The sequence below is a fragment of the Myiozetetes cayanensis genome, unplaced genomic scaffold (assembly GCF_022539395.1).
Source record: "Myiozetetes cayanensis isolate MyiCay16 unplaced genomic scaffold, myiCay2020 scf1, whole genome shotgun sequence".
In the NCBI taxonomy this organism is placed as follows: Eukaryota; Metazoa; Chordata; class Aves; order Passeriformes; family Tyrannidae; genus Myiozetetes; species Myiozetetes cayanensis.
The window spans coordinates 88,239,597-88,816,312 of record NW_026086604.1 but is presented as its reverse complement, the minus strand read 5'-3'; the positions used below and the strand labels follow the sequence as shown (position 1 = coordinate 88,816,312).

Genomic DNA, 576,716 nt, shown 5'->3' with positions numbered 1-576,716 from the left:
AGGAGTCACTGACTGGCCAGAGGATATACAAAGAAAAGAATCGTGCCGTTTAGTGAAGGATAACATCTTCAAAAATAAAAAGATGTGGCTGCTATTGAAATACCAACTGTAGCCAGACCACTATTAGGCTATGCTTCAGAAAAATTGCTTATTAGGAGGAATTTGTAAACTGGAACTCTTCCTCCCAGAGTTCTCTGCTCACTTTCCTGAACCGGTCTCGTGAGCACTCTGCTTACAATAAAACAAGAATTTGCTGCCGCTGAGCTGCTGATGGAAGGGACGGAGGTGGCGAGAAGAGCTGCTGATCTGTTCTACCCCTTAGAAGAAGCTCCAGCAAATACCACTGGGTGAAAAATGTCCAAGCTTTCACACACTAGACAGACACAGCTAGAATATGGCATCCACACTAGTATAAATGCTGGAAGAGTGCAAGGTTTTCTAGGACAAACATTGTGTCAGTCTTCCAGGAAAAATGTTATGTTAGTAATATTTTACAACACGGACACTCATTAAACACATTTGCCATTATAGAGATTATTACCCAAACGCAGAGCATGTTTTATTAAATCAGGCAAAAGCATCAGAGAGCAGTAATTCACTCTGTTGCCTGCATCAAGGTCATACAGATCATACACAGAAGCAACTGCGCTGTGAGAGATGCCAAAAGAAGCCAGAAAACCAGACTGTCTGACATACTAAATATTCATTAAAACATCAGTAAATAAGCTGAAATCTTTTTCTTAAAGCAGATTTCAGAGGTAAAACATCAGTGTATAAAAAGGAAAGCATCTTCCCTGAAGGCAACATGTCTTTATTATCAATTACACTGTGGTGTATGATGACTCTGTGTCCCCTGGAGCAACTCCTTTAATACAGGCCTGAATGATGAGCAATTATTAATAACATTGTCTATGATGCAGAAATGCTATTCAATTGTAATAAGAAAAGCCAGAGGCTCTCACTGACAACAGAAATTTCCTGTCTTTCTCATGATACCTTCTGACAGTTTTGCACTCTATATTGGGAGTTCAGGATATTTTTAACCCTGAAACAGAGATGGCATCCAAGTAAGAGATGAGAGTGATGTAAGCTCTTTCTTAACATTGAGCACTCTGTTTTTAACTTCTGCCTAAAATGGTCTGTTAAATTGAAACTGTCCCCAGCCAAAGCTAAATGGCAACAGCTGCCTGCAGTGCTGATATGTTCCATAGAAACTCTAGATACACATTCTTGAAGAGTTGTCACAGGCTCGTTCTCCAAAGTCTGTTACAGAGTTAACATCAAGAACCTTGCTGCACGATTTCACGCTCTGCCAGGTGTAATAAAAGTTGCTTGCCTAAGCAAAACCCAACTGCTACATTTGCGGTTTCTGTTTGTTGTCAGAAATGCTAAGGATGGCTAGACGAAGCCAACAGTCAAACGTGAAACCATGGAAAACGGGTGCATTGCTTCTTTTATAAAGCTTTTTTTTTTTTTACATTTTCCATAAGCCAAGTGTAGTTTATAAAACACTGGATAGAGACAGCACCAAAGGAGTTCTAAGAAAGACAAGAGTATCACCCATATACCATCAAACACTGCTCACATGAATTCTTCGCAGGATGCAAACTGAGACCTGACACACTTAAAATACTATTGTCTTTTTCCTTTCACCACAAAATTGTACCTTTCAATTACTAACTGCACCTATGTCTCAATCACACTTCTGTGCACTGAAAAAAAAAAAAAAAGACAAACAACACCGAAAATGCTAATGCACAGTTAGATGCAGACATGCAGGAACTGTCACGATAACCCAAATAAAAGGTGACTTTAATTCTCCACGAGATAACCTTTAACAGAATAGAAACTAAAAGTAGGCAAAACATTTCTTAAAAATTGAAAACTCGAGGGCTGACATACAGCCTTCCGCACTATCCCCAGGGACAGCCCCATGGCCAACCCTTGGCTCCCCTCCCTTGCAGTCACGGTACAACCCCCAGCCCGACTGCCCCATGCAGAGGCAGCGCTCGCCCACAGAGCTTCACTAAACCTCATTTCCTCCAACACAGCTCTGCCTCACCCTCCCCGTGCAGGAGCCGGAGCACAGAAATGGGTTGACCCTTGGATGAGTCACCCCAGCCTGAAGGAGCCCCTGGGCATGTGCACCCCCACTGAGATGCTGCACTGCCCTCACCTCCTCTGGCCAGCTGAGGATTTATCCAGAAGTGTCAGGGAACAACCCAACTTCTCCAAATATCTCAGCATGAGAAAAAGCTGTAGTCATCATCTCCCTTCTGTCCCTGTGGATCACGCCTATACCACCTAATGGGGCTGGAGAGCTGTACTAGTTAATTCCAGTCATTGAAAGGACTGCCCTGTGCTCTCAGAGGTCAATACGAAAAAACACAAACAAACCAAAAACAGAGTCTAGAGTGTAGTCCTTAAAGCATTGATTTCCCTGTAGGCTTTTTTGGGAAAAAAATCACCATACAGCTGTACAAATAGGCCAAAGTCTTAGGAATCAAGGCAAGACTAGAAGCACAGTATTATTTGGTCCACGTTTCCACATCTCAATTTGCATTTTTGATATCTTTCTGCAGGCAGCAGCTGCGCTAACCAGACATTGTATTCCTATGACAAGAGTAATTTATTAAAGCCAGGACCTCAAGACAAATTATTTCTTAATGATTTTATAAAATATTGTGATTTATAAATTAACTCTATTTCTGGGAGAACCTCCCCCGCCTTGTGTCTTAAATGTTTGAACTAGACACGAGAAAAATCCAAACCCCAAAGAAACAAATTAAAATAGCTTATAACCATATAAATCAAGTATAGGGGACACCACTTTCTGATATCATTCCTAGGCCTGGCTGACACATTTTACAAATTAAAATTCTGCCACAGTACCTAAAGTTTCTATCCAACCAACAAAATTACCATTTTATACTTTAATATAAAAAATTTTCCATTTTCTATGCACAACAGATTTCCCGAGAAAAGTGTGGTTACAAATAAAACAAATTAGAAGAACGACTACAGGAAAAAAAAATCAGCAACTGAAAACACTGGTTGTTTACATGGCTAACACAACCTTTAGGCCTAACATGAAAGATGTCAAGTTGTCCAAATGGATTGCTTTTTAGTGCCTCCATACTGTTATGCAATCAGTTTACTTCCCTTCAATTAACTTATTATGTAACTTTATAGTTCTCATGTGAAGTAGAACCCATAAATAAATCTGTTCTAAAGAGAAAAAGACACAGAGTAACGCAAAAAATGCCCTTTGTCCCCCTCCCTCTGTAGTTCACTTGCTTTTTGTAGACCCATCCAGACAGACCATAAAATGCACGCGAGCATTCTTTGTGGGCTTTCTTGCTTTTGCTACAGATATCAAAGCTTCAAGCAGCCCTTCACTGAACTCACTCCTGGTTTTTGATGTTCCTTCTGTGCTGAGGGACTTGAAACTGGACACGACACGAAGACATGCTGAGCAGTGGAGGATAATCCCTTCCCTTCATCTCCTGGCCCTGTTCCCATTCACACAGCCCAGGGTGCTGTGGCCTTCCCTGCTGCCAGGTGTCCATCACTGCCTCCAGGACACAGCAGTGTGCTGCTTGTCACCAGCCTCCACGCAGGGCATGACCCACAATCTACCACCCTCCAACCCAACTGGTTATTTATCCATCCTGTTGCCCATCCATCCGGACTGTAACATCATAACTTGGCTACAACAGTACTGTGTGAGGTTGTCAAAACCTATCAGTAACATGGCTATTCACTAAACAACCAAAACCCTTCAAAATCAGAAAAATAAAACCATAAAAACAGGCAATGGAAGACAGCCAGCCAAGCAGCTTTTCAAGTGCATTATGACTTAGCAACTTATACTTGCAACTGCCTCATTACAGACCCTTTCAAGTAAAAATATCAAAGCAAGACAAGACGCCAGGGAGTGCTTCAAAGAATGCAGTTTTCCTCAAAAATGTTTAAAATTATACTTGACAGAATTTAGAGTACATTTTCATACGACGAGGGATGAAGTTCAGAGCACTACTGCACTACACTTTGCTGACAAGGGGTGAGACAGTGTTGGTAAAACGTGAAAAAAAAATGGTAGAATAAGCGACCTTTTTAAACTCTTATTTAACAGTTTCTTCATAAAGCAATTTGTTTTTACTAAAGGTATATTCAAACAATTACAAACAATAAAATTAAGTTCCTGATTCACTAGAATGGAAAGTCAGGATTTCACTCAGTGACAGAAGGATCATCTTTGTTGTAAAAAATATACACTGTTCCAAATGATATTCAATGTCTGACAACTCTCAAAAGCCTTCATTTTCATGAAGATATATTTTACCAAAATTAAGATTAACAAAAGAATCCAGTCATTAATAGTTACTGTATGTATTTTTTTATAATATATGACTAGTGTTTTTTTAGATTTCACCAGAATGTGAAAACTTCAATTAGCCCACTAATAATGTAGTCAAGAGGAAAAGCAGAGGTTTTAGAATGCGGAGAAATTATTTTTAAAGTCACCCAATGAGCAGTTTCAACAAGTTGGCTTACCTTGGACATTCTCTCCAAACAAACAAATTGCTTACTTGAGATCCTTGGAAAATAAAGAATAAGCTCAAATAAATATCAGAATAAACCACAACAGCTGCCTGTGTACGCCAAGATTCCAGTTACTAAAGCAGCACCTGGAGGAAGAGGCAGCTTCCGACCAATGAGACAGGAAACATAGCTTGGGAAAAGGTTTCTACAGAACTCCAAACTTTATCTGGCTACCAGGAAATCATCATAATTAAGAGATACTAAAAATACGCTCCACCAAAGAGCAAATGCACAAATTGGGTTCTAAAAATGTAAATACATCTAGAATTAAAAAAAAAAAAATTAAATAAAAATTACACAATTAATCATATGCCTCACAGAGTGTGAAAAAACTGGTAGAGCCTGACAGAATTAGGATGTTATAGGTTGGGCAACAAAAGGTTACTGCATTGACACTGATTTTACTTTCACAGTTTTCTTCAGCTATCTCCTACTTTTTAAAGCCCTGCAAATTATGGCAAGACCTTTCTAAGGCAGACCACTGGCTTGCCCACTGCAAATAAAAATACACCTGAGGTACAGACAGACTGGATCCAGTTTGGGTTTATTTATTTTTCAACAGTTTGGTACAGCCCACATTGTAACTAATTGAGGAGTTCAGACAAACCCAGAGTATCTAAAGTTATACATAAAAGCTTAAACTGCACTTTTTTTGCAGGAAAACAAAGAAAGCATTCAGCATAGCAGCTCTACAGCACATTACATTCTTCAGATTGCTTTCACCTTTCTCTATTCTCTGCAAGCTTAAAATCACCAGGCTGAGGGGCAGCTCTGCAAGGTGGTGCACAGCACCACAATGGACTTCTGTTTTAGAACTACATATACTTGTGGTTCAGAAACAGTAACAACACATTTACTTGTTTAATTTCTCATTAAAAACTTACCAAAAACTGAGTGTATTTGCCTATTTCTCAAATTCTTTTTAAATTAAGAGCAGACATTATCATGCCTGCAAATGTGGGAGACAGGAACAACTTTAGAATAATTTTAATTGATTTTAATTATTATCAAAATCACCATGCAGATACTGTTCGACAGCACATTAGGAGTGGGGTTTTTTCCACACTTGCTTCAGTATTTCCCTACCTTCAGCTGTGCAAATGTGTGCCTTGCAAATCATGGTAACACTACAGCAAAGACTTTGGGGGTGAACTCTCTCCTTCAGGCCCATACGTTCTGGTTTAACAAATCTACAATCCACCATTTTACATTTCACTGGTTCAATTTGATTTATAGTCCCAAAGCCACTAATGACAATATCTATCTTTCTAGAAGACAGGATTTAGCAATGTGACTTCGGTTGGATGTGAATACCACAAACCATCCTGACTTGCACCAGGACAGGCTCTGTTAGGAAAAAAGGGTCTTCTAACTCCCCGATTCCTCGTTTAGTCAGATTTCTATCCAACTGAAACAGAACAAAAGGTGACAAGGGAAGGGTAACCTTAAACTGAACCTTCCTAGCACAGAAAGCCAAACCCAAAATGTCAAGCATCTTGCTCACATGCTTGTTTCCTGCCTCCCTATAAATCCACCATTTACAGTACGTAAGAACAATAATTCAGTTAATGAGCTGCAAAATATGTATTTCCATTATAAATAAACCTGTCAATGTCACATATAACCTTCAGTACACATAAGTTCATTTTTTAAGACCATCTGGCTTTAAAATTTAGCCACACACTATTGAAAAATCCCACTGCTACAGAAATTGTACCTGAACACAGTTCAAATGACTCAGCACTATTCTACTCTCATGAAATGCAGTACTTAGTGCGTATGTTCTCCAGCTACTGTTTTTTCTACCTTACCTCAAAAATACTAATTTTTAAATGGAAAAACTAGTCGATAGCAAATCTAAACCCAAAGTACTTAAAATAGAAAACACAGCACTGCAGTATTCTATTCAGGTCTCCAAAGGTCCATGAAACTGTCCCAAATAAGATAAATAACATCCCATCATCTGAGTACAAATTGGTCTATCGAACAATTTAATGACTATTTTCCATTCCAAAAGGATAACCACCTTTGCTTTGGAATTAGAAGGCTTTCAAAGACAGGCAAATGGCTTCTGCTACTACAAGAATAGTGCTAATCTTAACCTTTGCACAACTCTGAGCTATTTGCCTTCTAGATGAAATTATGTGCATGTGTAAACATGTAAATTAATGATGAGATACTGTTTTGCTGTCAGAACACATTCTGCCCATGTTGGAAACATGGGTTCCACAACATGGCAAATCAGTTGGCAGGTATCAGCTTTTACTTGTCCCTAAGAATAACACCGAGCTTTGAACTCCTGCTGCGGTGAAACTATTCTTCACCCATGGTATAGCCATCTTCAGACACACAGAACAATACCACCGAATGCTTAACCACATCTTGCCTCAAAAACAAAAGTGAACAAATTCTTGTCTTCTTACCTAATAATTAAAACAAAATTAGGGTTTTACTCCCTATACTGTTTTCAGAATAACCAGTTTTCTGACTGAACACGCAATTTACACCTCCCTCTTCAGAGGGAGGCGTTAGAGCCTGTCAAACAGTCCTACAGGCTTCAGAGCCAAAAGGAATGAGCCACAGATTCACAACCTCAGTACAGTTCATTCTAATCTGACTTACTTTACATAGACACTGACATATTTTAGACCTGAGGAGGGTTTTGGTTTTTTTGGAAGACATACTTTAATAAAAATCTTAGGTTAACATAACCAGTGATTGCTCAGAAGAGACAAATAAAAGAACAAAAAACGAACCCTACCTTTCACAGAACAATCATGCAACTAGTTGAAAGAGAATTTTATTTTTTCACATGCTTAGCAAAGCATTTAGTATTTATTATGTAAACTATATTTGGTAACAGATCATAGAATTATATCATAGAATGATAGAATGATTTTAGATAGAATGATTGAGCTGGAAGAGACCTTAAAAATCATCTAATTCCAACCCCCTACCATGACCTTTCACTAGACCAGGTTGCTCAGAGTCCCATCCAACCTGGTCTTGAACACTTCCAGGAATCCACAACTTCCCTGGGCAACCTGTTCCAGTGCCTCACCACACTCACAGTAAAGAATTTCTTCCTAATATCTAATCTAAACCTACTCTCTTTCAGTTTGAGGCCATTCTCCCTTGTCCTGCCATTACGTGCCCTTATAAAAAGTCCCTTCTCATCTTCCTTGTAGGCTCCCTTCAGGTACTGGAAGGCTGCAATTAGGTTACACCAAAGTCTAGGCTGAACAAGCCAAATTTTCTCCGCCTTCCATCGCAGGGGAGGTGCTCCATCCCTCTAATCTTGGTGGCCCTCCTCTGGACTCTCTCCAAGAGGTCTTGCAGTTTGCTGTTTCTTTCTATTTTTAGCTAATTATAACATGTGAGAAATTTTTAGCTAATTATAACATGTGAGAAAACATGTGTACAAATTAAAAATAAATATTCACATAGTCAGAACTGCAGGAGTGCCAGTGAAATAACTCCTCCTCAGCTGGAAGCTTTCCTCTTTTACAACATCAGAATTTCATATGTAGCAATATTTAAAAAAGACCAATAGCAAATCAATGTATCAGTAGCACACACAGCATACTTGTAGTATTTCTTTTTTCTTGACAACTTAGTCTATTTCCTCTTCCATTTCTGTCAAAACAACTTCTCCAATGAAAGCAAAAAAAAAAAAAAATTCACTATTCATTCATTCTATTACTGCTGGGTTTATTTCTTAGAAATTAAGAAAAAGAACCATTAGATTACAAATCTAGTCCAGTTTAACACTGCTCAGTTAATGTCCCAGATGAATCACACTACAAGCAATCTTTAGAAATCCTCGTGGTGAGTAAACACTTTTGTTTGATTTGATTAACGAAACAAGATCTGAAATACAATTCACTCTAACAAACCAGCATCTGGGAGCATCCAAACGTGAGGGGTCTGATTTGTTAACAGACAGCTATTAGAGATGTGTTACCAGCTGAGGAATTTTAAAATACATGCAGCCCTGCATATTCATTACACGTGGAGCATCAGTTATGACAGACCAGCTTATTTTTAAAATCCATACTTATTCTCAAATGCAAAACAAAGATGCTATCATTCTTTTTTAAAAAAGGAACATGTACCAGTGCTATTTGCTAGTAAAGCTAATTTGCAACACTAGCAATAGCATGTCTTTTCCATACTTTCTATAATACTGTAAGATAGATCTTTTCAAGCTACATTATAATAGTCTCCTATAAAAGTGTTTTTCAGTTAATGGGTTGCTTTTAAATTCAGTCAGTTGGACAGTAACCACTATACAGGCACAATAAAAGGAAGACAACCAAAACAAAAATTGTACTACATTTCAAACAGAACAATGTAGCTGAACATAGAGCAGTATTTTCAGAATTTATGATTATATTTTCACAGTCAAAGTTCCTCATTTTTTTATGGAAATGCATTGTATAGCAAGAAACAGGACATCTGATAAGTGCAGAAATATACACTGTGTTTTTTCCACTGAACATTTTTATTTTTAAAAATAAAATGGCTTATATGAAAACCAGTTTAGTTAGGACATGGATTGTGATTCAGAGGTAGGGCAGTATTCAGTATGTCAGTTCTAAAGAAAGGATATTCAGTTTTAAATTTTTAATGAAACCTTTTAAGCTTTCTTCCATGCACCTAGTTTTCATATACTCAAAGCCATTCCACTTGCCTCTTCATATTTCACCAGAATATTAAATGGTCTATAGCTCAGAAATAACAGACCATAACAAAAAAAGTAGCCCTGACAGAACTTCCAATTTGCAAAATACTAGCTGTCTTTCAATAGCTCAACTGTAAGAATAAAATTCTTTTGATAAACTTGAAAAATATTTGAGATAAATCTTCTTGCAGAAAAAAAAAGTCTTGAAAGATGATCTGCTCCCACTGGTTTGCTGACTTATTTGCATGCCCTCTTCTAGCAGAATTGTTCTAAACTGTTCAAATTTGCAACACTGAAGGTAGAATAAAGGTCATCTTTATATATAGTGTCCGTAATTTTACTGGTAATTCAGAACATTTTCTGCAACTTTGACGTGTCTGGTTTTTAAAGGATTTAAGGGCAGACCTTGAGGAGCAATCCACAGAACACAGGCAGATGGGAAGAAAACCAAATTTCTACCTTCCTTATAGTCTGTAAACTATGAAGAGTGTGTGGCTGAGTTCACTTTCTTGTTTAGTTCAACCCTGAGGAAAGTCTCTTGCTTTAAATTTTCAAGGTTTTCATATAGCAGCCAATATTTGCTACTAATAAGAAGGGAAGCTAACAGGTCACAACATTTCAGTAGTTTGCCAATTTTTCCTCTGGCATGCAAGTTTTACCATGCTTTGTCTTTAAAGACAACCAGTATAAACTGTGTTTATTCACTGTTGGCAAAGACAACTCACTCAATGCAATAATAAACCTGACATTATGGTAACAGATCAAACTGTCATTGCCACACCAAGGAAGCACTGGTGGCTGGGAACAAAAATAATTTTTCTAGACCAAACAGTTCTGAAGAAGAACCCCTTCTGAAGGTTTTTGCTTGTTTCTGTATTTTTACAGAGGATCAGCCATCACCTGTCCTCCTGAAGCTGGCACAGAATTGACATCAGGTGTAAAACCAACAGCCACCATACTGTCAGGTCCAGCTGAAGTCATAAAGGCAACTGTGTTCACTCAAAACTATTTTTGCTATTTAGCCATTAATTAATTGATGCCAGCATTAGGCCTGAAATAACAGTGTAATTTTAAGCTTGTGCTTATATTGGTTTAGCTTGCAATAACAGGTAAATTGATTTATGAAGTTTGCTATTCAAATCAGACTGATTTAAATGACTACATTTGTCAAATACTGCAGTAGCCTGGTTTAAAAATACTGTATAAAAACTAGCAGGCCTTCTCATGTGTGCAAGATCTAAGATCCTAATATCTTTAAGTTAATAGATTACTTTAAATAGCTGAGATTAATCGATTAATTTATTGGGATTAAATACAGCTAGACAAGTTTCACTGGTTAACATAACTAACCAGCTCACCTGTATCTATATAAAAAGAGTGTAGTTAATAGCTAAGATTTTTTCTTATTTGATGTTCACAGCTTTACATCTGCTTTTTATTGAGAGGAATAATTATCACTAAAACAGTACAAAATTTACTGGGTCTATCAGTTGCTTAACCCAACATTTCAATGAGTACATATACAAAAAAGGAGAGATACCCACACAGCAAACTAGGGAGAGGGTGGAGCAGATGTGTGATGTTACTAATGCATCAGTGGAACACTAAACAAGAGAGAAATATGAAAGGAAAGGAGATACAAAGGAAGAGAAATGAATATGGGGCAGGGGCAGAGGGGATGGGCAACTGACACTCAGATTCCCAAAAAGAGATAATAAATGAGATATGACCCTTAATTTTGGATTTCTCCAGTCTGGTAGAGATTAAACAAGTTGTGGGGAGAAAAACAATGCTAATCAGGAGAAAGAAATTGAAAAGAGAGGCAGAAAATGCATTGCCATATTGGAACCAAACTCCAAGAACAAAGCCAGAACAATAAAACTGTCTGTTATAAAAGAAATAGGCCCTACTGAAGCTACTCTGACAGACAAAAACCCAAGAGGCTGCAGGAACAATTGCATTTGAGTGAGAAAGCACATACTGCGTGACCATCAATGACTAAACTCTATGCCTACGGTAAAAACAAACTGACAGATGACACCTAGGATACAGTATCTTATTCCAGCAAACAAAGAAAATCCACCTAAAGGATGCACAGACATCAAAGTGACAGTGAGGAGTGAATAAAAAGCAGAAATTCAGGAAGCTGATAAAAGCACTTACAAGGGAGAAGGGAAAAAAGAAGGGGGCTGACTGAAGAGGGAAGTCACTATAATTAGGACTATGAAACCCATAAAATACACTTCCTATGAGATCATTCCTTTCAACACACACAGCTATATGAAATATCTCTCTCACCCTTTCCCCCCACCTTCTTTTTTTCCAGTGCATGGATGTCACACACGTCTTCAACATCTTCTGACACATCTTAGGACAGCAGGCACTTACTTGTGCCTGTGCTGCAATACAGTACAGAGGAATTAATTCCCCCAACATCTGTATCAATCAACTTCTGCCATTTGTATGCACTTTAAAAACCATTCACCTTTAGGCCAACTAAAAACACAGAATACTTAATTTATAGCATTTTCCTTAACTCCTGAATATGCATCAGGCCTTGCTAACCTAATTTTCAATTTTCTTCAGAATATTTTAGCAGTAATTAGTGATGAGTACTTTAAACCTCATAAAATGCATGCACATTGCCCGCACACAGTAAACATGCAGCTGATCTCTGAAAAAATTAAATTTCCTAACTATTACTCTATATCACTAAGTAGCCCCTCTCTGCACTAGGTATCATTTTCTATAGCAATGAAAATCATGCGCTGTATCTCTACCACCCACACTTGGACCAATTCAAAGAGCCCCTACAGAACTGCATAGTGATTAGGAAAAAGAAAGTGGAACTGCTAATTTTTTAACCATTAAGACATATGTAAGCAGAACTGTACTGACCCTACTCAGTGTCCCATTTTTCTTCTTTCACATCTAAGCTTGAATAAAGTGCCTCTCAAAATCTGAACATCAACTAATTTTAGAGGAGAACATCATTAGAACACAATATCACCTTTATTAAATATGAATTATTTGTTCACAACACATTTGGCATGACAGTGGGAAAACATTGCCTTCAGGCCACCATTATATCTGCCCTGTTTCCTCCTCTCTCTTCCCGTCATCATACATCTGCTTCGTCAGCTCCAACAGCATCCAGTTTCCATGGGCAAAGAGATTTGTTGCCTCCTTTTAGAGCAACCAAAAGTATTTTTATTTGTTACTAACACAGAAATAAAATTATGATGTTTAAGATTTAAGCTTTCAACAGATAATGAGGCAGAATATTTCTCAACTCTTCGCTGCTGCTGTAGACTCTAACAGATGATACCCATTTGATTTCACTGGTTTCATGCAAGGGAAAATGTCATTCATAATCACAAAGGCCAACATTTGTTTTTAAATAAAAGATTAAATTTAATGAAAGTGGGTTACAAACGATATTAAGGGATCTAAACATTTGATGCTCAGACTTCATGATGCCTTTCAAAACACAAATGAGACAGGCAAAGTGGGATAAGCGAAGAGCATTTAAGCAAAAACGTCCTCACCAGACTAACACTGAAACAAACTAATCTATCCTGGGGCTTGGATAACAACACAACCTGTGGGATATAATAAACATTATGACATAAGGTCTTCCAAGACAAGCACACCAGGAACGGTATCTGGTAAATGCATCACCCTCAACATCAGTTCCTGAACATACCTGAAATTATGAATAAAGTTTGAGGTGGGGGTGGGAATCACCTAAGAAACCGCTCTGTTGGTACACGTATTTTCTCTCCAGGACTGAGTGAGTGCTACATCAAGGTGTTCAGCAAATGCTGAACTTCAGCCTATTGCGATTCTCTTATAAACTATTAAATCTGTTTATAATAGTGACTATCCAAGGCTAATGAGAACTGAAGCATGCATAAGGAATCAAAGTAACATCATTATTATAATTCCATGCTCTAGAAAACTGTAGACATTTGGTCAACAAGCCTCCTATTTTGAAACATGTTTGTTGATATTATTCCTCTTAAACTACATTTCATCTGTGCCTTATTTATTAAACAAGTTCCCTTGACAATACATGTGTTTATATATACAGTAAATAGAGTATCAACATCAAACAGTGGCTGCATCACACCAAGACAGATCTAACCACAAAGTGCCTAAAATCTTGGTCAAGAAAGAAGGAGAAAAAGCACTGAGACTTGATAATACATCAATACTGTATTTTCAAAATAAAATTGGTAAATATAGAATCATAAAATCATTAAGGTTGAAAAAGACCTCTAAGGTCATCAAGCCCAACCATTAACCCAGCACCACCACCATATGCACCACTAAAACCCGTCCTTCTCCACATATTTTTGAACACTTCGAGGGATACATTCATAAATGCGTGGATGATGACTCCACCACCTTCCTGGGCTATCTGTCCCAATGCTTGGCAACCCCTTCCATGAAGAAATTTTTCCTAATAACCAACATAAACCACTCCAGTGCAACTTGAGGCCATTTCCTCTTGTCCTGTCACTTGCTACCTGAGAGTAGAGACTGAACCCCAGCTCACCACAACCTCCTTTCAGGTAGTTGTAGAGAGCAATAAGGTCTCCCGTGAGCCTCCTTTTCTTCGGACTAAACACCCCCAGCTCCCTCAGCTGCTCCTCATAGGACTTGTACTCCAGACCCTTCACCAGCTGTTTCCCTTCTCTGGACACACTCCAGCACCTCGATGTCTTCACTGTAGTGAGGGGCTCAGAACTGAAAACAGAATTCAAGGTGCAGCCTCACCAGTGCCAAAGGTCAATCAGTTCCCTGGTCCTGCTGAGTGCTTTATTTCTGATAGTGTGTTATATGCACTGCATGTGAATATGGTGCATTATTCAAGAAAGTAATAAGTTCTTCACAACCAACCATAAAATATATACAAGGTTATAGATTTTCATGAATCATGAATTAATTTCAGTCTTTCAATCAAAAATCCAAACTATCAGGTTCCCTGATAAAATGCTGTAAAATGCTAATTTGCCTATATAAATTCAGAAAAAAAGATTTTTTACAGCATTTATCTGGTTTAACTAAAATATACATGTATATACATAACATTAGCTTATTATTAGGTATTAATTTGAGATATTAAAACCTCTATAGACACACAACTCCTCAATTAAATTCTAATAAAGATAAATGCATAAGTGCACAGTTCATTACAAATGCATTGTACTCACTGCATTACAAAAAAATTTCACATATGAACACCGTAAGTATTAGAAGGCCAGAATGAATTGCATTTTTTTGAAGAAGTTTGCAAGGTAGCAGTTTCCATTTACCATTCAAAATAGGTCAGAAATTATGTACTTGCATACTGCTTTTATAATCCATTTTTTAAAGTGAAAACTGTAATCACATCAGTGGCTATTAAAGACTGATGGCCTGCTTTTTCTAACATCAGTCTAATGCTTTCTAAATAGTAAATTGAATGGTGATACTCAGCCTAGGCGGAAAATATAATAAAGAAGCCTGAAAGAAATTTCATTTTATAAGTGTATGCAGTAATGTATATAGAAATTAAAACAAGATATATTCTTTTTAAACCCACAGGGTAAAAAGGACATGTATTTCCAGTGAAGTAGCCTATAATAATATAGGTCACATCCGATGATTCTCTATTTGGAAATACCCCTCATGATCAGATCAGGAGATAGTGAGTTTTGCTCACATTTCAAGTGAGACTTCAATATTTCGTTTAAATTACACATTTACTTTTGTTTTAAATATTCTTTAAAAGTCCTAGATAGTTAAACAGATTCCACCCTTCACCTCTGTTAACCTATAGGAACAGGTTTGACAGATTTGAGAGAATGGTAGCAGTCAACTAGTTAAATCAGCAGTACTGGAAGCATAATGTGCATCCACTGAGTCACCAAGGTTATATAAACTGACACAGCACATTAATACTACTCCTTCCCTGCCTCCCAAAATACAAACTGCTCAACTGCTCGGTCATTACAAATGATATCTTTGTTTCAATGCTTGGAGAATGACTGTCAGAGCCCCGAAACTGAGCTACCTTCTCATTCAAGAAGAAGTCTGGAGGTCAGATCTGAGGCTTATCAAGTAAGGCAGCACAGAGACACGCTGCTTGCACTCACACTGCTCCTCCTGCACTCATCCCGAAGATGAAGGCAGAACTCAAGACTTCACAGATCACTCCAAGACTTTTGTAGCGTGATGAAATAGGAAGTTCTGCCATAAATCAGTTCTCAGGTGTTTTGGAGACTGGATTACACTTAGCCAAGTGGTAACAGTACAAAAGAATACTGTGAAGAAGCTGAGCAATAAAATATCAAAGAGGTACGTTTAGAAGTTCTCAAAAATATTCTCTAGGTGTACGCCCTTTTTGACTTGCAGAATTTAACAATGTCAGTATGAACTTGGAGCCTCCTGAAGTGTAAGACCCTTAAGAGAAACAAAATACTTGCTCAATATAGTCTTAAAAAAGTCACAGAGCAAAGAATTCTTAAAATAGAAGCTTGCAAAGCGCATTATATTGTCAGAGCAAATCTGTCTCCATCCCACTAGAGATGCTAGCTCGGTGATCCGCATGTAACTCCACCTATCTTTTAAGGCAAAAACTGTCCTAGTACCACTGCTTGTGGGCTTTAATGCAAAGTTCTGGCAATCATCCAGGACTCTGGAAGTGAGGGAATGCAGCTTTTGAAATTTTCTTTTTAGGTCATGACATAAGAGATCACACTGATGGCCACTAATGCTCCATTTACAAATGCAGAGGGAAGCCAGCAACTTGCATCTAAAGAAAAAATAAGGTGCTTCTAAAAACAATGCTACATTGTACAGAAACTTCATGTTTACACAAGTTATCTACCACTTTCCAAAGAGCTCAGTAAAACTGAGAAAGTATCTTGTACTACACGGAATTGAAAACCAAGGTTAAACCAGTATATTTTTGCCCATAGCAAATAGGCAATCCTAGCAAACAGTTATGTTTTTAAATAGAAGGTTTACAGGAAAAGAAAAAAATCAAACACATTTTTATTAAATTTTATCCTGTCTCCTATGCTTACAACATGAAAGGGCATCATGCATCTCCATCACAAAAATGACCAGACTAAGTTTGAGGTCAGTGCATTTTAAAGTTAGTAAGTGGTATGTGGAGCTTTTGTCTTCTGTGAAGGAATCTAAATTGGGTTTGGTACTTGAGATGCGGTTAAGTCTTCTGGCAATGATAAAAACAAAAAACTTTCCCACACTTTTCTGACACTTGTCCTTTTTAACAAAGTTGATGATTACATACAATTACATAAAATCTTGTGGCTTTATACAGAACTCTTTACAGAAGCCTTTGCCAGCAGACAGATGCCATATTGCCTTCTATATCAAAATAGCAACCAAGAATGATGGGTGAGGACATCACTGGAACAGGGATTCAATTAACAGAACATGGCAAAATTGACATTTATATAACGAAGCTGCAGGTTAGTCATCAATGACTAAATTTATACCACAGAGCTATTAAATCTCACCCTCTGTAGACAGAAGAGCAGCAAATTCCAAGAATCAAAACCAACAGCCTATGAAAGAAACTTTTCTGCCCAACAGACTTCAGCAGAATCACAGAATTGTTACAGGTGGAAGAGACCTCTGGAGATCTAATCCAACCCCACTGCCAGGGCAGGGTCACCTAGAGCAGGAATGCATCCAGGTGGGTTTGGAATGTCTCCAGATGGGAAGACTCTATGACTCCCCTGGGCAGCCTGTTCCAGTGCTCTGCCACCCTCAATGTAAGGAAGTTCTTCCTCACGTTGAGGTGAAACTTCTTGTGTTTCAGTTTATGGTCATTGCTCCTCATCCTGTCACTGGGCTCCACTTAAAATTGAGTCTAGCAGCAAACTCTTGGCACCTGCCTTGGAGGCATTGATGAGATCCCCTCTCAGTCCTCTCTTCTCCAGACTAAACAGACCCAGTTCCTGCAGTGTCTCCTCATATGAGAGATGCTCCAGACCCCTCATCACCTTTGCGGCCTCTGCTGAACCCTCTCCAGTAGCTCCTTGTGTTTCTGGTACTGAGGAGCCCAGAACTGGACACAGCACCCCAGATGTGTTGTTCAAATACTCCTATGTTCCTCTTCCCCAATAATTTGAAGACTGTGATAGGGCAGAAAACAACTGGTGCTAGACAAAATAAAAAGTTGAGTGCTATCACAACATAGGCAGCCGGTATTTTCTGTGCTTACAGGATTTAAGAAAGTCTCTTTGCTGAATTAACACTAGGACAGTTAAACACAATTAACACTTAGCTGGAGGTATATTTATTACTACAAAACAACCCTCCCAAGCCACACCAGCCTAACACACACTGGCCTTCCAGGAATTTTTCTCATTTTCTTGATACTAATTCCTTCACTATGTTTACATGGAGAAGTCTCCATGCCCCCTGCTTCATCAAGCAAGCCAAGTTCTCCTAGCATCTTGTAAAATAAGGTCACTTCTTATAACTCAATCATTTCTCTAATGCCTCATTTACAGCTATTGACTAGAAATGTCATGATTGATTCATCCCTGGATGTTATTTACCCTGTTCACAGTTAAATTAATCCTAGTAGAACATTTCTCCAAAGCAACTTCATAACAGATTGTTTTCCTCCTAAGTCATTTTCACTCAATAGCCTGTCACTTTTTGGTTTGCTGTTAACTATCAGGGGATAGAATTTTAATAATAATAACAACAACAACAGAAATTATAATTATTAGTATTTTCTGCAAGTTTTACTGCTGTTAGAATCACCTATTCTCATCACTTAACCTTCATATTTGTGCTGCTGCCTGAGCAAAACACAGAATGTTCAAGTTAAAACTGAATTAGACCTAGTAAGTACTTCTCAAAGACTAATGTTACAGTCATACATGCATATATATATATATACGTCTCTAAGCACAACAATCATAATTAAAGAATGCTTTGCTTACAGAAACATACTGGACTACTTCTTTCATTCAAAAAGCAGCGTATACATTTTAAAACTGCCATAGTACTCACAATGGCAATTTAAAAAGCAGCTATTTTTAAAGTATATTAAAATGAAAATATTGTCTTGCGATTATCTCTTCAGCTGAAATCTTGAGCTTCCAAGGACTGCAAAGAGGACTATACAGTAAGAATACTGACTCTGAAATTCATCCATGATCTTTGTAATAACACATTAAAATACTCTTAGACATTGTCTTATATTTTACAACTCTCCTTCCAAAATAACTAGATTTCTTTTACATCTTGAAGTTTCCAAATTTATATGTGATAAGACTTGAAATATATATTTTTCTTTGGTTTGTGTAAGAGAAAACCTTTTCTGTTTTCTGTTTTAGAATTAGTCCACAATTCCTTCACATACCAAATTAATTTCTACTTCATGATTTTTAAGACAATTAGACTGAATAATCACTAATATGCAGGAGAAATTTTCAAGCACCCCAAACTTTATGTAGGGACAGAGCAACAGAGTGACAGAACTACCCCTGCCAGACTTCATACCATACTTCAACTAGTGGAAATTTTCATTCCAGTTATGCTTCCCTAAACGTGTCGAAAATCAAGGACTTGGCTTTCTATTCTGTCAGCTTTCCTACAGCTCTGCATCTGAAACACATTCAGTTGTGATGAGAACCAGATATTAAGTGACTAGCAGCACAACCCTCCAAATATGTATCACAGAATCACAGAATATGCTGAGTTGGAAGGGGAGCACAAGGATCATCAAGTCCAACCCTTAGCCCTGCACAGGACCATCCCCAAGAGTCACACCACGTGTCCAGGAGTATCATCCAAATGCTTTTTGAATTCTGTCAGGCTTGGTGCTGGGACCACTTCCCTGGAGAGCCTGTTCCAGTGCACAACCACACTCTGGTTGAAGAATCTCTTTCTAATATCCAACCTAAACCTCCCCTGACACAACTTCAGGCCATTCCCTTGGGTCCTGACACAGGTCAGCAGAGAAGAGATCAGAGTCTGCCCCTCCTTTTCCCCTCACAAGGAAGTTGTAGACTGCAATGAGGTCTCCCCTCAGTCTCCTCTTCTCCAGACTGAACAGACCAAGTGCCCTCAGCCGCTTCTCATATGGCTTCCCCTAAAGGCCCTTCACAATCCTCCTTTGGATGCTCTCTAACAGCTTAATATCTATCTATTGTGGTGCCCAAAACTGCCACAATATTCAGGGTGAGGCCGCACCAGTGCAGAGCAGAGTGGGACGATTCCCTCCCTTGACTGGCTGGCGATGCTTTGCATGATGCCTCCCCGGACATGGTTGGCCCTCCTGGCTGCCAGGGCACTGCTGGCTCATATTCAACTTGCCATCAACCAGGAAACCCAGGTCTCTTTCTGCAGCCCTGCTCTCCAGAATCTCTTTCCCCACTCTGTACGAACACCTAGGGTTGCCCCATTCCAGGCACAGAAACCAACACTTTCCTTCATATGGCTGGTGATTGCCCAGTCCTCTAATTTGCCCAGGTCTCTCTGCAGGGCCTCCCAGCATTCGAGGGAATCAACAGCTCCTCCCCGTTTTGTGTCATCTGCAAACTTGCTTAGTATCCCGTTCCGTCCTGTGTCTTTTTATGAAGATGTTGAAGAGCACAGGGCCTAAGGTGGAGCCCTGTGGACAGGGCTAGTGACAGGTCACCAGTCTGATGTCACTCCATTCACTATTACCCTCTGTGCTCGATCCATGAGCCAATTCCTCACCCACCACATGATGTGTTTATCCAGCTTTGTGCTGGGTATCCACTTTGTCCAGAAGGATACTGTGAGAGATATAGTATTGAAAGCTTTACTGAAATAAAAAAAGATTACATCCACCACCTTCCCTTGATCAACTAATGGGTTACCTTGTCACAAAAGGAAATCAGGTTTGATAAGCAGGACTTCCCCTCGTGAAGCCATGCACTGTCTGCATTGTCTTTCAGGTATTTTCAATACCTCCCAGAATAACCTCTGTTACTTTACCAGGCACTGAAGTGAGACTGACAGGTCTGTAGTTTCTGGGGTCCTCCTCCTTGCCCTTCTTGAAAATTGGGACAACCATTCTTCATCTTCGAGTCAGCTGGGACCTCTCCAGATTCTCAAGATTGCTCAAAAAATCATCAGGAGAGGTTTTGTGATGACAGCAGCCAGCTCTTTGAGGATTCTGGATGAATCCCATCAGGCCCCATAGATTTGTAGGGATCCAGCTGGAGCAGCAGATCCCGCATAATTTCAGGGTCAACTGGGAGTTGATCATTCTCAAAGTCATGGTCTTGCAGCTCAGGGCACTGAGACACCCTTGGTGGGTCATCCGTGTTGAAAACAGAGACAAAGAAAGTGCTAAACACCTCTGCCTTGCCTCTGCCTCTGGTTGTGTTGTGACCACCCCCATCCTGTAACAGGCAAATGATATTTCTATAGTGCCTATTGCCATTAATGTATTTGAAAAAACTCTTCCTATTGTCCTCCACATTTCAATTCCAGTTGAGCTTTGGCCACACAAATTTTCTCCCTATAGCAGCAAGCAGCATCTCTGAATTCTTCCCATGTCATTTGACCTTGCTTCCAACAAGTAAAAGGGGAAAATACATATGTCATCCAAACCTGTAATGTGGATAGACTTCTTCCAGTCACACAGGTTTGTGGAGACAGAAGCTGAAGCTGCAGGCCTTTCCTGAGGACCCTGCTCTCCAGCAAGGGCCAGAAACTACCCTGGCACCTGAGACTAACTTCATGGACAACTAACTGGTGCTCTTTAAGACAAAGGCAAGAACACCACCCTTCTAATTCCACTGGGTGGTTAAACAGACTTTGGAAAAAAAAATTACACTACACCTCTGAGTAAGGCTAAGGACAGTTTTGTCTGCAAAACTGCAATTCCAATATCTCTCATGAGCCACAAAACCCGAGCTTATCAAGTACCACCAGTTTCATTTCCTGCCCATGTGAACGCACAAGATAACTGAAAAGACATCGGGTAGTTTTCAGTGTGTCTTCTCCACAAAGCGTGGGTTTTCAGTTTAATGTACAATAACCACAGAAGAGAGAATAAATCTATGAGGATTTAAGATTATGATCAAGGGAAAACCCTCCTGAGCCAATGGAAATGCTGGTGCGCAAGGTCTGGAGTGATTACATAATCGTCTAATTAAGCCAGAAACTTATTCCTATAAATGGTACCATTCCTGTTTGATTTAAAATGAGACACAGCCAACTACGTTTTGATCAAGTCTCATTTATGCAACATCAAAATAGCACTAGCTGCCTTCTACATAAAAGGAAAAAAAGGGCTGAGTGACATCTCCACAAGATTCTTATTTCACCCTAATCCACAGAGTAACCCAAGTGATTAAAAATGAAACAATGCATTCAGTTAGTCAGAACTCCCTCTTAACCTCTTTCGGCCTTAACTCACATACTCCATTAGAAATTTGCAATTTAGAAACATTACATACATACAAAAGTGTTTTACTGTTTTTTTAAACAGCTCACTTTTTAAGTATTTCATTATTATTCAGTGCCATTTTCCAAAGGAATATTATTTCACAAAAAAGGACGCCGCACTACCTAAAATACTGAAGACTTATGTTTGTACGCTTTCAGCTCCAGTGCCTTGATACAATTTCACATGGCATACGTAACACTCCTAAATAAAATGGGCAGAATTGTTTACCAGAATATCCACATTTTTTTCCATTTAATGACAAGGAGTAGAGAAGCATTCAGAATTCTTATATGCTCACATGCACACCTTGGCCATGCACATCATTAAAACCTGAGCAGAACAAGTAGTTTAATAACTGCTGTCACTGCTGTGAAAGGTGGGGCTGAGATTTATGTAAGGACATTCTATAAAGAAGGAATAAATTATTTCTACTGCAGCTTTTAAAACAATTCTACTATTTTTGAACACTGAACAGAATAGTATCATATATAGAGTCCCACTACAGAAAGAAACTGTGCCATGTGGAGAAATATAAAAAGAGTACAATCTATTACTGTACATTTATTTAGTTACAAATCACACTGATGAAATGTCTACACTTATAGTTACATTTTTAATATAAAATAGAAGCAGCATGCAAAAAAAAAAATACTGTCATTATAAAACTGTTCAAAAATTCATTTGCACCAAGATAAAATAACAGGCAGCAAGAGACTACACCATTTGGTCTTTCAGCACCCCAAAAAGTACTACTAGAACTGATCTTGCTAGAGAGAAGCAATCTTTTTAAAAGCAGGTATATGAGTATTTCTTAATTTGTCATTAACCTTATCCTACATAGGTGGTATATATATACATATATATATGTATAATCTCTTTGGATAAGTTTTTCATTACTTTTTTTCTATCACCAAGCTATAGAAGATAATTTTTTTAAATCACATAAGAGTAATTCTGGTTACCATAGGGATGTTAACTTTTCCAATATTAATGTTCATACTGAAGCTTTTACTTACTGCTACCTCTTCCCAGCAGTAGCTAGAGTGATATTGCTCAGGCTCACATTTCAGAACTATTCTCCAATTTCCTATTCTAATCCTTACACAAGTATAATTTCAAGGTTGTCCCCCACCCCACACACAAAATAGCTGTTCTACTGTCCAAGATATGACTGTAAATAAGGAAAAAAAAAAGAAATACTTGCAGCTGCACCCTGAATTCCCCATACTTCCATTTCAATATCAGGAAACAAGAACAAGTAAAGAAGGGCAACTTCTGACAATATGTACAAAGTAGTTAAGGATACAAAATGGATTATACCAGTAGTGTGTATATTGCTTACAACACTGACAATTTTGAGCGATAAGTGGTCACACCACATTTAGCATAACAGGGGATAAATGTTGCCATCTTTAAGTAAACAGTCAACTGATCTGACTAGATTTATTGAAAACAACTGTTTTTACAAACAAAGTATTTCTTAATCAACACAAATGTAAAGAGTTCTCCCATACCAGATGGAATTGTTTAAAACAAAATATTCCACTTTACATTATTCTTTAATATGGATACCTAATTTAGTGGTCAGAATTACAACTCATAGGTAGAACCTTGATAAAGGTATGCTCCAACAGGTTATTTTAATAACAAATTGTTCAATTTACTCTTATCTTTTGGTCCCAGACATCAACTGAAAAAAAATCCACGTGAATGGTAACAGAAAAAAACCTCTTCCAGTGGTTATATAAAAGAGCATAAAAAGAAGCAGAGTAGAAGTCTACACTTTATTTCTACTTCAAGTAGTGCACAGTTCTAAACATCATTAGTTACAAATTAACAGCATAAATCTGTTATTGATTGCATTAAGAAAATTGCTTTTTATGATACAGGGGGCTTATGTGGATGTAAACAGCATTGACTACTTCATTAAGAAATATAACTTTATAATTTACTTATTTTATTTATCTAAAGGAAACTGAGAATTAGCACTACTGCATCTACACTAATATATTCACTGCTCTATTTTTTTATTCTTGGTTCTATCTTTGGATAATAATTCTCTGTCTCCTCTCACCCTGTGGTATCACCCCACCCTTTGACAAGCCTGCTTGAATTTTAGCTAACGAGATATCTGTGAATTTGTATTCTTTTACTAATTCTGATTAATATTACCTTGACAATAATGTAAAGCGACAGACAAAAGCAAAGCAATAAACAAAAGCCCTCATGAAAACGACATTAAGTCGCTATTTCTTTCAAATTTGCTAAATCAAGTTGATAATTAACCTCTCAATTTATAGCACACCCTTTGCAAATCAGGCAATGGCGGTGAGGAAATCAATTAAGACAACTTTAATTTCATTTTGCATTTTACATTAGCTCGGCAAATTAAGCTGACAAATAATAAAGACGGTAATAAAGTTACACCTACGTGAATTCTTCTGAGTATTCTCAGTGCCTCCCGGAGATGACATGGCAGTAAGAAATAAGCAAGTAAAAAGAAACCCAGCACTGGTCAAGTGAAAGCTCCAGTTACCAAGCAGCTCCACTGATGTGCATCTTCATTGATGTAGAACAAAGACCGATGCCAGAAGGCTGCTTTTTCAAAGCAGTAGTACCGCGACTGCCAGTTCTCGATGGGTCACTCGCACGCAGATGAATACACATGGATACTTCAACTCAGCGCCTTTCCAGAACCTGAGCACAAGCTACCCAGCAGCTGGGCTACACCAGAAATGCATGCATGTATTTGGGAAGGTACCACATGCTGCTGAATCAAGGGGTGCTGGAGAGAGAGAAATCTTCCCAGCGGGATATAATCTGATGACACGCAGTTACAGCATGTGTTTATTTGGCTGAGAGCTGGCAGCGACTCAAAATGATTTAGGAGCAAAGCAAAAACGTACAGAAGCGTTCTGAATTCTTCTTTTTTATTAGGTGATATTCACAAGGCTCTCCCCTCAAAGTGCTTTTCCTTAACGTGGCTTAGCTCAGATACCCCACAAACCAGATTACATACTATTCTTACTTCACACATAAAATATTAAAAGCCTTGGATGTGATTTTTAAATAAATTAGGGACAGTATTCTCTACTGAAAGCTGAATTTTTTGTATTACACTTTCAGGTTGCATTATCATCAGAAACTTAAAAAAACCCCGTTAAGCAGCTAAAAAAAAAAATACAGAAAGGGCATATGACTGAGAATCTTTGGTTATGGTGATGCTGCAGTTACACAACAGTGTATTTATGTTTCAAAAACTGTAAGGCGTTCCTCAGAATTGGGAACACTGGCACACATTGCCTCTTCAGCTTAGGAGGGTGCATAGTGCTGTCAGAAGCCATAGCAATTCCTTTCTTTTACTTAAAATAATCACATTTTGAAAAGCTTCTCTGTGACAATTATCAAAATACAGAGTACAGACAAAAGGCAATTATATAACAAATATTTCTCCAATCAACATAATTAAAAGTAAAAATACCACGAATATATGGGCCTACAAAACTCGGTTTTATTTAACTGGTGAAAACAACACCAAAAATATCCATGTGAAAGATTAAAAGAATAATAATAATCGCAAGATAATCCTGCCTTCAGTCTGGACTTCGGTAATTAAAGGATGAATTCAAGTTAGAGCTGCAGACAAAATACGCTTCTGGTTTTTTTCCACATCATTCACTTAAGCAGTAGAGACAATTAAAATATTACACCTTTAAATGTTTTCTTTTCTACATAAACTAAGTATGACAGGACTTATGTTCCCATGAAATTGTTTCCTATTATCTCCACAGTTTGCTATTCACCCTGGCAGTGGCCAGAGAAAACCTCTATTGTTACCCTGCCCTCCTCCACTCCTTACAAAACCAGGATTCTGCAAGGCTGATTCCAGCACAGGGCAAACTTCCACCACAGCCAACAGGAGCTCTACCTGCACACCCATGTATCTTAAGATACACCCAGACATCTCATTTTAAGCTGCACTGATGCCACATTTGTTGTGATACATCTGACCTCTGAAAGGGCTTTTGACTTGGTGCCATACTAGAATGCAGAAAGAGTAGGACTAAAGGAAAAAAAGATAAAATTACATAAATGCATCAATATTAAAATCTGTTGGGAGGATAAACTAGCTTCGTCAAAATGCAAAGCAACATAAGACAGGATGAAAAAGTGTAAGAGTGCCATGTTACAAAAACCCACAAGATTCTCTAAAAAAAAAACAAAACAAAAAAAGGGCTCCTACCTTCTACTTTTACAGTCAGACCTAGCACTACAAAAACCTGATAAACACGGGGTTCCAGAAGTATCAGTAACATCAGCATTCTATGGGTTATAATAACTCATTGTCTGAATAGCACTTTCAGGTGATAACCCTCCTAAAAAAATCCTGAAATCTAGCTGAGCAAAGAGATTGCAAACAGCATTATTAAATCTGTAACATATAAAGTAGCATTATAGCCAAAGTAACATATAATCAACAAAAATAATAAAGAAAGCATTTAAATAATTAAACCAGAAGTAGTTTGGGGTAGGAGATTTTACAAAACCCAAAACTATCTTTGATCAGCTGAGTTACAAGGGCCCACAAAATTTTTCCAAGGAAATCTGATTATCTAGTTTGTCCATAAATAATCTGGTATCTCTATAGCATCCTTTTCTAAACTTCAGACTTCCTTTATTTACAGCTTTGAAAATTCAGACCTATTTCCAATATATAACCACCTTAGTAACAGATGCCATTTTATCACTAAGATCCACCCAAGCCTGTACAGCCACTACCACAAAAGCTGTTTTTCCCTCACTGGTTGAAAACTAATAAAAAATGGGCAAAGGGAAAATAATTCTCCATCATATCAGGTTATTAAGAGCTGGAGTTGCTCAACCTGGGGAAGAGAAGACCTCAAGGAGACCTCACAGCAGCATTCCAGTACCTTAAAGGGGTTTATAAAATGGAGGGAGAATTACTTTTTATAAAGGCAAATAGTGACAGGACAAGAGGGAATGGATTAACACTGCAAGAGACCAGGTTTAGATTAGATGTTAGGAAGATACTGTTCACTCTGAGGGTGGTGAGGCACTGGAACAGGCTGCCCAGAGAAGCTGTGGATGCCCCATCGCTGGAAGTGTTCAAAGCCAGGTTGGATGGGGCCCTGAGCAACCTGGTCTAGTGAGTGGCATTCCGACCTGGCAGGGGTTTGGAACTAGATGACTTTTAACATCCCTTCCAACCCAAACCATTCTTTGACTAAGTTAGTTGAAAATGCAGCCCTCCTTTTGGCAAAGCATAATGGAAAATGCCTTTCTGATGTAGTGATTGAAGATAGAACTGTAGATAATTTTGTTTCTACATCTGAAATACACTAAAAAACCCCTTTTTTTTTCTTCCATTGAAATGTACATTCTACTTCTTGTATAGAAAATAGCCTGTCCTGAAGAGTTGATGCTTGTCAACATTAAGTAATTAGGTAACAAATTTAAGTCATCTGCAAAATAAATGCATACACAATATGCTATCCATTATAGTTTGTTTCACTCCCAGTCATAATACTTAATCCAGCAAATGTTTTATTGTCTTGTCAAAGGCAGCTAATAAATTTTCAACTACACTTAGTGCTCAATACAATAGTGCTGCCAGTTGAGAAAGAAGTCCTGTTTACAGGGTCAGCAAGAGGCAAGCAATTGCTTTTGTGCCTTATCCCGTGCAGTCTCTGCCTACACAGAAAATTGAAAACTTACACTGTTCTTGGGTATGTATTCACACATGGAACGAGTTCTGAAAGTACGTCATTAAGTCTGATAACTTGGCCAAATAGAACCAGACATGTGCAAATCAGCATCATCTACCTGCGGGCTACAGAAATGTAAATTTGAAAGCTTATGCATCTCAGTGGTGGTAATATCTGCCCAGATTTATAAAGATTCAATAATTACCGTGGAGGACTGAAACCAGATAGGCCAAGACTAAACGTTTCTTAAATTACTCTATTGAAAGGATTTTTAAAAAAAAAAAAATTTTTTTTAACGGTTTGACTTGAAGGCCATACCTATTTCAAGGAAAAAGAGAATAGAAGTTACAAATAGCTAGATACAAACCTAGAAACTTCAAAAACATGTCCTGAGAGTCAAACAGATGCAAGAGTCTGCAAACTCAAAAACACAAAAAGCAAAATCAGAAGCAAGGTAGCTCTAAGGACACTTCGGTTTCCCTCTCCATCTGTCTCATCCTATTACACTATAATGGAAGACTCAAGCAGTTAAACTTATTTGCATTTCACTCGAGGTTTGACTAGAAGTGCCCAAGTTTCAAACCCTTCCATTCTCAAGAGAATGGTTATCATATATGGAGTCTTGGTCAATTCTTGACACAGACAATACAGAACATCCAAAGCTGCAAGGCTCTCATTCCATAGCCTGGGTGGGAAAGAAGCTAGTAAAACACATTATTAGCTAACAACCTATCAGAATATTTTCAGGTCATAGCAAAATAATTGTGAAAATCCCCGAAATCTGAATATAAACCTGAAATTTTAATTCCATCTTAGCTTTATTACAATAGAATTAAGTAATTGTTTTCCAACTGCTTTCTGGTATGCCAAAATAAGAGTTGTCCGTGCTACGAGGTTTAAACATTGAAGTTTTGGAACACAGTCACCTAAATAAATTCTAAAACTATCAGGAAACACTCCTAGCAAAAACGCTGCCTATCTCCCACAGTATGTTTTGGAAGATGTACCCAAACAACCAAAGACAGCATCCTTCCCCTATTCAAATGAGCCACTGAAATGCAAAAAATCAAAAAATATGACAATTAAATTAGAACTCCTACTGTTAAACAACTTGATCATGGACACAACTTGCCAAGAAAAAATTCTTCACAGTAAGGAAACTTCTTGGATGTTCCTAAGTTACAGGGTTTGGGGTAATATATTTGGAAATGTTAAAGTAAACAAACTCCATGTAGCCCGTACAAATTTCTACCACAATGTCATCTTACTCTTGCTCAGAAGAAACACAGAGGATTATGTGCTCAAAATTACAGCTCAGATTTAAGAACAGCTCCATCATTGAACGTATGAGCTTTGTCAACCACGAGCTGTAAAGATCTCCGTTGCATATTACCCACGCATCTGGAAGGCAATACAAAAAGCAGAAAGAAGTTTTTTATTTTGACAGTTATCAGAATACAGCACAATAAAGAGGATCCCTGCACTGGAAGAAAAAAGTAAATCAGTTTGACATACCATTTGTTGAAGTGAATAGATTTCAAAAAATGGAGAACAAAGAAACGGAGTCAACAGACTGCCCCAAATACTGTGTGCTTATAGAGGGAACAGTGAAAGTCAGGAAATTAAAGTCTAGATATAAACATATTTAAGCTCCTGATAAAAGGACTGGAAAACTGCAATTTCAAGAGAGGCTTCTTAGATGCATGAACAGGGATGACAAAAGATCTGCATACCAAATGTGACCCAATGACTTAACCTTGAAGGGAAAAGCAAGAAAAAAACACCTCTTTACTTCAGTGGTCACCTTTTCAAAGAGTATTTTGATAAAGCTTTTAAAACTTATCAGGATTTGTTTGGGAGAGATCTCTGATTCAAAAGGCTGAGAACATATTTTGTTGTATTGTAAACAGAAGTGCTGAAAATAGTCATATGACCTGTTTCCCTGAGCTTGAATGAAACTAATCCTGTTAAAGCTTAGAAATATGCATGACTCAGTAGTCAAAGCCATGTGCATATTTGCCCTTACAAAGTTTCTGGGACCTTTCATTGTCCAAAAGTGCTGTGCTGATGATTTCTAAATGGCCTCTAGTGCTTTAGTTTTCTTTCTAGAAATTAATTCAAAACACTGCATCCTAAACTTTTTAAAAAAAGAGACTTTCAGAAGTAATTTTTAAATCTATCATGTATACAGTTCCCATTTAGATAAACTAGAAGTTAACTTCTATTTCTGAAGTAAACTCAAGAGCATATGTTATTACCATTGTGCAATTCTACTATTTTTATAACTTTTATTTCTTTCCCCCCACTATCTCACTGCTGATTGCCTACCTCATTATCTGCTTCAGCCTTCCATTTTCTAATGAGATTAACAGTATCCTGTAACTATTGCCTACACAATCCTGGCTGCACTGGAACTACAGTAAGGTTAAATCAAAAAAAGGAAAAAAAAAAATAAAAGATGGTACCGTGTGTCTAGAAAGATGGTGGAATGATTTCAAATCTCAGTGCAGTCATAAATGCACTAGGTTTCAAGTATCAGGAGAATATAACCACATATTTGCTATCTAATTTCTAGTTTCTCAGCTGTAAAATGAAAATGATACACACCTTTTCTAAACCATGCCAGAGTACAATTTATCAAATACTAGAATCAAATACACACTTACGTAAATATCAACTAAAATTACTATTGCAAGAAATTGCCAAGCTCCAAAACAGAACCTCTTTCTTTAGCAACTTTATAAGCCTCAGACAGGACAGAGACAGCACAGAGCATAAGCCTGCTCCTGCAAGCCGTTCTCCAAAGACCGAAATTAACGCACACTCGGAAGAAACTCGCAGGCTACTCCATATGGCATATCAATGTTTCCATTCATATATAATAATAATAATAATAATAATGGCCAGTCTTCGCGAGCAAAGATCCGGGGAAGGTCTCTACACCTTCTAACCTGCGCATTGGATTTTTTAGGTGAGACACAGTGTGCGCGGAACTGAGCCCACCCTTTAATCCTAAGGTTCATCTGCCAGGGCCAAGCGAGCTTGGACGGTGGCAGCCTTCGTATATCCCTATTAGTACAAGCAGGCTTGTACTATGATCCCAGGGATCCTCAGGACGTAGATGGGTTGCCTTTAAGGGCTAACGAGCTCCATCTGCCCGGGGAGTGTCCCTGACCGGGAATCGAACCCGGGCCTCGGCGGTGACAGCGCTGCGCCCTTAACCACTAGACCACCAGGGGCTCCCATTCATATACCCACCATCTTTTACAGCAAAGATCTCTGAAAGATAAAGTACTAAAAAGAAAAATAAATGGACTGCACAAACTTAGAGATGTTCTGTCCTAGTGCACACTCACACTTCAGGTATACAAATGCCAGTGCTGAAGCAGCATCAACAGTAACATGACACACGCATTCTCGGCCTTCTTCAGAGAGAGAGCTTTAATATAAAGAAGGAAAGCTTATAACCTTCACTTTCTCAACATCACAGATTACTAAGTAATAATCAATTGCAATTACATTGTAATAGAAAACCATTGCAGTTGAAGAGTGACTGGAGAGGTTTGTCCTGCCCCAATACACTGTGGGTGCAGCAAACAACAAAGGAGAACGTCTGTAAAAAATAAGTCTTAAAGCAAAAGGAAGAAAAGTAAAATCTACTTCTCATAATGAAAGAGAATTGGTACCTACAATACCAACCTGAAAATGGCACAAACAAATTCTTAAAAGAGTATTTCCATTGACAAATACAAAAATAATTATTTCTTAGAATAGTATTACATACTTATTTCATGCTCCTTAAAGGTAGAAACACCAACACGTGTTAGAGGATTCCAAATACTTTTCAGTGTTGCAAACAAGTATATACATTATAGCCCCGTCTCGATGACACCTGGTATCCCCAAAGAATATACTCGTAAGGTCAATGAATTACCACTTTATACCTTAGCACACAGAGTGGGAAGTTCTAAATGAAACCAGAAACAATTCTGTTTCTTGGTTAGGCGAAGGTTGATTTTGTTTCAATATTAAGATAATAAATACTAGGCATATGCAACGCAATTAAAATGTTTATTAGGTTACAGACATTTGAAGATTTCAAAAATTTACGGACTACACCTCTGTATCCATATCTATTTATATATATATATAAAACTCCAGAGAAAAAAAAATTAAAACAGATCTGAGAGGCCTGTGCAGCTGCCCACCTGTCTTGTGAGTCAGACTTGTATTCTCATTGTCAGTCCCAATGTCTAATTAGCATTTTTTCTGTATTCATTGTGCAGTTGATGGGATGTATCACTGAATTCAAGTTTCTACTATTGTGCTATTTTGAACCTTAGACTAGACCATTCAGTTCCTTCATTCCAGTAAAACTCACTTTCTACCCTGAGCCAGGCGTAAGAACTCAGCACTGGTGAATGTCAGAGTTATATCTGGACACTGAAAAATGTGCATACAGCCCTCTTTTAATCTCTCAAGTGAACATATTTGAGGGATGTTTTAGTGGTATTTTAATTTCTGCATATTCGAATAGAGCGAACTTCTATCTTTATGAAATATATTTTTATGCAAGACATTTACCACCCTTAATATGGATGCCATTACTTTTCAGCATATGGTATTCAGATTTCCAAATAACAAGTTACTATTATAAAAAACGGCATTTCTGGTTTTTTCCATTAAAACATAGTTTACTGTACAATGCTTCCAAGTGCACGTGCATTGAAAGACAGAAGTGTATGTAAAGGTATTTTAAACTGTTCTTCTTTCCTAGACCCCTGAGCTGGTTATTTAGTGAACGGAATGCTGATGAAGACAATACCCTGGACAGTTGTGCAAAGGTAAATGAGTTGAGGATGTAGTCTATACTAGCAGTAAAAAATGTAAAGAACCACCTACTCAACTACTTAACATGTTACAATTGGAACCAACTTTTCCTGTATACAACAAACCAGAGTTACGAGCAAGATAAGTTCTTACCATAAAAGCTTTATATAATGGCACTAATACTTCCTCACCAAAACCTTCAAATGAGTTAAGTAATGTACCCCTAGAAGCATTTGCTTTTTAGATTACTGTGTTACATTTTAAACTTAGACACACTGTGCCCGACCTTGCTGCTGCCTTTTCCTTCCTCTGTGACAGGATCTCTACAGACATGCACCAAGTTATTTTAGCGTGCTTCATCAACCAAAACTAACGCAAACCAAGTGACAGATCATTTTATGCCCAAATCTAGTGAGCCTTGGAAGAAGCTTGAAACAGAAAACACAAGAAGGAGCCATCAGTTAGATTAAGCAAAGCTGCTGCAGAACCCAAACATCTGTCACTGTGTAATCATGAATCCTTCATGACTAAGAATCTCCTACTCTTCCTGTTTCCCATGAGCTGATGAAATACATGCTAGATACTCAGACATCGATGTAAGGTCCAAAAGGCCAAAAAAAACCTGACTGAAGCCAATCTAATGAACACCTCTAGTTCAATCCAGGTTAACAAAAATTCCAAGTAGCATCAGATCTGAGAAGGAACAACTTAATAAGCCAGAAACACAAAAACATTTCCTGCAAGCATGCGTCTTCAATCAACCATGCACCTGGTTTTTAGTGGTTTAATCTCAATTTCCTGGGAAATGTCAGGCAAGACAGTGAAAGTTGTTGCCAAAGTCAAAACACTGAATCTATTGTTTATTTTAAACCTTCTTGTTGTCATCTTATAGAAAGAATTTAGACTTGCTCGACAAGACCATTCTTCAAATTTTCTTTGCTATTACTCCTCTCTCTTCTGTCAGGTACAAGCTTGTCCATTGTAAGAAACCCACAGAAAATAGGCTGACAGATGTTTAAACATTTTCAAACATTTGTCACTCTGTCTGTGCTTTTCTAGCCTTCTCTTGGCTACCAAGACAAGTCTTTCATAACAGCATTGGAAATCTGTATGCTTCTGTACCCATTAGAGAACCAGCTGCTTAGTTTGAAATAAATTTCAAGGTCAGCACATAACTAACACCTTCCACTTCCATCAAAAGAATTATCTTTGTAAAATACTTACTGGCAAATAAAGTTAAAATCTCTATTAAAATAACAAGAAGCCAAGAGACAAATAACAGAAACCATTCTCCTGGCTTCAAAAAAAAAAAAAAAAGTCACTTAAATCACCTAATCAATACAAATAAAAAACCCAGGATTCACTATTCTCAAAGCATCAGGTACTACAAAGTAGCTGTCTTGCTTTGGAACAGAATGAGCTTCACATTATCTTTGGTTTTACATTGAGCTAGTCTGTGTTGATAGTTGTCAAATCAATCAAGAGAAGTTGTTATGGTAAGCTACAGGTAAAGTGACATTTTTCATAATCTGTGTTGCTCATTTGTTAATGTAGCTTTATTATTTTCCTTTTTTAGCATCACAAAGATGAGATAGTAATGAATTCAAAAGGTAAAGAGGAATGTAGCTGAAAGAAATTTCCATCTCTTCTTTCAATTTCAAGAGGTAACTGATTGACATAAGCCAAGTACCCGACTTCATTCTCATAAAGATTAGTCACAGAGCTAGTCACATCCTAACCAAAGAAAAAGATAACAGAAGTTCTCAAGCTGATCAAACGTTAACATCAGTAGGTAAACCTGAATTTAAGATTTACTGAAAATGGTAATATGTTCCATCTATGTACCACAGACAAAGCAATAAACATGACAGAGTTTCCAGCTATTACATCATATTTTGGACAAATATTTGTATGTATCATCATGTTGAGCTACAAAAATTATATTTGTCTGATAACATAATACTGTGAAAATGCCCTAGAAATAGCCAGACAAAAATCGAACAAGTAACAGGCTGTGACACGTGTCAAAAATATATTCATGCTAGAAAAGACATCAACTAGTTGAAGACAAAGCCCTTAACTTCCAAAATTGAACACCAAGGGAAAGGCTTGAATTAGGCAGACAATCTCTGAAACCTAGATAAGGCAACAAACTATCTGTGTTCTTCCTACACTTATGACTCCCCCAAAGAAAACAGCAGCAAGAAGAGATATACTGAAAAATAAACAGCCTGTTGGGTTCACATAAAATTAACACTGGAAAACGTAGAAGTGCAACAGTTCCTTACTACTTCCACTTAATACAAGAATTACTGTAACACTTGCAAACATTGAAGTAGAAAATAAAAATAGAATTTACCTTTGAAGGTCTCCAGTTCCTTCCTGTTGGAGAAGAGCAGAATAATAATAATTAAAAAATTAGAACTACTATAGAATTTATTTTACAATCTTTAAACTCATTAAAAGATGAAAACCAGATAATTTGATTATCATTATATATAAGGGTTCTAGTACTACATGAGTTTATCTAAAGCAAATAAAATCAACCTGTTAAGAAATTTGGCTACCATCTATTAAAAACATGCACAATTATAGAAATATTGCACGTTTATATCTAGCCACATCATTTCTAGATACACTGCTTCAAAAATAACAGACTTTTCAAAGTTTTAGGTACTAAAACATCCTTTGTTTAGCAGAGCTTTGCCAATTTAAAGCACAGTGAATAATGATTCGTGTCCCATTTTCATCAGTGCTATTCAAAAATATTTTGGCAACACTGAAGGAGAAAAATTTGACAGTATCGCTCACTCAGTTACAACACACTTTAAAGGCAATAGCGACATACAGTGACATTCCTCAGAGGAGAGGATTTTAAAGTACAGAATATGACAGATAACCTACAGCACTCACATACCAGAAAGCTAAAAAATTAAGTCAACAGTAACAGTCTCTTTTTTGCCTTCATACTACTTTTAGCAGATATGCAATTGTGAATGCAAAGGCTGTAAAACTAAGACAAATATTTTCTCTTATTTTCAAGGAATTGCAAAATGCTCCATTTGCCATAGCTACATAAATACATTTATCATGTATTTATCATGAATTTTGAGGCTAAAGAAGAACCAACGTAATAGCTCAGCTAAGCCAGAATGCTGGTCTTTCCCTTACAAAACACTGATTTACATCAAACACCTTTTCAGTCTGTGCATGGCAGAACGCCTAGTTAAATTCTGAATTTTGAAGCAAAAGTGACTGAAAGAAAAAATAAAGAAAAAGACTGAACTAGCAATTGCCCAGATAAATGATTCTTTTCACTATCCACAGATTAAAGCATGCTTCAGTTATTACTGAGTCACCTACCAGAGACACTATTTGACAATGCATAAGCTACAATACATACCTTCTCCTCCCTAACAGATGATGCAATTCTGAATTTATTCTTGCATCAAAAACAGGTAAAACTGTTTCAAATCTAAAACAATCTATTTTCTAAGCAGGACAAAGTATTCTAAAAGAAGTAAGAGAATGCATTTACCTTCACATTTTCAGTGAACATCCCACTTTTGTCACCAAATGTTAAATACAGTTTTTTGAGAGAATGTTTTACCAGGAAATAAGTTAGAGTGTGATTCACAGTAGAGAAATCTATTAGTTGCAACTTCCTGTGACTATCTATTTCCTTTCCTGCTTCTCCTGCATCCCTTTCCCAAGCTAGTTTTTCCTTTTTTTACCAGAAAAAAAAGCTACTTCACAATACTTAGTGATTTGCATGTGAATTAACATCAAATGAATTAACATGAATTCACAATTAACATTGTGAATTCATTGCCCTAATGAATTTTTCCTACCCTGCATACTCCAATTACAAAATTCCTATATACTCTCACAAGCTGCATTTCTTATTTTTTAGTAATGGCATAGTAGCTGAGAAAACAACAATCACAGGAAATGTTTGTTTTCCACAGGCTGAAACAAAATCATACTGAGGAAACATCTTGTGAAAGTAAGAGGGGAAAAAGCTACACCACCTGCAGTTAAAATCAGGAGGTCTTATGCCACTTGTCTACTTTTGTCTACTTGTCTGCTTATGCCACTTCTCTAGTTGTTTGGAAGACAAAACAATTATTCTCACTGTGTTCAATCGGGCTAGCAAACAAGATGGTAGCACAGTAACCAAGTGACAGTCACCGATTTTGTCTAAACCCCCAGAACGTTCCTTTTCAAAATCCATCAATATTTTTAGGGTTGATGCATTAAGATGCTGTCCCTGTATCCATATACATAATCACCATTCCTTAAGAAAGTTGGAAATGAATATCTGACAATTTTTTCTTTCAACACATTCCCCTGAAAAATTTAAAATATCTATGATTAGCATAAAGTAAAAACACAGATTTGAAATTTAAGGATCTGCATTTCCTAGTATCCTCATATCAATTCAGACCCAAAGGCTGATGAGTCTCTATTTTAGGCAGCATAAATGAATCAATCACATCTTGTGGTTTCTCAAAACATTTTGATTAAAACATACATTTAGAAATATGTTTTATACTGAAATACATGCTTATTGAAAATACATTCTGCATCAGCAACACAGAGGATTTTTTTTTTAAATTTATTAAGTCAAGTTACCCAAAGCTTGAAGTTTTAAAATTGTAATCCTAAAATCCCATTTATCATCACCTTTGGTAAGAACATGACACTAAACTCAAAAGTGGAAAGGAAACTATGACTCACAATGACACTTGAAAAACAAAAGGTTTAAGAGTATATCAGTACATTTGCTAGATGTGTAAGAAGTTCTAGACAGATGTACATAAAAATTTATTACAAAGTCTTACACTTCTGCCCTTTATAAGTAAATAATTTTAAAAAGTTATTTATTGATAAACCGTCAGAAAGAAGATACCTTCTATGTCTTCTCTAAGAGTCTAGAGACAAAAAACCATTTGCAGAATGCATCAAACACATTAAGAAGCAAACTACATATTTGGAACACAGACAATGTAAAGAAACAGCAGGTAGTTTGAGTAATTAAAATGAAAAAGATTAAACTGGAAAAAGGTTTTGGATAAGTTGCCTTCAAAGTGAGGTTAAGAGGCAAGGAGGAGGGAAAACTTGCATTGGAAGAAGCCTGGATGATTAGCTAGGACTGCTTAGTATTTTAGATCTTGCCACATTAAATCCCCAGCTTTGATGCTATATATTGCACATTTTTTTTGTTTTCATCCTCCCAAAAAATACAAAAATAATTCATGCACTTCAGAGATGGATAATTCTTTGCATTATTATTATTAGAAAAAAGACACATGCCCTGGCCTGGCTACACATGAAGGCTCTTGAAGCCCAGTGTGGGCTTCTCAGCATCTGTCCAGGATTAAAGGAGCTCCCATGCTAACACTAATCGATACAACCTACTACTTGGCATCTGACTATAAGCTATATTACTGCAGCTATTAAATTTTAGGTTAGTGACAACAAATCTGGCTAGTTACACAAATAGGAATACACTTTACCTTTATACAGTTAACAGTAAGCTTTGAGAAGAAAGGATTGAGTTAATAGTTACATTATAATTTAAGTAGCTCTTGTCATTGAAAGATGAACTTCAGTACCTCTGAACAAGAAAAAAGGCTAAAATAATTGGCTAAAATTTAAAATAATCAGACTGTAAAGGCATGAAGGCATTTCAAAAGTAATCTCGCTCTGTATGCAGTGCAACTTATGAATCCCAGCTTCTTTCCTGAGAGGCAAGAGACCATATAGGCTCCACTACACTGAAGTTCTGTCCATGAATACCATGTGGCTGCACATATAGGCAGTAATTTTAATCTTCTGCCTTTCCAGTTGCTTGTTTTCATAGAATAAAGGGGAGAGGAGAGGAAGCACGTATACTCTGTGGAACTCTATACCCCTCAAACTCAGTTACCAGTTTTTAAGTTACCTGGAATGTTCTGATGATCATGCTGACAGTGGTCTCAACTTCTTCATTTACAAAAGAGTCGAGATTCAGGGTTTGTGGTGAGAAAATATAATTTTGGAGACAACAGGTAAAACAAACTGTTTACAATATATACCTAGTCCCACAGAGCAACTGGCATGACCAGTTAGAAAAGTTAGAAGGCAAATACAAATTTCCAGTTACCCTCCCATTCCCCTCAGGCTTTTCATTGAAGTGTTGGAATAACCTTGCTTATCCTGAGAAGAAGAAATGGGCACTAGGAAGACTATATTGGTTATCATTGATGTACAAAAATAAATACAGAAAGAAGAATATGGGAGAAGAAGAGGCAAAACCACCCTGCTTTTAGTTACTGAAATCAATGGGAATTTAGTTTGTTCAACAAAAGTAAGAAAACATTCTCAGGTTCTGCTGTATCTTGCTATAACACTAAGATCAATTTCCTAAACGTAACAAAACATCAGGGTATTCAGTTAAATACCTAGAAGACCACAGAAACACTACATTCTTTACACAGATGCCAGCAGCCAGAATTGACAGTTTTTGTATTTTATCTTCAAGAAGAGAGTAGGCAGACAAGAAAGCAACAAAGTCACAAATGAATGTCAGGAACAATTTGTAACACTGCCTCTAAAAGTAACAGTCAATAAATTTTAACTACTAGACTCATACATAAACAAAAGACAATCTCAATATGAATGGTAAAAATTGAGGACTAAATTTGAAAGATTTTGCAATAAAACATGTTAATAAATGTTGAGTTGTAAATACTATTTACAAAAAATACATTTAAAGAAAGTATAGATGCTTGTGTACAAATTAATTGAAAAATATTTATGGCACCTAACAAGTTCCAAAATAAAACAAGAGAAATGCTGCATTTCACCTGCTTGTCTGGTACAGTTAAGCCTTCAAAATGATTCAGTAAAAAAAATATATTCCTTCCATTGCCTGACTCAAGCTTTAGTAAGCTAAAAAGCCATGAGATCTTTCCTCTGGGACTATCCTCTGGATATCAGCAGAAGTAAAAGTCAAAAAAGTCAAAAAGTCATAACTCAAAACTTATGTCACTTGCATGGTGCACAGAAATAATTCAAGTACTGGGGTTTCTTGTACTTAGTATTAGAATTTGTGACAATGACACAAAACTTTTTCCTTCCACACAAGATTCCTCGAGCACCCTTTTCAGATACTTAGGCCAACTACTACTTTGAAATACATTTGAGACTGAAGTAATGGAAAGCCTTTAAGTATTGAAAAAACAATAAAATCTAAAACTACTACTAAAAGACTGTTGGAATTAAGCAGCAGGCAAAGGTTTCTATTAATCTGAAGAAACACTGAAGACAGGTCAGGATTCTTCACCATCAGTTGTGAAATTTTATCCAGTAACGGAGAAGAGCAAAGAACTAATGCTTTAAATGGTGTTGCAATGGAGATTGTTTTGCTTCCGTACTCATCCATGTACAGAATCACAGAATTCGGAATATGCTGAGCTGGAAGGGACCCTCAGGCATCAAGTCCAATTCCTGACCCTGCACAGATACAAAAGTAGCTGAAGTCTTTCCAGGTCTTCCAGCAAAACTTCAACATCAACTTCAATCCAGAAGATGGAATGGATCACAGTAAATTTTTGTAACAGAAATAGCAACCATTAGCAGCTGGCAATCAAGCTAATAAATACAACTAAAACCAAATAGCACTCTAATATACTCAGCAGTTTCAGGTTAGACTGAAAGCATTTTTCTTTGAATGTTTCAAGAAAAAAGACACAAATATTTATGTTGATGAAGAATGCTGGGGGTCATCTTTCAGGCACTATCATTCAAAAGAAGAGTAAAAATGAGGGAGATGGTATTAAAACCAGAAGAAAATGGTAGAAGTGAAATCATTAAATGCAAGTTTCATCCTCTGCTAAGAGACTGATACAGGCCATTTAGCATTGGAACCACTCCAAATTGGAATCTGAAATGTGGAATAAATGCTTAGCTCCCTCTAAAAGCTTATACCTTCAGATCTAGATTTTGCACAGGACCCAGTTTTTATGTTTTGCTTTCATCCTCTTGCTATCCAAAAAAGGGGATAGTTTTTAAGCTTAATTTTTTAAATGTTTTAGTATGCAATGTCACTGGATCACTAAAAGATAAATGTATCAACACAGTTTATTTATTTTTATCACACAACTAAAATTTTAGGAATCAAAGTTTAAAATTTGAAACAAGAAATCTAGGACAAGCTATAAACAACTACAAGCTACAAATAAATTTGAGAAACTACAAAGAATGTAGGAGAAGCTGAAATTTAAGAGAAAGTACAAACAATTCCAGCATCAAAAGCTACCTCTGCCATCAAATCCACCCATCTTTCCTAGAAAGAAAAAGGGTTCCTGAAAACCTGATTTTGGTAAACATCCACACAAGAAAATGCAGACCATCTCTTAACCCGGCCATTGATTTCCAAGCATTAAAAAGGAGAAAAATTACAGTATTTAAAAACTGGCCAAGCTTTATTCACTCAGTGACATATCATACAACACAAGTCCACAAAAACAAATAAGTAAAAAGAGCCTGTACTTTACTTAAAATGCTGAATGTGACTTCATGCAGCATGAATGCAACTGTTCCAGAAAGAAGTTACAACTTGTACCTCTTCAGGCATCCTCAACACATCCCTTTGACATGGGAATTTAAAATCTCCCTCACAGAAATGTAGTCAATAAATGCTTTTAATACATCATTTTAAACAGTTTTTAAATAAATTGGGGTTTGACATAAGAGGAAAGGAATTGTTAAAGATCTCAGGAAATAATTTGTAGCAAAGAAAGACAGAATTTATCAGGAGGCACAACACCTTGCTCGAAAGCAGAGGATGAATTTTAGTGTGGTAATGACAGGCACCTAAGCCCTGTTCTTCTGCCTCTAGCCACAATTAATTAATTACTTAGGTAAATAATGCAGTTTTGAGGTGAGGGAGGGTAAAAAATGATGATTAAGGCAGTCCTAAGCCATCTGTTCCTATTATTAGTACAGTAAGTCTGGACAAAGAATGCCTGGTATTAACAGCTTGACAGGATTTGCAGATTATGCCCACTAACAAGCACTACATAAAGGTAGAGATAAATTATACAGGACTGACATAATGTTTTAACTGTTTCTAGATAGCATTATTAAAAGGTGCTGTAAGATACAGAGGATCCAACACAAACATTCAGTCTTTAATCACAGGTCACAAAAGCCGAAGGAAAAACCTTTTATATTCCTATTCAAAAGAAGAGAAAACTGTAAGAAGTTGTTACGTATCAAATCTCTTTGTAATAACGTCATTGTCTCTCTGCATCAAGCAAAGACCAACACAGAAGAAGGGCAAAATTAAAATAACTTCAAAGTGACAGAAATTATACTGTACATTCACACTTCACAAATAAGATTAAAAAACCTGACAAACCCCCTACAATCTTCAAATCTGCTACATGTTCAGTCTTGGCCAATATTTTCAAATACTTGAAGCACTGATGGGAGTAAATTTCACTATATAATGGAACAGCATACTCCTTTAGGTTTGATGTATGCAGAATACTGTAGTGCAAGAATTCTTGCAAGCAAAAGAAAGTTCACAGCCCTAAAACTACACAAAAGGGAGCAAAATTATCCAGGAAAGTTTTCTACAGCTCGTGCAAGCCTATCTCTTCAGGCTCAATAAGAATTGTCAATCCATGTGTCTGCCTAAAGAAGTGCAACAACTGATGGATATAAAATTAATTCCAGCCAGTTATCACCATGAAAACATTTGCTACTGGTTGTGCTGTATGCAAACTCATGAACAGCAGAACAGAAAAAATCTCTGCAAAGTGAACTCTGCTTTGAGCACAGAAACACAAAAACCATGCCTACTGACCAGTCATCCACTGCACAGCTAACTGTCCTGAAGATAATGAAAGTTCTGCACCCAACCTTGCAAAAATTATTATTTAGGTACCAAGGTACACAGAGGTATAGTAGCTGAAAATCTATACCAGTACAAGACTGATCAAAAAGAACATGCCATGAAACCTTACTTGGATGAGAATTTTGATGAGAACTATGGAACAGGTAGCCAGGGTCTTAGAAATAATTCACAGCACATTTAATGTCAGAAGACAGCTTTGTGTAGTGCTACAAAGATAAAGATAATATTTGAAAGCAAAAACCCCTCCAAAAAAAACCCTCCACATTATTTTGGTATGTTAGTAAGCAAATAATGATTCATTGTCCCAAGTTAGAAGGAACTTTTTCAGGAAGCAGACCAGTCTAAATTGTCTGAAGAAGTTTTTTGCATTTACTTTGCAAGTGTTTATGTTGGTCAGGCCTAAGATAAGGCACCCTATCTCAGTCCAACGACCCTTACTTTCCCTTTTATTTATAGAGCAATTAAAAAGAGGGATAAAATCTACAGAAGAAAACGACAGTAACTAAGACATTTTCTCACACACATCTCTAATGTGCCATCAATTTCATACTCTTCTGAATGAGAAAGTAAATCTAACATTCTTCTCCCCTGAAGCATTAAAGCACCATAATGGCATGGCAATGCACCTAACAAGAATTATGACAATCTGTCCAACTCCTCACCTACTGCACTGTTTACCAAAGCACGGGGTTACACATTATTTGAAGACAACAAATAAGCCTCTGAAATACAAAAATTAGAAAGAAATACATGTTTTAAGAACCCATTTTCTCTTCAAATAAAGCATTTCTTTAAATCTCACCAGAAAGAAAAAACAATAGTCCCAGCAGCGTTTGCAATATTACTAAACATTCATCTCTTGAAGTATACCCTGGTATCAGGGTATATTTCAGACTCTGGATTTTAGAATTCTACATTTATTTACCTTCTATATCAGTTCTCAAAGCTGACAAGTACTGAAAAGCAGAATGGCTTCTTAAACAAGACATCTTAAAAAAAAATAACGTTCAGACAACTATGTTTTAAGCCAAATGACACACAGTAAAATCTATTCACTCATTTCCAGTGACAAGGACTTTCTGCTGTTTCCAAAGTAGTCCTACAAAATGCTCCATGTTGGAGTTCCTACTTTTCAAAAAACCGGTGATCCCTCCGAAATGGATACAAATGTTATTAAGAGCTTCACAGGGAGTGCAGCTTCAGGATGGAAACATTTCATCTTACACTTCAAGCCTGCCATTCTAGGCTGCGTTACAGGTGCACATTATAGATGCACATGAAAAAACGACACAGAAGAGGGCTTGCAGTAGTGCACTTGGGAAAGCAAGAACTGCCATAGGAGACTGAAGGGATACAGAGAAATTTCTGCAATCAGAAACAGAATATCCTCAGTAGGAGAAGGAAGGAAAAGGAAGAAGAATTGTGCTTGACTGAGAAAAGACAGGAAACAAAACAACGGGGTTTAATGCGAACATGCACGCAAACAACTGCAGCGAGACAAACTAGAGAAAATAAGAGTGGAATATAACAATATAACACATAACAACACTGGTACACTGATCAATGGATTTAAACACACGATAAAGAGAATATTAAAAATCCAGAGATAAGCACACAAAAAACAACAAATCCCCCCAAACACCAGGCTTTAATATAAGTTGGAAAACACCTTGGATTTATGAATCTTTGAAACTCGTACTCAACACAATGATGAAGGGAAAAAAATTCTGTCTGAACTGAAATAAAGTTACTCTATTTAACAGGGAGACCTATTTCTGAAAATAAGTTCCCATAGTTACCATAAGCTGCATTTCATAGGTTTAATGTTGACCCCAAGCACCTTTTTCTAAACCTTTCACATGCAATTTTTTTGAAAGACTTAAAATACACAAGCTTCTATTCTAAGCTCTACAGAGACTTCATAATAAAATTACTTTCTGTTACATGCTTAAAATAACCACAGGTTCTAGATTTCATATTCATCATAGTTTTCATTCCTATATTGTCAAAACACATTAAGTACCTTTTTTTCAAGCACAAAACCACTCACTCCCTGAAAATAACTCATGTGCTAAAGAGAGAGCATAGACTCCTGAACCCACCTTGTTGATTATTTCAGCTGGTATCATAGTAAAAACCCAATCATCAAAGAGAGGAAGACAGGATATGAGTTCCAAACACACAATAACAAATCACACTCTCGATAACTGGCTGTTGGTTCTTCATCTACATTAGCAAGTGTCCTTCTAGTAATGAGCTAGCAGTTAATTTCTTACCTAAATAAATACAGTGGTAATGATCAACTAGAAATTACCTGTATTTTTCCTGTTTTGTCTAGATCTGACCAAATGTAATCAGCTTATAATTACACTAAGTAGCTTGCTTAGCATTCTATTTATAAAACTGATTAGATGCTGCTAAGCAGAGCAGGCAGTAGTTTAACATTCTGTTTTGACGATGAAAGCAGAGGCTGGGGGAGAGGGAGCAAAGATGGCAGAGAGAACAAAAAACATTCAGAAAATTTTAGAAATATTATTTCAGGGATACAAATCTGTTGCTTTACAAGCATTTAAAATTTTTGTTATTTGATTAAATATTTAGATATTTATATATATACATATCTACATCTATATACAGACCACTGACAGGGCCCTGGCCTGAGGTTAAGCTAACTGAACAGGAAGTGAAAAACTAAAGGACATGACATAAGAAGTTGCCAGATGTGACAGATAACATACATAATAAGATGCTGACAAAAGGTAAAAATGACACCATGAGGGATGACTGGATTTCACAGATGTTTAAAGTGGAGTTAGGTGAGAAACAGCCAAATTCTGCAGAAAACTGAAGGGGGACCTTTAAGGCATTTGAGACCTTTTGGTAGGCAGAACTTGCAACACCAGCACTACTTCAGTAACTGGATCTGTAACACCATAGAAGGCTAAGATTCCCTAGGCAATACGCAAGGATCAAGAGGGAAAAAGTAATCAGGGGTAAATCGATTATTTGTGAAGAAACAGGGATTTAAAAAAAAAAGAAAACAAGACGACCTAGAAGAATGGCAAAAGGAGAGTCAAGAAAGAGGAAACCAGATAAGCTATACACAACGTGACCAATGCTGTCTGGAGCAGTCCTGCCCTTGATCACCACTAGATCCTCATTAGAACTGTAAACCAGACCAGTTGTTCTGACCATACCACATCAATCAAACTTGCTTCCACAATCAAGAGAAGTAAGGAGAGTGCCAAGGTGCTTCCCTGGCTAACAGGTCACCTGGCTGGACAGATCAAGTAACCTGGTTATCCCCATGTCAGTCAATATCTGTGTCTACCCACCACTCCCTAACAAAGGCTGCCAGACATTGTCTTTGACAAATTGCTTCAATTTAACTCCTCATTTCCTCATTTATGTAACAGACATAATATTGTTTTTCTTATCTCCTTCTGTTGGGTTATTTTTGGCACTGTCAGTAACAAAATCAAGACAGTTAACAGTTTATTTAAGCTCAATATTTTTCTCTTGCTATTTTATCTCTTAGGTAAACATGAAGCTCATCATTTGTAAGTTCTGAATTTTCACATATACTTCTCGGTCTAAGTTGAACTTTGATTCCAAGAACTAATGCCCCATTTTTGCAAGTAAGAGAATGGCAGGAGATTAATACCTTTCATATAGACTGAAAGGTACTTATAGGATAGGATATGACAGAACTCAAAGGAAGACAGAGGAAAATACTGTTCCTAATTTGACAGGTACATGAGGGAAAAAAAAAAGAAACCAAAAAACCAGGACAAGGGATTCAAAGAAACAACCATATATCAGTGCTTGTTAACAAAAGCCCTTAATCCAATTGTTTGCAGAAAATAATAAGCATGGTTTCATCTTAACAACTATGTAGTGATAATTTTCCAAATACACACACTCTTTGTTCATCACCAAGAGCTAGACATTCAGTGAAACTACTACAAATTTGCAGCATCCTGACAAAGATTATTGTTTCTTAAAAAGATGAAAATAAAAGGGATTATATTACATATGGGGGTAATTACAAAACGTTTATATTTTATGCTAATTTATAATTATTGTTTTATTTACCTTTTTGTTTTCTTGTAGTTTTCCAGCTGTAATGTCTGCACACACTTGTATCTTTCCAACTCACATTGCTCACATAGGTCCTCAAGACACAACAGATGATTCTCCATTTCCTCAAAGTTTGCCTCTAGCTGGGCTACAAGAAATACTTACATGAATATCAAATTGTATCAACAGATGGACAACTCACCTGAACAGAAACAGGATTTTTTAAAGGTAAACAATTAATATGGTAATAATTACACATACATAAATGGTTCAGAAAGATACACAAATCTCAGCTCATATCACACAGTGAAGAGTGGCAGCAGAGCCATGTTAAGGGAGATCTATCTGAGGTTCCCTTGCAGTAAAATGTTGAACCACTCTATTTGCCCCAGTATCTTGGTCTCAGAGGCTTGTGTCTATACTTCAGGAAAAGAAGCATTCAGGACTCATAATTTTACCTCTTGAGTAGACTCTCAGTTTAGCCCTTCCTATATGGTACCAATCTGAGGCATAAAGCTCTGACCAAAACCAGTTCTGATCTTAATTTATTCAAATGAAGCAAAAGTAACATATACTGGGAAAATTTTAACTTTCACATGATCTCATGGTAATATAAAAGAACATATATTTTTGTCTCTGAAGATAGATCCTTTACTGATCGGTAAATCTCTAGATTTAGTTATTTTACATATACATGCACGTAAAAACATGCAAAATCTCTTAATCTCCTCTTTAACCATAATTGCTCAGTCTCAGCTTAAAATAGATCATGCCTATGAAAAGTCCTCAGAAAGCATCTCATAGCTCACACTGTTTTGACTAGAAATTGGGACTAAAGAATTCCTGAATTCCCTTCTGACCTGAATTATCCCATGTGAATCTTGTACCAAAGGATCACTTTCCCTGCCAGTGATTAATGCTAAACTCCATGTCTCTCGTCAGGATCCCACAGAAGAAAAACTATTTTCCCAAACTCTAACCAGCTAGTCACTCTGGGATGGAACTGTGTGAATTACAGGACTATTATTCATCCCTGTGCCAGGACTTCTCCTATAACCAGAGGGAAGGTAAATTGCAGGAAGGAAGGATAAATGACATTTTTACAAACAAAATAGAAGCCAAAGAATAGAAGGGAGTTTGTGGTTCAGAGACAGATACACTGATCTGTGGCAGGATATGAACCTGACTGTTGATGCAAAGAACTACACAGATGATGGAATGAAAGCAGAAAATGTAAAGCAACTCTGAGTTTTGGCAAATGGCTGTGTTTCACCTTTGCCTGTAATAGACAGAAGTAACCTTCAAAAAGCGAGACAATAATTATTAAGTTCAAGGTAGAAAAAAGTGATTTAAAGTTAATATGTTTTGGATGCTCAAAAGAAGGAAACAGCAAGCTGGATGCATCAGTTAAATCTTCAGTTTTGGTTTGACCATTCTACTTGGAGCCTATCTTGCAGTATACATAATTTCAGCTTGCTTAGCCATTACTCAATTAAAGCCATCCCTGTGGTCCCCCTAGAAAAGCAAAAGTTAAGACCTCAAACAAATTTCCTAGGATGCATATTTGTATGTTCAGCTTCAATTACTTAAGATGATTTTTTTAGTCCCGAACAAGTAAGCTCCACAACAGTCAGAAAGGGAAACATGGATCAGATAATCAGCTAATATTTCCTTAAATTATTTATCTGCGTACAGATCTCTGAGGGGAGAGGGTAAGAAAAAAAAAAAGAAAAAAAAAAGAAAAAAAAAAAAGGCAGTTGACAATTGATGAAGGAAAAAGTCTGAAGAAAAACAATGTTTTCAGTTCTATATATGAACTCATATTTCCTCACCAGTGATGAGGAAATTCATTGTTTACCACATACTCAACTTTCTCTCACAAAATCCAGATGTATTCAAAGGGTAATATCATTTATTGCAATTATGTTTGGTAGTCCCTTTGTGCTTAAGGACTTTTCTGAGAGCATTAAAATTCAAATGTCTGTATTATGCTAACTTGCTTTTCAGAATGATTGCTTGCTTATTAATTTGCAAAATTAACAAACACAGCAGGACTGAAGATAATTTAGTAAGGTACCTATCAACCCTTGGTTTTTCACACACCCCACCCTATCTGCTTTGCTGTATTTGCTATTGAAATAATATTAAGAGACAACAACAAAGAAAAGGAAAATAAAAAGGATGAAGTGAATTCTAGAGAGCAACTGATTCCTAGCGCTAGCATTTGAGCAGCCTCTAGTGGGAATTGCAGAAAACACCGTGCTCCTGAAGAACAGGAATGAACTCCTCAGGAGGCAACGATCCTGCTTTACAGCAACACAGGCTTCAGAAGTTTTCTTTCTGAAGTGAAAGAAAACTTAATTTTTACAAAAATGGCTGAAAACTAGCTCCATTGCAATAGCACCAGCTACAGTTGTGGATTAATCTCTTTCTTATCCAGATGAGAATATACGTGCTGTGCAGACAAAGAGCATTCCAAACAAAACTACAGATTTAATCAATTTGAAACTTAAGCCATAAGTCTACGATCAGCTCTTATCTATATTCACAGACAATAAGCTCATAATTTAAAGAAGTTATTCGGCAAAAATATGAAATCTAGAAATTCTTTTCCAGTTTACAGTTCATATGGCACCTAGAACGAATATGCCCCAGAAAGCCAGCTTACGTTCTAAAGAACACCTGCAAGATGTTCAGCTCAAAGAAACCCCACAACCAAGATGTCAAGTAACAATCACCATCTCACTCTAAACCGGCATTGCTATGAAGGTAAAAAATATCTCCTTTAAATTTTTTTAAGATTTAAAGAATACAGTCTACCTTTTGATTAAGAATTTTCCTGTACAGTAAATATGACACACTTGGTTGAAATAATACTTTTTATCAGATAGCTGAAAAAATAACTTGTTCTTTAGGTCACATCATTCCAATTATATCAGTTTGGCCTATATATCTTACACTACCACAGGTATAACAACACTATTTGAAGTTTTAGTTCTTAGGTTTAATTTTTTTTTAAGTATGTTAATGTTTGAGCAGATGACATTAGATTGAATTATTTTCCATCAGCACACCGTTTTTCTTAGTTTACCAGATAAGCAGGTATTGCTTACCTAGAACTCAATAACCACAAAATAAACTTTTTTTACCAGAGGAGAGGAGAGGGAGAGGAAAAGCTTTACATAATTACAGTTCTACTATGCTAACTCATGTAAGCATGAAAAGTAACAGCAGTTTTTAACGAACCAGTTAGAAAGACTGCTTTGATTAATAATAAATTATTATTTTCTTTAGACATGTTCCCAACCACAAATCGTTGCTCATTTTCAGTAAAAGTTTTCACAGCTCTCCCAACTTTCAAAATAATTTTAAAATCATAAAGAAAGCACTAAAAACTGGAGTCCTCTAATGGAATATGTTCTAGAGTTCTGCATCACAAAACCTTTACCCAGCTCTTTTTCAAGAGTTATCTGCTGCTAAATGCTAAACAAAAAAGAAACTGTCATTTAAGTAACCAAACAAATCAGAAGTTCAAATGCCAGCTCTATGAAAAATCTTGATTAACAAATTGTCTAGTCTTAAATTCACTTTTACTTGACCAATACTTGCTAATATCTAAATCCCTACATAAGCCAAAACTAATAACTAGGTAATAGTAAACTAATTACTTCTCTTCACCAAAGACACTCACGTCTTCCTGAAAGAGATTATGGGCTATTATTCACTACACCTTTTCCTCCTAAAAGTACTGCTGCAGAGGTAGTCTACAAACTGATGAAATGAACAAAAATAAAATTCTATAATCTCAAAATACAAGATGTTGCTGGAAGTATACTGCCCTTTTCAAAATGGAAAAATCTCTGCCATTTTTATCAAGAAATTAAAAATAAAAAAGTATATTTCATTAAAACACACCTTTTTTTTCAGCTGCAAAACAATACCCCAAATATGGGGTATTAAGTTCTTAAAGTAGCTCAAATGTTACCAAAACCAAAATTTTGCATTCAGTGAAAGAGATACTATAATCACTGTGACCTTTTAGATCAGCTTTAGTGTATTTCCTTAATGTCTGAAGAAGCCATTAAGAAGTCATTAATTATCCCCCGTCTTAAAGAAAGGGAGCATGGCCATTAATTTTTTTAAAAATGTAAATTCTGAACAAATTGGATTGAATTTTGCACAGCTAGAAAATGGCAACTTCTATACTTGATACACAATCGAAAATAAAGTATGACCTTCTGCTGAGAATATAAACAATGATACCTTCCCTAAGCAGTACAAAAAGTTCTGTTGCCCTAATGGATTTTCACACCCATCTGACTCTTACTTCAGAAAAAAAAAATTAAAGATTAGGAGGCAATGGTTTTTATCTCTGACTATATCCCCAGCCTTATTTTATTCCCAGTCCCAGTTTAAGTATTTTCAACCTATGTTGGATCTGTCACTTATGTACATGAATGGCCTTTCTGAAACTGCTATCAAGTTAATGCTTAACATTTGATCTTAAAAAAAAAGATATAGAGAGGGGAGAGAAAATTGGATTTGGATCAAGGTCTGTGTGTATTGATTTACGGAAATCAAAACAGATGTTTGAGCAAAATGCCACTGCTCAAACATGAAGCATATTTCATATTAAGACAAGTATGACAGATATCAACAGGCAGACATTTTCTACAACATCTCAAACAAAAACAGGCTTAAGTGATGATTCCAATTTTGAACTTTGAAAGGGCAATAACTGTCCTTTTCACTTTTACATAAGAGTAAGTTTTTTCTTCAAAGTTCTCAATGGCAGTTACAAGACGTTGCATAATACAGTAAATTTATCAAATGAAGACATAACCCTTTTACTTCAAGTGAGGGATGACTAATAACATGAACACCTAAGGTAAAGGACTTAAAAAAATTACTAATGAAAACGTATTGTAATACAGAGCAAAAGCTGAGGAATCTGCATGACTCATACCAGTCTTAAGCAGGTCAGTAAAAAGGTTCATTTCCATTACCTGAAATTTCTTTTACCAAAAGCAGCCAGGGTCCACTATCTACTTTCAAAATTAAAGCATTAATAGATTTATTAGAAGCACATCATATCACAAGTCAGAACTATTACTTTGTTTAAATGATGAAATTACATCTTGGATGCATAACCCAGGACACGGCACTTTGTAATTCTATTTTCTTTTTTTTTTTTACAGAATGTTGCACTTATATTTAAAATTCATAGTCAGAGTAATAGTCATCTCTTGGAAAATTTAATACAGTTTATATTTATAAGGAGCAGATAGTTCAGAGTTATAAAAATTAAAACCAGTGAGCAGAATATCACAGTAAATTTCTGTTAAATCCTTTCTACAAGAGTAGATATTGAATTTGCTATAAATTACACCTACTTCTTCAAATAGACTCCATAAAACTTATTATAAAAAAAATTCCAAAAAACTCAGTCATTAGGAGGAACTAATAAATAACTAGATAAATTAACTGAAATCTGATACACAAGATGAAGCTAGAAGATTTGATTCAAATCTCACAACCTTAGCAGCATACTTCAGAATTCATTAGCTTCCCCAAACAGGCCGCTTAATGCTTCCTTAAATCCTACCGTGCAGAATCAAAAATATTCTGGAGACAAACCTTCTCCAAGTTATTCTACAATCAGAGTGAGATTAATTCTGGTTCATAATACCATACTAGGAATTGGAAAGTAACACCAATTCATTAGGATTTATAGCACTTGAAGTTATGAACTATGAAGACAGTTCCATTAGCTTTTTAATATATTGTTTATCTTTGGTCTACCAGTGGGCTGCACCACTTTGTGCATGGTGATATTAAACCCAGTGTTTTAATAAATCATTATTTGAATTTATATTTCCTTAGAAATTTTTTTTCCAAAAGGCAATATTAAAGGCTTGGCACACATGACAAAGCCTTATTAAATAAGGCGGTATAAGAAATTGGTAATAAAAATGAAATACATTCTTTTGTTCAGAAATAAATAGCAAAGTTATTACCAGTCTACCTAGGAACAAAAGTTGATTTGTACATGTCCACTGACGTTAGGAGAACGAAAAATTAGGCTTTGAAGACAGAAAAGAACCCACCTTTTCTTCACATCAGATGTCGGCACATAAATCCAGCCCACCCCACAAAAAAACAAGAGCTACAATTACATGAGGAATTTCTGCCTACTTCCCAGCTGCTCTAAGAATAAGGAATGCAGGAAGAGTCCCTGGGGAACTTAGCTACTAAAATCCATGTGCAGACAGCAGTTTTTCAAAACTTTAATTTGATGCACCTTGTATGGATTTCCATTGAGGCAGCGGAGGTTTAGTGTGGAAAGACAGGCTTGCTACTTGTCAAATGCTGCATCCCCATTCCAAGGCTCACTCAGCAATATTATAGAGATTTTCAGAGCGTAAGAAGCCAAAACACTTTTTTCCTAACTTAATTCTGAAGAGTGTATCAACTACTTTGTATGAAAAGTTTTCAGAAGTAGTCTGCTAAGGCACTTATCATCTTTTAAATTAAATCACAGGATAGCATTTGGTAAAGTTATAAAAATTGAAACCCATCTAACAAATACAAGGTATTTGGTAATCTTACTATGTAGCATTCCTAGTTTCACCCATAAAAAACGCTGGGTATCAGTTCAGAATACCTTAACCCTGTACATTAATGCAAACTATTGAAGCCAGCCTTGGAACCAACAATTACTGAAAACCAAAGGTTTCTGCCTTGAAAGTGTCCCTAGCCAGGTAAACTTCTCCCCTGTCCCACCCAAACGATGAGTTAAAACATTATTATATAAAATGACATAGACTCAATCACAGAGAAGCAACTTATGTACATGAATGTTCACACTACTTACAAATTTTAAGAACTTCGTAAGACTTCAAGAATAGTATTTTTCTGCTGTTCATACAAGATATGCAGTTATCACAATTTCATTTTCCAAACAACAACACATACAAAATTTTAACTGCTGAGAGAGCAACCATTACAAATGTTGATCTTTAAAAAAACCAAAAACCTCCAAAAGTATAAGAATTACTGTTTTACAACTGAAAGGATATATTTGGAAAGCAAAATTAGATTTTATAATCACAACATTCACAACAGCTGAACTTCAGTCTAATCCTCTGTACTGACTTGAATGCTTGTTATATCTATAAAACCTTACCTAGGCTTGCTGTGAGGCATTCCAGATCTGCTAAAAACCCAGGTATTTGTTGGAGCTGATCCTGTAGTTCCAACAGACTGTTCCTTTTCTTCTCCCAGTGTGCAGACAGCATCACGACTTCACTATCGACCAGCTGAAACAAACAGGTATTTAATTTACTTGTAAATTTATCTACCTTTTATGAGCATCTTGGCTTATTTTTAGAATTAATACATCTTCAAGCATAAGGTCAGCAAAATAGCCCTGTAGTACTGCCCCTTGCATAGTTCTCAAGTAAATATAAAATATGCTTACGAACTCCCCTGTAAAACAAAATATTTATACCAAAATGCATTGAACAAAATAAGATAAAAAGTTATTTCTCAATATACTAATCAATGCAGGAAGTATTTTATGGATGTTATTAACTGTAAATAAGATGTACCTGAAATTTTGGCAGCAGTGTTGCACTGGTACACAATATCATAGCAGTGTTGCAATGTAAGGCTTATTTAGATTAATAGTTTAATGTTGCTAGTCATACCGATTTAATCTTAACAACAAAACTGAAAACTTTGCACATTCAAAAGAATCTAGAAAAAGAAACAAAAGGAATGGCATTTTAAAAAAAGTTGCCTTTATAACAGCATTGCTCTTCTCCTCTCACGACGAGCTTAACTGCAGTTGTGCCAAGTCTTTATGAACACGTTTCTTCATTACTTTAATTTTTGTTCTTTGATTTTCCTTTTATTTTGATTTTTTTCCTTTTATTATATAATAGTATAATGTACTTAATATAGGTCACACTGTATGAGAAACAGCAAGATCAAGAGATCTTACATAACAAAGGTTTCCTTTATATATAATTGAGATGATTCAATTATTGTTTCCCTGCTCTTAATTCCATTATCCATCCTTCCTCTTGCACACAACTGCAGCCTGTGCCTGTATCTGCATTCTGAATTCCTCAGTTTTTATAGTATTTAGTTGCAGAAATTGAAAAAATCTAAGCAATGAACAAATGAGTTCTCAGATTTATAACTCTACCCACTTTGGATTGATTCTTTTAAAATAACTTCTGCCATTTCCAAATTCCTCTAGCTACCTATCCCTGTCAAAAAGACATCCTGTTTTACTAGAAAAGTTTTGAAAACTATTCCAAAGCTCAGCAAGTAATGGAACACCTCAGAAGACCAACATCCTTATTAAAATAAAGCCTAATCTATTTTTGAGAATGAGATAGGATTTACACCAATTAAACAGTAAAGCAAACAAAAAAAACCCCAAACAAGTCACCATGAGATGGGGTCAAACACCAGAAAAACATTTCAGCCCAAAGACAACAATGCAGCTTAAATGACAATCATCTAAAAGCAGTACCTCCAGGAAAATTTCGTACATGGAATTGGTAGTTAACATCAACCATTTACCATTGTAAGACTGTAGGTTGCAATTAAAGCTTGAAATTGTCACTTTCCTTTCTCTATTCAACATTTACAAATAAGACAACAGAGCAGTTTATCTGCTACTGGCCAGTACAAGAAACAGGATCCTGGAGAAGTAGATCTTTAGGTCTTATACAGTAAAGTTAATCCTGTGTTCATACACAATTTTTATTTTCTATTTTTATAAAAGAAGAAACAAACAAAAACCCCACAAGCAATACATATATCTGATTGTCCCAAAAGTAAATATCTGAATTTCATGGAAAATTTCAGTCTTTTTGGAAGTTTTTCATTCTCATTTTCCCAAGCAGCTACAACATGTGAGATTAAGGTTATATTGGTCTAGAACATATGAAACCTCACGTCATTTCTAGAACCACAATTTTTAAAGTAAACTATAGCAAGCAGCAAGTATTACAAAATTGTGATTGAGTCATTTAAGAGATCTAAAAAAAAATCCTTATGAGCAGTCAAACATTCAAAACTGACAGAGAGAACTTCATCTCTAATAACTGAAAGTTTTCACTGGAACATGTGAAAAGATGGGCCATACTATTAGGCAAGAGAAAGAACATAAGATATCTTCTTTATTACCATAAATACACAGGGAATTGTTTTTCCATTGGTAAAAGATATATAGAAGTCTCCTAAGTAAAACAGAAGAGCCAGTGGGGATGCACCCAGCCAAAGTGAAGGTTTCAGCCAGGACAAAGGACCCTACAGATCAGTCCTGCTCAGCCTACACTGTCTGCCCCTTAAACATGGCTCAAAATGGAAAGTCTGGTGAAGAGTAACACATTGGTAACACTTACTGGAAGTTGCCTTTCCCTTACTCCACAAATAAACCACACAACTTGTCACTTTGCTTCCAGGGCAGGAACACTGAACAAAATTAGGAGAAAGCAGACACTTCCCTAATCTTTTCAGTCAGACAATCAAATCTTGCACTTTCTTGTCCACTAGGAGTAGGCAGCAAACATTATCAGTGCAAAGGCCCTACCCTGATAGTAATCACCAACATGTCTCAACCTCAAATATATTCTATACTTTCCCAGCCCCCCCACTGCTTTTAAAGAGCTACAGCAGTAAGGTACAACATCAGTTTTGCAAGTGTTTACATTGCACCACATTATTTCATGTTTGCATTACACTCTTGTTTACATCACTGTGCTAGTGAACAAGGTTGTGTGGGTGTTTACCTAGAGGTCAGGGTTAACCCTCTGTGCTGGTACCAAAAATTTTAGTTTAAAATTATTTACACATTTTAAAATATTTCAAGTATGGCATTGTTCTTTTTTCTCACCTCTCCAGCTTTTGCACAATCTTTGGCTCCTTTGTGAAGGGCAGCCCACGCATCTTCATATCTGAAAAGAAGATAAATTACTATTCTTACTGTGCTCCCCTTATAGAGGAAGATTTCATAGAAATCACTGTGAAATTACAGGCACTACCAGAAATTGCAGCTTAAAAAGCTGCACAATTATTTTCAGTATTTACAGTTCTAATGAGAAAAATATACAGTAAGAAATAATATCTTTTAAAGACAAAAGAATTAATGTTTTTTAACCTGCTAGCTTACATTAAAGGTTAAATGGACCCAGCAATATTTATAAGACTACACACTGCCTTAAGCATTACTTGGAACCCAATTTCACTAAGAAAATGAAAAAAAACCACCACAACAACATTGTAATCACATATACACCTCCCCCCCCCAAAAAAAAAAAAAGAATAGATTATTTTAAGATACAAAGAAAACTTCTAACACAGATAGCTTCTGTTATTTAGCAAAGACGTGATTAAATACATGTGGAATACACTTTCTTTTCAAGGCAACGACAGGCATATTGTCTGTATTGTTACAGAAGGAAATCATATCAAACATGTCTAAGCTGCAAAACATCAAATTGAAACCACAGACTGGGACTCAGTGCTGATCTCCTAATTACCTGTGCATTAGAACATGAAATAAAGTCATCTTTTAAGATGATTTGAACATCTCCAGAACTTCTGTTACATTAGCATGACAGCACTTGAGTATGGGGCAAGCTTTAAACATATTTGTCATTTGGTAACCACTCTCCCACTCCTAACAGTAGAACATCCAAAAACCTATTAGCAACACTTTGGTTTTCTTTCAATTACCTTAATCTAATAAAGTTATTTATGAAATTATAGGAAGCAGACACTAAGAAAGAACAGGAATGCCATACCTGCTGAGTAATTCCAGTCCAGCAGAAAACTCTGGTAAACATTGAACAGTTCTATAAAACAAATTGCAAATATACAAAATTTTTAAAGAATAGAAGTCTATTATAAAAAATGTGTCACACACACCTGCACTTGACAGATATGCTGAGCACAGAAATGTTCCCTACTGTTCAGTTTCACAAACATTTCACCAACTCTGGTTTAAAATGCATTACGTAGTGTATCTTATAAGGATATTTCAAAGCTAGGATTGCTTTTTTTTCTTTTGTTATTTTATGACAGACCATTCTTAATTCTTTTTGACTATGTCCATTGAAAACAATTTCTATTAAGTAATTTCTTAGTACAGTTAACAAAGACACAAGATGAACATTGTTTTAACTTAAAACAAGGCACAGAAACATCCTGAAAATAGGACTACTACACAAGTTCTTTATGCCTCTCAATAGAGATATTGCACTTAATATATTCTGTGTCAAAGAGAAATACTAAGCTAAAGAACCTTTGCCAATTTAATGCTCTAACAATTTCATGTTGGATGCATACATTTCCATTGGTAACAGTTTGAAATATAGAGAAAAATTATTATAACTGAATCACGTAATCAATTAGGTTGCAAAAGACCTCTGAGATCATCGAGTCCAATCTGTGATCTAAGAGCACCTTGTCAACTAGACCATAGCACTGAGTGCCATGTCCAGTCTTTCTTTAAACACCTGCAGAGACGGTGAGTCCACCACCTCCCTGGGCAACCCATTCCATTAACTGATCACCCTTCCTATAAAGAAATTCTTTCTCATGTCCAAATCTGCCGACGTCCACTCTACCCTAACACAAACCTTCCCTTAGAGCAGTTTAAGACTGTGCCCTCTCATCCTGTTCCTAGTTTCCTGGGAGAAAAGGCTGATCCCCAGTTGGCTACAACCTTCTTTCAGGCAGTTGTAGAGAGTGATAAGGTCCCATCTGAGCCTCCTCTTCTCCAAGCTAAACAACCCCAGCTCCCTCAGCTGCTTTTCCTCAGACTTGCGCTCCAGACCCTTCACCAGCTTCATTGCCCTTCTCTGGACTTATTCCAGCACCTCAGGAAGTTGGTCCTTCCTGAATTGAGAAGCCCAACCAAGTTATAAGTTACAAAAACTTAACAATGCAGCATTTAAGGGATGTGAAGATTCTAATATCATCCAAGATTTGTCTCCTGGAAGATGACCAGAATAAACTATTTTGCACTGTCATCCAAACAATTTGAATGGAAAAGCACCATAAATGAAACCTTTTTTATCTTAAGCCAAGAGAAAAGTGGCAGAACCAGTGAGGTGGGAAGGGACTTCAGGCAGTTTCTATTGCAACCTCCTGTTAAAACCAGGACCAGCTCTGATCTCCTGATCAGAGCAACTTCCTCAGGTCTTTGTCCGGTTGCAACTTGAAAACCTCTGAGGACAGAAAGTTCACAGGCTTACGTTCAGCCTGTTGTCTGCCAAGGCCCCCAGGGCCTTTTCAGCTAAGTTACTTCCCAGCCAGTCTGTCAGCCCCAGTCTGTATCGTTGTGGAGGATACTACCTTCCCAGTGAAATGCTGGATTTGTATGCCTTGAATTTCATGAAGTATCTCTTGACATATACATTGCTATGGCCTTTTATGGATTGAGTTCACCCCATTTATCTTCATTCACTACTGGTCAGATTCCCCCTTTTCACTAAGCACAAGGGACTGAAGCAACAAAGGTAACATCATACCTCAACAACATCTACATTCGCTGTCATTCACCCCACTCATCAACAATTCTATGTTTAATTTGTCCAGTGTTTTATTATCAGTGCAGGGCAAGAAACTCTTCTTCTTGTCCTCGATACCTCTTGTAAATGCCAATTGCAGGTGAGCTCTGTCTTTCCTAATTCTATTTCAGCATGCCAAAGAAGTTATGAAGAGGTATAAAGAAGTTATCCCTGACACCCTCTTGATTGCATACTTATGCGTTGTCCTTTCAGCAGGTGGAAGCTAAAGGCCCCTATAAGAATGGGGTTTTAATGATACAGAGAATTCTTCCAGTTGTTCAGAGAAGACATTGTTCTCTCCCTGATCAGATGGTCAGTGAAAAACTCCCACTGCGACACCACCCTTACTGGCTTCTCCTCTGCTCCTCACCCATATGCCCTCAGCCATCCCTACAGTCAAGCTAAGCTATGTTTGTCCCAGAACTTTACCAGCAAAATGGAAGCCACCCTGGAATTCCCCTGTTTCTGATGATTCAATTGGTTCACCCAGTATTTTCTCAAGGAGATGCATATTTACAGTACATTAGAAGAACCAAAATATTATGGACTTGAAACATGCAGAGAAGGTAGTTGCCTAAAAGAGTTTTCATTCAAACCTTCACCCATTCTTAGTTTAGTCTCTTGTCAATACAGCCAGTCTTCTCTTAAAAAAATTTTATATCCAAAACATCAAGACTCAGAAGTTAAGACAGTTTATTTCAGACACTTTATTTTTAGTTCAGGGCTTGTTTTTAAATTAATTTGTGTCTACATACTGTGTTTTAGTAAGAAGATGCTTTAAAAAAGCATATCTGAATTTATTTGAAGAAGTAACACTCACAGATGTCATTTACAGACATAAAGTAGTCTTTCCTTATAGCTTACACAGGTTGAAAGAATAAGCAATGTACTAAAATGCAGTGGATAAAAACCCAAACAAACAACCCCACAAGCCACCACAAATATCAAAACTTCTTGAAACTCAAGCAATTAATCACAAATATATTTTCCACCATAAAAAGGCCCATATTTCTGTTTTACAGTTAAAATCCCCCTGAATTATAATTTTAATACATTAAATTCACAGAGATGGTAAGCAATTACATTTCAGTGTAGTACAACCTGAAGCTTCTATATAGTACTACAATAACACTGAATATTCATTTAATTTAAATGATCAACAGCCATCAGAAATTATTTAGGCCTATCAGTGACTGTTCTGTGAAAATATTTGCTCAACAGTAGAGCTAAGCTTTTCTGTTTTCAAAACAGTATTTTGTAAAATTAAATGCAAATGTTCTTCTAACTGGGTCATATATATGAGCCATTTCAAATTTTTCATTAACAAGAGCATCCTAAATCAATGCTATACATTAAAACATTCAGAAGTACCTCTGCCTTTTTTTTGCATCTCTTGATTTGTCGCCCAAAGTCTTCAACCTATAAATCAAAACACAGAACCATCAGACACTTCCAACATCAAAACCAGAAAATAAACTGTTTGAGCACATAATCTGTTAATTCCAGTTTATTACAGTAATTTTGTTTCAGCCTATTTTACAAATAAATTCACATGATGGTCTCCACAAAACTAAGTGAAATTTGATTTACTTCCACCAACACTGCTTTTAAATTATGAGATTTTTCTACAAGTGCATCAAGCATTTTGGTATGAAAAGTTTAATGGGAGAGATATATTCAAGTCATCAATATCTTGATATAGTTTCCTTAAAAGACAGGTATTAAAGACCTACATAGAAATAACAAATCCAATCATGAGGAACACCATTTACAAGAAGGCTCACATGGCAAGGAAAAGCATGACAGTCACACAGACACAAATGTACCCACTTGCCATAGGTCTGCCAACACAAAACTAGCACACAACTTTCCTTCTGCCAGCTTTCAGAATCTCCAGCAGCATCACCACAAAGTCCTGGTACTGAGCATATCTGAGGCTTGTTCCACCCACAGTCAATTTCAAACTGACTGGTACCTTGTTCTTAAAAAGCACAAAAACCCCTAAACCAACCAAACAACCGAAACCCCAACCAACAACAAACAACCCCCCTTATCCTCCCCGTCCACTCTTTCCACTCCTTCCTCTTTTTCAGTCAACCTGTATATGCTGAAGTCAACAAAGTAGAGTGAGAACCAAAACCTCTGGCTATTCTCTGACCACCAAGATGATGGCTGTCCTCAGTCTCTACTAGACCCTTTGGAGTTACAGCTGTCCAGGACAGCTAAGAGTTAGGAAGAAGTACAGGACATAGACATGAGCAAGATGGAAATGAGTTTTGAGTAATAAAGATATCCTCCAGAGACGACAGATATGCAATCCTGAGCGACCTAGGGATTGAAAATCAACCTAATACACAAATATTCAGGTTGCTTCAAGGGTGAGGCAAATCACTCCCCCAGTGTTGACCACCACCAGTTTTCCAGAAACTCAAAGGAACTTCAAAGTCTACAGCAAAATAGGCAGTTGACAATTTGAGAAAAGACATGCTAAGGCAAGTCTCCACTCCCTGTTAGAGAGCTACTTATAATAGCCAGGCTAAGTAAAATCAATCACAGCACACTGAGGAAGAACACCTCTGTCCTCCTCAGTACGCACCCCGGCCTGGAACAGCAGCACTCCTCTGCATGCAGGAATAGAAGGAAATGCTGGGTCATCACTATCAGTTCTCATACTAGAATATCTGCCAGGCAGTCAGAAGCAAAGGTTAAAGGATTTATCACTAGACTATAAAGTGCTGACTTCCTTTCAGCAGCGTTCCCTGTACAAAGTGTAAGGCAGTGTGAGCCACATCACTCAAGCTGTCAGAAGCACAATTACTGCCTGAGCACAGACGAACACAGCTCACTGTTCCATTTTGGTTGTTTTTCTTCCTCCTGCAAAAGATTGCTAACAGGTAAATGGGTCAAAATTTAGATACCTTGCTCACGGGATACACAGAAGTAGACAGTAACACAGCTGAGCAGGGGAAGAGGGCACAGAAATGGCTAAAAACTTTAAACTTCAGTAACTCCATTTCTTTGTACACAGAGATGGCTAATAACTCTAAACTGCTCCCTTTAGACCACACATCCCAGATTTAATCTTTTTCAGCCATACACAAACAATTCCTTTGGAAGGGGTATTATTTTCTTAGAGGCCCTGAAAAGCTTCCCCCTCATGACGTTTCAAGAAATCCAACTGTTCCACTGTGAAAGCATTCAGGCGTAGCTAACAAGTTTGCAACAACTTGACACCAGAAATATTTTCAAATACTTTCTTTGGGTTTTGACAATTTTAAGGTCAAGTCTTAACAGCTCGAAATGACTTCTATTATCACTCTGGGGAGTGAGGGTACAGAATGGGCTAACCCAGAACACTAAGGCAGTGAGGCTGCATTGTCCAGAAAGGGAAAGGGGGCAAAACTGGACAAATTGTGTTCTGGCCTATGTAGGGACACTAAAGGGGAAAAAAAAAAAAAGTGCTTTCCACAGCCTCTGCAGCTCTGAGACACAGGTCCCCAGTGGCAAAAGAGATTACACCACAGATGAAAATACCACTTAGACACGGGACTCTGGAATAAGGGCACATTAATGGAGCTGCCAAAACACAAAGATGGAAATTATGAAATCAGAGACTGTTCTCAGAACATTGCAACACAAGGAAGAAGGCAAATTAGAGACCACATGGAAATATACTGACTCCACTGCTGCAATACAGGGAAATATTATGACCTTTCTGTTGTCCTCCTTCATTACGAGAAAAACATCTTTTTAAAAAGAACCTTACACTGCACTAAGGTATCAACCCCTCTAAGAAGGCAAAAATAACAGCAAAACAGAAACACAGAAAGCAATAAAGCAATGCCATGCCATTTTCTGTATTCTTAAGACATTTTAATATTCCATTAGCATCTGTTAAGGTGACAGATAACATATAAGCAATTTATCTGCTTGATTTGCAGCCTATTCGGTCAATTTCTCTTGACAATCATATACTGGTGCAACCATGTCACCATAAAGTATATTAGTTTCTGGAGTATACAGACATTCAGCATTTATAAAAATATTTACCATAGGGGTATGTAAGGCAGCCTTAACGTTGCCAAAGACCACACAGCTTTTAAAAGCAATTGATTACAACACGATATTCTCCTGTGACTCATTAGGAGGCAGCAGTTCTGCAGCACAGACATGACCTTGTTCTCACTGACTTCCACTAACACTCATTTGGGCCACCTGCTTGTACTAAAAATAGCATAGACACAGGGCCTATCTAAATGAACCCTGCGAGGCAACGTAGGAGGAATATCTTTCTACTTTTTAACAGAAGCGAGGGGCTGCTCCATCCACTCATCCTGCGCTTCCTTCCCCCCAGGTGACAGTAACTCATCTTTCCAGGAAAGAAAAGCTTCCCATACGCCCAGCGGCGCGCAGCGATGCTCTTTAAACAATTACGTTGATCCATAAAACCTTGAAGGTCAGTCACTCCATGAAAAATTCAAGAGCGTTAATTGACTCCATTCACATCTCCTCTCAGAACAGCAGGCTCTGTCTCTGTCTCTCTCTCCCTCCCTTCCCCTGACCGCAGCTGCCTCCCGAGCACGGAGGCACCTCCTCCTCCTCCTCCTCCCCTCCTCTCCCCACCGCAGCTGCCATCAGCCCGCCATCAGCCGCTCAGCTCAGGCGGGAACACGGCGGGCAGTGAGACCCTGGAGCCGCGCTCCCAGCCCATGCCCGCGCCGCGCAGGGTACCCAGCTGACAGCCCAGCCCGGGCCGAGGGTCCCGCCTGCGCAATCCCCTCCTCTTCCTCCCTCCCCGGGCCAGTCCCCGCCTCCCCCGACCCCCGGTCACCTGCTTCCCCCTCCCCGCCCGGCTGCGGGACGCGGGTGCCTCTCCCGTTCCCCGCTCCGGCCCCGCGGTGCTGTGGGCCGAGGGCGATACTCACCCGGCGGTGAGGTCCTGCTGGACGCTCAGCAGCCGCTCCCGCAGCGTCTCCAGCATCTTCCCGGCCTTCCCCGGCTGCGGAGGCCAGCGCCGGGAGGGAGGGGCGCGGGCGGGGCTCGGCTCGGAGCCCGCCTCCTCTCCAGCCCGCCCTCCCTCTTCCGCCTCTTCCGACTTGGTGTGTTTTGCTCGCGAAGTTGTGAGCCGGGATGGGTGTTGTTGAGGAGAGCTGAGCCTCTTGTTGTGCGTCCCCCGTTGTGCGAGGGTAGAACCGGACGGTTTCAAGGTTCGACCTTGAGAAGAGTGTGGATCCCTGAAGTTGCAGCCTTTTAGAGGTTTTTTTAAAGACCGAGTAAAGCCCTTTAGCAGGTTGGGACTCTCACCTGAATGATTTTGACATCAGCGATAGCACAGCGTAGGAGTGAACTCCTTAGAGCTATAAAGTTGATCAAGGGACTGGAGCATCTCTCTTATGAGGAAAGGCTGAGGGAACTGAGCCTGTTCAACTGAGAGGGGACCTCATCAGTGTCTATAAGTATCTGAAGGGAGGGTGTCAAGGGGATGGAGCCAGGCTCTTCTCAGTGGTGCCAAGTGATAGGACAAGAGACAGTGGACAGAAACTGATGCACAGGATGTTCCATCTGAATATGAGGAAGAACTACTTTACTGTGCAGGTGACAGTGCGCTGGAACAGACGGTCCAGAGAGTCAGTCCTCACTTGGGATATTCAAGAAACATCTGGACACAATCCTGTGCCATGTGCAGTAGGATGACCCTGCCTGAGCAGGGAGCTTGGACCAGACTGCCCATTGTGGTCCCTTCCAAACTGACCCATTTTGTGATTCTGTGAACTCAGGGAACTGGGCTTTGTGATAAAATCTTAAAAGTATGGAAAGCGAAACCACTCCCTGTGGTTGCTGCGTTCTTGGGGTAAGGGATAGATGATAACCTTTCAAAATCCTTGCAAAACAGGCAGTTGAATCATTTGTCTATGTGATCCACCACTGTTTTCTTTGGAAGCTGCTGGACTTGTATAGATACGAATGATTCTTAATGACCTAAAAAAAAAAAAAAAAAAAAAAGACTGTTCTTAGAAATAAACAATAATGCAGTGAAAAGTCTTAATTAAGCTTCCAGGTACAGTCTGTTCAAATAATAATTGTTATCAGTCAGTCAGCAAATCTTTAGACAGTTCTAAGGGGAATCAGTCCTGTTCAGAACAATTGGCCAGTCTTTCTGGGTGGCTATATTTTACAGTCACAGTAACAGGAAGACAGTCTCACACCTTGTGTGTTTTCAGTTAATATTTGAGGAACATGGACTAAAGATTTAGATGGATCTGGGAAATCTTAGACATACATTTAACTGAGACTTCATTTTTTACAAAAAGCAGCTGAGATTTTAAAGCCAAAACATTTTATTTTTTAACCAATTCAATTTTGATTGAAAGTTTAAAAAAAAAAAAAAGTGAAGAGCACTGAAATAATTTGTTACAAGGAGAATGCATGCAGAGGGTGTCTCTTGGGTGTGTCATTTAATACTGCAGAACTATACTCGAGTGTTTGAGGTACACGCAATAAATTGGAAAAGTGATACCATAATCCCATCACAGCTTGTGTGCTTTTAGAAGAACATGGGAGCTATAGGTTAAAAATACTGACTTAAAAAACCAGTATTGCTCTGTGGCCTTAATGCCAGTTAAAAGCTAAATTCCTGCTAAAAGAATAATAATGATTGGGGTTGATTCTTCCAAAAATAGAAACTGATGTGGCTCACTTTGTCCTCATGTCAGAAAGACAATTTTCGTGGCAAACTATGTATGAAGTTCTGTAAAAGGATGTATGACATTTTGGCCATATTTTTCTCTTGCTTAACCTAACAACAATATCTGAAAAGGCTTCCCACTTCCCTGGATAGTTAGGTCTCCAAACTAGGAGGCAAAGGCCCTGAATCAAGTTTTGTTTGCTGTATTCACAGACATACATTAGAAATGCTGACAAAAGCTGTGCAATCTGGCCTTAGGTAATATATATGTTATGGGAATCAAAGTTTTCAGAAAACAAGGCAGCAGTGTTTTAACCTAAATTTTTGCCCTTTCTTTTAGAAGTCATATGAATTTCTCCTGTGTTACATATCTTCAGTTTTCTTGTGAATGGTTCTTTTCAGTGCGGGCTCTAATAATTCCCAGAGAATTAACACTTTTATACTCCATTGCTGCTTTTGCAGTTAAAAAGAAATTATTCAAAGACTGCTGTGTTTGAATTTAATTTCCATCTCTGTGTAGAATTTGGGAAAAGAAATGTGTTGAGATAGTATTAACAGTCACAGTAATTCTAGAAATACCAGAGTGGAAGAGAAATCTAAAAGTACATGCTATGCTTTAGGGCCATTATAAATTAATGATGTAGAGTTTTGTTTAACTGGTTCTTAGCAACTTGAAATTACGGAGATTCTGCAAGCTCCTTAAGTTATCATGTCTAGCTTGATCTTCTCTTTTTGTTTCTAGAGTGAGTAAGCCCAGTTTCTTTTTTTTCTTTGAAGTCATATTCTAAACTTTTTCCTTCTTATACTTGTTGTTCTGATCTGGACATTCTCCAGTTTGTCCGGAAAATGCGGAGCTATAGCATTTCCGTCACTGAAGCTGAATTACATGGCTTCATTTTGAGCCCTACACAAGTTACATGTTTATACAAATTAATTAGTATTCATGTACAACAGCAATTAATTTAACAAACAACACTGAGACAGGAACAGATCCTTCAGGTGTTATTTCAACACAGTGACATGTAAAATTCTGCCAGGGCCTTTGGGTCAAGTTTTCTAGAGGTAAAATTAATGCAGAATACCTTTTTAATATCAATGACCTGTTCTGCTCTTTTAGTAATTAAGTAGTTCACAGGTGGTTATTTGATATTAATTATGACCTGAATTTGAGTCAGGACTTCCTAATTTATTCTTCTGCTTCTCTGATACTAGCACACAGAAAATCCTGTGCAAGTATTCTGTAAGTGGCTATGCAACAAATGTCTGTGCAACAAATGCGCAAGCATTCTATGCTTCGCACATCTGCAAAGGACAGTGATATAAGTCAGTAGCAATAAATATTTAAAGCAAAAAACACAGAAATGTACTTGACTGTATAACCCTAGTGGCAAATGAATATTTTTTTTCTAGATCAGCACCCCTTAAAAGCATGTTAGGCTACATTTCTGAAACAGTTTAAGCAAACCCAGGTCATCCCTCATCCTCACTTTGCATGATTCCACCTTTTCCTAGGCTTTAGTGACCTGCAGTTAGATTGACTTTACATTAAGACTGCTCTGAGAGTAATACTGCAAAGAGGCCAGGCTCATCCCCTTTTAGCTCTTCAGTGAAGACAGTTTTGAATACTTTCCCATTCTGATGATCTGATATGAAATGTAGTTTGTTTACGTATCTATCTGTTTTGTGTCTTGATTTTTGCTTAAGAGTGCAGTTAGATTGATCACCTCCAATATGACATTCTGAAACAGACTAGAAATAGTAACCAAAACTCTCAGCCCTTCAAAATTTCTCAGGTTTATGGAAGTAATTTTGTCCTCTTCTCCTCCTCAGAACTCTTGCTGGTAGAAACTCTTTTGGCCTTCATATAATTTTTGAATGCTTGAAGTGGAAGTGCTATATCAGGCCTCCTTTAACTTGGAAGATAAACCAAAGTCCAGTGGAACAGATTTCTGTGCTCATTAAATGTTTTACTCTCATTCTTGCTCCAGTCTTCAGTTTCTTTCAAAATAATGCAAGTGGTGGAAAAGCAGGCAGCAAAGCTCTCAGCTTTTCTGTGTCAGAAACAAATACTAGCCCCTCTGCTTCTTTTTCAGAAATATGTGTCAGGAATTTGAATCCAAGGTTCTCTTCCTACATCAAAAACTCATGACAATGTTTTGCATGCAATTGCAAATGGCTTCTGGTGTCAGGTGAGCACATTGCTGGAGACCAGCACCTCTACAACAAAGCTCAAGCAGAGACTGGTGGCCCACATCTAAGCCTAGGAGAGGGTTCCTGAGCCCATAATTTGAAGCTCTGAATGGAAGCCACAAGTGAGGCTAGAGAGGGCCATTAGATGACCCCAGGACTCTGACACAAGGCAGGGGAAGTTTACTGAAGTGTTGATCAATGGTGTTCCCTAGAAACAATTTTGTGTCAAAAGATCCAATACTTGCTTCAGTCTTATAACATCATTGTCACACATGCAGTGGGACAGATGAGGAGAACAGAAAATATGGGAGGGATGGCTTACGGTTAAATGATAAGCATGGTTTGACAATGTATTTTGGGTGCAAATTTAAGATTTTTATTTTTAATAATCTGTAGAATATGATTAAAGGTTGACTAGTTGGCATTATAGCTCTTCAATTCTATATATATATTGTTTATCTAGCTAGTTCTATACTGATATAAAGCCTAAAAGCTGTTAGAAATACCTGCGGTAAACTTTAATTTTAGAAATATGCTACTACCATTTTAATTGATAAAGACTAAAATGAAAGCGTGTATTAAGGTCTGATTCAGCATTTCTTGAAGGAAATGCATTGCATGCTGAAAAGAAAGGTTGGTATCTATCAAAGAGTTTTATGTGCCCAAAGCTTCAGCAGGGTTAGGTGACATAAGTGGAAACTAAATTTAAGCGTTACATCATAAAAACTATTTGTCATAATCTCACTTATCTGAGGCCCCATGACCATTTCTAGCAGCTTTTAGGAGCTTCCTTTTCCAAATTAACCTTTATAGCTTTCTAATATGAGTTAATTTGTGCTTTTACCTATACTAACTCTTGGGGATTTAGTCTCTGCAGCTGATACAAAGCTTTTATGTTATATGAATATATAATATCGTTTTATCTCAATAAAGAAAGTTGGGTTTGGGCTGGGATGTTTTTGTTTTGTTTTGTTTTCCTATCAAAATAACAACTAATACGAAGGATACCTCAAAAAATGAGGACATTATTTAAAGCTTTATAATTTGGATTCTCTCAGATATCTTGAAACTTCTGTACAGTTACATTCTTCTACATCAGCTTCCTAAAAGAAAGCAAGGATCATAACTCCAGCTACTGGGTGTAGTTCAGTGTGTCGATTTTGACGAAAGGACAAAAATCACAGTGAATCAGCCTGTTCCACTAGAGGGCATGGCTGTGTATAGAAAAACAAAATAGAGATGTGCTCGTATGCATTTCTCTGGAAGTGCATGTACCTTAAATGAGCAAAATATTGCTGATAATGTATTAAGTGCAATTCATGGCTTATTTAATCTCAGAAGGACACCTTAAAAACCCCTACTGGCTTGAATGGCATCAAGCTCAGTGCACGTGCAGCCGCCTGGTATTTGACATAGTCACAGTGTTGCTTTCATAAGCTCCTTTCTCCTGCTTAAGCAGGGTGGGAGATCAGTGTTATACTGTTTCATTTGTAATTTTATGGACAATGTAGATGATCATCAGGAAAAAACAGCAGCAAGAGGGTCACGTCCTGGCCTCTTGGCAGAATGCTAGGTTACGCCATTTCCAGTGACTCTTACATTGTTACCTCTGTTTAAATGATCTGAGGGGATGCACTTTTTTAACAACTTGTTCTGAAAGAAGCCATAGGAGTGTCCCATGGCCTTATAGAGGGCAGCTGCCGGTACCAGGCAGGTTTAACCTGTTAATTAGAAAACATACTTGTATAGATTATATAGCTTGCATAATTAACCTTGATCTCAAGGAAATTAAAAAGTTGTATTACGTGTGGATGAATGCCATACATATTTGGAGTAGTATTAAGTAGTTGTGTTGTGTCTGCATCTGCTATTTTTGTTGTACTTGTGTGTAATGTGACTAGAGTAGGCTTTATATCACATGATTAGATGCTCCCCTAGGCTACAAAGCGTAATCGGTTTGTTTGAGGAAAAACTCGTGTGTTTCCCATGGTGCTGCAGTGCCAGAAAATGCTGGTGTGACTGTAGCTACACTTACAGGGGTGTGGGGGTGTGAGAGAACTTTAGCACAGCCTGTGTCTCTCAGAGGTGTTCCAGGAGGGGCCCTACCTTCTATTGCCGTATATCGTGTCTGTCCCGGGGGGCTCTACTGGAGTCTCTCTCCTGGCATAAGGGAAGTACAGAAATGCTGTTTGCAGAGAAGGGACTGCAGACTGCTGCAAGTGGGTGGGATGAAGCACAAGTTGAATAAAATACACATTTCCCCAGTGTTTACTGCTTTTTTTAAGTTCTATGTCACTTCCAATTTTCTATTAACGTGACCAATTTCTGCTCCCCTGGATATCAGAACCATGGTTTGAGGGAATGGTACCCAGAGTAAAATTCTTGAAGGACAAGCATACTGTGTGTCAGTTCTATTGATCAGAGGCAATTAGCTCGGCCAAACCCAATTAGGACACAGTTTTAGTTTTAGGCACACAGACATTAATCACTCATTATCCAAGTGAATTCTAAAGGGAATTACAACAGATTAACTGAATAAAATGGCTGTCCCTTTGCTGTTAATGGAGGAGTTTTCTAGATTTTTATTTGGTAATGTACTGCTAATTTCACTAACTTCGTCTTCCTTTAAATCTACCTTTGAATTTTGGATTCTTTTTCCATCAACAAGATCTTAATCATCTGTCCTTCTGGCCTTCATGGTGACAAATATCATCCCATCAGTGAATTTAATGGATTTTTTTCCTTTTCTTTTTCTTCTTTTTTCCTGTTAACTCCTCCCTTTGGTTGCTGCTCTACCTTAAGGCATTTTTTGTTGAAACTTTCTGGCTGACTGCCTAGCATTTGGCTAATAACTCTGTGCAATTGTCAACTTTAACTGTTTCAGCATTTGAAATCAAATTCTCTTTCCTCAGTTTATATGGGTCTGCTGTTTACTAGTCCATTATGCATTGAATCTAATCCATTTATGCTGTAAGTAGTCTGGAGACAGAGCTTTTTCTTTTTTTTATCATCGTGTATTTTATTTATTGAGCATAATTCAGTTTGAATGAAATGAAAGTCATAATGGTTCTTGTACTTGTGCAGAACTTTATCACAGTACATTTTGTCAGTTTGATTTATTTTATCTGTCTATTTACGGTTGTTGTGACAACCCAGAGTTGCTTTACTAGCTACAGTAAAAGTATCTCATCCTTCTGGAAAGTACTCCATATTTCAAATTACATAGCTTCAGGCTGGACCTGAGAATTGCACAAGCAAGTTTTGATTTAAAGTGTTGTCTACTGGCTCTCTCTCAGTTTTCTTTTCCTTTTTCTTGGTTTTGTTTTTTTTTTTCTGTACACTTTTCATTTGAAAAGTAGCTATCATTGCTGAATATCAAGGTCCATTACATAGACAAATATTGTTCATATGAAAAAGAATGAGACAGAGGTAAAATGCTCATATTTCGGTGCCTGAAGTTATGGCATGGGCTTTTGAGATCACTAAAGGTGGAATGTGTCCATTCTGCAACATCTGAAGATACAAACATTTCAGTCCCAAATTTAAGACACTATGTTTTATCACTCTGACCTGTGTCCCAGCACACAAAATGGAAAAACTGGATTGGGCCTGTCTGTTGATGGGATACTCCTGTAAGATGTAGTATTTGCTTCTGTAGAAAGTCCTCATGGTATGGATTTTCCAGGATGAGAGAGTGTGAGGTTACTGTTCTTCAGACTGGAGCTCTGACATGGAGTGAGGGGAAGGCATGGGAGGAGGCGTAAAGAGACTTCAGCAAAATATGTGTAGTAAACTGGGAAAGAAGAAATACGTTGCCTTTAGAGATGCATCTGAAACCTCGCCTTTCCCCAGTAGCAGATAAACAACATTTGTGACAGAGTAAGGGAACTAGGTAATACTTGAGAATATTTTTTTTTTTAATAAGTGTTCTAAATACTATTCACAACCAGAAAATTTTCCCAGTATGTATACTTTTCTAGGATAGCCCCATGCTTTCAAATGCTTTAAGAGTTTCTACAGGAACAGAACAATAAAAATAAACCTAGAGTATTTCCAGCATTCCCTTACAACAAGGAATGTTACTTCTTTCAGAAGTTATTTAAGTTCTTTTAGCACAGTGTATCAAACATTGTTTCAATAATTCATGCGTTCAACTTTTAAGTTTCTTAATGCATGTTTACATAGCAAAAATATCCGTGTCTAGTAGCCAAATATCCAATTGTCACACAATTCTGTGCCGTTTTTGCAGCATACCTCCAAGAACTGTGGGATAAACTAAGAGTTTTAGTGTGTTTTTATTGTGTAGATTCATCATGTGTTCCAGCAGTATGATAGGGAGATACAAGGAATCTGAACTGGTCTCAGGTTTTAAACTAGAAACTGGTTTCACTCTGAAGATACGTATTCAAGGTCTAGCTTTAAAAGTCTGACTTAGAGTCCTTTGCTCTTGCATCTCAGAATCTCTGTTAGCTTCATAAAATATCAAGTTTTGATTTATTTGTTTTCTTAGCTGTATCCTGCATCTAGTAGCTCCCACTAGGAAATTATTTTACTGAGTGAGCAGTAAACAGACCTAAACACTGCTGTTTGTATTGGCACTGTCTGTACATGGCAATAATAGCAAAGACTTCGCTCACATCTGCCTTGATATTGCAAAGTCACCCTGTGTGTTTAAACAATATGTTGAGCAGGAAGAAAATATCTTTTATGATTATAACTGCATATGGTGGGTTCTGGTGGGCATCAAGTTGACCATGAGCCAGCAGTGTGCCTTTGTGGCAAAAGAGGTTAATGGTATCCTGTCCTGCACTAGGGGTAGTGACAACAGATCAGAGGAGGTGATCTTTCCCCTCTGTTTAGCACTGGTAAGGCCATACCTGGAGTGTTGTGTCCAGTTCTGGGCTCTCTAGTACAAGAAAGATATGGACATAGTGGAGAGAGTCCAGTGAAGGGCCATAAACATGATCAAGGAAATGGGGAATCTTTCCAGTGAAGAAAGGCTGGGAGAGCTGGAACTGTTTCACCTAGAGAAGGCAAGGTTCATGGGAGATCTTGTCAAGATCTTATCAGGTATCAAATACCTGAGGGGAAAGTGAAAAGAGGCAGGATCTTTTCAGTGGTGCCCGATGACAGAACCAGAGACAACAGGCACAGACTGAAACACAGAAGGCTACCTCTGAATATCAGGAGGCACTTTTGCACTGTGAGGGTGATTAAAAACTGGCACAGGTTGCCCAAAGAGGTGTTGGACTCTCCCTCCTTGGAGATATTCAAGAGCCATCCTTGGTCCTGGCAACTGGCTCTAGGTAACTCTGCTTGGGCAGAGGGGTTGGGCCAGATGGACTCCAAAGGTCCTTGCCAAAATAAACCCTTCTATGATCCACTGATATCTGTGTAATCTTATTTTCTTGGAATACCATATTAAATTCTCAGCTTATGACCATTTATTGCTTCATTTTTACTTCCTTTTTACTCATGCATACAACTTTTAGAAGTAGGCTGTATACTGAAGACATAGATCTTTAAAAGTAGAGGTTACCCTAGATTTTATGTGGAAGACTGAGCTAAAATGGTGATTCTTTGACTCTTACTGTATTGCTTTAATCAGACAGTGCTGGTTTTTTGCTTCCAATTAATCATCAGTCTCTAGGAGTAATTCAGTAATATCAAATTAGCTCATTTGATACTGAGAGTTCTGAAAATGCTTTCTGAATATCAGTAAATGAAGATTCGGATACATACAAACATACAAGGTTTTAAATATTCAGCAGTTACTGATGTAATTGTTGTATAACTAGGAATCAGGTCTCATCAAGATTCTCAGCCTTAAATATTTATGTTAGTCCAGAGATTTATTTTATCACAAGACTCCATGCTTTTTTTTTTTTTTTTACTATGACAAGCCTAAATATGACTAAGAAAAAAAGAATAATGTAAATATACATAATAATTTATGTATGTAGGTATACGTGTGGGCATGTATGAAATGTAATGGCTGTAATACTTGAATTTTTGCAGTAACACAGGAAAATCTTAGATATCTGATTTATATCACATTTTTAAGGAAAGATATTTGATTTTAAATAGACCATTCAGTTCCTTGAAATTGTCTGATAGGCTGAAGGACAGATATTGGAAAATGAAAAACAATCCAGCTTTATTTACTAAAATTTAGTGATTCTACTGAGTTCATATAAATTGGGTTTACATGCATGTATTTATGATGCCCTTAGTCCATTCTGTCATTCCCAGAATAAGAATGCATCACCTACTTCCATTCATTCTTGTTTGAAAATCCTTTTCAACAGCTCTCACTTTACATTTCCTTGTTACTATAAAGGAGAACAACTTGGTTTTAATTCTATTCACAAATGAAACATAGACTCCAGTAAAATACTCTTATTATAAATAAATCATCACTTGCAGAAATATAGACTAAAAGACAGAAATAATTTGTGTTAAAGTACATATACGTCTTCTGCATAAGATAATTCATACATTCCTTTATTTGAGGCAAAATCTGCAGTTTTATAATACCAAAGTAAGTTGTTCTGTGAACAGTGGAACTAATGAAGTTTTTAAAATTATTTTTTTGTCTCCCACATTCCCCAGTCCTTCCCATTTCCAATGCTCAAGTGCTTCCAGCTCCTTCTCATGTCTTTTGCCAGTTTGGCTGAGAATCTGGCAACATATGCTGTTGCTGAAATAAGCATGTGCCGATCGCTTGTTCATTATATCCATGGTGATTGGCCAGTTGGCTGAACTGCAGCTGGTTTTTCCTTAGTGGTAGCACTAATTTTGATCCATCTCTAGCAATCAGTTTTCAAAAAAATGTATGGGAATTTACTGTCTTTGAGAGCTGTGCATCTCTCTGAAGTTTGCAGTATAGCTCCTTGTGAACTTCCTTGGGAAAACAGGTTCAAAGTTACTGTCATATAATACTGACATTTCAGAAAAAAAGAATCTCAAAGTCCATCAAAGTTAAGAAAATTATCAGATCTATTAGATCTAACATATTACTCAGGGCAACAGAATCGTCTTTTAATTTTGTAGTGTCATTAAAGAAGTGGGAGAGCCGCTAGTTTTGGTACCTATTTAAGTTAGTGAAGTTACATGAGTGTAACTTAATGGAATATTTTACAATTTTAAAATACTATTATGCTGTCTTTTGCAGATCAAGTGAAAGACGAATCCTGATACAGCAAAGCAAAATGCTCAAACTATAAAATGGCAGCTACATCTCATCAAGGATCTTTGAGGTTTCATGAGGTTAAAAACATAGGTGGTGGATGGTCAGATCCACTGATATAAAGGCAAAAGGTAGATCCTCCCATTTTTCTTAACAGAACCCTTTTCACTAAGGACACCATTTAGACCTGAAATGTCAAAGCAGTACACAAGGCCAGCTTGCATCTAGAGTGCCTTTATGTCCGTAAGGCATGATTATTATTTTCTCAGTGCAGCATCTGTGTTAAGTGATTTCAAGGTGCTACATTCCAGGCATTGCAGAAGGATTTCTCACTGCCTTAGTGACTTGGAAGTCCAAAGCTCTCAGGCTTCAGACGTGGAAGCCCTCCTAATCTTCCCTGGAGCACTGGAGCCGTCAAACAGAAATTCATCAGCCAGTATAGTCTGACAGGTGAACAAGGTTCCTGCTGAGCAATTTCAGTGAATGGGTGCATTCTTCCATCAATTATATTCTGTCAAATTGGCATTTTTCATTTGAAACATGTTTTTCAAGTATTTTCCCAGCTAGCTCTTGCAAACAAGAAAAAGAGTGGAGTTGAATATTAATATTCCTTGATTTGCTTATTTGTTGTGGTACCTTCTTTTAAGAAATGAATTTTTCATTTTCTTCTTTTCATACAGCTTACAGCTTGGTTAAGTTAATTCCATTTATCAACTGTTAAAGTTATTTGATGTAAGAAAGAATATTCATAAATGAACAACACCACTTTATTGCCTATAAACTGTAGCAGTTATCTGTGGTATACTGAAACAGGACTCCCTGCTGATAGTGGAAAAATTACGCTTTGTCTTACCTAAAGAGTGCTTTCATCAAAACCATCTTGAGTTTAAGGTGCAGTAACTATTACAAAAGCTTTTCAGAGCTGAAGTAACAGATGCCTGATGATTTCTGGGATTAAAGAGTTTAATCATGCATTTCTGTGATGAATTAACTGTAGCTAAGGACCAAACTCCTACCCAGCCACTCTCTAACTCCTCACTCATCAGCAGGACAGAAGGAGAAAATAGGAAGAGCGACAGGCACAGGAAAGTTCATGGGTCAAGATAAAGACAGGATGATTACTTACCAGTTACTAGTGTGGGCAAAATAGATTCAACTTGGTGAAAATTAATTTAATGTGCTGCCAATTAAAATGTATTTGGGCAGTGAGAAACAAAGATAAATATTACATCTTTCCTTCCCATTTTAGCATGCTCACTGCATCCATTTCCAAGTTCAGCTTCATCCACACCTTCCTGACTCCATCCCTACACTACCAAACTGCATCCCTATGCTCTTCACAGGATACCTGTGCCTACTTCCACTGCCTGTGCATTTCCTTCTTGCCCTGTATTTTGACCAGCAGCTGTTGACTAGCTGTACCAATTCTTGCTTTCCATACTCAATTTCTTACATCTGGACTCTGGTGTGCTCTATGGAAAGCATCCTTAAAGATCTTACAGCTCTGTTGTGCTGCCTTGTTCCAGATGGCAGTTCCCCAAGGGGTCCTATTGACTGATAGTCCTTGAACAACTGGAAGTTTACTTTCCTGAAATTCTGGGACCTGATTTTAGTCTTTGCCTGGCCCGTATCCCTCAGGACTGCAAACTCCACCAGTGTGTGGTCACCGCAGCTCAGGCTGCCTCCAGTCTTGACATGATTAGTTCCCTTGTGCTGGTCGCTATCAGGTCCAGTATTACATCCCCTCTGGTAGGACTGTCTAATATCTGGCTTATTAACTCATCCTCCGTACATTCCAGGAGTCTCTTGGATTGCCTAGAGATTGCCATGCTACTTTTCCAGCAGATGTCAGGGTGGTCGAAGCCCCTCACTAGGATGAGAGCCTGGAACATGATGCTTCTCCTAGATGGAGCAAGAAGGCTTTGTCAGTAAGGCTCCCCTTGATCAGGTGGTGTGTAGTCGACACCAACCACAAGACTCCCTTCATTGCCTCTGTCTCTGATTCTTACCCATAAGCTTTCAACCTGCACAGGGCTGTTCTTCATAGACAGCTCTTCACTAGTGTGAATATAGACTTGCTTCATATAGAGGGCAACTCCTCCATCCCTCCTTCTGAACAACCTATAGTCACTGAATAGCCAAACTCCACCAGGTGTGTACCATTCATCCCACCAAGTTTTGGTAGTGGCAACTAGGTCATAGCTTGCTAGCAGCACAACAGCTTCCAGCTCCTCCTATTTGTTGCCCATGCTCTGTGCATTGGTGTAGAGATACTTCAGCTGCCCTGTTGGCCACGTCACCTCCTCAGAGCCACACACCTTAATTCCTTCCTTCTACCCCATTTTTTCTGACCTGGCATGAGTTCTCCACAGGCTGCACTTTTTGCCACTCTGACACGAGCTTTTCCCCAGGCTGCTGGGAATATTTACTTCAGCCCCATTGAGCACCTCCTCTTCCTCCTTCTCTGACCTACCTTGGTGTTTCTTCTGCTACTTCTCACTCTTTCTGTTCCGCCTTCCTGTATCTATCCAGCTTTTTTTTTCTTTTTCTTTTTTTTTTCACTTTCTTAAGTATATTTTCACAGCAGCACCGCAAACAACTTTGTGATGGGTGCAGCTTTGACTTGTTGTGAATCTGTTATTGAGCCATCTGGGAAAGGCTGCATCGAGCATAGGGCAGCCTCTGACTGCCAACGGAGACAACCCCTGCAACTACCCCTGTTCCCAAAGCCCTACATTTACACCAAATACAGTTTCTAATGGTTTTCCTCCATCTAATACTAAAATACCAATAATTGTAATAGTATGTAAGGATAGTAACAGTGTATCAGAATAATCTTAATATTATACAATATTGTACAAGGTACAAGACTCAATTTTTACCATTAAAAGTAGTCACTCAAAAGTGACGTTAAGAGAACTCCCAGTTCCTGTTCTCTCTTTCTCTGTGGATAGAGACTTTGTATGAGATTCCTTTTAAAATATGGAACCCAACCACAAACTGTGGTCAGTTCCCAGCTCCACCAGTTCATTTCCTTATGAGGTTCAAAACCAACTGATTTGTCACTATTTAAATGATCCCTTTTCATTCCACAGACTCAAATGTAGAATTCTTTGAGGAGTTCAGGGAGATTATACTGTCACAGTCATAGCTGTCACTATCTTCAATGAGAACCATGACAGCAAAAAACCATCAGACCAACACCTCCTTCTCACAGACTTGATAAACTGTACTTACTCCTTCCACCCACCTTGCTGTTGGACACTAATCATATCCTGGTTTTGTACATGCAGTGGGAGTTTATGTACTTCCAAATTTCCCAGCTCACCAGAGGTTGCAGGAAAATGCTGTGGGCTTTCTGGGCACAAATGAGCTGTTCAATGTGCCATTGCAGTGGTGACACCTGATAGGCCACATGCTCTAGCCATCCAGGCATCCCTATGTCATAATTGACATCCTACTTGTCCTGCTTAACACAAAAAGAACAGCTGAAAAGGCATTTAAGGCTAGGCAGGTGATGATTAACTATACCTAAACTTTCTAACTAAATGAAGAAACATTCTCACTGGCATCCAGAAGTGAGTGATTTCCTTTTCTTTTGAAAACTGTGCATTTTGTAATGCCTATTTTTCATGAAATTCATCTTTGTTAATAAGATCTATAATTATAAAGCAGGAAGGCATAACAAGATTGGCTGATTATCATGTGGGAAGCGTAGATAAGTATTTCTAATTCAACAGAGGATAGAGTTCTCTGGTGATGGTGCTAGCATGCTTAGAACTGCTGAAGTGTTGTTTCTAAACATCTTTATTTGGAAGGAATTGTGTTTTGAGAGATTCAATTAGTTTGGAATGCTCAGCAGCTTTTATTGTAGCTGCTGTTTGCCTTCTCTTTGGTAGCAGAAGTCACAATCTAGTAAAGGAGACTCTCTGTGGATTATCTGTGGAACAACTCTGCTTCTATGGCTGCAATCCATGGACCAAATCCTGCATGCATTTAATACTGCTGCTGTTTCAATACAGTGGCTTGTTTGGATAAGAAAGGCATTGCTCCATCTCCTGGTTGAGGGAGTGACCTGAAACAAATTTTTAATTTCTCTCTATATTAATTTCTTGATGTGTGAAATTGAGATTATATTACAGTTCTTCAGCCTCTTTCACTTAGGATTCCCAGAATGTATCCCAGACATTTTGAGTTGAGGACTGGGATAAAGAACAACATCTTGTATAGTAGGAGTTGTCCTCAGTTCTGCACTGAAATCTAACTGATGGGAAGCTTACAGCCTGTTTCTCTCACCCTGCTCCTTAAGGTGAACACCCTTTGCAAATTCTCTTCCTGCCCATCTCCTTAGCAACTTGCTAACATTCAAATAAGAATGTAGTATCTATAGCTTAGCTGAGGATTGCTGTCTTTCCTATTCTGAGCATTGCCTAATTTATTCTCTCTTCCTCCTTATTGCTGTGTGGAGGTCTCTGCATTTTAATGTTAAAAAAAGTTGTCCATGGAGTTTTGAAGGGCTTCCTGGTACGATGACGAACTAAAACAGATGGCTGTACTTACATAGTGGAAGATGCCAAGTACACAGCATGTGAAACTCCACAATCGGTGGACTTCTCAATAAGCAGAATTTGGAAAGACTGTCAGCCCCAGGTTGAGGAGAGGTTAATGATATCAGACCCCAATAGGTAAGACTGTGTCTCAGGGTAGCAGATCAAAGAGAACAGAAATAGAAAACATTTCCATGTTTTATCTGCCACTATCTGCTAAAGTTAAGACTGCTTAGATATTTTCAAGAAAGCAGCCTCAAACCGAGCAAACTCAGGAATTGGTGAAAAAGAAAAGAGAATATCTGGGACATTACGTCTCTCCATTCTAAAGGCACAGGATAAAGTACTTTCCTCTTACAAGTATGTTAACAATATGGCTGTTTATTCCTGTGGGCTTAGCAGGTAGGATCAGCTAGTGTGGGCAGTTCAGAGCAGGGCCACTCTGTGTTAGACATCGTACAAAGGTGACATAGTAGACTTTTTACTGATGATTTCACACTCTAAACAGAAACCAGAAAAGATGAGAAGTAGTACATTTATTACAAGCCAAGGTGTGGCTGCAGATGACATGGTATTTTTAAAATACAGAGGGGATTTTTAAATTAAACATTCAGGTTAGATTATCCTAGGAGGGTTGTAAGAAGGAAGATAAGAGTGAAGAGTGAGAACAGGATTAGGAGTTGGGGAAAAAAAGGATAAAGTGTGTGAATTAAGTATCTTGAAAATAAAGGATCTTCTTCAAACTATTCAGCAGTATACAGGAATAACAATGTCCAGAGAAGAAACTCTAGTGAAGAACATGACTTTTGGAATTCCTTACTGCAGCATCTCCTGAGGGTGTTTCGTATTTGTATCCGAGGAGGAGTTTGTACAGATGAGTGTGAGAGAGGATAAGATCAGAAAAGAGAACATGAGCATGATCCAGAAGCATTAATACATTCATAAAACAAAACAAAAGGAAAGGCTCAGTCCCATAAACAATTAGAGGAATAAGAAGCAAAATAATATAAAACTTACTTCCTGCTTCAGATAAGATTAACGGAGACATAAAGAGTTCACAAGGTTATTATCATGGTGTCCGAGGGATGAACCCATGTCGGAGAGGTCTATCAAGGACTGTTCTCCCGTGGGAAGGGACCCCATAGGAAACAGGGGTGGACTCATTATCCCTTGTGACCCTGTGGTGAAAATCCATGGTAGGCAAGTGTCCCCTTGCAGTCCATGGAAGAACCTTAATATTAATCTTAATATTAATCTCCCCAATCAGGTCTCTTTTGCCTGCATAAAGCTTCTCTCAACTTATAGCAATTGTGTGGTGGGGGAGAGAAAAAATTAGCCCAGAGCAAACCCATGGCATTCTTGGTGGAGAATGCGGGCAGAGACTGCCCAGAGAGGCAGTGGTCGGATCAAACCACGACACGTGGGTTTCTGTTAGTGCCATGCAGAAGCGAAGGCTGCAGCATGATTGCATCTCTGATTAGACTTAAAGGATATCCTGAGTTGGAAGAGATCCATAAGGATCATGGAACTCCATCTCCTGGATTACACACTTGAAAATCCACAGACATAAAGTAAATACTAAGTACAGACAAAATAAACACTGTTAAACTAGGAGAAGATCTTAAAAAGAACTTTATATGGGGATTGGAAGAGCATTTAAATAGATATTTAGTTTTTCTTTGCAGGAGACATCCTTTTTGAACTCAATAAGCGTGATTTAAGGGCAAATATGGCAGTATTCCAAAATCTTGGCCATTATACTTAGAGAGTAACCTTCAGAACTTGAAATTTAGGCATTGCAAGAAAGTATGCAGGTTTAGCTAGTACACTTTTCTTCAAATCTTACTGTAAATAGTACTCTTTAGACTCATGTGTTCCACATCATATATTTTTTCTCTCCTTGCTTTGTTGGAGTCACAGAAAGAGAGCGACTACCAAGGTTAAACAGAAAACACAATTTTACCTTTAACACTCCAAATTTCATTAAATAAAAAGTCCTAGAAGCTGTGAACACTTTAAAGGGTGAGTAATTTTTACCCATGTGAACGTTCTTTTAGAAAGTTCAAAGTCTATTTTTGCAACCAATAATAACCAATAATAATTTTTGAAGTGTTTGTGGAGACATGGATACCATCCACTTGTTTAATCTAGGCTACTAATGTTTTTACTCTACCTTAAAGCAGTTGTAAAGCAAAACAGTTTTAAAAGACTATTGTAAATTGGACACTGTTATTTAGTAACAATTTTAAAAAGCAACAAAAAAATTAAAATATCTGAAATGAGTGTGATTTTGGAAGTTTTAAAATGACAGCTGGATGTATTTTAGTCTGCCAGGGTGGGAATCAGGTCTCTTTCTCTTGCAAGATTTCACTATCTCTTCCCAATTTATATTGGAAAAGGAAGTAAAGTTCATGGAAATACTTGAGTGCTTGTGGTGTTTCACTGGATATGTGAGCTGCAATGCAGAATTCAAAGTTGTGTAGGTTTACATAGCTATAAGAGAACTGAGCTGAGCTGAAAATAATTCTTTGGATCTTTTAGCCCTGCAAAACAGAAGGACTAGAAGTATGACATCCTGCTGAACTTTTTCACAAAGAGAATAGAAATATGATGTCCTGCTGAATTCCCTTGCAAAGAGGCCATGACAGTAACAATCAGGAAGAAGATTTTTAAACAAAATGCTAAGATAATGAAAGACCTGTCCTGCACAGCACAACGTGAGGCAGAGGTACCTGACCTGGCTCTGGGCAGCCTCTGTGTTCCCTCAGAGTACAGGCAGAGAACAGCAGGAGTATTCCTAGTGTACATTGGCCTGGATGGAGTTGGGCATTCTCAAAAGGCTTTAGTGTGGCTACTTTCACCTCTGAATTGGTTATCTCTCTCTACCATAACATTATGTGGTATGTACACAAATCCTAAGGAAAGTAGTTTTTCTTTACTGCTTTTTCTATTGGGGGAAGTAGTAAGAACATGTGCAATCAGGTTGATTTTACTTCATATTTTCCAATTGTGTTTTGATTTAATTAAGTTGCATTCAGAGAAGCTAAAATAGTGAGGACAATGTGTTGCTTTAGGGAAAAAATCTCATTCCACTAAAAATATGCATGCTAAAGTTTCTAGAAGTTAATAGTCACAAAGTTATTCTGCATTTGTAAAGTTCAGAAGTTTCAGGGTTGCTTTGTATATATAACAATATTTTTAGCTAGGTCAGGTTTTAGCTTTTCTGTGGGTCGTGCACCAAAGAAATGACCTTTGAGTAACTTCACACCAGTGGACTATTTGTGCCACAAAGCAGTATTATAGCTGCTTTGGAGGAGAAGTTGCTGTTGCCAGTGATTCTAGGGGTTCTTTCCTTTTATTTTTTCCTTTTATTACTTCAGTTTAAAATCCAGTTTTTTCCTTCAATTATTTTCACCTAGTTTTAAATAATTTCTTTCTAGGAGGTGCATTTATTTATCCAGGTTTCATCACTAGGAGCAGTTGTTAAACCTAATATTGAAGCCTTTAACATGAAAAATTCTGTGTGTCTTCAAATGATATTGGGAAATTATATTGGGAAATGATATTGGATGGTTTTGGTACCTCTAAGTTTCCTGTTTAATATCTATTTCACCAGCCTATCAACTATTAGAATCATAGAATCATAAAATCAACTGGGTTGGAAAAAGCCTCTGAGATCATCAAGTCCAACTGTTGATCCAACACTGCCGTGGTTACTGAACCGTGGCACTGAGTGCCACAGTCAATCTCATCTTAAATACCTCCGGGACTGGTGAATCCACCACCTCTCTGGGCAGCCCATTCCAGTGTCTGGTTACTCTCTCTGTAAGGAATTCCTTCCTAATATTCAACCTAAACTTCCCTGGCACAGCTTAAGACTGTACCCTCTTGTCCTACTGCTGGTTGCCTGGGAGAAGAGACTGACACCCACCTGGCTACAACCTCCTCTCAGGGAGTTACAGAGAGTGATGAGATTAGAGCTGGAGAAAATTTGGGCAAAGTTCTTGAAACAAACACAGTGTCACAGGAAAAAATGGTTCAAATCTCCTGAAAGGATTCTTTAGAGAAGAGAGTTTTTATTGGTGGAAGCTCGTGAATGCACACAGGCATCTTTAAAGAATACACTGCAGAGTATCAGCTACACTGGTTGAGCTAAATCATTTTATGCTAATATCCATATTACCAGGGATAGAGTACTACATCCAAAGCTTGAAAGTGTTCATTGAGAACTGGTTATTCTCCTTCTTACAAGAAAAATAAACATCTTTTGTAATAAGACACAAATCCTGATTTCCATGGGTTTATTCCATCTTTTATTTTATTACTATTTACAAAATCATCCAGATTTCCTTATAGATTAAGTTTCAATGCATCATTTTCTGCATAAGCTGATTCTACTTATCTGGCTTTGACTCTGTGTCAAAATTTTCTGACAAAATATTACATGTCAAAGAGTCTTCAAAAGTCAAGAGACTAAAGATGTTTTGTAATCTCTTCATGTGTGGAAAATGTATTTGATGAAATCAAGTAGAGCTACTTTTTGATACATAAATTCTTTTTAGCCCAAGTAAAAGTTTCACCATCTGTTACAGCTTCATAAAATTCTCATAAAAAATCCATGATGACAAATGACTTCATATACATAATGGACTTGTGATTTCTCTCTCTGAACTTGTCTTTTTAGAGATCCTAAACGAATTACTAAGCTTGCTGCAAAATACAGTGGTAGTGAAATGTAAATTCAAAAAACCCCAGCACCTTTTTGTAAGTTACACCAGTCTTTAAAATGCAATACAGTGAGCACTACAGTTTTTTAAATTACTTCCCCTCTGTAGGGGCTTATTAACTAATTATATATTAATATCAGCAGGATGATCAAGTTTTATGTAGCTTTCTAGCTTCCTGAAGATACATTTGATTGACATAATTAGGCTTTTAGTTACAGAACGGCATCTGATTCCCATCTTAATTATATCAGTGTAAATCCAGAGAAATGTATATTTTTTCAGTTTAGACACTTGCCTATGAAAATACTTCATAATCTAGGGGCTCTGTAATGTTTCATTTTAGTCCAGTAATAAGATATTTTACTATTATTACTTCATGGAAGGCACTTCTTTTTGTTAAAAAGTAATAGGTAAACACGAAGAGAAATGGAAAAAAATGTCATTGTCTTTTTAGAGGTGTAAGATACTGTACAAAATATTGTACAGGGGTAGTATGGGGAAGAAATTATGAGGTAAAACACAACTATGTATTTATTTTTCAAAATTCTTTTATCAGTGTATGTACACTGAAGCAGTGTTTTAATGTAATTCTACCTTCCTTTTCCCTCATTGAAACCCATAATTTTAAGAATGAGATCTGGTAATGGTAGTGGTCTGGTAATAAAGTATATTAAACAAGAAGCAAAAGATGGAGATAGGATAAAATGCAATATCCTGATCAGCAATTTCATTGGCTTACTTCCTACATCAGTGCTTAGAGAATACTTTACAAGGATTAGTCCTATGTCTGGATGATGTTGCCTTTTAATTCAGTTTAACATGCCAATTCAAATGCCCTTTAACAACAATTTAACAAGTACTGTATTTATAATGCAGTTTGCTCTCTTTGAAGTTTTCCCCATGAACACTGATTTGATACATCGGCTGAAAGCTTCATTTATTTCAGAAACTAAAAAATGGTTGCAATCTTCAATTTATTTTTGGAAAAGTACTTGTTTGATGATTTCATAAAAAGTATTTCTCCTGTCTTCTTGCCAGAGGCAGGCAAAGTTTATGCAAATGGTAATTTGAATGCTAGCTGTGAGTTAATAACAAGGGGATGGTCTCAACTTAGAGCAAAATAACTGGAAGACATTAGTAATATAACAATCTACAAAAATGAAATGCCAGTTATTACTGTGTTCTTGCCTGAAGAACTTTAATGTGGTTAATATTTTATGGATAGAATGATTTTTTTTTTCTGCCTATTATAATTGGAAAATACAAGCAAATCTCAGTATCTAAGAATTATGTATTTAAGTCAATAAGCTGGCTTTGGGTTCTAGAAAATGCTTCCCACCTGGTGTATAATCAGGCACCATAAGTCTGGCTGTCTCAGACAGTCCACCTGAATCACCAAAAAATGAAGGAAAAGCAAAGTGTCACATACAGGCCTTTACTGAAGTGCCTGATACGGCAGCTTTTTCCGAGTTTGGCTTTGTGCTGCAGAGGAGGATGTGTATGTGGTTTCCCCACAGTTGTGGAACTGTATTAATGACCCAGTTCTGAAGTTCTCTTTAGGTGTCAATGACAAGAGTAGAGTTTTGCCTAAAGACTGAACAAGATCTTCTTAACTTATTCAAACATCAAACATTAGATGCTAAAATGCTGAATTCCCAGAATAACCAGAAATTGCATATGTATGATGGAACACTTATTTAAAAGTTTTTCTCATGTTTTTTGTTCTCTCTCCTTAAAATCAGCACAAAATAAAGTTTCTGCAAATACCTATTCTCTTCAACAACATAACCAAGACAAGAACTAATTAAGGATAATTAGGCCAACTCGAGCCATAATAGAGACACATTTACCAACCAGAAAATTAATTTTTAAGTCAGGTATCGAGTATCTGCTTGCTGATAGGAATAGAAAGATCTCATAAATGCATATACAAAGTGTCACCGTGTTATTGCAATCAAACATTACAAGACTGTATGGCTTCCTAAAGGATATTAAGTATGTATTTTTCTAAACTAAGTAGCATAACACAGTATCACTCTTCATTCCAGACAGGATAATGGCATTGAATTGGACTGTTTGACTGAGAGGTTATTATGCAATAATTGTTTATATCTGTTTCTGTAATGAAATTTGTTTGGAAAAACTCTGGGAACAAAGATATATCACAATGCACAATAATTGCTTCATTATCTCTGTGGTGGTTTGGGCATTCCATTTGGTCTGGTCATTTTCTGACCTTATCAACAAAGGAGCAGAACTACAGAACTTTTCCATATTGACTGGGATTAATGGAGATGAAGCCCAACCCAAATCCTATCTATGCTTTCTGGGTCAGATTTGAGATCCTACATAAAGATTGCAAGTTATTTATAGGTGGACAGGGAGCTATTTTGCAGAGGTATAGGCTGTGTGATAGTAGAGCAGCACAGATTTCTCTTTCAGCTTTATTAACCACTATTATATGCTGGTATCACAAGTTCTCAGAATGCTTATAGTTCTTATACTTTTAGGTGTTCCACACTGTAGATCCTGCTAGCTGACTGATCTCCTAGTAATGGGATTATTTAACTTAAAAATCTATTTATTACAATTTTAATGGAATGGAACTAAGTTGAACAACTCCAGCTTTTTCTGAAGAGCCTACATAATCAGGCAAATAACACGTCATTTTCAAATTCCTGAAGTCACTATTCAGACTTCAAACATTCTCACCAGAATGAGAATGCTGAAAAGCTGCCCAAAGCCACCAAATAGACCCCTTTTTGAGTCTCACTTCCTTCAGGTTTCTAAATTATTAGTGATATGTACTTATCTGATGTTGAAAATAACTCTAACAAACCACTTTACAACAAAGTAATGCAGGAAAATAATTCCCCATAGTTATAGTAAAGTCAAACAGAACGGAAGACAGCTTTGCATCTGAGCCTGTGTCTTCTGAATGCCAAACTTTCCTTAATCTTGCCTTTCCACTCTCCTACTCTCTTTCCCACTGAGGAAGGTAAACAGCTTTGGTGGGTCATGAGGGAAGAAGCTGTCATCCTTCCAGCACTCTTAAGATATTTCCCTTGGACTCTGTGCAAGAATTAATCAGAGAATGAAAGACACCTTCATGTTTACTTGTTGCATAGTCAAACAAGGGCCTGAGTATGTGGTACCTGAGATAGTTAATTCAGAAATAGCTTGAGTATCCATGACAGCAAGTTACACTTTATGAAGATACCCTAATTGTTAAGGACAAATCACATCTCTGTGGGGAGTTCAGGATTTTAGTTATGTGAAGAAACTCCAGAAATAAATGGCAAGTAGAGAAGCCCAAGGTAGGGAAGCACCTAGTGCCTTCCAGCCACCAATGAGCGTTGGTCCTTGGAACCAGATTACAGAGAAACCAGAGCAGCAGCCCCCAGATACCCATACTGCAGGATATGAGGTCTCAGAAACCACCATTTGGCTGTTTAGATCTGCTCCTGCTGCACTTCATTATTTGCTAATGTGTTAGGTATTAGCCCAATACCATACCCTGGAGCTTCCAACTATTACATTGCAAGTGGAACTGTATGTAAAAAAAAGATGAACTGGCTGAAGGGAATGCAAAACCAGGACAGTGGGTTTTTTTCCCAATTCGCTTGATTTTACTCCTAGCTGCTGCTTTTCTGAATTATGACATGGATTATTTTGTCCAGATGCAGGTTCTTCTGTTACTTTCTATGATCAAGCAGTTCATTGAATCCTTTTGCTATGGTGACAGATTGTGCTGTGAAGTTCCTTGAGGGTAATATCACAATAATCATGCCATATGATCTCCCTCTAATGCTGTGCTTGCTCATATTCTAAATATCCACACAGTAGCCTATTCCTGCTGGCAGTAATAATAAGAAACTCCCTTGCTATGAGATATTGTACTTTTTTTTTTCATAATATCACCTTTGCTTCATTTTCCACACACCCAGCATGAAATACTGTGTTTATTTTTTTTAAGTATGTGTCAGTAGAGTTCTTCCTTTTTTTTTTTCCCAAACACTAATCTTTGCAACAATAAAATTTCCAGGATTTTGTGGGTCTTATCTTCAGTGTAATTTGTTTGCCATGTAACCTAAATAGCGTTCTTGATATGCTTTCAGGAATCTGAGCATGCATTTCTATATTCACTTTAAGGGGAGCCAGGATCATAGCTCCAAGGTTTCAAGATAATTTAGATTTAGGTTTTATGTGACTGATTTTTCTTTCAACTGAGGTACTCCTGATTTCACAGGGCAGAGAATCAGGTCTTGAAGCTAGGGGCTGCTTTCAAATACTGTGGCTTCAAGTTGCATAAACCACAAAAGACATATAGTAAATCATGCACCAAAGTGCTGAAGTTTTAGGATAGAACTGCAATGCAGTGTAATAATGTCCATGTGTTTTTTATTTTCCGTCTACTTTTTGTTGGTGATAAAACAATTGTTGCATTTTCAGTTAATATGATCTAAAAAATCTCTTTCTTGACCAAAATGTGTACTGCTCTTCTTAATTGCATAGACAGGACCTATGAGCCTGTCTCCCTCCTCTAAGTGGATTGCATGGCAGTGGGCTCAGCCTTCATTTGTGTAGATGCCAGTTTACATCACTGACAATGTAAAGGGTCTTAGATAATTTAAGCAAACATACAAACATTAGAGTAATCAAATTCTGGTCTGTGCAGGTGTAGTGACTCTTACACATATAAATTAGCTGTAGTAATACACTTTGTTGATGTCATCACCATGGCCTGTTAAAATAAAACCTTACACATCTTCTGCTAAAGAACTTACCTTGTTTTGTTCCTAAAAGAAAGGAACGTTAAAGAAATATCTGCACCTAATTTTCACTGGTCTTTTTCTCACTGCTGTTTAGACTCCTAGATATTACTGTCTCTGTAAATTAGGTTTTTTCTTTATCTAGCACATGAAGTTCCTAGTGCTGATAAGAAAGCACCGGGACTGCATCAGCTATTTCACAGTCAGGCGATTATTTATCACTGTCAAGATGTTTGGCAGAAATGGTATCTTGTATTGAAAAGAGTATCTAGTCTACATTACTTGATACAGCATCTGCAGCACAAGGATATCTTTCAGAAACTCCTACATTTCTTGGTAATATGGAATAGTCTTTAGGACAAGTGCTTGCACCTTGTGAATATACCAGTTTCCATTTGTAAGGCTGCCAGTGGTTGCTTTGGGCAGCTTCTGGCTCCTTTACTGACACTTCTGTCGGAGCTTGAAGCTGTATCTTCTCATACCTCCTCTTCCCAGCATCCTGTACCTGTCCTGTGAACGGAGGCTAATCCAGGACCCTTCCCCACCCTCCTTGCTCAGAACAGGGATCAGCTGGCTTCCACGGTACTACCACCCTTTGGTCATTCCCAGTGCTTTCCCCTATGCATCACCAGTTTTCATAAACCAGCTTCCCAATCTGTTTTCTCTGCCCCCTGTAAACCATGAAACAAAACAGATCTTTTTAAGTCTGACTTGAAGTTTGGTCTCGTTAAGTGAGTTATCTCAGGCATCTTCCTATCCTCAACACATTCAGCATGTATATATGTTGTGGCAGAAATATCTTCTTCAGTAACTTCCAGGAATTGGATGTCACACTTGAAGTTGTTCAGCACTCAGCACCTGTGTCTGTATCCTGTATGTCAAAAGATTCAATGGGAAGCTATCAGCAGCCTGTTACTGTCAGTGATAATCTACTGTTAAACAACAAAAGGTTTGTTATGGTGAAAGCATCATCTAGGAATTTGTATTTATCGGGTGCCTGGTACTTAGCCAAAACAGTCACGTCTGTTATTGTTCATTGGGATGCTAGATGTCTCTGTAAAGCAACATAATTTAGGATGAAATATAGTAACCTAGTGAAACTCCAGCAGTATTTGTTTTTCAAAAAATCCTTGCACATGGGGATTAGAAGCAACATGTGTTAAAATATGTGAGGTTCTGAAAGTACATTGTCAATCTACTGATAAAGCCAAAGATTCAAATGTGCTCTTCTGTACTGGCAGTAAACATGGGAACTGAAATAATTTAGAGTTTGGAAGTCATATATGGCACTGTTATAATAAAAGCAAGAGTCTTCTGGTGTGAGTGAAAATAATCTATGGAGACAAAGTTAGTACCAACCTTCTCTAGCAAAGCAGTAAATACAGAATCACAGAGTGGTTAAGATCAGGGGAATCTGGAGTCCATCTGGTCCCACACCTCCGCTCAACCAGGGCCACATAGAACCACTTACACAGGACCATGTCCATGTGGCTTTTGAATATCTCCAAGGAGAGTTCACAACTTCCTTGGCAACCTGTGCCAGTGCTTGTTCACCCTCACAGTGAAAAAGTGTTTCCTGATGTTCAGAGGAAACATCCCATGTTTCTGTTTGTGCCCATCACATCTGGTCCCGTCACTGGGCACCACTGAAAAGTGCCTGCCTCTTTTCTTCACGCCCTCCCTTCAGTTTAGTACCATGTCTTTATAAGATAGATACCCATTGAGCCTTCTCTTCTCCAGCCTGAACAGTCCCAGCTCTCTCAGTCTTTTCTCATAGGAGAGATGCTCCAGTTCCTTAATCATCTTTGTGGCCCTTTGTTTGACCTTTTCCCACATCTTCTATGGCTGAGCCAGAAACCTGACACAGCACTCTAGATGTGGCTTACCTAGTGCTCCCTCTCTTGACTTGGTGGCCATACTTTGCCTAATGCGTCCCAAGATACCATCAGCCTTCTTTGCCATAAGGGTGTCTTGCTGCCTCACATCTAACTTGGTGTCCATCAGGACCCCCAGATCTTCTTCTGCCAAGCTGCCCTCCAGCTGATTGTCCTCCAGTAGATACTGGTGCGTAGAGTTGTTCCTTCCTAGGTGCAGGTCTTGTCACTTCCCCTTGTTGAACTTCATGAGACTCCTGTCAGCTCTTTCCTCTAGCCTGTAGAGGTGCTCTGGATGGCAACCCGACCCTCTGTTGTATGAGCCACTTCTCGAGTTTGGTGTCATCAGCAATCTTGCTGTGGGTACACTCTGCCCCATCATCCAGATTATTAATGAATGATGTTAAAGAAGACCCAGTATCAACCTCTGGGGTACACTGCTAATTAGTGGCCTCTAGCTGTATTTTGTTCCACTGATTACCACCCTCTTGGAGCAGGATCTGTCATTGCTATAAAGGTGTCCCTGTAAGGTCAGGGGTATGGTGGAAAAGGAGACCCGAGCAACTGTGTTGTTTCATAATATTCCCTCCAAACATAAGAAACTGATTTGTAAATTAGTCTTTTTTTCTCTAAACATGTTGCTCCCCATTTTTAGATGAGAGTATCCCAACCAATTTCTATGTGATTCTTCATGGCACCTAAAATGTATTTGGGACTGTCTCAGATAGGCTGCAGAGCATTGTATGCTGATGCAGGTCAGCAGTATTGCCAGATTCTAGCACGTGGTGGAGACTGTCACAAGAAGAGTATCATGTAAGAAAAAAAAATCTTTTAAATACAAACTCCCCCCCCCCCAATTCTGGGGAAACACTTCCAAATGCTTGCCTGAAACAGGAGAAAATTTCTCTTTTTAAAGTAATTTTTGGCAGTGTGGAGATGATACCAAACTAAACCAGAGGAGCCATATTGCTGCAAAACCTTTGCTTGTCATTGATGGGCAAGTATTGTATTCTAGCTGCAGTGTGTTTCCAATTTTTCCCCTTATGCAAATGTACAAATGCCTTTCGTGCTTTTTGAAGGTTTTTGTGTAGCCTGCCAAGGAATATTCTTTGGGCAAACCTGTTAAATTTAACAGTAACACAAGGAACAAGAAAATTGCAACAATTGCATTAAAACAAAAATAATTGTTTTATAAAGAAAATTTTTTTTTTATTATGTATAATATGAATCTTTATTCAGCAAATCAGTCTATAATATTTATGGTTCCACCTAGTGCATCGAAGCCTCCCTTTCTTTCCCCTTCCCAGGTAATTGCAGGAACACCCTCTATGAAACAGGCCAAATGCACATCCCTATAGTCAGTGTAGTTCCCTGAGGGTAAGACCTATTTCATCCCAATGACTTCAGCAAGTGTGTTTCTGCTGAAGAACTGGAAAATGTTCTTTTCTCTCAACTAGCAGAACAGAATGATTCTTTCTGATGTCTATAATTCCAGCCACTCTCGTCACCAATCCACTTAGAAAAGGAATCCTGCATCTTTGATGGTGGATTAAATTCTTTTGGCTGTGCCATGACTTTGAGGAGGGCTAGTGCTCCCAAATCATCTAAGTGCAGTTACAAATGCCATACTGCTCACTCAAACCTGCTGGAGGGGACCTGTGTTGCCCAACAACCGTATTTGCTATTCTGTGTTTGTGAGTGAAACGCAGTGAATCACAGCAGCTGCTATGGATTGATTATAGATTATTGACAGAATCATTATCAGATATTTGGAAGGTCTTGTTCCCGCCCTCCCCCCACCCCAGCCCCCCGAACATGTGAAGAATTTTGGGAGTTATTTTTGTTTATTTACAGCATCCCTGTGTATGTGGGCTTCTGCCCCTGGCTTCCTTGTGGAACAATTCATACCAGCTTATTTCTCTGTCTCGATTTTTCTGCTCTGTGTGGATTATTTATATAATGTGCTTGGTGCTTGGCATGTATAGCAGCTTTCTTTCTCTTGTTAAATTGAGGTTAACAGTACTACCGTTTGTGCTGTAAATTATAGTCCCTTCTGTAGCATTTTCATGTGCCCAGAACAGATGGGAACTTGCTTTCAAAACTCTTACAAATTGTTTGTTTACATTATATTTCCATCCCTTCATCTCAGTAATAGTAGTATTTCCAGGATTTCATTTTTGTGCTGCAGATTGTTTCCACCCTTCCTCTCTGTTTCTGAGAAACATTCATGCTGAGATGGATAGTCTGAAGGTCTGCGCTAAAAAGATGGGATACTGTACCATTTTGAAAGAGTGTTAAGGAATCTCCAAAATGTTCTCCAGTGTCTTGCAATTGTATAACATGCATAGACACATTCACTTGGTATGACCCATTGCTGTAGGACTAAGATCATGGTATTCTTACTTCTGCTTGCTGTTGTTTCATTGCTTTTTCTCCCCATTCTGTTAGGAGTGTGGTTTAATGCATCCATCTGTTCTGCACTCACTCATTCCCACGACCCAAGTATGAATAGTTAGAAATAGGGAAATTAGAAAATTCTCAGTCAATAAAAGATCTGAGGAAGTGCAATGACTTTTCAAAAGTACCTTCTGGTCTAAATATTATGAGATTGTTTGCATTGTTTGACTTCCTGATTGTGTTGATGGGTGGTTATTTGGAGGACCAAGGGCTGATGTCCTCTATCATGTTTTGTTTTCCCACATGGAAAATCCCTACTGTCTTTGTTCATATGTTTGCTTTCCTATTCTTATACCCTGTTCAAATCCTTACCATAAGGAGGAAGAGAAAAAGGCTTACATCTCACTTGCCATTCATAACATAGAAGTCAGAAAGGTCATTAGATAAGATGAAGAGTGTTCTTTCAAAAGCAGTCCATAACCAACAACTTTCCCTAATCTAAAATATATTTGGGACAATTCTGAAGGGTGAAAAGTGAGAGAAAAGTGTCTCATAATTTTTCAGCCTCTCTGGTCATTGGAGTTTTATAGGTACCAAAGGGGAAAGTCAATAATACATAGCTGGCCCTCTGCAGAGAATTCAACAATCACTTAATTGTTTTGTCTCCTGGAATCAAAGTCAGGAACACCAAGTTCCTTTCTAAAGAGTTCCAGCTCTCTTTGTAAATATGTATTTCATCCAAATAAACCAAGCTACCCTGAATTGCCTGCTGGTATGTGATGTACTGTGTTATGATATGATAGAATTGCAAGCACAGAAAAAACACATGATAGTGTGAATGATAAAAAGTGAACCTACTAGGTCTGCAGTAGATATTATCCTACACAGTAATATGTCTGTCTCTCTGTTGAACTCTTCCAGCCTCCAAACAGTTCATTTGTCAGTGGCCACAATGCCATGCTGGTCGATACTCTCCATGAACAACACCTCTTCCAACAGGGATGCGTCTCTGGGAGAGGGGGTGGCAGTAGATGGGAGCATAGAACTGAAATGGCAAGCAAAAATTATTATTTTGAACACATGAATGAAAAATTATGTCACTGGAAATGTTAATTGATGGGACTGAATTAAGACAGCTCTAAACTAGAACCAAACACAAGCACTGAAACATGGTGTGGACACCTTGCAAGTGGTAATACAGAATCCTCATCTAGAAGAGCTGTTCTTAATGTAATTATGTATGCAAACATGCACAGATCTTTGTTAAACTCTTATCAGTATCTCAATCATTATTCCATAAAAGAAAAGTCTTCAAGGTAAAGATAGTCCTGGTGAATACATGTAATTCATATGAAAATTAAAAAATGAAAGTGAAATCACATGACTGAGATTCTATGTACATTTTTGATATGGACTTTGTGGCAAAGCTGCATAACTTTGCCTCAAGTTTCTGCGGCATCTCAGAAACTCCCAATCTGCAAATTGAATTTTCTTTGCTATTTGAATCTGTATTAAATGACAAACTCCATTTTGTATTCTAAGCATTAATTGAGTGTATTACAGCTTCACCTTTACTGAAGTAGGCTGGGAATACCAGGATAAATTTTTGTGCCTTGCAGAAAGCCATCAATGGCAGTTTGTTAAGCCTTGAAGATTAATTATTCAGACAAGAGTAGACAAAATACAAGCTAATGCTGCAGGGAAAACAGTTTTTGAAGTTCATGTTTTAGGTAGGTTGATGGCCAAGAATTACCATGAAAGAATGCTGCGAGGAGGGGTCAGGGATACTATCTGATTTTAGGACAGAAAATGTAGGAATGAAAAGTCCTTTTAGAGAAGATATTGGATCCTGATGAATAACTAACTGCTCAGGAAGACAATGAAGAGACAGAGTTTCACTATTTGCTGAACGGAGTTTCCCCACTTTTATTTATTTACCATTTATGCCTGTGAATATTGTTCTTTTCTCTAATGAGCAGGAAAAAGTGTACTCAAGTTTCGTGAGAAGGACAGGTCTGTGGTTCCTAACTAAACAGGCCAGTTGCCTTGCAAGGCACTGGCTGGAATAGCTCCTGTTCTTTGGGAGCCTTCAAACCTGCCTTGCTCTCCTTCTATGAGCTCCTGAAGACAGGGAGCTGCCTTCTCATGCTGTGCAAGCCATACTCCTCTCCCTCTTTCCCCAAGGCTTGTTCACTTGCAGCTTGTAGAAACATGATTCTTCTGTGTTTCTATGACAATAAATATTGTCTTTAAAATAAAATGAGCAAAACAAGTTAAGACAAGCTTTTGTCAGTTGCCAAAGAAGATTTTCCCCACAGTCATAGGCACACTTTCTGTCAGCCCAGACACCACTGTGGGCGTCTTTGCTGTATGCTTTGAGTTATGTAGAACAAAACACTGCTAAATGCTTAGTTATTTTCTACCTGGAAAGAACATAACATGAAAAGACAGACTTTACATGCTGGCAGTGTGTGTTATGTATTTCATAGAAACTCAAACACTGTATGTATTATCGAGCAGCTTGGTCTAGTGGAAGGTATCCCTGCCCATGGCAGGGGGTGGAACTAGATGGTCTTTAAGGTCCCTTCCAACCCAACCCATTTTGTGATTCTATGCCTCTCTGTAACCTGAGTAAATTGGGGAGCAGACCACTTTTTTAAACTTCTTTTAAAATCTTTGCATTATAAGAGACATCATTGTCTTCCAGTAAAGAGAAAGGAGGTGTGTAGGAAAATATTCGTAAAGCAGGGCCTCTCACATTTTCATATTCTCAACCACATGTTAATGGAGAAGATACTTTCTGTCATAGACTCATGTTGTCCATATGCCAATCACAGAAATGGGTGATGAGGTTAACTAAGACCTAGAACATAAATAAATACATTTGTCTCTTTTATCTAAAGCATTTATTAAAAGCTTGTCTAAAAGTGTTATCTAAAGCATATCTATCTCATTTATCCAAAGCAAGATGAGTAGGGATTATTTTTTTTTCCATTTGAGAAATATTAACAGTAGTCTTCAGGACCTGGTAGATTTTATTCTCCTGCTATCTTTTCTCCACACTGCACATACATTGATGTCTACTTTTTCTTTCCTCTACATTTTTTTCCCAGCCACCTGACCTTATTGTCTCCGTTAAGAATGCTGTGGCCTGGTTTCTTTTTTTTCCTGCTCTTTCTTATCTTCCCTCCCCTGCTTCCCTTTCTGAGAATGTATTCTTGAAAGATTACTACTAGGGAGTATGACCTAGAATAATACTTAGTTTATCAGTTACTGTGCTACAGGCATGATTAAACCCAGTAAAATATAAACGCAATGTTCCAACATTTTTGAAATTCTTAAGCTTCCTATGAAAAAATTTAATTGGATTAATTAATTCAGAAACTAATGAGTAAAATTCTATTCCCATGCCAATCTGAGTGTGGGCAAAAGCAGTGTGAACATCCCTCATCTCTTAACAGTACTTTTTCTGGGATGATACTTTCATAGTCTGTGTAACTTAGTGATGTAATGGGGTTGACCATGCAATTGTCAGTGTGCAGTAAGAACCGGTGGGTACCCAAAGTATACAACTGATCTTGTCCTCTGTTAGCATTGGGTTGTCATTTACTTTTTGTCCTTTGATCGTCTCTGCAAAGACACCACTTTTGAGGCTGTCGGTGTTCAGTAGGAATTGGAGTTTCACGTGCAGTAAATTTAAAATGCTGGGGCAGGTGCATACAGTTGCCAGTGCATACCAGTAGCTCTCCTCATAACTTAAGCAAGTTTTACTGATTTAACTTGGTCAGAATACCTTGCTTTTACCTCAAATTAGTTCTACCCTTCAGATGATCCAAATATTTGAAAAAAGAAGAGCTAGTTTGGTGTGCTTTAAAGCAGTTGATTCATTAATTCTATTGTACAGTCATGATATACAGTCTTTGTTTCTGGGTCATAACTTTGTCATAGGTAGGACTGATTTATTGGCAGACCACAGGATTACTACTGTGCTCTGTTTTATAGAAAATGTCATAAATAATACACCCTGAAATGCCCCTCACAGATACAGAAGACTATAAATTATAGAAAGTCTTTGTGTAAAGACATTCTACAGTGAGCTAATTAAGGCATTCAGGCATAAAGCTGATAACACAAAGAAAAAAAATTAAAAGATATAGCGCAAGGAGAAAATCTATGCTTTTGATTGAGATCTGAAAAGAGAGAATGAATTGATGAAGCAGAGAGAAAGAGGCAATCTGTTTCAGATGGCAGGTTACAGATGAGAAGGTGTTTACAGCAAGCGCAGTAAGTGTGAAGGAACAGAAAGAAGCCTGGCTCTAAACTGCAAAAGAAAGAGAAGAGGGAAGAGAAATGTGTTGAATGAGAGAAAATCCATGGGTTTGGAAAGCAAGAACAAGAGAAGGTGTTTGGCTGAATCATGTACTGCATTGAAAGCTGAGCTGAGACAGACTTGAAGAATCAAAGTAGTAGTGAAGACAAGAAAAGAAGATGGGGATAAGACTGTAAAATGGCTATTGCAGAAGAGCTACCACTCAAAGGTATACTTGTGGGAAACGATACACAGGCTCATTCACTGGAAATTGAATCCTGTCATGTGCTGTGCTATTGCTTATCAACAGCAAAAGGCTGCACAGTCTGTCCTCTCAAATATCTTTTTAACCACAAAAGAAACAGAGTAGAATATTTTCTTATTGCTGAGAAACATCCTGGCGGGAGAAGTTGACCAGCATGTTTATTCATTCACAACTTATTCACTGTATCTAAAGTGAAATTTTCTGTCAGTAATAACCGGGCTTTAGGTAGCTTGCAGCCATGCCGTAGGCAGAGCCCTGCTCTCCCACTGTGCTCCGTCCATCCTTTCATTTCATGCTGCACTCATAGCATGCAGTGGAATACTCCTTTTCCACTGATTGCAGTGAAATACCTGAATGAACATCTGGATGGGTGAGGTGATACATTTTTTGTCTCTTAGAATGTCACCCAGGAAATGACTAGAGTTCAGAGGCAGGATACCTGGAAGAAGAAGGTGGTAGATTGCAAGATTCAGGCTCTTTCACTAAGGAAGTGAAAGCTCTCTCCAGCAGGTTAGCATGGTAGTTATACACTGCACCAAGTCATGCCATGATCATAAAATTGTAGAATGGTTTGGGTTGGAAGAGACCTTAGAGATCATTTAGTTATAAAATAATTAAATTATATATATAATATATATATATATATAAAAAAATAAATAATAAAAAAATTAAGTTCTAAAGCTTCTGTTATGAGCAGGGACACCTTCCACTAGACCAGGCTGCTCAATGCCCCATCAAGCCTGGCCTTGAATATTTCCAGGGATGGAGTATCCACAATTTCTCTGGGCAACCTGTTCCAGTGCCTCATCATTCTTGCAGTAAATAATTTCTTCCTTATATCTAACATAAACCTACTCTCAGTTTGAAGCCATTCCTTTTTGTATGTCCTGTCACTAGATTCTCTCGTAAATCTCATGATCTTTCTTGTAGGCTCCCTTCAGGTACTGGAAGGCTGCAATGAAGTCAGCCCAAAGCCTTCTCTTCCACAGGTTGGTCAGCCCCAGCTCTCTCCGCCTTTCCTCATAGGAGAGGTGCTCCATCCCTCTAAACAATTTAGTGTTCCTTCTCTGGACTCACTCCAAGAGGTCGATGTCCTTCCTGTGCTGGAGATCACAGAGCTGGATGCAGCACTCCAGGTGGGTCTCGTGAGAGGGGAGCAGAGGGGCAGAATCACCTCCCTCAACCTGCTGGTCATGCTGCTTTTGATGCAGCCCAGGATACAATTGGCTTTCTGCCCTGGAAATTCACACTACTAACTCATGTCCAGTGTCTCATCCACCAGGATCCCCAAATTCAACAAGGCAGAGATTCACTGTATTTTTAGGCACTTAGTATACTTGCAAAGGTTGACTTCTGCAGAGCAGTAAAGGAATTAATGTTGTCTAAAAATGTTCTGTTTGTACCTATCTTTGTATTTATGAAACTTTAGCACAGAAGGGTATGATTCTTTTCAAAAAGAATTACTTGATCTGTGATAAAAAAAAAAAAAAGAAAGCAAACAGAAAACTCTTGCTAGCATAGCCACATGGACTGGAACAGATTTCTGTAGAAGTGTGTTATTTCTGGATGTCAGTACTGTGTCTTTGAATAAAATGTTGAAATATAGTATGTGTATGCTACTTGTGCACATTTCCAGAAAGATACAGCTGGTTAAAACCAAATGAGCTCAAATAATAAGTAGTTAAAATTTTAATGGAGTAAGGGAGGTCAAGCAGAACCAGCAAGCCAGTCAGTCAATTACCAATAAACAAAAGTAGACATGTGAGGAGAAGTCATTTATGCCATGTTCTCTCTGGAAGTCAAAACCTCTTAATTCATAATGGAATGAGGCTCTAACATGACTACAACTCCTAGTTTGATCCAATTTTGTCTTTTTTTTCACTAAAAATCTCATTCGCAGCACTTTTTTCAACTCTTTTTCCCAATAATTATTGAAATTTTATGTTTAGAAGACAATTATTACTGATTTTCTGAGGTTTTTTTCCTAAATTGTGGTGAACACATAAAAAAGCAAGGGGTTATTGTAATACAGATTAATTAGAATATTTTTCAGCAGTGGTCTTCCTGATTCCAATAAAAGGAGATTCACCTGCGAAAGTCAGAAGAATAAAAATGTACCATTGGCACCTGTTGTTTCTGAGAACTGCAGGTTTCCCCTACACAGGGGCCTTGTGGCAAGAAGGGAGGTAGAAAAACAACTTCTATTTGCAAACTTTTCATAACTCCCAGAAGCAAAAAATGAGTAAATCAAATTTGTTTCATAGTTCCTGCTATTACCAGCAGTCTCTGTTTGCCTATAAACTGGTAGATGGAGCAAAAATAGTTCTTATATCACATTGCTCAATGGTAAAAGCACCCCATTGTTCAGGTTCCCATAATAAATATTCATGCTTTTATGGGTTCCTTTATCTGCAAAACCTGGTTAGGTATGCAGTCAGCCTTTTTTATTTGTTTCATTTTCTTAGGAAAATTGGCTTGTAGATTGGCAGATGAGTAGTTATAGCCTCTATCAGCCTGACATCTTGTTAAGCTAATGGCTAAAAAATAGATCCATAAAGCTATCAGCCTGCACATTTTGAGCTTTTCAGTAAAATTGGCTAACAGATTCATTTAACTTAACTTAAACAGAGAGTTTTTCTCTTCAGATGAATCTACCACTATGAGAACTTTTCTGTATATCAAACTTCTGATCTGTTTGGTCAATGGAAACCTTTGCACTGACATTGTGCATGAGTTTTGGGTAAGGCAGTTGTCAATTAGCATTTATATGTATAGACAACTTCAAAGAGAGGTGTGATGGAGAACACAGATGTGGAAAACAAAAATTATCAGAGTTGGCGTAGGGGCTAGAAACTGTATGCTGCTTAGCAGTGAACATGCTGTGGGATTTCAACACTTAAGAACTCTATCAGAGGCACAAAATGTAACTGTTCACTGGTTATTTGCTGCACTTGGGACAGCAAACAAACATTACAATGGAAAAACCTTCTCTGTAAATAGGCAGTAGTGACTGTCTCACTGAGGCTGCTTCTGTGCAACGGAAGGAAAGAAAAGCTAAGCTTGCATTTAAATAGCTATCTGAAGATTTGATTTAAATTGAGAAAGTTTCCTGCTAAGCAGCTCAGATTATTTTTCTTTTCATCCTTGTTTGCACGACTGATAAATTTGGAGCCAAACAAAAGCTGAAGACACAAGAAAGAAACCTGAAGTATCATAGTTCTGACTGGTGGGCTCAATTACAGTGTCTTGATTTGAGGCACTGAGAAAGTTCCATGAAAAAAATCATGTGGGCCTGAGAAGGCATATGTGATAATGAGCCCATCATGTCTGTGTATTGCAGTAGGTTGCTTCCCTCTACGGGATCAGGCATACAAGTCTGCTTGAGATGCACCAGCATTTTCAGGAAACCTCTCTAACTCGTGCTCTCAGATGGAAATGACACATATTTGGACAAGGGAATGTATTAATAGTGCCAGTGGCACTGAACACCCTGTGGGAGACTGACAGCGCTGTAGGAGATAGAAAGACCTCTGAAAGCACAGTCTAGCCCTGACTGTTCATGCATACAGCTTTGCATGATACATGCCTCTGGGATGAGAAAAGACAGAGCCATGGGAATTGTACTGTCCTCAGGGACCCTAGGAATTAAGTTGAAGTCATCAAGAATTAAGTGGGAAGCAAAATCTGCGGCAGCACTTCATCTAATCTTTAAATTAGGTTTACGCTGTGTACACTTAATTTTGTGGCATCTGTTTACAGAAACAAAACGTGTTTACTGACTCTACTTCCTCTCTTGGACAGGCTAAGTGCTTTCATAGCACTAGCCTGGTTCAGTGACTGGTGTATCTTCTCCATTCCCTCCTGCAAGGAGAAAAATTTGTGTGTGTGCTCTCCATGTACCTATTTGGGTGGCTGACTGCAAAGGAAAAGAACATCAAATATTTGCATGCTTAAAACCTGTAATTCTTCACTTCTTTTGTTTTCTGTCTCTCTGGGGTGAGTCTTTTTATGTAATCCTGGCAGGGGTAATTCAGTTTCTCCCTTCTTTGCCTGGGGAGGTTCCATGCCTGGCCCATGCTGGACTGCTGCTGACCATTCAGGTAGCACAAGGTGTCTCTGCATTATGATGGACCATCTTGTCAACATACAGGCCTTTGGGCTTTTTCTGTTATGTGTAGTATTACCTTTTTTCGCAGCAGTTTTGTATTAATTAGGGGGTGGTTCTCAGAAAAAGGGGGAATGTAGAAGATACAGCAATAGGTAACGCACTGTGCTCTATGCTCATTAATAAGACACAACTAGCAAAGTCATAACGACAATGGAAACAGCAGTGACAATGTCCTCGGTCAGTGCTTTGTGTGCGTATGTTTCAAATTCGTGCAAGGAATCCTATTAGAGTTTTAAAATCATTTGCTTTGCCTCAGCAAGTTTTTGTGCTCATTTAAACCCCTGGTTTATCATTATGAAGTGTATTAACATTCCCATGTTTAATGCTTATTTCTGTCCTGAGAGAAATAAACAAATAATACTTTTCAAATGGGTTTCTTGGGAAAGGAGGCTAAATGGCAGCAGGGTATTTTTTCCTCTTAGAGCTGATTGCTTAAAAAAGCTGCTCTAGAGTTCAAAAGGTGAAAAAACAGACTTGGTGAACATGTGCATTTTACTTTTCCTTTTTTTACTCAGAATGGATTCACAGAGCAGTCTTTTGACAGGCATGAGGCAGTGCCAGTTACTCAAGTCTTGCACAAAAGAGGAGAAAGCAGTAAGTATTTGCACAGTAATTCTGTGAGACTGCTAGCTTCAAGTGTAGGCTGCTCCCTGCTGCTGCTACTATATATACACCCCGTGAAAGAACGGTTTAAAGTGTAATGAAACCGTAGTGGGAAAAGATGTGTTCCTTTTTCACAAGCACTTGGAAACACATAAGCATCTTTTTGAAACAATAAAGTCTCCTGTGACTAAAGATGGGCATGCAACTGCCCACAGCAAAGGTTCATGTAAGGCCATTTAGAAATGCGTATTACGGAAGTAATGAATGGAGTTCAGAGGGTGTTGTTTGAATGGAAACGTATGTGGAAGTAATGGAAGAAGAAAGAGGAGAGTCTTGGGAGTGTGATCCTCAACAAGCACACTGTGCTATGGGGCCTTGGAATGGTGAACAGACATGTCTCTTGCTGTGCAACAGTGTTTTCAGGAAACAGAACTTCGTAAATAAGCAGAAATGCACCAGGAATATTTTGTTCCAGCTCTGATTTATTTTCCTGAACTAACTTATTTCTAGTATGGAAATGCTTTTCATTTTCAAAGAACAGTGAGATTCAGAAGTTATTTCATGTTTTACTCCTGTGCACTTACTACTACTGGGTACAGTTAGTATTCAGACTTCATTTCTCCTAATCACCTATTGCCAATTGCAATTCTTTTTGGACAAGCAAATATTGATTTTTGTAATGTGGGAAAAGTCACTTGAGGGCTCAGATGAAGGCCATCACATTTTATGTGATCTAATCCGCTTTTTCAGTGGAAAAGACTAGTATATTAATTTGAGAGCATTTTGATACTGAAATTAACTGAACATGCAAACGTTTGAGGAAAAATGCTCAATCAAACCAGTTCTTAATATCTTGGTGCCTATTTCTTGGGACTTAAATAGAAGTAGCTTGGCTTTTCAAATACCTCAATACTTGCATCATCCCTGGGCTTAATAACCATCTCTTCTGTGGCACTATCACAGTACGACTGATTTATAAATCTGTCATGATAACATCCATGAAATTTGCTTGTTATAGAAATGTGTTGTGGCAGCAGGTGAAGGAAAGGTTATAAAAAAAATTATTGTAACTAGGGATTTGAATCACTGTCAGGGTTTATACTAAAATTGCCTTGCAGGAGGTACAGCAATTCTGCACAAAGACTGTGCAATTTATAAATGGAAACTTTTACACTACAACACTTTCTCCATGCATGATTAGACTTCTTTAAAAAAAAAAAAAAAAGAAGGCAGAATGGTGCATTGCTAACACTTATGAGTGATGCATGATTGATGATCCCCTAAGGCAGTGAGAGAGAAAATTACCTCCTTCCCTCATTTAAGGACTTTATTAGAAGACTCAATGAGTTCAAAGCTCAGGAAATTATGCTAAGAGGACTGAATCAGGCTTTAAAAAAAATCTCGATAAATTATTTTCTCAGCAGTTCCAGGGTAAGATTTCTTTTAATGCACTGTAAAAGAAGAATACTTTGATACACTATTAGCTGGTACTCTTAAAAAGTATCTGTCACCACACTTGTGATTTACTTGCACAGGTACTGTTCTCTCCGTGTACTAAATGCACTGCAATCTGCAACCACTCAAATTCATATTACATTTTAAATGTAATATTAATTTTTAAAATTAATATGTCCTAGTACCTTAACACGAGAAGTAGAGGGGTCCTTCTTTTGGCTAGTGTAGGTAACATGATATGCTGGGAAAGAACAGAAGGTGGTAACACCATTCAAAACACCATTCAAAACACCAGTGTTTTCTCCTGCACGGTTTGAGAGCAAGACCGAGTGAGTGTCAGCTAGCAGGTACACTTCTGCTGGCAGAGACAAGGAAAAGGGGAAGGGTACTAAGCAGATATAAGGATACTTCTTTTTTTTTTTTTTTCTTTTTTGCCCTCCTCCTCCTGTAATTAACTGTCTCATGGCATTGCTGTAGTGTCAGGAATCACTGCCAGTGCCAGTACAGCAGAGGTGCACTGCAGCTGATCGGAGGGACATGGAATTGGGTCTGTCCTGTCAGAATCCTATTGGGGCATGCATGGCAGCAGCTTTTCCTCTCTATCTGTCTATCTGATCTGTGACTGATGATTTTAGCAGAAGTTGTCTGAGCAATTCAAAATTTGGAAGGGGGAAATGTATTGCGCTCCTACACAGTTTCCAGGGAGCAGAGAAGAGGCAGTCACTTGAGCAGCCTTATAAAAGGAGGGCTCACTGTAACAGGAACTCTACCCTTATGAGGCTCAAGGGAGTTTATATGAGAGGGTCTATGTTATAAGCACTCCAAATGGGAAGAGCATCAGCTGGAACTGACACCATGAGAGGTGTCAGCAAATTCAACCACAAGAGACATACTTAGGAAGTCAGGTTTCATAGCTCTTGTTACTTTAGAATTTTGTAAAACAAAACTTCCATGGCTGAGCTGGACAAAATGCAAGTTCCTGATTCTAGATGTGGCATGTTTTATCACAGCCTTTAAAATAGGGGGACGTTTCAGTACCCACAAAATGCAAAATACATTTTGTCTCAGGTTCTACCCAAAATGCCCTATGGGAGTGGCCTCCAAGTATGACACACATCCTTAACTTACGTCAGCATTCATGGATGTTATGCTTAAGAAAACCTGTATGTTAAAAGTGTAGGTACCTTTTCAGTTAAGTGGACCAGAGTGGACTTGTAACATGTCTCTGCCCTATCACCATGTGTTAATGAGAGTGTTTAGGTGTATTTTTGAGGATATGGGAACAATTTTGTGATTTTTATTATTCAAGTAGGAGAGAAAAAATATTTATGACCTATCTCCAAACAGGAAAGTGAATTGGCAATTTTCCTGTTACAGAAACTTTGTTTTCTGTAATATAGAAATAAATCTCTAAAATCCCACCTGCAGTTTAACAAAAATTAACACAAATAATATATTAATATTATTTGTCAGGCTGAGTGAACTGGGGTTGTTCAGCATGGGGACAAGAAGGCTCCGAGGAGACATCGCTACAGTCTTTCAGTACTTGAAGGGGGCTTCAAGTTGTGGATACCCCATTTCTGGAAGTGTTCAAGGCCAGGTTGGATGGGACCCTGAGCAACCTGGTCTAGTGGAAGGTGCCCCTGGCCATGGCAGGGTTTTGGAACTAGATGATGTTTAAGGTCTCTTTCAGCCGTTCTAGGATTCTCTAATTTTCTGATTAATGATAGACCATGTAATTTATTTGTATCTGTGCCTTGCAGCTTTGAGGGGCTGCAAACAGCGCTTGAAAGGCAAGGGAAGTAAAAGAACATTACTGGTTTTGTTGGCTTTTGAGCAACTTAATACCTGTCCCCTTATTTGGCATAACATCTTCCTTTTGAGCACTTGAGATTACTTCACCAACTCAGACAAATTATCTGCATTTTAATAGTCACTTAGGAATTACATGTGAATCAATTCTCTGTAGTCTTGATCAAGACTAATGCTTTCCTAATACCATGTCATCACAGCATCATAAAATAATATGAATTTCAATGAGTTTCTTGTTCTACCAGACAGTGTTGAACATTCCCACTTTCTCTTTACTATATGGAAATAGGGTTTTTTTCTATACACAAAAAGTATCCACTCTTCCTCAGACTGACAATATTAAGACCTATAAAAGCAATAAATCAAAAAAGAGTAACAGTAGTCCATCTTAAAATTGCTCCCTTTATATGTTGCATCAATTGCTCTCATAAAATATCAGTTGCCTCGTAGCTATCATCACAGAAGAACAGAAACTACTCTTCATTGCAAGTGCAGCAGACAGGAAAATGGCATTGGCTATGTCTCTAGATTAACTGCACAAAGTCTGCTGTTGGGACAATTAGGAGCATGTGTTTGATAAACAATTTAGATTTAACCAGTATCTATGTACCTTCATATAGCTGAATGTATCTGTAAAAGCAATATGCTTCCACATGAACAGACTTACTGGAAGTTTGGAAGTTTGACTTAAAAAGCTTAATGTAAACCATTAAAGTGCTGGATTCATCATAATTAAAAACTAATCAGGCCCATCAGAGCTGAAACGTTAGCTTCTCTTGTTTGTATACAGAGAATATAATTAATTTATTTAAATGTCAGCAACAGATTTCATCAAGGCTCCCTACACTTCATCCTACATGCCTGTGAAGGATGTGAAGTTATTGCTAGCAGCCATCTTAGTTGGTTCAGCACAATACAATTCAGACGTGGCCTTGAACACATCCTTTAAGGTCTTTGAGGCTCGAGTGTCACAGGCTACTCACTATGCTGGTGGCTTTGCACTTCTATACTGGTATCACGTTTTCAGAACATTTACAACTTTTTTTCTTTCCTTTTTTTTTTCTTCTTTTTCCACAGTGACATAAAAAACATCCTGTAAAGGCCAGGATTATCATCAGATGTGTACGTATGTGGCTGGGACAGAAAGAGGATAATTGCCTCCACATCTAATGTGAAAAAGCATTTTTCTTCCAAGAGTGAATGCACTCAATTCAGTGGGTAACTCTCATTTGCTTAGCTTTGCTGCCCACTGGGACTGAGAATAGCATCCTCCTCTATTCTGCCACAACTTACTTTCCCTGCTTCCCAGATGATCTGTAATTTCATGAATGCCTGATGGTCGTTTTGCTGAAAGGAATTTTTTGACACAAACTACATGTTAGATAAAAGATGCATATTGTGCAATTAGCATGAGGAGAAAAAATGTTCCTGAAAGCATCAGATCCTTAAAAATGTAGGAAATTGAGTGTATTAACATTAACTTCTGTATAATGAGATGTGCTTGATGTGATGAATTAATGTATTAGCCTTTCACCCTAGAAACCTGTGTTCAAAACTGGAATCACGCAGAAATTAATTTTGTAACTTGATACAATTCTCTTTTGAACTTTAACACACCTTATACAAGTCACAGCACAGTCTGATCTTCCTAGCTGCTAAAGAGCAGGCAACTGAATCAGCATGGAACACATCCAGCTCTCTTCTGAGCACCTACAGGGCAATCAGGACCCATTGCTCCAATGCTTTCCCATGAGTAAAGTTGTTCCTGATGTAGGTTTTCCCTTTGTTCTGCTGACTTCTGTGCTGCCAGTATATATTAGTTGAAAATGTGACCCTGTGGTTTTCCAATACAAAAGTAACAGTCTGTTACTTAAATTTCATTTAATTATGACACAAAGAAAAGTCATCTTAGCTAATTATTTTGAGATTACGTGCTCTGAAATAGGGAGAGGTTTAGAGAGACACACTGCTTCAGTGGCCAAAAATAAATAAGCTGCGAAAAGAGGGGCCTTATTAGAATAGCTGGTTTTCATCACTGTGCTCCATTACATTATGTCAAAATCAAATTGCATTAGGCTAGCAGAGCACCAGCCGACATGCACGTTCAATCAGCATGCTTTCCAAAGCATGCTCCCATTTTATTATGTGCATTGTAGGCAGTACTTAAATATTAACTGAGTACAAATTCCACTTAGAAGCATTTTAAAAATAACCCTTGATACATTCTTTTTCACTCTTTTAACAGCAGAATAAGCCTGAGGCTTTGGGTGAGGAGAGCAGACAGCTAGAGGAGACTACCCGAAGTGCTTAGTTTCTCAACTATGCTGAACAAGTAAGAATCAGCAATAATTCAGTGCAAAATCCTTCATGCTAAGTCCTTGGGACCATTAAAGACTGTTAAAGAGCTTGAGAAAGTTAAATGTAAGCAGCTAATTCAGTATCAGACCTTCAGATACATGTATGAGTTATTTTCAAATCCCAAACACATATATTTTGATTTGCATGGTAGCACATTTATGTATTTGTAAGATAAGAATGAGTAGTTCTCTTCCTTTTCATTTATAACCTGTCTGAAAAAATGTCTGCATAACTGTGCAAATGTACAAGTTGCAAGAGGTATTCTTGGCTTTGATATTTGCCAGCCTGACTGTCAGAGCAGTACAGATCTTGGATGTGCTGTAAACTGGAGCCACAGAGCTATGAGTTTGCTTTTCTTTCATGGATTAATCTCTTGGGTTATGTTTTGTTCTTAGCCACTGAGATGCACTGTGTTCCATCAGTTAAGGCTACACTGAAAGTCCCCCATGTAGTCAGCCTCCCACTGCGCCTGAAACACCTGCACACTTGTAAATTTGATACAGTCTTTGTTCCAAGTCACTACTCTGCCAAGGCTATGATTAAAAAAAAAAAAAAAAAGGCAAGCCCAAACAATCAGTTTACCTAAAAAACATCTTTGCATAAAATGAAGCATCCCATTAACACTTTGGCAGTGGAAGTGTTAGGTATCCATGTTTAGACTTCTGCACATGCATGCTGGTTTCACAGCCTGAGCAAGAAAGTGACCGATATCTGCCTCAGTTCTGCTCCTAGTCAGTAAAACTCCCAAACTCCCCATGTGTTTCTGCTGTATTCAGTGTACTTGTGGCACTCTGGCATCCATCCATTCATCACAAAACAGAGATCCATAATTGTCCCTCCTACCTTGTAGTGGTGGACCATTCCTGCAATGTCAGACTCTCTCTTGCTAGCTGCCTCTGGCAGTCTAGGCAGCTCTAACATGGGAAGTGAAAGGTGCTCCACTACTCTTACACAGTGCTGGCATTTACTGTGGAGTAGAAGGAAATGCAATTGAGATCCTGGCATTGAAGGAGAGCTACAGACCAGAGCTGTCATTTCCTGAGCAAGGTCAAGGACTAACAGCAATTATGTAGACAGTGGGTCCCACTATCAGCCTGAGACAAGTGAGTTTTGTGAAGTGCTTAACCTAAGAAGAGGTTAAACATCAAGTACTTAAACATGGAGCTCTAAGACAGACATCTGACCTGGAGAGGAGAGTTCACATGCAGCTCAAAAAGTGTATCCTTCTGATGCCTAACACTTTTCTCCTCAGCATGCTGAAGTTGTGTTCCCAACTTTAGTAGTACCTATGGTATTCTTCTGTGTCTCACCTTCAGCCTTAAGACATCCATCCCATATAAAAGCTACAAAACCTTGTTTCATCTGCAAGTGTCTCAATTCATCTCTATAAACTATTATCCACCTCTTGCAACAGAATAACACAAGAATGAAGCTGTAAGCTTATCATAGCCCTTTCAGCAAATTCATTATTCTCGTCACACCTCTGTGTATGAAGCTGGGGTGCAGCAGTGTGGAATGTCATGCAGATATGACATGTTTCCTGTCTTGCCTTCCAAACCACTCTTTTTTTATCTTGAACTGCTAAAAACAGGTGCTAAAGCTGCCTCTTGAAGTGATGACTTTGCTGTGGTCAAAGAGCAATTATTAGTTCATGTCAGCATAATGCCAGACACTGCTGAAAGTTAAAATCCAGCCTTTCTCTAATGTCAGTTTATTCTGAAGCACATGAACATCTGTAATAGAGAAACATTTTCCCATGAAACATTTTCCTATGAATCCTGGCATTTTGCTTCAATTATTCTCGACTAAGAAATGCAACAGGAGGATTCCGGAGGCTACCCAGTGGAATAAACAACAGCTTTTATAAATGCAAAGACAATAAATAAGCAAGTTGATAAGAGCTGGGTATCTGTCAATTTAAATGGCATTCCACATGTGAACTTTTAATTGAGATGAAGCATTGTGGCACAATGTATTCCATTTATTACTTTCCATTAACTTTCATGTGACCTATCTCTCTACCTCATGACAGGTTCATCCCTCTGAGAACTTCACAGGCAAAATGATATTTTCCTTTTCTGTCTGCTCCACTATGATCTCAGTTTGAAGCATTGCTTAGCATTCACTGCTAGAAGAAATAATGCCAAAGGCATTAAACATTGCCTCATAGCCCCCTCCTGTTATTTAATTTTTCTCCTGTTTCTTAACCTTGGTTACCTTTTGCTCTGGAAAAAGTATTTGGTGATCAATCTTAGTGGTTTCCTTTTTTGGCCAATTAAAAAAAAATAGGAACCAAGAAACATTAGCAACTATTGTTAATGTTAGTCCTTAAAAAAATTAGAGGCACATGTTAAAGAAGTGATGAGTAATTATGAATCACAGTCACCAACTTTTGGATTCATAGGAATATTTTTATCTACAGCTTCTCTCTGTGTTTATTTGACTCCTATAAAGGCAGCTGTGCGGGTTTAAAAGTCAAACTGGCAGGAGAAATTAACCCAACTCAAAAGAGATTATAAGTCAGAATTACAATTTAATAAAAATAACACAATAAATACAATTATACAAATGATCAATTGGTTTTAACCCACAAAAAGACCAGATGTATAACCCAGCACTCTGGGGCACAAACAGAATGGTGTTTGCTGGCCCCCCGTGCTGAGCCCCATTTGGGCCCCCCAAGTTCAAAGATAAAAGGAGAGGAAGAACCTGTTGGTGTGAGTGATGGCCGCAGTCTGGTCGAGGTTCTGGTCCTCCCCTGGGTCCCACGAGTGGTCCCAAAAGTCCCAAAACCCCAAGATCATATACGCTCAGGTTCAGGCAAGAATGCCCAGCACCTCCCCCAGGGCAGGGAGTTCCACAATGGGTGACTGTGAGTTGTGGGTGTGAGGACAGGAACATCCTCTTATCTCACAGGCTTCTTAACACCCAGCTTACACCCTGAGGGGTCAGGTGTGCTCGGGGCAGCTGCTGCAAATGGTCTATTGTGAACAGTTTCTGGGAAATGACATAGAGGGTGTAGAATACACAGTTTGGGTTACACCCACACACTGATGAACTGGTCCCGGCTGCTCTAACTAGGACAGCAACAAGAATGTAATTTCAGTGGGTTTGGCTGCAAATACATATTTCTGATAACTCTTACTTGTCCTTGCTGAATTTCGTCTTCCTGAAGTAGGTGGGGATTCTGCTATGGGTTCTGCTTGGATTGGCTCAGTTGGTCAGAGCACAGTGCTAATATCACCAAGGTCGTGGGTTTGATCACCATATGGGCCACTCACTTAAGAGCTGGACTCAGTGATCCTTGTGGGTGCCTTCCAACTCAGAATGTACTGTGATAAAAGATCTTCTGTTTTCAGCTAAATAGTGGTAACTCTGTACCTTTGTATTTCAAAATCAAAATAATTTCAAGTCCTGCTTTAAAAACTAGTGGTATAATAACAGAGAGTTCATGAGTGTGTTAGTTCTTGGGGACACTACTGCCCAGATAAAATGAATGGAGACCACTAGAATCCAATGCATACCAGCTAGGCATTGTCAGGGTAAGGATCTATATACCCATTAGGAAAGGGAGAAAACAAAGACCTTTCCTTTCTAACCCATATACCCAAATCCAATATTGAAGGCTTTTATGAACAGTGTCGTTTTAAAAGCTAATTTTGAAAAAGTGGGGACTAAATATTTTTAGGATGTTCATACTAGTCTACAGAATTTATAGGATAAATTACGCTCACATAAGTTACATTTCTTATGTGAAATAAATATCTGTTAAGAAAAAACAACTCCAGATTATTCTAAAAATATTGGAGAAAGTGTGATACATGCAAAATCAAAATGATCATTTATGTAATAGGAATATAGTAACTATTTACTTCTGAGGGTGATACTTGGAATGTATAAATGCAGATTTGGCTAAACATAAAATTAATTTCTAGTGTATGATTGATTAGGAAATTATCTAATTATGCTGAACTTGCTTAACTATTTTATGGTTCGCTAAAATTCAATACAGCTTATTTAAATCTGCTCCAGTGTCCCATCCAAAAAATAACACACATACTTTAAGCAGCATCCCTTCTACACAAACCTGAGGTTACTGTAAATTGTTATCCAGACGCTCATTAAAAGACAAGCAGGCTGTTTACCTTTGGTCAGATAGTTCCCAAGAGCTAACATGAGGATTAACACTGGTATGTCAAATACTGGAGAGTGAATTCCAAGCCTCCAACATGCTCTGCATGAAAGATTATCTGCATCCTCTGTAACCTTTTAATCTGCAGCCCAGGAAGTCAGCAATTTAAATTCCTGTATTGAAATAAGCCAACAAATACTGACGTTCACTTGCTCTCTGATTTATATTTATATTTACTTAGCCTTTGTTTACTAAAAATCTCCTCTCCTTTGCCCAGTCATGTAATATAGCAGTTCTTGAGATCATAAAGTCATACGCAATTTTCTTTCTCCAATGACTTCACTTGGCTTTGTTGCAGGATAACTTATTTCATCCTGAGTTGTAAAAGGAATAGAGCTGACTATTACCATTTTGATTTAATGGGAAGAGGGTTAGAACCTAACAGGCAACTTTTTGTCTCCACAGCAGAGCATATGTTGTAGATAAGACCTCATTGGTACAAACATAGGACCTTCATCTCTCGTAGGTGGTTAGAAGTGCTGTGGGAATAGAGCACCCCTTACATGAACAAAGAGCATTCTGCAGCCAGGAGCAAATGGGAGCTTGATTTGCTGTGTTGTCAAGGCTGAGAGACTGGTATTAAGAATGATCCTGTGGTAGGAAGCTGGTGGTCTATGAAAATAGCAAAATATCCAGTTTTCAGGAAAAAATGGATTCAATTTAATGATTTTTAATGGATATTTTTGCTCCTCTAAGGCATGTAATGCCTTCCCCAAGAATGCAACATCCACAACATCCCATTAGATCATACCTAGATCTAAATGTTATTTAGAAAATTAAAGAGGAAGCATGGACTGTGATGTGTGTTTCAAGGCTGCTTGCTTGTCAGGTGCTAGAATACATGAAGGAGATAATTGGGATGGTGGCTAATTAAGATGGTCATGGAAGCATTGCTGAAGGTGACTGGATTGTACCAGCAATTTTTTTTTTTTAGTTTACTGTCTACAGACTTTACGAAATGCCACAAGTTTCAAATATGAAAGCAGCAGCTACTATTTTATCAAGGCTGTGGCTTAATTCTTTATAAATGGCAAAAAATAGCACAGCCCTTTCTTTTAGCATAACAGTCTGAGCAGACATTTATGCAAGTTTTGCTATTGAATTTGTTATTTAATAATAACATGTTAACTGCAAGGCAAACAAAACTGAAGTGGCACTGTAGAGATATGGAGGCTCAAATGCTATTTCATACTGATACATTCATTGCATCATTGCATGCATTGATAGATGTTACACATGAATAGTTCTCTTGTGTTTGACTCACGTTCTATGCAACTCAGGATATAATTTCACAGAAAACTTAAGTTCTTGAATAAACGTGCTCATTATTCCAATTTATTTAGCTATACTTAACAAACACCTACCTAAATTGTGAAGTAAAGTATGAGACAAGTGCAGTGGCACTCTGATTAAATAACTTGTGAGTTCTCACTTGCTACCATTAACATATTTGTAATTAATGAACAGAATTTAATCTCCCACCTTCTCCAGTTGACTTATAGAGTTGACTTGAAAGCACCATTGAAAATCAGATCTTCTTCACAAGAGTCCTACAAATCCTTGTGTTTTGTCACTACCTCTCACACATTCCCACTTCAAGTACTATCTGTAGCTATCACTCTATGTCAACAATGCACACTTTCTCACCAGGTGCAAAAAGCATTACTATTCATGTTCTTTATTTTAATTACGTCTTGCTCTTGTAGTTACTCTGCCTCAGGTATCTTAAGTATTAATCACTTCACAGTCACTTATGCTAACATGAGCTTGGCTATCCACTTACCTTGCTATCAAAACAAAATGCGCTGATTATGTATTTGAAAGCAGACTGGCTCACTAGTTTTTTGCTGTGACACTGAATTTTTTTCAAATGTGTACCAATCAATTTCAATCTTCAGTTCATTTCCTCTCCTAGAATATCTTTAACTGTATTAACTTGTCCCCTAGGCATGCAATCAACAATATTCTTTATGAATTCACTTGCAGCCTCTCTGGAGTAGCATTTTATTTTATCTCCAGACTCATTTTACCTTACTGTATCATGTTTTCCTCTTTTGGAAATAACAGTTATTCCCTCTTTTATTCACTGAAATATTGCTAGGACGACTTCAGTTTCTACTCTTTTTCCATAATACAGGGATTCTAAGACGGTTAAGTTTAGGAAAGAGCAGAAAGAGACTTTCCTAAATACTTAAGCTGTTGCAATTTGCTGGCAGCATTAGAAGTAAGCAGAACGTGAGCCAGCAGTGTGCCCAGGTGGCCAAGAAGGCCAATGGCATCCTGGTCCTGTATCAGCAATAGTGTGGCCAGCAGGACTAGGGCAGTGACTGTCCCCCTGGACTTGGGACTGGTGAAACTGCACATCAAGTACTGCGTTCTGTTCTGGTCCCTCACTACAAGACATGGAGCTGCTGGAGCATGTCCAGAGAAGGGCAACAGAGCTGATGAAGGGTCTGGAGCACAAGTCTCTTGAGGAACAGCTGAGGGAGGTGGGGGTGTTAAAACTGGAGAAAAGGAGGCTTGGGAGGATCTCATCATTCTCTGCAACTACCTGAAAGGAGGTTGTAGCCACGTGGAGGTCAGCCTCTTCTCACAGGCAGCTAGTGAGAGGACAAGAGGAAATGGCCTCAAGTTATTCCAGGGGATGTTTAGATTGGATAGTAGGGAAAGTTTCTTCACAGAAAGGGTTGCCAAGCATTGAAACAGGCTGCCAAGGGAAGTGGTTGAGTCACCAAACCTGGAGGTATGTAAAAGAGGTGTAGATGTGGCACTTGAGAACATGGTTTAGTGATGGATTTGGCAGTGCTGTGTTAATGGTTGGACTCTGTGATCTTAGATATTTTCCAGTCTTAGCAATTGTATGATTCTGTGCATTCATTACTGTGTTAACATTAGCTAACAGTACTCTAGGCATTGCTATGGACTATCATTTCTCTAGCTTTTTATTTGCTGCTCACTTTCTTAACAGGATATATTTTTTTCAGCTCTTTGGAAACCTTCTATACCTAACAACATGCCTCAATATTACTGCTAGGTCAAGAAGATAGCATTGCACTTCAAGAAAAAAAAATGAACACTTAAATGTCTATTGGGAGATAGCAATGACAATAAGCAGAAGTCTACAACACACAATCTTCAAAGAAAGTCTGAGTGAATTGGTATTACTGAGAGTAAGAAACAGAAGACTGAAAAGAGTTGAATTAACAGTCTTCAAGTGTATAAAAGGCTGCTTCAAAAGGAAAAGGATGATCCATTCTCTGTCCATGGTGATTAGGTAAAGAAATACTGACCTAAAGCTGCAGTGAGAAGATTTGCTCTAAGTCCTAATGGGACGTTGGCATACATAAGAAATTAATTATCACCTGCTCTGTATTGGCTCAGCCATTCTAGCCAGGTTCTTTAGGGTTTGCAGGCTGGTTCTGTGAAACAGGTTACTATAGCAGTTATTTTTTGTTATTTCAATTTTAAAAATTCTTTGACCTTTTAATTAAATTATGGCCCTGTCTTATTAGGTGTCCCATAAACACAAAAACAGTCCCCGCCCTGAAGTGAAAACTCAGAGTATTAAAAAACATTATCATTGATGTTTTGTTTTGCGGTAGGACTTAAAAAATGCCAGGCATGGCTTTAGCTCCTCTGTGCAAGACAGTGTATAAATACCTGAGCATACATACCATACCACAGCTATCCAAGAGTGTTGTAGCTAAAAGGCCTTCTGCTTTGTAATGGTATAGAATAAGGTCTTAGGTTCTCAAGCAACCATTGCTCATGATAGGCAGCAATGTACTTGTAATAATTGGTGATCCTATTTTAGGCTCTGTTTTCCATAAAGCTTTAAATTAATTATTTTTTCACTTTTAATTTGGAGGGCCCCATGAAAAATAATTTGGTTACAACCTATCCATGCAACAAGAATAAGTCTTCACTCTGTTATTACTCAGAATGGAAAAGATGCAAAATATAAAACTACACAAAGCCACTCATAATTTAAGTAGCTTCTGAAGATACTTCTTACCATTTCTTGAAATCTGTTTTACTATATTTCAGCTAAGTGTTGAAGACCCACAGTGAAAATTGTTAATTTGTTTAAAGGGAGACAATTAAGATAACTCTTTTATTTTTGTAAATAAGGAGTTATACTATATAGATGATTGGACAAGATTACCAAGTGCTTTGGCTAAGAAACTGAGTGAAGAGTAATATTAAGTCATTGTTGTTGAAATAATTAAAAAACTTTTCATCGGGCTTTCCACTTTTACATCATCTCTCATTTAAATCTTAGAATGCTGAAAAAATATTCAAGTCCTGCAAGAGTATGTCTCCCATACAACAGAGACACCAAATATATTCTTAGACTTGAAGAGATCTCGTAAAGACACATAGAAGTTCTTACCCATGTTGATGGAGTGAGGAACACTCATGGAGAAGTGAAGAACACAAGATCCAATAAGAACGCTTTTTGCTTGTATTCTGATTTTTCTTTCTGAAATATGATTGCTGTTCTACTAATGTATGAAACTCTATATGAAACATATAACACGCTTTCTATCCAAGTTGGTGGAGATGATTTGTAATTTCCTATATAAATGTAGGAAATAAATGATATTTTTTCCAAAGTCAAAGAGATTTGTTAGGAGGCAGCATAAAAATGTATTTACAATGAGGAGAAGAGCTACTTCTACAAAGTTTGGTATTGGAAAGTTAAAAAAGTCTTTGGAGTATGGAATAATTTTTTTACCCCACTTCAGGTTATTATTATCTAATATACTCCCAAATGACTCTTGGTCCAGAATAATCAGTGTCTTGAGAATACGTTTTAAGGCTCATTTTGCCAAATATGGATGCATTTAAATTCTGCGGACCTTGAAATACATGGGCTATACTTACAATACATATGCTGTATGCAAAAGATTTAGTGAGGAAATAACAGGTTTCTTGCTTCATTTATTCTTTGAAGGCAACTCATTTTAGTGGTAAATCTGTTTTTGTATGACTGATGTTGAAATTGACTAGTGCTAAAACAGAAATACATGTCATTTACTCCTGATATTAACTCAGTTTGATTTTAGAATAGGGTGAATGCTTGAGTTTTTTGGGCTTGTTAACTGCAACAGAGAAGTACTTAATGAGCAAAAACTCTCTCTCTATATATATATATGCTTCTAGATTTTAATTTTGTGCTAGTTTGACTGCAGTTGCTGTGAAAGTGCTAACTCGACTCCAAAGATTGTTATTTTGTCCTTGCCTTTATAAGGTATCCGTATTGATATAGAAGATTTTGTCGTGGGCCTTCACACCAGGATAGAAACTATTTATTCCATTTGTAGATAACACAACAATAAGAGAGACCACAAAAAAATTAGAGAGAAGATGAGAATTTGGAAAGATCATGACAAAACACAAATTCTCATGAAAAAGTGGAATTAGAATGAGGAAAGGTTCTACTCTTATGCAAGAAGAATCAGCTACATAAGCACAGAAAATCTGATTAGTTAGAAAAGGACCTGGCAGATCTAGTAGATCACACACTGAACATAAGGCAGCAGTTGCAAAAAAAGGGACGATGCTCTAGTGCAGTGTACAAGGACCCAGCCTTGGAAGGCACATCAGCCACTCTTTCTGATATACTCAACATTCAGCAGTTCCAAAATGGAATACTGTGCCAAATCTGAGCACAACTATTCTGAAAGATGGACAACATCCATCAGGAGTCTTGTACACAGAATGGATCCTACTCAGGGCCTGGGAGATGGAATAGGACCTCAACTGAAGCTGGTTTTGTTTCTTTTCTATGATAAATAATTCTGTAATATCTTTTTAGAAATGTCCAGAAGAACTGGTGGACATTGCTGCTGCTGTTGTTAACATTGATGTGCCTTAAAATATTCCAGCTGCCATGAAAATATCTTAGGTGCAGACTGAATTTTCTGCAAACAACCAGGTCCACCCCAGAACAGCCAGTAAGCCAGAGGATTACATGGTTATCTAAGTTAACACTGAGTGAAAACCTGGGTCTTTTAATTCCCAGGTGTGTTTTGTAATTGCTTGCAGTCCATTTAAAAACCAACAACAGATATTCCACAGTGCATTGCATCTTCATTATGCTAGAGATGGCTTCTATACCTTGGCATTTGAGGAACTGGGTTGGAGTATGTGAAGTGAAGGCTTGGTTCTTTGCTGCAAGCCACAACCTAAAAATGAATTTTCTATTTGCTAGGTGAGCACCTGAGCTTTCAAAATCTTAGCATTTCTAGATGGCTTACTCTGTTAAATGTTGCCCTCTTTTCCCTGTCAAAAGAATTATGAAATACAAAATCATGTGAGAAAATTCAAATACCGGTTTTGATTTTGTTTTTGTTTCTGTTTTTTTTTTTTTTTGTTGGTTGGTTTTTTGGTGTTTGTTTGTTTGTGGTTTTTTGTTTGTTTGTTTCTTTGGTTTTTTTTTTCCTTTTGGAACAAAAAATTGTTTTTGAAATCAATAAATGAAATTTTTTTGCCTGACAGTGGTAGGAAAAGGTATACCAATCCAGCGAATATGGCACACTCTGTTTTAGGTTAAGTTTCTGTACTGTTGTTCTTTCCCTATTCCCATTTCTTTGTCATTTTTTCCTTTTTCTTCTCCTATCTAACCTTTCCTTGTATGAAGATGGAAAGCCACAATCTTCCATGCAACCTGTCAGCAAGTCCCCTTCTCAAAGGCTGGAGTTTACCAGTGTCAGTAGGGTAAGCAGTTCACTTCTCCCCACCTTCCCATATACATTAGTTTGCATTTAGCAGAACTGAAGTTCATTTGCCGCCTTGCTGTCTACCAGAAGGCCCAGGCTGGAGTACTTTTGACTTTTGTTTCCATTCTGTGTAGGTACAAGGACAACATTACCAGCAGATATTGAAGAGGTGTGGTAGCTTCTCCCCCCACCCCCGCCCCCCGCCTCAACTCCCTTCTCACAGTAAGCACCTAAGCAGGTTTTAAGTGTCATCCATTTGTTCTCTTGAGAGGCTGGAAAAAGCACTCGTGTGATCTGTTGAGTAGCTGAGATATAAAGGTGCAGTACAGCTGGAGGGAAGTGGTGTGAGTGCTCTCGTCACCTGACCTGCATTTTATGATTCTCAACACCCAACATATGCCTAACACATTGAGCTCTGCTGTCAGGCTGTCTCCCTTTCAAATGGAAAAATATGACCCCACTCATGAGCACTGCTCTCTGAAATTCCATCCTCAGAACGATGAAATCCCTTTTGTTCTCTTCTAGGTCTTTTCTCAAAGGGATATTAAAACCTCTGCACTAAAACAGTTTTGGAAAGCTTAGTTCTGCTTTCAGAAAGACCTACCTTTTCTCTTATGCCTGACTACTTTCATTAAAGTGTCAGGCAGTTTGGGAAAAGCCACTTGTGCAGTCAGAATAGGGGTAACTCTCAACAAAATGGTTTGGCCTGGCACAAGCTTACCACAGATGCTGTAGCAACACTCATAAATCTGATGTTATTGGCTGTCCTCTGCTAGAATTATGTGGTTCATACCATCATCCCTTGTCACTGGAGAGTTCAGAAGAATGCTTTATCATTTTGTAAAACATTAACATAAGCCTATTAAAATGCAAAAGCATCACATTAATATGGAGTAAATCACCTAGTCTGGAGCCTTTAAGGCAGGCTGTGAATTATTCAATACCATGATAGATTTAGCCAGCACAACACAGCACGCCTCTGATTAGCCCCAGGATAAATTTTGAGAGGTCATTAAGATCAATATATTCCTTTAAATGTACCTTCTCTGTATGAGTGAAAGTGGAAAAACAAGAAAAAAGAGAAAGAAAACTTAAAACAATCAAAGAGATTTCAGTCTTACAGGTTATAATAAAACATGGCTGATACCAGACCCAGCTGAAATAGCCTGGAGGCAAAACCACCTCTTGTGTTGTCCTGCTTACAGCAACAATTAGGAGAATGGAGTTTCCAGTAAGAAACATGAGCATGAACCCCTGATAACTGAGTGTCAGAGACTGTTTGTCAAATACCAGGTAAATAAACAAACCTGATTCCAGTGGAGCTGCTTCAAACAAAATGTAAAGCAGACACAGTTTCAGCAACATCCAACCCATACACATAAATCCGTTTGGTATTTGTAAAGGAAAAAAAACCGTACCAGACAAAATACACAAAGCAGGGTATTTGTATGCTCATTTAATTGCTGTTTTTCTTCTTTAATGGCAGACTATGTCAAGTGCTGTCTTTCAGTCTCTAATTAGAAATACCACCAACGAGGGTGAGCATTCGGTCCTGTTTATCTGACCAGGAGATGGCATTATGATTAATTTTGCCTGTATATTGCCTGTTCTGTTTGCTTCTAGCACAGAAAGGAGTGCTGTACTGACAATTGCATTTGATAAGATATAGGACCCTCTTGCAGCTGCATGTGTAATCAGCTCCTGCTATTAGGGTTCCTCTGGGAGCTGACAAATGAGTAGCATATGTAATTTCTACATTAGCGTACCTGTATACTCCCAACTGTGCTTTGAAGTAGGTTGGGGCAGGCTTCTTGTCCAATAGCAAATGCAGTTCCTAGACTGGATCCATCACAGTGGTGTGTACTAACCTTATGAAACTTAGTTGGCCTATAGTTGTTTATAAATGTTCTGAATCCTGTCCATCATCAGAGGGAAATATCTTTACAGAGTTCAATAGCGTATTCCTAGTGTTTGTGCATTGGAGGTTATCACATACAGATTCATTGCAGAGTGTTTAAATTCCCTTTAGGATGGTATTTGTGCACTACTCAGTTCAATGCACGGAAGTGAGACCCTTTCCACAGCTCCTTTTCTGCCCTTCTATGTGTAAAAGTGTAGTATATTGGCAAGTCATATACTGATTTTTAAATTGCTAGTGGACTGAGTGTATGTAATTGCTTCTACACAGATTTCCTGAAGCAACTTTAATGTCCAGGTATATGTTGAAAGGTCAGGATGAATAGAGTATATATGTTAAAGGAAGCCTGTTCTTTGATTTTCACCCACCCCTCTGGCACTTCTTTCCGAAAGAATTAAGGAAGACAGTAAACCTGCTAAGCTACCAGGCAAATTTTAATATTTACTATTTTGAAACAGATTTCACATGAGCACCTGTTTTCTTGTATTTTCTTCTTCTCACTCTGCTAACTTTCAGAGCTCTATAGCAAAGCACATTTCTCAACAGAGTTTCTCCTGCAAGCACTTGAATGTTTTTTTTATGCTGTTGCTCTAAATTTACTAGTAGCCACAAAGCTCTCTGTGATGCCTTTCTATGAACCCTCATGGACACTGTTTGCATCTGTTACAGTGGCATGAAACCTGTGAGAAGGCAGCCCTGAAAGATTTTCAGATCATTCTAACTGTGCTCCTGAGGCATTGGAACAACATGACTGGCTTTTTATGGCATAAATTACAGAAGTGACAAGAAAACAGATGAGTTTATTAAAACAGAGTGAATCACTGATGACATTTAAGTCTAATTAAGTCAAGCTACCCAGCTTAATGATTTTGTTCCAGAGGAGGTAACTATTTGGGAATTCATAATGTTTAACACAGATCTTCTGAAATAGGGTATTGTACCTAGGGGTGCCATTATCAGGGTCTGTAATAGCAAATGTTTTCACTTAAACTGCTGTGCCAAGTAAAATCACAGTGACATTTATCCCAGCCATTTGATAATCCTATCCCAAAATTTTGCCATGGTTGAATAAACAGTTGGGGATGAGAGCAGGCCAAAGGATATTCACAATGGGAAAGTAAGTCTATTTTTAACCTGAAATAAGATGATTAAAGCAAAAAAAAGTCATTGTCCTCCTCACCTTAGGAGAGTGCCCTATAGTTTTATGTTCAAAAAATATAGAAGTGAATAATTAATTTTACTCTCAGTACCAAAAGCACCCCAAATTAAGGGGAAAGCTGCTAAATGCTGGCCCTCCCAGCAATGTATTTCACATATTTCAAAATATAAGCTCCTTTTAAATGTTCACCAGGGCCCTGGTTGGCTTTTCATAATTCTCTACTGGACTGGAGGATTTCTGTCTCTATGCAGCCAAGACACGCTTGTAGTTAATTTTGACTTGCAGTCTTCGCCCACAGCTTAATAGTTCAAGGATATTTTGTTGTGTAAACTAGATATTGCTCCTCTGACATAACTGCTGTTGCACAGAAAACCTTCCTGGAAATCAAGCCTCAGACTCCTTCCTTTAGCACTAAGATGACTGGCTGCTTGCTGTTCAGGCATTTAAATAGAAAATGCTGTTTATTTCTTCCACACAGTGCGTTTAAATAGCCCTGTTATCACTGATGGCATGCAAAGCTCAAAGGGGCCAGTACAAGCCTGTATGCCATATCTGCACCTTCTGGGACTTCCAGGAGTCACATCTTCATCTACATATTGGATGGAGAAATTGCATATCGAGTTCCCCCCTGCTCCTGCTATTCTGCAGTCAGGACAAAGTTGCTACTTGGTAACATGAAAGTTCTTGGCACAGATGCTCTCCGGGAAGTTGTTTCGTTTGGGGGTTTGTTTTCTAATTTTTTGGGTGGGTTTTGCTGATGGCACTGAGTATATCAGAAAGCAAAACTATAGATCTCGGCACTTTAAATGGGTTTTGATGACTGCAGAGAGCAAGCACTGTATCCCTTTGCAAGTCTTTGGCTTACTGAAGTGCTTCATTGAGTCCTCTTGGTAAACAGCAAGGTGATATGAAGGCATTAAATGGTCTCTGGCAAGGCCCTCTTCTAACCATAGATTTCTGTGTAGAGTGATTGGGCATGTTTAGATTCCTCAGTTCAAACATTTACAATCTGTCATAATGGCTGCAGGGTGTTACAATTTGGAGAGTTACAATTACATGGGCAAAACACACATGGATTTTTGCAAGCCATTTTATTTGCAATGATATCATCTTTCTTATTTTGATTTGAACAGTATCAGTGTCTCAAATTACTCCTTATTACAGTTGAGTTGCAAGAAGCAATAGGCAATGGACTCCAAAGCATGAAGTGATGCACTGAGAACATTACAAATATTATGTTCTTATTAGGCAATAGTGACCTATGTACAAAAATCAAAACAGAAAAAAACCCAAACCAAAATCTGTGAAACAGACAAAACAATCTCATGTGCAGATAAATAAATAATTACTAAACCCAGATTCATTTCACTACATCTGCAGTACAGCTATCACATTTCTTGCTTCATGGAGAGTTGTCATCTGTTGTGCCCTTTCTTCACTGTAAAATTGCACTGGATCTGCCAAAGCATACATGCAATATTAAACACCACAGGCAATGGATTCATGCACAGCAAATGTTATGTAAACTGTCGAGATAATTTTAAGTCCTAATTTATGTCACTGAACAAATCTTCTGTGTTTGTTTCTCCAGCTAACTTTACTACTCACACAGTTAATTTATTGTCTTAATTGGGAACTTATGAACTACAGTCCTTTTCTAAAGTGAGGAGGGCATTCCTAAATGGACCTCACTCAGAAGAATGGACGTTTATTTAATTGCAGTGAATATAATTTACATATTATATGGCCTATAAATGCAGCTTCAATGCTAGATTCAGCCCACACAGAGAAACATACAGTGAAGGGTAATCTTCTAGCTTTGATAGTACAGGAGAGAGGTATAGCCATGAGTGGTTAATATAGAAATAGCCAGACTTGTTTACACAGAGAGTTATTCTGGCCAACTGCCATGAATTGAAGCACTACACTTGATTTATATAAATATTTGCATAGCCTTATAATCTAGAACAATTTTTGCTGATATGAACAACTTTATTGCAAGTGGAAATAAAAGTCTTAATACCACTGCAATAAAAAGCTGCATGTTGTTTGTTTTCCTTTCCTTGTAGACACAGCAGCTGTTTGTTTTTTCATTGGGAGTGCTTAGCTTCACATTTCCCTTTACATCTAGCAAGCTGCATGCCTGCAACACTAGTTGTCTGCATGGCTCTAAAGGCCATAGGATGGCATCAGATACTCTGGTCCGGCTTTTTGCTTGCATTTTCTTGGAGATTCTGTCATCATGTAAAAACGCAGTGTAAAGAAAGAAGTTGCAGCACTCTTCAGGATTTATGCTGCAAAGATTAGACTGGTTGACATGTTCAGACAATCAAATGATAACATAGGAGGTCTCTAGACCACTATCCTGCTCAAAGTAGGGCCAGCTGAGGGATCAGGTCAGGTTGCTCAGGGTTTTAACCAGTTGGGTGTTGGAAAACTTCAAGACTTCAAAGCCTCTGTGGGCATGTTACCCTTTTTGATTGCCTCCATGAGGAAAAAAGCTTTTCCTTACAGCCAGTCTGAAACTCTCTTGTTTCAGTTTATGCCTGTTCCCTCTTGTCCTCCCATCATGCAGCACTGTGAAGAGCCTGGGTTTGATGCCCTTGATAACCTCCTTTAGTCGGTTTCCTGACCGCCCATGCACGTAGCCAGCCAGGTACTGTGGTCTTTTATGGGTCAAGTCCTCTCAAGTAATCCTCATTGTCTGCTGTTAGTTTTCACTCTTGAATCCTTTTTACCTAAACAGTGAAGTCTCTACCTAAACAAGGAAATCTCATTTGAGAGGATTTAGGCAACAAAGATACTGAGTAATTCAGCCACGTTAGGGCCTGCTGTCACACACCCCATTTAACAATGGTCCACAGTTTCACTGTTTGTTCATTTCATACTAAGGGTCCTCTTGTTGCCCTTGGTACCCCTTACAGGTATCAACTTTGGGTAAGCTGTCCCTGCTTCCAGCTTCTGTGTACTGCATTTCACACTGAAGTTTCATCTCAAGTTCCCTGCTTAGCAAGTTCATGAAGAGTCTGCTTGTTTTCCTGAATATCAGGGAAACAGTATGAAGTCTGCTCATCTAAGGTCCACCTGAATACTCTTCTATTGTCCTTCCTCACACCTATCAGGATCTTGAATTTCAGTATTCCATGGCCACTACTGCTAAAGCTACTATTGATTATCGTATCTCCAGCTAGTTCTTCCTTGTTAGTGACTAGCAGATCCAACTGTGTGTCACCTTCGGTTGGCCCATGCTATATTGGTATCAAAAAGGTGCCTTTGGTTACACAGACTCATTTTGCTGGGAGACTGCATCAAACTCTTTTGTTGCTTCTAGTCAACTTTACAGACAAGTGTCTGAAGCACTCAGGTTTACTGAAACAATCCTTCCTTCCTTCTTTCCTTCCTTCCTTGCTCCCTCCCTCCCTTGCTCCCTCCTTCCCTCCCTCCCTCTCTCCCTCCCTCCCTCCCAGGTTCTTCTGAGTTATAGTGCTCTGATGTAACTTTACTGTACACTTGTGTCCTAATGAATCCTGCCAGACCTAAACTACATCTGTAACCAGCTGTACACAGCAGCCTCCTCTATTTGGATGCCTTACTGACTCCCTTAATCCCGAGACACACTGCCATGCCCCACACTGCCAACAGTCATCCTTATTATAGAGTATGCTGGTTAGTTTCCAAGGACAGAAACTTGGAGGAAGTATATGAGGTTTTTCCAACTTTGAAAATGGAAGTATGATTGTCATCCAGAGAGAGTGGTCTCTGTATCTGACTCTGAGGAGAATAATTTTTCAAGGATGTCATCCTTTGCTGTTGCTTGTAGTGCCCTCTGTGGGGAAGACAAAGCTCAGACTGAACTCAAGGATGGCAGAGTCCTCTTGCAAGGCCATGGCATCATCTGTTGAAGATGGTGGCCTCTTAAACACAGGAAAAGACTTCTAAAACTTTCTACACCCACCAACAGATTTCACTGACTTTCCAATAGCTCATGCACCTTTAACTATAAGAAATTAAACATGGTATTTTAATTCTCTTTAATTCAAAAAGCAGAGTTACTGCAGTGAGTGCCACTGGAAAGCTGTTTTGTACTGCATGACAAAGATATGATGGATGTACCCTCTTTCATATAAAATCAAAAGAAGGAATTTATTTTTACTTCTAAGTGAGTAGGAAAAAAAGCTGATACTGTTTGAAGTTATACTTGGAGCAGCTAATGTGGACTGCATAAACATGACTCCCTTCTTCCCTTTAATTCCAATCCATCTACTTGATCTTGCCTCCTATATATTCATATTTCCTTTAAATGTTCCTTAATAGCCTTTCAGTCAAAAGTTCAGACTCAGAGAACTCTCCATGATTAAAGGATATGTAATAATTTTTTACAGTCCAGTGTTGGATGTGAGGCATTTGGGAAAATCCCTCATTTTTATAAAGAGTATACAGCAAACTGCATGTTCCTCAGTAAAGGTTATAAGCACCTGTATTTGCTGTCTCATACTGCTTTGTATTTTAAGACAAAAGAGTAATGAGTTTATACTCAAAACTGACTTAAGTTTGGTATATAAAATGAGAATGCTCTATGTGGAAATAGAAAGAAAAACTGTGTTGCATGATAAAAAGGTCCAACTCTTAACCTTGAAATGTATAATAACTTTTTAAGCAATTTACCAGTATTTTTTTCCCCTCTTTTTTAACTGTTCTGGGGGAAAATAATATTTATCCTTTTCAGATAATCAGAGAAACAAGGATGTAGTAGTTCTGCCCAGGGACAAAAAGAATGTATTTCTCTTGTGTTTTGAAGGCAGGTGCATGCTCACTTTGTTCACACTGCAAGAACCCTAACAGTTGTACAGATTCAGTAGTGGGGCACTGAACTCAGGGTGCATCCTGCTGAGAAACTTCTTGGAGCTTCTGCTTTACTTGGAGTAAGAAGAGTGAGCTCCTACTTGCTTGCAGATTACCATGTAGAAATTAACAGTCAAATGAAAACTCTGGGGTTTATTGTGGTTCTCAGACTATTAATAGACTTTTCTTTTTACCCCTCTGCAGAAGGAGGGGTATTGGAGGTTGGTCTCCCAAACTGCCACTGAAGAACAAGAGTGAAAGGCCAAACAGGGGAGGAGTTCATCACATAGAGGTGAATATATACATAAACATATACAGATCTATCTACATACATAACAGGACCTACCTAAGTGGTGTGTCCGGTATCTCCGTGTTAGCCCATGTTACAAACCCATCCTCTGAAACTGAAAACAAACTGAGGTCTCCAAAGGTGGCAGGTACAAATTAAGGACTGCAACAAGTAACAAAGGTTCAATGTCTCTGGCAGAGAGTTACCATAGGGAACAGGGAACCAACAGGGAAGAGAACAAAAGTAACTTGTAGGGTTGATCTGAAGTGTATCCTCTGATGTGAAACAATATATATGCAAACCTTCTCCCTCTGATCTTCTTACTAGACAACCTAGTAAATTGTAAGTAAAGGAGTTACTAGAACACTTACTGATATAGTTAAGCTAGCCATCCTCTTCTGAAAGCAAATCCCAGCGCCCTGCTTCAGTTCACTCTGTCAAAACTAACCTTGGATTTGCTGAAGTGAGAGAATTCTATAAAGGACTCTCATAAATGCTGTTAAAACTGGCATTTTTGAATGAAAAAGGAGTAATTGCCCATTACTTTGGGGCAGTTAAGTATAAATCCTTTCTTCATCCCCCACTGTGATAGTCTTATTAAAATGGAGTCACTTCATTACATGTAAGTATTGTATGTGATCTATTTCTAGAATAATGAAGAGATCTCAGATATTCACCTCATCCTTAGGATCTTACATACAGATTAATCTATTTTTGAACAAATGCTTTCTAAATAGTATGGAATGCCCTTGGGGGAAGAAGAGAGAGAATGAAAATCTTCATAAAACACAAGAAGAGAGGCAGCTCTTGCATGCTTAATTATTTATTTTTATTTATTTCTTCTTATTATTATACATTTATGTAATACTTCTCTACGTCAACCCCATGATCTGAAGAGAGAAGGAACTGGAAGGTACCACGTAGAGGGACATTCCTCTTTAATTTACAGAGTCCCTAAAATTTGTCACTGGAGATAAAGATCCTGTACAGCAAATCTGAACTTACTAATTCTTGCTTTTGCAGACTCCTTAGAAGTAATCCATGTCTCCTCATGGGTCCAGAAACCACAGGCTGAGACTGTAATTACTGGATCAACTTGTTGATTTCAGCCAAGGTGGCATCTGCTAAGTGCTGCTCTGTAGATTACTTCTAAGAAGCCTTTTGCATCATCAAATAAGGAATTAATCTAAACAAATACTTGAACTTGTCTTTTGATTGCATCCAATACTGATGCTTAGTTACTGTGAGAAAGTGCTGACTCCTGTCAAAGTCTGCAAAATGGAAAGGAAGAGATGAACCATGTAGCCTCTCAGCTAGGATACCAGAAATCAATATATTTAGTCTTATCTCTGGGTAAATAGAGCTTTGTAGGCTTGCTTATTTTTTACTACTTTCCTTTTTTAATTTTTTTTTTATTTTTTTAACTCAGAGTTGCATCCTTGTGACATCTTCTTTACCAAGAACCCTGAGCATGTCTGAACGTCAGAGATGTTATCCCTTGCCAAGAAACTGATCTGAATGTAGATGCCCAATTGTCCCTTATCTGAATGTTCATTACTGTAATTTTCAGTGGTCACCAGCCATTGTTCTTTCACTGCTCCTTGAGCCTTCCTCTTTCCTTATCGCTTCACATACACTCTCTAAGCTATTGACATGTCTATTGTCCCTGCAGCTCTTGGTCTCCTTACCACCTGTTCCTTATTTTGCTTTCACAGGTGCTAAATTTAATTTTTTAGTTCCACTTTGTAATTCTCTCCTTTGTACTTGAGTGATGTACACTCAACCACAGGTCACATCTTGCTTCTGCTTCTTCCACAACTGAATGTCTTGAAAGGGCATTCAGGAGCCAGAGGGACTGTCTGTACTGAATTATTTCCAAGAGACTTCTCAAATCTTTCTCAAGCAGAAGTCCCACTGCTCCCATTAAGTCCCTCTTTGAGACTTTAATTTTCTTCCCTAAGCTGCCTTGTTGCCATTCATCCTCCAAGTGTCACAAGTGTTACTGACTTCAAGAAGAAGATGGGAAGGCTCTGTCACAAGTTTTTACCATCAACTTACCTTCTTTTCTCCTAATAGCTTTTGTTCCTGGTCTTTTTCTCATCAGTTTCCTTCTCCAGTGATATGTGACAGCATGACTGAACTACTTCCTTCCCCTCCTGCATCCATCTGGTGGCTCCTTCTATTTATGTCCTAAATGCATTTTAGTGTTTCATGTCCTTAAACATATAAAATTAATACTATAATAATCATACTCTTTTGAGTATCATTCATTCAGTGATGACCTCTGACCTTTCTTCACGTTCTACATGTTCTCATCTTTCACTACTGCTCTGTCAGCTCCTACAACCTTCTCCTGCCTGACAGAGAGCAAAATCAAAAAACAAATCATGTTTTTGTTTCACTGAATCTTCTGTCTCTCTTTTCCAAGATCAGATGCTTCATCCCAGCACTTCACCATGCCAAATCTCTGTCTCTGGTTCCTTTTGTGTAGTTATCAGTGCCAACCCCACTGCTCTGTTCACTTTCCTTCACTCTTGCTGGCTGCTGTGTTATCTCCCAGCATGCGGGTATCTCTTTTTTCTCATTCAGATTATTCCTCAAAGCACTTTTCACTTTTCATTGTCACTAGCCTGCCCTCACCATTCTGTTATTATTTACGGGCCCTTTAATGATAAGAGAAAAAGTAGAAAGCAAAACCAAAACCAACAAGAACATCGGAAGTTGTCTCCTTCTCTGCATCTTCAAAAGAGTCTTTTGACATCTGTTGTTCTTCAGGACAAAGTAGGACAGTGTTTGCCTTGTAGAGCACCACAAACACTACTGGTGTCTAACAAATGTTGTTAATAACTGTAACTGGTCCTTTCTTCTAAGCAGTCACTTAGAATTGTCTATGTACAGGGGTTGTATAATCAGGCTGCTGTCTCAAGGGGCCTGCTGCCAGTACCTCCATGTCCCTTGCGAGCAGCAGAGCATGACTATGTATTAATAATGAGCTATGAGATGCTTGAGATTTCCATCTCCTTGCTAACGAGAAAAAGCCAAAGTAAATGCATGTAAGAGATCCTTGTCTGAAGTGAAGACAAGATGACATTTTCCTACAGTTCTAAAATTCTCTTTAGACTCTTTGCTTGTATTGTCTAAGAAGCTGCTGTGGCAATACCCTGTCAAAGTGGATGAGAAACAAAGGGGTCACTTATGTGGGACATGAATACTATTTCCTGAGGTATTCATACTGTTAATGGAAACCACAGTTATTCTCTTGCTGGCTGGGATTCTGCTAACAACTTCAGCAGCAGGAGAGTTTGGTCTGCATTCCCATTTCAAGGGTTGGTCAAGAAAGATATAAAGACCTATGAAAAATGTGGCTACAGTGCTGAAAAAATTAGGTTACAGAGAGTGGATGAAGAATTAAGTAATTTTCATATAATTGTTTTCATCTATAAGAGAGACCAGATCTTTCAGGGGTTTCCCCTCTTTCAGCATAAATTAGGGATTTGGTGAATGGCTTATCTGAAGAAAAGGTCCTTGTTTTGCATCTGAATTCCGCGTCAGAAAAATGTTTACTCGCACTTCAACTCCATGTGGATTTTTAAATGGCTTGCAAAAATAGCTTCCCACACCACTAACAACAGCAACTCCTGGGTGTACATCAGAATAATAGTGTAATAGCAATGTAACAACCTGTTACAGTGGAATACAGACACAATAGGATCGAATAAAATTTCAGCAAGGAGGGAACAATTACAAAGAGCTCTGAAAGTCCATTTGTGCTACACTAAAATCTTTGTTCTTTAGTAAGAATACTGTTAAATAATAAAACTCCCTTTATCTTAAACAAAGAGTTCTCTCTCAAGTTGGTGGGGGGTTTTGTTGGGGTTTCGTTCAGTTTTGTGTGGTTTTTTTTTTTTTTTTTTCCAGAGGAGAGGGGGATGAGTGTTGGGAGTGGTTGGTTTAGGTTTCTTTTTCCCCTGAGGACTGCTACCAGCTATTCACACACTTGAGCTTATAAAGAAATCTCATTTCTTCCGCAATCTGAACTCTCTTTTCCCAAAGATTTAAAACAGAGCACTGCCAAAGACATCAGAAGGCTTCTTTCTGTGAAACTGTAGTCTGTGTTTAACAAAACAGCCTTCTGAACAGATTAGGAGTACATTTACTGGGGATATAAAAGCAGAGAATAAATACCTAGTCTGAAAGTGTCTTCACCGCATTGCTATTGTTGTCACTTGTACCAATGGAAATAATCAGTTTTAGCAGCACTTTATCCATTCAATACAAATCTGAACGACCATACAAGGTGAGGGGAAGCTCTTAGCATTCAGCTTGTGGATGCCATCTGCAGTTCATGTTGGCAGGGTTCCCTGTAGAGGTTTTATATCTGAAGGTTATCACTGCTAGCTTGGATCATATATAGAATATCTCGTTTCAAAGTGAGTGACAAACCCAAATTTGTACATGACTTCTGATGGTAGAAACTACTCCAGTATCAGAAGGAGAAAATTAATTTATTTTTGCAGTGATTTTTTACTTTGTAAAGCAAGTAATACACTGCTACTTATGTCTGTGAGTTTTCTTGTCTGTCGCACATGAAACCCCGTGAGACATTGAACATGCAACTTTGCCAGTAGGTATTAGCATGCTCTGCTTCCCTCTCTTATGCAACTATTTCCCAACTCAACATTAGATCCTAATACTTTCTGCAAAAGGGAGAAAGTAAGAGAGACAGTGAGAGCATATTCCTCTTGAGTAACACAGCCTGTTTACAAACCTTCCACAGCCTGAACTAAGCCAACGGGAGGTCTCTAAATTAGCTATTGGAAAAGCATTTCAGGAGGGTTTGTCTGGTGGAATGGAATTGATAATAGAAGTTGTTTGTCTGTACCCTGTGAGCTGATTAGCTCAGGAAGAGTACACACAGTGTTACAATTAGCATTCAAAGCCTATTCATCTGTACACTGGCACAGAGAACAGTCTCTGTGGGAGGCTTAACTGGGAGAATTATTCCTTCTTCTATGCTGTTTATAGTTAGTTGAGCTTTTAAAGGATCCAAAGCCTTTAAAAGAGACTTGGTCTCCAGGAAATCACTGAAGATGAGAGAAGCTGAGATGCTTAGAAATTGGCAGGTCTGAGAGGAACTGCTATATTGCTCTCTATCATGGCTGGCATTTTGCACTACAAAAAGTTGTTTATTAGTAACACATCTAAAATTATGTCATTGGTCAGGAGGCAGGAGCCAAGACAATAAAATGTGTTATATTTGACAATTCTTCCTGCAATGTTACAGTTGCTACTATAGATGTGAAAAAAATCATGAAATTGAACAAATTAGTGATCCTATAGTAGCATTAATGTGCCTGTTTTTCAGGTGTAATAATAGGCATTTTTAGCCCTGCATTTAAAGAAGAAATTGAAATTTAAATGAATGAGACTGAAATACTATGGAGCACCACAACTGTGTGATTTCCTAATGTGGGCTGTTGCATTAACAACGTTCTTGCAGTAAGTTTTATCCATACAAGGCCAAAGCCTGAACTTCCTTCTGACCATATTGTAACTGTCAGTACTAGCAAAGATGCTAGTACAGAAACCCAAAGGATACTTACACTCTTCCCCCAACCAAATGTTACATTGGGACTCCCAGATTTCCCTGTCTCTGAGAAACATGCACAGAACAAGCTACCTTCAGACATAATCTGTGGGCAGGTGTAGGGAACTACCAGTCCTGCATGCCATGTTACATTTTGATTTGTGTGTCCTGGGAGCCAAGGTTTTCAAGGACAGAATCTCCATGTGAGAATAGCTGTGGGCCACATCAGTACTTGACAAGCTTCCCCTCAACAAAAGGAAAGACAAAAGCTTTAATGCTCTGGGGTGAAGTTGACCTCAAAACTCTCATAAATTCCCCAAGTCAATTTGGATTTTGTTTGCCTTTTGATTTCAAAAAGGTCTTGCTTCATGTCTGTTTTGTTACCACGGAGGTTATTTGCTCTCCAGCTACTACTTTACTGTCACATTGCAGGAGTCAGTGTTGTAAATACCTGTCCCAAGAGTTGAGAATCCATTCAGGCCATTCCTGACACCAGACAGATCTGGGAGATAAAAAGGTTGCTTGGGCAGCCAGCTTGTGTTTCTGCTCTCTGCTAGATTGTACCCTGCCTGCATTTCTTCCCACTAATGCCTCATTGAATAAATCTTTGTGTATTACCAGGATTGTACCCTCTTTGATAGTCTCTTTCAGACTCCAACTGCTTTTAGCATTCAGAAATACACTTTGAGCTTAATCTCAACTCCTTCCTTGTTATCTTGCTTCTTCGTCTCAGCATCTACTGAGATTGAGTAATTCCCTTCCTTCATTTATATTTATATTTTGAAGGTATTTATAGATTCAAGCTATGGCCCTGTGAGTTTTCTTTTCTCTAGGTTATATTTATAGATCTTTGATAAGCATCCCTAGTATTTTGTTACCTTCCAATACTTACATGATGCTTGTTAGCCATTACTTTGCTGTCTTCCCCCACCACACATGATTTTGCTCTGCATTATTCCAAAAGTGGTGATACTAGGTCTCATTTTAATGTAACCTTATTAATTGAACATGATGCAGCCCCAGTAGATATAATACATAATCCATCAACACTCCAGCCCTTAAAAATATTCTTAAACAATATTTCTTACCTTTTAGAAGGCTGCTGTTTCTCCTGCTGCTTGCAACAGGGACTGTCTCTAGCTGTCTGTACAGCACTCAGCACAGTGGGTTTCCAGTTGCCTCTGGATTCCGTTTCTGGTTCTGTAAAGTGAAATAATTAGAAACAAAGGCAGCAAGGACTGAGGAGTGAAGAATCAAGTGTAAAGCTAGAATGTCACCAGCTCTGCTTTTGTAAAAAACTTAATTTTCACATTGAACATTCCCAAACTGCTGTAACTGTAAGAGTTAGAATTAAAGGTGATAATGATATGGACTGGTGCAGATTTCAGAGAACCATATGCAAGATCAACAATCTAGGTTCATAAATTCAGTTAAGTAACTGTGAAATTGCCTTGAATTATTTAGTTAACTTGTCCAGTGAGAACTCAAAATTATTAAACTGTTGCCAGCTCCTGCATATACATTTTTTTTCTCAACACATTTTAACTTGTGTACAGTTGGCATATTTTATAACACAGACGGTCAGTCATCTTTCTGCCCTCTAACTTGTTTTCAGTCCTTCTCTTCATAAATGTCTCAGATTTCCCCCAAATAACTCTGCTCTAACTTTGCCTCCAAGTTTCAGACAGAGTCTTGATTGTATCTTAATGATTATTCTGACCTGAAAATATCTTGACTTAAGAATTTGTCTGTGTGGTAATGCAAGCTAGATTCAAGAAAAAAACAAAATTATTTCCCACTTAGTTTACTGATTTTTTAAACTTCTTGGAACAAGTGAAAACTTAGCTTGTTCTGAAACAACTGAGGCTTCTTGTTTATCCACTTGGGCTTTCCTCTGGTGAGAAGTTATTCTCTTATAAGAGTCATATCAAAGGGGAGACCCTGCTGTAGTTCTAAATAGTGGTGAAGATCCAGTTCTTGTTGACACTATTCAAGAAAACTAGTTGCAATTGACAGGACATCTTCCTCTTATTCACTGGGATTCCTCTGTCTGCAGGGTACCATGGGTGAAGCACAGACCACTTTCCATACCTTCCCTGGGGAAGAAATACCAAGGAATTCAAATTACCCCCTCTCCATGATGAGCAGCTTCTTCATCACATTCACCTGAAACTTTTGGAGTAGCTTTAATAAGCCCAACATTTTTTTTTCTACAGATAACAGGAAATTTTTATGTAATCTTGCTGAGTGTCCTTCTCTCTTTATCACTTACTGGCTTCTGATACTTGTAGAAAGACTTAGACCCTTACAGAATATAGCATATTAGAAGTATATTGTTTTGTAAGCGTGTTTTTCAAAGGTTACCCTGGACCAGAGTAACAATGGTCAATAAATGCTTGTGGAAATATTTGTTTGTTGTTTTTTTTTTTTAACTAAAAGTATTTAACCTTTTAAATGTATCAGTATGAACAAATCTCATTAATGCATCCAGAATATTGCAGGGAACAGAGTAAAAGCACTTGCCTCAGTAAAGGGGAGGATGGTATCTCCCGAGCATGCACATCCCATGCTGTTTTCACTTTTTGTGGTGCCTTGTCTCTGAGTAAGGATTTAGGTTAGAAAGCCATGAAAGTCCAATGGGGCAGGATAATTGAAAGCTTGGAAACTCACAACCTGTAATTTCAGTGACTAGTGCGCCTGAAAGATTAACTTACTCTTTATGGGGGAACATTTCTCTGACAGGCTCTTTACATATTTCATATGTATATTTTATACTACAGTAAGCACTTTCCAAGTATTATCATCTAAGCCTGCAATTTACAAGAATTGCCTCTTAATGTGTGCAAAAACATAATGGCTATAGAGCACCATTTGCAAGTTTATCATTGCTGGCAAACCTGGGGGATGTTTGATGAATGTTTAATGCTCTTAATAGGAGCAATAACCTAATGACATTAAATAAGGACATTGCTCGATGAGGAAACAAGTGATTATTTGCCTATTAGGCCATTTGTATAAGGAAATGTTTATTCAAGGTTGAAAATGTTTCAAAACTTCAGCAAAACTCTTTGAATAAAAGCTTCCAATCTGTCATCACTGTATCTTCAGAAATCTAGGATGTTGCTATAAGATTAAGATGGGGAGATGCTGTGTGAACTGCTCTGCAGTACCATAATATCTCTGCTTACTTCTGTAGCTAAAAAAACCTGAAAGCCCCTTTGCCCCCCTATTAGTTGTTCAGAAGTGGTAACCTAAATGTAGAACAAATGAAGTGTGCTATCACTGAAGGGATTTCCAAAAGAGCATTATACTAGTGACTGTAAAAGCTGCATGTGGCAGACTGAAAAAAACTACACAAATCCCCTTGTTTTATGCTGTTACAGCTTTGACAGGCCCCCTCTTGGGATGGTTGCTCCTAAGGTGCATTAATTCTAGCACTTAAACTTCCATGTTCAATGAACTGACCTTTCCAGAAGGAAAAGGTTAATGTTGAAAAACACTGATTTCAACAATCCATCTTCTCAAGGTAATCCTAGAGCTTATGGTTTGCTTAAGTATACAATGCTGCCATTCCCTTGAAAAATAACTTTCTTTCTGAAGTGATCAATGTAAGCAAACCAGTATTCCCACTCTTAAACTGTACTAATTTTAATTGCCTGTTATCTGTCTCATATGTCTTTGTCACCTGATAGTATGGAGTAGATATTGAGATGCATCTGCATCTTAGATGCTGCTGAGGTGGCAGCCAGAGAGATGTTCTCATAAAAGCCTCATGGTAGTGCTCGCCTGTGGTCATTCTGGGAGGGGCTTGACAACACTGCAATGCATCAGGAAATGACTATCAGAAATGGGATAATGGGATGTCCTTATCCACTTTGCATCAACTGTTTCAGTTACTTCAATTACATAACAACGATGTTAATCAAACAACTGTGTCACATAAAGGGTGTTAATTGGGGGTTGAATAGTAAATCTGAGCAAAGGAGAACTTGGGATCAATTCTTTACAGGGAATGTATTGAGTGGAGAAGTTTCACTGGAGGAACAGTGGAAACTTTATTGCTTCAGTTGCCTGTAGTGACTACACAAGGCAATGTAGGAAATTATTTTCCATTGACCATTCAGAAGCATCAGATGCATTATCTTACCTAATAACTGGTGTCTCTGCTTGATATCCTCTGAACCTGTCTTTTCCAGGAAGCTTGACAGACACCTCTGAGGAAAATGAGCTTTGTGACACCTGACAGACGCTCCTGGGCCTTGAAGCTACTAAGTGACAAGGAAATGCTTCATGTCTGCCAAAAGTCTTAGAAGTGCCCCTCATGGCTGCTCTGTGCTTCTCCATAAAGCAAGACCTGCATTTGCAGGTCCTCCTGCTCTTGCTCCAGGTAACCCAGCCTCCTCCTTTCCAAGTGGGTATATAATGGACCTATGTGATGTGGTATGAACCACTACACGTGGTTCTACAAGTTCAACTGAAATACCGGTAAAAGGGTATTTTATTAAGTGCTTAGTGTGGTGCTCTATGGCCTCAAAGGCCATTGCTTCATTCATTGCCTTGCCTTGACTTGCTTTAAATGACTGGAACTAATGATGTTTCCAACTGCTTCCATCAGGAGGTTATTTTGCAGTTTAATGAAATGCTAGGACATCCCTCGTGATACCGTCTGACTTACATATTTTCATTGCTCAGCTTCATCCAATTAATTTTACTTACCAAACCAAGAATCTTTTACAGCTTTGTGTTTTTTCATGCTCTGAATATTTTTAGGTTGTTCTCATAGTCCCCAAGTAGCCATTACTCTGAAATATTTTGAACTATATGGTGCATTTAATTGTTAGCTTGCGATTACCATGAAGATAATAAAAAGTCATTTAAATTTAAACTGATTGGAATTATAGTTATGGGATAAGAAACTGACAGGAATACTAGGACAAATCCAGTGAAAGTTTTAGGCCTTTTATTTTCAAGTTTTCAGTGAGGTACTGCTGGCATTGGTATGATGCTGGGACTCCGTGAAAGAGCTCAACCCCTACATTAGGAAATGGGATCCCAAATGCTTTGTTGGACACAAGACTTTGTATTTCTGTACACTGATAATCTTTTTATTTTTTTGAAAGTGTGTCAGAAGAGGTAGACCTGACTACAGCACACAGGAGGACATATATTTGCTGCCTTCACTGGTGGCCGTGCGGGATCACAGCTCCCTGTAAGGCCTTCGTGGGATGTAGGCTGTAGATGTTTCCTCATCTGTAGGCCAATAACTTCAGAGAAAGTTTCAAAATGCTTTGATAACTAAATGAGGAGGCAGGAGGCAAAAGGGTGCTCTGACCTGCCCAGGCCCACAGCAGCCCACAGAAGGAAGACTGGCCAGAAGATGACTTTCAAAAAAAGTAACACTAATAAGCTCAATGTTTAACTTGTTACATATGTGAACTAGAGTTGTGACAGTACACATGTCTATGCCACTGCTTCTGTTAAAGGCTTTATTATATGCCTAAGAAACTGAGGAGTCTTGGGTGGTACAAATCTCCTTTTTGAAGCTGCTAAAAGGCAAGTTGCCAGCTTGAGCAGAAAACAAGTGGCAACCTGGCTTGCAAACCAAGAAGCCTACAGGTTACACAAGGTGCCAAGAAAGCATTTCAAGAGGAACAAAGTGGTGTGGCAGAGGTGTATACACAATGGCAGGAAGGTTTGATAGGTGTGCAAGAGTTTTCCAAACACTATGACAGTGTACAGTGCATCTTAACACTGATAAGAAATATTATCAAAGCCAGACCAAGCCATTAGTCAAGAAGGTAAAAGGAGTTCTGAAACAACCAGAGCCTTCAAAGCAGTTTTTAGGATGGGGTGCATGCCTCAAAAATTGCAGACTGGTCAGGGAAAAGCATTTTAAACCAGACTTTAGAAAAAATGGAAAAGCAGTATAGAGTTCACAATTGTATTCCTTGCAATGTTAATTCCCATATCCAGCTGTCCAGTGCTACTACATTACCACTCTTGCACAGGCAAGATCCATCATCCCTTGTACTATGTGCAAAGCATATAACTATCTAAACAGTGCAGAGAACATTACTCTCTGTGACCATTTCGGCATCTGCAGGAACAGTTTATACTGACATCTTATCATAGAATCATAGAGTATGCTGACTTGGAAGGGATCCATTATCTATCAGTTTGGTCTGGTTTGCACCAGAAACCACCTGAAGGATTTTCTGAAGAATGATCAGATCCTCCACTCATGATGCTAATCAACACAGCAACATATAGAGATTTTGCCTATGGATAGATCTTCAAACCAGGAAACCCCATGGGGGATCTTCAGGAGTGTTTGAAGCTCCCATCTGTGGAGCTCTTGTCAAGTAGTCAAATATTTGGTTGTGCCACTGTCCAGAAGTTCAGACAGTGTCCTGATCTTCAGTCAACCTGATGTTAGTTGGCTGTCTCTCCATTGCAGAGACAGACTGATGGGGTCCTGTCCCTGTCTGGCCTGACTAGCTGCTCTTCTCAGGATCCAGGGAGCTGTGGGATGATGCTGCCTTGCTGGTGGTTCTGGGACTCACCAGCTCCAACCATACACTGGAAGCTGTAAAGAGAAGCAGGAAAGTCAGCAGCTTGGCCACACACCCTTCAGGCAAAAGAGGCCAGAGTGATGCTCTAGCCAGGAATATTTAGGGAGAACCAGTTTTCACAGAATCACAGAATATTCTGAGTTGGAAGGGACTCACAAGGATCGTCAAGTCCAACTCTTAAGTGAATGGCCCATATGGGGATCCAACCCATAATCCTGGTTTCATTAGCATCATGCTCTAACCAACTGAGCTAATCCCAGGCCAGGAGTCATCATATTCATGTACGGCTGCAGTGTTGCTCAATGTCAGTGCGTGCCTCTGGCAGCACAGGAGGAGCAGGGGACTGAGTGTCATGGCCTGGGAAAGCAAACAGGTTGGTGGTCACCTCAGCCAGGGCAGGCAGTGATGCAAGGGAAGCTGTCAAGGACAAAGTAACCCGAGTGCAGAGGTACAGAGTGCCTGGCAGAGGTCCCTGAGCTGACCCCAACTGTGTGCCAAGAGACCTTGTTCTTGGAGCAATTGGTGAGGTAAATAGCCTGGGCATAGTCCAGGGGGTCTTCCATTGCGTGGAGGACAACATTGGCAGTGCGGACAGAAATGTCCTTCTTCCCCTCACAGCTCAGCATCCGGGTGGAAAAGAGCTGTACCTTTCTCTCTCCTTCTTTGCAAGACCTTCGGAAATCTGAACAGACTGGGACTAAAACAACCTCAGAGCTCTTCTTGTCTTTTGAGTATCACTTCACTGTTTAATGGAAATATTGCTGTAATTCCTGAACACCAACCATAGGGAGATTCTTCTCTCTGACTGTCCTCTGTAATTCCTTGCAGACCGAACTGAATTTTAAAAATTGATGACATTTCAAAGATTGCTATTTAAAACAGACTTTTCCCCTGTCTTTTTCTTTTGGTTTTTTGTGTGGTTTTTTTTTTTTTTTCAAGAATCCTACTCTTGAAAACCCTTTTCCATTTGACATTTTCACAAAAATAAAATTTTCATGAGAAATGTTCATTTCAATGAGCTTGGTCAGACAACAAAAACTTCCCATCAAGTGCAGTAATTTTAAGATGAGCTGGAGAAACTTGGAGAAAAAGAATATGCAAGGATTAGAAACAAAATTGTTGCCTTTTTGTTCTTAAAAGCAGCCAAATATTTTTAAAGAAACCTATGCTTGGTTTATTCCTTTTATTTTATTGAACATGTGCCAAATAAGTTTTTATTTTCTTTTCCGGTTTTCTGATATATCTGATTGAAATTGTATTTTACTATGAAATCGATCTATGCTTTCCTGAACAAGACCTTGAATTTTTCTGGATATCTTTGCATCTCTCCAACTTTGTACAACTTCAACTGTGAGGGGCCCAAGGGCACCAACAGTCCCAGTATCCCCGCCCAGTGCAGGAACCCATGTCAGCTTCCTGGCACCATCAGTCCCTGCCCCAGTGATGCTGCAGCAGTGCCAGTCTCCAGCTCCCCTTAGCTCTGCCCTTTCTGGACATGGGCCACATCCCAGCCTAGCCTTGGCCTATCCCTGTTCTCTGCCCCTGATGCCCTCCAGCCTGCTCTGCTCCCTGGCTGGGACAGTGGGATGAACCCTCCTGAGCGCCATGGGGAGCTGCCACTGCTCCTGGAGCTGCTGGACCTTGCTGTGCCCTGATAATTACCTTGTCTAAATTTATTAACCTGCCAAAGATGTATATTAAGAGGCAAAATAAGATGAAGATTTGTTGATAGCCAGCGAGATGTGTGGTTGTAGCTGCCCTGCCTCTCCGGTGCATCTGTGTTGCAGTGATCCGTGTCTTCTTTCCTCTCATTGTGTACTTTCTCTGATAACCAGGTTCGGCAGGGTACTGGAAAGGGTATGCCCCTGCTGCTTGCACTTCCTTCTGTCTTGCTTTTCATGCCCTCAAGCACAATAATTTAGATAGCTGCTTTCAACTGTCACTGCTGCAATGCCTCTAATCCCAGCCGTGGTTTAAAATGCTTTGGTTTCTTTCGTGGTGCTGTTACAAATTCCTGGAAATGCAGCCTTAGTAGAAGCTCAGTGGAAAGGAAAAGGTGCCTGATTTTCCTGCAATTTGTCTCTCTCAAATGAGAGCATATTTTTACTTAGAAACCTCAAGTAAATTATTATGTGGCACTTCAGGACATGCAACAAATACAGAACATACAGGTGCCTATTTTAGGACCCTCCAAACTTTGTCAGCCCAGGCACTGAGACCCAGGAAGTAGCATGCAGCTGCATTGGATGTTGTGGTCTGCTCTTCTTTGTTGTCTCTACTTCAACATTTTAATTTCTTACTGCTGTTACCAAACAAAATCAAGAGTTCTTCGCCCAAACCAATATTTCTCACTATGTGAGCTATACAGAAAGGATTACTCTGCCAAATGCTGGCAGTGTCCCAAGGTTTTCTGCAGTGTCAGGACACCAGCCCTCTCCTTCTTGAAAAGACCTAAAAATAAACACATTTCCTCATTATTAACTTAGTTCTATAGGAGCTGGCAACACATACCAGAATGATCTTTCTGTATTAGACCTTTCAGCATTTTTGTAATCTTTTCTTGGGTGTTGCAAGGTGCATTTTACTGTCCTCTGATTCATGTGCTTAAAACCTGTTTCTGTAAACTCTGAGAAACATCTTTCCTTCTTTCAGTTGCCTTGGTCCAGCAGTGAACAAGGAGATGCTTTGTGTCCTTGAATAAACTTAAATAACATTTTATTGTCAGAAGCTAGACATGAACACCCAAAATATAAAAAGGAGCATGTATTTTACTTTTTTAAAGGAGAATTAGAAATAATTTAACAAATATGCATCCTGTATAATGCTTCTGCATTAATGGGATTTAACACAAGTATGATTGGTTTCAGGTGGTCAAATAATAATGCAGAATGTAAATCCTGCATAATGACAAAAGTTACTTGAAACTATCTCTTTTCTGGGCCCTTGCATATCTTTTAGCAAGTAGTTTTGATGGAAAATATGCTTTTTCTACTTACATAAGTATCTTTGTAGCCGATACCTTCTTACTTCAATGGCAATAATGACTTCTTCCTATTCTGATCTCCAGAATTCTTGAGGGTATTAATTTTCCACAAGATCAGTGAGTTAAATGGCCTGCCATGACATATGTCAAAATTATTCCATTCTCAAAGAGTGCATGTGAAGCACTTTTCATAAAAGTAGCAATCCTTTAAGGGTGCTTGAGGCTGCATCTTTTGGAGCACTACTTTTGGAAAAACTGTTTCAGGGATTTTTGCAGTATAATTTTGAGTAATTTTTAGTTAGTTTTTATTTATTTTTGTCTTGCATCTTTGAATAAACTGCTGACATTTCTCCAGCACCGACCAGTAATGTATTGAAGACTATATGCAACCAAACTTTTTATTAAAACTTGAAATGTGAGCGTCAGGAGCTCAGAAACTGAAAAACTATATTTCTTTCAGCTTTTCTAGTTAATTACATAGTGGACAGATTGAATGGGTAAACTGTCTGAAGTGGCTGTTACATGTTTTTCTGAGGTTTCTTTTAGGAACTGAAGAAGGAAAAGTTATGTAATTAGGAAAAAAAAAAAAAAAAGGAAAAACCACTTAAAGCACTGAAATGGTGATTATAAATTGTTTCACCAGAAGTAATACTGACTGGTACTTTCATTCATTTTACAGGAGATAAATCTGGGGTTTGGCTCAGGAAAAACTCTTCCCTGGGGGAAAAAAGGCCAAAAGCCAATTCACAGAAAAACGGCTTGAATACTAAAACTCAAGATGACAATCTGACAGCCACTTGGCATCTGCTCTCAGATGGCAGCCAGCTGGCTTCCCACAACAGTATATGCACCAGAAACATTGTTAGGAGGAGCTTGCTGAGAAAGTCAACGCAGTCCATGCTTCGATGCGACACCTCCTGTAAAGCTCCTCTTGCACAAAGCCCAGTGGATTGGTGCTTCACAGCAGCACTGCTCTAGCACTTGTGTCTTTCCCCACAACACATGCATCCCCCATCTATAAGGAATTAACAAATTATTGATTAATGATAGTGATGAGCACTAGTCAGTAATAACCACCTGTTTTTATGGGCTCCATCCTGCAAATATACAAGAATATAGAGCTTTATGCAAGGCAGGGCCAACCATTTGATTTCAAGGGCAATGTGGCTGTTGGATGAAGGCTTCAGAATGTTGGCCCTGTGGACTTGGTGTTGCTTTTGTTTGTATAGTGCCTTGCAGAAGATTAATTCACCTATTACTGGTAGTGGTGGTACGGTTATGATTAGACTTTCTATCGGGAGAAGGCAAAAGTTTCCATCCTTGCTCTGCTGTACAGACAGGTTGAAAAACAATTGGCCCACAAACTTGTCATACTCTGCTCTGTCATGTGGACCACCTCGCAGTCCTATTCTCATGTCTCTCTGATGACAGTGCTGAAAAGGTTCTAGCAATGGTGGTGTGTACTGCACTTTACATGTAAGCCAGTATTCCCACTAGATGTAAAAATTAGAGCAGAGAGAAATGTCTGGATCTACAAACAAGGACCATATTGCATCAAGGTGGACCTAAGAAGTCTAAACTGCTGCTGAATGTGTATCAGGTTCAGGTCTTTTTCTACGTCCTACCTACATCAGCTTTTTCAGGTGCTCTTGTTTGCTCTGAGAATCCCTGTTCCATCTCTAGTTTACTGGTGTCACACCAATGCAATCCATCATCTTAAGTATTTGTATGATCGTGAATTCAGTGCAGAACACTGAGAGCTTGCCACTTCTGGCAATTAACTTGAGATAAATAAAAGTGATAAGAGGAGGCATTAAGTTACCCACCTGCAGAAGACTGGCTCTATGCTGAGCTCTCTCAACAGATGAGTGCATATGAGAAAGTGCTAATTGCAATGTATTTCTTAGTGGGATTTTTTTGATGCACAAAAGATTGAGAAAATTGGAAGAAAATTAAAATACCTCTGTGTTTTGAGTCACAGTGGAAAATATGCAGGAATTGGACTCTCAGAAGCCGCAGAAAAAAATTTGCTAAGAACAGGAAACAAGCAGAGGATTGATGCCGTGAATAGAAATCTCCGTCTGTGCTCTGGCCACGGTCCAGGCTGTATGACATAGCTTACCTGACACAGTGCCCATTTGGATTATTTATATAACATCATAGGTGCTACAAGTAATGCAGGAAGATGCTCTGTCTCACCAGAGAGTCTCATGTTGAGAATGAGACAGACACGATACAATTATTAAGGAAAGGGCAGCACTGAATCAGATGAGAAACAAAGCTCAGGTAAATAAGCAAATGGTGATCTTGGCCACAAAAATGGCATGAGGAAAGACAGAGGATTGCTAGGTGGAGACAAAATACTGTAAAGTAAGGGAACCCAGGGTGATGACTGAGAGTAGGACAAAAAGAACAGTGAGATTAGACGGAGCTATGTGCCTTTAGGAAGTGAAGCTATGAACTTGAAAGAAAACAGGAAACTGGGTTATAAGAGTGGTGGACTGTAATATACATGTCTAGTATGCGCTGGTTAAGCAGAAAATTTGACTTGGTATACAATATTTTCGAAAGGCATAGGCAAAAAATATAGGCAGGATAAAGGCAAAAGTGTTTGGAGTAGATTCAACCAGTGCAGTAAATGCTTGACACGATAGAAGTTATGTGAGCTGATGGGCACTACTAACCCTCTTTGGGTGGGTTTTCTTAGGATGAGTAGAGTTCAAGAGGTAGAAGGGAAATGCAATGTGCTAGCACCCTCATGGCCATAGCTAGTGGGAGTAGTGAGAAATTCACACCTCCATGCTGCATCCTGCACCCTCTGTCCCCAGAAAGACCACAGAGTATTCCTCTTGTCCTCTAGGCTATAAAGACCTCTCAAAAGTGACTGCAACAACACCTACTCAGAACTACATCTAAATTTAACTATAATAGAGATGGATTGAACCCACCAAGAATTCCCTATGGGACAGGGTCACGATTGTGCAATTTCCTTCCCTTAAAAGGGAAAATGCACGCCATATGATATATAGGGCACAGCAGGGAGGTTTTATGTTGTTTTGTGCTGAAGACAATTGCTGTAGTCCTGCATTATCTCTTCTCCATGATATATTGCAGTGATTATTTTTATTTTTCATAGAGAAACCATTAAAAAATTGTTGAAGAACAACCAAAGTTTTTTTACCAAAGGTAGAGCAGATCCTTTGGCTCTTCAAACACTGCCTCTTTGGGAGGCAGAAGGGAGAAATACAGCTAGGATTGCATGTGGCAGCTTAGCAATATCTAGGGAAACAGCACAAGGGTTCATAAGAACTGCTGAGCTGCTGCACAGAATCTGCCACGTGCAGATCAGGAATGACGATTATACAGACCTGGCATCATCCAAAGAGCACAGTATGTTTGAAAGCCTCATCTACGGCACTACTGGGGTCAGGACAAATCAGGAAGGAAATGGTTACGTGAGTGTTTCTTCACTGTATTGTTTACAGGATACACAGGGAAATTTTTGGCTTCATATTTGGGTAGTTCAAAAGGCAGAGCCAGCATAGCTGAGAAGAAGAATTGGCAGCACTGAATTTGGCCATAGCAAAGGCATATTTCAGTGCTGACTGCCAGAGATTACGTCTTTGTTCATCCTTTCAGTGGTAGTTCTGACAGGCTCCCACATAAAATCACTCCAGCTCAGGCCAGCAGAGCTATTCTGGCAGGTTTTATCCGCTTACATAAGTAGGGAAAAGATGAGATGTGACCTTGACCGGCAAAACTGAGCTGGGAACAGCCTGCAGTTCAGAAACAGTTTTCTTGGCAGAAATGTGCAGTTACCTGGATGACCTGGTTTGTTTTGTGAGGCTTCTAATGCCCCAGTTTTACACCGTGGCTGTGCTGTGGGCTGTCTACATAGTCTTGCCCATGGCTCTCAAGTCTGGATACAGTGGCCATTTTATCCTGACTGGAATTTCCTGGAGGAGGACAGCCCAAAATATTGTTTCTTTAATATATATATTCATAGGATGGCATGAATTGGCCTATATAAATTTTCTGTCATAAGGAGCAGAGATATTCTAGTAACCTGTGTCACTGTCTTGTTGTCATACAAGGCACTTTGACAGAAAGTTCAAAACATTTTTTGGACTAGGATTGATGAAAGAAGGGTCAGCATCATTCAAACAATATTGGATTTAGATTTTCAAAAATCAGGATAAATATTCCTCCAGTGGCCTAATCCTATTTGCTTCATAAAAGGCCTACTGCTTTGCAGGGAAGTGCATTTCAGGGTAAAAATTCTTCAAACAGAAGAAAATGGCTTTAGCCTTTTGTGTGAGAGAAAAAGGCAAAGAAAAAGATTATGGAAACCAAATTATGACACATTTGTTTTGAAACATTTAAACAGCTCTAGGGATTGGCTGTATTTTTCAACTTTTTCAAAATTATTTTTTTACGGGCTACAGTAGAACTGGAAAACAGCTGATATAATTTGATGCTTTTATTTCTGTACAAGAATGATTTACTAATCACTGTTAGTAGCCCTGTGTTAATGGCTTACCCTTCCAAGAAAATGAGTAGGGACTTTTAGAGCCCCAGAAAAGGCCTTATGGTTTGACCTTTACAGTTTTAAGCCCAAGCTGTAAATCTAAGAATTCTTCACTGTATTAAATAACAGCTGAGAACCAAAACAATTTTGTGCCTCAATTCTTTTAGCCAAACCTAAGATAAATTTTAAAAGCAAAATTATCCTTAGGATGGTTTCATTACCCAGTGGCATGCCAATTGCATTAAGTGCAGAGCTGGAGTAATTTAGCTAGAATTTTTTGGTGAGTAAACATTGCTCTCTAATTCAGCTGCCTCTTTTTGCCAAACCTTCGCTGTCATGTCTTGCCACTAATTCTGGATGAACCTCTGAGAAATAAGGAAATTTTAATATCTATGTTCCATACCAGGATAGACCTAATCTTTATTCCTGAAGCACACTTTATTTTGGGTCATTTTTTTTCTATGGCTAATCTTACATTTGCTATAAGGTTTGCTATAAGGTGTTTTTCGGTTATGTGTTGAAGGAGATGGTATCTGGCCTTAACATTGCACATGTGGTTGCTTAGTTGCTTGGGACTAAATTGAATAACAAACTGAGCATAGGTCTGAAGAGTTCTAGGTTATTCTCCTGATAGCTGCTTCATCCTTTTTTCCCATCTAATCAGACTTTGAGATGTAAACAATAGAGAGAAGGTGGAAGGCCAACTGGACAGAACTACAAATGCCTTCTTGCTGTGGGAATGGTCATTTCTTAAGCTCTCTGCTGGAATAGGCACTGATCAGTCTTCCTACAGACTTACTCCACAGTCCTTGTGAACTGAGCCTGCTCTCTTCTTGAGATGCATCTAAACCAAGATATGTGAATTTAAATCGGAACTTGGGGATCTTCAGAATAGAGAGTTAGGAATTTGTCTTCATCAGTCTAGTTAAACTAAACTCTAGGCTTTGGTTTTCATCCCCAACTAAATTTTCTGAGTTGATATGAGGATAATATATCAATCAAAATCCTATGTAATCTAGTACATCTGATATTAGATCAAGCTCCTTTGACACCTACCAGCAGAAGACCAGGTCACTTTCTAGAATTGCACCTTTACTCCAAATACTTCATGGTTATTTTTTATATCTGTTTGTTCATAATTATTTGTTCGGCATGATCACCTTTTAAGCCAAACAATGTTCTTTATAATCATGAAGTATTTCAACTTACCACCTCTGTGTTTCAATCACAGCCTGCCATTCTTGGGCTCTGAGATACAAGCAGTTGCAGTGACAACAGATGCGCTGAAAGTTGCCAGGCAAAGTGGGAGAAGGTATTAAGCCTCAACACAGACGTGTTTTTAAAATGAAATCCATTTAAGAGTGAAAAATGACCTCACATATTTTTTCTTGGCCTGTTCTTTTCCTCTGAGATTAATAAATAAAAAAAAGACCATGCAAGAACTTTTGTATTTTCCAGTTTGATTTGTATTTTATGTTATTCAGGGAGGCAGATGCATATACTCTGACAGAAGGCATTAAGCTCAGTGAACATTTTTCATTTCAAAAGCTTCACCCTCCCTTTAAGCAAAATACTTCAAAAAGAGGAGAGAGAGCAATTGCCTTCTGCAGCAAACTTAGCAAACATTTTTGATACTTAAGGCACTATTTTTCCTGCACATCAAAGAAAAATATCACTCTTCATTGAGTATATTAATTATCACAAGATCTAATTGATATTTCAATTCCAGCAAATAACACACTTAAGTTTTTTGTTCTGCAACTGCACAATATCTGACAGTTCACTGAGCAGTCAGTGTTGTGGAGAAATCACGATAAGTTTTGTAAAGCCTGTCAATCATTCAAAAATTCAAGTTCTCTTTAGAGAGAAAAAGACTGTCTCTGAATTATTTTAGACATTGTGAGTTTTAGTCTCTTGCTAAGCCAGAAATACATGAGAAAAATAAGCACCTGAACAATTTTTAACTATGTGTTTTGAACCCCAAAGAAGGAAATTCCATTCCTTGATTCATTCTCAGAAGTGCATATCCCTTTTTTAGCAGGAGCTTCAGGATTCTGACGTGAGCAGAAGCAAGAGCTTGTTGCTGTGTATGCACTTAAAATGGGATTTTAGCCTGGAGCATTCAAGGCTGAAGGACATGGTTTGTTGTTTAGAGGGTGGGAGATGAAAATGGAACAGACTAGATCTTGTTCCAGAACTTTGAGCTTACACATTATTTGTCCTATGACAAAAAGGATGATAACTACCATGGAAAATGGTCTGACATTTGCTTCAGTCCCTCTAACTCTGATTTCTGTGCAAGTCTGGTGCTGGTATCTCTACATAAATAAAGCAAGAAATCTAACCTAGATGAAAGGTAACCTTATGAAAAAGTATTTGATTGAAACTCAGGAGACCTGGATTCATTTCCAGGGCCTACTGTAATCTGTGTGGACTTGTACACATCACTCCCAAACTCACATTCTTAACTTTGGAATCTGGAAATAACACAAGGGCATGATATGTGATAGAGTCAATGTTTGTGTGGTGACAGGGCTTTAAAAATACAGAACAGAAAAACAGCACCACCTCCAGAATCTAAAATTAACCTAAGTACGTCATAGAAAGGCTGCATAAGTAGCAGGGTTTTTTCTAAGTTTCCATCTTTTCTATTAAATAAAGACTGGTTTTTTTCCCTATTCATTTACATTTGAGTTATCCCAACTTGAACTACACTGAGAAGTGTCTCTTTGCCACAGGTGAAATTAATGTTCCCCTGGGAACATGCCTGAGTCCCTAACAGAAGGCAGAGTGCTGATTCTAGAGTGAGAATCATTGTTTTTGAAATGTGCTGGGTGGTGAAGGTGAGGCATGGAAATGCACTTGCATTCGAACTTCTGACAAGGGCTCATATTTTGTAAAAGAAGTTTCCAGAATATGTTGTTGCATTTTTTCTGTTCTGTTTGGAAAATGTTGTAAGGAAAAATGTAGCTTATCTCCCCTATGTGAGTTCAGGTCTTCATTCTGATCTGTTTTCTTGACTAAGGTCTGGAAGGATTATTTTAAAAGATTTGTTTCAGTCTAAAGTCTCTAAAATCAACTTGTAAGTCTGTGAAATGACAATCACATTTTTTTTAAAATTTATTTTCTTTCCATTTTCAAAGTATGTTTTTCTCATATTCTTCTCTTTAGTAGATATACCATTAATGCGGTCAAATAACCACACTGGTTCTAAAGATTCCCTCACTATCTCCAAGGTTCTAGTAAACTGTTACAATCACAACTCTCTGCTGAAAAGAGTATCCTCTGATTGTTCTTGTGCCTTTCTTTGTTCTATTTCTGTCATTTTTTTCCTCCCAGCAAGCTCCTGGCTTGATTCAATTCTCATTTGCAGAACTGCTAGAATTGCTGAAATATGATAATAAAATAATGGGTTGCTAGTGCAGAGGAAATCTTTATGTTTGACATCAAGAGACAGGGGAAAGTCCTCACCCATGTCCACCTTTGCATTCCACCTCCCAAACTGCTTCTCCTTTGAAGTACTACATTATCCTGCTCTAACACTTTCCAGCAGAATTGGAGTCTTGCTCTGATCCTGCTCATACTGCCCTTATCTGTGTCCCCTTCTCTCCCTCTTCATTATTCCCTAGAGCAAATGGCCTTCTGCTGCTGCCTGGGTCCTTCAGGCTGCAGGCTCGTGTCCCACAGACCCCAGTGCCTGGTGACGTTCCCCTTGCCCTGCGCTCTTCAGCTCCACATCAGTGGGTGGTAATTGCCCAGAGTTTTGGCAGCAGCTCAGGTTTTTGGAGAGACAAAGCCTATGAGGAAGATACCATCTATAGTTAAAATGTTGGACGGTAGCAGGAGAGGGTGAGCAGGCCAGATTGCATTTGGCCTTTGAGATGCAGCTGATGAGAGTTCATGGAGGTAGACTGGGATTCCTGGTTGCAGTGGAGTCCTGGGGAGCAACGAACGCTCTGATGGCCTTGGGGACTGGGACTTGGAAGCAGCCACGGGGTGGCAATGCAATGTCTGCAAAGGCCCTGGTGCCAGGGCTGGGTGAAGCCTTAAGCAGTCCTTCAGGGCTGCCTTTGTCATCTGGACGTTCAGCTTGAGACCTGCCTAATGAGGCTAAGCCAGGAATTGTTTTGACTGAGTGTCTGAGCTGGAATTCTTTGAATAAAATTGTTGTTTTTCTTTGCAGCCTCTTAGAAGCTTGATTATTCCACTAGAGACATTTTGAGACCAATCCCATGAACATATTTTGAGCTTATTAAAAGCCTGTCTTAAAACTGGCGCATAAAAGCAGCAATCAATGAAAATCTGGCATTGGTACACTGAACCACATTGTGCTGGCCATAATATTGATGTTTGCTGAATATTTACAGCATTAAAGCAACCGTTCATATAAAAGAAACAAGTTGGAAAGAAGCTTACATTGAAAGCAGTAAGTAAATTGTATCAAATACCATATGAGCTTTGATGCAGCATAAGTAAAGCATTAAAGCCAGCTAGAGCTGTTTTGATAAAAGATATGTCTGAGAAGTTCTGCACAGAAGTTAGTGAATTAACATCAATTTTGGTAGCAGAATTGTGTTGAGGAAGTGTGCACTTGGTTTTGCACAAGTTAATTTGGTTTTGTTTATATGAGTGCTACATTTCACCTTGTGGATGTATTCATATCTGTGTCTAGAATGTGATTTGACTGCTGTGTGTCATAAAACAGGACACAAGTTGTTTTGGCAGGAAGAATAAATTTGTGCTCAAGAAAATATGGCTCTTCCTGATTGGCAAAGACTCAATGTGTTCTCAGAAATGGAGTGCAGAGAAAACCTTTTCCTCAGCTCTGATAACAGTGATAAATTGTAGGGTAGTTGACAAATGCAGGTTTTTTTTCTTTTTGCCAAACAATAAACCCAAAGCATTTCTGCAACATTTTTGTTACTTTACACAGAGTGTTTCTAGCTAGGCAAGGAAAGTGTCCTTTAAAAGTCTTATTTTATTTAAGTCTTTAGAGGAAAATCACCTGAAATTTAAAATATTGAAAGTGTTACAACCAACACTTACAACTTCCACTTTCAAAATGTTTTTTGTATGCATATGTCTAAGTGCACTATAAACAGGAAGTAACTGAACTCCATATATGCACCTAGGATGAAGTATCAGCTTTCCCAGATGGAAAAATGAAAGGCGTAGAGCAAACGAACAACTTTCTCAGGATCGTGCAGTCAGTCAGTGAGTCAGGAATGAAGCCTGGGTTTCAGAATTTTCAAGCCCTTGTTTTAATTGTTGTGCAGAGATTTAGTCAAAGGCTAACCTTACTTTTTCAGGAGTCATATTGGATGTTTCTTCTAAGTTTATCTGATACCTACCTACTATGTATAATGCACAAAAAGTATAGTCAGAGGGTAATTTATAAAGAACTCCAAGTCCTAGACGCAGGACTTGAAAGTTTCCCTCCATGGCAGCACCTGTGTGCAGACTTGGGAAACTGACTCACTAAAGCCAACCCATGCTCCCGTCTCTGAAAGTGTCAGATTGAGCTAATAATTTTTCTTAGTCTCAGGGGTTCCATGTAATTTGAACTGAATTCTTACTGGAATATTTAGGCATTTATGTATTCTGTAGTATGTAACATTTTCATGTTGTTTGTTTCGTACTTCATTTTAAGTGACCTGGAGAGATGGGTGGAAAATCCCTGCCTGTGAAGCAGTGAGGTTCAGTTCACTCACTCCTGGGTGAAATATTCCCCTGCTTATGCTTTTGCAGATGGGAAGAACCTGCCTGTGGAATACCAACCTGGGAGCATGGGGAGCTGAGAGAATAAAAGGTTGGGTTCACTTCACTCACTAATCAAGAATAATCACAGAAGTTCAAAACTAGTAACCATCATGACAGCGTAACAAACACGCATTGTGAGGAAGTTAAATAAAATATTTAAGGGAATGCACCTGGCAGTGGCACTTGATCCCAAAAGGACAGGTGAATTAGAAATGCTTAGATAAATGGATTCCTCCAGCCTTTGTTCTAGGAGTCAGAATAATAATAGCAATAGAAGACGGCAGTTTTTCTCACAGCAGGGGGTTTGGTTCTTACAGCTAGTGACAATTCTTAGGTGATTTTTGTTGTTATATTTTTTCTAATCCTATTTCAGTACCTGTTTTTATGAGATTAATGGCTCACAGTCTCTGAGACACTTACTTAAGATGCAGGAAGAAGGATGTTTCTGCCAGACACATCTGTGCTCTGCAGTCTAAAATTACCTCCTGTTGTGAGAGAGAAAAACCGAAAGAAGTGGCTAGAGTACACTTGAGCTGCTAACAAACTGCTTTGTAACCTTGCCACTGGCATCTACTAGTTGCCATTTAAAAAAGTAACTTTTACGGAGCTGTTGTTGGGCTGAATTGTGATATTTCCTCTTCTAAGTGGTGCTGTCAAGTACTTTATGGTTTAAGAACTCTTGTTTTCCCCTAAATGATGCTTCACCTGCAATAAAACAATTTTGTTATCTGTTGAGGTCTTTTACAACGGCATTAGAAACCTTTCTAATAGCAAAGTCGTTTCCAGAGAATCTAATTCACATCTGAATTTATTTCCCCTGGAAGTGAGACACTGACAGCACTCACTAAAACCAAGCATTGTATCAGGCAGGTGTTGTGGTGGGCTTGCTCTCTTTCAGTCACACATCATGTGTCTCTATGGAAGGCACAGAGACATGGAGGAGGTTTTCACCTAATGCTGCGTGGTGGTTTATTGAATGGTTGTGATCTGCATTTTGAAGAGCTGTTTCTGATGGCTTACAGAATCTCCTGGTACACCACGCTCCTAAAGCAAACTCAGAGTTATGAAATAACTCTATAGCAGACAAATGTATAGTGAGGGCCCAGCTGCACAATGCCTAATTCCTGCTGAAATCTATAGTGGATGAGCATCTAAATGTTCCTGCAGAGCTGGGCCCAAATGGCAGAACATAAATCATAGAATCATAGAATCATCAAGGTCAGAAGAGACCTTTAAAATCATGCAGTCTAACCGTCCACTCAGCACTACCACTGTAAACCCTAAGCCACTAAACTACATCACCCAGTGCCAGATCCAGATGCCTCTTAAACACCTCCAGGGATGGTGACTCCATCACCTCCCTGAGAAAGATATTCCAGTGCCTAACTGCCCTAGCAGTGAAAATTTTTTCTAATATCTACTCTGAATCTCCCCTGTCTCATCTTAAGGCCATTTCTTCTGGTCCTCTTACTGCAGGCATAGTAGAAGGGACAGGCCCATACCTCACTACAACCTCCTTTCAAGTAGTTGTAAAGAGCAATAAGGTCCTCCCTGAGCCTCTGTTCTCTAGACTAAACAAATCCAGCTCCCTCAGCTGTTCCTCATAAGACATGTTCTCTAGTTCTTTCACAAGCCTTGTTGCCCTTCGCTGGACATGCTCCAGCATCTCAATGTCCTCTTCAAAGTGAGGGGAAGCCATATGAGGAGCAGCTGAGGGCACTTGGCCTGTTTAACCTGGAGAAGAGGAGACTGAGGGGAGACCTCATTGCAGTCTACAAGTTCCTCGTGAGGGGACGAGGAGGGGCAGGCACTGATCTCTTCTCTGTGGTGACCAGTGACAGGACCCAAGGCAATGGCCTGAAGTTGTGTCAGGGGAGGTTTAGGCTGGGTAGAAGAAAAAGATTCTTCACCAAGAGGGGGATTGGGTACTGGAACAGCAAAGTACAGTGGTCCCAGCACTAAGCCTGACAGAGTTCAAGAAACATTTGGATGATACTTTCAGGTACATGGTGTGACTCCTGCGGATGGTCCTGTGCAGGGCTAAGGGTTGGACTGGATGATTCTTGTGGGTCCCTTCCAACTCAGCATATTCTGTGATTCTGTGGATTTAGCTCCATTCACCACACCTCTCTGGGCCCAGCCATCCTGACGTTTTTTTTACCTGTTGAATAGAAGAGGAAACATGCAGGGGCTGGGGGAGCTGCTCTATCCTTGCTTGTTCATCAGCTCCCAATCCATGTCTTTCAGACTGCAAGCCGCAAAAAAATAAAAATTAAAAGGATCTTTATAGTATCTATTTAAACATATTCTGCAATTTCAAAGAATTGTGAGATAAGAGGGTCAGGGGATTCTTGTTTTTTTCCAACTCGTTTTAGACTGAATACTGAAGTCACTGCTGTGACTGTAGTGCAAGGTAGAGTTCCCTTGGCTATGTCAGAGAGCAATAGCTGTCCAGCTTCACTGGTATGCCACCATGGCTGCAGTGGAACTGCACACAAAATTAGATGTGTCCCTCTTGATGAATGCTTGTTTTCAATACCTACCAGAACCACTGGCAGTAGATCAGGATATCAGTCCCATCTGCAGTGATGCACAGAATTTGCAGAGAGCTTTTCCCACTACCATACTGACTTATGGACTTACTCTGATGAATTGGTCCATCTGTTCTTTTACAGAGAGCAGATACAGACTATTAAGACTGCACCAAACTCGAAGTTTGAAGAAGAAAAAGAGCCAACTGTCAGACTTGTACCACTGGGCCACTACTTAGAAGCTCTCAATAATTTAAATCAAAGAATGTCCTAAACAGTCCGGAATATGTTTTTTCTCTTCATACAGTAATACCTTTACAACCCTCTGTAAAAACTTGGTTTACTCCCTTAGGTCAGTATAAATATGACACATCTGACACTTCATGCTATTCTCTACATGCAATAAATAATCCTAAAATGCATTGGTACTGCACTCTGAGCATGTTTTCTGGTTTCACAACAGGACTGCCAAAGCATTTTCAGAGCACACCGATCCAAGTTCAATAATCCAGCTTAGTGGGCCTGGATATATGACTGTGTTTTAAAGAGAATAACAAAAGAGTGCAGATACATTACTTTTTAATGGTGTTTAATTTGATCTTGTCACAGGCATATGCAGTCAGCACGCATAAACAAAACAGGATCCAAGTTACTGAATACTCCAAATTACTGAAGAAGAGGAAAGGAAATCTGTTAACAAGGAGGGATAAAGTAAAAGTATTGCTGAGGAGAAAGACAGAGCTTTACAATGAACTCTACTAGCAGATGACCTGGCCCATAAAATGCTCGATACTCATATGAGAGAGCAGATGGTTGCAGTGGTTAATTGAACACCAGCCAACAACAGGGCAGGTAGCTCTGTTGGTCAGGCAGAATATTTCAGCCTGGCACCACCACCTTCCTGAGCAAAACCTCATCAGTTAATTTCCCACTGAAGTATTTTCAGTGTCTTTATGCTGACCAGCTGTTCATATAGCATAACCTCCTAGTTATCTGGGGATGTTGGCCAAGTCAGAAGAAGAGAGCAACACAGTGATATCCAAATATCAAAAAAAAGTTCCTGGAGTGTGTAATATGGTTCCTCCCCTCTACCCGTTCCTTACATTTTTTAGTTGGAGGTTCCAAGCAATACTTTTTCCCCCAGATAGACCAAACTTATTACAGTTGACTTATACCTGGCAAATGTTTTGTCCCTTCCAAGCAGTGTTTTTTACAATTACTCTTTAGTAATTGCAAAAAGTGCCAGCAAAAGTGCCAGCAAGGAGTTGTAGATATGGCAGTTTACCGGATGGATGAATACAGCCTGACAAGCTCCAGCTGGTTGGTCATATAGGATGAATAAGGGTTTAAGAGGAAGCTGAGTAATCAGCAAGGAACAAACCTTGCAAGTTTTCTGAGCACAAAAGCCCTGTTGTATTCTGCAGGAGACCAAATGCTTCCAGGGTAGGTTCCAAATGGGGTGGAAAGGGAAGAGTGGGAAACTTTCCTTTTTGGGATACATACAATTTCCTCTTTTACATTCATAATACAATTGGGGTAATTGAACTGGATGGGTGCTCTGTTTTCCTCCATAATGATCCCCTTCCTACACTGAGATAAACTACAGGCTTTAAGTCTCATAGTTAGTCCCCTTGGAAACCAGATTATTTCCTTTTAAAATAGAGCACACCAATTATCCTCTAAATAGTTTCAATTATTGTTCTTACCCACATAGCAACAAAAGATGTATTATCCACTCCATCATGTACAGTTAAGCTTCATCCTTAAAGGATACTGGCAGATCTGTATGAAGGACTCATGCAACAGCCTCCTTCAACCAATGTATTTGAACAGCCTGGAAGCAATGATGAGTAATGTGTTGGGAATATTAGCATTGTGCAGCATAGCTTCATTTTAGGCCAACTTGCAAAGGTCTCACATTCTCAGCAGTGGTCACAGAGCATTTGCAACCAGTATTCAGCCGTCATCATAAAGGATCTTGGTGTTAAAGAGGGTAGAAAGAATCACATGGCATTAAGACTCAGATGTCCTAAGTCATTTAGGTTCCTAACATTCACTTGGATATTTCAGTGCCTGTGGGAAAATAAGTGTCAGAGAGTTGTTCAGGGATTTTTTCAACATGAACACAGACAGATGAGTATTGTTCAGGTAGGAAATGGCTCTATTTTAGGAAAGCAGTTTTGATTTTCTGTGCTTGTGCAGCAATGGAAAGCTGCATGAGATTTGATCTGATTTTTAATCTTGGAACATCAGATAGTGGTAACATGTAACTAGATTTTCTATTTATCTAATTTTTTCTATTTTTGTATCCACTTGGTGGAGAATCAAATAATTCTTCCTGATAGAGATGGTTTATGTATTAAAAAATGCTTTATTTGGTGTTAGTTCACACATTGTGAGGCATCTCAGTAGATATTAGAAGTGTCTCAGTAGTTACTAATTATTTAGCTTGCGAAGGTATTCATTAGACTAGACACTATAGTTATACATGGAAAATACAGCCCTACCCCAGAGACTGACAATCTAATGTCTAAACATTTCTGTCTTTTGTGCTTTTCAGAATGATAACGTGAATGCTAGGATCAAACACATACAATTTTATCTTTCATGGGAAGCCTTTCAGTCTTCCACAGAAAATGCACTTATTTTAGAGCGGTTCTGCCTTCCTTTGGATGACTCTTTGGAGATCAAGTGACATACCAGAGATGGAATCAGCTGTGTTTACAAGAGCATAACTCTGTGTTTCCTTCTCTCATTATGTGCTTAAAGCTGTTTAGCCTGCATTGCAATGGCTAAGATAACACTACATTATTAAGAAAAAATCCACTGGGTCTATATTAAACTGCACCCTATTACACCTTGGCCGACAGACAGTGAAGTCTGAGCTCAGACTTGGGGCTATGGAATCTTCCCTCTCTGTTTAAGCCATAGAATTACAGAATGGTTTGAATTGTAAGGGACCTTAAAGACCATCTAGTTCCAACCCTGTTGCCATGGGCAGGGGAACCTTCAAGCCATACTTATAAAATACTTGTGGTGACTTCAGTGATGCTGCTGCTGAGCTAATCTTTTGCCATTGAAGTTGTGGTGTGAATAAGTGATGCAAGGGAATGGAAAAGAGGAGTTTCTCGCTTGCTAAAAACAAGAGCCCTGAAAGCTTCCTTCAGAGCCTGCTAAGTGTGTTAAGTGAAAAAAGACGCTGAGAATTCACCTGAAGGGATAACCATACATAACAAATGTCTCTCTCTTTGGGGTACTCATTTCTGGTAAGACATAATTATCCGGTTCCAGCTGCTGCCAGAAGTACAGCATGTGCCTTTGCGCAACCCCCTCCCCCCTTTACTATTCCCTTTCTATGGTGGACAAGCTGTATGGAGCTCAATCAGTTACTTTCACAAAAGGTCTTTATTTGCACAGGATAGACTGCTTCCCTTCTCTGTCATTTTCATATTCAGAGGATGATTAACTTGTCTGGCTGCTTTTCTGACTCCACTGACCCTCATCTCTTCCAGGTGAACTGCCACAGCTGCCACGTGAAAGCAGCTTGCTAATCTCCACGAAAAGATCTCAATTAGAGAAATGTGGTTAAAATGGCAAATGCAGAAGTGAGAGAGAACGTGTTTGTGTGTGAATATGACATTATACATCAGAGGCCTACAAAAGACTGAGGCGATAATTGCCTGTCTAAAAACCTGGCAAATATTTTAATGCAGCCTGTGCCCTCAAATGGCACTGTCTACCTCACTCAGTGACAAGTATTGCTCGTTGATTTGTTTCAGCCATATTCCCTTGGCTCATTTCTTGCAGTTATTTGAAACCCAGCTAACATGATAATGAAGGGGCATTTTATTATAGTAAGCATGAACTACCTGCAAGGAAGTTATTGGTTATTTATATATTGGGTATTTTGTTAACCAAACTTTGTCCGCTCCTTTTATCCTAGCACAATTCCTAAAAGCAGTTTGAGTTGTTTTTAAAAGACCAATTACTTTATTGTCCTTGAGCTGTGTTGATTTTTCTTACATTTCCCATGAATGTTTTTCAAGGTACTGTAAATGTCCCCAGGGTAATTGTGATATGACCAGAGCTGCTTGATATTGAGATCTTTCCCTTTAATTACCTCTGAAAATCTCTGCCTACATTATGAAACAGTTTTCCTCTATATGCATGCAGTAACATACATTTTTGCCAAATAGATTCAGAGGGGTAGCTTGCCTCTTTGGAGTACATCAAATGGTACTCAGTCTAAATATGTATTTTGAGATATATAAAACCTATCTTGATTAAATTAAATTGTTATTTAAGAATGGGGAGGGCAAAATGGTTTTAAGAAGGGTAGTGAAAATACAGTGACTCCGAGGGATAATACTTATTTTCTAATTAATTAAACAAACTATTCTGCCTTCTAAATCTTCATCAGAAAGCACTGTTTGGGATAGGATTTAGTAGTCAGTATATAAATAATTTTACCCCAGAAAGGATAATTCAGGTGTTTGGTTATAGCCTTTTCAGTGGTTGCTGCTCTGAAGATGCTGCTCTAAAGCAGGAGTCTTTACCTTTCTTGAATCCCATAGTTGTTTCTTCTTCTTTAGTTAAAACATGTAGTGTCAGTTTGTGTCACATGGGCCTTATTATCCAAATTTGGTCCTCTATCCTCTATAACACTTTCCAAGGTCTTGAATTCTTTATTTTTTTTCCCTCTCAGAGAGAGAGTGGATGAACTGGATATTTCTTAGTGTAGGACATGAAAGAAGTCCTTGGTAGTGCAGAGGAAGATTACATTTTGTCTGCTTAGGATGGAAATCTTTTAAGTGGAGGCAGGTCTTACAGTCTGCAGTCACTCATGACATTTGCTGAGCACACTGCAGTGGGAAAAGAGCAAGGCAAGGATGTGTAATTTTCTCATGTTTGTTGATCAGAAGTCTGTTAGCAGGACCACACCAAGGACAACTTCTATTTTGATATTAAGACTGAGAGTAAGCAGATGTACATGGATAACTAAGGGGTTTTCTTAGTTAAATACACTGAAAATGCTGATGGGCACAGAGTAAAGAAATATTAACTAAAATGCTAACTACCAAAAATTTAGATCTATCTAATTTGTATGCACAAATTACCACCAAACTCAAATTGTGTTAGCAAGTCCCTCCTCTCATTAAAATTAAATATTTCAAGACACCTTTTTTTGTTTCAAAACAATGTTTTACTCAGACATGTAAAATGCTGAGTAAAAAAACACCTGGGAAAAAAGCTATGGAAAATAGAAAATTAAAAGTAAAATATAAAGTCTTTAAATACAAAACATTTTTCTGGGAAATAGAAAATAAAAAAGCTTAGAATTCAGTTATTCAACATTTCCTGTTCAACCACAGTACAACTTTCTGTAGCAAAAGAGTAGAACCAAGAAGACGGTGTCAGTGCTGTGTGAAAAAGTTCAAGGTAGCTTAAAACAGTATATATTAAGCATTGAAAGAGGTGTAATCATATCAGAATGGAAGGAATTTTAGCTAATTTACACTGCTTCCTTTTACCCAGCTTGACTCAAGTCAGCTTAGATGCTTCTGCATTACATTGCAGGTGGTTGAATAAATACTGCTTTGTTGGTCAGGTGCAAATTGCTTTGGATCAGTTGATTTCAAGATCAAAAAATGTTTGCTCTTCCTTTTTTGGGAGGGTAATGAAACAGCCTCTTCCTTTCTCTTGCAAGAATATGATCCAACTGCTTCCATTTCCCTACTAAGACTAATTCTAATTAATTCTCCTTTTCATCTTAGCCTGTCAGTTCAGTAGTCTGAGCACAGAGAGAGCTCTTTATGAAATGTCTAGCACATTTAGTTTCTTAAATCTAAATATTTCTGTAAGAACTACAAGAAGAAAAGCTTTTCACAGCCAATATTTTGTTTTACCTACAGTTGAGCTATTTTATAGATCCCACATACCTAAAAGGCACTGCTTTAGATCTTTCACTCCATTTGCTCTCCTTGGGGTCTGATATATTATGTATAAATGATTAAGTAAACAGGAACATTTTTTTATAGTTGAAGTAGAATAGTGTGGGAATAGAACAAGACAAGAGATTGATGAGTGAGGTAATACAAGCTGTTCTCAGAATCTCAAATGCAGCTGAAGCCAGCGAAAACTGCCCAACTTTGTACATGACATGCATTACTTACAGTGTTCTGAGGCATATATTTAAGATTTACCTGAGCACCTGAAATACGTAGCATGAGAAAAGTTTCTTTCTAGAAGAGTAATTTATAAAGGGAGATATTAATATTAATTTTGAGTGTTTGTTTGGTCTGCAATTTCCCTTTACTTCTGTGAGCCTCAGCTTGTATATTTATTTTCAATTTAAATAACTTCTGCCCTCAGAAAAGTTGTGACTTGTGCTGTCATGTTTTCCAGCTAAGAAAGTTGTCGACAAACTGTGTAAAAACCCCTCTGATGTTATTTACCATCACAGAAATCATGCATAAGGAGAAAAAAAGCACTCTGCAAGGCTTTGAGTGCTGTCTCTGTGGTTCAAGTAATACCTGCTAATGGGCAAACTGCTCTGCCAGGGTAAACATCATCCCTCCTGTATCTTCTCTGAAGTGCCCCTGAAGTCTTGGAACTGGTCTGGTCCATGGTAGAGTTTTCCTGACCGTGAACAAAAGAAGCAGTGTTAAAGGGACTTCAAGAGAAAGGTTGGTCTCGCCTCCTCACAAGATAACGTCAGCTATATTTAGATATATTTAGGTCACTAGATTGGTCTTGGATTTCAGTACCTCCAGCAAAGAAGATCCCAAGAGCTTCCAAGGGAAGCTGCTCTGGTGCTTGACTGTGTTGCTGCTAGGAAGTTTATTTTATTAGTGCCTGACCTGATTCTTCCTTCAGTTTAAACACATTGTTTCTTGTCATATCTGACAAGTAAATAAAGAAAAGAAGCTACTTCTCTTGCAGCAGTCTTTCATGTACTTTGAAGTTACGATGTTCCCTTTTCATCTTCTCATCTCCAGGATAAAGAGCCCCAAGATAACCTTTTCTTTTTTTTTTTTCTGCCGAGTCCTAAACTGTACTCATTCATGAAAGACTTCTTCCAGCTGCCACGTGCTTCTTGAGGTTCTCACATTTGTGGCTTTGAATTCACATAAATATGTAATGGAGACATCAGATAGAAATAAACCTCATCTGAAAATTACTGGCAGCTGAATATAGAGTTTTGAGCAGCTTCAGTCTAATGCTTTAGTTCTGTTTATCTCTGGAAAACATCTATTCCTCCAGAGTCCACTGAAGTGTTGATTTCTTCCTGTAGGTACCCTATCTCAGCGAAGAGTGGCTCAGATATTCAAAAAGAGAGCTCTTGCACTGTGGGGTACTCTAGTGTCCTTCAGACTGTTGCTAGCTCTAACAGTGTGATCCCTATGCCCTCCTTCTCATCAAAGAAATTTCAGGAAAATGTCAGAGATTTCGATTTTATAATCCCAAAAGGGCACTACTATGTAGAATGTCTTTTGGAATACAGGGAATAAATTTCATTTTTTAAAGTTTAAGGTGTAAGTGGTTGACCCCTGGGAAATAAGCATACTGCTTCGCTTGCTGCTTTAATGAAGGTTGTCTGCCCAAGAACCTGAAGTACTTTATGGAGTTTGCTTTGTAATATTGACTTACTTACCTGGGCTTGCAAGGAGCTCATATCTCTCCACAAAAGTCACATTAACTGCTTCACTGCTGCTGCCCAGAGTGAGGTGGTGCAGATGGTGTAATTTGCAGCAGTAAAACAGATTGGCCAAGTAACTGACCCTCCTTGCTGCTAGCCAGGAAAATTCAAAGACCTGATACTGTCTTGCTTGCTTGATCCCATCTTCCTGGACTGCACTACTTGTCCTTAGTTACAGATTCTGGCTGTCAGATCAATTCCTATAAACTTATGGTATCCCCTGACACACAGTTATTGCAAATGAAAAATATACAGACCAGACTGAGCATCTAGTATACTTCTGCTCAATACTCTGTAACACGATTGATGACTCCTTCAGATCCCAGTCCTGCTTCTATAGAATTCAATACATTGATTGCCAATATGAACAGGAGCGGCTCCCTATTTCGATAAAACACAACACCCACAAACGTACACCTCTGCATTCCTTGCTTCCCAGCAGGGCCTCAATGCCCTTGCTGGCTGTCACACATCCCTAAGTAAGGACAGACTTAATGCCCCCTGCAAGGAGGAAAACACACAACTGCAAAAGCACAGGCAGTAAGATGTTGCCAATGGGTTCAGGCTGGCCAGCAGACTGGAACAAATGGTGTGCTTTGCTGAGCCTGTTTGTGCATGCACTGAGCTTGCCTAACTTATCTGTTAATTGCTTTGACCTGTTTGTTTACTTCCTGCTCGGGAATCTCAGAATTTGCTGCACTCAAAATGACTTCTGGATTGCAGCATTGAGCAAACATTGACTTAACCTTTCCTGTTACTCTATGTCAATATTTCCAGTCTATTCATATGCATGTGCTATTGCATGGGATAAACCAGGATTGTGTTCAAAACTAATGCTCTTTTATTTATCTGGAGATATCGTATCACGCAGGCACACAAAGCACCCACATGAATGTCTTTAATAAAAAGCTTAACCCTTATCAAACAAAGGATATGTACCCGTGGAGCGCCGGATCAGAATAACTCCAATTTAGAAAGCTTTTCTTGCTCCTTGTCAGTGCTCTGTTCCCCACATGATCTTGCTCCATCACCTATTACACCCAGAGCGGCAGGTACAGACAGCAGATGATCCCTGTTTCCCAGCTGCAGCAAGCCAGCAAACAGGAAGAGCAAGATACTTTCAGTGAGTTGTGTTTGAGATACGACCTTCACCCTCGGGTTGTACAATTAGACAATAGTTCGAAGGGCATCCTAAAGTTGACCATTAAACATTCCAGGAAAACTAACATGCAACAGTGAGCAGTGCCATCAAAACGATTAAGATCAGTAGAGTGTTCAGGCCCTTACAACAGCATTTTGTATGTGTTATGTGATTGGTAAGCAGAATGAAAAATGAAAATCATTTAAAAATATCTAATTTTGTATTTGAAATGATGAAACAAATTATTTCATTGCTGATACCCACCATCATTCTTTATTCTGCTAAATTCTGCATTTCTAACTGATTACCTAATAGATATTATATTTCTCAAAGGGTCATTTTATAAAATACTTTTGGGACTCTTGCATCTAAAGGAGACTTTGTAAAAACAAACTTTGATCTGACTCGTTTGATCTAAAGGCCAACCGAGCTAGGTAAAAGATGAAGAGCTGTTTATACACTGGCTGCCTTTCTGAATAATTCTTTCCTTAAGTAGTCAAAGGTTCAACACAGTTCAAACTAATCACAGTATTTCTTTTTCATGGATGATAATTAGAATTTTTCCTCTTTGTAAGTTACACGGTTCTCTCCTATGCAACATTTGTCAGATTAGCCTTTAAATCAACCTTTAAACTGTGCAATTTTGTAACTCTGGGGGTTTTTTGTTGTCGTTGGGGGTATTAGTTTTTTGGTTTGGTTTGGGTTTTTTCGAACGAGCTAGTATTCACTGTTATTTTATTTTTCTAAACTTCTACAGCCCAGCAGGCATACCCCCTTTTGCAAAGCCAGAGGTGGTCATAGGAGTGCATGCCTAAGAGATGAAAAGAGAAAAATCATTGAACAAAAAAACCCTGTTTTCGGATTCCCAAATATACAGAGGGGAAACCACTGGAAGGGCTTGTGGATGATTTTCCACAGAATTTTTTACCAAATATACCTGTTGGACTAGTTAGAAATAAGAATTTGGAAAGAATCCTATCTTTACCCTCTATTACTCCAACAAAAAATGAACTCCCTAGTCATATAGGCAGAATCTGAATTTCCTTCTGTGATCAGACAGTATATATCTAGACAGATGACAACAAACAGTACTTGAGACATGATTCATGTCCACCCACCTGCAAATTAAATAGGCCTAGCACCTTAAATCAGTGAAAATAATGTATTTTATTAGTTAGTATAGAAATTTATCATCATTCTCTTTTCTTGTAAGTTCCCAGAAAAGGAATACAAGTGATCTAGTAAGATTTTTTTAAAATCTTTCTTACCCATAGTAAAAATTATTTTATTCTGTGCACTAATTCTGAGTACTGAAACAAAACGGGTTTAGGTCTGAAGGGACTGAGTTAGATTTTAGGACCTGACTTGAGTGGAGATTTGATTTCTGTTCGTGAGTTTGTGAATGTAGGGTGGACAAACTAAGAAGCATCTCAGAGTATTTTTACAGACTCTGTGACTGAACAAGAAGCATATTTCATCAGTCTAAACCAAGTTATTGTACAGTCTTATTCAGCCAAAGAAGCATTTGGGACACTAAAGTAGGACAGTTTTTTGGTAAGACTGTTGCAAGTTGGAAACTAGAAACTGAAATCAGACACAAAATGTATGTCTTTGCTCAGACATCCAATTGAGGAAGTTTAAATGCAGCTCGCTTCCCTTTGTTTGTAAAGCAAAACACATGAATCAAGCCTTTCACTTAAATCTTCCAGCTTTCTCTGAGAAATGGTATCCCTTTCAATGAGCCTCAGGCATTCCCACTTGACTCAGGTTAATGCATTTGGTCTCTATAGAAACAGCAGCAGATCCCACATGTAACTTGGAAAGGTCACCTCACTTTTGTACAAAAGCTCACATTGTCTCTTCCTTCTGTTCCATAAAACAGCAGTAAAAAGAAGCAAAAGGCAATGCACTGCACTCATCCAGAGTCTCAGGGCTCTTCTGCTCTCGCAGACGCTGATGAAAGACCAGGCCCTTCAGTGCTTGCGCTTGCTGACCATCGGGGGTCAAAAGGAAACACGAGCTTTTAAATACAAACTAAATAATACCACTGAATTGGCAGGAAATTCAAACTGCTCTGGACTGTCTGGAAGCCAGCAAAGCTAATGAGCTGTACCATTTCCAAACGGGATCTTGGTAACACCATCTGAGAGCTTGTGTACATACAGAGTTGTGCAGGTTTGCCTTCAAGCAAAATTCAGAATGGATTTAATTAAACAAGAGAAAAAATAATATGGAAACTTAAATAGATATCAGCAAGCTTCTGTCAATTTGATTAAGGGAGCAGTTTAAATTGAACCACAATAATCCTCTTTTAAATAAAGCAGAGCTGTCTTTTATCCAGAGTTTTCTAGTGCTTTAGTTGCTCTTGGTTTAAAAAGCAATTGAAGTTAAAAGAAGTCTACAAGTCAGTTCCCAACCTCACCATCACATCTCTTATTACAAATGGTGAAAATTTTGGGACACAGCAATCAGTGAAAGACAGAGAAGAATATTGGAAGGTATCAAGAAACCTACCTGTAAAGGGAGAGGCCTTTTCATAAGAAAATGGAGTATTAGAAAGAAAAAATCCCTCCTGAATGTCATATGATTTCAGAGCACTTTTTTTATGTATCATCCTTGTTCAAATGTTCAGTTGCACAACCTTTAGTGCAAGGAATATTGTTGTTTTGGAGGAAGAAATGTAGGTGAGAGAGCTGTGCTTTATGTGTGGAGACATTTCACAAACAAGTCCTATGCAAGCAAAATGGTGATTACTCATGAAGGTAACTCCAGGCCACAGCTGCAAGCAGACAGTCCTAGGGCAGCCCAGTCAGCCAACCGCTCCCATTTAGGTTTGTTTCTGAGGTTTGTGGATTACAGGATTCATGCAAACACCATCCTTACCCTTTCACTCTGCCTTTGTTACACAGCTACTTTCTGCACTGTAGTATTCAGGGCAAAAGTAAAGCTTTACTGCTTGTACATGCACTTATTGAGTGCATCGGTTATGTGGCTGATAGTGAATATGTTCCTCATAAAGTAGTCGCATAAAATAGAACTTGTGCTCTATGCATACAAGGCTAACGACGAGATCAACTCTGTATTTGATAACAACTCAGATCTTTCCTGTGCAAAATTCTGGTAACTGTATACTGACAGCAAGTCACTGGCTCTTACTGTCTGCCCAGAAGAATGAGCAGTTGCATGAAGACAGCACTGCTCTTGGGACCTGGGCGCACGCAAGTGGCTCCGGCTGATGCACGTCTTCGGCTCGTATTAAATTATTTGCCAGGCTTTGTAGCTTGTGCAACGCTAGTCTTACTTTGAATTTCCACCTGACCTTTTTGTAAAGGAAGCTGTTGGAATCTAGCCAGCCAAATCTCTTCAAGAGAAATTTGCTTAGAAGTCTATAGTTATCATGTAAACTCATATACAATTTAGCTCAAACCTGTTTATGTCTTAATTAAGTTTGTTTAAACAAAACCAGAGAATATCACAGGGTATCCTTCAACTTTCTAGCTCCCTCCCTGCTGCCCAGACAGGGCAACAAATTGGACTAGGACTCCACAGAGACTTCTTGCAGTTGCAAACCTGAACGGTACCTAGGTCAAAAGGCTCCCAAGAGCAGGCGGGACCATCAGATGCCACCAAAGCATTAACTGCTGTGAGGCAAAGCAACAAGAAATGCTTCAGAAGCAGAGTTCATAAGGGTGTATGCTCTAAAGCCAGATTTCATGTACTCTTTCCATTAGTTTTCACAAGAGCTGAGAGTAGACATCTCTGAGGGCCAAATTTTGTAGTTAAATGGAACTACCCCATCTATTTCAAGATTTGGTAGCATCTTGATAAAGCCACATTGATAATCATATGTAGCACTTTAATCTAGTATTTAACAAGTTAGAGCTGAGGTGTGTCGTATGCTTGTAAGACACATTTGTCTAATCCTGAAGTCAACTTGTTTTTTTCAATAAGTGTTCTACTAAAACAAGCACCAGAGATGCTTTGGAAGATATGACACTGCTCCTCAGTTATCTTCACCATCACAAAAAAATTCCTGTCTTTATATTGGGTTATTCTTTATATTCATATTAATTAAACTTCTTTCTTGTTCAACACTCTCCACCTTTATTCCATAACTAAAAAAACAGGCACGCTTTTTTTGCTGCTAGCCCAGCTCAACCTGTGCCCAGATAAATAAATTCTTTGTGTGCTTCTGCAGATGTCTCCAGGTTGTCAGTTCTTTTTCTGCTCACCTAGAGCTGATGCTCTGGAAGACACATATTCTTTGCCCCAGGTATTTCTAAGATGGAAATAATCAGTCGTTGTGTAACAGAAATCCAGCTCTGCTCCAAGCAGTATGTTCCAAGTTAAAAAGATTTTATTTCTGTTCAACGAGCTCTGCTTGCACAATGGAAAGTAAATAGCTACTCTCATCAGTGGAAGATTTAGCAGGAGAGGGGAAAGGATCAATGCCAGTTCCATCTGTATGACATTAGTGCATTCTGAGTGTCTGCAATAAATTTTTAACCTTTCCCAGCTTCCCTGGGGATGGGCAGGTATTCAAAAATATCAGCACCCTCATTCTAAAGCTTCACTATGCAAACCAAAATGAATGAGATGTTTAGCAAACCACTGATAGATATATCATAAATTTATTATTTAAAATCCCTTTTACTAGGCAAATAATATATTTTATTAAACAAATAATAGAGAAATTACCTCTGTATGAGGTAGAGTGTTATGAGAAGGAATATCTGATTTTATCAAGAGCCAAAATTTTCCATTAATTATATTTTTATTTAAAATTAAAACCCATGGAAGACTGTGATGAACAAGGCAGGTTTCAATTTAGAGTATATTGAACATCAAGTAGCTTTGTGAGCCCAGTGCCAATACTGCTGCAGAGTTGCCTGTCTGTATTCTTCTCATTTCTTGAAAAGGTTTGTGATTTCTGTGTCTCTGTCAAAACATGGTACCACGGTGAGTGCCCAAGAAGAAACACCAGAAACTCAGAGTAGCTCAAACCCCGATTGCCAGTCATTGGCCAGAGGAGGAAAGGAATGAGAAGGTTAGAAATCTGCCTAATTATAACATAGGCATGGCACAGAACCAAGCCCTGAGCTGGACCTCAGCTCTGGAAATGGCCACATAAAACCTAATGTAGACACCTCTAAATAAGAGTCTGACCAGTAAGAATCCTTCAGTGCTGGTGTCTGAATCCCAGCTTTATTGTTTGTGCTAATCTCCCTCACATCTTCTTGCATATGGATTTTAGATCACTTGTATTTAACAAGTCCTTTTAAAAGTTTTCAGGGTGAAAGGTGCTATACTACATCTTTCCAAAGCTTGTAGTCAGATGGGAGTTGATCTCTTCTTCCAGGTAAAAAGTAGCAGAACCAGAGGAAATTGCCTCAAGTTGTACAACGGGAGGTTTAGATTGAATATTGGGAAAAAATTCTTCAAAGAAAGGGTAGTCAGACGTTGGATTAGGGTGCCCAAGGAAGTGGTGGAATCACCACCCTTGGAAATGTTCAAAAAGCATGTGGATGTGACACTTAGGAATATAGTTTAGAGGTGAGCTAGTGGTGCTGGCTTAACAGTTGGACTATTACACGTCTTTTGGTTCTGTGCCTTAATGTTTCTATGATTATATATATATATGTATATATTAGAAATTTCAAAATCTAAATTGCTGTCTAAGTTATTGCTACTTTATTAACATATAGCACAAACAAACCTCAAAGAGCTCCAGCAGTCTTTTTAGGCCCTAGTTTATCAAATTAAATCTTCAAGCAAGATCTTTGGATAAAAACATGCTTAGTGAGCACATATCCAGTCGAGTCCAGGCCTGACCTGCTGTGCTATGCTAACTATTGACGAACAGGCAGGTTGTGTTGGTGTTTGGCGCTGCAATAGTCTGCAAGAAACTTTCCCTCCCAAAGCTGTCACTGCCTCCAGCAAGGGAAAACCAGTCTTTCACTTCCTTAAACTCAAGCTCTACATCTCTGCACAGCAGTGTTTGCCATCCAGAAGGAGTAAAAGTGGAGGGAACAGCTGCCTAAGATAAAGTAGTAACACAAGGTACACCAGGCCCAAACCAATCTACAGAGATCTGGGTCATAGGAAGTCAGAAGCAGGGATCTGTGGTCTTCATAGGTGCAAAATTGGCACTGATGTCACTGGGGTATATTTATAATAAATTATTCTGAAACATATGTACCATAAAATTAAGTATATATGTAACTCCACCCTCAGTTTCTCTCTTAACAATGTTTTGTGCTTTGTCTCAACGTCAAGGGAGCCCAGCTGCACTTGCAAATTAGTGTTAATTTTGCAGTGCAGCTGCCGTATGCAATGGATCAGAGTAATGAAAGGGGTTTTAATAAAAATTAAAATGAGTTAAATCGTAGTCTCATAAGTAATTTTTCTACAAGAGGAACAAAATACTAATTCCTCCTTTGTATTCCTCCAGTAATTCAGCATTCCGATATCATGTCAGTCGCCATATTTGCATTTTTTCAAATTTTGTGAGTTATTCAGTATTCAGTTGCAGATGCTTTAGAGTCAGTGCAGTGTGTCCTCTGAATGCATATTACTAATAACTCCACAATCAGTATTCTGCACTCATAACATGGAAGGAATTAACTGATTTTATGTGCTTATGACATTCAAAGTAAAATATCTGAAAGATATTAGCATAGATAACATCACTATATGCATGAATAGTAGGATGTATCCAAATGATAAAAATTACAGTGAAAATACACACGGCTAGAGTCAGTGTGTTTCTCAATCAGTAACAACATAAACAAAGTTTAATAACATTTGTGGGGGTTTTTAATAGAGTCCCATTGAGGAATATTTTTTCTACAGCCTTTTGTGTCTCATTCCTTAGGCAGCAATCCTGCAGATGCTGATATGTGCTTGACTTGCAGTATGCATGTAATCCCAGAGGATTCAGTGGGACTATTCATGGCCTTAAACACAAAGACATGCTTAAGTGTCTGCAGGAGAGAAGACTTAGATTGTTCTCCTGCGAAGAGCTCATCATGACCTTCTGAAATGGCCAAACCCCATGGAGTATAACAGAAATGTGCCCCTGAGAATGGAAAAGTTATAAAGCTCAATCTGGTCGTGGTGTGTGTATGCAAATGTGTAAGCAAATGAATGGCAACACTGATGTTGACCAGGGAAGAGAGGGTTTCTATCCTGTGGTAGCCCTTGGGGGGACATACGTTCTTGTCAGTCATCTTTGTGCATACAAGTCCAGAATACAAAAGCGATTATCTAGTTAAGGTTAATTTCAGATCTAATCTGCTGGTTTTCCATGCTGTAGAACTCCCTGGATGGTTCTTGGTTTTGTCCCTCTGTAATCAGATTATTATTTGAAGTTCCATCCATCGCAATTGATTTGCTCTGTAATGCATCAAATTGGTGTGATATGTAATCTTCTAACATCTTCTGATGCTTCTTTCCCCAGTGCTGCCTCAGTTACTAAATAGCGTTGTGATGTGAAGATGTTAGACAAAGTAACATGTAATGTGGTTGCTAGTTGTAGGCAAATAAGGAGAGAATCTGAAAATAGGAATAGACAAATGCAATGCAGTTTTGCTTAGTGCCAGAAGCATTGCCGTAGTCTGCCAAACTTCACAATTTTTTTTGACTTTTGAGCCTCCTTGCCCTCTGACTCCAGAAACCTGTTATCTGTTCAAAAGCTACTATCTTTTTAGCATCACAGGGGCTTTAGCATTCAATATCATCCACTGATTGATATTTGATATTGATATTTCATTGAAAAAGATGCAAAACACCAAAAATCCCCAATCCTGCATTGTGTGAATCATGTCAGACAGGAAACCAAGTGTTGGACCTGAAATTTCCTGTTTGAATAATAATGTTGTGTCATGCCCTGATGGTCGTCAGATTGGGTGAAATAGAGTGTAATGAATCATGAAACACCATCAAGCAATGAAGGTGTGAAAGCCTTCACTCAACTGTGTTTTAAGTTTTATGAGTTTCATTCTAGCTGGGATGGAACAGAGCAGTGAACTTGAGCAGAAGCACCTGCTAATTTTTACAGCTGGTTTGACTATTGTGCTATAAAACCATATTTGCTTGTGCCTAGTAGTGATAAAATAAGAAGTAGCACCTTTCATACTCGAAGAGTCAGAATAGCAACAGAAGTGAGCTACTTTATTGAGCTAAGTGTCTGGGCTGCCTTTTAATGAGAATCACAGTATTGATCCACAAAAGCAGGGCTGTCTTGGAGGCCTGAAAGATAGACTGTCATTTTCATTTTAAGTCCTGTATTAAGTGAAGTAGAAGGGTCAGTATAACATCCAGATTTTGCATTTCCAGTAGCAGAGATCTTTGCATGAAAAGAGATGTAAGTGAAATGAGTCCTAGGAAATGTCAGGTTTCTCTGTAGAAACAGACTCTTGAATTCATTAACATAACAGTGTGAAGGTCAAAAATTTAGTAGGATTAAAAACTGGACAGAGGTGTGGCTTACCCAAACATCCACTGGTGCTATAAATCATGATAGTGAATCAAGGTTTGATCTTCAAGTTTCACCATCTGAAGAAGCGTTTTAAAGTTGAAATGGAAGAAATGAAAGTATTTTGTCATCTTCTGCAACATCTAGACTTGTTTGGAGTGAGAGGTAGCTGCACATGGAGCTAGATCTGTTGTAAAAGATTACTTCTGGACACTTTTCATCTTTTATAAATCATGTAATAGCACTGACCCACTGGTCCATGTGTGGTTTAAAAAGAGGCTTAATTCAGAATATTAAGAATTGGATATTATGAGAGCACAGGTAATAGATACAGCATTTTGCTCAGCAGTCTCTTAGTTGAGCTTTCGGAGCTTCTTGACCTTCTGGTGAAAAGGTCCAAGGTAATCAGGGAGTGCTTGGGAACGTTTTGAGAAACTGAGAGGTACCTCTTGCTACTTGGTAAGGACAAGGTAAGGGAAGATACTCTAATAGCTTTGAACGAGCATGATTAGCTGCCTTTCACTCAGGTGCCCAGAACCCTTGCTACAGCTGCTCCCAGCTAGGGAGGGTCAAACATCCTTTTAGCTGATGTTCAAGTAAGAACTGTATAAGAATGCAACTCCCAGAGCATAGCTAACAGACAGAGTAGTTTATATAGAAGAGTATAAAGAAGAGGGACTCATGCCAAATTGTTCTGCTTCAGAAGTCTCAGACGTGGTGGTAAGATATCACAGAGTGCTTTCCTGGCAGCTATGCATGCCAAGATAGAGACTGCAACACAGAATAAGTTGCAAATGGTTGATGCAGCCCTGCTAGTGTTCTAGACTGCAGGGAATGCTTGGAGTCTGTGAGGCCAGGAGAGATGGCCCTTTGTCCTGCAAAAGCTCTGCTGCCAATTGGAGGAGTTAAAGGAGAACAGTCTCAGAGAAGAGAATAGGGAGATAGACAGGATCTTCTCTGAAGTGTAGCAGCTTGAAGAACTACAAATCCCACCTGCAACTGAGGGGCAGGCAGTGTGCTCCCCTTCTGGAGAAGGTGAAGGATGGAAGCTGGTGATTTCTCATGCCAAGAGGAAGGCTCCTGCCCCACGTAAGGGCTAGAAACTGCAAAACAGGTTTACTGCCCTCAGATTTGAAGAGGGTCATGGATATGTTGTCTGCACAACTGCTGACATATGTGACGTGTGGTCCCACACAGATACTGTGTATGTTCGCAGTATCCAGGAGCACTAACCTGTCAAAAGACGCAAGCATCTCTGTCAGAGCCTAGCTGCTTTATGTTAGAGCATGAAGATGGGTCAGCTGAACTTCTTGCTGGCTTCTCTTTTATTCTCTTATGTCAGAGGCTAGAATGGAACAAAGCTATAAATCACTGAAATATCAGTTTTCACTCAATTGCACGAGGTGGAATTTTTTTGGAGCTCTGCTGCCGGTTGACGTTGGAACAACTTAGTATATCTTTCAAAATCAGCATTGCAAAGAAGTCTTCCTGGAACTACAAAGTATCCTCACTTCAAATGAGAAATATTTGGAGAATGTAATAATGATATTCCTTGCTTTGTATAGCAGGGCAAGAGTGTTGGTACCTGTTTTGTTCTCCCTCTTTTTTTTTTTTAACCCCTGATCTGAGATTTTTCCTGTTTATTTGCTTTAAAGGCAACAAGGATGCTTTGTGAATTGGCAAGGTCTTACAAATGCTGTATACATTTTTATTCTTGTTTTATGTCTCCAGTTTTCTTTCCACAAAGTAACATACAGTTCAAATGACTGTGTTCATGCTGAAAAAGACTCTCATTCACTGTTTACAAGAAACATTTACTTAGGTGAGTAGTTTGAAGTTTTTGTTGGTAAACAAGAGTTTAATGGATAAATCTACTTTTTTCCTCCGGGATAAATATTTGGATTATGTGTCTACTGCTGCAATATATTTTTAATGCTCAATGTCAGTCACAAGTATGAAAAAGGACCATGTGTCTTCTCTACACACACGTGCATTTCCTCAGGATATACTGATATAAGGACATGTCCTCTCATCAGTGGGCAGTCTCAAGCATGATGACTAACCTATGTACTTCTTTCAACCTCTGAGACATATTGAAATATAACTTGAATCTAATGCCTTAACTGTGCTCAGAAAATATGATTCAAACAGAGATTCTCCTAAAAGTACAATACATCAAAGGAACGTTTCACTAGGATGTCCTTTAGATAGAGTATCAGGAAAGGTTCCTTTAATTGAAGTGTGTTCTGCAGACAAAAGCAAAAAACATGGAACTCTAAAGGAAAACCAAAATCTATGGGAAGTTATATGTATCAGATCAGTTGTTTTTGGCTTACTTATTGCACACGATTTTCCTTTTATGTCTTCAATTTGCTGGGAAATGATGTGCCTCTGTTCCTGCAATTTTTTTCCCCAACAGTTTGTCATTTCCACTGTTGACTTTAAGTTTCAAGATTATAAGTAAGATAAGTACTCTGTCAAAGCAGTGTATTCTTACTCCTTGAGTGCTCTGACTGGGTACTGTTCATGGGTTTCCCAGTTGATTTTTCAGCAGAAACCCTGTGCTATTATAGTTCAGCTAGAGACTTCCCTTTGCTCAGCTGTGTCACTTAATACACTGCTAATGCATCTTGCTTTGGTAAATCAGATGAGTCATGCAGAAGCCTCCATCCAGCTATGTTTTTTTCAGTTTACAGGTTCAAGAGTTTTTAAAAGCCCATCTTCTTCTTTCCAACATAAATATTGCTAAGTGTCACCTGATTTCCTTATGATGGCAACAGTTGTCTCTAATTTCTGACCAATATGTTTTTTCCTACCATAATTGTCAAAAACCTCCATTGCTTTCCAGAAGTGAGGGAGAGCAAGCATTTTAAAAACCCTTTCAGTTTTTATTGTGGTGGAAGTGTAACAACTGTAAGAACTTACAGCCTCACTCAAGTTGAATATTAAATCACTGGTTTTATGCAGTTGTAAATTTTGTAAACGACATACCTGGGGATGGCAAATGTGTGTTCCTCACATATTAGTCATGTGACAGACACCACTGGATCTGGACCATTAAACTAAAGAAGAAACAAAAGGGTCTGAATCTTCATCTGTTGAAGTCCCATGGATGTAAGTTCAATAAGAACAGTACTACCCTCTGGTTTCTTAGATATTGTTAATCTATATTTAAAACCTGTGTTTTAATTAAACTTGAAAATTAATTTGCTTTAATATCTGAGTAAACCAGATTAAAATTAATAAAGTCTGACCCCATTACGGGTTAGCAAGAATGAAATAATTATTCTTCAGCAGCACAGGACACATTGTACTGGACTTTCTGGCACAAGTTAACAGTAAGAAGTCAAAGGAAGTCCAGGAAATACCAGAAATCCTGAACTGCACGCAGAAGTTTAGGTTTGCAGTTTCTCTTCATGTAAATTGAAAAAGCATGTGCTAGACTTTGTCACTGCTAATAATTATGGAAAATTACCTGCATAAACTGAACATAAGAGTATTCTAATTTGGAGCATGAAATTGATTACCAAAAAATTAGTTCCTTAGAATGTGATAAGGATGATGTTCTTTAAAAATAATGCTAATTCATGTAGCACCACCTGGTCTAAATTCAAAGCGAGGAAATATCTTCCTAAATCATTTCAGTGCTTCTAGGAAGCTACCACTGTTGGCTACAACTGTTTTTTCACCATTCCAAGTGCATTTAAAGGCTGAAGTCTCATTTAATCTCAGCTGAAAAAGGAACCAACTACAAAGAGACGTGGTGGTATTTTGGCTGCAGATGCTGGCAGTGTAATTAACTGAAAGCATCTGAAAGAAAAATCCATCAGTAAAATATTTTTTTATTGGGTGAAATAAAATTCATACTTACATGAACCCAAAGTTCTTCAAGGAATAGTCCTCACATAGACCTTCAGTGCTAATGAATTTCCTTGTACAGATATTTTCCAGAGAGTGGCTTCTACCAATCCCCATTGAACCTGCTGGCCCTGACATTAGAAAGTCCATCTTGATATCTTACAGCCTTCTCATGGCTCAGTGACAGCTCTTCCTGCTTTACCCCTTAGGCCATTCTGGGAGACCTTAATTGGAGAGATTCCTACTGTTACATTGCTTTGGTTTTTCTTCTGAGAATGATTGATAGCAGGAAAGAAAATGAAATGTGGCTGCCCTATTTGATAGGTATGACAGCCCAATCCATGTTCATCTGGATGCCTGTGCTGTAAGAGGTACTTCCCGGTACGACACTTTCCTTGACAGCAGCTCTGTGAGTTCAGAGCACGGTCTGAAGAACAAATGGCCTCTCCCCAGGATCATAATCTGTTGTGAAGGATTCTTCTTAAAACTCTTTTTTTGCATTACAGCCTCTCTCCAGTGCCTGCGGGGTGGCCAGGCACAAAGGAGTGTGCAGTGAAGTCTGGGTGCTGCACACCAGTCACAGCTCCTGCATCAGTCTGTCAGCCAGGCTCAGGATGCTCTCACAAGCTCTTTACATGCAGATTGTTGCTCAGCCTGTGATGGAAAAAAAAAGGAAAATACTATTTTAGGGCTCGCGAGGAAGGTGATAGAAAACAAAGTGGAAAAACACTTTACAGATAGGTTTGATAACCTGTGGATGTCACCAGTTCTCCCTCAGACTGAGTCAGCCTGCAGGCACCGCTGGTGCTGCCAGAGGCCTGAGCTCTAAAGCTCCCCATTGCCTGGCAGTTTCCACTGCTGCATCTGGAGCCACAAAACATGAAGGCCTGAGGTTTGAGGCATTCCAGTGCTGCCCTGCATGGGAGGGATCTTATTGTTTCAGGGGAGAGGCAAATGTGGAAGCTGACAGCAACCCAACCCATGCCTCTGAACCAGCATCTGAGTGCTTCCCTGGAACAAGGTCAGGCAACCAGCTACCCGCCCTGCTCCAGAAGCAAGGCACGCAGGGATGCCAGATAATAAGCAGGGGCCATGGGGTGCATCTGGACCTCCCAGTAGACTACAATACCTTCAACCTGCTGATTTGAGAAATACCTAAATGTTTACACCCCTGCCAGCACCACAGTACTATGTTAGCATAGTGTGACAGTGGTGTTTCAAAATGCCAGAGAGCTGATATCTCTCCCTGCAGCAGGTACTGCTAGTTGCTCCTTCAATTTTTTCACACCCACACACTAACCCTGACTAAAACTTAACAGATTGTGTAATTCAATGAGGTTGTAATAAAAGGTAGTGGGATTGCAGGTAGGCTGCTTTCTGCTGCAGTAATGTTGTTCGAATGGGCTCAGATTTATCATTACCCTTGGCTGGCACAGCTGTAACTGGCAAAGCCCATGGCCCTTTGCTAAAAGGAGCAGTGAGGCTGAGGTGCTTTTGCTTCTTTATGGCCCTCATTTCTTTCTCCAGATGCAGTATTTCTTCATGTTTAGCCTCTGCAAATAGTCTGCCTTCACACCATTTGTGTTCTGGGGAGGGGAGCAAAGCAGCGAGAGAATGAATTCCTTCAATGCTAAAAGCTGAAATGGGATTTGTTAACATAAGGAAGAGAAGGTAATGGGGACAATTCATTGCTGTGTATGCCTCACACGAGGGCACAGAGGAAATTGAGTTAGACTTCTTTTGAAGGTACACAGTGATAGGAGAGGCAGCAGACACAAGTTAAAACAAGAGAGATCGCTGTCAGATATGAAGAAAATTGTTTCACCCTGAGGGTGATCCCATGCTGGCATGGGTGCCCAGAGCAGCCCTCCAAAGGATGCATTAGAGGACCTGGACCTGTGCAACTCATCTGGTCCCTCCCAGCCTAAATTCCTCTGTGAAGTGTACAGTTTGATGCTGCTAAATTCATATCTGGCTGTTTCTTGTGTTCAACAACACACCTCTTTTGTTATTCAACCTGGTACAACTCTGTCTTCCCCATCTGTATTTTCACTTAGAGCAATGGAGAAATGAAGTACTGTGAAATGGGCTTCTCTGAAGTTTCTACTAATGCAGGATGTCAGTCTATTTCTAGTGACATCTGTAGCTTTGGGGGCCTTTGATAACTTCATTTCAGAGTATATATATCTCTTCATCTGATCTGCCTCCCATATTTAGTGTGATTTACTCAGCATGTAGTGGTGATTTTCCACCTCCAGAGGCAAACAACAGCATAGATTTATTTATCACAACTAGTGTAATTGAGAAAAAAAACCCAGAAAAACAGATGTTGAAGGTTAGTCAGTCACGTCCCTCATGCTGAAAGTCAAGTGATCATCAAAATTCTGCTGAAAAATATAATTTTTTAAAATGCATCCTTAAGGTATGAAAAGCTGTTTTGCCACTCTGATAACATGAGTATGATTGAAGGAGGGAGAAAGCAAGTGCAGCTGCCGAGTCTGGCCCCACTGTGTTAGACTGCACAATATGACTGAATTAACCTGACCTGGCAGGATATGTTTCTCTGGTCAATGCCAAAGAGTCATGTGGAGGGGGGCTCTGTGGCTCAGGTGGTGTGTAACACATACAGCATCCTCAGCACTGGTGTCAGTGTGGCTTTGAATTTTGCTGCCTTACACTGAAACTTCTCCTATTTGTATTTTCTCCCATCCTAAAACTATTCAAAACTTTTTTTCTGCCAAAACAGATATGCATTATACATGACACACAGCATAAAGCATTTTCTTTTTAATTTTCAGGAAGTCTGTTAGTGCCAAAACATAAACTGCTTAAGAAGGAGGAGGAAAACTGGGGTAAGTGATATTTGGCAGGATCCACATGTTCCATTTGTTTGTGCAACAATCTCTGCTGCTGACTTACAACTTCAGAGACAGCTGTGTAAATATAGGGTTGTGATGGCTGAGGAAGCCAAGAGGCAAGCTGTGGAAAAATAACAGATAAAACCAGACATGTTCTGGATGCCACAGGGTAAGGCAGAGCTGAGCTGTGCCTCAGACATCTTGCTGTGCTGCTAAAATACTTTCAATATGCTTTTTTGAAACATCTTTCCTTTTACTATTGGGGTGTGTTGCTGTAGTTTGGTTTTTTTGCATTTTTTTTTCTTTTTTTTTTTTTTTTTAGTGACTTGAAATTAAAGTTTCATTATGAAAGAGACTCAAACTGTTCCTGAAAACATTAAGAAGACTTTCTGATGCAGGCTGCCAATCACTGCTTTGCCAACTGACCAGGAAACCTTGAAGGTATCAGCTTGTAGTGTCTGCTAGCTTCTTATAAATGGGATTTAGTCATTTGTTTTGTGAAGCAGTCCTAGGAACTGCAAACTTATACACTATGCTGCCACCCAGTCCCCATGAGAGCTGACCTTCCCCAGATAAGGCCAGCACAAGCATTTTTCCTACAAGGCTAATGCTAATGCCTGCAGCCTGCTGTGCAAGTTAAGCCTTGGCAGGCTCTCTAATTTCTTTTTGCTTCTGATAAAGCAGCAAAAAGATCATGGGTATAAAGAGCAGGCTGGATTAGAAAAGGTTATCTATTGTATTTTTTAATTGCAAATATTCATCTATAAAGCATATTAGTTTCTGCCTAAGTTTTCCAAAATTAAGCAATATTATGCAGCAACAATATTCAGCAAAGTTGGGAGATAGTGTACAGGTAAACAGTCCACCTCAGCAACACGCCTAACTCTCAGTTTTCAAATCACTGTCTTTTTTTGTCCAGGGCGTCACCTTTGTATTTCTTAAAGACATTCTTTATGACTTCTCTGTGCATGTATTGATTTTTAGCTTATAATTGAACACAAAACTTCCCCTTGCTCACCAGGTCAGATAATGACTTTGCTGACTACATTTTTAAGTTATTCCATAACAATTTCTAAGATATGATTTCATACTAGGATTCTCATTTCTTGCATATCTGATGCACTTCATAAAATTCTTCTACATCCTTCCTCTCACTAAACCCCTGGCCAAAAAGGCAGAAGCAGTGTCATTTAATGTGGTGCTGTAGTTAAAGCATTACTTAAAGAGGCTGCAAACTATGGAAACGTTCAGTTTCTCTAATGATGTTTGCAATTTTCATCCATTTTCTCTAATTTTGGAACAAAGAATAAATATATGCAGAAATCCCCAATTGGACTGGTTTTATCTCACTCTGGGCAGAAGGACAAAGTTTTGCTCATCATAACGAGAGGTAAAGACAATTGTCATAATAATTTGAACTGATTACCATCAACAATTTAAGAAAAAACCTTAAAAAGAAAATGTTATTACTATCTTATATACTGAAGAGGCATTTGTTTATTCATCTGCCTTTGCAAAGCATATTTAAGTGGTGCTGTTTTTCTTTTAGCAAGAGCACTGTCATTCCTGCATTCCTACATTCTACAAACATTTTAATTAATTTTCTCCATGCTTGGTGCAATTCTATTTTTTTACTCAACTCAACCACCATACATCATAAAATACTGTGAGAAAATTTCATCTATTTATCAGCTGATGGAGTTAAGTAAATTTGTGTCTTCTGACTTAGGGGCTGTATTTGGTTTATAGGGACAGTTCCTTACTGTCTTTCCAGAGATATCTCTGCTCACATTGCAGAGGTGAGCTTGTACTTCAATTGATTCTCTCTGTAGAGTTGGGGAGAAGTTTGAGTCAGAAACTGATTTCTAAATAGAAAGTAATAAAATGAATTATCTTTCTTACTTTTCTTCCAAGGAGGGCAGTATATTCTTGTGACATCCCTCTGAAGCTGTGTGAACTGAGATGGGACAGGACATTATCTTAAATTAAGTAACGGTTTGGTTGAGCAAATCAATCTACAAAGTGCCTCTAAAGCAGTTTACTAGGCCCTGATCCTATACTGTTGATTGATTTCAGTAAAAGATATGAACCTTGAGGGCATGCTTCTATGTGGAGGTTACTTTGGGGAAAAAAAATAAAAATCTGTGAATTGCTGGATAACTCCATGTGTGGACCTGTGGGTCAAGAATGCTTTTTCATGGTTTGGATCCAAGCAGCTAAATATAACTGTTGCTAACAGGTTTCCTTCACAACAATGTTCTACTTTGAATTTGAAGAGAGGAGAAGTCCACTTACAAGATAATAGCAGCCTGTAAGATAGGTAGGCATAATTTGTCCTTCCACAGAAACTTTGATAGGAAAACATCCCAGCACTTTAAAAATGTTTTGCCCTTATATTTAAAAGTGTTTTTCATCCCAATTTATATAGATGAGGAAACTGAGACGTTGAATTTTAGCAACTCTTTGATATCAGAAACATGGAAAAGGGCAGATCCAAAAATAACAGCTGGGTCTGGATAGCAGCAATCTAATCACTGGATAATACTGTCTTAGGGCTAAAAGCCTGGAGGAAAAAGCTGAAATGTCTTTCTTCTCAACTCTGTCTTTACCGATGTCTGCATATCAGAGTCACTGAGCTGGAAAAATATGAATGTTGCTGTACAGCATGAACGAACTAAGTTGTCTCTTGAGCAGTGAGTGCATTTCCCAGCTGGATAGGACTTTGAAAAGCTTTTATGAGTTTCCAGCACCATTTCACTCAAGCAAGACCCTCTTGAAGAGGTCCTGGTTGAATGTCGCTTTTATTTTTCTTTTTCTGTCTGGAGGGACACAACAATTTCCTGTTTACAGCACAGCCTTTGCCAGAGCCTGTGTCAGTCTGCATAAACAGAAGTCCCTGGTGTAATGGGGGCTGTTTCAGAGCTTCAAGAGCCCTGTCTGCAAGTGTGAAGGGTCTTCAACAACTTATATGGTTATGTCTTTATTAGCTGAACAGGAACCTTTGCTGAAACCATTAGCTGGAAAAAATGGCAACAAAATACTCAAAGGGCAGCGCAGATAAAACCAGTGCCAGAGTGATAAGACTGCTGCTGCTTTCACATCAGATTGTTCCTTGCTTAGCTACTTCAAAAGTAAACAAAAACACCCATCACACTAAACCCACACCACTGAAACCCTCTGCAGTCCTGACATTTCGAACTAACTCAACTTTGCATCAAGTAATCAGTTTGCCTCCTGCCCAAAGGCTCCAGAGGAGGATACTGTGAACCTTGCTCTGCTTTGCGATGGCTCCCAGGCTACAAATACGCCTCTTTTCCAGCTGCATTTTGCATTGACATGAAATGGAGATGGTCAGATTGCCTTCTGGTGCCTGTCTAGGCCAGTAACCACTGATGGTGGCTCGATGTTTCTGCGGAAATATTCAGGGGTGATGTTCAAAGGGAAAGAAATCAACTGTTTGACACTGGACAGCTTTATTTACAGATTACTGCCAGGCTAAAATCAGTTGAACTGCACGAAATAATGTGCACTGGTTCGTAAAAAGAGTTGAAAAGCTGTGACACTGATTGGCAGTGAAAAGCCTATAAAGCAGCACACATCGATGGAGTAATTGACTGCTTCCCTCCCATAAATGTTTTCTCCTTGCCATACTCTTTGAGCAAGCTGTGATTCATATTGATGGAACATAACAAATAACTTTCTGAAAGCCACGTAAGATAAGAGGCAGAGCTTAGGTGAGAGGGTCTTGAAAGATAATATTAGTAATATTAATAATAATAATAATTTAGTGGGAAAACCACGGCCTCTTAAACTGTACTAGGAGAAAAATTTCCTTTACAGGAATTCAATCAAGCAAGAGAGCAGGACAATGCTGACTTTGCAGATCCAACAAACCCATCTCCTTTATCCATCTGCTTGCTCCATTCCCAGAGCTGTTTGGTAGCTTGCTCAGCATCACTACCTTGAGTGTTGTTCTATTGGTTCCAGGGATCTGGCATAGGAATTTTGGAAAGGTGGAAAGCATTTTGTTGAGCTCCTGCTGGCTTTTGTTGCTTTTTAGATGGGCAGAATTAACCTGTGCAGCAAAATTAAAAGACAACCTTGAGCATGGCAAGGATATCAGAAAAGAATTCTGTTTTCAGTACAGTGTACTCTGCAATAAGCAGAGATAAGTCTGAGCCACACCTCTAGGCCTGGAGCCAAGCTGTTGCAAGGTTTGGCCTTCTCAGAGGTAGGATGTCTTCATAAACATCTCCACAACAGAAAACTTTGAGGTTTCTCTTTCACTGTTCTGAATTCATAATTCCAGATGTTCTGCTATTGAGTATGTTCACCTTATAGTTTTCCCTTGATCTGTTGTGAACTAAGAGGCAGTTCAAATCTCTTTTGTTCAGCTTTGCTTTATTCTGCAGTGATACCATACGCTATTCTTATGGGCTTACACAAGATTTTATGAGCTTCTGTCATCACAAAGTTTAAGGAGGCTGTTGTGTACTAGCTGAGCAACTACACTGTGGGATCTAACAAAAGGTCCCTGTGAAGTGTGTGGGAATGAAACCTTGCATAACTGAAAGGATCTTTGAATGCTTTCCTAGCCTTTTTCCATAACTACCAGTGGGTTATACAAGGCAATGAGGGAGAAGCGTTCTCGGTTTGAGAACTGCTTTCCAGGCAGGGGCAGGAGGGTGTATCAAGGAAGAAGGCAAAGAGCAGACAGCACAAGTGTCCTGCTGGGAGTTTTCCTCTGCTCTCTTTCTTGGTTTCTGCTCCTTGATGGGACACAGTGCTCAAAGATGGCACAGATGCTAAAAAAGCAGTGGTAAGGAGAGGTTGCCGAAGATGACTGCTAATGTCTGGTACTTTAATGAGGTGTGTGACTGCCGAATGTGCCTCTCCTCTGTGTCCAATGGGATGAACACGATGTAATTGAACCATTTGCTCAGTGTGAAGACAGAGTTCAATGACATGTCTCAAGGGATGGCACTAAATTGGTATTGTAGAAGATAATTAAATTGTGTGGCAGTTTATCACAGGAGATGCCTGGATAATCAGTGATTTCAAAGGACTTTAAATCATGGGCTTGTAGCCTAACTGTATTTATGAACTAAAAGGAACTCCTGTGGATTTTGCTCAGCTGTTAGATTCTGTGGAGGAGCAGTCCATTTCTGTCTGGTTGAGTGACGCCACCTCTTTAGAAATGATGAAGTACCGACCTGGCTGCAGGCAGCAAGCTCTCTTGCTTTCAAATCACCATCTGGAATTTCACAGAGGATTAAAAACATCAAATGCTTAAGTGAACGTGTTGATATGTCACTCCCATTCACAACTTCTCCTTCCATTTGTCAATTATTCCCTCTGCATTTTCTTCTCTTTATGCAAATCAGGAAACATTGTCTTCATTTTGTGTATTATTCTCTCCCACATTATGCTGGTTTCTGCTAGTGGTAAAACAAAGCAGAAAAACCTTATTTTCCCAAAGAAGGAAATCAGTTTTGAGTGGGGTTCCTGGTTGTGTGGAACAAGGCCAGAGTTCCTGGGAAACTTTAAACACAAATTCCAGGTTATGCTTACCATGCTTTTCAAATCAACCTTTTCTAGATAGATCCCAAAATACAGGCATCACAGGAGAGATAAAATCTCTGAGACACACCTGATTGTGTTGCCACTGAATGATATAGTTTTCATTTCCTCTGTCATCAGATTTACTCAAAACCCTCAGCCACAAGTTAGGACTCAAAAGGATTCACAGCAAATTAACCCATGTAGTCAGTAAGGCACCTCCAATGTATCCCAGGTGTTTTACCTGATCCACTTCTATGCTTCCTGCACAACCATTTTATTTCTTCTTTTCTCTTTATCATCCTCTTGGTATATTTTTAATTCCTGCCTTAGTCAGGCACAGATGTAAATTTCTACCTTAGGCTTCCAGACCTACATTAGCATATGTCAAATTCGTCACGGTGACCTGGACCCAGGGAGCCCAGAGCATTGCAGCCAGCGAGAGCCTGGGACTGTCTGTGTTTGCCTTAACGTTGACCTCAGAAATCTTCTTTACTCAGAACGGCTTTTTTCATAATTAGTCTCCATAGATGACTAGGTGTGTGTATACATATATGAATAGAAGGACAAGCACAAATGTATGTCTAATTAACACTTGCTTTCATATAAGTGTATTTTTTTATGTGCAGCTTACAGGCTTACCTCCTGCCTACAGACCTGTCTTCCTTACTGGGCTCATGTATAACACCACCAATTAAGTACAGATACCTTGTGGGATTTTTTTTCACCTCGGCCAATTACCACCCAGTTCCTGAATGAGGATATGATATCTCTTAAACTGTCATAAGAGCAAGGAATACTAAAAAACCTCCTGCACAAATAGAACTTTGTTACTTTTTGCTATCTGTAAACCCGTTTGTTGAAATCAATGAACTGTTGAAACCAATTAACTGATATTGATGTCTGTTCAGTTCTTTCAAGATGCAAAGCATTAAATGTGTTATTTGAAATCCATAAAATAAATAAGTTTTTAAACTCAGGACCCACCTGCATTAACATGAAAAAGTTGTTGTACTTCACACATCCTGCTGTCACTTATGTATTTCTAAAAGCTTTCAAATAATATAGTTGAACCATGAATTTAAAAGATGCCAGATTTAGCAATTCACTAATAAGACAATATCCATAACTCTGTATTTCAAACTCTCCAGTATTGTAGACAGAAATACTTTGCACACTCTCTTAGTCCTGCAGCTCCCATCTGTGTATGTGTAAAGACTAGATTTGCAAAACACCTTGTTAAAAGCAAGGTTTCTAAGGTTCAAGCATCAAATGCGTATAAGGTAGGAAACTGCAGAATTAAGACAGTCTTCTGCAGGTATAATTTGCTATCCACACCTTTCTTGCTGATGTATATACATCCTTCTACAGTCTTTAAAGATATAATCAGTTGTTCTTTTTTTCCCTCAGCCTTCTCTGGGAGTTAATTAGGGTTGTATAATGAAGAAGAATAAAAAATGAGGGGCTCTACCTAAAAACCTTGTAAGATTTCCATAGGAAAAATAAATATTTTTATGAACCACAGAACTAATAAAAACAGTTTTTCCATGGTTTCCAGCTTTTCATTCCTTAAACTCCTTCTCCTGCTTCTTCTGTAACTTCTCTGTTTGCCTAAGCAAATGTCTGCATGTTGTGTCTGAGTCCTTTCTGGGTCCCCAGCTCTATCCAGTTGTGCCAAATCTGAAGAGTGTTAATTATCTTTGACATCACTGACCTTCTGTGAAACTGGGTTGAAACTGCCCAGCAGGTTCACATTTTGTTAAGGCACGGAGGCAGGAGGGTGGGTGGATGGATGGATGGAGAGAGACTTTGACTAACCTCAACTTTACTATTTTTTTTAGTTACCTGTGGAAGATAATATGATACCAAGTAACTCAGTCTTGCTTATACAACAGATTCCTGTGATATGAGGTAATTCATTTAAGTCAACTTATTCATAGGCAGTTACAAATTCCTATTTTTGATTTTCTGAGTGCCTTGTTTAAGGAGACTGGAGTGTGAAAGTGCTACAGCATTCATGGTTGCATTTGAAATCAAGGGGACTATGTAATCTTAAGTAGTCACAAAACATCAGACCTAAAAATCTTAAATTAGACCAGAACATGCTGATGATTCATCAAGATACTGTAGAGATGACTGCCAGCAATAACCCCTGGGAAATTTGTAATGGTCCTTTTACTAGGGCTCGGCTAGTGATGTTGAGACCTTGGAGCCCTATGCTAAGCAAGAAGAAAGCAGTCTTTTGAATAGCTGCTCACTCATTCAGCTCTGTTTGGACATGTTCCAAATGAGGTATGTTCCTATAAGAAAAATAATTTATCATCATGACCTAAGATTGTACCATTTTGAACACAAGGATATTATTTCCCACAGGCATAGTAGGAATGGAAGAGGGGAAAAGAAAGAGGCTGGACAGCCTTAATCAAATATTTAAATTCAAAGTATTTAATTTGCAACTGAAAAAAAAGTTCTTAACTGAAGAACATTGTTCTCATGTAAAATATGTTTATGAACAAATATAACATGAATATTTTTCAAAAGATCTTTTCTTGTGGCCCATACAATTAAAGACTTCCAGCAAGTGATCTATATATAACTGCAAAGCAGAGCAAATCTTGAAAGGCAGCTTGGTACCTTTCATAATCCCAGAGCTGAAAAGTAAGGAGGGTGCAAGAAGAGGGAACCATGGTCTAGTAAGTCACTTTTTGTTCAGGTCCTGACATGCAGTAGAAAGTAAAAGTGAAGCACAAGGTATGTAATTGTAATAAACTGGTAACCCTATCACACAATCTTCTTCCTGAAAAATACAGCCCATTATTTCTGTGCCAAAGCCCTTACCTTATCATGGTAAAAAAAGATATTTTCTCCTTTCTCATCATGCAGACCATATCAGAGGCATTTTCATCCTTGGATGCTTGCTTTTCTTCTAGCTTTTGTCTTTTTCACTGTGGCTCTGATACTGGCCAGAACACTGATTTTTTTTGTTTAAATGTTATGTGTAGTTTGTTCACCGTGGGATGTCCATAAATATAAGATATGCCAGCAGCTCCCAAGATGACAAAATATAAAAGGATTATAGAACTGTTATTCTGTCCTCCAGAACTGCAAAACACATTTTAGACACAAATAGACAAATCTTAGTTTTAAAAAATGTGACCTTATGTCGTGTTGGCAAGCTCATTAACGAAGGAAAAGATATTGTTTCCTGTCTAACTGACAGTGGCATCCAATATGCAGTAAAAATTAATGCCAGATGAAAATTTGAGTCCAGCACATTCAGAGACAGTTAAAAGAATATGACACTTCTTAAATGTTTCGGTTATTGTAGGACTAGTCTTGAATATTTACACATCAGTTGAGTCCCAGTTTCTCTCATGGCAGCCTCAAAAATCAATGATTCTCTTCTCTGCATGCTTTGTGGAACAGATGATGACCAGGATTATGTGGATATCTAACAACTTTGGTAATATGTGACATAGTTTGGTGATCTACCCACACAGAGAAACCAGACCATCCATTCCCCAGGGTATCCATAAGGCAAGAGAATTAATTAAATCCTTGTAAAAAGAGCAAATTGAAACAGAAAGAGCCACAAATGCATTTTTATGGTCCTTCCTGTGAGTCATTTCCACCAAACTTGGAACAGCTGGAAAAACAAAACAAAAACAGGGATCACATGACTCACACTCATGTCAGCTCATAGCAAAAAAAAAAAAATAGAGGTAAAGTTCACAAGCTCCAAAAAGTAAGAAAATTAAGAGAGGTGGACTCATAAGCTTACTCTTTGCCCTCCCAGTAGCAGAAATAGTGGGGACTAAGGAAGACTGATTGAAAGATTAAGATTTTATAAACTTTATTACTAGTGCTGATAGTGTCAAAAAGAGTTACTGACAAAGAATTTTCAGTATAAATTTTGTATGGGGAAATAGCAGCAGTATGCAGGGCCAAATAAAACAAGTTATCCATCAAACGGCAAAAACCTATTTCCCTATCCTTTACCATTTGAACAGTGTTTTCTTCCTTTCCCAATTTATTTTGCTTTTGCAGAGTGACTCCTGTAGTCAGGTATGGAATTTTGCTCTTCCCCTAGAGAAAGTTCTGATTTAGCAGACATCAGGGTCCAGGATAACCCTACCACAGATATACACAGTCCTGTGTCTGACAGAGGAGCCTTTAATCTGGTGTGTGCTGGCTGTGTGCTCTACACCTCTTCAAGCTTTCAAGAAAAGGCAATCCTTATTCCTTCATAATTCAGGTCTGAAGCTGTTGGAGGGAGCAAGAAAGTGATCACAGGGGGTTAACCATGAACTCTGTATTGATGACATCAAGGAGAACCACAGCAGCTTTAAGATAAATAATTTTCTTTCGTGCTCCCATGCTGGTTTGTAATCTGCACAAGCTAATGTTTTCTTCAGGTTGGTGCAAATAAAGAACACTTTGTACATCTACTGCTTTCATTACTGCTCCTCTGAGCTGGCAGTGTGACTAATGGTGACGTTCAAAGTTCTTTCAAACGTTAGTGGCCTAGGTTGGCCATACCAGTTTTTCATATTGACACTCTTGTAGATAAAACCAAAGATGCCCCTGAACTTTGAAGTCTGGTGAAAGACATGTGCCAGGCAGTGGATTATAAGAAGAAACACTCATGTAATTTGTGTTAGACTCTGAGGTAAGATAGCCAGGCTGTAGCCAGAAAGAGATAAAACCACTTTCTGAAAGACTGGTATACTTAGCAAGTTATTTTGCTACAAGTAATTAATGTCTTTCCGGCTGACTGAGTGTTTTGCTTGTGATTTTATGATTTGCAGAGAGCAGTCCTTATCCATAGTAATAAGACAGAGATCCATCACGATCCTAGGTACAGAGATTTAAATTCTGGATAGGGTACTTCATCATGAGAGTGTGAGTTTAGGTCCTTGTCTGAGGCTCATACAGAGGCTGTATGAGTCTATATTTACTATATTTGTAGCAAGTCTGCCAGCCAAAAGTATCATGGCCAATCTTCAGCTATAAGAGTGATGCTGGCTTTGTCCCTCTTGCTGTATGAAAAGGGTACTGAAGAGCACTGATTTTATGGAAAGCATAAAACAGTATCTAGGACCAAAGTCAAAGACAGTCATCTGACCTTAATAGCTGCTGCAATTGATTCAATATTCCCTGCATTCTTGCCCTCTGCAAAAGGAGTTTTTATTGTGCAATATGATACATGTTGAAAGTGAGTCCTACCCGAAATCGTTTTATCCAGCCTTGCTTAAATAATGCTTGACAAGGCAATCCAAAGAGTAATGCAGCAGACTCAGTTTCAGCTCAGTATCTATTGATTTGAAGGCACACAAGAAAAAAACCCTTCATATAAACTGGCACTTGTAGGATAAGCAAACAGGCAAGAAGAAGAAATGTGATCATTAAGGAACATATCAAAATCTAGGAAAGTAAACTGTTCAGTGCTGAACAAATGGATGGACAGTAATGCAGAGATACCTGGCAGCACTTCTTGGAGATACAGAATAAGATCACCCAGACAAGATGTGGAAAGTTAATTCTAAAAGGTAACATTCAGGGTATAAGATTGTGTTTTTCTTTCAGTTTCTTAAGTCTCAGAGATCCATAATGGCATACTGGAATGTATTTTAGTAACTCTATATTTTACAAATTGATTTTATTTTGTCCCCTGTAACTTTGTTTCCAACACTTCAATGGCTATTTACATTCAGCCATAATGAACATGAATTCTCCCCTTTAAAGATTATCTGGTTTAAGAGAGACCCTGGGTGACTTTGACAGAAGCAAGGCATATTGATTATCCTCTATACCCACACTCATTCTTATACCTGTATGTGGGAAGCATTCAGGCCATACACTTTCCAAGGCAGCCTGAAGGCCACCTCGGAAAATGCCACCATGGCAGTTTGCCACCATTAAACCACACCATTAAAACCATTAAAGTACACTGCTAGATTGAGACCACAGTACTCCAATGGATGTCAGCAAGTATTTTGTTTACTGCTTTGTTTAGAGACAGTGACAGTCTGGCGATGCTCAGTTTCATAAGCTGCTGCATTTGGAACCATTATCTTTAAATTCATTTCATACAGACATTCAACAAGCCAAATTCTTCTCAGCTTCCCCAGCACTTGCTCTTAGCAGCAGAAATCACCATGAGAATACACATTTTTGTCTTTGTACACAAATCCTAAATATGTCTGAGAGTCTCTGGGATTGTATATACATATTCTTACCAAGTCTTGAGGCATGGGTTGAGAGTCAGTATCATGAAAAGCAAAGTTTTGAAGTTATGAGGATAAATCTTTTCTTTAAGATGTTAATCAGAGATCCTCTGACAAGAAGCAAGGAGTTGGAGGGAAGTTTCATTGACCAAGTGTCTTCAACTTGTCATGGTCTGTAAAGGGAGAAGCAAATCAAGTACTTGTGGATGCTATTCAACACTGGGGCACACTCAACACTGAGGACATGAATATTCAAGGATGTGATCTTACTGGTCCAGAGTTCAAGCAGGCTCTTACTGAGATCCATGCTTTGTATTTCATTCGTAATGCTTCATATTTCAAGCTGAATACTAACTTCAAGGATCAGCAGAAAGTGAAGAGACATTCACAGAAAAACAATAATGAAATAGTTTTGAGTAAAGCAACTTCTTAGGAATGTTTAAGTGAAAAACATATATGGTTGGTATGACATTTTAAACTGCTGGTCTTACCCACACTTTACAAATGCAAAAAAATTACAAGTACATTGCGTGTTAATATAATTATATATATGTGTCTTTATATGTTTTTATATGTTATATATGTGTACACACTGAAGGACATACATCTATGTGCATGTACAAGTGTGCATATACACATATACATAGTTATCAGTGCCACTGAATAATCTGAATACCCAGTACCTGTTCCAGTGTTTCAGGCACGTGAACTACAGAACATAATGGTTATGCATAAGCAGGGGCAATTCGACTTGTTCTGTCATTTGTGCTGAATAATTTTGGATAGATGCAGTAATACAGTGGATAGAGTTGAGAAACAAATTTTTCATTATTGTTTTCCTTTTTTTTTTTTTATATTACCCTACCAAATAATTTACTCTGCATTTCTCAAACCCATAGTAGTACTGCCCAAGAGCCATTACTCTAACAGTCCTTATTTGACTGTCTTAGGTATTTCTTTTAAATTAAATTTTCAGGCCATTTGTACAAGTAAACTAATATAATATGCAGATGCACCTTACAGTGGGCAAAAAGTGCCAGGCAGGGTGATGATGTTCATCAAACTATGCAGATGCAAAACCTTTCTGGCTACAGAACGGAGTCCTCAGGTTTCCTTGCGAAAATATCCTGCCATTCCTCCATGCTGTCCCCTCCAAAAGAATTGCTGACCAAGGCTGGATTACCACAATTAGCACAATCTTTTATGCAGTGCCACCTCCCAGTAAGAAGGAACTTTGATACTAGGGATGAGCTTTCCAGATTTTTATGAAGTGCACTTAGTAACGTGTAAACTAGACTGTCTACAGTGTATTCTACTTGCCTTGTTTGGCACTGTGGTGAAGATGGAAGGGCAACTATGATGATGATTTTAGCTTAGCAGCCTCCCTGGGTGAGCAGTAGGACCGACAGAGAAAACAAGTGGTTTTGAAGTATTCGAGTTGCTCTGTGGGTGACCTGAGTTCAAAGGACAGGGAGAAGTTCTTCACATATCTCCATAAATGCAAATAAAGGCAATTTGTGCCTAAATGAGATGCTCTCCTCACCCCAACCCCCAACCCCCACCCTATATTTTTTACGAAGAATATACAAAAAAACTACTGACATATGGTAACTGTCACATCTGAGCTTGAATTCTTGTTCCCTTTTGTACTTTGAAAGGTTTAAATCAGCTCTGCACATTTTTCACTAGCAAATGACTCCTACAGCCCTGCTGTTCTGCCACAATCCATCGGTTTCATGGGGTGCTGCACAAATGCATACATTTGTTCTTGTCATAAATCCACTGTGCAGTTTGCCTTCTTTCTGTGAAGTTCTCCAGGAGACGTGTACTTCACTTTTAGGTGGTGATCTGCAAGCACAACGTAGCTTTGAGGGCTTGTTGAACCCACGCTACAGTTTAATTGCACAATTGTTGATCAATATTGTCCACCATTTGCCTCTCTTTTTCCCCTACCAGATGTAACTAACCATCAACATATCTGTTAGTAGGGTTTCCTAGAAGAGCTACCACGTATTTCTTCTGTAATAAGGGAATCTGACTGATTGATGATATGCATGTGGATGTCACCCCCAGGAAAAATACTGCAGGGAAGGTAAACACAAAGAGCTGGGGTAAGGAAGGGAAATGAAATGTAGAAGTGGTAATATATAGTGGAGAAACAGTACGGCAGAAAACAAGGTGTTGTTATAGAGAATTAGAGGTGAAATATGAGCCAGCAATGCGATGCCAAAATTGAGCAGTAGTATTCTGGCACGTTGTAAAAGTGTAAAACACATGGGAGATAATCACCGTGCTCTGCTACTCCTGTAGAGGCTTCTGCTGGAGGTGTGTGCTGGCTTAGGTACATGCCAGCTTAGGTCACTATGTTTTTAGGAAGCTGTGAGAGAGAGCGGTAGAAAGAAGAGGTTCAGAAAACAAGACCTATAAACAGAGATTCAAACAACTGGCTGGTTTCGGTCCCATCCAAGAAAATTCAAGTGAAATGTATGTCTTTCGATACAAAAGGGCTATAAAGATGAAGAAAAAGGTTGTCGTATAACTTTTTGGCACTTCTGCTGAGGGAAATGGCAAAGTGAATTCAATTTGCAACACAGAAGAATTCAGCTGAACAACCGAATTTGGAGAGGTTTTTTGTTTCTTTTTGGTTCTGTTTTAGAAAATGTATTGATATAGGCTGAAAATTCAGAGAAGAATCCTAATACTAAGGGTAATGAAGATCTTCAGTAGTCTTCTAGTAAGAATAATGATGATAAAATGGCAAAAGCTTCCTACTGTTAAGGTAGACTCCAGATCTAATCCCTTTTTCCTGCAGTGCTATAAGACTTCTGCAAAGAGCAAAAAAGGTGTTATTTAACCCCTTCAAAAAGTTAAAGACTTAACAGAACAGGATCACTTTAAGTGCTGTTCAGATTTTATGGTGAACTTTTTCAATACATACTGGAGTGCTGATCTTACAAAATCTACTTACCTTTGTATTTAGGTATATATATATATGTACAAATTCTCTTGTAAACTGTACATGCATATGCCACACAAATCTATGGGCAGTGTTTGTCCCACAGGCAGTGGGTGGAATATTATGACCTTTTTTGAATTCTGTTGTGTATTTTCTATTAAATCCATATTCTACAATTCTGCTACATGCAAACATACAACATCAAGTTGTCATCAGTATATTAAAACAATTTTCCTAGTGCAACCTTAGATTCCCATTCCTTTAAAGTTCTTGATTGCTTGATATAGGCTTGCCCCCATTTCATCACTGGATATCAGTATTGGAATTTTACAACTATGCAGTATTTCAGGACCTTCAGTAACAATTTAAAGAGTTATAAATTTAGACTTCCTTCTCTCCTTTGCCCCTCTGACTGCAATGTATTGCTGTCCCACAGTGTTTCAGCCTGATAAAACTTTTTTTAGGGAGTCACATTCCCAGCTCTTTTATAGCGCAATCCAGCGTCTTTACCACATATGTGGCCTTTAAGATTGCCAGTGTGCTATAAGGGAACCAAAGTCCACTGGAAAGCTGAGAAGTATCTCACAAAATAAAACAAGGATGTTTTCTTCCACTAGATGTCTAACCTACTTGCTAGCAGCTGCTTTTTAGAAGTGCCGTCTCTAGCTGGCCCATACTGTACATAAAAGACATGAGAAGCACTTACTGTTTGAGGTTGAGGCAAGAGCTTTGAATTCCAGATTAAGATCCTGGAGGAAGATAAAGGACTTTGTTGGTTTTTGCCATCTTCTCCTGAGAGAAGCCAAGGAAGGACAGCTGCACTGGTACTTCAAACCCCACACAGGAGGTATCACAAAAGAGTGAGTGTGATAGTGATTGCGTGAATGTTTTGAGATAATTTAAGTAACAGTTGCTGCTGCAAGAGATGATTGCTACCCACCTCTCTGGTCCATGCAGTGCTTTCCTGATGCCTCCTCCTGTTGCTACTCACATTCATATATTCTCAGGTAAGTGAGGCCAGGGGCAGCTCTGAAACACCAGCAAAAACCAATAGTCTCCAGCCAGATCACTTTTTGCTCTCCCTCACACATTTGCTGGTGCAAAGCTGGGAGCAGCAACATCTGTCAGGGTGCCAGGGAAGTGTGAGATCACACATTTCAGCTGCCGTCTGCATCTAGACTGGCTGAAAAATGCCATGAAAACGCAGCCTAGTCTGTCTGCTGGTAGGCCTTGGGTTATTTGGATGAACATGGGAGACATGCTTAAGGAATCTTGAGCTGCATCTGGTTCATCTGCAGAAAGAAAGTAGTCATGTCTTCTTTTCAGTGAACAAGGGTAAACTGCACTTCTGTGGAACACCACAAGGCTGCAGGGCCAGGACAACTTGCTGAGGTCCCAGAGCAGTGGGTACCAACATGTTCTTCAAATGGGCATAGAGTTTATAAAATATGTAATACATATTGAAATGTGTATTCATGAAAATTGAAGCTAAAATATGCTTTTATGATTTACCTTTCTAGTTAACTTGTTCTACTGTATAAATTAATAATATGATTTCTGGTTTCAGGGGGAGGGCATATCTAGAGGCAAAAGGTTCTCTTTGATTCATTGTTTCAGTCTTTGTTTCCATATTTTGGTGATAGAAAAGGGAAGAAAGAAAATTACAAGCTGTTTGGCCTCATGAAATTATAAATTTTAAATGAGGAATCTGATCTGAAGTATTTGATAGGACATGTTGCCAAGCTGCTTTCTCAATCTTTTACTTTTTCCTAGATAGCATTTCCTTTCCTAGGCAAGAAAACAGAAGTAATGCTACTTTCATTTTATGAAATGCCTGAGTATCTTTTTAGTTCCAGTGGAATCTTAAGTATTGTGATAGGTGAATTCCTTGTTCTACTGTAACATATTCTCTTCCCTTTTTGTCCCCTTAAGTTGTGTAGGAGGCCTTTAAACCACCATGAGTAATAAGAAATTTTCTAAAGAAAATTGCTCTTGACATGTTATTCTTTGTAAATAGGTGCGGTATTCTGCTTAATCTGGCATGGATACTTGCTTTGTGGTGTTGCTACAGTCTGCTGTGCTCAGAGGTGAGCAGCCTGCTGTAAACTCACCTCTGTCCTCCAGGCAACTCTGCAGATTTCTATATGGCTTGTTTCTTCCCTGTGTCTCTATCACCGTAACATAGGGTGAGACTTCTTCCACTTGACTGCAAGAAAAATAAATCAACCTCCAGCCTTCTTCCTTTCCCCAAGGCAAAGCTTCCTCAAGTACTGAAAATGGATGTTTGTTTTCAAAGGCATGGCTTCAAGATGAGACAGGTTGCATGCTTGGACTTTGAGAATTATCACACTCTTCTTGACAATAGAAGTTGTGTATATCTCTAAATATAATATAGGTAGTAGCAAAGCTGATTTTTAAACTTCCATTTAAATAAGCAAAAGGCAAATGCCATTTACATACAGTAAAACAAATATGTTGCTCCAGTGCACAACTCACTTGGACAGGTAAGATAGATGCAGTGTTGAAACTAACTGAATGCAATGAGTAGTATCTGCGTAATGCATAGATCTGGAAAACACACTTTTTGTTTTAAGAGTGGAATGCTGGGCTGTTCTCTATAGTCATGCTGTGTCCCTTAGATTTCAGTTATCCTGAACTTTGAGGTTTGTGCACAAAATCCAAATTCAATTCAGGTAAAAGTGCTGAAAGTTACATCTTTGGGAATTATGTGAATGTCACACCTTTTTAGTCAGTAACAAAATATCTACTTGATGTTTTCCCTTGGTTTTGGAAAATACCAGTCAAGGTAAGCACAAAGAGTATCCTTTCTTTCCTATCAGTAGTTAAGGCTTGCATATCCACTCTGTACACACAGTGTGGAGATTAAAGTACTGAAAAGCAGGAATTTTCAGAAGCACAAGATTATGCAAATAAGCCTACAGAAAACTTATATGTGACTTCATTGTGTTACAGAATTGCCACTTGGAGGCACCTTGAAGCAGACTTAATGCCAGTCATGTCCTTGCCTGGCCAAGTCCTTAAAACAGGACAGAGGTTCCACCATGTTTCTGTGTTTTCCTTAATGCCTAACCCAAACCTATTTGGCAATTGCTCTTATTACATTGTCTATACCTACCAAGAAGAGTTTGTCTTGATCATCTCCATAACTGCCCTTCAAGTAGTTGTAGGCTGCTGTTCCTTTTGTTTCCTTAAAATTTCTCAGTAACTATCAGGAAAAGCTATGAATCTCTTTTAACTGCACTAGAGCTGTGCTAGCTCTCTGTGCTAGCAAGCACCTAACAAAACTGCAATTTCTATACACTTCTAAATTAAATACTACCCTGGACGCTGAACAACTTGGCATAGAGAACTGCCTGTTTTCAGGAGGTTTGAGACTGATTGTTTGCACACCTTCCACAGCATGCTAACTACTAAAGAAACAAACTTAGACACATAATTCCTTATCTTAAGTATTTACTAATTTGGAAACAGATTCTGGTTTGTTCTGGCAAATGACCAAATTGAGCAGTGCTGGAAGATTTTCTTGCACCCTAATTGCACAAATTGAGCTTGTTAGCTCTAAACAAGACTACAGTCCAGCCTTTACAAAAAGGTTTTGAGCAGAAAACAGATCCTTAACTCAGTTCCTTTGACTCTACCCCAGATACCTGAGCTTAGTGTTTAAAAATTCATCAGATTCTTCTCATAGGCACTAGAATGGGCCTTAGACCCAGAGAAGAACATTGATTTTCTTAAAGAGTAGTCCAATGACTTAATATTGGGATTTTTGAAAACTTTGGGGAGACTCTGATCATATTCAAATCTTTAAAAGAAAAACAATTGAGAATCACCCCAGAGCTAGAAATCAACTGTTACGTCAAATAAGTAGTATGCAAAAAGAATACCAGTTGGATATAGTAGCATTTAATATGGCAGAATAGTAAATGTAACACATTACATGACAGTTTGTTTAGAACTGTATTTTCAGGAAAATATTTTTCTCCCTGCTTTGCAACTGCTTTTCTAAGAGGAGGACAAGGATTGCATTGATGCTGTAGGTGTGGGGTCTATGTCTTCAGGTTATTTTCATTTTTTTAACCTTCGGCTCTATTCAAATATAGGAGTTTTCAAAAAAAAAAATTAAATCTGGATGAATAAGAGGGTCTACATGTGTGGCAGTTCAAGCCCTGAATCTACAGAAGCTAAACTGCTTTTATTGCAGGATCAATGCCTCAAGCAGGACCTCCCCAGAGCTCTAGCTTTCACTGTAGGAGTTTTGAGCAGATTTCATTGTCACCACAAATCTCTAATCCTCTTGCTTTTTATTTTATGAGAAATCAGTTGTGACTTCCTTAAAAAAAAAAATTTGACAGATTGTTTTTATAGCTAGAGAAGCAGACTGTCTTCTTTGCCTTGAGGTTGTGAAGACAGAATAATTTTACACTATCTAGATTACAAAAGAAAAATGAAAATTGCTTCTTCTAGCTCTTCTCTTTGTAAACTTGTCCAAAGCAATATTTTCCTTTCATTCTCAGTAACATACACACACACACACATATATATTTATATGTGCGGTTTAAAGTTAAAATCATCTTATGCTGTCGATTTTCTTTGTTCAGCTTTCATACCTTTCATATTACCAGCAAACCTTTATCTGCCTGAACAGTGCTTTGTTATCATAGAGTTTGGGTTTTTTTAACAAACTGTGCCCCTACAAGGTTCAGGGAACATTGCTTATTATGACTATGCTTTGCTCTTCATTTTTTTTAGAAATTCACCTACACTCTATGCAACAAAAATTTTCTTTGTGAACAAATAAAAAATGTCCAATATATCACAAATTTACATCTGTATCAAAAATGACACCTTTATTCTCTCTGGATTTGTAATCATGGGAGAAACAAAAAGTGTCTGATTCAGATATAAAAATGCAACAAGTCCCCAAATTCATATTTGGAGTTTTCACACTTATATTAGTCTATATGTGGTTATTATTATGAGACCTGTACTCAGTTCACTAAAATATGTTTAATTTCCTGATCAAGGAATTCTTCTGAATATATAGCCCTTCAAATCATATTTCTGTTAATTTGCACTAACAATTGTAGGATTAGACTTCCAGGCAATTGTACTGTGGAGTGTTTATGAATAGAGAACATAATTAAGTAATTTATAAGCAAAAATCAGGAAAATGAAAGAATCTTACTAAGACAAGAAAAAAAGAGCAGTTATTCCATTTCTTCTCCTATTTTTAGATTAGACTTGTGCTCTTAAGGATCCTGCGCTGCTTCTCATAAAAACAGAGTTTGATTTTACTGGCCAAATTCCAACCGCAATTTGCCTAACTAATTGCTCCTTGTGTTCTTAATTGGAAAAAGCATTCCTGAGTTTCCAGTCTTGCCTAATTTACTTTTATAGTGTCCTTAATTCAGTATAAACTGAATCAGGGACAGCCTTCACCAAGAGGTGATTGATCTTTGAGGTAGAGATGGCACACTTATGTATGCCAAGCATGTCACATATCACTTGCAGTGTGATATTAGTTATTGCTTCTTATTATCCAGCACACCTACAAAGTAACGCCTTCCTATCTCTAGATTTGATCAGTTCTTTGGAAATCATCCTAAGCAGAATCCTCCTTTCTGTGCCTCAGACGTGCATGCAAATGAGAGACGAGTGAAGGCTTTTATTTCCAGATCAGGAGCAGCAGTGAATTGCCAGGGCCGGCTGGGTTACCCAGAGCCCTCCCATCCCTTTGTCCAGCGCTGCAGAACTTGGATCTTCTAAGGAGAGAGACAGATGGCATCCGAGTGCTCGGTACTGCAGAGTAAGCTTTCTTGTGTCCTCTTAGTCAGCGGTGCAGCAAGCTCTGCCAATGTATCATGTATCTCTTCCTCTTCTCCTTTTAGTCTTTCTGAGAGCCAGGCCTGGAAATTAATAGGATCTGCATGTGTTAGGCTTACCAGCTTGCTGATCCCAAAATTAAATGCTTTATGATTTGTTAAATTTAAACCAATCTACTTGAAAGTGGATGCTGTTACTCGTGCAGCTCTCTTTTCTCTACTTACTATGTTTGGTGCTGCTGTGTATATGAAATGCACAAGTGTCAGCAGATATTATTTTTGAGTTATGGAGTGTGATAGTCCAATACAGAAATAGAATTTTATAAATTGCAACTATTTATTTTGAAACGTGACTTTAAAATGTACAAAATTTCTGTTTAGGCAGCCTAGTTGTGGGAAAGGTGTAATGGGAGAGCAGAATGCAGAGACCTAACTGACTGCTGCTGCAAGAGTATCTGCTGTTGCTGTTGCCCTTTGGTTAATTCAGGGGAACACTAAGAAAGTGTAGATTTTTATGGGCAGCCACGGTACACAGTTAAGAATGTATTGGGGTTTTAATGAAAGATTAGCCACTGATTTTTTTGCATTTTGGGTTGATCTATCTGTACCTCAGTTCTTTTTCAATGAAATAGGGGTGAAAATACAATTCCTTTTTCAAAAAACACCGAGATTTGGGATATAATACATTTTAGCTGTATTTCCATGGTAGCTGATCAGATCTGTGGCCCTTTTTTCAGTCTTGCTGCTTGCAGAGTACGCAAGTGCAGTACCAAAGGCAGCACTGAGGTTGTAGTGTAGATATGTCAAAGCTTTCAGATCCCTGAAATGAGAGATGCTGCAGTACTAAGTAGTGTTAATTTCTCAGGTGAATCACCCTTTCCTCCTCTTCACGCATTGCCGCCTTATGAATCACACACTACTGCAGGATAGCACTGTGATATCCTTCCTTCCTTCCAATTCCCCTCCTCCCACCTCTGTTTTGGTACCTCTGCTTTACCATGTTTTATTGTCACTGTAGAAAGAGTTACACCGACCTTTTCTATTCTGCTCTGCATTCTTTGTCTCCTCCTCAGTTCATTTACTTTAGCAATAAAATAATATGGCTCTAGACAAGAGTTATTTACAACATCTGTTCGAAGGCAGTTTGACAAGGCTTGTGTAAATATAGATCTGGCGAAGTACCCCACACAGATTCTAAGTGATTGCTTTCCAGGCTTCAAAATCGGACCCATTCTTTCAAAACTGGATGTTTTCCACAGCTAATTGGGCCCAACTGTCAGTAAGAATCAAAAATATGCTTTCATTTTGACCTATTGCTGGAGGTTATTCCATGTCAGATGTGATGAATCCATAGTACACTGTATTCTCTGTGATGTGATATGTTGCATAACAGAATCTGCATGTATTTAACGCCATGCTCAAATAAATAATGTATTAGTACAATGTTATATTTGAGAAATTAGCCCTGGCCATGATACACTTGTGGGCTTTTCTTCTGAGCTTTTTTTTTTTTTTTTTACCTTAAATGTCTCATCCAAGGGGACTTTTGGTAAATGCAACCTGCACCCACGGATTTTTTTCTTATCTGCCACAAGCAAGATTTTGTAGGTAAGGTGCTGAAATCAGGAGGAGACTCTGTGTGTTCTGGTAGCCATGGGAGTATGGACAGCAAGGAGAAAGACAGCAGAAACAGAACCTGACTGGCAACAGCTGGAGGAGACTATGCTAGTGTGATATGTACCAAACATTGCTGGGGAAGATGGACCCAAGGCAGAGGTGTAAGGTGTGTAACAAATGGAGAACTCCACGATCCTAGCAGAAAGGAGGTGGGCTGGTGTGGAGAGTGAGGGACCATAGCATGTGTTTATGAGAAAGGCAGGAAAGGGTTTGGGTGCACGGACTTGGGGCACCAAGTGAGGAGTTGAAACCTGGGAGATGGAGTACTCTAGGGGATGGGGATGTGATGGGAGGAGTGGGGTGCGCAGCATATTGCACATCAAAAGTCACTGTGGTTATTTAAAGGCAGTCTGTGTTCTTCCCACTTCATAAAGCAGACAGAGATATGGAAGCACAGACACGAACAGTGTTGTTCCTCACTCACCCCTATTAGGGCTGCTACAGAGATATTCTTCTCTCTCCCCTGCTCCACCTTTTTACCTTTTGGAAATGTGATAGCTCAAATTAAGTACCTTAAATTTAGGTAATTCAAAACTCTGGGGTAAATGGTTATCCCAGTGTTATCTGACACATCCTGTATATTTAATGTAAAGAATCAACACACAAAAGTTTACTTCCAACAAGCAAGCATAATATTTTATTGGGTATATGCAGGAACGTCGTTTCACTAATCCATTGCATCTATTTTTCACTCTGATGACAAAATAATGCAGGTGTTGCAGCCTTCAAATACTTGAAGGGAGTCTACAGGAAAGATGGGGAGGGACTCTTTATCAGCTGTAGTGATAGGATGAACTGTTTTAAATTGACAGAGAGTGAGTTTAGATTAGATATTAGGAAGAACTTCTTTACTATGAAGGTGGTGAGGAACTGGAACAGGTTGCCCAGAGAAGCTGTGGATGCCTCATCCCTGCAAGTGTTCAAGGTCAGGTTGGATGGGGCTTTGAGCAACCTGGTCTAGTGGGGCTGTAACTAGATGATTTTTGAGATCCCTTCCAATTCAAAGCATTCTGTGACCACACAAATATCTTTGTAATGTATTCTGGCAAACTTTTCCTTTATGAAAAATCGCTACAATGTAAATTCATCATTGGAGTGCATGTAAAATACTATCAGTCAGATGTTTATCTCAGTAATAGCACTGTATTTCATGAGCAATGCTCCATAACTACACTATCGTAATCGAAATTACAATTTGGTTCAAAATAGGGATAGAAACATTACGTACATGAAAGACTGAAAAAACCCTTTAATATAAGTTAGTTCTTAATTCTCTCTTGTGCTTAACTGGAAACAATTTTGTAATTACTTTCTTTGACTTACAAAAAGGGGGAGAAGAAAAACAATAGAATTATATTTCTTTGAAGAAGCCTGAATAAAACTGAAATGCTTTGGGTCAGCTTTGCAGCTTGTGGAAAATCGATGTTGCTTCAATTACTGCATTGACTTCAATGTAGTGGTGTTGATTTACAGTAGTGGGGAGCTACATAATGATTAATAACAAGAATACCTTGGACTTTCATAGTGATTTCTATCTTGAGACTCCTAATTGCTTGTCAGACTCTTTCTTTGTCCTACAATTTGTGAAGATGAAGTAATGTATTCTGGTGCTCATAAACACTTTTAATTCAAGACAATTACAGATTTATTCAGAATAATGTCTTATTAAGAAGACGTATTTAATTTTCTTATTTTTATGTACATGATATAAGCAAAAGAAATGCCTGGAGGTAGTTTGAATTGTTGTTTGTGAACAGTCCTTTTGAACAGACCTTTCTGAAACTGAAACACAGCTCAATCCTGCTGACGTATTGCATACAAACTGAGCAACTGCCTTAAGTCTAAAATCTTGGCAAGATACCATACAAACTATCATCCCCTGAGATGATCCAGGTTACTTATTAGTGCTCACGCTGTGTATCTTTCAGTTTGCTGCATAATCCATGAATGTGGTCCTGACATTTCTTTCCTCAAGTAGGATTGTTTTCTTGTCCCCATCAAGCTTTTCTTGGTTCTTTTTGGGGGACTCTATATCACTTTATTCATTCCATAGCGACCTTTGCATGAACTATAATGCATTGCAGACTCTATAGTTAACTTTTCATGGCTATTTAATGAAAGGGAGTATAAGGATGACCCTCTGTAAGACCTCTCTAGAGATTATAGAAAATTATAGTTGTTATAATGGGTGTACAAAATTCTCCAGCTAACAGCATTAAAGCTTCCAAATAATGTCCTATGAAAAGCAGGGGCTGACAAGGATACTTGTCTGGTGATGCCCTGCAACTTGTCAGCACAGTCTGTCCTTGCTCCTGGTTGGACCTGGAGGCATGAAGTTGCAGCATGCCAGATTTGGGATATTTTCCTCTAATGTATAACTTCCTAAGTTGTTGTAGTCTTTTTACTTAATTCTGCTTTACTTAATTCTGCTTTACTTAATTCTGGTGAAGGGATGAAAGCCACTTTGTCCTATGAATACCACTGAGGATAAATATTTTTTTATCCTTCAGATTATTTAGAGCCATGGTAGCAAAAAATACTGATGAATCCGCTTGCTAACAAACAGCAACAACCCACATTATATTAACGTAGCTGAAGAGCTTCAAGTACCTGTAAAGTCTCAAGTACAGGTTTCAAGTATCTGTAAAGCACTCTGCACTCTCCAGGAGTAGAAACAGCGTTAAGCTTTACCCAAACGTGGGACTGTTGTCTATGTTTGTAGGTACCCACGGCTTAAGAACGAGTTTCTGCTTTAAACGGATGATCTGACAGGTTAGGGATACCCATTTAAAATGCCTCCTGTTCTTAGACTGATGTCGACCCTTTTCAACATGGGATGAAAGCAGTTCTTATTATGGAGTACTCAATCATACCTATTGTACAAATATGAGAAGTGGAACCTGTATCTCCCATCAGTTGAAGTACCTAAAGCATCGGGACTATGATCCATGCTGAAGATGACTAAATATTTTAGTACTTTAGATAACAAAGAACAATATCATCAAGTACTTTAAAATCTGTAGGTGGTACTGCATGTCAAATTCCTAGCAAGTCATTAAAATTTGAAAAGCATAAAAGTCATTGAAATCTTAACTAAAAGTGTTTAAAATAAAACCTTATTTTCTTCAATAACTGTCTGCAAGACATAAGCACAAAACTCCACAGGCAAAATCCCTCCCTCCTTGTTCAATAATTAAGGGTTAGTCATGAGTATGAATGATGCAAATCTTCAAACGTTGTAATTGCACATGTAAAGCTGGAGTAACTAGGCATTATTTCTACATCTTTGAGAACACAGAAAATAATTTAATGGAACTCAACTTTCAATAAAATCACATCCTGGTTTAGTAGCCATATTTGCAATTTGTTTCTTAACATTGGAATATTTTTGTCTTGTTTTGTAAATTAGTCTTCATAGATTAGCACAGCCATCTGGCTAAAGTGCTTTAGGAATCTGTTTTGCAGAATGCACCCTACGATATAATTTCTTTTTTATTATGGTTATTAGTTATGGCTGAATGTAGACTCATGCTATCAGAAACTGGCATGCTGGGGTTGGGATAGTCTTCAAAGGCTATGACTTTTATGTTCTGGATCTGCTTTGAAGAGTATATTTGTGTTCATAGCACTAATATTTTGGAGAAAGCCCTGTTTCTAAACAACTGTGTTTTTCAGGAAGCTGGGACATGAGCCAGCTGCAAGTGGACGCTGAGATTATTCAGAGACTTATGGCAGACAGGGATGACCAGTCAAGTCAGATGCTGAATGAAGCAGGGCTCTGTCAGATATTTGGCTCTGGAAGATATTTTAACTACAGGATGTGATACCAGGAGTAGTGGTACAAATTAAGAAAATAACTGCAGCAAAGGGATGGAGCAATTAAAAGCCCTGCAGGAGAGGTACAGTGCAAAGGACAACTGGGGAAGGTTAAATGGGTGGATGCCAGTAAAAACAGGATGATTGGTCAGACGGTAACTTTATTTTGGGTAACAGTATTGCACTATTTGAATAACTTCCAGTTAGCTCAAGCAGAAAAACTGTATAGAAATGTAACATTAAAGCACCTAGAAAAATGCAGAAAAATGAAGAAAATTGAGCATTTAGTTCTTCTCAGACTGTCTGTATTTGGTTTTATAAATTAGGTAGCTAAATTAGAGTAGTTTTCATAAGTTATTAATGGGAAGAGAGAGAAAGGGGAAGGGCTGAGAGAAGTAGGCTCCTTAAAGAGTAATTGAGAACCCAGTTTAAATGCAGCTGTCCTAGTACAGAATTCCTCTGTCTCTTCACTGACTGTATAGGAAGCTGTAGAACACAAACCTTAGTTATCTAAAGTAAGGTAAGTAAATATCCACCAAAGAGTGCAGAAAGAAAAACAGAGTCTGCAATCCAAAGGAGAAGAAACAAACTGATAATTTTAGGGGGCAATTCAACACCTATTAAAAGACCAAATTATCATGAGGATATGGAATGAAGATCTGAAAGGGTGCATAAGAGCACAAGTGAACAAGCAGGCTAAAACTAGTCCATGACAAAACAACCAGAATTTAATAACAAGAAATTATTATGTCCAGAGGAGCAGCTGTAGAGAAGAGACAAGGCTCAGATAATGCAGTTCTGATAAAAGAAGCTTGAGGCAGGAAGACATGTGGAGGTCAAAGTAAGCCTGCAAAAAAACATCACATGTTGTGGTAAATAACACAAGCTGAGCTTGGCTTGTTAGTCATAACATAAGACAGGAATTTCGGTGAACTGTATCACTTTGCAACAATTTGCTGGTACTAACAGAGAACGCTGGTGTACATACAGTAAAACAGCACCAAAACCAGCACCTGCAGTTCTGAAAAAAATCACCACAATAGCAAAAGCCAATATTTGCAGTAGAAGATGGAGTCCTGACAGTAAATGGGATACTTCTTTGTCCATTTTAGTTGGATAAAGATGTACAAGAAAGTATGGTGCTCCAAAAAGTAGTGGACCAATGAAGAAAAGGCTACCAGCAGTTCAAGAAACTACACCTACCTCTGTCTCCATGAGACATAATTATTTGCAACAGTATTATATGTAAAGTACCCATTACTGAATTAAAAATTATCATATAGAATCATAGAATGTTTGGGTTGGAAGGGTCCTTAAAGATCATCTAGTTCCAACTCCCTCTGTCTGGGCAGGAACACTTTCCACCAGATCCCAGCAAAAGCTCCTGGTAAAGCATATGCTAAAATAATGTCTGAAATGCTTTTTCCTCAGGAAGTGATGGAACAAATAGAGGGAATAACTTTTCACATTTAAAGAAGAGATGAAACATTTCACTGAAGTCACTCTTCACATAGCAAAAATAAGTAAATATACAAAAGGGAATACTTTCTACAGTTTTTACTGTTTACACAGGAAGACATTCTAGATGAAATTATGTCAAGTATTTTTCTCTCCTTTTTGTATCTGCAGGGTTCTGCCAGATTCTGTTGGCAAAACAGAATGCATATTAGTGTATACCTGTTTTATAAGATGTTCATCACACACTGCCACATTTGTTTTGTTTGGCATGAGGTGTTTCACCAGAAAATGTCATGGATTGTTTTTGATGGAGAGTAGGAATGTTTGCATAGAGGTTGGCTTTGATCTAAGAGAGACTGTCTGAAAAGACTCGCATAAAAATCGGAATAACAACATGATTACTGTACCAAAGCTGAACAAACACAAATATCAATATATTATAATAGAATTAGCATGCTATAATTAGCAAATGCCACAATATACAGAGAAATTCCCTAAGATCTTGGTCTTCATTGGTAATTCTCTCCATCAGAGGAGGGTGCAAGTAGTCATCAGGAAAGCAATTGCTGTAGAATTCATGCCTAACCTAGTCTGTCTGCACAAGCAATCTGAGAGTAGTGCTCTGCCAGGCAGCCTGTACTACATGATGCCTGGAACAGAAAGTTTAAGGACTCTCTGCCGAGTCTTAATCCAGTAACTTCTGAAACTGTTGACCAGTCTCAGCTAAGTCTGACAGGGAGGCAGTTGTCTCAAAAGACAGCAAATTATTATGTAAGTTTTGCAAAACTGGATACTTGTGTAAAGAAAAGAGGCAGTATCGGTCTCTTCACTAAGGAAAGATTGCAGCACGAACTCAGCCTTTATTAGACACCAGAGAAACCACAAGAGGGACATTATGAATGCTCCAGTTAAAGCAAAAGTCTCAGTGAGAGGCAGCAGGTTATTAAGCAGCTAGGAATCCAACCACAAGACAAATCCATAGGCTTCATTAGTTTTGATGCTCATGGAAATAGTTGTTATTAATGGGATGCCAGCACTCACTGAAATCTCCCATTAATGATTTCCTGCCATAGCCAAAAGCAGTTTCACAAACAGATCATTTTTCACCTACCAAGATATGATTTACAAATAATGTATAAAAGTGGGAGTGGTTTGATGTTAAAAAAAAACAACAAACAAAACAAACCCAAACCACAACCTTTTTGAAGATCTGAAGATAAAGGGATAGCCGACCAAGGACAAGGGCTATGTTACCTACATGCTAACAGCTTAAAAAGAGAACTGAGTTCTTACAAAATGTAGGTTTTGACTCACAGAGTTCCTGCTGAGAATGAGTTCCCACAACAGCAATTAAGACTAATGCACAGGGCAACATATTTCCAGTCTCCAGTTAATTTGGTAATAAGAGGAAGGAGATATTAAAAGTCACAGGTTTGGTGATTCCAAAGACACAATGGAGTAAAAAGAAACTTCTAAAAACTATCTGGAAGTAACTTAGGGATTTAAAAATCTATGGGAAGAGACAGAGGGTTTTATACTGGCCTTAAATGAACGTTGACATTAAAGTAGTTGTTAGAGCTCTGTGAAAAATGCAGAGCAAGTCAAGTGAAAGAGCCCATGTTGATGGCACATGAAAAATAGGTTTCCTCAAGCAAGAGATTCAGTCCTGTGCTCTCTCATGGGCATATCACTTTACTTTTTTTCCAGTTTGCTTTAGTTTTCTCCTCGGTTTAAAATAAAAATTAATATAACGAGTATACGATCCTCTTTGTAAATGGAATTCCTGATTGTCTAAGACCTTCTGCAGAAACAAGGAAATGGCATTTTCTGCACTGAAAGTTTGAGTTATGCATGTATTATTTTGTAGCCACAGTTCTTTCTTTTCTTTAAGTTTTTGTGAAAGCTATCACATGCAAACATAATATTTTAGCCAAGTGAGTCTGCAAAGAGATGCTGTGTAATGGATATTGAATCTGGAAATTGCAAGGAATTGTCAGCTCTCAAACACTTTTTTTTTTTTTTCTGGTTAAAAGAATTTGTATAAAAGCTAGAAGAATAAGGAGAATCATAAACCAGACCTTTTCTCTTTAACCTTGGCCTACATAATTATGGTGGGTTTACAAAGGACAGGCTCTGACTTTAATGACTTGCACATGACTCACACAGGCTACAACAAAACACATTGTAATTCTTTCAGAGAAATACAGTTTTCCCACAAAAACTGCAGATGCAATAACAGTCCATGGAAATTTTTGGTTTTCTTGACAAGCTGTAGACATACAAAGTAGCCTCTGAGAATAGGTATAATTTATGTGACTTCTACTTTTACAGTATATATTTTATAGAAAACTCTACAATTTGCTTTTTGATCTCTTCCCAGTTATGGTCAACTGTAAATCAACCATAATTTCAAGATACTTTCATAGAGGATACCCATTTCTGCATATCCATCCCACCTTCTGAGAGCTGTGAATATTTTTTTGGTTTCTAAAGTTAAAAGTACAATTCTGGGCCACCTTTCTTGGGTTTACCTTAATGTCTGACCAATCTTACATGCTTTCACTTGTGGCATTAGAGGTTATTAGGATATTTTGCTTTCTACAGATAGGCATTCTCAAACAGTCATCAAACATGAAATCAAATTAAAAAGAAGGTAAATTCAGAAAAAAATAAATAATTGAAAATCTTTTTCAATTTTTTTGATGATCCTGAATCAAGAAGTTATTATCTCTGTGAAGTATTGCATTCATTTGTGCATTCTGTAGTTAATGTACAGAGGTCTCCCCAAAGAGTTTCCAGATACCTTTTTCATACAGTTTTCTTCATATTTTAAATTTTATTCACTTTCTTGCTCCAGTCTTTCACAATCAAAGAAGATCAAATTCTATTTATCTTCTTTCATTATCAAGGACATACCTTTTGCATTGCATTTCTTTCTATTCCTAAATTTGTTTATGTTATTTTGCTTGTGTGTTTTCTCTCCCCTGCACTGCCTTGGTTTCTTAGATCCCTAGATCTTTAGGTTGCCTCTGACTACTCAGGCTAGTTTCCTAAATTGCACCAGGCAAACAACCTCTTTCTCCTCCTACAAAATGCGCCTCCCCAAACCTTTTGTGTTCTTTTCTCTTCACTGATGTTCTTTTCATGCTCCTCAGCATGTGCATCCTGTGCTACAGAAGCATGGCACTGACTCATCAGCTGGAGATGCAGCTGTTGGAGCATTTCACATATATCAACTATGTATCCTTCTATATGTATGACATTTGTGACTTCTGTTTGGATTATTTCCTATACTAGTTTAATCAAATAATTTATCAGATTGTCTCTACCAACTCTGTTAGCTGTTTCATTATCGCTGTAAAAGCAACTACAGCTAAGTTTGGGGGTGGAGGTGGGTTGGGGGTGTTCTATGAATAAAAACCTTTCTTCATGAACTTATTAAAAATATTTTCAATAAGCACTCTAACTACCAGATCACAGCTTTCAGAAAATGACTACTGTCTTTCTTTTGCATTCAAGACTACACTAAGCAAGAGTCAGTCTGGGGAGCCGATTCAGGCAAACAAATTCATTCATCACAGCCAATATCATGAGCTTTGCCTGTTGTCTAACAAGTTCCTGATGTTACTAAGAACGTATCATGTAACTGTGAGACAAATGTGTCAGAAAGTCAATTGTCACACTTCATCCATTTCTTGAAACTGGCAGTGTTTTCATTGAGTTCATGAAGCAACTGGTATCACACATTTGGAGTAACAATTACAATGCAAGATAAATAACCTTTCACACTCAGACAGTATTAATCAGGGTACATGTGCAAGTATATACATATATGTAAGTATACATACACGTGTGTATATATCTTTAGCAGGAAGTATTTTTTTCTTTACCTAAATGATAAAATACCTTTTTTTTTTTCTTTCTCCACCCTCTTCCCCCATTAACTGTGCTGTCTTGGGTATAAGTACACAGGCAAAGCAGCTAACCTGTGAGCCAATTTTCCTTCAGGCCTTTGAAACAAACCATTACCTACTCCATACCTCAGCACAGAAAAACACTCTGTGCCACCATGATGGCAGAATTCTGTGTCACTTAGATGTTCCCTTTTTTGTAGAAGTGATAAGTACTGGATCTGTCAAGTGACAAAATCATTGACTGTGACCTAAATTCTCCCTAAAACCTAGTTTGTAGAGAGAACCCACACACATTGCATTAACTTCTCAATCCTACTCTGTCTACAAAGTTGCTTACTTTGACCTTACTTAGGAACAGATAAGCTAATTCACAGAAAGGAATAATCACCTCTTTAAAAGTTTTGTTCCCATTTTATGGCGGAGTTGGAGGTTTCTGACCTATCTTAATTTGCTCATTTTATTTCTACTTAACTGGAATTAACACAACTTGGTATATCTGTTACTCCTCTGTTCACAACAAATCCATATATGCTTCAAGCCCTAAAGAGGAACTTTTGACATGTTGTAAGATTAGAAGGGATTTGTAGTTAAAAGCAATGAGCAACATTTGAAAATTATGAAAGTATTAATCTCTCCAATTAGTTTATGAGCTCTTTACTGTGGTCATGAGAGCTATAGACCCTAAACTTTATTCTAATTATGAAATGAGAATGCTGAAGTTATTGAGATAGTCTAGTTTGAAGAGATTGTAAGAGAAAAAATGACTAACAGTGGTGAGTTATGTTGTTTCTAGGAGCAACCAGCTTTGCTTCTGTTTTGTTGGCAATCTTGTTGGCTGACATTTAGAACAAAATGTAATTGTTTTGACTGCAAATACTTGCAATTGAAAGACAATAGTCCATGAAAATGCCTTTCTGAAAAATATGCTTATAAAATTGTGCAATCAGATCGCTTTTGTGTTTATGTGCCTTTGTTTCAGACATCCATTTGCTAAATACAGGGACACTAATTCCTAGAGACTGTATTTTTTGGAGTAAATACAAGTGACAGCTATCAAATGCTATCTTCTCAAACAAGCTGTTTTAATAATAATGCTTGGGGAATACAGTATTTAGCAGCAAACAGTATTGCTCAGTGTATATCAGAAGACAAAGATATAATAGCCCAGGTGTTTCTTACTTCTCCTTATCAGGCTATAAGCAAATTATGTATTCAATTGCTTATAAGAATGGTGTGAATTAAACTTATACAAATTGTAACTGGGATATTAGGATGTAGAATAAAATAATATAATAAAATATTTTGAAGATACTAAACATTAAAAATATATTGCTAGGTTAAAGAAAATTCTTAGGTTTCTATAAACTCTAAGTGAAATAAAAATATAAACTAAATTGATAATAGTAAACATACTGGGTTTTTTTCCTCAGAATTACTATTCAAAAGAAGCTAGGGAAATACCTACTGTTAAATTCCTTGGTTTAAAATGGCCACTTCCCTTTCCAGTTTTTTATGTATGATTCATAGGTCAGGTAATTTTTTTTTAAACTTGATGTGAAATTTTTTGGTCTTAATGAAATCTGAGGAGTAGCTCTAAAATCAGAAGAAAAGGCCATTATTACAGGACGATAGAATTAGAAATAGATCCTTTTGTCCAATCAAAATTCTGCAAGAATTCATACACCACATAATTTCAATTTCTGCAATCAAATAACCACTGTGACATCATCTGAACTCTGAGTACTCTCAGAAGCCTGAATTTTCCAGTCATAAAAGAAAACATAATTTCATTTTTGTAAAAAAATACTACTGCTATTAATAATCTTGTTAGCTTCAGTTAGACCAATGTGGTGAAGCTAATGTTTCTGTAGAATTTCCCACTAAGACTGTTTGATGATACACAATGCAACAAGGGAAAGAAGAAGAGGCGATTTTTTAAACACAGTATTATAATATAGTTTGTTGTATAGTTCATGTACTTGCAAAGTCATGAACTCCAAATTGTAAAAATTGTTGCAATTGAAAGCATCTTTGTCATTAGTATTCACCTTACTTGTATATGTGCCCAATCATACATGTTTTGATTACCCAGATAGATACTTAAAAAGTGAGGATGGATCTGAACTCAAGATGCGCAGGGCCTGTGAAACGAGGGAAAATGTACATGAATTCAAAATCAACCTAAAAAACCAAACAACAACAACAAAACAGGGAAAAATAGAAGAATTCATTACGAAAGTTTACATTATTTTACTATTTTATATTCTCCATTATCATATCAAGCTTTAATGCCACTGTTGGATTTGTTTCAGTTTTTCTACCAGTGACGGTGTTTTGCATTCTCTGCAGACAAAAAACGGATGGGTTTGCACTGGAGAAACAGTGGAAATTATTATAGGTAAAGTTAGGTCAAATGCACAGATCAACTCAATCAAAAATAGAGAAATAAGTATTTTGTCAAGTCTCTTTGTTAGATGTTATTTCTAATAAAAGCGCACTAAAAGGATTCTATTGACTGATTGACAGAATTAAAAACACAAGGGTTATATCACAAGATTTGTAAAATCAGCGTTTGACATCTCTGATATAACAGACAGCAGAATAAAAAAATACCTTTGATAAGGCTTTTTAAAATTATATTCTTTTGTGTTTTGTGGAACTGACTATTATTATATGACAACATAAATCCTTCCTTGATACATGTAAAATTTTTTTAATTGTCATTATTTGACACATAGAAAAAAAGCTATTATGCCAAGTCTTTCTTCATATTTTAATCTGTTTAAATTCCAACCCATTTTTATCAGTGTCCTGGCAGTTTTAAAGGTGGTGTAAGGAAGGGCAAAGAGCTTCAATATATGAGCCTATACTGACAGTAGTAGGGACAAACATTGGTGAGAATTTAATTTGTGAAAGCTTTGATACCAGACCACAAGAGCACATTTTAACAACAGGAAAATAATCAATGATGACTCTATTCTACAAGCACTAAAGGATGCAAAATGTTCAGAAATGGAATCAATGACCTGGAAAACAAGCTCAAATTCAAAGGTGATTTGATGTTTGGAGCTTCTGAAAAAGTGCAGACTGAGGAATTTCTTTCTGCTAGCAATTATAAATAAATTGGTTATTAAATGGAATTAATAGATTTCATGAGCAGTTGATGTATGTCCCAACAAGAAGAATGGGATTTCTACAATAAGTCTGGTCTCAAACTGGGAAAGATTTGGAGCATGGCTCTAGACAAAATTATTTATCTAACACAAAAACAGACTGCAAGTCCCTGAACTGCAAATCAGTGGAAGCTGGGAAGGGATTCTAGGGAGTAAGAATAAGAATTTCTTCTTATATTTTTGATTTAACATGAGGTATTTGTCTCGGTACTTTGCAGCATATAGGCATGTCATGGTTTGAACCCAGCCAGCAGCCAAACCCCACACAGCCACTCATTCGCTCCCACACCAGCAGGATCAGGGAGAGAATTGGAAGGGTAAAAGCCAGAAAACTTGTGGGTTGAGATAATCACAGTTCTAAAGGGAAAGCAAAAGTCATGCATACAAACAAAGAAAACCTAGGAATTTACTGCTTCTCACAGGCCAGCAGTAGGGGAGCCACCTCTAGGGGAGCAGGGCCCCATCATGTGCAATGGCAACTTGGAAGACAAACACTGTCACTCCAAATGTCCCCCCCTTCTTCCTTCTTCCACCTACTTTATATGCTGAGCATGATGTCATATGGTTTGGAATATTCCTTTGGTCAGTTTGGGTCACCCGTCCTGGCTGTGTCTCCTCCCAGCCTCCCATTTACCCCAAACTTCCCTGACAGCGTATCAGCACGAAAAGTAGGCCTTGGCTGTGCGTAAGCACTGCTCAGCAATAACAAAAGCATCTCTATATTATCAACCCTGTGTTCAGCACAAATCCAAAACACAGTTCCATAGCAGACATTGAGAAGAAAATTAACACCAGCCAAAACCAGCAGGGACATTTTTGCTGGAGTAGAGTTAATGGAGGGATTCTGGGGAGTAAGAATAAGCAATTCTTCTTATATTCTTTGATATACCATAAGGTATTTGCAGTTTACAGCATGTAGGCATCAGTAAGTACCTCCTGTATGTTATGCACGTGGTCTACCACTGGATGAAATCCCCAAGAAGCAGGATTCAGTGGTATGTGAAGCCTTGGCCTGATCTAGCAGGATAGTTTTTATCAAAAGTCTTGGGAGTGGCCACCAGATAATGCTTCATAAAACAGTCAGCTTCTGGTCTGTTAGCTGCGTGGACAATCATAGCACATTATTCTGTGTTCATTATTTTGGTAAGGACGAATCAACGCTATAGGAAGCATGTCAATGACTGACACGCTCTTTTTTTCCATAGAAGCTGGTTACGCACCACGAACAGTGTGGAGCAAAAGAATATTTTTCAAAAAGTTCAGACAGAGGCATGCTATATATGAGAACACTAAAAGAATCTTTTAGGTAGAAAAAAAAATATTGTGTGTTTATGGATGGATTATGGTGTTTCCCCTAAGCAACCATCACTGTCAGAATAGCTCCTCAATTTTATGCTTCTCTCTATGATTCTCAGTCGGAAGATCATCATCCATGTGAGTGATGTGCATTTGCAACATGACCAGCAGGCCTTGACAGTGACAAGAAGGAAGATAGACACTACTGTTGTGTTTATGCACAAAGCAATTTCACCCAGGGAAGAGACAGCAGAAGAGACTGACTACAGTCATATGATCCCGCTCAGTTTCATTTTGAATCATCCTAAAATGCATTTGTGCTGACCTGGTCCTTGGTTACTCAGTTTGATACAGAATACAAAGAGACAGTCAGAAAATGTAACAGAAACAAAAAAACCAAAAAAAACCCGATGGCGTGCTATGTGCTTTCCAGTGCTTTTCTCCAAGGATTTGTGTTAGTGGAAAATACCTATGTTGGCAGACCAAGAGAGACAAGACTGCTGCCACTCTATGTTCCCAGGTCCAACCACTAATGAGGCTGAACACGTATTCCCAGTTGACACACACACACGGAACACATGGATACAGCACAAAAAGATATATATATATACACTGCTGGTCATACAGATCATGAACAGACACACAGACCACTCACACCAGACAGCACCACCAGCCTCATCCTGCTCCCTGCAGTAGCTGAGGAGGATGGAGGTCCGTAAGTGGGAATATAAATACAAAGTGGAGTCCTCCAGTAGGAGGACTTTGTCCAGCAGCTGCTCCTGATCCCAGTCTCCCAATAACTGGGTCTCCCCAGTTATTGCCACCTGGACATACAAACTCTCAAAGCTGCAGCCCCACTCACACTTCTGATACAGACCATCATCACACATATACACAGCCAGAGCTGCCCAGGAGCTGCTCCCCTGTTCCAAATAGCCCCACTGACCAACAGTCACCCTCAACCTAGATGAGGCCCTCAAAGTATTCCACACCCATACTGGCCCCCAGCCCGCTTTATGAGCCCACTGACTCATCTCACCTTATCTTTGTCAGCAATCCCACCAATACTCATCCCACAGACGCACAGCCACCCTGCCATACACAGAGAGTAAAGAGCCCCTTATGAGAAAACAGCTAAAGGTGGAGCTATTGAGGAGACATGGCAGACTGTGTGGTCAGGAGCAGGGCATGGCCAGACAAGCACTCTGATCAGCCAGCTCTTTACACAGATGAACCCTTTTATTCGTTTGTTCCACACTTGTTATTGACCAAATATCTTAAACCCCTCTGTTATAGTCAAAAGACCAGATATATTTTTAAAATATAGTAGAAATTTATTAAAAGCAAATAAGCAAGACAGCGCGCTGGGAGACCAGAGGAAACTCCTGTTCCACCAACAGTCTGCCCCAAGGCAAGCTCACACTCCACTTTTTATACCCCCTTTACCTCCACCCCTTAAGTCTTTTTTTGGTTTCTTTTCTTTTCACGGGCTCCTCTTGCCGCCTGAGCCCAGCCAATGTTTTGGTTAGACCATAGTCCTCAGTGTCTGCTGTCTGGAAATTTTCAGAGAGCTAAGTCCTCTTCTTTGGCTCCCTGCCGTTTCATTCTATTTTGCCTCCCTATAAGTCATAAAATGACAAGACATAACATACAGACCCACAGACCCATTGTAACTTATTTTGTTAAACTCAACCACTTATTTAATTAAATATAATTTGATTAGCAAATTATCCACCTTGGTTTTTATTAACTATTACACCTCCTTTGTCCTGCTTTTGGTTACTCCCCTGAACATCCCATGATAAAACCTGTGCAGTCCCCAAAAACTCTTGTCCTGCACCACCTGATGTGTCCCACATCTCCAGCTACCATCCCCCCTTAGTAACCTGGAGAGCTGCTCCCCATCACATCAAAACCATCACACTAGATTTCACACCTGGACACCGGAGCTGAGCCTCTACTGGGCCAGCCCTGGGAGGGAGCCAGACAAGATCTCCTTTCCTCTTAGTCCTTAATTTGTGTTCCTGCCTGCCACTGTGCCCATTGTACTCCTCTGGGCTGACAAAGATGGGCCTTTCATGGCTCTCCTGCCATGGGTGTGGAGTTAACCAAACAATCTGTCAATAGCCTAACAAACTATATATTTAAACTCCTTAATATCCCTTCTTTAAGCCAAACAAAACGAGAAAGCAATAAATCAGAACAGGAGAAAAGCATACACAAGGCACAAGAGTAGGGAAACAGAAAAGTCAGAGTCTACATCCTCATACTGCTTCTGTTTATTATATAAACTGACATTACAATTAAAAATATTCTCTCATTCATCCATTCATTCTTGCTAGAACAAGAGACACCACACACAGCCAGCACTGTGAGAAGTCTGTTGGTGCTTAGTTTTCCTAGAGAAGTGTAAGCTGCTGTTCTGTGTAGGGCTAGAGAAGCTCATCATTTGCCTGGGTTATTGTCTCCCTCACAGTCAGCAGAGCACACCTTTGGCACCAAGGGCTGGGATAACACAGTATTTCCATGCATGCCTTTAATGTTACTGCCACAAATGGACGGTAAAGATAAAAGATAGGTACTTGTAAATACTTAATGAAGCCTCATCCTGAGCACATGCAGCATTTTGCACCTTTTACCCTGGATTTCTGTAGCAGTAAAGTATCCTGAATTTGATCAGATTCAGTACCATGGGCAACAACGAACAACTGAGAATCTTAGAGTAAGATCTTGCATAAACATCGGGGTAAAGGCACCACAACTACCCTACTGAATTCCTCACAAGATGGAGTATCATGGTAATAGGTTGGAGGCTGGGAAACCTTACGAACCAAAATCTGTACAATGAGAGGTATTAGTGTTCCTTGGAAATAATGATCAATATTGTCATGTTGGGGTCTAAATTTGGAGGTCTGGAAATTATTTCCCTTCTCCTAGCAATTGGACTTTTCACAGGATTTCCATTCAAACCTCGGACAAGGAGGAACTAAAACTAACATTTGTTATTTGAAGCAGGATGTGACAAAGAATTAACCTTATCTCTACAAGGTTACATCAAGGAAAAGTGATCAACAAGTGTTAGGCAAGGAAATGTAAATATATTAATGTGTATAAGATGAATTATTTATGCATTGACATTATAGCAAAAGGCTGACCCATCACAGAGATTTATGTCATATAGCACGTATCATTTTGTGACATACAGCACTGAGATGATGTGGATAAACATTGTTCCTTTATGATACACAAAAGGTGAACATCCATGCTATGAGCAGTTTGACAGTGTACCTCACTGAGTGTTGATAATTCATCAAAGAGACCAGACAGGAGACTGTAAGGTGCTTCAGTTTTTCCTCTCAGACAGAGCCCAAAGGCTTGCAACAGGCACTTGTCGCAGGAGCTGTCTCCTGTGTGCTAACGCAGGGCTTGGTCCTTTACTCTCTCCTGTACAGCATGAATAAAATATCACAGAGAGACTGTGAAATGAAAAGTATTTCTGTGACAGCGGTGTCCAGATGACACCCTTGAAAAGACATGCTTGTTTTACACAGGGCTTAACCAATCTACGCAATTTACTGCCACAAGCTATTTTTGTGGCTTACCCTTTAGCAGATTTCAAAGTAGGATAACACTTTTACAGACATAATAAGAACACCTACATTTGCATTAAGTCAGATAAAAGGAAAACACAGGATGGATATTAATATGTAGAGAAAAGGTAGGTTTCTGCTTGTCTGGACAACACCTAGCCTAAGGTGAACTGATTCCTAGGATACAGGTAACACAGAGAAATAAGTAAAGGTTATTGCATTAGGTATAAGCCAGTTTTAACTGTTTAGTCTTAGAGAAACATATACAAGCACATTATCTCACAATTATATAAAGACTTCTTGCACCTTCCTCTGTAACATGTGATATGAGCTACTGTCAGGGAGAGGAGATCAGAATACTAATGGCATGAGTCATCATGGCAGTTTTGGTGTTTCTTCTTCAAAATACCTCTAGGATTCTTTTGATTATGACAGAAATATCAAAACCACACAAAATACCATAACACTGTAATAAATATAAGTAAAACTAAAATAGAACTAAAATCTTATTTCCTGCATCCACTCCAACATAAACTAAAGAAGTGGGGAATACAGGCTTTTTTCCATACTAAAATATTATGTGATTTTTTTTGTCAGTGGCTAATCCCATCATAATTAAGTCCCTCCCAAAGAGTTTGGGTTTTCTTCCCCCACAAAATCACGTAGTTAGGATGCAATTAATTTTGCAATTTTGTTCATTTCTCTTTCTTGTTAGTTCCTTTTTCTACCCTCCACTCCATGGGTCTGGTCTTTTAAGACTCTAAGCTCTTCAATTTAATCACTATAGACCCGGGGATGAAAATCTGAGCTAGTAAGTGTACGGGTAAAATGTAGCACCCTTTGGGTTTGGCATCTCTTACTTATCTCCTACTGTTCTACCTGGTTCTGATCTGAGCAGTCTTCTAGTTACAGAGTTCACATGAACAAAATGGATATGGCATGGCAGCACGTGGAGGCTGGGGTACTGCTTGACCAATCCATCTTAAAATTTCCATGTTTCCAGTGCTTTGCATGCTTCATAATGCACAGTTGGAGAAAGCCAACTATTTGGATGCTATCTTCACCTCCACGAAAAGGAGTGTTTGCAAAGCTGAGAGATGAGCCAGGGCTCAGGAGTGACCTCTACAACTGCCTCAAAGGAGGTTGTAACCAGACAAGGGTCAGCCTCTTCTCCCAGACAGCTAACCTGGATGAGAGGAATAGTCTTAAGCTGCGCCAGGGAAGGTTTGAGTTGGACGTTAGCAAGGAATTCTTCACAGAAAGTGTGATTAGACATTGCAATGGGCTGCCCAGGGAGGTGGTGGGGTCACTGTCCCTGAAGGCGTTTAAGGAAAGACTAGACACGGCATTTAGTGCCATGGTCTAGTTGACACGGTGGTGTTTGATCACAGGCTGGACTTGACGATCTCAGATCTTTTTCAACCTAATTGATTCCGTGAAGGCAACATTCGGCTGTCACTCCCCCCCATGCCCCAAACGCTCACTTCTCACATTAGTTTCACAGGCTGTCCCTGCCCCGTGGACAGCCTTGGCCTCCACCTGCGCTCGGGAGAACGCGCACTTTGGTTGGCTTTGGTTTAAGCGGAAGGATTCTCCGGGATGAGAGTCTCCGGGCTGAGGGCGGCTGAGGGCGGGTCGCGACCGCCGGGGCAGACGCAGGCCCCGCGCGCCGGCTCCGCCGGGCGGCCGCGCCGCCGCGGGCACGGCGGGGGGCGCCAGAGAGCGCGGGCAGCGCCCGCCCTCCCGCGGCCGGCGGCGCTCATTGGCGGCGGCGGCGGCCGCAGCGATGAGCGACGCCTCGCGATTGGCCCGCAGGTGCGGGCCGGGGAGGGGCGGGCCGGGCGGAGGGTACATAAGGAGGGAGCGGCGCCGCCGGAGCGCAGGCGGTGTGGGCGCGACGGGCACTGGCGGGCGTGGGCGGCGGCCGGGACGCGAGAGGGGCTCAGCCCGGAGCGACAGCGACGGCAGCGGCCGCTCCTCCGGTGTCCGTGGCAGCGGCGGCGCTGGCTGTCCCCAACCATGCTGTGCTATGTGACCAGGCCGGACGCGGTGGTGATGGAAGTGGAGGTGGAGGCGAAAGCCAACGGCGAGGACTGCCTCAACCAGGTGAGGGGTTTCTGGCGGCCGGGGCTCGGGGAGAGGCGCTGTGGCGGGCGTAGCGGTGGCCGCTGCGCAGCGCGGAGCGCTGGTGGTGCCCCGCAGACGCCTGTGTCCCGCTTGCCAGCCTGCCGCCCCGCTCCCGAGGCGCCGCGCCCGCGGTGGGGGTCGGGCGGGCGCCGCGGTGCGATGCGGGGCTGGGCTGGGCCGGGCCGTGCGGGGGCGGCCGCCGCGCCGGCGGTGGGGGCGGGGAGCGCCGAGCGCCGCAGTCTCCCCGCTTCCCTTCTGGTTCTGTGTTTTGGTATGTTTTTTTGTTGTTGTTGATTGGTCGGTTGGGGTTTTTTTAACATATATTTTTTGCGTTGTGTTTTATTTTTTATTTTCCTTTTTTTTTTTCCAACCCCTCTCTCCATGTTGGATGAAGGGGATGCTGCATCCCCCGCCTCAGGGCTCGCCGGTCCCTCTGCCGTGGGAAGCGCAGGCCCGGGCCCCAGCGCTGCGTCCCGCTGGAAGTGTTCTCGGGGAGGGAGAAGGAGCGGGACCCGAGGCGGGGGATGCAGCACCCTCTGCATCCAACCCTCTGTATCCGGGACCCAGCAGGCTGGAGCTGCTGTCCAGGTGCCTTCTCGCCCTTCCGTCGCCAGCGGGGGCGGCCGTGGGGATGCTGGAGGGATCTAGACGCAGGAGTCCGGTCTCCTGGTGGCATCTAAATAAAACTTGTTGGTGGCTGTACTTTTCACTCCTTCATGCCCAGAAAGTGCTGCTGGCTGAGATGTTGAATAGCAGATTTTCCTCTTTTGGAAATCTGCTGGTCTTCTGAAGTGCCTGTCCTTGGGGTGAAATTTGACCATGGAAATTTGACCACGTGCTTTTCAGCTAGTGGAGAAATTCCTAGTTTATGCTTAGTGTTTCTCTCTCCGTGATGTTTTGTATGTAACCTAAAATCTAGTAATTAAGTAATCCTTTGTATGAAGGTGCTGACAGCAGGATTTTTGTGTATGTTTAAGTGAGCAGTCTGAAACAGCACTTCAGGTGTTATTTTTCATTGTTATGTTGTAGCCTTATTATAAAGAAGCTCGTTCTTTCAGGTTTGCAGAAGGTTGGGGATTATAGAAGTTGATTATTTTGGACTGCAGTTCACTGGCAGCAAAGGGGAGAATCTATGGCTGAATTTGAGGAACAGGATCTCCCAGCAGATGGATGGTTTAGCCCCTTATCGATTGAAACTGAGAGTCAAGTTTTTTGTTGAGCCTCATCTTATCTTACAGGAACAGACGAGGTAAGGTAAATATGGTTGTAAGTAGATTTAATGTAATACTTTCTTTTCAATTTCTGTAACTTATGAAAGTGATAGCACATTCGATTTTTGTTTTTTATCTTCTGGTAACTTTGCTTGCTTTTCTGTGTAGTTTTACAATCTTAGTGTTGAGTTTGTTATTGTCTTTTTTTTTTTATAATTAAACTGGTAACATTAAGTATTGTGTAGCTATCAGTAAGTAATGACTGTGGGTAATTTTGTGAGCACTCACTGCTGGAAGTGGAAGAAACTAAGCTACTAGTAGCAGACTTTTTATATGGTATTTGTGTGTCCGATAGTAACCCCTGTTCTGTGGTGTTACTCTAGGTCATTCTGAACTGCTGGTACAGAAAGGCAGGAAACAATTCCTCCTACAGAGTAAAAAACTTGCTGAATTCCTTTTTGTCTGGTATTATGTTACAGTAACTTTCAAATAGCTACAGGCCCTTAGAGGCTACAAAAGAAACAGCTGTTTCACTTCTTCTGAGGCCAGTCCTCTTAACTAAATTGTTATACTGTTAGTAAATTAGTCTTCTAAGATTAGTAGTGAATACTCACTTTTACTCCTTGAGTTTGATTACCACATGAATTGTATTTGAATTATCTTGAAAGAAAGCTGTGCATATATGTATTTAGTACAACTAATTTTTCTAGTTAGCCTTTGATTAGTACAGTTAGTGTAAATTGGGCCAGTTGAAATCTAGTGTCTGTATGATAGTGCCAAACACATTTTTCACTGCTCACCTTAACTTGGTTCTTTCAGAATCCTAAACTTAGTACTTTCAGAATTAAGCCCATGAATACAACATGGTGGCTCTGCACAGAATGTTTGTCTAAGGAATTTGATCAAATGCTGATGGTCTTATTTGGTGTTTATTTCAGAAGAAAAAGGTTTTGAGTTAAAACAATACATGCATGCTTCTATTTTTTTGATCTAATGTGCAGGGGAGAGGCTTTGGGGGAACAGTGATTTTAACTCATCAATCCGGTTGAAGTTTTCAGAATGCTATACTGTTAGACCATGGTTGTCCTGTATAGTAGCTTCAGTCATGCAAATGCAGTCAGGCTAAATTCCAGTTTTGATGTACCTTATTTTGAAAAAATAAATTCTACTATCCACTGCATATCTTTGGACTGGTTTTGAATATTTTTCCTTAAAGAAACTTGTCCTCCTGTTTAAATATTCTCAGTAAGTATAAAACCAAATAACAAAGGGTTTTTATGTAGAACAAAAGGAGTGACATGACTTCATACCTGATGAGGTGGAAGAGATAAAAGCATGTTGGATGTGCCTCCACTCAGAACAAATCAGGGTGAAAATCTGAGGAAACCCAAACCTGGTGTTTTTATGCTATCATTGATGAATGCTTGCTCAGGTTTACAAGGTTTTTACAGACATCTGTGTTCCTGCCTTCAACACTGTCAATGCAAGACTTGGCAGGTGGTGCAAGTTAATAAAGAGCTTGAACTGATGAAACATGCCCTAAGGGCCTCAAGGACTGAGTTGTGGAGCTAAAATGTAACAGAGCTTATATACCTATATCAAAGTAGCAGGTATTTCTCCATTGTAAAGATGACTTTAAAAGGATGTAGGTGGGACAAGCTTTCTTTTATGTCTTAGTTATGACTGTTCTAAAACTAATACTTTTAACAAGACATTCTAGAATTGAGTCTCAGTCATCAAAAGAGTCATATCATAAACAAATACAAGTTGTACATCAACTTGCAATAATTGCCTTTTAGTTGTGTGTGCCCAGTAGTCTACAAGTAGCAGACCTAGAATTCCAGTGGTTAATGTCTATTCCTGTATTGTTGATCCTGAGCTTCAGTAGATTTACTGTTTTTCTACTCAGGTCTACTTGAGGATTTACATACGCATGTAACTAAATTCATACTTAGTTTGTGTGTAAGCATGTTTAGTATCAAGGAGAAGATGCAAAACTTGTTCAACCTGTTGCTGAACTTAAAAATCAATAAATATACCACAGAATTGTAAGAATTAGCTGTACAGTTACAGCTGACACCTTGTTTGTTTTCTGTACCTGCAAAGCCAGGATGCTGATTGAGGAAGAAAGTGATGAGTATCCTTGGTTTCCTTTAGCAGTTGTGTCCACATCTGATGTAATAGGATGTCTCTGGCAGAGCTGTTGCCTTCTGGTCCCCTGTGTGTGAAGAACAGTGGGGAAGTCTTCCAGTCTTTTGCTTGCTGCCTCTGCAGTTTTTACATATAAATTAGATGCGTGTTGAGACTGCTTTTGAAATCTGGGAAGCTGCAATTCTAAATTTTGTTGATATGCCTCATCATGATTATAATAGCAAGTGTTGTGACTGAGATGTTACAAGGTCTTGTCTATATACTTTGGAAGCTTTGCCAACCCCAGTTGCACTGCTTCGTTAGAGATTCTTGCTGTGCACTTCGATTTAAAACTCAGGTGTGTGTTTGTTTGTAGCAATTTAATATTCAGGTTTCTACATGCTGTGAAAGCTGATCTGGCAACTGAACATCAACCTCTGCTTCTGTTATCTTTAATCAGCCAGTGGAAGATTGTAGCCTCATGCATTTTAATCTTATGCAAGGGAGCTGTCTTGTCTCAAAGGTAGAGCAGGTTATAATTGTGCCTCTGACCACTATGGCAACAAACCACCTTTACTAAGCACTTTGGGGATTGGAGAATTGCATGGAAAAACTTTCTTACTACACTTTTTTTTCCTTCTACAGGGCTAAAGGCAGTTTATTTCTATTCTTTGGATTGCAATATCTAATGTTTTATTTGACTGCCTGGTACTGAATTTTACCACGTGATTTCATAGCTTAGAATTGTTTTCAATGGAACGAAAGTGCTTCACTGCAAGAATGTCACTCAAATTTAATTTGCTGCTGTCAGAGTTTTACAAACAAGTCTGAAATGTGAACAGTGTGCTGTTATAGAGAAGTTTGAATATCTACACATTTTCATTTGAATAGAAAATCACATTGGCTTTAAAAGGACTGCACTTTGCCTAAAGATTCATGTGGTAGTCCAAGATCGAGATCATAAGCTCTGGCTTGTGTCACGTTTGGTTTTTTTTTTTTCCCCCCACTATTTTCTGCATTTTTTGATAGGTCGTGCAACAACTAGGAAAAAAACCCCCTGCTTTTCCCTTCTTTTACTGAATGATTTGTGGGTGGTTCACATATCAACTGTTATGAAGTGTTGAATTGCCGTAAGGAGCTGGGGCTTTAGAGAAAGGATTATACTTCACACTAATCGGAATTTTCAGGAGGCTTTTTGACTGGGGGCGGGCGAGATGCCTGGCAGCAGTGCCGGCCCTGCCGCACCGGTTCCGGGGCACTCCCAGGGATGCCGGAGCACTCCTGGGGTTGCAGCTCCGGGCCGGTGACCGGGAGTAGCCCCGGCCCGCGGCAGCTCCGGAGTCGGGCGGTGCCGGGTTGGGCTTCGCACCGCTGTCCCGGGGCAGAAAGCTCAGCGGCTCCGGCCACGAGCATTTTGCCCAACGAGGATCAGAGGAGTCTTGGAATTTGCATCCGCCTTTTAACAGTGGGAGTGTTTGCCTAGCCGTGCAAGAGGCGAATCGTGCACAGCACCCGTCCGGGAGGACGGCTGGTTCTAGGCCTGTCAGGATCAAGTCCAACCTCGTGGCGATCCCAGAAAAAAGTTTTTCAAGTGAATAACTTTTCGAGCACTGTAAAGTTTATCCAGATGTTCTCCAAAATGGGCAGAGTTATTTGTCCTGTGTAGTATGATTGAAAATCAAATATTCACATACAAGCCACGACGATTTAAAGTAACACATCGAATTTAAGCGAGCCACACAGTATCACAAAGCATTCAAAAGAGCTGTAGTTTGCCGGCCTTGAAAGTGGTAATTGTTGTTTTGGAGGCTGTTAAAAGGTGTGTGATGTTTGGCAGTATTTGAATTATATTTACAAAGTACATTGTTTTTGCAGTGTTATCCAGTTGTATTGATGAATTAATAGATATGAAGAACTGGCTTGTAAAATATGTTGAGCAGTCAGATACATGTAATAGGTAGAAAATGAGGAAAAACATTCTATTATAGCATTGGCTAGCCAGAGCAGCAGTGACATGATAATTGTTCCAATGCAATAAAAGTCTCCTGTAATAGACAGGGTGAATTTAATGGATCTGTTTGTCTAAATCAAAGTTGAATTGCAGTTGGTAACCTTTCACCCACTCTGCTGAGAGCAAATAAGAACAAAGGTACTGAGGAGCATAACTGTACACTTTGCTGTCTCATGTGGGGTGGCCTTACATCTGCTTTTAAAAACAGAATTATATCCTATAGATTTTGAGATCTTTATAAATATATTTTTAGGGAGAACAATTAAGCTTCTTAGTTTTAATTCCTTTGGATTACAGAGAGTTGTAAATTTACTTCACAGTGGGAAAGAGCCTGAACCTGTGGTAAGTAGTGTCATATCCCAAAGAAAACAGGCAGTTCCTTGGTATATATGCTAAGATTCTTGCCAGTAGTCTGGCAAGAGAATGAGGTTTTCTGGTTATGCTTCTAGTTTAGGAATCATTAGTCATATGCAGATACTTTTTTTGGTAAAGGATAGGGGTTTGTCACTTTTTCCACTGACAGCTAAGTTGAGAGCCTAACATTTATAACTTTCTATTTCTATTTGTCCTGTTTTTCTTTCCTTGATTATAAAAAAAGTAGTAGAAACTACTAGTACTAGTGCAAAACTTCAATTCCTAATGTACATGATTGTCTTCAATGAATAACAAAAAAGAAATTAATTTGGTATTATACTCACCACTTCACAGTGATTTTTTTGTGGCGTTATTGCCAGTTCAGTTGGATGAACACTAACTAGGTGATTTGCTTGCTGTAGGAATTTCACTGTGGTGAAATACTGATGTCTGTTTCTGGTAGCAGTGTTCAGTATCTGCATAAATTGCTTCAGAGGGAGGCAAAAAGCAATTGATCTGATTGATATCTGGGTCTGTCACTTTGGTTTGTTAGCTATATTTTTTTGTGAAATGGACCATCTGCTTAAATCTCCTTCCAGCCTCCCCTTTCTATAGTATTTGTATCAAATTACTTATGTCCAACTGTAATACATTATCTTACTGTACATTTGATTTTATTGAGTGTTTTAATAAGCACATAAAACTTGAATTATATGAAAAACACAGATGCAAAATGAATATAAAATCACTATTGTAGCTAGTGCTTAAAGAAAGCCTGTAGTACTCTTCTAAAACTGCTTTTTGTTCTTTTGGAAAGGAAAAAATCTGCCTGCGCAATGACTTATGTAGTATAGCTTTGGAAAACTAATGTGTTGCCCTCTAATCAGTATTTCTATGTACTGTTTTGAACTACCAGACTCAAAGGAAATGTTCCATAATTGAATACACAGGTACATCTAGGTACCATGAGGTTCAGAGGGGAAGGTAAGACTATTTGAGGTAATAAAGACTGTCTTTTGTACCAGTGCTGTCACGTGTAGAGAACTGGGGCTGCAAGTGCAATGGAAAATTCTGCTTGTCCTTAAAGCTGCCACTAGTTGTTCAGTGTCCCAATATGTCTGGCAGGTGTTAGGACAACTAGGAGCCACAACAATTGATGGGCAAAGTTCAGAGTTGTGAAGATTTAAAGGTTAAATGAAGCTTTGGCAAGAGTAGTAAGAAGATGCAGAATGTGCTAAGAGAATGTTGGGGCTTGGGGGTGGGGTAGGAAACCTACCTCTTGTGTGATTGAGTTACTTCTCAAATTTATAACAGGTAATATTAATGTATCAGGTGTAACTGAAGCGGTGAATGATGCAGAAACAAACAAAAACATTTAGTTTCTTATATGGTGGACAAATTAAGGCATTTTACCTGCAATGTTGGAAATGTAACCTTAGAGAACTTAAAACTAGTTCAGTTTTCACAGTTCATTGTTCTAAAGCTTGCTAGGTAAAAATTCCACTAAGTGTAAAATATTAGTGCTGAAATAATTCCTTGAAAAAATTAACAACCTGACTATCTTTAGAGGTGGGAGAAGCTTTAACAATTTGTTTTATTGTACCTAGAGAATCCAGGAGAGAGGAGGGATGGTGGATTAGGTTACAATCTAATCTACAAAAACTTGTGTAGATACTTTCTATGTAACTCATAGAATCTGTAATACAACCAGGTTTTCAACAGAGAATCTGTTGGGTCCTTTATAATTTGCAGAATTAGATAGGGAACTGCCTCAAGGCTTCTAATGCTTTAGTTTTCCTTGACCACATTTAGCAATAAAAACACATCCTTATGCCTTTATCTTTAAGGATCAAAACTCACCATTTAGTTTTGTGTAAAAAAGGAAAAGAACTATCTGCTTTTATAATCATACTCTGGCTAATGTCATGTTTTGAACCTCTGAATGGGGAGGTGATTTTACAATGGATATTAATATAACTTTGGAGCAGTGCAATCTGAGTATGGCTGGATGGGCTAATCAAATAACTTTTTCAGGTGTATAAAATGTTTGCAACCCTCACTGTTCTGCAATTTCTAGATGTCTTTCCTTCCTCAAACACACTTAAGAACTCAAAATGGAAAAAAAACCCAAACAAAACCAACCAACCAAAAAACCCAACCAAACAAAAAAAATAACAGCAGAGAATTTGCTGCCTGGACTTTGGTACAGGGCAACTGCTCTAGCAGATCAGTATGAAGTGTTTCACTGACCTTTTAAGGGTGCAGTTTAGGTTATTTAGGTGTAGACCAATGACTTTGTGAGGTGGAGTGTTGAATGCAAGTGGTTTTGTCTGCTTTCTCTGACTTAATAAAAGAGCTTATCATAGTGTAAGCTGGGACATGAATTTGCACAGCTTTAGTTACTTCGCAATAACTGTCGTGTATACGTGCTGTAACTTTGTTCCATTTATCAGAAAAATACAAAGTAGCTGAGTCTCTGTGAGAAGTTTTCCCTTGTGTGATATGAACCAGTTATGTGAAGTTACTGCACATTAGCTGATGTGATGCTATTTCACATTTTCCTTAAACTCATTTGTCTTCCTATGCCATTGCTGACTTTTTAGTAATGGAATGTGACAAGCTATGCATCTGCTCTAGCTGTTTCTGTAATGCATCTGTATTTGCAGGAGCTATATTTTGTTTTTCATCTTCCCTTGTGATGTCATTAAGGTCTTCCCAGCAAGGGGAGATCTCTTGATTTTCCCCTGTGTAGTCAGGGCTGTTTTATGCATAAAAAACCTGAAGATACAAGCATTTAGGTGTGGTAGTTGTAAATGTGTGTCAACTAATGAGAATAAAATTGTCAGATCTTTCTTTGAAATACTGTATTTGTAATTAGTACTTAGTTAAAACGACTGAAAATTCTGTCTTTGTATTGTCAGAGGACTGAGTGCATGAGAAGCTGTTTATTTTATGAAGTGTTGATTGAAGTCAGGGAAATGCCTACTATTTGAATTTATTTTGGCCCTAGCGTTTTAGTAATTTATCGAGTACTTTGGGTTTATGGAATAAACCCCAAAAGGAGTCTGTACAACCCGAGTGTTTTACAAGGCCACAGATATGTATTTCTGTGGCTCAGGCTGAAAGAGCAATGAGTCATCAGGGTAGGAGAAAGGGATTGGAGCAGAAGTTTGAGGTTTGCTTGGAAGAAAGAGCCCTAACAAGGAATAACCTGCTAACAATGGAGGCAGCTGTACTGCCTGAAGTTGTGGTCCTCTTGCCACCTAAACTTGTATCCTGCACAACATGAGCATATTGGCTTGCACCAGATCCCCACTAGCACTGCTGAAGAATCCTTGATGTCTAGACAAGATCAAGAACCCTTGATGTCTAGACATCAAAGCAATGCAATTAATCACTTGTGCCACAACTGCAGTGATACTCTAGCATGCCTCAAATAGCTTGCAAAGGGAGGTGTTGGAGCTGTGACTTGTTGCAGGAAAGGGATTATAGGATAATGGGGCATCTTTTGGGCTGCTGTCTTCTTAGTTGCAACATTTACCATAGTAGAGCTAAGAATGAATATGAATTTTGCAAGTTCTGTAATTGCTCATAGTGCTGAAAAAAGTCCTATTTTCCCTGTTGTACAAAAGAATTTTAGAATGCTGCAACAGAATATATGTAAGATATCCAATTCCCATCGGAAGGAAAGCTAATCATTTACTAGCATCTTCAGCTTCAGTGATGAATGATTCAGTACAGCTTTTCTTAAGTAGATCACAATTAATTTTAGAAAAGAAAATGTTCCATTCCAGTGGAAGCCATGACACATCACTGTTGGTGTTAGGCTTCGTTTATAGAAATATTTTTTTCAGTGATTCGTAACTGATATGTAATTCTGCATCTGCATTCCATAAATATGTGGAGTCTTAAGAACAAATGGTAAGACATTTATATTTTGTCCCCCGAAGAGAGAAAAGGATGATTTTGTAGAAGTTAAAGCAGCCCATAGGGGAAACTAACATGCTGCTGTTAATGTTGGTGGAAGTGTTCATTTGTCTGTTAAATAACCTATTAGACAGTTAAGAGCAACTTTGTGATTTTTTAGCAAATTGTTGAATCTGCCTTGGCCCCAAGTGTAAAGGTTGGTCTGACAAATGCTTACACGGAAGATGTTTTTGTATTCTGTTCCACAATGCCTTTTCAGGTGTTTCAAGTTGTTCTGTTAATCATGTCACTCATCTTCCCTTAAATGTAGTGGCAAAGGCATTTCCACTATGTAGAGAAAGTATGGCTTCTCCTGTTGCATGACATAAGTGTCTATGCTGTTTTGAGTTGTTCTTCCCAAATTTACTTCTGTGAACTGCAGGATAACTTGTAAATAGCAACCAAAAATTTAAACATAGGAAAGTAATTAAAATATATCATTGATATTTTGTTCACTAAATCGAAGTGACTAAGTGGCATTAGGAGTTAAAGCAGTCTGTATTCTTAAGAACATGATTAAAATACTCATTTCTCTTAATAGAACTTTTAGATGCCATCTTCAGTTGTAGCCTTGTGTTTAAGGGTGAGTAAGATGGAGGCCTTTTTCTTGTGCCAGACTTCTTCTACTTGGTACAATCATCACAAAATTCTCTATTACCAAACTAAAGGTTACCAAATATATCTAATATGTTACTTGATACCTCTTGATTACAAACATCATCTAACAATTTGTGTAAGCAACTGTTTCTGATTCTATTGTAGGCATATGTTTTTCTTGCATATAAAAGAAGATCTGCTCTCTGGTAATCTTCAGTGTTCTTCAGAGCATGCAATTGAACTTAGTGCATTGTTGGCACAGATGAAGTTTGGAGATTACAACCAGAACACTGCCAAGTACAATTATGAAGAGTTGTGTGCAAAAGAGCTCACTACTACCATTTTGGAGAGGTAAAAAGAGCATAGTAATACAGACCCCTTTTTGGAGATCAACAGCAGAAGATTTTATGCCCTTAATTGCTGGTACTATAGTGTAAAACAATTCAGATAGCTTTGGAGATCAGAATACAACCTGAATTTGATGTTCTGATTAATTTTTAAGATCACTTAGGAACATTTTTTTCTTTTGTGAAAAACAAAAGCTGCCTAAACTGTGGTACTTGGAGAAACATTGATATCTTAGCACCTGGAGCAGGGGAATAAATTGTAAATATGACTCAGACCTATACTGGTGAATGAAAGTAGCAAGAATTTATCTGGCTTAGTACTCCTTACTCTGAAATGTAAGCAAAATTCTCAGATACGTTCCATAGTTCAATTCCTGAATATCAGGAAACTTTGTGTCCTACTTGTGTGTAGTTTTTTTTTAGTTATGATCTTAGTGGTGGTTCAGGGAAATATGTTAGGGGTCATGGTGTTCATTGGAAAGCCCTCATTACATGTAGTTTTTTCATTTCTAAGACATTCTCAGGATGTTTTGGTAATTCTCAATTATTTCCAGTTCACACTTACTGGAAATCTATAGGCAGTTAAAGCAGGTCAGAAGCATTTAATAATCTGTTTAACTAGGTCATCTAAAAACCCATGTTAAAGCTAGCTGCTGACAGTATCAGCACATATTTGAGTTATTTCACCTATTCTTAATCTTTTTATCAACAGCATTATTGCAAAGCACAAAGAGCTAGAAGGTCTAAGTCAAGCGTCTGCTGAATACCAGATTCTACAGATTGTTACAACACTGGAGAACTATGGGGTAGAGTGGCACTCAGTGAGAGATAGTGAAGGACAAAAACTGCTTATTGGTGTTGGACCTGAAGGCATATCCATCTGTAAAGATGACCTAAGTCCGATCAACAGGTATGTGTTTTGTGAAACCAGTTGCATGATCAATTTTTCAGAAGTACTGAGCATACCTCTAGTTTTTACAGAAATACACAACTGCTCTGAATTACTAAAAGTGGCTATTGGAATGTAGGGTCTCAGGATACTACCTGCTTATAATCAAGATAACAAGTGACCATAATACTCTTCGTTTTTGTGTATTTTTGAGGCAGTATCTACAATCCAGCATTACTGACAATAGAGATCATTGTAACTTCTGATAAAAGTGCAATGTAGTAGTTTGTGGAAAATGTCCTTATCTTTACCAGCTAAATAAGCTTTCTGTTTTTTAATATTAATTTATAGGATTGCTTATCCTGTTGTTCAAATGGCAACTCAGTCTGGGAAGAATGTATATCTGACTGTTACCAAGGAGTCTGGTAATAGTGTAGTTCTCTTGTTTAAGATGATCAGTACAAGGGCAGCAAGTGGGCTCTACAGAGCAATTACGGAGACTCATGCATTTTACAGGTCAGTATTGCCACTAGAGTCATCTGCTGCTACTGCTCTTCTCCAGTGTTGGAACTAAATGCTTAAACAGCCGGTGGTCTGACTGCACTTTGGAAATACTCTGCAAAATTTTGTTGTCCTTGCAGTCCCTACTTTCCTCTTAAGTCCAGAAGCTGAACAGGTTTTCCTGTTTTCTGGGAAAGTAAGCAAGAAAAGTAAGCAAAATTTTTCCCCTATGACCATAAAAGCACTTGGGTATATAAACTTCTTATGTGCCTTGATACTTCATAAACGATATGTACAGTGTTTTGTCCCCATGTAAGAGGGAGAATGAGAGCAATGGAGAAGATTCTGTCATTCAGAGTACATAGATCCTTTATTTGGCTCCTCCAGTTATATTATCTGAATGCCACCTTCCCATCCCATGTATTTAAATCTTCTTACAATTCCTCTGTCCTTGCTCACATGCCCAGGATTTTGTTTCATGACAGCAACTGTATCCTATCCTATTGCTCTTTGAGGCAGAGGTGCTATATTCATTTGTTAATGCTGATTTTTAAAATCCCCTTTCATTCCTACTGTGATGTCCAACACTGATCAGTAGAACTGGCTGTCAAAGACACTTAGCAGTGTTTTCTTAAAATTAACTACCATATATCAGTTTCAATTCCTTCTTGATCTGCATCTCTGCTTTTAACTTCTGCTGTCCTTCACAGTTTCTGATTTTAATTTAAGCAGAATTTTCATTTGGCAATAGCATTTGGCCATAAGCTTAGATCTTGGACCTTAGGCCCTGTGAGGCTGTAGTCCTTATGTTCTGTTTGTTTTCTTTCCTGTGTTGCCTAGAGAAGTGATATGCCTTAATAGGCTTCTGCAAATTCAACTGTATCACTGAAGTATGTGACAGGCATGGTTAGGGTAGCTGAAAATACTCAGTGGCAAATACATATGCTCTAATTTCATTCTCTGCACTGCATTCACACACTGGTTCTCTTCAGAATAATATAATACTAGCATGTAAAGTGCTGGGTGGAAATTTGGTTAAAAATATTACCTGACTCTGAGAGTCAAAATTGAGAGCCTCTCTAAAGAAAGAAGTTATGTCAAAGACTCTTAATTGGAATTCTTTAAGGCAGTGTTTGGAAATTGCCATGCAAAGAGGCATTGCCACGCTGAACTGTGGATTAAGCATTTGCTGTTATGTTAACATAATACCTTAAGTCCCTTCCGTGGACTTGACTCATTTTACATCTTGAAGATGTGAAGTGTCTGTCACATTTTCACTTTGCACTTTTCAACAGAGTTGTCGTGCAAACAGCATTCAAGAGCTTAAATGTTACCTCTGATTGTTCTATTTGCTTTAATTTCAGTGCTGTCACTTCAACTTTAGTAACAAATTACTGTATGGATAGCTTTATTGGTATTAACTAATCAATTTTGGATTTGTCTTGTTGCTTTATAGGTGTGACACTGTCACTAGTGCTGTCATGATGCAGTATAGTCGAGACTTAAAGGGTCACCTAGCATCTCTGTTTCTGAATGAAAACATTAATCTTGGCAAAAAGTATGTCTTTGACATTAAAAGAACATCAAAAGAAGTTTATGATCATGCAAGGCGAGCTCTTTATAATGCTGGTATTGTGGATCTTGTCTCAAGAAGTGACCAAACCCCACCAAGTTCCCCCCTTAAGTCTTCAGAAAGCAGCATGAACTGTGACAACTGTGAGGGTCTCAGCTGCCAACAAACAAAAGCCCTGCAAGAGAAGCTGCGGAAGCTAAAGGAGTCCATGCTTTGTATGGTGTGTTGTGAGGAGGAAATAAATTCAACCTTTTGTCCCTGTGGCCACACAGTTTGCTGCAAGTCCTGTGCTTCCCAGTTACAGGTAAATGCAATGCCGTTAAGTTATGAGTTACCAAGTTATGTGGAAGGTTTGGGGTTGATGTTCTAGTTAAACTTATTTTTAAAATTTTGGTTTTCATAAACTAATTTCAAAGAACATTCTGTCTGGATGATGTGCTAACACAATTTGCAGTGAGGCTAAGAATGAGCTGCATGCTTCTCACAATATCCTGTCTTAAATATGGGGTGGTGGAAAGTACTGTTATTGTATACATGGAGGGAAGTCTCTGGTAAATGCAGAGACTCAAAATATGAAGTAAACTAACTTCCTAATGTGTTTCCTTTCCAGTCATGTCCTGTTTGCAGATCCCGTGTAGAGCATGTCCAGCATGTGTACTTGCCAACCCACACCAGTCTTCTCAATCTGACTGTGATATGATCTACATATACACTTTAAACCCGTCATGTACTCTTTAAACTGCACTAATACGAAATGCAACCATTGATTGTGAAGAAGGCAATCACTGGCACCTATCCACAATCAAAGGCAAAAATACTGCATTTTTTTAACATAAACGTTCTTTGTTCAGCATGTCCAGAATGGTTTGGGACATCTTCTGAGAGCAGAAGTGTAACTGATTCATGTTACTTAAAAGGAGAATGATACGTAAGTTGGTAGCATGGCAGTGTTGCCACAAAGCTAGATAACCCTGGAGAAATGTGGTGTACACCTACAGATGTACCCAGTGAAAGCAATGCAGCCTTTTCTTTTACATGCTCTAAATCCTTTTTAGTACAGTCACACTGTTTATTTTAATAGTAAGAGTAGCTTTTACAAATACCAGTTTAGTATGACTCATAGCTTCAGCTTTTAGTAAACTGCTTTAAAGAGGAGAGAACTTTTTTTAAAAGTCAGTTCTTAAACTGAAGTTATAAGCTTCCTCAAGTAGCTCTGTTTAACTCAGAATTCTATTAAATAGAAAAGAATTCTGAGAGAATAGCTTTGGAAAGGTAGGAAAGTTTGTTAATCTCCAAGTGTTGAGGGTGGATCAGGAAAGTCTTGTGGTTGGCAGCGTCCTGTGGAAGCACTGTTGTGGGACTTCATTCGTAGCTCTCAGTGGGCAGGCAGGGTACTCCCAGGTTTCCCACATTCAATTTGGCTGGTGGTCTCAGGAGCTTCAGTCAGCTGCCCTTCAAGTTGGCTTTATTTTTGGAGACTGATTTTAAACTATTAAACTATGTACCATTAATTTTTAAAATAAGGGTTGTGTATAATTTTAAATGTTTTCTTCAGTTAGCATCTTTATGGGATAGGTAATTTTCTGCTAAAATGTTTTTAATTTCCACCCCCCTACTTGGGCATTTTGGGCTCTGGTTTCCTAGTGTCTTCTCCAGGGTACAGAGGGAACTGGAGACCATGTTTGGGTGCAATACTGGCTTAATCAAAGCTAGAAAACTACACTGTCACTTTACTGAAATTTTCTGACTATACTTTTCATATTGCCTTAATGTAGCAGTAATGTGTGTTTATGCATCTGTTTCTTTGCACAGACATTTTGTCAAAATATTAAAACTCTACTTTTTTATGACACATTAGCATATAAACCTTACTCTAAGAGGGTATTTATTTTTTCACTTTGTAAAGAAAATTTTGTTTCCTCATGAAGCAAGAGCTTTGTCCTATATCGTAGGCAGCTTCTGTCTTTTTATATTCAGATTAATAAAGGACTTTAAAAATCTACTTTGTGTTATTGCTTAGACTAATTTTGTTCTGAAATACATCTGAGGCGTTACTGAACTGAAAACACAGCACAAAGTATTTTCATGTTTACGGTCTTGTACGTTATGTCATGTTCTAAGAGTGTAATGAAGCTTCCTCAGGTGTGTGCCAAGGAGGGAAGAAAAGTACCATGGCATAACCAAGTTTGTTCAGGCAGTGAGCTTTAAGACAGCTGACATATTCTGTGATCTAGCCTTCAGAATTGATTTTGTGAAGAACCTTCCTGCAGTAAACTGCCCCAAATACACGGGGGTATATTCCATTGGTCTGAGAGAAAGGAAGTATGCGGCTTGAGACTAGAGAGTTGGTGTTTCAGCAGTCCTCTCTAGGAATTCCTTAATTACAGATGTGTTGGTGTCTCTTCTTGACTGGAACTATTCAGATTTCCTAACTTATGACTCTTACTTTCACATTATTGAAGAGATGGTGCTTGAACACTTCCCAGGTTGTGCCTTGTCATTGATAAGGAAGGAATGGGTATGCAAGTGTGTTCAGAGAAGACTATATCCAGCTCCTGTGGCAGCATATAATAGTGCTTGAGCAAACCTTCCTTGCATCCCAAGATTACAGCCAAATTATATTAGTAACATCTAATTCATTATCTTATGGCAGCTGGCTGAAATGGATTTGTAAATCAATATAAATAGATGTTAATACAGGCATATGATTTAAAGCATGCAACATGATCAAGCTGTTAAGATAGGCAAGCATGAACTACAGGTCCTTGTAATTAAATTGGCTGTGTAATGAGACACCCCTAATAAAAATAATTCCAGTACTTAGAACTCCAATCAAGGTGGGGTTTGAGATAGGTTATATGGCATTGGTGGAATTTGGGCAGAGCCTTTGACTTCTACAAACAATACTCTGTTTAATCTTGAAAAGCTAGGCAGGGGATCAGGCACAACCAGTGAGGTATGAGTCCAGGCCCGAGCCTGGCTGGTGTGGGATGTGCCTGAGGCTGCTGGGAACCTGGTTCTGTATTGGCAAAGGACAGCATGGAACACGAGTGGAGCTGATATATTTTTCCAGTTAGGAGGGGTGAGATCAGTATGCTCCCCAAGCAGTGTGGCTGCTTTTGTGTTTTGGTTTTGGTTTTTGTTTGGTTTCAATGAAATGCTGTTACCTATTCTGAGAACTGAGAGCAGATCACCTCTTCCAAGTGTTGTAAATAACCAAAAGCCTCACTTAGTATGTATGTGAGAAGAAATAGGATGCAAAACAATGTAAGAATTGCTTTGATTTGTTCACAGGCAGCTTTATTCCAAAGCATGATCAACTACATTTCAAACAATGCTATGCTAGAGAAGTTTTGCTTAACCATCCAAAACTGCTGTGATATGTATTGCTCAATGTTTGCAGGTCTAGTGCACTTTATTACAAGAAGTACTGTGGCTGATACACGTGAGCTGCTGCAGAAAAGGCCTTGTTTGCTGAAGTGCTGTTCGTTCTCCTATGATGCTTTGTCTGAATATTGTAATGGATGGCACTGGGAAAATTCCCACACTAGAAAATAACAGAACAGTTTGTGAGAGCAACTAGAGTTTGTGTCCTTTACGCTTCTTCCTCAGGAGCGGAAAGATTGATCACAAAGCTTCGTTTGGCACTTGTGCTGATATCTGCTACCCAAAGCTGATACAACTTGCCAGGAAAACTCATAGAAAATTCAGTTTTCATTTATCTTCAGAGTTGCAATGCAGCTGCTGTAATCCCATCAGGTGCATCACTTTAAAAGGCTATCGTCTCAAGCTTCTGCCACAAGTACTTAAACAAGAAAAACTCACCTTCAAAGAGAACATGCCTTGCTAGGTCAGTTCAAGAGCCAGAGCCCTATTAGTGACTTGCACTTCTGGGGTAGAACAGCATTCAAAAGCCTCCCCCCTGGGGGAGAAAGTTGTGTATAGGCAAATGGTAGAAGATATATTCTCCTAAAATATCATCACACTTAAGTATTGTTAATAAGACAGGGCTGGGAACTCCCAGACTTTCACGATATCTGCCTAGCTTTCGTCTTTGCCTTGCTGCATCAAGGTCTCTGTTTATGGAGAGTGCAACCAGCAAGGGGCTTCAACAGCAGCACTTTGAGATGTTCTAAGCTCCAGCTGTTAAAAAGGCACAGCTCTATCCTCCAGCATGTAGTTGCTCATTTCAAGATGCATATGAATGTTCAAACGCCAAGACTGAAAGCTTCTGTATTTTTAAATTATTTTGATTTCTTCCCCAAGTGCCATAAAAGCATGTACACAGCAGCATTCATATATTTTGAGATTTATTTCCTTGCTAAATCAGCACTGTTGTGTTCCTAGGAGAATGCCCTTGGGGGAAAATTCTCATCCCTCAGCCTACGCTATTTCACTTCACAGCAGCACACTGGCATGTTGATCAAAGATGGGGAAAATTACAGCTCAGATTTCCTGTGTACGGTTTTAAACAACAAACTCCACGGAGTGTGAAAATTATGAATTGACAAATTTTAGTTTCAGTAATGCCTGGTCAAATATCCTTCTGGAATCACCCACCCCATTTTCAGTGAGAGCATGCTGTAGTGCCAGGTGAGTGCTTTGATCACCTCTGTGCCCTCAGATTCAGCCAGCTGGAGCCTGTTAAAACAGAAAATAGCAACTGGCAAATGGGTTTAAAAGTAAGTAATTTTGGTAAAATTATGGAGGTGAAAAAAATCACAATCAGGGCACGCTGACAGAAGAAAGGTGGACTCTCCACAGCAGGGCCTGAGCACCATTTTGCTGTAGGAGCCTGGGTGGGTGGCTCCTTCGTGTGGGGTCCAGGGCTGGGGCTACCCCTGGGATAGGAGGCCTGGCAGGAATGCCACTGACCCTTAGCAAGAAGGGCTGGGTGGGATGCTGTCTGGGAGAAGCAGGACAGGGGCAGGCAGGATACAAGGCATGCCAGGGCAGGCAAACCACTGCCAGGCCAGTAACTCCCCAGGGAAACTCCCGCTGGAGCATTCTCCAGGCAGGCCCTGTCTGCAAGGAGCCCTGAGCATCACACAACTTCAAGGTAAACCACTGGCTGGAACTGTATGGTTCAACAAGACCTGCAACAGTACTGGGTGATAAAAGCTATCATGTTTTCTGGGTCTTCTAGTTTCCTGCAAAGGATGGTGTGAGCTAAGAACAGGCACCAGGAGTAATCTTGACAAGGGGCTCTCAGAGCTCCAGCTAAAGGAATCACTGGCTGGTGCAGTAGTAGGAAAATACAAATAGTGACAACTGTGGAAATTGTGAATCTCTGCATGTGAGAGTGGGACCCAAGGGATCCAAAAGAGTGCATAGGGCTGGAGATCCCCTGTCCCCAGGCATAGTAAGCAGGGTTCAGTGTGACTTCTGGTTCCTGCCAGGATGAGGGACTTGTAGGGGCTGGCCAGTGGTGAACTTTCAAAACACTCATGCGTATGCCAAGTTCCTGAAAGAAAAAGGTCAAGCAAACAGACCATATCAGCTTTCCCAGAGCTTAAAAACAGGTCACTTGCTGGTTTCTCATCAACTAAAATGCAGAATTCTTTTCAGCTACTTGGAGACCAGGGGGAGGGTGAGACATGGGTGGGAGGGGAATCAATCTGCTCCTGAAAGCTCGTGCCTTTCTTGGCCTTCACTTTGACCCTCTCCTAAATCACGTGATTTAGCCTGTCCACTATTTTCTGACCATTCCTTATTCCTGAAGACTCTTCTGTTTTCTCTCACCAGTCATTTCTGGAATCCAGGTTCTGAAGCCAACCTTCCTTCTTCTAGCAGCTGTCCACATAAACACTGCCCAAGGAAACAATCTGTGACTTTATTTGGCCAACCCCATCAAATGATAATCACACACACCTCACCCCCCCACCTCTTTCTGTGCCTTGTCAGGAGTGCAAAGGGCACCATCTCCACCTCCAGCAAGAAGAAAAAATCAGTATAAATTAATCTTTCTGCTTACCATTGGGGTGCCTAAACAAAATCGTTTGTCTATAGCTACCCTCTCAGAGTCATTTAGTGGTTACATTGGGAATAATTGGGCAGGGCGGGTGTGTATGAAGGTGTTTGCCAGCTCTGATTTATCTGGTAGCACTCTACCTTCCCTGCTTCTTCAAAGCAAACCATTGCAGGTAATGAGAGCCAGTAACATGGCAACTTTTTACATAAACAGGCTTCCCAGAACCAGATCTTCCTCTCTCCTGCCAGAAAGCTGTTTGTCTGAGGAATCCATGCATCTGGCATCAAATTCCAATCATAGCACTACAACTGTGGGAATTACAGAGACATTGGCACCTCATCTGAAGAGACAGTATTTGTTTTCCTTGTTTAGAACTATAAATAGTCAATAGAGTTCTCTCATTTAAGCAGTATTGATGATTGAAATAAACCAGACACAGAGACACAGCCAAAAATCGGACTTGTGCTCAAAAGCCAAACCAACTCTTGCTTCAGAAGCTGAAGTTCCAAAAGGGCAGTGCAAAAAGCACGTGCCCAGCAAGGATACTGGCCCTGAAGGTACACTGACACACCAGGTGTCCCTGTTTAACCTTATAACTGTTTGGCTGGGTCATTGTTTGAATTGGAACTTTTTAAAATACCTTCAGCTCTGCTGTGGTTTGTGCAGCTGACTTCCTCCTTCCCTCCTCTGAGACCCACGAAGTGAAGTAATACTGAAGTGGCCTGAGAGCACCCCGCCTGAGCAACCTGCTAAGAACAGGTATGTATTCTTGAAGGGCAGGTGCGGGATCTTTATACTTAGCACACTGGAAGTGGTGCTTTATGACCTTGTCACTAGAACTCTCCTGCCCCAGGGGGAAACATGCATTTGAACCTCCCCTGGGGCTGAAGAAGTAAGTGAACATAGTTGTTCTATTCCCTGGGTGAACAGTGCCTTTGCTACAACAGCAGGAAAAAGACTGTCTTTCTTCCCTGATCTTTTTAAAAAGAAGAGAGAGGGAGAGAGAAAAGGTTGCTTAGTTCCTGTTCTTAAGAATAATTGCTGGCCCCTTCCGGAGAAGACATTTGAGACTGGTATAAATAAAAGGTGTAAAAAAGCTTTTGGAAGAAAGAAGAGAGACAGAAAGTTGTTGCCACAATGGACACTTTTGCCCAAAAGACCATGATGTTGGGTAGGTTCCCAAGTGCACAAGTTCTGGCATTTCCCCCTTTAAATCCTGTTCCTACCACTGGAATTTCCCTCAAAATCAACTGCCATGTCCTGCAAGCCAAGGTCATAGAACCATAGATTTGTTTGGGTTGGAAGCAGTCTTAAAGACCATCTAGTTTCAATGCTCCTGCCTTCAGCAGGGACACCTTCCACTTGGCCAGGTTGCTCAAGGCCCCATCCTACCTGGCCTTGAACACTTCCAGGGATGGGACATGCACAGCTTCTTCCAGCAACCTGTTACAGTGCCTCACCACCCTCACATTAAAGAATTTCTCCCTAATATCTAATCTAAACCAACCTTTGTTCAGTTTAAAGCCATTCCTCCTTGTCTTATCATTGCATTCCCTTGTCAAAAGCCACTCTCTAGCTCTCTTGTAGGAATTGGATGGCTGCTCTAAAGTCTCCCTGGAGCCTTCTGTTCTCCAGACTGAAAAACCCCAGCTCCCTGTCTGCATAGAGGTGCTCCAGCCCTCTGAGCATCTTTGTGGCCCCTTTGTGGTCATTACTTCGTGGTCAAGAATTGCAAACAATAGTTCCTCTCTCTGGCAGGGAGCTCCGTAGTGACAGAAAGAGGTAGAGTAACGCCAGAAACCAAGCACAGTCTAGTTAGTGTAAAATCAGCAGCATAGCCGTAACTCATGCTGAAAATCATGTCCTTGAGCTAGAGGGGAAACGTGACTGGGGAGAAGAACTAACAAGGGTAAGGAGTAGGTGACAGGAAGATAAAGGGTAACTCCCCCAAAACCGAATACCTTGCTGTGGTTTTTAATAATAAATTGCACCATATTGTGTTTCTTTCCTCGCTCTTGGCTATGCAAATGTTAAATTAAGAACCCCAAGCTGCCAAAACTTTCTTTATCTAATACCATTCACAGCCACATAGAAACAACGTTGTTTTGGAGGCGTAGATAGAACAACCCTCACGGCTAATCCATCCTCAGCTGAGTGTTGTCTGCCTGGATTTCTTCTAAATACTCGAGTCCTTTATGACTGCACTGGGGCACATTTTTCCTTGGAGCCTGTCCTTGCACAGCCTGTTTGTGAAAGAGATACAGCACTGTTGTATGAAACACTCTGCAGCTTCACCATCACCTTACTGTATACCTACCAATTCCATGTGCGAGGTGATATTTCAGTTTTTAGGAATTTTTCCCTATTCTCCCGCATGATTGCAAACTCCCTTTTCTATGACCAATGCATCCCTATCAAAATACATTTATCTTAAGGTTAATTTCCATGGTGCTGGATATCTTAGTGAAAGGACATTTTCATGAAAAATGTCTGAAAACGTAATGTTCTCGCTTCATCACGGTATTCTGCTCTCCACAGACACCAATTTCTTTACTTGTAATCTCTTTGTTCCCCCTCTCTCCACAAAACACTGCCCTGCTTGTCACTTCTTCCTCAGTCTCATTTTTCCGAGTGCCCTTTTCTGTACTCTTTGTTTCTTGGATCCAAGCCAGTGGAGCACATCAGCTTCCTCGACGCTGTATCACCTTCTGCTAGCATGATGCTATACTCTTTGCTACATGGCAGTATTTTCCCTACTATTAATTTAAGCCAAAGTCCCAGATCCTCACAGTTACCTCCACAATTTTGGTTCTTCCTACAACTTGTCTGTCCCCCCTGATCTTTTGCCTTTTTCACAAAGAACACTGATGCATTTTTTAAAACATGAGATGTCACAGTGTGGGCACTTGTATCTCTGATGAACTATACACCAAGAAGCAAAAGACAGCTGGTGTTCCAAAAATGGTGATGCTGCTATATCTTTTTGAGGAAAAAGCCAAATAGGGGCAGTCAGTAATTCTGTGATTTTGCTAGTGATGTTCTTGAATCTACAAAGGCTTTGAAAGGAAGTACATATGTAGCTAACTCACCCAAGACGAGAAAAAATTTGCAGCAGTGCTTCCTGCACAGTCTCCAATAAACGAGAGTTGCTAATTGTTTATTGCTTTTGTTTCTCTTTGCTGTCACTGACTCAGTCTGCAGCAGACTCCAGTCTAGGCTGGAATTTTTGATTCTTCTCCATCTGCCTGAGAGTTTTTTGTCATACCTGTATTTTCTTTTAGTGATTTTCTTACAAGGTATGACAGTTTGGCACAAATACAGGCCCAAGTCCAAGGCCAGCATTTGAGCTCTCTAGACCTTGGTCACGGCTTTTATCTGTAAGGGGCACTGAAGTGAAACCAGATAAACCTGCATCTTGGGAGTTCAAAGTTAAGACTGCCATCTGGATTAGGATCTCAGCTGCACAGTTCAGGCATATCTCCTGTTTTTGTTAAATACCGAGACATGTTCTTTGCCCCTGACACTCCTGCTTTCCCTACGGCTTTCAGGTTGAAGAATCAGGTAATTACTACCCTGGGCTTTCCATCTTCTGGAAAATGCTGTGCCCTCCTACAAAAGATAGGTTTTTCGGCTCAAAGAGAAGTGGGTGATTTATCTGTGCTCCTTGTTTTGTGATTGTTTCTCGGAAAAATTAACATTTCTTTCAGAGCTGCTTAGGGCTAAGGGAGGTGAGTCACAAGTCTCGTTTTACTCTGTGAGCCTTTACATGGACATTAATTAGCATGGGATATCAGTTATTCTCTGACCTTTACTTCCCTTATCCCACCAAACCATACATTCCCATCCATGCTGCTATGACCAACAGGATTCCCAGTTTCTCCACACTGATGTTAACCCGCCTGGACTGTGTAAAAGGGCCACATCTGAGGCCCTGTTGTGACAGAGTGACACTGACGTAAGAGGACCTTCCTCTCAAGCATTAAGGATTGATCCAGTTATGTCTTTGTCTGGACATGGTCCCTGGTGGCATTTTCCTTGGCACAAATGCAGTGTAACACCAAAGTGCTACAGGGAGTAGCTGTCAGAGATGGAGTGTGGCAGTCTCTGCTGGTCCACCTGGACTGTCAGGCTTCTTCAGCCATGCAATGGGATGACATAAATAAATGGCTTGGTTTTATGAAAACTAAACCTCTCTGGTTGTTCATGGGCTCCTTCCTTCATTGCTAATTTGGTTGTTGGTTGGGTAAAGTTTCAGTGAGGATCATCATCTCCTGGAGCAAAAAGTCCTCCTTCCCTCCTGGCAAGTTTGCAGTGGGAAAGGAGCACTGGGAAGCTGCAGGGAAAGGACCTGCAACCTTTTTGCCAGAGAGAGGCAAAAGCAAAGTGAGGTGTTTGGAAAAGGCCCACAAGATATGAGTGCTCCAGCTCAGTGTGGGTAATGTGCTGTGGGAGATGTACCCTAAACCACGGTCCCAAAGCTCAGAAGAAATGTTCCAGATGAAGAAGGACATGGGGACACCAGTATCATCTTCCTTGGTAGTTTTATCAATAGACTGATGAAAGCTGGAGTGAAGTAACTACAGAGTCTGTGTGTGCACAGGTACCAGACTGTGGCTGCTGATGCTACACCTCTAGTTTTAAAACACTGTACATCTACTCTGACTATAGTATTTGAGTGATTCCATCAGGTCCCTTTCCTTTTAAAAGAAAATTATTTAAAAACCTAAAATGTATTTGACATCCTTGATTGCATCCCAAATCACCAGTCTAACGAGTTAAGAGTCTGAACAACAGCTCAAGGAAACCAAAGGAAATTCTGTGTTACTTGTGGACAACAACTGCCCAGAAAATGGAACAGGCACCAAGGAATAAGTGAGATGGAAAGAATCTGATCCTCCTCATTAAACTGCTCACTCTTCAACAACAGATGGTGTGTTTGCGAGTGTTTGCTGTTAAGAAAGTTAGGGCCCTGGACCAAAGAGAAAATATAAGCCACATTTAACTACTTGCATATGTTGACTTTTGGAATCATTTCCAGCCAGAAATAACGTCAGACATCTATACACTGACCCTTCAGTTTTGTTTACCTGTGCTCTTTCATTTGTCTGTCATTATGTTTGTCCTGTGACCGCACACGACAGAAAAATGTTCAGTATTGTTTTACCATAAATAGCAAACAAGCTCAGAAAACTACTTAAAAGAAAGGAGAACTGCAGCTCATGGAAGGTTTTGTATAGCAGAGATGTTTTAATATAGGCAGGAGGTAACAATTATTATGTCTGCCTCTAACACTATTCAAATAACTATGCCAATTTGCATCACTCAGAATTGATTTTACTGTGTTGCCTGTCTGTTTCAGACTGATGGAAGTGTTTTTAAACCTCAACTGAAATTTTCTAAGAATGATGCTAAGGAAAAATATGTTGTTTTGCAATCCTAAAAGATCTTGCCTATGCAAACCCCTTGTGTGTGTGCCATCCAGATCATATAGATGCATGTATTCACATATATCTATGTATTTCTGCATTTATTTATTTATATTCTGTTGTGGTTATTTTTCTTCCTACCCTGCCTCATTCAAATGGCTCTGAGTTGGAGACATGCTAGTATCAGTGAAGGAGAAGGAAAATGGTTTTATGCATAAAGCAGCAACTCTCAGTGCTGGAAAGCTGGATTTGAATTCTGCTTTTTCATGGAGTTCCCACACTATGCCAGCTATGTGATGTAGGATGCTTTTCCCAGCTGGTTGTTAAAACACATTTACACTGCAGATGGTTGTCCAGAACCAGCAGGACAGCTCCTATACTCTCCCACAAGCACCTGGCAGCAGGCCAGTCCTGTGCTGCCTGGCACTTCCATCTAGCAGCCCTAGTTCCACCCCTGTATCTTCTTCTGCCCCAGACCCCTACTCTGCTGACATGCAGCACTAAGGGAAGAATGAAATTGCCTTTTGTTACTGGATTTTCAGTCAGATCTGACCAAAGTCAGATTATATGTGAACCAGTGCTCTAATCACTGGGCTGTTAGATTTAAGCATGTATGTAAAAATTAATTCCACCCCCACCCCCACCCCCACAGTACCTTTTGTCTTATCTTTGCATCAGGCATTTCTTCTGTATATTTTCTGCTGATCACATCAGATTCTTCTGCCTATGCAACAATAGACTGAAATTAGTCTCGGATGCAGGGAAACATATTCCCTCTTCCACCTTGTACATAAGCCCTCCCAAGAAATGGACACAACATGCAAAATGTTTGTTGCTTTGATTCCCTCAGATCCTGCTAGAGCACACCAGCAGGGCCTGTATCTCCTCTTCCAAGGGAAGCAGCACAGTAGGTCAAAGAGCATTTTTCCCTGGAAGAGATCTAGGGCTTTGCTTCATTGAGCTGAACTCCCTCTGCAAACCACCACCACTGGTGATAGAGGTTCTAAAGGGCAAAACTGATATTCCTGGTTCCTTTGGCAAGTCTGTGTTAGTACAATTTACTCCAGAGTTTGGACCATATACCACCTGCTGTCATCATCAAAACACATTTTTTTTTAATATTAGATGAATCCCAAAGGCATTGATGAAAGAATAAAAAAAAAATCACCCATGTACTTCTTTACTGGAAGCAGCAAAATTATTTCCATTAAAATACAGTATTAAATCTCATTCTTCTATTCCACTGTGAAGCAACGAGAAAGTTATCTCATAGGCAGGATTTTTCTAAGATTTTTTTGAAGCAGCTTCACAGCTGTCACTGATACTGTCAAATTGGCATACTGTATACTTTGAAATGCTGTGCACTGCACAGTCGTAAATCCCACATGGATTTATCCAGCAGGCTTAGTGTCATTAGCCCCTGTTACAGACAAGCTGCAGTGCTGAATGAGCGCATAACTTGACAGAGGTCATCCAAGGTAGCAAAGACCTCGCAAGGGAGCACAGATTTCATAACAGCCTCTCATTTTCTGAGCGTTGCTGGGTAAGCAGCCTGGATGCGATGCACTCTTGCTATCATTTCCTTTTGCCTTCAACGGTTTCTATCGAGAATGCATCTGTGTGTCATTTAAAAAAAAAACAACACAAAAACCAACAAACAAACCACAAACATTTCTCAGGCATTTTGTTGTCTGTTTTCTGACCCTAAAAAAAGCTACCTGTCATTTTCCAGCGTCATTGCCAAATCTCGACGTGGCTGTTTTTAATATTCGTTGTAATTGTGCTAACATGTTTGCTGAGCGAGCACTCCTAGCCTGTGCTGACCGCTTGGAATTCAAAATTAGCACAGTAATTATATTTCACAGGCTACTGGTCGCTGGGAAATTTCACCTCGCTTGTGAATTTACATGTTCTGAAATAGGCTGGAGAAGCAGATGGCTTTGAAAGAAGAAGCGAAATAAAAAGGGCTGGGAGTCAAGTCTCCTGTTTTGCTTATTAGATTAAGCCCTTTACTACAGGGTGAGTGCTCACATCCAGTTAGGTGGTTCACTAGCACTGAGTGAATCATCAAGAGTGTCTCTGGAATTTTCCTGGAGGGTATTTTCTGGGTAGCTTCCAGGAGTATTTATGCACACTGCATCGGGAAGCATGGAAGCACTGGTTTGTTATTCACCACAGTTCCATCAGGGAGTTGGAAAAGAGCAGCAGATGAGCCTGACATCTAAGAGCCTAAGAGCAGAAGATAAACAGTTTTCTATTACTGTGATGCTGAAATTGTAATTAAATATAGGCATTGCCAACTGCAAGATCTGTTAGATAACTGAGCAAATGTATCTCTGGGGAAGCAACCTTGGCCTGAGGTATTTTTCTCATTTCTGTGGACACAGGGAAAAGTATCAACATCCTTATTTAAGCCCTTCTTTGGTTATAATTTTAATCCCAGTAATTAAAGACAGTCTCAGTCAGCTAAAGTCCCTCAAGGAAAAGGAACAGAAGCCCACTGTATCCTTTCACTGTATCAGCACGTTATGGTATTTTCCCACATATTATGGCAGGGTAAAATAAATAAAAACACTGCAGAGACACACAACCTACTTCTGCAAATGCTTTCATGCTGTGTGCTGTCTGCGTTTGCCTCTTTCTTGCTTTCTGTTTTCTCTTTTACTTGCCTTCCTTCCTACATACCCACAAACACTTGATTTATTTCTCAGTTTAATAACATCAACAAAAAAAGAACGGAATTGCTTTAATGACCAGCTTTATTTTTGGAAGAAGCCAACAGTCGTGCATAGCCAACTCGCATGTGGAGTCTCTTGCTCAGTGAAGAGGCAGCACCATCTGGAAACCTGTCATGATGCCTCTCTCTATTACTTCTCCACTATGACATGTATCTGCAGAACCATCGCATGGCCACAGTATCTCTGCGGAAATACAACTGCACCACTAGTCATGGGTACCTGGAGACGACCCATGGGCTCCTGATATGAAGATGCAAGTCCTTTCCACATACGCTGCAAGAGAATTTCTGCTAGCTTTTGGCTGAACACACGCCATGCTTATTAGGTAGCTGACCATGTTGTTCAGAGGTACTAAAGTATCAAAACTAAGGATTTTAGTTTCCTATATGATAAATCTACCTGGATATGCCAAAGCTGTAATACCCTCTTTTCCTTTCCTCAAAGTCTGCAGGAGAAAAGCAATACATGTACAACCTGATTGTTGTGCTCCTGTCTGTATGCAACAGACAGAGCTCATGTGAACCATGTGTATGCAAAGAAGTTCCTAGGAAAATCCTAACCCAAGAACTGAGTTTTGTTTATCAGTCAAGAAACAATTAGTAGTAACACTCTTTTCTTCTCTTAGGAAATGATATCCACCATCTAACTGACTACCTGAAACAGGTCTGAACACAATGCTTGCAGATCTCTGCCCATCAATAGCACTTCAGACCCAACAAAGCTCAGCCCAAAATAGTCAGACAGATTTCCAGTACTTAAAGGGGGCTTATTAAAGAGAGGGAGAGAGACTATTTACATGGACAGAGAGTAATAGGACAAGAGGAAATGGTTTCAAACTAAAATAGGAGAGATTTAAATTAGATGTTTGGGAGAAATTCTTTACTGTGAGGGTGGTGAGGCACTGGAACAGGTTGCCCAGAGAAGTTGTGGATGCCCCATCTCTGGAAGTGTTCAAGTCCAGGCTGGATGGAGCTCTGAGCAACCTGGACTAGGGGAAAGAGTTTGTGCCCACGGCAGAGGTGTTAGATGGTCTTTAAGGTCCCTTCCAACCCAACCCATTCTAGGTTTCTATGATTCAGTTAAAAGCCAGAGGCTGTTTTTATCTGTGCTCTAATTTTATGCTTAGCATTGCAAAAATCAAGAACTGATTGTTTATTTATAATTAATCTGGATTCTTTTCCTCAACATTAAGCAATGAATTTTTTAATGACATTCAAATCAAGTGTACATTGAGATGGAAATGGAGGATTATTTTAACAAATATATCCATAATTCTTGTTAGTAGAAGCCTGGAGTCTTGCCTTGCCTGACAATCCAATCACAGTGTATGTTTTCATGTTTTGCTATTTTAATTTCCATTGGTTTTATGTATAGAAAAAATAGTGTATCATTATATAAGGAATGTATCCATGTCAAATAATTAAATCATGAGGTTGATATGAACGGCAGAACAATAGGATGCCTTGAGCAATTCATCTTATCATCAGCCTTGAAGTATGGCTAAAAACATCTTACAAAATTCACAACCAAAGTTATCTAGGAAAAATGTGGCATAATGCTGTCAGAAAAAAACATATAAAGAAAAACTAAAAGACAGGGAAAAAAAGAAGAAAAAAATCAAGGACATTTGATGTTGCATCTCAGGTTCTTTTGACCTCATAATTGTTTTTTGTGGACTGTGACTACATTGTTCTCAAATATTTCAAAGATATAAATTCTTCTACAACATAAAGGCAAATAAGACTATAATAATTATTCATACTGTCCAATCATATTCACTATATGTAACATTGTAGCTAGAGCAGATCAGGAAAAAATATAGCTCTGTTTTTGCCTTTTTCTTGGAACCTATTTTTCATGGACAGTATTCCAGCCCAGTGATTTTTAGACAGAGGCCAGGTAGGTTTTGATCTGTTATCTTACCTATAGAACCAGCTTGCAGCAGACAACCCATCACAGCCCCAGCATCCCAAAGCCTCGTGTGGTTGTCATCTCATGAGAATGAAACAAGACCAGAGGATTTGAAGTCATTTGCATTCTTGTGAAAACAAACAGAAGAGGCTTCAAATGAGATTACCCTGAAAGATACTTGGATGCTTTGACAGTATTAAAAAGTGTTAGGTATCACTGGCAGCCCTTATAAGACATTTCTTTGAGAAACCAGTAAGAACTGGAAGTAAGAGAATTTGCAGAAATTTGCTATTTTAAGGGGTTATGCAATCTGGAATGACTCTAGACCCACATCAGGGCCTGCTGGTGTGGTCACCCAGACTTTTGCTACACGTCTGAGTCAAAACTCACGCCACTCCCATATAGACCAGCTATAATCAGTTTCTTCAGGAGGTAAATCAGAAGCAACTCAACATGGTTCTATCATATCTCTAGCTGTCAGCTGCAGAAACTAGCTCACCATGATCACTTGACCTGATGTGTCACCAGTGTGCAGGATGTGCCTTTTCAATGCTGTCTGTGTTCAGAATAATGACAGGAAGACAGAGTAAGGAGAAGCTCTGATGCATGAAGTACAGAGCAATCATAAGCATACAAAAGTAATTTGTATAGCAAACAAATCCCCCAGTCTCATACTGCAGAGTGAGAGAAACACTGAGGATCTGAAGCATACCCAGCAGAGTGCTCAGCTCATGAGGAGTGCTCTGGCCCCAAAAAGTATTTGAGGAATGGAGCATGTGCAATACACAGGGCAATAAACATTTTTCCAAGAGAAATCCAATGCTTAATGCAGGCAAAGTAACAACAAATAGCTGCTTGCATTCAGCCTATTCCCTAAAATTGGAGCTACCTTCGCCAAATACTTTAGGCAGCAAAACAGGTAGGTGAGGAAGTGGCAAAATTATGGTTTATTGACGGATATGAGAAGGCAGGGACACAGTCAGGCACAATTGTTTCTGCTAGGTATCAGAGTTCAAGCCACACTGACCTCTTGATTGCCTGGAGTTCAGCCCAAAAAAGGCTGGCATCAGTGGTCTGTGAAGGCAAAGGTCATGGCTGACCAGACCTTGCTCTTCAGCAGCATAATTTCTAGGGCTTCTAGCCCAGATTTTACAGGCCTCCCTGCATAGCAGTAACAGTGCTAACTGCTAATTTATTTACAACAAATTCCTAATTTATTTTTGGCTCTCAAATGTCATAGAGAAAGCGGGAATCAGTCAGTCAGCAAGACTGACACACAGCAAGCTCTATCTCCAGGGAAGAGAGCGATCTGTACCATTGCTATTGACTTTGCTTGGCACTCTAGACTGCTTTTCTCCCTCCTGTTTTTAGCACAAGTTGCATCTAGAGCTTGAATTCATCTGGTTTCATGCAGGATGCCAACTGATCATCCCCAAGCATGTGTTTTAAAGCTCTCTGATGGACGGGCCATACATCCAGAGCCTTATATCCTCATTGAGAGCAGGGGCATATTTGATCCTTATCTGGAGCAGAGGTTTTTGGTGCAATTTCTTTCAAAGGAAGCCAAGTAATTTTGTGGATCAGAAATGAGAATGATCAGGGTGTTCATTTCAACACTATGCTACTGTACCATATCAAAATGCAGCCACAGATAAGGCATTTCATGATACTAGCCATATGTACTAAGCATGTATGTGATCATATTGTTTAATCTTATCTATCTGAAACAAGAGGAAATAACAAAAAAGGACTCTGATTAAGGACTGTGCTCTTTGGAGATGTCTTTTTGCCCCCCAAATAAAATCTGTGATGTGGTTGATTTGGAAATACTGTGGAGAAGCCTGAAAGAATAAAATCCAGAAAAAGCATGGAAATTATCCTGGTAATAAAGCATTAAATAATCTCTCCAGAACTTCTTGTAGATAATTAATATTAAAGACTTTTGTGAATTTCATTGTGGTTTACCATCTGCAGCCTTTTTTTTGAGAAATCCTTGCTCTAGAGGGAGTTAGAGTTACAGACAAGTGAACAGGATATTCCCTTCTTTTGCAAAACTCATCCAGACATGTTAGAGTTGCATGTTCCCAAACAACACAGGTATTTTCTCAGACAGGATGTGGACCAAAGACACACATCCACCCCCACTTTCTTAAAATGAAGCTACAGCCTGCTTCTCACATTAGTCCAGAAGAACAAGCAACTCACCCACTTCCTTAGTTTGGGAGCGTTCAGAACCTGTAGGTGCTGAAGCACTAAGGAAATGAAATAGCCTGTTAAGATATTTTTGTGATCACAGAATTTATACGCTGAGGCTTTAAACTGATTCAAGAAACACTGTGCTCTTCAGTGGGTTGTTATTTCTAACAGGTTTTATTCAGCAGGTCTAAGATCTTATGAGTCATTCTGCTGGCTCCTTATTCCCTGACCTAGGTCTGAAAATAAGTATTTCTCCAGCTTGCCACTACAAGACAAAAGCCAGGAGTGCCACAGAACTTTCCAGCAATGTCTATCCATATCTCTGAGCAGTGGTTTTATGAGGAGGACAAGGTCTATTGTCCTGTTTACTTTTTTCTGTGTTCATACTACAGATGGCCATATTCTAAAATGGGTTTAGTTCAGCAGAAATCTTATTAAAAAATCCAATCCTAAAGACTTCCATGCATTTTTCCTCCAAAGTCTGGGATCTTTGGTGAAAAACAAAAAAAGAAAAAAAAAAAAAAAAGAGTAGAAAATAACTTAAGCTTTAATAGATGAACCCAAAATTTCCACTTGACAAATCATTTGGCTTTCAGATTCTTTACAATCTCAGTACAAAATCTATCAATAACCATGTTTTCTCCTTAAACTGACCCTACTAGTGTTTTAAAAATGTTTATTTGTTTAACAAGAAACTGTCTTTTGAATGGTAATATCATCTGAGTATTTCATCATATTTTTACTTGTACCCCATCTCAGAAAAGTAGTTGAGTGAGCAGGATATTCCAATTCTGTTTCTGAGGTGGGATCTTATTTATTTTATTCCCCATGGGAATTCAGAAAATTTCTAGTTTTATAAACATCAGTTATGATGCTCAAAAAATCAATGTTTCCTCAGCCTGTTCCTCACCTAAGTGTCCGAGCAGATGGTTCCCCACCTGGCTGTTTTCCTATGCAACCCTCTTGGAAAGAGAGGAAAGAGTCTCTTTGGGAAAGAGAGGAAGAGGGCAGGTATTGCACAAATAACTGAGATTTTGTTCCAGAATAAGAAGAGTTTTCAAAATCTCCATCTTTCTCATCACAGAGAAAATCCTGTTCCCTTCTGAGTTATTTATTAGAGATTCTCTGTAAAAGGGCCCCCTAATGGCTAACTGACGTCTGCAAAAAAAGCAATTTATTCTGTAGAGGGATTTTGTCTGTGTTGCTGTGTTAGCTTGGGGTCTCAGTCCTGCTAAGCCCAAAATCCCCGTTGCCCATGCTGCTTACCCTGCTGGCTTATCGCCTGCATCTAGCTAGACTTAAGTGAGCCAGTTGGCCTTTCAAGCAGAAACACAGGTCCTATATTACACAGGCTCCTACATTACTGCAGAATACCTCTTTATAATTCAAGTGTTTCCTTTGGATGTAAAAGAAGCTGGCAGTACTGCTGAACAGGCACTATTTGGGGTGAGAGGTCTGAAGGAAATAGGGCAAGCTATGCTGGCACTCGGCAGGAGCTCTGCTTGCTGAAATGGCTGAGAACAGTCAACACTTGATAACTGCCTTTGATCTTTCTTTGCAGGTAATTTATATGAGTGTTTCTGGCTTTTGTGTGCTCTTGAGCATGACACTTGTGGGCAAAGGAGCTCAGACTTCAGGCTGGATTTTTATGCCACAGAAGAGAGAGAAAGCTCCAAGAAAAGCTCCAGGTAAAACCATGTAATCCAGTATGTGGAAAAGGGGGAAGGATAAATGGCTGAAATCAATGACCTTTACAACTAATTTCCAATACTCAGCAGTTTCTGCTGTGTTTTGTTAAGAATAGATCATGACAGGTAGGAGTTTGGGCAGGAGCGAGCCATGATTCAAGGCTATAGTGAACACCATGTAAATCCTGTATCCCTGTGCCACCCCTAGCTAGATCAGGCCCTGGTACTCATAGCTGGGTCCTGAATCTGTAGGCAGCCTGAATTTCATCTCCACTCTTTCACAGCAAATAAATATACTTCTGTGGCATTCCAGATCCCCCAATATCCATTTTAGAGCCAAATTTCTAAGGTCTCCTGTCCTTTTCCTTTAGAGGGCCTAACATGCCACATTGTCTTCCCTAATGAAGGCAATTATGCTTTGCAAAATGAATATATCTTGCTGGTTCTGATACAGTTGTGGTTTATATACAGTGAGCACAATTGTTACTGGCATGATGCTAAACTTTGAAGTTCAGGCTTTGCTGCAATCTGTCCTTTTACTTCATGGCAATTCCTCCTCTCATCTTAGTTTTTCACTTCTTTGGTTCTTCATTAGTTTCACCCCATTTGGACTAACAAGCTTTCAGGCAAATGTTGTCTCTTATATGTTTGTAATATCAGCCCCTCAGCTGAACTGCTGTCCTTACGAGCTATTACAATTGCAATAAGAGTGAAAATTAGAATATTTGTCCATCATGGAAACACCAGTGGTAAATCTAGTTAATGAACTTTAATGCTCCACATACCTACAGTTTCTCGTTGCTTCAGTTTCATGGAGTGACTACACCAAGACAGTTTTAATGTGATATCCATCCTAGCATAAACAGTTTTCTTCCAAACTCACCAGCCACCATCTCTTTTCCTGTCAGGATACACCCTACTGGTACCCTGCAACATCTCCTGAGTTGCCCATGACATCAGCTGCCTGGGAACTAGAAAAAATTCATCTCTCTAATCCTCAAAGCTTGCTTGAACAGATTTGCTGGCACCATGCCTGTGCTAGAGGACAGGAACATTTAAAAGCACATAATTTTTTGGCTCATTGAAATCATTCTGTTGCCCTGTTTTTTCATTGCCATTCAGCCTGATTTGCAAGCAATTTTCTCAATGGAGTACTTCACAGAGGTTGGGAGTATGCTGTGCTCAATACTGCATTCTAGCCATAAGCCTCATTGGTATGTTGGTTTATTTTCTGGCACTGTCATCTTGCAAGTAACACTTACCTTCCCAGATTTTGGCACAAAACACTTCCTACTTAGTCATCAGATGCCCAGTGAAGCTTACCTCATTCAGACAGATTCTCTACTTCTTTTTCAAAGCTCACTTTCAGAATTCATTTCTGCTTGTTAATGCAAGCCTCCGAGCATGCTGCTGCTGTGCATTTTTAAACACTTACCCAAATGTCATCTCTATTATTTCCAAACTCTCAGACTCTTTGGGGATAGCTTAGATGCAAATGAGCTGTCAGAGAAAGATTACTTGAACCAACATTCAGAATGACAAAAGGCTTACAGACTGCATGCACAGCACACGGCTTCCAGCTTCCCAGTCAGCTGTTATTTGCCAAAATCAAGGGTTTATACACAGTCCAAAAAACCATTCAGCTTTCTTACAACGGGGCAGTTATTCTCCATTGAAAAATTTAAACCTCTTAGATCTAGGAAAACTCTGATTTCCGTAGCTTCTCAGATGTTGCTCAGCTACTCACTCAACCCACACATTCTTTGTACCTAAAAAGGCACTACAGAGCCTGCTGTCCTCTGCAAGGTGGAGCTGTTTCTCCCTGTCACGCACTTTTTTGGGGATATTGCACAGGTGGATTAGAAGAAAAACTGCACTCACCTTACCCTGTGCAGCAGTCTGAGAAACTGAGTGTTGCTCCAACAGAACAAACCGGGACTGCTCTTTCAGAACAAACTGGGACTGCTATTTCAGAACAAATCAGGACTGCTCTTTCAAAATGAAGGCCCACATCCATGGAGACACATGGTGTGGTTCCTGGGGCTGTCCTGTGCAGGAGCTGGACTTCAATAATCCTTGTGGATCCCTTCCAACTCAGAATATTCTGTGATTCTGTGATCCAAGAGGCTCCACAAGGAGACGCAATGCAGTCACTGAAAGCAAAGGCACCATTTTGTGAAGCCCAGCTTTCTAACTGCAGATGGCACCCCTGATTTTGCTGAAGTGACATACATTTTGCTGAAGAGCTGATTTCTTCAGTGGGAAATAAGGGAACACCAGAGACTGAGGAATTTAAACCAAAACCTGACCTGTTTTAGCACTGTCTCAGTGTTATACACAGGAGATACATACACTCATGCACTCATTAAAATGGGACAGCAAGCCAAATTCATCTCTCATACAACTACTGACATCAACAGACGGCCCACTGTGTTTGAACAGCAGCTGTCACAATTTGTTCCCTGAATAATATTTAGCCAAAATTAAACCTAGATAGAGATAGCAGGTACTTTGCAGATTTTCTGGTGTTGCAATAAGCATTGAGCAAATCCTGGAATAGCAGGGTTTGAGGGTGCACAAGATATGCTTAGTTGTGATTTTTTATGTCCGCTGAGAACTCCTCCCTCCCCACGCTGGCAGTGGTCCAAGTTATGCCTTTTTCAGCAAGATAGTCAAATACAGTTTTAAAAAGAAATACATACATTGCACTTTTCATCTCAAGAGCCTGGAAAGTGCAGCTGGGCATTAATTAATCAGAACAACATCTCTGCAAGTTAAAGAAGTATTTTTATCCCCTGTGTGGAAACTGAGGCACGAGGAACTAGTGTATCCTATAAAAGGTCAAAAAAGAAGTTCATCACAAGAGAAAAGAATTTGCCTAATCGGTGATAACTGTGGGCTAAGAAATACTCCGTGTAATTGATGACGATGAGTTCTGTGCTTTTCATGGTTTATTCCTGCTGAGAGATGCTCTTTGCCCACAAACTGCTGAACCAAGACTGCACGTTAATCAGTATGTCATACCGCGTTGGTCCTCAGCCCAAATCACTGCAGTCTGCAACCATTGCCAGCCCTTTTTTTAGCTCTGTGGTGTAAGGGCTTCAGGTTTGAAAATAGCCAAGACTTCAGAGAAAACAGCGAAAAAATATTTCAGTGTGATCAAATTTACATGCCATACACTGTTGTCTTGCAGGAAAGTATTACTCACTGGATAAAAGGGAGTCGTGTGTCAACTGTTCCTGCGGCTGTCCACGGCATATGAAAAGGGAAGAGTATTGCTTTCATACATATGCTACTATCCTTGAATGCCTGTAGTGGGGGAACTTTTAATATTTTCAACACTATGGATTGCTTCTCATGTCTGATACAGGGCTAGACTAGGGTGTATACCAGAATTGCCCCTCTGCCTGGCACCTTACTTTGCAATCTGCCTGTCATTTTGAGCAGTCTTCCTAGTGGTTCCTTGTGCCCTTACATCTACACCTCCTGACTCAGAATAAAATTGCTTTATTCTCTCCATTTATTCTGCATTTTTTCAGTGGTATGCCAGGGATGGGATCCCTGGAACCATTGCTAGCTTTGCTGTCACTAGCAAAGCATCCTAAGAGGACAGGGAAGGGACAGGGACTGCATTTCCCTGACTACACCATGTGCCATGAAAGCCTCTCCTTGGGCAGAGCTGTTGGGGAAGGGGGAGCGCAGAGTAGTTACAGTCCTCTCAATTTGTCTGGTTAAATTCTCTCCCTTAAGAATGATTCATGCTGACCTAGAAAATGTAACAGAAATGGATATGTCGGTTACCAGGTTACTACTGTGCCTTGCAAAATCATGGCAAGCTCTTTCCCAAGGGATGAACTTTCACTTCCTGCCCCAAGTGATACTGTCCTCTGAAGCGCTGGGGTAACTGCAGTTTAAGTGGATTTAGTCACAGCACAGTTGACACTGCCTATAGGGTAGAAAAGGCATCTGTGGAAATAAAAAGACCCTTCTGCATAAAATAAAAAAAAAAATTTTGCAGGAGTTTAGGCTACATGTCGCCAGCTGAACACTGGAAGAAAGTCACAGTGGGCTCTCAACACCCCCAGAAACCTCTTTAGCCACACTGCCAAATCTACAGACAACATTTTTATGTGTTGTGTTGAATAGAATAGCAGAATTTTATCTTTAAAGACAGAGGAAATATGTTGGGCCCTATGGTAGTGACTGTTACTCACTTTAATATCAGACTGTCACCAGCGTAGAAAGCTCTGCCTGTATTCTCAGGCAACTTGAAGCAACAGCAAGGAGGACTGTGATGTTTGCCCATTTGCTTATGAAGTAGTGACAACTCCGAGACTCAAAAGGGACACTACAAATCTATGCACTGCCACTCGGTCCATTGCCAGAGCTCCTAACCTTTTGTCCTATATCCATCATTTTCTAGGGGTCTGTGTTATTTTGGTTCAAAAGCACTGCAGCTTAGAAGAAATAGAATATTTGAGAACTAGAAAAAAAGAAGAGGGAAGAATTCTTGATCTCAAATAAATAGCACTAGAGCTGCAACACCGGATATATTTTTTCTTTCCATACTTAATTCTAAAGAGGGATTTTCTAACTAATCTGCATTTGTTACAGAACTTGGAGAATTTCTACTATTGTGCTACAGGCCTAGGAGATCACGTGGCATAATTTAGGCTTCCCTCCCTACAGAGTATAGTAGTTCTTTGTTATGATGGTGATAGGAAAAAGGACAAAAAAAGGCTGAGTGGAGGCCAGGAAGGGTTATATACCCTGGTGTTGCAGAGAGTCATCTGTGGCACAGGTTTATTTGCCTTTATTCAGTTAACTTGTGTTAGCAAAAAAATTTCCAGGTCTGCAGGAGGTGAAGCAGCATCTAATTGAATGACTAACCACTCTACTAGTTGGACAAAACAAACACTATTCACCTAAATGGTGTGTGTCTCTCCAGTAAACCTGGAGAGATTAGGGGGCTGAGCTTTAAAGGTGTAATACTTCTGATTTCAGGGTTGCCAAGTATGACAATGACACAAATTATCTGTGTGCAGGAAATGTGGCAGCAAGGCATTGTATATGTGAACTCAAAATCTGAGGTTTTTTTGTTGTGTAGTTTTGTGGGGTTTTGTTTTGTTTTTGTTTTGGTTTTTGGGTTTTTGTGGTTTTTTTGGTTGGTTGGTTGGTTTTGGTTTGGTTTGATTTGGGTTGGGTTTTGTTTGTTTGTTTGTTTTTAGATGCTACTAAAAATATCCTTACACATCCTGACATCATATCTAGGGGGAAAAAATGCATAAGTATAAAACAAAAGGTATTTCATAGAACTGCTGGATATTTTTTCTCATCACTGTTGTTTTGGTTTGCAGAAATAGTAAGGCAACTTGGCATTTTGTTCACCAGAACCCTTCATAGTGCTTTGGACAATGTCTGTACAATTATTTGAGAGCTGATTTAGTAGTAGTAAGTACACTGCAAACAGCACATTTTCCATCATAGCTGGCAGCGTCCCAGATGTATTCAGAGTGTTCACACCATGGTTAGGAAGAGTTGAAACTGGAGTATTTGCAGGTGAACTGACCTGTGGCATGCTTGGCCTCGCATGTCCCCAACCTGTGCACAGCTTACTCATAAGAACTTGGTCCTGCATGTACAATCAAGCTATTTCCTTGCAGAATGTGTGCTTGCATCCAAATAGTACAGCTAAGCAGTAAATCCAGGCAGGACCACAGGGTCAGACTTGTATTTCCCAGCACAGCCAATGTATCACTTGAAATGTTGTTCTTCACCAAGAAACGGGATACTCATGTTGTCTACGCTGAAAAACATCTAAGATAACACCAGCACACCAACTATGGGCTTTGCAGATGCTCAGCACGTCTGAAAATCAGGCACTTTATTTTGGCACTTGTATACAACTGCCTTAGGGGTCTCATTTCAGAAATGCCATTTGCAAATTCAGTCCTAAATAATTTATTGTGTCTATTCCCCTCAGAAGGAGCTGCACAGATTAAACACCAAATGCTTGTAGAGTCCTCAGATAAGATGCACTACTGACACAGAACGTATTGTTAATCATGATTAATTATTATTATTCTGCTGGCTGACAGGCATCTGACTGACGGTTACTCTCTAATCCCTACTCTCTCCCCAGATTTTCTTCCTAATTAGTGTCCTCTAGAACCTTGTAATCACATGCCACGCAAATGAACTGCACGTTATTCAGCCGAAGAGATGACAGTGGATTGGGTGACTCCCTCTGTCACCAGCAGGCTAGGAGAAAAGGAGCCGAGAGACGCTGTAGGATGTAAACGGTGAATTTCCCCGGCGGGAACGGGGAATGGAAGCCGCGGGCACAGGGCGGGGGTGCAGCGCCCTCTGCAGGCGGCCGCTGCATCCACAGGGAGGAACGCTCAGGGAGAGAGACGAGAAATAAATCGCGTCCTTCTGTGTTGCTAACAGATTATCTTAACGGGATGGGGGGGGGAAAGGGGGGACGGGGAGGAACAGCCTGAAGAATAAATCAAACCCAACCAGTCTAAAACAGAATATGGGAGATGTGGCATCACGTTGCACCAGCAGAGGTTCAGGTTAGGTATTAGAAAAAAATTTCTTCTCGGAAAGGGTTGTCAAGGATTGGAACTGGCTGCCATGGAAAATGGTTGAGTCACCATCCCTAGAGGTATTTAAACGGCTTGTAGATGTGGCACCTGGGGACACGGTTTAGTGGTGGCCTTGGAAGTTTGGGGTTAACGGTTGGACTACATGATCTTAAAGATCTTTTCCAACCTAAATGATTCTGTGATTCTATGAAATATAGTCAAGCGCTGGCCCAAAGGCAACAAACGCATAGTCCAGCTCTAACCCTTCCCAGCCTGTGGTGCAAGGAGGCTGCCTGGTTTGCTGTCCTCTGAGCCACATGAGCCCTGTGCCCATGAGTAGGGGTCTGTAGGCTGGTGCACCCCTTCCTCCCAAGTCCTCTCAGCCCGTGCTGAAATTCCAGACCTATATCCAGCCAGGAGAGAGGGATCCAGCATGGTGCACAGACAGAGAGCACATTCTGTGCATGCCAGAAACATGGGTTTTAGTCACTTCATCTAGATGTAGAAATTAGCAAGAATTGAAAAGATGTTTGCAAGTAAGAGGAGATAAAATTCTAGACAAGCTATAATTGGCAAACCTGAATGAGAACAAGCAGTGAGCTAAGATCTCCTTCACCTGATTAAATGATGCCTGGGAGTGTTTCAACGACATGGTAGGAATTTTTAAGTACCAGCCATATATACTTGTCAAGATTGCTTCAAAAAACAGTGCCAAGATTTCTGATCTAGCTGCCACTGAAATAAAATTTGACTCATTCAAAGACAGTCAACAAGTTATAACTATAAGGTCTACATCCTTCAAAAGACCTATACCAGCTGAGGTTTAGCCTGTATTTCCCTGGACAAGAAGTTCCATTTTATCCTTTGAATAACTATCAGTTCCTAAAAATTTCCTCAGTCTTGTAGGCTTACTGCAACAGGAGTGATTGTGATGTATAGTTCTTTTACGTATGCACTCTGTGCATGTCTCTGTCCCTATTGCTCTCTAAAACACAAATGTAAACCCATATTACACTCCAGTATCAGAGGTATATATGGGAGGAAGGTTCCACCTGGAGCATAGACAAGCTAGACAAAGCCTTTAATGTATTTTCCCTCCAGAAAAGCCCACCACTACATATCCATCATGGTCCTGCAATGCCATGATGGGCCACCACTGGGCGGTGGTGAGTGGCAAGCTGTCTCCTGGAATGGGCTGTTGTATGAGATGGCTTATTGGGAGCCAGGGGCATCTGAGAGTGTCCCAGCATCTTCCCTTACCTCCAGCTTGCAGTCCTCATGGTAGCAAGGGCACAGTGCACCTCTGCAGCATGGTAAGTAACGTGGCACAAAACCCATCATCCCTCCAGTACCCTTCTTTTCTGCCACACAACTCAACTCCCACATTCATCTAATTCATCTAATCAACTGGTTAGATTATTTCAGTTAAACTGCACTTGAGCCAGCAAATTTAAACCTAGGGATTACTATTTGTTTATAGTCTGGAGTGATGAGGGAGACAAATAAGCCTTCATAGTGTTGTCATTCAAGAGAGAATTAACATTGTGCCCTGCACACCTTACAGCTGTGTGCAGCCCTGCTCAGCCGAGATTCAGAAACACGCTTACTAAATAAGAAAACGATCATCAACATTTTATCACAGTCTTTTCTCCAGACTTCCTATTAGTAGGCTACAAAAAAGATTCAGGGTGCAAGTGAGGTGGGATTTTAACATTGCAGGAGCAGAAATCGGCTCTCATGATGACATCTAATGGCCCAATAATTGATACAGTCTCTTAATACATATGCTCACTTCATAGCAATTAGATTTGTAGTCTAAGCATTTCTAGACTTTTTGCCAGGAAAGAATTGGGAAATTAACGAAGGCAAATTAATTATTTGTCCCCATGGTTTCTGATGTAAGAATACAGCTGTTCTTTATCAGCATAATTCATTTTTAATGCCTCCCAAAGCTCAGCTCAGCTATATGCCCATGTTCTTCATATGCCACGCTTCTGTTCTGATTAAATATCAAATGGTTTCTAAATATCAAAATGGTTCTGTATTTCTGAGGTCTATTATGGGAAAAGAAAAACAAGGACTCCTTTTGATCAAAGACACATGACTTTTACATGATGACACTATCACTGGCTCCTGTGGACATAGTCCCAGTTTACACTTAGCTAAGTGAGGGAAGCTAGATTGTCTGCCATGATATATAACAGTCTGCTACACTGAAGCCCGAGTGCTGGCTTAGGAGAGTAATCAGAAGTGAAGAAAGATGTCTTTTTACCAAATTGGGCACGAAACACAGTGATTCAAGTGGATCGTTTTCAAACATCAGAAATCTGAATGTTTACGTTGATTTATTTATTCCTACCTTTTCCCTCACATGACAGTGTAGCCTCACATACCTCATTTAACAAACTCCACAAGACTTGTTTGCCTGACCCCAAGGGGACACTGCAGCTCATCGATTTTCTTGACAAGTTCTTGCTCTGGCGAGCGATATATCACCGCCTGACGGCAGCGTGTCGGGGTGAAAAGCAGCCTGCAGATGAATGCAAGAGGGTTCAGAAACATGGCAGCAAAAATAACTGAGCTAAAATAATAAGGAACGAAAAAGGGGTAGTGTGAGGAAGTGCCCCGCCACGTTCTGCTTTTGCGATCTGAGGTCTCCAAGGGCCGACTATGCAGCCTTGGGTGGGTGCCACCACAGCACACGAGAAGGAGAGGGAAGCGGCAATGTGGACACAGCTGGGAGCAGCCCGCCCGCTCAGCTTTATTTACCGAGGGACCGGCTGCAGCTCTAATACAGTAGGGTCAAGTGAGGGGAGGGCAAGGAAGGCAAGGGGCTGACAGCCCTGTAGCTTAACGAGGCTAATTATTCCCTTTCCCACAGAGCTGGGCAGAAGGGTTCAGAAAGGCAACTGTGTTTTGCCTCTTTCTTTCTGAGAAGAGGTGCTGCTTAGGTAGCTTGGAGAAGCTGATTATTGCTTTTTTCACAGTGCTCTGCCTAAAGAGGATAGAGCCTTTGCCATCTAAATACAGTCAAAGGAAGACAGAAAGAAAGACAGACAGACAGAAGACTCATCAGAAATACAAAGAAGTATCCCTTCACTGGTCCTTTTTTACCCAGGATACAGGATCAGCATAGTCATTACAATGTACTGCAGGTGAACTGACATGGCAAGCAGGAAATGGGACCTGAAATAGATACAGAAGATTAGACTGAAGGAAGGAAACTCAAGGGAAATTGTAAGAGAAGTTACTGAGAATGGTAAGAAGAGAGAGGCATTTGGTAGTACGCGAGTCAGTTGTGTGCCTGGAGAATAGCCATCTTTTGTAAGGATGGAGCTAACAGAACAGTGATTATGACTGTGCCTGAAGCAAACGTTCATGGTACTACGGAGATGTTTGACAATTTAGTCAGGGGAGCTCAAGATGAAAGGAAAACATATTAGCACAGTGTGTGCTGCAGAAAAAAAGGGAAGGAAGGGTATCTTAGATTTATATCACACCTTTCATCCTGAAGGATCCCAAAGCACTCCACAAACCACATATGGAAGAGACTTCTACCTTTGCTGAATATGGACAACAAAGGTGAAACATGCCAACTCTTTTAACATCAGAAACCAGCACTGCTGCACAGCAGCTTGGGGAAAAAGGGAGAGATGGGTAGGCACAAATCAAAATGCAAAATAATAATTTGCTAGGCAAAGATGTGGGAGAACAGAGCAAACCATGCAGTATTTTCAGAAGTCCTCATTATACCAATGCAAAAAGACTGTAATCGAGATCCATGCCTTACTACCCCTGGGTGCTGCATATACAGTGCAACAAATAATGTTCTTGCTCCACAGATTTCCCAGCAGAGGCACTACATATGAGATTAAAATCCAAGTAAATAAGTGATCTTGAGTTTAGCCCCTTGTTCTCCTACCTGAACAAAATCTCTTAAATTCCTTTAAATTTTATTGACAGAATGCATACATCTATTTGCCACTATTAAGGACAGTATTTTATTTTAATACAATTTTTTTTTAACATGTGTGTTCACAGGAAGGTGAGAATAACTAAAAAAGGTCTGCTTTCTTCCTAAAAATGAGGAGGGTAGTTCATGAGATTTGGTCCATCAGTTTCATGTCATATTTTTCTTATTCAATTACTGAAAGATCATGGACACCCAAACCACATGTTAGATACAAGCCAACACAGCTACAGATGTGCAGCTATTTTAGCCTCACATGCTAATGATCTTCACTTTTTAAACAGCCTTGCAAAACTAGACCTTATTTTACAAGCTCAGGCATTAAATTTTCCCTTCCCATTTTATCATAATGATATACAAGAATATTTAGCAGAGTTTTATTTGCTGTGGGAAAGGGAGGCAGCATTTTCTAGGTCATTTTAAGAATATCTTAAACTTTAGCCAGAGAGGAATCATGGGTAAAAAAGGCATAGTGGTGACAACTGAGTTGATGTTAATCATAATCCCTGTGTAGGTGTCTTTATGAAAAAGTGTGTGACAGCTGATAAGTGCAGCAGCTTTTATCTACATCCCATTAAACGCTTAAACTGTAATAAAGGATCAAGCCAATTTTTTTCTATTTCCTCATGATAAGAGAAGCAAAACTCCCTGGCCAAAGTGTACAGTGTATTTTAAATGGTGGGAAATGTAATTTTAAACAGAAATTGAGGAAATGAAGGTCTTTTGTCATGGCTGGACATAGGCTAATCTATCAGACTTTTGTAAAAGACACTAGAGAAAATAGCAACGTCAGTGAGGTAACAAAACTGCCTCAGGAAATAAGGAATTATATTTACAAATAAATAAATCCATATTAATTAAGATGAAAAATGGAAAATTCCAGGTTTACATATTAATTGCAATAATTAAAGTGTTTAAAATAGTTCTAACATTTTGTAATATTAACATAGGGGATTTTGCCTGTAGATGGTGCCGTAGGGCAGCAAAGTTGTTAAGCTTTTCTAAAGATTAAATTGGGTTTGAAAGCTAGTTATTACCAGATGTTCACAGTTTAGAAACACTTCTCCACTTTAAAATTTGTAGCAAGATTTTCACCCAACACAAAAATGTCAAGGAAAGGCCAGAAATGAAGAAAATGCCATTTGGTTATATAATGGGTTTGATTTCTTTTAATTAATGTGCTTTTCATTTCTATCATGCAGAAGGGGCAGTGTACTTACTCAAACAGGCTTTGAGCACCAAATCAAAAAAAAATACTATTGCCAGGGTTAAAATAGGCAATGTCCAGACTCCTATTCATAGGTAGGACACGGACTTTCAGGACTGACAGACAGGTCTGTCTTATGCTGGAGGGACTGACTTAATCAATGGTGTTAAGTACAAGAGAACTACATATTATTTTCTTTTCTGTGTTAACTACCTTGATCCTGAGTAACGTGATACCAGGGATAAGCCTATAATTCACTACTCAATATGAAACATGTTATTATGAAGGAAGCTGCACACTGATATAAGTAAATTAAAAATAAAAAATAAAGAGGCAAACAGCAATGTTAGTATTTGCACTGTTCCCCCCACACCACCCCCTCCAGCAGTGCTGTGACTGCTCTTTGCATACTTCAAAATCAGCTGCCGGTGAGAAAAACACTTGTGCAAAATCATAGAACCATAGAATCAGATGGATTGGAAAGGACCTCTGAGATTATTGAAGTCCAACTTGATCCACTTGATCCACTACCACCACAGTTACCAGACCATGGCACTCAGTGCCACATCCAGTCTCTTCTTAAATACCTCCAGAGACGGAGAATCCACCACCTCCCTGGGCAGCCCATTCCAATGCCTGATTACCCTCTCTGTAAAGAATTTCTTCCTAATATCTATCCTAAACCTCCCTTGGCAGAGCTTGAGACCATGTCCTCTTGTCCTACTGATAGTTGCCTGGGAAAAGAGACCAACCCCCTCCTGGCTACAACCTCCTTTCAGGTAGTTGTAGAGAGTGATGAGGTCTCCCCTGAGCCTTCTCCAGGCTAAACGACCCCAGCTCCCTCAGCCTCTCCTCATAGGGTTTGTGCTCAAGTCCCTACACCAGCCTGGTTGCTCTTCTCTAGACCTGCTCCAGCCCCTCAATATCCTTCCTGAACTGGAGGGGCCCAGAACTGAACACAATACTCAAGGTGTGGCCTCACCAGTGCTGAGTACAGGGGAAGGATCACTTCCCTGCTCCTGCTGGCCACACTGTTCCTGATCCAGGCCAGGATGCCATTGGCCTTCTTGGCCACCTGGGCACACTGCTGGCTCATGTTCAGCCTCCTGTCAATCCAGACTCCCAGGTCCCTTTCCACCTGGCTGCTCTCCAGCCACTCTGTGCCCAGCCTGTAGCTCTGCAGGGGTTGTTGTGGCCAAAGTGTAGGACCCGGCACTTGGCCTTGTTGAACCTCATCCCATTGGAATCAGCCCAACTCTCCAGTCTATCCAGGTCCCTCTGCAGAACCCTCCTGCCTTCCAACAGGTCGACACTCCCTCCCAACTTGGTGTTGTCTGCAAATTTACTAATGGTGGACTCTATCCCCTCATCTAAATCATTGATAAAGATGTTAAACAGGACTGGGCCCAGCACTGATCCCTGGGGGACACCACTGGTGACCGGCCCCCAGCTGGATGCAGCCCCGTTCACCAGCACTCTCTGGGCCCGGCCCTCCAGCCAGTTCTTAACCCAGCACAGAGTGCCCCTGTCCAAGCCATGGGCTGCCAGCTTTTCCAGGAGTATGCTGTGGGAGACGGTGTCAAAGGCTTTGTTGAAGTCCAGATAGACACATTCATAGCCTTCCCCTCATCCACCAGGCGGATCACCTGATCATAAAAGGAGATCAGGTTGGTCAAACAGGACCTGCCCTTCCCAAACCTGTGCTGGCTGGCCCTGATCCCTTGTCCATCCTGTAGCTGCTGTGTGATTGCACTCAGGATGATCTGCTCCATAACCTTGCCAGGCACTGAGGTCAGGCTGACAGGCCTGGAGTTTCCTGGTCCTCCTTCCAGTCCTTTTTTGTGGATCAGTGTGACATTTGCCAACTTCCAATCATCTGGGACCTCCCCAGTGAACCAGAACTCTTGGTAAATGATGCAGAGCGGCTTGGCAAGCTCTTCTGCCAGCTCCCTCATCACCCTTGGGTTGATCCTGTCTGGTCCCATAGACTTGTGATGACCCAAGTGGCTCAATTACTTCTTGAATTCAGTATTTTCCTCTATTTAAATAAGCAGGTTGAATGGACGATGGATTCTTGGGAGTTTCTAGGCTAGAATTAATGGATGAAGTTTAGATGCAAGCCTGCATCCAACCTGGAGTGCAAACACTGAGGGAAGGAAAAGTTATGGCCAGCCCCAGTTGAGTCAGGCTTGTAACATGGTGCAATTCTCATGTGCTGTCATGACAGTAGGTGATTTGCTGACAAAAAATCATCAGCTGGTACACAGGAAACATCATAAGTTCATTTTTGCTAAGTTCTTCTCAGCCTAAATCCTTCTGTAATTGTGCACTATTGGTTTTATTTATTTATTTGTAAATATAATTCCTTATTTACTGAGGCAGTTTTGCTACCTCAATGGCATTGCTATTTTCTCTAGTATCTTTTACAATAGTCTGATAAATCAGTCTATGTCCAGCCACAACAGAAGACTTTCACTCCCTCAGACTGAGATGGTGAGGCCAAGTAGCCAGGCTGTCTAATGACTTTAGAGAACATGCAAAAACACAGGCTCCATGGACAAAGCAAGATTCGGAAGAAGGAAAACAGAAAAGGCCCTAGAAAATCCCATCCCTCTCAAAAGGGACAAACACCACAACAAGGAACTTTTTCAGAGATTTAAGGAAAAAGGATAGGGTCCATTACTGAAGAGCCCTGTCCCTATTAAGTTTTGTGGTGTTATGGATAACCACACTGGTAGTGGCTACGAAGGGCCTGATGAAGGATTGACTTTGCGGGCCTGCAGGCAACGTGTGTGTAAGGCAGACAAAACCTCATGAGAGCAGGGGGGGAGCTCCAAAACAGAGCATGACATGGAGTTCTGCCAGTGTGAACACACCCTGAGATGAGAACTGAGAACTTCTTTTTTGGTTTTAACACCAACTCTAAAAATGACCCTCTCTAAAAATGGCCAGGAGGGCTTACAGCTCAAGACCAGATTTCACCAGGTTTTGGTGGGAACAAATCCTCATGATCCTAATGGGAGTGAGTCCACTGTATTTGTTGCCTGAAGTCAACTTGTTACAAATGCTAAATCAACACTTGCCACTTGTCTCTGATGAGTTTACTCCCCAGACTATTTCTCCCTGCATTGGTATTTAGTAGGGACAACTCAACTGAAGTCAGTAGAGTTTTTCTGCTATAAAGCCAGTGTGAAAACATAATCAGAGTTTCAGATGTGTAACTTGAATAGGATTTTGCTTAATCCTTAAGTTTTTCTTTCCATGTCTTTCTCTTACGTAAATGAGCTTTAATAATTTGACTATCAAATGACCATCAAAAAAACTACGTAATTATCAAAAATTTTAAAGGCCCTTGAGATCTTGCAGGGGAAGATTCTCTGTAACAACAAAGTAATGTATGGAGCCACTGAATCACAAAGTGGTTGAGGCTGGCAGGGACCTTTCAAGATCGTGTAGTCCAACCTCTGTTTGAGCAGAGTCAGCCAAGGCAGATTGCCCAGGACAGCATCCAGTCAGGTTCTGAATGTGTCCAAGCACAAAGACTCCATAACCTCGCTGGGCAACCTCTGCCAGTTTTCTACCACCCCTACAGGAAAAAAAATGTGTTTTCTGATGTTCAGGTAGAATTTCATGTGTTTCAGCTTGTGACCATTGCTCTTGTTCTCCCAGTGGGCACCAGTGAGGAGAGGCTGGGTCCACATATAAATCTATGTAGCAGCAACAGAATACCTGTTACATCCTGTAAGATAACTTAATATTTCCATTAAGATAATCTCACTGTCTTTTACAGTATGTAGGACTATACTTTTGTAATGTACAGAAATATCAGTTCACAATGGACAGTATACAACAGGTTTTGACCATTTAAATAAAACCTACAGACCTCCTTCCATGGCAGTTAAGCCTTATAATAAACCAAACTAGACCTGATCATGGACCTGAGCGTGGACCTGGCCATAAGCTCTACCATACAATGGTAGAATACTCTTGAATTAGAATCACACTCCCTTGAACAACCCAGACAGCTACCACTCCTCCAGGTAGTCTGAGCACAGTTCAGGGAACAGCATCAGACTGTTTCCAATATGCAGTATAAACAAAATCCCTTGAAGCTCACATATGGCATCTAAATGGCTACGTGTGAGCCACACTCTGTCCCTTCCCTTGCAAGGGCAGATTGGTGTGGTTCATTTTATTTATCAGCACAGACAGATTCTAAGCATATTTCATAAGCCAATGAAGGTCAAAGCTTCATTTAAGTACAAATTGATGTAATTACTTATAATTATCATTTGAAACCTGCTGAAATCAAATAGAAATGGATAATGTCATTTACTCCTAAGTAAACTGTACCTTGAATGAGAAGTTGTTCTGCTGAATTCAGTGTGGGGCTGGGATTCAGTTTATAATTAGTGGTTATGATTATTATTACTCTAAGATCTTTGAATTTAATGAAAATACTTCTGGCATATGAATTTCTTCATAACAAGTGCTCTTCATGCATGTAGTTGAAGTCTGCTTGGCACAGCTATGAAAGGCAAGGGTATCAGCTCCACTCCTCCCATTTCTGGTGGCTATCAGTGCCAGCAAAAGCCTCAGTGCAGATGCTGTAATAGGAGTGACAGTTCAGCGAAACATGCTTATCTCTGCAACCCAAGGAAATCTGTTTGTGTTTACAGGGTTTGCTGAGTTGCTTTTCTTGATCCATCCACTGGGAAATTCTATGCAGTGTAGACAAGGCCTGAACTCAAACAGAATAATGCAAGTGATTTACATCTCTCATAAGAAAAACAAGGCTCTTTTCTCAAATGTACTGCTTCTCCTTAACAGTGAAAGATCTCCATCACACAAGTCCTGCAGCATGTTGTTCTTTCCAGATATGGGATTTTGCTGGGAAGTTGTGACACACAATTTGTGGGAGCACTTACCAGTTGAGCAATGCTTTAACTACTGCTCACCACACTCCTTAAACAGGCATGCTAATTATGTTACAGGCTGACTGTGTTACAGGTTAAGCTCTACAAGGCTATAGTATTTTCCTAGGAACCAGAGCAAGGAAGTCAGCATGGGCCTTCAGCCTTCAGTTGTGCTAGCTGTGCATCTGCTGTGACCAGAGTTTCTACTGACAATGACAACCTCATTAAGCATTCACCCTAGAGGTGTTTCTGGTGCTCTGAAGTGCTCATACTTCAAGGTTATCACTGGATGCTTTTTTCAGTACCAAGAAGTCAGTGAGAAAGTGTTCTTATTTAAATTAGAAGAAAAGTAAGCATTGATAAAAAGAGGTATTTTTAATGCCACATACAATTAACCTGGTACACCACAAATAGCTGGCCCCCACATGGAATTTGTGTCACTGATCACAACCCTTTGAGCCCAGAAGTTCAATCAGTTTTCAGTCCACTTCATTGTCCTTTTAGCTAGTCCACAAAACTTCATTGGTTTGTCTACAAAAATGTTATTGGGAGTCTGTCAAAAGCCTTACCAAAGTCAAAATAAACAACTCCTCATCTTAGTCATTTCATCTTAAAAGGTAATCAGGTGAGCTGATTTTATCTTCACAAACTCATGACAACTACTTTCAGTCACCTTCTTGTCCTTCGTCCATTTGGAAATGGTTTCCAGTATTATTTACTTCATGACCTTCCCAGGCATTGAAGTGAAACTGACAGGCCCAGAGCCTCCTTCCTTCTTGCTCTTCTCAAAGACAGGACTGATAATTGCTTTTCCGAGTTCTCAGGAACTTCCCCTCTCCCAACTTGATCCTGCTCTATTGAGGGTAAGTCTTTGCTGCTCTTGACTTTCTGATGGGTCTCAGGGGCCTGGAAATACTGAGACAAATCTTACTAGGGAAGACCAAGGCAAAGAAGCCAATGAGTACCTCAGCCTTTTCCATGTCCTTCATTACCAGGTCCCATTTGTGAACTAATTTATATTATGAAATACAACAGTATTTACAATTGCAATACGAGGACGAAAACCACAAGGTCAATGATAACTCTTGGCTTGAGACACAGTAATAACTATTTGCATTATAATGATCACTTTTTCCTCTTCTCAAAAACACCAAGTTCAGAAAACCTAAAAAGCTACACTGGCAGTGGTCTTTTCAGCTACACTGGCTGAGCAGTTCTCTTCTGAGTGCATTGTTCCACCTGCTTTTAAGTATAAACATAAAACAATGAAGTAAAGAAGAACTCTAAAGGAAAGTAACAAATAATTTACATATGCTAATTTTGAAATCAGTGATGGCTCATTTGCACTTGAAGGATAAATACTGAAACTGCATACAGCCTGGCTGAACAGCTCCTCCTCCCATAGTACAGAGAGAGAATCTGGGATCACTGCGGGTATAAAGAGGAATAGCAAAGATACATAAGAGGTGATCTTCATTTCTGGCTATGATATTAATGTGATTATTGATCATGTCCCTTCTGGTGTCCATACTTCAGAAAGGACATTGAAAAAGACAGAGGTGGCTCAGCAAGAAAACATAATTTTAATTAGAGAAAACATATCCTGAAGTAACAAACTGGACAATTTCGAATTTTGTAAACTTTTAAAGAACAGTCAAGCTGATCAGAGACACCTGACTAGTCTGTTGGTATGTGTACATGGGGAAATACTGGTCATTAGCAGATACTTTAAACTGCAGAAAAATAGCACTGTGAGAAGAAACTAAAAATACTAGAAATGATAAACAGCATCAGGCATGGATTTTCCGGGGCTTACATGTATCACTGCTAGCGTCAATCTCCTACTCTCCACAACAGTGCTGACCTTTTGAACCCACAGTGCAGTGCAGTGGCTTCTTTCTTCTCAGCATCACATGCCTGCCATGAGGGCATAGAGAAGACGTGGTGCCAAGCACAGAGAGGAGACATTTGGTTTTTTCCATTCTCAATCCTCTGCTACAGACATGCCACTTTCACAGGACCCATTCTCATCAGTACTCTTAGTATTTAACAGTAAGTGGTGGCACATGCATCTGTCTGTGTGAAGAATATATTTTAGTAGTTCTGTTATATTGTTAAAGCCAATGGAGAAAACACTGAGTGAACAGCCTCAGTTATGCAGATGAGACTAATTATAAAGTGTTCTGTTTTACCTGAATATTTCTGTGGGAAATACAATTGCAAGGCTCTCCTGGAACATCATCTGGAGTTCCAAAGCCTCAAGGCTTCCTGGAAATAAGATTCAAGGCCTCTCAAACTGGACATTCAAAACTACAAGCACTCAAATGCCCTGCCTTCTGTGTAAAGCTCCGGGCTCATGCTTGCTCCATAGGAGGCAGGGTGTTGACCAGACGTGTGCAACTTTCAGATAAAGAAGAGAGCACTAACTGATCCTGCGAAGTGTCTGAGGAAGGGGAGCCAGTCATTATCCTCCCACGCTTCAGTTTCCAGTCATTAACAAGGCTTAGCTCATGTGTCTTCCAAAGAATTCCAAATCTTACAACCCACTAACTTTGTAATTAAATAGACTTTAAGGCTCAAAGCTCCTGTGGAAGTCATCTCATGTGTTGTCTGGTAACCTGTATTGATCCACGTGCCAGCCTTTACAGATGAACTCAGCACATGCAGTACTGTTGCTATTAGGGGTTTGTGAATGCATGTTGAACCATGGCTAACCACTGAAAAAGAAGCAAATAAAGCCACAAATCAGGCTCCTGTGGAAGTGGAAAAAAAAATGTTGCAAAAAAGCAAAGCTCCTTGTTGTTTCTCTGAGTGTACTAAATAGGAAATTACTGTGCAGAGGCAGCTGCAGGTGGCTGGTGCTGTGACCACTCTTCTATGACCAACCAGCTGCACATTTCTCAACGTTTCTAAGGCCAGAACCACACTGAGGCTGTTGCTCTGCTCTGCAGTCCGATGGGGACCAGCTGGAGAACCCCAAAAGCTGAGCTCTGCCTCAGTTTTACCATGGCCAGGCAGGGGGCCAGGTTCGGGCTCAGAGCAAAGCACCCCGGGAAGTCGAACTCCCACCAGAGACCAGGAGGATCAAGTACTGCCTTTTTATATGCCTGGAGGCAGAACATTTTGGGCCGTGCTGCAGCAGCCCTGACAACGCCGAGGAGCGCCGCCAGCCCACGCCCGGGGCGGTGGGAGTGGGGGGCGGCCAAGATGTCCGATCAGCGCCGCACCGGCATCAGCACCGCCGGGCTCCGACAGCCGGCACCAGCCGCCCGCTCGGTCACATGGAGGCGCCATTTCCTCTGCCCTTGCTTTCCCCTTAAGGCCGCCGCGGTGCCGCCGGTGCCTCGCCCCGCACGGGGCGGCTGCGGGCGGGCGCCGCGTCCCCGTGTGCCCCCCACCGCACACAGCCCGGCGGAGAGGCGGGGGGGTGGCTGCGGCGGGAGAAGGGGCAGGGGCCGGCCGGCTGCCCGGCTAAAAACAGCCCTCTCCTAATAAAGCGATGGGGCCCGGTGTCCGCGCCCTATAAATACGCTCGGTGCGGGACCCGCGGGCTTTGGCCGGCTCGGCTCGGCTCGGCGCGGCTCTGCAGGGGCGCGGTGCAGCGGAGCGCAGCCAGCGCAGCGGGGCCGCCACTGCCGCCGCCGCCTCTGCCGCCAGGAGAGCCCCAGCCCCCGCACCCCCGCCACCCCAGCGAGATGCCCCGGGTAGACGCAGACATCAAGCTGGACTTTAAAGATGTCCTGCTCAGACCTAAAAGGAGCAGCCTCAAAAGCAGATCAGAGGTGGGGGCATCCAAACCCAGCATGCTTCTCCCCCCAACCCCCCTCCCCCCCCCTTCTGAACGCCTAACTTCCTTAACCCGCCTTCCCTCCCTGCTTTATTTTTATTTCCCCGGTCTAACGTAGCAGTGCCCTCCCTGATCGAGACGCCCTTTGCGTGGCGCGGGGATGCCGCTGCTCCCGGGAGGATGGGAGAACGGGGTCGGCGTTGCGAGCCCGCGGCGTCTGTCGCCGCGGCCCCGGCGGAGCGGGGGGCGGCGGGCGCTGCAAGCCGGTGTCGCGCCGTCCTCCCCTCTTCCTGAAGCAGAAATACAAGGGGAGTTGTGAGGGATTGTTTGCTCCTAACAGGTGCCTCTGCGGCGCTGAGCGGGGGGTGACCTCCCGTTTCGGAGGGGGCGGCCGTGGACTGGCGGCGCTCCAGGACAAGGGGTGTCCGGTTACCGGCACCGCAGAAGCGGGTGCAGAATGCGCCCGGCAAGGCAGCATTGCCCTCAGCCTCGGGGGCTGAGGGCGGCGGTGCTGATACCGAGTAACTGATGTGCTTGCTCTTTCTAAAAAATAATTGCAGTAAAAACCCGCGAAGACGCTAGGATGCGCTTCCCAGAGCGCAGGATGCCACGGGGTGGGACTCTGTCATGGAGTGCTCCCATCAAGGGGAAAACCCCATCAAACCTGGGGCGGTGGGATAGTTTAACCCTCGCTTGGGTTTAAGCCCCGAGTGATCTGCGTGGGCAGAGCCCGAGGGTCCCCCGCGGCTGAAGCTGCCCGGGGCTCTCTGTCCTTGCTAGCCCGGGGCCACTGTTAGCCAGAACAGTACTGTAGTTATTTCTCATCAGGGATCAGGAAAGACCCCAGGAAATCAATTCCATGAGGATCGATTGCCTCCACACAAAAAGATGGCTGCCTCAGGATCGAAGGTGCCTTCTCGTTTACCCCACATAACCCCAAGGTTAACAAAGGATTTACTTTGACTAAAGAAGGAATTATGTTGTGTTCGGCGATGAAAAGAGGATTAAGGTTTTCTCCAGGCAACGCAGAGTTGTAAGAGAGACTGAGGTAGAAAGGGAAAGGGAAGCGGGGAGACTGATTATTGGAGGACTGTGGCCAGGGATTTTTAGGACAACAGCTAAGCAAAACTTCTTTGCCATTACGAGGTGTAAGATCAGAGAGGCTCTTTAAGTTGAAAGGTAATCTCTGGCGAGTAATTTTTAGTTTACAAAGAACGGTGCCCTGGCTGAGTTACTAACTCCTTATCATGTGCTCATAAGGCCTGTGGGTACTTTCCAGCCATTTGTATGGGAACTTGTGGGTCTCCTTAAAATTCACTGTGCTGGCCTGGCAAACAGGTGGAGCTGTGCTCCACCGAGTGAGTGGCACATGGCTCCTTCAAGTGCTGTGTTTTGTATATTTAGCTGTGTGCATGCTGTGGAAAGAAGGGGTGCTGGGAAGGGAAAACGATAGGAGGAACATGAGCTGATATGGCAGGGTTGTAACGGGTGGCTATGATGAACTGTTAAAACATTTCAGATGAGAAAAAGTGTGTGTCATGAGGGGGTCAGTGAAAACCGATGAAGGTTAAGAAATTGGACACCATCACTGAGGCTGTGGCAACAGGGATAAACAGTCTGTGAGAGCCAGATCTGAAATGGACAGCCCCAGTCTGCTTCAAAACAAGAATATAAATAAATAGTTCTGGCAGAGGAACAGAGGCAGCACACTACAGTGCCTGTTACCCAGCAAGCTGCTGCTTTGAAGCTTATATCAGCAAGTGTCTGCTTCTCTGGTGCGAATGCTTCATTTTGCATAAGGATAGCTTTTTAAGCAGTAGGATTAAGTCAGCTTCTTAGAGAGGCGATTTGGGATGTTTGCAAATCATGTAGGTTTGCTGTGTTGGTACTTGGTTTTGATTCCTTGCACAGTCTTCATTTTCCATGGTTGCTTTCTCCTTTTGAAAAGGTACCAGAAAATTTGATGCTTGGATTCAAGTGTCAAGGAGACAAAAAGACTATCAGAATTGCTATTAGTGGTACTAAAGAAAACCGGTTAGACTTGTTAGCTTTTGCGGGAAAACCTAAACACAGTAGGATTATTCAGTATGGAGGAGAAGCAGCTGTGGAGGATGTGCTAGAAGTCCATGAAGTGAGGAGTGGAATGGAAAAGGTGAAACTGAGCAGTGGTTGTACATTGTCTCTCACAAAACAAGAAGCAGCACAAAATGTAATTATCAAGCACAGGTCATAGTTTTTATACAACAGATAACTCATCATTGGTATTTATTGCTGTGGGTTCTGGGCAGGCTAAAAGTGTAAAGGACTAAAAAATTATAAGGCATGTTCTTACCTCATCTTGTGTCTATTTTACTGTCTATTTTGATGTCTTTTTTTTAAAAACATGCTCTTACTTCTTTCTTTAAACGAGTCTACTTAAACATACTTTACTTTCTTTAAACATACTCTTCTCTAAAGTTCCTTTGAAAAAGATGTTTTTCCTTTGCAAAACTGTAATGCAGTGGTTCTGGTACTGGTATCTGTGTGGAACTGGTTATGAGAAACTCTTTTTTCCCCCGCTTGGTTCTAGTTAACAAATTGCATTAAAAAGGAGTAAGATAAATTAAATTTTCATACTTATTTCATACCTACGTTCTTTGTACTATTTTCTAATGTTAGCTACAGCTGAAATTTCCATAAGAATCCATAATGGCTGGAGAATTTGACCTCTCTGATAGTAAATGGGAAGAAGGGAGAATCTCCATTAAGATAAATCTTAGCTAGTTTACCTCAATGACCCTTCCCTTAATGAGCTTATATAAAATGAGAACCTGATTTACAATATATCACTGAGGGACCACTTTTTCTGTCTTAAACAAAGCAGTAGTATATCCTGCACTATATTAATCAGAATGTAGCCTGCAATATAACAGTGCTCAAAATGTGTTGTAAATAAATAATCAGAGTCCTATAATTTTTATATTGCTTTCTTTCTGGTGATAGATTTCAGTTTAGTTCAGGTCTCCAAATGTTCCTGGGTTAAAGCAGCAGTGAGGAGTATCAAAAACTGAGAGAGGTTTCGTTTTCACTGTTACTAAAGAGACTAAACTAAAATCTTACAGTTGTGCATTTCTTTTCCCTTTTTTTTTCTTCTTCCTCCTCCCCCTCCCTTTACATCTTTTTCCCCCTTATTATTATAAGATGTGAAGTAGACCAGTGGGAACTGGTCTAATCTGATAATACCTCTTGCAAATGTAAGGAACAAAATGCCTGATGTTATCACGATCATTTTAAGATGCTGAAGAAGAAATAACTTTGAAGGTGAAAGCGGATGCAGTTGTAAATCATTAACTTAGAAACTAGCAGCTTCGTGATTTAGTAAGACAAGGTATGATGGTTCATATTGTGTGGCAAGAGTGCTGGTAACTGACCAAAAGTAAGAGCATGCTTTATTATATAGTCATTTACATTCAAGACTGGGACAAAGTCCTCTGTGAGAGAGGGAGTTGTAGTTCTGACTTGTGTGGAATTAGAACTTCAACTTGGGTTTCTCAGGCAGCCAAACAAACAGCTGATTTTACTTCTGCTTACAATAATCCACAGTCCTCTTTGTCTTTCCTTTCGAAACACTTCTGCCTTGTTTCTTTTTTTCTTACTACTTTTATTCTGATTCTCTTGTTCATAAGAACTCATTTTAACAGAGGAAACATATTTTCTTTCACATTTGGAAGGCAGAAGTTGTTAAAAAAATAAATTAAGTGATGTAATAGTGGAATGAAGGGAACAGGAGATGTGAGGAAAATCAAGAAGCTGTGTCGAAACCTGCTGTATCTGAAATCTGTGACAAAACTCCTGTTAGACTGCAATCCGTTGCTTAAAAGAACATGTGTCTGTTCATTGCAGGTTGACCTCACGCGCACCTTCACCTTCCGCAACTCCAAGCAGACATACACAGGAATTCCCATTATAGTGGCAAACATGGACACTGTGGGGACATTTGAAATGGCCGTGGTTATGGCAAAAGTAAGTCTTGACTCTCATTTCTGCAACAGTTGGAAAGCAGATGGGTGACAATGAGCAGCCTTTTTTAATTTTTAGCAAAGTTTGTTTTTGAAACGGAGGGGCATGAGTTTAAAATTCAGAACAAGAAAAGGCAGCTGTGCTTTTACAACAACACAGTTGCCACAAACAGAGCTCTTGCTATAAGATAGTTTCACTGGAGATGCTTCCATACTGGGAAGTTCCATCTTGGGTGTAGCTCAGCTTCAGATGGATCTTTTAGAGCTTGATATCTGAGGGCTGTTTGTGCTACCTGCCAGGAAAAAAAAATAGCTGTCAGGTTTTGAAAGTGTAGGTTATTGGATAAAACTATAGCAGTTTCTAAGTTAATTAGCCTCTGGCACATTCAAAATAGTGACAATAGCTTCATGAAACGCATCACAAACCTGATTCTGAAAGGTTGGCCAAGTATACCAAGTTACCTTTGAGAAGATGTTTGGAGTTGCATGGTCTGTTATTCACTCTTACTGTTTCTTTCAATCAGGATGAGCCTGTACTTAAAGGGGGAATTTCTAATGCCTTATTTTGCAACTGAGGGAAAGATGACTAACTTGGACATTAATATCAGTTTTCTTTTTTTTTGCTAGCATGCAATGTTCACTGCAATTCACAAGCATTATTCTCTGGAAGAATGGAAACTGTTTGCTGCCAATCACCCAGAATGCCTTGAGGTACATTTTTGTACTGTAAATTATTATGGTTTATTGCTTTGTTCTGAACTCACATACACTGGAGTCTCTTGGGAATACTGTTGTCAAGTGAGGTTTTGCAGAATGAAGATATTTGCTGTTCTTAAATTCATGAAGGGAAGTGGCTTGTCCTGATTAAAAAAGAATAGCTGTGTTAGTCCATAATGAAAGTGCTTATATTAAGATGCAAAAAAGCAAAGTTTATATATGCTTGGAATGGAAACAGAGAAGTATCCCAAACAAAGAAGAAGGAAATACTTGGGATTAGGTCTAACTGCTGTGCTTCTGTTGCTGTTCGAAGCTGTGGTACTTCACAAATGTGGATAACCTTGAGTAACCCAGCCACAAGCTGGCCCTGCAAACCCTTGGGCTGGGCAGAGTCTTTGCTATCAGGTGTGCAAGTGAACCTGGACTGCGGACTGGAGGGATCCAGGTGCTGGGCCCAAGCTGGGATGAGCAGTGAAAGTTGTCAGAACATAACGTGTCTTACCTCATTGCACTAGAGTTCACTCTGTGCTGCTACTGGCTGTGTTACCCCACTTGTTCACAGGGTCCTAGCCTAAGCTATGAGAGATAACAGGTAAATTTATTTACTATATTTAAACATTGACTTATAGAGTTTGGACTTTTTTATATACAGATTTCTTTTGTGTTCTTCTGGCAGGCTCCTGTACCAGGAGAGTCAGTATAAGAGTATGCTTGGCTATTTCTTCTTCTCCTCAGAATTCAGTGCAGTTTTGAAATTTTTTCTATACTGAAAAGAATATCACACAGCTGTATTCTGTCTCTACCTGTGGAACATTTTAGAATTATGTTATAAAGGCTATAGATAACAGGATTGTCTGAAAGCAAGCCTAGCACTTAGCTCAGTCTGGATTACTTACATACCACTATAGGGTAGAAAGTGGTCCCACAAATGTCCTGTGTCTGAATGCTTTCTAACTTAACTTATTTGTGGTTCGTAATGACTGGAGTAGGATCTCCTAGTGATTAAATATTGAGTGACCTTGGATTTCTGCAGAGGTTTTGTGGGCCAGCAGCTGTGGAAACTATTCTTCTTTTGGAAAGGACTCATAGGAAGAAAAAGGAAGAAGCAATCTGCTTGTTTTCAATGGTAGCTGACCCTGCTTGAGAAAGGGATTGGACTGTACAGTCTCCAGAAGTCCCTTCCAAACAAAACTATTTGGTGATTCTGTAGATCAAAGGAGTGCTTGGTGAACTTAAAGACACAGATTTTACTCTCTTGACAGTGCCCCAAATTTTGCCACTCTAATTTTCTGTAAATATACTAAGTTAGGGCTTCTTCTATGTTTGTTTAATACGAGGATGGCTGAACCTTCATTCATCTTAGATGATTATATAACAATCCACTTTTTAATGAAAAGCTGATAAAATGCTAATTTCTCTTTATTTTATATACTTCAAACAAAACAGAAATAACACTGATATTCCCAGAAAGATATTTATTTTGTATTATATATTGTGATTTTCACTAGTTTGTATGACTATGCAGAAAAAAGCATTTGAATTATGTCTGTTTATCCCAGTTTTTGAAACCTACTACTCCGTTTTGTTCTCCTTGTCTTTTTCTAGCATGTAGCAGCAAGCTCAGGTAGTGGAAAAGCTGATTTGGACAAGTTAAAAAGTATTCTAGAGGCCATTCCACCTATCAGATACATCTGCCTGGATGTGGCAAATGGCTATTCAGAGCACTTTGTGGAGTTTGTGAAGTGTGTCCGTGCCCTGTTCCCACATCACACCATTATGGTAAGTGTGTAGAAGGGGTGGGAGGGGTGTGTGTGTTTGTGAATTCTGTCCAGGAACAGGACCCAGAGTTTGATTGGTAGGCAATCAGATGCTATAAAAGGAAGGAAGGATGTTTCATAATAAGTTGACATTGTCCATCTTCCATTGCTGATAATTTCTGTGGGAATTATTAGTGTGTGCTCTGATACAGCAGTCTGATGTTGGCATGGCAGGCTAAGTGGATCCAGTTTTTTCCCTATTCATGTCCTCCTTCACACACCAGATGAGGCCCCCAATCATAAAGTGTGTAGGTGTATTTTAATGATTCCAAGCAGAGGTTTGCTGTGGGAATATGCCAATGGTTCTGGCCAACTGATGTCAGTGATTGTTTTCATCTGTTAGTTCACTATGAAGAGAGCTGAATGTAGACTAATCCTTGCCCATGACACGAGTCATAGGGGTGTTCTGCAGTTGTGAATGGCATTATCAGAGAGTAAAATGGTCAGTGCTGGGGCTTTTCATGTGCTTTCTGTGACATTATATCCCGTCTCAGTGCTAATACCATGCTTCCTTCAGCCCTTTTGCACTAGGAGTAGAGTGTTCGCATTGATGTGGAACTCCCTGCAGCAGAGTACTACTGCTTCTTTCCCAGAGCCTTTGAAGAAATGTGCCTGAATTTGGTTTCATGAGAATAGCAGAAATTCTCAAACAAGCAGTAGATTTGTAAAGAGGCTACCAGCCTTTCTTCAAGCCAGTGCAGCAAAAAATCATGTGTTTAGGCAACATTTTCTCACTTTTCCATGCCAGACACAAAGCTGCACGTAAAGTAAATATGAAGTAAAATTCATCATAAATGCCCATTCTACCTTGGTTTAATAGGAAATGACATGCTCAAGCAGCTCAGGGGAGACCATGTTCCTTTCTCCTGTACTGAAGGAAGGCAGCGTTCTTGCCTCTGAATGATGGTGGCATTGGAAATTGGAAGTGGGCTGGAATGCCTGTTGGATTCTGGGTTATCATAGGCTAAGGAATAGGCATCCTTCAGCAGTTACCAAGAGTGTCCATGGCTTTGGACGTCCATTTCCCATGTCTTTGGAGAGAGGTTTTGGAACTATGAAGTGAGAGATGTGGGCTTTTTGAGCTTCCTGCTTCATGTCACTGCAGTGAGGCAAGAAGCTGTTTCCTTGCTTTGGATCTGAAGTATTTTCCTCTGTGACATGATTAATCCAGTGTCTTTGACTTGAAAAGTTGTGGGAGGGAGCTTAAACCACATAGTTAAAGAAAAAGATCTTCCCTATGAGCAGTGGAAAGAAAACTGTGTGTCATGCCCTCTTCCACCTCCCCACGGACTGCTGACTTTGCTGACTGAGGATGGAATTCCACCAAAAGGAATTGCCCAGAAGACACAGGAGGTCAAAGTCAGGTATCAAACCCATATTTTAGACCAGAGTTCTTAAGCCAGTCTCATCCACCCCCCAATGTCTCTTCAACTGCCTTCCTAGTGTCTCTGCTTCTGGGACTAAGGTTATTGATACTTTGGGTCTCTTTGTCCTGAGAGCACCACCTGCTTGAACACATACACAGCCTTGATCTGTTCAGTTGCTTTGTCTTATTGTAGCTCCTTTTTCTGAACATGGTTTAATATGGCTTATGTTTTTCATTTGCATAGCAATAATTTCCATTCCTAAAAGCATGCTAACAAACTTGGGGTGTTCAAAGAACCTTCAGTTTTTCAAAGCCACCTGAGTCTGTGCAGTCCCTGAAAGCTTGTGATTCAGCTAGGGATGGACATCTCTACCCTGCTTCCAAATGAGTTTACTTTAAAAGCTATTCCTGGCTGAAAACGCAGGAGCTGGTCCAGGCTCCTTTTTATGATACTCTGGAAGACATGTCCTGCTGCTACCTGTTCTGACTGCTTTGATGTCTCTGTGCTATGCCTGCAGTATGTTCTCTGCTGTTGTGGCTTTCAAACAAAAGGATTAGCAGTTAAATAGGAGGTATAAAAATAAAGAAGCTTTCTCATAGCTGAAAGTGATCTCCAGGACCTTGTAGGCTGTCTTGTTTGCTTTCCTCAGCATGACCATTCATTCCACAGTCAGCTGCAGTGCAGTACATAACAGTAATCCAATCCTGGGTCTCAGGGAATGTGTGTTCCCAGGGGCCATGTAATAGGTTCAGCTCTGAGGTTGAAAGGTGATGTGCAAAGCAACTGTGGTTAATGTGGCCAATACTCCAGTGCAGATGGAGGATGTCTTTTGTGTAACAACCTTTCGAATGCATGTTTTTGTCTTTTTAAAGACAAGGTTTTGGTAATCACATTGCTTTATTTTCTTCTGCCTGGCTCTGACACAAATTTTTTTCATTCCTGCATTTTGTACTAATTTACAAAGAAGATCAGTTTCTTCATGGAACAGGAAGGGTAGGGAAGACAAACAGGGACACAAAGGTACAACATGACTTGTCTTAAGTCACTCATCAGATTGAGAATGGAGGAAGAAGCAAGCCTTTTGACTGTCTCCCAAATGCAGGACTGCCTCCAAGAATCAGGGGTAATGGTCCATTGGGGAGTTTTGCCGTTGCACATTATGGTGTGCATCACTTGTGCCCACTTGCTGAAGTCTAAAGAAAAATTTTACTTGACATTCATGATGGAGAATCAGAACCTTTATATTAGAGAAAACAGAGTCCTTATTTAGTAGTGTAATTGTAGATGTTAGGATTATTCCATCTCACTGAAATTCGGTTTAGCAAGCTAAGATTTTTTTACCAGCAAGGTTTGCCAAGTTTTTTTCCAGAATTTTTTATTTTTGTAGTGTTTTCTATTCTTTATACAGAAGAAACCCCGAGGGGAGCAGGGAGTGTGGCAGAAAGAAGAAGGCTGGGGCAGGAGCACACTTGCAGATACAGTAGCACCAACAAGATATGGACCAGAGAAGGATGAAAGCAGAACTGCAAAGCAGTGGCAGAGGGAAACAGCAGGAGCCAGAAACTGTTGCTCCCCCCTTGGAGTCAGTAGAAGAACTTCTCAGGGCCTTAGTGGAGACAGAATTCAGTCAGAGAAAGCCATGCAGGCTGCTCCCAGTTTCTCTCTGCAGAGTTAATCCAGTCATGGCATGCCCACCAGGGCTGGAGTCTCAAAACAGGGGCCAGGTGGGATCCCAGGGCAGGAGATGATGCTGCTGAGCCTGTCTTGGGTCAGTTACAATACTGTGTGCGAACACCCATGAGGTGTGGCTCAGCCTTGCAAAGGGCATCATCCCTCCATCTGATGGTAAAGCACCCCTTGCTTTGGTGGGTGGGAAGTGTCCTTTGGCCGTCTTCCTGACAGTGTGGAGGCACAGACTGTGCTTTCCTCTAGGATACAAGAAGAAAGTTTGAAAACTGTTGTTACCGACACTTCTCCCCAGCTTGATCCATTGCCATTTGCCAGCAGCTTTCAATCAGTGCAGCAGTGTTCCTGTCTTAGTCAGTATGAGTCGATATTTATAGCAGGCTTTTATGAAGCACAGTAGCAAATGCCTGAGTGAAATTCAGAGGCACTGCCCTACTGTGTTCACTGATTTTGTATCCCTGTCAGAGAAGCCATAGTCTTAATAATCCTGTTAGGTGAAATCTTGATCTCATTAAAGTCAGTAGGGAAACTCCCTGTGACTTTTCAAAGGCCAGGATTTCCCTCAGGTCTGACCCACAGTTCAGTCATCCTGGATAGTGCTGGAATGATCCAGGGTGGCACTCACATGAAACCTCACTCTTGAGTGATGGTACATCTGAATGTCACCCTGACTGTATAGGAACAAGCCTACTGTCAGGGTAATTTGTTGTAGCCCTTAACAGTGACCCCACTGAAGGCACGGTGCTTCACCTGGCTTTTGGTTATTACTGGTGCTGTTATTTTACTGACAGGATAGCAAAGTTAGATTAGCAGTGAGGTAATTACTGGTAAATATCTCTTTCAAGAAAGCCAGTTCTGCAGCAGATTAGAAATGCATTGGTACATGGATGCATCATTAAGATGAGCATGGTTTTCAATATATATATATATATGTATACACAAAAAATACATATGCAGTGGTTGCACCAATTGCTACGTTCCCTGACTACTTGTTCAAATACACTACAAAATGCATTGTCTGTAGTGACTTCTTTGTACAAGTTCCAGTTGCTTTACTTGTTTTATATTCTTAGTTAATTTTAAGAGGGTTTCAACTCTTTAGTCTAGCCTTTCTATATTGACCTTTTCAGATCTTTTTTCATTTCAAGTATTCTGGCTTTACCTTGCAGGTGGGGCTTTCAAAAGCCCTTTTGCATCTATTCACTGTCATACTATCATGAGTGGTAAAGCTGTCATACTATCATGATTGGTTTCAGTGAAAGCAGAGTTCAGCTGGATGTGAGAAAACAGCTTTCACTGTTCTTCAGCTGTGATAACAGGGCCTCTTCACAGATAGCCGTGCTTCTGTCGTAGTGGTCTTCCTGTGCTCTTTGAGGTCTGCAAAAGGTACTAAAAGAAGTAAGCCTGTCATTGGCAGGTTGAAGTCTGCTATGTAGAGCTCCATGTCTTCTTTGAAAATTTGTTAAGGATCTGCAGATTCAGAAAGACAGAAATCACTGATGTGTGTACATGCATTCCAGGAAAAAATGTGTGCTGGGGACATAAGTGCTTTTCTCTGCTAGGATGAGCATTTTGAATCAACATATGCAGTTCCAACATTCTCTAGCAGTAACTTAACAGTAAACGTCTGGTTAGCATTTCTGAAGAGACAGTTTGACAGCCCTCTACGCTCTGCTAATAAGAAGACACTGCTGTTTAAGTTAAATACATATTTGATCCCAAATCTCACGGAACCACCACATTTAATAGCTGCTCGTTCTTGTTTATGCATCACTTTTGCACGTACTCCAGTATTTCACCAAGTTTTAATGTGCTGTTTGTGGTACAGCACAGGGAGTCATCTGCCTTCCAAATGTAAACTGCTTCCTTAATGCTGTAGGCGGCACGCTCTCCATCACCCCACCTTGGAGGGTACAGCACTTAGTATAACAAATTACCACTGAGCAGAAAGGAAGCAGCACTTAGCTAGAAACGCTGTACCTATTTTATATTTTTTATTTCCTGACTCTTCCATTTTATTTTATTTTTAATCAATACCATTCTGGTTTGAGCAAAGTTAAGTGTTCCTGTGTCATAGAACCACAAATTGCTGCTTTACGGTATCACTGTTTTTATAAGTGCTTCAGGTGGTGGCTTGTCAGCTGTTTCAGGCTAATAAAAGGGGGAAGTAAAATTCAGTAAAAATAAATAAGTGGTGAAATAGGAGCCAAAAATCAGTAAGTGAAGAATAATCCTCACCCAGCATTCCCTGGGTAGCTCCTGTTGACTTCAGCAGGAGTTTTGTTTCAGTAAAAACTAAGAAAATACTAAGTAAGGATTTTAGGATTTGCCTCCTACTCTGCGCATATCACTGCTGGTACAAACACTTGCTAAGTCCTGTAGTAACATCTCTAGATCCTAAATTCAGATCTCCCCAAATGAATAGCCCATTTTGGTACAAGTGCAAAATGGGAGATGTGAGCAACCTGACTCCTGTTTCAGGCAGATTTATTTTGTGCAGTTTTTCTAGTTAGGAACATGCTGTAGACATGAGACAAGCCACAGAGCTGAAATTCAAACCAAACTTGTCTTGCACATGTCTGATGGGATGATGGGCCTCATGGGATTCATCCCAGAGTACTGAAGGAGATAGGAGATATTTGAGCAGGATCCCTCTCAATCACCTACCAGAGGTCTTGGGAGTCTGGGGAGATTCCTGCTGACCAAAAGCTAGCCAGCGTTCTTCCAGTTTACAAGAAGAGTGTGAGGCAGGACCTGGGAAGCAAACACTGAGAGGTATGGGGCATTGGCCATCTCCTAGGAAGCCTATGCCAGTGTTTGTGCACCCTCTTAGTTAAGAACTGGATCCTCATGTCAAGTCTGAACCTCCCTTGAGGAACACAGCTTTGAGCCATTCATATGTATCCTGTCGCTGGATCTCAGGGAGAAGTCAGCATCTCCCTCTGCACTTCCCCTCCTCAGGAAGCTGTAGTGAGCAATGAGGTCACCCCTGAGGCACCTTCTCTCCCAGCTAGACAAACCCAATGTCCTCATCCACTCCTCACAGGACGTCCTTTCCAGCCCTGCCACCAATTTTGTTACCCTCCTCTGGCACATTCAAAGCCTTCCACATCCTTCTTAAATTGTGGGGCGCAGTTTACAGGATTGCATTCCCATACAGTGTTCCCTCAGAGTACGGGAATGCAATTAGTACAGCTAGAGTGAGTCATTTCAGGATGTGCTATGTCAGCATTCATTTGCCTTATGCAGCCCTTTGCAGAGAGGAGAGCATGGTCTGAAAATGAACTGGCTAACAGTTTGTTTTCAAGCGTAACTCAAAGCATAGGTTTTAGCTCATAAATCCTCTTTGAATAGAATTAAAATGTCATTTGAAATCTTTGCTCCTTGAAGACTGTCTTTTTCCTGAAAGTCCTCTGGACAGAGTACACTCCTGGCAAGGGAATTAATCTTCAGCTTAACTCTGAGTGCTGATCCATCAGATTCACGTTTGGACACATGCAAGGACCTGTGTTGTCTCACTGTGCTTGCATCAAAATGTTTCTTTAACTGAAGAGACATAGCTTTCTGCACTTATTACACCTATTTTACAAGCCAATTACCAAGTGTGTGCTAGAAGGTTGTTTTATAGCTTCTTGGGAAAAAAAAAAAGTTCCTTTGTATCTGAATAATGTCATCAGTAATTTCATTGCACTGACATTCTCAGGTGTTTTCAGGTGGGTGTATAAAAAGCAAAATCCCCAGTCCCTACAGGCATGTCCCTATAGGGACTCTGAAAAAGAGACAGTTGCCTTTTACTACTGGCTACCTGGCCAGGCAGCTCCTTACAACAGCATGATTAGTAACCTTCCTCTTTACTAAATACCTGCAGAGTTAATTTAAAATCTCAGTGACCTGTATTCACACTGCTGGAGAGTACGGCAGCCACATAGGCAGCAGTGTCATGAACTGCATTGCACTGACCCACCAGTGTTTAAGCTCTTGAAGCTTTTTCAGTGTCTGGGCCGATTTGGCACTTTCGCCAAGGAAGCATCCCAAATGGAAGCTTAGTTAATGCTAGTTGTGGTTATTTCTTTCCTGAGAAGAAACACCCATTTCTAAAGTCACCAGGTTGACACCATTAGCTTCACGTTCATCCAGCTTATCCAGCCAGTGAAGGGCTAGATCTGCTGGTCGTGACTGTGAGGAGCTGGACTCCAGCAGTCTTCTGATGAGTCTCATTAACACATCTCTCAGGCTCGACCATTCATGCTTTGATGTCAGCAAATGTATGAAAGAGTGACATTCACAGTCAGGTTCTTTTGAATTTAGATTGCCGAAAAACATTGTTCAAGAAATGTAGGTTTCTTTGTTGTGATGTCCCACTTGTCCACTTCGTATTCTGGATTTCACAGCATCCATGGACCAGGAAGATATGTATCTCATGGTATATTACTAGATAATGGTAACACAATGTCAGATAAGTGCCATGAGTTTCTGCTACAGTTTGGAAACATTGGAGTAGGTGAAATGTTCCTGGAAGCATGAGTAGATCATGAGGTGACTATGACCCACCAGTGTGACACGGGCAAATGCATTCCTGTGTGTCAGGCAAGATACTTCCATAGAAAAGGCAAGTGTCGTGCAGAGCTCTGATGAGGAATCATCTGTACGCCTGTGGACAGTTCTCATTGCTCAGGTCAGTCTGGTATGAAGGCAAACAAAGACTAAGCAGTTGATTAGGGGCAGGGAGAGCCTGTAGAAGAAGCAAGACAAAGGCTGAGAGGGCTGCCATCTCTTTCAATAAATGTATCAAGGATGCAGGCCAAAGGAGGAAAAGAGCTATTGAAGTGCAAGGAAAATATATGGTAAAGAACACAAACCAATTCAGAACTTCTTTCAAAGAAGATGTCAGCCTAAATTCTGCAAAGTTCATGCCCAGGGAGCCAACCCCCTTTTTCACTTCTGTCATCACCACAACCAAATGAATGTATGTGGTATAAATGCTGTTATTTACATAGCCTGCATGTACATACCAGTTTTGGCACTAATGTGCAAAATTCCAAGAATAGTATCTTACTTACTCTTTCAGTAACAAAATACTGAATCCTAAAGGAAAAAGAGATTTTCAGGATTTTAAACAAGATTTGAACATCTTCCCACAAAGTGAGGTAGGCAAATGGCATGGAGGGCTACAGGCTGTTCAGGAGAGATAGGGCAGGAGAGGTGGAGGGGTTTCACGTTATGTAAGGGAGAAGTATAGCCTATATGGTTAGGGATGATGTGGCTGAGAGCCTCTGTGTGAGGATTGGGGGGATGGATGGCAAAGTTCATATCCTGATTGGGTCCTAAGGATCAGGGTTTACCAGAGCAATCATTAAATTCATTTGACTTGAGAATTTACCTATATGATTGGTTTAATCTCTGTGGTGTGTGCAGTGAGCAGTATGGTGAACTATATTCTTCCTTACTCTGTATAGTTAAACCTGTAAAAGCTGTGGATAAAACTTTACGTTATTGTCATTAATCTTTATTGCAGGAGTCCTGAAATCTCCCATACATGTCATATTGTTCCTTCTGTCTAGGCAGGTAATGTGGTGACAGGAGAGATGGTAGAAGAACTTATTCTTTCCGGAGCAGATATTATTAAAGTGGGTATTGGACCAGGTAAGTCAAATAAGCATGATTTTTGGTAACAATTGGAGGAATTGTCCAGATGGAACCAATAGATAATACTGTTTTCTTGCTTGTTAGAATGCCTAGATCCACTCAGGTCAATAAAGTACCAGTGCCCTTGCACACAGTATATTTAAGAGATACATGGAGAGGGTGCTAGTGTTTTGTACTGCAAAGTGTTATATGTTGCACCTTCAGTCAGTGAAGATGCTTGTTACTGGAAGCACTGAGCTGTCTGAGCTCCTGACATTATCACTGATAACATGTGTTGTGTTTAGGAACACTTTTCTAGCCTGTTGAAAAGAGGCTGAGTCATCCCAGCTAAAGCTCAAAGGATACTGTGTTCAGGTATCCATTTCTGTCAAAGAAAGATGGGTTTCTAAATAGTTCAGTGATTTGTGTTCTGTGAAGCTGAGATTGCCCATATTGTCAGTGTCTTCAAAGATGAAATGACATTAATTTTGAAGTATGGATAACATTGCCTCTGCCTGTTACTATTGCCTGGGAGCTAAAATTTATATTAATGCACTTATATCTATCACTCTAACATTCCCATGGGTAAATAAGGAGACCCTAAACTTCTTACAGTGTTTTTCCTAGCTTGTCTTCCCTAATATCGTTTTCTGGCATACACTGCCATATTCTTTTCCTTGTTTTTTTTTCCCCTCCCTGTTCCTTTTTTCATGTGTTTCTTCATAGACTGCAGCTGGAGTCCCCATATGTGGGCTAGATTTTAAAGTGGCTAGCACAAATGCCACTGACAGTATAGCTGTGATCAGCCAGTGCAGTGCAGACAGATTGTTTACTCTGCAATGCCAAGTAGTTATGGTCCATGAATGGATAACTTGAGCAGAGAAAATCATGTAATAAAGGTTGCAGTTTTGCCTGGGAGGACAGCAAACAATAAATACTGCAAAGCACATGATGAGTAAACAATGGAGATGTCATGGTGTAATTGTAACAGGCAAATTTAGATTTAAAAGAAGCATAATTATAGTTTGTAGCCTCAAACAGCAATATGAGTAAATGCTGTATAGTCCTCCCTGGAGATCTTCCTGAACAGGTCTCTACAATTGATCACCCAAGCCCACAAGTAACAAATGTTCCTCCCTCAGGTCTTGAGGCTCTTTTCCAGATAATGGTCCATCCTGTGGAAAGTAGCAGTGATTTCTCATAAAGCATTACATACACTGTAAAGTACATGCCCTGTGGAGACTATAGTGAAACTAATTTTCTTCCCACTTTGCAGGAATTCTTCTCACTGTTTTCACTTTGTCAGTTCTTTGCAGGATCTTTGGGAACTTTTATTTTACTGGTATCTTGAGTATACCTGGATATCAACTGGGTGAAGGGATCCAGGTTTCACTGCATTTGGTTTAGAATCTGATTTTAAATTCTTGTTATTCTAAATTATAGGACCTAGACTGGCAAAAAGCAGTCCTCATTTTGACTCTTAATTTGAGGAGGAAAATAGAGAAGGTATTCCAAAAGATCTAGAGCCATGTTACTGCTTTCTGATGACTGCTTATCTCATTTATAAATACTATGTGCTGAGTTTTTTTTATATTCCCAAATACTGCAATCAACCAAATATTTCTGCTTTGAGTATTAGCCAAAGATGAGTTTCTCTCGAGGAAAACCATCACCAAAAAAAAAGAAAAGAGAAGTACAGATTTTCCTTGAGAATTATTTTTGCAAACATGTAGAAAAGAGATAGAAATATTTATTGGAAGAAATATTCAAGTATTAAATGTTGCTGCTGAGTCTCATGGGTTGTGACTCTGATCCTTTTGCCCCCTTCCCTACAGGCACCTCTGTCAGATTTACTTTCTTGTGATACAGTAATTCCCTCACTGAGAGGCATTACTGATGAGACCTAAACTGGGATTTGCCCTGGAGAAGAAAGGGGGATATTGGTCTCCTCAGTCACAGCTCCCATGAAGTGGTATTGATAGCATTTCAAAATTCAAGTTCCTGTGTGTTCCTTTTATCTGTGAGAAACTGGCATTTGCAACAGTGACTTCTTGAGAGAAAAACAATACCAGTAGAAACACATTTTTTCTGAACCTCTTCTGTCATCCTAATGGGCTGTGTTTATTTCTCTCATTCTCTTGTCTAGGTTCTGTGTGTACCACTCGCATTAAGACAGGGGTGGGCTATCCACAGCTAAGTGCTGTTATTGAGTGTGCAGACTCAGCACATGGCTTGAAAGGACATATCATCTCTGTAAGTAACTATCATCTACTCTTAGATTCCCACTGTGCAAATTGTTGTGGAATAGGAGAATCAAACAGTCTAGTACCTTGCATGTTAAAGGCTATCCTTCTGTCCAGTTGATCCCTGCACTAGCTCCTAGGATAGTCAGTGGAGATCTAGATGTAAGGAAACTGACTCCCTTTCATGTTAAAAAGACGTGGTCACCTCACTCCTGGTTTTGCCTTTGGAAATATGCTTCTTGCTGTCTGAACAGAGTAAACTGTTATGTGAACAAAATAGGAAGCTTGATATTGTTTTCACATTGAAGCAAACAGTAAATCCTATGAAAGATTTCTGAAAAAGGAGTAAACATGGCTTTCCCCAGAGAGCAGGACAGAGGGGCAGGCAGGCAGGCAATAGAAGGGAGTACAAGGTAAAATGATAGGAGCCCATCTGTGCCCTAGTTGGATTGATTCAGATTGCATCCTCACAGAGCTCTGTGTACAGGTACAGGAGTGTTTGTCGTGGCTCTTTTGAGCACAGCTGGCACGTGAGCCTCTTATGTTCTCGCATAAGCTCTGGGGAAATAACAAGTCTGTAGAGAAAATAGAGCACTTCTCCGTACTGCCTGCTAATGGCAGTTCCCACTCTACCAGCAAGGCCAGATTCACCTCACACAGAAAAAGTAAATCTGTGAGCGTGGCTCTAGACTGAGCTGGACTGCAGTCTGCAGCACTCAGAGTTCCTGTGTGCTTAGGCAGCCCCAGCCAGTGTGCCCCTGACCATGTGAGGCTTGCATGGTCTCTGCTGTAAGGCAGCTGGTCATCAGGAAGGCACAGAGGCTAAGCTGTGTGCTGTGCTCACAGCTGCCCTCACAGTCAGCAGCCTCCCTCTGCGGCCCTAGAACAGACCACACTGAATTTTAGATCTGCTGCCAAGTGAATTCACTGGAAGGCCCTGGTTTGTTTAACCCAGCTGGGACTAGTATCCATGTGAGGAAGAAGGTGTGTTTTGTTGAGGAAGGAGGGGAAAGGAAACCAAACTGACTGGGGATTTGACTGTATCTCTTGAAGCTGTGGGTATAATGGAGCAGGAAGACGTGTTACAGTCAGATCTCTCTTGCTCTTTATTGTTAATGCATGTACATTCCCTCCTCTCCATGGCTCCTCTATATGAATTTTTCAGAAAAAAAAGAAAAGCAGTCTGTGATTTTTATGAGTTGGGCAGTATTACAAATGTTTATGTCTAAAGCAGAGACTGGAACATGTGTGCAATAGAGCATGAAAGACTGACTCGTTTCTAATGAAGGCTGGATAAGTATAGGTGTCATTCTAGCAGTGGTGCTCAGAGACCCATCCTAGTTTTGCAATAAGCATTTTCTGCTAGCAGCCCTCAGAAGAATGCTATCCTGATTTTACAAGAAAACAGAGTGTGTAGTTAGACTGTTGAAAAAATAGATGGTTCTGTACTACTTCTTTCCAGCTTTGGGAATGGATCAGTTCCTGACCTGCTTAGGTCATGTTGGCTTCCATGAGCTCACAGCTATCAACCCCCTAGACACTGTGGAATTTAGGAGGGAGTATAGGAGGGAAGTTTTAATACCTGTCTCCTACAACGTCTGGGCCAAGAGAAGTACCGTCAGGTACAGCTGAGGTCTCTAACAACACTGCAACTCAACTCCATCACCCAAGCTGGGACAGTAAAGCAAGGGTAGGGACATGCCTGAATTCTGGAGCATTCAGATAGGTATTGGTGTGTTTATTGTGGAAAGAAAAGGCTGGACTGCATGTCTGTTGCCAGAGCTATGGCAGGAATATCACGGAAGAGAGGTATCCTCATGAGGGAAAAACACCATATGGCAACAATCCTAAGTATAGAATTGGGTCTAGTTGCAACAAGTATACATGGCATCCCTCAAAATGTCTCACTGCTGTCTTTCTGGGGGTTCAGGAAGGGGCATACCCTACCTGAGCCAAAGAGATCACTGCAGGCAGCTATCTGTGTCAGTTTTTCAAGAGAAAATGTGTCCAGCAGTTTTTTTTACATTGATATGGAAGTAGCAGGAAAGATGTGAAAAGATTCAAAGCCTACCAACTAGCTTCATGTAGATTATAGCTAATGGTGTGATGTGGTCCCTTGGGGCACTTCCTTGTATCCACTTCTGTCTTGTCCAGTACCTTCCTCGAATTGTTCCTCTTTCTTGTTGTGTTGGCTCAACTTCCATATGAAGGAAAATAAGTCTCCCTCTTGGAATGAGAAAGCCATGGTGCTGGGCACAGTTCAGGCACTGCAAGGAAAATTACATGATTGAACCCCATTCTTCAGTAGCTCTGATAGGATGGGAGCACAGACTGGGATTTTAAACAGTCATATTACTGAAGTGATCATGTGTGATTTTTGGAACTGATACGTTGACAAAAAAGGTGACAATTTTCAAGCAAACATGATAGTCCAAGTGAACGCCTGGTGTCTCTCTAGTCACACAGAAAAGGGGGAGGTAAAATTGCACCAATTACTTTCCTCATGCTAAATTATCTGTAAGACTCAAAGCTTACCTCAGAAATGAATCTTTCATGACTCGCTGAAAGCAGAGAGGAAACCCTGTCTAAGATACAGGCACTGTTTCTGTCCCATGCTGTTTGTCTGGGAGTGAGTAGTCTCAGTTTTCATTCTCACTAATCCATTGGCCTTGAGCAAGTGCAGCAGTGAGTTACAGTGGAGGGGCCACGTAGCAGGAAAGCTCCTTCAGCAACGCCCTGCTTGAGATAAAGTTTCTGTTTCTTGTAGGTCAGAGAGCTCTGCTGGACAGAGAGGTAGTCATATATTCTAGTAAGCCAGTAATCTGGGCAATGGAAAGCAGCCTTGCATGTGTCCCCTCTCATTTGGCTATCATTTGATGGAGATTCCTGTTTCCCCTTCACGCTTCCAGGGCCACCAGCATTCGGTGAAAAGAATGACTCACTCAGCCATACCATCTCTTCTTCCACAGAGAAGTATGCCCAGTATAAGTAGTCCAGAATAAAGCATCATATGTATTCTTTCTACTGCTGTATATGCCACATACTTCATATATCTTATGCATAATAAAGAGCAATCTGTGTGCTGATACTGTAGAAAGCACTGGTTATACAATTTATTATAAAGGTTGCTTAAAACATGAATCATACTTATAATGTCATAAAATATAAATAATTATAATATAATATTATAAATAATATAATATTAAATGTTCCACCAGTCCATACTGGTTTTCCATACTGTATTTTTTTTTGCTCAACCTAAATGTTCTTGCTGTAAAATGGCTTGCCTGTCTGGAGAACAAACCTGGGGACAATAACATTATTTTAGTCACATTAAAATTATTCTGTTGACTGGAAAGGTGCTTTCACCTCTCCTTCTTCCTAGCACCCAGTTGCCTCAGAATCATGCCCTCTGCTGGCATCATGTCCACCCTTTCCAGTAGGCTTACTTCAGAATTTTACCAGTTCTCCTGAATTCAGAAGTGGGTTTGTGCAGATAAACTTCCCCAGGGTTCTGAGGTAGAGGCTGAGCCTGCAATAAGCTCCATAACTGAAGCCCAGCAGTCTACAAGTCATTTTGAATCAGACCCAGGCCCCTGTTGGGACAGGCTGAATTGCAGGGGGAAGCTTCCCAGGCAGTGCAGCAGCAGAACAGTCTTACTTTCTAAACAGAGTGCCTGATTTCTCACACAGAATGAAGTGTTTTAATGCATGGAGCTAAATTAAACAGCATCTTCTGACATAACTGCTTAGTGTGTTCCCTTTTTGTTTCCCTTTTCTGTGAATCACTAAATTTACCTGGTTATTGGTGAAGTAAGTGGAGACATCTACAGATAAAGAAGTGGTATGAATCATCATTGTCAGTTCCTTTTATCTTAAATGGTAATTCATGAGCTTTTGGGCAAGACTCTTAAGCTGCTCAGCATTCTGCAATTTGGCGACATTCAAAGTGATATTTTTTGAAGAGGATGATTAATGATTACACATTAAGGCCTCCATCCTTAGCATAAAGCGTAAAGCGTAAAACCTCCATCACTGCCACCTCTGGGTTAATTATAAAAGTCAGACACTGAGCCACCCAACAACAACAGACTGAAACCATCTACCAGAGAGCATTCATAGCCAGCATCTCTCAGACAGTAGGAGTCAGGCAGATTCCTGACACTGCTCTTTGAAGATTATTAGACCCTTCTTCTCTCGGCTCTTCTTCCCCTGACACATGCACATGCACTCACACCCTCCTCCAGGCTCTGACAGACTTGTCAGAGGGAAAGAATTGCACAAGCAGAGCCCTTAACAGGAGAGAGAGATTCAGCTGTCAGCCCGACATTTCTTTCTGGAGCTGACAGCAAGTGTGTCTAAGCTCAACAAAAGGCATAATGTGCTAGAGGTTATCAGCAAATGGAGTAAAAGCCTTTAAAGTCCTATGAGGTGCTGTTTGCAGTGGGATGCCCTTTGAAAAGCCACTCACTTTTGGATCCACCTGCTCAGTTTGTGTCTGAATCCTTTTCTGGGCACAGAAAGTATCTAACCTGCAACCCCGCTGCCAGCTACCCACGAAAGACAGCCCTAATACAGCTGATGGTGGGGGTGTCTGGCTGTGCTCAGCTGCAGGTCTTACACAGGCATGCATTTCTGCCAACAGCGAGGTGAAATAAAATGAAGTAACTGTACAGGCTGGGGGGTAGCTTCAAAAGCAGGCAAGCTGTCAGCAGTCTGCAACGGATCCTGATCATCAAAGGAGCCGGGAGCCCTCCTGGTACAATGACTGTGTAGAGTAGAAGGATCTTTCATCTGGTGCTCAGACCTATACAAAACCTAAAGAACCGTGGCACATGATGAGCTCTGCTATGTGCCTTTCCTTTTTTGCAGCTCTGTCACACACACATAGCTTCCCTCCCCTGAACCGAAACCCCTTCATCAGCCATTTCTTTGCTTTGCACTGAAACTGAAACGCGTAGGTATAAAATGCTAAAGATCTAAAGTTGCTTCAGTTTCCTTACCAAACCCGTAGCAAACAGTGAGGAGTAGGATGAGAGATTCATTTTCATTTACCAAAGATTAGATTAACCAGTTTCCTTAGATATTATCAGATAGAAATCCAACATAGTTCATGGTAAGTTCCCTCACCCCTCCCGCTGTGACCTTTTAGTGTATTGTATACTGCTGAGAAAGTAATTTTAAATGTCTTTGGTGGTTTAAGGTAAAAAGTTGTGGTACATCTGTATCCCCCAGACTATCATGAAAATGGCAGGAGATGATTTGAATCATTAGAAGAGGTTTTGTTTTCTGGTTTCTGGGATTTAGGAAGTTGCAGTCAGGAATCTGCATTGCTGCTGTTACCAGTGGTATTATCAGTGGACTATACGGTAGAGTAAGTGAGCCTAAAGGAGGAAAGCAGTGGAAAGGATCATATGGATTCCCTAAAAGCATAGCCAAGATGATATATACCAAGTGCACGGTCAGCTCTTGACACGCTGTTCCCGAGCAGGGGCCGTTGTGCTGCAGGTCACAGAGCTCTAGTGCTCACTGAGTGAGCTCCCTGCCACTCACTGTCTCTTTTCTTTGTGCAGGACGGAGGATGCAGCTGCCCAGGAGATGTCGCCAAAGCGTTTGGTAAGGACAGAGTGTCGTGACACCCATTTCACCCCGTGTATGTCCAGCACCCCTGCCAGCAGAGATGCGGGAGTCAGTTTGGCCCTGAATGTGTATTCCATTAGCAGTAGGTTACATTTGTCCCTGCAGGTGACTCCAGGGAAATTAATGTATCAGATGTGAATTTGGTCTTTAGATCAGACAGTCCAGCTTCTGCACTGCAAAACATAAGAGTGGGCGAAGTGCTGTTTAGAAATTGTCTGCCAGGTCTGTATGAGATACAGCCACTGGGACACTCATACAAAGAAAACTGATAAGGGCTGCTTCTGAGTAGGGTTCAAAGATGCCTGTAACATTGCCAGATCTGGCTGACTTGAGCCTTGAGTAGAGGAAGAGCTGGTGGAATGCGTGTTGGACAGAAGAACAAAACAAAAAGGCAGGCCGGATCCCTGGAGATGTTCTTGGGATCAGCTGTCCACTTGAAGAGATGAGATTTTATTTATACTGTATCCCCTAGAGCTAGGCAGATGTCTAAAACATCTAAGTTAATAATTAACAGATTTTGCTTTCATGCCAGTAGTTTCAGTGAATTTCACTGGTGAATCTTGGTGATAGAATAGAGAATTTAATATGTGAGTTTGTCTGCTGGGCATGAAAGTTACATTGTTTAGGGGGTCAAACTCATGATTGTCACTTAGACATAACCTTATTATAGCAACATATGGGAACCAGGCGCTAAACACAGAGACAACAGGCACTCCCCCAAAATGCCAGACTCTTGGGAAACATCAGTGTGGGGTAATACCTGGAATACAGTGAGACAGCAGAGTCTCTCATTGGGATTTAAGGGTGGTATGATAACAAGGGATAGCACGTTATGATACAGAACATCTGCTTTACAGTAAGCTTTGCAACTATGGAAAGTAGAGGCAGGCCTACACTCGGATTACAGACCTGCCAAGAAAAACTCCGGACCTCCTGGAAAGGTTGAAACCAAAATCTGTCTTTTAAGTTTGCAGACAGCTCCTGTTTTGAGACAGGTCAGGTGACAGGCGAGACTTAATTAGAGAATTTTAAGCACAGCTGTGGAGTGATAGCTACCAGCAAGGAATGTGCTTGGTCAGAGGATTTTACAACACCCGTGTGTTACCCAGTGGTGATGTGATATGGGGAATAGATACTTCCAGTTGGGTGATTCCAGCATAGCTGAACAGCAGCATCCACCCCAACCTCTCCTAAGTCCAGCCCACTCTGATGGGGTCTTTGTTCTGCTTGGCTTTCCCTGGCTCCACAGCTCAGCAGGTTCTTCCTGGTGGTGTTGGTGCTGGGAGCTTGTGAACTGAGACTGTGATCCTTGGTCCATTCCTAGCTGCCTGCACAGAAACCTGGCCTGTGGAAAAGATCTTTCTTCAGTATGAGCATTTCCAGAAGTTAGAACAACAGGAAGCAACTTGAAAGTGTTTCAAATATTTTTCTTTGTGGTGTTCATAACAAGTCTGAAGGATCCATGTAATCTCTTTGGGCTAACTGAACCTAAACCTGCTTGAAACCTGTGAAAGGGCAGATTCTGGCTTTGCTGATTTTCAGGAGGTGCTGGGATTTGTAGTGGTGCGTGTCTGAAGGCTACCATGATTGTCCCTTGGACACAGGAACATCAGAAAGCTGAGATTATACAGGCAGTAGTTGTGCTCTTGATAGCAGACCAGACAGATCAGTCTGACTTTATCACAGGTGCAGGGCTTGAACTGTTTGAGATGATCCTGAGGCAATAAACTTACTGTATCTGGTTATGTACAGCTGAGGCAGACACACTGTGGATGTGTGACTAGCTGGAGCCAGGTGTGCATTTGTCAAAGGTGTGCAGCAAAGTAAGCTTTGCGATAACATTATTACTGTCAGTGTTTATTGAATGCTGGTGAGGTGATTGGCTATGTGAGTCTCGTAGAAGGTAGCTGCCATGCCCAGCATTTACAAGCCAAAGCCTTGATACTGAATTGTCTAGCAGAGACCTCTGCGCTTTCCAAGAGCCTCCTAGGGGGAGGAGTTTCATAAATGTATTGGATAACAAAGACTGGGTGATAAAACACAGAGATGCACTGTTTCACCTAGGGACAAGGGCCTGGACAAAGCATGGGCAGGAGACCCGAAGAGGACTTTTGGTTAAAGTGATTATGCTGTCTCTTTCTGGTGGATCGTTGTAAAATCATCATGAAACGTGATGATTCACTGTAAAACAGTGACAAAGCAACCATTTGAATCATGGGAAGTGTGAGGGAGTCCCAGATGTGAAGACTAGCATTGACAAATGGCTAAAGATGTGACTGGAGGAGGCACGTTGTGGAAACAGGAGGAATAGAGTGGATTGAGTGCAAGTGGAGAACTGTGAAGAACCATGAAGCAGATGTTGAGAAGCTTTACAAGTGGAAGGTGATACCATTCACTGGTGTCAGGAGTCAGAGGCAGATTAGGCATTTTGACAGAGAAGAAACAAGGTAGAAGCCTATTTAAAAAGGAAAGGAACAGGGAAGCACTGAAGGTGGGGGACAAAGTTGCTGGGAGTAACAGATACGTTTAGGGACACTGCTGGAATTCTGGAACTTCTGGATGGGAACCTGGTATGGATTTGGTAAACTGAAGATTCCTACTGCCTCAGGGTTTTAGAGATGATAATGGAAAGGATATAGGTTAATAGGAAAGAAAAGAGCTGTTTTGATGCAGGAATGAGAAAAAGCATGAAAGAACTTCATGTTGAGCTCTCAGATGGTTCATATAACTGTACCCTTGGAAAGGCTGATAACATGAACACATTTCTCAGAATGCCCCAGGGAGGCACTACTGTCTCCTTTTTTAATCATGAGAAGGCAGAGCACAGAAATACTAAGTTCAGTTGCCTGAGGTCACATATATTTTTTGTGACACAGCCAGGAAAGAATGTGCCTTTTGAATCCTATGCCAGCATCTTTAACACATTACTGCTGTTACTTGCAGAAGTGGTGAGAAGAGATGCAGGAGGAGAGAGGGAAAAGGAAGAAAAACTCATGTGGAAAAGTCAATTGGGGACATACTAGCTGCAAATTATACCTGACAGATCACCATGGACTGGCTTTCTTTCCTGTTTACGGTAGTTGTGTGTGTATACCTACTGTTGCAAAGGCTTGCTGGCTCAGCTGGAGCACAGGTGAATGTTGATTCCAGGGCCAGCTCTGGTCTAGGAAAACGTACACTGCATCTGCCTGGAGGGCTGCCCAGCCTACAAATCCAGGCTGACTCCAGCTGAATTCTTGCAGAGCCAATCTTGTTATCAGTAACTTGTATAATCAGGCATAAAAAAGACATCTGAAGGACTGTATCCAGATCCAGCAGAACTGTGTGAGTGCTGCAAGTCTGGGCTGGCATCAGCGCTCGTATTCTGTAATGGCTTGAAATAGGAGGCATGGTGAAACGTGAATGAGCAAAATCAGCCCAGATACAGCATAGGCCTCAAGGAGGAACTCATGCAATAAAGTGGCATTGTGTAGAAACAGGACCAGTCTAGCAAACTCTGGGTGAGCTAGTGGGATGCTTGTGTGCAACGTACTCCATCACATCCTGTATTATCTAGGAGGTTGTTGCCAGATATTCCCAGCCCCCCCCCAACCTAAAATAATAGCACGTTGTCAATCTGTCCTTGAAAGCAAAAGAATGCAGATGGATGTTGCAAATATCACCAGTGCTTCTGGTGGTTATACAAAAACCCACGCATAAGCTAAGAAAGACCATGCTAGAAACTACTACAGCTTCCTGGTCGAATATTAGCTGGTAGAAAAGTAGTGGAACAGACTTGAAACTCTCAGATATCTTTGCAACACTGAAACATAGTGGAAGGTTCTGGAGAGCATTGGAAAAGTATATTTAGTATGGGCTTGTCATTTTTGGAGTGGCAGGGCAGCAAGCATGTGTCGTTTGTTTAGACGTGCTGCATCTGCTGTAACATAGCTCCTCTCTTCTGGAAGAGCTTGATGAATTATGTTGTAGTTTGCAAAAGTTACTCAAGTTGGATGAGTTTCAATCCTGTAATTCAAACATATTTGCTTTCTTCCCAAAATATGCAGTCAAAAGAGAAATAATAAATAGACACTGAAGTGCACGGGAACCAAAATTCTGTGATTCTGAAGTGTAGATTTCATGTGACTTTTGCATTAATAATTTGGTGGCTGTGAGACCCACATCCAGAGATGGCACTAGAATTGGGGATCAGGGGATAGTACTGACAAGGCAGAGTCCAGAATGTCCTTTGGCAGGCTCTTGACTTCTTTAAACGCCCTCTTTGAAACCCTGACGTCAAATCTGTCCCTCCTTCCTCATGTTGTTTTCTTCCACCCATGAAGAAGACATAAACTAGATTTCCCAGGGTACTTATTTTTTATAAAGATGAAGCAAGGTTGTGCCAGGTAGAAACAGGACTTTGCCCCCAGTGATTAAGAAGGTCTTAAAGGATGAGGGTTCCCTTTGGTTTTGGCAGGTTAATAGTACTATCAGACATGAGTCAAACTGAGGCTTAAAACTCAGCCATCTGAAACAAGAGAGCTCAGGAGAAAGCTGCCAGGTAGCTGGCATGATGGGACACCTGAATGGGTGCCTACCTATAAATATTGCTTGTGATGTGCTCAGCAGTTTTGTACAAGCCTCATTTTTAATATCCCTTTACCATGGACACAGTGTTCCTTTCAAGCAACATCCAGGCATAGGGAGGTGAGGTCAGCAGAGCAGCTGGATACTCCTCTCCCAGGCATTGCTCCCAGGTCTGCTCTTTGGCAAAAGGGTCAAGGGAGGGGAACTGGCACACTTCACAGTTGCCATGTGTTCTAAGATCAAAATATTCCTAAATTCAGGTTTGGCAGAAGCTGAGCAGATTTGATTGTGATTTCACCTACTTTTCAGATTTCAAGGTCTGGTGCTGTTGTTGGATAGTGACAGAGATCAGTGCAAGTCCTAATGCCAGACTTATCTAACCTGGGATCTCCCCAGAGTTCGGACGTGTTCTTCACAGGGTGGGTTTAGTTCAGGCTCATCTGCTTTCTATGAAGTGAGGTTTATAGCTCTGTTCTTTTGCCAGTTCTGGGAAGAAGCTGAGCAGAGGGCAGACCTGTTCTGACACATACATGCTGAAGAAGCAGAGGTTACAAACGGGAAAATGCTTTGTTTCAGGGATGGGTCACCACAGGCTCATAAAAGACTAAAAGACAAACTTTTCCAAGCAAGACTAGATATGCCTGAGTATCTGAGGAGGAGCTGCTGGTGGAATAGTTCCAGCCCAGCTGGAAATATTGGAAGTCACAGTAGAAAACCAAGAGTGATTCCGAAAACCTTCTTCCTGATCTTATTCCCAGTGGAACCAATAGCATGATTTATGAAGCCAGAGGAGATAGACATACTGCACAGTTATGATTGAGTATTCAGAGATGTTATTCAGTATCTGGAACATATTTAGCAGTTGTAGCTGTGGGTTAGACCTCCTTTGTGGTGCATGCTGAGAACCACAGAACCAGAGGCGGTGGCCCCTGGCCCAGAGTTTTTAAAAAGGAACCAAATGAAGACCCATTCAGATCTCTTTGACAAGGGATTGTCCAGAAGTACACTGAACACATATGGCTGGTGGACTTGAAAAATTCATAATTTCAGTAAAAAAAAAATCTGCTTTTTTTATGTCATTGTTGGGAGGAGTACATTACATTCGTGAATATGCTTTCCTTCAGGGTACATTCCCACTCACAGCTTGTGGCCTCGAAGGCTCTTCAAGTAGGAATCGTCCTCTTCTCTGTACAGCGTTGAGCTCAGCAGATCCCAGCGCTGCGTTTAGGACTAGTGCGACTGCAGCCACAGTAGTATTTAGTAAGGAGCTGTGCTCAGATACTATAATGAAGTAAAGAGTTAAAACTGAATTTGAAAATACAGAGTGTGGGGTGGAGTAGAATAATCTGTATCTTTGTCATCACAACAGAAAAGGACTTTTTCAGTTTAAAATACCAGAGAAATTCAATTCAACATGTGTCACATTTTCAGTAAAGCTTTTCTTCCAAGTTCCCCATGTCTGTTACAGGAGGGGACTCTGTACCAAGCTACTTAGTGCTGGCTGTTGTTTTTGGAGATCACTGTATTCTTGCTGTGTCTTTCACCCTCTTCTTTCCCTGCCTTCTTACATGTCACTTTGCTGATCACAGGAGCCGGTGCTGACTTTGTCATGCTTGGAGGAATGTTTGCAGGCCATGACCAGTGTGCTGGAGAGATTATGGAAAGGAATGGCAAGAAGGTGAAACTCTTCTATGGAATGAGCTCTGATACAGCCATGAAGAAGCATGCAGGAGGGGTTGCTGAATACAGGTATGAATTCCACACAGCAGCAATTGCAGTGAACCATCCATGCAGGAACTTCTGCAGCAGAATTGTGCATTGGGCATCTGTTAGAAACAGGCCCATACCTCTACTCCCATTCGAGAAGCTATTGCCTACACTTACGACAGCAGATCTGAGGGAGGGATGACATCAAGAGGGACACAGGGAGAAAGAGCTGGAGGTGGCTAGCTGAGAGCAGCGATGTTCACTCATTTGCAGCCAGTGTGGTGTTCTGTCACTTCAGCAGTATCTGCAGTTTCAGGGTAGTCATTAGGCATTGTTCTGATTTACAGGTCTCTTGGCATGTGTATGAACTAAATGCTGGAACATGGCATAACAGGCTGCAGTTTCTGTCCCTCTGCTTGTCCAGGTTGGGTGTCCTGTTGGTGTATGAGTTCCTGGCTAGCCCACATGATCCCTTCTGTTTGCAGAAAGTGGGTGCCTGGTGAATTCGTGATCTTAGGCAGCACAAGCCTGCTGTACAGTTTTCCCACCCCTTTTTTGGGTAAGAGAGCACCAGAGTAGCCTCAAGTCATGCAGCATGCAGGAGCTTGGGTTTTGAATTTAAATCCTCAGGGGAGAGGAAAGGAAGACAGGCTTTGCAAAGGAATCTATTGTGCATTGCTATTTGACTCTGGAAAGTACTGAGAGTCTTGAGTCTTTGAAAAAGCAAATGACACCAGAAAACCTCTGTGTCTTTTCTCTTAGGAGTGGTGGCTTTAGTCACTGCCCTTGGACAACATGGTTCTTACGTACTTTGTTAGAGAATGTTTCCTGTTTTACTGTATACACTGGTTTATTGAGGGGTCCCTTATGATTCTTCTCTGCTGGCGTAGATTCAGGCTGTGGTCCCATCTGGTAAGCTGCTGTTTGCAAGAGTCTCAGAGACAGTGACTTTACCTGCTGTTCCAGCCAGACATTCAGCATTGATGGGTTTTGTTGGCCTCGTCTGCTGCAACTGCTCCAGCATACAGGTTTTTCCCAACGTGTCCAGCTGCTACCACGGGTAAGAGTTGCAGCACTGTAAAGGTGACAGCACAGGATACCAAGGAGAATGGGGTCCACAAAAAAAACCGGAATTCATGCTTTGGTAGAGAGACAAACTGATAGGACCACAGCAATCCCAGATATCACGATAGATAGAAAGCTTTTTGATCCCAGCTGCTGTTCTCTGCCCTGACATCGGCTCCTGTGGTGGTTTTTTACAATAAAATTGTACACTAGTTCACCTAGGTCTTTGCGAAGTGGTAAGACATAGCCTCCTTCAGAGCATTTACACCGGTCTCCTTTGGCCTAAATCACAGAGTCATAGAATCATTTGGGTTAGAAAGGACCTTTAAAGGTCATCTAGTCCAGCCCCCCTGCAGTGAGCAGGGACACGTTCAACTAGATCAGGTTGCTCAGAGCCCTGTCCAACTTGGCTTTGAATCTTTTCAGGGATGGGGCATCCACCATGTCTCTGGGCAACCTGTTCAGTGTTTTTGCTTTCAAGCATAGCTGTTTATTTGCAGAAGAAAGAACTGCACAAGAGGCCATCTGCATCTGAGACAAGCTGAAATGTTGCACCAGAAAGATGTGCTTGCTTATCTGTGAGCTTTGATTCACTCTGGGTTCATATACCACTTCCCAGATGCAGTGTAGAGTTTTGGGGCTCTTTATTTTTTTTTTGTCCCCCAGCAAATCTGCTTGTCATCAAAGCCTCTGAACAAATGGTCTGAGTGGACAGCATTAGTAAGTATCTTGTAATTTAAAAGTGGCAGCTGCAGTTACATAGTGGTGCTGGCAGCCTTTTATTCGAATGAATTTCCTCTCCTTTGCTACCCTGTACTTCAGTGAGCTGGAATGTGGGAAGGACCTGATGCTGGTCAGGCATGTACTTAATGGCAGCTCCCTGAGAGATCACAGAGCAGCCCAAGCATGCTGCACAGTCATTTAAGGCCTGGCCTCTGCAGAGCTGGTGAAAGTTGCAGGAAAAGTTTGAGAAACTTGGCTGCACCATCGAGCCAAAGGACTAAGGCTCCACCCAGTTGGATGTGTACGTGATCCCACAACAAAATTTATCGCCAGCAGAACTAATTGACACTGGTCCCCCTTAAAAATGAGATAAAGTGCAAGTATTCTGTCTTACAGGAGTAAGGGATGTACAGAAATGCGCTGTATTTGGCTCAGTCTAGACAGACCCTTTGAATTCATTATGGGCAGTACTATACAAATTCTGCTTGATCCATAGCTGTATTTTGATTTCCATCCTTGATTTGAGAGTCCCTGAGGGTCAAGTTCTGAAACCTTCAAACCTTCTCAGCAACAAGGGAGAAGGAGCACAATTTGAAATTTTTAGTTCTTGGTTTTTTTGGTTTGTTGCCTTTTTTTTTTTTAAACTGCATTTTTGTGCTACTACTAGGTAAATTAGGAGTCTGAGTCTACTGCTAGCAGCAACAGCTCCAAACACTAAATCTGTAAATCCTGTAACCCTTGTTAACTGTGATGGTGACAATTCTTATCTTCTTCGTGTTGCAGCCGTGACACAGAGCTGGCTACTCATACTAGCCTTGGTCTCGGTCTTGCTTGGCCTGTTCCCAACATGAGTGTCACCATGGTTTAAAAATAGCAACTGTTAGTTATCCAGCATTGTAAATGTGCTGAGCATTGAAGGGGTGATTTGAAACAGCACAAGGCTTTGCTTTGAATTGCTCTTACAGTAAAAGTTACAGGAAGTTTAGTCACTTACTAGTTCAGCTTATGGAAAACCCGAACCAAAAGGGTTCTTAGTCAGCATTTTAAATGCTGGATACCCCAGACTTGACCCAAATAGGTCAAGTCGGTGATACTCCTTTATATGCATTTAAAAAGCCCAGCTGTAAATCTGCATCAGTGACCCAGATAAGCTGTTTTGTCTTTAAAAGAGCCTGAGCACTCACAGTGTTTTATTCAAGCAGTGGGGAGCTCAGTGTGCTCAGCCCCCTGCAGAATCAGACTACCTGTCACTTAACTTCATTTTCTCAAAACTACACATGCTGGCTGGAGAACCTGAGCCTGCAGCAAACTGTTACATTAAATTGACAGGTAAGGTGAGGTGATGGTAACAGAGAATAAAGTCATGAGAGTAATTGTTTTTGTAATTAATATGTCAGCTGATCCTATATAATTTTGTATGAAATCTGTGTACCCAGTTTCATTACTTTTATATCACCTCTTGGTTTATTTTTACGTTTTTGCCTCCTTCCCCTGAGGAATATGGATCAGAGCTGGGGATTTCTGAAAGGCAATTTTTACATTTCTTTTATGGGAGAAGAGAAGGAAGGCAGGCAGGGACTGAGGCAGTGTGCAGTATTGTTCAGTTAGAGCCAATTTGCTTTTATTAACCCTTTTGAGATATCGTAGGTTTTGTGTGAATGATGCAGTTTTACGGTGGTCACTCAGCAATTTACAGCTGGTACTAAGCTGGGTTTGGGCACTTTATATTAACTGCAGGGTGAAACTTGGGCCACAGACACAGAACAGCACCAGCACCTGGCTGCTACTTACCATCTCATTCTGTATCCTGAATGATAGCCTGAAAGACCTGCCCCCAGTTCCTGCATTTATTTAATGCCCTGCTCAAAAGGTTGCAGGGCAGCCTGACCCCTTTATTGTGACACACATTTTGCTGGGCTGACAGGGCACCATCATATGTGCTTTATCCCATCCACCCTGCCAGAATTCCCACCCACCACGCATATCCCTCCACGCCAGCAGTAGCCTTGAGCTGGCCAGGAGGCACACCACAGACTGGACCTTGTGCAAAAAGTCTGAAGCAAATAGTTCTCCCTTTTTTATTCACCATCCAGTGGCTGGCAAGACAGTGTCTGCTGAGAGCATCTGAGCACACCTTTCCCAGCCACTGGGAGCCTCAGCTGCTCTGTCTTCTCCTTGCTTTCTGCAGAGGGATTAGTTTTGGGTCACAACTCCGGGAGGCACGTCAGAGCTGCAAAACCCTCAGTAGTTCCTGCTGACTTGCTTATGCAGCTCTCTGCCAAGTGTACCAACTTTTGTGACAGCTGATGTAATCCACTGTCACTGGTTTAACCTGGCAGGCAGCTAAACACCACACAGCCACTTGCTCGCTCCATCCCCCAGTGGGATGGGAGAGAGAACTGGGAAAAAACCCCAGTAAAATGCATGAATTGAGATAAAGACAGTTTAGTAGGACAGAAGAAGGAAGGCATAATAATAGCAACAACAATAATAATAACATACAAAACAAGTGATACACAATTGCTCACCACTTGCCAACCAATGCCCAGCCAGTTCCCGAGCAGTGGCCCCAGCCAGCTTTCTCCCTAGTTCATATACTAAGCATACTGCCATATGGTATGGAGTATCCCTTTGGGCCAGTTCAGATGAGCTATCTCAGCTGTGTCCCCTCCCAGCTTCTTGTGGCTCCCAGCCTATTTGCTGGTGGGGTGGTGCAAGGAAAAGTCCTTGATTTAGAGTAAGCACTGCTTAGCAACAACTAAAACATCAGTGTGTTATCACTATATTGTCATCCTAAATCCGAAACACAGCACTGTACCAGCTACTAGGAAGAAAATAATCTGTATCACAGCTGAAGCCAGGACATCCATGCATGGCCTTTGTGTAGGCATTTGTTGCTGGCAAAATAGTTTTAACTTGGGATTTTCTGCTTTTTTTTCATTTAATCCCAGCTAACTCAAATTTCTAATCACTGTTGGGTAATTAACCAAACTGGTATGTAAATAACTTTCCTTCCCCTTTTTCAGGCTCCATTTAGGCCAGACACATCTCTTCACTGTGCCATGTCTCACCTCCCCTTACTTTTGCCACAGGCCACACTCAGTTGTCTCAGCTCCTTCAGTGAGCAAAGGGGTGACACAGGACATTGTGGTCGTGTGTGTAATGGTTTCTGTCTGCTACTCCTCCTTTTTGTACCTGCTCCACTGTGAGTTGTCCATAGGCCACATGGACATGCCACATGCCATGCTCTGGCATGGGTCACCCAGGGACTACAGTCCCATTGCGAATGCACACCTTTGGCACGGAGCACCTCCTTTTGAGAGTGCATCTCCAGCTGCATGTCTCCTCAGGTGTGTCTGGCTGTGTCTCCTTCCCCAGTGGCTGCTCCTGTTTCTTAAATACACTTGAGCAGAGGTGTCATGTCCTCCCCTGACTGGCAGAAGGTTTGATGGCTCACACCACTTTTGGAGCCAGGTGGCACCATCTCAGTGACAGGCATGATGGAGGCCGTGGCCTTCTCCCGCACCAGCAGCCCTTGCCACCTGAACTGTGTACGCCCAACACAGCACCCATGAGGATGCTACTGTAAATTAACTGGGTGCTCGTGCGTATTTGGCACTCATGCATGTACTAACAGGGCGTTTGGACATAAATAATTTGGGCGTGCATGCATGAACTAATTGGATGCTTATGCAAAAATTACTGGGCATTCATGCATAAATTAATTGGGCACTCATGCATTAATTTATTCACTGCTTATGCGTGAACTAATTTGGCACTCACACAAGAACATAGCAAGCCCAGCAATTTACGGCCTATACATCACTCCTCACCTCTGCAAGGCATGTATCAAAGAACTCTTAGAATGTTAATCCACTGTGAACTCCATCACACTCTTAGTGTACATGAGGTATAAACTCCACTCTCCCTTCCTTTGGATCAGATAATAGGGATTAATAGCGTAGCAGCACACTTACTAAAATGTCTCTCCTCCATCCTGACCAGCGTGCTAGAGAGGTTAACATCACAGTTTGGTTATACATCTGTATATATACATCCCTGGACCAGACTTCAGCAGTTAATAGTGCAACAATGTGTGCATACGCATGGTAAAATTCCACCCACTCTTCCCTGGGAACCAGATGACTGGACTCATCCGCTGGGTCTGGGCAACATGTTATCTGTTAAAAAGCCCTTTCGTCTGGGGACTAGAGTATTAGGGTTAATGCTGACACACTTTGAATATGTATTCATCACAAACTTCACCCCCCCCTCCCTGTGGACAAGACTATGGAGGTAAATATGACAATGGTCTAAGCACATGCTGATTCCAGCCTTCTCACTTTGTTTCTGCAAAATACATTATCCACAAAACACCAACAGTTCGAAGATATACCCCTTATAAACTCCACCCATCACCCCCTGTGGTGGTTATCTATCAGGGTCAGTGTATCATCATCATCTGAATACTTGCTACAAATTTTAGGACTTAACTCTTCAAAACAGCCAACCAAGAATGGCAGTTCAGGTTATTTACTGTGCTTAGCGTACAGAAGCATACAATTAAGAGTGCACAAGCAAAAATTACTGCCACTGTTGAAGGTACAAATAGGTTCCTGAGCTCAGTAGCTATAGGGCTTCATTTGCATTCAGAATGGGGAGGGGGACTGAACAGTGTTGATATGCAGCAGTGTGGACATTTCCACATTTGGGGAGAAAGGTAACACCAAACAGCTTTGCTTTTGGGGCTTTTCTCCACAGCTGTAACAACATTAACTGAGTTATGACCTTTTTGCTGTGCTTGCAGTTGCTTAACTCACAGCTCTGGATTTCTGCCCCACTTCTATCCTATACCCCTCCTTTTCCTGCTGGAATATCTGTTATTCCCAGCATGTAGGGTGGGAGCACCAAGATTTTTCAGTCGTCTGTGACACTTTTTTTTCAAGGATGAACATAAAACTGGACTCCAGAGTGTCTCCTGTGGAGCTAATCTCATGTCTCTCTTCTAGCATGTTTTCCCCAGTACAGTGTCTGTAGGTTACCCTTTGATCAACAGGACACCCCACCAACTCATCAGCTGATGCTAGAGGAGCAGTAGCAAGTGTTTAGCTGTCAGAGCTTTGGGACTGTGTAATTAGGTGTTCACCACTTTTATAGGTTTTAGTCTTCAAAGCCAAAAGTGGCATCCCACAAGCTCCCCTTCCTAACACCACCATAGTTACTGCAGGGACATCTCTCCAGGGTAGTGGCTGTAAGTGTCCTGCATTTCTGTAATGAGAAAAGCACTGCCAACTGCCTTTGTTTGCCATCAGCTCTCTGCTATCAAAACCCTGCAACTTATGCCCCACAGGATGGTCAAGCATGAATTAACAGGGCACTCATGTTAGAACTTATGGGGCATTCATACATCAGTTAATTGGCCTCTCATGTGTGAACTGAATGGGCAGTCATGCACGAATGCAGTAGACCCTACATTTCTTACCCAGTACAGCATGCAGAGCTCCTGAGATGGCAGGATCTGGTAGACACTGGTTTCCCCAAATCCCAGACATGCACTGTCTCTCACAATCTCACAGGAAGCTCCCTGTAGCCTGAGCTGAACCTCCCAAATTCAGCTGAAGAGATGGGCATGGCCAAAACCCAAGAATGGTGACATGACTACTTTTGTGTCATTTTGTGGGTCAGGCCTTTTCCGGCTGACAGTGGAGCTGAAAATAAAAGCCTGGGAACACCCAGCAGCACAGGCCCTACAGCACATCCCTGAGCCCTGTGCAGTCTCTGAGAAGGCAGTGGTGTGTCCGTCTTCCACTGGTTGCTTACTGCAGTGTTTATTTAACAGTTTCAAGAAGTCAGTTACTCATCAGATGTAGGGTGATTAATCATGGTTCTTTATTCACATGGCATATCAACACTTCTCCTATATTGCCTCCCTAGGGCTGCAACCTCACATTTAAACTAACAGGATGAAATATAGCCAGGCTCACACTGAAGTACCTCCACATAGCCGCTGTTGCTATTGTTAATGATTCACAAATCGAGCCTCCAAACAGGCGTGCCCTTTCTTTCTTGCACTATCCCCTAGACAACTTGTTTAAGGAAGAAGTAAATAAAGCCGTCACATTTACAACAATGACTGATCCCTGCCGTGATTTCTGCCTCCGTTTTATAGGACAGAAGGAGAGAGTCCCCTTTTTTCTCCACATTTGTCTTAGACCCTCCCTTCCCAAAGCCTGCTTCTCCAGAGGAGCTGGTGTGCCATGCAGAACAAGCTTGCTCTAAAGCCTAGTGAGATCAGCTGCTGATTGGGAGTCTCCGCTGCAGGAGGAATTGCTGAGTGTGAGGCTGGAGAAAGCTGGAGGAGAAGGAGTGAAAGTTATTTGCCTGATTCTTCCATCATGTAACTCTTCAGATGTGCCTTTTGGGAATAGTGCAGTCAGTGCTGACATGCACCAGTACTTGACAGTATTCACAGCTCTGCTGTTTTTCTGGCCTTTTTGCCTGGCTCTGAATTGTGCTAGATCACCTTTTAGCTTCAGGGGACAGCTCTGCAGCAGGTTTTTGTAACAGGTTTCCCACTCCATCCCTGTGGGTCCTGGAGAACCAGACTGGTAGAAGACAGCCAGAGCATTTCCATCTGTGTCTAATAAGTGACGTGGGACAGAGCCCCGGGGCTGTGAAGCCTCTGCAGAGCCACGCTGAGTGGTGCCTGCTGAGAACCAGCTCCAGCATGTCCCTAAGTTGCCTGAGCCTGGCCATTCCTTACACTTTAAAGCTTGCAGCTCTCACAGTCAAATTTACCTTTAAATAAAGCTGGAAGTTTCACTTGCTTGTAGGCAGATGGTAGAGGTGAGGAAGGGGCAGATCTGTAAAAAACTCATGGGATGTTGGAGCATGTACAAAATCTGTCTGCTCCTAGTTCCCAGTGTTGGTGGTGAGAGGAGCTGAGGCATTTCAGTGCTTGAGAGCACCAAGCAGCAACAGGCAAGCAAGCAGTAAAGCTGGGGGCACGTTTGTAAACTGTAGCTTGCAGAGTATTAAGCTCCACATTGCTCCAGTAAACACACTGTTGTGTTCTGCATCCAGATATAAATGCAATAACTGATCTCTTCTCCAGGGCTTCGGAGGGCAGAACTGTGGAGGTACCATACAGAGGGGATGTGGAAAACACCATCCTGGACATCCTCGGGGGGCTGCGCTCCACCTGCACCTACGTGGGAGCTGCCAAACTCAAGGAACTGAGCAGGAGAACAACGTTTATCCGGGTCACCCAGCAGCACAGCCAGGTCTTCTCTTAGCCTAGGACTAGGGGGCTGGAGAGAGGGGTGATGGAAAGGAGCAGGAAGGGCTGCTGTTTTCCTTTGCTTTCTCCTCCATGTTGTGTTAGTGGCAAACTTTCCTCTCTCTCAGAATGACAGTGTCATAGCCATTGGAGAGGCTATGGCTGGGATTTGAAGGGGAAGGTCATGCTGTTAACACAGTGCCATTGGTTTAAAATGCAATAGCCTCATCTTTTATTGTTGTGCCTATCTTATTTTTTAATCAACATTTCTTTACCTGTTTTTTCCCCACTGATAAATAGCTGCTGAAACCTCAATTAACAAGGAATTGGCTTGTACAAACGTGGCTGTTAAACGCGTGCAGACATTCACACATTCCCTTTTTTAAGACTGACCTGTCAGCTACCACCACTTCTGGCAGTGCACCCTCTAGAAACTGCAGGCTGAGAGAGAAAAATATGCAAGGAATTCCATGTAGAAATAAAAACCACATTCTCTTAATCTTTGTTCTGCCCAAAGAGTGGGTGTTAGTGGCACAGTTGCCAGCCTGCAGAGTGTCAGAGGTGATTGAGGCCTGGCTACTGGTGACTTCTTAATGTGATGGTAAAAATGCCAGATCTCTTTTCATTCTCAGTTCACAGGGCTAGTATTGCTAGTCTTACTTAAATCTCCCTATTCAATGGACTTGCCTCTTCAGAGAAGCTGGCACTGAATGTAGCAAACCTGTGCTGGCCCCCCCCATCCGCATCTGAGGAGATCATTCAGGAGAACACTTTTCAAAGCTTGCCTGCTTTTTCGTGAGTGCAGTTATTGAATTACCTGGGTTTCTGCTTTTACCTGCTCTATGTGGACAGATTTTTAAGACATTAAGACTCAGCAACTGTAACTCACCAAGGAGGGGAGTTTCTCGCAGCCCTCCCTGTTCCCTTGCCTGTTCATATCCATTTAGCAGAGATACACAAATGCTGTGCTGTGCATTGCCTGTGGCCAGGTGAAGGAGGCCAGAGGGATCAAACTGACTCTTGGTCATTTGGTACCACTCCTTTGCAGTCCTTGACACCATGGAAAGCAAAAGAGCTTTTGGCAGAAAAGCCTGATTGATTGAGGGACCCTGGCAGGCTGAGATGGAGTTAAAGCTCCAAAGGCAGTAATGAATGTTTAAGACTCTGGGTAACACTTCAATAAAGTGTAATGGCCTGCTAATTAATTGATAAATCACAATGAAATTTCTTTGGAAATACATGTTGCATCCACATGAGTACCACAGTAGCTCATTATGGCAAATAATGTAAAAGTGAGCACCAATGAATTAATAATGCTTGGCCACTTACCTTAAACTGCTACTGAGATCATAATGTGGCTGATGTTACTTCAGTACTTCAGAGTTTTACTTTCCCCTCCTATAGACATCTGTGGAAAGAGGCAGGCTTCTTTTGAAAAGCAAAAAAGTGATCTGTAGAAAAAGGAATAGCAAAGAGAAACTCTAGAATTAAACTCATATGCTGGACTGCTCAAAAAGCCATGCACAAGGATTGGTACAATTGACCATGCTGAGGAGCAAATCTAGGCCACAAGCTGATCCCTGGTGATTTTGAACTGTGTTCTGCACGTTAGAAAAAGCACGGAAAATCTTCTAAATTGCCTGGTATTTTAGATGTCTTCCATTTAACATGTGGGACATACTTCTTAGTTGTGGGATGACCCCTTCCTCTGCTTTGGAGGTGGATAAGGGCCTTGATGTGAGCACAGCTGTGAGCACGGGTTATGCTTGCGCTGGCTTTAAGGACTGTTCATCCTGCTCACGCATCATAAAGAAATGTGAATGCAGGAGAGAAGCAGGCCTTATGAATACAGGCCCTGATCTCTGTTCCCTCCAGCCTGGAAGCATCATGTTAAAAAGATGCCAGCCCTCATTACCATAAATGCCGCCATAGGCCACATACTGCTCTTACCTGCACTAAGCCCATGGTACAGGCAGTATGACCTCTCTGCATCAGTACGGCTGTAAGACATCACTGTTCCTTTACTGATGTGATGTAAAGAGTAGGGGGTACAAAAGCAAGCAGACACCTCCTTCAGGAGTGGGGTTAGACCATCACGGTGCAGGCCTGACCACAGGTGGGTCTCCACACTCGTGCCTTCATACGTGGGAAGTGCAGCAGTCTGCTGGTCTCATGCCCACTCTCACTAGCGCTTTTCTACTTTTTTTTAGCTACATTTCTAAGTGGATTTAAGAAATACATATGCATATAAATATATATATATGTATTTGTAAACATGTTTTTAAAAGGTCATATGCACACCAAACCGAGCAGGTTCATGACATGTCTTCAGAACAGTTTCTTTCCTAAAGAGCAGGTGCTGAGGGCAAGGGGAGGCTGCCTCTCTACAGGTGTGGTAGATGTGGAGCCCCTGCCCTGGGGCCACTCTCACACCTGCTTTTCTTCCCCTCCTGCACATACCTCTGATCAGTGACTAATAGGAAAGGAGAGGCATAGGCTAATTTTAAGTTATCCCTCAAATTCTTCAGGCTGTGAACAACACTGATGCCATGAATAGTGACTGATAAAGTTTTGACTTGGGGTATTTGGTATTCTGAATAGCAGCTCTTACTATCCTTTTGATAAGCAGCACGTTTTCTTTCATTTTCTCCTCTCTCCACAGTGAGCAGGAGAGAGAAACGGGCTGCAGAATGGCTGAGCTGGTGGCATGTCAGCATCTTGCCTAGTTGTATGAGTTTTGTTCAGGGATAACCCTCAACTATGTCAGTGCTCACCATTGACTCCGTACATTACCAGCTCTCAGGCTGGAAAACGAGGGGGGAAAAGTGTCCTCCTTATAACACTCAGTCCTGTGCTGCAGTAGTTGCCCTTATCTTCACTTAGACCCAGGTCCTGTACCCTGCTCAAACCTGCTGCCACTCCCACACGGAACTGAGGCAGGGGAGCTGGGGGTACACTATGCCTGGCAGGATGGTCCGAGCCAAGACCACAATCACTGACAAATGCCCTGTGTCATTTGTGGATCTACCTCACCTGCACATCTAACCGGGTTCTTTGTTACTTGGTGTCCTTCTGTGGGAAATGAAATTTGTAAGCGCTTAATAATGCTTAATGTTGAGTGATTCTGCATAACCAGGTCTTCTCTAACCCCACCACCCCAAACCCATCCTGTCTAGAGGAATGCTGTGTGATAGCCTGTGCTGTAGGCCAAAGTCATACCTGCTTCCCCCAGACAGGCAATTGTTGAGCACCCAAGAGCAGTGTTGAGGTGTGGCCCACTGGCTCCACAATGATTTAGTTTAACACACCAAAGACCTACAGGCAGCGATGCTGAAAAGGGCAACATTACATCATTAAAGCAATGCCTGCTGAGTATGTCCATCTCTGGTGTCTTGAAATATAAAGACACCTATAACACCTTTGCTGCTTCCAGTCGTACTCTGAAGCTGCCTTGCTGCAGCAACTTTTGCAGGGTGGACTCCTGTGAACATAACCCGGCTTACCACAACTCTCCTTGGGGAGGAAGGGCTTGGCACAGCAGCAGCCTTGCTCACACCTGAGTGACTGTGTAATGGCCGTGAGGAGTGCACATGTAGCCCTCCTTGTAGGTGTGAGGCCAGCTGTTAGAGCAGTGGGCCTTGAGCCAGCATCCTGACAGGTGCAAAACAAGCCACACAGGTCTCCATTCTCCGAAAGAAACACATGCCCATCTGCTTGTTGAAACAGCCAGCCCCCATTGGCCATGGCACAGGGGCTTTGGTTTTGCCTTGATGCAGCTTTCTTTTCCCTTAGGGCATGGTGGGGTTTGAAGGTAGGATGGGAACACCCTGTAAATATGCAGTGTCATAAGCAGGGTCAGAAGACGCCTCTGTTTGCATTTGGGGGAATTTTTCTCATACAAAATGTGCCTGTATCTTTCTTTCAGCTAGGCAATAGCAGGGCTAGAAAGAGTGGGGACAAGGAGGAAACAGCAGCTATTAGCCAAGCCCCTGTGTGTCGGGTGTGTGCAGTTCTCAGTCAAGGACACGATGAGAGCTTGAAACCTTTTCTGAACCAAGCACTCCATACTTTATACCTATTGAACTCCACTCTCTTGTCAGACTTGCTGCTACAACTTGCTGCCACAGCTTGCTGCTGGTGTATGTACAGTGTCTATCCATCACCTGGGGGATGGTGCTGTTTAGTTGCTAATACCAGTTTTATACCAAAAATTCTTTGTTGGAGCCAGGAGTGCTTTTGCAGCTAGTGCCAGGTCTAGTCTTGTGATGAAGAGAGGGAAGGAAGTAAAAAAAAAAAAAAAAAGCCAAGGCCCCAGAACAGCAGCTTGCCTTCCACAGCAGCCAGATCCAGCAGGCGGGAGAGGGCTGGCCCTTCCCTGTGGGATGGGAGCTGAGCGGGGCAAAAGGGTCAAAGCATGTCTCCGCTAGATGCTGGCACAGCTCCACACCCCTAAACAGAGCATGGACCATCCCCCTGCAGCCTTCACTTTGGGTCACACAGATGTTTAAGCAAGCCCTCCCCAGCATCTCTGACACAACGTTTACTGGTTGAAGTTTTCATACATAAACAAGTAAATCAGACTCCTTGGCTTTGCCTGCGATAACTGTGAAATGCTTCTGTATAATCTCCCCAAAAAAGCTGATGAGCACTGAGTGTTCCCTGCCCTGCTTGACCCTGCTGGGGCGGCAACGAGAGCACTGCCTCCCTCCCCTCTGCTGCGACACCCACGTGTGCACTGCGCAATCATTCAAACTGTTCGGAAGTTGTAAATGGAAAGTTTTTGTTATGCAATAAAGAACTTCACTCTGATGGTCTGCAGAGGGTGTTATGGCCATGGATGGTGGGTACCTGGGTGTTCTGGCACTGTCATGAATAAACACCGTCAAATGCATTGCCAGGGTACGGGGTGCGGGAGGTGGGGGAGAATTAAACTGGGAAAATTATGTCCTTAGGAAAGCTCTCTCCCATTTAGTCATAACTCATAAAGACAAAACACACGTTTGCAATTGGCACTGTTATTTTATTAGTACGAGTATACTGAAACAATAAACTTGTACTGGTATACAGACAATTTCTTTAAAACAATTTTGTTCAAATTTTGAATCAAACATTGTTTTATTATAATAATGAAATAATTTCTACCTAGAAAACCTGCAAGCACCATCAAAGAAAGGGACCATAAAATTCAATAAACAGACGCGAGTGTATCCTACAAATAGACACACCACCATTAGAAAATAGAATATGAATTCTTCCATTTTTTTTAATATTTGTTTTAAAAAAGCTAGTGCAAGTACAATATTTTACACTGGAATTACAGAGTATGCACGCATATGGAAAAAAGTTCTCCTGTCACAATAAAAGCTCTTAACTATGTCTGTATGCACTTAAAATCTTCTCCTCTTTTCAATAAGGTGCAAAACGTTATTCCCTCCCTATTTCTCCTTTGTACTGGCCATGTCAGCTCAATTTCTCCCCAACACAAAGCTGCAATATCCCTTTTACTGGGCCTACACTAGGAACTACACTGGAAGTGTGATTTGCAACAACTCTCGTTAGTAATACCAGACAATTTAAAAAAAAAAAATTTACTTTAAAAACTACTGCTGTAGAATGGCTGGACCTGACTCCGGCACGGCCAAGTGCCACCACCAGCTGCTGCCGGGAGCGGTGACATAGCTAGTACAAAATGATTTTCAGTAGCTCACCCGAACTGAAAAAGGTTGGGAAATTCCCCCTCCCCCACTTTTGTAACACTGCGAAAAGAACAGTGTTCAACAAGTTAATATATTAAAAAAAAAAAAAAAAAGGAGCAAATACATACATTAGTGAGTTTCAACATTAGCTGACTGTCGTGAAGAATTGTATCTATGCCTTAAGAGATTAGTAATTTCGCAAAGCATCCAGCCCAGTGGCCAGGCTGAAGACACAGACTGAGCCACTCACAGCTGCCCCTGGCCCGTTTTTTCCTCAGCTGCCCAGATCCAAACCCAATGGACTGGGACAAGAATTCTGCAGAGCGTGTTCAAAGGAGAGTACCTGGGTCCTGGATTTTTAAAGCAAACAACCAGGGTGGGATCCCCTTGCCAGCAGGTGGGAAGGGGCAGAAGCAGTGCTGCCCAAAGAAGCTGGTGGTCCCAACCCAGCCCCACCCTGGCCGAGGATCTGGGCCCTGAAGTTTCTGCCCATCAGCAATCCCACAGTACATCAATGACAGCTTCAACGAGTGACTTGCACTCTCTGCAAACAACACTTCCAATGCATACCTACTGCGTGGTCAAGGGAAAGGGCACAGGAGCTTTAACTGCTCAAAATAGAAACTAACAGAAAATTAACAACCTTGGATGAAGCCTCCATAAAATCCTCAGTGGAAGACTTGAGTCCTTTCACCTAACAACAAGAAAAAAAACTACAGAAATCTTAGAGACTGTTATTGTATAAATACTACCTGTTGGCTGAATGCACTTCACTGTAACACAGCTGGGGCTGGTTTCTGAGCACCCAGCAGTCACTTGGACAGGGCATTTCTGCCCCATGTGCCTGCGGGAGCTGAAGCTTGGGTTACCTCCAGGGAGGGGGATGGGAGCAGCCTGAAACTTCGCCCACTCCGCCCTGCCATCGGCTCCCAGCTACCCAGCTCATTCTTTGGACAGGAAAAGGACCCCCTCCTCAGAAACTGCTTCAGGATCCTCTCCTTTTGGCTTCTGAAAAACATCAGTCTTGCCATCAGACAAGACCATCACTGGAAATGTGCTCTGTGTGACCAACTGCTCCCGGTGGCTCTGACAGCAGTGGTGGGGGAGAGGGGCAGTGACTGGGGCTGGAAGGCCAGGTCGCCTTGGGTACCACTCTGCTGCTAGCGCTGGGCTAGGATCCCTTGTTACAAGCACTTCTCGCTCAGGGTTAAACTCTTTGGATTTCATCTGGAACAGGAAGTGCTGAAAAAAACGTGGAACAGCATCCCCAGAAAGAGGAAGAAAATAGGACCAAAAGGCTCCAGGTGGAAACTACACAGGTGATGCTCAGCCAGCAAGAGCTCTCCACCCCAGGGCTGGCCTGGCCATGCCTGCCAAGGGCACAGCCAAGGCCTCCCTCAAAACCGGCCTTGACCTCTGGGCTGCCAAGGGCTCCCTTGGCAAAGGCGGAAGAGACTTAAAGCCAAAATACAACTGGAGAGTGAGACTCTAGTTTTGCACAGTAGCCACCCTTTGAAGTGCCTGGTAGCTGCACTCAAGAATTGCTGCTCCAAGGTGTATTTTCAGCACAGGAATAAACAGCGTGAAGCATTGACTCCATTCCCCAGAAATGGGACCCATGTAATACGAACAGAAAATTAAGCACAGTTGTTCTTTAAGAGCCTTTTAAGTAATAATTCTTCCTGGCCAGAGCCAATACAAATCAGATCATCTAGACATGACATTTGCTATATACAAAAAACATGTAACTTTCAACCTTTCTCTGCTTTTGTATTTAAAAACTTTTTTTTTTTTTTTTACAAACAAGGTATGAAACTCACTGTTCAAACAGAGCCATCTCTTTTTCAAACACTGAATGAATCATTCCAACATTCATTTTTCTTTTGTGCAATTTTTTAAAACATTACCTGTACTCCTCAATGTGAGTGCTTCAAAAAAAGTTTCTATTTTTAATAAGCTTCTCAAATTAGGTTTACATCAAAAAATATTCCCACAAGGTATAGTGCTACAAGAAAAGATCCTATCAGTAAAGGTAACACATCTGAAGCGAGGTCGTCTATGTAAAAGAAATTGAACTCTGGAGTAGAGGTGTGCAATGTGTTTGGAATTTCCCTATGGACACAAAGCAAGGCTGTCCTCAGGACAGGGAATCAAGTGGACATGTAGGCATACACATAAAAAAAAAATGCACACATACTTTATTTGTGTGCAGAGAGACACTTCTGCCTGGGGGCGTGTGTGCACGTGTGCATATCTGCATCAACAAATTCTCCTTTTGCTAGATATTACAAGATTTGGGGGAGTGGGACGGTTGGACAAACCAGAGGAAAGGAAATTACTGCTTCCACTCCGGTGGTGCATTCATTCCCCTTGCTTTTCACATCAGCACTGGCCAGAGCCCATAGTGGACTCGGCTGCTACCTGTGATGATGGGGAGGGAAGAAATGGAAACTGTTTGTACGAGTGCATGTCCCATTTTGCCATTTGTCAAGTTTCTGGGACAGCAGAAGCGTTTCAACAGGCCAAATCCCCTCCACCCGCCCGAGGCTTCTGCCCTGGTGAACCCCGAGATTTTTCCAGCTGCCTGATTAAGGTCAGGATCTGGCCCTGACTGAACCACGCTTTAATTTCACAAAGATTTATACAAGTGCTTTACAGCAAGTCCTGAGCAGCCTTCGCTGGCCAGCCCAGACCACCCATCGGAGGTTTTTGGGGGTTTTTTTGTATGCAGAACTGGGTCCCAGGTCATGCAGAGCATTGCGCCAAGGGCGCCCTTCTTTGAAATAACACTATTAGTGTTTAAAAATATTGACAATACAGGCTTTTTTTTTCTTTTTTTTTTTTTTTTTAGCAAGAAATTTGCAAGAATTAGAAAATTTCAGCATTTCCTTTTTACTACTGGCAACACACTGTAAAGTAATATAAATCTCTGCAGAGAGTGTATTTTCATGATAACCAACAGCTACAGTTCGTGCTGAGCCTGCTGCTTTTGTATTGCAATCTAAGTGAGATCTACAAAGTTTAAACCATGAGATGAAGGGAATCCAAACTTGTCTGTAACATTGTACATCCCTACTCCGGAGCAGTAAAAGTGCTGCTTCTGGTCACATCAGTGTACCACACATACGCCAGCCCCATCCCTGAGTAAAAGGTGTGAAAGGTTTCTAAATGTTCCTTGATTGAAGGGAAACAAGAGTAGTGATGTCACTTCCCCATGCCGAGAAAATGACCGGAACGACAAGCTGAACGAAGCGACAGTGGGACGAAGGAATTAAAGGAATGAAAAAAGGAACGTGTGTCCCTCCCCTCCTCCCAACGTCTGTGTCTTCGAGGGAAAGCAAGCCTAAGGGCAACATACAAAATGGTAAAACAGGTCAACAGCGACACCAATTCGGGTCTTGACCAGAGGACTTGAGGTAAGTGACATCAAACTCAAATTCCCCACGATGTGGCCCAGACAAACTGAAACAATGCCTAAGTTAAACGCTATAAGGAACAGTCATTTTATATATATAGATATATAGATAGATAGATAGATAGATTAGATAGATAGATAAGACAGATATTTTTTTTTAGAAATCCCTATAAAGAGGTTCTTGTTTTATTTTTCTTTGCCCTGACTAATTTCTTGGTGATTGTATGCGTTTCATTGTAAACTAAAGAGGCCTGCTACAAAAAGATAGAAAAAAACAGACAAAAAGAGAACTACTGTTAGTTACTATTGCAAAGCGGCCGCCACGCAGAAGCAGAGGCTGAGCTTCCTCCTTTGGCTTCCCCTCAGCATCCCTTTGCTTGCCAGTGGTATTTTGCAGTTACCCCGAGGATCAATGGCACTTCCTGGGCCTGGGGACTCGCTGCAAGGGATGCTCAGTGCCAGAGGGAGAGGCAAAGCCCTGCCTTGCAGAGAACTTGGCCCCCAGGAGGACTTTCCTCTCCCCGGTGGGAGCCAGCTCTTGTCCGTGTGTTGTCCAGGCGGAGGGCAGCACTCGGCCATAGTGGCTTAGTGCTACTCTCTGCGTGGATGTCATGTAGACATGAATACTTTTTTTTTTTTTTTTTTTAAATCCCTGGATCTTTTTAAACATCAAATACAAAGAGGGTTCGTTTTTCCTGGGGCAAGGGATCTTTTACCCTTAATATGGTTTAGGGGTTTTTTTTGAGGGGGGAGGACAGGGAGTTAGGAAAAAAAAAAAGGTAGAAAGAAAGAATTCAAAAGAGAACAAAACCAGGGGAAATCAGAAGTTGGTATGAGATCTAGCTAACACCACACGGGTGAGTCTAAGTTGGCACATAAAGTATTGCACATCCTAAAAAGCCAAAGCATGGAAAGGGACAATTGTTTGGAAAGAACCAGTTATTTCAGAATTCCTCAGTCTGAAATACAAGCACAGAACTAATACATTCCTATTGCTCCAAATGTATTTATTTTTATTTTTTTTTTAGTGTTAGTTGAATAGATCCAGTCAGTTTAATAGCCCCTGCTTCCTTATAAACCACAAATGTGTATGCGTATGGTTTTACTTGAGATTTCTTTTTCTCCAAGTACACGTGAAGTACAGAAATAGTGGTACGACTGTGAACTAAAATCTGTAATTCTTTTTCTTCCTTTACCACCAAAGCTTAAAAACAAAACAGGAAACAAAACGAAACAATAAATTGCAAGTGCCCTGAGCAGAGTATATGGAAGATTAAGCAACTTCTCTGAGCAGAAATATTAACAAATAAGCACTAACTAAGCTGTGTGATTGTGAGAAGAAACCCACTCAGCTATTTGGTAGCCCGCCGAGAGGTTAATAAAATTCAAGGAAATTCAAAAAACGTTTCAAGCTATTTTAAAAGTATTTCAACTTTTTGGTGCACCCCAGAATATGGTATAAAAACAATTAGGTCTGGTGTGAGCTAAATTTCAAGTAACAAGTAACAAGAGTCAAAGCTGGGGTTTGGGGTTAACATTTCTTCTCTTAAAGAAAAGCACAGTATTTTAGGGGAGAGGGAAAACAAGATTTTAAATAAATTTTTCTCAGTTTAGGTTACTGCACTTTTATTTCCTTTTCTCCCTATGAGTACAGCTTCTTCAAAACTACCTGAAGGATGCGAACTCGCCAACCAAAAACGACGACATGATCGCTTGCTCACGGAGGGCCCAAGCGCAATCCCAGTGAAATCAACGGGATCTTTCTAGAGGCAGCAACAGGCTTTAGCGCTCAGCCCCAACGTACTTCATACTTGCACCTCCCCGAGGCTTGTGCAGGAGGTTGGGTGCACAGCACCTCAAAGGATCCGGCCCTACCTGGGGAAAGAAGAGACTGAACGGCATGAATCCCCCCCTCCTACTTGGTTTGTACCAAACTCCTGAAATGTCGCCTTTCCAATGGAAAATGATGCAATTAAAATAACAAATAATAATAATAAAATAACAATAGGTTTGTTTTCAAAACAAACAAACACCTTGCTTACTTATAGAAATGTTTCTTGTGGAAAACTCTCTCAGCAAGTCTGAAGAAAAATTCTCAGAGGTGTCCCGGTAGGACCTGGTTCTGTGTGGCAGATACGGTATAAAGACCAAAAATGAACTCTGAAAGGAACGTAACCCTATGAAATGGCCTAGAGCGTAGGCAGGTTAGTGAGTAATTGCTACATTTGTTTATGCTCTTTCAGACCCCCCCCTCCCCACAACATTATTAGGTAAAAACTGCAGGAATACCACACAAATGATAAACTCAAGATGTGCAAATTGCAAGATTCTTTAAAGTCCATCTTTTTCAAAAACACTGGACATGATTTTTTTTCCTCTTTCCTTTTTCCTTTCTCTTATTTTTTTTTTTTTATTATGTCAGCTCGCATATGCCTTTAACTCTTTCTCAAGCATTAAAGTTTAAAAAGTGCCTCCTATTAAGTAGTCCTTTGTGGACAATGACTGTCACATACTAGTTCAATAATTCACATTCATCCCTTTGAAACCACATTAAAACTTTCAGCATCTTGCCTGTGAGAAAACTTTACATAGTTGCATGTAGTTACAGTGTTGAAGAGATTTGTTGGTTTGTTGTTGTTGCTTTCCGAGCAGATTAAAGTGATATACAGTACATACTGAGTGTTAGACCAGGATGCTCAGCAATAAAGTGTGAACAGCATTTTAAGTGCTTAAAGACATTCTAGGTTCATCTTCAACAGCGGATTCCTGTGTCACACCGCAATTTGAAAAAAGTGGCACCAGTTGTCCATAACCATGAACTAAAACCAGTACTAAAGACAAAGATTTGCAACCTAACTGCAAACGATGGATGCCTGTGATCTCAAAGGGGCAGTATGCGTCTACCTTGTGGAAGCAAATGTCAATGGCGTAACCCGGTCGATTTGTCTAACACTGCACAGAAACAGGAGTGAGCCTGAGCCAGGCACATCCACAGAGCCAGAGGCCTCCTCGTGCACACCCACGCACACCCACGACACACGCACACACCCACCCACCACCCCCACCGCCATGAAGGAAAAACTTGCAGGGCGACCGGTGCAAGAGTCCGTACAGCCTCCCCGTCTGCTGACTCCGGGCAATGGAACTGCACTAGCAAGCAGAAAGGAAATGTGGTGTGGCAGTTGCTTTAGGAATAAAAATCAGTGCAGTCAGACCCCATGGGGGGCAAAATATATATATACATATACACACACACAAATATATATATATATATATATAGTAGAGCCTTGAGTAAGAGTTGGCTTGTTGTTGAAAACATCAGAGACTGTCCGATCCTTTTCAGTAACACCCATGGGTTGTGTTCACCACCTGGGATGAGGAAACCTCTTCACCAACCCTCCACAGAGCTGCTGTCCCACCTTGAGGTTAGCATGCACCCACCCCCACCACACACACACACATACACGCACCCCGTGTGTGACATACACCTCTGCTACAGTTCCCTTCTCCTCACCTCCCACCCCCCCCCAAAAAAAACAAACTAGAACAGAAACAAAAACAACAAAACAAACAAATGAAAAAAAAAACAAACACAAAAAAACCGACAAAAAGAAAACAAAATCACAGCTGGACCCTGTCCTACACGAGGTGTTAGAAAACAGGAGCCATGACAACACATTCATTTCCACTAAGGGTGTGTGAAGCAGATACTGCCCCTTCTGTAGCTTTCGATAAACCTAGTCACTGACAAACACTTGTGGAAAAACATATGCACCAGTCTCCTGCATAATACCAGCTGCAACTATAACAACAAGGTTATAACATAAACCTAAAATAAGATGATAACATGTAAATACTGGGTTATTTAGTCTACAGTACAGTAATCTGGATAAAAATGACAAGGGATAGCCTAATTTCCTTTCCCCAAACAACTTTTACTTTCCTACGTTGGATCGACCTTCAATGCAAATCTTAACCTCCTGAGGAATAAAAGAAGGCTTGGGAAGAGTCAAAGGTGGCTCCTCTTCTGATTTCTCTAGTTTTCGTGTTTCAGGGGCTGACCACCTCCTCTTCCTCGTTGCCGGGGGCTTGCTGGGTTCTGTTTTGATGAGCAAAGGTGCTGCAGGCAATCCTATTTTGTCCGGAAACTTCAGTTCACCGTTCTCAGCTAACATCTGTGCGCTTCCCTGATTAATCCCGTTTTCCTGCTCCGCATACCTGTGTCTACTTCCAGCTAGACTGTCATTCTTTGAATGCTTCAGCAAGATACTAGCTGAGTCCATGGGCTGGCCCTTTTTAATAGAGCCATTCTTCAGGTTCTTGAGCGTGAGCGATATGCAGACGTCCCCCACCGAGAGTTTGGAGCATGGCAAATCAAAGAGCTGGCTGGTTCTCTCAGGGCAGCAGGATGACCAGCCTTGTCCAAATACAAAAAAAGGGTATTCTACCAAGACTTCCACGCTGACCTGCAGAAAGAGAGGGGACAACAGAGGGAGACAGAGGGAGAGAGAGGGGAAAGTGTGAGATCAACCCAAGTGCCCTCACACATGTGCACAGTAGGCAGCGCTTGCCACAGGGGAGAGGGATAAAGCTGGAATCGCAAAGGTGTGGCTCAGTTTCTCCAAAGTCAGTACACTGGCCACCAGACTTCAGGCCTGTCCTTGTGACAAGAGTGTTAATGGTTTCTCTGAGCTCAGCATTTCTTAATGCAAGACCTCAGTGGGAATCAAGCTTTACATCTATCCAGCCACTCAGAGAGCTGCAAGAGGCAAAACAGCTTCGGTGTCTGGCAAACTGTTCCCCACCATCCCTCTGTGGTGCCTATAGCCTGTAATCCAAATCTAAAGATCCTTTCCAACCAGGGAAGCTCTCAGTTCTGGCACACAATTTTCTAAATGATCACGGGAGTGTCATCCTCACCTCCGCCCAAGCAAGCATACACTTACCAGCGTGAAATAACTGAAGACACGCTGATTTCCAGGGAAAGGCTGTAAGTATGTACAGAGTTGTAGCCATAAGAGCACCCAGCATGAACCTGCCTTCCCCAAGCAGTCCTGTTACCAGTCCAGTTTCTTCCCTTCTCATATCCGGTCTTCCACTCTGAAGCTGAGTTCACTTCCTGCACTCCCTCAGGGAGAGGATCATCTCTCCTCCTACTCCAGTTCCTGCACTTTGTGTCCTTTTCTGCACTGTGTCCGCTTTTCCCCACTTTAAAAAACACATCTGGTTAGGAATCCTATCTAACTATCTTACAAGGAGCTGCCATAGTCAAAACAGACCAACAACAGGTGCCCACTCCTCCCTGACCTTGCAAGTGCTGGGCCTTGAGGTCCCAACATGATAAAACACCTAAATACTGACTTATCTTTGCATGTGGCAGCAGTCCAGCACTCACGTGTGTGTGGTGCTGCATCTGTAGGCTCAAACACTTGATGTGGGCTCATGTGATTCACAACCCACAGGGCCGAACCCCCACCCTCAGCACACCACAAAAAGGGTAGGAAATTCTGACTAATACTTCTTTAAAATTTAGCACATTTTTAACTGCTGTATGTAACACCAGTGAGGTCTGCAACTGTAAGAGGCTGGTTTATGCTGACAACAGATATCCCCTGCTCTGCTCCCAAGGGCCTCATGTCCTCTGGAGCTCTTCTCAGGCATGGGGGCAGGATGCCACTTGGATTCTATAACCCTTATTTGGTAGGGACGAAAGGGCAGAAGAACACCTGAACAGATGTGCTCACCGCATTTCTGAGCCATTCAGGAGGCATGTACTATACCAGCTGCCTGGAGACCCTTCCTCTCCAGGATCATGGACTCACTGGAAAGGAACATCACACAAGGCTTGCAAAACCACCTCTCACTTTTGGAAACGAGTTAATGCTGTCATACCCAGCAATGGCTTTGTATCGTTAAAAATACCTTTCAACATTAAGGAATAGAAGCAGCTAGAGATGCACACTGCACTCCAGTGTTCCAACAAATCTGTTCATAATACTAAGTGTGAACCTTGGGATGAAGTTGCATGGTCTGTCTCACAGAAGAGGTTGGACTCTTGACAGTATGTCACCCGGCAGCCCTGCCACTTCCCTGCTAGTGCTGCTACCCTCAGAGGTGCCCTCCAAGCAGGGCCCAAGGTAGCACCCTTGCACCCCACCAGCTCGACAGCCCTTATGGGCAGGAAATCTTGATCAGAGATATCCTACAGCTCAGAGACAGAGGCTCCAGAACCAGGAAATCAATAACTCCCATTGGATGTTGATGGTGCCTTTGACTGGTTAATCCCATGCCATGCACCAGCAGCCAAGTGCAGTTTATGAGATGGTTGATTCTGTTGGAAAAAACCTTATCAAGTCTATAACTATATGCTATGTACTTCTGCAACTAGGCCAACAAACAACACTGCATCTATTATCCTGCCACTCCACCTGCCCAACATAGAAGGAATTTCAAAAGGAGCAGTTTAGAGGTCTAAGATACCCCACACTTATATGTATCAAATTTTGGCATATTAAACCTTTTCTGACCAGACCTGTTTGACAACAATCAGCTAAACACATGGCAACAGTGAAAAGGGACCCGACTGTAGGCCTGGCTTAAACTCTGAATTATGGAGGAAGTGGGAGAGGTAATCCTGAAAGCCCCATCTCTTTGTGATGCTGCACAGAAATACTCCAGCACCAGGATGTGCAGAAATATTTGCCCAGAGTTTGGGATCTTATTCCATATATATGCATCTCAGTCTAGCTGGGTTCTAACTTGGAGAAGTACCGTCTATCCAGCATCTCATATGGACTTAAATTAAAACTTCTGTCTGCACAAGAGCTGTAGGCTTTTCTCCAGGCATGGATTATCTGGCGGACATAGCTTTCTCCTTTATATTGCTATTTCTTGCCTCTTTCTTTATTCCTTCCCTCCTACCTGCTGTATTGTTTGTTCTTTCTTTTTCTACTTTCCCGTCCTTGTTAAACACTAGTTCTATCTGTGGGAATAATACATGCTTGTGTGCATCATCCTCACCAACACACAAGTTCCTCTTAATGTTCCTCATCGACACCCAAGTTCCTCTTGATGTGAACACGCTTCACTTCACACCACATTGCACCGCACCATTATGCTTTGGGGATTTTTTAATGTAACATCCAAAACACTTGCCTGAACTGTCAATCACTGAAACAAATGCCAGAATTGGTGGTGGAAATCATGAATAACACAAAAAAATAGAGAGTGAAATGCCAGAATCTCCATGATCTGGTCATGGTTGTGCACGTACCACGATTGTTTTGAAATGGGCTCCCTCATGGATTATCAAGTCCCATTTTAGCTGGCTGCTTCTGGATTCAGCTAATGTGGGATTTGAGGTAACCATTCTCTACAAGCAATAGTAGTCAAAGACCTTTTAAGTGTGACATTTCAGTAAAAACACCCCCACATAATTTTTTTCTGACGACAGCATTAAAACACAAAAAATTAATTTTAAAAGCTTCCTCTCCTTGTATCTTGTCATGATTATTGTAGGAAAGAAAGAAATTGGGGACTTGTTTACCCACTACTAAGATGATAAAGCAAGAGTTGGTCCTTCTTGAAGTACACTGAGACTCTACTGCAAGCTACATTTATGTTTCTAACACTGACTAGTGAAAACACCCAAAACTCTTCTACAGCAGCCACTGGAGATCTGAAACTTTCTATAACCTTTTATAATTTTATTTCTCAGACAAACTCAGTAGGCAAGGCAGGCAATTCAGACAGCTAGGTGCTGTAAGATCTAAGGCTCAGAAAATACCCTTTCCATCATTTAGAAACACCAACAATTTTAGTCTCGGGCCTCACTGCTGCCATCAAAATAACAAGAACTAAAGCAAAAGGTGCCTAATGAAAGTGTTTCATGTGAACAGTATTTTAATAAATGTAAACATACATTTTCAAATTAAGTGTTTTTCTCCATAATATAATTGAAATGTGATGAAACTAGGAGTGGTACGATGGAAACAAAGAGAAGGACGCGGCTCTGGAAACAATGTGCAATTAAGCAGTAGAGCTCTCTGCTTAAGGCCTTGCTGTGGGTGCTGAAAGACTCCTGGGGCCCAAAAAACAACAGGGCAGATCCATAGAATAGAAGCTCTCCTTGTCATAGAGAGGTCCCTGCAGCGCCATGCTCCCACATGACCTCCCCTACTCAGAAACTTTGGGACTGCTAATGTTCCCCTCACCCCCAAAAAACTTCCACTGCCTTCACAGAGTGGATTTCCTGTGACAGATTTATGGAGCTGTGGGCAGCACCTTGTGCCACAAGAACCACTCTCCATGACACCTGATCTGACTGGGCATCCCCCTACAGCTGCACCTAGCCCAGCTTCAGTACACTGTTACTGTAACAAAGGCAGTCAGAGCTTCAGTTTTAGGGGCTACCGCTCTCCACAGTCTCGCAATCCCATCATTTCTCAAGAGAAACCACCTCTTGTCCAGAAGGCCACAGGCTGTCAACTTTATCACATGAGCTTTATCATCTGCTGCACTCCCAGAATTCAGTAACATTCATCTGAAGACAGACCACAGCCACCCCATCACTTGGAGACACAAGGACTTACTGTCCCATGACCAGGGGACACAGAGATCACATGATGGGAAGGCTGTGAGAGATCTCCATCTGCAGCAGAGAACTGAGTCAACATCTCTCTTTCTGTTATAGAGCCGAAGATAATGAAAAAGAGAGCTCAAAGAAAAGGTAATTGGTTTGTGACCATGCAGGGACATCAGGGGATAACTAAACTAGATGACCGTCTAAAAAAATACACACTAAAGTGAACTAAACTAGTTAGAGCTACTAAATGCTCAAATAGGATTTTTTTATCTCTAATGGTTAGGATTCTGTTGGATTTTTTTTTTTTAAAGGAAAATTAAGAAGTGTATCTTCATATTTTCTTTTTAATCTATACTTTAGGAATTATTAGGAACTGAAATGCAGCATTTCAGAGAACTTATTTTTCACTGCCTGTGTGTTTTGACCTTAACATCAATGGGGGTGGATTACTGGCTTCCGCTTGCTCCTGGTAGCCAAAGAAAGGACAGGTAATAATGATGAAAGTCCTATTACAATAAGACTATGTGGAATTGCAGAGAGGTAGACACACAAGTCTTCTCTTTTAGGCATCTTGAATGCAAAGGAGTAACAGCTGAACTTTAGGTTCTGGCCAGCTGATACTTACTTGACTTCTTCCTAATCCAGAGCCAGGATACTGTGAAGTGGGAACCCAGCATCCCTCCAGCGCCAGTTAGTTCAGTTATTACAGCCTTTAGGTGGGTTAATTTTCCTCTAGGTTTTCATATCCAGGAAAGGGTTGGATTTACCAGGTGACTGGAGGACTGGGAAAGGAGGGAGGGCAACCTCTTTCTGCCTAAGTGCCATGCTGGGGAGGGGCAGCTGCAGGCTTGCACTATTACCATACAACAGCAGCTGCATGGTGCCTCCCTATTTACATTACAGTTGTATATGCTCAGCTGAAAATAACCTCCTACCTCTGTCCTTCAGTTGGTGAGAAAATTAGCTACTGTTTGCACAGAGTCTGAAAATACGGATTCATCAATATTATAATGACTTCCCAGAGATCCCTGGGAGGAGTAAGTGAGCCAAAGCTAATGATAACAACGCTATTTTTATATGGCACTTACTCTTTACAACTTACACTCCCTTGATAATACCACTTGAAAAGCTCTCTTCTTCCAAAAGCATGTATGCAACTGAAACTTAATTGTAATAAAATACTTTGTGAAGCTACACTACACACGCAGATATATCTCCCTAGCACTCTGGAGTCAAGACATATATTCAGTGCAGCAGCACCACAGTGCCGCTGCTCAGAGCAGCGTGACTAAACACTGTTCTTTCAGCAAGGAGACTAAGCCTTCTTCACTCAAGGCAATTTTCTACAAGCAATGGCTGCTGCACACCTGCAAATAAGTCTGAATGCTTTCACAGAGCCACAGCAGGCTGAGAGTGAGGTCACAGAGACTTCAAGCATATAGAAACTCTCTCTCTCTCTCTCCCCCTCTCTTCTCAACCCAGGCAAGGGAAAACGAGCAGAGCCATCCCTGCTATGCAGGGACCCAGCTGATCTGGGAAGAGACCCAAGTCCTGGAATCAGCAGGAAACCTAAATTAAACCCCCGTTTCTAATCATATCTCTCCGTGACTCGCCCTCCATTCTGGAAGCATCCCCAGTGGGAAATACAGCTGGGGAGTATTTTGGCTGCGTTGATGTCAGCCTGCTCCTGATAGGCTTCTCTGTAAGGTGACACTTTGCTGGGTGAGACCTGTGTGCCAGGCCCTGGATTTGTACAGCCTCAGACTCGCTTGCTTTCTGCCAGAGGATGGCACTCCACCCCCTGCAAAGGTGCAGCTCTTCCTGGTGCCCAGGACTACAGCACATCGCTTGCATTGACAGATCTGTGAATGACACATGACACAAATGCTACCTGCTAATTTGTACCTCTTCTGCTGGTGCAGAGACCCGTGGCCTGACTGCAGGGAGAGAAATGTTAGCAGGATGAAAACTGCAGAATAGAGATTGCTACTTTTGAAATCTCATTATTCAAGGCACTGGGCAAATTATAGTAACTGGTCCTGATCCAAGGACAGTTCCTCATATCATGAAGCCTGAGAAGAGCCAAAATACAGTTAAAAAGTGGGGGAAAAAAATCGAGTCTTTATACTGAAAGCATCAGAGGCCCAACTTCTGTCAGCTGTGCAGATACAAGCACATACATGAACAAACTCCACACAGGGAATCTGTATGTTTGACATAAGAAAGAGGACCTGTCATATGTAGTAATTTACCATATATATGCAACTGGGGAAGGACAGGCCGCAGACTGCTGCGACTGTAAGAAATCTTCCATGGGATCTGCTCTGTGGTACCATCGCTGTTTGTTTTTCTTCTCCAAACTTGAGGTGTGTTACTACATGTCCATGTCCAGCTCCTCTCTCTCTCTCTCTTGTTCTGGTTCTCCCGTGCTGAGGGTGCAGCATCAATGGTGCAGATGCTGCAGTTCACAGCACTCCAACCAACCAAAAAGACTTGCAACAGGATTACTGGAACAGAGTACCTCTAGGAAGCAAAATGCTACACACAGCGTATCTGAATTTTCAAGTGTCTAAATCACTCAGAAGAAGGACAGCATTGGAATAACGCCTTAAGATCAGTTTGTACTCATTCTTAACCTCTGGAAAGTTACAGGTTTTCCTCCTGTATTGCAAACCAAGACATAAAGGTCAGAAGCACAGCCTACCCAGACACATAGGTGGTTTTTCTTTCCAAATTTCCCTTGATCACAGAATTTATGTGAGCCATGCAGTGTTAAAACCACCTGCAACCAAAGCCTCAGTAATGCTCTGTAGTTCATTTCAGTAACTTATGTGTGAGACCATTCCCGGTCAGCTCCAAGTTTTCAAGCCATGGAAATTCACTGCCTTGCGCCCTACCTATCTCTCTAGGGTAGGATTTGAGGTGAATCTAACCTGAACTTTCTGGTCTGGACAGTAAAAATCACCTACCAAAATGAAAAATGTAACCTCTCATACTGCTTTTACCATTTTGTATTTAATCAAAAACCAGGATAATCATGTAAGTCTTCCTGTGGGTTCTCCAGCTATAAAAAAGACCTATTTTATATCCAGAAGACCACATCTATCATCAGTGTGATTCCGATGGCTCTCCCAGCAGGGTGAGTGGGATGATTTTTGGTCCACAGTTTGTCTCAGGGATGGACGAGGAACCAACCCCAAGTGGACCCAAAGCAAATGAGATGTGTTGTTGCCCAGAGTGCCACAGCACGCACCCCAGTCCAACGCCCCCACCCCACCATGCACTGCCATTACCTGTGCTCGATGCTCCCCAACTGCGAACTGTATCACGGCAATGCCTGGGTTATGGCTCTCTTCAATCCTCTCCACAGTGCTGGAGTCTATTTTCAGGTCGTTGCTAATTTCCGCGCTCTGTATGAAGTCTTCCGTTTTCAAGTCCTCTACTTTCTTCAGCTCCCCGTTGGCCAGCTGAATGATCGACCCCTTCATGAAGTAAGGGGGCAGCGTGGGAGGTGCGGCAGCAGGGGAGGCGATGGACTGCACCACAGGCAGGTGGATCTGCGCCTGCACCATGGTGGCCTGGTAGGCAGGCTGGGTGGTGAGGGGCTCTGCGCTGAAGTTCTCGCTCTTGGGGACGGCGGTGGTGACGAACGTGTGAGGCACTGCTGCAAACTGAGGAGACGACGTGACGATCGCGGGCGTGACTCCTGATGGCTCGACGTCCGCGCTGCCGACCGGAATCAGCAGGGACTGGGCGCCAGGGATCACCAGGTGCTGCGGCAGGCTGCTGGGGTACCCGATGGCTTGCTGCTGACCGCTCAGGTAGCCGATCACCGGCGGCTGGGTCCCGGCGTAGAAAGCCGTCGCCGGCAGCCCGACAGGGAGTTGCTCAGAGGCGCTGTGGGTGGTCTGAATGACGGTGTGAGGGGACAGTGTGGCCACCGCCTTCACCCCCTCGTGGCCCAGAGCCTGCTGTGGAGACAAGGCATAGGACCGGTGGGTTGGCTTTCCTAAGTGCAAGCTTCCCTTGTCATTGAGGGCTGAAGGAGAGGTCTCACGGTTGGAGGCCTGCTGCACCTCCATGTCTGCCGTGGGCGTGCTGCTGTTGGGGACCACCATGACGGAGGCTCGGACACCTGAGGAATCCCGCGCACCGTACTCAGCGGGGCTCGAGTGGACCACCACGTGCCTGGTCTCATAATGATGGGGAGCTGGTTTATTGCCTGCTTTAACTAGACCCAGGTCGGCAGAAGGCGAAATGCCATACCTCCGGCTCTTCTCTATCTCGCCGTTCAGTACCTCCTTGGCCTGCATCGCCTGCAGCCGGCTGCTCTCGGGTTTCTTGGGGGTATCCCTGGTGACAAAGTGGCCCCCTGAGTCCGTGTACTGCACCACCACTTGGGAGGAAGGGCCGAGAGTGAGGGTGTGCGGGATCACTGTCTGATGCGGGTGCAGGGGGACCGGGATGGTTGGAGGAGAGACATTTCTGACAGTGCTCTGGGAAGAGCTGGAAATGTGGACATACTGGTTCTGCTGGGTGGGTGGAGGAGACCCGGCAGCAATCAGTCCAGGTGTCCTGACCAGGTGCGGCTCAACTTTGTGGCCCTGCTGGCTTAAGCCGCTCATGCTGGCCAGCAAAGTGGAATAAGCCTCCAGCTGGGAGCGCTGGGATGGAGTGGTTGCAACGGCTGTGGCCGCCGCCACGGCACCGGTCGCAGAATTGGCTGTTGGGGAAATCAGCTGAGAGGGGATGAATCCGGTATACGATCCACTGTACTGGGGCCCGACGAATTGGAAGGTGTGTTGCAGGTGAGTGTACTGCACGGGGGAAACAGGGGTCCCTGACTGGGAGAGGGCGGGCGAGTACACCGTGGGAAGAGTGGTGGAAACTGGAACGGACCTGGGCGCACTGGGCGGGGAATAGTCCAGCCCTGCAGACAGCGACTTGTGCAAACCCTGCGGCAAGCCTGCCTCCACTGATGACGTCCCCGCAGGCCGGTGCCGGCTCCCCAGGACGCCCTGGCCACTGGGTGTTGTGGGGAGCCATGCTAGGTTATCTGCACGGTGGTTTTCGTTTGGCAGGACCGGCTTCACCTCCGAAGGCAGGCTGGTGGCAGGGATTTCTCGCTTCTTAGGTGGCAGGCATTCATTGCTCCGCTCTTGGTTGGATTTCATCTTTCGCCGTCCCCCCTCCACTGTGCTTGCTTCACTGTCTGGCTGGCTCTGATTTCAGTCTGATAAATGGAAAGTCACATTTGATTTCTGCAAGGGATCCAGTGACTTCATGAGGAATCATCTCCCTGTGAGCACGATCCTCCGACAGCTCCTCTGGATTCTGCAATGAGAGGGTGGGCAAGGAAGGGGGGAGTCACACTGTCAGCACTGAGAAATTAAAACAAATGAGCAGACACCCCGAAACAGCAAATGAGAAAAAAACCTCCAGAAAAAAAGAATCAAATGGTCAGGCATTGCCACTCCTATGTCAAGGGGCAGCTGACAGCTGCTCTGTAAGAAGTATCAAAAATACTGGGCATGGCTGCTAATGCATCAGGAAAACGTTTAAAACTGTAGGCAGATCAGAAACTCCCTGGCCATAACTGACTTATTTCCCAAGGCCCTTTCTCCTTCCTCTGGGAAAACCCTCCATGTGCCTGTGGTACCCGGTTTGTTATTCCAGACTCTCTTTCCCCTGAAATGAGCCTTCACCCTACTGTGTCCTAAAAAACACAGGAGTGAGGCAGGGAGCCCTGAGGAACAGCCACACACAAAATATTTACGTTAGCAACAAGTAGCTATTAGTGGTACAGAGGGAAGGTGGCGGGTCACTTCTAAACACTTGAACGTCAGAGTCACCCACGGGGTGACTTCACATCACACCCTGTAGGGTTGTGGAGGCAGCAGCTGCCTCCCTGTCCCTCTCCCCCCCCCCCCGCTCATTACAGGCACACGTGCCCTTCATCCACCAGTCTGGCAATGAATCTCAGCCCTGTGATCTATTTACAGCAGCAGCACAGAGTCAGATATGGCTCTGAGCCAGGTTTTCGATGTGTGGGGTTTTTTATTTGACCCAGTGCTTTGAACTCCCTCTGCTACTGACACCTCACATCCAGGTATCCAGGCAGGACTCTGTGTTGGGAGATGCTCCCTGTCACCTAAGGTTGGCCAGAGCCAGATGCTGGTGCCATCTCCACCGCTGGCAGGATCCAGTCCCCCTTTTTCTTAGTGACTGCCAGACCAGAGGGGCTGTGGGTACCACACTCATGGCCACAGCCACATCTCCAAACACTGAGCAAACCCAGCCCTGGGGCTGCCTCAAAAGCATACATGGGTTTCCTGATCCAAAGCAGAAGCCCCCACCACTGTAAAAGCTCACAGTTTCATATTCGGCTGATTTTGCTATTGGAGCAAAACAGTTGCTTTGCATCCCCTAATTCACCCAAAGGCAACAAAGTCTTCCTAACTCTTCCACTATCTGCTAAAGAACATACCGTATCTAAAACACATCATGCCTTGAAAAAAGGCAAAAGGACCTGTCAAGTCTCCCCTATCTTCCTGAAACCTACCTTGCCCTGTCCCATAACAAACGTCATGGAGAGTGAAACTTCTCCCCAGCCCCTGTCCAGCCACCACCTGTCATCTGCATTTCTGGCTGTTTTGAAAGTTATGCAAGAATGGGTGCTGAGAAACCTCGCATGACCGGCAGCTTAACAAGAAAAGTATGCATTACACGTAGGAAAAAAGGAGAGAAAAAGAATTAAGAGTGGATGTGAAAGAAGATGGAAGTAGGATATAGCCCACTTTAAAGGGAATGCTGAGCAGCAGTAATGATACTTATCTTATGGCAAGTAATATTCCTTTGGGAGATTTCTTTCCCTGCTGCCTCGCTTCTAATGAACAATAAGCCTGATGTTTATATGTGTATGAAGTACTTTGAAGACACACTAGACTAAGATTAAACCTATCTTTAAGAGCACTCTTTACGTTTATGGTCCTCCAAGCTGCTGTAAGCCTGCAGGAAAAGTCCAAACGTTCTAATGGTTTGATATAATCAGTCTTAAGTTAATTATCCCATTCTTTAAATATTGATAAACAGTAATGAAAAACCAATAGCCAGAGCCAGGGGAGGGGAGTAAAGCACTGTTTCAGCGTGGATTCTCTGACTCTGAGGTGATAGCGAGGATGAAAGGACTTGGGGTAGCTTCAGATGAGCAAAGGCCAGTGATGCCTTCCTTGAGCATGGCAGCCCAGTGGCAGCAGTGCCCGCTGAGTGATGGCTGGGCACCACCGCTGTCCTGACCTGCCCCATCTGTCAGCACCACCCCCTCGGTACCGCGACAGCGGCCAGATGAGGGCAGCCAGGAGACAGGGTCCCTGCTAGATCAGCATGGGTCTTCCCCCTCCTCCTAGCAGTTGCTCAGCGTGTCTTGGCAACAGCTAAAATTATTATATTACACATGACTTACAGATTTTTCTTTTTAAGTTTGACTAAAAATAAAATCACCGAGCTCACATTTGCGCAGTCATCCTTGGTTAACTTTAGCTCACTGTAACCTTCTGCCCTGGGCAGTCAGCTTTGGTAGGTAAGTCAGCAGATCCTGACCGAGGCGGCTGCCCAGGATGCTGCCCTTAACATGGGGTGCTTATCCTGCCCCCTTGCCACTGGGAGCTCGTGCTGGGCTTGGACCATCCTTCAGTCTCTCCTGGATATGGACATGAGCTGCACACCCAGAATTTAAATACACTCCCATGAGGAAAAGCTGGGAACAGAGGGCTGGCTTCTCTACCTGCAACAGAGCAAGGAACTTGTACATGGAACCAAATAGGGCCAGTCTCTTTTCCTGTGATGGATAAACCAAGTACCCCAAAGGTAGTGGTTCGAAAAGTCTGAGGCATCTGGGTTCAGCTTCTCCTCATCAAAAATACTACAATGAAGCTCAGTGAAATGTGGCAAAGTTTCATTCTGCAGGAGCTGAAGCAAAGGTTTTGTTCTGCTAAATAGTATAGAACCACTGAGTTTTGGGTGGCCTCCAATGTCAAAACTAGTATCCTTCAAAAATAGCAAATACTCAATCTTTTGGGTCTACTTTTTTTTTTTCCCAAAACCTCCTGGAGAACACAGGAGAAATAAACAAATTTAACAGAGACAAGGGATCAGACAGCCACAGAGCAGTGAATACTGCCCCACTTTTCCAAGCTCGAGCACTTCACAGTGAGATTTTGAACTCCTAACAGACACAGGACTGAATTTGCAAAAAATGCAAATGTGCAGCATAAAACAGCCTACTTCTTCTTCGAGACTTAAAAGTAAAATGGTAACTTTTCAGCATAATTCAAGTTCCAGCAACAGTAAAGATAAGACAGGACTGATTTTGCTTGTGAAGCAATGAAAGGGAGACAACCCAAACTAAGAGTGTCTCAAAGGCAAGAGGTACAAGACCTGGTAAAACAGTTTGCTGCTGGCTGTCCTAGAAAGACAAACGCCTGCTTTCTGTGGTGTGCCGCAGGGTTTGTTATCTGTACGCTCTTTTTTTTTTTTTGATTCAAGTAATTTTTCTGACTCTGGAGATATCCTTTCTCTTTAACTTCGGAGCTGTCAATCACGATTTGCGATATACGCAAACAAGCAGCAAACACCAGGTGATTATTTTTTGCTCCTGCTTTGTATGTGTGTGTGTCACACAAGTGCGTGCGTGCGTGCGTGCAGGCATGTGTAATTATGGCTGGGAAGGTAAAGGGGACAAAGAGATCAGGGAGAGCAGCTGGACTTTGGTATCTCTGGCAGTGAGTACACATGGAACATTGCTAAAGTGTCTGGACAGCCAGTGTCCGCTGGCAGCCTGCCCACACTCCAATTCCTGGAAAGGCTTAAGGCAGAAAAATAATCACTTGGAGGAGTCACCATCTGGGCTTGCTCTGGTCCCAGAGGGATTGCTCACTGGAGCTCAGGATATGCATTTTCATGCAAAACTACAACGTCTCTCTGTAAGGCACTTTAAATCTTACTCTGTTTCTCCAAACAGTGTTTTTCTATTTATTTCATCTAATAAATTTAAAACCCCGGAGAGGATACTGTGTTAGTTAGATACAGCTTGAGGAGCTGACCTCCTTTATTTATCCGGAGTTCACTGCAGCAAAGGTAAAACCAGCAATGCAAGCCTCCAAACACACAGTGGTGTGCACCCAGGACTGAGTCTTGGGGTGCAGAGAAGTTTGGCCCAGGCTTGCAAACCACAGCAGCTATGCAAATGGTGGGACTTTGACTGCCCTCAAAAATCAGGCGCTTTTTGCAGTCCCATGATGCAGCTAACATAATTTTTTGTGTCTCTAGAACTTCTTCAGAATCTAGTCCCTCGTCCTCTCTGGTCCCTGACCTTCCTGCAGTTGCCAGCAAGCTCACACCAACATATGCCAGCAGAAGAAGGGTTGGGGCCATCTGCCTGCTTGCCTCATTGCAAGGAGGGGCAGCCGTCAGTCTCAACTTCAGCAGTATTCAAATCAAACCAGTCACTTACTGTCAAAAGGCTCCTTTGATCCCAGGCTCTAATAACACACAGATTACTATGCCTTTTCAACTTTCACCTTCCAGCTCCAGGTATTACCAGCAAATTCTCACATTTATCTGCGTGATAACAAGATTGTGTCTCTCCTCCTTCAGACACCGCTGCCCTGCCCGGCATGTAGATGTTAATGCAGTAGTCAGAGAGTTGAGCCTGATACACGGCTCTTTATGTCTGGGGTGTTACTGGGCAGAAGCAGCAGCACAATCTGATGCTCCCGCCTCAAAGCACCCGCCCATCCTATCATGATAGGATGACTGAGTAATTTCAGCAGCACTGGAAATCAGTGAGAAGGGAGGGCACTTCACCCCACCTCTCTCCTCCCCTCCAAGGAGGCTGGCATCTTGCAGGATCAGATTCAGAGAGGTGAAAAGACAGACACATTGCAGAGGGCTCCACAGCCGCATTCTGGCTCTCAGATCTATATGCCAGCTTTCTCCCCCTGCTCTACACGCTGCCCGCTGCCAGCTACATATTCATTGTTGTAACTGCTACAGATTCCATTAGCCTTGCCATGTGCAGCTCAGTGCACGCCAACAATAGCTATAGGAGTTTATTGTCCAATCTGACCAATTTCACAGCTCTCTGGCAGAATTCCCAGGAGGGCCAACTGCAGAGATCCATTAATAAGAAACATGAAAACCTCTAATAAAATTTGAAATTCTCCTCCCAGAATGAAAGGATTCCTGATCAGCAGTAAGTCTGCAAGATAGATTGTCCATGCAGTGTTAGCTCTTATTATACTTTTGGGAATCTGCCACAGCAAATTGCTACAGGTTTCGGCACAATGAGCAGCTCTTCTGCTCGTCCTTCCTCTCCCTGGTCAGATCACACAGACTCCAAGCAATATAAAAAGCAAGTGATGCAAGCAAAGCTCAGCAAGCACATCACTGGGAATGAGATGCCCAAGGGCTTGACTTTCCCATGGAATCTTATGGTGCAAGTATGTAGGTAACCAGAGCTGAGAGAGGAAGATTTAGGAGGAAAAAACAGTGTAAGACACGTTCCCAAAAGGACAGACAGATGATGGAGTTCCAGGACAGCCATTCACAAATGCATACGATACAAATTGATTACTAGAAAGCTACTCCAGTGGTTAACTGTCTGTTTATGCTACTAAGCTCCCAAATTTTGAGGATAAGGAGAGATGTGCATGTTCTAAGCAGGGCACATGCCTCCTGTTTTCCTGTGGTTAGACTGTGGTTAGGGACACATAGTTATTATGTGTGGTGGGTGCTCCTGAACTGCACAGGAATAAGGCACTAGAGTTAGCTTCCATTTTAGTTAAGCTAACTGCTGAATGAAGAGCTGGAATTAATTTTCAGAAGTCTGCAGGTTTCTGCCATAAGTTCACCTGGGTGCCGTCACCTCATTCTGCAACAGAATGCCCATATTTTCAGCATCTGAAGAAGTCATGCCATGCTCTGGATGTGCAGTAAACCTGTGTGCACATACAGCAGAGCAGCTACAAGTAAGCCTTGCAGGACTGCATCATGGATGATCTAAACAGATTCACAGCTGCCTACATCCTTTGTTTACACAAAAAAACCAGCCACTATTAGCTAAGGTGATCCCTCCTCTTCCAGCATGCTTTGCAGAGAGGTGGTACCACAGAAGTAATACAAGATGCTAGGCAGGCTGGAAGCAAGGAGGCACTTCCTCTGAGAGCCACATGCTGCCCCAGGACAGGGCTGCCACTGGAGTGCAGAGTGCACTGGCCATCCTGCTACCCTCTCAGTCCACCTCATGGGCAGCACCCTCACTCCCTGGCCCAGAAATGCCCTGCCTTGCAGTGCCAAACATGGGTGCTCAAACACCATGAGTCAGACCTTGCTTCTTGCCTCTGAAACACTGGTTTACAAATAGAAGATTCATTAAAATGATAAAGGCAAAGGGGTTTTTTATTACTATTATTGCTTCCTTTAACTTGTCCCTCTGCTGTGTGAGGCCTTTCAGGCTTGAGGTGTCTAGCTTTTCCCTGCAACCCACAAGATCAGAAACTTATTAGTTTAGCTAAGAGTGGAATTTCCCATCTCATCATTTGACAGCAGTGTCGTGTTTTGTGAAATAGCATTGGATATCTACAGACTAGTGATAAAAATGCAAGAGCTGACAGTGCTGATTACAGTGAAGTTTTTTTGAGGGTAAAGTGCTGGACTCCAGAGCTTTCGGCCTCTATGGAAAAAGGGGAAGGATGTAACTGCTAAGTAAGGGTCTAAGCCCTGGGGCAAAGCCATGTGAGCGTGCACAGCTTGATGCACGGCTTTCTCTCTCAGTTGCACAGCAGAAAGTGCACCTCAGCTAACCTTATGAGAAGCACCTCTATCTGAAGCCACAAAGGAAAGTCCTGGGGCTGCTCGTGCCTGGGGTTTCAGCTTAGGCTGACTGCAAGGTGCATAGTCCCACACACTGAGCTGACCCAGCTGTGATGTTGGAGCACATTCCAGCAGGATGATGATTTACCACCATGCTGCACTGAAGCTTTTACAACCTGACAGATGTCTGCCAAAGCCCTCCAAAGCCCTGCTCCCAAAGTCTCAGAGAGTCATCTGTGCCAAGAGCATGAGGACCACCAACCCAAGGTGCTAGGGAAGTCAGCAACCCCATTCACACATACCCAGCGTCTGTGGTGGCAGCGTGGAAGTTGTGGAGCAAAGACGTGTGTATTACAGTGCTCCTTCAACCCCACTGGCACCAGGACAGAAAGGTGGATTCCACCTATGCCACTTTGCAAGTGGCCAGAGCAGTACCTAACCTTTTAGCTCCTGCTCTGCACCGACTGCTGCCAGAGCAGGTCAGGTTGACAAGACCAGTTTGTCTGACAGGGCTCAGAGACATCCTTTACTCCTCTACTCGTCCCCTAGAGGTGCTTCTTCAGCTTAAATGAGTGAATAGAGTTCATTTATAAACAAGTCTAATACCGAAATTACTTTGTTGATGTTTTTCATTTATCTAAAATGTGCCTGGCTACAATGGGAGCTGCCTACACAATTTTCCATTGAAAATTTCACATGAGTGACTATAAACGTAGCGACACCCACTCGCCACTCATTTTAACTTGTGACAGAAACTGTCATGCCTGTATGAACACATTTGTACTGCAGATATGTCACACAGGTCTCCTTCCATGTGTCTGAAAACGCTCGCTAACATTCTCTCCTTCTGCAAAACAAATCAGACAGGCGCCTGGCTCTGATGCCAGGAGACATGAATAAGACCCCCACGAAAAATTACAGAAACCGGGGGTGTTTCACCCCTTTGAAGATCCAGCCAGTAACACCAGCAAGCAGCAGCCAACTCAGAGCAGCCATTTTACAGATAAGCATGGGTGCTCAAGGGGAGGAGTGTGCCTTTAAGCCTGGCTGATAAGGGGACAGACAGTGTGAGAGCATGGCTTTAGGGGCAGATTTGGAAAGGTCAGCTGCAAGCTCAGTGCCTTTCCTTGGAAGTCCTCCCCACCGACTGCTTCTCTGGTAGATTCCACATGCTAGCAAATTAGACTTATAATTAGTCCATCTGTAAAGTGTGAAACGTGAACTGATGTTAAATTCCCCTTGAAATGGATTCCAACACCTTGCCTTCTCTGAGGCTTCATTCAGCAAAGCTTTAACCTGAAGCAATTTTGCATAAGCCCTGGCTCATAGCCTCAGCACACACTCGGTGCCCTCCCAAATCAGGATCACTGACCATCACCACTCGCAAAACCAAAACACCAGCAACTAACTCTGGTCTCGAGGCATGCAGCACATTCTCCCAGCACTGCAGAGGGTCAAGAGAAAGTTCAGCATTCTCCTCAGCCACCTTTTTTCCTCTAATTCTTTAATTTTTTTCTTCTTCATTCAGGGTCCACTAGGTGTCTACTGTTAGCTACATCTGGATGCACCCTGCAGCACTGTCCACTCAGCCTGCAGAGACCTTCAAACCGACAATCTCAGCACAGGTAACGTCTTGGGTCAATGCAGGTATGAATACATATGGGCAAGAAAAAAGCCAGACCAGTTCTTCTGCACCCCTTCTCCCAGTGAAATGCCTGCCCTGGCCCTGCAGCCCACAAAACCAAGTGACTAGTTATTCTTTCTGACTCAGCGTTGTAGGGAGCCTCTCTCCTGCTTACTGGAAAGCATGGCAGGCAGATAAAATGGGCACAGAGCCCAAATCCATCACCAGTGTCACTTGACTGAGGCCAGCACAGCAAGGGTGAGATTGCCCTAACTGTTCTACCTGACTAGACAACACAAAAAACAATCAAGAGAAAATTAAGTAATGCAGGATTATAACAACATAGCAGGTTCCACAGTCACAGGCTCCAGTTGTAATTAAAAAAACCACCCGTTCCAACTAAGAATGCAAAGCATCGTCGTCATCGTTCTCTCAAGCAGGGAACATTGACAAATGAAGGCGGTGTGCTAACAGGCAGTGCCAATACTCCTAATTTAAGTATGTGAGAAACAAAGGTATGTACCATCCAAGACTGCCAGAAAGAACTTGCTTTAAACAACAATCAAAAAGAACTCTGAGGATTTAAAAATTACTTTCCTAACAAAAAACAGATACAAGAAAACTTTTTTCTCCCCTGCTCCCAGCCAAGTGAAGAAAGAAAAAGAAAACAACAAAAAAAAAAAATCACACAGCTCCCATCAAGGTTATTTATATAGGAGTTTTGAACTCAGGAACTAAAAACATTCCTGCATTGAACCTGTGGGTCCAGTGAGTCACAGCTTGGAAATCTGAATGGACCTTTTGTAAAAGCCACTGAGCCACGAACATGCTTTCTCACCGCTGCGATCACTTCTGTGAAAGCATCTTACCCATCTGCCACTGGAAATCCACGGCGCAAGACAAGTGACTCCCCAACACCAGTGAAAAGGACAAAAGGATGACTAGCTACCTGCAGCTGGTTTCAATCGAAAAGCCGAGTAATTATTGCAGCCCTCTCCTGTGGCTCATATGGAGCACAGCATGGAGCTATAAAGCGTTATGCAAGTCTCATGTGCTGCCAGATCTCTTAGAGCAGGCAGCAGCCAAGTTGCTCCCTCCCACCATTGGCTCAGCTTCATTAACTTAATCAGGTATTCATTCATTCATTCACTCACTCATTCAAAAAAAAAAAAAAAAATTACACTAAACCTGGCAAATAGCCAGTGCCAATGCATGCACGGAGCATGCTCAAATCAGTCACTGGGGCTGGAAGAAAAAGGGTAATCTAACAATCCTCAAGCTTTGAGAGGGGCTTTAGTTTTGCACACAGCCAGGGTGCAAATGCATCTTTGCCACAGCCTCCCAAAAACCACGAAGGGCTTGGGAGCTGTGGTGAGGTCGGATGCCGATGCTGAAGACCACAGAATCGAGAACAGCCCTGTAAGACAGCACAGACAGCAGGAAGCAGAGTAGAGAACTTCCCCAGAGCAATGACTAATTAATTAACTTGATTATTTGGGGAGGGGGGGAAGGAGTTGTGGCAGGATCAACTCAACTCATTTTGCTGCAAGATTGCTACCCTTTCTTTTGCACATACCACATACAATACACAGCTTAATCCACAAAGATGGGACCAAAGCAGAACAGAAAGAGGGAAAAAAAAAAGAAACGAAAAAAAAAAAAGGGAAGCACTACACAACCAATGTTAAAAGCAATTGGTAATAGAAATCTCCATTTGACCCCTATATCTATAAACAAGAATTTCTACAGGCATATAGCACTCAGGCATCAGAGTCCCCTCCCTTACACAGTTCTTGCACTTATTTTTCTTGGTCTTTACATGTAAGTTTGCAAAGAACATTATTATTTCCCTCTAGCTGTCATCCGAATGACTTTCACTGCATTTTTTTTTCCAGCGCGCTACAAGAAAGCTGCTTTATGACTATTCCAAAAAGCAGGCCTTGAGAGTCAGCTTTAATTTTACTGTGAAGAATTTCATGCAGTGAGCCAGGCTGGGCATTAAGGAAAGGGGACAGGTGTTACATTTCCCACAGAGGAAGCTGAGCAACAGCATGGAAGCAGTCAGCATTTCTCCCCCCTTACCTCATTCTGCCCTGCATGAAAAAAATACCAGATGGCAGGTTACTCAGAACAAGTCCATAAAACTAACATGGAAATACAAAGCATTTAAGATTTTTTCAATATAGTGTTTATGGTTCTGTGATGAAAATTATATGCACTGGTGCAAATCCTCAGCCAAAGAAAGACCTGGCTGACATGCCTCAAGAGCACCCACACTCCCCACTTTTCTCCAGTGATGCAAATCAGATCTTATAACCCTCCATCTTCTGTTATCATGGAAAACTGTAGGAACTTCAACTGCCTCTTCTCTAGATGGCCTACAAGTCACTATTTCTCTTCAGAAAAAAAAAAAACAAACCCCTACCTTGAAATCTTCTACAGCCACTGCCACAAACCACAATACAAATGGCAAATCAGACAGAGACTTTCAGAAGGGTTATTAATATAAAGCCAATACTTAGCTAAAGGTCTGCAGTTCAGATGCACTTAACAAAAGCCTTTAAAATACCCCAAACCAACACCTGTTACTCTGATCCCAACTCTTCCTCTGACCATACCACAGAAGCCCATGGTTTAGTCCTGGATCCCCTCCTGAAGTTCTGTGTAGGTGAATGGTACTGAAAAGCACCCAAGTAACTAGCAGACAAGCAAACACACAACTTCTGGGGAACCAGCTGTTGACACATCTAAGGCTGCAAGTGAAAGTTACACATTGCGTTGACTGAACATCAGTCCTTTGCTACATGACAGATTTGCTGGGGGGAAAGGATTTGCTGAGAAAAGAAAAACTACTCAAGATGCTTTTACTGCATTAACAGAATTTTAAAAAAGAGATGCAAAGGTGTTTGAGGGCAACAGGTTTCTTAGTCCTTGGCCGCCTGTACTCCAAAGTGCGTTGGACATCAGCCAAGCAGTCTCGAAGTACTTTACACTGAAGTCAGCTTCCTTCACCAGAAGTTCAGTCTCAAGCTAAGGGCCTTTCAATTATCCAAGCACTTAAGCACTGTGCCTCTTTCATTACCTTTGTCCTCATCTCTAACCCTTCTCTAAATGGTGTCCGAAACTTGGAGGCTCTTCCTTTTTGCTTCACCTACCCTCTCTTACATCCCTGACACATGTACTTCATTCAAGACACAACACAATCCCCTCCTCCTCTGCCTGTGCCTAACTTCCCCTCTCCTGCTAGAACAGCCGCTCAAGCCTTCTCCATGGCAGCAGACTCCTTTCCAGGCATCAGGGCAACAAATTACCCTGAAATTCCTCCTCCTGAGCCCCTCCTCCATACATCATGCTCCATACACGGGAACACCTGGCAAGATGTGATTTCTGATGCCAGAACTAGCAATAGGAGTTTTAAAGCAGGCTATCGGAAGAAGGTCAAGAACACAAAGGTACAGGAGATGAAAACCAGCCTGGGAAAACTATGAGAATTTTATTCCAAATGATCCAAACTTGGGCGGAAGTTCTAGTTTGGTCTAGTTAAAAAAAAGGGATGTAGTTTGAGCAGTTCTGGTTCTTTATATGAATAATTTCATTTCCCTCCCTGAAATAATCATTAGAAGAATGTGGGGTTTCATCATTCAAGATAGGAGAATGAGAAGGCAATATTTCAGTACTGTGAAATGAGGCTTGCATGTCTAACCACACTACCAGCTCAGAGTTCACTTCTCACAAGTGTCAAGTATATTTTCCATTCTGTATTTCTGCAAGCCCCAGTTCTGTCTGTTGTCATCACTCATGGGGATTTACCTAATCCCTGAAAGGGCAGGGAAAAAAAATCATCTTTTTTGCTATAGAAACAGAATCACTCCTCGAGCACACTGAGAAATTCAAATTGTACATATCATTTACTGTAGCTCCATTCATTCACCCTGTGTTGACAGTATAAATACAAATGATGCCCACAACCAAATGCTGAACTGCAGTCCAGTGTATTAGTGATTTATTATTTCTTAGAGATTTCCACTCGCTTTTGCTGTTTCTCTGCTCACATTCCTCACACTTCAGCATATTCAAGCAGCTGCCTGTTATACAAACACAGCCTGAAAGAGAAATGTTGATTCCCCTTTTTGTCAAAAGCTGGTGGCTTTAGCTGTATCCACTGGTTGCAAAGGCAATCAAAAGTTAGTGGTTCATTTAAAATCTATTATCTTGCAACAGCTACAAAGGGAGACTTCACAACTTTGTAAGGACAGAAATTCACCTTCCTGGAGTTTTATTTTAAACACTAGTGGACGTCAGTGTTGACCTTTTAAATTCATTATATCACATTATACACGGTTGGTACAACTTGCTGTACAGCTCCTTTCATACACAAATAAATGACAGTGCAGTTCCAGATTTTATTGGCACTCCTTGGACCCGCGCCAGTGAATCCAGCCCAGGACTGACAAAGCTTTCCTATCAACTATGGCAGCCTCTTGCACAGCATCCAGTAAAACTGCGTTAGCCCTTTTGTAGTGACACACACATGTCCCATTGGGGTTGGCCAATGAGTTTCAGTGGGTGCTACCTATGGGGCTTTGGAGTGCTCCCCCCAAACTGGGGTTAAAGACCTAGCATGAAAGCTTGTTCTCTAACCAAGGATGCCTCGCTAACGACAGGATTTCAGTTTCCACATCAGCTAAGGTCCTTTCAGAAGCTCTCTAACTGAATTAGGGAAAGGGAAAGAGACTCAGTCAGGAATATGAGTGCTCAAAACCTTTGTGTGTTCCTCTTCAAGCCCGCATTTAAGTGCTGTTCTCCCAGAGAAGAAAGTAGTTAAAATAGGCTCAGGCCTTCCCATTGCAAAGCAGAACCCAACCGGGAAACTTTCCTGGGAGAAGAAAGCTCCCAGGGGAGTTCCTTGCACTTGAGTGAGAGAACACATCATCTCATCAAGATGTCCACTCCAACCAGGACAAACAGGGAACACCAACAGTCAGTCAGGTCTGCTCGCAGAGGCACCCTGTGTCTGATTTGTGAACTTCAGAGGCAGTAGTTGCGTGATAGGTGTGATGCATCCCACCACTCCACAGCTTCGCCCACAGCTGCAATGGCATCACCCACCATTACCATTTCCATAGCAAAAAAGAAAAGGGATTTTTTCCTGGGTTTGTTTATAATTGTTTAGTTCTGGACAAAGTGATTCTCCAGCAACTAATCTGTTTACCACTCTTCTCTCTCTCTCTGCCTACTCTGAGTTTTTTTCCTGAATGTATAATGATTTTACATCTGTTAATCTGGTTTGGTTTCTTTTTCATACGTGGTTAGTAATTTGCACACTCCTTATGGTAAATATGAAATAAAATGCTGTTTCTTCTGTCTTTTGTTCTTGTGTTTATGAATGAATGTTACATTTTCTTAGAAACATGAAATAACTGCAGCAATGGATGATACATAATCACTTTGGTACAATGGACGTGTTAGAAAAATACAGAATAATCATGAGATCATACAACCAGGATGACTAAAACAACAACATAATTGGTCAGAATTTATTCAACTCCTAAGGAAGAAAAACCTTGACAACACTGCTATAAGGCTAGTGAAACTAAAACTGAAGCAAGGTGCACAGTCACTGCTGCCCTTGGGCTAAAATTAAGTAAGAGCTAACGGTGTCTAATAGAAATATCATTAATTCTTCAAGGAAAAATTTCATTGGGAAACATTTGTTTTGAAACCTGATTATGTTGGAGGCAAAAATATTTGAATACATTTACAGTTGGGGAAAACTTCTGGAACTTGTTTGTAAATATCTTCCCAGTAATATTAAAAAATGGTGTAACTACAAGAGAAATCTGGTTTGAAATGAAACTATCCTCTAGCCAGAATACAGAGCTATAGGCTTTGATGTACAGTTTTGTGAACTATTTTTACCTATTACCTGATTTTCACTGTATCTCATCTTTTTAAATTTTCCTCCCATTACAGCACGAAATGTTTTTTTTGAGATCTTGGAAATTTGCATGGGCAGAAATATCATTTCCACTTAGCATTGATTTCTAATTAGATTTAAATCTTTCCTAGCTGGGGCAAGACCTACCCAAGCATTTTGAAACACTGCCAGATGGATTACTCATACATATGAAAATTGTATGGGTAATTCACATTGTTGCTCTTGCCTGGCAAAATCATGAGCTGCACTGGAAAAACAGTCTTTCTTCTTCTTTGATGGCATCATTCAATTCGCCAGCCAAAGGTCCAACTTTGCCTGCAAAATCCTTACTTTCAGCTCAAACTGCTGCCAAAACAGCACAGTATCTTCTCTGATGCACAACTGGGTTAAGGTGACAGCTACCACACTGGATTAATGACAGGGAAAAGAAGAAAGAGAGAGAAGGTAACTGCTGGCCTGTCTGGTGAATTGGGGCTGAAGGAGCTGCAGCATCTCAGCAGAAGCTAGAGTTGCTGGGGGGAAAGGAAGGAGAGAGGAGACATCTCTTATATATAAGTTGCCTGAGCTGCTGTTGAAAGATGCCTGCATGGCTAACACAAGGGACATTGCAGAATGGGCTTATGATAATCTCTAAATCATAATCTTACAATAATGAGAGATAATAATCTCTCACGGGCTGCCTTGCTACAGCTCTATCAGTGAAACCTGGTACGATTTCAGTTCACTAGTGGGCTGCTGGCAAGGATGGGAAAATGCTTGTTACACCTATCCACTGAAAATGTTGGAAGACTCTCAAAAATTAAAGATTTTAGCAGGTGATTTTGACAGCTACGCTTTGTGTCATCACTCAGCGTAATTGTGCTGAAACCATTCCAGTGAGGAGCTGCAAAGGTGGAGGTAACATAACTGAGCCATCTGTATCACTGAGGTCGAGACCTTGTCCAGGATCCCCACTGAGGTCCATGGTAGGTGCTACTCAAAGTGTGAGAGCCCAGGGGAAAAAAAGCACTCTGAAAACGCTGTAAGTCACAGCATGGCCATACCATACCAGCGTATAATGGCTCTTCCATGTAACTGCACTACCTACATCCATCAAAACCCCACAAGTGTCACAGATAAATTACCAGCTGACAGAAAACCAGCGAAAAATCACCTGCATGCCACCTACTGCACAGACCTAATGCTCCAATTAGACTAGGTGCCTCCTCGCACAGCTTACTTCATTTAGGCAAATATTTCCAGTGGAACACTGACAAATCAGCCCTGGGATCACCAGCAGCAGCTGCTGCTTTCTGCACGCAGAGTGTTGAGCAAATCAACAGAGATGAGCTCCCGCTCACATCAAAATCTCAAAGATGTGGATGACAACCCTGGTTAATTAAAAGACACAGGATCAGACTAGAGGAAAATTGTTGTTCAGCAGCTTAGACTGAAAATCAAGCTGGTCTGACAAGAAATAGCAGCTTTCCCAATTTTCAGTCTGGGGTCAAGTACTCTTTCTACAGTTCTGGCGTAAAATTATTTCTCCCCACACTTTGTTCTTTTCTGAACTACCATTTTAGCATTTTTCTTCTTTATTCTCCTCATCTTAGCATTTCTGTCATTCTTGCTTGCTCTTAAATGTTATTTTCTGTCCTTGCTTCGATATCAGTTAAAATGCCACTATCACTAACAGCATGAGACTGAGTCAGAATTGAGACTGCGCACTCACTCATTTCTGACATTAGGAAATAATTACTAAAAGCCAAAAAAAGTACTGTGAATTACATCCCCCTCTCACTGATGCCCAGAACAGAAGAATTGCACTAGTACAGTATGTCATTATAAATGTACATGACCGCTATGAAGCATTTATTGTGTCATTCTCTATAAAAACATTTTTCTCTGTCCTGTTTATTCCCATCCCCCAACTTTAGGCCTCAGAAGAAACACTGAGAAGGTTGGCAGGCTCATTTGGGCATTAATTTGTATCTTCAACATGTTCTTAAGGCTGGGGTTTTTTGCATCACTCCCATTTTAACAACATAAACCAGTGGTGCAGAAGCCTTCCTGAGGGGGCTTTCTGGTATCCTTGCAAGGAGGGTTTATTACGTTCACATTCATTGCAGAGAATCCACACTTCATAGGCAGGTGAGTACAAAATTTCTGTAAAAACTCAAACTACTGATCTCAAACAAGAGTTAAACAATGTTAAATATGCACATGAATTGCCATTTGTTTAATGGGAAAGACTATAATCTTTAGAGGGAAGAGCTGATGCAAGACAAGCTCTCTGTTTTCCTCATTTCCTGAGGAAATGCAGAATGTGGCCTGAAGACACTGGATGCAGAGGAGGTAACACAATCAGGATCATTCTGGTCAGATAATAAAACTAACAGAAGACTATTTGATAGTTAATACAAAAGTTTTGCTCCTTTACTGCTAGGGTTTGTTTATGGCGATGAGAACAAGATGAGGACTTCCTTATATCAGGAATTTACTAATAAGCCAAATCACAACTAAATTAGCAGAAACAAACTCCGTCCATGAGCACAGGCTATGTCCATGCAGTGGCAGTGCTTGCAAAACATGTAACACAAAGTCTGTCCTGTGACATCAGAAGGAAAAAGCCAGTGAAGAACAACAATCTTTAAAAATCACAGTTACAGGAGATTATCTAATTACCATAATATTTAACATTATATGGCTTTAATAATTCTCTGTTATCATCAAGCTGCTAGCACTAAAAGAAAATGGGAAATTGGCTCTGATACCAATTGATAATGAGAAGGAGAGGTTCTGCCCCCGGGTCCTTGGTTTTGAGCCAGCTCAGGTTGAAGTCATTCCTGCTGGGCAGCTCTCTGAAGTGAGCTGGTGTTGTTGGGCTTGGTCCAGTTCCACATTCATAGAATAAAACCAGTCATCATAGCAAGGGCTGTGCTGGAGATGGGAATTCTTGAAAATGTTTTGTCTCTGGCTTCTTGTTAGCATGCAAATAGATCCTAGCCATTTATATGTCCTAGGACATTTATACAGGAATATTTACTCCAAAACAAATCTCACCAATGGTGACTGTATGAAACTTGCATGTGTTTTATATTGCTTTAAAACTAGAATGACTTGCCCTGCAATAACAGGAGTATTTTTACCACTGTGCAACCCCATTACTTTGGTGTGGGGTGGAAAACCTAGGGACCACGAGGTCTGCCAAGACCCTAGTAACACTGGTGGTTGAGTGTGCATCTCTGTATTATTACTGCTCACTTTTTAAATATCTGAGCAAGGCTCAGCTTCAAGGTGCATCCTGGGTCAGGCTGAGTCTGGAGGACCTACACTGGCTGAAAAACCTATAGTGGGTCTGTGTTGCCCACCAGGCCACCTTAAATCCAGCTAAACGAACAGCTAAACCCAGTTAAATTAATGCAGGTGCAGGTCAATAAAGAGCTGAACAACTCTTTTTTTTTTTCTTTGAGGCTAGACACTGCAAAGTGTAAGCTAATACCGCATCCCTCTGGACTACCCCTTTCTCAGCAAAAGCTGCAGCACATTAACAGTGCAGAGCAGCCTGCATTGTAACTACTGTGCCGGCTTGGTGGATTAATGGAGACTTTGTCCTCTGGGGCTGTCAGCCCCAAACCTTTCAGGAGAAATGAAATCTCCAAGAGAAAAAAAAAAAAAGAAAAAGGAAACCAGTAGTGGAATTACAAATAGGTGTCTTTCTGACTTTCAAATGAGACGTGAAGCAACTTCATTTACAATTTAATATTTCAGTAAGCACTTTATTGGAGAAGACTATGTAATGGGTTAATTTCCAAATGTCATTTATCTTTACTCACTGGGGATGACTTTCTGTAATTCACTTGAGGCTCCAACACTCATAGATTAATACATCACCCTCCAACTTGAGAAGATAAAAGCCTAACAAGCTCTAACCTGCTACACGGGCTATATTTAAGCAGTACAGGGTAATGATAAATATCTCCCATGAAATGTGTTCTCTTCACACTTCCTGCAAAAACTGCTGAGCGAGCCAGCTGGTGAGATGGAGCCAACAGTCCTTGATCACAGCCCAACCATCCTTACGCCATGAAACTGGAGCGCTCCCTTCCCCAGCATTCCCTATCCCTGGCCTCCAGAGGTGACAGTGGTCTTGTCACCAGCTGACAGTACTTATGGCTCTGTCCACAACCCATCAGTGACTCTCCCTCATGCCTGGCAGGCAGGCAGGAAAAGACTGCTGGGAGTTGTGTGTGCAGGTTGGTTTTCCTTAAACATGCTCCACTTCCCAGGTTGGACTAAACATTTTGCATGAAGACTGGGTGCCTCCCAGGACAACTATGGTAGGCAGAGCTGGGCCAATGCAGGAACCAGGAGGAGAGGAGACCACGCAGTTGCACAGGCCACGTGTGGGGCCCTGATGCAAACTCAATCACTTCTTGCTGCCTTTTTTCACGTACAAATGGTGGATGCTGATAAGCACGCATAAGGACCTCACGCTCAGATGCGCTCCTGCATCTGGAAGCTAGAGGAGGTCTAGGCCAGTCCAACCAGTCTTTGCAATTTGCATCATCTCCTGTTGACCAGATGTTACTCCAGTGCTTTCCAGAACTGCTTCAAACATCACAAAGATTTAACTGCAGACAAGTACAATGACCTCCAGCTGGAGTTTACCTTCCTGCCCAGGGCCTGAAGCCTGACCTAAACACAGCACCAGGATGTTAACCTAGCTCCCTACCCTATGTGGGAACAATCTTGTATCTCCAAGCAGTGCTGATACTCAGCATCCTCCCAGCTCCGCCCACATCAAGTCCTCTCCTCACTTTCGTCACTGCACTACACACACCGATCACTCACGTAACCAGTTTGGAGAAACAGAGAGCAGAGCAAGCAGCCAGCCTTTCCGACGTGCTGAAGAGGAGTCCTTGGCTACAGCTGTGTTTCCCAGCCATCAGACCCTGGATGTGTGCCACTGGGAACTGGAAGGGTAAACCATTATGATTAAAAATTATAGTTACCTTCTCCAGATGTAGCATATATCCCACCACAAACTTCCTCATCTAATTAATGCAGGAAAGTAAGCCATGCTCCCATACACCTGGCCACTTTAGTGGCCTGAACACATCCACCATGAGACTGTTTCAAAACAGCCTCTTAGGGTAAAAGATTGTTTATTTTCTTGTGTTAAAAGCTCTCTAGGTCTCCACTAAGCCAGACTGTGTGGGAACTGCAGAAGTCTCACTGTCCTCTCCCAGGGGTGTGTCTTCTTCCAGGGCAGCCAGGATCAAAGTCTGAACTAGAAAAAAAGAACTCAGGCTGGCCTTGTCCTAGGCCTCCAGGCTTTAAGAAAGTCCTCTTGCTGCAGCTGGCTGAGCACAATGCACTCACATTTATGCTTTCCTCTCCCTCATGAGTTAAAGGAGCATTAGAGACAATACAATTAGACTAAGCCAATTCTTTCTTTTCTTGCCAGTTCTACCTACATTTTATTTAGGCAGTGTATTTGGATACCCAAGGATATTTCTTTTCAGATCATCATGATCTCACTGCAGTTACTGTTTAAACATGTCCTGACAATATACCGGTTGACCAACCACTTTTTTTCCCAAAACATCTTTGCAGAGATTAATTCAGTTCTTCAGCAATGGCAGAAACATGATTAAATACTTGCTGCAATCATGAGATAGTAGCATTAACTATCCTTTTTTGTCTAAATTTTTAAACACAAAGAGATGCAGTAAGAAACAAATGAAGGAATATTGATGCATGCAGGGAAGAAACCCTGAGTACCTGTCATGTATCAATTTCCACTTTCTGATTTTAAAGAAAGAACTACTGAGACAAACAGCTTTTTTGCCGATTCTATAAATAGCTTTCTATGAAGACGGAAGGAGACACTGGGCCACAAGTTTATGAACCCAGCATATTTTCCCTGCAACTTTATTCTGTATCAGGTTTGGCTTCCTTTTATTGTTCTATCCCTTCAGACTGTAAGCATTTGGTGAAATGATCTGCCAGTTGCTCTACACAACACCTCTAGCAAAACAAAGCGAATGAATTCTTGGTTACTTCATTAAGTGCTCCCACAATGACACCACATCTGGCTTCCCAGGCTGCTGGCAGTGGGCAACACCCAGAACCTCTCAGAAAGCCAAAAACTACGAAAGCAATCATAATAATGCAACTAGGCACTCATAAACAGTGTAAAGCAACAGAAAAACAGACTTCATCTGACCTCTGCAGTTCCTACTCATGCCTGCTGAGTTGCACTGCTGACATGAGTGACAGCTGCTGAGCACCACTTAAGATCCACGCATGAACACAGTGGGGGTGAGGTGTGTAATGTACACACAACTCTTGCTGAGAGAAAGGAACTCATTCCTGCTTACAACCTTCTTTATATGTCTGTCATAAAGGGTTGCACAGCTTTGTGGGATTTGGAAACACATATGAAATCCTGTCCCCAGAGGAAGGAAAGGTAAAACCTCTGCAAAATTTGTCTGGTTCAGGATTTTACTACACACCATCTGGCTACTGCCACCAATATTGCTATGCAACTGGAAGTTGTCTGCTGGTATCCTGGGAGGTTCTCCCCTCAGAAAAAGCTTTTTTAGGCACAGTATCAAGACATTACCAAGTTCCAGGCCACTAATGTAGTTTTCCAGAAAAGCATGACAGTTTTACACATAAACTACATCTCTGTATCTTATGATCAGGATGCCATTTATGTTAGTCCTAGGAATAATATAACAGATGGAAACCCACTGTCCAAGAGGAAACTGCATGGAATATGGTGTCTTATGGAGAGAAACTTTAACTTCTTTGTGAGAAACAACTGTACAAGGAGGAAAGTCTGGGTATTAATAGCACGTGCAGGGGACAGTAACTTCTGTGCATCTTTAAAACTGTTCAAAACATGGTTATATCCCTGTTTCTTAGCACTGGTTATGCTTGTTCCATATATATGGCATAACTGACCACTACTTAAACTTTGATGGGAAAGCAAACACCATTTTCCACAGATACACCACCTCTTAAACTGCTCCACCCTGTCCTTTTTTAAATTATTATTTCTTTTTTTAACAGCCCTAAGAAAAACTGCTAGGAGTTTTTCTAGGGGAGTTTGTCAAGATTTGGGTAGATTCATATGGTGAAAATGCAGTTGCCTCAAAACTTGTATAAACAAATCTATAAGGGTAAACAGCAGCCCTAAGTGTATAAACACTCAATTTTAATTTATACATATTTTCCTTATCTAGTAATGATTTTGTTTCCTAGCAGAAACCTTTGCCTGTGCCTAAACACGAGGTTTCTAATACAGATCCAGTCATTGGATATCTCTGTGCACAAAGTAACTGATCAAGTGACTTTAACTCTCTTGAGTAGTGATCAAAGCCAGTGTTTCTCTAGGTCCGGACCTAAAAATCCACTTGAGTGTCTATTAATGTGAAATGATAGGGAATCAGTCTGCTTAAAGTCCAGTCACTGAGAACATTTAGTGACTTTGCTGGAAAGGCAGGCTTACATTCTCTGCTGAACTGGGCCACTGAGACTCCAGACATATTTGCCTCTTGCCAAGCCACAGCTATCTGAGGGAGAGTAGAGGCATAAATTGCATTTAAACGGACAGAGACTGTGAATCCAGTGCTTTGCCCAGTGAGTAGGTTGAATGCAGTGAACTGTGCTGACTGATCGTTGAGCAATCGAGCAACTTTATTTAAGCTGGAGCCCAAGTTAGGCACACTGTGTATTACGACAGCAACAAAATGACAGACCCGTTTCCTGGGAAGCAAGTGAGATTGTGACTGATATATGTTGTAAACTTGCTGGAAGGAGTATACTTTGGTTAGGTTTTTTTATGTGAACAAGCATACGTAAGAAATGCTTCTTTTCCTTAACGCTACTTCGTACAATGCAGTACTGCAGATTGAGAAAACCAACCTTTCCAGAGAAAGGGCAGAAATTAACAAAATAGTTTACAGAAGCTTGGTGTATCTGGGGAATAGTTTTGGCTTTATTTGCTGGTATTTGCTATTGATATTTATCTGATCACCCATGTGTCCTTTTTTTTCTTTAATTTAATCCCTGCACTTGAAATAATTTCTCTTTGGAAAGAATGACTCAGTGGTTAGACTCTGGACTCTCAAATCCTGTTTCCAACTCTCCATTTGCTCACAGGGTAACAACATGTATATGTATCTCTAAATCACAAGGAACCTATTCCAAATTTTATTGATGTAACCTCATTGCATCCCAGCAGAGTAAGAACTCTTTTTTATGATTTTCCCTTCACATTTGGGAACAAATGTGTTGAGTTCTTCAGGGGATGCTGCAAACTGGCACTAGCAGCACATGCATTAAGAGGTCATGATGAAAACTGTGGTGTTGAGGCACAGACATGCAGACATGAAAAACCAGCAAAATGGGCTGAGGGAATGGGAAGAAGGTAGGGTGTGGACAGCTGGCATCTGCTACCATTTCAGTTACCAGCATTGAAGTCAAACCCCTTATCACTACTCTTGCAAGTTTTTCAGTGCACTGGTATGACCCATCCAGAAAAAAAAGAAATAGAACCACCTCCAAACCACAAAAAAACCAAAACTCACCTTCAAGCCAAGTAACAGAGTTAGGTTTCATCCATCATTAAAAGTCATCATTTATTTTAAAAAGAAAGTGTCCCTTTCCAAATCATTCTATGTCATTTTTCAATTGACTTTTAACAGGGAAATGAGGTATTTTAAACCCCTCAAATTTAAGAATATTTTCTGACATTCTGTTTTCTCGTAATAATACTGGTGATGATGTCATTGAGTAGAAAACTCTAGCTTTTTCTGATTGACTCAGTACTTTCACGGCAATGCTGTCTTTCAGATTTGTTAACGACAGATTTACTCATGAACCTTGTCCCCTGATGTTCGTGAAACTACCCCAATCACAAGCGTTATCTCCCTCGTCCTGGCAAATCATTCCAGCTTTGGCTTGTTTTAACACCGTGTTTTTCTCATCTTCCACTTCAGGTTCACTGTCCTTGTGTCACCCGAAAGAGCAAGCAAAGAAGTAAGAGGAATTCTTGGAGAGAGCAGAGATAAAAGCAGAGGATAAAGGCAAGAAACTATTTGTCTGCAATCCTGTTAGCAGAGAAAATGCTTTACAAGGCTACCTTGTGGGGAACATGCCCTATCCAATAGCAAAAAATCCTCCAGGTAGCTGCTTTGTAAAAATCCCAAAGTATAAAACACGTCTTTGAAGTCAAATTAATGATCCACAGCACGTTGGAAATCCTTCTGACTCTTCTGTAGACATAACGCTTTTTCACCCTTTTGACTTTGAGCCGAGCCTCAGGAATAGACTTGCTCAGATTGATGAAACTCAGGAATAGAAAACACCAGCAGGGATTGTCACAATGGTAACTACAATGAGGAATACAGGGCATATATTGTGCCCACAGCTATTCTTTCAAAGTTACTCCAGGCTGAACATTTTGGGATATAAAGGATGCATTTTGTGTCCATTCTAAATGAGTTACGAATAGAAATGACAAAGAATGCAATTCTGTTAATCTGATTGCTTAATGCTTTCTCTTGAGTTTACCTGTTTAGTTTCCCTTTTGTTTAGTAGCAAAGTTTTAATCTGTATAATCTGGTCTGTGGAGAACTAAAAGATGACCTACATTTATAAATTGCTAAACATTATCATCAAAATTTTTTGCAGGGCTTGGATGATTACCTTAAAACAGTGGAATTCCTGTAGGTCAAATCTTGTTCCTCCCAGTAGAATAAAATTAAGGAAAAACAGACAAACAGCTAAGAGAGATTATTCAGGGACCTCTCAGCCCTTCAGAAGAAGCCCGTAAGTACAATGTAATCTTGGGTCTCTCAGGAAATTTGTAGATCCTGAAGAAAATTTCCTCTCTCTCAGCCTATTGCCTCCCTCCACTGGCCATGCCTTTCCCTCTGTGCACACCTGCAAGAACCAGGGTACCACTGATGACACTTGCCAATAGGATCACCATAAATTTCGGTGTAAAATTCTCCAAAACTCTGTATGCATTAGCAGGTGGAACACACCAAATAACTTGCTCTGTTTCTTCACAACTTACCTAGTATGCTAAATAGACAGAGCTCCAAATATTGCTGCCCTGTGGAAAGAGGTTGGCTACATATCCTGTCCTCCCTTTTCTATCTAGCCCCTTACAATTGCTTTGGCCCCTTTAGACGGTGCATCGCATTCAGGAAATATGTATGATGGTTCCTTCCCAGTTATCATGTTTCAGATAGAAATGGCTTTCCAATTTACAGCTACTGTTTCTCTAAGGTGCCCAGGTTAAACACCCAGGGCACTGCTCCTCTTCTTTTCTGCAAGGTCAACCCACAGCTGTTTCTCTAAGGGTTCTGGACTCTGCTCTGCAAAACGGAACCTGTGAAAGATCCTATATGTGAAACCTGCATCTAAGAGCACTTGAGATCCAAGGGATCCTATGGCCCAAATGCCACTGAAGGGGGACATGTAAATTGCTTAGATGTACTAAGGGTTTCTTCCAGCGCCTCTTAATATTGGGCAAAGTTTGTTTCATGTTGCCTTTGTGCCCTTGAGCTACTTGTCCAGTGACTGAGGATCTGATAATTTTTAAGCGATATCAGAGGACCTGTAATTAAAATCCATTTCTAACCTATAAAATGGGTGAGAGTGACTACAACAATGGCTTCAGACTTGCAGATACAGGGACCCATGGAACAAAATGTATTTATCAGTGCATCTCACAGGGGAGTGCCATACACATCACAGGACAAATGCTGACCTCAGTTGCTAGGAGACTTTCCATTTACCTTATCACAAATGCCAGATTTAGACTAAAACAGGTAACAACCTCAGCTGTTTGATTTGCCCTCCTCCTTGGGCTGGGCATATGAATCTAGTGAGAGGACTTGCAATGTCTGGATGGTTCCCCACCCAGAGCTCCTTTTGGCCTAACAAAAACCAACCCCCTCCTCCTTTAACACATGCTGGAGCCTGCAGAAAGGAGTAAAGCATCACTGCAGTGCTTGGTGACCCTGAACAACCTCAACAGGTGCCTTGCTCTTGTGGAAAACACATGTTGCTCTGTCACTATTAATACACCGGGAGTGTGAAAGGCATATGCATGTTTGTTTGCGTGGGGAGCATAAATTATGGAGATTCCAGGTTTGCAGCCGTCACCTTTTGAAGCTACAGAGCTGTTCCTGGGAACAACCTAGGCACAGGACCACAGGCTAAGTGAGGAGCAAAGCCACACAGGTCAGGCAGTCATGGGGAGTGCGCAAGGGCAGACCCAGCACGCTGTACAGCTGAAGGTCTCAATGCTCTGGTGACTGAGAGGGTTCACAGATCAGGGAAGGAAATAAATTAATCACGCTGCCTCCAGACTGCCTGGCTGAAGTCATCCCTCTGTCGTTAGCCTCCCTCATCACCACAGAGACAAACTGCTCGCTCCTCGCACTGTTAAGTACAAGGCAGGAGCTGTTTATTGTTTCAGATTTAAGGATTCAAAATGGCAAGTCAAATTGATTTCCTGGGAAGTGAGGGGAAGTACTGTCAAACAGTCCCTCTACTCCTCATCAAGTGATGAGTAGCAAACACATTTCCTGTAGAGACAACAGCCATGGGGTGACATGTCCCAACAACTGGATAGTTCCTCTGGATAGCTCTGAAGCCACACACAGCAGAAAAATAAGGTCTACTTTTGTAGCAAGTTAAAAGGAGCACAGATCATGAACTCATGGACAGAAATCAGGCTACGTGCACAAGGCACAAAACCTTTCATCTCATAGCCTGACCACAGCTGCCACTTCCAAGTCATACCAAGTGAGAAAAGGGGAGAGATGATGGAAGTAAAATGCTCTATGTTTATTTATCTCAGGATCTCCCAGTTTTATGTACAGATAGAGGAAACTGTGCCCCTGAAACCTTTCCCTTATGGCTGGAAGATCTCTAGATGGTGAGAAAGGCACTGACTCAAACTTCGCTGAGATCTTATCAACCCATATTTTCATTGATCAGACTCCACCACTCCGGACACGTGAAAGCCTTGACTGAGCAGTGCAGAATGAAAATGGAGGCAGGTAGCGCTATTTTTCCCCCGAATTTACACAGCTGTGCTACAAACCTCTCCCTGCTCTAAATTACTGATGCAAGAGAGAGATAACCAGACAACATATATATGCACCCCACACACCAAGTGTACAGACACTAGAGTGGAGAGAGCCTGCATCCTCTACATTCATGAAGAAAACAATGATAAAGCAAACCAAAAAAAAAAAGCTAATCCCACTGCTGACAGCTAAAGGGACGGAAGACTAGCCTTTTATTGCCCCACAGGGGTCATGCCTATGAATGATGAAACCTGTTACTTGGAGCTACAATTGCCTAACGCCATTCCTCTCACGGCTGCACAGGCCAAGATGAGCCTAGGAGGTCACAGCTCAAACTGCTCCACACGTGAGGTGGCACTAAACCAACTATTGGTTTAGTGCCAAACAAGGCAGGAACTTGATGTTGTGGGGGCAGGACTCCCTGCTTCTCTACTCGCCTTCTTAGATGGGTCTCCCATGGAAGCAGTGTGGTCTACAAGCCCCAGAGTTACCATTTGACTCTGCATGACATCCACTGGCATGTTGATTCACAACCACGAGCTGTACCTGCTTCCTCAAGAAGATCCAGAGTGTAATTTGCAGGGAAGACAAGATCTGATGAGCCCAAACAATATGCTAGAGCACTGTATCAGTGCCTATCACTTGATCCATCCCCTACACAAGAGGAAAGAAACGTCAAAGCAAACCGTCTTTTACAGGCACTACAGCTGTTATACCACTTTTTGGCACGAGCTGCAGTTCATACTGCAGCCTTGTCACTCTCCACCCCTTTCCTGCAGCTCCTTTCTCTCACAGACCACCTCCACTGAGCAAGCAATTTGGGAAGGCTGATGGCAGTCCCATGACATCTTAAGATGGCTGCACAGCATTGCTTCCCTGCTGCATTTTCCTGATGCCTTCTGCCTGTTAGCCTCTTTTCTGAGCCACCTTTAAACAAGGACAATAAGAAAAAGGAAAGAATCTAGAAACACTGGACTGAGACACAGTCAGTCATTAACTGCTCATTAATGGCACTGCAATGGAAAGAGGCAACAGCTGTGTTTCTCCAGCCCTCACCATCCAGCTTCTACAGCTTCCTCCCTGCTTTCACACAATTGATTAGTTTGAAAAAAAAGTTTATCACAAAAGCATTCATTTAATTTAACTATCCACAGAGGCCTCAGATAACATGCTTCACAGGTCCCATTCTCAGACTCATAATGATCAGCTCAATCCCCTGCAGCCTTAAATCCCTTATTTAACACGCACCTTTGGATCCCAGTACAGTATTACATGGCTGACAAAGCAGCAATTAAAGAGAAATATTTTTAAAAGGTAGGGATGGTGAGAGAATAATCAGAGGCACAATTGTCAGAGCCTTGTGTTAACTAAGGACACTAGAGATGTAAGGCTGATCCAGCCTCCTCACCACTTAATGTGAATAAACAGCTTACGAGTGGGAGAGGCTGAAAGGGGAGCAGCCTCCTTCCCTGTCACGGGAGAGGGAATGTGATGATCACCAAGTACCAAAAAAGCTCTCATTTGTGAAACTCATGAAGGGAAGGAGCCTGCTGCTCCTCCCCACAGCTTCCTAGCGGCCATCGTGAGCTCCTGGCGCACAATGTCGCTCATCGCACCATCACATGGCAAGTCTCACGCCATCTTCTCAGTGCAGAAACGCTATCAGGTTAAAAGACAAAAGCTTTCTGATAGTCTTTTCTCTCAGATGCCTCTGTTTCTGATGTATGACCAAAGTCCTTACGCTTCTGTCTCCTGAAAAGCAGCCTTGAATCTAAACCAGTGCCACCAGCCTTCCTCAGAGCCACACAGACAAGCTTTCATATTCTCAGAAAACACAAAACGCAGTCCCCACACCACCGCAGAGCAGCACCTCTCCCACAGCAAGAGGATTCTGCAGCAGGCATGGGTGCTCAGCTAAGTCTGAGGTTCTCCTGGCACAGCAGCTCCCCTCTGGCCACCGGCCAAACATGTGCCGTCTGTGAGCACGAGGTTGATAGCCTTGGATGTACAGCAAACCGCTGGAAGGAAGGGCTGACCGACTGTACCCTTTACGCCGTTCGCCTCCCGGCTGGTGTCGCTTAAATTAAAACACTGACCATTAAGTCTGGTCCCTGGCAGGCTGCAGTGAGGCAAGGCTGTATCTTTCAGTTAGCTGAGAAGCAAAATAAACAGCACAGTCTTGACCTCACACTCCTCTTGCCAACAAGGCCTGACGAGGGAGCAAAAAGACAAAACCCCAAGCACAGAAGAAATCTGATGGAGTGCAATCTTCTCCCTCCAGCATTTGAGGGGTTGACTCTTCCCCTGCAGAAATGCTACCATACACTTCCACCACCAAGCCCTCCATGGCACACAGATGCACAGCCACGCATCTGCAATATAAAGGTCTGTACCTCACAACTACAGGGAAGAGCTGCACTGCCATCCCTAGAGGTTCCTCCAAAGAGACAGTTTTACAAGGACTGAACACTGGAGAATGGCTTTGCCAATTCAGCCGAACAATTTCTATTGCCTAGGTTTCACAATCAGTTTTCTTCTCAAAGAAGGGAAAGCCTCTAAATGACTCCTGAATAACAGCTTTGAGGTAAATTGATATCTTTATTATAAAAACAAATTAAAAGGAAACATATGATAAATACCTTTTATGCTAAATGACTCCAAAGCAGAAAAATCCAAGCTTTCCCTAAAAGGGCTCAAGATTGTACTGGGCTCTAGATCTGAAGACTGTAACAGCTTTCCTCTGCATCAGTGTGAGCACAGAGAATCATGGTCACTCAGCTCAGCCCTCCCACCGTGTTACTGGCCTGTGAATACAGCCCTTCTTCAGGTTGGCATCAACCGCCCTAGCTTCTGTAAACAAACTTATCGCCTGTTTAAAAGTAAAACAGAAGGGAAATGGGCCAGGAAATTATCCAATATGGTTCTGAATGAGCATTTCAAGCGGCAGAGACCTCAGGAGTTCCATAGTTACCACTGCTGGGAAACAATTCCCAGCTAACAAAGACATAAAAAGACCCACCCAAGTAGGAGAAGGGCTGCAAAGCTAAGGAACTAGGAGAAGTCATGAAAGAAAATACATTATTAAGGAAAAAGGAAAAAAAAAATCAAAGCAAGAACAGCAAAGGGGAAAGAAATAAGTCTCTAGGATTAGCAGGGAGAAGTACAGATTTAAGAAAGATCCATTGTGCGAGTACAGCTTTATAAAAGCTTACAACACAGCGACCTTTAAAAATAGCTTTATTTCTATTGCCAAAGCACCTCCACAACCTGCATCAAATAAAGCTACAATTCGTCAAGGAGCTGAATGCACTGGCTTTAATGGGATTTCATGGTGCTCAGTAACTTGCAGGATCAGGTCCCTACCACAAAGCGCTAAATTGTCTAAGAAAAGACACAGGAGGAAACAACAGTAAAACAACCCCGGAGAGTTACATTGTGCGCAATCTTTTACATATAACTGAATGGTATCAGCTGTTACAGTAACAGACACATTCAATATCCCAAGCTGGAATTCCTATGCAGGGTACTGAATGCTTTTGCAAAATGCACTGTTTTCCTTAGCTGTTTCATGCTAGATTACAGCAAACAACCAGGCTCTTTCTTGTGTGCTTTGGGGTGGGGGTGTTACTCTTCTTTTATGAAAGCAATTGATGGCAACAGTTGGGTTACCTCCTATCCCAAACTATTCCTTAGCAATCACCACCTTGCAAAGCCTTCAAGTCCAAAGCATAAGTTACCCCAAACTGCTGGGGGACAAGACTGGCAAGGTTATGGTTACATCCCTTGTTCCTTGGGCCACACTCAGATTTAAACTCATTGTTAAACTTGGGACTGTCAGCTTCTTAAGAATAAATGCTTGTCACTGAGTGAGGCAGGCTGTGGTATGACCACAGCAGGGCTCATTCACCGGCAAAACTCAACCAGGGGGAACAGCATTTTAATCATTTTGGGAAGAAAAGCACATTGGCACTCCAGGAGCAGGGAGATGCCATCACGCTCTCCCTTCTTTCAGGGGTCAGGTTAGAGAGGTGATTTACACAAAAGTAGCATCACATTTTTCGTTATTATAGTGTCTTCAAGGCACACAGTAATAACCACAAAGGAAAGACTTATGCTCCAAATATTCACCTGGAGAAACAAATGAGTGCACAATTTGCACAAAATCAGTGGAAGAGATGCCAGGAGGTAGGGAACTGCCTATGCAGTGATCACACTGTGGTCACTACAAAGGGGAGTGGTGCTCTAGGTGTGGGTATTGCTATTGGCAGAGTATGAGGGTGAGAGGAACAGGAAAAAGAAAAGAAATGAAAAATAAAATAATAATAAAAAAAAAAGACAGAGTCGCAACAGAAGAAAAGACCCTACGGGTTGCTTGCTGCTGCTCAGTAGTCTGCCCACATTAAAGCTAAGCCTGCAGTCCCATCAGAGAAGCCAAGCTGAGTTTGAACTCACTGGCATTAAGGTTATACACGCAGATCAGCCTGGTAGCCTTGCCTGTGACAGTGCTTATCACAAGGCTGACAATCCCTGCTCAAGGCACTTGAGATCAGAACAAAAAGGGATGCTTGCAGGTCAGGTTTAAACCTCAAGAGACTGTGGGTGGGTGAACAAAGAAGGGGTGGGCATGTATGTAAAAATAAAAGACCACAAGACACCTGGTTTCTCAGTGCTGCTACTAGCCTATTCCTTCCAACACCATTAATAGCATGCCAGACTTCACAGAAACAAAAGCAAGCAGCCAGGCTCTTCCTCCCTCGAACAATAAAACAGAATAGTAAAACAGAGGCAAAGATGGATTCAATTAGCACAAGATCTTTTTTGATAAAGATTACTCAAATAAGCCACATACGGAAGCTCTCCACATCTACAACATTTCTGCACCATTATTTGTAATAACATGACACCTCACTTTGCAGAAGGTGCCACACTGGATACTAATAGCACACTTATTATTAGATTTTCTGCATGGTTACATAAGCCTGCAAAAGGGGGAAAATGTAAATGATTCAAGAAGATATTCTTCTTGTGGTTCACGAAGTCTTTAGTATCTGAAGATTGAAGACGATCCCTCCTGGCAAGAAACAATCAATTTTTATGCTTCATTAAAAGAGTTCTTTTAGTACTTTCAACAAAATGCTCAAAGGCAAGTCAAGCAAAGAATATATATTTTTTTTAATCTAAACATTCTGTGCTAAATTTTACTTTCAGATCTTCCAAACTCTTCTCCTAAAATTAAAATGAAGCTGTGCATGCAACTTTGTGTTTATTTTTTCCTCGTAATCTAACTATGATCTGAGGACATTATACCCTGTCTAAACCCAGCTGTGTGAGCAGGCACAAATTTCAAAAAAGGACATAATAAGGGCAAAAACAAGGGAGATATGCGCTATCTCTGGTAACACTGAGGCAAGAAGAGTTCTGCCATAATATGAGGTCATAAGTCAATGTCAGTCCCACCAGAATAACTTACCCATGTCAACACACTGGCAGTAGGTGCTCAGGAACCTGTTCAGCTGCGTGACCAAGAGCACTTCTCTTCCATTATTCAGAAACACAGGTGATAGCAGTGATCTCTTAAGCACATGATGAGCTGTACAATCCCCAGAGGACCTTTCCCCTGAAATCAATCAGTGTCATACACTCATCCCCAAAGTCCATCTCTGCACCCAGTGGATGTTTGTCTGCTGACCTCCCTCTGGAAATACTGTCTAACATGACACACACCCAAAGGAATGGTGGGCTAAGCCACTGCTTATTCACCAAATTTATCTGGTATGACTTAACAGGTCCCTTAGCCATATCACAACACTACACACAGGATCCTACAATGCAGCAGATGCAGGAAGGGTTTACTACATTCTACAGCATCTGTCCTTACCTATCAATGAGCAGAACGCTAATTTAAACGTCACGTTGTCTCAGACTTCACTGCTGTGCAAATGGCATATAAATGCTGCTGTCACTGGTGCATAGGGTTTGCTCAGAGATTAGATAAGTGCAATAAGTCTAACAGAAGTTCAGAGGGCTGGCTGACAAGCTGCACACAGGAATCACTGTTCTATTCCCTTTAAACATAAATGTAAACTTACTTTTTGGAGGACTCAGCGATCTTGCCTTAATGCATATGGAACAGTCCCCAGCCTGGGGGAAGCCTCTGGCAGTAGCAGGGAACTAGGTGGACATCACCAACACAGCAGAAGGTTTTGCCATTGCACCACCAGATCTAACAACACATTTCTAGATCATGAAGACAGAACAACAGCTGGCTCACCTTGTTTCTGGAAAACGTGTTACTTCCACAGCTCATATGCAAATACATATAGTGCCTTCTGAGACACTCATTGAATTGCCCATGCGAGGGAAGTTTTAGGGTACTGTATCACTGTACCTTCATCTACTGGAAAAAAAAAAAAAAAGAAGGAAAAGAAAAAAAATCAGCTATCGCAAAATTGCTAAGCCTTTACAAATAGAGAAACTGCAGCAAGGATTTTTTAGATCCTGCATCCAGGTAGGATGGCCAATTTGGTACAGAAGGCCAAATTTTAACCTGGTTTCTTCACCTGAACCACAGCTGGAAGTAGCTATGTTCTTTCTGTACACTTCTGATAAGATGACCCACAGTACTCACAACCAAGCCAGCATGCAAAAGGGTGTTTGTAAGAGGCAATTAGTACATTCTGGAAAAGCAAAACTCACTTTTTTAGTCTTCCATGACCAAACTCGGGGATTCTGACTGATGATCTCTATTCGCATGAAGCAAAATGATTTTGGGTACTGCAGGTCCTCCAATTCCCTGATGAATTTCCGTAACTCTGTGAATTCAGCATTTTGAAGAAGGCCTTTTCTGTCCTGCACTACTCCATGAAGGGCCTGCAGGTAGCTCTGTGCAAACATCAGAGCACATCTGTGTCCCCGCTCAGTTCATTGCCAAAAATGGTCTTTGTGTAGACCAGCATTTTTGAACCTCATATACTTTAATTAGGCTTCTAAATCCATTTTTAGGAACCTGAAAAAAACTTGATTTTTATCTGTGCCAAGCAGCTGCATCTACTTGTTACTTAAACAGAAGATGCAGTTGTTCAGCACCTTTGAGTATCGGACCAGCTTTATTTAGGTCCCTAACTTCAATTGCCCATAGAAGAGCAGAGTCAAGTGAGATTCGAATCCTTTTGAAAGTGTCATGCTTTTTATACAAGCAAGAGATAAAGCTGCCTGTATTAGCGAACACAAAACTGAACAGCGTATTTGGAGCCACTCGTACCAGCGACATCCCACATCTAAGTAATTCCATTCAAGTGTAAATGAGGCACATTGCAATTTCAGGATTATTTACTACATTTGTTAAATGCAATCACCTTGCAAGAAGCCTTAAAATGGTTTATTTGCAAAGAGCTGCAAAATTTGCCCCTAACAATGTGGATACAAGGTGTGGCTTTTTTTTTTTTTAAACACTGAAAAATATGAACAGAAAAACAAAACAAAACAAAACAAAACAAAGAAGAAATACATGTTTGGACAGCTGGAAAAGAGGTATAAGATCCTTTTGAAAATGCAGCTCTCAAACCAGAAGGAAAAATGCTTTCTTATTGTTCATGCAGGTGGAAGTTACCTGCATTCATGGAGCTACAGAATGCAAAGCAAGATAAAAAAGAAGAGGACTAATCTGAAAAGCCTTGACTAACTTAATATACCTAGACTGAACTTGTTAGCAGGTTATTGTATTAATTATTTACAGTCTTGCCTTAAGAAGATGTAGATTTTTGTGTGTGTATGCACATTTGGATTTTTTATTTCATTTATATTTGCTGATATGAAGAGTTTTCTTTGCCTTAGAAAAAATGATCTGATTCTGCCTTCATTTACACTGATCTAACTCTAAAATTCAACAGTTACATTGCTGTAAAATTACTATTATCAAGGGGAAGAACATTCTAAAATTATCCCTTCAGCAGAGAGCACAAAGCCTGAAACTCTCAGTGCTTTCAACACCATTTTATCAGGACTGTGATCTCAGTACGGCTGGTAATGCAGCCAGCCGAAGCCATGAAAGGGAGCTTTGTGCCTGGCTACACACCAGGCCATGTAAGACTTCCAGCTTTTTGACTGGCCGACAGGGATGTTGCTCTTAGTAACACAGCAAGATTGATTAGGTACAATCAAAAAAAAAAAAAAAAGACAGTGGTGAAATAAAGCTCCTCCTCTATGAAAGCTGCTACAGCGCATACAAGCAAAAAATGCCAAGTTGTCAAAAAAAAAGGCAAAGAGCTCAAATATTTCAAATAATCAACTAGTAAGGAGATTTGGAGGTTTGTTTATAATGGGAGAAAACTCAGCCCCACCTGATCCAGTATGAATGCAGTGTGATATCTCTGGTGAACCACACACAAACCTGCAACTGAATCTCCAATGCATCACCCCGTGAAGGAAAATCCAACTACTCTCACTACTGTTGTGACATTTGCCTTCAAGATCTTATTCTGACTTCTGCTAGTACTTTGCTCCCGTCAGTGGAGGCTGGCCAGCAGAAAGAGATGTTCCCTGGAGAGCTGCCCTCCTTCAGAAGGCTGCAGCAGACACATCCTGGCTAGGATGCCAGGGAGCAGAGATGACTGCAGTGAACTAGCTTCCTCTCTGATGATCCTGTCCTATCTCTTCCCCTTCAGGGAATCTAGGCTTAGGATACAGCTTTTTCCCAGGAAGACAGGAGTAGAGGGGAGCAGTCCTGTTGGCCAACTGGAAGGCACAGAGGTGGCTCCTTCACGGGGTGCTCCCACAGTAGAAGGAACGGGTTAGGATGAACATTTCTGTTGTATGCTGTATATGGGAATACCTCACACTCAAAAACATTTTGTGGACTTTTCCATCATAGACTCTGCACCAGGTGATATCTAACCTGGATCCACAGACATCTGTAAAATCTACCCTGACATATTACACTGTAGTAAAAATTTCACCCACAAATGTGCTAATCGTAAAAGGTCCCAAATGATCAGCTCATATTTTCCCATGATGATTACGAACGAATAACACAGCACTGAAGTTTTAATCATCTGTCCAAAAGTATGACTCACTGTGGGCAGGTGGTGAGCACCGTACACCACAACTGCTTCACAGCAGGTCTTCCTAACACCAAGCAAGTACATGCCACTCTCCTACTCCGACTTCTCTGTGCAAAGGTCAAGCATAGTTAGTCCTGCCTTTCTCCTGGTTCCTGTCTGTTCTTCAAACTGGGTACATAGGTGCCTGCCACAGGAAGTGAGGAAAAAGATGCTGGTTCCAAGAAAGATATGAGATGGTGACGATTCAGTGCCCCCTCCAGTGCTCTCTTAGCCTGTATGATGGCTTTTAGGTGACCTCCTTCCACATTTCATTGCTCCACGACACCTTCATGGGGTTCAAGTCAGATTTTGGGATGGGTAACCCTCTTTTGTCCCTTGGACTTTTCCCCTTCATCTGTACTCCTAATCCACGTGCCTGTTTCTTAGCATATTTATAGCTACCCATGAAGAGATACTCAAATTGCATACACAAAGAAATGCAGATCGGACCAGCTCTACTTCAAGTCCCTGCAGAGACAAGCCCAGCTAGTCTCTCCCAGAGCTATAAAGTTTGCAGAGCTGCTTTAAATATCTCTTCTCTTCAGAACACAGATTGGCTCGTCGAGGTGGTATATACACATTACTCTGTATACTCTGTATGTGTGAACATATGTTTGATAGCTAGATCGCTCTATTCCAATACATAAAACCGCGTATACACTTGTTCTTTTAAAACGTTGCTGCTGCTGACTTTCGCAGAGGTTCCCTCCAGGAATCTCACTCCCCTCTGCCCCACTCGCCCCCGGGAAGGTTTTCCTCCAGCCATCAGCAGGACTTGGGGACTGGCTCCAGAGCAGAGCAACGATGCTGCGAGCATCAGCCAGAGGGGGCTGCGAGAGTGTGTTGTGAGATGCAACAGCCTCGAAGGGCTGAGGCTGCTGACTGTGCTAGAGGCTTTTCTCGCTTGCGTAAACCATTTCTTGAAATAATAATGCTTAAAATAGTGCAGAAAGTCTTCAGGTTTCTTGCTTTTTTATGCATGCAGAATTAGGCAGCCAGGATTGAAGATGAAGATCTGCACGCTGGCCAGCTATTAGCACTGGATGCCTGTGTCTAAGACTCTGTAAAAGCAGTTGGGTTCTGATGGTACCAAACTCATAGAGATGGTGCTGTGCGTTCGATCACCAAGCAGTTTGTTAGCATGGTCTCTGTCATTCAGCATTCTTATACAGCTAAATGTTAACAGTAAAGAAAGGGGCCAGACTTCTTGTGATAATGCATTTGATGGTGATAAAAATGTTTCCATGGAGCTTTGCAGCAAAACAAAAATTGCTGCCCTTTATCTGATGTGCACACATTTCATACTTGTAATATGTCTAAAGTGATTTTATGACTAAATCCTGGGAAAAATGCAAAGAATGCTTGGCTAGAAGCATACTTTTCCAGTAAAAACACAACATGGCTTATTAACTGCGGCACTTGGAGAAGGCTATTCAACATGAAGTGCATTTCTTTTTTTTTAGCTCAACACCGAAAACATGTGTTTGGATATACGTTTTCTTTGGCTCCAGGCACCAATTTGACTGACTACATTAGAGGGGTCTCCAAACCCTTTTAATGATCACTAGCTTCAGCACAAATGAAGTGGTATTCTATTAAACATACCAGGGTACTGCAGCTGAAGGCAAGGTTAAAACCTCCTGACTTTTCCAGAATATATTAAGCAGAAATAATGGAAACAAAAAGCTCCATTAGGTACCTTGTTAAGATTTTTGTAGTTGCTGATCAGCAACCTTGTTATGGCAACACTTTTCAAAGTCACTGCAAGAAATGTTAATTGTGGCTATGGCGGGTGGGGACAACGCACAATGAGCCGCGGGAGCAGTACTATTAGTGTTACTGTGAGAACAGATTATGCCATTTCCATTCTATCTTTGAATTCTGGTGGGTGTAGGGTGATGTGACTCTGAGTGATGTCAGATTACCCAGCCTACATTTTTCTTGGAAAGAAGCTCCTTCCTCCACTTCCCTAGCAGGAGGGCTTGTAAATACTGCGCTCAGGAAATCTTAGCTTCAGCAGACTCTGAAAGGATCCCCGCGCTATCTGGAATTTTTCTGGTTGGACAACTGGAAGGCATATGCTTCTTCAATACCTGGAAACATCAAAATATTCTTGCTTGGGCTTGTGAAATGGTGAGAACTGATAACAAGGGGTGGTTTTCTGGATTAATCCTCAGGAAACAGGACTTCACTCTCCTGAGTGTGGGCTGAAATCCAGACGATCTCAGCCACATTTGTAAGCAGGTCACAATGTCACTCCTCTTCTCTCCCATTAAAAAACTAATTGTAAAAGCTTTTGTCTCTAATCTGCAGCTAACAAACCAGCAACGCTTCACAAAGGGGAACAGTGCAACTCAGTTCAACCCGCCTGAAGAGTACACTATCTTCACATCATGCAATATATGAAACTGCCCAGAATACAACCTGTCAGGAAATGCAATCAAATAGTGGGGTTTTGTTTTGAAACCAATGTGGATTTGCACACATCTTCTCCCTGCTCCCTTCCCCAGTCTACCACAAAAAGCCATGCAGCAGAGGGGTGCACAGGGCAGTGACACCAGCTCGATATCACCATGCAGGGCTGCACACACAGCACCAGGCACCAACCCTTGGTTGTGCAGCAAGCAGATAGATGTCTCCCAAGCAGCTCTATTAAACACAGAAATTTCCACCCTCCCTGCTCCAGCACACAGGCACAGGCAGCCAAACCATGAGGATTACTCAGTTTACATTTGAGCCAAAGATAAAAGATTCATTCATGCTCCCTCCTCAATCCTGAGGCACTTTTCCCAGCCACGTGGATAGGTCACACTGGCACTGGCTCTGTTCAACCAGGTAATTTTTTTATTTTTTTTCCTATCAGGAGGCTATGGACTGTGCTCCTTTGAGAGAATAGATTAGACAGGTTTTCTATTACTCTTTTTTGCTGTGCTGTCACAGGTGGGAAAGCAGAGATGCCGGTCCAGTTCAGTCTATCACAATATACCAAAAGCCTAACATGTTTCCTCACTTTGACAGCGCATATGAAGGTGGGTATGCTCCTGGTCCTTCCCCTTCCATATTGAGAAGCAACTCCAGTAACACTCAAACCAGTATAAACCATCTGGAAACAGATCCAGGATCAAGCCCAGAAAGAAATGGACATCAAAATCTGCTGATTTCTGCTGCTGCTGAACTCAGGCAGGACTGAGCTGGGATGAACTACAAAGATCATCTACTTTCTTGTGAAAATCACTAGCACAATTCTACTTTTCTCTTCATACCGCATCAAACAAGCTCCTAGTGATACTAAAAGGGGAGCGGAGATCTGCTGATGCCACAGCTACAAGATGGTGCCTACATTAATCATTTCACCTCCAGCTTTTTAAATGCTTGAAGAAGCCCCCTCTCACTATGAAAAAAGGAACTGCATGTGCCATGTTCAAAGGCATTTGTTTGTTTCCTGGAAGTAAATACAGGAACTGAATTATTCTCTTTCCTACAGAAAAATATGATGCAGTTGTTTTTTCAATTGTTTTAAGACAAAAAGAAAAAATAAGGAAAAACGCACCTCAAATCCACATTTTTTAAACTTTTTATTTTAAAAACTTTCCAATGTGCACTGAAGCTCTAAAAATTAATTCTGAAACTCAGTGAAAAAGAAGAAAAGAAAGTGTAATTTTCAGGTTTGATGATTCTTCCTGCACATATACAACTCTTACATAACAACACATGTGCAAACTTTTCTATTAGAAAAGTCTTTCAGACAGGGAAAAACCCTGTCCCCAGATGTGCACAGAAATCCCAGGCTGGATGGTGAAAGGATAGAGAGACCAGCTAAAGCAGTCTTCACTACACAGTTGTGCCAGGAAACACAGACGAACTCAGCTCTTCTCACAAATAGGAATATCTAAACGTGATGGGAAAGTAAGAGTAACACCATCTTCTTTGAGGTGAGTCTGCTGGTAATTACAGATGTGTTAATGTGTGCGTGTGTAAAAGGCAAAGACTGTTTATGATACACAGAAACACGTGTTCTTATTCATCTCAGGACTGGTGTGTGGGGTTTTCCCCCTGCTGCATAATTCTACCCCTCATGATCATCCCTCAGCTTCTTACATTTCTGCCTGGTTCTCCTATAACCTTTTGGTGCCTGCTCTTTGCTCTTGAAATACAGTTACTGCTGAATCATTTATATCTCATCCAAGGTGCTTGTCTCACACTTGGCACACCCGATGAGCCCTAAAGGGAGCTGCTGCCATATGAGGCTGATTTGCTCTACACTTAGTGCCACCTCATCCGTATCGGTGTCCCATTTACCTTTACAGTTACAACCCAGACCCACCGAGAGACAGTCTGCAAATGTCAGGCTGAGCTCTGAGTTGTCTGTTGCTCACTTCCTCTGCCTCTTAGATCTGCAAGGAAATCTCTGAATATTCTGCTGACCTGCTGCAATTTTTCTGGTGCTTCCTAATTTTTGTGTGCTTACCCTGATCTATAAAACAACACTTTGCATATTATGGTTTGTTAGCAAAACATAAGCAATTTTCCTCCAAGCATCTTTCTCGCTCCTTTATTCCTCTCTATTTTAAGTAACTTTCAGCTGAGAGCTAAATCAGACTGACAGCTCTGGAGACCAAGGTATTTCAGGGAGAGGAGCCAAGCACAACTCTGTTCCTCTATCAAAAGTTAAAGGTGAACTCTCTATGCTCTTCACTGTTCCTGTAAGAAATTGCATCCTCTTTCAGTCTGCCTTAGCTGACTGAATGGGGATTGAAAAGTCCCCGTTCACCAAACTGATGTTGTACTGCTGGGCAGGTGCAAGACCAAACCTGTCCACACAAATCCCTTGGAAGGACCAGGACTCAAAGTTGCTCTCTACTTCTATACAGTCCTATACCTCCACAGACTATAGGCAGAGGCAGTCTCAGGCAATGTGCTTGTACAGGAAGGCTTCAGCAGAGAGCCATAGGGAGCCTGGAAATACAAAGTCCTTTGCTCCTGGCCAGGGCCAAGTGGAGCCTTCCCAGCTGCCAGTCCAAGCAGTCACACCAGCAGAAGATCCCTGGCTGAATTGTGCCCACACAGCCAAGACAGCTGGTGAGAGTGAGCATCTCACTTCTCACTCCCTCTCTGGAGGAGGACAAGACTCTCTGTTTAGCCCTGAAATAGGAAAAAGTCAGGATTTGGCCTTCCAGTTCTGCTGTCAGCAATGCTGAATGCCAAAATCCTCATCTTATTTCTTAGAAAGAAGAAAGTGGCACTAAAGGAGCAAGAAGGGCAGCACTAGCAGGTAGCTACTACCCTACAACCTTCCAAAACCACTCTTTCCAGTTAACTAATTTCTCCACCTGAGGAAATAATTTCACTGAGCAAATAAAAGTATTGCCATACCCTAAAAAAATTCCTTCATTCAGAGACAAACAGGCTGTCTTCCAAAGAGAAAGTTAGGCATGTGCCACAGAAATGGCTACTGAGGAAGGCAGCAATGCAATGGAGTCATTAGGTTAAAATTAGTTCACCAAAGGAAGGGGAAGACAGGTATTTCATAGACTATTCATGTCATGGTTTAATCCCAGCTGGCAACTAAGCACTACACAGCCGCTCACTCACTTTCCCCCCGTCCTTGGATAGGGGAGGAAACTGGAAGGATAAAAGTGAGAAAAGTTGTGGATTGAGATAAAGACAGTTTAATAGCTAAAACAAAAGCCACAAACACAAGCAAAGCAAAAAAAGGAACTCATTCACCACCATCAGCATGCAGGCCTTCAGCCAGGAAAGCAGGGCTTCATCATATGTAATAGTGACTTGGGAAGACAAATGCCATCACACTCTGAATGTCCCCCATTCCTTCTTCTTCCCTTAGCTTTACTGCTGACTATGACACCACATCATCTGGAATATCCCTTGAGTAAGCTGGGGACAGTTCTCCTGGCTGTGTCACCTCCCAGCTCCTCACACAACCCCAGCCCACTCGCTGGTGGGATGGTGTGAGGAGCAGAAAAGGCCTTGACGCTGTGTAAGCCCTGCTCAGCAGTAATGAAAACATCCCTGTGTTATCAACCCTCTTTTCAGAACAGATCTAAAACATAGCTCCATACAAGCTACTGTGAAGAAAATTAACTCTATTCCAGCCCAAACCAGCATAATTCTTTTGCGATCTAACTGTAATGACAGACCGGTCCACTTAAAAAATATCTCAGAATCTAAATCTAGCAGGTCTGATTACAGAAAAGCTCAAGATAATATAAGAAAGACCATATTTTTTGTTGAATTCTACAGGACTTAGACAAAACATAGCTCCTGTTTCTATCCTTCTTTACCACTGCTGTGATTCAACTGCTTCTTGACTGTACTGTGAAATAAAAAAATAAACAACAAGCAAAGAACACTTTACAAACATGGCCAAAAAAATCACTACTTTCCTCACAGATCTGGAACGTGGGCTTTAATTCAAAAGGTTCACAACCATTTTTGAACCATCTTTGTTTTCTACAAGCATACATTTAGGAAGATACAATGCTGTCTGGGAGATGACCCCGACTGCTCCTTTGAAACAGGCTTACAAACAATGAAAACAACAAAAGCACATTAACAAGCAGAAGCATGGTTCATTATTTGCAGGCATTACTCAATGTTGATAAACGCTGACAAAAAAAATGAGTAAGTCAGGCAACCAAAGCCCAGTGTATTACTAAGTGACAAAATAAAGCTTTAAAACCTTGATTTGCAAGCTAAACCCTATTTTGGGGTTGTTGAAAGCAGCCAACCAGCCAGCAGCAGCAGATGATGTGCACAGTGACCAACTGTTACGTTCATTCGCCAACATCCATCAAACAAATTGATTAAATATAGTCTGTATCAGTCACTTAATATAGGAGAAATAAAGCCATTGTAATAGAATATAGTTTGCAGGATCAATGCTTCCTGCTAAGGAAATAAATGTTTTGACAACACCCTGATATGCATTTCTCTCTCGTACCCCATCCGTGTTCTGGAACTTAGGTGGGCAGCAGGAAATCATTTTCTGAGTCTCAGAAAAGTACAAAACACAGCTGTAACATCTAAACCTGTATGAAGCCACACAAATCCTCTTCCACTCTCAGGGAGCTTTCAGAAAGAGAAAACACAGTACTGAAACACCAGGCAGCTACAGATGCAGGATGCTGAGAGCCTGGTCAGCACGCCACAGCAGAGCTCTGCATCGAGAACACCATGCAGGAGTGTGCACCCATTCCCCTATCTTCTCAACACACAGCACAGGAGGATGCAACCTGTGCAAGCTTCAGATCAACGGCCATTTCAGCAGCAGACTTCTCTCTCTCTAAAATTTCATAGCAGGGACTTGATCTGAAGGAAGTGAAAGGTTTTTCTCCTTAGATTATCCATGGAGTGGTGAAGAGAGTAAAGAATCAGCAACACAAAGTCCCACTGCCACAGCAGTCTGGGGAGGGGCAAGTAAAAACTCTGGAGGATATGGTGCTGCAAGCAAAAGTGACAGAAAAAACTCTGTAGGCTTATTAAAAAAAACAACAAAAACAAAACAAAAAAAACCCAGTATCTAGTTTTCATCATACACATTGTAGCTTTCTGGCCATGCACTGGAAAATTAGCTTTGTGATCAAAAAAACAAGAGACATAACTATGGAGACCAAGCCCCTACATGAAAAATGGAATTTAAGAACTTATGACTTGCTTGGATACAGCAGAAAAGTGAATGAGTAAAACAGGCCTGTTCTGCTCAGTCATTCTCACTTGTAATGGCTCTATGCAGCTTGCCAACAGCTCTTCCTCAGCCTTGGAGAACAGCCTGGTGAGCCTGTTCCAAGTGAAGTTTAAAAAAGTTTATCACTAGGTAGTTTTACAGTAAAGCAACTTTGGTTCTCTTTCATTACTTTTTTGGGGTTTAGTACAACAAGCAGGGACAGCTGCAGGGCAGAAAGCTGAACAGAGAGGGATTTCTGTGTTTCTGCAAGGAAATCCCTATTCAAATATATGCTAAAATAAAGTGCTCTTAGAAATCCCCGTGTGATTTCCAGACATTGTCACAGTTGGCACTGCCCCCAGATAGCACAGGGAGGAGGGAGACATATCTCAATGGTGATACTCAGACCCCTGCCCAACACAGGACCTCTTCTGTGCCGTATTAGAGAGCTTTGCCTTTGTTCGGTGAACATCAAATTACTTGAGTGATGTGGCTTCCACCCCTTCCCACTGGGGACTATTCCACAGTCTAACAGATCTTACTAGCTGGAAGTGTTTCTGGATTTCAGCCTACATTTCCTGCATCAAAATTTATGCTGTTACTCCTAGTCATACCGCTTGGACCACCAGACATTATTCCTCAAATCTGGCTATTTATAGCTCCTCAGGTGCAGCACTAGTAGTTTTAACATCACCCTGTTCCTTCACCCTCTTTGCCTGTCGTTAAGACAAACTGTATGTATTTAATTCTTAATCTTTCTTCTCCTCTCTAGTCCATTAATCACTTTTGCTGCAGCTGTCTAAATTCCCTGCAGTTTGCCAAAATCTTTCTGGTAATGAAAGACCCACACACATATGAACTTTGTATCTCTTAAAGAGCTGTCTGATAAAAGACATGGACTAATATGAATGCACACAGAAACACATCAGACATTTTCCAAATTCATTCTTTTTATGGAAAGAGCTTAACTTTTTTCAGGCAGGATGCAAAAGGCCTAACAGAGGTGGAAAAGTAACACACTGTATTTTTTTTTCAGATAAGAAACTGCCTGACTCCCAAATGCTTTGTACAATTGCTCATTCTGCTTTGCAAAAGCAGTGTATTTATCAATGCCTTCCTCTTCCAGTTCTTTAAGGAAGCTCACATTAAAACATCATGTTCTGGTTTTCAGAAATTGTTTGTCTCGCCTTCAAGGAACAGTTCAGTGAGCTGCTTAACAGTAACCTGTACCCGTGATTTGCTCTCTCCTTCGCTTCCTTTTTGCTGTAAAAATTGTTCAGGGAGACAGGTCACAGATATGAACGGTGAAATCCAATTAACCATTCCTTATGATTTTAGAACTTCACCTCGCTTATGAAGAGCAAACCAACACAGAGAAGGCAGAATTTGCTTTGGGCCCAGGGTAAAACTCCTGCCCACCCTGATGTGGAAGTGCATCTTTGCTCCACCAGAGATCCTGGGCTGATTTTGGGCAAGTATACCACTGACCTCTGTGCATCTGTTACCTTCTCCCAAAATGGGCTTTTATGTAGAATTATATACTTTAATGCATTTAACCCTAAATATTTTAAAGGCTATTCAGTAACTATCGACCATTGCAGAAGATTAACTACTTATCTACAGCCTGGGATCAGATATACAATAAATACTTCAATTTTGCAGACAGATGTGAGTTCACATGACTTCACATGACTTCAAGTTCTACTTAATTGCAGCAAGAATTCAAACAAACTGGGTAAGAGTGCATACAACATCCAAATGCACTTTAGAAATGAACATTCATCTGCTGCAAGGCAGGGAAGATGGGAGAGAAATCTTTCTACATTGATGCCACTTAACCTGCAGGCAAGTTCTTTCCTCTAGCAAGACAACTGTGAGTATTTAGCATTAGAAGTAATTTTATTTCTTGCAAACGTCTAAGGCATTTTCACAACAGAGAGTTGAAAAAATTAAAAAACCCCAAACATGCTCAAATAGCCATTGAAAACCTATTCCCCTTTTCTAGTCTATTTGTAGGCTTACACTGTCCAATACACATTTTTATTTAGAAGTTAAAGACAACACCCAAAACTCTGCTCTACTCACTTACTTCATATCAACAAAACATGTACATGCAAACATCCAGAGTATAAAGAGAAACTCTTAAAGTCATTATGACATTATTTGTACCCTGAAGCAAGTCGTAATTTGTATGTACCCTGCCAAGTACTTTCTGTCAAAGCTAAAGTAATTATTAGGAAATATGAAAGCAGGTGTCACTTCTGGCAAGTTGTAAGATGGCTTTATATTCTCAGTTGCAATGGGATAAAAATGATCCCTAAAAAGAGCATAGCAGGCTATTACTTTACATCCAGTATATATGTGAAACATAACAGTTGCCGCCTGTACTCTTTTTCTCTCTGGTATTTTAATTAAAGATTCGAGCTCCTAAAAGACAAAACCTAAAAATATGTGCAAAATCAATCTCATTTTGCATAATTTCTATTTAGTTTCATAACCAACTGTCAAGCCATCTGACCCTCATCTGCATGTGCTATAAGGCAGGCAGCCGAGCTCGCTTCCACTGCAGTGAGACACATACTTTGTCCCTGCTCACTCCCACATACAAACCTCCGGCTTCTTGGATGAATCTCTGCTACAGCACTTCAGGACAGAGGGGACAGTGATTGTTACAATTACAGGGCCAAAACCTTTCCAACTTGGGTGCCTAAATATAAATGCCTAACTCCATCTTTAGGCATCTGAATAGGCTGCTAGTGTTTCAAAGGTGCTGGGCACCCAGCATCGCCTACTTGTTTCTGTCAAACTTGCCAAAAAGAACATCTGCCTTTAATTTATTCTGAGAGCTGCAGGTACGCAGGACCTTTGAAAGCCATCCCACTTACTTCAGTCCCTAAATATAAACCCAGGTGCCTATCTCTAGGCAGTCAACTTGTAAAATTCTGAGAAGGCAAAAAAAAAATAGCATTATTAAATTAATAATAAATTCTCAAAAACCTCACGCACAGACATTCTCAAGACCTTTGGAGTCTTGTTTCGTACTTGACATATGACGTGATGCAAAAGACAGCAGATCTGACTTTGTCAGAAAGTAGCACTTCATGCTGTGACTGGAGTATGTACATTGCTGGTAATTAACATAATTATAGTAAGGAAAGACATTCTGGGAAACAATCTTCAAAAGCTGCTCTTCTTCCTTGGATAAGCAACCAAGCAAACCAACCCCCCAAAGTGGCTGTATTTACGCTAAGAGTTTAGGGAAATTGCAAATTTACTAGTGTATTTATTATGCAAGTTTAGTTTATTTTTCTTTCATTCAGCCAGACACCCACATTCTTGACAGTGTAGAACTTGAAAAGATTTTTTTTTTTTAATTTAAAAACTGCAAACGGAAGAAAAATACAGGCTACCACCTGCCTCTGCAAATCTTTCGCATGTGCATTTGAGCATCTGAGCACGAAGCAACTGACTGCCCTGTTAAGAATAATATTCAAACACAGTGGCAATATTCCACCCTACAACAGGGCAGTGACTCAAAAGGCAACAAGACAATGCATGTCTGCCTGTACATAAAATGCTGTTCTGCATCAGGGACCAGGAATGTCACGCTGCAAGACCGAGAGATGTTCTCCCCGGAGCTGACCAAAAAAGCTCCTGGCTCTGGAAAGGAGTGCTGTTGGAGTCAATGAAGAGGCTCACTGCTCTGGGGCTTCCCTGTTTCTAATCAGGACACGCCAAGTAAGTGTATGCATGCATGTGCTTTCCTTGTGAGCATGCAGGATCACGTCTATGCTTTGGGTTAAAAAAAAATGGAACAAACCTGTACCTATGAGGGGGAAAGGCTGGTATTGCCACATCTGAATCCACACAGTTTCAGACACTGTCCTGAACTGAGTGACCAGAGGCACTAAATTTTCAGAACAAAGGAAAAAAAAGTTACTGTTATTCTTAGTATTTTATTTTCTAAAAAAAAAAAGCCTCAGATTCCAAGCAGGTTCAATCTCTAGGTAGAAAGGAGAGGGGTAAGGAAAATATGCCTAGGGAAATCCAGAAACATATTTATGGAAGTTCTACATAAGCCTTATATATAAACAAGGTATAGGACATTCCAGCACAAAGGTCTAGTTTCCGCCAGGACCAGGATGACACCTGGCTCTGCCCTACCTACAGCATCCTGAAGAAGCTGCAATTTGCAATTTAATCCGAATCAGGTGAGCTGTTACCAATGCTGTAATTTCAAAACTTCTCCCACTGCAAGCCCTGCTGGCACAGTGACCATGTGTGCCACCACTTCTCTGCCACGCCGCCTTCCCAGAGCTGGTGCTACCCCAGACCTCAGTGTGGGTGCTCTCCACAGACAGGACAGCACTGGAGGACTCATCCCATCAATCTTCAGTTTACAAACACCATTCTTGAATCTTATGTACAGCCCAGCCACAGGTACGCAGGGGATCACCACCATCTCCTCACCCACAGGAGCCTCAGCAGGCTGCAGCCACATCTTGCTGCCACTCGCATCAAGGCAGGGAAGAAATGCCAGAGCTGCTGCCCAGACACTGCCATTGGGTGCAGCTGCACAGAAACCTGACCTGGTGAGGCAGCCAAAGCCATCAAGCTCCAGCAGCACAATGAGCAGATGCTCCTTCTGTGCCTCCTCACACCACATCTCGGTTCCTCTTGTGGTGCACGCAGGAATGAGAGCCGGGTACAAAGCGTAATTTCCATGCTTCCTCTGCATGCTGCAACAGGATCTGCCTTGCCCTCTCGCCCTGCCCTTCCCACAGTACCCAAAAGCATATGTCCAAAGCATAAAGGGGCTACAGGGGTGGTTTAGTGGTAAGAGAGACTGGTCTTTCCTTGATACACCAAGAAATTGCTTGGCATGGTGCACATGTGAGGGTTGTGCGTGGGATGATGTCTGCTCACGCATGGAGGAGGGAATCCATCTCACCACAAAGGATGCCTCCTTCCCTTACTTTGGTTTGGACCTACAGCTCTTAATGCTTCATGGGGACTGCAGTACAGCACAATCAGACACTCTGCAACCTTACCAAATAATCTCTCTATGGGCATGCACATATGCCAGGCAAAGGGCTGCAGACTGCCCACCTTGCTCAGGAGGGGGTAGCTCTGTCCACTAGAGACTAGCCAAGAGGCTGTACCCACCTGAGTGACTTTTGGGGGAGGAAGCTGCACTCTGGATTCATGTAGGAAGGCTGGAAGCAGCCACGTCCCCTGCTCCCAACCACAGCTCCCCCAGGCTCTGTGAGCTGGCCAGAAACGACAACCCTATTTGTTTTTCTTTGACATTCCCAAACTGAGGAAACAGAAGAAGCAGTCAAAAAATAGGAAGAACCAGGAAAAGCCATTGCATATTTATTTGTCATAAATTATGCTTAGGAGAACATTAGGCCCAATAAGTCATCACTCATCAAAGCAGGTTTCTGCTGTGATCACAGCATTGCACTAGACTTCATTAGAAACATTAACTGGACAGTGGCAAGAGAGGAGTCTCTGCTGCTCCTCCTCTTCACCCCCACCCCAATTTCATCAAAACATTCTCCTCACATTGCTTTGGTTATTTCTTTGAATGGGAAACACTTTTTTTACTACACAGGACAGTATGATACTATAGGACTTAACAGGAAAGCCTCCATCCAAAACAAATATGCTTCTGGTAAGAAACTTCCCTGCTAAATCTTGGATGAAGCACACAAGATCAAATGTATATACCTCCTCAGTCTCTCATCAGAGAGCAAATGTATTGGCAGTGGGATGTGCAAATGCAAACCCATGTGCTTTGAGTCCCGGCAGCACAGGCTCAGAGCTGCATCTCCTAGTGCTGGCCTCTGAAGACCTGTAATTCTGTCAGGAAGGCAGCAGCACTCTAAGAAAAGTCTTGCATGTTATTCCTAAATTATGTCCTTGACGAGAAGTCTGCACATGTGATGAGATCAACAAACATTCCTACAAGTGTCCCACTAATGGGCTCTTACTGGGAAGATGTGTTGCTCCTGTGAGACCAGGCTGATGGTGAGAGCCCAGATACACGGGGCTGGGCCGTGCCATTAAAAATGAGGAGACAGCATTTGGGTTTGATTTGCTTTACAGAAAGTGTTCTCCAACAAGGTTTGAGGTGGAAACAGGACTGCATTTTGTAGGTGGAGAGGCGGTAACACTTTAGGAAGAAGCGTTGATATCTGAAACTGAAATAAACCCAGCTACAAGCTGGCGATGCTAATTTGAAAGCCTTGACACCTAAAGCACAGACAACTAAGTGTGCTCTTCTGGGAGCTTCTGCAAGTGCTGCTGCCCTGGCTTCTCACACCACAGGCTTGTGTCACACTGCCCTGCAATCAAAACACGTGTGTTTTGTGCTACAGTATCCTGTCACGCAGGGACAGCCGTGAGAAATACTCTGAAGGGAGACTGAGGAGCATCACTCATCTTCCTTCTGGTGTCAGTAGGAAACAGCAGGGCTGCCGACAGAACAAGGGTATCACCCTTGTGGAGGGTATTCCCGAGGGTGCATGCAAAAAAAGTCACAGGCACGACCCTATTTTCTCTAAACCTTACCACCCCGGAAACACTCTTCGAAGGGTTAGTCCACCCACTGCAGTATTTCTGGTAATGACTCACAAAATCCCACACGAGTCTGATACCATTTGCTTGATAAAACCAGATGCCTAAATGAAACTATGCATTTGGTGCTTGAAAAAGAGGTTGGGGGAAAAAAAACCAAACAAAAAGACAAACCCCTACTAGTTGTAATTAGTAGCGAAGTGGTGGAACACAAAACTGACAGTGTGTGGTGTGAGAACAAAGCTGATGCCTGTGCACAGACTCTCTGCAGACAAGGGTATGAAAGAGAGGCTCTGCAGCCTGTTACCAGGAATTCATCTCTTGAATGTTGCAACTTACACAGATGTTCGCATAATTTCTTACATGTGGACAGCAAAAGGAGCATTAATTTCAAGAATGACGTGATTGTTTCTGTGGTAAGGATAAGAAAGGAAAACTTTTAACATGTATTCAGTGAAGCCAAACTGTTCCCAAATGCACTCAAAAGACTCTTCATGAAGTCAGTGACAAAATTCAGAAAAGACTTCACAGCACTCTTTTTCCTCTAATTTAAAAACCCAAATTAAATTACACTCAAGAATCTTAGGAGATTCAGGAGCATGAAACATATTGGCGCATCACAATGTTCACTCACCACTGCAAAACATTAACTAAACTTGCACTGAAAAATGTTTGACTATTTATAGAGAAGGCAAGGGAAAGAAAAAAAAAAAACAGATGATTGCTGGGCTGTTGGGTTTTTTTCGTTGGGGTTTTTTTTGGTAGACTTCATTTGAAAGCAGCCAAACTCCTTTCTGCTTCTGTAAGGCAAACTAACAGAGCACTGAGGTCACAGGAACAGAGTTCTTAAGGTTGTGTTTGAATTCAGGACAGCCTTGTACCAGGTGCTTTGTCCAAGATGTTCTGAACTCCTGCTTAAACCCTGCCTGAAGGAGAGATGCTGCTTAACTACCACCTTAAAGAGAGATACTTCCATCAGGCTGCTCTTGAGCAGCCCTTGTAGTACTCCAGCCCAAAACCTACTGCAGGTTAGCAGCTGACATTTCATTCACTTCAAGGGTGCAGGGTCACAGCACAGGAAATGAAAACACCCAGCACTTCTTATGGGTGCCCAGCACCCCACAGGATGGAGCTGTCACACAGCTCCGATTAACTGGGAAGGGATGCTGCAGCAAATTCACTCCTGTGACAAGTAAAGCATGTACAGAATTTTTTATTTGGTCCATTTTCACAGCAGAAAAGATAAAAAAATTGTGTTCAAATAGCTGGCTGGAGAGAATACACAGCATGTGAAGGCGGTGCCAAAAAAATCCAATTAATTTGATTTAGGGTTTTGGTTGGGCTTTTTTCTTTTTTCCTTTTTTTTTTTCCCCTAGTTTAACATATGAATTCCTGAAATGAAACAAAACTTACATGAGGAAAAAGGCAGGTAAGGTAATTTGAGAAGTACCTTATAGCAACACTTAAAAAGCATGCATGTCTCTTCAACATAAAACAGACTGCAAAGGGCTCTGAGAGTCCATTTGCACATCGTCCTCCATAATATCATCATCCTCCTGATTAATATCATCAAAAACCTCAAGTATGCTTCCACCTTCCCTCTCAGCTGGGCAAAACAACAGGTCTTAAGAGCTACTATTAGTTCAATGAACTCAAAGGCTGTGAAACTGCACCGTCAGCTGCTTGCAACATGTCGCCCTGCCCTGTATACTGCTTTAATGATCTGAGCACTCAGCCAGCAAGAACTCTGTATCACCTCCAGGTCCCGACATTTCCTACAGCAAAGAGTAAGAAAGAAAAAAGTAAGGCGGCAGAAGGGAGTTACTTTGGAAAGCTGAGCAGCACCAAACAAAGCTGCTAATGTTCTTTTGGCAAAGCAAGAGATTTGTATAACACTTTTTCCTCCTGCTGAATGTATTTGCTCTTAAAAATCGATTTCCTCTGACAGTATTTATTGCTGCACATTGCTTGGTGGTTCTGAGAAACTGCATGGAAAATCACAACGTTATGCTTGTTAAATTGACCCTACAGGGCCATACCACCAGTGCATGCATCATCCCAAGAGGCAAGCCTGACAAACTCATGCTGTGCATATCATCACTAAACCCAAGACAAAATGCAAATTTGGCTGTATCATAACTGATTTGCATAGCTTTCCATTGGGTTTGTACAACCTTTCTGCGAAATGCCAATTTACTCCACTTTCCTACAGCTTCTTACCAGTGTGAGGTACTTACAGCTTTTATGCACCGTAGATTTAGTAGTTAAAACATTAAAAGAGGTAATTAAATGCCTTTTGGAAATAGACCATAGCCTTCAACATGATGACATAAGGCACAGGACTTTGACTGGGACACAGAAATGTTAACGCCCCTCTTCAAAGGTGCAGACCGTCCTCTCTAACATGATCGAGAGCTGCACAGCTTTTTTGTTTTTTTTTTTATCTGATCCGCAAAAGCAGAAATATTTGCTTGCAAACTATGAAGGGCCTGAATCCAGTTACTGAGTACACATTTCACTCACACTGATATCAGAATGGATGGCTGCCAGTTTAGTGTCTTGGCTGGCGTTCAAACACTCTGATTGCTGAGCCTCCTTGGATTCCCAGTTCATGATTTAAAAAAAAAAAAGAGAAAAAAAAATCCCTGAGCATAAAACAAATAACACTCCACAAACATTTCTGGGATGCTACTGGGCTAATTTTCCCCTTCTCCTCTTTTTTAAGCTCAGTCTCTGGAAGCAAGCAGCAAGTAGCACTCTCTTGACAAAAGAAGCAACTTGGGAGTTTAGACTTTATCTCCAAAGCTACGATACAAAGAACATTAGATTCTTCTTAGCCAAGCAATTTTCACACGTGTGCCAAGGGCCAGCCCTCATTAAAGTCAGCAGCAGAGAAAAAGATTTATTTATGCTTCCATATCTTCCCTTGAAAAAATGGAGAGGAAAAAAAAGAAAATTAAAAGCTTGAAATGTTCTGAGACAGATGTCACAGCCAAGTGACAGGGAAAGGAAAGGTTCTTTGACTTACATGTACCTGTTCTGTCCTTCTTTTTCTCCTTACTACTTACTACCAAAATCCAGTAGGTCAAAAGGCAAGCCAAGAGCTCCTTGGAGCCCCCTTTTGAGCTCCCAAACACCCCATCTCTGACTGCGCTACTTGACGTGGCTGGCGCGCCGTGCAAGCCCTGCTTTCTCTGGCACAGCGGCAGACACTGTAGATCAGACCACTTAGACATTTCAATTGAACTTGACAGGTGTTTGTTAATAGGCTCTACAATACGTTTGGGAAGGGCTGCCTGGAATTGCAAAATGGTTTATTACGACAGTTTAATAAGCCCAGTGCACAGAGTTCAGTGCCTTATTTTGTAAGGCTGTAAATGTAAGTGACCAAAATCTGAACTGTATGGTAATACACATATAACTAACCCAATTAATGGCAAATGCAGTCATACAGTAACTGTGCAACTGGAACTGATCCCGCCAGGTCAGTCTGGGAGCCTCTGAGCTCCTTGCAGGATCTGTCCCCCATGTATTACCACAATTCATAGAAATCAGGTATATCTATTCGGTGATAACTGCTTGGACTAATTATTAGAAAATTCAATTTATGCTAATTTGCCTGAGGGGAGGGGAGCATAAAATTAACTTGACACATTTATTTAACTTTTTACAGTATTATTATTACTTAAAATTTATGACAGCATTGTGCCCAGAGGCCCCAGTCAGGATCAGAATCCCACTGTGCTCAGCATCCCACTGTGTGTGCGTTAATGTCCTCACAGCATAACTTCAAGGCAAAGGCCCCATCCCTGCAAATTGTTATGCAAGTACTTGCCCTGAAGACTGGGAGTGAGGCCATGGAAATAAAAGGCACAAATGAAGTAGACGCATTAAGCCACCACTTCCTACCATGCACTGGCAGCCCACACCAAAACATTCCTATTTCGGAACAAAGTGACAGGTGAGTCACTTTGGTTTTTACTATTTAACACACAGACACAAACATCCCCTCCTATCTACTGCTCTGTTTTCTTGCTGCTATCTTATAAACAAGACCATCATGCAGTGAATGAAAAAAATTACACATGGGGGGAAAGGCCCCAGAAAAAGCATACATATCAGTAACTGATCCAGGGAACTACCAAAATATCACCTTTTATTTTAGACACACCATGTGTAACAATGCATTTTTTCCTTGCAGTGAACTTCGAAATACCCTTTAAAGCATATCTGCCTGAGAAAAGTAGCTAGCTGTTCCACCTGCCTTTATATGTGCAGGTACAAATGCCGAGCCCAAAATGTCACCATTTGGATGATCATAACCAGACTGTCCTTGACTAGGTTAATCTTTTTATTTATATTCAATATACTTAACCTCATTAAGCAACTGTACTGGTCAGAAAATGTTACAATATTAATCAATATGCTATCATTATTTTAATTGAAACAGGTTCAAGTATTTTCATCAGAAGTAGGGAAAATGGGAGCTTTTCTGGGTTAGGGTGTTAAAATTAAACTACTCCAAGTACTGGCTGTACTGACATGAGGTACACAAATGAGTGAAAAAAGAATTGCTGAGAAATGGAATGGTGCCTTCAGGAGTCATTAGAAGATTGTAAGAATTAGGAAAATATTGGCATTAGAAGTCTCTCTCTTCCTCTGGTTCTTTGACAGTGTTTTAGAAACGAGCCATCCATTCTGTGTACCCTTAGTGTTTGCTGGGACTAAAGGGGACCACACAGAAGTCAGCATGGTCTAACTTCCAAGAAGCTTCAGAGGCTCCTCAGCTCAAGGACAGGGGAGACATCAGCAAACATGCTCCACTCCCCCATCTTCCCCACACCCCAAAAAGAGTTGAGATTAGCCTATACAAGCAAAGACAAAAACAGAAACATCAGAAAAATACTCACTTGAGTGGACTGTTCTAACAGCCTTATTTCAGCCCAGCATTTCAGACGGGGTGAAAGCAAGCACACTGACCTTTAAGGCTGCTCCTCCACAGCTAACTTGTCTCTCCCTGCCCAAATACTACCTTGGAGCAAATTTAAACCAAACTCGTACACTGGTGTAGCAAGTGGAGTTAGGCCTTCTCCAGAGCTGCAGTGGTTTACTTCAAAGACTAAGTTTGGTTAATGTGTCTTCTGCTATCCTTCTACCTTCCTCTGCTTCTCTTTCTGCTGCAGTTCACTGGAGCTGTTTCAAGGTTCAATTGAATATGTCCAGCCTTTTACATGCAACTGCAACCTTGCAGCACAAAGCAACATGGAGACAGATGAAAGAAAAAGAATCTATGATTTAGCCACACACAAATTCTGTATATTTTGCATATCACTTCTGAAACTGACTGGCAGCCCACACCAAAAAGAGTTCTGTTTGGGAAGAAAGTGACATTTGAGTCACCTTTGTTTTTCTCATTCAATATGAAGATATCAAACATCACCTCCTACCTAATGCCTCCTTTTCTTACTTCTATAAGGGCACATATTTCTGTGGTCCTTTAGAGCACTGTCTGCTTGACTCAGCACTGTGACACGTCTGTGGTGCATGTACATTGCCCCATACTGATAAAACATGTGAGATGTCACCCATGGCTGTGCTGAGCTGCCATCCTCACAGGATGCTGTACTACTCTGCTCATACCAGAAAGGTACATAAGGAATAGCTCTATGAAATACTGTTTCTGCCACCAGCAGAAAGCACCAGCTTTGCTTGCTGCTACCCATCCCCTTTTCACACGACCTTTTTCTGCTGAAGGAGAGGCTTCTGAACTCTGTTGGCTTTTGCCCTGCAGGCCATGCTGTGCCCTTGCTAGAACTGTGAGTGAGACACCTTTGGTTAGATTATGCAGCAAGATGAACTTCTTGGAAGGGGGAATTTAGTACTTTTAACCTTTTACTCCTTTTAGTGGTTGGTTCTGTACTTTTTAATTCCCAAAACAACAATAACAGCCATTCTTTGAACGAGCTTTTATCAGGTTTAAAAAAAGAGAAAAAAATCAAATTAACCTGCTTACTTCAAAGCCATGCTCTCATAATTTTAGCTGGCACATCACGAACAAAATGGTCTAGAACTAACCTCAAACAGTCATCTGGAGAAAAACAACATATTTTCCCATGTCATCACCACTATAGCACATACTAACCACAGCTATTCAGCCTGTCAATTTTCAGTTTATATTATGATAGCTTTACCTAAAAGCATTTCGTGGTTCAAAAACAGCAAGTGTAATGCCAAGGAAACATTTGCTGAACTGACGAGCGTGGCAGAGCTGGTGTGAGGAATATGCTTTCTGCAGAACGGGAAGCAGAGTAAAAAAGATGTTTCACTCAGGACAACAGATTTCTCAGTAATTCCCCAAAACAGTACTTCAGGTTGGCTTAATTCCACAGTCTGGTCATAGTAGGTTATCAAGAAGGAGGTTTAGTTTGGTTCTCAGGGGTGAATTTTCCACAAAAATCTCCAAGAACTGTGATGAATGGGAAAAGGAACACATGAATCCTTTTTTACTTGCATTGGCATCTCCACTGCCACACAGAGGAAGGTTTTTCACATCCACTAAGCATTTAAGAGAGGTAAAGAAAGTACAGATTCATGCGAGTCTGGACAGCGAACTATATGAACGGCACAAAAGCAATGCATTTTAAAAGGACTTCAGCAAATACACTTTTAGCTGTGCAATCCCCATTATTCACAAGGCACCAAGCATTATACAGCCTTCAGTTACTGTCCTCATTTTAAGGGGGACAATGGCAAATCTCTTGTTAATGAAGCAGTACGGTTAAAATTCTATAATAAAAACCCCTTGACTCTGACAATCGTATGCCCACACTCAGACTTCAGAAATATCTTTATGCTACAACACTGCCTGTGTCATCACTCCAGAAGCAAATGAGAAATCACAGCATAACTTCCCAGTGATCCAGAGCAAGAGGAGGATTGCCCTGACAATAAGAATTTTAACTGTATGCTTAGGTAGGGACAGCAAACCAAGCAAAAAAACCCAAACCAAATGAAAACAAAACAAAACAAAACAAACTTGAGAAGCCTATGAAAACACTCTGTAGGCTATGGTATTACTCTCTTCTTTGTACTGATTTGCCCAAAGTTGGGCCACAGCAGCACCATGCAGGTTTCTGTAATAAATTCATCGGTAGCCTTGCTTCTGTGAGCTGCAAGAGCAGTCTGAGCCACTTGGCTTTGTACCTTCCCTGCTCCTTCTCCTCAGCAGCACTGTGACTTCCTACAGTGCAGCTTAGACACACCAGGGCTGCTTTACTCCTGGGGATGAATGGGAGTGCATTTCCCCTTCTTGATTTTGGTGGGAGAGACATGGAAGGTGAGGCATTCTCCCCAAGGACTGCTGATTTCAATACAGCTGGACCCTAAACGAGCCTCCTTTAAAGGGCCACTCGTAAGTCATGCACTGTTCCCCACTCTTCACTTTTTACAAATTAGGAAGGATGTGTGTTAACTATGTGTCTGTCCCCTCTGGACAGACCTTCTGCATGGAAGGAAGAAAGAAATAGCAAGAAAGGGTCAAGGATGGGCAAAAACATGTAGGAACCTGCACATGAGCTTGCATTTGTTTCAGGAGTGAGTGAGTGGTTATCCATCCGCGGTGCACCCAACACCCAAAGCTTACAGCCTAAGACACAAATTTGAGCAGATCTTCCACGATCTTACGGTGAGTCTGAAACAGCCCACAAATTCGGCACTCACAAAATACACAGCTGCATTCCTCCATTGCTCTGACAGTGATTTATGTCAATGAATGTACTGCTGCTAATACGCACTGTGCTCCCACTCCAGAAGCCAAAGCTGTGCTCTGCACAAAGCCAGGGCTGTGTGGTGCCCAGGCACAGCTGCTATGAGCTGTATTTTCCCCTCATCTCATGGAAGCTTTAATGGAGCCACTAGGAGAAAAGCAGTACCACTGCAAGTTCTGTCCACCCACTCAATAAACTAGCATCCATTTTTTATGCAAGTATTGCAACTCAGCAGTTGTACTATGGAATCCCAGAAAGAATAAGACTTTCTTAATTTAGAACAGCTACATACTATGTCAACTACTGAAAACCTTGGTGGGCAGCAGAAAATGTTTTGAGTCAACAGACTGAAAAGCGGATTTCTGTTTGATTTTACAGCATGTTTGATGTTTTCAATATAAGACTTAAGATTTGAAGTCTCTGTTGAATCATTTATTATTTTCACACTGTGCAATACGCTTTAGTTGTATTTAAAAAAAAAAGAAAAGAAAAAACCATGTTTCACATTTGAGGTTTTACCATATTCACAGTACTTAGACATGTATCTAACTTTAAATCAGTGAAGACAACTGCAATCAAAAGGATAAGGGGGTGTTAACAAGTTAAGTGTGCCCTGAAGTGTTGTCCTGAACAAGAATCAGACACGAGTACGTATTAGGTGTCTCTAAAATAGGTCTTTCATGTCTAGTAATAAGTACAGATCACAATATACCTTGTGTATCAATGGGTAGCAAAAGCTACATGTCTTGAGGAAGAAGACTGAACAGAGAAGAACTGAAAGCCTCTGGGCATAAGATGTGATTGTTTTATTAGAAGGAAGATTATCACATAGAGGCCAAGGATAAAGTTGAAACTTGAAAGGAATATGAGTCAGGGAAGTTGTTCCAGATGGCAGAGCCATGTGGGATGTGACTTCACCATCTACTGTGGAAATAAAAAGGAAGAAATGAAAATTTAAGTGTTGCGAGAGCATATAGGACTGACAGAAAGAACTGAGAGCAGTAGAAGGAAATTAAAGGCAGAGTGATGAAATGAGGCCTTCAGAAATTCTGAAGTGCAGCAACACCACTTCAATCAGCCAGTACTAAAAAGGCTCAGTCATGGTGCTTCAGATAAACCTGTTTCAGTGCCTGTCCAGAGCACATTTCCTTTCCTTTGGGGTTTGACATACCATGTGGACAGCATCGCAGGAGCATCTCTGAGCATGTACTGAAGGACAGTCGTTTTGCAATATCCCGTTCCTGCTGATTCCACCCCTAGCGTTATATTCAACATCATAAATGAGTTAGACAGAATTATATCAGATGGTGTCTTGGGCTACTTAAGACTAATGGGAATTTTTTTAAAGTGAAAATTAGGCTGAATATGATACACGACTTATTAACAACTCCTTAAAGGAAGTGCAGGAAGCCATGAGAACTGGACACTGGGAACTTAACAGGGCAAACCACTTAAAAATGCATTGCAAAGACCTGTCCCATCCTGTCAGGAAAACAGACATGCATGATCTACCTAAATAGGACTTCTGCACATCTTACTTCAGTGCAAAAAGCAGGTACATGAAAATAAAACAAAAATAATAATAAAGTACAAACTAAAGACAAAGATCTGAAACAGATTCAGATACTATTTGCAAGCTGCAAATTCTGTTTGATTCAAAGATGGGATTTTCAGTCAGAAGTTAGAGGAGATCTTCCTGGACTAGTTAGTCCATTCACTGTACAACAATCCATGATACCATCCACAAAATGACTGCAAAGGTAGGTGGATTTGGAAGCCAAGGTACACACTGGCTAAAGCATCCCTTCTCCTCCACTCACACATACATAGGCACATTACGACTTCTATGGTTTGGAGACTCCTTTTGTTACCATTTATGTATTTAAGTGCCCAGCCAAACTGGGTTTTGACTACGAACCTAATGCCAAAATAGTAATAAGTTCAATATGAGAGATTCTTATTAAACTGGCAGAGAAGTATATATCACACATATAAATAATCCATGAAAATTATTTCAGAGACACGTCTGGTCTTGACTTTCTGTACTGAAAGCCTAACCTAAAGTCTATCAAGTCAATAAAAAGACTTAGAGACTTCAAAGCTGACTTTAGGTTACAGTATTTTTCCATGACTGATGCTTTTGCAGTCATGTTTCTTCCTGGTCACAGCTTCTCCATTTCAAAGCAACTGAACTTCTAACCTACCTAAACTAACATAATTGAAAACAACTGACCTGAAGGTAGCTTAAGAGTCTTGGTCTTCATATAATTGCCTTTGCTGAAGCCACAGAGCCTGTGGTCAGCTGGATACTTGTTTACCTGTCCCTTCTTTCCAGTGAAAGGATGCTTATGTAAATATTCCTTAAAAAACCAAAACAAAACCAGAAAAAAACCAACTTGAATATCTCTTTCTTCTCTCTTGCAAAGGATAAACTTGTTCTTCCAGGACACAAGATTAATCTGATTGCTTTAAACTATTTTGGCTTTATCTGGGTGTGTAAATGAGACATATAGCTGGTACAGCCACGTACGTCAGCCCACCAGACACAAAGCAGTGCTAAAAGCCAGGCTGCAACTCTTGCATATCTTTCACGCTTAGTCTTTCAGCCTCGAGGATGTTTTCTTGGTTAGTCAACTTTAAATCTATCTATTGTATATACAGTACTATTTAAAAACAGCACTCAAGCGTACAAGATAAACATGTGCCCCATTGAGTTACTAAACACGAGATAATAAATTTGCATCCCGGTGAATTTACTACTGCCATGGTAGCTGCCTGCAATGTACAGAACAGTACAAAACCAGAGCTCTGTGCCAAGTAAGTGAGAGGCCTTGTGCAGAAAAATGCCAGTGCTCTGGAGGCACAAACAAGAGCTGTGCAAGGGAGAAATTCAGCAGCTGGTGAAAACACAGCCTGTCAGACATTAAATGGGTATAATGAGGACAAAGACAGAATTTCTTCACGGGAACAGGAAGGCTCTTCCACTTGGTGTATATGGGGAGAAGCCCCACAGTTGCAGGGAAAGAAGGCAGCTCTAAATCTGCATGCACTGCAGAAGTAAAATGTGAGCAGCGTGAAGGGGAAGGAGCACAAGAGCTTTGCTGAATGTGCCTGGGAAGATTCAGAGCTCCTTGTGGCAGAGGAACCAAGGTCTGCACAGAAGAGGAGTAAAAACATCCCACGAACACGAGAAAGGCATGTTTAGAGCAGCCAGAAACACGAACATCACCACCAGGACTTTGAACAACAAATTCAGCCAGGGCTCTTCTACTAACATGTCCCACTGTACCAAAGAACAGAGAGAGTAGGATTTTGTTCTGCCATCCCTCTGCATTCACCCATGTCTGTGTCATCTTCCCTCTGGCATCCCCCAACAGTCCAGCCTTGCTTCACATCCTGCCATGCTGGCCTGGTACTTGGGCAAGGGCTGCCACAGCCCACTGGATGCAGCAGCAGGGCTCACTGCCAGCCACTGCCAAAGAGAGTTAGCAAGGGTGGAGCTTGGCTGTCTCTTTCCCCTCGACGTCAGCACCAGCTCCTGCCTCTCATCTCTCTTGACTTCTGAATTTAGCAACAATCAAAAAAATCATAGGAATTTAATTGTCTTTGAGACTTCTACTTCCTGCAGGATCTGGTGGGAATTAGCCAAGACAGTGTTATTATGAGACGGGGAAAATGGAGATGGACAAACAGACAGACATCATCATCACCACACATACCTCACGTCCTTGGAATCCAGGCTAAAAACACCCAGGCTCTGGAGCAGAAATACTCATGAAAGCATTTAATAATGCTTTACCAAGGAGTGATATCAGTATCATTATCTGCATTTTATGGCTGCAGCACTGATCGGTCATGACATGCCTCAAGTCACCCATCAGACAGCTGTTCCTTCTGACTCTGCCACTGTGTCTCCTGACTGCAAGTCAGTGCCCTACCACTGGAGTCATCTCAAACTACAGGCTGCACGAGAGGAAAGGGTTGCAGGAGTTAATACATGAATATCTAAACACCAGCTATTCCCTTTGCAGAGAGGACAGAGAAGGAAGAATTATAAAGTTATGATAAAAACCAAAAAATGTAATTCTCCTTCCAAAAGGCAAGACCTGCCTCTAGCAGGTTCAGTGCACTTGGCATTGCAGATGCGTTTAATGAAAAGGCAACATAGGACAGGACTGACTGGGTGTTTGCTAAATTAAGAACCAAAGCAGAAACCCAGCAACTGAGCAAGAGGGAAGGTGGGATCTGAGCTCCAGTTTTCCGATTCAGGTGTCTTCTCAAAACTCCTGGGGTACCCACTCTAAGAAACCCATAATGTTTCCACTGCATTTCAAATCCAGCCATGCTAGCATTATTCAGCCAAACCTTACCAAGGCTGAATTTTATCCATTTTCCTTTGTTCCTTTTGCATGTGAAAGGATAAAGTAATTGGTAATTGGTCAGGAATCATTTAAATGATTCCTTGTTTATTTAAAAAAATGCAATTTCCCTTTTATTATTCCTTAGGTTTCAAATTCTTCACATCACTATTACTTCTTACAAGGGAAGAATGTTCCTACGACTATAAATTGAATATAAAAAAATTAGAAAATAAGACAGGAATTATTGAACTTACTTTTTAATTCAAGAAATTGTATGAAAGTGCAGCATGAATTGTTTTTGCTATGTCTCTAATCGCATATCTTCCTCTGTATCTCCTCCTTTCGTACTGTTTTCAGGTAAAGATCAAGGATACAATTTCTTCCCTACTCCACCATAGAACAGAAAGTAAGTAATGAGGCCAGCAAGTCCTGACCTCTGCCATCAGTCTCCTACTTGTTGTCAGCCTGTTTGACATCAGCAGGGTGGAAATGCCTCAAACTGGATACCATAAGCTGTCCCACACTGCTGCTATTATTACTAGTCTTAAAACTGCACAACTTTAGAGATACACTCTTCTATTAAAACTGATGGCCAACACAGGTAACTATATTTCTAGTGACAAAGACCAGTATTTGTTTGGAGTTGCTGCACTGCTAGTCAATATACAAGTTATTGAATATTAATGCAATGGCAAAAAAGTACCATGTGGTGATGTAAGGACAGAGCCTTGACCTCATTTTGTGATCTCCTTCATCAAGGTATCAAAATCTTCTTTTCTGGACTACCTTTGAAGTACATGAAAATAAACCAAGTGAAAGGATTCTATCAGAAAGGAAAGGCTTTTAAGAACACAGTAGTTTGATGCACGGGAACAATTCCCCAAATGAGTGCTCCTCTCACTCTGCTACAAGCATGTCCATATCGTCTGCTCTGACCAGGCAAGTAGACTGGGATTAGAGCAGCAGCATCTTCAAGGGTCACGTACTGTTTAGATAAGGCACTGGTCTGACTAAAAGCCATGAGAAAGCCTCCTACAGTCTCTGTTCCAGTAAGACGGTTTATAGACAAACAATCATCAATCTGCAGCTCCTCGTCCCCCACACCATCTTTGCCAAAACAGAAATGGAAAGTACAAAAAAAACCCCCCACAGAACCAAAAAGAGATGCTTCAATATTGCAAATCTTTTCTAAACCAAACCACTTGGGCTTTCCAGCACAATACATGCACTGAGATTGAACTCATCTGAGTGCAATTTCAGTTTCTGCTACACCGATACCATACCAGCTTTGCACAACCACAGTCAAATACTTTGCTGTGCTCTTTGCAGCATTTTGAAGTCCTGAAGGAACATGAAAATGGAAATGCCTTCACTGAGCTTAAATGCATTATGTCATAATCCTTAAAACGCCAATCATAATTAAGGACCATTTATCCTACTTCCATTTGCTTTCCTGTAGAAGCAATCACCACTACTTTACACGTTACCTTTAGCACAAGTCTCGTCAGACAACAGGCTTTGTGGTACCATGGTGGTTTCCCTCTTTGACCACGGATAAACACCATTCCCTACTGCTTCGAGGCTCCAGCCCGGACACACCTGACAGCCTTCAGAGCTGGGGTTCAACAAGCAGGCTCAGGGCTCAGGTTCATATGAGAATAAACAGCTACTACAGGCCTGTGGGGCCCTTGGAGTGCAAACACTGGGATTTGCACCCTGCCACTAGTGGTCCAGCACTCTTTCACCTGCCACTCCCCACTTTCAAATGCAGTCATGTCAGTGAATAAAGCTTTTCCTGCTCTTTTATGCACTTTTATGCATTTAATTGGTGCAGATCTGGGAGCAAAATGGGAACTGCCAGTCCCAATCTGACCAAGGAGTAGCATTAAATCTGCAATTCTGATTGAGTTCTCCTGTTATGATGCTCCTAGAAAGATCTTACTAGGCAGCTTGACTGAAACCAATAACTAAGTCATGACTTAAAGCTGGTGAAATACCTGCATTAAAGTGAAAAATTGTCTACTTATTGTTTTCATGTGTGGTTTATACAAAACAGACTTCCTCTAGAAAATGTGGAGTACAGCCCATTCTGCACCTAGCTTGTCTTATACATGCTCCAGGGGGTGCAGAGCCAGCACGCATCCGCTTGCAAGAACAAAACACATCCCTCTAGCACTAGACACACTGAGCCAGTGTTTACACACTGATCTGCTAACAAGGAGACCTGGGAATTCCAGAAGACGAGATTTATATTTATTGCTATTCTACATTACCACAGAACGTGCCAAGTTCGGGCACTTTAAATTATGAGGGCTGCTACTGCACATTCCCTTATCAGTCTTTCACACAACTGCGTTACTGAAGCATCCCGATAAGAATGTCTAAAATGTCTGCTATGTTTTAAAACAGCAAACTCTTCCTTTTCAGCTCTGACCCAGCCATTTCAGTCAACAAAGCTCTTTCTACTCTTTCAAAACGCTTTCTACTCACTTGATGGTTGCGATCATGCTGACTGTCTTGGAAACTGCTACTCCCAAAAATAATACAGTGCGGTTATTTATTCATGGTACTGGCTTGGCATGATATTTTGAGGACTACTATTTCAAAATATGTAATGAAACATGAACATCCATCTTTTGACAAGAGGTCTAAGTATCACACTTCAGAACATCGTACACAGAACATTAATGCACCTTTTAAATGAAGAAAATCAGGAAACTGTGCAACTAAAATGACCAACTTGCCAAAACCAGCATATGTTTGTGTACTTGTTTTTATATTCCCAGACTCACTAAGATCAATAGATATATATAGATAGATAGGTAGGCATGTGTGTATGTGTGTATACATATGCATTTGTTCTCAACCGCATTTCCCAGGAAGGTGCCAGTCAGAGGAAGAACAGGGAGGAGAGTAAAAAGCCATTTCTACTATAATGAGCAAAAAGAGTTTTATTTGTTGTCATTTGGCAGTTGTCAAGGTCTTTTTTGATTGTTTCTTCCAAAACCTTTTTTCTGTAAGCTCACTCAGTATCTTTGAAACAATATTTGATAGCAAACCTAGCTATATTGCAAGAGCTACAGTTAGAACTGAATGTTAAAATACTAAATTATGAAAGTCATCTATCCCTGCACTCATTTCATTCTGCAAGAATGCCACCTGGGAAGGAAGAAGGGAGAGGTGGAGTGGGGAATGCACAGCTAATTAGTAAGGTTTCACTATCTTATTCAACCTGCCAACCTATTTTTCTGCCAGTCCTACACACATAAATAGGATGAAAAGCAGAAAGTCCAAGTTTTTCACACTTTTATTCCTCAGTGTCACCATTTCTGATTGTCTGCCCGGGTACCTCTGTCCCCTAACACGCCACCCTCAACCCCCTCGGGGCTCCAGACCGCCGCCTCTAGAACCAGGGAAGTCATTCACATCCAACAAAGCAAACAGGACAGAAGACACCTAGCAGCATGTGTTTTTCCGAGAGCAAGGATGCTACAGGCAGTTAGTTGTTCAAGATCTTCTCTAACGCTTAGTACCTTTCCTGCAATCCCAGCAAGCCACTCAAGGCTGAGCGATTCTTGGTAACACTTGCAATAGAACTCCAGGCAATACCTGGGCTGGTTGCAGAGCCACACGGCACAGACTTGGGGGCTTGTGCCGAGCGGGCTTAGGCATTTACAGGGTGCACTGCAGGGCAGGGCTACACAGACACACTTGTTTGACTCTTAGCAGTGTCAGGCAGCACCCTGCTCAGTCTGATTAGCATAATCAGAGAAGATGTAAGAAGAGAAGCAGGGCTAATTAGCCTGAGCAAAGCACCTTGTCAGCTGGGGAATCTCTGCACGGGGATCGGATGCACAAATAGATGTACCCATCGTGACTGAGCCTTTCTTACTCCCTGCAGTCAGCAGGTATTTCATTATGCCCAAGAACTACTTACTGCTGCAGCAACGTGTCTTGTCATGTGAGAGCAGAGTGGGGCGATTCCTTAGTTCTTAATGCTGCTTTTTTGAAGCAAAGAGCTGCAGGGGTCTTACATATCAATGCATGATGCTTTCTCCCATTGCATGTGCTTAGACAGATACTCAACAGTCTTCCCTTGCATAATCTTTTGTGAGGGATGAGTATCCTATTGTGTTTGTCATGTATTTGTTTCTTTTCTATTTCCTTGTATAGCGTTCTAGGTAGTTGAAGAGGAGAGGAAGAATACAATGCTGAGAATAGTTTCACTACTTCACTGTACCTTCCCCATCTCAAAATACTCTCCAGATGGAACGAGTTTATTTGTAAGTAGGCAAGCAGAAGGCTGACTGAAGAAAAGTGATAATTACATTAGAATAATAATAACAACAAGAAAACCTGGAGCTAATGAAGACTGTCTGCTTCATTTAATTTAAGAAGAGACTTCATCCTATAATGAAGACATATAAAGCTCTACAGCTCACTCACCCTTTCTACAAATGTCATCAGGAGCAGCAGGACTGCTCACTAAGCCAAATCCCTTCAGGTGAACTGGTTTGACTGGTCAATGATAACAAGGAGGAAGTGCTTGCACTTACATTTCCTTGATTGCTTTGCAGACTATCCCTCAGGTTGAGTAAAGATAGTTATACAAACATTTTAATGGTTCTAGTAAAAGTAAAAAGGATTCTGGTAATTTGCACTGTGGAATTAACAGACATGTCTTAACGCAGAAATATGTTCTGAGGACCTTCCCACTTCAAATGGCAGCAGTACACGACTGAATGACCAAGAAACATTATTTTGCCTCTTTTCCCCATAAGAAGCTGATTCTTTAATAAAGGTGCTTGCAGAGCACAGCTTTACAAGAAAACAAAACCCACGCCTTTCAAAAATTGTATAATAGACCCAAAACACATTAATTGTGAACATGAAAAGGGTTAGCTCCTTCAGTGCTCTTCCTGCTGCTCCACCCTGAGTGTCAAACTCCCTTTTACTTCACCAGAGCTTCATGTTACCTGAAGTTTCTTTTTGTTAACTACTTGCATCAGAAATGCTAAATCAAGCTGTTGAGAAGACAAGTTTTATCTGCCAGAGAGACAAACTCATGGCAGCTAAAGGCTTAAAGCACAATTTGCCCACTGTCTCCATTAAGGAGAGTTGCAAGGAATATCCATAGGTCTGTTCACAAATGCCCATCCGTCCAGGAAGCCAACCCACATTTTGCCTGAATTCCTTCAACTGGCACGGCTTTAGTAATGCTTCAGTAGGATTCACTTCAGCCCAAAGGTTGTGAGACCAAGGCAATTTATAAATCACTACCCTGATTCTGACTGAAGGTTGCTCCCCTCATCTCCTGCAGCCCTCACTTCCCAGATTTCTTCTATTACAAGTGCAATAACTTGGTAATAAGATGCAATAGTGCCATAAACTTTATTTCCCACAGTGGTGAGGGTTTTCCTATTATTTAAAGAGCTGCCAGGAAAACCCATTAGAAATAAATAAAAAACCAGCACTTCAGGGGTCCTTAGTCAGTCTCTAGTTCTGACACCTCAACAGGAAAAGAAGCTAAGAGCACCCCTGACGACTTGCTTATCTTCTTCCTCTTGACCTTCATACCATCAGGTGCATCTGAAATGTTCATCAGTGTCTGTAGCTGGAAACACCAAAGCTGATTAACAATCAGAAACATAAAACTCACTGGAAAGGAACACTGATAGCATCAATACTGCCAGTTTCAATAAGAGAATCTAATATTCCTTCCCAACATAAGCATCCGGGGTCAACATGTCTGGAAGGCTGCAAGCAAACCTGGAATAAATATGAATGAACAAATTGTTAAGAATAGTATTTTGCTACAAAGGGCTAATGATCCCTTTTAACCAACCTACCAGTATCAGTAGCATTTCCTTTTGAATGCAGTCTCCAGACAGAAAATGGCAAAAACCCTCCTCTCTAGGAGAGCTTAATTTATATTCTCTTCCTGCTGCTGCTGCCACAGACATTATCAGCTTTCAGAGAAGCATTGGCAGGCTACGAGATACTGTTAGGGTCATCGTGGGCGCAGCAAACCAGCTCACCAGTGATGCTAACTACCACAGCAGCACAAGAAAGCAGCAGTGAAACACAGGAGAGCATAAAAGAAGCAGAAGAAATGTCCTCACAGGCATGAGACACCTGTGTTTTGATCAGCTTCACCCCAGACACAATCTACAAATAGCAGAGCAGCTTTCAGGCCAGGCTATAAACCTGTGAGGGCTGGGCTTGGTTCCCAACGCTTCTTCTTGGTTTCACTGAAAGTCTCTTGGACCAAGCAGTGCTGCAAGCAAGGGCCAGAAATTTCTCCAGTAGACAGCACCAAGTTAAAAATAAGAGCAGCCATAAGCTACACTGCCGAACTGCAGGAGATGCTTTGCTCTCATGGACCACACCACAACCACACTGGTACTGTAATCATTAACAAGCGCATTCACCTGCCTGCCTTGCTGTGTTTACTTGCTCCAATGCACTAGTACCGCCTGGACTTCTCTAATGCCAAATCATGAAACAAAGCTGACAGCAAAAAGCTGGGGCAGCAGTTAAAGTGACTGCCAAAGAGAAATCTGTTTGCTCAGGCAAAAGCTGTTCTCAGTCCAAACATGGGAGTCATAATCTTACAGCCATTTGCTTGGAAGACAATGAAGGGAAGGCAGAACAGACTGGGAAACTACAGCTTGCCACGATAGAGAAGAGAACAATCTTTGTGCTCAGATTTCTTTGCTCTGAAGGGTAAGTTTTACAAAGCTGACAACGGGTAGCAACATGTAGTGGCCCCAGGTGTCATGCCTGCCTATCAAAGACTTGGATTTTAGCCCTGGAGAAATTACAGCCTCTCAGTACTCTGGAAGCTGTACTGTCCGAGAAGAAAGCAAAAGAGCAATGAATGACCTAACTAAAAATTATTTTAATACACGGATTGCAAACTCTAAGCCATAAACTAAGGAGTGCAGAGAGAACTCGGAGAAGATGTGAAGGAAGAAAACATCTTGTATTGACAGGAACACCATAGCCACAGATGACAAAAGACAATCAACTTGGGCTACTGATAGCAAAGTCATGCTACTGGAGTGGCAGAGGTTGAATGCAAAGTACGGGTCCAGCAGATAAATCCCTGGAGATAAAGGAAGAAGTTCAGCAGTTCAGGCTAGAAAAGACAGCGGAGAAAAGACAGGTTAGGAAGTCATGAGTTGAGGAGCCAGCCAGCAGATATGTGGAGAAGAGAGAGCTAAATCCAATGAAGCTGCACAGATGTGAATAAAAAGGCATTTGGCCCTGTGGCAGTCCCTGAACGCTGGAGGCTTACAGCTTCATTACTGCACATCCTTCTGCAGGGCTTGGAAGCCATCCTGGCCACCTCTCTGCTGGGTGGCAGGTGCAAGCAGGCACACTTCAGCTCTCACCTGCTGTCCCTAGGTGCCCATACACTGACTGTACGGGGGATCCTCCCACTGCCAAAACAGCTCAGCTGCTGCACGCTGCCAAAGCAAGTTTGCCACCCATGCAGTCTGAGGATGGTGGCTTCGGGACCAGGAGAAGGGGTGAGCCGACCTGATGTGCAGAAACACATACCATCATCCACTTTGCATCTGCACAGACACAGTCGCTCTGCTGTATTCCTGCAACATCCATTTTAATCCAGTGCTCATCAGTGAAAACAAACTGCCAAACCGAAGGCCCAGAGTTACAGTCAGAGACTTTTTTTTTAAACCCCGCAAGAGACTCAAACTGTTTCAGCTTCCTCTCCCAAACACCAGCCTTGAGCCATTCTTGCCTGGCTGACGGAAGCCTGTGACATGAAATAAAAGCCAGGAAATATGACTTTCTGAATAAACATTTATTTGGTGAGAAATACTTCTGATTTTTTGGCAGAGAAATGGCAGAAACCTGAAGCCCTATGTATAGCATGCCTGCAGAGAGCAATTTCTATTTAAAGGGAAGCTGCAGCTGTCTGTAGCTCTTAATGAAGAATAATGCCTAGGAATAAATTACTGCCGTTTCTGAGAGACATTTCTCAAATCAAAGCGATTCTTCCCTTCTTCACTCTCACTATAAATACCAAGTGGCATGTACTGGGCAGTTGTCTGAAAGAACGGACACACAGAGCTCTGCTCTTTTATCAGCAGCCTCGTAATTTCCATAGAAAACCATGAAGTGGTTCAGCAAAGACGGATACCTAAGTGGCACAAAAGCAAAGACATCCAGAAACATTAAGTCTGCATGTGTCAAAGCTTCCCATCACTCTTCCAAGGTGTGTACAGCTCAGAACAGACACCGGGCATCACTTCCAACCATGGCCATAAACCCGGTGTTGAGGCTCCAGGCGTGGGAGATGGCCACTCGCAGAAAACCACTGTAAAAGGCTCGCCAACCTTCAATTTTTGTCACTGGTACATGCCTCCCCCCGAGGGGCTGCAGCAGCGGCAGCACAGGCAGCAGAAGGTGATGCTCTGGGGAGAGGGTGTGCCTGGGCTGCCGCCAGCCTGGCCAGGCAGCTCAGGAAGCAGCACTGACATCAGCTCCAGGAGCTGTGTCGCTCCCAGACCCGCCACAGGTCCACGTGCCAGAAAAAACAGTCCGCAGCCAGAGCGGGAGCATGGATGAGACAGGACCAGGGGAAAGGGAGCAAGGAGGGCCAAAGAGTGGAGAAAAGAGGCAGCAGCTCAAAAATGGGATGGAACCTAGGCTAAGCCATGTGCAGCTGCAGTCTCCAGGATCCTCTCTGGGATCGCCCCTTAGAGCAGCAGCTTCCCAGGTGGGGCATAGAAAGTCCGTCCCAGCGAGAAGCAGGGATGTTTACTATCCTACCATCTGCAGTTTGCCCAAAATAAATTATAGATATGAGATCAACTAACCACGTTTCTTTTTTTGACACATTCTGGATTTAGAGATTTATTTTCCATTTCCCACAAACCATGCCAGAGGTTTTCGCAAAAGTGCAAAAAAAAAAATATTGCGAAGAAAATGTCTGAGAGTGAGGAACACGAAGAGTTTATTCACTGCTCCTGTTAAAATGTGTTTGTGCTTGTGTGGCTAGCACTCCAAAAAAGCTGCGGCATATGTTTTCAGGATAGAAAAAAAACCAACTCAGGATACCTAAATCCTACCAGAAAATTACAAAACTGTACGCTGGGATTCACAAGGTCCCCTCCCGTGAGAGCGAAGGAGCCTTGCCTCGCTTCATTTTTTTACCCCTTGCTAAGTGAAATAAACATTCCTCCTTAACAAGCCCTCCTGACATCCCTTTTTCTCTCCCAAGAAGTGGAACATGGACTTGATTTGTACAAGCTCTGCTATTCCAGAAATGCGCTTCATCCAAATGAAGAGAGCAGAAAAAAAGGAAGCGAGAAATTAGTACTGTTTAGTAAACAGGCAGTTTCTAGGTGGATACAAGACACTGGTCCCGATTTACTGCACTCCTCCCTCCTCACACCCCACTTTCGCTGAAATTTGCCTGGGTGGCAGGAGGAGGCAGCAGAAGGGAAGAGAACAGCTACCACTTGCAGTGGGAAAGGTTTGATTGCTTTCTGCAGATCTTAATATGACAACACCCTGCAAAAGGGAAGAGAGAGCAGTATTTTTCAGTAAAATCACTATATACTGGCATTTCCTTTCAGGATAAACACCACTCCTCCTCCTCTCTGGTATTCTTGTCTCCCTGAAAGGATAAAGGAAAGAGAAGAGGAGAGGAGAGAGGAGGAGCCTAGCCAACTGCCTCCTTCTTGCAACAGTGTCCTCCGAGCAGAAGCCAGGTGACAGAATACACTCTCAAGGAACTTCTAAAAAGCTCTCCATCACCTACAAATGACTCCCCAGAAAGGAACCAGTCTTGGATGCCAGGGTAAGAGCCATTCTCAAGAACGCTTTTTCCCATCCATACCTGGTGAGAAGAGTGCTGCTTTTTCTGCACAAACCCAGGCCTTGAGAGTGAAATTCAGGATTTTGTCACAGTAATAGCAGAATACCATGCTGTGCTTTAAATGGGATCATTTTAAACCATTTAGGACAGGGCAGAATGTAACGATCACACTGACAGCATCTTCAAGAGATATTCCATCCCCTGTAATGGCTGACGATTGCCTCCTTCTCTCAAGCAGTTTGTCTGGCTGATATGGCACACCACATATCTTAGAGAACCTGGGGAATGCTCTTCGCCACACGAGGTGGTGATGCTGTTGCAATCAGTGGAGGTGATTGCAACATCTTGAACAAACATCTGTTATCCCAACAGCTCTGCATGCCAGGACAGTTTATTATTATTATTATTATTTAAGGCTGTCCTCTTCTGTTCTAGGATGCCGGCATGCAAAGTAAGCTCTTGTGGTTTCAAAGAAGTCTTTCAAAGTGTGGGAATAGGCTGATATGGCCATGTCTGCTTGGATACACAGACAGTGAGAAGCTTCAGGTCTCAGAGGCCCCTTATTCATCTTAATGAGCTACCAACTTAGCAGCTTAGTGGTACTAGTAAGTAAAAATTTCAAATGTCAGCTTTTTTAACTATTTCACTGTAGATCAAAGCATGCAGGAAAGGCAAAAGATGATGAAAATTTTTCAGTGACTTCTCTAGTATTTATTTTGCAAGTCGTTCTTGGAAAAGCGGCAACACTTGGACTCTGTCTCAATCTGCTTCCCAAAGCCCGGATCCAAAGGGAAAAGCAGAGCAAAGGAGGGAATCCAACTTTCAGGGAGCTAGAAGGTATCCCAACAGTAAGCAAATATATTTATATCTACTGCATTTATGGAAAGTGCAAAAACTAATTTGATCAAACTAGAAGAATCTGCAGCTTGTTTTATCACTACTAACATCTTGAAGCACCACTGCATACTTTAAATACTAAGGCATAAGGATTTAAATACTAACTTGCCTAACTTGGAAATCCCCACAGTTCCTTCTTAAGACAAAAATGAGGATTATTCTAAAACCTGGCAGGCAGAGAACTCTTATTTTCCTCTTTTTGTGAGGATGTTTACATTTGAGCTGCACGTTTGTCCATTTACACCCAGAAAAGCAGTGGACTTCAAGAGAAAAACAATGAACATAAAAAATATTTATGCCTTCTCTTTAGCCATGCCTCATGGGAACATTTTCTTTTATTAAATACCACAGCTGGATCAAGATCTTAGTTGAGTGACTGTGTTTCCTTCTGAAAGGTGTGCTACTCCAATTCCCATGAACACAAACCTCTGCGAGGAGCATTTGTACTGAAAATACTCAAACTAATATGACAAACTGATGAATATCAGGCACAAATGACTACATTTTCATTCCTATAACCTGAAAGTGGTCAAATTAATTTCAACCACTGTATAAGTATGTATAAAACTCTTGAATCTGACCTGTAGATTGCTGAACTGTTACCCATAATATTTTTCATTCTTGTTAGGCTACAGAGTCACGCGGCCTTTCAATGCAGCATTACATATTTAAATAAAAGCAACAGTAATATGTTCAAAAACTGTAGCAGTCCAAGGAAAAGAAACCCAGCATCTTTCCTTAGATAACACTACTCTGCCCTTGAATACATTAAAAGAAAACAAAAAAAAAAAAAAAAGAGGGAGAGAAATTCAAGTCTGGCTTTGCAGCTCAACCAAAACACACCTGCCTTTTGTTTCAGCAGAGTAAAAAGATGCTCAGTGCATCACAGGGAAGGGAGCAAACACTAGGGCAGACACCACCTCCCAAAAGACACAATTGGAAGTATTTGTTATCATTAGTAGGAACTCACAACATTCACTATGTTCTTCTTCAGGGAATTCTGGATTATCCTTTTGCATGAAGATTTTTCAGAAATCACAGGTCCTCACTGGCTTTTCTCTTTCAAATAAAGCAAGATAGAGCTGTAAAACAAAAGCAAAACCAAGTGAGAAAGGAAAGCAAGGAATACAAAGAGGAAAATCCATAGAACTATTTAGCAAATGAACAATTGATTCCTACATCTCCTTAAAGCAAATGCATTTTTAATGAGCTCTCAGGACAGAGATTCCAGCACAGAGTGAGTGTGTGGCAAACGCTGATCTAGGATAGGAAGAGTCATTTGCGTTGTACGTCTTATTGCCAACAATTAAAACCCAGTTCAGAGTTGCTGAAGCAGATACATAATTAAAATAATTCTTGGATACTTCCATTGCTATAACAAGAGGAAGGAAAAAAACTACTTGGAGCTGTTGCTGTTTAGAGGAAGAGTCTGCAAATAAAGTCTGCGGTGTGCAGAGAGATCCATGAAGATTTTTGTTCTCAGTGAACATCCTCTAAAGGAATGCAAACACCTATCTATTTCTGTGGTTATCAGTAATATCACAGCAGAGGAGTACTGAAACCAAAAATACACACACACACACACACACACAATATTTCCTTGGTAGGACATATTTTTCATATCTGAGATTTTTAATATTGCGTGGTTCTTTTTTTTTTTTTTGACAGAATTTCTTTGTGGACCAACTCTTAATTTTTTTTATCTACTATACTATACTATATCAGACTATCCTCAGTCTTTTTACTGGAATCTGGGAAAACTGTTGGGCTTAATTTTTTTTGTGAACCCAACACAGAATACTTGAGTGTGTATTTCCACAAGTCCCAAATTGAGCATTTTTTCCTTCAGCCAGGTTCCCATGGTCTACTTGTGCTTCCTTAATTCTTAGTTCCACTTTGTGCCACAAACCTTTCCTATCTCCTCGATGTAAGGTTCCTCAAACACCCCACATGTAATCTCAGGGATTCGTGCACATGAATCGCATCTATCAGCCTTACAGTGGAATCTACGTCCTCGAACCAAACACATGTGCAGGACAAAAGCCTTCGCCTTAGTGCAAGCTCTCTTCACTTTCAGTGGAGAAAACTAGGCAAACTAGAAAATTATTAATTTGACCTATCTTAAGCATCTGCTTTAGGACAGAATGAATCACTCTCTAGAAAGGTCTGGCTCTCTCCATAAAGTGAGTCTAGACACTGAGCTCAGATTAGATGGCTACAGATGAATACAGATGAATCTCACCCTATGTGAAGGCAGGAAACAAGTCAGACAGATGGACAAGTGCAGTTCATGGGTGAAGAGCAGAGGGAAGGCAATGCAATGATTAAAAAGCTGCTCTTCAAAAAAAAAGTTTACATCTCTGAGACAGTTTGTTTTCGTTTAACATGCAAAGCAACAACAATAAAACCTTCCAAAGCCCAAACCAGTATCTGCCCAGTTGATCCAGCTTTGGTGTAAGACTAGTCCTGGATTTACTGGCTCAGGCTAAGCCCTCATGGAGCAGTGCCCGCAAACCAGCATCCAGCTGGTTGGCACTCTCCAAGGCCCCTGGCAATGATGATGAGGAGGACAACCACCAGTATCAGTTATATGCATCTTTGTCCCCTCCCTGATGGACTATAGCAATGCAAGATACCTGTTACAAAAATCTTCCCGCTTTAGAACTACAGCTCCTGTGTGACAGAGGCACTGCTACCTCAAGAGCCTTTGAACTCCTAGGCGCTGGACAACAGCTTTGGACAACAGCACCTCTCCTCTAATAAAGTAGGACTTTGCTGCTTATCTGACAGAGCAGCATACCATCAGAGATGATCTCACAAGATTTTTACTTTAGAAAGCAGACCAAAGAGAGAAAAATAACCCGGACCTATTTTTAAGAAAACACTAGAAATTTTACTTAAACCCAAGCCAACTTGTTTTCATGACATTTATTTTTTTCTTCAAATTATGTGAACCTCATGATTGAAAAAATCCCACCCAAGCTCAAAATACTCAAACCACTTTGTTTCTAAGTGTTAAAATGAAGCATTTCAGCATTTTCAAAATAATTTCTGAGTTTTTCCCCAATAATTTGGTAACCCCAAAATATCCTAAAAATGGCATTTCTTAATTTTTATCTCTTGCCATTCAACATTCAGGGAAACCTGAAAATGGAGTCCAAAGGGCTATGAGAAAATATTTAACATTTCTGCCAAAAACGTATGGCTTCCAATTATTTTTAGTAAAAGCAAGGAAGTTTACTCCTTGCAAGCTCCTGCTTGCATGGACTCTTGTGAGCCTCCCTGGAGAGTCAGCTGCATGTAAGCGCTGGGCTGACACACACCCCACTCAGGGAAAGTCCGTCCACTAACTTCAACAAGCAGGATTACAATTTTCATTCTAGTTCAAGTTAAACAAGGCTCCGATTGCCCGTACCTGGGCTTTGATCACTGAAACCAGACCTAGTGCTGCTTGCTAGCTATGCAGTTCTCTTGCTGTCAGCCTAGAATTTGTCTTGCAGAGCCCTGACAGTGCATGGACAAGGGAACAGGTCACAAGCAGCATCTGTGAGATACAGAGAAGTGGTGGTACTCTGGGGCAGATACCCTTCTCCATGTACTCTGATTTCACAGGAAAGATGACGTGAAGCAAGGTACCCTACACCTCAGGCACAAAAAGGGGCAAGAGATCTTGCATTTACCACAGAGTGCCTTTGTACCATGGACACAGCCAGTTATTATGGAGTAGATGATGCACTATAAATTCACAAACAGGTTTAATCTGCTTCAACTTGCTCACTTGACCTTACCCGTAGGCCATTCATTCTGTGAGGGGCAAGGCATGTTTGCCTGCAAATGTTCCCAGGCATCTTTATAATTAAGATTTAAAGATGGCATAGCACAAAATTCAGGATAAACAGAGAAATATGCTGCTTCTTGAAACACAGTCCTCACCTGAAGAGTAGAGCCCTCAGTCCCTAATTGAGATGATCCTTCTGCTAAGCAGATCTGATGGGTTGCGATGACATGCTCCTCTTGGAACATGTGAAACAGTCACAACTTGGAGGGACCATCAAGGAAGGCTGGTTTGCAGTACAATCATGGTTTTAACTAGGCTTTGCAACCGAAGTTTCAACATGATCAACAAACCATTATCACATACACAGTTACCGATCACATGTCCGCTATAAATGGGAAGCGTTACCAAGGAAGCTGTTTTTGATGGCCCCACAGCATTATAGTTACTCAAATATCACAGCATAGACCTGTCTTTGAGTGCTAAAAAGGGCTTTGAGTTGACAGATTAGAAGTGTAATTGAGACATGAACAGACCTCAAAGCAAAGGAATATTTGAAAACTAAAATTGGACCCCAGGGTAATCAGGAAATAAGAACTATCCTACAAGTGAGCAACTGCAAATTGGCAAAACCTGAAACCAGAAGCTGGCTATGTGCAATATCCTGTATTTATTCCAAGAGAAGGTCATGCTCTCCATCTTGCTTTGAAGATCAGGCAATGAGAGATTACCGTTTTACTAGTCCTTTCCTGCAGGTTTTTGCCATTTCTTGCTCCCTTGCATGATATAATTTGGTTTTCCTAATTCACAAATCAGCATAAGCTAATAAAACTGTTTAAGAGATGGCAGCGTTGTGCCCAAGTTGTTTCGTTGTTCGCTATTATCCCACAACTAATCCTTCAACTCAAATAAGACCATAATTCATTTCCTCCTTTATTCTCCCTCTTGGACAGGTTCAATCCTGCCTCACCGCAAATGGGAAAGGCGAGGTTTTATCTTCCTGGAGCGTGTGTGATTTCAATTACCTAATGTGTATATCATCTATGAAGTCAGGAAAAAACTTCTAAATTATTTTCAAAAAGTTTTAGCTACTTTACACAGACAGAAAAGATTCTAATGGAAACTGAAAACTAACCAACCACACCAAACAAAAAGCCAAAGCAAAACAAAACAACCAAAACACAAAACAACCAACAATTGACTATCTTTTAGACTGCACTTTGATAAAAGCTTCTTTACAGTAGCCATACCAAGCTTTACCCATCTGAAAATCTTGTGACATTTTGTCTAGTGTACAAAGGCTGCTCCTGATGGGGCTGAGTCATCCCTGTACTAATTGTTCTGCTAGTGTAAAAGTTACTTATATCCCATTTATGCCTACTTTAATGTTCTGGTGAAGTAACATCACCTTGTGACAAAAGAGGTTTCGCTTGCATAAAACAGGCAGGCATAACTGTGATTTCTGTTTAGCATCCATTCCTCATATGAAGCTTGATTCTCCACAGCTTTATAATGTAAACAAGCATTTCCCATGGCTTTGCATGTGGTTCACAGTGAAATGCCCAACTCCACAAGGTGTTACGCGCACTTTGTACAGGGTGAATAACTGTACCTGGGTGCAAGAGAACAGTAAATCAAGTTGTCAGCACTTTGCATATCCCACAGGTCCTAAACCAGAAAAACAGCATGCAGATCTTGGGGCTCAGGCAAGGAAGTAATCCATCCTGCCCTGAAATTTGTACCAAAGGGAAGAATGTATCTTTCTCAGCTCTGTGAACACATCCGTGGGACATTCCAGCCCAGCACATCTTTCCTGTGTGAAAAGCATTTCCAACATGAGGGCTTACTCAGCAAGAAAATGAACTGCTGCAGGACGGGAACATCTATCTGTAAACTGTACACAGACAAGACTAGCACATGGGGCTGAAGTTAGGCTGCAGCTCACACCCTCCAGCGCAGGAACCACTACTGAAGATGACCACTGATCCTGCAACACTAACGTCATCTAGAAGTCAGAGTCCCAAGATTTAACCTAAAAACCATTATTCACCATTGTTTCATCCACAGCAGGTATTTTTCACAGATTAAGGCTCAGGTAAACCACCCTTCGTTTTAGGATCAGCCTGTGGGATTTTTCAGTCCTACTCACTGGACATCTGTCCTTCCAGATCCTTATCTGGAAACCATGGAAGCAACTTTGTTCCCAGAGTGGTCCCCATTGCTCTTGTTACCCACTCCTTGACCCCAATACCTTTGAAAAAGTGAACAGGAAACAGATGAAAGTTCATCACCACAGGGGCAGTTGTACACGTGAAAAAACATAGGACAGCTCGAACTCACATTCTCCATTTACACGATGGAGAATCTACCACCGTGCACCATGTTGGGTTGAGAAGGACACGACTAACACAGGCTGCCAGGCTGGGGGGGGCACACACAGGTGCAGGCACAAACAATGCACTATGTGAGCTTCGCTTCCTTAGGAAGCCAGCCCAGAGCCCACCCTTAACCTTCCCCCTGCTTCCAGTGCAGCCACGTCTTCTGCGCTGCTAATGCAACGTGAAACACAGTGCTGGAAAACAAAGGCACTATTGACTAACTTTTTTGCAGGATTAAGATGACTGTGCTGGCTCACAGCAAAGATTTCAATGATTTCGACACCGAGCACTAAAGTAACAGGAACACGGCTTGGCAGTAAATCCAGAGATTACCTGTTGAAACATTAATGACAAACATCTTTTGATGTGGGCTGCTTTATGTGGTGCAAAAGCCAGCACTGTAATTATGCATTTCCTTTCTATGAATCTAGTATTTAAAAGTAAAGTTTATTACTGGGGGGTGAGGGGGGTGTGCATGTGCATGTTTCTGCGTGTGTGTGTGTGTGTGTGTGTGTGTGCCACAGGAAATACTCCACAGCTGAGCCTGCGATTTACCAGGGTAGCTGCACGTAGTAAATCTGCAACAGGGGAGCTCAGCTCTTTCATTCATCGTGCACCAAGCAGAGGGCTAAAACAATTGCCACACTTAAGACAAATGTCAGCGTGAGTCATACCAGACGGAGTGCAAACATGTTTGCTGTCGGGTGAGTCAGAATATCACATCCTGAATTCACAAACCTTCCTATAAATAATAATTTCCGAAATTGCTGCATTTCTTAAATACAATGCAATTTTAAGTATGATGCCAAATCCATAAAGGCTTTCCTGACTACAAAGAAAATGTTTTTCCATCTCTTCCCTTTTGTTTCTGATTACATGTATCTACCTACAGTAGTAGGTCGTCTACAGTGCCTGAAGTGGTAATTGCATTGATTCATACTTAGGAAAATGCAGGTATGGCTCAAAAAAAAAAAAAAAAAAAAAAGGAGACCACTAAATACAAGCAGTAGGGTCTTTCACTTACTGTATATGCTTTCTAAATCAGCACTTCTTTGATGCTGTGATTCTGACAAGCTTTAGTGTGTTTAGCATTCAGAGGAAGGTCATGCTGGCATGGGACACAGACGAGCTGAGAAAAGGAGTGAGAAACGCCAGAAAATTGGTGAGAGAGGCAAGGGCAGCATGCTGCATGTGAGCAAGGAGGTACTGGGCCTGCACCATGCTCAACAGCGTATGCACACACAGCAAAAGCACCATCCCTGCCTCACGGAGCACTCAGCCTCAATACAACGTGCAGTGATCATTTCTCCCCAAGAACATGAACATACCTGGTAACAAAATTAATGCACTGTAATAATTGGCAATGATTATCCACGACTGCCTCTAATTCAGGAAAGCATCTGAATCAGAAGTTATGCAAGTGTCTTTTGAAACAGGGCTGAACTCAAGGATATGACCAAATTTATTCAGGAGAGTGCTGATAAAGACGTGTGATGTCTCTGCGAGCAAGGGGGGGAAAAAGTGGTTTGTGTAATGTTGTGGGGCGGTGTTTCTAACTTGGTTTTCAGTTGGGAATTTATTCTCATTTTACATGAAAGGGAATTCATACACATACAAACCTTCTTACATCAAATCAAGACAGTCTTGCTTTCTCTTAATTGTTTTGTGGAATAACCACTCAGAAGTTCATTTCTGTTATCTTTCTCAAGCAAAAATAAAAAGTCTTTTAGAAAAATGTTATTGCTAAAACAATGAAATTCTCCTGGGAACGACTTCGTTATGGAAATGAAGTGACAGTTTCTTTTATCCAGCCAAGCAGCAAGTCTGCATTTATAAAAGGCATTCTGTGCACGAAGTACAGTGAGTGGGAGGACACGAAAATGCTATTTTTAAACCAGATTTCAGCGTTCCTCCCATACAGATTTCCTGGAATAATAACAGCAACAACAATAATGATAATTATTAATGCCAAAAAAGGAGTATCATCTTAGAGGTGAGGGGCATGCGAGAAATCAAATTGTAGTTAAGGACTTGTATGATTTAGGGGCAAATGTAAGGTTCTTTCAAATAAACTGGCATTGTGCCATGAATTTCACAGGATTTGAGGTTTTCCCCCTAAATTTTATAGTGCTTTTTTTTCCAAAAAAGGCACTAAATTAACATTATGTGCAACATATGCTGTATCTTTACTATTTGTTTTTTTGCAGCAATTGTTATTTTCAGAAATATCACTAAATGAGAAGTTAACTATGGAGCTGATGCTATCACTATATCTGGGTAAGTGACAATGACAGCTTTTAGACCTCTCGGAAGAAAACAAACCTTGAGAAAATCCAGGGCCAAGCAATGTTTCCAAATGCAACAAGAACAAGGGTAGGATGCAGACTTTGACCCAAAGCTTAAAAAAAGGCCCTCGAAAGATCCTTTTCTGCTTTGCTGACCTTTGGACCTGTCTCTCAGGAAACTCACAGAGCAAAGACGTTGTATTAGCACATACAGAGAAAGCGTGGGTCAAATCTTTCCTCCCTACCAGGAATACACTTTCTCCAGTAAACCTGGAGTGTAATTATCCGAGGGCAGAAGTTAGCCCCGATTAGGAGAAGACTGTTATTCAATTGTGCTGTCACCTACCAGTGGTAATTAGAACAAGCGATTGCGTTTCACACCTAATAAAAATTCACTAGAATGAGCAGGCAGTAACACAGTGCATGGGAGGCACAGGCACACCGAGGTGCAACATGAAACCTGCCGATGTGATCACACTTGGGAGTAACCCCACCACTGGAAAGCCCCCATTTCACACAAAATTAGAGCAAGCTAGAGAAATCACACATGCTGTCTCCCCCTGTTATGCTCGACAGCTCTAACACAGAAACACGCTGGAGTCTGGCACTGACTCACGTTTCAAACTGGGGCACGCCCCCCAACACACGCGTGCACACAAACCCCCTGCACTCACACACCCTGCCCATCCCGCCTTGTGCCGCTGACGTGAGGTACCAATCTTGTCCAAGTCATTTCCATCCGTGTTTTTAGTCCAATGCAAAACCCTCAGCAGCAGTAGCAAGAAACATCGAGGAACAAGCAGCCTTGGCATGCTACCCACACAGTGAAAAATCAGCCTCCTAACTATTCAGGTATGGCCTGTTTCTGAAAGCTATTATTTAAGGACCATGCAGGGCATGCTTGGAGGCACTTCGACTCTCTCACTCTCCTACAAGACAAATTTTCATGTCATTAACCTTTATTTGCCTTTTATACAGTAAAATGTAAGTCTATTAAAATACAGAGTTCCAATTTCATATTTTGATCACCTCCATCTGCTTAATGGGAAATGTATAGTGGTAAGAGAGAAAAAAATATATGTGGGACTGGAATAAGTCACCACCGTTTTCCTTTTTTGTCCATAGTGCATGCTGCCAAGCATGCTTGCTTGCTGGTCCCTTGCCTAGCTCACTGCCAGCAAGTGCTCAGCAGGGCACATCACCAATATTTAACCCTCAATAAAATTAAATCGTAATAATGCATTGCACTCATTTAGAGTTTTACATACCATAAACACTGTGGAAAAAAAAAATTAACTCCACACTCTGTAACACCCCTGCAAGGTAAGTTGAGTATTATTACTCATACCTTATGCAAAGGGGAATTTCACTGGAGATGGGATAATTGACCTGCCCAAAGCTATGCAACACAGGTGCTCCTGTTTCCTGCTTCTCTCATTATGCCAATAGACCAGTTGCAGCCTTTCCTGAAATTCAGAAAGGTTCTGCCTTCCTTTCTGCCTCTTTCAGCTGCTGAAGGAAAGGAAGGAGCAGGGTTGTACCCAGGGTTGTGAGTGGCACGTGGGTGGTATGAGAGTGGTCCCTGGATGCATTGCCTGCGGTGGGACCAGAATCAACTGGACACACAGCACCCCCGTTTCCACCTCCCTGTGGTAAGCGAGGATTAACTGCAGAGAACAATTTGTTCTGCAGGAACATTACAAGTCCTTCTCACAAAAGACAACCAAGTTTTAGTTTCTGCGAATAACTTCTAGTCGTGCAAGGAGGACAGTAGAGGAGTCAGTAGTGTGTATGTGCTGCACCACACACTGCCCCTCATACTACCCCTCTACTCCCCTCCACCACAAAAAAGGGTAGGACTGAACAAATAAGGGTTTCCTGCAAGATAAATGCTGGCAGGGCAGGAGCAGTAGCCGCTGCCTGCTCCTGTGGGCTGCAGACACCCTTGCCGATTGTCACATGTCAGAAAAGGCCACGCTGGGCTTGCCCAAAGCCAGCATGGGAGCGTCAGATGGACCTAAACTTTTCAACCACATCTCTGAGGTGAAAACACTCATGTCACAGCCTGGACAACAGAGTAATGTAGTCAGAGATCCTGTTACAACACCAGCTCTTTATCCTGCACCACTCCAATAGCCACAGTGTATGTGGGACCCAATCATGCTTACTACATCAGAAGTTTTTCTACCTGTAAAAGATCTGTACCATTATGTGCAGTAAGACAATTAAAGCATTGTACATGCAATTATCCTAGTTAAAAGGAGGGCTTTTACTGGCACAGCTTATCCCAGTTCACAGATGAAGTAAGCCCTATCTTGGATTAAAGCAGTTAGACTGGAGAAGCACTTGACCGCGTTGATCAGTTCCCAAGCTAAGACAAGGCTTAAGTAGAGGGGTTTATCTCACCCAACTGCTTACTTTTAACCGAATTTGGTTGGGTCATGGCCAACTTAGTGTAACCAGATCCTCAGCCCTAGCTGCAGGTTTTGACTGCCTTGAAGCACTGGCTCGTGCCAAAGCCTCTTTAGCTATCACACCTAAGAGCACTGTCACCCCTGCAGATCAGCAGATGAGCTCCATAGTTTAAGTGGATTAGCTGTGCTGAAAAACTCTGCTACATCCAGTTCTCACGTCGGCAGCACTTGAGCTTCAGTCAGCAACGATCTTCTATTCAGCTGCTCCAGGAGGTTTTGCTGCAGAGGACAGAGCTGGGCTAAGGACAAACCTGTGCTGTCCCCAGGCTCTGGGAGAAAGACAAGTTTGCAGCTTGGCCTCAGTGAGCATCCCACAATGCTCAGAGAGCCAGTAGCGTTCGTGAAGATCACCCCCTCCCACACCCTCTCTGGCACCAGAGCTTAGGGTTTGCTTTCCACTACAGTGTGCAACTAGGATGAAAAATATCAAGCTAACAAACCACACACCACCTTGCCATGACTTCTTATGCAAAATACTCAGCAGTGGCATACAGCAGAGCAGTGCAAAAATTATCACAGTAACAGGATGCCCTCCTCATACCACCCATCTTAGCCTGGGAGGAACAGCCTCAGCCATGTCTTAGCATCCACAAACCTCGATTCCAGTAAACTTCACAATTTCCCGGGTACATTATAACTATATCCTTCTCTCAGCCACTCCTCCCAAAGGCAGCAGGCAGAACTGTCACATAACATAATCAGTGTGAAGTTGTAATCGTGTGGGGGACTGTGGCAATTCATGGAAAATGCCATCAACCAAAAGGCAATTAGCAGCGAGTCTAAATGCTGCAGCAGAAGGGAGTGGTTTCCTAACAAAACAAGTCTTGTTGAAAAAAAAATAAAAGAAAAAACCAAACCACCCTAAACTTGCTTTCCTCAAAAAAGCAGCATTCTCAGGAGATTGAAAGCATGTGAAAAAAATACCTCTGTGAAGCTTTCTGTAAAGATTATTCTTTTCAGACACATTTGGCAGCCGTTTCTGCTCTGTCTCCTAATGCTATTGAGTATAACTATGCTAAGTCAATAAGCAAAGCCACTCAAAGGGGTTTTTTTTGAGGTTTTCTAGGCCAAGAGAGGAAGCAGTGCAATAGGAAAGTTTTCAAAGTGGGAGTTGTGCCTGCCTTGCTTCTAATTGTAGTGAAACTGTCAACCTCTGCGTTGTGTTTCAAGACTTTACACTTCAAAATCATTCCCTCTGTGCTTTGAATTGCTATACTTTTAGGCTAACTACTTCTAAAAGTGTTGTTTAAGAAATGACATCTTCAACCACATTTAACATTGAGAACAAATCTGAATTTGCAAAGTCTCATTGGATCCTTGCAAAACTGAAATTTTTTTTTTTACTGTACTTGACAGCTAATCTCTAGGAAAATATTTGTGCAGAAATTTAGTTTAAATTACTTCATATTAAGACATTTAAGAGAAAATGTGGGGTTTGCTATAAAGTTAAAAATAATTGTGTTCTTTTTACCTTACCTTAGATAAAAATCCTCCAACATTCAAGCAGCAAACAGCATCAAAACCAATTATTAACCTTAAAACCTAAAATCCTACCTACGTGCAGGCATGTATTCATCATATTTCAGAATGAGCTTCAAACGCACGTGGCTAAAAAAAAATAAACTGGGATGACTTGCTTTCTACCCTGTAAACCACCAAAAGAGAGACCAGGTTCATAAACTACAGCGAGAAATAGAGACAGTCAGTGACTGTGGAAAGACATTCTCTGCCTCTGAGCACTAAACTCTGGGAATCACCCCATCAATGCCAGAAAGGTAAATTCACAGGTAAGCCAGTGTGCTAAATTTCTCTTCAGTGCCCAAACAAACCCAACCAAGTAAGAAGATCGATACCTGCCAAACTGCCATAAGGGAGAGGGGGCCTTGCACCTTCCCTGAACACATTTGAATTTCAGAGTAACAAGGACGCCATGCTCCTTTTACGCTGCCATGAAACAAAGAATATTTACGTTGCTCCAGCTTTAATGATTTTAAAATATTTTATTTTGGTAAGGCAGATTCAGTAATGCTCAGGTATATTTACACTGGTTGCTCAGCATGGTAAAACCAATTCAGGGTAAAGGTTTACTGCTAAATATTTAGGCAGACAGAGAATAGGCAAGTAAGCAACTCAGAATGTGCAGGCTTAGAGTCAGCTCAGCCAGGAGCTATTTTCTACCTAGTGTGACAGTGCCCAGAACAAGGAAACCCTGAGAATGACTCCAGTTTCCCAGTAATACTTTCACCAAACAGAAAATTATACTGTACCTTGTGGGGCTGAACAACTTTGAAGTATTATCTCGTGGCCTGCCAAAACTCGAGGTGTTCCAGGTGCCAGGTTTTCAATTTAAGCTCATCTATTTTTCATATCCTTCTCCCAGACTCTCATCTCCCTGGTTTAAAGGAGGAGCACACTATTTAACCCTGAGAAAAATCTCCTACTGTTGCTCTCGAATGACTCCCCTCCATAGCATATGGAGATTGCATTAATCACCTTGCAAGGAAGTCCCACCCCACTCTTTGCTCATTGCATGATGGACGCTTGGCTGGGCCAAGCTGAGGTGCTACAAATTAGCTCCCAAGTTGGCACTGGTTATTTCTGCACTTGGGAATCAGGGATATGTGGCCTTCCTACTGCACTCTGTTCATAACCATTTCTCCATGCATGGATATGATTCCTCTTCATCTCTTCCCAGACCAACATAAAAAAGCCCTAACCAGACAGGAGCAATGTTGGCAAAGAGCCTTCTACTCCAAACTCCAGCACCAGCTGGGGCAAGAAGTGAGAAAACACAGCCATGTCACACGCGAAACAGCTGAGCTATTGCAAACAACACCCAGCAACCCTTTTGACTAACCAGAAAGTGCCCAACCCAATTCTAGTTTCCAAGTGGAAAGTCTGCCCTCCGCTTACCATGCAGACTCCAGCAGAGCTGGATCACCTTCTCAAATATCCCTTTTCTGCCACAGCAGTCCAGCAAACATTGCCATCTAATCATTCTCACAGTACACAAATCCCTTCCTGGCTTGACACAAGGCAAGTACAAAGTTTTTGCTAATCTTGCATTTATATTAATTCCCCTGCCACATCATTTGAATCATCCCTGTTTCCAAGCATCAAAGAGTTAATGGAAGAAAGAACCACCCTAACATGTGCTTCACACAAGTGTAAGTGGACTGGCCAGATACCAAAGCAGATTGTTAAAGACTGCACTGAGCTCCTAATTTTTTTTCCCTTGACTGCAATAAACGTAAGGATTGAATGTGGACATAAATGTAAACCTAGACCACATCTGCTGATAAAGCAAAGTCTTTGTACTTGCACAAGTGCCATTAGCTGTACACAAAATACTTAAATTTCATGAATTCTCCTACATTCAAAAGCTGACCTGCAGTTCTGCCCGAGGCAGCCAATGTGAACTGCACGGTCAGCAGAACTGTACATTAAAGACAGAAGGGAAACAGAATATGCTGTAATACAAAATCAGACTGCTAGGAAAGTAATTCATTTGTGCAACTGTTAAATGCTCAGAGTGTTTTGGGCATGCTTTACCACACCAGACTAAAACATCTCTATTGTGGTTCTCTTCTGAAAGGCAGCGCTAAGTAACAGGTTCGTTTCATTTGTCCCTTTCATCACAGGCACAAATAAAACCAGTGCCTTCAGGACTCTGTCATACTCTACTATTAAACTTTCATTTTTAATTAATTGAGGCTAGTCTGCTATTTGAAGATTTTTACCCTTCCACAATTGCATTAACAGCTTGGAGCAGATGTTATGTGTGTATGCACATCATTTCTTCCCAAAATCTCTCATCAAACTTCAGCTGTAGATCTTTACAATCAGCATTTACACTTCTTCTCAGAAGATCACTGAGTTCTGATATAGTGTTCTAACTCTAGGTTATTTATTGGCAAGATATTCCTACCTTACGTGCATACTTGTCAGATATGGATTGTGTTTTAGTAGAGTTCCCTTGGTTAACTATTAGCAAATCACTTGAATGTTTCTCCATTGCCAATCAGGTACAAGCAGCTCGGACCTACCTAACAGGACTCCATCCCTAGAAAGTTTCGTTTTGAATGGCATAAATGACCTTGGGCCAGCTTATTTACATATTGGTTCATGCATGATATGCTCTGCTGTGACCTCCCCTGAGGATCACAACTCAGGGGAGTTCCTCACACAACCTGTCCCAAACCCTGTCTCCTGTTTTAGATAACCTTCCCATTTCAAGTCCACCACAACTGACCTATAGGCATGAAATCCACCCTGGGATGTGAACTAACAACCCTTTCTACAGTTTGTATTAACATTATTATTTACATAATCATTATTAACTTTATTAACAAGAGCAAAGATTTTAATTTACACTGCTAGCAAATTCAATTTTGACATGTATGATCAACAGAATTACACCTACAAATAGACATTTACCTTACATGCTGGGCTTGGAGACACAAAATATGAAAAGTATCTCATAGTTGTCCCCATGACTTCTACACCTAATACTGCAACCTTAAGATTAGCAGAAGGCTGTGGTAACCCAGTCTGGTTTTAGTTATATTTATATACTAATATACCTTTCTAGTTCATTAATAGTCTAATTTAAAAAAAAAAAAAAAAAAAAAAGGAGCTTCTGATAAAAATTCATACCCAGATTTCAAAGACCTAACAGTGTTGCAAGGTGCACAGCAGATCATGCTCAGAGTACTTCATGCAAAAGTATCAATCAAAAATTTCGTGTGCTTACACTTGGCGTTGCTTAATTTTGTGATTCATGTGGAGGGCCATCTCCAACAACAACCAACACAACAATAAAAAAGACGCTCTGCAGCAAAAATGTAAAAACTAAAGTTGGATCTTTGGGTTGCGAAGTACAGTGATTTTGCACAGGAATTGCACACACCCCATCTACTGGCTTTTTGGAAGACTGAGAATTGTAACAGTGGCAAAGCGAGTTTACCTTGCATTGGAGTTATTTACTGAGCAATACCAGTAAGGTTAGTGCTTGATGAAGATACCGGAGACAACCATCTATCCCAGGTGAGCCCCAATGCAATCCAGAACTGACAAAACTGTTCAGAGCCTACAATGGCAGAAATACAGGTCATAGGCTAAAAAAACTAACCTAAATTGTCACAGCATCTTGTATGTTGTGACAGAAAGCTAGTAGAAGAATAAGAGAAAATACTTCAGCCGACAAAGGTGTGGGGTGTGCTGCGTGCCTGCTGTGAGGCCTGCCTTGCTACCCTTGGAGCAGAGGCAGGAGTAACATCCAGCAGAGCAGATAAAGGCAGCAGAGACTTTGGTCAGTGTTGCTGTTTTACCACCATTGCAGCACTCAGGGAGCACAGCCACTGTAATTTTTAATTCAAGAAGGTTGCATGCCACATCGTTAGAAGAATTCACAGCAGATTTCAGCCACCAAGTCACAAAAAGGGAACTCAAGTTCTGCTCTGTCAATCAGGATGTTTGATCATGGCAAATCAAAGAATCTGCTCAGCTCTGCTGAAAGCTTCCCAAAGACAATGCAATTTTCCACTCTTCTAGTAGTCTGCAATGCTTTTATAGCAGATGGCAAAAGTACTGAGATTAAATCCAGTGCTAACAGCAGCTGAGAACACTGATAGTTTTGCCATTGGAGGGTCAAATAGTGACACTTCTTTTCCAACAGATTAGTAAAGCTAATATACCCCAGCTGCCAGGCCAATGATACTGGTCAGAGTTTGCCTGTTCATTTTTAACTCCATATTTGCAGGCACAGGCTCATAGAAGTGCCTGGCAACAACAGGTAGGCTGTTATTGACAGCTGAAATATATGATAGTCCATGATACGGATTAAGTGGATTCTCAACACCCTTTCACTTTCCACCCTGCATTTCAAATGAGTTTCTTTAAGAAGCATTTGTTTGTAATATGCCAGTGCTTTGTCATAAAGAGGCATAATGGATATGATTTCTAGCAAAAGCTGAAATTATAAAAATTTTATTTACATACAGGGTCAGAGATGTTTTGAAAACAGACTTTTCAGTTATCTATAAGGTTTGAAGGAACTCACTGCTGCAGAAAGAGAATAACGTCTTTCCTTCATTTGCTACTGTCCTCATCACGGACCACAAGTCTGTTCTTGCATCCAGTGCAACTTCATCACAGTGGCCTGGGGTCAGGGTGATGTAATGCACCAAATGTCCAGTTTTCAAACAACAAAACTTCATTTTAAAATTCATTTTTGTCATTATTCAGAGCATTTTAAACCAACCATTTGGTAAGAGGCTACTGTTGCTGCTGACCGCTTCTTTCCATTTTCTGTGCCAAAGTTGTGAAGGTATAGTACTAAGATGTACACCAGCCAAGGAGAGCACGGTGATGAGAAACTGGTATTTGTGTTTTGTCAGTACCAGCAAAGGTGTGTCTGCACAAAGCTGTGAAAACTATCAGCAGCTCAAAGCAATTTAGATCTTCACTTGTTTGTGCGCCAGGCAATCTTAAAACAGCTGCGGATCTCTCTCTTCTAAGCACTAATATCTCAGTACCTTCAGCTATATAAACTCCACAAATTAAAACAGCATATTCATCAATTTCTAGGAATACATCACAGTTTGGATGACACATTATTCCAGCGCTCGGTTTCTTCTGAACCTGAAGGCATCCTAGAGGTCTTAAAATTCAGCCTTTCTTCAGCTCCAGCTGGAGCTGGACCAAGCGTTCAGTTCTGGCACCAGACCCACTGCAGTGCCAGAGCATTTTAGAAACTAAGCCAATAGCTGGGGAGGTGTTTTCAGGAACCCTTTGCAGAAGGCACCTCTGCCAACAAGGTTCAGCGAGGTTTCTGCTGGTGACTTGAGAAGACATATTGAATGTCAACTGGTATGTTTATCTTCTTTAAACACTGAACTTCCTTTCAAATAACATCTAATAGGGCAGATTACTGTTTTAATGCTAATGGAAACTGATCAAAAGACCCTGGATTATTTATTTGGCTAGCTTACCTTAAAACTTTTTCCTGCTTCAGTTTCCATGCAAAATATATCAAAACAGTATTCCTATGAATGGAGAGCCTACAAACTAACCATTGAAGGAGATGAGGAAAACTACATTTGAAACTGGGTTATGGATAAAAATGACAGAAACCTCCCAGACCAACTTACAGACCTTCTCCACAAATTTTTAAAGGAGTTACTTAGGAAAATAAAACTTAGGGAACCATGCTATATATAGGACATTTGAAAACTCTATTCCTTATCTACAGAAGGCAGTTTCTTCTCAGTTGCCATCATGGTTCATTTGTTTAAGGACAAAAGTGGCTGGCAAACTAGCATTAAAAAAAAATAAAAATAAAAAAGGAACAATTAAATACTGGCATTTTAAGCCCAGTCTGTAAGAGAAGATAGACAGCAACAGTCAAATGACAACTGGCCAGCTTTCCCTCCATACCTGTTTGAAGGGATGATGGCTGGATCAAGGCTATCAATCCATTTAAATGCAGAAATACTTTCATGATTTCAAGGCAGAACAAATATTTCTTTTTGTCTGCACACTTTTTAGAAAACATGAACAGTAACTACAGAGCAGAACATAGATGCCTATTAACAAAGCCAACAACAATTACTTCTGTGTCTAAGAATCAACAAAAAAAACACCAGTGTATTCCAAAGGCATTCACTCACAAAGCAAACTCGCTCCATGCAAGCCCAAGCACAGAAACGTGATAGCATCTCATTTATGTTCTCTCAGCAGGTTGTACTGGGTCCTCCAGATTCCGGGTTTGCCTTTGAGAGCAATTAAGTTTCTAGCACTTCTGGGAGCGACAAAAGCTCTCACTATGAAAACCTGCATGCTGCACTCACGCTGAGTCTGCAGCTTGGCAAACTGAAACAACAGCACCAAGAGGGGTGTGAACTTCCCCCATTTAACTCATCTGGGAGCATTAGTATGTGAAGGGCCATCTCTAAAACTTTGAAGCTATTTCCAAATCATGTCTTTGTGTAGTGCCCAAACAGCCAGCTGCTGCTGTGATTTGGAGAATATTTCAAAAGCCCCTCTCAGCCTGGAAAAAAAAAAGAAATCCCTTTTCTCACTGGCCTGCACACAGGAAACTCTACAAGTTCAGCTAATGTGAACTGTTCTAATTGCTCAGCAAGACAGAGTACCCTTACTTACATAACAGCATATCCAGAAACACGACAAAACCTAGGTCCTGCTGTGCTATGCACTGTGCAAACACTTGCTCCATGGAGTTTATACTTTGCACAGAGTAAACTGTACCTAAGGGAAGACAAGGGCAAGAAGCACATGTAGAGAAGTTAAGCAACAGGTGTTCCACACAACTAGTGTGTGAATGCTGCTTCTGAATTATTATAGTACAGGAATGCTGCCTGATCAAAAAATAGATCTGTGATATGTCACTGGCTGCATAAAACAAACAGAATAGCAGCAAAGTCAAACTACTAAACACCCCAGCCCCTGCAACAAAAGCTCTAACACTGTTCAAACAACAGACTGCCTGGACAAGGCACAACATCTTTTACCTTCCCAAGAAAATAAAAAGCCCAAGCCATTTTCCATCACTGTGATTATTCTACCCATACTATAGAGAAAAATGATCTTGTGAAGCTACAGTAAGAATGGCAAGACGGTCTGATAAAGAAGGCAGCTGGGTGCAGGGAAGGGCATTTTCCAACAGGCAGCCCCAAGTAAACAAAGAAGAGCATGGTGGTGAGCCACCTCTTGTTTACTACAAAGCACCCTGGCCTAAGAGCACGGCCAAGGGCAGTTCCTAAGGGGTTGCTCTTACACATGGAGTTCACGTGTCATTTACTCTGTGGCAAACAAACTTGCCAAGACCAAAATTGTTTCACATCAATTTACGTTTGTGCCTTAGACTCTGCATGCTTGGTTTTCATGGTTGCTGAATCCTTGTAACTCCACATGAAATCAGCTGGAGAGATAAATACTCAGCATCCAGTATTTTGCTAATTTTATTTTTTTACTTATCAGTGTACCTGTTTCGTCTGTTATAGAGTAAGACACCCAACTCGAACACTGTGCAATTATGTTAACTTCAAATAGTGTCATTTTCAAAATAATTTAAGCCTAGTTATGAGAGTTAATCCAGCTGTTTTCTTGCTGACAACTTCTGTGGTTTCATAGCCATATTTTTTGGTACCTCCCACTCACCTGTTACAATGCAAGGACTTATAAATACAGGGATCTGCAAAAAAAGTCCAATCATGATTTTCTGTCAGATTTAGAAGAACATTTCCCCTCTCACCTCCTTCACTTAAAGCTACAATCATTTTTAAGAACCAGAGGTAAGCACTTTTGGAGAGAGAAATGTGCTTAAAGACACGTAATGGCAGAACTGTAAGATGCTTGAATGTCCTTTAAGCCCTCTTTAGAGTGCTTGACATCTTGGGACAGAAAGTACTAAGCAACTATGAACTTAGTCACAAATAGTTCATTACACATACAAACACATACAGACATGTCAAAAATGTTAAGCCAAGAACTAAAAGGCAAGGTAATACCAGAAATATGGCCAGTTGCACAACATTTTATCTTCATTCTTAACTTTGCGATCACACAGGGAGTATTTTCCACAGGAAATGGTGCCATTCATGGTATAGTAGAGCTGGTATTACTGAACAAGAAAAACTCAGTAGTTTACTTCATTCTCACTATTAAAAATGGCCCTAAACACTATGCTTTGAAGACAGAACAACTATTTCCTTATAGGTTATTTTCTGGCTGTCACCATATTACCTAACTGCCTGATTTACTAAAATTAGCACATGTTCACAACGCCCCTGTGAGAAGGTTTTTTTTTCCCCGTTGCAGAGACAGAACTGAGACTCAGAGAGACTGAGGCTGTGGACAAAGGTCCTTTCCAAACCCAGCTACACCGCTTGATGAGGTTTTCCTCCCACACATGTGCTCAGCACCAGCTGCCCCTCTTCCTGTGCTGACTGTCTCCCTTCAGAAGTGCTAGCAGTCTGGTGTAAAAGTGTTTTATAATGCATTATGGTGAAAATAAACTAGAGCAGCTACAAACTACTCTTTACACTCTTTCAAGCTAACCCAGTTTTGCCTCCAATCAGCTGGGGAAGACTCACCAAAGAGAGTCCTTTCCAAGGAGAGGTACAGTGAGCACATGGGAAGCTTGTGCTGACACAGGCAGACCCAAAAGAGGACATCTTCACGAGCTACAGGTCAAAGTCATTACCAGGGCTGAAACTTTTAAATGCAGACAGATTTTTCTATTTGAGGAACTGAGATAACTGCAAGCTATCAAGGATGTCATGTATGAGAAAAAAGCTGTAGGGTTAAGACACCCAATTTGCATTCACAGATTCATGCTGACAGCACAGGGACAGCAACATTAAGGTGTACAAACAGGCAGAAAGAGATGCATTCACACAAGATACTACTGCCAGCAAGACACTTGTTGCATCCTCTTGTTGGAGATTGTTTCTCCACCACCAAGCTGCACGAAGAAACTGTATGAATGTTCCTCATCCACTTCAAGTGTGAACAGACTTAGCAGCAGTTTAAGCTAAACCGTGTGTTTTCACACCAGGGTTTTTGCACTGACGCAGAGGGACAGCATCCACATATTCAGTCTGCTGTCTCAGTAGGGCTACGAGGCTGTATCAAGCACTTGGACTCAAACAACCAACCAGAAGTGGAATCGTCTCATATCTTCACACCAGACAGGACAAGCAGCATCCAACTGCAGCCCCAGGAATCAAAAACTCCATACCAATGTGCAGAACAGAGATTTCCCTTCTCTTCTGTGGCTTCAGTCCTGCTGTTTCCCTCCTCAGACTCTTAACACTAGTTTCCTCACAGTTCCTCATCTTAATCACAATTGCATAACACAATCCAACCCTGACAGTCACACCAATTCCAGAATGCTGTCCCCACACTTGGTGCTTGTAGCCATAACTGCCCCTGAGTCTCCTGGTTCAGACAGTCCCATGTTCCCCACCACTTCCCCTGAGCACATCCTCCATAGCTTGTGTTCTCTCTCCATCCCCTCCTTCTGCTCCACTCTGGCTGGGCAACCAACAGGTTTGCTGAAAACAAGGGAGGACAATTTCCCTCCTCTGCCTCCTATATGCCTAGGACCACAGCACTCCTCAGGAGAGAGATGTAGAAATATCAGAACAAGTTCTTCAGCTTTAAAATACAGGATACTCAGTGCTACCTAACAAGCTCCTGCTGTGTGGGTACAAAATGAGAGATCAAGAGTTTATACACTGATTGATTATGGACAAGTTTTCCTGCAAATGAAAAGGCAAATTCCTAATACCGGGGCAAGTCTACATCCAAATTTCAAATATCCACCCCCAAATGTGAAGGTGCTACACAGCTACTCAATGAAACAGCTGGCCTATTTCTAAAAAAGGTACAATAATGCAGGGTTTTGTACCTTGTTCTCAAGACAACCTGAATCATTCATGCTGAAATGTAAAAAGGAAGAAAAATCAACACTAAACTGCCACTGTGTTTGAAAAAAAGTAACTTTGAAAGGTTATCCTGGAAAAATACTGAATGCTGTGCAACGCTGATTGTAGGCAGTTCAACCTGCTTTTCTTACATTATTTGCTATTTTCTACAGTTATTACTGACAAAGTCCCTCAAACAAATCCATGATGTAGAATAAAAATGAAAAATTATAGTCTCCAGTAATGTCTGGACATATCTCAACAGAAGAAATACAGACTATAATAAAGATGATGCCCATTAGTGAGGCAATAGATGCCTAATGCAGAAGACAAGACATCATTGTCTGCAGAGATTTTTTGATTCAGATATGCAAGAGACAGGAAATCCAAGTGCCACAGTCACAGCCTATTTACAAAAATTAGGAGGAAATGTTGATTAGTTTCTATAGACACAAACATTGATATTCACACTCAAGTCAAACAGTTGTTCTTATGACTGCAAGCAAGGTCAAACTGATCACTGTAATGCAGTAGACACAGAAACACAGCAAGAAAATCTTGTTGATACATAACCTTCACCAACTAAGATGACTCGGCTACAAGAAAGCAAATAAAATTACTTTAAAGTAAACATTTAGTTCTTTCTTCATAAAAATATGTCGCTTTTCAGCAGATGACTCAAATGTGAAAGTTTGTGGTCTTTGCTCTGGCAGCCGTGCGGGCTGGATTCTGATCCACTATGCAAATGAGTCAAGTGTTTTTCATTTTCTAGGATGCCAGTTGCACTCCTGAACCCTCTGCAAAGGGAACCACCTGAGCCACCACTGCTGCTGAGCCTCACAAGAAAAGAGCAACAGGGTATGAAACGTTTTTTCCTCAAAGATGACTACCACCCAGTTTTATAGCATGACAGAGAGGAGTTGTAAAGTCACACTTCTGAAATACAGGCAAAAGGTCTAACTTTCTAAATTTATTGAAAGAAGCAGGCAGATTCTCCCATGGAAAATTCCAGATCTGTGCTTTGCAGAGCGTCCTTTCAAGACCGATGCTAAACCTCTCAGATTTTAAGAAAGATGTACAAGCAGAGGAAGGAAAAAACCTGCAAAATGAGTCTCATTTACATGAGATCTCTCCCTTTGTTGGCTGGGTCCTTCCCATAAGGAAAAACTTCACTTGCAGGCCTTGGTGCTTACAACTTACTCTCCCTCTCCAAAGCAAGAGGCTAAACACGTGTTTGCAGGAATGATTTAAAAACCAGAAGAGTCTCACAGAGCAGCAGGCGAGCAGCCTCCAAATGCAGGGGTGGAGTGAAACTACAGATGGGCTGATCTCTCAAGCGCACCACTGGAAACCAGGGGGCTGGGAACAGTTTTTCAAAGGGTCTTATGGCACTGCTGAGACTTTCTGAAAGCCTCATAAGATAAAAGTTAGGGATCTAAGCCCCATCGTACTGTATGACACAAACTTTGTCCTGTTCAGGTGTCTTCAAACATCACAAACCCCACATATTTCTAGCAGTAAATATAGGAACACCTGACTTTTGCTGCCCATAATAGAGGACATCTACACTGGAAGAATATGAAGCAATACTCCTGTATCTTTGTAACCATGATGAGAGCTGTAGTATAAAGAAAGCATGTGTATTTTTTTTTTTTTAGCCTATATAGAGCTCTAAGTTGCTGACTACTGTATTAAGTTGGACTTCCTGGCTCTCACCTATCTGAATCAAACAAACAAACTCTGCCATCATTATTGTCTTGTCTTCTGCATTCATCTGTTACACAGGTCTATTATGTAGACCAAGTTGAACTTCTTCTTCCGCTGGACAGTAAAATATATGTGAGAAGAACCAAAATGCATGTAGAACAGGTTATCAGGCTTTCATGGCAATCCTAAAGAATTAGGCAAGACCAATGACACAGAAAGGAAAATTGAAACCTTCCTCCAAGCGGAGATGAAATGAAACTAAGCCAAACCAAGTGTTCTACCACTCTCATGGTGAGCACTCTGGCTGGAGAGCTCCATTTCTCCATCTGGTGAATGTATCTTGACTAGAGATAGAGTAACACAGTACAAGGGAATGTAGCTGCAACCTGGTGTGAGTGCCAGGCTGAGCAATGGGTTCAGCCAAATCCTCTCACTTCCAAGCTGAACTGCTGCGAGGAAGAACAAATCAAGTCCAAATATATCCTTATTTTCTGAAAAAGAAGAACTGCTCAGATCACAAGAGAAGACATAGATGTGTATGGCCTGACTTTTATTTCATGGGGCATACAGGAGTTAATTCTGATTCACATGAGTTTTGGATATCCAACCTAATAACATCTCCATCCCTCAGTGTCATGCAGTTAAGTCAGAGGTTAAGGCAGGTAAGCAACAACAACTCACTCTTCATGTCCTAAAAATCATCCTGATTTTCCTTTGAGTCTTCCAGGAAAATCAGATATACAGATCTCTCATGCTCACAATTCATCAGTCTCTAGACTACATAACAAGTTCCCATAATGTTCCACTTTGGCAGTGAACAGAGGTGGAAAAAAAATCACTGAGTAGTGAAGAAATTCAGGGCAAGAAAATAACCCAGAATTACCTGGACTGTGTCCAGGCTTCTTTACAGTTTTATGAAGAAGAATGTTAGGAAGCAGAGGATACATGCTTTGATTTAAGAGACCCTGTGCAACATGAAAGTGCAACATGAAAAATGTTGTGTACCAAGGGGCGTGAGGAAGATTTCCATCCCCATAACTCACCTGATAGTGCTTTGGTACAAACCTACATGAGTTTTTCCAGGTTGAAGAGCTATAGCAACTTCTGTCAGATAAAGAAGTGCCTCCCTGTATCTTAAGTAACACAATTATTTAAGGTTCCGATGGTTATGGACTTGCCACAACAGGCATTCTAAAGCATTAGTAAGTTTGGAACAGGAAATCTCAAGGGACAGCCTACCCAGCGTGTGTGAGACAGGCACATGGCAGGGAAGCAAAGGACTCTGAAGGGAGGTTTCCTGGAGCAAGACTGAGTATCTGGAAAAAGCATCCTTGAGCTTGAGATCGCACTGGATGTGATACAGTACAGGTCTGGTCTCTTTCCCTTTCTGAGGTAACTCGGAGCAACCTTGAACAAGGAGAACAGGGTTGCTGCTCATACATGGAACACAGGTGAGAAGAGCCATTTACAAGTCCCAGGTCAGGAAAAACAGCCCAGGGTTTAACCTCTGCTTCCATGCTGTAAAACAGCTTTTAAAAGCTGTGGAGAGAAGAGAGAATTTGGGGGCAAACGGTTTGATTTATAACCCATGCTTTCGCTAGAGATTTGGGGGTTTTTAGACATCCTAGCCAGCAAAGACAGAAAAAAAGAGAGAAAAATAGTTAAAGGGTCATCTGAAGGCCTGAATCTCCTGAAAACTGTTATCTAAACTTGGAAGGCAAGGCAGCAGCTGACAGAGAAATAAGAAAATAAAAGGAATTTGCATCAAGTGGAAGCTTCATCGTCAAGCACTGTCACTTTGTTTTGAAACAACAAAGCAATTCAACTAAGTGCAGAAACAAAATGCAGAGGGTGCACTGTAAGTTAGACAGTTGGACTTTAGGAGCTGGTGCACAGTCTGAAGTCTGCTCCACAGCCCCAAGGCACATTTCACTCTCTGAAGCAGTACCATAGAGGTAGAAACTGTTCAGCGACATGCTCCTGTCTCTGAATGTGTAAAGGCTCCAAGTCAAGGATGTGAGTTAGCTGAGGTAACTGAGCTGTGAATATGCTGGAAAAATGAGAGCAGAGAGCAACTGAATGACACCAGCACCAAACAAAAAACAATGGGGAAGGATTCAAGCAGAATGATAGGGTAGTTGCAAAGGATTTGGCAAATTTATGAAGTCAACCCTCAGCATCACTGAGCTTCTATGAGCCTGTCCTTCAGCTTGCAAAATTATTCCACTACCAACCAGCAGAACTGAGAACAACTGTAGGAGGTGTGCCCAAGCAGAGGAACTCCTCCACTTTGTGAGAAAGCTCAAGGAGGAGGTGAGTAGGTTGAGAAGCACCAGCAAGAGAGAGAGAGAGAATACTGGAACCACCCTACCTTCCCTGGGACAGGCCCAACAGGCAGACATGATACAGGATATGCTGTCTTGTCCGCTGCCTAGCTGATACACAGTGACATAAGAGATAGGGGGCAATTGTGACCAGTTTCTGCACAGCACATTCCCTATGTCACTGCTTCATCTCCCCAGATGCTGTGGTGTAACAGGTATGAGGCTATGCAAGTGGAAATGAAAAACAACAAGGATAATAATGGTTCATCTTTGGAGGTCAGTTCTGTTTAATATCTTTATTTATGATCTGGACAAGGGAACTGAGTGCACTCTCCATCAGTTTGAAAATGACACCAAGTTGGGTGGGAATGTTAATCTGCTGGAGGGTAGGAAGGCTCTACAGAGTGATCTGGACAAACTGGATCAATGGGCTGAGGGCAGTTTTACGAGGTTCAACAATCGAAGTGCCAGGTCCTGCACTTGGGTCACAACAACCCCATGCAAAATTACAGGCTTGGGGCAGAGCACCTGGAAAGCTACCCAGCAGAAAAGGACCTGGGGATGCTGGCTGGCAGCTGGATGAACATAAGCCAGCAGTGTGCCCACGTGGCCAAGAAGGCCAATGGCATCCTGGCCCTGTATCAGCAATAGTGTGGCCAGCAGGACCAGGGCAGTGATTGTACCCCTGGACTCAGCACTGGTGAGGCCGCACCTCGAATCCTGTGTTCAGTTTTGGGTCCCTCACTACAAGAAAGACATTGAGGTGCTGGAGCATGTCCAGAGAAGCAAAACAGAGCTGGTGAAGGGTCTGGAGCACAAGTCTGATGAGGAGATGCTAAGGGAGCTGGGAGTGTTTAGCCTGGAGAAAAGGAGGCTCACAGGGACCTTATCAGTTTCTACAACTACCTGATAGGACGTTGTAGCCAGGTGGAGACCCATGTCTTCTTCCAGGTAACAAGCAATGGGACAAAAGGAAATGGACTCAAGCTGTGCCAGAGGAGGTTTAGATTGGATATTAGGAAAACTTTCTTTCATGGAAATGGTTCTCAAGCATTGGAACTGACTGCCTAGGGAAGTGGCTGAGTCACCATCCCTGGAGGTATTTAAAAAACATAGATGTGGCACTTAAGGTCATGGTTTATTGGTGGACTTGGCAGTATTTGAACTCAAAACTCTTACAGGTCCTTTCCGACCTTAAAGATTCTATGGTCCTAAAGCAGAAGTACGAGCAGTTGCCTAGCTCATGCAAAGCTGTGGGAATGAAACCACAATGGAGAAGAGAGCACTCGGAAGCTGGTCTCACAGATCAGTGAAGAGTGGTTCTCACACAAGTAGAAACCTCTGCCTGCCAAAGAAACTTAATTTTTGAAGTGGTTGCATCCCTCTACAGAAACTTGCTTAAAAATGAAGACCTGTACTTAATCCCTGGGCAGAGAGTCTGTGTGAGAGGTTTTCTGGTTCCTTTGACATTACAGGATTAAAGTAATTTCCTTCTTTTCATGACTTTCTCACAATTTCAACTATCCACATCTAGATTTATTGCCCACTTAGAAAAGAAATACTATTGAAGGGACCACATCCATCAAAGTTCTTATTTCATCACTCTGAAACCTGAAATTCTCACTAAGACACAGCATGAATGGTTTCTAAGCACAAGGTCCTTTGCACATAAAGAACTCAACAGACTTTAACATCTTAACTGCTTTTAACAGACTGTAAGATCTTACACATTAGGAGTTCCCTAGACATTAGGCAATATTATCCATAAGCAAATACTGTATGAAAACAGAAGACCTGAAAAGTTCATAAAACAGGGTAGTGTATTTCAACAATAGAAAGTCCATGCTCACAGAACTCAGAAAAATAAATTTTTGCCCATAATGTTCATTAGTTTCAAACACAAGCTACCAGAGAAACGTCTGGCTCAAAGAAAAGTGGAAAATATAGAATCTGACTGAGCTATGTCTCTATGATTTCCTAAAATCAATTCACTGCAGTAATTAATTAGTCAGATCATTCTTTTGTAATCTTCTTCATTAGGTTAAAAATTCCTGCAAATTATTAACTTCTTCCTCTACTTTCAGTAATGATCTGCTTGAGGAGTCATCTTTGGTAAGTTCTTCAGTTTAATACTTGCCTTACAAACATGACAGTTTACTAAGAAGAGTGGAACAAAATAAGCAAAAAAAAAAAAATTCTGACATGAAACAGCAAATGTTAGGCCAGAGCGCATTAGCTGTTAAGAAGAAAATACCAACAGTGGAACTAAAAACAGCTCCTCAACCACTTGTCTTTTCAAACCTCTCTGTTTTTTCTTCTTAGGGTCCATGCTGCTCATAACTGTATGTTTCTCATGCTTGTACTGGGGTCTCTCAAGAGCCTCTTTCCACTGAGATAAAAATGTGTCCCTTTCTCAATCATGTTATTAGCAATCATGACAAGTGGTTTTATTTCTTTTTTCTCCATGACCTTTCTCAGGTTTTGCCTGCTATTTATCTAAATGCAAAAGCTGCTGATCAATGCTTATCAATTTTCTCTTTTATTAAGTATTCAAATGAAAAGTGATGTTACCCCTTATTCAAATGTATATTCAAACCATCTCAACTTGAGCAGGGAGGGACTAGGCTTTCTCACTGGCAAAACTCTGCCATATATTTTCCTCCCATCTACCAGAATTTCTCATATTGCACATGACTTTACTTTTTCTTTTCTTGAAATGCGTGACTGATTATCAGAAACAAATGTTTTCCTCAGACTCGTGAAAGTCAGGTTTTATGCTATTCCAACGTAAATTGAAATGATGGCCAAAGCAACAAAACCATCAAAACTCACCTGTCAAAACAGAAATATATAACTGCTGGTAAAAGTCAATAGATGCTGTATCTTTTGTGACATGCTGGCATTTTGTTGCAGTTATTCCTCTCCAATAATTAACAGATGACTGTTTAGTTTTAAAACAAGGGAGTTTTATAATCAGTGACCCATCTATGCTGCTCAACCATCTGATCTGTCTCAAGGTCACTGTCTTCAGTAACCGGGGAAGAATTACATCATCTGTCCTACTATAGGATGGCAATTACATCATTGATCAATACCTGAGATCTTAGTGTGACCAACAAATTCATAATAGGGATGAGTTAAAACCAAGCTGATACCACAAAGTGAAACTCCTGTTTGGTTCAGCCCACATCCCTATTAAGACTGAACTATAAAACTATGAACTCTACTACTATTATTTGTAGTACAGTGCAAACAGAGCTATGCAAAGATAGGGTAGGGAAGGTGCCACAGTGGCAGGCCTTTTGCAAAGACAGAAGACGGTCTTTGCTTTGAAGAGCTTACATCAGCCTGAAGTGACAAGAGCAATGGAGGGTGGAGGGAAGAGGTGTAAGCAGATGGCAGCAGACCACGTTATTTTTGTAAGCCTTTGGTGGCGATGCAGTTTGAGGCAGTCACATGTTCACCTTCAACAGCAATAAGTGCTTTAAGCTATTTTAGTTTCCTCTGCCTTGAAACAGACATGGAGCTAGCAAGCAGCAAGCTACTGTGTCTCAGTGGAAGATGAGCAAATGGGCAGCCCCCCTTAGGTCTTCTGCTCCCCTGCAGCTGGTTTGGAAGTGAAACATGAGGTTCTGCATTCAGTCAGGAAGAGATCAGGTGAATAAAAGGAGCATGAAAGAAGGTTCAAAAGGAAGGCAAAAGACAATAAAGATGATCCAGGTAAGAGTGAAGTTGAGAAAAAGAGGCTCAGGGAAGAGAGAGAAGCTGGACCAAACAAAAAATTAACTTAAGGTAGAGGAAACATATGCAGCTTGGATCGACAGTTTGTCTTCTGGCTGCTTTTGCCACTGTGCCTCGTCTGGCTGAAATCTTCAGGAAGGGGCAACTCCCTCAATCCCCCTTACAGGAACCTGTTGAAGAGATCGAGCTTGCTTTTGCTCACCTTTATTTGTCCAGGGCTCAAGCAGCCCTCAGGACCAGGGTAACCTGAGCAAAGCCCTGCTAAATGTTTCAGCAAAAGCACCTGCAGTAGGATTCAACAGAGGGTGCTAACTCACCTATGGGGGGGATATATATTACATAGCAGTACCTAGAGGCACTGACCTACTTGGCTTCAGTACAGGCATATAGTGAATGACAGCTTCTGTCTCAAACACAAAGAGCAATACATGGAATAGCAGTCCTAGGGAGAGAGAATACTAAGCCAGCATTTTCACCCCTAAATATACTAAATTAGGTACCAATCCATATTTCGGGACCTACATAACTGGCCTCCTTCACAGTAGTGCTGCGTGCACCCAGAGGCCCACTAAAGTAAAGTGGAGAGTCGCAGGTAACTTGCCTGCTCTGGAAATCAGGCCAGGACTAACCAGATTTGATAGCTCTGACCTTAACAAATATAGTTGTGAAGTGTAGACAAAACTACCACCAGCAGGAAAATTACAAGAATTCTAAAACACGAATTAAATGTTGAATCTTGCAAATACATACACGGCAGCTGCATGTCCTGAAATGCCTCTAAGGGCAAAAACTGACTTGGCCATTTAAAATGTTGGCTTTTAAAATGCTTGATTTTGCAGGGTATAGAAGGTTGCCTGTGCTTCAGGCAACCTTCTCTGTCTTCTACTGTCAGATACACACACAGAGTGGATATTTAGTGACTATCACTCTGTCTTCTCCCTATAAACACAGAGGCAGAGTGTGGTTATCTTCAACATGAGAAGTCAGTAAAAACAACGAATTGAAGAAGAGACCTCAATGAACTCACCTCAAAGAAGAGTTTTTTTATTTCAGGTTAGGTCAAGGTACTTAATAACTGTGTTTTTCTGACAGGGCCTCCTCCTGTATATCTCTCACTGGCAAACTCACTGGCTTTGGAGTAAATAGTGAGTCAAGATTTGCCCCTCTGGGGCTCATTATAGGGTAAGGGCATTAGACCCTTTTTCTTGTAGTACACTTAGCACATTTGCAGCAAAAAAAAAAATTACTTTCAAAGTTTTGTTTAAAGTACTTAAAGTTCAGTGTTCAAAGCCTCATTTGCAGCAGATTTAATAGGGCAGTACTGCTTGCCTCTGGAAGGTACTTCTTATCCTTGCAGACTAGAGAATAATTACACACAGAGAGGCTAACTCTGCCATCCCTTGTGCCAGTTTTATGCTGAAATAACTCCACTGATGAGTGAAATTAAGATGGAATGAGACTGCAATAATCTAACACTGAATCAGGCCATAAAAAAATAAAATATGCTTTGTCAGAAATGTAGTTGACTTAAGAGACTCTTTTTCTTTGTTCCCTACATAGAAACACTCTTTTTTCACATAAGGAATTTTGAAAAAAGTAATGCCTGTAGGATTCTGCACTCATCACACAGTTAAGTGCAAATTCCTCACAGGTAACAGGAAATTAAAAGACAATAGGAAAATAACCTGCCCATACAGCTTACCATGTATCTTACCAAGCAGATAAATATGAATTTAAATAAAAAGTTAAATGCTGTTTCAGTTTCATGACTGCTACCTCTTTATCCCTGTTTCAGAAGCCAACTGTGTTCTGTGGAGGAGGAAACATGTCAGCGTAGCAAATTTCACCTGAAATGAAAAGTAATTTATTGTGCCTAACTGTGAAAAGCAAATTGATATCATCATCTAGGAGTTTCTCTCACAAGCGTTGTTTCTGTGATTTGCCCTTATTTTGGAAAGAACTAAGATTAGAATAACTATGCAAAAGCACGCAACTAATATTAAATTAAGCTTGAAATCAGTTGATAGATGATAAAGGCTGAAAGGAGATGATGTATGGAAGTCCAATACGGTTATGAAAAGTAAAGCTATTTCTCAATTAGTAGTGAGATACCTTAGTTTCAGTTATCACAAAAAAATCCAAGAAAAATAACCTTTTCCTCTCAAAATGTGTTTCAAGTAAGCCAGTTCGTTAATTTAAGAAATAAAGCAGGAAGGAGAAAAAGAACTAGTCATTATTTCTTCTGTGTTATTGAAAGACAAGCTGCACAAGCACAAATGAGAAGGAATAAACTGAAAATCTGAACAACCAAACTAAGAACTAAACCTTTACCCTGAAGCACCTCACCAGTGGATTCCCTTCAACACATTTAAAAATACCATCACTTTTCTTAGCAGCACTGACGATAGTATTTGTATTTGGCCACTGGAGCATTAGCTAGCTAAGCTTAAAAAAACTCAAAAGGATAGGTGGGACAAGGGTTAGGACAGGAATTGCATACATCCTGAGTGTTCACATTGCTTTACAAGTCCCTTGACTGCATAAGAAGGACAGAAAATGAGACCTTTCCAACAACTGGTTTATGTCTGCTGCGCAGATCAGTTCACTGTGCAGCTATTCGGTTTCCAGAGAAGTAAGACATAAAAGCCCGAGCTCTTATTAGCCCATCAACAAGAATAAACTCCAGCCTTTTACATCGCTGAAGTATTATATACAATGAACACATAATGCTCCACAAATCCAGTGCCAGCACTTTCCAACACACTTGCTTTCCACCCTCTCCCCTTTCACTCTTTCCTATCTGACATTTTCCGCTGTCCTGTACACACTTTACTAATGCTCCAGCTCCCACCTCCAAGCTAACCCTCAACCTGTAGCTCCTTCCCATGTTATTCAGCTTTTCCATTTCTCTTCCAGACACTTGTTACCATCCCTTTGCTGATAATTTGTTTTTAATAATGGGCCCTGGTTGTGGGTTTTTGTAATAATACCAAAAACTCAAAAAACCCTAACAGGAATCTATGGAACTGGTATCAGATCAAAGCACTGCCTTGGCCTTTACTTCCCTTAGAAGGCAGGACATGAAAAAATCATGAAAGGCACAGATCAAATTATAAAAACTAACTGGAATCAGTTTTCAGGACAGATGGCTTGACACCTCATCTCAGTGTTGGGTTCACAGAACCTCACTATATTACATGATTTCACAAACAAGGCGTCTTTATCAGCATAAGACTAGGAGATCTTCAGCCTGTGATGCTCAGAATGGAGCATGGAAAATGCCACCCAGCTGAGTCTTGCAAGAAGCTTTTGCATGTGTAAGGGGAAGGGATTTATACTCCACAGTGTAAGGAAAAGAGCTACAGACACACCAAGCATAATGCCCCCAAATGAGATTGCAAGTGACAGTAACAGCACAACTGTGGAGAATTCAGGGCTTTTGGGATCTCTACGTCAAGCTGTTAAGAGGGAAGCTTTTCTCCTTCCTTGGTTGTGAAGTGTGACAAAGATGTAGAAGGTAGTTGTCCTTTCTGACTTAACCTTGGTTAAAGAAAAACAAAACACATCACACCACAGCCAAAGGAACTGTTCTCTGTGGATGTGTTTCTGTTGAGGCTGGGGGGTTGGGCTCCTCTGGCCACCACTTTTAAATGAGTGCATCTTGACCAATTGCAGTCTCCTCTCCCTGGATAACCTCCATCACCAAATGCTGAACAAATGAAGCTGATGAACAGTAAAGAGGTATAACATCTTAACTGATGGCTGATACAGCAACTGTGTTGCATCACTTCAATGACAGCAGTTTAGAGCATGAAAATTGCTCTTTTCACCTCCTCTCCCTGCCAAGTGAGCACCTTCCACTTGCCAACAGGGCAACAGTAACTTTCAAAGTGAAAGACCTTGGACAAAGCAGAACTCCACACTGGCAGAAGTGAGTAAGAAAGAAATTTGCCTTGCAAAATGGCCGGGCCTCCGAAGTCCTAGGTGTGGCAGGGCGCAGACAGAAATACTACAATCAGGTTCAACAGCACAGAAAGCTGCATCGTGCAGGCTGCCCTAATAGCAACGGAGAACTCACATATGATCAAATAACACTGTCAGAGATTTTGTGCAACGGCTAGGGGTCTGGAAAAGGCCTTTTTTTTTTTTAAAGAAAGAACAGGGAAAAGAGCCCTCAGCAGGGAAATGAAGATGAGCAAGGCAGAATTCTCTTTCAAAAAAGACTTTGATGCTCACCGTTGCTGGAGAAAAAGATCTGTACCTGTGTTGTACACACAGGATGCCCGGTTTCGGGATCCAGTCTGCTCTCATCAACAGCTCTTTCTAGCTGTCAACAGCACAGTGCAGCACAACAAGTACTTGTGCTTTCTAGCAGTGAAAACAGGACCAGGAGTATATTCAAATAGGTACTAATGCTACATACTCTCAGTTTTACTCTTGAGCAGCAGAAACTGGTGGTAGTCAGTAAAGGCTTGCTAAGCACACACAAATGAAGACAGAGTAATTCTACATGCAATTAATCATGATTTATTTGAAGATACCCTGTTAGCACTCCCATTTTCTGCTTCCTGAAACTCCAAATAATGAGGCCTAAGCCTCAGTCTGAAAATGTTTTCTCTCCTGTGTTGAACGAAAAAGATGGGGGAAAAAAGTGTTATTACCTAAACCAACAAAGTGTTCTGGCAAAAAGTTTTTTGCATCTTTGAGCAGAAAAAATGTCTTAAAAAGAGAGGTTGGGCAAGCCAGATTAAATAACTATAGCAATTTAAGAATTTGGAAGCAAACCAGGTTTTATTTAATAAGCAGCTAGGTGGTGTTTCTTCTATCACTGCTGTTAGTTCTCTGCTTTCTATTTTTTCAATGTCTGCATGTTATGGTTTCAGACAACAAGCTAAGGTACGGTGTCTCTGAAGCAAATTAGTGAGGAAATAAACATGCCTTGTTTGTGATAAATTTGCTATGCATATTTTTGAATCTATAGTTTGCCTGCCTAAATATATTTCCAATGGCTCTTTTGCACTTAAAAGAAAGAAAATCCACTTTTATTTTCTGTAATATTTCAAGTGCTTAGGTATGAGAAAACTCAGGTTATTTCTTAAAACACTTTTGTTTTAGCAGACGATGGGGCTGGGGATACTGCATGGCTTTCAACCATCATATCTCACCTGCCGAAATCCACCTTCCCTTCATACCATTACTAAGGACAGACTCTCTGCACCAAATCCTGGTGAACAGATCATACCCATGGACTGTCCTTTGTACTCCAACATCAATACAGAGTGAAAGCAACTGGTCATAATGACCTTCTGGTCACAGGTATTCCCAAAAACTGAGAGGGAAGCTGGTTTTATCAATATAGGCTTTCATGGTGAGATTTCTAAGCACTGTATTTTGCCACAGAATAAAAATCTGTAGATAATTCAAATACTTTCCGAATACCTTTTCCTTATGTCAGTCAAACAAAACATATATATACATAACTTGTGTTGTATAAGCATGTTCCTTCCACAATATACTAAGTGCTTTGATACGATGCTGGTTGCTGCTTCAGACCCTAAGCCAGGTTTGTTAAAATCTGGCCAAATATCACATAAAAAACATGCGAAAGATGAAGTAGCTGTGCTACAAATAGAGCAACTGCAGAGGCTATGGCCCTGCCCACATTCACTCTAGTGTATTTTTACACAAAGCCTAGCACTGCATGATGCGGGTGCCAGCTATAACTTCTACCATACTGCCAGCAAAACAGGATCCAAAAACAGATAACAAGGAAAATTCTAGGGCAGTTTCTGTGTACTATGAGGGATAAAATTTGTTGGGTTTTTCAGAATCACCACTGTAACACGTTTCACAGACATTGAAAGTATGGATGCAAACTACAAGCATCAGTCAGTCAGAAATTATTTCAAATTCATCACCGCCCAGACAGGAGACTTTTTCAGTAAGATTCAGCTTCAGCTCTTGCCTGCACTGCAGACAATATCATATCACAATACAGTGATGTCATGACGGGTTTATAAAGCAAGTTGGACTTGACTGTATGAACAAGGTCATTTTACAGTTACGGAGAAGCACTCTGTTCCAGCGCTGCTAGAATGCCCAGTTCCAGCACATATAAGCTTAGCACACTAAATGCAATGTCACAGAAAAGCTTTTGGGGTTCATGGACATTTGGGAAAGGGTTTAGGAACATTTTGCAGCAGCAAGTTTAACTTACTTCTTTCCTCCTTCCAGGCTTTCTGAACCTGGAGAAACACTGCCTGTCTATTCTCTTCATGCCAGAACAACAAACCATGTTCTCTGCCACTCAGACTTACGACAGTAAACTTTTAGATACTGACACAAGAAGACAGAAAACAAAACAAAAAATGTAACACAATCTTGTGGAAGAAAAACATCTGAATTGTTTGCAATTTAAAGCCTTGACTTTCTATTTCATTAAACAATAACTAGATTTTATGTCGGAATAGGAAATTACAGCTTGAGCTGCACATCCCTGCTGAACCAGCAGTAGACTTGCTCAATCATTTACTTTTGTAGGGGTTTGAAAGAGTCAACAGTTCTGCAATCCTGCAAACATTTTTGCCTTTTATTTCCCTTTATTCCAGCTGAATGACAGTGCTCTGTAGTAACATTCTGCTTGGCAGAGATACAGAAGAACTGTAAGTCTTTTGTTGTTGTTCCATGCCCATGCAGAGGAATCACCTCAAGAGCAACACAACATACCCCTCCCAGACCCCTGTGGTTGACGGTGCCACCCCTGTAGCAGCCCGTGCCCCCCTGAGCTCACAGTGACCCTAGGCTCCTCCAAGTGCCACTGGAGCAGCTGCAGTGCCAGCTGGAACCTGACAAAATGTAGGAACATGAAAAATCTAAACGAGGGTTTGAGAGGAACATGCAGTGCTCACAAAGCAGCTGGTCTGAGGTTGGCTCTCAGCAAACTAAGGATCAGAGCATGGGGTCATGCTAGAGAACACCATCTCAGCAGCAAGAAGTTGTTCAGATGAAAAGCTCTGGGTTATAAAGGGTACAGCAGATTCCTGGGGGGAAAAAAAAGAACACCCAGGCAAACTGCGTATTTTTACCATGGTATTTATGTGCAGATTTTTACATTATTTATGTGTGTGTGTTCATTAATATAAAGCAAATTATGATGTGTCCAGGAGATTATCAATCCCCTCAACAATGCAGTGTAATTCCATAGCCCTTCGGACCCTGAAGTACCACATGCAGTACTACCACTTAAGCTTCCACATTACAGTACAAAATGGAGGGTGGTGAAGGGAAAGGAACATCCAACACTTTCACAGCAGACTTTAATACTGTGGGTTATAGGCCAAAGAAACAGCTGGCAATTCAACTCCTCTCCTCAACCTGCTTCTAGAGGGTCACCGAGGAAACTTGCCCTCACTCTTCTGCTTTGCCACTTTGAACGCACACATGGCACAGCAAACAACACTGAGATTCAGGCCCACCAAAAATAATGATTCCTCCAGTGAGTCAAACAGCATATCACCATTTATTATCTAAGACAGTTGCTTTAATAGTGCTACACTAGGAATTTAGTTAACCCACCCCACAAACTGGATTCCAGCGATATTTAAGCTGCTGGCTTTTCCATCAAAGGACTGAGAGGCTTGGTGTTTTTTCTTTTGCTTTGTTGTGTTTTTTCTTTTTTTCTTTTTAAAGCCACACAAGAAATTTCACTTTATAAAATTTATGACTAGCCCAATGGCCAGCCTAGGGCTGGTATGTAAGTTTCCTACCAACCTGACTTCTTTAAAAAAAAATTAAGAAAAATTAAGACCTTGCAGAGTAAAAACATTCCTAGCAGAGATGAAAAGTAACTTTCCTTTCTCCAGTGATCAGGCCTACCATGCCTTTATGCATACTGAATTGCTTGGGTTTTTTTAACTGGAAAGATATCAGTCAAGCCTTCTTGGCACCATTTTTTTTTTCTTTCCATGGATTCTTTTTCTGCTTTTCACTGATTTTTCAAGACTGTGGCTAATAAATACTACCAATTTCAGTTAGTAGCTTAGTCCTAATCCGGTCATATCAAAGTTCACTGCCTGGGGTCTTACCCAACAAGCAACACTGGCCCAGCAGAGCCATCTTCCGTCCCTCAGTTGCCACAGATACTCCTTGGTGACCTTCTGACACATTTATTTGGCTGACATCACATCAAGTGCTGATCTCTTTTCTCAGTGTTATTAATACCACTCTTTTGCCTAGTGGCAACCAAGGAGATCGTTGCTTTCATATTCACCCCCTGAAATTGCCATACAGTTTCACAGAGGTCTGAATGCTTCCAACATCCTCTTGCAACCGATTCAGCAATTGAAATCATCCACAGTAACCCTGAAACACACACTGAATCCTCTTAGAAGACATCATGCCAGTGGAAGGCTCCAAACCAGAAATCAAATTTCAAGACCAAGCCCCAATCACAAAGAGTTTTATTAACTTTGAGATTTATTGCATTAGTGCTTCATATTTCTTTTTTAAATTACTCTTCCCAGCAGGCTTTCTTTTTACACTGCTTTCCTTTCCTTCTAAGAAAGATCTTTACTTCTACTAGAATCTGGATAATAAAAGAGGTCACTAATATCTTTACTTGTTTTGTAGAGTTGGAGAACATTTGGATCCCAAAATGACAACAAAAGAAGAGACATTTAAAAAAATCCCACAATACTTATACGAAATCTTTTAAGAAATCAAGGTTTACTTTTCCCAAGAATATTTAAATTGCAAGAAAGGAAATTACAGAATATCAGAGTCTTCCACAGAATAAGTCATTCAATTTTCAATCACAGAAAAATAGCTATATTTAGAAAGACGTAATACGTTACTTTTTCTTCTGGTAAATTTAGCGAAATTAGGAGAACCAGATGGCCACAGAGCATTCATATCTATCATCCTGATGCAGAGATATTAGAGAGGAAGAAATCCTACATGTCTTGAGAGTAGCCTGTGCAGACCACATAATAACAAATGAGATCATTATGCGCAGCCTCGAAGCAAATGGTCTTCTGACTTTCAGCAATTTACGTATGCCGTGGCATGTCAAGTTATTATCATCATTTTTTTCTATTAAAAAAATTCCTGAAGCACTATCCTTCCGATTTAACACAAAGATAATACAATTAAAAACTTCTACTCCCAATAAATAATCATTTGGCAACTTCCGTGATCACAGGATTTGAAAACGCTGGTGTTATGAAACACTGGTTTACTATTTAAGTGCAAGTGAACAGTGAAAAGCACAGCTCCGAATCCCAGCCTGAAAAAAGGAAGACACCCACCAAAGCATCACTGATTCACACAGCAGAAAAAAAAAAAAAAAAAAAAAAAAAAACACCCCGGCAAAGGGAAAACATTACAGCCACTTGAAGAAAACTTCCTGGACAAGCTGCGTCAGCAGCTCTACAGCATCCTCTCATGAGCTTCACTCATGCAAGTCAGTGGTGTTGAAAAGCACATTTACAACCATCGCTCAGTATTAAACAGGTCTTTAAACCGCAGAACAGAGGAAGGATGATGCAGCGCCAAGAGTCCTTGGATGGGACTTGGGAGACACAGAGTCAGCTCTTTGCCAGGCCACCCTCCAGGCCCACGAGCCTACCTCTGGGCTTGAGTCTGTGATCTGAGCAGTGGGGGCACCACAGCTTCCCCGTTTGAGGGGAGCACAATCAAGAGACACAGGGAAGCCTGAGATGCTTAGGTAGTTATTGACATGCTGCACACAGTCCCTAGGTGGTCTCTGGAAAGCGTATTTCTGTGTTCTGCGTTTCATCAAACAGGTAAGTAAAACTGGAGGGGAAGCAAGTAACTTTGAATTGGATGTGCACAATGAAATTCTGCCAACCTTTCCACTTGAAAAATTACTGGTTTAAACACACTCCAAAAAAAATAGCTGCTCTGTTCTAATTTTATGGCTATAGTTATAGTCACATTTTCAGTACCACTATGTTTCTGAAATACAATCAATGATTATTAAAAGGTTTTCTTAAAATGGTTTTGAGGTGAAATCTAATGTTCTGTTTTCTTAGGCTGCAAACAAATGTGATCAGCACTGACATGAAAAGCATTTGAACTGTGCAAACACTATTTTCTTCTATAAACACTAACATGAAAGCACCATCCATGACTTGGTCTAGCTGATTACAAACTCTTTCAAGCCTTGTCTCTATACACTGTGTTAAAAACTGTTAATGCTCTGTTAATGCTCTGTTTTATAACAGGGGACTGAAAAAATATAAAGACAACTGAAGAACCATATGAAGCACAAGCTCTGGTTTTAAAATATGTTCATGGTGTGGAGGATCACAAGCAGATATTCTAGTAGTACTTTTCCTCCCCCCTCAAAAAAAATTTTAGCATGAGAATGTCCTAGAGTTGACACATCCCTCAAAGGATTTCCCTGTTGCTTGCCCACAAACTGTCCAGCCCCCACAAAACTCAAGAGATTGCATGTCAGCCCAACTAATTAATTCAAGTTTACAAATAGCTACCCAATCATTGAAGGCTATGTACCTACACAGTGTTTTCCCACACACATTTTACTTGTGTATTTTATGTTTAGACAGACTAATATATTAATCAGCATGAAAAGAGGAAGAAGACAAAATTAATTGTATGATTTATATTTGGTTCAAGATATTTTTACTTGCCTCAAAAGTGTAAAGTGGCCTTTATGTGGATGAAGATCAGACCCTGTGCTATACTCTGGGTTTGACTTCAGCAATTACGGTCCTCACGATCCAGTACCAAAGACCGAACAGTTCTTCAATCATTAGAGATCTCCAGAAAACACTGAATATGCACTGAACTCTCTAAGCCCTGAATAACTCTCCCAAGAACACTACTTGACTGGGCCTTAAACACAGAAACAGTATGAGGATGATTTCAAGCATGGTCTTTCTGCTCTGCCCCCTGCCTGGTTTTTTTGCCTCTCTTTTCCTTCACAATTTACGTTTCACTGAATTGAAGTCTGCAGCAAGAAAACACAGTCATTAAACCCAGTTGTGATTAACTGGTAGTAACATCACAGTTATAGCCAGGAAAAAGAAAAAGGGGAAAAAAATCACTGCTGAAAACCCAATATATTTTTATCTACCCATATGTGATTACAAACAACTTTTTTGACACCAGATATGCCATACACTCTGTGCCTACCACTGCAGCTTCAACCATGAACCTACCTCTGCTTAACCCTTTCAAACACAAGCTTATCTCTGCTTAACCCTTTCAAACACAGCTAAGCTGTTATACTAACAAATCAAACAAAACCAAAACCCAGAAATTAACCTCCCTGTGGTTTCCGTAACTCAACTACACCATCTTTCTCCTCCAGGGGAAACCTCAGTGTTTGTGTAACTGTGAATTGATTTTTATGCTTCTGCAGTTAATTTGACCATTTTCCCCATTCACATCAATCAAGCTGTTGCAGACCAGGCATGCCAATGGCTCACCCAGGGACAGCATAATAAGCATCTTCTCTACAAGCCTGTGCATCCCTACACAAATGATGTGCAGTTCAGTTGATTAAGAGGGTCCTTTAGTACTCTTTTAGGAGGAATCTCTAAATTCCTATCTCCATGACACAGTATGTCAAGTGCTGTACCACATGCGCTCAGTACACCTGACACTAAAGCTGGCTGGAAAACAGCTGCCAGCACTGGCCTTACTCCACATTCCCATGGTCAGCAACCTCTCGTAGCTGAAGCCACATGTTCCTTCTCAGAAGCACGTGACACATCACCCAAAGTATCTGCCTGGAAGGGGAAGGATCAGCGTCAGCAAGACAGGGTTGAGGTTTTTTGGTTGGGTGTTTTTTTGTTTGGTTGGGTTGGTTTTGGGGGGGGTGGAGGCAGGTGTGGTGTTGAGCCAGTTCAGCCATATTACAATGCTAAAGCAACACCACCAATGTCAGTGAGGCCAGCGCAAAATGGTGTTGGCAGCTTTGGTGCTTTCCTTCTAGGAGGATGACAATATCTCTTAATTTAATATCCAAAACATTTTATCTACCTCAAGTAATGAGTAGAAAGTGATACTTTAACAGAAGGCCTAAGTAACAGCTCTTTATCTCAATTACAGCCACAGCAAAAAGAGCCCAGGCTCACAGTGCCTGTAGTATGTATACTACCAGTACCTTGCAGGCTTGGAGAGGAGAGCTAAAGTGTCACTGCCACTCTCTCCCCTGTCAAATTTCAGTTTGTCAACAGAGGAAAATTCTGCTAAGAAACAAAGAGATTAGTAATCTCATTCCATCAAATCACTGGGCAATAACAATAAAAAAGGGGTTCACTTTAAAACACCTCACTTATGCAAGCACGAATTAGGGTAACATACACCATTTCAGAGGTGTAACAGAAAAAGGAGATTTGTCCTTTAGCTATAATCAGTGAAGACCAAATACAAATCTGCAGTTTGGCATGGAAAGGCCTCAATCACTGGAGGAGAGGTCTTTAGTTACTGTTGCCCAGTTCAACAACAGATGACTTAGGCTGACAGTGTCCACGTTTTGAAATTTTTTTGTATAAATATAAACAGTCAGAGCAGATGGACAGTCAGACCATTATTATGTTCTGACTGTTATAGGCTATTACAGGCTCCACAGATAACCCTCAGGCAGTATCACCCACAGAAAACACAGATACTGAAGAAATTTCATAGGCAATAGTTCTCAAGCTCAGATACTGTAACACAGTTAAAATCCAAATACTATGTTTTTTAAGTCACATAGATGACTGTCCATTTATTTTATAAGCGAAGGCCAACCACATTCGACAATGCAGTTCTTGAACATTAACAGAGCAGAATTCATTTTTTGCTTCTTATTCACACAGAGAAGGAATTAATAATTATTATTAACCAGAGCAATACCAGCTTCTAAATAGCGATCCATTTAATTTCAAAATACTGTTCTTGCTAAAATTGTCCAATTGAGTAAAAATATTGTCCCTCCCTCCAGATCGCTTCTCAAAACAGTCACTGTAGCACCACAAAGCCAGGCAGAGGCAGCTCAACTGACACAAGTTGCAATCGGTGGCACTGTGTGCTTTTTAGCACCGAGTCTTGAAGTAGCAATTGCAAAGAAACAATTTTTAAGCACATTTCACTGAGCAGCTCACAAGGCTGCAATCCCAGACTTTTACAGATGTTTAAACCTGCAATGCTTCACTCCCACTATTGTTCTAAATGCCGAGTACACACCCTCCACTCCACACGCACTCACACACAGACACACGTGCACGCTCACACGCGCTCAAGTGTCACACCATGTACTTCACATCTAATAGTAAACCTGACAGAAAGGAATTTTATTTTTACACTTTCACACCACCCACTCCTAATTAATGTCAATCAGTGTCTTCTACATAGTACACACTGCAAATATACATGGCCTTATCTCTGCTCTGTGTGGGGTGGGGGCAAAAATTTCCACTGTGGCTAAAAACTGAGTAGGCTCCATGTGATGGATTCACACAGGAAGAATCTAGAGATGTACAACCCTCCCTTAATGACCCTCCTGAGGAGTCAATTAAAATGCCCTGACTTTTTGGGGGACATTTCTTTGTTGGGGGACGTTTGTTTTGTTTGTGCTTTTCCCCCCACAGCTATGAATAAGAATCAATTCTCCAGTTCAGAAGAGATGCTGCAGATTTCCCGAGGTGCCAGAGGGCCAGCTTGACAGCTGCCAGGAACAGTGGCAGCAGTGGGAGGGACAGCAAAGGAATTTTGCTGGTGATTTCAGCAGAGCCAGTCCACACTGTTTATACAATCATGGACCAGAGCCAGACAATTAAAAACATGGGCAGTTACAGGGTATGCACCTATACTTGCACTCCCCAGCTGCCCCCATAACCACCACAGCGGCGTGAGGGTGGGAAAATCTTGCTCCCCAAATCCAAAGCAGACAAACTTGGTTTCCCAGCAAACACACCACTCACTTCTTTTTATAGACTGCCTTTCTCTCAAACGCAAAAGTAAATCCAGCTCAGATGATTTCCCTGCCTTAACTTTTGTACAAGAGGAAGACAGAAAGCTAAAAAAAGAAAATTAGACACTTCATGAAATCCGTGATTAAGACACAGAAACTATCAAGACAGATGGGCTGAAACATTCAGAGAGCTTCAGTTCAACAACCCATGTTTTTCAGAGATCTACAGTACACTATTGTCTTCCCTATTTAGAGTTTTTAAATCCCATTTTTCATTGCAGTAATTTAACAGCATTTCTAAACTTGGAGTACCTTTACTGGGTAGCTCAAAATAAACACCAATATTTACTCAACTGGCACATACCCCTGGAACCTAGCTAGCTATGAAGTTTTCTCCCCCTTCCTCGGCTCTTTTTTTGGGGGGTGCAGGTAACAGCCACTGCTGCTGGCTCAGGAGAAGGTGAGCTTGGGTGGCTATGGATGAGGGGGAAAGTAGGAGGCAGGACCCAGCTGTAGCTCCCTCTGCTCTGCTGTCGGCTTTGCTCCCTCGGGTGCACTCACTGGAGAAGTTGCCATTACTGGCCTTAGCCGGGTTATTGCCGTGCAGACAGAAACTGCTCTGCAGTGAACTCCCGCCTACAAACGTTTGTCTCCCAAGGGTAAGAAGCACTAGCCAGTATTTCACACTCTGAAATGAGGGGCTGAATGCTTTCTAGCAAGGGTGATCTGCCCCTCCACAAGCATCTTGCTCACAGCAAGGACTCAGGCTGGTTCATTCCCCCTGCAACCTCTTTTCCATCAGCAATTAAGTCCTCTTTTCTGCGAGGTGCACAAAGTGCTCACTCTCCCAGGAAAAAAAAAAAAAAGGAGGAGGCAGGGAGAAGAAGAAGGAAAAAAAAAAAGGGAAATCTGTGACTCCACGCTTGGCAAAAGCCAGTGATCAGCAACAACTGCCGAACGCTGAGTCACTTCTTTCCCTTCCACCTGGCGAGTGGCTGCCCCGATCCATTCAGCAGAAAGCCTCTTTTCACCGAAATGGTATTTACGGTAGCGTGGTACAACACGCAGAATCCCGGCCGCTAAGAGTTACAAGCCCAGGTTTTCCCGCAGGAGACCACGCTGCTTTGCTCCCACAGGCCGTAATTCTAACCGTGTAACAGGACTGACACCACAGCTCCTTCTTTCCTTCCTGTTGCTGTCATCTCCAGAAGATGCTCTGCAAGCAGGACCTTTGGAAAAATCACCCTCTTTCACATGCTGCAGGAGAATTTCGACAATCTATGACCAGAATAATATTTATTAGCTTGAATTAATTATTTTTTTCAGATTTCATTTTTTTCCCCCAGATTTCATTTAATGCTCTAATTTAGTCTTGCAAAGATATATGAATTATTATTTTTTAACATCTCACTGGACTGTGTGAAACAGAGTTCAGGAGGCAGCAGAAATATCTTCTGTGCAGATGATGTGTGAATAAGCAAGGGATGAGATCAAGATTTAAGGAATACCAATCAGCTTTACCAGACAATAATCTACTCTATTTATTTTCTCAGCTCAAGAAAAAGCGTTGCTAGAGGATTTATACATGCACTGGAAGGTTTCTATAAGCAGGGAAAGACCCTGAAAAACTACATAATACTCCCCCCTCAGCATGCAATGCAGTGGCAACCAGAATAACAGCTGGCAAATGAACACAAAACACAATCTTTGAAACAGGACTATATCAACGGAGAAAAATTTCAGCTTTACAGTAAATATACCACCTATGTTAAAAAAATGCATTCACAAATATACCAAGGGACTGACATGGTTTTTCTAAACAAAGGCAACGAGTCTTGTCTGTCCTGGTTTAAGTACAGTTACAGCATTCAAGAATAGGATGTAACTGCCTAGAAACAGCAGCGTTCATGTAGTCCTTTCAATATGTGGAACACAGTGTGCTATACAAATATTAATTTAGCCTGAACAACCAGTGAGGTATGCAAATATTACTCCCAGCTTCAACTGGGATTGATTTGAGCACAGAGGAACAGCAAGGGGGATTTTCAGCACTGCTCCAAGGAGCCAGCTCACAATCAGAGAAAGCTGGAATCTTGCATGCCTGCAGGTGCTTTCAATAGCCCTGCCCTCACCGACTTTCTAGACTTGCTTGTTCCCTTCAGGAGACCCCAATGAGCACACATTTTCTTTATCCTGACTGGTTATGCTGCCAAACTCAACAAGACGGTTGTGCAGACATGGGTGCACCCTGCAGCACCTCCCAGGTCCAGACTGCAACAATCACGAGGCATACTGCCATTCCTTCCCCATCCCTATGCTGGAGCTCCCTACCCACCCAGGACCTTGATCCTCAATCTGAAAACAAGAGGGTCGGTGGTTTTGACATGGTACAAGAAAAGCCACCACAGCCACTTAGCCGGGCAAGGGGGACTGCAAACAGACCCCTGTTGGGTACTGCTACTTCTACAACTGTCCAAAAAGCAGTGATATGGTAAAAGCAGAGAAAAGCAGCAGGAACTTCAGCAGCTGACAGTGGCTTCTTGTTTACTGAGTAAGGACAATGTTGCAGAACCCCTGGGGCTCAACTGATGAGTCTAGCAGGTCTCGCTGTGTATTTCACCTTTTTCAAGTTCCACTTCTAATCTGAAGGGAGTAAAGAAATATTTGTGAAGTCAAAGAAGCAGACAAGAAAAGGAAAGCTGAAACAATGCAGATCTAAGTGACCTGAAAAGAATGATCTCCTGGACCAGTTTTTGGGGGGGTTTTTGTTTGTTTGTTTGTTTTGTTTTGTGTTTTGTTTGTTTGGGGGTTTGGGGGTTTGTTTTGTTTTTGTTTGGTTTGTTTGTTTGTTGGTTTGGTTTTTGGTTTTGTGTGGTTTTTGTTGTTGTTGTTGTTTTTAACCATTCCACTGAACAGCAGCAGAGGAAAGTGAAAGGTAGAGAAATGGGTATCTCAAGGACTGGGTATATAGTGTTGCAGCTGAACACAACACCTTTAGACCAGCAGCCAAAAGAAGGCAATTCTCACAGCAACCATGACACTGAAGACTATTCAACCCTCTCCCTCAAGTGCCTTAGTTTCAGCTTCTTGCAATTCTGGCAAATAATTTCATTAAAAGTACTTAATATAAATATAAAAGCTATTTTTAAATATTTTAATTAAAATATTCTAATATCTGCCTCAGACTGATCTTTTGAGGGCAAGTTCCAGAAAAAAAATTCAGCCGTTTTGGAAAAAGAGAGCATATAAATAAATATGTATCACTGACTGTGTTAAATTTACTTCTGCTGCTGCTGTTGTTACTAATTTATTGAGATATAAAAATGGCTTCAGGCTCTGGACGAAGTCTGAAAATTCAGCAGAAGGATTATGCTGATCAGACAGGTGTCCTTAACTATTCCTGTGAAAAATCACCTATATTTGGTTAATTTTAAATATGGGGAGGGAAAGGGGGGAGATCAACAGCTAAGTAAGACCCTTCATCAGTGTAAACTTCACACCTCAGGCTTTGACACAGCTCCATACAGTCCACAGCATCTATGAAAAGGGTCTGTCTGCACAGGGTTCACTGCAGAACAAAAGACTGAGCTCTAAGCAGCTTTGGGACTTTTGAAGTTAAAAAATTACAGATAGTTAAGAAAGACACAATTATTTCAATGTACTATTCCTTACCTGAATATGTTCAGAAACAAGGAAGAGGTATAGAAAAGCAAAGAAACACTTGGTACTTCTTGTTAGTCTGTTTTTTTGGGGGGTTTTTTTGGGGTTGTTTTTTTTTTTTTTTTTTTTTTTTTTTAAGAACGTAAATCCATACAAACTGTAAAGTACAAGCACTTAAAATATCCTCACCACAGAACTTACCAAAGTAAATGTTTTCTGGTAACCCAGCATGCCTGCATAGAAGAATCACGGTCTGCTGTCCTTTGAACTATCCTTCTCTTTCAGGAGCCACACTCAGAAAGGGTGACAGTGCAATGCCAAGTCACTCTCCCTGTATTCCAAGGCATCTCCACGCAAATGCCCCCAAATGCCATTTCTTCCCTGTCAGAAATCTTTGTTAACAAATTTTCCCTTTTCGTTTTATTTTGTGAACTGTGCTTTTCCTTTTTTGTTTGTAAACAAAGAAACAAACAAAAAACCAGAATGTAGCAAGGCTCTGCCAGAACTCAATTAATAAATAACAAGCATCGAGTGGTTTTGATCATTTCCTTCTGTCTGAGCCTCAAAAAACTGACAGTAAAACAGTGTATGACCCTTTACAGTACAATTTTACTATCACATTACATCCTCACTGGAAATTAAGAACACAAATTTGACATTTTGAATGGGACGGCTGATCAAATTTGGTACAGTCTTATCCACTGGGAAGTCCAGAGCCAGCTGTGAGGCAACACAGCAGGATTTGCCAAACATCCATGCAGTCACACAGCACACCCTAGCACAACCTGTGCTAACTTTGTCCATTGCTCTGCACTATAGAAATGTGACTAACACTTTTCAATTCACAGAGCCATACTGTTTTGCTGGCCTTTTGGCAAGACAAGCTTGAGTTAAAGCAGTTCCTTGGGATGTGTGAATCCAGAGTGATGGATACAAAAAAAGCAGGAAAGGAGAGGAGAAAAGACATCCTATCCTGCTGCTACAAATGGAAACACAGGCATGTAAGAAGTTATTTTCCTATTCAAAATTGGAAAATGGGGGGGAAAAAACAAAAACAAAAACCAAAACAAAAACAACAAACAAACAAACAAACCAAACCAAAACAAAACAAAAAAACCACAGAAATAAGAGGAGTTTAAAGAAGGGGAAGAGAGTGAGATCTGCTGGAAAATTGTTTGGTCATGGGAAAAAAACCCAAAAGATGACTAGAGAACACCTTTTGCCACAGAGATGGGTAAGAGAATAAAAGAAACACAGATACAGAGAAAACTACACAAACATTTTCCAGTATTGTGTTCAAAAATAGTGGCCAAGAGAACAGACTCCCATTCCATCTTTGTTGGCATAAGTTTACTTGATGGGAATATGCTAATTTATATCAGCCATAGATCTGCATCCTTCATTTATAAAGAGACAAAACCAGTGTTAGTAATATTTTCTATGTCCTGGTGTTCATGAGCACATCATCTGTTTACATGTGGAAACTGCAGTGAGCAAGGTGCCCACCATACATGCTAAACTGTCAAGATGCATGAAGTGAGCGAAAAGTCAAGATTTCTATTACTTCAGCCCTAATTTGACTAACACCAGCACCAAGTCATCTCTATCCAAAGCATAAACATATTCCTTATAAAATGGTGAAATGCCAGTACTTTAATGGCACAACTGTTCGTGTGTTGTAATCCCTCTAATGAACACAATTCAATCACATCCACAAAAAAAAGTAATCTGTTTGTTGACACATCACTGAAAGGAAGCAAATAATGGCTCACACTACTAAGAAACCTGATGAAAATAGAAGGGAAATTACCATTTGAATAATTTGTATGAACTCAACAGTTCCATTTTGCTCTCATACAGATACTATAATTTTTATATATACATACTTTATAAAGCATATTGACTCTCTTTTTTAAACTTTCTCTTAAAAACCCATATGTGGATAACAAAATAAACAAACAAACAAAAAAGAATGACAACTTCCCTTCCCTGACTCTTTAAGGTACTGATGCCTTTCAGTCAGACAGTCAATGTTTCATTCAAATAACAGAACAGGGACTTCTCTTAGTAACTGCAGCTATAATTGTAGCAACTGCTTATACTGCTTCCATCCTGTTAGTGTTACAGTCATCCAAGGCAGAAACTAAAGTAAATTGCCTTAATTTCTGATAAACATACAATTTTTTATTTGTAACAGAAACAAAAAAGAACCAAACACCTTCAGAATGTTACCCCTTTCCTCTGTTACCTTAATCTGCTTCTTTGGCACCAAGAGCAAGAAAAAACAGTACTGCTTTGATGTCTGGCAGCCCGTCCTTAAAACAAAACACTGTGATTCAGTAGATGCTCTGCCCACTATTATAGATAACATGGCTTTTCTAAAAATGAGTCTCTTAAGAACAAGGAGGGGTAGCTTCACTTGCAATCATTCACTATGTGAATCAACTAGTATTCCATTTAGTATCTACTAAGAATTGGCTTTGAGCATCTTCCTCTGTTGTATACAGTATTTCAACACAGTTTCTGCATATTATACAAAATAGTGATCAAAATAAATGGCCCCTGTTGTTTTTACTCATGCATAGAGTACATATCTTTGGCAAGGACACATTTTGCCTCTCATGTACTCTCATTATGACAAATAAGGCACAGGCATGAAGAATCCGTCTCTGTGCAGGGAAATAGCATGTTGGGCAGAGCAGCAGCAATAAGAAACCCAACTTTACTGACTCTTAGCTCTCTATACTGAAAAGAAGAAAAAACTCTGCAGAGTCAAAATGCCAGACAAATGGTATCATTTAAAGCAGTTACGAGTCCTGGATTTCAGTGTGCTTCACTGGAAAGCAATTTTTTAATAGCATTATTAAGGTAGCATACCATGATTTATTCTTAGTTGGTTTTCAGCTAAAAGTATTTTTGCCTCTTGCATTTCCTTTTTTTTCTTAAAGGAAGGATGGCCTAAAAATAATTTAATAAAACAAACAAACAAAACCACACACACACACAAAAAACCCCAAAACAACAGCACAAAATACAGCTGCTCTGATTTATAGGGTCAGATGAAGAGATTTGAAATGTCCATTAAATCCAACCACTACTTCCAGTCTTCCTTCTTAATTGCTTACTCTTTTGCATAATTTTCCTTTATACCCTTGAATAACATGGATAGGCCAACCATATCACTCTTACTTGCTCTTTATGTAACAGATTCCTGCTATATTATCATTCCATACTTCAATAGCTGTGTGTGTTCTTGTTACTCCATCACAATAAACTGTCAGAACAAGGAAACAGACATCAGTATGTGCCTCTGTGGCATTTTGGCAAGTTGAAGAAGGACAGTAAAAGAGGAGGGGAGAAAGAGTGGAGAACAGGAGGCAAAGACAAGAGCAGCACTTACTCTTTTGCATGAGAAGATATGCCAAGATGACAACCACAGTGCTTCACAGTAAAGCTCAAGAGATCTAGAAGGTCTGCAAAGAGTTGTGTGCTCTGCACCAGTCTGGAGTGTTGGGCACCTGCTGTTTCCACTGCAGCTACGAAAAGCAGACCACTGCCTCACTCAGGATTGAGCCTTCTGGGTCACAGACCATCATACTCCCTGCAGCACCCAGCACAAGACATGCATCAGTTGTCAACCACAGGTGCTTCCAAGCCCTTTCATCACCACCATTGCATGCAGACACCCACACCCCATGCACGTGATGGGGAAATGACCATAGAGACATTGGGAAAACATCATGATGTCACTCTGACCCTGACACAAAGGTCAAACACAGCAGCAATGCAGAACCATTGTTTTAGTAATACAATGCTTAGAAAGTCTACAGAAAATACAAATTTAATCACCTAATGAAACAAAACTCAAGTAATCTTCCCTCTCCAAACACTCTGAAGGAGCACTACGTACCCTCAGCCACTTACATGAAAGAAGTTCTCTATGAATTTACTTCCCAGATCTTGTAAAATATTCCTGAAAGTTTTTCAAGCTTCATGGGAACACCTGAATGCACACATAAAACTGCCCATCTAACAAGCCTGGTTCTTCTCTCACTGAAATCAGGTGGCCTGAATTTGAACAGTAGACCTGGGCCTTTTCCACTGCTATGTTCCTTATCAGAGCTCTATAAAATGTCACATCTTTATTTTATTAGTGAAAGACGTATTTTATAAATTAACAATAAAAGCATTCTTGTATGTGAGCTTTCTAGCCCCTGTTGAGACTCTGAATTCTTGAAGGTCAAATAGAGCAGTCAATAGGAAGAGAGGGAAGAAAATGTTCTGCAGTATCCTTTTAAAGAGACTCCACAGCAAAGAGACAATACATAGCTGATTTGTTACATGGCACAAATGCTAAGACCACAGGTAAATGAATCTGGCCATGAAAAAAGCAACAGCTCGTCCAGTACCGTATCTACGTTAGTTAACTCCCTTTGTGATTCACGTCCAAGACTTTGCATTGTTCTATTTCCGCCTATTCCTCTGCTCTAGATTCCCTTTGTGACACTTTTATCAATGGAAAATCGAGGGAGGGATTTCCAGCTGGGAGCTCAACAAAAAAACAGGAGGTTCAGTCTGATTTTCTCACTTGCACTGCAAGAACCATTTTAGCACCGGTAATAAAAGCAAAACTACACAAAGAAAAAAAAAAAGACATGACCTGAAATTATTTTACCATCATAAATGCTGCATCGCTCTTTATTCTCCAGTATGGTTAGTGTCGCACATCAGCACAATAATTTGCTAACTTAAACAGAGCTCCTTGCAAATAACAAATTTATATTAAGGGCCAATGTCAGCCAGCATTCCAGGGAAATGCTAAGAAAAAGTTAACAGTGCCAATGGTCAGATCTACTCTTTGTTATGCCCTTACAATTCTGACAGACTTACAGCCGCAGTGTCACCATTTAAAAAGAAATAAAATAGCCTGATTGTCTCCCCTGCGAGTGGTGGGGAAAATACACACAAACAACAATGGAAGGTAACCAGCACGATGGGAGCCTTGCAAAATGGGTTTTGCACTGGGACATCTACGTGGCTACACCTGGGAGTGTCACCACAGCTGCCACGGTGTAGGTACAACCGCAGCCAGTTTGCCGCTTGCTTTAGTTGTAACCTGAGGAGGTGGTTTTGAAAATGAGATCTTTTACACTAAGGGGATTTCCAAGATAATTTTCAATTGATAGATGTGGTCTCATTTAAGAACAGAAAAGACTAATAATAATCGTGCTTTGAAACATTATGGCAATACAGACCATTCATCTTAGGAGACACCTCACATAGTAACAACAGAGTAACAACTGCCATATATATTCTCAGCTCCAAATCTAGACACCAGCACATGAGCAGGCCATATTAATTAGATCCATCAAGAAAATCTCCATATCATTTCTGATCACTGTCTAGGGTCTGATCTTTCATGGTGGCCAATCTCTAAGAAAGACATTACAAAAACAAAACAAAAAAAAAAAAGAAAACAACAAAAAACCCACAACACTAAAAAACCCAAAGGAAAATCACCACACTCACAATTCAGACTTAATATTATTACAAGCCAAAATATAAAGTGGGAGAAGAAATCACTTCCTGTCCCTACAGGTAAGATAAGGTTGGAGTTCTATAGCACTAAACTGGAGAATAATTAACACAAGACCAACAAGTTAAACAGCCTAACGGGGTCTTTTTAATTTATTAAATATATTTTGCTTTAATCACATTAATTTTTCAGAAATGAACAATAATCTTTGTGGTTTAAAATTACTTTGTATTCATTTTTTAATGGAGAGTATTTTTATTCATCTAATACATTATCCTTTCAAGAAAATTATCATACTTGACTACAAGTACTTAATGAAGCCCTAATTAATACTCCTATTTCTCCCCATTTAAAACTCCTTTGAGAAATGAGGTCAGAAACCTGGTTTAACACACAAGACACTTCTCAGAGGCTAAAAGGGAAGGGACACAAAAGACACTTGACACCCTTCTCCATGGAGGACATCCCCTTCAAACACTCAAGTCCAACACGACAGCGATCCCTGTGGCTGAGCCAGCAGCTGATGCTAAGCCCCCTGAACAGCAGCCATGGGGGCTCACTGACCCAGCAGCACATCCCTCTTCTCCACACTTCATGAATGACAAGAAGTAGTTCTCCCAGCTTTTTGTTTTAGCAGGGTGAATTTTATTTTTCCCCACTCCTGTTAGCTGCTTGCAGCAGGCAACCTGCCCACCTCTCCCTGGGAACACAGCTGAAGGGCTTGTCCTACTACAGCACGCTCCTGAAGCCACTTATTCCCCACTGCGCTTCTGACAAGCGAGCGTTGTAACACAACGACAGGCAGCTCCACCTCCCTTCGCGCAGAATCCCTGGCTGAGCCCTGGCACCCTGCCAGAGGCTTCAGCAGTTGCTGCGTCTCACCAGGGGCGCGGTAGGCAAACGCGAATTACGGAACACCTCCCAGAGCAGAAGCGGCCGTTTAGGACTCGAGGAACCGGTGCAGGGTTAAAGGGCAAAAGCGCAGACCAAACGCAAGAGCTTCTGAAGCTCTCCGGAAACGTGCAGACGCTCACCCATGAACTTCACTTTTGGGTTTGTGCTCCGCGTTGTGTTTAATTGCAATTATCTACGAGCGGCTCCACGACGGGAGGAGGGGAGGAGAAGAAGGCTTCCTTTTGGCACAGCTTGTTCAGAGTTCAAAGGACACATATGGCCTGCAAACACAGTGCAGGAATAATGTAAAATTAAAGGAGGGATGAGAGGAAAATGAGAACACAGCAGGGACAAGCAGTGTTCTGGATCTGCTTGACTGGAATTTTAAATAAAGGAACAGGAGGGGAAAAAATAAAAATCAATAAAAACCCCACACTTGTTTTAATTCCACATCTGAACAGAAGGAGGGATCACAGGAGGGTCTGCCATTTGAAGGGAAGACCTCTGGGAAGCAGGACCTGAGCACTCCTGCTGGGGGCAGAGACCCCAACCCTGCTGCCTTGGCTAGGCAGCAGGACCCAGAGGACTACCCAGAAAGCAGGACTCAGGAAGCTGCCAGAGGTACAAGGGCTTTGGGAAATCTACCACCAACACCTCCAAAGAGACAGGAAGGGTTTATTTCAAAATAAACATATGTATGGTATCAAACCTGCAGGGAGGGACAGCATGTCTACCCACAGAGGAAAGCAAGAACAAACCAAAAGGTGTCCGAATAGCACAGGTCCTGATTTCCCTTGCAGTACTCATCTTGCCATGAAAAGAGAGCCACATAAAAGTCAGCAACCTGCTAGACGGTGCCCGTGCCCATAGCAAATCCTGACACCTGCTTGTGGCCTTGTCATTTGTTAGGGCAGAAACCAAAGCCTGCTCTTCCAGCTGCAGGACATGTCATGCGCAAAAATAAATAAATAAATACACAAAACAAAAAAAAAAAAACCATCCACAACAATACTCAGTTGTAATTTCTACATAATTATTGCACAACAACCACCCATAATGAGAGAATGAATTTATAACCACACACAAGCTATATTTACCAGTGGACTGGTTACAAAGCAAAACAGCAGGAAACCACATGTGTCTTCATATTAGCTCCTCAGCAGTGGTGCAGAGCAGAGCTGTTGGTGCAGCAGTGCAAGCTGGGCAGGTGAAACCCAGGTATACCCCCCAGAGAGGAGCACAGTCCCATGGGGATGGAAGCTGGAGCAAGCAAGACACAAAGATGCCACCAGATATTCAAGTGAAGCTATGTAGAGGTGGGGCTAGAAAGACCTGCTTGGCTTCAGGGTTTAGCAGTTGGCCACGCAAACAAAACGTGAAGGGAGTGTTGCCTCCAAACTCTCCCAGCTTCCAGAAATTTCAATTCCTAGAGGGAATTAAAAAAAAAAACACCAAAACCAAACCAAAACAAAAAAAACACAATACAGAAAAAAACCACCACAAAATCAGAAAACTGCCCCACAACTGGAAGTGCAGCTCCCCAGGCAGTCAGGACCCAGGAGGCAAACTGTCCCGGTCCCTTGAAATGAACAGTCACTCCCAGAGAGCACTTTGTGCTCTTCTCCCATCAGCTGTTAACAGTTTAACCCCACTGCAAAATCGGCACAATTCAACCCAAACTGGCACAGTAGGACTGTGACTCAAGAGGAGGCCAGGTGAGGTCAACTAGCTGAACCTCAGCTGGCAACTTTCAATCACTGGGAAGAGTTGATTTGGGTCTACCAGCCACCAAGCATCGCTGAACTCAGGGGGCTTTCACACCTTTCAACACTGCTTTTCAGGCAAATTTGGCTAAAACTACCTCACAACTTCAGAAGTTACTGGAAGTGCTGCTGGGCCAATACACTTAGGGTAAGACAAGCAGCACACTCACGAGAGCCCCATTTCTTCAGGCTGACTTCATAGAAGCAGGCAGCATCCCTGCTGTCAGCAGTACTCTTGACCACCTTGCCCCAGCTGCTCATCCTCACTTTCTCCTGTGCCAGTACAAACCCTCATGCTTTCCAAGCCAGTGTGAGAATGATGGCAAGCTAGATCCAGGAACAGATCCTGCTGAAAACACCCTTTTTTTTTTTTTTTACGGGATTATTTTTGACTTGGATCCTTTCCCAGACCTGGCTCAGAGCATGACTACACAACACTTATGTCAGCACAAGGAAGCCATCTAATGAGCACCCATGGGGGGGGCAGGATCACTGCCATCACTATCCTGGCCACCTTAATGAGCTTGTAAAACAACAGCCTACAGACAGCAGGTTAGAAAGTCACAGAGCTTCAGTAAATCAAAGATGGCAGATTAAAAAAAAAAAAAAAAAAAAAAAAAAAACACATACACACAGGTTATCAAGTCACTGCCATGTCAAGTTGCCAAAACACGGCAAAAGCACAGGGCCTTCTACCTTCCACAGGAAAAGCAACTCTGAATTCAGCTCCACCATACAGTTGGCTCCTGACAAACACCCAGGGAAAATCTTGCTCTTCACTACTTCCTAGGAAGGATATGCAGAAAAAAACCCCACACCTTGCAAACCACTGGTATTCAAAATGCCCTATTCTCTTATCTTTTTGGCTGGGCATGCTCTCCCTGCCCTGCTCTGTCCCTGGAAAGACAACAAACAGCCCAGCCCCCAACTCCAGGTGGAAGCATAAGAGCAAAAGGGAGAGGAAGGTGAACAGGGAAAACAACTCTTCTTCCCCATGAACTACAGGTGCAAACCCCTCAAAACAGAGAGTGCAACCTTAAATACATGCTAAAATGGAGACAGAAATCCATGATAACTGCTTCTGGTATTTATGCTGACCAATGCACTATTATTGCTGTGGTGGCAATCAGAGAATCTGTCACAAAAAGAAAGGATGTGTCGGGTTTGCTATCGATCCTTGTAATTCCTGTCTGAGTACAACCATACCACCTTGAAATGTAGCCCAAAAGGGCACTGTTATTCCGGAATTGAGCTGCTTTTGGAAGATGAGTCAAAAGCAGTTCCATGTACTTAAATCTCTTCTTGAGGTTGCTGACAATTTTTCTTGGTTTTACAGCCTTATTTTCTGATCCTTAATGTATCTTCTTTCCCCTATTGCTGAAAGAGCCACACGAATAAAGGGAAATCTGGCTTTCTCAGGAAATCACACAACTGACTATACACAGAGGGCTGTCAGATATGTACAAAGTAAACTAGCTGAAAAAATATGATTTTTTCCTCTCTAATATCCTTCATTTTTAGTCACTGTTGGTGTTACATCTAATAACAGTAAGTGGAACAATTTCACACAATGCTTTCCATATTGAGACAGCTATTCTACATCCCCTTGTGCAGTAGACAGTTTCTATAGTTTGCTTTGTATTATGGCAACAGAGTTAGGCACCTCAAATTAAGCCTGACCATGTCTGTAGGCAGACCAAGTGCTTCTCCTCAGTGAAGTTTGGACCTTGCCAGTGCCTGGGAGGCAGAAGCACAGGATGGTCCACCCCTTGCCTCTCAACACCAGCAGCCAACAGCATGAGCAATGCATGGGGCCACCTCCTGCCCCAAACAAAACCTTGGTTTGGGACAGCATACATGCAGCAGAGCTTGCAGACACTACAAGGGCTGAGTTCGTGTTTGCAAAGCCTTGGAAAAATGCTAGATAACAAGTAAGTGCATATTGCTGTTAGCGCAAGGCTCATGCAGATATGCAGAGGCCTTGGTTGACAGCACTGCTCCCCCCAAAAATTGCTCATCAATGGATAAATTGCTTAAAAAAACCCTGTGAAACACACCCAAGTCACACCATATCCAAACTAAACAAAGGGACAAAAAATTAATGCATCCTGAGCATTCACTGTATTTTATGTTCTTTTTGTAACTGATTGAAATTCCTGTGATGTCAATAATGTATACAATTACAAGTAAACTCAGAGTACACAGGAAGATGCATATGGAGCATAAGGTCAATCCATACCATCAGACACATCACACATGGAAGATAACATAACTCAGTGGATTAAGTCTTATTCAGTACAATATTATGTTATAATCATCATATTATTGGATACAAAACTGGGCCCAAATATACATAGGAAAACACATATTCCAAACATGGCTAGAACAACACTACCAAACAAAATATATGATCCTAATTCAAGTGTTATGACAAATTGTCCATTGTAGCTGGAAAACAGAGAAACACATCCCTGAAAAAGGACCCAGAAACTGTTACATGTTCGTGTTTAGTATGCATTATAGCATATTCATAAAACTGGGATTTCTGAAGGTAGGAAAAAATATGACAAAACGGGTTAATGAGTTAAATGTGAACAATAAAGAAAAATCAAAGATATAAAACAGAAGATATATGAGCTAAGAAATACGAAAATATTTTGTGTGCACATTTGTGTGAAATTAAATACAATTTCTGGTATCTTGGATCACACCTGTCTATGTTTTCCGAGCCTCAGTTTCAGAAGTTTACTTTTTTTTCTGCATGGTTTCAGAAGGACTACAGTCTCTTCAGCAGTGAAGTTCTGTCCTCCAATCCACATAACATGTTCCCACTGACTCCAACCAGCTTAAGGTTAACTATAAATACAATGGAAAATCTGAGGTAGCTTGTTGCTTAATTTTTCCATTTTTTCCAATGTGCTATTAGGCTATTCGTAATGAGTATAAAATGAGTATTTGAATTAACAGTTAGGACGAGCAAAGGCTCTAATATTTTACAAACTATTTGATGCAAAACAGTATATATATGTTCTAGGTCTCTGTTTTTCAGACTTTTATTGCCAAATTCTGAATTCTTTTCGTTCCATTATCACTTTCAAAGGTTTATTAACATAAAGCAGAGCCCTGCTAATTTGCAGTAATGTTTAGGATACCTACTATAAATTTATGGAAGAAATCAATAAATTAATCTATCAACAAAAAGGAACAGAAAAGTAACAAAACACATTCTGTTTTATTACTGTGGCAATTCTAAATGGTGTTTTAATTATTCATATAAATATCTCTAATGCATCAGTAAACGTGATGTATCACATATCTATTATTATTGTTGTTGTTATTATTATCATTATTGTTACTATTGGGTCCCGGTTCAGGAACATGGTTCCTTTCAGGAATTCAAACAAGGCATCTGAATACTTATTTTGTATTTGATTCTTACCTAGTCAGATGCTGCCTTGCTTTGGATCCAGAGCACCACAAGATTACTCACTCCACAGCGCTCTGCTGAGAGCAGAGCCATAGATAAAGTCATGTAATGTCCCACAGCCTTGTAACAGACCACACAACACAACCACAGGGCAGAAGCACCTCTCCATCGCTCCCACCTTAGCTCCAACAAGCAGTTACCAGGACTGCAGCTTGAAAGAGGAGGCAACCAATATCCTATACCTTGACATCCCACATAGAAAATGAGCATAAAATAACGAGTTAGTGAATATCTTTGGGAAGAGAAGTCAGGGTCTGCATTGCCAAGCTCCTCCTCCCTTTTCCTCGACATGTGAAACTCTGTGCATCTTCTGTGCACAAGCACCCCAGGTGATGCCATTCTCACTCATTCACAGCCACGTTCACTCTGCCCACCCCGTAGCTACGTAGGTTCAAGTAGTAACTAACATTCTTGTCCCAGGAGAGAGCCCAACAGCACAAAGAAAGCTACGAAACCCATGAATGTAATTCCGCATAGAGGTAGAGTTTTTCAAATGATGACGATGAGCTTCAAAGGAGAGACTTTAGTGCACAGAGCCCCACAAATACAGACCCTTTTTATGTCAGCAGGGCACATAAAGGGTTGACTAACCTCTACTGCTTATATTATGTATTAATCTCAACCCTCCCTTATTTAGCAGTTTCCTCTGTAAATCGGTAATCTGTAAACTGCTGTCCACATCCCAGTCTTTGTTCTGGCTCCCTACAGTGCTCCGTGTCTGGATGGGCTTCACATTCACTCCAAATTTATTGCTCTCCTGGTCTCCAAAGCTTGTGAAGCAGGTTTTCACTCAGCTCCCCTCACCTTCCAGGTCAGGAAGCAGCACATGGAAGCTGGAAGGAAGAGCTCATGAGCACCAGCCACCAGGAGAGCAGGGCTTTGCAACTGAAACCCAAGGTGGAAATGCACGCTGTATCTTATTTAGTTCAAAGCCAAAATGTTTCTGTCTAGGATGTCTGTTTGTATCTCAAGTCACAAAGAAGCCATTAGTACCAATAATGTGTCATTACGGGGGCGTCAGCAGAGACTCCACAGCTAAGGTTAATTTGAGATGCATAATTTAAAGCAGAACTAAAATCCCTCCATTTCACACTTTAATGACTGAATTCAAATCATTCTTCACATTTGACACAGCAGCTCTTAAGGGGACACTTGAATCTCTTTTTTTTTAATTTCCCTTTTTTGGAGGGGCCAATTTTAAGTAAAATACAAGTTACCTACTGCAGAAAAAAATATACAGACCCTCCATTTACAACCACTTTAACCTCCGTTCCCCCTCACATTTCTTTTCTGCAGCTTCATAAGGCTTCCTACTTCACACATTCATTCTGACACATGAGAATATGCGTGATACAGGCCACTTCCACAAGTTAAAACAAAACCAAACCCGCTCAGAGTTAAAATTTCACTCATCATAACCCCAGTGACTTTGCCAAGAACAGCTGACAACACTGCTTATCATAAACATACCACATCACTTAGGTAACAGTAGTACCCACACAATTCTCTGTGCCTTAGTATTTCTTGGTATTTCTACTCTCAACATCCTGCTAAAATACGTTAAATACATAAACCTTGCTTTTCACACAGAAAACTGAGGCAAAGACAGAAGGATGCTGTGGTTCAACAAGTGTTTCAAGATGGTCCAAGTCTCCCAAATCCACTGATAATTTGTTTTGTCAGGCAACTTCCCTGAGAACAGCTGATAAAACACAGAAATAATTAAGCAAAAATTCATCACAACATAACGAAGCAGCATGATAGTGAGATCTCCATGCTGCTGAAGCAAAGATGCTATCAAACATCCCCTGCCTGTTACTGTGGATTCTTCAGTAAAGCTCACATAATGCTACAAAAATGCATAGAAATGTTTAATGATTTTTGTCAGCTGACACAACTAGATTTTGTTCTGAACTTTCAAGAAATCAAAGTTCAAGCGCACAGACATTCTTTGGAGAGCTGCCCTCAATGCTAAAAATGGCAATGGAATTGCAAAAGGGGGGAAGGGAAGAAAATTCCAAGAAATCTTTGACTCATCCATTGTAATTCATCAGGTTTTTGGAGCAGGGAATGGAATGCCGTCAAGCTAAAACTGACAGAGCTATTTTCTGATCTCTAAGTGATGTCAATACTTCACAAAGCCACAAGTGCTGGGAAAATTTTTCACTGCAAAATTCTAAGAATGACTCTTAAATTTTGTTAGGTTGGGTGGGGAGGGGGGGAACCCAGAGTTAAAAGAGGCAATTGAAATTAAACTCCTACGTAGGTGTGCTTTTGAATACTGAGAGCATTAGGCTTCGCAGCTTTGCGCTATCTGTGACTCAGACTTGCTGCCACAGGTGTCAAGAGACAGGGGACATAATTGGAACTCTGCAGAAACCTGCTGCTTTGTGATTACTTTTTTTAACTATATATTTAAAATATCACCCTCAAAGACAGACAAAAAGCAGGTTCTTCCACTCAGTACAGACCTGAATCTTTTCAGTCGACAGATTTTACTGTCCAGTCAACTTTCATGTAGTGAAGCTGACTTTTCTGCTGTTTAATTCTTAAGGTTTTCAGAACAACACGATGTCAACCAAGTCTAACAGGCAAAATGGCTTCAAGAAAGTTCTGAGAATAACATATCTACTCTGGCATGCCAACACACTATTTTTAATTGCAGCTCATTAAAGATGTAATAGAAGAAAAATTATATTCACTTCCAGCACTATTCCATCAATGTAGTAAGATAATCGTGCTGCTGTATTGTACATAAAGCAATATTTATGAGTAGTGGTTTAGGTAATTTAATGGAAAGGCAGAAAGCAATGATTCATTCCTTGTTCTATCTGTTGCTGAAACATGACTTTTGCCAAGTGCAGGGCCCAAGCGGGCACACAGAAAGTGTGTAATGCTAGTAAAACAGAGACCTGGAAAATGAAGAGACAAGTCAGTCAAAATGCCAAATCAAAAAGAAAAAAATCTGGACTGCAGATAAGAAGTACTTTACAGAGCAGCATACAAATGCAGGCCTCTGAGGTAATTTAAAACAAATGTAGATTGAAACTGAAGTCGTTTAGTGAGTCAGCATAGTAAAAGGACACCAAAATTACAGCCGAGAAAAGTGCAATACTTTGTGTATAACACTCTGTATTTTATTCCAAATTTACCAGAAAAAAATTAATTGTCTTCTTTTTGTTGAACCTCTTTCATTTCCTTTGCACTCAACTTCTATCTTCCAGAAACAAACTGCATGCAGGCTGACTAGTGAACTCTGATGTCTAGGACCTGAATTTTCCTTTCACAGAAGTTTCATCTCTAGACCACGAAACATTAATAAACAATCACTGGCATGAACACTACTGACTTCCAAGTTATGATTGCTTTCCTCTGGAATTTTTTTTTTTTTTTTTTTACATTAATAGTTAAAACCAAAACTGCAGAGAATCATTACAGGCTCTGCCTTCCACATTCTGCCATCTCAGAGGTTTCGGTCACCTACAGCTCTGAGCAGACCACGACTTCAGTGCTAAATATGCTCAACATCAGTCAAAGAAAGGTTTAGCCTGGTATCTGCCTTAAACATTTCTAAAACCGTAACTGTTTTTAAACTTACAAAGCAATTTTCATCTCATTCTTGCCTCATACTTTCACAAAAACGTAATTCTGTGAAAGCCACAACAATTGCTTGTGCAACAGAGACTGCTACTCTCTGAAGTGCTTTCTGAGATAGACTTGTACGGACAGACGTGGGTAGAAATGAATACTCCAAAAATATCCACAATAGATAATGAGCAGCGTCTAGAAACAAAACAGAAAAAAAAAAAATGTACTGCAAATGCAGCCCAAATTGGAATGAATGCCTACAGTAGCACCAGTACAGGAAGAGCAGAATGTTATTGTACATTACTGGCATGCAGCCCGTAATTACAAAAAATACTGCAGTATTCCACGGTAACAGCATAAAATATTATCATTTCAAACAAGCAGCTGCAGCACCCTGCCCCACAGCAACCACGCCGCAGAGAGCCAGGGGAGGAGAGGGCAGCCAGCTGCCAAAGGATCCCCAGTGCAGGGGGTGAGCAGGCCACAGGGCTGGTGGCCTCGGGACAGCTTCTCCTCACACTCATGGCTTCACTCCATCAGGGCACAAAGGGCTACTGCTCGGCAGCAAAGGGCTCCCACGTGGGCTCCAGCTGCCGAGCCCTCTCACAGAGGGGAAGCGTGATGCTCACTCTGCATTCTACCTCTTGCTGTAGTGTGCTCTCTGCCAAATTTGCATTTTCACATTGTCTTGGATTCAATAAAACCTTCCACCATACCTGCTCCCCTGTGCTAACCCCTGTGTTACCCAGCCCCCTCTAACACTCAGCCAGGAGGTTTTAGCAGTGGAGTAGCAAGAGGCTCTCAAAGCATGGGTTGGCATACGCTGCCATTATGATGGCTATCATTCGCCTCCCCAGATGGCGAGCAGTTGCTCCACCACATATCAGCAAAATGGGAGACAACGTGCCCACAACTTTATCAGCCATGCTCTTCTCAACTGCTCTACTCAAGGACTGCCAGCGCAGATTGCAGTCCCACCATGGCAAACAGAAAAACCCAAAAAGCTACAGTTAAGTCCGTCTGCTCACTGGCATGCACTGCACACAAATGAATAGTCCTAGCTCGGCCTTTGTAGAAATACAATCTATCACATTTAGTCTCTACATGGATCATAAAAAAAGACCATCTAAGAATCATAGAACAGAATCAAAGAATCAATCAGGTTGGAAAAGACCTCTGAGATCATCAAGTCCAACCCTTGATCCAACACCACCATGGTTACTAAACCATGGCACTAAGTGCCACATCCAGTCTCATTTTAAAAACCTCCAGGGACATGAATCCATCCACCTCCCTGGGCAGCCCATTCCAGTGCCTGATTACCCTCTCTGTAAAGAATTTCTTCCTAATATCTATCCTAAACCTCCCCTGGCAGAGCTTAAGACCTCTTGTCCTACTGCTGGTTGCTTGGGAGAAGAGACCAACCCCTCCTGGCTACAACCTCCTTTCAGGTAGTTGTGGAGAGATGAGGTCACCCCTGAGCCTCCTCTTCTCCAGGCTAAATGACCCCAGCCCCCTCAGCTTCTCCTCATAGGACTTGTGCTCAAGTCCCTTCACCAGCCTCGTTGCTCTCCTCTGGACCTGCTCCAGCACCTCAATATCCTTCCTGAACTGAGGGGCCCAGAACTGGACACAGCACTCCAGGTGTGGCCTCACCAGCACTGAGTACAGGGGAAGGATCACTTCCCTGCTCCTGCTGGCCACACTGTTCCTGATCCAGGCCAGGATGCCATTGGCCTTCTGGGCCACCTGGGCACACTGCTGGCTCATGTTCAGCTTCCTGTCAATCCAGACTCCCAGGTCCTTTTCCACCTGGCTGCTCTCCAGCCACTCTGTCCCCAAACTGTAGCGCTGCAGAGGGTTGTTGTGGCCAAAGTGCAGGACCCGGCACTTGGCCTTGTTGAACCTCATCCCATTGGAATCAGCCCATCTCTCCAGCTTGTCCAGGTCCCTCTGATGAGCCCTCCTGCCTTCCAGCAGATCAACACTCCCCCTAGCTTGGTGTCATCTGCAAATTTGCTAATGGTACACTCAATCCCCTCATCCCGATCACCAATAAAGATATTAAACAGAACTGGACCCAACACTGATCCCTGGGGGACACTACTGGTGACCAGCCACCAACTGGATGTAGCACCACTCACCAGCACTCTCTGGGCCCAGCCCTCCATCCAGTTCTTAACCCAGCACAGAGTGCCCCTGCCCAAACCTTGGGCTGCCAGCTTTTCAAGAGTATGCTGTATGTGATGATGCCAAAGGCTTTGCTGAAGTTCAGGTAGACCACATCTACAGCCTTCCCCTCATCCACCAGGTGGGTCACCTGGTCATAAAAAGAGATCAGGTTGGTCAGACAGGACCTGCCCTTCCTAAACCTGTGCTGGCTGGCTCTGATCCCTTGTCCATCCTGTAGGTGCTGTGTGATTACACTCAGGATGATCTGCTCCATAACCTTGCCAGGTACCAAGGTCACGCTGACAGGTTTGTAGTTTCCCGGGTCCTCCTTACAGCCCTTTTTGTGGATCAGCATGACATTCTCCAACTTCCAATGGAAAATGATGTGGTGTTTTGATTTAGTATGTGAATAATGTTGATAATACAGTGACACTTTTAGTTGTTGCTCAGTAGCTAAGGACTTACCCTAAGTCAAGGACTTTCCAGTTTCCCATGGTTTGCTAGCAAGGAGGTGCACAAGAAGCTGGGATGGAGCATGGTCAGGACAAGCTGAACCAAACTGACCAAAGGGATATTCCATGCACTAGAACATTCTGCTCAATATATAAACTGAGGGAGTTGCCCAGGAGGGGCTGATCACTTGGGTACTGGTCAGCAGGTAGTGAGCAACTATGTTGGGCACCACTTGTTTTTCTTGGATTTTATTTCTCTTTTGGTTATTTCCCTTTTTGTTACAGCAGCATCATTATTATTATTACTATTATTATTACATGTATTAAACACTTCTTATCTCAACACATGGGTTTTACCTACTTTTTCTAATTCTCTGCCCCATTCCACTGCAGGGGTGCAGGGAGCAACAACACTCATGCTTCCTATACAGGCTGCAAACAGTACAGATTATCCAGAGAAAACTGCAAAGCCTGAGCTTTGCCTCAGCTACGAGTGCTGCCTCAGGTACTCGGTCTATCCCCATAGACCAAGAACTCTGAAGTTCAGTTTGAAATACACAAACACTGTTGGGACAGTACCTTTTAGACATATTCAAATCATGATGAAAACTATTTCTCATGCTGCCAAACAGAGATATGCTGTTTTTAGGAGGGAGCAAATTACCTGCCATACCTAAATACTTTCCAGTTCACCCGCACTTTTCATCTTTCCCACACCAGATTTTCTCTGCCAAACACACAGGAGACTGTAGTATATATAGGCAATATATATGCAATAAACTGCAGTAATATATGCAGTAGATTGAAACACTGCATTTTTGTATCCTCATAGCCAATTCATTGGCTTAAGGATTCAAAGTCCCACAGGGAATATTGTGAATACACATAAAGTCTCTGGGTGCTGGATTTGACTCTCTGACGTATGTAACAGGTGTGTAAAGGAACATATAACCAGATGCCTCTCTAGTAAATGCACAGCTACAGACTGAAAAGCCCTAAAAATGTCATGTCCAAGGGCAAGGGAGAAGGGGACGAATAAGAACAGACTCACTTATATAGCAAGGAAAGAAAAATTTAAGCTTTATGGATTTCTTGTCTACAATGATGTAATTTTTCATGTGTGTAATTCAGCTGTGGTATCACAAGAGAGGACTTTTTAGGAGGTGGGAGTCCAGCCACTGTGGCCTGGTTTGTACCATGTCAGGCTGATCAACTGTTTCTGGATGTCTTTGAAATTTCAGTGTCCTACCTCCAAAGCCTCCACTGTGACTTCAAGGACATTCATCCAGAAGAGAAGTCTAACTTCTTTAGAAGAAAAAAATCCTCTGGAAAAAAAGCATATGGCTGTATAATGGTAAACACCACAGAGGCCTTTCTCCATTCCCTGAGTTGGTGAGTCCTGGCCACAGTGGCCTGGAGAAAACAGCTGGTGTGCTTTCACAATAAGGTTGTAAGGCAGAGAAGAACATTGGGTAAGAAAGTCAAAAACTTGTTTAAAAGCCCCAGCTTAAAATTTCTGGCTACTCCCATCTCATGGAGTAAGTTAAAACAACTCTCTACTACTAAGTATGTGAACTACTGACTTCAGATCTGGATCCTGCCTTTTGCAAAGCTGCTGGTGGGCTTGGATCCAAGGCTTTGGTTCAAGCTTTCAGGTACTCCATACTAAAATGACTTATACCATACATCCTTTATAATAAATAGCCTCACAGCGAGGAAGCACAGTATTGGCATGGTTCACCTTTACATCACTCTTTCAAAAGTTTAAGGACAGTGCTGAAAACATTACAGCTTTTGAATATTTTGCCTTATGTGGTTTACAGCAAGCACAGTCAATGGTTCCATAAGTTTCACCCATTTCCATGTGACATCCTAGGTGGTGTGAGTTCCCAGGTAATACCCACCAGAGCCCAACAGAACAGGCATGGGAGCAGTGACACAGGCACGGCCACACCTCATTCCAGTGCTGCCCTGCACTGTGCCACTGCGCTCTCCTGGCTCCCTTGCAGTGAAGGTCTCTATTCTCTGTCCCTACCACCTCCTCTTTACAAAGGCTCACAAACACATACTGAAACAAATGAATAATTCCATTATGTGCCTGGCAGCCAGTACACTTTCCTTCTGATTCATAACAGCAGTGCCCCATTGAAAAGATCCATATACAGGGGGTGAAAAAAAAATAAAAAATCTAAAAGTCTCCAGCAAGCACACATATTATCAAAGCCTCATTTCCACTTAACACAAGTTGCTTGTGGATCTAATGCAGCTGATTTGAGAGGACAATACAAACAAACAAACAAACAAACAAACAAGTCTTCTTCCATTAGCTGGGGCAGGGGGTGGGGAAATCAAACCAGTGCCATCTTTTTGAAGAGTTTCACAAAACTAATGGTTTAGAAGAGTTAAGGAACATGGACAGGGGACAATTTGTGACTGATCACTGCCATCTGAACACGGCATGCTGACAACTGAACCAAGAGCAAAGAAAGGCAAAACAAAACAGGCATGTGTTTAATCTGGGCAGGCTCGGTCCCCTGTGTTCACTCCCAGTGAAAAATACAAAGCAGGAGAGAGTCGGTCTATCAGCCTGCTCAGCTCAGCACCCACGTAACTCTCTGGTACACACCACAGGACCTTCTCCAGACACACAAATGGGGGTATTATTTCTGCACATGCTGACAAAAATAATCAAGAAAGGACAAAAGAAGCAGTACAGTTTAAGATATCCTAAAATACATCTTCTGGCACCAAAGAACTTCCCTCCAATACTCAGACAATGAGCTCCTGCACTCTCCAATACAAAGAAAGCTAAAAACGACTTCAGTGGTTTTCTGAGTGCAACATAGGGCTGATTAAATGCTTATAAAGGCCACACAGATGCTAGGAAGATAGATACCTTCTCCTGAACTTGAATGTACGCTTCCTCAGACAGCAACAAGAAGGCAGTTGTGATAGGAAAATCATGCATGTTATTCTGGTCTGATGTCAATGAAAGAAAAACAGCAATAAAAGCATTTTAATTTATGCTCTGCTGAGCCAAGAAGGCTTTTGGAGAGCAGGATGGAGAGAAAGATGGGCTGAGAGCAATCACATGAATGTCACTGCAGTGCACTTCCCTCTCACTGATTTCACCAGGACTGTCACTCTACACCTCCAAGAGAGCAAGGCATTTCCTCACCTGAGCCTTCAAACAGATTTGCATTAATACCTCATTTCACCACTACAAAAATCGCCTCAGATTCCTAATGAAAGACTGCTGTGTTACTGTTTGGGCTCACAGTCCATAGTGCAAGACCTGCACGTAAAAAGGAGTTGGCTAGACCAATCTGCAAAAGTTTTGAACTTTTTGGATAAATCAGTACAAATACCTACAGGACTATTACAGTTTTCCAAGCAATGGCACTTGTCTACTGATCAGAAAGGAAATGTTTAGCTCCCTGCAATGCATCTTTTGATTTCAAAAGAACCTTAATAGCTCAATTCCTACAAAGTAAATACAGAGCAATCACCAGGGGTCGGCTATGCTCTCCTCTTTTCTGAAATCTGGTAAACAATATATGTCTGCAAATGCAACTTGCCAAAGGGTTTTGATATTCTGCACATCTGTGGGAATGTATACCCTGTTTCTTCCATGTTATGTGTGTCTTTTTGATTCTGCAGGTTTCTTACAGCAATTTCGTCCCTTTCAGCATACTTGTGGGGCAGAACAGAGTAAATAACTTGAAATTTTTACTTAAGAAAGAGGCTGGTGCTTTTTAGTGTTCATTTCTGCAACATTTTCAGTGGTTAAAAGTTTTATAACTGTAGCATTTTCTCTTTACTAGACTCAGATATGATTCTATTCCAATGAGAAATGAATTTTAAAAAAAACCAAAACAAACAAAAAAAAACCAAACAAAACAAAAACAAAACAAAAAAACCCCACGATGACCAGAGGGAAAAGGTGAGCTTTTCCCTGCATGTCATCATTGTCCTTATCAAAAAAATTATTAATTCTGGACAACACAATTCAGCCTCAGTCAGGGAGCTCTTAGTTCGGCTGCTATTCAAATACCCAAGTGCAATTTGCAACTCTAGTTATGAAAGGGGACATTATTTTCTTTATACATTTAACTCTATTTTTTCAAAGGCACACTGATGAAGCAATTAAGGCAGACACATTATTAAAGCTGGTGTAGAATTCATGGGCTCTGCTAAGAAGTTTGGTATTTCCATGAGGTGTTTAAACATAAAAACGAGGAATATGTATTCAATACAAAAATATCACTTAAAAATGCTGTAAAATCAGATTACTCACGACATTATGAGAAACAGTAAGAGAATTGTATATGCATTTTTCTGGCTGTGCATTGCATGTTCTTCAATAGCTTCTTCTGCCATGTTCCCATATGATATAGATTCCAAACTAGGAAATATTTAGGCATACGCCTAACTTTCAGGGAGAATAGCCTCATTGATTTAAACAGAGTTTAACCCTTATAAATGTCAGAGTGATTGCCTGTTTTGTGAGACTGGACCTCATGGGGCCCATTTTCAAAAAGATAAATGCATTACATATTTTTACTGCTGTTTCTGGGTTTGCCCTTACAGTTCTCTCCCTCTCTTTCCTGCCTGTTTTTATTGCCTTAGACAGAAATATCATGACACTCTGAGGCAAATAATGATTAATTTCATTACAAACTAACTAACTTATAACAAGACCCTCCGAGCACTTACCTCAAATCATGAGTGTTTCAAGATGCAATTGTAAATCTCCTTTCTTCCCTCCTCTCACAGGAGATGTTGCAGACTTTTTTTTCTGTATTTCGCATTAAAACTCTTCCCTCTTGCTCCAGGATCTTAAATAAAAACAAAACAAAAAAACCACTCAGAATGAAAATGTCATTTCAAGTGACTGGTGGGTGGCTCAGGGGAAATCCCTGACCTTTTTTCAATGTATATTTCATTATCTAAAGCAAGTGTGGTAACTTCCCGCAGCAGCAGCTCTTCTGTGGGCTGAACTTTAAAATAAAACTCAAACAAAAAAACACCAAACACAACCCCCCCACACTCTTTCAGACCACTCAAAACCATGCCGTTTTTAAAATCTGCAAGACAGTACACCATAAAATACTCATTCAAAGCACAATCGAGTAAATACCAGACTCCACAAATTTATGACAGAGAAAAAGGAAGAAAGCCCAGAATATAAACCAGAAGAAAAATCATTATGTAAAGTATCCAACTGCAACACAGTTTTATTATTAGTACCAGTTATTATCACTAATAATCCATATATGGCCAACTCCCTAAACCTTCACTGAGTTACTGTAGTATTTCTGTAGTAGCAGCATGGGGGAAGTAGTAGCCCTGCTGGAGAAGTAATGCAGGATTAGCACTACAAACCCCAGCCCAGCTGACGAGAGAGGAAGGAAGGGAGGAGGAGCAACAAAGCAAATGAGTAAGAGTAACTGGCAGGTCTCTAATACAATCAATTTTGACATTCTCCACCATCACCAAAAAAGGTCTGAAGGGTTTTGAATTTTTGGTGAGTGCTGCTATCAGAACATTGTCTCACCACCCTCCTCCGTTTCACTCCCCTCCCTCTCCCATACCTGCAGAGCAAGGCTTGGCTGGGAGCCGGCTGGGTACGTAAGACTCCAAAGCAGGCTCTGTCAGCAGGAAAATCCCCTGGCTACAAGGAGCAAACGCTGCCAGCCGGTGCAGAGTTCACTCTCCTTCTGAGAGTGCAGTCTTGCATTTGCATGGTCTCTCTGGATTACAGGCATCCCAGTTATTTCTCTACAAACAATTTTTAGGACCAACAACCACATTCATCTTTGCTCTGTAAAAAGCTTAAAAGGCAAACTGTTCCCAGGGTTGCACCTGTAGCAATCACCACTGAAACCAATAACACAACAACGAGGAGGATTGGACCTTGCATGCATGTCAGCCAGACCACTCTGACTTTCTTCCTCAGCTAGGACAGACAGGCAGTCTGAATAACTTTTTCCCTTGCTTTTAATTAACATTATTCACATGCTTTCTGTGTCTGCATATACTTCAGAAAACACAACTTTTCCAAAAGTGGTCAAATTCAAACAGTACAGCTTTATACATCAGTTTATTCCCCTACATACCCTGGAGGAAAACTACCCAAAACACCAAGCAGACCAACACACAAACAAGGGGGAAAGTGGGCTTCCCTTGACAGAGGCTGCACCTCTGTCACCACTCCCCAAAAACTACTCATGGTACAAAAAGACAAAATACTCTGTTTAAATTACCCTGCTCCCCTACTCTACTGTGCTTATTTCTCACTTACGTGGTGTTGTCTCTTTCTTCAAGGAGCCTGCTCTCACTCAACACAAGTAAAGGTTGCAACAGCCAAGCCTAAGGACTTGTAGGAAGCAGACAAAGCCCTCTAAAGCTGTGACACAAATCCAGAGAAGGCTGGAAGTTCAAAGTGAAATTAGGACAGTCCGTCCATGACTTATGCCACCTAGAAACCATTCTTAATTTAAGAAAAAGTGTTAAAGGGATTATCTTACAGAGTCACCCTGCCAAATCAACCAGGTTCTGCCTCTCAATTTTTTCCCAGATTCAAATACAAGATGCTTGGGGATTTTAAGATCAAAATCAGCATAAAATCCTCCTGTTTTCACTTACATACTTACATTTTTAATGCTCTCTGTTTAAAGACTTAAAAAAGTTGTTTGATAGACAGATTCCCAGCTATCCTCCAGGTTTTTCTGCATGACCTACGGGCCCATGCTATGTGAGACTTCCTGAAGGGCTGAAATAGCTCTGAATGACACTTGAGCTCCTACAGCGCAACAAAAGTATGAGAGTTTGGCTCCTAATGCACATTGTCACTTAACCCCAATTTTTCCCTGCCTCAGTTTCCCCTTCCTTTACAACAAAGACAACAGTACTTTCCCCATCTCAGAGGGCTGATGCAAGGAACACAACATCCATGCTGATTTAGTGGATAATATGGTAACATGGGCAAAGTTATAGATGTCTTAACTTGCAGCATCAGGATGAAACTTCACATACACAGAAAAAGACCTTGCAAACCAAAATGAGGAGTGAGTCATCAGCCTTCCCTCTGAAACCGTTTTGCTGGATAGTCATTTCAGTATACAACTCTCTTCTCCAGGGTGCTCCCAGCAAGCGTGGGGGACACTGAATGGATTCACTGTAGTCACACAACAGCTTTACAGCTGCTGAAAAAAGGCCTATTGTAGGCCTGCATTTTACTATCTTGAGTAGCATACATAAAGTTGCTGTACAGCTTCCATTACCCATCTGATCCTTTCAGAAACAGGAGAAACAAATCAGGGCTTGTCAAAAGAAAATAGATTTAACTGTGATGGAGGAAATAGTCTGGTTTTCAAAAAAAGGTAACAATTTATATAGTAGATGATAAAACACTAAAAATTCAGTGTAACAAAAATACTTTAACTCATTCTGCCCTCCCTTCTTTTGCTACGTGAGCCATCTTCAAATTCTACCATCAGAAAGAAGCAGCAGACCTGCCATACACGTGTGTGCTCTTCCTGCAGTCAGTGTCTGCTCATGGCTTGCACCTCTACACATTGATGATACTAGCCCAGTAACCGAAATGGTATCAAAACCCACAGTGAACTCTTAATACATAACTACAGGGTCACAAATACAAAAACTCACTCGACAGTCAGATAATGCTGGACTTTGCAACACACGTGAGTAGACCTGACAGTCCTTTTCTCAATATCTTTATTTTTCTCTGTAGTGCCTGCCGAGTTAGGGAGAAAGGACAGTTCTGAATTAGGCACATTCCTCCCAGCATTCGAATACTCCACTCTCCCCCTTCTGGAGAAATGAATGCAGCTTCAAACAAATTAAAGGCGTATTATATGTCAGCTCTTTCATTTTTCCTGGTGCACTAAATAAGGCAGTGCTCGGCTTCTCTAGCCCCCAGCTGAGGCAAATGAAGGCTCGTTCTGAGGTAGAACTCCTCCTTCCTCCTCCCATACACACACCATTGACCCTGCCAGCTGCAAAGAAGCCGAATTCAACCAGGGCCATTCGGCAGCCTATCACACCTGCAGCATGTTGTACTGCTAACCCCCAAGAATTAAATGATGGTCAATCAGCACTCATTTCCCCAAAATGCAGTACTTCCCTCAAAAGCAATGAGATTGGACAAAAATGAGAAGGTCTTTTTCTCTACTTTCTGGCTTCAGAGTCACGTGAACACAGCAGGTGCTGTGCTGCTCTGCACTCAGAAGGCAGAAGTATTTTGCTTTTCAGTGAAAGCTGAGACAAGCACTACCCCTTGCTTTGGCTGCTTGGAACCTTAAGAAAACACCAAATATCAAGAGAGTAGCAGCCTGATAAAATGCCAGCAGTGGGACCCCTCTTTTTCCCCAGCCTTCCTTCATTTCACAGTGGTGCCTCTCTCAAAAGGCCAATGGATCTGAACAGATTGAGATGATTTTCCATTCTAGGTAACTTGCACGTTTGCTATGTTAGCATGACTTGACTCTGATCAAAACCCATGAAAAACCACAGCAGTGGAAACAAAGACTCAAGTAAAGAGAAAAATGAAACCCCAGGACAAGCTACAGTGAAAGACTCAGCTCTTATTTTTTGATTTGGGCAGGCTTGCCTACCTCAAAGCCTGGGCAGCAGACAGGACTGACAGCCTTCCTTGCCGTTCTCAGGGCAAATAGTTTTGGGATGGGCCTGGGCATAACCACTGTGGTACTTATTGCATGTGACAAGACAGAGCCAAGGGCAGTTAAGAACAAAGTGGATTCCTAAAATACGATGCCATTTTGGGATTAACTATGAGGGCAGAGATACGGCAGCACTAGGCTCTCTTTTCCCCACACCTCTTTTCCCCACATCTCACGGGAATGGGCCTACTGCTCTCCCTTGCTTCTGCTGAAGATCTGGCAGGCTCAGGCACATGTTCCTACATGGTATTTACTCTTTTTCTTGCCTTCTGCTCATAAGCACAAACACAATAAACTCCCCTCTTTTCTTAACAGCCCAGAGTGACTTTATTGCATGATTTTTGGAGCAGGGACTAGCAGCCCACGGTCATTGCCACCATGCCCTAATGCCATCTGTTGATTATTACAAGGTGACACAGAGACACGCTCTCCCACTTACTCAGAGGGGTGTCATGTCTTTCCAACAGGCACTGACCTCAGGCTCTGCCTGGCACCCTCTTAAGTGCCTCCTTATCCCAGCACCTTAGGACAGCATGAAGGTCTGACAGAGATGGACTGCACCACAAGTCAATGGCTTCATCCCATGGCCAGTGGCCCTGCCTGCACCAAGGCTTCAGCCAAAGAGCACATGTAGTTTAGAAAGAGGTATTAATAAGATAAAGTATGGTATGATTTTCAATGTCCATAGACACTCTGAGTTCTTCAAATGAAGAAAAATTTTCTAGAAAAGCAATGAAATTACATGTTGTTTGGGACAGAGGAGTCTGGTACTTTTTTCTTATTGCCTTCTGCTTTACTTACTCATCTCACCTTCTAGCTGTATGAGGTTGGGTTTTGAGATCTAGTTGTTTGCTGCTATATCGAAAGATCTGAACAATCAATATTACTTATACATTTATGTATCTCCAATACACAGAGTACAGGGCACCTTAAAAGAAACCTGTGGTGACCTTTGTTGTAGGAAACTTTGGAGGCCTGACTATAAGCTGTTTTTAGAACAGAAATTTGACTAAGCCACAACCAGCTCAGCACCACAGTAGTTTGGTCTTACTTTTCGAGAGTAGCAGGACTATGCCAGCAGCTTGGCAACTAAAATCTTCCAGGCAGAGGAAGAAATGTTGTCCTCTGCCTGGATTCAGTGAGTTGTTTGGCTACAAATAATGGTTTGTTTTTGTAGTCAAACCTACTCTTTTAATCAAAAGAGACAGTACACTGAGAAAGACAGTTTTCAGTAAGTCTACTTGTCCAAACATCATACAACTACTTCTGTCATCTCTACTTCTTCCTTTTCTTCAGCACAAACTGTAATAAGAGTATTTTAGCAAATACCAGGTTTGGTCGTAGGCTCTCTGGGCTGCCAACTTTCAGATCCAGAAAGCAGGACTGTCACATCTGCCAGACTGGCTCTCACAGCTACTCCTTCAAATAGCATCATATATTTTCCCAAGTCATGCTTGCAATAATATGACATTACATTTCACCTTCTCTACCTCAGGACACACATCAAAAAGAGACTATACACCTCTAAATAAAAGATGCCCAGCCACTGGCTTATGATGACCGACAGCCTCAGTTCAGAGCAGTATCTAAGCACCCTCTTTAAGAGTGTCAGCACCATCCCCACGTGAGCACATGCTCACATCAGTAGGTCAAGTACAAACCGCTAGACACGGGTCATTACTGGTTAAGCATCCAATATGCACTCGGCATTGTATAAGCTCCTTAGAGAAGATATGATCCTTCTTTCAGTAGAAGATCTCACATTTCTAACTTCCCAAAACAGCCTTCCTTCTCAGAGGCCTACTCACGTCAACCTTCCCCTTTCAGTAATAATTACAAAGAAAAGGGAAGAAAGAACATTAAGACGGAAAAGCGATTAAATGAGTTTCATTAACTGTTATAACTATAACAATCAGATAACTGAAATACATCTTTCTTTCCATGCTTTCATCCCACTACGTTCCTATAGGGCACAGATAGATACTTTGCTTCTGTTAGATCAGACATGCAGTCTCCAGATAATCTGTCCGGCCTGGGCTTTCGGCTGCATTGTGAGGTAGTCCTGGAGTTCATGAACAGAATCCTTCTTGGGAGGAACTAAACTAGAATCATCACGTTCCCCAGAGCAGGCAGTCAGCAGCACCAGACTGCTCAGAAGTAAAAGCAACCCTGAAACATGCCTGGTGCGAACCTCAGGATCCCAGCAGTTCTTACAGATAATCTCTCCAGCCAGTCCACACTACTTGCTTGTGCAGGCATAATCATAAAACCCAAATATTCTGCTGTCATTCATCTTTATGCCACCAAATAAGAAGATGATATTATTATTATTTTCTATTATAATAATGCAATAGCGTAATACTGACAGCACCAAGAGTATCTTGAAGTGAACAATGTAAAGAACAGATCAAAGTAGTTTCAGCTACAATAACTAACCTAATTTCTGTAGTTTTACAATGAGTTCTTCCATTCTTTAAAATATTTTCTCTTCATCCTGCACCAAAACAGTAAAGAACAATAACAGAACAGAAAAAGTAAAACAAATCTTGCAACAAAATAGTAAAGAATTATTATAGAAGTTAAAAAGTAAAACAACATAGATAACAAGACCAAAAAAAAAAAAAAAAAAACTACTACCTTTCCACTACTAAACCCTATAAAAATAATAAACTTTAGGCACTAGTTGCAAAAATAGCTAACAGAAAATTTTAGGCAGCAGTGCTTTTTTTAAAGTGACTATATTGTCATCTGAGCTTATGTCAAATGTCCTCTGGTATTTTTTCCTCACAGTCAATCTTATGTTCTCTTTCAAAATGTCATTAAATAGATCCTCAAAATCTTGAAATTTATCATAACTAATTCAATTAATAAGGCAGTCATCACACCTTTTTTCAGTGCATGAAAGGCTAAGAATCCTCTGACATGACAACTAGCTTTCTCAGTTACTTTTTGCCCCCCATTAAAAAGTCTGTGGAGATTTGCAGGCCACATGGAGGTCTGCAGGCCACTGGCTAAAAGCCACTTGACTACACAATCCACCACATTTGTTGAAAACATTATCAGGAAAGAGAAAAGGATTTTTTCCTCATAAGCTGTTAGTTCCTAGCAGTAACAAGAGCATATCTTGGGGTTTCACTGGAAGATACTAAAAAATACCTTGTGATGGAAACCTCCTCACACTCCTGGTGCAGGAAACCAACTAAACCTCACTGATTCACCTGCTCAACTTTTCCTAAACAGTTCTGCACCTGGCAGCAAATTTGTGATCAAGAGCAACACTGTGCTGAGGACCTGGTTGAAGCCAAGTGAAATAGTACTCAAATACTTCCTGAAAGCTTCTCTCTTCCTTCACATGCTTTTCACACAGGAGACAGCTCTGAGCTCACTGTGAGCAGGAAGTCCAGGCATGGAGGAAGTATGTGTAAAATCCACAGTCTCACTTCACCACCACTGTCCATTTTCATGACTGAAAGAGACAGTGTTAGCTGGGGAAGCTGGGCCCTGTCACAACTGCTACCATACTGTTCGTTCTCTCCCTTCAAAGCATTGTGTATCCGTATTAGTTTCCTTCAAAGATAAATGTTTCTATGTATTAAACCAGCCAGAGACACAGTTTCTAATATGGTTAATTTTTAACACAGAGCAGAGCAGCTTTGTGCCTTACTCCTCACGCTGCTTTTTCGAGAGCAGTCTGAGAAATTTTTTGGACCTTTAATAACTGATCTGTGTGTTTAAACCATATTCAGTAGTGACTCTATGAACAGGACAGAAAAGGCGAGGGGTTGGGCTTTAACCTTCCAGCTCAGCTGCGCAGGCCAGTGCTGTGCAACATCGCCCATGTAGCCCTGGCCACAGCAATCTGTCTCTGCCTCAGGCTCCATTTGTCTCCCACAGAACATGGGAAACAAGAGTGAAGGTGCTGTTTATTTTGAGAAGAGGAAAGCTGGAAACTTAAAATACGACATTTACTAAATAGAGTGTGGGAATAGTAAAAGGATTTAGGATATTCCCCCTCCTTAGAAGATCAAGCAGTCCCATAAGCAGTGGAATCCATGAAGGCTGGTTTCTTATGGCTTTGCCTCTCATGGGCACATGACCCCATGCACAGTAAGACACATGTTCTGAGCAAAGCTAGCCCTGTGCTGGGAGCACTAGCAACAGCTTGCACCCCACTGAACTCTCATACTTGTGATAACACAGGTGAGCCTTTCCTTCAGAAAGGTCACCAATTTCTGCCCCTGTCCTATACCCAACTGCTTGTTTCACCAAACTGCTAGAGCTCAAGGACTCTGTGATCTCAACCTGTCTTTTAAATTTAGCTGGAGCTGCCCAGTGGATTCCAGCCTTGCTGCAGAGACTCAGAGAGACAGCAAGACAGTGTTCTCCAGAAAGAAAACAAACTAAAATATCCATCTTGGCCCATGAAAAATGATGATGAATTGGTAAGAAAGGTAAACAAATGGATATGATGTTAAAACTTAGAACTGCAGTGCCAGTTCTGCAAGATTCATCAGGGACAAAGCCAGGCATAGCCTTGCTCAAGGAGGTTTATTTTACTTATGCTGGTTTGAAACACAGCTTTCCTTTTACTTACTGTGAATTGCATTCTATTCATGAATAATATTAAATCTATCTTCTGGGGAATTAAATTGCAATTTTTCCTCTGTTCCATTTCTTTAACACATACAGTTTACTACTGTAACTTATTTGTGATTTACTAAATTGCAATTACAGAAAATAGGACAACATTTTGTTCCTATGCAAGACAGGAAAAGTGCATCTGTAGATTTTGGTACAGCTAACAGATTCAAATCTGCTTGAGATGACAGAGGACAAGTAGGTGTCTGGGGTTTTGGGGGAGAGGTGAGATAGACAAAGGGTTTTTCCCCTGGAGGATCAAAACAAAGTATTTTTCCTTAATATGATTCATAATATAAGACTGATAACAACATCTTCAGGAAGAAAGATAAGTTTATGGAACGCTCACAGTGTTGCATATGGCTACATATGCCTTATTAATTTTGGTGAACAGACTTTGTAAGCAGAAAAAAATTACTTACAGTCGAATTTAGTTCAGATCTTGTACCTCTTTACATACATACACATGTACTAATAAGGGCTGCAGTGCAGTCTAACATCTCCAGCATTTATTCAGACCTAGGACAAAACTGCTTTCAACCCGCAAATATTCGTTATGACAAAGCTAGCACTTATCAGTTTTGTTTTCAGGTACCAACCTGTGTCAATTTTAACATTATACTGTCTCTGCCAACATTCCTTGATCTTATACCTAGGGCTTCTCTTTAACAGCTAGTAACTACCACCACTACATAACTTTCCTATCACCCCTGTCCTGGAGAAAATGAAAGTAACCCTTCAGCCAGTCCCTGCAGGATGACTAATATTTGCAAGGAGACCAACTGCTCAATTTTCTTTCAAATTAGCAAAATGGACAACATCCCGCATTCAGTAACTGGTAGTATTACTAAAAAAACTCCAATAATCATTACATAATTGCTTTAAAAATCTACAAACTCTTGTACTAGTCCCCTGACTCATATTTTATGTTAAAATACACACGCCTCAACATATAGGTATATATTTAAATGTAATCCACTCTACATTAATCAAAACATTTAAGGCTTATAGAAAAAAATCATGAAATTTGGAAAGTCAACAAGGGCCATTATGTTCCTTTAGGGTTATGCTAATCATATGACATATGGCAATTTCAGCTTAGAATCCCCTCCACAGTAGCAATCATCCTTCCATTTCATGCAAGTGAGTAGCATCAAGCTCAGAAATTTGCTGTGTGGTGTATTCAAAAAGACATCCAAACTCCTCAGAAATATTTCATCTACCTGTGAATGCACTACTTTCTCATTATTATTAAAAATAAACTATTCTTCATTGCAAAAGAGTGAGCTGTTTCCCCTGCTCTCCCAAGTTCCAGTGAGTAGGATTTTCTACAAGCACTGACAGATTTGTACTATAGAAAAATGTTTCATTAAAAAAAAAAATCCTTCACTCTCATTTAAGTATTTTTTTCAGGAGTGCTTTCCACATATGTTAAAAAACTTCCTTAAATTAACAGTTGCTATTTAAAATCCTTGTCTTTGAAAAATAACAGTAGCTGATCAGCACACAAAAACATGACATTTTCATTTGCTGCATCTTTTTGGAGCATTTAAGATTATGGGTACACATGAACAAACAGACATGGATTCCATCCACTTCATATCCCACCAACACCATGAGCCACCCGCTGGAAGCAGGAAAAGACCTGTGATTTGGGGGTCATCCTGCGTCATACAGTTTTGAAGCAAACTCACCAGAATGAGCCAAGGAGACTCGTTCAGGTCCCAAAACATATATGTGCATAACTTTAGGGGCTCCAGAAACGAGCAGGACTACTCAGATTTGCAAGTTAAACACCCACCTAGCCAGAATTGTAATCCAAGTCAGTCAGTGGTACCACTGCTAACAGTCTGGAGGAGCTGAACTTGTTCCCTCTGCTCCCCCAGCTTTCACTTTCTTTTTATTTCCAGAAGCAAGATAAAGGGCATTTATAATAATCACCCGTTAGTCACAGGAGTCTGAAAGGTAAACTGACAAATCCACTCATTTTTACTGTTTCCAGTATTTACAGTATTATTTCTCCAGGACTGTGAAGCAGCTGCCAGTGATTACTAGAATCTGGCACGTAGAAGTTCATGTATATGAAAAAACATGATCAAACAATATGCACCTCATTAAAGGATGGTTGTAATTCTGTTCCCTGCCCTAATACTTTGTTTTTATCTCCTGGAAATATTTACCACATACCTGATTAGACTGAGCTGCTTATGTACTTTGAAAATACAAATTATGCCATCAGTCATTTGTTGTATGACAGTAAACTTGCAATTATACAACTCCTCAAGCTCATGCAGAGCACCGAGGCAGGCACAACCCAGCCCCAAGTGTCAGTACAGCACAAGGAGACTACTCGGTCTTTATTGATCTTAGAATGAAAGTTGGACAATAAAACAGCCCACGCTCTGAGGAACAAAGCTTGGACGAGCTCTGACCCTGAGCCAGAGTAAGCAGAGCCATGTCCTTCCAGTCTGTCTCTGCAGGTAAAGAGAGGGAAGCGCTTGAAGAGGAAGGATTGGCTGGCACACTTTCCTAGATGTATAACAATGCTATCTTAAGACTCATTTCTCAGAGTTGGACATCTATGCCAAGGATTTAATGGACCTCAATCCTATGTCAAAACCTACTGACATTCTTTCTTCTCCCTCTCCTGCAGTTTTCTTCTGAGTTTTTATGGTCTTCCATGTGAGGATTCACATGGAGGACCAAACCATGTGATGGCTCAACAGAATATGCTCTATAGTGACCTGGATTGACAGGTAGCTTAAGGACTTTGAGAAACCTACCCTTTGACTTTTATCTTCATTCTCCTTTCTACGTCTCCTAGCACACTAAGAATAAAGCCCCTCCCTACACAAAACTGGTAATAATATTTATAGTGAGCCAGCAAGCTGAAAAGTGAGAAATTACAGTGTATGTACAAAATTCATGCCGCTGTATTTATTTCCACTCTTGTGTATCTATCATAGCACAATTAAACTACCCCAATGCTAAACAGCTGGTTTCCTCTCTGTGGATGTGATACACTATCTTGATTCACATGATACTGGATTCGCCCAAGGCTGCAACTCATTCAGAAAGCCAGCACAAATGCCATGTCGCATTTAAAATCCAAATGAGGCTTTAAAACATCAGCCTAAATCTACATAAGCCTCATCCCTGACTCCTTCAGAGCAGAGAGCATCATCTGAGCAAGCCTTTCTGCCCTCAGAAGGCCCAACCTAACCAGTCAGTATGAGTGGCATGTCACAGGTAGCCACAGAGGGCTGCTCTCTGCATCTCCTCGAGACGCAGAAGGGAACAGCGATTGGTCCCGCACAGATCTGCACAGCACCAGCAATCTATTTATACAGCTCTAGCAGGCTGAAACTCTGCATAGAAACTGCAGCCATCTCTTCAGCTTTCAAACTGAAGAGGGGTGGATGTCTCTAACTCTGATTCCCATGGTGTTCCCTGCAAAAATGACAATCATTTTAATTTAGCGTGGGGGAGAGCTGCTGGCATGTTTTGTACGTCTTTCCCTACACCAGCTTCAAGATTCTTACATCTCGAGGATTATCAGCTTTGTCACTGGGTTTTAGATTCCACATCTGTGATCTATAATACGGCCACCCAAATTAAATTGAGGGTAACACTTCCCCTCTATGTTCAATTAATCAGTAGGCACTGCAACTTTCTTCCCCCCTTAAACAGTAATAAAACAATGCCCCAAAAAAGTAATTTAGAGTCATACTATACCCAACTGTCATTTGTAAGACTTTACTGTATCATTAGTCAGAGCTTCTGGTGACAATATAACCCACAAGACTGAAACCTGAGTGGCTTATACGTGTCATCAGAGCCTTAGATAAAAATGCCACCTTAGAAAGTGGGAGTATTTAATTTTTTATAATACTTTTGTAGTAGTATAAAGCATTCACTTAATTTAAATCAGTGACTTCTTTTCTTAAGGTATTTGTTTGATCTTTTCCAAATATCAAGCTCTTTTTTTTCAGATCTAATAACACTGAGTACTTTGAAGACAAATTTGCTAGGCCTTATTAATTAGAATTCCTACAAACCTTTGGGATTTGGGTTTGGTGAGGGTTGTTGGTTTGGGTTTTTTGCTTTTTTGCTTTGCTTTTTATTTTTCCCCCAAACTAGAGCACAGCATTGCAAATGCAAAATTGCAAACCCCCTTCTCCAAACATCAAAATCTTTTTTGAAGTGGCAGATTAGTTATGTAGCTTGATAACTTCTGCCTGATATATGCACTAGGTCTGTATGAACATATATCCACAGGCTAGAAAACACCTCCAGCAAAATTTTCACCACCAGCAAAATTTTCAGCTACTGTAGAAAGGCTAAACCCAAATACAAACTGCCAGTGAAAGAATGCTGTGGCTCAAATTCATCACAGTCATCGTTGTGGACATTATAACTACTTACACAGTACTAAGAATTACATATCAGAACTTCATTATTGACTTTCCTAGTATTGAAAATGCCATGCACACACAATTTTGGGAAGTGAAGGACAAAAAGAAATAGATTTGATGAACAACCAAAGAAGTAGAAAGTAAAGAACCGATTCAGTAGACCAATAAAGAACATGATTCATTTCCATTATCTTCATTGAAGCTTGACTACAGTTACAGTGCTTTGATGAATGAGGGTCCCAAAAACATAGTGCTCCTCAACCCATTTATCTGATCATGGCTTGAAAGGGACTAAAGGGACTAAAGGTAAGGAAACAATCAGGTTTAGCAAATAAAGGTTTGTAGGAATTCTTCTAGTTAGGAAAAAAAAAAAAGAGTGGCTTCCTAAATGTTCATCACCTCTAGCAGTTTTGAATAATGGAATGGTCTTTTTGGCAGCTTCATAAAGCTGTACGTAATCCGCACAAGAAGTGCTACAATGTCTCAGTGTTTCCCGGGGACTAGGAACAGTAGGACAGCCTTGCAACACAAGCAGAGATTAATCATTTTCTAATGCACAGTAATGAATAATGTATCCCCCATAGTACATAAATTAAAGCTGTAATTCCATCCCCGTTCTGTGATGACACCAGAAGCCCAAGATGGAATTTCAGCCTCATTATGACTAGTCAGGATACACATTATTCCTAAAATTATGTTCTGAGAGTTGATGATGAACTGAGAAGTTCTGAAGGCATGACCAAAAAGAGAAGGATGTGTAATTACAAGCAGAAAGCAAAATTATTAAGTCAGATATTGTTTGCAGAACGTCCTAAAATAAGCAGCAAATCTCATCCCTCAAAAGCCCACTCGGCATATTCGTAGCAAGGCAACCAAAGATCACTACTACTGTCAAAAAACTGAAAGTTGTTCTACTACCACAGGGCAATGCCTCCATCACAGTAAACAGTAAGAAACTACAAGGTGAAGATCAGGTTTATGTTATAGAGCCCTTAAAATGCTGAATATAAGTCCTCCTACAACCATACACAGTATTTAATTCCGAGGTCAAACAAGTATCGTACAGGTGCACAAGAGGTATAAAATATCAGGAAAAAGTCGGAGTATATCTCAAATTCACATTCCTATCAGACAAGAAAACTATTGAGCAGAGCAAAATACTCACAATGAGAAGTATATACATTCTGGTGAATATATACATACACAGTTTACACACTGTGAAGGATCTAAAGTATTTTCATCAAGAATACGGTTCTAATATTCCTCTTGCAGATAACTTCAAGAAATCTTATGAAGACTCAGAAGACATTTTACAAGTCTAACAACAAGCATTTTGATGGAAATAAAGTTAGAAGTATGAAGACTGAGAGCCAAAACAATCATGTATCTAGAGTTAGCTGCTATATTCACCCTGACTTTTGTTACCAATTCCCATGATTTTTAGCAAATCCCACAAGATTTCAAGGAGGTCTGGAGCCAGCTGTCTTTCAGAGACAAGAAAAAAATAACTTTCTGACTATCTTACACAAACAAGTCATGAAACTTTACAGGATCATTCATGGCCTGGAACGGTTCCATGTTCTGAACTTTTTTGCATGGTATTACATTTGATTTGTTTTATCCCCCCCTCTCTCTCACCACATTCTTGAAAATGTGAGACTCATAAGTCACGGTCACCCCCTTGTGCTCTCTCTCCCCTTTCCGTGACTCAGGTTTCTAGCTTACAGAGTGGCAAAGAGAAGAGAAGAAAAGAAGGGAAAACCTGAAGATTATGACAAAAAGTCAAATAAACTGGTGCAGGAAGTTGATATTTTTAAAAGCTGAAAATCTTTAAGCCTAGAGACACTGGTTTTGAATACCTGATGCTCCCCCACACGCCACTGTATTATTTGTTCCTTGCCTCCCAACTCTTCCTCTTTCCACTTCCCCTTTTTATAATGTTGAAGTGTTCAAACTTGAACACCTGAACTTATATTTTCTACATTCATATTTGAGTCCCTTAACAGTAATGGTCTCATATTCAAGGGGTCACTCACCTGGAGAAGTCTACTGATTTTTCTGTTCTCTTTAAATCAATCAGTTCTGATAGCCAGAAAAACTTAAAATCTAAATATAACTATGTGCCTACGTTTGCATTTAAGGACACATGTTTTACAAGAACCAAGCCTTTCACGACTATTCAGACAAACAAAAGTACCAAAAATAATGAGAAAAGGACAATGAAAGCAAGACAATCAATGTCTAAAGCTCCTTGCCTCCATGGTATCTCCACAAGAAGCATTTCATCACCTTTAAATAGCAACCTGAAACATACTCAAGAGACTTACGTAAGCCATGAGTCAAGAACTAAAGCAGTGAGTGTCAAAACATTCAAAGACACAGTACCCTCTTCTCCTAGTAGTAAAGGAGTAACTACTGAGAATATGCAAAGGAGACCTTTGCACTGGAGAAAAATCTTAGAGATCAATGAATGGTTTGGGTTGGAAGGGACATCTAAAGATCTATGCCAACCCCTCCCCTGCTATGTGCATGGACATCTTTCACTGGATTATGTTGCTAAAAGCCAACCACTCAAAAGTCATCCAGGCAAACCAAGCTACATGCATCAGCAACAGTAGTACACTACTAGAAAACCTTCAACCTGGTGTGCTCTTGGAGGCTTGTTATGTCTCAAATAATAATATAAGCTCCCACAGAAGTGTTAACATAATGCCCAAAGCATGCATAAATCTGTCTTTTACAGGGGACTCAGAGAAAGAGATGGCTTTCTATGGGATCTCTTAGCTAGTAGGTTATGTTGCTTGTGAAATATTGTTAATATGGAATGGCAATCCAACACAGAGACTAAAAGGTGACTCTGTAAATAAATGTCAGCTGCAAAATCAAATACCTCTCCTGAATAAACACTGCTATATTGACAATGTAAACAAAATGTTGAGAAGAGAAATAAACTGCCAGTGAAAAATGAAAGAAGGAAAAACCGCCTAGAAGTAAGCAAGAGGGAACATGAGATGGAAGGGCACATGGTAACCTTAGGTTAGTAGAACTCTGATCAATGCAGATTCTTCCCATTCTCATCACCACACTATCTGTGCTTAAGTATAAATGGGTTACCTATCGTGTTTGCTTTCTTTGTGCAAATATCATTTTCACTTTTACAAATTCTGAGGACTATATGACTTATTAATTAAGAAATTAATCTAAAATGTTGCCTATATAATGCACACCATATTGATTCACAATCTCACTGCACTGGTCATGCAAACACATACTAGAAATTTTTGTTTGGGATATTTTTCTCCTTTCTGGGAATTACAACACTTCCACTTTAAATTTAAAGGCATTTGTACACTAAAGTCTGAGCACTAGTCTGTTAATTGGTTTTCTTTCCTTGGTCATTAGATCAACACACAAGATGCATGGGTGAGGACTCAGCAACAGTGAAAATTTCAGTGCTTGCAACCCAAGAAGAGGAGGAGGACTTCAGAACAGTATAATTAAAAAAACTAAGAAAAAGCACAATTGAAAGAGTCCCTATTTCTGACACAGCACATCTCAGAAGAAACACCAGAACTTGTCACAATAAAGCATGTGGCAAAGACTTCCCCACCAACACCATAACCAGAGATGCGGACTTTTCATCACAGAGAATTCCAATTTTCCTACTGATAAAAAGGAAGGAGAAGGACAAATTAAGTATTTTTCCACAACATTTATAAATTATTTAAGGCTACTAACTGAAAAAGGCTCATTAGCAACGAGTTACTGCGTTGTTGCAATACAGGCATTAAGAATCCAAAAGCAGAAGCTCTTGCTGCCCATACAGTTATTGGTGCTGATTTGTTCCTGACAAAATATAGGACAAATGAACATACTGCTAATGCACACTGTGTTAATTATTCTGCGGTGCCATGTAGCAACCCTGATGGAAGTTCAAAGAAGTGACAGATATGGATAGAAACAGTATTATATATAGTTCAAATTTGCATTCAGTCAGGATTGCAGCTATAGCATGGGAGAATTGAGTTGCAAGGCTGCACTACTGCCTAAATGATTTCACATTATGCTACCGGATTAAATACTCCTCTGAGTTAAAACACTGTAGAAGGCTGAAGTTCAGAAAATCAATTTCAACGCTATTTTGTAAACTTCAGTATAGCTCCAAGTCTCTGTTATTGTTACCAATTCAATGGACCACATTTACATTGCAAGTGCACACCAGGTTTAAAAAGTCAACTGGTTACTGCACAATGCTGAGAGCACCTTAGGAGCGCAGACACTTACAGATAACACGTTGCCAAAACAAAGCTTTAATTTAGAGGGAAAAATACTGGCCTCTGGAGCTGTAAGAACCATGCAGAGATAGTAACTGGGAGCACACAGATAAGCAGAAGCAATGCTATGAGTCTACACAGAGCGATTTCCAAAACTCATCCTCCCACAGCTTTACCAAAAAGCAGCCGGGTGAGCTGAGCAGCAGCAGCCAGCTGCTGTCAGGGACCCCTACAGGGCCCTGAAACCAGGCAAATTCCCACTCTCCCTGCTCAGCCCAGCTACCCAGGGCACCCATGCTCAGCCTACAGCCCATGGGCCACAACGCTGACTCCCAAAATGCCCAATCCAGCCTGCCACCTGCTCACACTCACCCACCCTCCAACATCCTTTGCCCCTGGGAAAACACAGCAGGTGCTGCCTCACCTCAGGGCACCTCTACTTCAGCTCGTGCAAGCCCACAGCAAGTTGTGGGGAGCAGTTCAAGAGGTGTTTGATATTGAGCCTCTCTGAACACAGCAGATCTCCTGGCAAACTCCACCTGTCAGAGGAGACCCAGTGCCAAATCACTGCAGCTCACACAATGCACACCTAAACACAGACACAACTAAACCTATCAACCCTAAGTACAAGTTTTCTTGGTAAAAACATATCTGAGTCCATTTACAACATACAGCCTTATGTCTTGATGTCGAAGTGTTGTTACCTCCCCCGTACTCCCCAAAATAAATAAATAAATAAATAAATAAATAAATAAAAGTTCCTTTGGCTTTCTTCAGTCATTAATTATATTCCACTAATAAATAATCTGACAGTGGCACTGTTCAGACAATCTTCTCTCCATCCAAAATCCACTGGCAAATATTTTCATAAATAAGCTGACCATCCCACAACCCTGCTTTTGAATGCTAATTGAAACAAAAGTTCCCCCAGCCAGCACAGTAAAGAGCTACTCTTTGGGAAGGGGAGTGCAGAAAAGAAACAAGACAGGAGCCTTTGAGAGGAAATAAAAATAGGATCCCTTGATCCCAACCATGACACAGCCCAGACATTCTCCCTGTGGGTGAAGAAAATGTATTTACTGCAGCAAGTTTTTATAACATTTTCTTCTTTTTTATAACCCTGTGCAACTTTACTTCCTGAAGAATGCTTTATATAAAAGACATGACATTTGGCAACCCAGCTCTGCTGCTTTGTGAAATTCTTTGGCAAGTATCCCACGTGCTGACTGCATTAAGCACATCAGTTTATTTATTTATTTAGGCAGAAGTCAGAGGGAGCAAGCCATACAATTAACACACAGCACAGTATCGCTTCATCCAAAAAAAAAGCAGGAAGAGCTGGGGAGGGTGGAGCTTTTGGGAAACCTCATCATGGGAGGAAAAATCATTCTCCAACCTCCAAGTGTTGTTACTGCTCTGAGGCATAAGCAGTGATTCTTGGATCTCAAGGCATTTAGGGAACATCAATTAATTAATTAATTAAGACTCAATTCCACAACAAAGGCAGGTATCATTACACACTTATTTTGCATATGGGTAAAACGAGACACAAAGCAAACCTAAGCCTGTCCCCCGAGGCAGGAGGTGCACTACCTTGCTCTTGCTGAGCGAGAGCCACTCTGCAGTAGCAGGCAGGAGGGCAGTGGCTGCCTGCAGACCCGCGCTTCCTCCCTCACACCACAAGTGAAACCAGAAAACAGAGACACTTCTACATGCCACCATCTTCCCAAGGCTGCAGCCACAGGGCGTGACTGTGAGGCACAAGAATCCCTGTCAATAAGCACTGATCTGCTTTGCTCCACATCGTGTGCCCATGACATACCTCAGTGCCATTAAGCAGCAAGTCAGGGACAGCACCATGTGTACGTACCATCTGCGGTCATGTTCTTGCAAAGGCAAAATCTACAAGGGTCGAGGACTCAAAAGAGCAATGCCCATCTCAGAGTCAGACACCACAGTCTGAGCAGGAGGGCCCTACATTTGCGGTTTGGAGTTACGGAGTGTATTAGTTTAGGCTTACAAGAGAAAAAGATGCTTCTCAGAAACAATGGAATATTTTTGCTTGTGATCGTGATTAGCCTCATTTATTTACACCAGGGACCAACAAAGCTTGGCAGCACACAGACAGGACACCCAGCAACAGCAAATTCACAGAATCATCAGGTTTTCAAGCTGAACAGGAAGGAGAGATGGGAAGAGGAGAGGACATGACATACCTGCCCAGAGACAGAAGTCAATGTCTGGGCAGTCCCATAAGCTTGGAAAGGTAAAGTTTCTGCCCTTAGCACATATCCCCAGATATTTTCAGGCCAAATGGCTAGCAGCAAAGGCTCTGATCTATCCAAGGCATTGTTTAGTACACACATCCTGAGGGAAATGCTGAAACATGGTCCGGTGCCTTCCAGAGGAAGGAGCTACCAAGTCTGTAACCCTGCAGATTGCAGAGGGCTCAGACGGGACTGGAGAGTCTGTCTGATCGAGTGGTGCTGCTTCAAAGGCTATGTCCAAGGACAGAGATAAATCACGTAGCCTTTAGAAAAGTTTTAAGCAGCTCAGTCTAAAACAAATGTTACGTGTTTAACATTAAAAAGTGTTTTCTACACATAAGTCTAAAATAGATAGCCATCATCTGTTGCGTGACGAAAAAAAATGAACTCTTTGTTCCTAGAAAAGAAAATTGACACAGCAGTCTCAAGCTGCCTAGTGTTTGCTAGAAAAATATGAGGGCAACTTATTTCCTTTTATATGAAAAACCTTGCATTACAATCCCTTCCTGTTCTAAAACTTTTTCCAAGAATTTATCTCCTTCATTTCTAGGACAGTTTTTATGATATTTTAGTTATCACAACAGCAATATAAAAGCCCAGCTCTTCAAGGTTTACTCAAGACAAACCAGACTACCAGTTTTAGCAGAAGTTTGGTGTGACCAAGAACTCAGGACAGTAAGATACAGAACCCAGCATCAGTTAAACTGTACAGTAACCTTTGCCAGTCACCTGTACTCAGTGAAGCACATACCAGGCTCTCCACTAAAAAAGATTTAGGGATCTCAAGACTGAAAAGAGCCAAATGGACACAAACCTGTCCATAAAGAAATCACTGGCAAAATTCCTCTCACCCAAGGCAAGGAAACACCAGGCTTTCAGTAGCACAACTCAGTCGACCTCTTCAACCTGGAAACAACACACTAGCACTTCAAGTGGGGATTTCAAGCTTGGTGTAACAAGTTACTGACTGCCACACAGGATGCACACCTTGGTCAACTAGCTGATTCTGAAAGTAGAGGCCAAAAGCAAGTGAAGGAAATCTCAGTAAAAGTTGTCTGAAGCTATGGTCTCACTAGCCCAACACAAGGGCTTGAAAGTGCACACAAAATTTGAAGTCAAGTGTCTTTGGATCTGTGTGCATACACTACTTATCAAGATATGAAAGATGCACATGTTGTCTCAGTGCAAAATTTCACACCAAAACATTAATAAACACTTTAAATAGAGGAATCAATTAAAAAATATTCTGCACCAAACGTATCTGTGAAGGCAAGTAAGAGGAACTAAGATATTTTAGCACAGACTGCCAAACTCACTAGCCTGAGGTGCACAGTGCAGAGATGCTATTGTAGAAGAAATTATACAGCTTAAAACTTAATTACAGATGTTTTACTTGGGGGGAAGGAGTAGATTACAACAGAGGGACAAAACTTGGAGGGGAAAGGGTAGGAACAGGACACAACACATGAGAGAGGGGCAAGACTGGGCTGTTTCTGGCTTAACACTTGCCAAGTGAAAAAGCAAGCATGAGTCACAGTAAAGGTAACTCAAAATGTAATGTGACTGTAATGGAGAGCTGAGCAGACCACACTGCATGAGTCAGCAGCACAGATAAAAAGGGTGATAAGAAGCAGCAGATGGGACATGTCTTTACTAAAACAACCCTGCAGGACACAGGCCTCCTTTGCTCTAATGAAAGGGTTGTGCCAAGCTGCCGCGCGCTGGCTCGTACACTTGCGATCCTGTGAATCAAAGAACACCACGCATGGTTAGAAAAGCAACAAGGCAAACAGCTGCAGACAGATCCTCACACACACACACAAAAAAAAAAAAAAGCACAGAAAAGCAAAGCAACAGCACCACCCCAACACTCACACACCCTGACAAGTGCTCTGGGACACCACCCTCCAAACCACTCAGGCAGCGAGGGTGGGGAGGAAGAGAAGAGGGGAAGGAAGCTGTCACTGGGATCATGGCATTCAACCTGGCCGACAGCCAGCTTTTCCGTTCCAGCTAGCCAGACTCTGCCTTCCTGGTGGGTGCTGAGGGCAGGCGGCTGCAGTTCCCCCAGCTCCCTCCTGGCTCCCCAGCGCGCACCTGCAGAGCCGGGAGGCAGCTGCAGCCACACAGCGCATACGTGTCTCGAGAAGCCAAAAGGGCAGCTGGGGCTATTTGTGGAGCTACGCTCCGGTACACCTGCAGCTCAGGTGGCTTTGCAAAACTCAGGTTTAAAGCCCCACCTTTTTTGTTCAAGGTTGCAAAGCCCGTTTTGCTGTGAGAGCAGAACATTTACTCCCAAGAGACCAAGCAGCACGTTCTTGGGTAGCAGAAGCCATACAGTCATACACAAGGCCACGATACCTGCAAAATGCAACTGCTGCCCTGGTTGCATAAACAACCTGCAGTGGTGGTTTCTTGCTGTCAGAATCCCAACTCTCTGCACTTCTGGACCAGGTCAGGAAAGATGAAGGTCCTCTGTCACAAGCTCAAGAGAGGACAGAGATGTAAGGCAAATCTCAAATTGCCTTTCATCTCACTTCTTGAATGAGGTAAAATTATACCCTGCCTGTGAGGGGCAAGACGGAAAGTAAAATGCTCTATTTCTAGACACAAGATCCTGCTTCATCAGGTTCATCTAATTTCTAAGAAATAAACTTGGCAAAGGTCTGCAGCTGAAGGGGATGAAAGATGACTTATTTAATTTTCTTTTAGTGCAAATCATAGCACGACTACCATAAATCTAAGGAAATCTGCTTTAGCCCTATATACAGGCCAGCTGTTTTATTTGGGACAGATAGTCCATATATTTTAGAAAAGCACATTATGTCCAAGGATTTCAATAGAGTTAGGTGTGTTTATTCCCGTTCTCCAAACATCCTTATTTATAGATTTCAAAAGCTGGCAGGTATGCCAGGGTAGAGTAGTTGCTGAGCCTAACACACTCTGCACAGCAACAGATCTGTTGTAACAGATTACAGGGGGAGAGAGAGACACAAGAAAGTGTTGTACTCTCCTTCTTTACACATGTCCTTGCTTTCAAATTCAGCTTTATGGAGATAACAACAGCTACGGTGTGTCTAAAATAAAGCTGGACTGAGAGCCAAGGCTCATACAGGCCCACTGACAGCAGAGCTTTGCACTTTGGTCATGCACTTTTCTAACCCAAGTGTGTGTGTATTCCAAGAAGCAGGTAGAGGAACTGCTGTCCTACAGTTACCAGGAGCATTAGTGAAGGGGGAGGGTGGTCAGCCTGTATGAAAAACAGTGAAGTTAGTTTTCATTTCCTGTCGGTTTTAATCTTGTCTAAAGGTTTCACTAGCTGGTATTTTCTGGCCTGCACGCAGTGGAACTCCATTCTTTACTCACTCACGGAAGGTCCCCCTTCGCTGCCTGCAGTTACTGTCTCTCATGCTCCTGCAATCCAACCCACCCTGCCTGCCATTCCTGGGCTGCAGCAGCGGTCAATCAGTCTGCTACCACAAATCGCTGTGCTAGCTTCCCCCTTGCAGTTCTACAAACAAACATACTCCTGATTATAGTGTCTACTGTAAAGTTGTTTAAAATAAACAAACAAATAAATAAATAAATGCACAAGATCCATGGAAGCTGACACACAGGGTTTTTTTTCCCCAGTCCAATCTTTCCATTACTCCTTGAAGGTACTTGGCCACGCAGAAATACCCTCACACCCATTTTACTGCTTGATTTCACAGTTTCTGATTTTCTTTGAACTCAAGATGCAAGTGCGTCTATTTATTCTGCAGATGATTCCTGAAATCACTGTGCAATTTGCATATGGTCATACAGTGTTGACTAACCTGAACACAATTAGTGACAAACTGTGATCAGAACTCAGACACAAGCTCAGTGAGAACTCTCTTGTCCTCAGCCTGGACACAGTGCTGCACCTACCTAACTCTCACCACAGGGTTCTCAGGCCCTTAGCACAGAAACCACTAAACTGTGACAAATGGATGACAAAACATGACCGACAGTTCTGCAGAAAGGTTCCTACATATCTCAGTCACAGTCCTCCGGCAATTTACACACCTCTGAGCATCACCTTTTAAAAGGACCCATCAGATGCACTCATCCATCCAACCCAAGATGAAAGACACAGCTAGGCAAGGGTGACACCCTGCATCAAAAGTGGCTGAGGATGGGTGGTGCCAAGCTAGGAGAAAACAAGAGAAAGGTGTAAGTGATGAAGCACAGAGCTCATGTTGCAAAGAGTTAACCAGCACATTACATGCCAGGAGCAATAACTCCTTCCCATCCGTGAACTCTGACCAGGAGCAATGCAAGTAATGGTGCACAGAAAAAGTCGTGGCTAAGAGAGATGGAAGGTGAGGAATCATCTGATCCTCCATTCATGCCCTTCTCCGAAGATTTATCTCAGCACCACATCCTTAACTCCTTCTCCAGTTTCCAAGAACCGGCCTTCATACACCCAGTAAAGAAAATTAGTTTGTCCAGTATCTTTACTTCCAGCTCATGTTTGCAAAGCTCTCAGAGAAGAAAACTGCCAGACTCCAAAACTGATCACTGTGATTGCACTTGATCCATACATGCCTTGAGCTTGCTGCCCCCCACGGGACCAACAGCTATCACTGCCTTTTCCTGGGAGAGATTATGTAGCATATCAGATAACAAAATTGTTAACTTTATTCCTAAAATCTCTGAACAGTCCTCAGTCTCAGTTCCTCATTTACAGTTGGGTGAATCTGAAAGACAGAGTCACTTTTGCAAGATCCAAGAACGTGACTGGAACACAACAGTAAAGCTCCAAACCCTACTCCTCTCCTCAGTCTGCTACACAACCCTCTTCTCTCCCTCTGGGCACACTGGAGGTGGATCACCACCTTTCGTATACAGGCTAATATATTAAGTGACTTCTTTCTCATGCATCTACATATGTAAATTAAGACATACTTTAAACTAGGTTGTGACAAGCCATATTACATTCAAATGCTGTATCTACTGAAACCATTCGAATTCAGGGTTTTTGTTTGAGTAACCTTTAGAGAAGGCTGTGTTTGCTGCTGAAGTCACGAAGAAAATCAAACCTCAAAACTGCTAGCAGTTACTAACTACAGTTTTTAAACCAGAACTGACTGACAGCCTTCATCAGCTTGCAGCAGCCTATTCTTCTTCCACGCCAGAGAGGGTATCTTTCATGTCAGTGCATTTAGCAGGCTGAGTTAATACTTGGCTCAAACAGAAAAAACAAACTGGAAGTTGTAAAAGTAAGAAAATAGGAGTTAAAATCATTTCTTAACAGAAGTGATGTGCAAGAGTTCAGGAAATATTATTGCCATACTCTAAGATACTGTGACCAAAACCCAAATTTGGCTTAATAACTATAATTAACTGTTCCTATTAAAAATGGTTTAATTTTAATGCAAAACAAGCTGATTTTTTTTTCTTTTCTCCCCTCCTATTTTTCGGCTCCTATTTTAAGGAAGCTTTTAGTTACATGACAGAAGTGTTTCAGAATCTCTTTTTTGGGCATTTTTGCTGAATGTTTATTTTCATGTGAATATAGCCTCATACAAGTCACATGCAAAACTTTAATCTAGTAAACAGTGAACAGAAAACACACCACTGATTAAAATAAAAGATACAGAAACTAGAAGGCCACTGTTGGACCAGATTATTGATGGAACATCGGCAGAAATATAATGTAGTCTAAGTTTAAAAAAAGATAAATGAAATTACTTCAAATACTGAAAGCATTCTCTTCTTTAAGGACTATATTTAAAAAGAGTAAATGTAAAACAATATTTAGAAGCTGATTATTTCAATAAAGTTTTCCTGCTTGCTGATTTTAGTCAATTGAAATCAGCCATTTAAATCCCCTGAAGAACCTCCATGGGAGAAGCAGTGCTCATCTACTTCTCATGACATGGGACACTCAAGATCATGAAGAATGCTAGTTTTCTGATGCATAGCAGATACACTGGGACAGAGATGAGTGCATGCAACTATTCTAAATTTTAAAAAGGCAATAGTCTAAAATACATGCACATATGTACACGTGTGAGTACGTGTCCTCATTTTGTTATCACACTCAATCTGGACAGAGACCTGCATAGCAGCAGATTAGGAGGTGGAAGCTCTTGCAAAAAGGCAGTGGCCAGCAACTCTTGAGCACTCAGGCCATCTCCTCCAGATGCAGAAGCACCAGGACTGGCTCAGGAGTAGGTTTCTTGACGTAAGCACAGCACTGGGAGGCCAGAGCTGCAGGGCTGGGGACATTAACACATGGTGATGTCTGACTGCTCAGGGTTAGTGTGGATACGGCCAGGATTACGATAAGCCTTGCTAAATCTGTGCTGGGCACACGGTGACTCTGCACCATCCTCCCCCAGTGCTCCTAGTCCCAGGATGAGCATGACAAAACATCCTTCAAGGCTGTCAAGACAGAGGCTGAGCTAAGCAGGACACAAGGAACCTGGCTGCTCTCACCTGGACCCAAACTGCCTGGCCCCACCTGCTCAGGGACCTCTCCTATGGGTGTCCTGTAGCACCTCCACCACCCAGCTTGTTCTCATGGACTATACAGCAACACAGACCTCCTCCTCCCTGGCACGCATAGCAACAAGAACAGGAGAAGCTGCATTCCAAAAAGAAAAATACTTTTTCGTTCTATAACAGAAACTGAGTTAAAAGGCTTCAGGGGACCTGCAGAAACTTGGAAAGTCATGGAGGTGATCCTCCAGTGTGAAAAAAAAAGGAGGAAAGTATCCACGGGGACACCGCAAGCCATTTCTCAAGGCAGCAGGTTACTCTGTGGGGAAGTACCTCTCCCCTTCCTCTGTGCCGCCCCCATACACTGAACAGCAAATGCATGGGGAGCTGCAATCACAGTGGCTGTAGGAGCTGCCAAGGGGCTTTTTGATTTAAGAAGCAAAGGACAAGTTTGAGGTTCGTTCTTCAATTGCTGCCTCATGCACTTAATGTAGCAAGGCAGTGGAAAAGAATAACTCATGTATATAGATAGCAATGAGGTAATTGAAGCTTAGTTCTTCTCAGCCTGCTCCCCGTCTCCACATGAAAGAAGCACACAAGTGCACAAACATTTAGGCTGAAAATACAACATCACGCTCCAGTGTAAAACCCCCATGCCTCATGGAGTACTGCTGGCTTTACTACGGCCATGCTATGTACAATCAGTAATGGGTATTGATAGTATCTGCACAATATTTCAATAAGCAGAGCCAAACAAATCACTTCCTCTATTTCTGTATAGAGTAAGATATTTACAGGAACAGCCTTCTGAAATGTTCCAGTAAAATTAGCTTACTCAGATTTTTTTTTTAACAAGAACAGAGAGCAGAAGGATAATATCATCATTAGGGTTTGTGCATAAATCAGCTGTCTATTTACCACTGGTATGTTGCAATAATGAATTGCCACTATCTCCTGAGTTATTTGCTGGGTTATTAGATTACCTAAGTTCACAGGATTAAAAAAAAAAAAAAATCTTCATTATTTCCTGGGAAACGACCATCAGATGCATGTATTCCACCTCCTTCCCCAAAGCAATGCCCAAAATATTCCTGTAGGAAGTTTGTCTGTTTTATAAAAACCTCCAGTGATGATGTTTCCAACAGCTTTCTAAAAGGCAAATAACTGCAGCACCAAAATATCCTTATCACTTGAAAGCTTCCTTAAATGTTTACCTATGTCTTGCCAATTTCATATTGAATCCATTTCTTTTAGTTCTGACCCCAAGCAGTCATGCAGTACAGTTTATTACCTTCCTCCCTGTAGGAACCTTCCACATACTTGAACACTGCTATCTGTCTGTTACTGGCCTTCTCCCCTGTAGACTAAACAATCCCCATTCTTTCATCTTCTTTCCCAGGTCATGTTTTCCAAATCTTTGATCATTTTCCCTGCATCCTCCCTGGACACCATCCAGTCGGCACTTGATTATATTATGCCCCAAAGTAGATGTTAAGCCGTTTTGAACACTGAATGGAGTGGATGGGTTATGTTTTTTCTTTACACACCCCCAAAACAGTGGTATTTTGAGGGAAATGGATGGCAAAACCTTGTTCCTTGTATGACTGTATGACACCCACAGTCTCAGGTCTGTGATCCCCTTTCCTCTCAGATGCGCTATCCTGAGCACATGGACCGGGCCTGGGAGGAGTTGGGCTGGGGCACTTCCCTGCAGGCACCCATGGTGGAGCTACACAGTCACCAGATCCAGGGTCAGAACCAAAGCAAACCCACTCAGCAGAGCACTGGCAACCCAGGTCCCAGGGGAAAGAAGACACAGACACATCACAGACCGGTTTTTTCTGGTGGTCTGGGAACCAGATGTGGTTATTTACCATTCCATTCAACAAAACCGGGCCAAATTGCCTCGAGCACAGCCCAAATCCAGCTCACAAGAGGACCACTGTTGAGTCAATCATCCCCCATCCTGTCCCATGTAACTGGGTATTTCTATCCCTGTACAGTGCTTCTAAGCTTGTGTCCTGGTTGGTTGGGCTTTTTGTTTTGTTGTTGTTGGTTTTTTTTTCCCAAACCATTCCTCCAGTTAGCCAAGGGCAGCTCTGAATTTTAACCCTGTCCTCCAAGGAGCCTGCAGCCCCCCTTCACGTTCCTTATCCTATGTAAATTTAACTGCTGCTCTCTCTGCTCCATCAATCATTTCAATAATGAAAACAATGAGTATTACCTAAGCAAGGGCAGACCCCCGGGGAATCTCACTCACTCCAGTCTTGCAGTTCTAACAGCAAATTATGAATAACTACTTTGACTAGTGCCTGGTGAAATTCTGTGCACCCACATTTACAGACCAGCTGACTAGACACCCAGCCTGCTTCAAAGAAAGCTGTGTTAGAAAGCATCCAGAACTCCCCCTTTAAAGAGGGAGTAATTTCTGTCAAATAGGGAGGTCCAATTACACCATCATAGGCGCTGTTGGAAAGTCTTTGCTAAATGCTGCCATAAAAACGTAATGCATGCTGATAAGAGAAATAGCAGGGTTGATAACCAAGCTTTAGGATGACAGGAAGAACTTTAGCTGAACTGAGACAGCAGGAGCCCAACTTTGCTTCCAGTAAAAGAGAGGCTTGGAAGAAGCAAACCGAAACACAGTATAAAAATTACAGGAGTTTTATGCTTTCCATCAACTGCTGCTGACTTAGCAGTTAAAGATGACACTATCACACAGGTGTGGGTTTGTTTGGCTTTTTTTTAAAAATCAAAACAGTTTCTTAGCTGTTTCAGATTTTTTTTTAACTGGTTTCCTTACTACATCCTAACAGCCAATCCTGCTCAGGGATCACAAACAAACCAGACAGACACCAAAGACAGTGGCTCCCAAAACCCTGATAAATGCTTTAATCAATCACTGAAAACATCCCCAGCCCCACATCACCACTAGTAGAAACAAGTGGCAGTAGCTGGTGCCTGAAACGGGGAGAAAGGGTAAGTTCCATGGAAAGTGAAAGATGAGGCAGCTTTCCAATGCTGGCTCCCTCTGCTTGCCAAAATAGCAATGCCCTGCCCACGCCTCACTCCTACTTCTGTGGAAGATGCGCTTGCTTCCCAAGAGAGTTTACTCTTGCAATGCAGATGTGCTTCACTGAGGCAATCGCACTATGTTGCGTAATGCAACACAGAATTAAACAGTATATGCTATTTGGTGCATTTTTAAAATGTAAACCACAAGTTACTGTGGAGCTCAGCGAGCTGCCAAGAATGTTAACGCTATGATTTTAGCAGGGAAGAATACATCATATCCTCCTCCTCCCACAGGTTACTCCAGTCGTAATTTTGCAAGATCCTTTTGTACTTGTCAGTAAAATACAAAGTCTACGTGACTTTCATTTTGATTTTTGGTGACTTCAGGTATCATCACCTCGGGATCTAATACAACCACACCAGTGGCAGTGCAGGGCAGCTCTGGGAAGAGCCTGATAGGTGACTACACCAAGGTCCAGAAAGTTGAACCCTTCACCCCACATCCTACAAAAGAGGGTTAAAAAAAAAAAAAAATAAAATCACACACAGAACCTGCAACCAATCACTTGCAGTCCCCTATGTGAACACTGCAGATGCTGAGGCATACTTTGAATAAGAATATACATACATTTAGATTCTTCTTAGTTTTCAGGAGTTGCACAGTGCCATTCCTCTTCAGAGGAATACAGGTCTTTTCTAAAATATATTATGCATAACCTAGTTTTCCACAGCGGAAAACTCACCAAGGGAATACTGTTTGCTCATACCAGAAATGTATCCCAAAATTACAGTAATTTATAGCCTCATTTTCATTGACAAAAGAAATAATATCATTCTCTTCTGACAAATATCAGTACACTGAGAAAGTAATGAATAAATGCCTATAAACAGGTATCAAATAAAGCAACTATCAATCACTGCAACAAAACCTTAATTAAATCATGTGTTAAACAAAAAAAGACTGAAGTAAAAACAAGCCATATAATCTGAGATCAAAATAAAAATCTGTCTATCATGCCAAAGCACAGTTCAGAGCACTGAAATACCACAACCCGTTATGTAAGTCATCTAATTGTTAATTGTAAAGCTCCAAGTTTGCAAAATGAAGACAAACATAGAGATTCAGTAAAGAGTTTTAGCATATAGTACTTTTTATATACACAAAATACATGTGTATTTTAGAAACATATTTTATATGACTGAGTTCAAAACTACAGAACTGATCATGTACGACTCTACAGTGATTTCTTCTTAAGAGACAGAAAGCGATCTGCACTGTTCACATTTTAGTTTTACAAATCAAATCAGCATTCAGCCTAAGCTGAATACATATTTCTGGAGACACATCAGAAAGAACCCTGAGGATTAGTCCTAAGACAAAAGGATGAGGGAGTTGCTTGCTGTCATCCTGCCAATTTTCCAGAACAGAAGAGTTAGCAAATGAGGCATAAAAAGATGTGAGCAAAGAAACTCATACCTGCTAAAAATGCAGGAATATCAGATGTGCAAGAAAATGAAGTAGTATCAGGCTAATTCATGAAAACTGCTGACCAGCTGAAAGTCCTTTTGGCCTCATCTGGAAATATTTAGCACTCTTCAGGCTAGTTAAACTTAAAAGCCATCATAATTTAATGCTATCTGAATATTCAGCACTTAACTTTTAAGCCTCTGACCTTCTATTGGAATCAGTAGAAAGGCAACAGCACTAGCTGAACCTCTAGTTACATTATGAAAATCTTCCTGTATGCCTCTGTTTCTATCGGTTATTGTAAAGAAACGGATACAGTTCTCTCATTTTCTATTGCTTACAGTGATAGTGATAGCAGTATCAAACATACCCATCTTGCTGCCATAGGGAAAGCCCAAAAGCTCCCATTCTAGGTTCTGAATATCATTAATGCAGCTGGTGGCTTTCAGAGTGCATCAACAAAAGGCATTGTTCAAGTGTGTGGGTACACGCACACACACGGGCAGGGAAAGTGAAAGAGGCAGACAATATACACTGTAATTCTCTGAACAAGAATGCAGCAATCAGCCACATTTAGGGCAGACAGACAGTCATGTTACAGTAGTGTGGAGTAAACTGTGTTAGTTCCATATCTAGCAAGGTGGGTAACAGGTTTCATACAGAAAAGACTACCTCTGGGGAGGAGGAAAAGCAAAGGTGAAGATGAGGAGTTTTGCACATGCCTGGAGATACCTTAAAAGTAATTTTAATTAATCTGATATATAAGATATGTAAAAAAATAATAATAAAACCCAGGAAAATAAATAAATTAACTGAAGAACAAAAAGTTTAACTTACTGAATAACACAGCACTTAATGAGGTTCCCCCACCTTCCCTGCTGTAAAGCACTTGAGAAAAATTCAGCCACTGCGCTACTGCTTTTCTTGACCTTTTTGCTGAAAGAGAGCAGAGTAAAAACAGGAAACAGCTAAATTGATATGCATTAAAGATGCTTCATGTTAGGAAAGTCTTTTGAGTCACTCTTGCGAATTCACTCTGTGTCAGATTTGCCAATATAATCTTGCTAAAGACTATCTATTAACAGGAGCCCCAGTTAAAGCAAGCGTATTGCCTCTCAGCTGTTGGAGCAACACCGTACACACCATACGATTCAGCTGTGTAGCATTTGCATTTGTTGCTGGTTTTCCACACCCAAAAGCTCACTGCATGTCTTACGATTAATTTATAATGCCCTGAGCCCCAAGCAGATTCGCTCTGCTGATTGCCCTTTTCTTAACAATAACACAAATAAACATGGAAATAAATCTATTGTCTAAAGAATCCTTCCACTAATTCTGTTCTTTGATGGTTTGGTTGATTTAGTATAGCTAGGAATCAAGAGTGAAGTGGATCATAGCTTAATATAGAGTGTGGTTAATCTTCCCTTTGCATAATGCTGGTACACTATGGCCCAAATACCAGAGATTTATTTGATGTGTACATGCTTTCAAGCATTAGTAAACAAGTTGCAGCCCATTATGAAAGAAGAGCAGATCCAAACAGTTGTGAAGCTCTTTATGTACTAGATAGACACAGACAGTGCAATATACTTAAATCTGCTTGTGTACTAGCTTTAAAATTTTGGACACTTACTTCATCACGAAATATCACTTTAAAAATAATACTAAAAATATGGCTGAGATCACTTCCTATGTCCTGATGCACTATTGTCTGAATCACAACAAAACTGAGTAAGAGGCGCAGTCTTCTTTTTCTCTTTTTCTTCCTTTAATTGATTTTATTCCTCGTAACATAGCCAAAAAGAGTAGGAACAGATACTAGAGCCTCAGAAATATACAAAACACATTAATTCCCATGGAAAACCAAAAAGGTTCTCTCACTTCTCATTTCTTACTCTTCCATTACTTTGAAGAATTTTACAGACCATACAGAAGTACTCTATCAAACATCACCTAATTTTTTACTACTTTACATGACCTATTGAATAAATTACCACTGTACAGTCTCTAACTAAAACATTTTTGTTGCTGTTCATGTACAAATTAAAACAAATTGGTCCTTTAGAAGCTGGTTGTAAGAGTAAAATATTACATTCAATAAAAATTATTTTTAATAATGAAGTTCCAAGCAATGCTACAGTGGAAGCACTTAAAGTGCATAAAAGTTATTTCCATGTGGCAATGCTCCCTGGATAAAAGACCCAGTGCGAGTCTACATTTTTTTAACGCACACAGGCAAAGCCCACCCAAGGTGTACTGTTAGGTATCAATAAAACATTCTCACAATACAGAGCACTTTTCCCACCTAGGAGAAGAACCATGATTCCACACTCAGGCACTAGTTTTAGAGGATAGTGCCTAACTCCTAGCACTCTCATGTACATACAGGATTTTCAGCAAGTCTCCCATACTACACTCACTGGCCCCCCACACAAGCTACAACTGTATATCATCCATCACTTGCCATCTCTGACCCAGATTTTATCCTGCTCTGTGCTGAACACTAACTTGGGATGACTCAGGAACAGTTGCCTTTAATTTTTCCCCCCTTATAAATAAAGAAGCCACAAGGGAGACAATGTCGGGGCTGGAGGCAGGGAAGACTCTTCAGACAGCAAGTCAACCCTCATCTGTAAAGGAACAGAAAACGTATGCTTCTGGAGCAAGCTGTTCAGATAAAGCCTCAAATCATGGTGGCAACTATCAAATGGACACAAAAGTATACGCCTGTGAAAGAGGTGCTGTGAGAACAAACATATCAGTGACTGAGAGACGCCAGGATACCACAAAAAAGTAACACAGTAAAAACAGAGGATGCCAATGTCTCAGATAAGCAGTTATGGCCATGTTTACTTAAACTGTTCTGCTGAGCTGTTCCCATTTCAGGCAGAAAACTTTGATTTAAGGAAGAGACTTGCAGTTCTGTCTCAATTTTTTTCCCCCCTTCAAAGCATAAAAGAACTTCCTTTTTCAAAACCTATTTAACAAAGTTTACATCCAAACCCTCTCAGTCCCAAAAATGTCAGATCTGAACTCTATTAAAAGCAGCAGTTAGTGCAGCCAAATGTTCCAACAGTTGGTTTAATAGCCTATAATATTTCTAATGCCCTACTGCGTGAAGTCTATGATCTGGAAAACCAGCCAAGCACACCCACCCAAGAGCAATGCTACAGGGAAGACTCTTATCTCCCTTGGCTATGGCCCTCTGCCACTACTGGCATGAGAAGCCCAGGAACTCTCCAGCTGCAGAGAGCAGTAACACAGACCACCTCTCTGGCAAGAGGAAGCCTGAAGGAAGCAGACAAATTAGAAATGAAAGTTGTGCCAAGCATGCAAGCGCAGAGCTACTGTTTCAAACTTCAGGTCCTGCAGTTTTATGCACGTGTTTCATTACTTGATTTTACTGGATCCTCCTTCTCCTAGCCTACTGATTCCCTCATATCACTTACGGTTCCTCCCATCCATTTCTACCTCACATTCTTCAGGTTGGAAGATTGCTCAGATCAACTTCCCTAGTTCAACTACTAACTCTCTTGCCACCAGTGAGGACCAGAGCAGGCATCTGCTCTGAGCTCAGGTATGAGCAGTCTGCATACCAACCTGTATTTTTCCCTAGATGGCCTAAAGGATACTCGGGGAAAACATTTTGACGCAGATTTCACAGCTGCTGGTTGTGGCACCGGAAAATAGAGCTCATGCTGTCTCCTGACAAAACACCACACCGCATGTTCTTCTATGTAAGGTGTCCATGTAGGAAAGCAATATACTTTTTTTAGTATTAGTATTAGCAAAGCAGAAGCAGCTTCCTGGTACCTGTTATGGCCGACCGGAAGCTACAATGATACTAATTACACAGTTCATTTGAACTCCAGCAAGGCTCCATGAGTCCTAGCATGAAGAGCACTGCCTGAGCAAACGCCCTGGCAGGCACCTCCCTGCCACCACATGTGGGCAAGGCCCATGCCAGGGGGACACAGCTAGGAAGGGCAGGCAGCTTTCCTGCCTGCCCCACGGACACAGCCCACTGCTCCTCCTCTGTCACCCTGCACCACAGCACCAATGGGCACAGGACAGGAGCAAGGTCGTCCCCATCCGAGCAAGAATTTACTCCCATCTCAGCAGATTTCTAAGCAAACCTCATGCTGAAGAGCATTCTCCACTCTCCCGCCAGCCTCACTGCTCAAGGTTAAGCAAAGGTACGGATGACTCTGCAGCTCATTCCACGTTATCATGCCAGTGCGTTGATGTGGATTTGCAATGAAGCAAGAGAGGCAGCACACTCAGATATGAACCAGGCTGAACTTTCAGGAATGGTTTCTCCTCTTTCAGGCCCATCTACTAGCGGTGCAGTGGAATTTTTAAAGAGCAGTCAGAGATAGTGCAAAAAAAGAGAGGGAATTAAAAAAGGATTATTTGCATACATCTAAATAATGAAATGAGGGGTTTTTCACTTCCATGCTTCAGTATCTCAAAAATGGCCAGCAGAGTATTATCACTTACTACAACATATGACAAATGGATGGATTCCCACAAATACTAACAGTTTATTCCCTTTCATAATGGAAAAAAGCAGAAAATATTTTATTCCAAAGGATGATTTCTCCAGCAAACTCTCAAGTTCTCTGAAAACTGCCATAACTACAACACTGCTCACAGAATGTTTGGTAGCTTTACAGAAGATGCTGTATGTTAAACATTAGTTTTTAAATACATTCACTAAGCTACTCTACTGTGTTGTAGAAGTCACTCCATTTAACTACTATACTAGATCAATAAAGAATTTTGGATAAGAAAAACTGCACATATAGTCAAAAAGAAGGACAGAGATGCTAATTGACTCAAAATGGATGGGAGAAAAGCAGAAAAAATTTCATGAAAATGAAAACGTTTAATTAATATTCTAAAAAACAATGAGCATACCAAAAAGATAACTTTCATGATCTCTTTTCACCTGCAGAAAGGCTGAGCAGGCTTTCAATCTTTTTCCATTTGCAAGCTCCCTAAGGTAATTTCCCTGATAAAAGTGAAGCCCACCACAGAGCGACTGCACCAGCTGACAGCCAGCTTTGTTTCTTGAGTCCCTGCTCTTCAGAGGCAGGCTCCAACCCAACAGGTTCACAGACCACAGTCACTGATCTCTATTGCCACTACAAACTAAAAAAATCACCATTACCCTGCAAACCAATTAACCCATGTAGCCAGGAACACTCTTCTGCTCACAACCTCCAGCGAGGGCTGTAACAGCCTGTACGGAGGTTCCCTGCCCTTCTGCACATGCAGTGCAACACTGCTGTATCCAGTTACCCTAAAGGGGCAGCATTCCTAAAGGACAGAAAAATTTAGGTAATAGATATTATGCAACATTTGGGGTGTATTTAAACAAACTCCAGGCTTAGCAATCAATTGGCTTAATATTTTCCGGGTATCCTGAAACCATGCGTAAGGTGAGCAGGCTCACAGGCAGCCCTGACATCCCTCATTCTTTTTTCAACCACACCCCAGCTGCACCACTGGCATCGAGAACCGACAGGCTCTCAAGAAAAACCTGACCCTGCAGCAGCACAGAGCAGCAGAGAAATCCCCATGAGGAGCAGCTGCTGCTCCAGCACAGTAGGATCACCGTGGTCCCACAAGCAGGGAACACTTCTCCCACCGCATGTCCATGTACCATCACTGCAGGAACCGAGGCGTGGCTGGGGCTCAGAAGGGTGGACAGGGCAGGGCAGGGGCAAGCAGCCAGCCTTGAGCCCATGGATGCTAGGGAAGACATGGGTGTTGGAGTTCTGCCAGAAGCCCTGCAGCCAGGGGAAAGCACAGGGCCCTCTCTGACCCCAGGGGCTTCAGGAAAGACTCAACAGTTCATGGAAAAGTCGAGCAAGGGCAGGAGATACAGCTGCACCACTGCCCCCAGGAGAGTCAAACACCCAAAACACACTGGACTTTGCTGAAAGTGGGGAATGAATTTATCACTGAGGCTAGTGGAATTCCTGCAGGAGTTAAGGTACAGGTGTACCAAGCACATCACTACTTAGCACTCTTTATCGCACAAAAATCCCCCAAAATACCACATACAAACCAGCCTCATCAAAACGCAACAGCAAAGGGCAGGCAGGGGCAGATGGCAAAAATTAAAATCTGGTCATCTGCACCCAGGCAGTTCCCAGTCTCTGAACAGCAAACAGGCACGTGAAGCCCCAGCTTTCACAGTGAAACATGAAAGAGCCCTTGCACTCCAATAACCCACCCTCAGAGTCTCCAAAATGTCCCCCAGGGAAGGACATCTCCCACGGTTTGAATCCCCTACTCCCAAGGGTTCACATGTAATCAGGCAGTTCTGACCAGAGGCATGAGCCACTTATCTCTCCTCAGCCAAGTGATGCCAGGTGAAACATTTCCAGATTGAATTGCATGAGGCTCTCTGGCCTTGCATGCATCTCTTCCTAGCTGTTTCTCCGTTTCTCCAAAAGGCTTCAGTACTTTGCACGTATTAATGAACAGTACAGCTGTAACGTTAAAAAACAATTTCTGGGTCACAGTCCTGACTATAAGGTTTTAAAATCACTAGTTCTCAAACTCACTTCCCAATTGGCTGAAGATTCAGCTTTGAAAGCAAATACTAATAATTATTTAGAAGAGGAAGGTTGTGGACAGTTACACCTCAGGGTATTTCCAGAAATGACAAGTATTTTAAAATGCAAATTCACAAATTCTGCAGCATATATAATTTGAATATCTAGTGTATATCCTGTCCATATACCATATTGCTAGCAAATACTACAGTGCAAACAGTTTTTTCAAGACTACATATATCCCCAGTGACACATTAGAATGTAGTTTTAAACAGTAATACAAACATAAAAGCATGTTGTATATGGCATGTTTTGAAGCAGTTACCATATGCTCTGTCAATAATCTATGGATTAATAGGGCCCTGATGCACAATAACGCATTGGCCACTCACAGCTCTATGGAAGATTATATCATTCACCATGACAATTAGCTGAGGTTTAGGCATATGTCGCAATTTTTCATTCATATTTTCAACTTGGTCAGCTCTAAGACACTACTGTTGGGGTTTAGGGTTTTTTTCTGTAATTCTCAATTCCTTTAAGGTCTGATCCTAATTCCATTAATACACTAACTTCAAGAAAGCAAGTTCAGACACTAAACCAAAAGATTAACAATCTAATTCTATGTTCCTTTGAGCAGCTATAGTATAAAATTTTAAAAAACATATATTCATTTAACCTATTTTCCTGCCACTGATAGTAGATATAGCTGATACTCTGGGAAACAGTTGTAGAGATAGAGGAAGTACAGGATATAAAAAAAAGGCAATTTGTTTCAATATGATTACTCCCAGTCTGGGCTGTGTTTCTGGACAGTTCAAAAATCAAGACACCTTTCTAAATCTTGACACTAGGAACAGGCAGTAAAATAGATCTATATAATCATCTGCAGCAGCAACCCATCTTGTAACAGGCCAAAGTCTCACAAGTATTTAGTTACCTTGTTTTTTATTTAGAACAGAGGTCTAGATATTCGGGTGAATAGCTGGCCACAAAATGAAATGTTATTTACTAGCTACAGGCTAACCTAGGGTGTAGGAGGTTCACCTTCCACTCTTTGTAGCTCCAGAGGCTCCCCATACAATTACCAGCATTTGTACCTGGGCAAAATTACTTCAAAATAACAACACACTGGAAAGCTTCCAAGACAACATTTTCTATTCCCTCTGTACATGCTGTGAATCACCTTACAAACAGCACAGCCCCAGAGAATAAGATCTCCAATGTGTTACTATCTTATCCAGCTCTCCTTTGTGAAAATGAGATCACGCCTAACGAATTTAACAACTCAATGGGGCAGGCTAAAATGCCATTGGCATCACCCCAGGGTCAGGAGTCTGCCCAGTTTTCACATGGCAGCAGGGGATTTGCATTTCTTAATATAAGTGCTGTTGTTTTCACCCTTTGTACAGGAATGCCTACGACTGGCAGGGACTTGTGATTCCCCAACATCCCCCCGCAAAATGTACCTCAGAAGGGTTGTTCCCGTGTAGGTTACCACCACTGAGACACAAAGGCTTTGCCATGGTTCCAGTGAACTGCCCGACTTCTACCTACAGAGGCAACACACAGCTAAAGGGAGCTGCTTACACTTGGCAAAGCAGAATAGTGCCACTTTGGCATAAATATGTTGCAGCACCTACAGCTGTGACCATATAAATATTTCAGAAGGTAAACTGCACTTTGGTTTTGGTTGGTTGGTTTTTGAATACATATCTATCTTTTTGTCTTGTAAGCAGTTTGTGCAGACAGAAGCATTATAAAGTGCAAAAGTATGCTAAAATTGCATTTGCATTCTAAAGATAAAAACTACCATTAATCACATCTGAAAATAAGAGTCTGAAAGCACAAGATATATTTTTGAAGGAAAAAGTGGTCAGAACTACCAAAACACTTTCAGAAAGGAGGCTGACAAACTTTTCCTTCCTGTCCTCAAAAAAACAAAACTTCTTTTAACTAGCTTGCACATAGTTAAACAGCCAGAGCCAAACTGGTGCAGCCTACATTACCCGTACAAAGTCAAAAATGTGCTCTACGTACTCCATTGACAAGGAAATTTTGGAAAGCAACATACCCATCAGCACTACCACCAGCTACGTGACTTACCAAATCATCTACATAACAACATGATTGCCAAAAGCCACCAAGAGATTTCTCAACTGGGGGGACCATCCACACCAGCACTGCACTGCAGCGAGTGACAGAACAGAAACATTCCTGTTCCTTTGCATGGGCTTGGCTTGGGCTGGCCTCTTCTGCTTGCAAAGTATCATTAGTAATTTTCACCTTTCTCTATCTTTATTTTGTATACTCTTTGAAGGAAGTTTCTTACGCTGCGAATACAAAGAGGACACAGTCCTTGGACTCCATCATGTAGCTAGGCTGAAACTTGCAGTGTATTTGTATGTGAAGTGCTGTATTCTGATCTCACCACATATTGCTATAAGAACCAAGCAAGTCCTAACAAACTTACAGTAATGGATTGTGCACACACTCATATGCAGATAGTGATGGAGAGATCAAGCTTGCTTATTAAAGAAAAAAGGGAAAGTTAGCCCTACTTTATGTTTAGAAAAGAAAGATCTCCCTTTCATAAAGCAACCCATGGCCAAATCTCAGCCTTATAGAAGATAACTTACAGTGCACCTCAAGCAAGTTGGCAAATGGATACCAAAGACCCCCACGCTCTTTTCTTTGAACCCACATCCACTCGTGCATTTGTACAAGTGAATCCAAAACACTTTGTAGCCCTGTGCTATTAGCCTTTTTTGAAACAGTCTTCATCAAATCACAAGTGGGGAGGAAGGGGGAAGACATAAATGACAGAACACATCTCTTCGCTTCCAACAATACCTGTATAGATATTCCCAAAACTGGATATAAAATGTCCAATCTTGAAAAGTAATTTTGCCCCAGTTTTCAAAAGGTCTTTTTTCAACCTATCTGAAGGGCTTTAAAACTCTTCTGTCTTTATCTGATCAAAATGCTGCCCTACCTCCTGCAGTCCTGGCATTCTTTGTGGTGAAACTGTTTCAGTATCATTATTAATATTCAAATGTCAAGTTTGTGACACTACTTTTCCTGTGCTATTTGAAACAGTCAGAACAATTATTATCCATGAAATATGAAACAGTAAATTTTTTGCTACCTGCTTACTATTTCAGCAGCCCTATTTGGGACAGAACAGCACTTACACCAGTCACATGCCATTTTACACATGCTGCAGCTTTTCTAGAAGTACTCCTGCATTTCTCCAAATTTGCTTTTGTCGTTTCTAGCAAAATTACACATTTATTCTTTTTCTGAAGCACAACAGTACCCTGAATATCTACCAAATTTATAGCATCTAGTATTTCAGACTTTCGTTCCACATATATTTCCTATCTGATAGCAACTTTTACATATAGTAAACTGCTGGGCTTATTTGTTTGTTTGCTTTTAATATTTATAGAATAGTAATTCTGTCCTTTATAGATTCTACTGCTCTTAAAAATATTTTGGCTTTTTTTTTTTTCTTGTTTCAGTACTTAGTTGAGTTTCTTTTGTAATTACCTAGACTGTGGTCACGCATCTTTGGCTATAAGGGGTATTTTTATTGTAACATGTAGGTGTCTTTAAAAGCAACATGCATCAGAGCTGCACAGATGAGAACACATTGAACTGTCACTCCTTTCCACCAAGTTCCCAAAGTTTTGGAGAAGCTTTTATATAATAGTACAAACTCAAAATAATGAATTCATAATAATCCATATACAGAAAGGTGCACGTTAATTAGATACCTTTTTCTCCATGACAGAGGAAAGCAAAACAACCAGACTGAGCCTTCCACTAACAGGGAACACTACAAACTGTAGATCAAAATGAAATATCCAAAATATCTTAAGGAAAGCTTTATTTTCAGTGTACAGCTTAATGATGCCATAAAGTACTTCAGCATCATTGTAAAGGCCTGTTATTTCCACTGTTCTTCCCTCCAAAACTGGAGGGTGATTTCAGAATGTGTATGCTTCTTTCAGTCTTAATTCACTCCAAATTTGAGCCAAGGGGGTCTGATCCTAACACTCCAAAAGTCAACAGGAGGAACGCCAGTGGGAATGGAGCCTAAAACAACATGTCCACAGTAGTCAACAATTCTGAGTTATATAAATACTTGCTAATATATCTATACTGACTGGTCATCAACATTTCCATTATAATCCTTGTACTTGGGGATGTCTGTATGTTGGATGCTATCCATACTTCTTGCCAGTAAGCTGAAAGGAATTATTTTTGAGTGATACAAGGCACTCCCTCTCCTCTGGAGACAACTAACAGAATCATCACTTTTTCACACAAATCAATAGGATACTACCATCTTCGGCTGAATTCCAGTTTACCTGCTTTGCTACAATGTGCTTTTGCAGGGCCATAAAAGGAAGCTTCTGTTTTGTTTCAGGAAATCTAGGGCTACCAGATTTTTCATGTAGTATGTCATCATCTGAAATCATCAGGGCTAGAAATGCAACAATGAAGTTTAAACAACATCTTGTGAATAATGTGCCCTGCAATTTTCCTTCATTCTGTTTACGGTGCACTGAGAGTTATAAATGAAGTAATAAACAGCAAAACCTAGTCTGCCAAAATAAGGAGCCTCTCACAAATGCTTTTAGAAAAAACAGATGGGGTAATACTAACATCACAACAAGTATCCTTCCCACTCCTATCAGCAAAACCATCCCTGAATCTGATCTCCTGTAGCACTAGGAAGGACTGTTATGTTTGTCTACAGAGCCTCAGTACTATTACAGCTGAACTCATTATTTTAAAGTGTTTGAAGTACCTTGAGCATAACAGAAGACACAGAAAAACAAAATCCGTTAGACAATATGCAATTCATACTAATGCTAATTAATTCGCAACATAAGCTGAAGCTGTTCCAAAGACCCCATTACGGTATATTTTGAGAAAAAATACTGCAAGCAAAACACAAAGCTTGGCTTAGTTTAGCCATCCTACCAACACAACTTCATGTACCCTTCTAAAATGATCCCAAGTCTTCCTTCTCCTTCCTGCTTCTGGAACTAAGCTAATACTAGGTCCACCAAACTACACAGATCGAGAATCAGGTCTAGAAGTAATTCTTATTTATGCAGAAATCAATTGTTAGGGGGCCCAATACTAGCAGTTTTCAAGAGCAATGTGATGTGAGTGTGATTCATGCATTACTTGAGCAGTCTAGCTGAAAGAATGGGCATACATGTTTGCCCTTAGCTTTTACAGTGAAATATGATTGTTCCTTCTCTTGTCCTTCCCAGACTCCTCTGTACCTGCTCATTTATCTTTAGCCCCCCCGGGTGCCTGGAAGCTGAACCATGCAATGGGCAGGCATTTGCAAAATGGTCCTACCACTACCCCCCTGAATTTCCAACAATTTGCCCACGTAAGATACAATCCTCTTGAGGAGAACTTGCTCTGAGACCACAGAGCACCCTGCTCTGTAGAAGCTGGGCCAGAAACACCATGACAGACAGCCGTAGGTAACACAGGACTAAGTAAGTGAGGTGAGATGAACCCTATGTGGAGGTTCACGACAGGTTTCTCCACGGCCGAGGCTTCTCAGTATTTTTTTCTGAGGTACAAACACCCAGAGTTTATAAGCATTTATGTTGTCATGTTAGCAGCTTTGCTCTCAATAGTAACCACAACTTCTTTTGAAGTCTTCAACTGAAGTTAAGAGATGACCCAGGTCAATATTCACACATCACACACCACAGCTTTTCTCAAACACAAGAAAAAAAAAAAAACAGCAACAAAAAGCCTAGCTACAGAGTAAATACCACTTACACACACCACAAAAGCTCTTATTTTCCATGCCTATCCAAGAACACAGATTGTCCAAAGACTGAATACTGGCTTTCCACAAAGGACCTCTGAGCCCACATGAGTGTTTCAGCTCCCTGCCAGCCTGCCTGCTCCCAACAACCAGGCACTCGCACATAACAGAACTGCCCTCAGCCAGCTACAGCAATGCACTCAGCATCCAGACAGTGGCTTCTTTTCATTCCATACCTTCTTGCACAGGGCTTTGTAAAACACACACACAAAAACTTTACTAGTATGGAGGGAAATCAGTGCCTACATCTGCAAAGCGCCGTGTTGCTAGCCAGAGACAAGGAGCACACAATCCGACGCTGAATGACTGCCAGCGAGGAGGAGTCCCTTCGAGCTTAAGGCCTCGGAACCGCCTGGAAAGCTGTTGCCTGGCTGATTACATCCCCACTGAAAGGGTAAGGCTTCGGAGCAGTGTGCACAGCAGATTAGAGGCACGGCTCCCAGCACCGCCGACAGAAGCTGCAGAGCTGAGCCGACGCGTACTCTGCAAGCACACCCTGGTGCGTACTCGCACTGCAACGCGCCTCCGAGCGACACTGCTATGAAAATAACTGCCATTATCAGTGAAACCGTAGCCCACAGGCAGGGACCATAAATACATGCTAAACTCCCTCTGAAATGAACTGGTCCGTAAGAAAATTTAAACGCCAAGTGAGAGCTGTGGTAAAACTCCCATCAAAAAAAAAAAAAAAAATAAAAACAAACAACCCAACAGTAAGGGCAGCGTCTATCTGAAAAAAAGGGACAATTTGGCATTTGCAGTGTGTTCAAGCTGACTCCTTGCCAGTAACTATTCAAAAAAGACCACTTAACAAGCAAACAGGTCTTCAGCACAACAAATAATAAAAAAGAGAGCAAAGCTTGTGCTATTTAAATATCATGAAACATTCTGCTAATCATGCACAGATGGAAGTACAGACGCTTCTGCCAGACGCCTTGTTCAGAAACTTTGCTCTATTTTTAATTATTTGAGGCACAGAGGACCTGTTTGCTGATTAAAAGGGCACTGCCTTTAAAAGGACTCCATCAATATGGAGTCTAGCCTTGTTTTTAACAGAGGACTTTAAAAGTAGTAACTCATGCCTCCGAGCTCCCTGCACCAGTTTTTATAATCTTATAAGCATGTGGTTGGGGGTTTTTTCAGATGTTACTCTCACCTTGGGAAACTGCGAAGCGAAACTAACTATACTCAAGTTACTGTTAAATTCACTGAGTAAAACAACTTAGAAAATGCGTATTTTCCTCTAATATCCCTTATCTGTATCTTTTTGCTGTTACTTTTAACAAGAAAGGTTATCAATTTCCAGATAAAAGCATTATTTTTTATGGTTTTCTGTTTTGTCGAAAGCCTACTTTTTTGAGAAAATGTATCAGTTCCAGAATTATCAACCAAATACTTACTGTTAGGGGTTTTTTTAAAATCTGCTATAGCCACAATATTATTCCAATAGTCAGTTCTTGGCAAAAGCACGCTAATACACACACACATACAAAAAACACTCACAGATTTTCACTTCACACCTTAAGTGAACCTCACTCATTCAGTGGTTGCTTCATTCCTGTACTTCTCCATAGTAGTCCAGGAATTTTTCCCTCTCTGAAGAACCTCACTCAAAATGCATACTATGTCAAATTTATTTTCTTTTTCTGAATGAAGTGCTTTTCAAAAATTCTTTTTTGTTTATTTAACTTACATTTTATCTTGGAAGTTTCCTAAAACGTTACTACAGAACTTTACCACTGGAACAGAGTTATCACATGAGCAGAAATGGAAGCTCAAAGAAGAGTGTCCAAGCTGCTACTTTTGTCCCATCAGTATGACACGTGAAAATGGTATTATATTTTTTAAATTTACATTAACAGTTTGAATTATTGCTATTAATACAGTAAAAGAATCATTCGATTAGCAGATCACATGATATTGTGACAAAGTAATAGTGATCCCATTATTTTCTGAACAAATGACCCAAAGGGAGTGGCTCCTGCCTCATGCTCAGGTACAGAGAAAATAACTGAATCAGTTTTGGGTTTGTGGGTTTCTGTTTGTTTTGGTGGTTTGTTTTTGGTTTGTTGTTTGTTTTTTTAACAATGCCAGCATGTAATGCTATATAAATAAATATATGCTACTGATTTATTGGAGACCAGCTGAAAAGCTGGAAAAGCAAGATGTCTGCTGAAGAGACACTGCAGTAGAAGCCAGGGAAGACTGGCAGGGGCATATGGACTGAAAATCCAATGTTTGGCCAGGGAAACAAGCACCCACAGAGAAGCTTCAGGGAAGAAATAAAGGGTCTTTTCCCATGAGGAGAAGGGGAAGGCTGCGTGGAGTGAAAGGCTTGTTCAGGCAGATCATTGCAAAGCTCAAAATCCAGGGAAGTAAACTAGGAAGGGAACTAAATGAAACAACACTCAAATTTGTGTTTCTAAAGAAAACTACTGAGGTATTGAAACACTTTAGGCAGAAATACATTTTAGACACATAGAAACATACACACAAAAAATCAAACGAAAGAAAAGGCCAACACACAGTCTAGGTATCATGCAGGTAACAAACCCAGTAAGGGAGCTGTACAAGTAGGTCAGATATGCAGCAGCGAGAATTGCTGAGCATGGGAGAATCTTTGTAGAGAAGGCAGTGAGGAGAAAAATTAATTGGCCAGCAATAAGAGAATGAAGTCTGGAAATGGTTAAAACAGGATAGAAAGATAAAAAGGCAAAACACTGCTTGGGCCATATAAAGAAAGATTAGTCTCATTCACCAACACATCCACCTGAGCCATGACAAGGAAAGAAGACTGACGGCACTTGACTGAGGAACAGCTTTCACTCCCTCTCCACTTGGAGGAAAAGCCAAGTGAATGCCCTACTGCTGCCAAACAAGCAGTGTCTGATCAGCAATGCTGACCTGCCAGCAACGGCTCTGAGTCCAGAGGGCCCTGACACACCCCAGAGACCCCAGGCTCCATCACACCACATTTACACCCACATGGCTCCATTTAATCCCATCCAAGTAAGAAACAGAAGTGGGAACCTGACCTCTTATTTCACTGCAGCCTTTGGCTGAGCGCCTCAGTGCGATGTGGAACACACACAGTTCACTTTTAATAAGATGCTGCAGCACTACAGGTTTCATAGAGACACTCTGGCTGAGCTGTGTGAACAGCACCAAACACTGCAGCCAGCCAGCTGACAGCTCAGATAAACGCATTTCATAGCAGAGCTCCACACATAGCAGAAGTGTGTCTTAGTTTGCATTTCTCCCATTCCATACAGCCAACGTGACATTCAACAAGTTTGACTCCTTAGATAACAGGGGTGTACTTGATTGCTGATGTTTAATGTAGTTCAGATGCTTACTATAAACCTTCTACCCACTTTGGGCTAGTGGGTAGGGCTCTTTCTGGCTATACACTAACAGACAACAACATCTGGATAATACCATCATATAATGTCATATTTTCACTCAGGAATTACTTTAATTTCCTCAGTCACTACGCACCGTATTTCCCCTGAATCTCCTACTGAGAAGCAATCAAAACAAACTAGTGGTGACCAAAAAAATGGTAGGATGCACCCATGCTGGTTTGTATCACTCTCACAGCTGAAGACTAGGCAACACGACTGAGTTATTCTGTCATCTTATGCAAATATTCAGTCCTTCTGGTATTGCAGTATCACATGTATTTTAAGACACTATGTAAAATACTTGTGAGCTATCCAAACACATACACAGTGCAATTTTAAACTATAGATGTATAGATCTACGGTGGAGGTCTACAAACTTCACCATCATCCTCTTTCCCCATAAAATAGAAAGCAGATGTGTTAAACATACTGACATGTCACTTATCTCCCCACAATTTAATTAAGCAACTGTCAAGTTCACAAAGGAAATCACAAGGGATTTCCAAGACTGTCATTAATAACAGAAATATCAGGCCAGATCACAGCAGAGATCCAAGAAAGTTTAGCAAGTCTGATAAGTAAGAAACCTGAAACTCTAACTCCGATTCAAAGAGGACACAGGCAAGTCCTAAGCAAAGAGGTGAAGCAGCTCCTCAGTTCTGCAAACAAGGAGATGCAAAGGCAAATAATTTGACCAGATCTACCAGGTCATCTTTGGCTAGTCCATCAGCAAGTGTTGCTCACAGAGGACTCATTATAGCATGGCCCAGGGCAGCTATGGAAAAAGGGAAAGAGAATCCAGATGAAAAAAACACAGTATCTAGGATGTATTGGTCTCTCATTTGTAATAAAGTAAGGGGAAGGTACCATTTCCTTAGAGTGCCAGGGAGAGAACAGCAGGTGTCAACAGAAAAACCTTCTCCGCATGTTAATGTGTTGTGATTGTTTCCAATCAGATGCCCAAATCTTAAGACATTAGTATGTAATTAAAATCTTGTGTTAAATGAAGATTACGGTCACAATATTCATGTTACTGTTTCCGTAATAAAAAAAGTATTATTGTAGTATTATTATAGTATTGTAGTATTACTATATATTGTAGTATTATTATAGCATTATATTGGTGCATTCACTTAAGAGTTGGACTCAATGATCTCTGTGAGTCCCTTCCAACTCAGAACATTCTGTCATTCTGTGTATTGGTGTTTCTGGGGCCAAACATTTTACTCTAAAATTCAACCTCAGTAACAAGCAACATTGCCTCCCCTTGCTGAGGGAAGAAAATACCCTGGGCCAAATATGTGGTCTTTTGGTACAACCTCTTCTGAAATCACAGTCAAGTGCTGTCCAAGTGGAGCCTCAGCCTTTGGGGAAATGCTGCTAAGCCTGGAGAGTTTTTCACAAGCAGACAGGCTATCTCTGAGTAGGCAGCTGAAGATCAGACTGAATCGCCACCTAGTAACTCTTTGGCTACCTCTGGAAAATGAATATGACACCACAGTTCGGGATGTAGGTCCCTTCACAACAGCTATAATGGTTTGTAGAAGGATTTGTCAAGGGACAACTCGCGGCAGTGTAAGCAAACCTTCATATCATAGGTGAGGCATTTTGCTCACAGTCATATTTCTTATTCGATTCTTACAGAGGATTTCTGTTTTCAGCAATGCCTATACAGCACTATCTGAGACACCTTGACTAGTTAAAAAATTAAATATGATAAAAAGTTAAAAATAAATCAAAAATGGTTCAACAACCTTCTGTGGGGTTTCAGTTGCTTGTGTTGTTATGCTCCCTACTTACTCCATTTTACAAAATCTGAAATTTTATATGTTTTGCCCTCTTGTGTCTCTGCTTTTAAGAAATGACGTATTCCCTTAAAAAAAAATTCAAAAAAGGAAAATGGGACACATTTTTGTATTAATTTTTTTTTTAAATCACCCAAACTACAACAAACACACAGACAGATAGAAAGTAATTGTGTTCATATTTGAATTCTGTACTTCAAGCCACCTTTGATCAACTTGATTAATAATCCTTTCAAAAGATTTTATAGCTGGCGTACTTCAAGAACACAATTAAAGTAGATTAATCTGTTCTGCATTATGTTTCATAAAATTACTGTTCCTCTGATTAATTTTGAAAAAAACCCATGTAACTATGTACAAATGCATTTTCCTCATTGATAAAACAAGTCTGTGACATAGTTTCCAGTACTGGCCAAGCAACAGCATTGTGAATATCTAATAAATCAGCAGGCCTGATGATGCAATGTCATGTGAGCTAATATACAAACTACTACACTTTTTATTCAAGGAAAAGAAAAAATAGCCCAACTCTCAGCTTATAGCACCGACTCAGCTACAATGGAAATCTTCAGGTATCAGTATCTGTGAAATAATGCCACCAGCTAGTCAAAGTGACTGTAGCTGATCCATAAACATCCCTCTACTGAAATCGGTAACAAAGTCTTATTAAATTCAACAGCATGGTTTTGCATAGCTGAATTTCAGAGACACTGTAATAAACAGGACCCATCTGACTCCTGATCTGCAAGAGAGACTCACTTTGACCTTACCATGACTGCCACGAGCAGGGCTGATGTCACTTCACCCCATAAATCCCCTCGCCTGGCGCTGTAGCTAAGCACTGCTGAACTCAGGTACCCTCTAGAAACACTGCGATGTTGTAATTAGCAGTGAGACTTCCAATGCATTCCCCAGCCAGATACAAGGGTTGCTGTGGCCACTAGAGTAAAAGAATGTGAAAAGGGATTGGGGAAGAATGAAAAAGACAGGTAACAGCAAAGAAAACACAGTAAAAACTTATCTAAGTATCTCAATATTAAAAGAACACAATAATCATCAGGAATCAGGTATTACTGTCAGATAGGTATTACAAGAAACACTAGGTTTTTTAAAAGAAAAAAATTTCCATTAAATTGATTATTTCAGTGAAGAGAAGCAATGATACATAGAAGGCATCTCTGACACAAGCTTCTGCTTCTTGACGTCTAAATTACATTAGGCTTAGTTTTGGCTTTTTTTGAGAAATTATGTATTTAAGATTCTGTTCGCAGTGCAACCATAATCTAAACCCTTCCCTTTTTTTTTGGCAAAAGCTGTGCATCACTCACGTTCAGCTGTTAACTGCGAACTGTTCACATGTCTTAGTGTTGTTTCAATGTTCCTATGGCAAGGCTAAACAGCATTTCAAAAACAATGATATCCCCAGGCCTGCACTGTAGTTTCTGAAGCACAGATTAAGCACGGTATTCTGCTCAACAAGCTCATCACTGTTAAGTAACTCATCAGAAAATAAAGAGGGAATTATCAAATGGGAATTGCCAAGTAATTAGTTCTCTGAAGCAGATGACATACAACTGTTAAAGGGAGGGGCTTCCCTGTTAGTCATATGTCAGAGTAGAGCCTACTAATCTGTAAATAAAAATGTAGTACATATGATTAGTGCTATGGGCTTTTAACAGCTAGTGGTACATGGAGAATAAAGTTACAACTTCTTGTACTGTAATAACCTACTAGGAATTTTTTTCCCCTTGTATACAGTGAATTTTCAAACCATTATGTATCTACTTTCTATTCAGCTACTACACATGGCCCTGAAAAGGAACTGCACCAATGAGAAAATATTCACAAGTACAAAATTTCTGAGCACAGTAAAGAAGGATTAAGCCTGCTTTTTGTAATTATCCTTCTCCATTAAAGCCAGACTTTCTTTTAAGCAGCTGGCCTCACAGAAATGTTAAATATACAAAACTGAAAAGGCCTTCATGCCTTTGCGTATCTAACAAACAAAAATATGGTAACAGTCACAACCACACTCCAATATGAATGAGATACACTTTAAGATTTGTACATTTTTATAGTGCAAAGAGTGACTCAAAAAATCCTAGTCAGGTTTACAGCCAGTTCCAAAATAAGTAGTTGATGAGAAAATAAAGAAGCAAATATCAAATTTGGAGTTTGCCTCCATCAGTGTCTCACTATGAGAAACCTCTGAGTCAACACATTTAAATCCAGATGCTGTCACCTGGGCTAACTTTTGAGCAAACTATACCCCCTGGTAAGGAAGGCTGACTTTCACCCAAAACCACATTCAGGAGGAGGGCGCACACATGGACTCAGGCTTCTACACAACTTCACATCACATCTGGTTACCTCATCACCTTTTGGCCCCCAGGACACAGAACTCTCCAACGCATACTTACAGTAACATCCAAAAGCCCACACTTTTAAAGTAACATTAACAAGTTGCAATGTGTGGGACAGCAAGTCTCTTATTCCATTTGATACACCTTTTTAAAATACCAAGGTGGAAGGTGAATCAAACCTCGGATCGTGGTTTGTATCACATTATGAACATGTGCCTTATATTTTTACGTAGACAGACCACTACACCTAACTCTATTTACACTTCAGACTGTGTATGAAACTTTCTATCAGTCAGACACCAGATCTTCAGTATCTGCTGAAGGGACAACAGAGCAAAAACATGAAAGATTACAGCTGAGGTGAGGAGACCACAAAGCTTCGTATCAAAGACAATGCCTGCACTCACATCGTTTCATTTAATTTACCTTTGAGTTATCCACACACAAAACAAATGATTAAAAAAAATTAAAATTATTTCTAATTATTATCCTATTATATCTAGTTCACAGTTCCATTTCACTTGTGCTCTTAACATGTTAAAATCTCCATTGCCTATCTTCTTTTAGCCCTACATCTACTGCAGGCCTCCATAGACAGTACGAGAGGGAAGAAATAAAACCAGCTATCGTACAAGGGCACTGATATGACAACCAAAAAGCTACCATTGCACACAGTAATATAGAGAGACTGACTCTTTTGTAGTCACTATTAAGTATTTTAAAAGGGCAGACTGTTGTCCATTTACAGAGAGCAGCAGCCAGAAGCCTGCATAAAACAGAAATTACATCTTATGTACAAAATAAGCTAGATAGTGTATACAGACATAATTATTGAAAATTCCACCCCAAAAAAATTTTTACAAATGGGTTGCAGTTGTAAATTCAACCCAGTACTATAGTATGATTAATAAATACCAAGTGACTTGACAGTGGAAAAGATTAAAAAGAACTCTTTAATTGTTAAAATGTCCAGTGTATCATGCAAAATCCTCTCAAGACAACTGTTTAAAAGAAAGCATTGAGCCATTTGCCTACGTGGAAGGAGGCAGTGCATGCTGTGAACAAATAACAATAGAGAGAATAACAAAACAAATAACAGTAGAGAAGGCTAAAATTAAAAAAAAAAAAAAAGCTGTATCTATTTATTTCTTTTCATTTTATTTTAATAATCACATTTTCTTGTCCAGGAAAGATGCTTCACAGGCTCTGGAAAAAATGCTCCTGCTTGATTTGGAAGGGTAAGCACACCTGGAGCTCACACACAGCAGCGACATTACCCCCTGAAGCCACACAAATCCTCAGGTGAGTAAAGCCACAAATGCATTAGGTCTCAAGAACAGTTTCTGAGATCTCATTTTTGGACGCGTTCAAATGTGTCCAATGTTTAATCCCTCTGACAGACTCCACGGTAAAAACCCAGGTCTGCCTAAAACAAGAGCAGAGCTGTCACCACCTTCACCCCAAAATAAATGAGAAATCCCCAGAGACAATGGGCCTGAGTATGAGATGTTCTGTCTTGAGCAGTGAATCTTATCGGTGGCCGCTCACTGCATGGTGCCAGGTCATGTTTCTTTCATGTGTTACTACTGCGAGCTACTGCCTGTTTCTCCCAGTGAGAGAGAGAACGTTTGTAAGTAGGTAGTGTCTATCACAACAACTTTTATCTCACTTACTTAGTTTTACAGTGGGCCTGATTTTGACCGTTCCATAGAGAAGACAAGTACTAACTAATGAGGTCAACAGAAATACCCCAAATTCAGTGACTAAAATGTCCAACAAGAAAAGAAACTGAACTAAATCTAAGGTTCACAAATACGACACTATACTTCAAAGCTGAGCTAGTATAGAGAAAACAGCAGTTTATAACCATATTCCTGTCATGCCTCTGCACCAGACTTCACTAGGTTACATTTTTTATCCAAAATGTTTGCTTAACATCTAATATATACTCTGTCTCCTGCAACTGCAGAAAATACCAGATGCTAAAATATTCAAGGTGACTTAGCAATACATTGTGGGTAAGACAATCTGATTATTCACAGCATTTGACCAATACAGTATAAACTATTATTTTTTCTAATTAAGAAATACAAGGCTTTCATGAAGTAATCACTTCTTCAAATAAATACATTTTCATACAACTCAAGCTAATCCTGAAAAAAAATGAAAAGCTTTGTGGAAATGATAATGTCTTAAAAAAACCTTCCTTCTATCTCCGAAGTCAATAGCTGCTACCAAGTCAGTTTTCTTCCAAAATGGAAAGACAAAGTGTGTCAGTGCACGGGGCACTTTGTGTGGTTTCTCACTCTCAAAAATTCTTATCGGTCTGAAGAGTTACAGTGGTTAAAATACACCCCCACCACTCAGGATCATTTGTAAACCATAACAGGCACGTCTTCGTACCTAACTACTTGCCTGGGCAACTTCCCTTAAAACACAGCACCCTTCCCCACAGCCACAATAAAATGTAAATTATGGGCTGCATACTTTGCTATGACATGCTGTATACATTAAAAAGGTATTCTGCAATGGAGACTTTCTGATCAGCCTCGCATACATAGAGCGCTACAGTAATTAAATTTTCTGGTAGTAAATTAAAAAAAAAAAAAAACAAAAACCAACTTTGATTTTCTTCAAGTAATCATTATATTTAATTTTCTTTCATTTAAAGACACAAGCAATTTTATTATGACCCTTTATCTTTTTTTTTTTTAAGTATTAGCAGTATCGCCAATCCCAAGCACTTAAAAATCATAGAACAGGTCCAAAAAAACAGGCTGGCTTAATGACAATCAGATTAAAGAAATAAAATTAAAATTTATGTTCTTTTTATTGGCAGTAAGATTGTTGAGTCTTGGGACTTGGTTTTTTAAAGGTATTCTCCACAACCATACGGGAAGAAGAGAGAGAGGAAAGGGCAAGCAGACTGATATATGTGCACTATTATATCCTGTCTAACTACGGCATTTCACGGAACAAAATCAGAAGAATTTAAAAGATTCCTCAAACCAGAGTAAAGGACACCTAGAGACATTAGTAGTGACTAGTCATCCTAGGAAGTATTCTTATGCCAGACAAAGTTTAATGCATCGGAGGAACTCGGGACAGTGGAAAAGTCAAGCAGGTGGCAAGCATCGGGAACCACCGAAAATATTCATAAAAGTGCAGGAAGGGTTTATACAATTTTACATGTGGCATTTTATAACAAAAATCAAAGTGTCAACTTTTCCATTCATACTATCATCTTTTAGTAACTGAATATGCTCTGACCTGAGGTGAGCGTAAAACCACTCATCTGGAACCCATTTGTCCTGTTAGTCACTGAACTGAGTCACCAGAGTTAATGGAATTTTTCTGAGCAGAGTTTCTCAAGGACCTCTACTGCCAGGCAAGGGAAGTACAAACGTATCACGGGTAGGTAATCATACAGACACCAGGAACGTGTGCACGTTTCTTAAAGCCCAGATCAGACAGTGTACACTTGTTATAGGAAGATAAAAGCATCGCATTCTCACCTTATTGGCAGTGCATAACTGTATGGTGAAGACAAAAATGAAAGTGGTCACTGTCCTACAGGGTCAAGAATAAATTCACAGCTTGTATTGCTTGCCCATCTGGTTTGGCCTGCGATGTGACTGTTGATCCAGGAGTTGAAGAGATGGAAACCAAAATAAAAGGAAACAAAAGCACAGTTAAGAGTCAAGCAATTTACAACATGCTAAGACATCACAATGAAGACTGAGAGAGGCTGCTTCTGCTACTACTCAAGTACAAATAAACTATAGATTTAATCCTGCAGACAGAGAACATACAGTAGAGAGTAGAGCCCATTTATTCAGACTGAGTGCTCTTTTCCTAAATGTGATCTTAATGAGGTGAAGAATCATAAGCGAGTTGAGATGACTGTCTTCACCGCCAACAGAACATATTTTATTTGAGAAGCAGCTGCATCCTGAAAACATACTGCTGCAACTACTACTATTAGGTGAAAAATAATCACCATTTGGAACGTGACTTTATCTTGTACACTATTTTGTCATTAATGGGGGTATGCTATAATCGATGCCTACTACTGAAAACTCCCAAATAATATCAACAAAGCAAAATTCTACTGATGTGATTTTTTTTTTAATTTCTGTAATTTTGCTCAGTAAAATTATGAAAGCCAGCACTGAATTTCTGCTGACATCACTTATTAAACAAAATTCGTTTGGGTTTTCCACTTGGAATCTCACCAAATATTTTTATCACTCTTGGTACAATGAAAGGATTTAGTGGGACCGTTTCCCCCTCACTGAGAAGCATTTCTGTTGTTTCAGTTATGAGCATACTTACTAGTTCCTATTTATGGAAGGATTTGCATGCATATTAAACTCTAGATAGGTTCTTTATTCAATTCTTATTCAGCAAAACCCTTACTGGGACATGTACTAAAGTAACTTTGCAGACTGGGACCAATGAACGCATACAGATCTGCACATGGTTGTACGACCACCTCAGACTACAGCTTTGAGAGAAAAAAAAAAATCACGAAGAATTACATTCTCAACACATGCATTGAGATCAGAAAGGAATTATGGTCACAGATCTGGTTTCTGTCTTTTTGCAAAAGTCAGGAGTCTACAAAGTTTCTTACATTTTAAAACATTAGTCATGCATCACCTCAGCCAGAACAGAGTAAAAACTTCCACTTTCTTAAATAAAGAAAGTGAACCACTGAATAAAACTCCAAAACACAGTGCCTTCATCCAAACACCTATTTATTTTTTTATCACACTTGCATAAAGTAAAATGAAAGGATGAGGTCAGGATTTTCACTTTGCAAAGCTTAGGCTATTGAAGTCACTGGAATATAGCATGTCAGTTCTTTGCAATGAAATATTTACCTGAGCCGAGCCTGCCACACTTCTGTTTCTTGTGCTAATTATATTTTTATCTGTTAACGCAGAGTTGGTTACAGCAGCAGTCTCAGAAGATACCTACAACTAAATCTGTTACCTGCACTCTCTGAATTGTACACACCATACCCGCACGGTTCTCCAGAACAGGCAGATCATTCACAGCCTGCATGCTTACAGCTGAGGCTGTCACACAGCCCGACTTGTCTCAAGCAGCATCAGAGTGAGCTGCCTCACACGCTGGAGTAGGTTTGCAGCCAACCAGCGCTTTCAGTCCACCTATGCAATTCTGACACGCATTTCCTTTACAGCCTGCCATACTGCCTTATTGCATTTCCCCTTCAATTAGTACACCACAACAAAAGAAGTGCACTGTATGAACAATGACAATGATAATCCTGACTGCCATCTACTAAGAGGGGCTGCTAAACTTCGGCAAGGGGAAAATTAGGCCTTGATTTTGTTTTACTAGTTATGTCACTAAAACAATTATTTTTAAATTTTAACATTTAAATCCTTAGTTGATTTTCAGGTGACTGCATCCAAGCGTCTATTTTCTTAATTAATGGGAAACTAGGCCACCGGATCTATTACATAAAAAATTTTGTTAAGTGAAATTCCAGGCCTCTTGTAAATGTCTTTTAAAACAAGACTGTTTTTCTCAACTTCTCTAAATAAATTCAATCAGGCCAGAAAGGCAAAGAATAAAAGTTGCATTGTTTATTTTCAAAAAGTCTTTTAACTATGTATATATGGCCTTTTTGAAAGTAATTACTTTCTAACACTCTTAGTCACACAGGTAATTTGTCTTACAATAAAATATGTATAAGCAGCATGCGGCACACAAAGGCTCACACTACAGGAGTCGTCCTGTGTGCGACTATTCCACTCTCTCCAGCCAGTCCTCCTAACAAGCTCTTCTATTTCAAGCCACCTCCTCAGTATGGAGACCCAAACAGAAGCAGACACACTGAGCCGAGGATATTCTCTCCTAACCAGAAGAAGCCGAGGCACTGAAAAGCTGCTCTTTGGGTGCAGAAAACTGCCTGCAAATGCCCTGTCCCCCGTCCTTCTGAGAAGAAACACCTCTGTTCAGCAAGCAGGCTGAGACCTGCAAACTCATCACACCAGACCCAAGACCACTAGCTGCCTGTTACCACAAGAGCTGAACCACCAACAGGCATTTCTCATTACCTCCTCCTTCAGCTTCACTGCTTCAGCACCAGAGAGATTAAAATATCTATTTTAGAGCTATTTCTAGATTGCTTTATGCTCCTGCCTGGTACTTACAAATGCTCAGGAGCTGTGGGTGCTGATGATTTCTCATCGAGACACGAAATCCTCTGGGCCAAGTTCAATATTAGTGTAAGTGCACACAAGATTAGTGACTGGAATAGGGGTGTTACCCACTTCTACAGACACTTAATGCAGCTTCTTAATCAGGCAAAAATCCTATTTAAACCCACAGTGCTTTTTGCCATGAAAAGTAATATAGAGAAAATAACAGTGATACGCAGCAGATCACTTTCTGAGCTCGGTTATTCTACTACATGCCTGGATTAAGTCCAATAAATGGAGTTATTCTAGATATACACCCATGTAAGTGGCTCACAATCCCGTCCCCTGGAGTCACTCCAGATTTATGACATAGAACACAGTGCCAAATTTAGTGCTTTTAAAAAATTGTACCTACATGTGTGGAGAAGTGGCTTAAAAGAGTGATGTTTAAACACTGAGAATGAAGACAAATATACATTGCTTGATGAAACATGTTTTTAAGAGCACCATGCAGTTCGAAGCTAATTATATTGCATATTCTTTCAAGGTATTATAAACTGTGGCAAAAAGTCTCCTGCTCTGTGGCTATAATATTTTGATGAGCACAAACACAAAAAAATAAATATGAAAGAAATATTGGAAATGAAAGAAGTACTGGAAATGAAGTGTTTGCTGAGGAGAAAATTGGTTTTAGTAGTATATACTTAGGATTTTATCAAGAGAAACTGCAGTCAGCTTTAACTTAAAACACAAAACCTTGCTAAGAACTATAACAAGGCTTAGCAAATCTAGAGTGACAACAGTGATATCAAGTATCACTGATTTTCGTTTTATCAGCCAGAGGATGTAAAGTACAGTACACGAGTGAAGACTAACAAACCTGTGGCCTAAAATGTGAATGCTGGAATGGGAACTGTTCCAAACAACATGACAGCCACCAAACGGTTAACTCAGACAGACGGGGTGGGGGGGGAAGAAAAAGAAAAAAAAAAAAAAGGAAAACTCCAAAGAAACTTTTATGCAAGCTTTTATAAGCCAAAAGCATTTTTACGAAGTACCACAGCTTCATTAATTTGCTAGTAATACACTCAAGTGGAGCTGACGATTTGGCTAACCTGCTAAGTGTGCCACGTACGGTCCCGTCTGCCTGACACCACCGCAGGCAAAGAACACTCTTCCCAAGAAGTTCAGCCATTAGGAACCCACCACCGGCATCCTTCAATTTTCGGCAAGCCCGAGGCGGTGCCCACAGCACACACAGGGCTGGCGGTAGCCCTCTGGGTCGCCTGCCAGCCACACACACACACCTGGCTGGACGGTGAATACGGTGAATCCTGTCTGTTACCATGGCAGCCTGATCTAATTACATGACTGATCAGGGCTGGAGTAAGCAAGCTGAAAGCCTGCACCGCTGACATGTCGCTACATGATGAGAGAGACAGACAGACAGCCGAGTACGGAGGAAAACCTATCGACCTCTGCCTTATGTAAAAAGTGAGATTACAGGCACCCTTTCAAAATAACTGCTGTCTGTAAAATACCGGGCCGGTTTTATGAACAAATTAGGTGCAATAACGTACAATTACTACTATTATCTCACATCACAAAAATAACCACAGCGTAACATTTTCCCTGACCATTCTCAATTTCCCTCTCCCCCATTCATAACCCCTGCTCCTTATGATAAAATTGCACCGTCTCCATCACCCAGAACAGAAATAGATTAACACGAACCCGGGATTTTCCTTTAGGGGAAGGCTTCATTCGAAACTGAAATTAAAAGTCCTTGACTTCTCGGTGTGTCAGCACAGTAACTCACTATGCCTGACCATATCTGACACGTAAAGTAACCATTACTGCATAAAATACATAACCATGAGCGTTAAAGGTTAAAGTGTAAGCTGTGTTACAAAATATGAATTTCTTTACCATATGAAAGGGAAAAGGTCTCCAGCAAAGGTCATCTACCTGCACACCCCTGCCGATCAGTACACAGAAATCATTTGTAAAGAGGAAGGTTTTACAAACCCGGATTTCTTCGTCTGGGCGTAACAGGAATGCTTAAAATTTTTCCCCAATTCTATCTGGAGTTCGGGCTCACGGGGGAGAGATGCTGCTCGGAGGAGTCCCTATTACACAGCATACGGTAAACAAAATAAAAATAGCCTGTCGCTCTCGTTGTCTACACAGTGCATTATATAACGGGCTTCCGACTTGTTTTCTTTTCTATTATTACTCTTCAGCAATTCCTCCTCTTCAATAACATGTAAATCGCTCCCAATTCTGTCATTTTATTATTACCGCTATTACTATTACAGTAGGAGCTAATGCTTTTCCAGCACGCTTTAATTTAGACTTTAATATTCTCAGGAATCGCATTGACGGATTCAGCACCCACAACCGTACACGGGGTCATTTATTTGTTTTTCTGCCAGTAAATTACGATGCCTTAGGAACAACAACAAAAAAAAAATAAAATAAAAAAAGCCGAACCACCACCAACCCACCCTAAAACCCCGCAACCCAACCACCCCCCACCCGACCCAAGCAAACCCGGAGGTGGCGGGGGATCGGTGAGCGGCAGGAGGGCAGCGGCCGCCGCTGGCGGCGAGCTGAGCCCCGGGGCGGCGGCGGTGGTGGGGGGAGCCCCGGCCCCGCTCCCCCGCGGGGCTCCGCCGGCCAGACCCCCCGGCCGCGGACGGGCGGCGGGGCGGTGGCCCCCCCGGCGCTCCCTTTCCCCCATCCCTCCCGCCCCGTCCCTCCCGGCAGTACCGGGTGGCGTCTGCAGCCGGCCTGGGCCCTGAGTGAAGCGGAGCGGGGCTGCTGCCGGGCACATCCCAGCGCCAGCGCCGCCTCCTCCGCCGCCTCCTCCTCGCTTCATTCACCCTCCGGCAGCCGCCCAGCCCCGTACTACATACGCCGTGCGGCGGCGGCGACCGGCCCTGCCGGCGACCGGCCCCGCGCTGCGCCCCGCCGGGTCCGCCCGGCGTACGCGCCCCGCACGGCCCCCCCCGCACCGCGCTGACACACATGCACGCACACACACACACACACACACACATCCACCGCACCGGCACCGCACCCTCCGCACTCACACACACACACACGGCACGGCACCGCACGTACCGGCACCCTCCGCACACACAGACACACGCACCGCACCCCCCGCAAACACATACACACGCACGGCACCGCACACACGCACCGCACCCCGCACACAACATACACACACACACACACACACTCACGGTCACAGTCACGCACAGCACCCCCCCTCCCCCCCGCACACACACACATTCTCACAGCGCAGTCTCACACACCCCGAGTCCGCCGCCGCACCGGGGGCAGCCGCGGCTCGCAAAATGTCCACCGTCCCCGCGGCCACCCACACCCCGCCCGGGCCGGGGGAAGCGGGAGGGAGGGAGGGAGAGGGGGGTGAGGAAGGAGGAAGGAGCCGGCGGGGGGGCAGGGCTGTACAGAGCGGCTCCCGCTGTGGGGCCGCCCTGTCCCCTGCTCCCTCCCGTGTCCCCGCATCCCACCCGCTCCCTCCGCGGCGCCCTCGGTCATTTCGCGGGCGCCCCCTCTCCTCGCTCCCTCCCTCTCCCCCCGCAAGGCCGAGCCCGCGGCGGCAGCGCCTGCGGGCCGGGCCGGGCCGGGCCAGGGCGGCCGCAGCGAGGCGGCTGCAGCCCCGCGGCGGGGTGGGCACTGCGCTCTCTTCCTCCTCCCCCCGCCCCCTGTTTTTCCAGCTGGAAATCGCCGGAGGTTTGCAGCCTAAACAAGGGAAGAAGCCGGGGTGGGGGTGGAGGAGGCAGAAAGCAGAGGAGGAAGAAAAAGCCACTTACTGTAAAGTGTCAGTGGAGGTGGGGTTGGCGGGGGTGGGGGGGTCAGAGAGAGACTCGCACACAAATGTCTTCCTAGCTGATCACGGGGGTTGGGTCTGCTTTTTTGTTTGTTTGGCTTTTTTTCTTCCCCCTGCAGTGACACAGGTCCGGGATGTCTCCACCACTGTAGTAGAAATGATGTCTGCGGTACAGCGCTCGCTCCCTCTCCTCTCTCCAGCATGTAAATGGGTAATAGAAGCCAAATATGGAGCAGTTGGCTGCCTCTGCAACAGCTCAAGGATCCTACTTCATGCAAAAGGCGGGGGGGGGAGAGGGAGGGGGGAGAAGGGAGGAGGAGGTGGAGGAGGAGGAGGAGGAGGCAAGGCAACACTCTGGCAGGCGGCCAAGAGAGCCACACAGATTATTGCATACGCACGGCACCGCCGGGCCAAGGCGGCCTTAACCCTTTGCGGGGCCGCCGCACGCTGCCCGGGGGCGGGGAAGGGGGCAGGGGGGCTCGTCTCGACACTTACCTCCTCCTTCCCCTTGTAACACTTCAAAGGCCAGGCTGGCTGTCTACGGTGGGCTTAAACCCTGCGCACGCCGGTGTTCCAGAGAAGTCCCCGCTCCTGTGGCAGGCTGCGTTGAGCGGATCTCAAATCACTTTGCAGGCGGAAAGAAATGAGATGGGGAGGGGAAAAAAAAAAAAAAAAAAACCACACAACCCAAACCTATATTGTTTAAGGGGAAAGAAACAGCTAGCGACGCGTGCTGTCCTTCAGAAATGGCAGGGAATGCTGGTTTAAAGGATGCATGAAAATCGGTTGCTCAGTCAAGGCTGGTCTGTCTCTCTAAGGGAGGAAATAAAACTGTGCTGGAAGCCAGGGAATGCTCTGAAGCAGCCTCTGCGAGAGTCAGAAGAGGGTGATTTTATTTAAGATGCCATATTGCATTTTGCTGTGGAGAACTTGTGAAGTGATTTAGAGCAAGAGCCTGCATCCCACTCCCTTTTTCTGAATTAGTTTTATTTATCCGGATCCTTGGCATATGCTTGAGTTGCTTTGTAGAAAGTACCTTCCACTTCATTCAGACCAAAGAGGCTCTGACTCATACCGTCACTGAACTACAAGACAGGCAGGGCTAAACCACGCATGTTTGGGTACTGACTCTCTTGATTCCTCAGCACTGGTTTCATCTAAGACCTCTTTGCATCTCTCCCAGCTGTATGCAGACCACTGTGAGCCTCTCCCCCCACCCACTATGGCAACTTACACTTCCCTGGCATTCCAGCGTCAGCTTGTTACTCTCTTCTCTCAACGCAGGTCTCTGCAAGTGCCATAAACTGCAGTGATGGGCAAGTAGCAAACATGGATGCAAAACCAAGACCACAGAAAACATCCTCCTTCTGGACTGTCTCAGTCTGCTATGTAAGTGAAAAAAAAAAAAAAATCAACTTATTAAGGCAGGTACAACTTAGAGAAATAACTTATGGAAGCAATGAATGGGGTAAATGCAACCCAGGGAAAGGAAAGGACAGCAGGCTGCTATGCTTGCATGCAACCCGACAGAAGTACATAAGAAGCCATTCACTGATTTGGCATCAGGAGGAGAAGTAGAGCACAGAGAAGGCCTCTCCACACCCCAAGGACATTGCAAAAAATGTTTCATAAATACCAAAGGCTGTTAACCACCAGCTCCACAGAGCTGGGCGCTGTGGGGTCACAGGCCTCAGAAGGGCCTGAGATGTGCACTCCATGTAACATGGCCATCCAGACCAGGCCATTTAATGCAGCTTGTATGAATTTGCCACAACAATAGGCTCCAAGCTACCAGGTTTCTAGTGCAGGTATACCTCCTATGTGTCCATTATATATTAGCCTATATATTTAGCATTAAATCTAGTGTTAGAGTCTAGATGCAAAGTACCCTAGGACTCAGCCTGTCATTGTGCAGATCAGCATAGGCCTTTCTATAAATGACTGTACTAGCTCACCATAATTGCTAAAGAACATAGTAATAACATTGTAAACTGCAGTGCTCTTGCTTTAGAGTTGATACTGTAATACAGACTACCTTTATGAAACATAAGAATTTTTTACTACAGCACCTTCTGCATCTTTAGTTCAGGTTCACTATGAAAACCAACATGATATTCTGCTCTAGGAGTGGTCTGGGGACAGAAGCAGCAACAGGCCAAGATGTCTGGACAAACGTGCCACTCAGCACTACAAGACAGTGAATCTACAGCAGCAAAGCAGACAGCAAAATTATATTCACCTAGCTAATGTAAGGTTCATTGATTTAATAAAAGGAACCAAGGGAGAGAGACAAAGACTGGAGATTACTGAAAATCAAGTGAAAGCCCTGGAGAAATTCAAACCTATCATCAAGGTTCAGTTGTGAGTACATGGCATTCTCCTGTCTGCCACCTTTTTTATTCCAGTAGTACAGAGTGTTACCTCAGGAGAAAGGAATCTTTCCTTCTCAAACTGTTCACCTTGCCAAGAGGTGTGGCACACGCAGAGAAAGAGAAGCCACATTCATGCTGAAGCAAGCTTTGGGCAACGTTTCCTTCTGCAGCAGGCTCATGTAATAGGCTTGTGTGTTCTTCCACTCTGTGGCTATGGTGTTTGCCTCAGGACCCTCATTTTTTGCCACCCTCCAGGCTCTAGGTTTTTACATCTTATCTGTGTTTCTGCTTCAGAGTAGCAAAGAGATTCCCAAAATGTAGGTCCACTGTAAGTCAAAGCAATAGTTTTCCTGAGCCAGCAGGCAGCCTTAGCCCACTGGCTCTGGAAAGCGCCACAACCGCCACCAGCCACGTCAGGTGCATAAACCATTCTCACCTCCTTTTTGACTTGATATATAACAGGTGAGGGATGAGAGGACTATGCCTCTATGAACATTGACTGACACACGGGATATATAAATGTGTCACAAGACATCCTTGTGCCTTGCAGCTCCCCTGCTGAGGGCCTACACTGGGCCTCAGTATATTCCCTCCACAAAGAATTCCACAAAATATGGAGGTGTTGATGAAAGCAGTGAGTGGGACACAAGAACCCACGTCAACTCGAGCATTTTTATTTACTGCTGGTGATGTGCTGAAGCTGATATGATGCCCAGTGGAATATAGCATTGACCAAAAGATATTAAGCAATTTTACATGCAAGATGCACACTGTCTAGAAGAAATTGTGTTTCAATTGACTAGCTTTAGTGTGTCATCTACGCTGCACATTTTATACCATTAATGGTACATACGGAAAATGAGAGAATAAGGGGTGTAATACATTGGAATTATTTTTTTGTTAAACATTCACAGGGAAATCCAGGGATTGACAATGTATTGAGCATGAAAAGTAATTTCACAATTATTGATCGTTAAAGTCCCAGCCTCCAATCTGTCATAAAATGACATTGTTGGTCTCATTACAGCCTCTAGTGGACAGTAGTAATCCACTTCACAGACCTGTCATACCATTTGCTCAAATGACAAGCGTTATCAACACAGAGGTTACTCCAAGAGAGCATGAACATACAAGTCATTCTCATCCCCTGGCAAAAAGGATTTTTGAATACAATCAAAGGTTTGCTGTCATTGCTTGTAAGGTGCCTTGCTTTACACTTCAGGTATTAGCATTGGCTTGTAAATAAACAGGTAACTTCTGCTATTCATTTCAGCTTCTGACAGCTTTCATAAAACCTAAATTCATCTCAAATATTTTTATAACAGAAAATATTGGTTGCCATGTTTTTGGCTTAAGTAAGATGTTTTTATTCCAACTCAGAATCTGCCGACTGTCCAATTCACCCCCTATCTATTTATAGCCCTCTCGCATTCAGATAAGTTTTGCTAATGCAGTTATTTTCATTATTATTTCAGACATATGCAGCTGATTTAAGGTATTTTAACAGCTTTAACAAATGAGAAACTATAATTTGGATTGCAGCTGGCTAATTAAGGTATGCTTTCCTCAGGAAAGTTAAAAATGTACACGATCTGAAGAATAATGTATTTGGACTGCATTCTTTAAGTGCCACTTGTGTGAACATAATAAAATATGACTAACATCTTTATTTTTTGTGTATTCACTTAGAAATGAGCGTACCTCCTGTCAAAACAGAGATGTCGAGGATGTTCTCCAGAACTCTGTGATTGTTTTCAGATGCAAGGAAATTAGATTGATAGACACAGAGAGCTAATGCTGTCTCTTTAAAGCCACAAGTATCTCATGCAAATTAACATTTAGTGAAATGAGAGCAAAGCATTCATGAAGACTAAACAAGTATGTAGTACTACACTGTGAGTCAAAGAGAAAAATCTTATGGTCTAAAATGCTGTGGTCCTTTGCAAGTGAATTCAAAGGAAGGGCTGACCTTAAATTCTTTATTTTACCACATTGTGGCTAGGTTGTAGGGTGCTGAACAAATCATTATTTGTCATGCCTTACAGTATAGGTAATGGGATATTTAGGTACAGAAATATTTACCTTACCATTGTCTTGATTTTTTAAAAGAAGCAATCAAGTTCCTCTTTAAATAACAATAGCTTCAATAGCTTTAAAATAACAATAGGTCCTTAGATGCAGATCTTTTGCTTTTTCTAAAATAGGCAAAGCAATTAATCAGGGAATTAAGAAAACTGAAGAATCCTCTGAAGTCTTAAAATCAAGTCTGATTTAGTCTTCTGAATAAGTTTTCAGTCAGTTACAGGTCTCTGATCTGGAAGGAAGATCAGCTAACCTACCAGTGACCACTCCAGGATGGACCACAACCACAGTTAGCCCCATAAGCTGTTCCAACAGTGACCAGTGGGAAATAAAAGTGCTTGGCCCTTCTCTAGAAAGGTGTTTAACTGGTCTAGGCACCTCTCAAGTAATAACTGTTATGACCACCAGGCTGGTGGTCTGAGGTCTCCCCCCATGTTCTGGTCTCCACATATCTCCCCTGCAGTTACCCCTGTGTCTGGTGTGAGAAGAAGGAACAAGCACAAATGGAAACTAAACAGCTGCCTTATTCCTCGAAGTGATCACTTCATGTTGGGTTCAAAGTACACCAGCAGGGCACAGAAGGGAAGCTGTACTCTGTGGAAAATGCTCAGTTTCCAGGGATGTCAAGGCAGTGCTGTTAACATTCAACCAGTGGTGCAGACCTCAGGAGAATTCACCAGCCACTTTCTGGGAGGGGGCTCTCAGATGCTAGCAGGGAGCAGACAGAGGCCACAAGTCCTTGTAAGAGACATGTGTTGTCCCTTTAAATCATACCTGGTACAGAGACTTATCTGGGAGTTCACTTACACCATTTTTTTTTTTCTGTCTGTTAAGGGCGTTATGGTCTAGACAGATTAGATTAGCATCTATCGTGTAAACACTTAGGGTTGGGAAATAACTCTTGACCTTTCTTAAAGCTTCTTACCCACATATAAGGCAGCGTGGTTTCCAAAATCTGCCACAGTCTCTCTGATCAATGCTATACATATTTTGATAAGTGCAATGAGTTTTAAGGGGAGAAGGGGAATGGGCTAGAATGGACTAGTTACCTGTTTGAACAGACACAGGGATTGAAAACATGGATTTTTGACTCCTTAAGTCCTTTAATGGCCCCAACGGAGCTGTTCTGGTCTACTGAACAAATCTGTCCTACCTCATGGATCATTGACCTACCAGACCTCCAGAGCCAGTGTACTCAATCCTACTGTTAAGTCTGCTCATTTTGTTCACACTCTAAAAATCATTATATTTTGTTGAGAAAAAGCACAGCTTATGAATAACAGCTATTTTCTACTCTCACTGTCTCTACCTCTTCACAAAATATGATATATATGGGCCTTGGCCCCAAAGCTGTCATGCAAATTCATAACTCAGGTTTACCAAATTCATTCAATATGGGTAAATCTGGGCTCATGCCTTGGTTTCAAGACAGAGACAAGTGCAAGTTGCTTTATGCCCAAGACAAGTTATTTTGTATCTATATTTTCTTCAAAAAGAAAACTAATAACTAGTACAGTATTAACCAGAAGGTCAGTAACAGTTCTGAATGTAGGTATCTTTTACACAGAAAAGAGCTGTGTTTCTTTGTTTTCAAAAGGTATCATACAGCACAAAACAGCAGTCACCTGATGCACAGGAATGGTGACTTGGAGTGGTTCATAAACATCAAGCAAAAATTTAAATAGAATAACTTTGCTGTGGAGGAATTGCTATATCCCCTTAGATTTGATTCATAGTCACGGTTGGCTGGAAAATCCCCAGGCAGAGATAGACCACAGGCATGACAGTGTATTGCCTGGAGGGTAAGAAGTCCTCAGCCTGCAAGGCTTTGACCAACAACCTAGGTGAGCACGGTAAACATTTACCTTCAATTTATCCAATTACAAGCTGAGTGGGCATTTTTCCCATTTATTCTGCAAGGTCACAGGGATATGCTCAAAGAACCCTGAAACTCTGTAGTTAAAAAAAAAAAAAGAAAAAAAAAAAAAGTAAAGTCCTGGGAAAAATGACAGGAGGCATGAGGTAGGATACTACTTTAAATCAGAATTATTTCTGCTTGCACATACCATGTTGTAACTACACTGGCATCACTTTGATTTCTTACTGGACAGAGGCAGCATCTTTCCCTCAGAGATTTGACAGATCCTCATGTTCTCTTTTTACCCTTCAGCAGAGGCCTTTCTACTAATAGGCAACAATTGTTCTCATATTGACTGTCATATCACGTCTCTCTCTTTCACCCTGCCCACTTTTTCCACAGGAGAGCTTCCATTTATACTTGCTTTCCTCTGCTTGATCTGTCCTTGATCTGCTCTCATATAATCCTCATATGATATTATTCATTTATTTATACTTAAGGTAGTGAAAGACACTTATTCAAAGCTCTTGAAGCCCTGACACAGATATTACAAGCACAACACAACAGTGTGAAAGAAGTTTTATTAAAAGGAACTTAGCTGGGCAACAGGTACACCAGAGACACCTGCCTTCTGAAAGCCTATTTTTAATCTTCTCTCAAAGTGCCCTCAGGGCCTCTTCAAAAATCATAAAATTCAAACTCTTGTGAAGTGTAGGTTCTATCACATAGACAGACTCGCTCGTGTGCGGATTGTTCTGTCATGGGGTCAAGTAAAGCCAAGAGAGTGGAGTGGACACCTGGGGGCAGGACCATCTCACGACCTGCTGTTCCTACTCAAGAGAAGCTGGTTCTGAAAGGTTTCTAACTATAGATTTTTCACAGTTTATATTTTCATAGAATCATACAATCATTAAGGTTCTTAGAAACATTAAGGAAAAGACCTTTAAGATCATTAAGTCTAAATTGTTAATCCAGTACCACCAGCACATTCACCATTAAACCATGTAGTCAAGTGCCATTAGCCACACATTTTTTGAGCACTTCCAAGGATGGTGACTGTGCCACTTCCCTGTGAAGTCTCTTCCAATGATTTACAACCCTTTCTGTGAACATTTTTTTCCTAATATCTAATCTAAACCTACCCTCATGCAACTTGAGGCCATTTCGTCTTGTCTTGAAAGTCCTCTAATCATCTTTGTGCAAGAGGACATAAAAATGGCCTCATAGTGTCTGTAGGACAACAGTGGTCATAAGCAGATGCTTAAGGAGACATGGGCATTGTATACTACTTCCTCCATATGCTCTCCAGCCTCCCACTGTTTTCAGTTTAAGGGACTTTCTGATCAGGATGTGGTTTCTGGCTATTTAGTGATCCTCGATGGATTATGTCCCAAGATTTGTGCCATCTTCTCCATCAGCATGTGTAAACTGTAGATATGTGCTATGTCACACTGCACAGATTGAGTCTCTGATGCAAGAGGAATCACCTCATCCTGCCTGCTTCATTCAATGTTCCTAGCTCTTGCTTGACAGAGAATGGCCAGTCACTACCCAGACTCTCCGTGCTATCCAGATATTTACAGCCCTCTATCATATTGCATCTAAATTATCCTTCTTGCAGGCTGGAAAGGTTGTTACACAAACCAGTCTGTTAAAGACTTCGCTGCTTCTGCCGCAATTCTTACCTGGTTTTGAGTCCCTCTGTTTTGGTCTTACTCCTGTGACATCTTCACTCCCTCCGTTCTTCTGCCTGCAGAGAAGAGATAGTAAAAATTATCCTTTGCCTTCGCGTAACAGTGGTGACACAGTGAAGTACAAGTAGTATTACCGTGAAAGCAATACAGAATGCTCTCTTTCCCCAAGGCTTAGCCAAGGACTCAGAAAAGCAACAATTCCACATATCAAGGACAAGACAGAATAGTACTAATGTAAACAAAAATAAGTCCATGGTTCTATCTACATTTTTTTCATACTTGTTTAGCAACACAAACTGAAACTCTTCATATTTCATGAACTACCTCTGTCAACCACTCCACTGTGGTGTTAAAAATTAGATATGATGGGACATCTCCCACCAATTTCAGGAGAAGTATTTCACACACTTGTATGCATAACAGGTCTGAAAAATATTGCATACTACAAAGCTGGGTTTGCCACATGTTTATTCCTGCCCTTTAATCTGTCTCTCCCCTTTCCATGATACATCTCCTTTCTTGGGATATATATTAAGTCATTTCTCTCCCTTACTTGGCCCATCTTCAGCTAGGTGTGTAAACTTCGTGTCTGATTTAAGGTGTACAAGTTGTCCCGTTGTCTTAATGATTCTGAATCATACATTTAAAGTTAGCTTTGTGCTTGAGGGTACGGCCTTGTGAACATGTTACAGTGAGGCATTCAAGGGTGTGGATTTACAGGACACCAGCTACTTTGCAACAACTGCACAGATAAACACCCTTTGCCTGCTGGTAAATGCAAAGTAGGTTAGCCCAGAATCTCAGCAAAGATCACCTCTGCCCCCACTACAATTGCTTCTGCTGCTATTCCCTGAATACTGGTCCTTTTGACGGTCTGTCCCCAGCGGTGACACTATGCCCAGAAATAAACATGATAGTTTCACATAGAGGCACCACCACCTCCTGCACCTCCAACGTGATTCACTGCCAAAAACAGTTCAAAGTGTACTTTTTTTTTTCATACACCCCAAAATCTTGCAAACAGAAGTCATATTTAAGAGTCTTTGTCTCCCTTGTTGCATTACAGCTTCAGCTGGTTTACTTAAATGTTTATATGATAGGATATATTCTTTGCCGAGTCTTTGTTATGTATCACATGTCTATACAAGTTCTCTAATTCTTGAGCCCCTCTGTTTCCCTCTGCTGGTTAAAAATGTTTAGCTGGGGGGAGCAGGGAGGGTGGGAAAGGGTAGGCAATTCCTCAAATAATTCTCAGGATCAAATCAGGTACCCAGTGTGGAAGGAGGGGGCAGAGGAGACAGACCTCACAAGTACTGTATACCAGTGGTTGCTACCCTGGTATATATGTATAAAAAATATATTATATATTATATATAAAATAAACATAAATATATTTCTGAGAGCTTATAGGTATTGTTACACCATGTATATACTTCATAGAGTCCTGAGAAGAGTTTATCAGCTGTACAGAAATTCCTGCATACATTATCATCTGGGCAAGCATCCCAGTGCCAGTGTTGTCTCTTGCTAGAGTCTCTTTGGAGTATCAGAGGTTCCCAGGACATTCCCAGAAGCTTTTAGGTCAGCATGAGTCACTGCCAAGTTGAGCAGTTTCTTCAAGTCCCTTGTAGCAATCCTCCTGAAAACTGCAGAAGACGAGCTTGCAGGCTCTACAACAGTCCCTAAAAGGCTCAACTTGTTCAGGAGTCATTGTCTGGCCTCCAAAAACATTTATCTGAATGAAGACACATTTATCTCAGCCTTGCACACATTTAAGGTCTCTCCAATGAGATCACAAAATCTGCATATAGCTGGAAATGAAAGACCTCTCATGGAAGTTTTTCCTTTGGTAATTTCCTAAAATCTTTTTTTAATATTCTAATAATCCCTCAGATCCCTAAATGAGGATCAGCACCCCTTTCCTGTTCGAACTAGATGCTCAAGTCAGTTATATGAGGCCAAATTTCCTCTCCAGGCAGTTTACAATGTAGGCACACAGGTTAGGTTGTCTGCAGTAACTGAGGCAGTGAAATACTCCATTATTTAGCATATGTCTCAGAACAGTTACCCTCTGAGAAAAAACTGCATTTTTGAGGCCAGCTGATTTTTCAGAAATAGAAAACTATCAGTGGGGCAAAAAGGTAGATTTCACCAAAGGTGAAATAATATTGTTTTCTTATTTTAGCCTGCAAAAATTATAATTTCCCAAAAACAAAATGAAAGAAAAAATTTCAACAACCACCAAGCCCTTTTTATTCCTGAAGAACCCAATATTCCCCATTTATTTTGCTTTGTAAGAATTTGCCTATCTTTTACATGTTAACATTTGTAATGCTTCTTACTAGCCAAAATGTTAATTGTGTGACTTAAGTTCCAGTATTAAGTTCCAGCTTCCTGTGAACCTGCTACTCTTGTAGTAGCACTTTCCCTTGATAGCACATTGAATTCATGCAGGTCGTTAGGTCATCAGTTCCTAAATTTCCTATAGTACTCAAAGCTTCAATGAACAGAAAGATGAGCATGAAGCATTTGCCAACTTGAAATCCCTGCTATCTGGACAACAGACCGAAAATTGTTTTTTAATTATTTCAAGATTCCCAACACTGAATGTCTGGCTGTATAATTAAAATTGGGAATGGTAAAATATACTGAAAATACATTTACCATTAAAATGTATCACCTGTTAGTTGTTTTACTTCAAACTCTGTAACTCTGTGGTGTTACTACTTTCTTTTCTTTGATGTTTGTTCCTTTTAAGCTAACACAGAAGAATTTCACTCTCACCCACCGTGGTTATCAAGCTGTGGTTTGTCAGCATTGTCAGTATTTATGATACACAACTCTCTTCTGCTCTTCCCAGCTTTGGGAACCTTGTATGTGTTGATTAATCTACCACATAATCATCTCCATCACTTAGAAACACTGCTCCTGGTCTGTTCTATAGCTCTTGTGTAGGGACGCTTGGTATGTAAATACTCTCCTTAAGCTTCATCTTTTGTTTCAAGGATAAAACAAACAAAACAATAACAAAACCTCCTTTATTTTGCATGCTGGAAGCACATGCCATTAATATTAATTAATTTATTTATTTAAAGTTGGTAAAAGAATTTGCTCTTAGGCTGGGAATGTGACTGCCAAGTTTCCTGCCTGCAATTTGTTACAGCTCAGTAGTAAACTCCTGAAAATAGGAATTTGAAATGGAAATAGTGACAGGCCTTTTAACTACGCTATAATAAGGAGGGTGTTTTATCCTGCATACTGTATGTCGTTACACAATGGCAGCCTATCGTAAGGTGCACGGAAAACAAACAGGGTCTCTTTAGATCGTTCTCCTGGCTAAAACTGGGCAGACAGAGGAAGCAAAACAGGCTGAAAAGACAAAAGACTAGAAGGTCAAGAACACCACACCCAGACCTAAGCCCTTCTGTTACACAGCAGAGCACAAGAATCTTAGAGAACTTGCACTTGAATAGATTGACTTTGATCAGCTTGCCATAAAAAAAAGAGGTGTAGTTTGCCATATTGCTAAAGGAGGTAAAGAAGGACATTTCCCTATAAGTCTTAAGCTGCAAATTAACGTACCCAGACCTGCCCTGTTATGCAGAGCAAAGCTCCAGAAAGTATATTTCTTGTAAATGTTTCTTATCTGCCTATAACAGTATGTTCTATGTAATTCTGCACATATAAAACACATCAACATTAAAGCTGGTTTGCATACTAGCTTTCAAGTGACAGTTGTAAAATGTAATTTTTCAGAGATGCTGAACATCTGGAGTCCTAACAAGTCAGCTGAGTTCCTCCAGATTTACACCTATGTAAATGCCAGCAGTACTGCATCTTTGTGAAAATACTACTACTGCTTTTAACAAGGTATTTGGCAAACAGGAAAAGAACTGAATCATATGTGCAAAACAGAACAGAGTATCTGGGACTTGAACTGAGCCCTTCTGGTTTGTAGCACACATGCTTAAATGCCATATATTGAACTGCCACATCATGTCTATTTTTACTAATTGAGTTTACTTGTGTTTGGGTACTGTACCAGCTACTCAGCAAGTCCAGGAGATTAATGTAAAAGCCTCTCTGCATTTAGAAAGTATAGGCATTCTAGATTTACAGCTGCTTATTTTGAGGGTGGCTGACTGCTGATCCTGATGTCTTTGAGTAACAGATGGTTTTCTGAGCTGCACTGATAATGAAAATGATGTAATTTGCCTCTTAACAGTAAAATAAAGCAGAGAGGCAGAATAAAAGAAAAAGCAGTATATTCACCTTCTACAAACAGCATACCTTAGTACACAGATGGATGGGGAGGGGTGGGGGAAGCCCAGTCAAAACTCAAGGCTATCAATAGTACTGGAAATTCACATGAGTTAAAACTTGCATAAAATAACCCATCCTGATCTGGACTGTGAAAGCATTGGCTCCTGTAACGTTAGAATTTATAGCTTTAATCTTCTTAAAAGCTGCATGGCTCTTCTCACATATGGGGAAAACAGATTTGATGTTTCTGAGATTAAAACTACTGAGCTGAACTTTGCTTGTTATTGGCCAGAAGCACTTGGAAACCTAATAAAGCATTCCATTAAAATCTTGGCATTTTTGTAACACAAAAGAAATAGGCTTCTCAAAATGTGAGTCCAAGGCAAAAGGACACTTTTGGGGGGGGAGGGAAGATCGTGGAATTTGGATTTTAACGAAGTTTGCAATGACTTAAGAATACATCAAAGGAAATGCAAGGTAGAATGGAACAATAAATGCTTGATGTAACCAACAATGCGCAACTTTTTGTTATTTAAACTTTAGTACATTTGAAGACACTTTTTCATGTTCTTTTAAACCTCATACTTTTATGAGTCTGTGAGTAGCTGGAAAAAGTACAACACGCATCACTGACTAGCTGTGTGGTCTCTAACAGGTAATGTAAGGCCTGATTTCTTAAAATTATGAGGATCCACAACCACAGCTGAGATCAACACGGGCTACTAGTATTCTGGGCTTTGAATGATCAGCTTTACTCAAAAAAAAAAAAAAAGGGCTCCTTAAGGCTGGCTAGGCTACAACTTCAGGTGCACAGGAAGCCTATAGTGAACACAGTTATACACTTATAATCAGTTTATGATTTGATTTGACCTATGACGATGTAACTAATATTTCTTTAGAAAGAGGCATAATACTGGTGGCGATGATATGATCTATGAGTTCAAAGCTGTAGCATGACTGAACAAGGTTTATGATCTTATCAGTAGTGCTAAAACCTTGTACAATACCATCTGGGCAAATGGGATGAGAAATGCCTGGTGCCAGCTGCATTGTTGAGAACCCTTGCTTGCCTTCACCGAGGTACAGTGAAAAGAAGACTCATAAACTACGGCTTTTACTGTTCTCTGCAGGCTAACAAGCAGACAGAAATAAAGACTTATAATCAAATATAAAAGAAGTAAAGCTCCATAACCAGCCCTAAATATGACAGGTCTCTTGCTAGGGTTCATTGAAGAGGTTTGGAGTTTTGTCAAAAGGCAAACAACATTAATTCCAATGTGCTATGAAACTAACTGGTCCTCTCTGTACCCCATGGAAGGTATGCTAGAATTTGCCTGGGTATGGTTACAGCTAAATCAGATCTTCCACTGACAGTCTACTTATAAATTGCCCTGTAGAATCAGAAGGTATGTAGGCTATCTTCTGGAAAACTTGTGGTTAAAACTCTGGGAAGCCTATAGTGATAATCAGGTAACAATCAAATACTTACAGATTTTAGCCTGGATTTTACCCCACCCAGAAAGTCAGAGTGTTGAACCTGGATCCAACAGCTGGTGTTAATGAGTTCTACACAAGTTCACCCCACTGTAGGGGACCGCAGAGAGTTCACTTGTGCAATTCTATTTTCTGCCCTTTCCAAAGAAATTCACCCCTACACAGCTGAACATTAATGGGTGCTCATAAACTGGCTGCTAACGTGGCTGGCGTGCTTTAGTTTTTGTGGCACTAACATATGAAGAGCTATCTACTGTAACAGATGCTCTTTCACAGTGCAAAATAACAGCACTCAGACTTAAACTGTAAATTACAAACAATCCCTCTCTAACTACAAAATGAATACGCAGAGTGGGGAGCCTTGTCAAGTAAGATATTAGTAAATCAGGTTGAGGAAGACAAATTATTCACTAAAGCTAAAGTAACTGAAATTTTATTTAGTTAATGTTACTGTCATTGGAGTTTTCCTGTTCCTTGCCATAACTGGTAGATAAGAAAGAGAGTAATTATAAGCAACACACAGTAAATCAGTTATGTGTTTCCTTGCTATGTTAAAGCGACAGTAAATGTTTCTGTTCTTCCTTTTTACTAATTTCTATCAGTAGAAAAGATGCCATATAAATACTTATTACTGGCATGTGCCTGGCTGCATCAAGAGAGACCTTTCCCAAGGATTTTATAATTCTTCCACACCAAAAACCACAGACAGACCTGTGAATTAAAAGTGACCTTGTTGGCCCAGTGGTACAGCCGCCATGTCTTTGATTACAAACTTACTGATACTAATGCCAAGGAGGGGAGTTACAACATAAGATGAAAATGAGTTGAAGCATAGCTTTCTGCACAGAATGTCCCTGGTAACCTGGCTGCAAAAAGCATTCAATGGACAAAGATGATTTATATTTTTTTTAACCTTTTAAAAAAAAAATGCATTCCTACTCTCCTCCCCATCTCTTCATGAAATCCCAGTGCCAAGTTCTCCAGAAGGATGTGCTCAGGGCAAATACCCTAGATTACAAGGTTTGCAGCTACATCTGGAGTCCTTGTGACATCTCAAATCTAAAACTCCTTCAGAAAGGACATGGAGAACTTTGAAGGAGCATAGTAAAGGGATGGACACAGCACAGTGGTTCCTGCCCCGCAGTGGCAGCATCTCAGGAATTCCTGAACGTGATGGCAGGGATAGCGAGCACAAAACTGGCCTTGCCAAATGCATGCAACTGCCCATGACCTGCATGAGGAGGAAAATGAACTAGCCATTCATCGTTTTCATCAGCATGCACCGGGAGACATTGTTGTGTCCCTCAGTTCAGGATCAGGATTGACAAGGCCCGATTATTATGACTCTGGAAGAAACAAGTATGCTCAAGAAAAGACCCTGGCAGCTGTCTGCAGGCAGGATTTAATACCCTTGCCCTTCATGGAGTTCCTGGGCAGGAGTCTCAACCTCCTCTGCATGACAAATGCAGCCTGGTTTTCTCTCAGGCATTTGCACTGCCTGCATCTCCTTCAACACCTGGCACCAGACCCCAAATGCCACTAAATAAAGGCACACATGGGTGAAGCTGCCTTATCTAGGTCTTGACCACGTGTTAAAGAACAGGACTAGCTGAATGGCTCTCCTCTGAGAGCCAAATTTGCCTTCTTTCTCCTTCCCAGATTAAGCAGAGAAGCAGGCAACAACCCCAACAGTTTTGCTGATACTTGCTCAGGGCACACCCAGAGGCATATTTTGTGTGCTTAAAGAACTTTACAGCATTGAAAGACTTAGCTCAGGAAATGCAAAGGGTCAGGGCCTGCCCTCCAGAGCCTGACAAGAGGGTGTATGCATATACTGAGGAAGGAGGCTCCCTCTGTTGCACGGAGCTGGCTCCATGGCTTTTCCCATATCCCTAGAGATCCAAGGTATTTGTACACAACTTAGAAGGAAACCAGCAGACTAGTTTGTGTGCAAGGGGACTTGGTGGTCTTAAGTGAAGATTGCTTTGGGAAATGTAGCAAAAGGACCTCCTAGAATGGGACCCACCCCAGCCACAGTTTGGGTGGTGGGAAAGCCCCTCAGTCTCCACTTGCTATAGCTGACAAATGAAATCAATCCATTAGTCTCACTTTAATGCACACAAGAAAAGCCCTGTGCAAATATGGCATGACGGGTAGTTTGTGCCCATGATGCAAGCTATACCCAAACTAGCGGAAGGGTCATAAAGTAAGGATTAAAGTTCAACAAGGAAGCTGATAATGAAGAAGCCTGCCCAGACTATGCCCTATTCTGGCCAGTGTTACGTTATCTTCTAATTTTAGAACAGCTGAAAATTTTTCCCAGGCCAGAAGTTGACAAGAGGCTGATCAACGCCAATGTCGTTAAATCTTTGTTTTCAGGCACAGTGTTGTCTCCACACTGCAAGAAGTTGTTTCAGCTTGTGAAATTTTGCAGGAAGGCACACACTGTCGCTGGATGCCCATACAGGGAGCTGTGTAATATGTTGAAACCATCTGGCATTTTGTGGTTTTGCAGTATCAGTCAGACACGCTGTCTGGAAACACAGGGCTCAAAACCAGAGTCCTTGATTCAGGTCAGATACCTACAGATGCCTGTGGTCATTTGGCTGGACTAGAAGCTGCAGAATAAAGCACTTAATTAGGCGGCTGAAGTTTATGGCCGATTCTACGGGCAGCTGAGCTAGAAGCCTATTATCGCTCAGGAAGTTTTAGTAAATGTAATTATTATGGCGTGTTTGATATAATACATAGTCTTCACGAAATGCTCCAAAATATCGTTTTAAGGACTTCTTTTGTTGCTGTCATGCTTTGTACCTTCTGACTAAGGAATAGGCCAGATGATGTGAATCCCAATGTGAAGCTTACTGAAAACTACCACTAAAATTAATAGAGCACAGTTATGGAAGAGTATTTTGTATAGAATTACCTTCTCTGGAGTGTGAACAACGCTGCTGAAAGCAGGCTCTGGGTTACATTATTCCTGTGATCCAAATTTTTTTAACCAGCTGATGTCACTAGGGAGATTTGAAGTCTTTATAATTACCGCTCAAGGCCTAGAGGAAGGGGGGAGGAAAGACAATGAAATTATGTTTCATATGTTGATTCAGAGAGTAACCTGCAGTGGTCTGTTAACTTGTTTTGTCTATCAAGAAAAGCAAATTAATTCTATATCCAGTCGGTTTTATGAGTGGCAGCTCAATTTGCTTTCCCAGTTAAGCAGGGAAGAAAGTGGCCTTTTGTCACAAACAATTGCTTCCTGCAATGCTGCAGAATAAGATGTAAAATAGGCAAAGAGCTTTGGATACAGCTTCCAATGTCCTACTAAGAAGTAAAATTTCTTTCTTTCATCTTCCCTTAGAGAAGGAATTCAGGTTATGCTCTGCACTAAATTAAAGTGTTCTGCTCAGTTATGTACATGTACAGCTTTGAAAACTGTTCCTGCTTCTAGGTCAAGGGCTCTCCCTGTGGCCGAGTGCCAGCTTTATCCCTGGACTCCCATAATCCCTTGAAATAAATCAACTTTCCATTGAAATCCTCTGCCAGTTCCACTTCAGACTAAAATGTGCTGTCTGTTGCATGACGCTCTTTTATACTTTTGTGGAAACACCCAAAAAAAAAAAAAAAAAAAAAGAGAGAGAGAGAGAAACAATGTGTCCATTGTATACTGGATACAGTTCGAGGTAACCGCATTGTGTATATTAAAGTCTATCTTTGTATGTTTCACTAACCCAAGATTTCAGCATTTATTATTAGAACTAAGAAAAATACCTTTGACCAAAGGAATAATTCAACTGATTGAAAAGGATCCCAGCTTGTGTGCGTGTGTGTGTGTGAGTGTGTATCCCATTACTACTCTGCTCACGTGGACTGAAGTGTGTGGATGCATTATACTACTTCCCTGAGCAGATGAAGCCCTCAAAGATTTTTTTCTCTTTCCTCCTTTTTTTTTTTTCTTCTCTCCCCCCTAATATCAATTTCTTCTCTGTGTGTTATAAATGAACCTGAATACATTCACACGTTCATGTGGAAGACTAAAAGCTGTCACTTCATTTCAGGGAACCAGGAGGCTCTAAACTCAGCTGCAAGAAAGCCCAGATGCTACTACATCTCCAGGGGAAACTTATCTACTCAGAAATGGCAAAACTTCTGAACAATAATAACAAAATCTAGTTTAAAGATGCTGCTGCCGTTCTCCTGTCGGTGCTGAGGTCAGTACTTTGGAGAGTGGGTGCCAGTCAGAAACTGCAGCACTCAGAAGACTGACATTTCTAAAAAGCTCTGCTTCTCCCCAGATCTCAGTAACTTTAAATGGTCTGCCAGTTAAATCAGAACAGCCTGGTATAAAGCCTCCAATTTTCTGACAACCTTTATAGTCTCTTGGCTCCTACAAGGCCCTAAAGCTGATCGTGTATAATCCTGAGCTGAATGTAAAATAAATATGAAAACCTGTCATGATTTTACAGTTTTTCAAAGGGTATTTCACTAAATAAAAAGCGCTGCATTTTTGGCACACAAATGCTCCATATAAAAATCACAGTTAGTTCTTTGAAATAAAGTTACACAACGCAGTGCCAGACTCTGCCCTCTGAAGTTTCCCCCTGAGTGCTGGGGAGCAGCTGTCTACATCCTTATGAGCTGGCTGGCCCTGAAGATCCTGTGCTCCTTTCCCCTGCACAATGGCTGCACGAATCAGGGTGGTGGCACTGGCTTGAGCCAGTCCAGCCCCTGAGGGTTCCTCCAGCACGGGAGCCTAGGTGGACATACCTGGGTCTCATATGACTTAGGGCACTCCCTGCCCATGGTGGCCAGCTAAATCCAGCACTGGCAATTGCTTCCACGCTTGTGGTGCAAATATAGCCTGAGCAAAGTGTGACCCAGAGCTCACCCAGCCCTCGTGTCCTTGAAATCTGTCGCCTAAGAAAATAACAATTGTTTGCTGAAACCCCTTCCGCTAAGCCTGCGTTATTTAGCTATCTACATGTTAACTGTGTGCCAAGGCATGGGCTATAAGCTGGAGCGTCCACAGCACTAGAGCTCAGAAATGAGTTTAAATCACTGACAAACTAGAGCTGATTTCAGGCTCCAATGGCTTTACAGACCTCAAAAAGATCTGCAGGTCCAGAACACGGCTACAAGGCCAGAGAGAGATACATAGGCCTATTAAAATAGGACCCAAGACCAGCAACACTGACAATGGACATGAGGTGCATTTTGAGTGAAGCTGTGACCAGACTGACAACATATCTATTTACCATCCTGCAGGAAATCTATAAGACCCGTCCTGCAAGTCCTGGGGTGGTAGCTTACTATTAAAATCACAAGTTACATTTGCACAGTGCTGTTTGGATGGTTGGCACAGAAAAAACAGAGGCGAGGCAAGGCAAGGTACTTCAAAAAGGGAAAATCTGTGATGTCACTCACAAGGTTTCCAGATTTGTCTGCAGAGCCCTTTCATCATGCAGGTTTTATATATTATGCACCTGTGTCTATCATATTCTCCTCCTGCAACAGGGTACAGGCAATTGCACTGAATATAAAATCCTCAGAAAACTACACACCTAGAGCTTTAATTTCAAATCAGACTAAGTGAAACTATCTGTTTTTTTCCTAGAAGCCCTCAGTGGACAGTTTCTTCACTTAGCTCCACCACCTTCAGTCCTTCCTTTTAAGTGAGGAGCGCAGCTGAACCCAAAATTTCAAAGCAAAACTCAGCTGAAACCATTATGTTTCATCTGGTTACATGTCAAAACCTCAAACCTTGTGTACACAGGGCTCAAATTATAAACCCATCAGGCATAACCCCAGAGCTGGACCCAGGTTTGCCTGGAGAGCCCACAAATCTTTTAGAGAAGCTGATATGAGTTTCGAGTTCATAATGACTTGAAATCCCAAAGTGGCTAGGAGACTTTTCCAAGGTCAAACAGTGAGTTAGAAGGGGAGCTAAGAAGAGAACTACAGCCCTGGCCACTTCACACACTTTCCTACCAACAAAGGTAGAAACTCACTCTACTTGAACTTTACTCTGCATAGCCTTTGCCAAACCACTCAAAATAACCACTTTTCTTGCCTGTTAATTGTTTTAATAAGTCACATGGCACTGAATGACTAAAAACTACATCATCCCTCTAAGGATTCAGCTGTGGTAAAAGCATCCATTTAGCTGCAGGGTAGTTATTACTGCATAGCTTTGATTTTGCTAAACAGTGCATACCCTGTTTATTGAAATGCCTACATGCTGCTCAGGGTGAAATCATCATGACTTACAGGTACACTCTGAAGCTAAAGGAATGAACTCAGATCCACTCATCTAGACTGAAAATGAACCCTGTCCACGTATCTGGGTCTCCATAATGTTCTCAGAGGTTGGCTAATGTCCCTTTGGACATTTTTGAGTGCTAGCCAAATCTCTGCATCTAAAGCATGAACATACCCTTCCAAGGTGAGAAAACACACTTGCAGTTAGAATACCTGCCCCTCCTGCTGGCTCTGCCATGACACATGTCTCACTGGAGAGTACTGAGATAATTTCAAGTTCACAGCATAGGTAATGTAGTAGTAACTTTTCAAATCTAGACCATCATGCAGTAGTCACTCATTTGCCTGTTCCACATCCATTCTACCAAAACTTTAGCACTTCTGGAAATACATCAAGCAACTGTTCTGGGATCAAGGCTTAATGCTCAAATACCATCACGGCTGAAGATTGCTACATATTGCTTTCTAACAGTCCCTGCTGTTTGACACCTGGAATGGCATTAAGGAGCTCTGGCACTGCATCCAGAGTTCTCTAGCAATAATTGCAAGTGCTTCTACAATATGAGAAAAAGACAAGGGGCTTCAGCATTCAAGGATTGGGTCTGTTTAAGGTCTTGAAAACATTTTTGTGGAGTGAAGGGTCAGCATTTGAAAAGTAAGGTATGGCTCATGCAGTAGAAACCTGAGATTCCTATACATACCTTTTCCAATTCAGGTTAATTAGGAGTTTGCTTTACTCTCTGCTAGCTTTGCTTGCAGGTAAATTTTTTTTGAGCTCAGCAGCCAGGACTGTATCTAGGGCTAAGCTTTCCCACCATATCATTCCAATATTGAAAGAATTTTTCTGGCTTCCTGTTAAACCATGCACTGATTACAAAATTCTTTTGCTTATTTAGGGCCAGATTCAATAAAAATTCTGTCCAGCTTCCGCATCATGGAAGGCCACAAAAGCCCTGAAATATTTTTGTTTTGAAGCCTGTGTGGGCTTCCATGGTTTGGATGCTGGGTAACTGTTCCAGTGAATGTGGTCCTCATAAAGCTTTTCAAGGTCCTGCTCCATATGGACCTAGTGATTTCTCTTTATTCTCTCCAGTGTGGATTACAATCCACTTCAGAGAATCTTTGATTTATGCCTCTAGCTACAAGCTAAATCCTAGAGGAATAGGTCCTTTTCGTACCAGGTCACATCCTCTGCAGAACACTGACAGAAAAATTAGAGTTTCTGAAACACAAGCACCACTTACAGAAAACTGGTATGCTTTGCATACTTTATATGAATATAAGTGAATGGTAAAAATCTAAAAAGAAATCCAATAAACTACTCATTATCTATATTCATATGACTAAGCTACACGTGGAACGTAGCTTTTATCCTCCATAAAAAATGTACAGATGTTCTATAGAAAACTGTATGAACAAACTTTAACCTCACGACTGCTATTATTTTGTAATAAAAGGCTTACAGCATAATGTGAGCTTTTTTTAGAATGTAAGTTCCATGTGAGTAGTGTGTTGTTAATTTAATATTAATGCAATGCACCAGGAAAAACTCTGCACAGAATCTCAAAGAGAGAGAATCACAATGCTGCAGACAGGAGATTTGTGGCATGGATTTCATTTGTTTCAGCACTCAGAACTAAATTCATTGACCAGGATTCCCATTGCCATAGGGCAGTGGATTCATCTACAGATGTTTTCACATGCCTTGGCATGAGGATTTTGCTGCAGCATTCCTGCTACTGTTCCTGAGAATCATGTGGTGAAGTCACCTTGCACTGCACAGAAAATTTACCTCTCACTGTCAAGTGCATATGAATGAGCTTCTTTTTTGGGAACAGCAAAAGCAAAAAGAATCCACTGAATTAACTTCTGAATTTCTTTTGCTGAACTGTCCTTCAGGTAGCAGGTGCGAAGGCTTTCACTAAACTTGCAGATTGCAAATGGGGTGCCTGCTTTGCTTGCACCACAAACAAATTAAAGCGGGGGAGCAGAACAGAAATCCAGTTTCATCTGCACAGTTTACCACTGCCTGAACCCTTCTCCTCTGCAGCGTCTGCCATTCAGGATACATATCCTGTATTCCTCCAAGAAGTCAGTTCACTGTCTCATCTCCAAATGCATTGGTGAAGTAATTTATGACTCCCATTATTATAATCGCTTAGCAGCTCCCAAGCATGTAAAAATAGCAACAATAATCTCTCCCACTTTTCCTTCCTTAGCACCCCATAGGAGAAAGCTTGATTAATCCTGTAGGGGTTACACATGCACTTGTGTGTTTCTGTAACTTACAGAGAGAGTTTGACATTTTCTGAAAGACATGATGTCTACAGACATCTTATTCACTGCAGAAATTCCTCAGTCTAGGTACAGCTTCTGGGAAAGTCCTGTATCCAGAAGCTTCCTTCTTTTGCTTGATAGTTTCAATGCTTCTGTGAAATGCACTCATGTACTATCATGATAGTAAAGGACGGCCCAGTCTCAGAAACAGTGAAGGCCATTTCCTTGGAAGCCTTCCAGGGTCAAATTTGAAAACCTACCCAGGACTCCATGCAATGAAGCAGAACTTCCATGCGTAGCAGGGAGAAAAAAAATGGGGAGATATTTATGAACAACAGACCTATGGCAATTTGTGCGTGGTAAACTGACAGACTGCTCCCTTTTGTTCCAGTTTTCCAAGCATGTGATTGTAAACGCAGTTATCGTTTTATGTGGACCATCACAGCTGCACTGCACCCATCTGAGCGAAGACAACAGTCTGGTCCTTGTGAAATGGAGACGGAGCTTTCCTCTTTCTGTGCATATTCTGTGGGCAAGTACTAAAGCTCAAAAGTTAACAGAGGTGCAACAAACGTCAAACAAATGCCCTCAGCACTTGGAATAGTTATAAAAGGAAGAATTTCAAAGCACTCCTCTGCTTCTGCAGTCATCATCTAGGTCTAAACTGCTAGGAAAAAGTATGCTGGTTTTTCTAAAGGCATAATTTAAAGTCCATTTTGGTCAAACTGGTGTAGAAGACAGAGTGGGCATCCTCATATTTCTGTGTTAAACCATGTCTGTTTTGGTTTAAGCTTAAATCTATTTAGGAGCTGATTTTGTATTTTCAAATAAGATGGTCTTAAGCTAGCACAGTCAGTTGGGTTTATATGTGATTTTTATGCTGATACACTGATATGGGTGTTTAACACGATATCTTGGACTTGACTGGTTCACTTCTGACCACTTGCTCTGCAGCACAATGTCAATTTCAGGTGGTCACTAAGATAATTAGGGAAAGACAGTAATTACACTGGCAATAAGGAATATGAAAACTCAGATAGCATCTACAGAAAAGCAGGCACTGTAGCTCACTATGTGATCTCCTCAATTCTCTAATGGTTTCACATGTGTATGGAAGAAGCCTTGTCAGCTGCCAGAGACAAAGAGTTTGGAAACAGGAAAACTGCTGCTTGTGACTCCTCTGGCTCCACCTTAGGAGAAGGAACAGAATGCTTTCAAGGAGCTTCCACTGATACGCACAGCTTCTCCACACAGGTTAGAAGCATTTCATGATCAACAGTATCAAATATCACTACCGTTTTTCACTGGCCAAAGTTACAAGGGCAGCCTCAGTACTCTGTGCTACCCCTCAGTAACAGGGATCAAGTTACTGGCTGCCTCACAGCTGATGTTAGAGATTAATTTTTGCCAACCTGATTAGCAGAGGACAGTTAAAATTCGGGTGGAAGCCTGTAGGATCTCACTCTTCGAAAGACCAGTCCATGAATGAATCTCACCAGACCAAACATTAGCTGTGACGGAAGATTCGGGTCAAAGGGAGAGATCATATCCTCCATTTACTGAAGCCCAAAATACTCTGTTTCCATACCCATTTGTTCAAACCTGCAAATTCGTGTTACGTTTCTTCTCCTGATTTAGCTTGAGTGCCTGTGGTGTTTCGGCAGAGGCTGTGAAATAAGATACCTTGTACAAGAGATGGGACAAGGTGAGTAGTGTCAGCTGAGGTTTATAAAGCAACATTAGGCTCCTTCTGTAACGTCAGAGGAGTAGGCATCTAGCAGGGGCAAGGTACGTTGTAGTACTTTGCATCCATGTCTGTGTCAGGCAATATTTTTGTCACTGGTACTCACGGGCTGTCTTTCGGTTCTTCTGCTCAAGTCTCCCCTCATTTCTGGAAGCGAATGGGGGCAGACAGAAGAGCAGGAGCTGAAGGCTGAGCATGCCTAGCAGTGGTTGCATCTCTGTCTCCCTGATCTGTTCAGTTACTCTGAAATGTTTTCTAGAACCATAGGCCACATAAAAGAAACACTAGTTTGGCCTGCTTTGTACTGTTCCGACTATGTTCCTTTTACTATCTGTCCTTCAACAGAATGGCTGATTGCTTAGAGAGCAAAGCCTGATGAGTTGATGCATTAGATATTTCCATCAGAGTAATAAGACTTATCAGGGTGGGAAGGATTCTCCTCCTCCTTGCATCAGTGACCATTTCTTCCTTTACAATTAATTGCAATGAAAATATCTTGACAAGAATTTTTTCCTGTTCATTTGATGATCCCACCTGCAATAACCTGGGTCCCCTTTGGGGTAGGCTGAAAACTCTTCTCCTTTGCCGATAGCCCTATCACAGGGACCAGAAACAAACCCCCCACTTTGCCTCCAGTTTCCACTGGTTTCCATCTCACATTGCACAGTTGCGCAGAATGACGCAAATGACAAGGACACTACACATTTTTCAGAGTCCTGTCCCCACTTTTTAGGTGAGGAGCACCGCTACATCCCCTGAAAAGCTCCATGTATGCTATTAAAAGAAAAAACAACCATCACTAAAAACAACACAGTGCCTTCTATGCTAGAAGTAACAACTCATGGGCAAACTATTAATCTATTAACATTTTTCATTAAATAATTGCTCCCAGCTGAGTCTTATGAAAGACCCTGCGAGGCCAAAATGTCAGCTCAGTTATGGGATTTATTATTACAACTGTCAGGCCAGAAGGGTTTGCTGCAGCAGATCCATCAGGCATGCTCAGGCAGGAGCTCCTGCCTTTGGGCCAGCTGCTTCACAAACAGGAACAACTAATGTCAGATGTTAAGTTCTGGAACTGCCATGGAACAATGGATCATTTTAGCTGTTTAGCAACTGGCAAAGACCACATCAGGTAGGGTAAGCATCAGTGTTTTCCTGCTTTTAGAGCTGGTAGAAGCCTTTGTCTCAGCTTCCCCTATTTTTAAACTACTATAGTACTATAGGCTTTGAGTACTCGTGACTCAATCAGCAGGAGACGGGACAAGCTGGAGGATGAGGTGTACTTTCCTCAAGGTGGTGGCTGCTCCCCATAGCCACGTGCTTCAGGAGAGGTGGCTGAGGGCATCCATAAGCTGCAGGTCTCTGTTCAGGAGTCACAGGCTGGTCCTGGTGCAAAGAGAGGATTGTACTTGGGTTTCATAATGGAGTTCATGGAAGTCAGAGGAAATTGAACTGCAGCCAAGGTGGAGAGCCATGTAGAACAGATGTCTTTACAGAGGATAAAACAAACAAACAAAAAAAATGCTCAGAGCCTGAGTTAGAACTCTTGGCCCACATTAAATCTGTAAAAAGCCCCAAAGTGCTTCAGTGTGGCTGTCCGAAACACTTAAATTCCACATGTATAAAGTGAAACACATTTGCATTGCTAATTTATTAAAGGACTTCTTGACCCAAAGTCAAATACTAGCGCAAGTCTTCTGCACGGAAAAGCTGTGATAAGCACGCTCTTTAACTCTCTCTGTGAACATTCAGTAATGCTCCTTTTAAAAGTACATATGCTTCTTCTCGTGTCTGATGCTAATTATCTTATCAGATAACAGGCAGCCCTGTGCTGAGTAGGTATGTAATATATTAGCCTTGGGGAGGGAAAAAAAAAAAAGCCTTATCTTTCAAGAAGATTTGAAACTGCATATGATCTTTCTGAGTCTGTGGAAACTTTCCTCTGCAGCAAAGTGCTTATATAAGGAAGACAAAAAGTAAAAAAAAAAAAAAAAAAGGAAAAGGAAAAAAAATTCCCAGACTCGTACAGCTCTCAGACTGCAATTCTCCAGGCTGTTCTTTTCTGTTGAATTTTCTCCTCTATCAGTACTTTGGAATGACATACAGGTTAAACCGTTCATCTGGCAGAGAAAGCAGCTTTGGTAATTGCAAGTTTACATTACACTATAAACGAGTGGATTAGAGTAAACAGATGAACTGTGTAAATAAAATGTCACTGCTTAGCTCTCCTTTGTGACTTGTATTCTGATACCACTACTACTGCTTTTACTACAACTACTACTACTGCTAGGCTTCAGCTGACAGCTCAGCCTGAAACCCTTTATTCATCTTTATTACTACTTCAGCTGCTTTGAGAGCAAAAAGGCATGGAGGACTTATTGGCTAGAGGCTCTCTAACCTAGCAGGCCTGCCTGGGAAATCAATATGCCGCACTCAAGAGCACAAAGATGGATTGTGAAGCCGGGGCTGGCAAAGGAACGCGTGCTGCATCTGGAAGGACACGGAGACAGCCAGTTCTGCTCCGCCAGAAGCCTCCCCAGACCGCGCATGTTTGCACACCAACCTCATGGCACCCTTCCAAGTCAATTTGTGAACCTTGGTTCACACCATTTTCAAAGTAGGTCATACGCAGTAATCTCAGCCGACGAGAGATACACTGTCAGCAGCAGCAGTCGCTGCGAGGAGGGCGATAGCTGCGACCAATGAGGGAGCTGGTGCAAGCGAGGAGATGAGCGCTAGGAAAGCGCTCGGGATGGGGCCAGCTGCATCCAAGGTGCTTGCCGGGCTCAAACAGCTGACAGGCGAGCTCGGACAGACCCATCCTCTTACCATTTATAGCTGTAAAAAGCGCCCACTGTTCTCCTGGACACAACCACCAGCACAGCTTAAATATTAACCTGAATGAAAATAGAGTAGGAGAAGAAATCTAACCTTTACTTAGCTCCGCGGTCCTGACGGCAGGAATCACAGCTAATTTTGAACCATGGGATTTAAATTTACTACGAACTTCAGATTATTGCTTACAAACACGCTTCCCTTACCTGCCCCTCCTCTGACAGACAAAACACAGTCTTAAAGGTAGCTGTGTTTCTGACAGAGACGATTCCTAAAGTACTTACAGTTTCCTGCATTTTCCTGTATCCCTTGCTTGAGCTTATTTTAGGGGCATGGAATTTAAAATGGGCACATTTAAAGGTATGTTTTTGAAAAATGGTGTCCAGGAAAAAAAAATGCAGAAATGAGCACACATACTTGTCTCCGCACTACAACAATAGAGAGATCATCAGAGAATTAGCAGTTTAAAGCAACAGCACAGAACTTCACAGGCACAGGAACTGTTGGGACTGTGTTGCCTTTAAATGCAGCCTGCACACCACCAGAGATGACTTGATGCTAGAAAGCTGAAGGATTGCCTGAAGAGTGCTACTGCGTTATGCAATTTTTTTCTTTAAATGGGTTAATTTTTAAACAGGCTCAATTTAACCTTGTTTCTGGTCAATAGTTACATGAATCTGAATGAAAATATGCTCTCTGGAGAAATCTACTCCAATACAACGGGCATGCATCATTTTTAGCACTGAAATCAACACTGAAGCAGCAGAGCTGGGAAAGCATTGCTTGCCTTTTTTTTTTTTTCTAATCTGGCAAGTAAGAGGACTGACTTTCCTCCATTTGAAAAGCTCTGCTTTTTCTTCCTTTCTTTCTTTCCCTGTGATGTGTCAGACTAGAAATCTTAAACAGAAAGGAGCAAGTGATTTCTGAAGTTACCATGCTCTGTGCCAAGAGAGAGGGGAGATAACACCTTGTAGACTAGTGAAAAGGCATATCTCCCATCCAAGAAAGAGCTCACAGAATGACTGTCTGCTTCACTGGAGGTGACCTACCAGATCAATAGCTTGTCCAGGGAGTTGTAGGACACGCAGAAACATGCAGTGATGTGTTACTGTTATCAGCTAAAAGGCTGCTGTAATGACTTTCTATGCAAATATACAGAAAAATCCATAAATCCAGAAAGGGTTATCACTCAGTACATCATCAAGGGAACAATTTATTCTCCAACACGCATGTAATACTTTCTTGCCAAAATCACATTGCTTGTTTGTTATCACTAAGCATTGGAGAAAAAGTAACCAACAAAAATCCCTTCTGCTGCTGCCTCCTGAAAAGAAATTCCCTTTTAAGAAAAATTATAACAAAGAAAACCCCCAGACACTTCACTATTTTTTCCAGAATGACAAATAATTCTAGCTGTGGTTACAAACGGTCTCAGTATTGTACCATTTCAGATCATGTGAGTTTTATTAATTCTCAGGCTAACTTTTGCTTTTTCCCAGCCAGCTGCTGGCAGTTGTAATTTTAGGATTGAGAGCAAACTACTTTGAAAACAAATTTGTTCAGAAATCTTTAAAAAGTGATACAGAAAAAAACCAACTTTTGTGTTTTTAATCTCAGCTTGGATGTAACCTCTTTTTTCTTCCAGTCTTTGAAAGGAATGAGTCTCAAATGCTAAACAGGTCACAGAGTAATTACGCATCTACCTGAAAATTAAACACACATTCAAAGGCTTAACTAACAGCATATGCTAATTCATAACAGTTACATGTCACTCATTTTTTTTGTGGTTGATCATTAGGGTGTAAGCAAAACCAGATCACATCAAATCCAGAGAAGAAATGCTGTAATCTTTCTGCATGGTTAAAAGGAAATAGACGACAGCAAGGTGATAGTGTTGATGAAGCTGATCTGATACTGCAGGGCAGCCACAGCAAGTCCTGTCTGTCTGAAATCCTAGTGTCAGGGTTGGGGATGTCTCTGGGTTTACTCAGAGAAAAGTCAGTCCTGAGGTCTGGCCAAGCTTCTGTGCTTGGGCAGGTCAGCGGAGTCACTCCTTGTTTGGGCCAACCTGAGATCAAACCTGGACAGCTACTTTCAATGTTGCACACTTGTGTCTCAATTGACAAGACAGACAAAAACTTTGGCAAACCCTTTTATGATCAGTGCAGAGCCAAATTTATTATCTGGGACACGCGCATCTTCTTGCTCTGGTGTTACCAATTATTTTTTGCTAGCTTCCTATGTTTTCCCTGACCTTTCATAGCACAGGTTTGGCAGCAGCATTTCAAACGCACAAAAGGAATTGAATCTACATTTCCTTCATCGAGTGGAGGTGTTTGAGTTAGTAAAATCTCTCTTATAGATTTCCTTTGTGGTAAAAACATTTCTCTTCAACCTGGAGAGAGAAGTGCACAGTGCTGGCAGAGATCAAAGGCCCAGTGAAGAGGCTGAAAGGACCTCAGCATGGCCTTCACACAAGTGCACAGTGGTACATCAGAACTGTGAATTAACATAACTGGTTTGTACACTACCTGCCTGCCTCCAGCTGAGCACTTGCTGTGACTGAGTTTCGGAATTTTTAGACCAAGCACTGCAGAAGTCTAATAGACTGGCACTGGTTGAAGGAGATCTTTCACCAATGCTAAGATTGAAGATGGATTAAAGGTGACTTTGGTCAACCTTTGCTTCCTTATCCCGAGTTACCCAAGATCAGCACAGGTAAGACTGAGTGCTAAGCTATTATTATATTGCCTTTTGCATCTGCTGCTGCAATAAGTTTGAAGAGTACATGATCTGGCTCTTTCCAATTACCTTTGCAATTGGCAAAAGCTCTGGCCTCACAGCATGCCAGATATCCACTGCGTCAGGGACAGGAACCCCACACATCACCTCCCAAACAATTTTTAAATTCAGCTGAAGTTTTTTTCCTGTTTTACTACTTCGTTTTGTTTTGTTGTGTTTTTTTCTTTTGTGCTTGTTTGGTTGGTTGGTTTTGGTTTGGTTTTTTTGGGGGGAGGTTGGTGGTTTCTTTGTTTGTTTTTTGTTTGTTTGTGGGGTTTTTTTGTTTTGTTTTGTTTTTGTTTTTTTTTCCCACTGCTATGGTCTCTAGAATACTCTGGTTAGGCTTGGAGGATTTCACATGGTCTCTTCTGGCTATGATCAGCAGATAGCTAGATAAGAGCAGGGTGGAGATAAAAAATGATATTGCTACTATTGCCTGTTCAGTAGCACGCACATAGTTGCATACTAGAGAAGGTTTTCCACATCAGCATCTCTATTGCACTGATGCTCCTGCAGAAGTCCTACTGATGGTTCATTATGGCTTCATAGCTCTTGGTGGCCAGAAAGAACATCCTCTACTAGGCCAAAGGGTTGAAAGTGTGCACAGTAAAATTGCAGAACACAACTTTGTTCCATTCACCTCTTCCTCCTTCCTTCTGTCACCTCAACTCTGCTCTTGGGGGCACTGGTATAGGAATTCTAGGCAAATCAGTGGATTTTTATGTGACTGTATTCACGATGCAACTGAAAGCAGAAGGTAGCTTAGAGGTTCAAAGATATGTGCTTGTGTGTTACTCCTGATAGTTTCTGACCAAACTGCTTAGCTGACCACCACTGGATTAGCAATCTTGATTTAGTGTTTTACACCTCCTGCACTCAGAATGTCAGCTCTCTTGTGAGCTGAAAGAGCCTGCTCCTCCACCCCACTCATTCATGACAGGTAGCACAATAGCTGGCTAGGCCTTAAGTGCTCCATGACCCAGGGCCATGAGCATACCAGGGCTTTTAACACAGTGACTCCCATCACCTCGGCTTAGCACCACCCAAGTAAATGTAACCCTTTGGTTTAAAGCGCCTGAGGTTTTCTTGTGTTGGCATCGAACAAAACGGGATGCTAATCCTTCTGGTATTAGTCAAATGGGGCTTAAAAATCCACTCATATGCTTTGCAGTTGCAAGATTTCCCTGGCAAGTCTCAGTCACGACTTCCCACAGAATCTAAGCTTTTGTTAAAAAAAAAAAAGAAAAAGAAAAAGAAAAATAAACTTCATGGCAGCAAAAACGGCCTTTCCAAGCTCAAACTGACCGCAAACTGTAGCAACACTGGCTTCCTGAATCTGCAGAGAAAGAGCTTCAGCGCTTGTGCTGGTCCTCCACCCCGGTGCTGCCAGCCAGCAGCCACTGATGGGGATTATCGAGATCTCAACCTACTCTCTCCAGCAGGGCCCCATGCTGTGCAGGGAAACCCAACAACCCCCTCAGCTGAAGCTTGCAAAAGGTAGAGTTGAGGGCAGGAACGGGCACTGGGATGATTCACAAGAAAGAAAGATCCTGAAGAAAGGATGCTAAAGGAAAAGATGAGTAAAGAAATAGCTTTGCTTGTTCCATCTTCCAGAGAGGCAAGGAGGAGGGTGATGGATGCTGAAATGAGAACACAACTCCTTTTTTCCTCACGTGACTGAGTATCAGGAAGTTGACAGGAACATAAGGCCTGCTCTGGTTCAACAGATAGAAATGAGAGCTTCCCACTGAACAAATACTTAGTAGCTCTAAAGGAAGAACTGCATCTCCAATCAGGCTCCTGCTGTAACTTCCTTGCAGAAATCCCCCAAACCCACGTGATGGTGGAAGCAAGGGACTGAGCTTCTCAGGAAGACACCAAGAGCAGCTTATGATAGAGGTTTACTCATCTTTATCTAGTGTGTTTACTCACATCAGAGTTGTTGGTTTCTTGAGAACATTTTACTGATCTAAAATTGTACCAATTCCCTTTTATTTTCTTCAGCGAAATGTGAACATCAGCTTGGTGATTATTTTTAATTCTACCATGTTATGTTTTCGTAAGAGAGTGAATATTATAAAATAATAATAAAATGTTTGTTGGGATGCATTTCTGTATTTTTGTTATCATAACCTGAATACCACACATTTTATTAATTCAGGGCACTCTTCTCTTTACTGCTATCTTATTCATCTGGTTAAGTCAACAGTAAAGGCACAGCCCTACTAGTATCTCATCAGTGGTCAGTGGGACTCACACAATTACTAAAACTGAGACTTTTCTCCATGTAAATAACACAATTTTTTTTTTTTTGCACTCCATTTGATTTGGCTTAATGCAGAGTTCTGTCCAACGGTGCCACTTAATTATAATGATTGCAGAACCTAAATTTGCTTCCAAGCATCCTTAATTAATATTATACTACAGATTGGGTGGGTAAGGAGGGGAACTCCTGTTTCTGATTCCTAAAATCCCCCAGCCAAACCAAAACAAGGTCTGGAAGATTTTACATTATCTTTTCAGTGTCAGTGCTGAAGACTTACTAACCACAGAATGTGCTCCGTGGTCTTTAATAATTTCATATAATGGGCAAACATTGTTTGCTGGCAAACAATTTGCTAAAACATCTTAACTTGAATTTTTCTTTGTGCCAACATACGATAGATTCGTCCTCATAGGAAAATTTACATCGCAGGATATATATGCCCTGCACGCTGTATGTAAATAGAAAACCATGATTAAAGTGTTACAAATACCTGAATTCAGCTGTAAGTTATATCATTTTAGATAGGTTACATTCAGTTGATTTCAACTGCTCTAATCAAGTAGCAGGCTGGGGGAGAAAAGCCATCTAGTGGACAAAAATGTAATTAGAGACCAGAAAATATTTTCAGGCATGAAGCCTTCACTGGAGAACTCTTCTTATGTTGTTATTCATCTGCAGTACCGCTTATCTAGGAATATTCCAGAAGATTCCAGGAAATCAGGGCTTGCTGGAGGGCAACAGCATAGATCTCTAAGCCCAGGGTTTTGACAGATTTTTTGATTAGCAATTGTTATAAAAGGTAGAAGATGCTTTGTCCCTTCTATCCCTCACACAGAATTAATCAGCATATTTCTTACAACACTGCACGGGTCATCAGTTGACCGAGTATCTTATCATTGGATTCAACGCTATGTGCCAAGCAGACTGGCATTGCCACAGGGTTTAAATAACTGAGCTAATATTTAAACTTTTGTCCCCTCTGATCCCTGAAAAATAATGAGAAGAGACTTTGTGACTTTGTAAACAGATGAGCCAAAGGGCATCCAGAACAGCTTTTTACTAAAATTATCTTTGAGATTCTCTGGGACACAAGATCAGGAAGGGCTGGGGAGTGCAAGGCAGAGCAGCTGAACTGTCGACCGCACAAACCTTCATGTGCAACTCATTCAGCATCTAACATAAAAAGTGGGGAGAAGGGAACAAAAACTCTCCTCCCAATATTATTTGCAACACCCTCTGGCCTTTGCTGCCTGCCTGCTATGGTTGTAGTGGCCTGTGCCATGAGTTAAGTAACTGAAAATATACCAAGCAGACAGGCTGAGCTCTGCACTGATCTCCTCTTCTTCCATTTGTGTTGGGGAGCACAGGGGAATAAACACAGCAGTCTTTTTTGTGCAGCATTTTCACAGACCTAGCCCCCAGATCCATCCTCTTCTGCCACTAAGTTCAGAGCGTTTAGCTAAGCACTTTCAGCTAATCTTGAAGAGCAGATAATGATCAGTCATGCCCAGACAGGCCAAAGCACTGAAGCCAAAGTATAATTTCTGTGGGATTACAAAAGCACAAACCACCATCATCAGAGACTATATTGTCATGATGCAATTAAACATCTGTAACTCCTGCTGCTCCCAGCAAAATACTGAAGCGGGATTAGTGACATGCCACTTAGGGACTGCTCTGATGCTGGAACAACAGGTTTTGTTCCCTCTCCTGTACCCCTTTTGTTTGAGATAATAGGTAACCCTAGATATATTTTGTACTCCCATTAAGAAATAAAATCTCCCAATTAATCTTTTGAAACAGTTGGTTTCAGGACCATCCCATGCAATGATTTCCACCCAGGTTCCCTTTGCAGGGGCACGCATTTACCCGTGGGTCTCCATGGCCCCCCTTTCCCATTAACCCTGCACATACATGCTCAGACATATCGCATAAGCAGCAGGCATCTCCTTACATCGCTCCTCTGTTTGTCCCAGCATAAAGACTATTTAATGCATTACTTCTGACAGTCGTCATTTGCTGTGCTCAGACAACCCTTTTGTTTCTGGGTTATGAGACAAGAGAACTGAAGCTTCTGAGCTACCTTGCATAGACCTCTGCAGCCTCTTATTCATCCCCGTCCTAATGAATCACAGCCTTTTCTCTCCCTTTTCATAATAACCAAATAAGGATTTCAGGGTTTGGCCCATTCACTACATTCTGTGTTTTAATACAGACAAGAATGGAATACAAAAATACTGCCAAAAGTTTAGCAGCAGGGGCAACCTTTTCGCTATTTTCGTGTCTACAGTTCCCAACTCAACAATGCCGACTTGCTGTTCTGCACGACCGCAAGGCAAGGAATTCATAAACAATAATAATAATAACTGTCCAACAAGGCCTCATCTCAGCCATGCATAAGTGCAGGACTGGCACAGAGCAGAAAAACGCTGCTTTGCGCCTTTACAAAGCTTGCAATATAAACTTTGCACTGTCAGTTTAAAACTTTGGCATCCGTGTCTGCAAATGGGGAGGAACCCATTTTCAGATACTTGTGAAATATAAACTTAATCTGTTGCCAAGCTCAGAGATACATTTGCTTCTTTTTATTTTTAAAAGTTTCCTGAATATGTGAAGAAAGCCACAAAGCCATTTTAGAGACGTGTAGCTACAAAAAATGTACATGCTTCTGGGTTTTTTTAAGAAGCATTCTCAATCATTGTAATTATTCCTTGAGAATGCTTTTTAAAAAACAGAACCGGGGCTATTTTTCACAGCTACAAACCCCTAAAACAGCTCTAGAGCTTTCTGTTAAACTTAACAAAAAAATTGCCTTTCAGCTAAGAACAGTAAAAATAGATCAAAAACCAGTTAGCTGGCCCACATGGCAGAAGACAGGTGTGCTTTGGATGTGGTATTTATACAGAATCAGGATAAGCATTTTTTCACTTTTACACAGATTCCTGAAGACTATAAATATCACAAAGCTCTTCTTGCCAGTGCCCATCCCACCCATTTAAAACACAGGCCACTCGAAGAATAACCTTAGGATGCAGCCTAAAACATTTCATCTTGCCTCCTACCAAGTTATAAAAGTGAATTAACATGAAAAGCAGCAGATTGATGGGTGAATTATGGTAATAACAAACCTTCAAAAGCAAAAACAAGCAAACTCCTTTGGAAACTGCAGCCAGAGAGAAGGCTGGGAACACTGAAACCAATTATGACTGCTTTAGTGTTACACCTGTTTAAATGAATGCCAAATCCAGCACAGAATTATTTACATTATGTTATTAAGAAAGGGACATATGAGTAATGGGAAAATAGAAATGGTTTATGTAAAACAGGTTCTGCTGAAACCAGCTAAGAACTTCAGATATTTGTGTCAGAAAGCAAAGGCTGTGGCCAGATGTGCTGTTATTGGTGCCCTTGAGTTGGGCAAAGAGGCTTCTGCTCCCTGAGCCCTCTATAGCTGCTGGTCACTGTCCCCAAGCTGCCTAACTGATGCCAGAACAAATACTCATGTAATTGCCCCTTATGCAATTCAGTCAATGATCTTCCCTCCTTTCAATACTTTGAGGTTAGTTTTTAAAACTATATTGCTCAAGCAGAAACAGATTTACGGACAAGAAACTTAGCCAGGAGATCACAAGAAGGATAGTCTTCTGCAAATACGTGGCAGGCGACAAGCAAATGGGAAGAGTCCGAGAGCATCAGCTTCTTTCCCCAAGCCATAGTGCTAGCAAAAAAGGAGAGATTAGGTGCATATAATCCTCCTCCTCTCCTTCCTTCCTTCCAATTTTTGAGCATTTAAGTACCTACATAAAAGATGGATCCCCCCCAATACTTCATGTATTAAAGCATGTGACAGACAAGGAAAAAAGGTATTTCTAAAGAGACCAAATGCAAGGCTGGGAGCTGGAAGTGACTGAAGGAGCCTGGCAAAGCTACCCAGGGGCAGGGATACCCATGAAGCCCAGGTCCCAGCTCCCTCTCCATGGCATTTCTTCTTGAATACCCTGCCTTCCTATCACCTTTAAGACCTTGTCCAATTCCTGATGGATTGGGCAGGTGACCACTGATGGAAACTGACAGATTATTTCCAGAAGAAGGTTTCCAAAACCAAGCCACCATCCTCACTAATCTCATCCTCTCACTGAAAAATGCCAGGCCATCTCAGGCAGATGGCTGTGGTCAGGCTTCCCAGACACTGGCTTGAAGCTAAAATACTTTTCTCTCAATTCAGCCCTTTAAGATGCATCTACTTTAACTGGTTCAGAAATGGTTTCTCAAGCCAGCGGAAAAATCAACCTGTCTCTTTTACCTCCAGCAAGCACATTCGATGTTTTTGACCTTGTGATAACTATTGTCCATTCCTGTCACAGCCAGGATACACATAACTCACTTTGATCATTTGTTTAACTCAGCAATATGACAGAAAAAGACATCTCTCTTTTATACCATAGAAACCCTCTACAAAAGGGCTTATTCTGTACAAAGATGGTACATTAAGACCAGCAAGTTTTCACAATTCAAGTTTCACTGGAGTAACAAAGTGGCTCTCATCCATTCCCATACTTAACACAAGCAGTACACAGACAAGAAAACACAGCTTTTACAATGAACTGGACTGCCTGCTGCACCTCAGCAAAGCTCCAGGGAAATTAAGAACGGAAATAAACATTGTATAACAAGCTGCACAGCACAGAACAAAAAAAGGGCAGAATTCAATGTTATATTCAGTGCTCATCTCAGAAGACTTTGCCAGGTCCTCACTGTCTCCTGAAGAAACATTCATTCTAAGAGTGGTTGAACACCGCAGAGTGACCATGGGATCCAACAGAAGTCTATGAATCCTTTCCCAAGAAGCTCCCAACTGTGCTTCAAAACCCAAGATGACTGCCATTTAAGGTTCTCCAGGGCTGAAAGAGCTTACACATAAGATTTTCCTTTCACAACCAAGAACACCAGGACCCAGAAAGAGTTCCAGCTGATTT

At 41.0% G+C, this 576,716-nt stretch overlaps 4 protein-coding genes and 1 long non-coding RNA gene across 29 annotated transcripts in view; 3 read left to right on the top strand and 2 right to left on the bottom strand.

Annotated features, from left to right (window-relative positions):
* Positions 1-63,963, bottom strand: part of DTNBP1 (dystrobrevin binding protein 1) — a 71,188-nt gene extending 7,225 nt beyond the window's left edge. Inside the window, exons 1-7 of one of the 2 annotated variants that reach the window (XM_050313851.1) lie at positions 63,820-63,963; positions 60,266-60,313; positions 57,125-57,175; positions 56,215-56,275; positions 53,488-53,620; positions 46,317-46,449; positions 34,671-34,693 (exon numbers count right to left, since the gene is read on the bottom strand). In XM_050313851.1, coding sequence (XP_050169808.1) covers positions 34,671-34,693; positions 46,317-46,449; positions 53,488-53,620; positions 56,215-56,275; positions 57,125-57,175; positions 60,266-60,313; positions 63,820-63,875 — 505 coding nt within the window. In that variant the 5' untranslated portion in view covers positions 63,876-63,963. Of the gene's footprint in view, positions 1-34,670; positions 34,694-46,316; positions 46,450-53,487; positions 53,621-56,214; positions 56,276-57,124; positions 57,176-60,265; positions 60,314-62,944; positions 62,964-63,819 lie in introns of those variants that run through there. The other variant, XM_050313762.1, reaches the window with a different exon arrangement.
* Positions 63,964-220,765: 156,802 nt separating this feature from the next.
* Positions 220,766-236,580, top strand: MYLIP (myosin regulatory light chain interacting protein). The gene is made up of 7 exons (XM_050312075.1): positions 220,766-220,978; positions 222,058-222,248; positions 231,434-231,619; positions 232,328-232,525; positions 232,856-233,020; positions 234,462-234,882; positions 235,189-236,580. Exons 1-7 carry the CDS (start codon positions 220,892-220,894, stop codon positions 235,276-235,278), a joined length of 1,338 nt encoding a protein of 445 aa, XP_050168032.1. The 5' UTR covers positions 220,766-220,891; the 3' UTR covers positions 235,279-236,580.
* A 38,021-nt stretch (positions 236,581-274,601) lies between these two features.
* GMPR (guanosine monophosphate reductase) lies at positions 274,602-318,229 on the top strand. The gene is made up of 9 exons (XM_050314210.1): positions 274,602-274,973; positions 278,861-278,980; positions 279,604-279,687; positions 281,299-281,472; positions 290,125-290,206; positions 292,335-292,441; positions 298,005-298,047; positions 304,227-304,386; positions 313,247-318,229. The coding sequence occupies exons 1-9, from the start codon at positions 274,887-274,889 to the stop codon at positions 313,425-313,427; spliced, it is 1,038 nt and encodes a 345-aa protein (XP_050170167.1). The 5' UTR covers positions 274,602-274,886; the 3' UTR covers positions 313,428-318,229.
* Positions 318,230-318,410: 181 nt separating this feature from the next.
* On the bottom strand, positions 318,411-540,440 carry ATXN1 (ataxin 1). 24 transcript variants are annotated; one of them, XM_050308364.1, is made up of 9 exons: positions 539,800-539,940; positions 533,297-533,416; positions 510,606-510,704; positions 479,232-479,353; positions 409,855-409,966; positions 368,915-369,040; positions 368,114-368,260; positions 334,400-336,440; positions 318,411-326,988 (listed from the first exon to the last, which is right to left on the bottom strand). In XM_050308364.1, exons 8-9 carry the CDS (start codon positions 336,278-336,280, stop codon positions 326,458-326,460), a joined length of 2,412 nt encoding a protein of 803 aa, XP_050164321.1. In that variant the 5' UTR covers positions 336,281-336,440; positions 368,114-368,260; positions 368,915-369,040; positions 409,855-409,966; positions 479,232-479,353; positions 510,606-510,704; positions 533,297-533,416; positions 539,800-539,940; the 3' UTR covers positions 318,411-326,457. The 24 variants fall into 24 exon arrangements, with proteins under 24 accessions (XP_050164321.1, XP_050164811.1, XP_050164657.1 ...); XM_050308854.1 differs by having other exon boundaries at positions 368,915-369,037; XM_050308700.1 differs by lacking the exons at positions 368,114-368,260; positions 368,915-369,040 and adding an exon at positions 528,189-528,358.
* On the top strand, positions 539,905-543,948 carry LOC126641108 (uncharacterized). The gene is made up of 3 exons (XR_007629203.1): positions 539,905-540,027; positions 541,101-541,205; positions 541,942-543,948. It is a non-coding gene; the product is annotated as an uncharacterized LOC126641108 (long non-coding RNA).
* The last annotated feature ends 32,768 nt before the right edge of the window (positions 543,949-576,716 follow it).

Excerpts from the sequence above, each read along its gene's own strand:
- MYLIP (XM_050312075.1), top strand. The coding sequence starts at position 220,892 with ATGCTGTGCTATGTGACCAGGCCGGACGCGGTGGTGATGGAAGTGGAG. Across the intron at positions 232,526-232,855 it reads GACCTAAGTCCGATCAACAG|GATTGCTTATCCTGTTGTTC; the intron begins GTATGTGTTTTG and ends ATTAATTTATAG. Across the intron at positions 233,021-234,461 it reads GAGACTCATGCATTTTACAG|GTGTGACACTGTCACTAGTG; the intron begins GTCAGTATTGCC and ends GTTGCTTTATAG.
- ATXN1 (XM_050308033.1), bottom strand. The coding sequence starts at position 336,280 with ATGAAATCCAACCAAGAGCGGAGCAATGAATGCCTGCCACCTAAGAAG. Across the intron at positions 326,989-334,399 it reads TTGGGGAGCATCGAGCACAG|GTCAGCGTGGAAGTCTTGGT; the intron begins GTAATGGCAGTG and ends CTCTTTCTGCAG.
- GMPR (XM_050314210.1), top strand. The coding sequence starts at position 274,887 with ATGCCCCGGGTAGACGCAGACATCAAGCTGGACTTTAAAGATGTCCTG. Across the intron at positions 279,688-281,298 it reads ATCACCCAGAATGCCTTGAG|CATGTAGCAGCAAGCTCAGG; the intron begins GTACATTTTTGT and ends GTCTTTTTCTAG. Across the intron at positions 298,048-304,226 it reads AGATGTCGCCAAAGCGTTTG|GAGCCGGTGCTGACTTTGTC; the intron begins GTAAGGACAGAG and ends TGCTGATCACAG.